Source organism: Siphateles boraxobius, unplaced genomic scaffold (genome assembly GCF_051911475.1).
Source record: "Siphateles boraxobius isolate OS27281-9 unplaced genomic scaffold, OSU_SipBor_1 16, whole genome shotgun sequence".
In the NCBI taxonomy this organism is placed as follows: Eukaryota; Metazoa; Chordata; class Actinopteri; order Cypriniformes; family Leuciscidae; genus Siphateles; species Siphateles boraxobius.
In genome coordinates this window covers 12,785,001-13,242,500 of record NW_027508766.1, presented here as the reverse complement: position 1 = coordinate 13,242,500, position 457,500 = coordinate 12,785,001, and the positions used below count along the sequence as shown (strand labels likewise).

The window sequence follows — 457,500 nt, the reverse complement described above, 5'->3', positions numbered from 1 at the left end:
GTATATTTGGGGAAAATGTCATGAAAATGTATGTCGCTATTTTTTTCTAGCTCAGCCCTGAAAATTTAATCAGATCAAATGTGTTCTTCATGACAACAATCTCTATAAATGTGTTTTAAAATCCTGAGCCAATAATCACAAATGACTGGAAAAGTCAAGGAAATTAATTGCTTAAAATGTGTGGGAACCCTGGACCACAGTCATCGCAGGTAGTGGGACAGATTTTAGTGTAGAAGAAAATGGGAAAACATTTGATTTTATTTGTCTCTGAATGCCGAATCATGAGATTTTGGGCCATACTTAAAGATGCGCATGGGACGGTAATGGTAGTTAAAGACTGAGCAGAGAAAGAGTCACAGTCTCCACCTGCAACTTAACTGGTAGAATATGGAGAGCATCAAAACTGTGGGATTGATTCCCTCCACACATTCTGATAAAACACCATGGATACACTGTAAAAAGCATCTGCCAAGAAGATAAATGTAAATGCAATCTCGGAAAACAGTTGTTTGTTATAGGCCTTTAAAACTAAGAAGCTGCAGAGAAGACTACTGATCAGATGCAAAGTTAGGAGAGAGAGAGGGAGAGAGGGAGGGAGAGAGAGGGGGGGAGAGAGAGAGAGAGAGAGAGAGAGAGAGAGAGAGAGAGAGAGAGAGAGAGAGAGAGAGAGAGAGAGAGAGAGAGAGAGGACTAATGAAAAACAAGATGGATGCGGTCTGAAAGGCTGATTGTGGGATTATTAATTGTTTTCAGTTCCCACCCTGTGATAATGATATGGAGATTTCCAGTGGAAGTTGAGAGAGGGTATTCTATTGGAGTGATTATTTATTGTTTGAGGTATTGATGTGCATGTGTGTTCAGAATAGTGAGGCTGAATGTAATGGCTCATCTGTGATAAGAGCACACATTAATTCCATTGTCTCTGTTTCACCCACACACACTTTTTTATTTGTTATCTTCCACAGGAAGTGTTTATGTGGTTTGTGCCACATTAATACCAAATTAAGCTTCAATTATTTTGTTTTCATATTTTATGGCCATTTTATGAATACAAACTTATTTATTCTTACTGTCCATGGCTGTTAGCTTCCATGACTGTTCCATGATCTTTTTCTCAGAATTTTTTTTATTTATTATTATTGTTTATGTTGTTAATGTATTATTTCAAGTTAAAAACGACACGAGGGTGAGTAAATTATGACATAATTTTCATTTTTTGGATGAACTATCCCTTTAAGACTCAATTTTGATATCTCTCTAGACACAAGGCCCAATCCTGCCGATTGATCAAAAGAGATTTCCAAGACTGGACCAACCAATAAACACAACCTTTATTAGAAACAAGCACAACACTGTCCGGTGTTCAAATCCACAAAACCGGTTTTAACGAGAACTCATACATTAAAGAGCATTAATAGCCTAGCCAAGTGCATAATAGATCTATTATTTTTATTTGCGTAGAGCCGCGTGGAAGGAGGAGCAGGAGAGGTGGAGCGGGAACAAAAGCGAGAGAGGACATTTTCCAATAATGAGTTGTAAAGCGAATGTACATGACCGTAAGTGTGTCCATCATGTGCAAAAATACACATTCTCGTGTCGTGTGTTCGCCAATGTACACGGTAACACTGACTGCACTTCCTGAAATCCACCCCCACCCCCTTCTGATCTCTGCCTTTAGAAGCGTCTCATTCAGACCTGGCAAAGGCTTCTCATTCGCCCCGGCTCCCGCACTATTAAATTAAAGCACCGGAGCCCATTTAATAAGCAATGTAGCGGATCATTTGAATAAGGACAGTATTAGTATTCCAGCAGAGCCGCAGCTAAAAGCTGCTGACCTTTTCCTCCGCACAGGAGATCCTTGAACACATCCCGTCAAATCACAGCGCCTGGTAATAAGCCATCAACGCCAAAGAGTGTTAGCGCATAGGGGATTTTCTTTTTTTTTCATGCCACCAAACAGAACAGCAAGGCCGGCGTTTTGCGATCTATCAGCGGGCCGGGATCTAAGAGGTGGAGGAGGGGGCAGAAAATGGCGAGTACGGGATTTATCACGTCGCCCTGCTCTCGTCTTGTACAGTGGGAGGGCTTTTCTTGATACAGCATTGATTTATGTGCATGTCAAGGGGTGTGGGATTGATCAGCGCACATCAGAAATCCCCACGAGTACTCTCATAACAAATCATAGCCTGACCTTTGCTAAGACATATTTAGCCCTTGTTGCACACTCGAGAAAATGCTGTTAGGTGCCACCGGAGCAAGTGCATGTATTTGTTTATTTTGTTGTCATGCTTGACTAACATAGAAATATTCAAATTACAGGGGACATCATGTAGATGTTAGACTGCACGGCATGAGGAAACTATTTCACAAAACAAATACGCTTCCAATTTTAGCTTGTGTAATGCGTTAGCATGCAGAGATTATGAAATATCTAGTTCTCACAATACAGTTGATTAATCTAGAAATTTACCATGAGAAATACATGGATGAGGATGAGGAAATGTCTTTTTCTGTGTTTTGTTTTTGTTTCGGAACACATTTTCTATTGGCTGATTGATTTACAAAATGTTGGCCTTTTTACGTGCAAATAAAAATACAGAGAGAGTTAAAGCCCGGATACTGTAAAATGACATTAAACGATGATGGAAAAGTTGTGAGAAGGTCCAAAGATGTTACTCTTAGGTAAACCTTATGATGGAGGAAGTTGTAGGCTTGAAGTTTATTGCAGTAAATAACTATTTACATTTACAATGCACATTTTTTGCTCAAACACTGTTTTTGGCAATTATATAAGTACATTTCAACAATGTATTTCTATGAACTTATATGTTGTTGTTGTTGACTTTTGTTATCCCCATAGGGGAAATTTTGTCAATGAGTTTCAACATGCCTACACACAAAAACAAACAATGTACATAAATATGAAAATCACAATCAAAATGACGAAACAATCCCCCTACACTCATCATCACTGAGACCCGCTCAGTAAACTCAACAAAAACACGTTCATATTGTACGGAAATGACTTGTAATTTGTGTTATTCAAAAGGGGTATCAATCTTTTAATTATTTGGATGCCAAAAATTATTTAGTTATTCATTTAAATGTTTTTCGGACAATGACAATTCAGCATTGAACTTGATATGTTTGGTGCCAATATTGTAAAAAAAAACACTTTCATGTATTTTTGTCACATCAGACTTCTTTAAAAAGTTATTTCCAATAAATCAACAAATAAATAAATAAAGTTAAAATTGCAATGGCACAATCAATGCATCAAAACCATCAAAAAGTTTAAACTCTAACAATCTCTAACATCATTAAAAAAGTAAGAAAATCAAATTTCATATGATTAAATAAAAGAAAATAAGCTCTAAACTCTTTTGTTGTGTTTGGCCCCCAAAACGGTCCAGTCGATGATGCTTCACAAAATTAAACGACTACTTTAATTTATTTCCTTGGGATTCCTTTTATAATTTAGACTACAAATTGATCCTTAAACAACATAAATTGCTCCACGGAACACAACTACAGCATTCAAGCCCACAATGCCAGTTTACCATAATCCTGTATCCATTAAAACTGTGCATTTGTGAAACTATGCAATGAAACAAATAGTTAAAAAGAGCCAAACAGATGTTCTGCCTCACAATAACAGGGTTCAAGTGGAGCAGGGTGCCCCTAACCGGCTAATAAACGGCCCCAAATGAGCCTGCAATTAAATTTATACACTTGATTGCACTGCTGTCATGTCCACTACAGGCTTATCGAACACCTGGGATCCATTTCCTAATAAAACCTCAGGAAAAAAAGAAGGAGAGGGAGAGGAGGTGCCTTCTAGTGTCTGTACTCTTGATTGGTTCATCTTATGAAACAGATGAGGAATGAATAAATGTTTAACAAAAACAGATGGAATAGTATTGGATATGTAATAAGTGATTACGAAAAGGAAAAATGGAAGAGATGGAGGAAAACGAAACAGGCCTACTCAAGTCACAGTATGCAGTAAATTCATTAAAACAAATTTCCTTTTGACAAATATGCTGTTCAGTATTGGTTAAAATAATGTAAGGCTACTTTATCCATAATGCAAGCATCTAAAAAAAAGGATTAAAATGATTGTGGTATTGGGAAAAAAATTAAATGGCTGCAAAGACAACAGCTAAAGATACTGCTAGCAGAGACAGTACAAACAATAACTGAAGCGTTTTTAACAGTATGAAGATGCATATGCAAGCACAGAAGGAAAAATGTGCACTGACATTACAAAGATGTTATTTGAACCTATTTTTATCTCCCTCTCTCTTTTCTCAGCTTCCTCTCGATTTCCTTCTCTAATGAAGACTTCAGCTAAGAGGACAGTCTCTCTATGGCTCAAAAATAGCCACTTATAGATAGCGCTCTTTGAAAAGCTGTCAAACTGATCCACTGTAAATATAGCTTACTCTTATGAAGTCCTCTTAAGTTATAAAAACACTCTTAACCTCCCAAAAGCTCCGGACTCCATTACGGCTAAGCTGATGTGTGTTGTGATGGGCCATGCTAACTGAGTGTTTACTTGTGGAAGCAATTAGCAGAATTAGCCACTCAAAGGCAACAAGATGAAGTTTATTTCACTATGTCTGTAAACACTGAATTAGTGCAAATCCTCTCCCATGTTCCAAAAAGAAGTTTGTTAATTAAGGAGCTGGATTATATATTTTATAAAATAAAATCAGGCTAGCATGAAAACGTGGCTAACACAGCCAAATCAACAGACTACGAAGGGGAATCCTATAGTGTGCGGTCATACAGAATCTCTCTTGTTCTGCCAACATTAAACCAGATCAGCAACCTGGTCATCACTAATTCAGCACAACTTTAAAAAAAAATAAAGTTAGAAGAGTTTATATATTGTCCAGTAAAGGAGGCACTAAAGCAGTGAACTGACTGGGACAGATTTCACACAAAATTTAGAATGTCAGTGTAAATAAAAAAAATAATCTTGTCTTTGTTCACATTATTGTACACATAAAGATATTAGAAAATATCTTCCCATATCTTTTAAAAATTCTATATTTTCTTCAATGGAAAATGGCTGAAAACAGTACACCTGCGTCTAAGGTAAAGGCATAAATTACAAATGTCACTTCACTTATTTGATTATGTTTGCGAATTTTGTGACCGTGTCCAACAATTACCAGGCAATATTACCTTTTTCTTGAGTTACCTGGTTCACTGAGTAAGTAATGGCAATTTAACTTGGTTAAATTGAGTATTTTTCTCAAGAAGCTGACAACCAATTGATTCAATATGTGGCAGTGTAGAAACAGCGAAGCAGAAAAAAAATAGTAGAAAAATGAGGAGGACTAATAACCCCACCTAATACAGTTAGTAGATCACAGAAAAATATTTAATACTGGAACAAGCCTTTTATTTGCTCTATATTAATTCGCTTCAATGACTTTTCTTCTTCAAAACTTTGTATCGTTTTTTTTTTTTACTCCTCAAATGACTAACAGTCACCATTACTGCCAAATATGTTACCTGTGAGTGTGGCCATAAATCTTATTAACATAAACTAAAAATGTCTCATTGCTTTTTTCCTCTCTGAAGCAACCTGTCTCGAGTGCGGACCATCTGTACATAGTTATCACTGTGCTCACACAGATGGCCGCCAAACGCTTTCAAAGTTGCTCCGTCCGCACATCTAACCTTACAAAGCAAACTAATTAGCAGTAAACGCATTGCGAGGAAGAAGTCGTTTGAACATGTTTTTTTTTGGGGGGGGGGGGACTGGGGTCTAATGAGGAAATAGAGTACGTAGGCTCTAGGTGCCGGAGGTTATTTCTGGAGCTAAAGGTTTACGGTCTTAGAAGACTCAAATAAAAAGTAGAGGCTACCTTGAGCCACAGCTTCTGTCCCTGCACATATAAGCTTTTTATTAGAAGCATTGGAGGGCACAAGGTGGAGCAGGTAAGATCCTAAAGTGGGAGTGTTAAGAGTGTGCAAGTAGGCAGGGGGAGGTTAAAGGCCTGAACACTGTTTTAGTAACTGCAAGGTCAATGAAAAGCCCCAAAAATAGGCAGGCTGATCAGGAATGGCTTCTACAGTCTTCTTATAACATACAGCCACATCCCATTTGATAGGGAAAGATCTCAGAACTTTGGCTAATGTTCTGGAAAGGTTCTCTCAAAATTATGAACAACCGTTCTTCCAGTAACGTTAATAGAATGTTTCAAAGTTATCTTGTCAATAATAATGTTCTCAAAACATTAATACAAAAAGGTTATTTATCATCTTTTTTTGTTCATGAAATGTTTTTTTTTTTTTTTTTTTTTTTTTTTTTGGTGGACATTCGTCTAATGTTTTTTAAATTAATTTTTTTTTACATTTTGTAAAATTTTAGTCCCTTAAATTTTGCATAACCAAGAAAAAAATAACTTTTTTCAAACATTGGAAAATCCGGATGTTTGAATGTTCAAAAAGCATTCAGAAATTCTGTTTTCATACATTAACTTAATGGGAACATTAGCAAAACATTCTTAGAAGTTCTGCTATTATTATTAAGCAATGAGTACAAAATGTTCAGTAGCCTTTTGTGAGACCTTTACATGTATGTGACTTTTGTTTGCATTTGTGATGTTTTTATCTTTCATCAGAATACAGCTTTTTGAGAGCCTTTTTTACTCAGGAACTCAATTTACAGAAAGGAGGACAACTCCTCAGAAAGCTAATTAGCTAGCGCAGTACGTGGGCTAAGAGGAAATGTGAAACAAGCCTGCTGCCAAACGTAATATTATTTTCATTATTTCCTTCATTATTTATTTATGGATGTGTTCAGACTTAAATTAATGCTAGAAATCCTGGTGCGAGACGCTGGCAGCTCTGGCGGGTCCGGTGGCGCAGTTAGTTAGCATGCACGCACACATAGTTCCCCGACACAATACAATTACAGTGTGTGTTTCCTGTCCAATTCAATTCAGCTCCATCTTTATAGTTTCAGGGGTAAACAAACCTGTCTACAGCTATTGTGGTTTGAAGAAGCACAGTCACTAACGTTTGCATTAGCATGTGACGTATACAAAAGAAAATCTTGACGTTAATGCTAATACTGGTGGTTTCTAAATGATAGCATCGCATTACACTTCACTGCAGACAAGATTCTCTTGTCAAACCCAACATGTGGCCATTTTAGTAGCTAGAAAAAGATCACCCCAGGCTTTCAGCGGAGGCACATTACAAAAACATATTTTTTTTCACGTTTTTAGCCAGACATTTCTGATAAAAGTATCTCAGAGGCTACAGGGAGTGCTGGTTATTCTCTTGACATATTATTTTTCAGTTATTATATGAATTTCCCCCCTTTCACCACATTGAGAAAATTGAGAACGTATGGTGTGCAACTTTGTTCCTTGTTCTTTGAGGATCCATTTTGGGAGAGGGGGTGAAGGGTTGGGTGCTGTAGCAGGATAGATAAACACAGAAAAATGGTCTCAGCATGTCAATTTGGTGTTTTTACATTGACCATAAGTGAGGCGTTCCTTCCTGCTCACATCTCAAAGAGCAAGCCCCGCAGCCATGTGTAGGCAATCATGACAGATATGTTCTCTCGCCACATTTCCCTTGTCGCGCTGCGCGGGGCTTCAGTGAGGGGCACGGTAAATGCTAACACGTTGCGGAGTTGGAAATCCTCATGAGCTTGTCTCATTAGCGGCTAATTGGAACGACTTTCCTCTGTCTTTTGTTCAACGTCACATTTGTCTTTCTTCTTTTTTTCCTCCACTGAACAGGGGGCAGATGGGGGTGGAGGATGCATATTTCTGAGCCTACAAGATTTAGCAAGGGAGTTGGGCCCGTATTACTACAACATAAACACTGCTGTCCCGCGATTAACCTTAGAAAGCGACTGAGTGCAAAATTAAGCACTCAAAACTACACAGCCGAATTAGCTCTAGAGATGGAAGAGAGGACCTCTCCACTCTGCCATTGACTTTTCCCAACTGGGTAATACTAAAGAAAACAATAACATAGCCAAATGGCGTACCACTATTACAGTTTCCATTTGAGCTTGACTGCAGGCTGCAATGGCCCTGTTGCATAAATTGGCTGGGTTACCACTCAAAGCAGTCTTAAGAGACATTTCAAATTGTGTAAACCTTGAAAAAAGTCTCGGCATGGGATCAGAATCAAAAATAAGAAAGTACACATTTTATGTTAGTCTAGTATGTTCTACTTTTCATATTAAATGTACATGTTGGATTTAAAACAAATTTGATTAGGCATATATGATCATCTTTTATGGTTACGTTTAATTTGAAAATCTTTGAGTTTTCTATTTTCACTGGCAGTTGATTTATTCTTAATTTATGCCGGAGATTTTGATGATAGTTCATCATTTATTATGGCGCAAGGGTCATTTGTTATTCCAAAAGACCTCTTAAAAATAAAGGTTCTTTATTTGGTATGGATCGTTCCATAAAGGACCTTTAAAATCCATGAAACCATTCCATTGCAAAAAAGATTTGTTATAGTGGAAAAAGGTTATTTAGATAATTAAAGGGTTCTTTACACTATGGAAATTTGTTTTTTGAAGAACTTTTCACTGAAAGGTTCTTTGGGGAACCTAAAATAATTCTTCTATGGCATCTCTGCAAAAAAAAAACTCTTTTGGAAACTTTATTTTTAAGAGTGAGGAATAAATGTGGAAAAGTTTATGACACCTTGTGTTGTTTCTGTCTGTGTGTAGCACCTACAGCTCTGCATTGCAAAGAGGACATTTACATAGAAGTCGTAAAGACACAGCAACAAAAAAAAGTGTTTATGTAAATAAATGACACTAGTCATGAAAAACATTAAGCTGACTGTTTCTGATTTTAGAAAATTAGACCTAAATCATCTAATTAATTTTACTCAACAGTGTAGGATAACAAAGTTTACTCAAATCATGTTTAGCAAGGGTGCTACACAAGTCAATTAAGCAGATTTTAACGATGCCAGCAGGGCAATTATTCTTTAGCTGAAACCTGAAAACGAGGAACCATGGTTATAATTACCTGCATGCCGTGAAAACTGAGGTCAGGAACTTTGACCTTGTGGTCTTTACTGCTTTCCAACAACAGGAAAACGAGAAAACTTCAGCTCAAGAGCCTCAGGGTAAAGAAAAAGAAATAAAAACCAAAGAAAAAATTAAATCAAAGGACAAGAAATAAACCCTATTGCCCTCTTCTATTAAACAGCACAGGATGTGACAGGGCCATATTTATGATACACCCAAAGCCTTTCTAAGCTGAGACTGGAAGGACTCTTGGGGGTGATGGGAATGTCGAGGTTGCACATGTCTCAAACTCTGACCTGCTGCATCACAGGTTTTTGCTAAAGTGGTACTGACATTGACCTCTCTAAGACCCAGTCATCGCAAGAGCCCTAACACTGTATTAACCTGGTAATACTTCCCTCAAAAAAGGCGCAGCTGCAAAAGCCATGTCCCAACCTCTACTATATAGGGCCACAAACCATGAACATATTTGCACATGTAGTGTTTACTATAGAATCAAGCTCAGAGTGTTACTGATTGTACAATGCCTTTCCACTTATGTGGGCCATATGGAAGTATACATGTTCATAATGTGAAGTTTATTAATAAAGCTTGCCTCAGGCCCATTCGTGTTGTGCATCTTTACTACATGAATGCGACGCTAAATAACAAATCACAACGTAGAGGCACCACAAGCTTTCTTCACACAGTTCATCTGTGACTACATCAATGAAGAATAGGATATTTCATCACAGGTTGTACTGATTGTACCGTTTTGCAGAAATGCAATCTATCCATCTAGATAAAACAATGAATATAATATTATAGTTAATATTATCATTGCATCGTGATTAAGATAGATAGATAGATAGATAGATAGATAGATAGATAGATAGATAGATAGATAGATAGATAGATAGATAGATAGATAGATAGATAGATAGATAGATAGATAGATAGATATTATTCACAATTGTTTATAGGTAGAACTTAATTATCAATGCTCAACAAATATAACATCACCTAACGAACCACAAACTACAACCTTAAAAAATAGCTGAATTTGCAAAGACATTAAAAAAAAGAAAAGAAAAAGAAAAAAAATTAGAATTAAATAAAAAATAAGTGAATTAAAATAAATAACACTTTATTTAAATTAGGATATTAATTATATAAATATTTTGGCCTACAAATAGCACTATATTATTTATAAAAGTCATCATTCAAAGCAAAATGTAAATCTTTCCGTACGCCAGAACAAATTTGAATCACCCTGTTTTTGGGAATCACTGGCTTAGACAATTGTGTTCTTCATCAACTTTGTTGATGAAATCAGAATATTCTTTTCACCAGCAGTGTAGACAGCAAGAGTTTAGGAGTAGTGTGTGTGTGTGTGTGTGTGTGTGTGTGTGTGTGTGTGTGTGTGTGTGTGTGTGTGTGTGTGTGTGTGTGTGTGTGTGTGTGTGTGTGTGTGTGTGTGTGTGTGCTGATTGTGTTGAGCGTGCACAGTGCCCATGAGGAAGCTCATCTGTTACTGTGCGTCTGCATGGCTTGTGCCACTGAGGGCGGATGACAGGGTGTCACAGTAGCAGACAATGATGGATGCACCACATTCAGTAGGCAACTTGGGCAATTGGACACATTAACAAGAGGCACCTGCTTTTCCCTCCGTACAAATCTATTAAAAGATAACAGCAATGGCAGATCCCACTCAACTAGTAAATGATAACTCTGTCTGCACTGTGAGGAGAGGAGATCCTCGAAAAACACAGGGCTAAACCATAGCATTGCTGGTCAAACAGTGCCATCTAGTGTTTAGGGTGGACTAAACACTAGATGACCAAAAAGACTAATATTTTACACTGGGCTACTTATTTGATCACTATTGCTTAGTTTGGCTAGTTGTCACAACTTTTAGTCTACTGAATATTTTATTTGTTTATTTATTTATAAATCCATTTTTACAGTATATATATATATATATATATATATATATATATATATATATATATATATATATATATATATATATACATACACAATACTGTGCTGGGTACATTACTACAAATTGTGGTCTATTGCTGAATAAAAATTACATGATACAAATTGTAGTTTGTATATGTGATCTATTAGATTACACATTTTAGGTAATATATCTGACTACTTTTGATTGCTTTAGATTACTTTTGACGTAACTTGTTTAGAACATTGATTTGAGTAGTATAATCTTATTATATTGATAAAGTACCATATTGATAAAAAATACAAAGAGAAAGAAAAATGATTTTTTTTGTTATCAACAACGTGAAGTGCATTAAACAATAGGCTATATTATGCTTAAGACTAATCAATGAATTCTGAATAATTTACTGTCATTTTGTAAATATTAAGTAATCATAATCAATATAAAAGTAACTGTAATCTGATTACGAGTGATTTAAAATGTAATATAATCTAATAACAAGGATTTAATTTTTGGAATCCGATTATGTAATCCAGATTAGTTAAATATTACAAATATATAGAGCATATCTTATCTGCTTGATTGCTTGTATTTTTGCAAAATGTAAACCATATTTTCCCCAGCTTTAATTTACTAAATGTGACTAAGGCATGACATTATTGAAACAGTGTGTATTGTGAAAGCGCTATACAAATACATTTTTTGACTATTGAACATTTCCACTATTATTAGAACAAGAGGTTAGTTAAAGAAACGCATACCTTTTGTGACAAATGAAATTTTACTTTTGAGAGCATGGTTTACAATAGTTCAACATAATTAACAAAAACACTGTTAGTCAAAACTTTGTGACAACTAGCCCCAGTCTCCTCTACATGCCGAAACCAATGTGTTGTATTTCTATGCGAGCAGACAGACATCAATCAAAATTGATTCAGGACTACAAACACACACACTTTTGTGTGGTTTAGTGGGTAAACAATAACATGTCAAACAAGACTCAACCTGCCTCAAGAGACAAGTGTGAGACTGATGCGACAAAAAGCCTCAAGGCAAATTTTAATGATGGATTGAGAATCATTATCCTTCTGATGGAGATGTGAGTGGCAAAAGACATTTCTTGTGGACATGTGTGGTCTGTGCTTGATGATTGGCTTGATTTTTTTTCTACTATAAGTCTGAGAAACTAGGCTAATGGGTTTCTGTAAGTGTACTCAATCCTCTGCGCTCCTGTGAATATGGGGATTCGTTTGATAGACAATCAGACGCAGTTGTTGCTCGCACTCAATGGAAAGAATGAATTAGAATCGAAGAATAATGACAAAAGCTGCATGTGCTACAATAGAGCCATGTGGTGGTTTCATCTGTTAAATCTTTAGTAATTTCGTAAATTAATTAATTAAAATAATGGTGTACATAATAAATAAAATAAATAAAGATGATCATGCTTGGTAAAAGTATACACACTACAGTGTTACAATAATGAACAGCTGAACAGATTACATTTTAATTATTTAATTATCCATTAACAAAATGGATGTGAACAAAATGCACTGCATTTACTTGCAAGCAAAGGCAGCTTTATCACATTAATGTAGTAAAGATGCACAACACGAATGGGCCTGAGGCAAGCTTTATTAATAAACTTCACATTATGAACATGTATGCTTCTTGTTAACAAAAATAACGACAATATTTTTATTTTACAAGTAGTTTTATATTACATTGTGTGTTGTGCATGGTGCATTAATAAAAGTTAACCACAACAATAATAATAATAATAATAATAATTATTATTATTAATATTATTATTAAGATCTGAAAATATTTAGTAAGTCATTAATAATAGTAATAATAGTAATAACTATTATTATTATTACTACTAGTACTTCTACATCTGTGACGTATATTTTTAAAATATATAAAAATACATTAGACTATCCTATGTGCCAAATTCCATTTTCCTTTTCATTAAATGACCTGAAGTATTTTATCATTTCTTGATCAATAGAGAGGTTTTGATTTGTCTGCTGCAGCTTGTTGTGGATCATTCTTTGTTTTGGTGGTAATAAACGGAGGATAAAGTCAATGTATTCTGTATTAACATATGGCAAAGCTAGTGCATCTTTTAACTGTGCAGAGCATAAACATTTAAGAGACTGTGTCAGGCATGAGGGCCAGAGCTAACTAGCATGGTACATACCTTTACGACTGGCAGTTTGTCAAGCCACTTAAGTGTCCCCTTAACAGAATTTACGGTCATTTGAAAAGTGGCAATGCTCAAAAACGGCTACTTTTCACTCGCTACACCTGTGCAGCCCACTTAAACCATGTCATAAATCTAGCCTCATATACAGGCAGATGGCTTGTGTTGTCAGATATCACATGCCAGCAACTCTTTTTACCATCATTGTCTTGACAGAAATATGATGTGGAAACTGCAGTGTCACATCACTTAGCATGGTTTAGCCGAAGGCGCCTGGTGCCATTTTAATCAATCAAATTTGTCCTTTTTTTTACTGTAATGATAGGGACCCAGCATTAAGGGGATGTGAAGAGACTTATCTATTGCTTGATTTACGACAATACTCACAGATTTTGAACTGGGTCTTTCGAGGAACAGCATTTTTATCCAGTAAGTTATGAAGAAATTTCTGGCCAAATGGAACAGCCACTCTTTACCTCCAACACATACTCAGTTCTGTAATGAAAAACTCAATGCTGTTACAAGTACACACACAAACATCAAACCAGCCACAGTTAGCTGTATTGTATATTACTGCAATATGGACATTATGACACACTCATCTCTGGTATTTGATAGCATAACACTTACTGATTGTAGCATATATATATTTGGGAGGGTTACTTTAAAAATGTATTCCGTTACAGTTACAAATTACTTCAGAAAAAAAGTATTCAGTAACGTAATCCAAGTACCACAATATGAAAGTAATGTAACTGATTACTTTTGGATTATCAAGGACAGATATTATAAAAAAAAAAACTTTTATTATTAAGAATTTCACAGCCCTGAATAAATATTTATGTAAATGCCTATACAGACATTTAGTGGCTACAGTATGGTATTACAGATTATTTTGTTTTATTTTTAACTTGACATGTACAAGGAAAAAATAAAATGGAAATGTTTCTTCAACAGGAAAATAGAGAATACAAATTCATTTTTTTCAAGCAAATATAATAAAGAATTTTTAGACAATGGAAATGTTTCGTCAACAGGAAAATAGAGAATACAAATTCATTTTTTTCAAGCAAATATAATAAAGAATTTTTAGACAATTAAAATGTTTCTTCAACAGGAAAATAGAGAATACAAATTCATTTTTTTCAAGCAAATATAATAAAGAATTTTTAGACAATTAAAATGTTTCTTCAACAGGAAAATAGAGAATACAAATTCATTTTTTTCAAGCAAATATAATAAAGAATTTTTAGACAATGGAAATGTTTCTTCGACAGGAAAATAGAGAATATATATTTATTTAAAGGGCTATACAGACATCTAGTGGCTACAGTACATATTACAGATTATTTTGTTTTATTTTTAACTAACATGTAGATTACAAGGAAATATTAAAACACAACATTTAAAAACACAATCTACATATTAGTTTATTTTAAAATAGGCCCTAGGCCTACATGTTGACTAAAGGCCCGTTCACACCAAGCACGATAACTATAAAGATAACAATAAAGATATAATTCTAAAAATCGTTCTGCATATTAAAGAATAACAAAGTTCACACCACAACTATAACGATAAAGATATGAGGAACGATATCGTTGGGATCACTTTCAGAACGATTTTTTTTCCAGTTGTTGAACGATAAAACACTGACAGCCAATCAGAATCCATTATAATTTTAAGGTCTCGTACATTTAAAATGGCAGATGACATTGCAGAGAAGTTAATCGTCGAGGTACAAAAAAAATCCTCCACTGTTTGACAAGTCAAACCCCCTTTTCAAGGATACGTTAAAAAAGAGGGATATATGGAAAGCAATCGGTCGTATCCTGGGAATAAATTGTGAGAAGTATTAACGATGAGATATTACGCAGTTTAGCATAGTTTAGTTTAGCATAGCATAACAAAATTACCTAAGGTAGGCTATCCAGCGCTAGTTTTGACAACATTGCTTAAGTTGCAGTGAAAAAGGCGTTGTATACATAAAGGTGTTGACTGGGCGATGTTTTTATCCCATCATTGACTTCGTCAGCTAAATTCACTGTTAGATTAGATCGATTATACTAGACTTGCTAGATTCACTGTTTAGATGCGTCGGAACATAGCATGCTGGCCTAGGACATCTGCTGGCAAAGACGTGTAAATGCAATAAGAACAGCAAAAACATATTCAATGACATGTTGTAAACAAAAATTATAATAAAATTGGGATTCTCCCAACTCCTCTCGTCTTTTAAGGATATCGTGTACCCAAAAGCGCCTGTTTTTCTTTTGATATTTTTTTATAACGTAAAGCAGCAGCAGGTCATCCATTTCCGCTTTGAAACCGAAGCGCAGGCGCGCGCGTGCTTAGAATAAAAAGACTGTTATCGGTCGTTGGTGTGGACGCATATATAGTTATCTTTATAGTTATCGTGTTTGGTGTGAACGGGCCTTAAAGCCGTGATCTTTCTTAATTTGCCTGACTGAACTTGGGCCATTGGCAGTGGGAGGTCCCCTACGTAACCTAGCAGCGAACATCGCGTTAAGTGACACTGAGAAGAGATTAAAGGACATAAGGTACTAAAAAAGCTACTCTCCTAATTTTCAAGAAATTAAAGCATTTTTACCCGTGGGCAGCATCGTTTCTAGCAGCAGTGATTCTGTCTGTGTCTGAGGAGATTGTCATAGAGAGCTGCTATTTTGCGCATGCACCAGCGGGTGGCACACGTGACTCGTGAGTCATTAATCAAGCAACGCTTAATAAAATGCTATTATGCCAAAATACAGATTTATTTGGTTTTAAATGAAACCATTGTAATCCTGAAAGTATCCCCCCTTTTTTTCAAAAAATAACTATAATCTGATTACTACGTTTTTTGACGTAACTGTAACGAATTACAGTTACTGGATTTTTGTATCCTGATTACATAACGCCGTTATATATATATATGATCAATAATATGACAAAATATATTCTTACATTGCTTTAACTCATCCAAATAAGTTAAGCAATTTTCAACTTTTTAAAAGTTATACAAGATTCAACTTATTTTTCTAAATCAGTTTCATGTAATTCAAGTTCAAATGATTTAAACATGTTGATTGTACTTAAAAATTTAAGGCAGCAACTTTTTTTTTTACTGTCAATATATACTATAGGCTATTGGGAAAATTGTTGAATTGAATTTCCTAAAGCTGTATTGCTTTTTTCTCATTCGGAAAATTCTTCTGAAAAAAACACACAAAAAAACAAATGAGCAAGTGAAAAACAATATATATATATATATATATATATATATATATATATATATATATATATATATATGAGGCAATGACAAATCAAAGTGTCCACAAAAAAGAAAAAGGAAACATCTTTCAAAAAACATTAACATCTAAAACATGTGTAGCAAGTTATTATAATCTAAGTTGATTTTGAAAAATTACAATTAGCATACAAACAGTTTCAAATATTTCTATTTATAAAGGCATGCAATTTTAAAAACATGTATTCATGTCATTATATGTATGAATTGTATTTTTAATGTATTTTTTTTATATATAAATTAACAGATCTGTACAAAACAAAGAAAAAGTAATAGTTTTTTGTTGTTTGTTTTGTTGTAGTGAATTCCTCCAATTAAAGGTGCTATATGTAGCTTTTCTTCTCAAATGAATCCTTTTTTTATTGCCTGTGTGTGAAGGGGTTTTAATCACACATTACAATGATCCACTTGTCGGGTTTTGCTATCACCTCTGAAGGCCAGTATTCCCATTTATATGTGAAGGCTCCGGGTCGGATTTACCGCGAAATCCATCGGATGTGACGTGAATGCGCGCTCCTGAGCCTCTCTCCATTTTATATACAGTCTATGCGACTGCATGTCACTGCAGCTAACTACATGGAGTCTGATAACACCAAAAAACGACCTGCGTCCAGCACAACACAGACTCCAACACAAACTCCACATAAATATAAAAAAAATTACAGTACTACTGTTTTTACTGCATTTTCAATCGAATAAAAAACAGTCATGAGCACAAGGGACTTCTTTTAAAAACTTTCTTTAAAAAAAATCCTACTACCCTACTGGACTCTAACAAAAAAAAAAAAAAGTTTAGGTTATGACCAAGTCACAGGTCATAATCTGTAGTTTTACTTATAGATCCCAGGAAACTGTTGTGTATATAATATTTGTTTGAATTATGGAGAGACCTCCGCTTTGTTTTAGGTATAGGTATATATTTAGGTATAAAAACAGACCCGGAGTTGGCTTTCATCCCTATTTTGATGCTTTCTCCGGTGTGTTGAAAGTCTCCGGTGTGTGGCCGGTACCATGAGTGCTCGCTCTTGAGTTCGAGCATGCGCACGAGCGCTCTTGTAAAAATTGGTTGCAATCTGAAATATCACCGCTAGAGGCCGCTAAAAACTACACATAGCCCCTTTAAATGTCACAAGCTGGATATACTTTATTAAATCCTATTAAAGTACCTTTTGCCTTCGAAATCTCAAACACAGAGTCAAAATATTGATGTGAGGTTTCACACCATGACAGTTTTAAATGAGAGAATTCTAATGTAGATCCCATTCATGGAAAAGCCAATACAGAAGCACCATTCCCACACAGCTCTTAATGAACTTTAGTTCTGATCCCAAGTTCATCATTATTTTTTATCACCATGTTTATTTCCAATTTGACCTTTACACTAATTAGAGTTTGACCCTGAATAGCTGACTCATTTCTGCCATCACACTCTCAGTCAAGGCTGAACAAAGTTATTATGCCTTTATTCCCAGGGAGATGAATATTGGAATTTTCCAAAAGAGCAACCCATAGAGTAACCTATTACAAAACTATACACAATCAATAGCTAATTTCTCTGCATTGATTACTGCTTGGACATTTAACGCGCACCCTCTGGCAAGTCAGCGTGTGTCGTGTGTGTGCGTGTGTGTGTGTGTCCACTCCCCATTGGCTCGGTGAGTATTACATTCATTGATTCCATGAAGAGGACTAAAAATGCCAAACTGTTCATTTATCTTAATAAAGACTGATTAAGATCAGATCTGTCTCTCTTTGCTCTGGGCAAGGATGCAATTCATGTAGAAGAACAAATATTATATACACAACAGTTTCCTGGGATCTAGAAGTAAAACTACAGATTATGACCTGTGACTTGGTCATAACCTAAACTTTTTTTTTTGTTGTTAGAGTCCAGTAGGGTAGTAAGATTTTTTTTAAAGTAAGTTTTTAAAAGAAGTCGCTTGTGCTCATGGCTGTTTTTTATTTGATTGAAAATGCAGTAAAAACAGTAGTACTGTAAAATTTAAAATGTAACCTTGTTCCTTGAAAAAGCGGGAATGATAGGCTGTGCTTAGCGCTATTGGTAGGCCTACATGTCTTCGTTGACCATCTGTGAATTAGCCTACGTGCGTAAACATGCCAAAGAATTTTGCCTTTGAACTTTACGCACTTGACGACCTCTGATGGTGACGTCATTGGAGAGCGTGCTCGTCAGATTCTATAATTAAGATGTGCTGCAGGTGCACCTTCAGGCATCACTTGGTTTGAAGAGCTGTCCAGCCACATAGGTATTCTCAGTGCGGTCTCGAGGTTCAAGGGAGTTCCCAACCAGCCCCTCAAGGACTATAGGCTTTTGTACCAGAGGAACCTTTTCATAGTTCCTAGAACTACTGGCAGAAGTTCCCTGTTTTTGGCGTGTCCGCACCACAGGAATGAGGAACAATTTTTGTTCTAGGAACTCTTTTGGAGGAACTAATTTAGCTCCTACTTCAGAGTAGGGTCTGAACCAGCACTATAGGAACTATCTTTTACGTTAGTGTACCCTGATTGGCCGAACGCACGTGAAACACCAGCACCCGCCATTTTTAAAAAGGCTGTGTAAACACACAGATTATAGCCTATATATTTACTCCAGAAACTAACTCTACGAACATGGAAATGGTGATAGATGGGCCTGTTAACCTTTACGCTGAGGAGAAAATCCAACGCAACTTTGAGGGGACCAAGCGAAACATGATTACATATTTCTGCTCAGCTAGCATCACTGGACATCAACCACACGCCATACGCTTCTAACTTTTCATTACGGTCTACTTTATATGCATTTAATAGTTCTATCGAATAACACATTACTAGACAGGACTGTTAGACAGATCGTAAACTAATGAACACAGAGAATGTGAACATTGTTTGTTTGCTCAGACTTTTTTGCGTTCTCAGCGCCATCAAAATAACGGCACCGCCACACCGTCAAAATAAAAGTCACAACGACAAGCACAGCTTACGTTACTTCAGAGTTCCTACTGGCGGTGCGAATGCAACCAGAAAACGTTCCTAGGGGAACCATTAGTTCTCGGGGAACCATCCTGGTAGTTAGTTCCTATAGAACTAAGTTCCTAGAACTATCCGGTGAACTTATGGTGCGTTCACGTGCTATGGTAATTATGGTAAATACCAAAAGCCGACGTGGAAAATGCACATGAACACCCCCTCATATGGTATTTTCCACTGGGCAGCTCGTAGAATATTTTGATGCACGAGTTGCCGAGATGAGATATACTTTGACCTTTTCAAAATGGCGGAGAGGAACGCGAGAGTCGTGAATAGTAAAAATATGTATTATTCATGATCTAGAAAATATACAGCATATTATTTACCGTTTGAGTTTTGATAAATCATCTTCTTGCTGTAGCAGATGACTTAAGCAATCTAAAATAGTTTTAGCTAAATAACAGGTCTGAATCTCCATCTTTTTATCACATTACGACAACAAAAGCACTTGAACGCAACACACTGGTAAATACCAGTTCACAAGTGGAAAATATCACATTTTCCATAGCACGTGAACTAGGTCTGGATAATTTTGGCTAAAATCATAATCGTGATTAATCGAACAGGTTACCTCGATTACGATTATTGAACGATTATTTAAAAAAAATCTTTCTCATGTGTCACTGGCAAGGCTTATATTGTAAATATGTTCATGGTTATTTTTTTTACTGAAAGAATGCATAATCCTATCTTTGTGATTCTAAAATAAGGAAACACACAGATAGCTTTTAATGCTTACTTATTAAATAGTTCAAACAATTGAATCAAAGCTACAATGCTTGAAATAAAAACGTCTTATAAAAAAGTAATTAAGTTTTAATGTAAAAAGAAAGTTTCCTAAAAAATATAGAAAATAGGTATTTTTGTAAACAAAATTATTGTAAATATTGCCATCTTAAAAGTAAAATATAACTTGTATAAAACAAAACAAAAAAATCCTTTTCATATTGTGTAGCATTTGTAAATACTTGTGTTATCGAAACCTGCTTTGTTGAGTGGAGGCACTTGTTGCTGGGCGTTTGTCAGTCTCTCTCTTTTTTCGCGTGTTTCTTTGGTACAAGCGGCTCCTGTTGCTGAGTTTACTCAGTGTTTGAGTTCCCTTTCACACAGAGATTCCGAAAAATACACGGATAAAGTGACCCGGGATTTGACCCGGGTTCGTTTGACTTTGGTTCATTCACACTACCAGTGATTTTCCGGAATCAACAGAGTGCGTTCACACAGACACACACAACCCGCAAAGACACGTGACATGTCCCAGCGGCGTCTATAGTTTGCTTATGAGCTGCGATTTCTTTCGAGAAACCACGCTTGTGCATTTTTTTCTCTGATTCGATCATAAACTAGCGCATTACGAACCGTTTCACGCTGACGAACGATCCAGGCTTAGCGCCAACATTAGGCCTATGACACGGCATTGATTATGGCTTTTGTTCACACAGCGCGCGTTCCGGGACTGAACACGGCAATGTTACTAATATAAGGGGGCTTTTACACTGGGCTCGTTTGCTGCGGTCCGAGCCCGGGCGCGATTGTTCCCGGCGCCCCCCGCAGCGTTGGTCTGGTTTCACACTCAACTTGATTCTATCGAACTCTGGTGCATTTGCGTGCATCTTACGTCATTGCAAACGTGCACGGCGCATGATAGAAAACACGACGTGGGTCAATATATTGTGTTTTTTTATTAATTTGGTGCTATTATTCATAGCTGAGTAAACAACGCAGGTTAACTGTGTGTGTGTTTCACATAATCTGTCTTTCCGCTGCTTGCAAATGGACTCTTTTGAGGAGACAGTGGATTTCCATTAATTTGTTGCCCTGATTGCACGCACTATGCGCGAATACACTGCAGACTCACTCTTGCTCGTATCCACTGTAAATCTTCATCCCTTACGTGCGTTTTATTTAACTAAATACATCATAATCGGCTAAAACGCATGCGCAGGATACTTTACTTCCTGAACAAGTGCGCATCCGAGTCCGTGTTGTTTTCACATACACGTGAATCGCAGCACGGTTCGGGAGCAACCGAACTCAGACCACCTCCTCCAGGCAGTCTCGAGTTCGATACCCCAGTGCGCACCTGGGTCCCATGACAGCGTTCACATTAGCGATTTTTCATGCAAACCGTGCCCCGTTCCGAACTAAACTGCCAGTGTGAAAGTCCCCTAATACTATGTCCCCAACCTGGCCTCAATTGGTCGTGTTTGCGTTCACACAGAAGGTGTTTGTTCTGGCAATTTCCCGGGATCAACGCACTGTGTAAAGGGGCTCATGTTTCTTCAATGTCGCAGACTGGACGGGGCGGAGTTACGTGACTACACACGCGGTGATATGTTTTAAGGGGAAAGTAGGCTACATTAACACACAGTGGGCGGAAATATTAATAGGATTAAAAAAACGAAATAACCGACATGGTAAAAAACGCTGTGACATGCGCGAGACACGGCAAAAGACACGAAACTCGAGCACACAGTCTAGCGCGAGTTTACATATAGTTAAATAGAAAAGCAATGAAGTGGAATCCAAAAACACCAATCTCATATGACATTTCATGTTGTGACACTTCTCTTCTCCCTGCTACGTCAGAGCGACCAAAGCGTCAACAAGCTTCCCCGTACTTTTTGACAAGCGTCCTTGACAGGGCGGCCAGAGCTTCTTTGCCGCTCAAGTCGGTGGCGGTGTGAACGTACAGTTTTAGTAGCACTCCACTCTCTCTAGGATAGTGGATTCTAGCTATAAGCTGAAAGCCCTGCCGTCATATGTTGCTTTTTTCAAAAAAAATCTACGTCGGACTTGTGCGAAATTACTAAAGGGTGCCTTCACATCTGTAGTTTGGTTCATTTGGTCGGGCGAAAAATTATACTTTGTATCATTTTCAGGCGTTTTGGTTCCTTCACACAACAAATTGTATGCCTGGTCGTAGTGTATTATATAGTTTGTCTAAACCAATTACTGCAAACAATTACATTTGAGAATGAAGCGAGGATGCGGCTTGAAAATAATGTTTTAATGCACTGCACGCGGCGAAGGAGCATCGCAAGTCACTTCAGGAGGAGGCGGGCATTAATGTTGCTAAACATTAACAACACGTTTGTCCGCGAGTTGCCATGCTAGTGCAAACTGTCAACAAACATTAGTCCTCATCCCATAATGCACAGCCCAGCTGAATACGCTGGTTTAGTCCAAAAATGCGCAGTTCTTTGGCAGTTGGGTCTGTTCGAGGTCGGATCACGTTCTCACCACAAACAAACTGCTCCAGAGTTTGTTTAAAAGCGTACCGAGACCTCCTTGTTTGGTCCGCTTTTGGTGCGCACCTGAGTGCGATTGCTGCTTTCACACCTGTCCAAACGAACCGCACCAAGGGGGGAAACGAACTCTAGTGCGATTCAACCGAACTAAATGAGGCAGGTGTGAAAGCACCCTAAATACTGTAAGTGATTATGTCTACTGAACGAGCCTATTTCTTTCGTTCTCCATAAATGAATGAGAACATAAAAGGAGGGTTTAATTTTTCTGCCCAAAATAATAATTTGGGCACTTCATACGTCACCAGCAAGTTAAGAAACAATTGTATAATTCCAACTAAATAAATAATAAGTGGGCTGAGAGGCTGAGACCCTTTCAAAAAGTGGACAAAAAAAGGTTGTCAGTGGACGGGTACAGAGTGAGAGATATTTTTATCATGTGTTAATGTTTTTTCCTTATTCCATTTCAGGTTTCTAATGGGACTTAAGTACCACTGTACCACAATTTCTAGAACATTACAGTATTGTATTCCAGATTACATGTTGTATAAACCATTTACAAGTTTGTATTAATGTTTAGCATATTGCAGTTCAAATTGTAATAACTCTCTGTCTGTGTCTGTCCATTGATCTCCCAGGTGGTTCGCATAATGATGGAGCGGCTTCAATCTCGACTGCAACACATTTAACTGGGCAACCTCTGGACCTAGACTATTTACAGTTCATATGCATACAGGAGATGGTGTTGTTTAGTGCATTTTCTGATCAGATTCATCTTCCTGAGAGTATTGTGGATGGTCTCGCAGAACTGTACAGATTAGTAACTAAGGAAAAATCAAATCAAATCATAGAAGTGTTAATTCAAGTCACTCATGGAGCAGCTGGACGTCCATGCTTTGATGTGTCGCAAGATTACCTGCTGCATCTACTCCATCAAGGTCTCGGTGTGTCATGCATCGCCAGTCTTCTCGGAGTGTCTAGGCGGACAGTGTACAGACAAATGGCAGATTTAAACATCACTTTTAGAGGTCTATACAGCACTTTATCAGACTCAGAACTTGATAACCTTGTTGGTGTAATCAAATAAAGCATGCCACATGCAGGTTATCGACTTGTTAAGGGGAGTTTGCAAGCCAGCGGACATAGGGTTCAGTGGGGGAGAGTTAAGGCCTCAATGCATCGTGTTGACACCATGCGTATCCTTTCCCGTTTGAACATGCTAGGGTTTGTTGTGCGACACAAATACTCCATTCCTGGACCAAAAGCACTTGTATACATTGATACCAACCACAAACTGATCTGGTGAGTGAGTGTCTATCTGTCTCTATATCTTTCTGTCTGTATCAATCTATCTCAAACGTTTCAATGTACTATAGGTGATTTTGTTGTCTCAAAGAAATGCTTAATTCTAAAATGAGTTGTGTATTGAATACCTAGGTAAAATAGTCATCTTTGGTGGCATTGATTGATTTTCCAGAAAGGTAATAATATCTTATAAAACACAAATCAACACGAGGTCAGCTTGACCAAACTTTTTTAACTCATATCCTGCTTTTTTCCTGATAGATCATGTACCTAAGTGCTGCAAATAACAATCTGTCAAATACAGCCTTGGCCTTATAGTGCATTGAACATTATGGCTTTTCACTGAGGTATTTTAATAAACAACTAAAACAATAATATTTGCAGCAACATCTAAATTTGAAATGCATATTGTAGCAATGTTTAAGATTCAGGGAAGGAGGAGCATTTAACATTTTTAATCAAATAAAACAAAAACAAAAGTATAAGCCAGCAGCCCCTCACGGACGACTGCTAGCCACACAAAACACAACATAAAACCAGGCCTGTTCCGCTCTCAATCTCCTCTGTCGTCCCTCAACCTTTTATGCTTCCGCTCCTCCGTGAGGGATAAGAAATCGGTACGTCGCGCCAGTGGCGCTCATCAGTAATTACGCCACCGGCCTCGTGCCATTCTCTTTGACAGGAAATTCTTGTAAATGCTGCATGTATTCACTTCTTGTATTTATTTTTAGCATGATCACTGTTGATCAATTCTTCTTTAGAGTAAGAGGTGACCATGGCGTAGAGAATGTCGGTATAGCACGCCTGATGTTCACCGTACGGGGCACAGGAAGGGCCAGCTTTATTGCTGGAAAGAGTGTCCACAATCAGAGGCAGGTAGTTTTTCTCTTCTCTTCAAATGTATTACTAGGTTGTTGTTTTTTTTGCTTTAGATGTTTGTAGGACTTTGGTTGTCTATAGCATACATTTGGTTTAAAGATCCATTGCTTTTAAATGGCAGATGTATCAAGTTTCTTGATATTAGATTACAGTGTTAAAACATAATTCTAATGAGACTAGTAAAAGTATAACTGTATGTTAACCACTTAAAAAATGATAGTGGCGCTCTAAAACCTGTGCTGTTAATTATTTGCCATTGTTTTCTTAGAAAAAAATAATTATGTATCTACACGAAACACTATGTTTGGAATGAGACTAACTTCATTTAAAAAAATATACATTGAAAATAATGATTTATAAAATATCACTTTTTCAGGATTGAGACGCTGTGGAGAGACTTGTGGTGTGCTGTAACCACCATATACGCACTCACTGGAAGATGATGGGTTCTTTTACCCATCTAACAACATGCATCTTTTTAGTTGCCATTATGTGTTCTTGCCCAGAATACAAGCTAGCCTGGACGCATTTCATGATGGATGGGATAACCACCCAATTCGAACCGAGGGGAACATGACACCCAATCAGCTCTGGGAGATGGGAAACATTCAGCATGTGATGGCAGAGCCAGAGTTTGAGAACACTAAGGTAATAGAATGTCATCAAACAAATCGCTGCAATAGCATTAGGAAGTGTGAATCACTTTCTTCTGTGAAATACATAAGAAGAATCTTGAAGAATGTCAGTAAGAAAACAGTTTAAATTCCCAATGACCTTCTGGTCCATAAATGGGAATCAAAACTGTTCTATTAGTAACACATTGTCTATATTCCACAGAAGAAAGTAAGTCATACAGTTTGAGGGTGAGTAAATGATGAGTAAATGATAATTTGTGGGTGAACTAACCCTTTAACATCATGTATGGAGGTTTTATTTAGACCCAAATAAAACTCTCCAAACTGTAGCATGTAAAATTTCAGCTCAATACTGTTTAATGCTAGAATTAGCAAGGTTAACCGAAAAACTAAACACACACTCATACACACATGTGAGTGTTCCTCTGCATTTAAAGTTCCTCTTACATTTTCCAAATATGCATTTCCAATTTAGATGTTGCTGCAAATATTATTGTTTTAGTTGTTTATTAAAATACCTCAGTGGAAATCCATAATGTTCAATGGACTGCTGGAAGAAGGCCAAGGCTGTATTTGACAGATTGTTATTTGCGGCACCTAGATACATGATCTATCAGGGGGGGGAAAAGTTTGCTCAAGCTGACCTTGTGTTGACTTGTGTTTTATAAGATATTATTACCTTTCTGGAAAATCCATCAATGCAACCAAAGATGACTATATTTTACCTAGGTATTCAATAGACAACTCATTTTAGAATTAAGCATTTCTTTGAGACAACAAAATCACCTATAGTACATTGAAACGTTTGAGATAGATTGATTGGTACAGACAGAAAGATATAGAGACAGATAGACACTCACTCACCGGATCAGTTAGTGGTTGGTATCAAGGTGAACAAGTGCTTTTGCTCCAGGAATGGAGTATTTGTGTCGCACAACAAACCCTACCATGTTCAAACGGGAATACGCATGGTGTCAACACGATGCATTGAGGCCTTAACTCTCTAGCCTGGCTCCGCCCTCCTACGCACTTCCGCTCAATTTCATTTTCCTTCAGTACTACGTCTGGGATTGCGCTGTAGACTTTAGGCTTGTTCGACTTGAACCGGCGCTGCGCAGACCGATCGGTTGATGACATCAAAGTACCGCGAGAGCGATTCAAAAGCATAAGGAGCCGTCTGCTCTCTAATCGCTCTCGCGGTACTCTGATGTCATCAACCGATCGGTCTGTGCAGCGCCGGTTCAAGTCGAACAAGCCTATAGTTTTTCTCCGATCAATTTTTTACCGGGCCAATCAGCGAACAGAGGGAGTGGCTGAGAACGATGACGTTGATGTCGACTCGTGCGTTATTTTGAGTTGTAGTTCAAAATAAGAAAGATGCGAGCGAAGCCATTCGGCCCGTTGTGGCAACGCTGCCGAATATCAAGAAGTTAAAGCCGGAGCAAGAACAATCTTTTCTTAGTTTTGTGTTTATGGCCATCCTCCCACGGGGTTCGGGAAAAGACATGTGTCACGACCAAACGTCAGCGATTGGTTATGGCAGATAGAGTGACTCTGGGCAGATCCAATAGTTTTAGACTTCAATAGAATACCCGCCTACAAGGAAGTTAACGCTTGTCAATGGAGCGGTGCCAGACTCTCTGTACAAATGAAATGAACGAGAGTCTGGTAGAACCAGTCTATTAACTCTCTCCCACTGAACCCGATGTCCGCTGGCTTGCAAACTCCCCTTAACAAGCCGATAACCTGCATGTGGCATGCTTTATTTGATTTCACCAACAAGGTTATCAAGTTCTGAGTCTGATAAAGTGCAGTATAGACCTCTAACAGTGATGTTTAAATCTGCCATTCGTCTGTACACTGTACAAAATTGTGCCTGGCTAACTAAGAACAACAAAATTGTCCAAAAAGGAAGTCAAATGGCACAAATGGTACCATCTAGTGGTTGAGAGTTCAAACTCATCCAATTATTGCCAAGTTTATTTGTATAGGACATTTCATTCACAACATCAATTGAAATTCGTAAATGCATAAGGATGAAAAATAAATAAGAAAAATAAAGATCAAAATTGTATTTAAAATGCACTCAAAACAAATATAAGGAAAATACTCACTTTATTTAGAAATGAGCTAGGGGTGAAATCATAGGAATCATGATATGTCATCCAGAGTTTATAGTAGAAAAACAAAGTAGGCCTATGTATAAACTATTTTAAGAACATTATTTGGAAACATTTTATTTAATTCAATATAAACAATTAGGCTATATTGTTGCTGATAGCAGATTTAAAGAAATGCCTTTGTTATTATTATTATTATTATTTTTGTTAATAATAATCATATAAAAAAAATGGGTATACACCATTAAAAGATTGTTGAGCAACTTTGTTAACAGTACAGTAGTTGGCAGTTTTATTTTGAAAAACAAACAAACAAAAAAACCGGAAGTGATGATGTCGCTGCAAGGCTGACAAAAAATGCAGACAAGGGTGAACATAGCGAAACATGTATAATAAAGTAGGTCTTATGTGCCCAAGTTGCGGGATACGCCAGAATTTCAAAGAAGATGGATATCAAACGTCTAGATTATAAAGGTATTTGGAGAAGCGGCATCAAGATATTTGTGCTTTTGCACTAAGAACAGTATTGTTATTTTATTATTATTACTTATGTTGTCCATGAAACTTATGTTGTCCGAAAAAAATACATATATATTCAGTTCTCGATAAATATTGTTAAGCCATATCAAGTTGTTTCAAGCATTTATTTCAAGAAATAAAAAAGTAATGAACAAGGCACTCAAACAACACTTTTGCACATGTTCGATAAGGCACAGCAAACAGTGTCAACTTATCAAAGGCATCAGCCAACCAAGCAATCCGGCGTCTCCTCGTCAGGTCAGAGACTTGCTCTCCCTGATGCTGTGTCCATTTCGGTAACCTAAAAAAAATGTATTCCATTCTTCCTATGTTTTCCAAATGTATCGTGTGAGGTACTGGAGCAGTTTTTAACGCAGCAGTGACTTCCAGGCATGGTAAAACAGTGTGGAATTGCGAGAACCTCCTCTACTACCGAGTTAACAACACACGTAAACAATCTTGTTTTGCCGCCGGAATCCTGCCAACATGGCGGAGAGGGTGAGAATCCCGTGATATCGAGGGGAGGGGCTCTGTGCCATGACGACAACTCCTCACTCTCAATAGTAGATGCTAGCGAACCAGGCAATGAATAGTAAGAAGCGTCACGCCCTCAACCCGTGCTAAGAATATTGTTCCTGCTTCACCTACGAGAAGGCGAGACCACTTGCTGTGTGTATAATAATACAATGTCAAGATCCATCAAAGAGCTTATTCTCCATTACGACCCCATTAATGAAAGCAATAATTTTACTAGTGGTGACATTGTGGAGGGGCGAGTTGTTTTGGAAGTTACTAAAGAAATAAAGGTGGATAACTTTTTTGTGAAGTTCACGGGAGATGCTAACGTGAGCTGGACTGAAAAATCAGGGGATGACGAAACAACCTACAGCGACCATGAGAGATACTTCAAACTAAAGCAATACTTCATTCAGGAGAGCTCGAAAAAAGGTAAGTTGCCCAAAATATTAAATTATCATATAGTAGGCTATTTGTAGAATGTGTGCATCATTTAAATATATAATAATTTAATGGCAAAAAATAAATGCTCATAGTGAACTTACAAATCAAAGTAGGGGCAGATCATTCTTATAAATAAAAAATAAGATAAGTCTCTCTCTCTCTCTCTCTCTCTCTCTCTCTCTCTCTCTCTCTCTCTCTCTCTCTCTCTCTCTCTCTCTCTCTCTCTGTGTGTGTATGTGTGTGTGTGGTAAGATTGGGAAATAACTAACTTCTTCTATTTCTTACTGTGATGCCTAAAGGACAAAGCGAAAAGAACACCACTCTTATAAGTGGAGAGACGTGTAAGTGATGAGTTTTCATATACCTTGCACTAATAAATAAATGACATAAACTGTTTCCTCTAGGATTTTTTCCAGCTGTGGTGGCAGCCTATTTCCACAGGGGAATATATATATATATATATATATATATATATATATATATATATATATATATATATATATATATATATATATATATATATATATATTCTATATTCCCATTGAACCTTACCCAAGAATCACGAGCAATCACACACATGGGCCACTTTCGGAGGAATTGAAAAATTAAAACCAACCATCACCATCAAAACATATTACGCAAGATATTTATTTGCAAAGATATAAAGTGCCACAGTAAGAGAAGGCTATATTCATAATATATGGCAAAAATAGTATTATAAATTAGTTTAGTGGATAATACAGCTGAAAGTTATTTTAGAAAAATCTTGAATGCACAATCATTTTATAAAATCTGAACATTTAGTGAAAAACAAATAAAAGGTCAAATGTTCCACCTTGCTCTTTGTATTGTTACAAAATACTTTGATGAAAAACAAGTACATGCGTGTGTGTGTGTGTATATGTATGTATGTATATGTAAGTATGTATGTATATATATATATATATATATATATATATATATTAGGGGTGTGAATCGATTAAAAAAAACGAAATAATCGCACAATTTGCTGTGATTAATTGCAATTAACCTCATTCCGATAAGTTTGTTATCATCAATTTTTAAATGTAGAATCACTTAATTAAATTAAACACAGAGGAAAAAAAGGAAAATATCCACAAATATTGGACATAAAATAGCCATATATTAAAATAATATTAAACATCAATATATTATTATTTATTCAGTTCTATGCAACTTAGATTTAACAGATTTATTGTTTGACTAATTATCAAAATAAATTAGGCCTATAGTCCTACAAAGCTATTATTACCAGAGCATGTGATCAGAGCAGGTAATTTTACCATTGTTACCAGCTCAGGAGGGGGGCTCTCGCAAATAGAAGTCTACTACTGAGAAATATCACATTATTTGAGCGGACTTTGCTATTCCAGTGCGTGATCGGTACATAATTGGAGCGTTTGGGCCGTGAACAACAGAGCAGAAGGCGCAGAGCAAACACGGAGCGGAACATTTAGCAGAGAGCGCTGCGCAGCGCGCCGAGACACACACACACACACAGAACGGAGAGTGCGACGCACACACTGAGCGGAAAAGACCCGCTCGTGAAGTTACTAAACAAGCTGCGCGAGAATGAAACTGGTCGTTTCATTTCCTATTTTCGGCTTATATTTTCAGCCTTTTTTCTCTTTCGGCCAAAAAACAAAAATGCCATTTTCGGCCGATAATTTTCGCGATGCGCTGTGTGAATGGAGAATGAATGAGGAGAGATAAGTTTCCATTAAAGGTGCAGTGTGTGATTTTAAGCGTTATCTAGTGGTGAAGTTACGAATTGCAACCAACAAAAGTTACGGTGGCCAACAGGAAAATGTCATCGTCTGAGACAGCAGAGAGTAGCCAGTTCAGCAATGAGGTTTCTTTACAAGGATAAATTAAGAAATTATGTTTACTTAATTATTCAGTAAAACTATATGTTATTGCATTTCTGTCAATAGATCCTCAGAAATATTACACAATACACCTTTAACTTAACAACTTAAATATTCATTAGTACCTCACTTTAAGCTATTGCATGGCTCCAGAAACCTTGGAATATAGTGCACAAAAATCTTATGGTGCTTTACTATGTTTTATGAATTTAGTGGGGCATAACTATAACACAGAATAGTGCGCACAATATTGGACATCACTGAGAAGCTGCAGCCGTGGCGGGAGGATTTTTGGTGTGGCGGCCCGCCACCACAGAATGAATGTAGTGGAAGCACTGATAAAACTAAATGACATAAAATTTGCAGGAAACCTGAAAAGATTGTTTGCTGACATTAGACTAATTATGCTTTTTGAAAAAGGAACACACACGACTCTCTTTTAAACCATACTAACATGCCTTATGTTTCACAGATGGACCAGTGATTAGACCAGGGAGTCATGTTTTTCCATTCAGTTTTCAGCTGCCTCAACAGTGAGTTATAAGACACAATCTATGGCACTTCAATGGTAGTTGTTCTATATTGTGTAAATACGTCAACAGTAAAAAATAGCCGATAAACACAATATAAAGAAGAACATAAAGAATTTAAATATTAAGGGTCATTCCATGCCAAATCAACCATATTTCGGAAACTTTCCCAGTTTAAACTTTTGATTTGGATAATATTTTTTTTTTCTGAAGAAAGACAAACAAATACAGGATTCCCACATTTCTTGAAAGTACTTTAATTTCAGACACTTGCTAGCCTGGGAAAACCTTGACGAACTTCCTCCAAATTTGAGATTTGCTCTGCAAGTCCGTCTGGCCAAGAGCCCATTCAAGCCCATTTCCAATTTTTCCAAATCAAGACACCAAACATAAACGTTGAGATGGTCTTTACACGATGACGATAGCACGGCGACATTGAAGCGTCATCTCTTTCATCGCTCTGATTGGTTTTAGGTCTTTTACATTTATGTTCACAAATATTCAACAACAATTCAAGTTACACAGGCATTTTTGCCCCGATGAGTTTTTGCCTCATATTTAAATCGTATGATAGACATAATCCTTATTTATAATTATATTTATATTTATATCTTATTATTTACATAATGATAGACACATCCTCATTTGTAGCGCATTTGGGTCAAAATTTGTAGCCAAAACCCTTTTTTGGACAGTAGCCATATTGAATTTAGGGAATTTGGGGGGTCCTGATATACCCAATCATAAATGTAAGTATTCCTATGGGTTTCCCATGGTCAAAAAAGGTAAAATAGACATCAAGCTTGTATTTGTATCTCATATGGCTCAAAAGCTATAGACGAATCACTTTCAGGTGGCGGCCATATTGGATTTGGCAGCCATCTTGGTCTCAGGGACCATTGGCTCGGGTGCCCTGGCTAAATCATTTCAGTATGCCCTCAGCTACATCTGTGCCAAATTTGGTGCTTGCAGATGAATTTGCGCAATTTGGTTGTAAGGCGCCATATTACAGCCTAAACTGCTTTTTTGGACAGCGGCCATATTGGAATTGGAGGATCAAGGGGTCCAGATATACTGGGTCATAAATATAAACATTCCTATGTGTTTCCCAGGATCAATTAAGCTGAAAAACATATTAAGTTTGTATTTGTAACTCATGTGGTTCAAAAGTTATAGCCGGAACCCTTTTCGGGCAGAGGCCATATTGGATTTGGCCGCCATCTCGGCTCCGAGGGTCGCTGGCTCCGGCGCCCTAGCTAAATCATTTGGGTATGACCTGAGCTACATCTGTGCCAAATTTGGGGCTTTTAGATGAATTTGCGTGAAATTACCTATTTATGTGCTTAAGGCTAGTTATATTAAATATCACACAAGCAAGACTGCCGTTTTCCCCAAATATCAACCCGATTGCAAATGTGCTATTTATTTTATGCAACAGCTAAATAAACGTAACATTGTGAGTTACAGTTTTGACACAATATTTCCTTTATTTTGTCAAAGATAATGTCTAAATGAAACCACAGCATAACCAAGTCTCCATGCCACAGACGAAATTTTTTCGAAAAATCAGCCGTTTTAACGAATCGGTTGAATGAATGACTCGCTCATTAAGACAGTTACTTGTTTCAAGGTTCATATTTCAGACGGTTTTAGTTTCATATTCAAAGTAATATTTAATTCAAGTTAAAATTAGAAATAATTTGATATTTAAATATTGAATCAAAAAAATCTTTAAATATGTAAATATATGAATGCCACTACTGATGCCGCTTCTGTGTCACCTCTACACTGCAAAGATGGATTTTGTTAATGATTTCATTTGATTGGGAACTGCCCTATACTGTTATTATTCAAGTTGAATATAATTTGAAAAGTTAGAATTTGACATAAGGCGATGCGATACATCTAATAAGTTTAGAAAAAATGCCCTTATATAAGGTAAAAAATGCCCCTGAAAATCAGTTTAATTAATTTAACCTAAACCAGCCATGGTACCTGCACAAAAACACACTCAGCAAAATATTTAATTATTATTATCAACAAACCTTTGAAGATATTGAGATATGTTTTGTCACTGCTCACCTCTAATGTACAGTATTAATTTTTATTTCTTCAGGTCTTAAAAGGCCTTAAATTTTACTTTTGAAAAAAAGTGCAGCAACCCTGCATATTCTCTCATAATATTTTTAATCAAGTAAGGGTTCATGAAAAAGAAAACAGTGTTAAATAAATATTAAAAGCAGGAATAAGAAAGCTACAAACTGCATATCTGGTTCAAACCCACTCTCTCTCATACACTGTACCAGCCCTCTCTCCGAATTGGATTTTATTGCAGTGATGATATACAGTAGGTCTTTGGAACTGTCCAGATTGGCAGTAACAAACCCAGCTTTATTGTCTTGATTGTGCTTGATACAAAATAAAAGCCAAGGTGCTTGAAAAAGTCCTTGAAAGTCCTTGAATCTGGTGTTCATGAAAGAGTGGGAACCCTGTAAATAGTGTTGAAAGCCAAAATATTAAATATATGGATGTATATTGACTGTAATCAACTATTTTGTAGAGGGGGTTAAAATTACAATTTTCACCTGAAATTTGGAGCCAGATTACTGGGGGTAAAAATGACTTTAGAAAGATGACATTATTTTTTTTGTTTACACAGAGATTGGTAGATCTATTAGTTGAATATGTTCAAGCTTTGTTACATGCCAATTGTGACCGTTCAAAAATGGGAAAAACTCTTGTGTTTTTTGCACCAAGTTTGAATGCCTGTAACTCAATTTTTTTTAAAGATTTCTCAATATCCTTTTATATTTTGGTGTTTAACAAACATTTATTTTGGTATCTTCATTTTAAAGGCCCCATATGGCACAATCCCAGAGATATGGAGATCTAAATGCGGCTCCATGAGTAAATTGGTTAATACAGCTGAAAAAAACGAGATCAATTTCTAGTTTCAACATTATTTGTTATCGACAAAATTACATGGGATATACCTGTCTGAGTGGCAAAAACTCACTGAAATGGTGGAAAGTTGAGGCACTATTTTTGAGAATCTATATTTGAATCAGTTTCAGGGATATTTGGAAGATGGGATTTTGTTCATTTTAACAGCTTCTGAAACTACCAACAGTACAAATATGCAGTATTGTGTAACTTCCATGTTACCACATTGACATTCCTATATATCTGGGATTGAACCATATAGGGCCTTAAAAATGAAGATTCCATTGCTTCGGAAAAAGTATTTTTATGGCACTCTAGACAAGTATGTTCTATGTAATTATGTTGAAACGAGATGCAGTTCTAGTTTCAACATTATTTGTTGTTCAGATAATCCTCTTTAAAGGGAAAAGTATCAGTTGTATGCAAAGAGATCCACATGTTTCCGACCACTAAAAAATGTGTACAATTGACCAATTTTCTCATGGAACCACATTAAGATCCCCATATCTCTGGGATTGAATCAGATTGGGCCTTTAAAATGAAAATGCCAACAGAAAAGTTTGACAAGAACAAGAAGGATATTAAGATATATGTAATGCTTCTTGAATTACAGTCATGCAAACTTGTGAAAAAACACAAGAAGTGCCTTTTCCCATTTTTGAACTGTCACTGTTGGCATATAATATCACAAAGATTGCTAAAGTAAACAGATTTTACAAATAGATCTACCAATCTCTGTGTAAAAAAATTAAATAATGATGTTGCTATTTTTCTAAAGTCATAATTTCAAAGGTGAAAATTGTCATTTTGACCCCCCTTTACAAAACAGTGAATTACTCAGTAAATATACGTTAGTGAAATTTATTATTTTGGCTTTCTTCATTTATGTATTCCTTTTAACAGAAAAAAAATGGAGACCTCTGGTTGAGTTGACATCAAATGACCCTATAAGCAAAACTGACCCCTGCATCATCGTCTTCTGATAAAGCAGATGTCAGTCCTTTTCATTGCTCATTATTCTAGAATATCTCATCTAATAATATTCTTGATATGTTAAGTGAAGTAAAAAAATAAGTTGTAAAGTTTATTATAAAAAAAAAAGTTAAGTTATTTGGAATAAATTAAAACTTATCATACAGCAGCAATTGCTAAAGTGCATATAGGACCATATTATGCACTATTATAATGCTTGTCAGTCTTTTCTGAAAACCAAAAGATGTTTATTTTACCTTATTTCAGAAATATGCCTCCATCTTTTAAAGGACAACATGGCTCAGTTAAGTATGTGTTGATGGTAAAGCTTGAGAGGTCTTGGAAGTCAACATCTACTAAGTGTACGGAAATATCCTTTTTGCCCAGGAATGATGGGACCAATGATCATTTACTGGTATGAATTATAATACTATGTTTGACTCTTTGGCGCTCATCTTTTGATAGCCTAAATACAGAGAATATGTAACTGCTTATACTGTTATCAGAACTTATGTAATTTGATTTAAACCATTTGCTTGTGACCTAGAGCTTATAGAAAATAATGGAATTTTAGTTTACTTTCAATTTTATTTTATTTTTTTTGTATACATATACAGCAACCACAATCTGGCACAGAAGACAAGAAGATGAAACTTTTTGGCTCAGGAAAAATGTCAATGACAGTAACAGCTGACAAAACTGGCTATATGCAAGGTGATAAGCTGTGTAGCTCTTAAGCAACTCAAAGCTGCATAAACTGAAGACACTAGCCTGTAATGCCAATGGCCGGGTTTCCATCAACATATTTGTATGCACATTTTGAGATATTACATAAAAATCCTGGATGTAAACCGCAACATGCACATAAAATTTATTTAACTTCCATTTCTATTGATATTTATCTCCAGTTTCTCTGAATGTGACTACTTCGTTCTCCTAAACACACTAAATGAAAACACTGCTTTATCTGCAAATAGTTTTTACATAAATAAAATGTGCAACTTGGACGGAAAACCCTGCCATAGTCATTTTGTATTTGTTTTCCATTGTTGATAAATGTTGTCTCTAATTCCTTATAATTCCTTACATTGCTGCAGGTGAAACAATCAGAGTTTCTGTTGATATAGACAACTCTTCATCTCGTGACGTCAAGCTAAAGTACAGCCTCAAGCAGAATCAGACCTTCATTGCTGGCAGGAGCACTAATAAAGCACTTATGGATATAGTCAAAGAAACTAAAGATCGCATCCCATCTGGAGAAAAGACAAAATCCTTAGTGGACATAAACCTTCCACGTGACCTGACTGTCACCATTGACAACTGCAGAATTATAAAAGTGCAGTACGATCTCAAGGTGCTATTTTATCCTCCGTAGTATTGCTATATTTAAAGTGACAGTTCACCTCCAAATTAAAATTTACTCACCGTCATGCCATTTTAAACCTGTACAACTTTCTTTCTTTTTTTGGAACACTAAAGAAGATATTTTGTAAACCGTTGAAATATTCTTCAAATTTCAGAATATCTTCTATTCTGCAGAAAAAATAAAGTCATAAAGATTTGAAACAACATAATGGTGAGCAAATGAAAGAATTTAAAGAAAAGAAAATGGAAGTAGTAACTATTCCTTTAATTGTCACAAATTTCTCAAATGCTTTCTAATGTGTGTGGTAAAAGAGAAGAGACTATAACAACATTGATTTTACAGCATATACAAGACATATGTTTTCTCTCCTTTGCAACTTCAACACATAGTTTCGCAGTTCGCTTGAACTATTCTGTACACGTTTGTTTTTCAGGTCTATCTGGATGTGTCTTTTGCCTCAGATCCAGAAGTTATGTTCCCTGTGGTTATTCTTCCAGCTGACCAACAATGTCCTCCCTGGCAAGGCCCACCTGGGGGATTCCAGCCATATCCGCCACCTCAGCCTAACCTTGTGCCCTATCCTGGTGGACCACCACCTCCATATGCAGAAGTTTACCCTAATCTGAATCACCCTTCAGCACTGCCCTATCCAGAAGCTGCTGCAGGGCTTTACCCAAATCCAAATGCCACGCTGCCTGTTTTCTATCCGCCTCAATCTGCACCAGTTTATGATCCAAATCAGAGCACTAAAGAATCCTCTCCTTATGTGCCTTAGTCTTCTTCACCAGAAAAACTTCTGACTACCACTTCTGTCAATTATAACTTCATGGTTTTATCTGCATGAATTCAAGCTTGTTGCCTATTATAGTGCCTCTTTAAACTTAGGACTGTTCTTAATTTTACAAGGAATGTACAGTATAAGCTGCAGTTTTTGAGATGTCAGGTTTATTTGGCCTTTGTAGTACTTTTCAGTTCACCCTTTTCCAATGTGCTCCAAAAATGCAGGTCTAAAAACGTTGCTATCCTTTATTGCAGTACAAAAACTTTTTTAAAAATGTCTCCGACCACTGTAACTACTTCCTACTGTTCTAGCAAGGAAGACAGTGGGCCGCTAATGCCGTCAATGTCCACTTTTCTATGATCTGTCATCCCATTACTCCTTTTTTATGCTTTTTTCCAACAAATAGCATGTACAAGGGTACCTTTTATATTATATCAGAACACTACATCACATGCTTAACAATACAATAGAAATTACACAAAAAAACAGAGAGGGTGCAAACACATACTTTTCATATGAAAATGTTAAATGAAGAGCATATTGCAGTTGTTTTAATTGCTTTATTTTTTACATTTTGAGATCACATCTATGCACATTTTAATCTCCTTAAGCACTGTAAAATTTTGTTTGACATTTGTGAATATAAAATGTACATAGAAAATAAAATAAAATTCATAATGAAACCAGCATCCTTTAAGCAATGGTCCTTAATGCAATGACCTAATATCACATATTTAGAGGATAAGAGAAAAGTATTTAAAATATTATCAGCAATGAATCTCTCGACATCTTTCCAGAAACGCTGTATCTTGGCAGGACTAAAATATATGATACATGCTTTCAGTATAGAACTTTCACAGAAAGAATATTTTGTTTCAATATACCCTTTACATTTTTGCCAAAATTGCTTGGTAGGATAGACTAAATTATTTTGTATGAGATTTCCTTAACCTTATTTTTAAGAAGGAATTTTTGTGGCAACGACCATTAAAGAGATGTTCCAATTGAAAAGAACAGAAGGAGTAGAGATATTCTCTTTTAGAAATAGGGATCTAATGTTATAATTGTTAGATTTTAACATGGAAAAGCAAATCAAACCAACTGGGGTATTTTCAGGTCCAGGAGACAGACAGACAGAGGCAGACATATAGACACCATTTCTAAAAAAGCATATCCATCCCAGAAGGTATAGCCTTTTTAACCACACTAAATTATTTTATTGTAATATGCATGTGGTATTTTGAGATAAAGTCTGCAAACTCAAATAAAGTTCCTCCATTATTAAATAACTGACTTACTAATAGCAGCCCATTGCTAAACCAATTGTGAAAAAATAAAGATTTATTCCTTTACAAAATATTGCCGTTATTCCAGATAAAGAATCTTTGGGGAGAAGAGTTGTGCTAGTAAATGAGACTCCAAGCAGCAAGTGCTTTTTGATATAATTTAGAGTTTAATTGGAAGTTTTTATTTTATAATTGCACATTAAAAGAAATTCTATGCCACCCAGTTGAGAGAAAATATATAGAGGGACTATATTCCTAACACAGACCATGGGTTTTGAAATTATCGTCTAAACTAATGATTCAGTAGGCTACTTTGCGTGTCTTTTCCTATTGGGATAAAATTGGAGGTGCACCTAGTCTTGTTTTCTTTAATTATTTTAACTCCCAAATATGTGATGTTTTCTATACAGGGATGTTACAACTTGAGGACTCCAAGCAGTTGCTAACCGGAAGCAGTTCGCATTTATTAATATTAAGATGAAGACCTGAGGCTTTTGGAAAAGGGCTTAAGAGTTTCTAATGCTATACTTGAGACATCCTTCAAAAACAAGGCAGTGTCGTCGGCTAACTGACTTATTATCAGTTCAGTATCATTAATGGTGATTCCTTTAAAAGGGCTTTCTCTGATATGTACATTTAAAAGCTGTGTAGCTATCAGGAACAAATATGGAGATATTGGGCATCCCTGCCTGACTCCGCAATTCAGGGCAAATATAGGAGAGGTGCCACTGCTGAATTTAATAGAGTTATTTCCATTATTGTAAATGTAACAGGTTAAATAAAAGTAATTTAATTTATACATTTAGTGATCTGTTCCCTTAATAAAAGTCGATAAGAGATAAAAAAAGAATAATATAAAAAAAAGAATAAATATGCGAATTCATTTTAGATAAAAAAAAACTCGGTGATCAACCAATGAGAGCTCTGTCATTTGCGCCATGGGTGTCGACGAGCATGCGCAATGACAGAAGAGAAGAGCAGAGCCAATCTGATCGTCGTGATCCATTTGATAAGTCTTAGATTAACAAATCTTTGTAAACGGTATGAGAAAGTTGAGATTTGATTAATTTAATGAATTCTGAATTCTGAAGAAGCCGACTGAATAGAGGAATACATTCTACATGTTCACCGACGCCATTTTATGAGCACGAACGCCTGTAGTTGAGGTGCGCCTGTGTGTGAGCAAAAGAAAAATCGATCATAAAGAGTTCACCGTTGCCTTTGTTTGCCACGTGTCTGTATTAGAAAGAAAGCTATTGATTCAGAGGCCAGTTTTTTTCTCCTTTGTATTTTTCCCGTTTTATTTTCTTTTCTTTCTTCATGATATCGTGGAGACCTGCACGACCTTCTGTGACATCCTGTAGACTCCGTGTTTGATGGCGAGCCAACCCTATTTCTATAAAAGGGAGAAGACATCACGTCGTGGAGAGGAGGCCGATATCCTTTCCTTGAGTTTCCAGTGCTAGTCGAGGAAGCACGACAAATTTGATCTTAAGAACTTTTTTTTTCCTTTTTGAGGGTGTAACCAAAACCCAGATTTGAGAGACATTGGAATTTTACTAGAGATACTTGAGGGTCTTTAAGAGAGAGATTATATTCTCTTTTGTTGTATCTTGTCTGTTATTTTCTATTTTCTTTCTGAGTATTGAATTGACTATGTGGGTATATATCTGGTAACACCGACAAGAGTGCACTCATGCTGGACATTTTCATAGTCGATTTTGTTTATGTGTTCCTGAATTACTTTCTTTTATTTTATCCTTTTTTTTTTCTTTCAAGTGAGACCAATTATATTTCTAAATTAATCTTGTGTCTGTCTGTTACTTCTCATGATAACCCGCTGTCTCCTTATTGATACCTAATTCTTCTGACGGAATTCAAATCTTATCTGTATTATAAAATTAAAGTAAAAAGAAAATCTACTAAATTACTGCTAATAATTCAGACAAGTGCTACATAAAGCATTTTGATAAATCTACAAACAGACTCACCAAATCCCATCTTGTGAAGGGTTTGAAATAAAAACTCAAGTGCTAAGGAACCGAAAGTTTTATAATAGTCCAAGAAGAGAATCAATCATTAGAGATGAAGTCAGAATAATCTAAAATATCCTAAACCAAACATTTATTATTAAAGATGTGTCTTTTTTGTCATTCTGACATTCATCAATCAGACTGTTTAAAACACATTTCAGTCCTTTTGATAAAACCTAAGAAATTATTTTATAGTCATTATTTAACAATGTAATTGGTCGCCAACTATCAATTAAAATGGGATCTTTATTTGGTTTTGAAATAAGGGTGATAAGTCCTTGACACAGGGTTGGAAGAAGCAAAGGTTTTTTAAGGCTCTCCGTAAAAACTTCAAACAAAAAAGGTCTTTCTAAAAGCTATGGTCTTTCTAAATGCTTTATAAAATTCAGCAGTTAAAACGTCCATTCCTGGAGACTTATTATTTTTCAAATCATTTATGGCATCAATCATTTCTTGTCTAAAAGGGGCATTGGCAAGGACTCGAAAAAACTCACTAGTAGAATGTTGGCTTGTTGTCTCTCAAGTCTAAAAAAAATAGGCAGAGCTCTTTTCGCCCTCTTCAAGCCATTTTCTTTGAGATCTTATAAAGGCTCCTTCAGCCCTTCTTTTGTAAATTTCCTTTAATTTAAGTTTCTGCTCAATAAGTTCTGTTTTGTCCAAATGCAACATGAGACATTTCCTCTACTTTTTTAGATAAGATGAAAATTTTGCCTAATATTTTATCCTCATCATTCACTCTATTTTTTGCTTACTTCCTATATATATATATAAAAAAAAATCAAATTTCAAATTTAAGAATCTCCCAATTTCAACTGTAATTTTTATATTTTTTTGCTTTATTCCAATAAGATTAATGAGATTAATTTTTCTATGCTTGTGATTATCTCATCATGTTGAAGTACTGAATTATTCAGTTTTCAGTATGCTGATTTTCTATTTAAGTTTTCCACAATTTTAAAGGGAACACTTATAGAGATAGTGTGAGGGGGTACCTTTAAAATAAAATGGAGAAGGTATATCAGTGGTAATATTTTCTAAATTCTTGGATGTTAACCAATAATAAATCCTAGACTGATTTGATAATGAATTATTCCTCCAAGTAAATGATGCTTGTGATGGGTTATATTTTCTCCATGCATCAATTAAGAAAAGATTCTCCATAAACTTAATTATAGGAGTTGGACTACCAATGTGTGGGGGCCATCTATCTAATGTACTGTCCAGGACTACATTAAAAATCACCTCCAAACATTAAATAAGAATTGGGATACCTATTCAACATATGAACACTTAAGTTCACCGAATCTGTCAAAAAAGGCCTTATTGTCTTTTGTGAATTAAAACCATTAACATTTAAAAAAGTTTAAGAACAAGAACAATGTAATGTCCAGACACATCGCAATCAGAGCTTAATATTTTCCCTTTAAAGCGATTTTTGGAAGCAACTCGAGGCAATTGATACGCCAATGCAGTTGAGGCTCCATCCACAGACCTGAGACTGCATGCCCATTGTACGTGGCTCCCCACCTGGTGGCAGAGGCATCTGTGAAGACCACAGCATGCCTGGACACTTGTTCTAGGGGAACACCTGCCCGTAGAAACGAAGGGTCCAACCATGGGCTGAAGTTTTGGCGGCAGTGCGGTGTGACGGGCACCCGGTACGTGCTGCTCTGCCACGCCCATCTCGGGACACGGCCGTGAAGCCAGTGCTGAAGCGGTCTCATCTGAAGCAACCTGAGGGGCGTTACTGTGGCTGCAGATACCATATGCCCCAGGAGCCACAGAAAAAGTTTCAGTGGGACCGCTGTCCTGCTCTTGATCGTACTCAAGCAGTTCAACACTGACCGGACGCGCTCCTCTGTTAGTCACACTGTCTGGTTGACCGAGTACAACTCCATACTGAGAAAAGAGATCCTCCACACTGGGGAGAGTTTGCTCTTTTCCCAGTTGACCCTTAGTCCCAACAGGCTGAGGTGACTGAGCACCATGTCCTTATGTTCGCCCAACTGATCCGGGGACTGAGCCAGAATCAGCCAGTCGTCAAGATAGTTGAGAATGCTAACACCACATTCTCTGAGTGGAGCAATGGCTGCTTCTGCGACCTTCATAAGGACGCGGGGCGACAAGGACAGCCCGAATGGTAGGACTTTGTACTGATATGCCTGTCCCTTGAACGCAAAGTGCAGGAACGGAATGTGTCAAGGGAGAATCAAGACATGAAAGTACGCGTCCTTCAGGTCGATCGATGCAAACCAATCTAGGAGACGGATGCATTTGAAAATGCGTTTCTGCGTTAACATCTTGACCGGGAGCTTGTGCAGGGCCCGACCAGTGATGCGCAGGTAAATGTATAAACAACCCGCACCCGGCCGACGTTTTCAACTAACCCGCCCGCAACTCGGACCGCAAAAAAAGATAGAAAATATTGTACCCGACCCGCTTCCTGACCCGCATTTTTTAAAAGTAGCAAATGCTCATCGTAACGTCATTGGGCCATAGACGTAGGAACTAGGGGTGCGGTGTGGTGTGCGATGTTTATGTTTCGACCCTGCTTGAAGAATTCATCAGCAGGTCAACTGAGAGAAAAGTGTGAAAGCACTGTTCTTTTTCTGTATGATGTATGATATAGCCTAGTGTTATGTAATAAAGGCTTGATTTATTCATTTATTTCGTTTCATTTTCTTAACAATTAAGATGCTGCATGTGTTTATCCAGTCTAATCGAAGTGTGCGTCTCTCCCCGACTTTACCAACAAAAATCCCGCCCCCTCTCAGAAAATACATAAAACTGACATTACTGAGCTATATGCGTTTAAAAGTAGCCTATTAAAATGGTACAACGGCATTGCTCAGATCAACGTGTGGGAAAATCGGGCATTTTGTCCCGCATTTAAAGGTTTAATTGGCATCTTTATTTCAAACGATCTGACCGACCGCGACCCGAATATCATTAAAAATATATTCGGATGACTCGTAACCGCGGGTGACCGCAGGCACCCGCTCATTTTAGATCAACCTGCGCATCACTGGGCCCGACTCAAGGTTTGCAAGTCCAAGATTGGCCATAACACACCACCTTTCTTGGGTACAATGAAGTAGGGGCTGTAGAACCCTGTCTTCATATCGGAACCTGTCTACCACAGACACTCGCTTAGCAAGTACTTCAGCAACTACGGACCACCAACACAACGCCATTGCATTAGAAACCAATGCAGATATTCTGGAAAACGAAAGAGTGGCATGGACACACAAATCAGATCTGAACAATTGCGATACACAATGTGGACAATAATTTTAGATCAGATTCCAGTCGGACACACAAGAGAGACATAGGCTACAAAATGTGAAGAGCGGTGGGTCAGCTCCTGGAGGGAGCCTTACAGCCTTAATGTTAACCCTATAGTCTAGTCTATCTATTTTCTGTTCAGTGTGTGGGAAGTGTTTTGTTTGTATTCTGTCCAGGAAGAAGACTGATTAATGCAGACTTACTACTAGAGATGGTCTTATATTAGGGAGATGAGAGGGTCTGTATCTCTTACCATTGGCAGTGTTGCCAGATTGGGACGGTGATTTCCAGCCTAAAAGCTCACCAAAACCCACCCACTCCAAGAAAACCCGATCAAAATTTGACTGCCAAAATAATGTGATATCATTTTATTGCCATGTCATTCAAGGTTGAAAAGCATTATTTTTTACTCCTTAAAACAAAATGATGATCAAATAAAATAAAAATGTCCAGGCAATGACTAAGTCCACTGTCAAAACAGCAATCAAAAAAATTATCCGAAGACTTTAACCCTTGAATGTACACACTGCAGAACATAACGCACAATTTAGCTGTCAAAACTGATTCATCGTTCAAACCTTTTACAGCAGCTGTCAGGGACGAGTAGAGTGCAGTCGGGATGGTGTAAAAGTTGCAGATGTCTGGTTAGGCCACATGACCATGGACAGGAGTCATCCCATATTCAATTTCAATTCAAGTCATTCAACTGTGCTCTCAGTTAGTTATATTTATTAAGAGCAGGCAAGTCATCTCCCACATGTGTAATCCACGTTTTTAGAGTTGCTTACGATCTCACTTACTGTAGACACAAATTACTGTATATTTATGCCACTTTGGCATTATCACTTGAAAATATACAGCTACAAGTTATTGCGCTAAATCGCGTCTGCCTGCTGATCGGCTAAAAAAAGTGTGTCCTCGTCAACGACGTTAACACCAACTGACCCGTTACTAGGGAACAGTGGCTCAAGGGAGAGCAAAGCCTAAAATAACAAACAAAACAACCCACTAACCAATTTTGGGAGGAGTTCTAACTAACCTTAAAAAGGTTAAACAAAAAGAAACAAACAACATAAACTTCCCTCAACTCCTTTGCTATACAAAAACACTATTAAAAGAAAAAGGCACCCACCCCCTACAGCTTCCCTCATAAAAGTTACAACTAAACAGGTTAACAAGAACACATACCCTCTGCTTAATTCTTAGTGGAAATGAGATCGAGATCACTTAACACAGGTCACTTGCTAAACTTAGTTAGCCACCGCTAACTCACAACTACTTCGTGTGAATGTCAGAAGCAAACATATTCCACAACAGTTCAGTCTGGAGCAGGGGAGAAGTGTGTCTCACAAACGAGTTACAGGTGCTGATGATTAGGCCTGAGAGCAAGTAGAGAAAGAGAGACAGCAAGCAAACAAAAACTCAGGGCACACAACCACACCCACACTTTCAGAAATAAAGTAAATCGAAGAGGTTCAGGAGAAAACAATCATAATAGTAATACACAAATTAATACGTCCTTGGACGTAACAGTTGTCAGACTTGTTGCTCGCTTGCTATGTTTGCCATTGATCTTATTTGTTAGTATTTGGAGTATATTAGCCATTTTAAGTGATTTGAGAAAGTGTTTTGTGTGATTGCTTCTTTGAAAGATATTTTGTGTGATTGACTAGTTTGGACATTTGCGATTACAACTAATGCCAGTTTATGTCCTGATTTTAATATTGCCCTATACTGATTTGTTTGCTTGTCTTTGTAAATATTCCATTTGTAGGATATATAATATTTAAGAAATTTTTACTTTTTTATTGTTTATAGTAAAAACATTGCTTAGGGAAAATGTATTTTCTTTTCTTTTGTGAAGTTTGGTTAGAGGGAAATACAGGTGCTGGTCATATAATTAGAATATCATCAAAAAGTTGATTTATTTCAGTAATTCCATTCAAAAAGTGAAATTTGGATATTATATTCATACATTACACACAGACTGATATATTTCAAGTGTTCATTCCTTTTAATTTTGATGATTATAACTGACAACTAATGAAAACCCCAAAATCAGTATCTCAGAAAATTAGAATATTGTGAAAAGGTTCAATATTGAAGACACCTGGTGCCACACTCTAATCAGCTAATTAACTCGAAACACCTACATTACCATATTATGCACTATATAATACTTGTCAGTTATTTGTGAGAAACTAAAGCTTTTTATTTTTACCTTAATTTCAGAAATATGCCTGCTTCTTTGGAAGGATATTATGGTTGGGTTAGGTACGTCTTGATGGTAAAGCTGGAGAGGTCTTGGAAGTTAACATCTACTACATGTGGGGAGTTAACCTTTTTGCCCAGGAATGATGGGACCAATGATCATTTACTGGTATGAATCATAATACCATGTTTGACTCTTTGGCGCTCATCCATTGATAAATAGAGAGATTGTGTAACTGCTTATACTGTTATCAAAACTCAAGTAATGTGATCTAAATGATTTGCTTTTAGAGGAAATGTAATTCTAGTTCCCTTTCAAGGGAACTTGCGATGCGTTGATTGACGCTGTGGGGAACACTCTGCGTGATTACGTCTTGAAGTACATGTGTAATCAGTCCAATGGTGTGGCGGAATGTCAGAGGCGGGTGACATCACGAACCAGGAAACTATAAAGCCTGGCCAAACCAAGCAGCGCTAGCTTCTGTGTCTTCAGTAAGTGCTCTCTGTGAAACCGTTTGTCTTTGTTGTTGTCTGTCTATCGAAAAAAAGTACAATATGGCGAGCAAGCATCAATTTTGAGTGTCTGTGCCCCCCTGCCCGCGTTATCTTACGGGTGGGGAAACACACAACCTTTGTGTTGTTTGTTTGGGTGAAGAACATGCACGGTCAGTGCTCGAGGGCACTGGCTGTGAGCACTGTAAGGTGCTTATTATGCGAACACTCCGATCCCTCCTGGTGCTCTTTGACGAGGATGCTCAGGTTCGCAGTCATGAGGTTCACAAATGGCTCTATCAGAGGGGTTAGAGACGGGCCCAACCTTATCTCTGCCTTCACCTGATAGATCTAGTGCTTGGGTTTGGAATCACACGCTGCGGTTTCTTCCGCCTCGGTTGAGGCACAGATGCTAGAGCTATCTAGTTCTGAGGAATTAGATGTTGTTTGTGTCGAGGCAGGAGACTTGCCACCTCAGTCTCATGCTTATGAGGAGCTAGTTGAGGTTGTGACGCAGGCTGTCGCCAGGATAAGCATTAACTGGCCAGCAGGACGTTCGCACAAAAAGTAAACAGGATGGACGTTTCCTGCCATCGTGCTCACAACCTTCAATGGGGCCTTCTGTTTTTTTCCCAAAATCTCCACACTGAGGTGTCAAGGCTGTGGAATAAACCAGTCATAGTGCACAAACCACATACTACTCGTCTATAGTAGACTATAAAGAGCACGGTTATCGGGAGATGCCAAAAGTTGGAGAGACACTTGCACGCTATCTCTCACCGAATCGTCATCTTTCCTATAGGCCCCGGTATTACTAGGGTTGGGTACCGAACTCTTTACTTTTAATGGCACCAACCGAATTACGTCGGTACAACCGAGTACCGATTCACATTAAATCAATCGTGCCAAATTTCGGTACGTGAGAACGCGAGAGTAAGACTATTTAAATACGAAGCCTGCATGTTCTGTGTGTCTCTGTGTGAATGAGTAGCGCAGATGCGCGGTTTCATTTACCACACACACGGTTTCATTTACCACACACACAAACTGAAGCACGCGTGACGCTCGTAGTTTTTTTCAGCCTCTCCTATCACACTATATGAGAACATGAATGCATTTCCAGAGCCGCTCTTAGAGGCACTCAAGTTCATAACATTTTACAGTTTCATTTAAGAAAAACTATCGTTATATAATATACACACGGAAACTCAAAGGTCTTCACCACAACCCATCAAAATAAAAGTTTGGTTTAACTTGATAATATATTACTGTTGTACAGTAGAATTGAGATACCTCAATTTAATAATAAACTAACACTAATAATAATAAATCACACTTTTTCTTCTATGTTGTAATCTTAACAGTATAAAGCTCAATTGTGCCGCATGTTGTTTTAAAAAAAAAAGTTTAATTTGATATAAAATATAAATTAAATGAATGTTTATGTCTTCATTTGATTACTAGAAAATTCACAACACAGAGTGTGTGGAAAACAAAACATTTCATAGAAATGCATTTTCTTATTTTATTCCTAAAATGTGAACGGTACCCAACCCTAGGTACCCACCAAGCCAGTGAGAACAACATCAGCCTTGGTGGGTGAGGCTTATGTAGCGGCTGGTCAGGCTGCAACATGCTTGCATACAATGTCGCTGCTGCAAGCCTACCAGGCTGAATTGTTAGGAGACATGGATGAGATGAGGGCGGGGGTATTGGCTCGAGCCACAGATTTGTCGCTCAAGGCCATCAAGGAGACGGCTAAAACCATTGGCTGTTCTATCGCAGCCCTGGTGGCCACTGAAAGACATCTGTGGCTTAATCTTAGTGCTATTAAGGAGAAGGATATAAATTTCCTTATGGAAGCTCCCCTGTCACCTTCTGGCCTCTTTGGCGACGCTGTTAATTCAGTCGTCGAGAGGTTCCAGGAGACCGCAAAACAGGCCGCAAACTTCTTTGCCACCGCTCTCATGTCTCCGGGGCTGCTGGACGGGATCAGCCCCAAACATCAGCCAGCTCCTCACACCGTGCCACACAAAAACAGAGCGTTGCTTCGTGAGCTCCCCCTCAGAAAGGCTGAGGATAGGGAAGGTACTTTCAGCCGCAGCCTTCGAGGGGTTAGACAGATCTGAGGACCGTCATTATTTCCAAGAAGGCTGCAGGGAAGAGGTGCTGACACCCAAGGTTTCAGGCCTGTGAAGGCAGTCCCCTCCGAAGCAAAGTGGATAATACCTCATCATACAGTGCCCGCTTCCCTTCTGTGCCCTCAGGGGGCCATTCTGCCAACCCTGCCACCTTGTGTGCTTCAGGGCGCTGCAGTCTCTGGCGAGCACATTTCAGTGTCCACCCGGAAACATAGGGGTCCTGGGATGCCCGCCCCCTCCGAGAAGGGTTCTAAAGCAGTCAGTTTGGTCGTTCCCTGCCGCTTCAGGGCGCCGGACTGATTGCTCAACAAACACCAGAAGCCAGTCACCAGAGAGGTTAGTTCCACTAGTAGAATTCTTGGCAGTGAGGAAGCCACTGCAAAATGTTTCTCGTTTGGTCCTGCAAACAATAGAGAACTGTTATCAAATACATTTCGGGTCTCACCCACCCAGGTTTATGGGGGTCCTATCCACCGTGGTGAGCCCGAGCAGGTTCTGGTAATGGAACAATAAGTGAAAACCCTGCTGGGGAAAGGGGCCATAGAAATGTACCCCAGCCCCCCAAAACAGGGAAACTGTTTTTCAGTTTCAAACAGGACAGCGTTGGGATAGGCAAGGCAAGGCAAGTTTATTTATATGCTTTATATAAGTGCTTTACATAGAAGAAATTAAAATAATCAAAAGAAATCAGAATAATAAAAACAGTTTGGAGTAAAAGATAAAATACAGAAATAAAAGAAATCAGAATAATTAAAAACATAAAATAGAATACAGTACAAACAGTCGGACGAACAGTGGCACAGTGCTCATTCATTAAATGCACAGTTAAACAGATGTGTTTTGAGTCTGGATTTGAATGTGACTACTGTAGGAGCACATCTGATCTCTTCTGGAAGCTGGTTCCAGCTGCGGCTGGCATAATAGCTAAAAGCAGACTCGCCATGCTTAGACTGAACCCTTGGTATTTCTAGCTGATGCGATCCTAATGATCTGAGTGATCTGTTGGTTTTATATTCAGTGAGCATATCTGCAATGTATTGAGATCCTAGGCCATTGAATGATTGATATACCAGTAATAATACTTTAAAATCAATCCTAAATGTTACTGGCAGCCAGTGTAAAGCCCTGAGGACTGGTGTGATGTGTTCATATTTTCTGGTTCTGCTCACAATCCTGGCGGCAGCGTTCTGTATGAGCTGCAACTGTCTTATGGTCTTTTTGGGAAGGCCAGTGAGGAGTCCATTACAATAATCCAACCTGCTGGTGATGAAAGCATGCACAAGTTTCTCTAAGTCTTGACTGGAAACAAAACATCTAATTCTTGCAATATTTTTCAGGTGATAGTATGCTGATTTAGTTATTGCTTTGACATGACTACTGAAACTAAGGTCTGACTCCAGAGACACACCAAGATTCCTGATTTGATTTTTAGTTGTTTGACCCCTAGACTGAAGGTATGCGTTCACCTTGAGAACTTCATCTTTGTTTCCAAACGCAATGACTTCAGTTTTGTCTTTGTTTAACTGAAGAAAGTTTTGGCACATCCAATTGTTTACTTCATCAATGCATTGGAACAGAGAGTTTATGGGGCTGTAATCGTTAGGCGATAGGGCTAAGTAGAGCTGTGTATCGTCTGCATAGCTGTGGTAAGTGATTTGGATATTTCTCATTATTTGGCTCATTGGGAGCATGTACAGGTTGAATAGGAGTGGCGCAAGAATTGAGCCTTGAGGGACTCAGCATGTCATGGATGTCCACTCAGACTTATGATCTCCAATACTCACATAATAACCTCTCCCTACCAAGTATGACCTGAACCATTTTAGGACTTTCCCAGAAAACCCGACCCCGTTTTCCAGCCTGTCAAGAAGTATTTTGTGATCGACAGTGTCAAATGCAGCACCGAGGTCAAGTAGTACCAGCACTGATAATTTGCTTGTATCAGTATTTAAGCGAATATCGTTTATTATCTTTATGAGCGCTGTCTCTGTGCTGTGGTGCGGTCGGAAACCAGATTGAAAATTGTCAGTGTCCAGTTGAGCTTAAGAATTTGTTAAGCTGATTGAAGACAACTTTTTCAATGATCTTGCCAATGAAAGGAAGATTTGAGATCGGTCTATAGTTGTTTAATATGGTCTTATCCAGATTGCACTTTTTCAGGCGGGGCTTGACAACTGCAGTTTTCAGGGAGTTCGGAAAACTCCCAGAGAGAAGTGAGGCATTTACCACTTCTAGGAGATTTGCTTCTAAGCTGTGTAACACATTTTTGAAAAAAGATGTGGGAAGTGCGTCAAGGGCGTAGGTTGATGTTTTAAGGTGCTGTACGGTTTCTTCCAAAATGTTACCATCAATTTCTTCAAAAATGGATAGACCATCCCACAGCGTCAATCCACGCATCGCGAGTTCCCTTTAAAAGGAACGCCTCAGTTACGACTGTAACCTCGGTTCCCTGAAGAAGGAACGAGATGCTGCGTAACCTTCTCATACCTCCTACATGTCTGTCAGAGACTTACTTCAGACTATCAAGAAGCTAGCGCTGCTTGGTTTGGCCAGGCTTTATAGTTTCCTGGTTTGTGATGTCACCCGCCTCTGACGTTCTGCCACACCATTGGACTGATTACACATGTGCTTCAAGACGTAATCACGCAAAGCATTCCTACAGCGTCAATCTACGCAGCACAAGTTTCTTTGAAAGGGAACTAGAATTACATTTCCTCTAAAAGCAAATAATTATCAAAAGCCTCTAAGTCTGTCAAACGTTTTTCTTTAATATTAACATTTTTATCAGGCTCCTATGTATAGGTTTCTACCTAATAACCGACATTTCTGAATGGGCTAAAGCTGGGATTTAGTGAGTTTGAAGTGAAAGTATTTGATGAACTATGTGCAGAGAGCATTCACTCAATATTATTATTTTTGACATAGGTGGCTTTTAGAGGCTTTTGCATCGGAGGTCTTCATATATATATATATATATATATATATATATAATTTTTTTTTTTTTTTTTTTTTTGATTCCTACAGCAACCACAATCTGGCACACGAGACAAGAAGATGAAACTATTCAGCTCAGGGAAAATGTCATTGACTGCAACAACAGACACAACTGGCTATATGCAAGGTGACCTGTGTAGCTCTCAGTCAAAGCTGCATAAACTGAAGTGTCTATGCATATTTCAGTTTGTCTATTTTTATATTACTGATAGCCTATGTTGTCTCTTAATTCCTTATTATTGCTGCAGGTGAAACAATTGTAAATTGTAAACTCTTCATCTCGTGACGGCAAGTTAGAGTACTGCCTCATCCAGCAACAGATGTTGCTTGCTGGCAAAACAACTAAAAAAAGATTAAGATACATAATTCACGAGACTAAAGATTGCATCCCATCTGGAGAAAAGCAAAAATTCATAGTAAACCTGAAACTTCCAGGTGACCTTCTTTCTTTCTTTCTTTCTTTCTTTCTTTGTGGAAGACAAAAAGTATTTTGAAAAATATCCCAGTGTTATTTGTACAAGTCAGCATCCGTCCATTCATGTTGTTTTGGATTGAATTAATCATTCAATCATTGTTTTGTGTTTGAAGAAAGAACATTTTGAAACAACACCAGGGTGAGTAAATGATGACAGAATTTCCGTTTTGATAGAATTAATGTTCACAAATTTCTCAAATGTTTGGTACATCATGTAGTAAAAGTCGACACTGAGTGCAAAAGATGGCTTCCTATAAAAGATTTAAGCAAATTTAATCATAATTTGATCACAACCTCATAATTTGATCTGTTTTCTCTCTCTCTTCCAATTCACTTAATTTCTGAATACGATTGTCTTTCAGGTCTCTCTGGCTGTGTCTTTTTCTTCAGATTCAGAAGTCAAATTCCCTGTAGTTATTCTTCCAGCTGACTAATGGTCCTTTTCCACTGCATGGTACGGCTCAGTACGGTTCGGCTCGGTGCGGCACGGTTCGTCTCTTTTCGCTTTTCCACTGCGTTGTACGACTCGGCGCGGCACGGCTCGGTTCGCTTTAGCTCGGTTGCTTTTCCACTGCAGTTAGTACTGCTTCAAAGTGGGTGGGATTATGACTGATCGTGATCGTTATAGTTTATCCACTCCTCGGCAACCAACAAGAGGAACGTCTGCTCTTCTCGTCCACTGACCACGATTCAGCCATTTCTTTTTGGAAGTTTTTTTTCTTCAAGCAAGTCAAGCAAGTAGTTTTAAAACAGGTGCTACAGCGGTGGCTGTTACTGGCTATTTAAATCTAGCGGGTTTGATGTTTCGCAAATTCAATGACGCTGGTAGTGACAATTCTGTCTGTCTGACCAATCAGTGATCTACTGTGCTTCCACGTCACATTTTAGTATCGGTACGGTACGCTTGGAACCTCAACAGAGGTGGTACCATTTAAAGGGAGCTGAAGCGAGCTGTACTGTACCGTATCGTACCATGCAGTGGAAAAGCGCCACAAGTGAGCCGTACCGAGCCGAGCCGTAACGTACCACGCAGTGGAAAAGCGCCACAAGTGAGCCGTACCGAGCCGAGCCGTACCGTACCACGCAGTGGAAAAGCGCCACAAGTGAGCCGTACCGAACCTAACCGTACCGTACCATGCAGTGGAAAAGCGCCATAACAATGTCCTCCCTGACAAGGCCCACCTGGGGGATTCCAGCAATATCCGCCACCTCAGCCTAACCTTGTGCCCTATCCTGGTGGACCACCACCTCCATATGCAGAAGTTTACCCTAATCTGAATCACCCTTCAGCACTGCCCTATCCAGAAGCTGCTGCAGGGCTTTACCCAAATCCAAATGCCACGCTGCCCGTTTTCTATCCGCCTCAATCTGCACCAGTTTATGATCCAAATCAGAGCAGTAAAGAAGCCTCTCCTTATGTGCCTTACTGTACGTTCACACCGCCGCCGACTTGAGCTTCCAAAGCTACCGGAAGTCATTCATTTTCAATGGAAGCTGGCTTCTCTCAGCTGCAAGGAGCGTCAAATCCATCGGCGTCGCGTTTTGAGCGTCTTGAGCGTCAATCAGAAAGTTGAAAGTATCTCAACTTTATGGTAATGAGCTATAATGCGGTTCAGCGGCAAGCAGCGGCAAAAGCCAGCAACCAATCGGAATATAGACGTCCTCCGCGCTGGCTGATTCCGGAGAAACACACGATGTAAACTTTCGTTCCTACCAAAACATTAGCTCAGATAAAATGGAGGAGAAGCTAATAATCGCAGTTGCTGGGTTTCCTATCATTTATGATATGACGTTGTTTGCTTATAGGGACCAGTTACAAAAGAACGAGGCATGGGATAAAATAGCTGGGATAGTTTTTGTTCATTTTTTGTTCACATTTTTGTTCTTAAAGTTGAACTTATTTTAACTTGAATGACGTGTTTTTTAAAACGCTGTGACATGTGCGAGACGCGGTAAAACACACAAAGCTCGAGCACACAGTCTAGCATGTGTTTACATAGTTAAATAGAAAAGCAGTGAAGTGGAATGCAAAAACACCATTTCTCATGTGACATTTCATGTTGTGACACTTCTCTTCTCCCTGCTACGTCAGAGCGACCAAAGCGTCAACAAGCTTCCCCGTACTTTTTGACAAGCGTTCTTGACAGGGCGTCCAGAGCTTCTTTGCCGCTCAAGTCGGCGGCGGTGTGAACGTACGGTTAGTCTTCTTCACCAGAAAAACTTCTGACTACCACTTCTGTCAATTATAACTTCATGCTTTTATGTGCATGATTTAAGCTCAGTGTCTATTATTGTGATTAATAAACAAGGACTTTTCATGTTACTGGGAATGTAGCTCTAGATGTTAAAAAAACTTTATCTCTGACCACTCAAACTATAACTTATTAAGCTAAATCTGATAGCACTATGCTGTATTGATACTGTGTTCTTTTTAGAACGTTTTTTTTCTTCTAAATTTTCACTTTTGACCTCCGTTCATGATAAAATGATCTATAAAACGTTGACATATTTGTGCAATTTCTTTACAAAGTTATTGTCACGTGTATAGTGTTTTGGTTCTGTCCTCCCTGTTCCTGTCTGAGTTTGCCTGTGTTCCATAGTTAGTTTTCTTGGCTGTTAATTAGTCCCACACACCTGTTTTTTTTCCCGTTGATTACTGTATCTGTATTTAAGCCCTCGGTTTCCTCAGTTCATTGTCTGATATTGTTTGTGTCTGATGTAGTTGTTATCTACTGAGTTTATTATTGGAATTATTACTATTTGACTCTCAACACAAATCTCTATAGGCATCAAATATCCGCCATAGAATAGTCTAACCACATATTTGAAGGTCCTCTAAGGGATGTCACGCGTTTTTTAGGCCAAAACATTTTGTGTCACATACAGCAAACATCTCCTCAGTATCTGCTAGCTGCCTGTCCCCTGAACACACTGAAAAAAAAAAAAAAAAAAAAAAAAAAAAAAAGCTGTCTCTGCAGACACCCCAGGCTCCACAAACAGCAACGAAAACAAACTGGTTTAACCCGCACCACGAAACATAACAAACTGTTTCAGCCAATAACCGACACGAAGGATTTGGGGGGTTAGTGATGAGGAGGAGGGAGGGTCTAGCTACTTTTTTTATGTCAATACTTTAAACGTCAACAAGAAGTGACGTCACCCGACATCGCTTAGAGCACCTTTAAAATTAGTCACACATATAAAGTCTAAGTATTAGGCCACAATAAAACTTGGCGCTTGGAACTTTCAAACATCTTAGCATGAATAGATATCAGAGAAATTGGACTGTTCTGCATCAAAAAAGGCAGAAGCTAAACGGATAAAACCAACATGTCTTACATTTTAGTTGTGTTCATGCATCTGTTTCACCAGGCATTGGTAAATTCAAATGAGATTTTGAACATACTGTACATCCCCACCCCCATCCGCATTTGCACACAAAGTAAAGTTCCTTGATGTCAACTGACAGATCAGCTCAACCCATGTTTAGCCTACTTTTCTCTACTGACCATTTCAACAATTTATTCTAGTTTATTAAAGTTCCTTTTTGAAAACTGTGTTTAGCCATGGGCACACACCAGGTAAACATTTTCAGTCTAAAGACACGTTTACTCTAACATGAACATAACGTTAGTTGCTAAAGTGTTTAACGTTAACATTTAGCAACTTTCTTTTCTCAGGCATACTTGTCATTGTAAGTCACATAGAAACAAAAATATCAGCTGAGAAAAATAAGTTAATTTAAGCAATATAGTTCAGCTCCAACAGGTAAATTATAATTATGCGATTGTTTAACTTCAATTGGTTTCGAATTACAGTTCTTCAATAAACCACTAGAGGGAAGCAGAATCCATCGCAATTCAAGAGACAGAAGAACGCAAGAGTTTCTGCAGCCGCAGGGCGGAGCATTAGTTTTCACAACTTGAACCAACATGTTCTGTAGGTCTAAATCTGCTAGTGAAATTATGAAAATCAACCTCATCTATAATATGATCTCAGTATTCTTTCTGCTCCTTCTCCTTATGCCATCTTTACAAAGGAAACCGAAGCTCACCATGGAAATGGGCAACACACAGTTGAACAAAAATGCTTTGAAACAGGATTAACAGTTGTATTGCATTCATATTTTAAATATGAAACTAAGAATATAGAAATATGAAATAAAAATTTGGGAGAAGGATATTCGTGTGTAAGTTGGCCCAATATCTGGAAATAATAGGCTATCGAAAATGCAAACTCGGTCCAATTGACATATTTTGTGGTTTAAAGCTGGTACCAATTGGAATAAATTAATCTTTATCTAAATGTAACAAGGCAGCACGCCATGAAAATGCTGACCTCCAGGTAAATCTCTTATCAATATCTGATACTTTTTTCTGCATTATGGCACGCGGTAAACATTTTAAATAAAAGGAATATTTGTAATAAAAACAGTGCATTATTTAAGTCATCATATGTTGGAAAATAACACATTTAAGGTGTTTTATTATCCTGTTGTGCATTCCCCTTGAGTAAACAGAGCCCAAATTCACTTATAACATGTTAGGCTACTCTATAACCAAACTGTTCACATATTAATGTGGAGCTCTACCTAAACGTGTGAAAAATGTTTAAACGTCCACGTATTCTTTTAATACACTGCTCAGCTGTTCGCTACTATTTGTCCTGAGTCCCCGGTCAAAGAACTGCACAAAAAGCGGAAGAAGGGGGACGGATAAGAGATTTATGCGCATGCGCGCTAACTTGTTTTTCACAGGAGCAGCGCTTAAAGTGAGCCGGTGGCGAAATCTCGCTGTCTTTCATTGCAGACCATCAAGCCTTCACCGAGACGCGATAACAGCATCTTTTGCTGTTATTCAGGTCTCGCAGCTCAATGACACTGCCCAGTGTCAACTCTCGTGTCTTTTTTTCATAAGAGATTATTTTCATTTACTTTGGCCGTGTGATTTGTTTTTGTCTACAAAACTTTGTACATTTTATTTTCTTGCCACCATGGTGCTAGGAAAGGTAAAGAGCTTCGTTGTAAGCTACGACTGTCTAAATGACAGCAATGTCCCTGTTTTCTCAAGTGGGGACTCCGTCTCAGGAAGAGTTATTATTGAAGTCACAGGGGAGATTCGTGTGAAGTCACTTAAAATACATGCAAAAGGATTTGCAAAAGTTCGTTGGACAGAATCACGAAATGCTGGATCCAACACTGCCTACACTCAAAATTATACAGAAGAAGTGGAATATCTGAATCATAGAGACATCCTTATTGGCCACGAAAGAGGTAAGAATACAGATCAAACATGCTCTCAGTGTAGATTTGTTCCGAAAAGAGCAGTTGAATGTACTGGTGGGATGGATGCCCAGTGGTCCAGGATGACATGACATACTTTGGATGCTGCACAGTACTTGTTGACCGGTGGATCTTTAGACAGTATTGTATATGCATTTATTTTCTTTATCGATATTTTTTGATGTATTCATTTGTTGGATTCGGTTGGCTTATTAACGAAAAATACACCATACACATGAAACATTACATGGCATACTCATGATTTGTCGTTCAAAAAATTATTTGGCAATACACTGAATGCTATATTTTCATTATTCCGTTTAGGTCAAATAAATGCGTGATATTCAGCACATGTATTTGTTTGATTCTGGACAACACTTTAACATTCTTTCAGGTGTCAGTGACAGCTTAAATCAATGAATGGTGGCCACAGAGTTTGCTCATCTCATGCTACAGCCTTATGAAAAACGAAATTCGATTTCGGTGCTCCACCGCTATAGCTACATTTCTTTTGGAAAAAACAACTTGCATAAATGTAATATAATATCACAGTAATGACATCTTTCGCCATAATATCTTAAGTTTCCACCCATTGTTAGAAGCGGTTCAATCCTGTTTTGATGCAGTGTCTGGCCGTTCTTGTCTCTGATTGGTGGAGGCGCCAACGTGTCTTCTGTGACATCATGCTTTTGCGGAAAGTGAGAAAAACAGCAACTTTGCACCAGTGGCTGTAGTATGCAACCTTGCACATACATTGGCTTACATTTAAATGCATTCAGTGGTCCAGTAACGTTGTTCCATAAAACGTAGGTGCTGACTGACAACCTCGCTGCATAATGTTCTTGCATACACTATACTTTTCACAATTGAAATTGGCCTGGGCCATTCTAAATTTGAGTAATCGTATTCCTGTCAAATGGTTTCACACTGTACATTTATAAATCCTCATTTGCATATTTATGAGGTCGAAAACTTTTATTGTACGAATACAGCTCCCGACCTGTTTTGATAACTGCAAGTCGGTAGTTTCGGTAGAAGTGTGTTTAAGCCACATAAAACGTTTGCTCAAAAACAATCATCTCTTTTTAACCAGTTCTGTTCGAATTTTTCAATTTTCTCATCGCCCGTACCACAGTTTCTGCAACTGTACAGAGCTCATGAATATTTAATGAGGTAAGCACCGAGGCAGTTCATTGGTTGTCTGTTACCAAACAACTTGATGTAAAGTTCTACCGCTGCATTGTTCCATTATACTGACTGAGCAGGACTTCAAAACACACAGGGTTATAACGTTACAAAATTACAAGTGTGAAACGTTGCTTTACACAGGTGACTTCAAGAATACACCCAAATTGTATAGTAACTTTTTCCATATTCAGTCGCTATTCTTTGTTGTGAAGTTTTGGTTAGCCTGAGCTGGCTTCTGGTACAGAACAGCCAGTCAATGTTTGAATGTTGAAACTTATGCATTGTACGAATCAAGTAGTGCATGTAATGACTGTTAGTTGCATGTGTATTGTAATTTGAAGAAGAAAAAAATATTTCCCCTGTAAAGTGTCTAATTGTCACTTTGCTGTTTCTGTATATAGTAATTGGTTACAATAAAGATCAATTTATTATGGAAACTGGTCGTTTTTTGTCGTTTCTGATTGCTGGTGTTTTATTTTATTAATTTATTTATTTTTCATATTTTTCTCACGTGTTTTGCTGAATGGGAGAACGCTAGTGAGGTCCACGCCGCAGCACACGAGTAGATTCAATTGGCAGGCGTGTACGCGCGCGCGCGCCACCGCACAATGAATACGTAATGAGCGCTCCGGCACAGGGAAGCAGCTGACTCCGGTTTAGTCCGGTCTTCTCTTGCTGGAGTCTGCCAGTGATTGACAGCTCCGTGCTTGTTTACCATGGCTCCGCTAAGCAGAATGGAGTGCTGACTGCTGAGCTGGCAAAACGAAAGACACCGGTGTTTTTTTGTGGTACACAAACATTATTTAACATTGGAATTTTGTTTCACATTTAACATTACCTAATGTTTCATGTGAACTGCAGGCAGTGGATCTTACCAGTATGTATCCCATTCAGAATACATACTGAAACGTAATACACATATGCCTCAAGTGCAATGATTATAACTTACATGTGATTTAAACGCTTATGATTCATGGGTAAAATATAATTGTGATGCATATGATTTGCTGGTGTTTATGATAATCAAACTACTTGTTTTATCAAAGTGTGCTTTTGCTTACATTTAAGCATTTAGCAGAAGTATCATGCTTATGTGTTTTAATAAATTAGATCATGTAACAAACAAGAAGATGATCAATGCTTTGGCAGGTAAGGTATATTTGGAATATTGTTTTCTTCTGTTTCAGATGATGATAACTCTGAGGAGGGACTTACCACTATTCATTCAGGAAGACATGAGTATGCATTCAGCTTTGAGCTTCCACAGACGTGAGTTTTGGTCAGATGTGGCAGCAAAGCTAATGATTGTTCATCTGTACTGTATGTTATAATTCTTATTTATATTTTCTTTGTGTCATGCACATGCAGACCTTTGGCTACCTCCTTCGAAGGGAAGCATGGCAGTGTGCGCTACTGGGTAAAGGCTGAGCTGCACAGGCCTTGGCTTCTGCCCATGAAGACCAAGAAAGAGTTCACTGTCTTTGAACACATCGACATCAACACTCCTCTCCTGTTGGTGAGTGTTTGCATCATTCATATCCCTCTATTCGTCCTGATTCATCAATGCATTGTTGAAGAATAACCATTCAAGGTTCTTGCATTCTAAAGTTTTGGTATTCTACTTTGCACAGTCTCCTCAGGCAGGAACTAAAGAAAAGACGCTATGCTGCTGGTTTTGCACCTCAGGTCCAATCTCCTTAAGTGCCAAAATTGAACGGAAGGGTTATACTCCAGGTAAATCTTCTGACCGTTAATATTTTCACTAGACATTTGGAATCCCACTGTATTTTTAAATAATACTAGGGTGGCATCAAATTATTATTTTCAATTAATCGGTCAATTATTTCTTCGATTATTCCTAAAAGAAAAAGAAAAAATAATAATGGCAATTAAAAAGTAAATTAATTTTTATCCCTTATTTACATAATTGTTATACCGCATATACTGTCCAATGTTGTCCCCCCAAACAATGTGCAATCTGAAGGCAATAGAAACAAATAGGCCTATAGTGACTATACTACTATGATGTGTCTATGGAGGCTATGTGCAGTTATGTAATTAGAAAATACAATTAGAAATTAAAAATGTCCATTTACTGTCACTGTGCTCATTGAAAATACAATTACTTGTCTCATGTTGAAGTGTCTCATGTCTCAAAATTGCATTTAATGTGTAAAAGCAAATATTTTAGAATAATATAAATTTTAGTCTGAATTATTGTGCTATTCTACTCTCATCCGTCAAAGCACATGATGTGGCAAGGCGCATTAAACTATAAGCTTTGTTTGAAGCGCTTAATTTGATGCATTCTCGTCTGTAGAAAAATATGTCCATCATGAACAGTTTTCCAGATGCATTTTGTCCATAGAAATGCGTTATTCACTATTGCAGACCTGCCAACCTGTACGCATTTTGCGTAGCGGGTACGCAATTTGACCTCAAAGTATGCTGGTACGATTAGTAACTCTAAACTACGCAAAAACCTGGTGACGCGCCTGGTGGTGCAGTCCTCAAATCAAGCAACAGCCAAATAGGAAGAGTTCAACCAATCACAGCGCTGGGTTCAGCTGTACTCAAGGTTGGCAGGTCTGCTATTGTAAAGTGACATGATTGGCAGATGTTTTCGTGCATAGTGCGCAGGCTGGATTAATCGTTAATCAAATTTGTTGTTGATTATTTTCATTAGCGATTTGATCGATGCATTGTTGCAGGCCTACGTGATACCCCTTGATACTTTTTGGTACCAGTAACAATACATAATTTCTTTACACAGGAGAGTCCATTCAAATCTTTGCAGAAATCGAAAACTGTTCCTCGCGTATGGTTGTGCCAAAGGCTGCCATTTACCAAACGCAGACCTTCTTTGCCAAAGGGAAGATGAAGGAGATCAAGCAATTGGTGGCCAACATCCGAGGGGAGTCGCTTTCTTCAGGCAAGACGGAGACATGGAATGGAAAAATGTTGAAAATCCCTCCTGTATCACCCTCCATCCTTGACTGCAGTATCATTAGAGTGGAGTACTCACTCATGGTAAGGGTTTTTTTGTTTTGTTTTTTGTTTTTTTAGATTACCGATCATCTCTACATGTGCAGGCATTTTCTATAGCAAAAAAATGTAAATAATGCCGTCATTTCAGACGTTTGTCAATTTCAAGCAGCTAAAGGATCAGTTCCTTGAACCCCCCTTATGCTTTCCACACATGCAGCTCCATTAACGATAAGGAGATTATGCCAAGTTCTCCTAGCACATACTGATAAGAAGATCAGCCTAAAAATATCTGATGAAATTCAGGCCATTGAGTGATAATGGCCTATTAACCCCACAAACCAATCTTTCATGGCTCATATCTGAATATTAGAGTTTACTATTTCAATCCATCATGAATACATAAATAACGCTATATTTATTTATATAGTTACATATTTTTTTTCCTCCTACAATTTATTTAGTTTCTTGCCTTTTGGCAAAAGCGTTTCTTCTAAAGTGATTGAAAATACTCTGGCACGATGATTGGGTCATCCCTACTTTTTATTTATTTATTTATTTTTAAGCAGGATCCTTGTTTTCTCAGATAACTGAAATCATGACTCATCAAATACTGTTTCAGGGTCCAAGCATCTATAGCCGTTTATTTACCAAAATGAAATTTTGGTATGGAGATAAAGGTTAGGATCATGATATTTTTCATTGGTAATACAGCACACCATGAGTGTATATTAGCACAGTTTGTTTGCTTTTGGGATACGGAGAAGCATTTGGACCTGGAAACAGTGACAACATGATGGTTTTACTAGTCAAATTTACAAATCAAGGTGCACTATTTGTGAAATGATTAACCTCAAATCCAAATCTGCAGGTGTATGTAGATATCCCAGGAGCCATGAACCTATCTTTAAACCTGCCCCTGGTGATTGGGACCATCCCCCTCCATCCTTTTGGTAGCCGTACATCTTCTGTGAGCAGTCAGTGCAGCATGACCATGAGCTGGTTAGGCATGGCCCTCCCTGAGAGGCCTGAAGGTAAGGAACTCCGCATGATACTGCCTCCTCATCCCCTAGGTTGTCAATTAAAGGAATAGTTCACTTAAAAATGAAAAGTCTGTCATCATTTACTCACCCTCAAGTTGTTTCAAACCTGTATGGATTTCTTTCTTCTGCTGAACACAAAGGAAGATATTTTGAAGAATTTCAGTAACCAAACAGTTGATGGACCCCATTGATTTCCATAGAAGGAAATACCATGTAAGTCAATGGGGTACATCAACTGTTTGGTTACTGACATACTTAAAAATATCATTGTTTGTGTTCAGCAGAAGAAAGAAATTCATACAGGTTTGAAACAACTTGTTTCGAGGCATGTTTTCAATATAATAAGAGTCCAGATTTGGTATATATGGAGGTCATGTGATTTGAATCTTGATTTCCAGAGAAAGAACTTGTTGCACAGTGTTTTTTTTATTTTTTATAAGACACAAAAAGAGGAAGGGGAGATAACATTGTATACAGAGAAGAAACTGATATTATGGTTGGCATTGCTACAGTATTAACATTTGCTTTTGCTGTACGCAGCTCCTCCAGCCTATGCAGAGGTGGTTACAGAAGAACAGAGGCATGGCTGTCTGGATGTGTCGTCAGGGCGGGAGAACTTTGAAGGGCCATTATTGGCCTACATCCAGGAGTTCCGCTTTCGACCCCCTCCACCCTACTCTGAGGTAAGCTTCTTTTTTTTTTTTGATGGGTAAAATGTTATTTTTATCAGGAGGCAGCCTTTAGCCATGTTTACTTGCATTGGACTCACGGCAGCTGTTTTTCTGTTCCCCTCTCCATCAGGTTGATCCACATCCAGATCAAGCCACATCGACCGGGGAGCAGAGACTCGACACCTGCCCATCACGTTGAGAAATGCATGGAATGAGTCCAAAGCGGTTGGGCTTTAGGAGCTTTCACTTTTGTTTATCTCCAGATGACAGCGATTGTTCGCTTCGCTGTCACCACCGAGAGAAAACAAACCTCAATGGAGAAATCCGTTCGTAAGGGTGCAGGAAGTCACTGGCAAATTACCCGACCCAGAGATTGCCCCCGCAACAACCCCCGCCCGACCCGTGGATGGGACACCCCACAGGACTAAGCCTGGAGAGCTTTGTCAAAGTAGTCACTTTTCTCGTGCTTTTCAGTAAAAGTTGACAAAAGAACATGCAGACCTTGTCCGAGATCTGAAGAGAAAGACAAGAAAACACTACGACCACAGCCATTCGCAGTACAGCTGAGAGAAACTCGTCATTCTCTTGTCTCAGTTTTTGATTTCTGTGTGCACACGTTTGCTTTCCTCGATTGAGTTTTAAAATCACTTGATTGTTTTATTTCAGTTTTCTTGGAATAAGAGATTGCAGGCTTATAACAGTTTCGCTTGAGCCGCACAAATTACAAACAAGACAGAGAACAGATTCTGAGGAATAACAGACTGAATGGACTGACGTAATGCACTGATCTTGTTCAAGCTCTTTTGAGGTCTGTAGTTTTCATTGATTGTGTTTCCTCAGTCAATAATCTGCTCTTGGTAACATGAAAGCTTTTGCAATGTTGCCTCGCCAACTCATAACCCAAGAATGGCTTTTGTTTGGTTTTTTCCTGTTCAAATGGACTTCATTTTTGGTTCAAAAAGTAGAACCTTTCAGCCAAACGTGGTTTGCTTGGTGTTAAATTTGTTGCACATGTTGTTTGGTAGAGGAGCAAAAGTCCAGGACTCGTTATTCATGTGTGTGTTCGGAGCAGAGTGATAAAACAGGGTGGGGCCTGGGCAGGATGCCTAAAAAGTTTGTGGCCTTTCTGTTCATAGTGTGTAGCGTTGCAGGCTTCGAGATTGCACTGCCTGAAAAAAAGCACTCAGTCTCAGGTCATCTCACTTGCCAAAATGAAAACAAAAACGGTGCAGATTATGTTTTAGTTGCATTGTTTCAGTTCAAGGAAGGAGAATATTGAAGGAAATTCAGATTAATTATTGAAGAACTGATTCAGTAAAGAGAGGAGATATGCACAAAGATGCAAGGCAGCTTTCAAAGACTTATTACATTCCCTTTTTGTCCTGCTGCACCGGCGGACTTACATTTGACGTAATGTTTCTTCAGACCAGTGAAGCCATGCATGACCCAAAGAATGGCACAAATGCTTAAAAAGCCAAGTTGTAAAGCAAAACGAGGACTCTGGATCTTATCCAGAGACATCCGAATCCAGTTGAAATGAGTTGTACATTTGTTTTTAAAACTCATTTGACTACAAAAGTAGTTTAGGCTCTGATCATGCTTGGCCTTCATTAAGCATTTTATTTTATTTTTTTACTGAATTGAAACCACAAGTCTGGTTGAGGTCTGGAGAAATTTTGGCATTCAACCATTTAGCTATGTAAATAGTTGAAGAAGTGTTTGGATTTATAGAATTGGTCATTATTTGTGGACACAGGACAGTGTTCTAGGTTCATCTCTAATGTGGTGGTTATGATTCAGCAGTTTTTGGCCTTGATGAAGTACTGATCTTAACATTCTTAACATTCTATTTGTTATAATTTTAGTCCTACAGGTTGGGGGTTAGTTTAAAAGGACAAAAAGGGAAAACCAAAAAGTCCTTCAAAGCGAGCAAGCATGGATCATGCCACTTTTGATTTGAATGGGTTTCGGTTTTCAGTTATGGGTTTTGATGAATACTTGTGGGCATTTAGTGTTTGTTTTTCAAACAAACAAAGTAATATAGATCCTCTCGCCTCTATTAATATGGGAACAATAGCTGTAGCACACCTTAGAGAAAAGGGTCATCTAAAAACTTGGGTTTGAAAAAAACTGATTTGCTTCTCTGTTGTGTTTTAGTTTAAAATCGAACCAAAATTGGCTACTAAGGAAATTATAAGCCTAAGCACAAAAAGAAAAAGAAAAGTGCTTCTTTTTGTGGTCGGGCAATACTATAGTCTAATGCTTGGCCTTCCGTGTAGTCAGTGTTAAAGCTAAACTCTTGACTCTGTCAGGAAACACCTTTTAATGGAAATATGGTATGTTTTAGAAATTAAGTGCAATATTTCATGAGTTTATTTTGACTCAGTGGTATATTTTGTCTTATTTCAATGTGATTTCATTTCAGATATCATTATGAACATTTGATAATGATCGAAATGTGTGTCCGTATTGGTTTTAACTTTTGTCTTAGTTCTTCCTTGGAAATAAATAAATGAAATTAAAAAAAAATCTATTACTTCTGTTGTACTTCTGCTTTATTTTTAACAAAACGGCACTAAAATTATTTCATTTTCACTGTTTACTATGTTGTTATTGGTACATAAAAGCAAACAGGCTACTGCTCAATATTTAAAACATCAGCAAGACCTCTTGTATGAAATATGGACACCCAAAAACCAATTCAGCGGAAACTTCACCCTGCAGCCGATTCTAAAGATTTCATTGATTGTCTACACCAAACTACTCTCTAACCCTACCCTTTAACCTAACTTAAAGTAATTTATAATATTTTGTAATAATTAATGATCTAATTTAGTGCTCATAAAAATCCTTTTCTTTTTTTCACATTTACTCCTTTGCATTGCTGTTGCTTTAAGTAGATCATTTCAAGATAAGGTTGAACCTTCTTTAAGGTGTTGGACTCCAAGACGCCAGCTTGGTTTATAGGGGATAACCTTCTGACCTCAGCTAATCCGATGGCACTAGGGTCAAGAAGTGACTTTGGGGTCAAGTGAGTTCACAAACTTTGGCTAGCAGGGTTGGTTGAAAATACTAACAAATAAACAAGGCTTATCTTAGAACTGGCCAAAACATGGAAAATTGCTATTCCCAATTCTAAGCCATGGGCTTTAATTTTAATTTTAGCCGCATAATGAATTCTGATCTTAACAATATGTTCTTCTTTTAATATTTTCCTTAATCATTAAAAGGCCTTCCTACCCACTTATGGCTCATTAAAGGTTTATTTAACATTAAATATGTATTATATTTAAATTTATGCTTATTTTTTAAATGGGTATTTGGATTGCCTAAGGTGAAGTGTGAGGTTACATATTAATTTTGACCACAAACTGATTATTGATTTGTTGTAACATATTAAAAAAAAAAATCTATTGTATTTGCATAATTCATGGGTTATGTTTATTGACTGGGTTTTAGGGTGTAGACACGCACGCACAGGATTGAGCATAAGGAGTCAGGAACATTCTGTCTGGAGTAATGGCTGCTGATAATAATTAGGACCCAAAGAGTGAAGGTGCTTAGGCACCTATTGTAATTGTTGGTGGTCTTATTCTTCTTCCGTTTGCTCTTCTTCTGCGTTGGAAGTTTATGGCAGCCCATACTGTAGATCCGCTACAGGGAAAGTTATGAAATTTGGCACACAGATACCATAGCAAATTTGGTGTCTCTAACTAACTCAATCCCTCTAATAGTCCGAACTCACACTCAAGTTTATGCTAATTACCTTTGAACCATAAAGGCTATAATTTGAAATTATTTTAATTCTGATTCCTTACCTCAAGGCAATTCTATTTCATTTTTCCTTCATGATTTTTTTTTCGCTATAAAAAACTACTTTTTCGAACTCCTCCTAGACGGTGTGTCAGGTTTTTGTTTAATGAAAATTGAATCAGATGATCTTCAGACCATGCTGTTAAAAAAGTTTGACTTGAGTCTACATGCTGTGTTTTAGCACAGCGCCACTTACTGGTCGGGAGATAAAAAAAAATAATAATAATATAAATTCTGACCGGTTTGCCCAAAAACCTAAAATCTCTTTAATTGGGACAGCATGCTGAGTTGAATGATATCCAATTTTCCCATATTGGCCATTATTAATTTTGTAGTAAAGTGCTGTATTTTATGAACACATTAGCGTATCGTTATGAAACTCAGTATGCGTCATAGGCACGTTGCCCTGAAGGAGCCTGAGAAGTTCCAAGCCATTTTTTCACAGAGTTGTTATCATAGTCCATTATGACATTGGTGTACCTTGAAAAACATGGCTGTATTTTAATTACATAATGACAAAAATGATCCAAAGCTTGTAACTGCAATGGCTTTGCATATTGCTATATTTTAAGAACGTATTGGCATATCGTTACAAAACTCAGCATGTGTCGGCACCATGTTTCAGGGCATCAGCCCCTTGTGGTAAATAATTTTAATTCAATTATATTAAGCAATTATATCTCATTACAACTCAATGTATTTATGGGTTTTCAACCCTTTTGCTTAAAATTGTCTCCAAATGTCTTTATTTACCCATTTTTTGCAGTGCTGCTAGCTTCCTTGTTTGCTTCTTTTGTGCTTTGCCCCGATAATTGCTGCTTGACGCTATATTTCAGCTTTGCCATTACAGGAATAAATTACTGCAAGCATTTATTTTAAATTGTAATAATATTTTACAATACTACTGTTTTAACTGTATTTTTGATCAAATAAATGCAGCCTTGGTGAGCATAAGAGACTTCTTTCAAAAACATTTAAAAGATTTTTGCAGACCCCAATCTTTTAAACAATATCAAGCTGAACTATATATATATATATCATGCTAAAAGATGCACAATCTTATGTTTCAACCTAATAGTTGCTGTTTGCCAACTGAAAATGAGGACAAATATCACGCGGCAATGAAATGTGAAAGGACTTGGTTGATCCTCCAACAGCTATGCGGATTGCAGCTAGCGGGTGTGTTACATAAGTCTACAACAGTATTGTCATCTCTACAGGCAGTTGAGTGCTGCTTCTAGGAACTCATGAGTCAGCTTTGACCCAGAACTTTATTCTTTCCTGTAGGCCTCTGCTCTACTGACTCTTGCAGGTCAGGCCCTTTGTACAGTGCTAACCCCGGGCCCCAACAAAAAAGAGAGGGGGGATTACTAGCAATGGCAGCTGCTGATTTAGTCCATCCCTTTTCCGATAACTAATAAATCCTACTGCCATCCCTCCTTGCCAGGAGCCTCACGCTCAAAGAGGAATGTCCAGATTAAGCTTTTTAGAAGGATATGATCATGTGCCCATAACTTTAATATCTTGTTTTCTGGTGCTTAATATCTTGTAGTTATATATACACAGTATGTAACAATAAAAATCATAATGCACTGCATGATGTATAAGAGATTTAGTCTTGTTATTTAACTGGCAAGTACAGTAGAAGATGGGATCTTTAATTAGAAGGCCAATAGCGAGAGATTATGCAAGGGGTTTTGCGATTCTACATTTAGAGCACCATTTCACCTTTTAATGCATTTAAAGTGGAACATGACTTTTTAATTGTTTACATTTTCTAGAAATAAATAAATTATATAACAAATGGTTGACCTACATGCAACTCCTCAGTTTTCAATCCAAACATGTCTCAATGTAACATAAAGGCTACAATAAAAACCCAAACATTCACACCCATCTGTGATCATGGCAACAAAGCAAACACAACTAAAGGGAACAGCTGCGGGAGCTCTCAGAGCTATTGACATGCAGAAGCCAGTTGCTTCAGCTTGTTTTGCAGCATGGCTGTGGATAAGGAGGAGAGAACTTGATAGTATGAGATTTCTCAAGCTAGTTGCGGTCCCTGAGTTTATGGGTCCTAGGATAGACTGCATAACTTTGGTTCTGTCCACACTATAGGGGCAAATATTCAAGTTCCTGACAGTTATATGCAGTGTCATTACTTGAATTAGTGTCAGGATATTAAGCCGCACTACTTTCTGTATAACAGCCGTAAAAGCACACTGTACAAATGGATTTTGTGTTTAATGCTTCTTTTTACAGATTCTGCCTAATGAAGGTCATTTTACTGAATTTTATTTGTTTGTTTGTTTGTTTGTTATATACAGACAGCTTTGAGACTAAATAGTTTTTACCACTTTAATTCATCCACCACCAACAGTTTTCCTTCTTGCTTTCTCTTTCTGTGATGCTTTGAAGAGTCATTTGAGCTCTTGTAGTATTGAAAACTCAGGGTTGGTGTTGTGTCATGCATCATTCATGGTATGGACACTGTGGCCGTACTGTACTAAGGGTTGACAATTCACACTGTGGCACATATACAGCTGTTATGTCAGTGAATGATTAATAGGAACCTAAATGGAGTATGTGACAGAGGTTTGTGGATGGGGGAAGAAGAACGCATTACAGCTTTAGTGGCGAGGAACATTAGGCCTGAAGATATTAAATCTGGCAGAGCTTACCTTTTAAGCTTTAAAATATACAAAATGTAAATATACAAAAATACTATAATTATATTAATATAATTATGAAATACAAAAATAATATAAAATATAATAATTAATGATATATATAATTTGTATTATTATTAAAGCATATTTATTCATGTTTGAACAAATAAACTAAGTGAATGATTCAGTGACTCAACCATAAAACACAATGGCTGCATCCAAAATCGTATGCGACAAAAGAAGTATGTCTGAATTCATAGTACTCATAAAAGAATTGTCACGTGCTTAGGACGAATGACAGGAAGCAATTGCAAGTTAACAGTTTATTCGAGTATCACAGAATCGGCAGTGCAAACAGATGGTAACGGTGACGCAGGGACAAGATGGTCAGGATCCGTGAAGTGGTGCGATGAAGAGACGATGGTGAGACAAACGTAGAAACTCGAATCCAGACGAAGAAACAGGAACACAAGGCAGGAACTGGACATCGGAACACCAACACGAACCACATGAAACAACGATCTGACAAGGATGAGAGAACAACGGTGAGTATAAATAGTGTGGTGATGATCAACTGCAGCTAGTGATGTGATGATGAGCAGCTGGAGCGGATCAAGTGATGTCATACAGACACACTCCTCACACACGTGCATTCATACAACAACATAAACACGAGACTAGAAGGAAACAGAGAAACGTCTACCGTGACACTAGCCCTCCTCTTAAGAACGCCTCCTGGCGTTCTCAGACTCCCTTACCTGTCGATTGTAATCATCGATAAGAGAGTGATCCAGAATGTCTCTAGCAGGAACCCAACTTCCCATTCCGCCAAGTACTGAGATCCGCGTCCCCTCCGTCTAGAATCCAGAATATGATTGGCCGAATAGGATGGTTCCCCATCTACGAGTCGCGGCGGTGGGGGAACCGGGACTAGCGGATTAATGCAAGCATAAAACACTGGCTTGACTTTGGATACATGGACACGGGATGAATTCTCCTGTACGCAGGAGGAAGTTTGAGGCGGATTGCCACCGGACTAACGATCTTGGTGACAGCAAACGGGCCAATAAATTTGGGAGCAAGTTTATTCGAGACGGATCGGAGAGGAATGTTCTTGGTAGAAAGCCACACTCTAGAACCGACGACGTATACGGGAGGTCTCCGCCGGTGGCGATCGGCTTTGACCTTGGTGCGTGCTCCCACTTGGAGTAGAGTCTCGCAGGCTCTAGTCCAAGTGCGATGACACCTCGGGATGAAGGCGTGGGCGGAGGGGACCGCGACTTCGGACTCCAGACTAGGAAAAATTGGTGGCTGGTAACCAACACTACACTCAAACGGAGATAGGCCCGTAGATGACACTGGTAACGTATTGTGGGTTTACTCCACCATTGACAGTTGCTGACTCCATGAGGAAGGATTCTTGGAAACCAAACATCGCAACGTTCTTTCCAAATCCTGGTTGGCTCTCTCAGTTTGACCATTGCTCTGGGGATGAAACCCAGAGGACAGACTAACAGTCGCCCCCAGTAATCTACAAAATTCTCGCCAAAATTTGGACACAAATTAGGGACCCCTGTCGGAAACCACGTCTATTGGGAGGCCATGTAACCGAAAGACGTGATCTACGATCGTTGCCGCTGTCTCCTTAGCTGAAGGCAATTTGGGTAGGGGAATGAAATGTGCTGCCTTCGAGAATCGGTCCACCACAGTTAAAACCACTGTGTTACCCTGAGAGGGTGGGAGGGCGGTAATGAAATCTAGAGCGATATGGGACCAGGGTCTCGAAGGCACCGGCAGCGGCTGAAGTAACCCATCTGGAGGTTGATTGGAAGACTTACCAATGGCACAAACTGAGCAAGCCAAGACAAAATCGTGAATGTCGTGAGCCATACGTGGCCACCAAAATCGTTGCTTGACTGAAAACCCAGTGCGATTAACTCCTGGATGACAAGCTACGTTGGAACTGTGACCCCACTGGATAACGTCAGACCGTAATTCCTCCGGCACAAACAAACGGTTCGGTGGGCATCCGGGCGGAGGCGTTACCCCTTCTAAGGCTCTCTTGACCTTCGCTTCGATCTCCCATGTGAGTGTTGAAACAAATATGGTTTCGGGTAAAATACACTCGGGAATAGACGGGCGTTCGAAAAAATCAAATATGCGAGATAATAAGTCGGGTTTTATGTTCTTGGAACCCGGACGGTAAGAGAGAGTAAAATCAAAACGACCGAAAAAAAGTGCCCACCGAGCCTGCCTGGAGTTCAATCTTTTAGCAGTTCTGATGTATTCGAGATTCTTATGATCAGTCCAGACGATAAAAGGTACCCCCGACCCTTCTAACCAGTGACGCCACTCCCCCAACGCCAACTTGACTGCCAACAACTAGCTGTTACCAATGTCATAATTACGTTCGGCTGGGGATAATCGATGTGAAAAAAACGCGCAAGGGTGCACCTTGTCGTCCACAGGTGAACGCTGGGATAACACTGCTCCTACTCCCACCTCTGACGCGTCGACCTCCACCACGAACTGACGTGATGAATCAGGGGCTATGAGAATAGGAGCTGAAACAAAGCGGCTTTTCAGTTTAGAGAACACAGCCTCGGCTGAGTCAGACCACCTGAACGCAGTTTGGGGGGAGGTCAAGGCAGTCAGAGGCGCGACTAGCTGGCTGAAATTGTGAATGAAACGCCGGTAAAAATTGGCGAACCCCAGAAACCTCAACAGGGCCTTGCGTGAATCTGGACTTGGCCAATCAACCACAGCCTTCTCAGGGTCCATCCGCATTCCCTCGGACGACACGATGTACCCTAGAAAAGGAACAGACTGTGCATGAAAATCGCATTTCTCCGCCTTGACAAAAAGCCCATTCTCTAGCAACCTCTGAAGCACTCGTCGGACGTGTTGCACATGTTCCTGGAGAGACGAAGAAAAAATCAATAAGTCATCCAGGTAAACATATATGAACTGATCGATCATATCTCGCAACACGTCATTGATCAGTGCCTGGAAAACTGCTGGGGAGTTGGACAGCCCGAACGGCATAACCAAATATTCAAAGTGCCCCCTAGGGGTGTTAAAAGCAGTTTTCCACTCATCTCCCTCCCTAATGCAATTTAGAAGGATGTCCTGTTACTTTATCCACTACAGTAAAAGACCTGGGTGTTATACTAGACCGCAACTTGACTTTCGAAAATCATATTTCATATATTACAAGAACAGCCTTTTTCCACCTTAGAAACATTGCTAAGCTACGCAACATGCTATCTGTTTCTGATGCAGAAAAGTTAGTTCATGCATTCATGACCTCGAGACTAGATTACTGTAATGCTTTATTAGCTGGCTGTCCTGCATCCTCAATCAACAAGCTACAGTTAGTGCAAAATGCAGCTGCTAGAGTTCTTACTAGATCAAGGAAATATGATCATATAACACCTATTTTATCATCTCTACACTGGTTACCTATTAAGTTACGTATCAATTACAAAGTATTCCTACTGACCTATAAAGCCCTAAATGGTTTAGCTCCTGTGTATTTAACAGACCTTCTATCGCCATACAATCCATCGCGCTCTTTAAGATCACTAAATTCGAGGCTTCTGGTCATTCCTAGGATATCTAAGTCCACTAAAGGAGGGAGGGCGTTCTCGCATTTAGCTCCTAAACTCTGGAATAGCCTTCCTGATATTGTACGAGACTCAGACTGGCTGTCCCAGTTTAAAACTAGATTAAAGACGCATCTCTTTAACCAAGCATTCACTTAATGCTTAACCTTTGATACTACTGCTGAATCAGTTCGAATGCATTAACATTATGAACATCAGCTATGCTAATTATTTCCCATCTGCCTTTCTGCTGTTATCTCGGGATGCTAGTCCCGAGGTAAATAGCGTTCGTCAGCTCCAGTTTGTATCCAGCCTCTCACGGAGACTTCAGATGCCCCAACGCCTGTGAAGAGACGACTCGACGCCTGTGAAGAGACGACTCAAAGCCGGCGATATGTTATGCCATAAATTAATACTTGATTAACTAACTGTATTTTTCTATGTACATTTCCGAAATGCAATTTCTGTAAAGCTGCTTTGAGACAATGTGTATTGTGAAAAGCGCTATACAAATAAATTTGAATTGAATTGAATTAATGCGAACCAAATGATAAGCGTTACGTAAGTCCAATTTTGTGAAGATAGATGCTCCCAGCAACCTCTCGAAGGCTGAAGACATCAACGGCAAAGGATAAGTATTCTTTACCGTGATGTTATTCAACCCTCGGTAATCAATGCAAGGTCGCAACGATCCAGCTTTCTTCCCCACAAAAAAGAACCCCGCCCCCGCTGGAGAAGAGGAAGGGCGAATGAACTTGGTTGCCAGAGAATCAGAAATATATTTCGCCATAGCCTCAGGAATCGAAAGTGAATATAACTTGCCTTTAGGCGGAGACTTACCTGGCAGTAAATCTACAGCACATTCATAGGGACGATGCGGAGGGAGAGAAGCAGCACGAGACTTACTGAACACTTCCTTCAGGTCCAGATACTCCACGGGCACGTTAGACAAATCCCCTGCTTCTTCCTGCAACACAGAAACAGGTACAGACGAACAAGCAGACACAAGACAAGACTTATGACATTCCTTGTTCCACTCCAGCACAGCTTTATTAATCCAGTCCACACAAGGGTTGTGTTTGATCAGCCAGGGCTGTCCGAGAACAACGGGTGCCAGGGGTGAGTCCAAAATAAGAAAAGAAATAGTCTCGGTGTGGTTGCCAGAGGTAATAAGTGTGATGTCTTCAGTGGTGTGGGAAATGATGGGAAGTTCTTGACCATTTAATGCGTGAACTGAAATCCGGTGAGTGAGGGGTCGGAGGGGAATCTGGAATGTAAGTGCGAAATTATAGTCCATAAAATTACCTTCCGCCCCGGAGTCCAACAGTGCAAGACAATCGTGCTGGTGGACTGACCATCTTAGTCTAACCGGGAGGAGCGTGGAGGTAGATGTGGTCGATGAGGTCTTCCTGGCGGAGATCCCACCCGATAGTAGCCTCAAGTTTACTATCGGGCTTGGCCTTTTACCGGGCAGTTGTAAGCATAATGTCCCGCTCCACCACAATACAGGCATAGGCCCTGGGACCTCCGCCTCTCCCTCTCCTCCCGGGAAAGCCGAGCTCGACCCACCTGCATGGGCTCGGGATCGAAGACGGGGCTGACCACGTCCCTGCCGCTGGATCTGGGAACGTCGACTCCTCCGAAGGTACGGGCTCGATCCTAGATAGCCGAGCGTCCACCCGCAGAGCAAATTCAAACAAACCCGTTCAGTGTGGTAGGAAGATCCAGGGCGTAGATCTCTCTCTGGACGTGGTCAGCCAGCCCATAGAGGAACATATCCCACTGCGCCTCCTCGTTCCAGCCGCACTCTGCCGCCAAAGTCCGGAACTCTATAGAAAAGTCTGAGACCGATCTTTCTCCTTGACGTAGTTCCGTCAATGTTCTGGCTGCTTCCCTTCCCGAGACAGCCCGGTCAAAAACTTTCTTCATCTCGGCGGCGAGGGTCTGGAACGAGGAGCAGCATGGATTCTGATTCTCCCACACCGCCGTTCCCCAGAGCGCTGTCTTTCCTGTAAGCAAAGTTAGTACAAAAGCCACTTTAGCCTGTTCAGTCTCGAACGTGCGTGGTTGCAGAGCGAAATGCATCGTGCAACGGGTCAGGAATGCTCTACAAAAGGCTGGTTCCCTGGGATAATGCTCAGGTACCGGCAGGCGGGGCTCCGACATCGCGGGTCTCTCTGGAAGTGGTGGGGGAACGGTCGGTGTGAGCGGCGCAGTGGGAATCTGAAGCCGTTGGATATGCTGGGTGAGCTCGGACACCTGCGTCACCATGGCTTGCACTGCGCGACCTGTATCGCTGATCTCTCTCTGCTGAGCATCCATTCTCCTGGTGCTATGATGAATAAACTCGTTCACGGGGCTCTGCAGTGAACTCACTGCTTCCATCTTTAGGTCAGATCGTTCTGTCACGTGCTTAGGACGAATGACAGGAAGCAATTGCAAGTTAACGGTTTATTTGAGTATCACAGAATCGGCAGTGCAAACAGATGGTAACGGTGACGCAGGGACAAGATGGTCAGGATCAGTGAAGTGGTGCGATGAAGAGACGATGGTGAGACAAACGTAGAAAATCGAATCCAGACGAAGAAACAGGAACACAAGGCAGGAACTGGACATCGGAACACCAACACGAACCACATGAAACAACGATCTGACAAGGATGAGAGAACAACGGTGAGTATAAATAGTGTGGTGATGATCAACTGCAGCTGGTGATGTGATGATGAGCAGCTGGAGCGTATCAAGTGATGTCATACAGACACACTCCTCACACACGTGCATTCATACAACAACATAAACACGAGACTAGAAGGAAACAGAGAAACGTCTACGGTGACAAGAATAGGCAAAAAGTAGTCAGATGATCTATTACTTCTGGCGCAATTCTGAAGTATGCATATGATGGACACTTTCCTATACCATGAGGCCACGGGAGAGGATTTATGAATGGCAGTGAAGTGGCGCAACTGATGCTGGAAGGTCACGATAAGGACAGCATGGCGGATGTTATACGTCCAAATTACATTCATACTACACACATTCATTCTATGTAGAACATAACTTGTTAGTGGTCATGAAGTAATTGCTTAATCAAAATAAGTACTTAAGAGAGAATGCAATTTCAGACACAGCCAATCACTTTCGATGTTGAATTAACCGAATGAATTAACCGATGACTCACTCATAAAGACAGTCACTTGCTGATGTAACCAGAAGAGTCAATGAACAAAACTAACTGTAATCTTGAAAACAAACCGATAACAATAGCATAGCATCAAATTAGTAATGTAATTGCTGCTTCAAATTTCTGTAATTTGGATATGGTAGAACCATATAGTCTACAAAAACTTGACCTTATGTCTGAGGTGATGTAGTTTCTCTATATCCCCACTTAGTAATCCATTTTTAGGTTGATTCCTCCTCTAAAGTATAAACCTTGTGTCTCTGTGACTAGCTCAGTGGCTCAAGCAATGGCATGAGTTTGTAATCTGTTTGTCTGACCAATGGCAGATGGGGGAAGTGTTTGGGAAAACTTTTTGGAAACAGTCATTATTTATGCAGTTTGTTCCACATATAGTGGAGCCTAAATTACATTTACATTTAATAATTTAGCAGACACTTTCAACCAAAGCGATTTACAAATGAAGGGAAGCAGTTAAACCAACAAAAGGACAACAACATGTGTTCCGTGACAAGTCTTAGTCTAGCACAGTACACTTTTTTTCTTAATAGATAGAATAGAAAATGTTAGTATCAATGGGTCAAGTGTTGAGAACAAAGATGTATACTTAACCGTTTCTTGCAAATAGCTAAAGACTCTGCAGCCCGGGTTGAGTTATGCCGGGGGTACACCGAAGGATTTTCACAGTCACAGACTAAAGACCGGCAGTCTTTAGGAATCTTACTGGAGTCTCGGCGCGCTCCCGCTGTCTCGATCGTTAAATGTGAGGTGATAATCTGCAGTCGGCGACCCGATTTATGCCAGTCTTTCTCCAGTCTTTCATATCAAACATGTTTGATATTATCGCAAGTCTTTAGTCTGAAACTAAAAACTGTGAACCCAAGTCTTTAGATGTGAGCTGATAATCTTATAAAGTCTTTTCTAAATCTTTTCAAAGTCTTTAGGTGTACAGAAAGCATTAGGCAGGTCATCCCACCAGCATGGAACAAACAAGATAAAGGTCAGTGAAAATGATTTTGTGCCTCTTTGGGATGGCACTACAAGGCGCTGTTCACTTGCAGAACGCAAGCTTCTGGGGGGCACATAAGTCTGAAGTATAGTGAGTTTAGATATAGGGGTACAGAGCCAGTGGTTGTCCTTGAATTTGATGCGACTAGCTATTGGCAACCTAAAAGACTCTCACTGCTGCATTCTAGGTCAGTTGCAGAGGTTTGACTGTACATGTTGGAAGGCATGGAGAACAAGAGGTGGACAAAGAGATGTTGACCTAATGCATTAACAGTTTAAAAATCTGGTGAGAATTATGTTAATAAATGCATCTCCAACACAGTGAAGCATGGAGAAAGAGGTCATTGTGTGGGGAGCCTTTTTAGCAGCTGGTATTGGTTAGATACTTGACTGTGAAAAGTCATTCAATGCTTTGGAGTACAAGAGAATATTGCAGAATGATTTGCTTCCCACAAATGAAAATTTGTTATTGAAAGGTGAATGACCAGATGTTATTTTTCAGCATCAAGACAATGCTCCTGGCCAAATTGCAAAGACAAACAAGAAGTGGCTTGAGAACAAGTCCATCAGGCTCATGTTTTGACCCTATAGTGAATATTTGGTCAAACGTTAAACTCAAACCAACTAGGAGATATTTTTCAACTGCTCAGGAACTGTTTTCAAGCCATTAACATCAACACTAAGTTACTTTATCTACAGTATTAATGCAAGTATTGCTAATTTCCTGACCAGTGATTTGTGATTAAAATGGTTATGGCCTTTTTATTTATTTATATATTTGCCTGGGGGTGTACATCACACCAAATACGCCCTGTCCTGCTCTTTCATTAGGGGAAGTGAGTTCACTCTCTCTCTGCAGGTGGAGGGAATTATATTTTTCACCCTTCTCCTTCCAGCACCCCGCCAGTTTCCTGTTTTAGGCAACAGGCTGACTCACATACCCTCCGTTTCTCCTCTGTTCCTGAGTCATAGTGAGCCTTGACCCCTCCTGTGTCTCTGAGCTCAAAAACAGCAGGTGGAGCAGGAGCCGACAGCTCTGAGGAATACTCCCACTACCATCTGAACACATGCACGCACAAACACTCACATTTTAGAGCTGCAGGCTCCACATGTCCATTAGCCGGAGGTAAAAGTTCAAATTTGCATGTTGTATCCTGAATGCATTTGCTAAAATTGTGTCAATATGTTATAGTTGCAGTGCAGAGAAAGGCGAGCAAGAGGTCCATGCTGCCAGGGTGAAATGACTCACGTGAACAACTAACCCAGTTCCTTTTGTCAACCCCACTGGATATTTCTGGCCAAGTTCCATGCCATTTTGCTGATGTACTTAGCATTTCGTGAGCTTAGAATTATATGGTTCTATCTCCACTTTTGGTCGAAATTGAGTTTTTGACATAATCTTATCCATTAGGTGTTAATTAATGCCTGTGTGGTGTTATTTTTGTAAAAAAAATATTTTGTTAGTAGTCATTAATAAAATAAAAAGGTTCCATGTCACAAAACAGCAGGGATTTAAAAACTTTGATGCTCAATATCTCAGAACTACCCTAAACGGAGATAGAACTGTATAATTCTAAGCTCACGATTTAACATTTAAAACAGGCAGACAGAATTGTCTCAACCAGTTATATTAGTTTACCTTGTGACAATATGTTTGTCCTACCAATAACTGGTTGGGGAGTTTTTGGGAAACCTGTTTGGAAAAAATGATTGGCTTTTATGTAGCAACAATCTACAATTCTACAATCTACAGTTTAGGTTCTGTTCTGTGTAGCTTATTTAGATGTAATTTTTTACAGCTTAAAGCAGCTTTACAGTGATAACAGGAAAATGATGCATTTCGGCTGTTGTTCGTTTGTAAAGATCATCATTTATTAAATTAGTTCATTCAATCTATAAAGCAGTTCTGCAAAAAAAGAGAGAAAAAAAAGATCAATAATATTGTTGAATATTAAGTTTCCCCAACTAAGCAAGCCAGAGGCGACAGTGGCAAGGAACCCAAACTCCATCAGGAGACAGAATGGAGAAAAGAAAAAAAAAAACTGGGAGAAAGTCTCGGTCGAGGGGGCAGTCCTCCTCTTGCCAATGAATGAACATGAACATGAACATGATTATGATTCAGGCTGCATCACAAGTCAGAATATAGATCGGGATCGGTTTCATTCAAATATTCATCCAGTTCATTTTGCTTGAGGATCGGATTCACTACACCGGTATGGAGCCAGAGCTGGCCATGGGGTCTGCAGAGGACTTGTCTGGTTATTGTGTATCTGTTGAGGATCTGTGCCGGTGGCTGTCATGTCTACGACGCCTTCAGAGGGGACTATCTAGTAGACATGGTCAGGGCTGCATTTTGGTTGTGTATAGGTGCAGGTCCACCATCTATATGGACCCAATCTGGCTGGCTATGGTAACCTCGGGATAAGGATGATACAGACAGACTAATATTAGAGTAGATGCTCTTCCTCATTTAAATTACATCATGATGATCAAGTTTGTAAAAATTCTCAGTGGCACTCTTATGATAACCATAATGCATGCAGCATGAAATGTGTTATTTTTGCAGTTTCATTTGGTGCTGATAGCGGCACACCACACCTTTAATAATTCTCTTGTGTTCCTTTCATTTGTGTACCTAAGACATTAACTGTTTGTTCATGATCTGTTGGGGAAAAGCATTTAGAAATGCACAGCAGAAAGCCCTTAATGCTACACCCTGACATCTTAAAATAAACAAGAATATTGCCCCAATTATGCAGTGCTTTTTTATTTTTTATTTAATGTTTATTTTTTCATATTAATTTTCAAGCTTTAATAATTGTATGTGCTTAGACATTTCTACAATTAATATTGTTTTCTTCTTTTTCTTTTTTGTAAATTTTTTTTTTCCTCTGCATTTAACCCATCCAAGTTTTGGCACACACATTAGGAACAGTGGGCAGGGATTTTGCAGTAGCGCCCAGGAAGCGATTGGGGGTCATTTTCTAATATATTCTTACATTAAATGGACCATATCATACATAATGTCACAGACACACAATCGTAAGCCCCAGACCTCCACACTCCGCCCACTCGTTCCTTATCTGCTGAATACTGATCACCTGCACCTGTCTTCATCACCTGCCTGCAATCTGCACTCACTTCACCCTCACCATAAATACACCACCAGTTCCCTCAGTTCAACGTCTGGTCTCGACGAAATGCCATTGACTTCCTGACTCTTTACATTAAAGACGATCACCAATTCTTCAATCAACTTTACCTGCTTTGATACTTACCTGCTCTCCTGAGATTCCCGATCATCTACCCGGTCCATCTGTCTGCATATCAGTCTGCAATCTTTTGTCTCGATCCTCGCCATCCTGCCTGTAACAGATAAGAGACCCGTTCATATTCCTTTCATCCAGTTCACATCTAATATTCCTTCATCACTTCAACTTACCTGCCGTGACTGTTCCTAAGTGCCAATAAATAAATAAATATCCTGTTGAACTTTACCTGTTTGTGTCCTTATGATCTGTGACACATTTACATTTTAGTAACAATAATATAGTAATTTTAATAATGATACTTAATATAGGTTTACAATTATTTATTTTTAATATTATATTTATGAGTATTATGTTTAATTTAAACCTTTCATTTATTATTATTATGAGTAATAATTAATATTTTAAAGACAATTTCCACTTTTTCTCTAACCGTTAAAATCAAAAGTTACAGTATATTTATATTGCACAAGCACCTCTTATATAAAAAAGATTAAGGAGATTGGGATTCCACATCATCTGACCCCCTTAAATCATTAGTTAAACATGTCAATTTAGTATTTGCTACGCTGTCAGCAACATCTCCCACCCACAATCCTCCATGGCTCTAAGAATATTACAGGTGTCAGATAGTAACAACATAGTCAATATCCACATCGTGAATGCTGAAAATAAGCTCTGCAAGTGTGAAAATGGTGGAATGTCTCTGCATAACATCCCTGCATTGCATACATAATGTCCTGTTGTATATTTACACCTATCCTAAACTTAACATGAGCTCTGAAAATACAGCAAAGCATTGTTCTGACCCTAATTTTGATTTTGACTGACACAAAAAGAGAGGCAGCCAAAGAGACAGATCCCAGGAGGAGAATGTTTAAGTTAATTGAATCTACTTGAGTGGGAGTATATAGCTTAGAACCAACATGCTGAACAAGCAGGGAGCTCTGAGTGTTAAAGCAATGTAACCATACTCCAGCTCCAAAAGATTTGTCCCGCCCATCCCCCGTCCTTTGTTTTTCAGCTCCTTCTCCCTTTTCTCTCCCCTTGCATGGCTGTAATATGATTCAGCACTGAATCCAGGAGTCATTGCTACGCAATAATACTATGCCCCCAGATTCATCCAATGAACAGCCGGGTCAGTAGACACGCCTACATGATCCCACCCTCTGTCCCATGGTCCCCGTTCTAGTCTCTGAGAAAACAAGCATTTTCTGTCTATCTCAACCCATAAATCCATTAATGATCTGATGCCTCACTTTTGCATATCTGCTTATCATCCCTCATCTGTTTTCAAATAGTTTTAACCAGGGATATTATCGTTAAGCTAAAATCATAAAAGAATATCTTCATTACTTGAAGAAATTTTATATATATATATATATATATATATATATATATATATATATATATATATATATATAAAAGATTAAGGAGATTGGGATTCCACATCATCTGACCCCCTTAAATCATTAGTTAAACATGTCAATTTAGTATTTGCTACGCTGTCAGCAACATCTCCCACCCACAATCCTCCATGGCTCTAAGAATATTACAGAATATTGATATATATATATGAGGGAAAAGGAAGACATTTTTGGTCTAAAATGAGTTATTGATATTTTTGGTACATTCAAGACCTCCTTTATCACATGGATAAGTATCTTGAGTCAATTTCGTTGTTTTTTTTTTTTGAGAAAATAATGGGCTGTCTTAACAGTAACTTCCAAAAGCCCATCAGGAGAAACCAAGGCAAAACTCGGTTACGTATGTAACCCTCGTTCCCTGAAGGAAAGAAAGGAGAAGTGAGTCAGACGTACCGTACTGATTGGGATCGCTTTGAGAGACCAATCTATTTTGAGTGTAACAAAACTAGCCAATGCACATTGGCATGCGATAATTGCATCAGCTACTCTGCCATATAATGAGCAGCAGGTGCATCGCATCTTTGTTTTTCCACTGAGGAACCGAGCGGAGCCCGGAGTCAGCGGTGGTCTAGCAATGGTGTCGACGGGACTCGCGTCTCCTTTCCCTCATTCAGGGAGCGAGAGTTACATGCGTAACCGAGACGTTTCCTTTCAGTTCAGTCACGTTCGACATGAGTCAGACGTACCGTACTGATTGGGATCCTAATTAACATGTCACCTAGTTCTGCCACCTTCCAGTGCCTAGTGAAAGCCTCCTGATCCCCCTGCATTTATTGAGGCACAACAGGGAACACCAGTTACAACTCTTTGCCTTTGTTTTGGAACGCTCAAATTGAGTTAGAGTACGCTGCTATTGTGCCGGTCTGGAGTTACTGCATTCTTTTTTTGTTTGTTTTACTGTACATTAATGTTTGCTGCGTTTAAATGACGGTATAGCCTGTGTCATACGTCTGTCACTGAAGCACTTCTAGTCACACACGATACCTGAATAAAAGTGTAGGTAAAACAAGTCTTTGAGTTTTTACTAATAGCGTTTAAGGATGGTTCATTGCTGTCGAAGGAAATGGTAAGAAATTGTGTAACACAAAAGATGCGTTAGACAAACAAATTTGATAGATCACAATCTACTTCACTTAGCTAGCTAGCAGGGTATTGCATAAATAGGCCAGTCAGCAATCCAATGAAAGGATACCAAACTTCTCCAAATATCAAAGCAATTGTAAATCATCCAAAACAAATGCCACGATCACTATATTTTATACAGGTGTTACTATAATGGTTTTGTAAATGTGATCAGCAACCAAATATTGATAATGTGGAAGTACACATGAGTACAGTAACTTCAAATTACTGGTCAAAAGTCAAGTTTGTCATTACTAAAACATCTAATTGCCAGATTTCCAGTGTCCTACCTATAATTAATTTGACTGGACAACTAAAAATCTGTAAAGTCATTGTTCTCAGTTCCACACTCTAGCGAGTTAAGGTACTTTGCCTTTGTAGGGCAGTAAGTGTGTGTGTGTATATAGGGTCTATTATGCTTTTTCAACTTTACTTAGTGTGTAGTGTTGCTGTTTGAGCATAAAAAATTTCTGCAAGGTTACAAAGTTCAATCCAAAGGGAGATATTGTAAAAAGGGGCATTATACCACTTTACACCCTTTAAACTATGTAAAGTCTTTGTTGTTCCCAGAGTGTGTATGTGAAGTTTTAGCTCAAAATACCCCACAGATAATTTTTTACAGCATGTTAAGATTGTCCCTTTTTGAGGGTCAGTAAAAACTCGTCATTCGGTGTGTGTTCCTTTAAATGCAAATGCACTGCTGCTCCCGGCACAGAGGGCGGAGCTTCAAGAGCTTGTGTGTCAGATTACCTAACACAGAAAAGCACTAAAATGTCACAAACTGTTCTGCCTTTTATGTTTAAACTAGAGTCAGACAATGATGGAGAGACTCAAGAAGAAGTGACAACATGCAGAATGCAACAGGATGTTTCTGAATGGTTAGTTGATGAATTTATGTTGCTGATGTGGCGTTAACTGTGGACACTGTTGTAAGATGCCTACAGAGTGACATGCTATTGCATTTGTACTGTATTGCATGTGAAAAGATGGATGTGACAGCTTGAGCAGAATCACAAATGTGCTCTACTACAATAACTCTTCTCAACATGGACATGCGTGTTCCCGGGGTGGGGTTTATGTATATTTTAGGGTAAGAGATGTCACTAACCTGGGAGGAATGTCATGTAGTCCCTACCAGCCATTTGTTGTAGTCCTTAAAAAATGATTTTTTTAAAAGCAAATATCTTCCTTTGCTTTGAACTTTGAGCGTTGTAACTTTGTAGATGTTGTTTATGTTCAAACAGCAACATTTCACACTAACGTATAGTTCGAAAAGTGAAATCGTAATCAAGCACCCCTTTAACAGAAAACACTTTTCAAGAACTATAACAAACAGCTTGTTTGGACTACAACGTACATCTTCCGGATCTTGTGAAGTCACAATGTCACTCATTTAAATAATCTCCGGCCAAGGAATACACAAAAAAGGGGGTGAGGCTTGGTTGACCTCCTTTATAGCGTGTTGTTGCCATGTTGAATATATGAAGACTTCAGATGCAAAAGCCTCAAAGTCCGTCTAACGTTTTTCTTTTCTATTAACATTTTTATCAGGCTCTTATGTACTGTATAGGTTTCTACCGAAGTACTGACATTTCTGAATGGGCTGAGGCTGGGATTTAGTGAGTTTGAACTGAAAGTATTTGATGAACTTATACTATGTGCGGAGAGCATTCATTCAATATTATCTCATTATTGACATAGGTGGCTTTTAGAGGCTTTTGCATCGGAGGTCTTCATATGCAGTTTTTTTTCAACCCCGGCTCCATAACCCCTTTGTTTGGCCTTCCTAAGGTCGACGAACTTAGAAAAAAATGGTTAAAATGTTCTATTTTTATTTGTGCTGCACATTTTACGGAGGACAGTTTCTAGAACCTAAGAAACGGAGCAATTCCCATTTTCTCAGTACAATCAGTTGTTTATGATCATGACCTGTAAGTATTTATTATGTGTGTTGTTGTGATTTCTATTAACCGTTCCAATTATAAGTTATTGTTGTTGTTACGATGTAAACAAAAGGCAAATCTGTTTGGCTCTCTTAGCCTGTTGGCTAACATTAAAGTGTTGATGTAGTGCTTTTGTAAGACTGTTCAGCAACCCTTATAGGAACTTGCCGCTCTAAAACATCCTGTAAAATCCGTGCATGCAAAGAATCTGCACGATCCTCTTGTTTGTAAACGTGCACAGGGCCTGAATCGGGCTCGAATTGGTATGGCTAAATTTACGCCATTGTTAATATTTACACCTGAATAGTAAGGGAAATTACATTTTCAGAACACGCTTCTAGCTAGAGCGGAAAAAATTTTAACCAATGCATTTGTTGAGAGGGATTTTTCAACTGTTGACGACTGGACAGAGCAAAGGAATCAGTGTGGACCTCATCAACACTCATTAAATACAGCTAAAACCAGCCAGTACTTTATCTAGATACTTATTGGATAAGAACATCCTGATTAAATCTGCCAGATCAAACAAAAAAAATACAAGTTCAAGATGCACTGAATCCGGTAAAACTTTTTTAAACTAATTTAATGTGTGCATAGCCTAATAAAGGAAAATAAACAAGTTGCTACTTAAGGAAATGTATTTTAGTATAAAAATTTGATTTTTAACCTATAAACCTGTTGCTAAGTCAGTTTATTATATTTAGTAGACTGAAAAAGTTCAAATAGGCTACATTGTATGACTCGAACCTGGGCAAATTGAGTGCCAGTCACAGAGCCGGTCAAAATTGAAGGAACACTCCACCGTATTTTGAAATAGGGCTTATTCACCGTCTCCCCTACATTAAGATAGGTGGCCAAAAGCATTTTTGTCTCATTGCATGCATTGTCTTAGTTTGGCAGCGCCGACGCTAGCTTAGCTTAGCATAATGAATGGAATCCTACGTTGTCAGGTAGCATGACGTGAGTAAAAGTGATAAAAAAAAAAAATTAAAAAAAAGAATTACTACTTGTGGCCTGCATATTCACAACGAGTACAAATAGCAATTCAGATTAAGACTAGGCGATTTCCTTGGCAGATATTGACTTGGGACTATATTAGGGTGAATCACAGGCGAAGCACTGCTACTTGGGCGCAGTCATATCACGCAACACCTGAAGTCCCCCAACTTCTGTCAACATACCGGCGTGAATATTAGCTGGCTATTTTTCCAACAGTAGACATAGTGCATGGTGATGGACATGGGGAATTTTGTGCGAGACGAAGAGGGTGACTTCTCAGGCAGTCAAGATCCAGAACCATACCTCTACGAACCAGAGTTTTCAGAAGAGGAGCTGCGTGCAATGGAAATAGACCGACAGGAGGAGGAGGTTGCGATCGCTCAACAGACAGAGGACGTGAGGATGAGAGCCAATTCTTTCACCGGTAACGATAACAACGCATTTTCTTTTCAATCATGCTGTTCATGCTAAACAGGTTGAACTCAACATGAGGTTATAAAAGATGAGGCAATTTGAACCATACTCTAACTTATATACAGCTTCTCAGCATCTATCTTACAACTGAATAAAGACACAGATTTGCGCAAGGAAGAGTAATAAAAGACAACTTGCATGTGCACTTTTTTCTGCCTGTACTTTGAAAATGGATGGGACGGCCGTATCCTTCAGACGTACCATCTTTCTGGTCCTGTATAGCATTTTTCCAACATAGTCCTCCAGTGCAAAATGCTCTTCGCAAACACGATACTGTCTAATTTTGTAGTGAGGTGTTGAAGTACAGATATCCAGAGCTAGCCATCGATTTCTCAGTTCCACATTCGGTGGAATTCTGTGAAACATTACATTCGTGTATGTCCTTTGCTCGTTCTCACAACCTTTTGGTATGCAGGTAATTACCATGTTTGCTGCAACTTCTCAAACTAAACATAATCCAAAAGTGAAGATACTCTGTGCAGGTCACACCGGTATGTTGACAGAAGTTGGGGGATTTCAGGTGTTGCGTGATATGACTGCGCCCAAGTAGCAGTGCTTCGGCTGCGATTCACCCTAATATAGTCCAAAGTCAATATCTGCCTAGGAAATCACCTAGTTTTAATCTGATTTGCTATTTCTACTCGTTGTGAATACGCAGGCCACAAGAGAGTAATTAGGGTTTTTTTGTTTTTTTTTTTATCACTTTTACTCATGACATGCTACCTGACAACTTAGGATTCCATTCATTATGCTAAGCTAAGCTAGCGTCGGCGCTGCCAAACTAAGAAAATGCCTGCACTGAGACAAAAATGCTTTTGGCCACCTATCTTAATGTAGGGGAGACGGTGAATAAGTCCTATTTGAAAAAACGGTGGAGTGTTCCTTTAACAAAGCTTATTTATATATTTAAAACATGTTATTGTCCAACTTGATGGCAAATACCCATTCCAACCAATGTAAATAAATATTTACATAGTATACCGTAATAGTATGAAATGTGTAGTGAACTTTTTCCTTGTAGAAAAGTTAGAAGCTCAGACCAGGAGACGGAGGAAGTTTTCCAAGCAGAAGTTATTTTATTGCTTGTCGCTGCAGTCATACCAACATCGTCTGACTTCTTGAGTCAAACATTGTAATATATATACATTATAAGAGGGAGGGATTACATTGTGATGGTGGAAACTCATATACAGGTTTAGGAACCTGTATTAAAAGAGAGAGGGAAAAAACCTATTCAAACCCTGAGACTCCAGAACAGGAATGACAGGACTCTCTCTTGCTAAGACAAAAGCTCGCGAGAGTCTCCAAGAGTTTCACTAACATGTTTCATTTAACTTACAATAGAAAGAAAACCCGTCTGACAGGTGTATATAGAGACACAGAATAAGACAGGACTTTCGTGCTCCACAGCTGAATGCTAAATTCAATTTACAGAACTTTCTCAGTTTATATATGATAGTATTAGAAGTTAAATTAAACATTTGACAAAGTTGTATTCCTTCAATTCCCCCTTTGGGAGTTCTAAATAACTCCCACACTATATACAAATTTAAACAATTAAAAATTCATTCTTGCAACTTGTGATAGTTACAGGCACATAATGCGCTCTGTGTTTGCTTTTCTGTAATTGCATGCTGACACAGAAAACAAACATGCAATCAGGGTTTGTGAAGTTCTTACGGATAATAGTCTTTTCTGGTAGGAACTGTGATTTTCTCGTGAGAGGCGTGATTCATATGTTGAATAAAACACTTGATACTGTGGACGCATAGATAGTACGCCATTAGAACAAACAACAACATAATTGCTATTTCCTTTATCCACACTCAGGGTTTACCAATCAAGTTTCTGAACCATGAAGAATTATCTTCAGTCATCTGGTGTAATTTTGCTGAAAGATCAAGAATCTCTTGTTGGACCATCATGTTTGTGCACAAGTGAGTCCTGGAATGCAGTCATCTTCGGATGTGACCTGCAAACGTTCTTTCCAGCAAACAAGGCGTTTTTGACATATTCATCAGCTCTAAGAATGTTGTTTCTGGAGTCCGGACTTTGTGCGATCTTCATGATGTGTAGTAGTATGACAATCTTGATCATGTCGATGGATGACTGAAGGTTTTGTCGTCTCTGCGTTGTGTATTTTTTTTCCTTTGGTGGTAGTTGGCTCGGAAGTGGGTCTAGTTGTTTCTTGAGGTTGTGTCTTCATAGCGTGGAGGTCGGTGCATATGGGTCTCGGGCCATCAAGTTGTACCTGCACAGAGGAAGAGAGAAAACAAAGACAGGAGAGCAGTATTTTTTCTAGGGTTGTAACTTTTCTGAGTCTGCTAAACAGTGGAGCAGTATTGGTTCAAACACTAGGGTGGTACATTTTCTGAGTCTGCTATTGTTGTTCCTTCTTTTCCCTATCTCTTAATTATGACACCTAAAGAACAGTGAGGTAAGGATGGACTAGGATAGGGCCTATGAGGAAGTCTTCACCCCAGGGTTAACCTCCGAAGCCTGTTGCGTTCGGTTCTTCCCGGGGCTCCTCACTGGTTCCGTGTCCTAACCTATCCCTGTAGGTGGGGGAACAACTTTACAGTGTGTACAATGAGTCCAGGTTTTCCTTCCCTGACACAATACTGCAGCTGCTGTAATCAACATCACTTGATGTGGCCCATGCCACTTTGGTTCTAATGGAGGAACGTCTTTGTACAGATCAATTATTGATTCAGGAGGCATAATTGTCTTCTGTGCTGCACTACCTGAACACACTTGTACAGTTGCATAGAAACTAGCCTGTTTAGCTGCCATATCAGCAAGAGCATTACCTTTAGCTTCCGTAGTATTAGTTGTGAGATGTGCTTTCACTTTGATCACTGCTAATTTCTTTGGAAGTTTCATGGAAAACATTAGATCTTTCACTAATTCAGCATGCTTAATAGGGGATCCAGCAGAAGTTAGAAACTCTGGTTTGCCAAATGACACCAAAATCATGAATTACCCCAAAAGCATATCTGGAATCTGTGTAGATATTAGCAACCGATCCTGAAGCTAGCGTGCATGCTCTTGTTAGGGCTACTAGTTCTGCAGCTTGAGCTGAAAAATGATCTGGAAGACGTCCTGAAGCTAACACTTCCGTGGTGGACGTTACTGCATGACCTGCTCGTCTGTTACCTTCAATTACTTGATCTGAACCGTCAACAAACAACTCAAATTCTGAATTCTCTGTGGGAGTTTCTTTTACTTCACTCATAGGTGTATATGCAAGCGTAACACAATCGTGTGTCATTTCTCCTTCATCCTCTAACAAAACTTCAGTCATAGCAGACATCATACATGAGGACGGATTCGTGACAGGTGCACGCTGTAAGACAATATTCGGGGCTGTGAGAGTTGCTAACCAATTTCTCCAATGGGAGGAGGTGACAGACGTTTATTTTTCTTCATTCATCAGTGTGGACACTGCATGAGGGCATTTTACATTTACAGTCTGACCTAACACCATTATTGATGAAGGGCCTGTGCTGTAGCATAACATTTAAGGCTGTGAGTCTACTTAACCAGTGTCCCCCAAAGGAAGGCTGAGACCGTCACTTTCCTTTTGTTCTATTAAACAAAAATCAGTCTTTCATCTCTGTTGTAAATTACTGGGGAAATTAAGCACTCACAGCCCAAATGGTTAACACGTCAACCAGCTGCCCCAGTTTAATGATGAGGGGAGGGGCTGCTTCAGAGTAGCAAGCAGACTGAGTAGGAGCTGAGTAACATTGTTAACTTGTTTAAAGTTCTTTTTGTTTTTCCTACACTCTTTTCCCCAATGTCCATGTTTACCACAGTAACAACTGCTGCCCTCTCTCTTAGGACATTTGCGTTTCTGTTGATTCTCTGTGTTGACCTTAAAGGATGCTGCTGCAATTTTTACTCTTGCCTTGACATCAGAGTCTCTTTCCCAAGTAGCTAACCTGTCCAAGTTGTTTTGCAGGGTTCTAGCGGACCATGTGACTTCTAAGAAAGGCAATGCTTTTCTATGCTCTGACAACAGACCATCAAACCATGTGCGAACTAGGGGACCATTATCTTCTAGCACCTTCTCTGAAGTGTCAGCTATACCACTGTATGCTGCTGCTGACTGACAAAATCTTTGAGTGTACTCACTAACATTCTCATGTTTCTTCTGTACACAACTAGTGATCTTTGACCAGTCCATGTTTGGTCCAACAATGTTTTTCAACGCTTTCAGAACTCCCTCTCTCAGTTTATCTTTTCTGGCATGTTGTAGTTCAGAAGTAACAGCAGACTCAAAACTGTTGAATTCAGATTCAGTTAGAATTTGTGACATCAGCTGTGTGACTTCTGCCAACGACATGTCACTGTCACGGTTCATGAATTCGCTGTTTTCTTCATGTCTCGTGTAATTGTTGTTATGTGTGTGTGAGCGTGTGTGAGTGGGCGTTACCGCTCGTTCCGCTGATCAGCGTACCAGCTGATCTCATTCTCTGCACCAGCTGCTGCAAATCATCTCTCCTATTTATACTCATCACACTCTCCTCTCTTTGTCAGATCGTTGTTTGGTGTTCACAGTGTTTGTTCCTCGCGTGTCCTGTCTGCAGTCCTGGTCCGGTTCGAGTTCCTGTTCAGTGTCTTCTCGGTTTCGTCTCGTCTGGATATTCACCTGCACTTGGATTCACGACCAGCACTCTTCACCTGCACTCTGACCATCTAGTCCCTGCGCCACCAGCCCACCCGTGTTGCTTGGACATTGATCTTTTCACCCTCTCAATAAAGAGATTACTTGCATCATTGCTTCCGCTTGTGATTGTGACAGAACGATCTGACCAAGAATGGAAGCAGCAAGTGAAGCCTCATCTTCCTTAGAGGAATTCGTCAAGACCAGCATTGCACGGATGGATTCCCAGGAGAGGCACATGAGTGAGTCGGGTCGGGCTATTCAAGCTCTTGTGGCGCAGGTGTCCGAGCTCACCCAGCAATTCCAACTTATGCGAGCTCCCACTGCGCCACCCACACCGTCTGCTCCTCCCGTACCACCAGAGAGCGTCTCCCAGTCAGAGCCCCGCCTACCTGTTCCTGAGCCTTACAACGGTGAGCCGAATTTTTGCAGAGCATTTCTAACACGCTGTTCGATGCACTTTTCTCTACAGCCCAGGACCTTCGCTAATGAACGAAGCAAGGTCGCATTTGTGCTCACGCTACTGACTGGGAGGGCAGCTCTATGGGGGACGGCGGTGTGGGACAACCAAGATCCGTGCTGTGCCTCGTTCCAGACACTCGCCGCCGAGATGAAGAAGGTTTTTGACCGTGCGGTCGCAGGAAGAGAAGCGGCTCGGATTCTCGCAGACCTCAAGCAAGGCGAAAGATCTGTATCTGATTACTCCATCGAGTTCCGGACGTTGGCGGCTGAGTGTCAATGGAACGAGGAGGCGCAGTGGGACATGTTCCTGCATGGGCTGGCTGACCGCGTCCAAAGAGAGATTTATGCCCTGGACTTACCAACTACTCTCAATGGACTGATCGAATTGGCACATCGTGTGGATTCCCGACTTTCTCGAGTCGAACGTAGGAGGTTACCCGCTCGGATGTCTGGAGCCGTGGAGACCCTGCGTACCAGCGGCGGAGACGCGGTCAGCCCCATCGTCGATCACGAGCCCATGCAGGTCGGGCGAGCTCGGCTTTCCCGGGAGGAGAAGGAAAGGCGGAGGTCCCAAGGCCTTTGCCTTTACTGTGGCACAGCGGGACACTTCGCGTTCAACTGCCCGGTAAAAGGGCAAGCCCGGCAGTAAATTTGAGGCTACTGTCGGGTGGGATCTCCGCTGAGAAGACCTCATCAACATCTACGCTCCTCCCGGTAAGACTAGGATGGTCAACCCACACTCACGACTGTCGAGCACTACTGGACTCTGGGGCGGAAGGTAACTTCATGGACTACACATTCGCACTCAAGATTCAGGCCCCCCTTCTGCCTCTCACCCGTACCATCGTAGTTCACGCTCTTAACGGGTAAGCGCTTCCCACCATTTCATTCACTACTGAACCCATCACACTCAGCGTGTCTGGCAATCACACTGAAACCATCACCTTTTACATTCTGGACTCCCCTCTTGCACCCGTTGTTTTAGGACACCCCTGGCTCATCAAACACAACCCCAAGATAGACTGGCAGCAGAGATCAGTATCTGAGTGGAGCAGTGAATGTCATGAGTCCTGTCTTGTGTCTGCTTGTCCGTTTGTTTCTGTCTCTTCGTTTCAGGAGGAAGCAGTGGATTTATCAAACGTGCCCACGGAGTATCTAGACCTGAAGGAGGTGTTCAGTAAGTCTCGTGCTGCTTCTCTCCCTCCACATCGTCCCTATGACTGTGCTATAGAGTTACTGCCAGGTACGTCTCCGCCTAAGGGCAAGTTATATTCACTTTCTGTTCCAGAAAGAGAGGCCATGGAGAAATACATTTCTGATTCTCTAGCAGCTAAGTTCATCCGTCCCTCCTCTTCTCCAGCGGGGGCGGGGTTCTTTTTTGTGGGGAAGAAGGACGGATCCCTGCGACCTTGTATTGACTACCGGGGGCTGAACAGCATCACGGTAAAGAATACTTATCCTTTGCCGCTGATGTCTTCAGCCTTCGAGAGGTTGCGGGAGCGTCGATCTTCACGAAATTGGATTTACGTAATGCTTATCATTTGGTTCGCATCAGGAGGGGGGATGAGTGGAAGACTGCTTTTAATACCCCCAGGGGGCACTTTGAATACTTGGTCATGCCTTTCGGCCTGTCCAACTCCCCAGCAGTCTTCCAGGCACTCGTCAACGACGTGCTGCGAGATATGGTCGATCAGTTCATATATGTCTACCTGGATGACATATTGATTTTTTTCTTCGACGAGTGCTTCAGAGGCTGCTAGAGAATGGTCTTTTTGTCAAGGCGGAGAAATGCGCTTTTCATGCACAGTCTGTTCCCTTCTTAGGATATATTGTGTCATCTGAGGGTATGCGTATGGATCCTGAAAAGGTTAAGGCTGTGGTAGATTGGCCGAGTCCAGATTCCCGTAAGGCCCTACAGCGGTTTCTGGGGTTCGCCAATTTTTACCGGCGGTTCATTCGCAATTTCAGCCAACTAGCCTCGCCTCTGACCGCCTTGACCTCCCCCAGAACTGCGTTCAGGTGGTCAGACGCAGCTGAGGCTGCGTTTGCCAAACTGAAAGGCCGCTTTGTTTCAGCCCCAATCTTGGTTACCCCTGATCCATCACGTCAGTTCGTGGTGGAGGTTGATGCGTCAGAGGTGGGGGTAGGTGCAGTGTTGTCCCAACGTTCCCCTACAGATGACAGAATGCATCCGTGCGCGTTTTTGTCTCACCGTTTGTCTCCTGCCGAACGTAATTATGACATTGGTAATAGAGAGTTGTTGGCAGTCAAGTTAGCGTTGGAGGAATGGCGCCACTGGTTAGAAGGGTCGGGGGTACCTTTTATCGTCTGGACCGACCATAAGAATCTGGAATATATTAGAACCGCTAAAAGACTGAACTCTAGGCAGGCTCGGTGGGCACTTTTTTTCGGACGTTTTGACTTTACTCTCTCGTACCGCCCGGGTTCTAAAAACATCAAACCCGATTCTTTATCACGCATTTTTTCTACTCCCGAGTGCATTTTTCCAGAGACCTTAATTATCTCTACACTCACATGGGAGGTCGAATCGAAGGTCAAGAAGGCCTTACAAGGGGTAACGCCTCCGGTCGGTTGTCCACCGAACCGGTTATATGTGCCAGAGGGATTACGGTCTGAGGTCATTCAGTGGGGGCATTGTTCCAACGTGGCTTGTCATCCAGGAGTTAGTCGCACTACATCTTTAGTCAAGCAACGATTCTGGTGGCCACGTATGGCTCGCGACGTTCACAGTTTTGTTTTGGCTTGCTCAGTTTGTGCCACTGGTAAGACTTCCAATCGACCCCCAGATGGGCTCCTTCAACCGCTGCCGGTTCCTTCGAGACCCTGGTCCCATATCGCTCTAGATTTTGTCACCGCCCTCCCACCCTCTCAGGGTAACACGGTAGTTTTGACCGTGGTGGACCGGTTCTCGAAGGCGGCCCACTTTATTCCCTTGCCCAAATTACCCTCAGCCAAGGAGACAGCGTTAACAGTCGTTAACCACGTCTTTCGGTTACATGGCCTCCCGATGGACGTGGTTTCGGACAGAGGACCCCAATTTGTGTCAAAATTTTGGCAAGAGTTTTGTAAATTACTGGGTGCGACTGTTAGTCTGTCCTCAGGGTTTCATCCCCAGAGCAATGGCCAAACTGAGAGAGCCAACCAGGATTTGGAGAGAACGTTGCGATGTCTGGTCTCCAAGAATCCTTCCTCATGGAGCCAACAACTGTCAATGGTGGAGTACGCCCACAATTCGTTACCAGTGTCATCTACGGGCCTATCTCCGTTTGAGTGTAGTCTAGGTTACCAGCCACCAATTTTTCCTAGTCTGGAATCCGAAGTCGCGGTTCCCTCCGCTCACGCTTTCGTCCAGAGGTGTCATCGCACTTGGACTAGAGCCCGTAAGACTCTACTCCAAGTGGGAGCGCGCACCAAGGCCAAGGCCGATCGCCACCGGTCTAGACCTCCCGTATACGTCGTCGGTTCCAAAGTGTGGCTTTCTACCAAGAACATTCCTCTCCGCTCCGTTTCTAATAAGCTTGCTCCCAAATTCATTGGCCCGTTCACTGTCACCAAAATCATTAATCCGGTGGCAGTCCGCCTCAATCTTCCTCCAGTGTACAGGAGAATTCATCCCGTTTTTCATGTATCCAAAATTAAACCCGTTTTTCACTCGCATTAATCCGCCTGCTCCGGTTCCCCCACCGCCGCGACTCGTAGAAGGGGAACCAACATATTTGGTTAATCGTATTCTGGACTCAAGGCGGAGGGGACGCGGAATCCAGTACTTGGTGGACTGGGAAGGTTACGGTCCGGAGGAGAGAAGTTGGGTGCCTGCTAGAGACATCCTGGATCACTCCCTTATTGATGATTACAATCGACAGGTAAGGGAGTCTGGGGACGCAGGAGGCGTTCCTAGGAGGGGGGGTACTGTCACGGTTCATGAATTCGCTGTTTTCTTCATGTCTCGTGTAATTGTTGTTATGTGTGTGTGAGCGTGTGTGAGTGGGCGTTACCGCTCGTTCCGCTGATCAGCGTACCAGCTGATCTCATTCTCTGCACCAGCTGCTGCAAATCATCTCTCATATTTATACTCATCACACTCTCCTCTCTTTGTCAGATCGTTGTTTGGTGTTCACAGTGTTTGTTCCTCGCGTGTCCTGTCTGCAGTCCTGGTCCGGTTCGAGTTCCTGTTCAGTGTCTTCTCGGTTTCGTCTCGTCTGGATATTCACCTGCACTTGGATTCACGACCAGCACTCTTCACCTGCACGCTGACCATCTAGTCCCTGCGCCACCAGCCCACCCGTGTTGCTTGGACATTGATCTTTTCACCCTCTCAATAAAGATTACTTGCATCATTGCTTCCGCTTGTGATTGTGACAGTCATAAAGACGCATTTTACTGATCAATGTCCTTCTAAATTCAGAAAAATCTGTGCGTACTGAAGGTAAGTTTTGGGATATTTTTCCTATATCCTTAAGTCTTAACACTTTGGCAACAGTTTGGTTTTGGACAACAGAAGAGTTGGGAGGAACACTTTCAGTTCCCTCAATTCCCTGAGATCTTCTTTCGACACATACCTTTACTGAATCTACAGGCTTATCAGTTACTGATTGGATGGCTACATCTGTTTCAAAGAAAGCTTTTAAATCAGGATAATTGTTATCAGGCTGACTTACTTCTTCCACATCAGTTTTTCCTATAGCTTTGTTGCGGTTCAATTTCTTGGTTAAAGAGGAAACTTTAGCCCGGAGCTCATTGATCTGTTTCTATAGCTCTGAGTTGCGTTTAGACTGTTCTGTAGCTAGTGCTAAACCAAATTCTCTGTGACAACAGATAATTGCTTCCACACTGTTCTTGCGAACACTTGCTCCTAGAACCTTTTTACACTCTTCTACAGACCAAATCTTATCTGGATGAATCTCATATTTCTGTGTTAGTTCTTGTCTAACTTTTTCAGTGACTATTAGATCCACCTGTTCTCCTAACAGTGTTTTAAATTCGCTATCTGACCACAAAGGAGTAGCAAGGCCACCTTTTTTAGTTGTGGAGATTAGTCTAGCACTTTTCTTAATCATTTTGTGGATTTCTTTACCACACAAACAAACACTAAACTTCTCTGATCACAGAGGGTACGCCTGTTAACACAAATCAACTATTGTTAAACTTCCTTGTTACCAACACATCACAAACTATTAGCATGTTACGCTAATCTTCCCTAAAAGAAAAATGCAAAGGATCTTTCACCTTAACTTTTAGAGGATAAAAAAAACAAAAACACTAAATCTTCTCTGATCAAAAGAGGCTACACTCGATAACAGTTAACCTTCCTTGCCCAGAGCAAAGGGTAACACACAAAATATTAGCACGTTACGCTAATCTTCTCTAAAAGGAAAATGCAAAGGATCTTTCACCTTCCTAACTTTTAGAGGATAAACACATCCCTGTTTGAACAGAGGTTCACCAATATTAACACGTAATGTTAACCTTCCCTAACTTTAGAGGATACCTTCTCTAGCACCGTAGAGGCTATACTTTCATCTTTAAAATAAACTTTTAAAGGGTAACTTTGTTAGCCAAACACTGCAGCTGTCTGATAACTGTTCTCTGACGGCGCAGAGATTTGTACTGGTCTTCAGTGGTTCTTTGAATAGAGTGAAACTCACTAAATCGTTGTTTATACGGAAAGGATTCCGTCTGGAACGCAGTCAAAAAAAGTTTGTTCTTTGTTGAGCTTTGAAGTTTCAGAATTCAGTTCTGGAACTCAGTCTTTGTTTAGTGGAGATTTCAGTTCTGGAACTCAGTCTTTGTTGAGTGGAGATTTCAGTTCTGGATTCAGGTAAGATTCTCTCTGGAATGCAGTCAGATCTTTGATCTTTGATCTTTGAATCTGGATTCAGGTGAAGTTAATTCTATCCGGGTCACAGGGCACCATCTGTAGTGAACTTTTTCCTTGTAGAAAAGTTAGAAGCTCAGACCAGGAGACGGAGGAAGTTTTCCAAGCAGAAGTTATTTTATTGCTTGTCGCTGCAGTCATACCAACATCGTCTGACTTCTTGAGTCAAACATTGTAATATATATACATTATAAGAGGGAGGGATTACATTGTGATGGTGGAAACTCATATACAGGTTTAGGAACCTGTATTAAAAGAGAGAGGGAAAAAACCTATTCAAACCCTGAGACTCCAGAACGTGAATGACAGGACTCTCTCTTGCTAAGACAAAAGCTCGCGGGAGTCTCCAAGAGTTTCACTAACATGTTTCATTTAACTTACAATAGAAAGAAAACCCGTCTGACAGCTGTATATAGAGACACAGAATAAGACAGGACTTTCGTGCTCCACAGCTGAATGCTAAATTCAATTTACAGAACTTTCTCAGTTTATATATGATAGTATTAGAAGTTAAATTAAATATTTGACAAAGTTGTATTCCTTCAATGTATCTCTCACGCATGTTTTGCATCATCCCGCAAAATCACCTCTACTGTCCTGCAACAGAGCAATAACCAGGTGGTTATCTAGAAGAGAGAAGGTGCAATAATGTAAAATATGTGAAAATATGTTTACAAACAAGAGGATTGTGCATGTATATATATTTGTCATATACACTCACCTAAAGGATTATTAGGAACACCTGTTCAATTTCTCATTAATGCAATTATCTAATCAACCAATCACATGGCAGTTGCTTCAATGCATTTAGGGGTGTGTTCCTGTTCAAGACAATCTCCTGAACTCCAAACTGAATGTCAGAATGGGAAAGAAAGGTGATTTAAGCAATTTTGAGCGTGGCATGGTTGTCGGTGCCAGACGGGCCAGTCTGAGTATTTCACAATCTGAAGGTTTCTAGGGTTTACAAAGAATGGTGTGAAAAGGGAAAAACATCCAGTATGTAGTAGTCCTGGGGGCAAAAATGCCTTGTTGATGCTAGAGGTCAGAGGAGATGGGCTGACTGATTCAAGCTGATAGAAGAGCAACTTTGACTGAAATAACCACTCGTTACAACCGAGGTATGCAGCAAAGCATTTGTGAAGCCACACCACGCACAACCTTGAGGCGGATGGGCTACAACAGTAGAAGACCCCACCGGGTGCCACTCATCTCCACTACAAATAGGAAAAAGAGCTCACCAAAATTGGACCGTTGAAGACTGGAAAAATGTTGCATGGTCTGTTGAGTCTCGATATCTGTTGAGACATTCAGATGGTAGAGTCAGAATTTGGCGTAAACAGAATGAGAACATGGATCCATCATGCCTTGTTACTACTGTGCAGGCTGGTGGTGGTGATGTAATGGTGTGGGGGATGTTTTCTTGGCACACTTTAGGCCCCTTAGTGCCAATTGGGCATCGTTTAAATGCCACGGCCTACCTGAGCATTGTTTCTGACCATGTCAGATGGCCATGTTTCTGATGGCTACTTCCAGCAGGATAATGCACCATGTCACAAAGCTTGAATCATTTCAAATTGGTTTCTTGATCATGACAATGAGTTCACTGTACTAAAATGGCCCCCACAGTCACCCGATCTCAACCCAATAGAGCAGAGGTCTTCAATCCTGCTCCTGGAGGGCCGGTGACCTGCAGAGTTTAGTTCCAACCCTAATCAAACACACCTGAATCAGCTAATCAAGCTCTTCAGGATTGCTTCCCACAAATCTCCATAAACACTCCAACATTTCTAAAGAATGCTTTCACCACCTTGTTGAATCAATGCCACGTAGAATTAAGGCAGTTCTGAAGGCGAAAGGGGGTCAAACAGTATTAGTATGGCGTTCCTAATAATCCTTTAGGTGAGTGTATATATGACATTAAAAAATAAGAAAAATTAGGCTACAAAACACAAAATTACAAAAATTTTAACAAAAATGAGAATTACAAAAAAAGTACAAACAATTAAATCTAATTAAAAATATTTAATATAAATATTACAAAATATTAACAATAGTGTATTAATGATGAAAATATCACTGGTTTTAACATCATATTTATTTTATTCCAGCATGTTTTTTAAAGGGCATGTATTATGCCCCTTTTTACAAGATGTAAAATAAGTGTGAAGTTTTAGCTCAAGTTCCCAACAGATCATTTTTTATAGCATGTTCAAATTGTCACTTTTTGGGGCTGAGAAAAATGCACTGTTATGGTGTGTATCCCTTTAAATGCATAATGGAGTTGGAAAATAATGCCCACAGAGCCAGAGAATATATGAGCTGTCAAAGTGCGCATTCTCACTTTCATTTCTGCCGTGATCACTGATTAGTAACGTTAGGCCTATTGTTAGGCCAGCACCCTGTAGCCAAGGATGCTAAGCAGGGTTGAGCCCGGTTAGTACCTGGATGGGAGACCTGAAAACCAGGTTGCTGCTGGAAGAGGTGTTAGAGGCCAGCAGGGGGCTCTCACCCTGTGGTTTGTGTGGGTCCTAACGCCCCAGTATAGTCATGGGGACACTATACTGTCAAAAAAGCACCGTCCTTCGGATGAGATGTTAAACCGAGACCTGACTCTCTGTGATCACAAAAAAGCCCAGGGTGACTTTCGAAAGAGTAGTGATGTAACCCCGGCATCCTGGCCAAATTTGCCCAGTGTCCTCTGTCCATCATGGCCTCCGAATCATCCCTATTTATTCATTGGTTGAGGAGACCCCCCCTTCTATGTACAGCGCTTTGAGTGTAGAGAAAATCGCTATATAATTGTAATGAATTATTATTATTATTATTATTATTATTATTATTGCTCCGGAGACTGTAAGCTTGATCATGAACAGTTGGTAGTACAGATCCATCCTCGAGTAACAACTGGAGTAAATGAAGACTGCTATGTTTATTCTTACATCAACAACAAAACACCTCAATCTACGGTGTCTGAGAGAGCTCAATGCGCTGCAACTGAAGAAAACACATGCAAATAGAAGAACACCCACAAATTAAGAAAAAACCTTCATCAGTTTCACAACACGTGTGTTCCAAATACTCACAACACAACCAAATACAGAAACGCGCAGCAAAAGTTCACAACACAACCAAATACAGAAACGTGCTGCAAATAACACAATACAACGTTCTAAATGTTTCCAGGGGATCCCAATTAGGGATGAACTCGGCTGGGACGTGCTTATTGCTCGAGAACAAGCATCCCTATGCCCTACTCCCTTCGAAGGGCAGACGGCAGGGCCCTTGAAGAGCCCTTGAAGTGTAGACTTTGGATTGAGCAGGGCACTAGTGTGCCATTATGTAGCCGTTTGGAAGGCACTTGATGAAGGGAGCAATAAAAGACAATGTAATATTCTCATTATTTTCACCTGGGATGTTCCCATGACAACGCAGCACGGTGTCCATAAGCTGAATAGCTGTTATGAGGACAGAAATATCTTATTAATATTGTTTACATAGCGGTTGCTTATATATATATATATATATATATATATATATATATATATATATATATATATATATATATATATATATATATATATATATAATATAATATAATTTTTTTTTTTTTTTTTTACAAAAAAGCTTTTACAATATCTGTAATATATATATGTGTGTGTGAGTGTCTCCACTTTAAACTTTGGACCCTCCATTAACTAACATTTCTTATGAATCTTTTCTTTATGCAAATTTAAACATAGCATGACAAAATTTGTACAATGCAACTGATGTATAAATTTATATCTTTCCCCTCTTGTTCTTTTTCTTTTATTTATTTATTTAGTTTTCAGCTCATTGTTCTTTTCTCATTTGTATTCTGATGACATTGCACATATTGTAAATACATTTTGAATATTGTATACAAAGTTGTATGTCATAAATGTCATCTCTGTAATGTTTTGCAAAAGTTAAAAGAAATAAATTCAAATAAAATAAAGTAGCCTAGACTTTTGAGCTGTAAGCAAGTCCCAGCCAGGTTCGTCACTTATTGGGGTCCCTGGAAACATTTCCGCTGTGTTCTGTGTTATTTGCAGCGCGTTTCTGTATTTGGTTGTGTTGTGTTGTGAGTATTTGGACCACACATGTGTTGTGAAACTGATGAAGATTTTTTCTTAGTTTGTGGGTGTTATTTCTTAGTGCTTATGATTTGATAGTGCTTATGATTTATAGGGATTAAAAAAAAAAGCACTGGGTGGATTTTTATCATTATAGGGTGGTTGTGTACACACACTGCCAACAGACATCTATGTTCAAACGTAAAAGTGGATTTATTAAACCAAAACTTACTTTTTTTAATGTTTTGTTTAATCTTCATTCCCTTTCCTCCTCTGCTGCTTTAAATTATTTCTTTCTCTTTTGGATAACATTCATTGTCATCCAGGGATGAGAGCGGTGATTCACTGACTCATTTCTTTTATAATCAGCCTCTGTATGAGCTGCCAAATGAAAAAAGTCCTCTCGTTCCCAGTGTGAAGCTCAGTCTCTCACATCCTGCGAGTTAGAGCGCGATTGCGACAGGTTGAGTCAGCACAAAGAGTCGTGTGAAAGGAATGTATTATACACATGGCTGTTACTCTCAGTTATGGACTTCCCCAACTTTATGCCAGCACACTAAACTTGTCCTTTCTTATTTGAAATTACAGAGTTGCTTCTTTACACAATTCTCTATGTTCTTGTTACTATTCATATTCTAGGTTTGAAACAAATATGTAAGTGAACTCGTCGGATTTGCCTAAACCTTTTAACACACAATGGATACATGGCCCAAAAGGCCTATTTTAAAAGGGGGTGTCCAAAAGTTTCCTGTTTTTAGCTGACAGGAGTGGCACCTGGTGTGTTCTTCTGGTGCTGTAATCCAGCTGCTTCAAAGTACAACGTTTTTTTGCGTTCAGATATGCTCTTTTGCAGACCCCGGTTGGTTATTTGAGTTACTGTTGCCTTTTTATCAGCTCGAACCAGTCTGGCCATTCTCCTCTGACCTCTGGCATCAACAAGGCGTTTTCGCCCACAGAACTGCTGCTCACTGGATTTTTTTTTTTTTTGTTGACCATTCTCTTTAAATCCTTGAGATGATTGTGCGTGAAAATCCCAATAGATCAGCAGTTTATGAAATACTCCGACTAGCCCATCTGTTTCAAACAACCATGCCACGTTCAAAGTCACTTAAATCACCTTTCTTCCCCATTCTGATGCTCAATTTGAACTTTAGCAGATCGTCTTGACCATGTTTACACGTATGGATTTGCTGCTATGTGATCACAGGAAAAAGCATGCATTGACTACAACACAATCAGTTATTAATATTTAGTTGGTTTTCTCTTGATGTTGCATGTGTTCATAATTTATTTATGACAGTCATGGCCAGAAATAATGTCCGCACAATTTGGCATGTTTCATTGCGTTATCACAAATGAAACATTTGACTCCAAGCACAACTACATTATATGATTACAAAATCTTTGACAATTTCTTAATAATATTTAAATAAAGGGTGAAGATGTCAATTTTCTTAGGCCGGACATCACTTTTGGCCACTATGCATTTCTTATGCATGCATTATTGCTGCAGAGTCTTACAAAGAAAAAAACAGTTTTCATGTACAGTATGTCCTCATGGTTTAGTGTCTGTACACTGCTCACTCTCTATGGTGAAGTTCTGTACAATGTGACAACAGGTGCATGCACTCTTACAAATGGTCTGACCCAGCTGGTATGAGGTGTATTAAAAGATGCCACAGGGTAAAACAGAAAGTGGCAAACAATTCCAGGGACAGTCTTTACTGGAAGTCTTTCTGTATTCCTGTAACACTTAAAACAGACTCAACAAATGTTTAGTTTAGCACCACACTTTGTAAAGCATTGATTGGTAAACTATTATTATAAATATGCAATTTAATGTCGGATGTTGAAATAATGACTAGTCATGCAAGGAAAATAACTAACATTTGGTTGTGACATGGTTTAATCATTGACCTTCAAATGCTTGTTGTTTTTTGAAAGTTGTCTGCAAAGTATTACATGAATCTACAGAATGCAATGATTTTTTTCAGAAGGTCTTGCTCATCATTGCAAACAGTGTCTCTTCAGCAGCATACCACTTAATACATGCAGCAGCAGTCAATACAGGATCAACCTATTCTACCATTGTCTTATTCTTACTCCCTTTAGGACCTGACCCAATTTACAACTGGTAGAAGATAAGAGAGCAAAGGGCAGCTCCTTCAAACCGTGTAATCACACATTAACTTATGCTGAGTGCTTGAGGAACTTTGCCAAAGATTTCATTTGATGTCAGGCATCCCTGATCTCCATACCTTTCATTAACTGCAGTATTTATCATATAATGATGACCATCTTTAGTGTGCATTTCTGTAGCCTGCACTGCAGCAATTTTCAAACAACCCAGGCAACATTTCATGGTGGGGTCAATGTATGTGTTATATAGGTTTGAGATATGGTCCCCACATAGGACAAACCTTACCTCAAGGTCATATCATGCCTACTGATCAGGAGCTAAGTTTGAGTCATTCTGACAAATTCTTTACTGAATGAACTCCCAGGGGAACTATTTACATGACACTGTTTTCAGATAAAAACTGGAAACTTTATACGCGTTTTGGCTGTTCATTTACACGACAACAGGATTTTGGGGGCCTGAAAATGCAAACGTGCATTTGCAAACCTTCACGTGCAAAATGAAAAAGGTTTCAAAGTGCAAGTTTTTTAAAACAATACCGTTATTGTCTTTGTGTAAACTACAAAAACGTGAATTTGTGAAAACGGTGACGTTATGCTCATGCGTATTACATGTTTAGTATATAGGTGTTTAGCCAACTATTGGCCTGGCAGCATAATACAGCATTTTAATCGTTTTCGCAGATCTGTGTGAACAAGGCTCATTTTGACAATGTTGTCGTCTGCATGCAAAAAACGCAAAGGAAAAACTTTTCCATTTTTAGTACATTGTTGTCGTGTAAACGTACCGTGAGATTCAGAGCGGCCATTGAATCAACATCTTCTCTTAATTGCTCTGCCACTAAGAAAACAAATATATGTTCTCAATTTATCTATATACCCCACACTTTAAATTCTAGAATTGAATATCTTACCATAAGCCCCATGGTACTGCAAAGAAATTCAGAAAGTCAGACACAATGTAATAATATGACAAGGGGAAAAAAAATCTCTAAAGACTCTAAAACTGTGGGGTTCAAGATTGAGTAAATTCCTACTGTATGTGGGTCCTAGCATGAAAAAGCTTGTGAACCCATGCTTTAGCACACTATGGAGTGAATCTAACAAGCATGGGCCATTTATGGTGACCTGATGTGACCAATCATATAACCATGCAGGTCTCCTTTATAGTGGACAATGCCTTTTTAATACAGATTTGAATTGTTTCTGAAAGGCATGTTGATTTAAAATGAGTCACACAATATGCAGTGGAGATAAAACAATAAAGCAACCTGCTTTGGAGTGACTTGGGCATTGTGGGAAGGCAGTGTGAGAGGAAAAGAAATATAAAATGATGAAAAGAAAAAAATAGGAAAGGGAAATATATCTTAGTCTGTGATGGAGGACTGTGACTGTTGGCTTCATACCAAACCTAGAGCTCAAATGCCTTATCAGAGCTGTTGCTTTTCATCTTCTGCCATCACATAGAAAGCTACTTAAAAGCAAAGACTGGCTGGAATAGCTGAGATATCAGAGAGCTTTGAAGGTTCGGCCAAATTGGTACTTTATCAAGCAGAACACATAACTTCAATAATGTTACATTATCATATTTGCCATGATATACCTAACTGCTTTTGCAGCCTGTTGTTGCACTGCAGATTTAGCAATAGCAATGTGCCAGCTGTGCAAAAAGTTGTCTGAGATTTATAGCTTGTAGTACAGGCTACTCTAAAATGTAAGCTAAATATAGAGGAGATTCCAGAGAGTGCTGAACAGAATACCAGAGCGGTTTCAGTCTCAATGACTGACTGACTTTCACTAATTGAGGTCAATATCTGGAACAAAACAGAAAGACTGAGCCCACAGCCTGAATCTATTTATTCTTTGAAGAGGTGCTAAAAGTATAAACAGAACACCAATGTTCTTGACCTCAGCAAGCAACAATGTGTTAGACTATTCAGACTATCTGACATAGCGGCAGTTCTGTGCAGCATGAACATGATTTCTGCATGGCCAGCCACCCATTCCAAGACACCCCAAGGCCAATATCTATCTATCCACTATAATGAACTGAAATGGAGAAAATGTATTATTTATTCCAAATGTATACAGTGGATAAGAAGTTCAGAGTCATGGGATGCTGTTATGGAATTCTTGGAAATTCCCTAAAATGAAGAGGATAACCCGGTTGAGGTAAATTTCATCTTTAGTGCACTGAGGTCCATAAGATTTCAGACCCAGACCAAGGCCACGTTTCTCAAGGCCAAGACCACGTTCACCCACCACCATGATGTTATTGTTGGAAACTTTCATACCTTGGTCTAAGTGCCAAAGGTCTGGAAATCCAGAGCAGAGCAAGCGTCTGGACATCTTGGCAAGCACCACTTGAAAACAGTGTCGGTTTCCTGCTCTATATCAAACGATCACCAGAACTGAAAGGTTACTGCAGCATTACAGAGACATGATTACATTCAACTTTTTATCTTTTGTCACTTATGTGGTGCAGATAACATCATATTTTGAGTTTCTATTTATTAAACTAATCTCATTGTATTAACACAGATTTTTTTTATTTCAATGAACTCAAAATTTTAAGGCAACCAAGCAACTTACCTTTTTAAGTTAAACAAACAATTTCATGTTTTTACAGTGTAGAAGATTGACCCATGATATCTCATCTTTATCTCTCTTATTTACTCAAGAGGTCTATTTCATAACAGTCCCCTGTCACACGCACATTTTACTTTAAGTCTTTTGTCCAGGAAGGGAGAATAAATACAGAATGTATTTTGTGTTCACTTATAGTTATGATAAGAGCACTTGTTAGCACACAGAGGAATCCACACAACATATACTTGCTCTTAAGCCTCTGGAGAACGTTTATTTAGACAGCCCATCTGCCAAAATGCCATAAGCCCAACAGGAATATCAAACAGGGTTGCAGCCATACTGAGAACATCCTACACAAGCACACTGTAAAAGTAATCACACATATGGAGCACAGAAGAATAAATGTTTGGAAGTAAATGGGGTTTCAATGTTGTTTTCCCTATTGACTTACATTATATGTACTGTACAAAAACATTCTTCAAAATATCTTCTTTTATGTTCTACAGAAGAAAGAAAGTCATTAAGGGTTAGAACAACATGAGGATGAGTAAAATGTTATCATTTTTTAGGTGAACTATAATTCCTACAAATAAAATTGGGATTATGAACATACATTTTAGCAATAAAAGTTATAAAGCTTGAAAACAACATCTATATTCTCAGGTGCTACTTTTGGCCCAGGGCTTCCTCAAGCGCGCTCAGCATTCCAGCAGAACTGCGCAGGCTAACGCTTGTGCCGAGCTACTCATACTGTGTCACTGCAGATGTAAATCAGATGGTAAGACAGGCCATATGGTGAAGTTTATCCGTCTCCCCGCTGACTGGAGTACAGTCATCTGGAACTGATCTGACTCCGACCGTGTATAATCTGAGAGGTTACAGCCCTCTGACCTCAAAGATGATCTGTTTGTTTTGGGGGCGTTGCATCAGCCCTGGGAATGTGTTTTCTTTAGCTGGGGGAGAAGGATGGGCGATACGGGTCCATAAAGGGGTTGTGTGATTTACAGAGGATAGCCAACTTTAAGAGGAAGAAACAGGAAGAGGGTTGCTTAATCGCTCTGTTCAAAAACATATAGCGTGTTTCCTAAGTAGGCCTCATTTGTAAAGCATCCTATAGACAAACTCCTACGCAAATGCTGGCTCAGAAGGAAAGCGACTCTGCCTAAGATTCCTTCTTTTGGCCAAATTATAATTCTTTTTGGAGAAAGCAATCTCAGAATGGCAATGTGACAAGCTCAGAGAGTATTTTTATTTATTTATATTACCCCATAGAAATTTTTTTAAGAAAATATTTGTTAAATAGTTATATGCCATGCATCAAACTATTGATTTAAAGATGATGATGATGATGATGATTGTATGTATATTTTATGCTTATTATATATTTAAGTAGTTTGAGAGCATTGGGAGACTGACTTGCAGTGCTAAAGATTGTTTTTTAGTGCAATTTGCTTGTGATACTGATTGAAATGTCTCTGAAAAAATATGTAGTTTTGTTTCCAGACATTTGAATAAAACTTTCGAAAAAGTCCAGTACAAACATTACTACCGCTCATCAACAGCAGCTGTCCCAGTTACTAGGTAAAAAGAGCAATCCTCTGTAGGCTAGACTACCCAACATAACAACGATTTGACCTTCGTGGACTTTGAAAGTGTGGCCTTTGAAGTCTGCATTCTTCGAAGGATGCAGCCTCTGAACTGGGAAACAGCTATCGTTTGCTGTTAGCATGTCGCTAAGATAACAACAGAATAGAGTGCAACAGTTCGGTTCCAGAAATTAAAATCCCAATCACTTTCTCTATAGAGAAGTTGATTTTTTAAAACTTTTATACCTTTGGAGAAAGCTCTATTGTGAGCTTTGAGATTGTTAATCGATGGTATATGCTTTTGATAAAGCCGTTGGTCTGCATTATATGTATTTGTTTCATTTCTGGTGAAAAACAGAGTTCACCATGGTCCATTTATGTACATAAGGAGAATAAACTATCTATAAAATTTCATCTTGTCAACATTTGAACAACTTTAAAGTTGTTGTTTTTTACATTTGTATCGTTACATATTCGAGTGTAACCTGGCAAAAATCCAGTCGTCACTGGTACGCAATGAATCTTGGGATAGGCTGTGCTGCGGATGATCCAATCGTTCTATCCTTCACAGTCCAGGAAACGAAAGACACATTTGTAGGCCACATTTAGGCTGCAGCCTTGGTCCCACCTTGTTCCTCCAACTCTAAGTCCCTCCTGTCTCCTCCCACCATCCATCTGCTCCGCCCTGGTCCCTACTTCCTGGTCATCTGTTGGTTCACCTACGGTGTGAGGGGGCGCCTTCTGGGAGGAGGAAGAACTGTTACTGTTATGTCTTCATTTAGTTTGTCTTGTCTTGTTCAGTTCATTTGCCCTCATTGTGTATCTTAGTTAACCATTCACACCTATTTCTGTTCTGTTTACCCAGTGAGTAATATTCGTCTTCCTGGAATAAATATCACTTATTTGGATTATCTTCGTCTTCGTGTGCTTTCCTTGTTTACCCGCCTTTTTAGCAGCGTGACAATTAACTTACAGTCCACATTTCACATATTAACATAACTGAGTGGAGCTATTGCAACTGTTACTTTTGGACTTAATGTGTTTTTTTTTCTTCTTTTTTTTTCTGAGGAGGCCATCACCTCCACCTCAGTTTGGTATAGCCGAACAGTAACCTTTACTAATTTTAAAGTTTTTCTTTCCATTCATGTGGTCCATTATGTCTGCTTCTGATGATGGAAAAATAATCATTTTTTGAATTTGAATTTTTTTCAAAGTGAATTTTTTTTTTCATTTAGCTGACGCTTTTATCCAAAGCGACTTACAATTGCTATACATGTCAGAGGTCGCACACCTCTGGAGCAACTAGGGGTTAAGTGTCTTGCTCAGGGACACATAGGTGTGTCACAGTGGGTGAACACATTCGAACTCGGGTCTCTCACACCAAAGGCATGTGTCTTATCCACTGCGCCATCACCACTCCTATATTACACCACACAATACATTCAGTACATTATCTATTAAATGTTTCCTCCTGTCAATTCAGGCCAGTGGAAACCTGGAAATGTAACTAAGCAGTCAGGATGAGAAATGTTCTTCCATATACCACACTGTGACTGAATATAAAATATGTACTGGTCTATTCATATGTGTCGCTGATGTGCTTCTATTCGTGGTCTAGACAGATTGTTTCCCATACAAAGTATGTACCTGTCGAACTGGTTTGTTCATGTCGATACTGAAGCAGTATGTGCACAAACTTGTTTTCTTCTGGTTCTGAAAGTGTATCGTTTTACTGCCAGTAAGATATTTTCATGGTTATTATGAAATAGATCTTTTGGACAAAGATCCATTTGAGGGAAACACAGACTGAATGGTGGTCAAATCATTTATTATTGGTGTTACACAACTCAAGCAGCAGAATTATGGGGCGCACTGGCCAGACCTCAAATCAATCTAAGACATTTCCATTCAAACCAATACTAAATCTTCACAAATTAATTTAGTGATAATTATATTCACATATGTATACTTAAAAAACAATTTCAATTTCCACGTATAAAAAGACAACTTAAAATCTAACAAGATTTAGTGCAAAGGCAGAAACAGTAAAAAAAAAAAAAAAAAAACTATTGTTTTTATTTTACAATTTCCAGTACAAAAAAATAGTGAGGTTAGAGATGTGTGTCTGCAATCGGGATCCGCCGCAGCTCTACGATCTGAGAGTTAGCCACACTACCTCCATCATGACTGCCGTGGATTGACTCGTTGTCACTCATGTTAAGGCCAGAACCTGTGTGTAGGTAAACCATTATTCTCATATTTTGGTTTCTTCTAAAGAAACATAACTAGTATTCATCCAAAAAAAAAAAAAAAAGTTCAAGGGAACTACCATTTTGGATAAAGGGACGTACCCGTTTTTAAGGCAAATATGAGGTCATCAAACTCCTGTGACTCCTCGTCCTGCACCAGATTAGTGTTGATGAACCCTCCTTCTGTGATGTAGGTCTCGTCCTGAGGACTCGGTTTGAAAACACTGCTGGGTTGACTGCTGGGCCTCAGTGAAGCTCTCTCCCAGTCTGCAGAGATCTGCAAAACATAACAAAAAGGGTCTTCAGATGTCAGAAAAGGCAAACAACTACTATTTTTTCAAAGCTTAAGCAAATTAAAATGACTTCTAGTTTGTGTACCAAGTCTGAGCTTAAATGACCCACACAAATCAGCCCTGAATTCACCGGATTGTCTGGTGCTGGGGTCATTCAGAGGTTACAAAGGCTTGGATTTCTATAGAGTTTTGCTAGGATGGGTTTGTGGGGTGAATCAGAGTTCACTAGAATTCATATGTTATGTAATGAATTCTGGTATAGCTGAGGATGAGATTTTTATATGTGAGGGAAATTAATAATGTTATAAGATAGTTATTTTCAAAATAAAGTTCTTTTGAACTTTCTATTCATCAAAAATTTGTTGGGTTTCTACAAAAATTTTAAGCAGAACAACTTATCTATCATCAACAATGATAAAAATAAGAAACGTTTCGGCACACTTCACAATCATTATACAGTAATAAAGTACTTACAAATCATTTGCAAACTATTTGCTTATAATTAATTTATAGCTAATGAAGGCTCTATATGTAAAAAAACCTACTGTAGATAATTTTGACAAATATTGTTTAATTTTAATTAATGTTTTATTTATGCTTTGTTAACAACTTATTACTCATAAGTGATGTACAGTATTTTAAACCAGAAGTGAGTTAATGGTTATTAAGTAAATAAATAGTTCTCACTTTAGATTAGGTCACGGAAAATGTCATTACGTGCTTAAACAATTTTTAGATCTGTGACCTAATCTAAATTGATAGCTATTTACCGTTAATAAGCTGTAAACAAAACATCAAACATATCTAGTTCTGTACATATGAGCTACATATGAATTATTATAAACAATAATAATTTTGTTAATTTCAGTGACAATGAATGAAGTACTCACTATTTGTCTTTAGCCTTTTAATAAATGAACAATGTAGAGACTGCAATATACAAACTATGAATTTACTATAAGCACTTCATTACTTTATACGTATTATAAAGTGTTACCAATGTTTCTTGAGCACCAAATCAGCATACATTACAAAGATTTTTGTGATTTTCATGTGATTTTTTAAATATATTAAAATAGAAAACTTTTTAATTGTAACAATATTTCACGTCGTTACTGTTTTTACTGAATTATTGATTAAATAAATGCAGCCTTTTTCGAGCCCAAACTTTTGAATGGTAGTGTATAACAATACCAATAAAAGTTATAGCCTATATCATGATTTATGACTTAAAAGATCCATTTTAATTTTATCTAAAATAATCATGACAATACTAGCTTTGGGAAATCCAGTTCATTAAATACTTTATAAGAGGTTAATTTCACTTGATTATTTTTATCTTTTTCTAAACTTGACTGATACAAAAACCTGATGGACCAAACAATAATTATTCATAATCAGAGAATGATAAATTCTCACGTTCTTACAGTAAAGCAGCCGATACGCAATGAACAATACAAAAGCATAACACTGCAAAACAAACACCATTTAATAATGACTTCACCTCGGCTGGTTTGAGGCACGACGCTTTACATTTCAACATTACTCCAGGTTTCTTTGTTATGTTGTTATCCTAAAAACAGTCATGTAGCCATTTTTTGTAATATAAATGGTACAGCAAACTCTTTACCAGTAGACATATTTATAATGTTTCCACATATAAGAGACACAACAAATTAAATAGAGACTGCTAATGTTTTGAATAGTCGGTTATATCCATCACACTAACCCTCTGACTACATCTTGTGTCATAAATCTACTCTTTCACTCATTTTAATCATCAAAGCAAAGAACAATTTGCCTCATTAAACACAACATTGTGACACAGTACATCTGGGCCTTCCCTCCCTTTAATGTGTTTCCTAATGGCAATGGCTTCATTTCCTTTGCTTTTCCCAGGAGGATGGAGGGAGAGGCCACTCCAGTCCACCATGTCCCAGGCACCACATTCTGGTACAATAACCCATCAGCAGTCCTGTAATCAGAACAGAATGTACGCTGGGTGAACTGAGCACCACCAGGCACCTACTCAAGTTTGTTTGAAGAGCCTGAGGAGATGGCCACCCCTCCAGTGTGTGGTTTCTTTTCCTCCCTCTACCGGTCACCTCCTCCCCACCCAACCGTCTCTTGTCCCGAGGCAACATGTGACACTACGAGCCAATTTAAGCCAGAAGTCAGTGCTTTCATGAACAAAACAGGATTACCTCTTAAGTCTGCACTAGAGGTCAAAAAGTGGCACAGTACTATTGATTTGGACCCTCATGCTGAATTGTCAAATCAAAATTGAGAAAGGCTGGGAAACTATATAGCATCAATGGATTCAACTACGCAGACAAGGTTTTGGGAAAACATCGGCTTTAGTTGAATAAATAAATATATTTACAATTTAAGGCTTTTTGCATTGATTTTTCTCTTGAATAAAAGCTTTATACAATTTTTGGAGGATGAACTTAATCCAGACCTCTTCATTTGCACCCACACACTGAAAAGGCAAACCCTAGCACTGACAGTACAAACAGAAATTACCAAAAAGTAGAGAGAACTATGCAAAAGTTGCATCCTGTGAATATATCTGTGACATATAATAACTATACACTGTTCAAACTAGAAACCATGGGAAGGCTAACACATTGGATTCTGTATTTATCGTGCAAATTATGGCACAGCTTCTATTAGGCTATTAGAAAATAATCATGCTATTGTATAAAATGTTTCATGAACCTCATGAAAGTTTTAAAGAGTATCTCGCTCTATCTGAAAGCTACTGTCCAAGTTCATCTAAAATCGAACAGTAGTTAAAGGATTAGTTCACCTCAAAATGGAAATTTCCTAATAATTTACTCACCCCAATGCCATCCAAGATATCCATGTCTTTCTTTCCTCAGTGGAAAAGAAGTTTTTTGAGGAAAACATTTCTGGATTTTTCTTCGAATAATGGACTTCAATGACAACCACTGTTTTGAAGTCCAAATCAATGCAGGACATGGACATGACCTTTCAACGTGATGACGTAGTTCCCGGCGCGTTGCAGATCAGCTCAATCCGAACAATTGTAGTTAAAAAGTATATATATATATATATATATATATATATTTTTTTTTTTTTAATTGACCTATCGTTTCGCTAGATAAGACTCTCTACATCAGCTGCGATCGTGCACAGCATTTTTAAGCACTTCAAAGACCTTTGAAACTGCAGTGATTTGGACTTCAAAACAGTGGTTGTCATCGAAGTCCATTATTCTAAGTAAAATCCAGAAATGTTTTCCTCAAAAAACTTATTTTGTCTTCCACTGAGGAAAGAAAGGCATGGATATCTTGGATGGCATTGGGGTGAGTAAATTATTAGGAAATTTTCATTTTGAGGTGAAATAATCCTTTAAAACTAAAGACCAAGCAAATAATTGAATATTATCATAAAATAAATAAATAAACAAAATAGGTCAAGATTCTGCAGCCAATGAGATTGTTTGCTGAACATTTAAATAGTCTGGTTCAGTGTTTGCTGTAAGCTGCTCCTGCAGCAGGGCTCAACGTTCATCAGAGTTTCTCTAAAACCCTCCACCTCCCCCAGCTCCACCTGTCTAGATTTATGTATGTGTATTCATGCAGCAGCAGCATATCTTACATGCTCTTGCTCTGCAGGAGCAGGAGAAGCATGTAGCAGATCTAATTCGTCAAGACTAAATACTTCATGCATTTTGATCTTGACGGACTAGATATGCTGCACATATATCCAATAATATACTGAAACTATTCAGAGACTTGTCATGATTGGAAAAATATATACAGTATAAATATATTATACTCAATTTGTTTAAGCTGTAGTATACTTTCAATCTCACTTATAAAAGAACAGAGTCTTGAGAACAGCTCAGACTGCAGGAAACTGAGATATTTCCTTTAAAAATATCTCCTCTAAAAGCCTTTCTTGATCTCTGCCGATATTTCCCATGCAGCCTGTGCTCTCTCCACAGACCTGTCTCTCTCCTCCTAACCTCCTGTACACCCTCTTTCCTGGATCTGTGAAAAGTTTACATTGAGGGCTCAAAGGAATGCGAGCTTCTACACCAGGCCTCTTTATTGCATAACACTTTCACAGTCTATGTGTGCGTGAGCAGACTTGATGAACAAACACAGGTCTGAGAATCCTCTGCTTCAGCCTGATGATGATAAATAGGTGGTTATGCAAACACACATATATCTAAATGCAACCAATTAGAGGCCGACCGATATAGATTTTTGGGGGCTGATGCCGATATCGATATTTGAGAGTAAAAAGCCTGATATATCGGCCAATATTATTTATATGTATATTATAATACAGTAGCAATATGTGTATATTATAGTACAGAACCAGTCAAAAGTTTGGACACACTTTCCCTTTCGTGTGTACAAACGTTTGACTGATACTCTATATAGAATACAGTATACATGAACATAATATATATATATATATCGGTCGTTGTTGCTCGCGTCGCAACAGCTGTTTACCCTGGACGCGGCAAAGAGCCTGTTACAAAGCACAACGAGGCATCAGTTTAATGCCGGAGATTTGTCGTTCGAGTCATGCCGCATCCAGTGTGAACAACATCACTGATTATAATGGGTTCAACTGTCTTTTGTCGCATCGCGCCGCTTGCGTCCGGTGTCTTGTTCAGGCACCAGAAGACCAGCAGTCAAGCGGTGTCTTAAAGGTAAGTTGCTAACTAGTTAGCAATGCGGTGTTGGCTTGAGTCTGTTGAATGGTGACTTAACGCTACGTTGTCACCTGGTGAGACACTATAAAGTAAATAATTTCACCCTCACAACGAGCTTATCATACTCGTTTACTACATTAGCTAGTTAGCCATGTTTCATACCCTGTCAGTGGAGTGGAAGCTAATGTGTGCGCGCATCTTACACCGTGTCTGAAGAGACCTCATTACTGAAGTCAAAGGGGTGACTTGTGACACCACAGTGACATGGGTCGCCAGTAGCAAATAATGGAGCGTGCTCTGCTGGACAAACTACGTAGTGACACAATTTACAAGCATTTTATCCGCGTTATATGTTCTGTAAAAAAAAAAAAGATTATATCGGCGGTATATTTGCATCATATACGCCGATACTGATATATCTGCGACAGGCTCATATCGGCCGATACTATCGGCAGACCGATATATCGGTCGGGATCTACTACCAATGTAATGTTACAAGAAAATGTCTGCTAGGAAAAGCTGTCAGATGCCACTGCCAAATAAAGCATGTGCAATAACTGATCATTAGAAATATTTATCAAAACCATCAGTAACAGACGCACCTCCTCCATGGCACTGATGAGGTTCTGTGTAGACTTGCTGATTTCTCCTCCACCGACGGTAACGGCACCGGTGCTCTGAAACATGGAGTCCGGGCTGCCGTGACCATTCATCTCCACGGTGTAGGTTGCCTTAGCTGGCCAGAAGACCTGACTATGCATTATGAAGTACACGGAAAACACATACAGACCCTGGGAAAAGATGAATCATAAGTTAGAAGAGATCAGCACACTGTCACATCAGACGAATTTAGTTATTTCCTCTTTTCTGTTGAGAAAAGTAATGCAGGATCTTCATATTATCCTAGTCAACATTAAATGTTTGGAACTCTCTATTAACTATGTATCAGCATTTAGGACCACAATTTTTGTATAATATTCAAACCGGATTCAGAGAGGGCTAATGTAAAACTCTTTCAGGAGCAACATTGTAAAGACTATCACATAATGTGTCCATCTGTTTGACATTCCAAATGTGTTTGTGCAACTAATCAAAAAGAACAAACATCACCAAACATTTAGTCTCCAAATCCAGATGACATTTTTTAACAGAATTACATCATTTCCCTCCCTCTGACATCATTGTCAATGAGGGTCTGGCCAACCGTGAATGATAATGGTCAGTAGCACCCAACCGAATATTGCTGTACACACACTCTTGCCAAATATCTCATGAACACCAGCAATGTTGTAACAAATGTGACATATGGGTGACAAATTGCAGGTGAAACTAAAATGAGTGGAGAAAAGTGCTGAGCTTTTGGTAATACAGAAGTCGGAAATATATGAAGATGATATAAAAAATCAAACTGAACCCTTCCAAGCTCCAAAATGTAACAAATTATGCTTTATTTTATACTGCTGTAATTATTACTTAATATCAGAAGCGTTTTATATTATCAGGACATGTAGATATCCATCCGTGTTAGATATAGATCCGGGTCGCTGAAGACCCGAATATTCAATAATGATGGCAAATATGCAAAACATTCATACATTCAAATATTTTATATTAATTTATATATAATATATTTCGATTTTGTGTATGTATACATTAAATGTGTATATATTGGAATTAAAATATCCAAACGAAAGGTAAACATAATGTAGACTTTTCTGAAACCACTGAAGCTCAACATCAAAGGCAGGAAAAGTAAAAAGTGGACATAGACACACACACACACACACACACACACACACACACACACACACACACACACACACACACACACACACACACACACACACACACACACACACACACACACACACACACACACACACACACACACACACCTCACAAAAATAGAGCATTGATTTCAGGGCTCATTTAAAGACTATACTGTGGGCAGCCTGTGCTCCACTGAACAGCTTTATCACTGCTACCTGAAAGACACACAAATGTCCAGAGGCTAGACCAGCATGCTCAATTTTATTCTGCTAGTTATATAACTGTTCTCAGTTCAGGACAGAAAAGTGTTTTTTTACTACCTCAGATATAAGGGAAATGAGTTGACATGACCACTAGTTAAAGGAATAACCTTTAAAGGAGTCGTCAACGCAAATTTACTCATCTGCATATCATTCAAGACACAACAGCATAATTAAAGTTTTTGCATAAGTAACATAAAAGTCATCTATTTGACCCGTACGCCATATTCCAAGTCTTCACAAATTTGGAAACCTGTGTGCCTGAAACTTGTGTGAGGAACACACTGAAATTGAAGCTGTTATTCACAGATAATCTACACAATTTTTTAAGTACAATCAACTTGGATGTTTAAGTAATTTAAACTTATATTACATTAAACTGACTTTTAAAAATGAATTGAATATCGTATAACTTATAAGAAAAGTTGAAAATTGCTTAACTTATTTTGGTGAGTTAAAGCAATGTAAAAACATATGTTGTCATAACTTATTGATCATATAATTTTGTACAGTGTGTGATATTTTAATATTTTTGAAAGAAGTCTCAAGCTGAACAATTCTGCATATATTTGATCAAAAATACAGTAAAAAAACAATGTACAATGCAAGTCTTTATTGATCAATTTAATTATTGAATACATTTATTTAAAAAAAAAAATTCTTACCAGTTGCATAGAAGGAAGTAGTATATCAAGATAAATACTCTTGCTGACTACTGAAGAATGCCTTGATATCTTTTTTTTTTTACTTTCTCTATTATACATCCTCACATCCGTAAATCAGCTGTGGTTCATATAAAGCTGTTTACAGGCTTCCCAATCAGGCAGGACTAGCAGCACCATTCAAATGACATTACTGCAGTTTAATTACATTTACAGCAACAGCCACTGAGAATATAAGAGGGCGATGGAAAATTAGCATCAGGAAAAACCAGCACACGAAAACTGATGCTCAGGGCTTGATTATTGAAAACAGACTGGAACGTTTGCAGGAAATAAGGGAAATGTGTAGTGAATGGTTTAAGCTGTAAAATATCACATATACATATAAATGATTCCTGAATAATTCCTTTTTTCAACAAATTTTATCAACACAGCCACAAATGTCTCAACAGGCCGGCCTCCCACATGTTTGTGAATATTTTCCAGAGGAGGAGGTCATGTTTAGTTGTAGGCACTGTTGACATTTATGTGGTCATTTAGAGTTTGAATCAAAGGGAGTCAAAACAAAATGTAGGTGCTATGTATGCTCTTTCTAGGAGAAGGGCATCATGTTTAACCATGTTTTGGCTGTGTCAGAAACAATAACAGCTTCTCTGACCTGCTATTAGTCAGTCTGTAATTTAGGACAATCAACACAGAAGCAGAACAAATATTCTCAACTGTGTGTTTATGTTGTTTACACTAACTGTAACAGTGAGGACATATTGAGGACAGCAATCACTGATATGGATGGTTTTATATTTTCTGCTGTTGGTAAGGAATTTTGGTTAAAAAGTTACTTTTTACTCGAACTTGGTACGGAACAACAGCCACAAGAGACCATCTGAACAATACGTCCATGTCAAACTCAGTGTCAACAAACTTTAAGAGATATTTAGCTTGTTATGCTGCATTTTACTATATAAATCAGTCTGTTGCACATATACATTATACACGTCTATATGATGCTGTTTCTTTTTTGCATAGAGATGAAATACTGAGTACAAAATAAGATAGAGTTTTCTTTTTTTCTTCTTCCTTGAACAGATGCAGGTTTATGCAATACATGTTCTGTGTAAAGTTGCAACAAATTATTAACAGTGAAGGTCCATCAGCCTAAAGGTGCATGTAACAGAAAACTTTGTTGGAAAAATCTAGTCATTTCAAAAGGAATCAGAGGTTTGCAGATTTTGCTTACATTCAAGTTGTTCACACATATTCAACGCACTGACCAACAGGAAGGCTTGGTATGAAAGTGACTTTTGTGGGAGCTGTGCTTCTTGCAGCTCTACAATTTTGCACAATGGACCCGTTTTTGCTCCTTAAAGGGACAGTTCACCCAAAAATGAAAATTCTGTCAAAACATCTTATTTTGTGTTTAGCAAAAGAACGAAATTCATAAAGCATTAGAGCATGAGTAAATTATGACAGAATTTTCATTTTTGGGTGAACTGTCCCTTTAATAGTTATGTAACATTTTAACGTATACAATCTTGAGCGAAAAGTTTAAACTTTCTTCTTCCTTTTCTTCCTTGTAACACAATCCTGATGATAAAGAGTTATTAAGAGAAACCATCATATGAAGTTACCATCAAGTGTTAACTTCTTCCAGCACTGGTCTATTGACTGCAGTGGTTCCAAGTCAACAGATAAACAAACTCTCTCCATCATATAATGACTCTGAACATAGTCCACCCACTCTCATGGCCAGTATCTTTAAGACCAGAGCCTTTAGAAATCAATAGACTGTAAAACTGCAGTAGCTATCTTTCCTGTCTATCTATAACGGGTATAAACTATACGACACAACAGCAGACTGGGCAGTAGTGCAGTGATAGTGAGGTGATTGTGAGAGTAATACATGTATTCAGAGATAAGATGGCTGTTTGCAGGTCTTACACTAAATGAGGAGCCCTTTGGGCCCTTAAATGTGAAGATTACCTGTATCGATCTATTTTCAGTATTAGTACTGGTGCACTCAAGCTGTGGACCATTAAATCAAACTGAATGTGATTCTGGGGATCAGAATTTTATTACTTTTACAGTTCAATGACAACATATTTTAAGAGATAAGATTAGACAGCACACATTTAACACCAACCACAACTTGCTCTGTTTTGAGAAATTCTCCATCTATAACCACATCCCCATAAAAAATAAATAAATAAATAACCACTCAAAGGATTGGCATCAGTAAGGGTGTCTGTAATTGTTTTTTTAAACGTTTTTGCAGCCTCATGCTCACCAAAGCTGCATTTATTTGATCAAACAAAGTAATAGTAACAGTAATATTGTGAAATATTATATAATATATTATTTAAAATGTTATTTATTCCATTGCAAGGCTGAATTTTTCTTCAGTGTCACATGATCATTCACAAGGAGCATTTGTTATTATTATCAATGTTAAAAACAGTTGTGCTGCTTAGTATTTTTGGAAACATACTTTTTTCAGGATTATTTGAATAGAAAGTTTAAAAAAACTGCATTTATATGAAATAAAATCTTTTTTTTAACATTATAAATGCCTTAACTGTCACTTTTGATCAATTTAATGCATCCTTGCTGAATAAATGTATAAATCAATAAAAATCAATAGCCCCAAACTTTTGAACCATAAATACAATAAACAAAGATTCATGCAATCACAATGGATGGAAAGTGTTCATTAATATCGCTTATTGTTAACCCCTTAAGTGTCATGGTTATAATTCAATAATGCTTTGGAATACGGTCTTGTTTTAAAGAAGACATTTGGTAGATTTTTGTATAAGTGAAATAAATTGAGAAAGTGAAACAGAGATTGTAAGCTTTCAAATGATATATAGTTAGTCAAGATTATTAGTATAGGATATTACTGTTTTAAATATGTAATGGCTGTGGGCCGGTGACACTTTTGTTAAATATCATAAATTGATATTATGCAGTGTCATGGGATATTGACAAAAACGTACTAGTTTGCACAAACTAGACTCTAAATATATACATGAATGAGCTTAAAAAAGGAAAACGGCTTTTAAATAAAAGTGAGAGTTACATCATATCATGTGTGCATGTTCTTACCAAAAAGATATTGAAGATAACAAGGAGGATCAGCATCCATAGGTATCTGTAGGCCATGTGCAATCCAGCCCAAAGACAGACCAGAGACACCAGAGCGAACATATACAACATCATGGGCACCTCTGAAGAACAAACAGAAATAAATTGAGTTAACCTTCAATTGAGTTTGCATGATCAAATAGGTTCATTTGAAAAAAAGACATTTCAAGATGGCAACATTTGAAGTTAATATATTTCTAGAAAAATCACAAGAGCTTTGCTCATCAGTTTTCAGATGCATGGATGCTGACTGTGCTATTTTGTCTCTGCTTGCATGCACTGATGCCAGCAGCCAGAGTGCTGTTTTCAGTTACAGTGAGTCGGCCAGGCATGCTTCAGTTTTTCCATAGTTCAGACAAGCTTTTCACATGCAGCTAGAGCCATATGAACAGCTTTCGCTCTGGCATAAGAGCAATGTGGGCACGTTTATTGACCTGGGGCAGGAGTCCAAGATGGCTGCCAGCGAAAACAAACAAACCAAAACAACAAAAGAGGGGGTATAAATATCATTAAGCATGTCACAGTGAATGTTCTGGGGTGAATGAGGACAGCCATGGGTGCAAAGTACTTGGCCCGAGAGTGTTCTTCGTGTGGGCAAACAATGTATCCCAGTGCCAAGAGTCACTCAAGCGTACTGGCCCAATGACTTTAACCAGGCTGCGTGTTTTACTTTAACAACGGTTATGAGTTTAATTGCTGAAACATTCACTCAGCTTGAGAAGGTTGAAGAAAAATATGTTGCAAACACTCTATAGGTCAAAACCTGAAATTCTGGCAACAACATAAAGTAATCATTTACTCAAAATCATGGTATAAGTGCTAGGGTTATGCATTTTGATAATTCTGTGTAGTGTTTAATTGAATACTTAAAGTACTCACAAACCCATTTATGCAAAGATTCAATACAGCAACTACCAGTAGAAATGAGCATGTAACCAAATCACAAAAAATATTAATTTTATAAAAAATAAAATTACAATAAAATAATAAAATAGTACAATTTATTTATAAAAAACATTTTCAGAATTGAAAAATTTGAAATGTCTTATGCCGGGCACACCACTGCAAGATTTTTTTGCTCAGATTTACTCGCTGATAGCTTTGTGAAATCGCAGAAAAGTTCCCAAAATCAGAGGCAAATCGGTGCTCGTTCACACAAGTGGCGATCGTGTAGAGTGTATGATCAAAGACGCGATCCGAGAGAGGCGTCGCCGATGCCTGTAAAATATTTAGCATGCCAAATACTGTATCTGGACCTGTCTGCGACTCAGACTCATGCAGTGTAAAATGTGTTTAGACTAAACATTATATCGATGATGACCTACAGCTAATGAGAGCAAGACACAGGGCAAGGGAAAGTTCAGGGGGAGGATAGTCATAGATAGTCATAGGCTTCTTCAAGTAACAAGTAGCACACAGTAAACTTGGCTACTTCTGCGCATCATTTTAACAAGAAGAAATCCAGTCTGGTGACAGAACTCCTGTCTCACACATAGGGGTGTCACGATTCTCCAAATCATCGATTCGATTACATTTTCGATTCTAAGGTCACGGTTCGATTCGATTCTCGATTTTTACTTTTTTAAAAACTTTTTATAAGCACAGGTTGCTGTTGCTCCTAAAAAGCTGACATCAGTTCATCGCGATCTCACACATCTCTGAAGCTGTTAAAAGCTGTTGCATTATCAATGAAGCTGACTGCACAATGAATCTTTCATAATATATAGCTACACTTTGTTTGTTATAATTAGAGGATCTGCCAGAGTGCAGAATTCAGCACTGAACAAAAAGTCAGTTTTGAGCGGTGAGGAGAGTCTATCTTAAATGCTTCTGATTGGCCATTGCGTTAAAGAAATCAACACATATGTCTGTGATTGGCTAAATCGCTCAACGCTGCAAACATGTTATAAATAGAAACTCTGGCCTGTAAATCGTTTCTATTTTGTTTTAGTTGTTCTTGTTGCTTTTCTGCAACAGATAAATAAAAATGTATTAGTTTTTATGTTTTATTCATAGATATTTCTAGTTTGCGGGAGTCCCGCAAATCTTTTTATACTCCCGCACACACAGAGTGAGTGCATTACCGCCCGCGCTCGCACTCGGCTATCAATTCTAGTTCTGCGCCGCACTCTATTGCGTTTGGATTGCATGTCTCTAGATCAAGGGCCCGGCCCGAGGATAGTGACGGGAAATATCGGCTCGGGTCAGGCCAAGTTCGGGCTCGGGCATAGAATCTAAGTTAGAGGACTCACAGCCTTTCAACACGTGTTTTTTTTCCTGCGCCGTGATGAGTCGTTCATGAACGATCCGTTCATTGCCTCTGTCACGCACAACAAATGAATAAAAGACTCGGAAGGTAAAGTAATTATTAATGTTCCCTGTAAATAATTTTTGACTGCATTATAATGATTTCTTAATTCAGAATATGATCAAGATTGAGTAGGTGGATATGTTCCGGGAATTTGCCTGTTAAAATTATAACATTTAAAGTCCCTGAAATGAACGAAATGACTAGAAAAAAAGATTAGGCCTAGTTAATTTTGATGAACGAGATAGAACAAGAGAGTCAGTAAAATGATCCGAACTTCCCATCACGAGCGTGACATGGGGGCGTGGCAGCATTGACGATTACATTTTAGAATTCGAAGTTCGAGATTGTGACTTAATTTCGGTCTTAATTTAATTTTTTAAATTAAAATAACTTAATTTTTTGTTGACACTCCTACTCACACGGAATCTTTATTTCCTGTATCAATTCTTGTGTGTGCTTGGTTGTGAAACGTATAGCCTGCGTCCAAAAGCTTAAAAATGCAGTCTTCGGAGGATGCATGCCAAGGTAGGTGTGGTGTTTATTCACCAAGAAAGCGTTTTTGCTGTTTAGATTACTTGAATCCTATGTTAAATTTAGGGCAAAATCGTGCATCTGACGAGAGCTGATGCAAACATTTTGAGTTTTCAGGTAAAAGTGTGACGCCGGTTGTGACGCCTTTATTTTCCTCCAATTGTTCCAGTGCCATGTTTCAGTAAAACCTCTAAACAAACCATGATTGCCTTAGACCATCACAGTAGGAAAGCATCAACATACATCCGTATCCGATGTTAGCTAGATGTATCCTTGGCTGCCTTTGAAATCCCACAATCCTGTGCTTTCCATTCTGTACATTTGCGCAAAAAAAAAAAAAAGATGGCGTCTGAAAGTTGCGGTTGCTGGCCTCTAAGTTTTTGACGAACGTTTTGATGTCATTTCTAGTGAGAAATGACTATTATAGTAATTAAATATTTGCTTATTTATCACCAAAGCTCTCTCTATTTTTTGCTGTTGGTCATTAAATCCTTACTCTGCCTCAGAAGTCTTAACCAAACTTCATGCGCAAACGCTGCCTGTAAAGTCATTGCCTGATAAGTGCCTTGTATGTTACCTAATACCACTTCCTTTGGCTACACCAACACCTCATTTGTGATGACTATGTTAGCCAAGTACACAGCCAGGCAAATCTGTGGCTGATAATTAAAGTGAGGGATAGACAGTCCGTGTCATTGTTTCTTTCAGCAGGCCTTATTTGCATCCTCTCACCTCCTCGACCTCCTGAGAACCCTGTTTTTTAATTCATACATTTAATGAGGGAACAAACAAGTTCGGCTCCAGAATGGAGAACAGGCTGACTCATCCATCATGCTCTCCTTTCATTACATAAACATAGACATGAGCTCGGCCGAGGACTCTGGGTGCTACAAACAAGAGACCTGTATTCTTCTTTTTTTTTTATAAAGCGCTTTCAGTGTCTATTTGATTTAGAACCAGAGCATCAATTCACTTATGAGACGACCTGGAAATTGAGTGAACAAGCGGAATATTATAATATTAGGCTCTTTCTTTGATGCCTGCAATTGTTCGGACAATTAGAGGCTGAAATTAGACAACATATTAGCTCGGTTTGTTCTAGCACATGATTGAAGGTCATTAGATGCAACGGCAGATGTGCAGAACACACATCTAGGGGAAAGGAATATTCATTGGTTTAACCTCAACAACACAACACTGCTCTGGGCACGCTTACCGCATCCCTGATGACGGAAAACAATCACGCATGCACCTGCAGACTTGTTCCCGCATGCTGCCGTCTAATCAAATTAAGCGAAGCAAAACACCCTGCAAGTTCAAAAGAGATTTCAAATAATCCTCAAATTCTCCAAGCTTCATTGCTGATATGCATGCACGCACGACAAAAAAACAGCAAATGAGATTATAATTGGCTTTCATTAGCGTGAATGAGGGTGAAGAGAATCTGTCCAATCGAATATCCGACTTCCTTTAGGGACAAGACTTGATGTTTGAGAACACGGCGTCCTGTGCCTTCAGTGTCTGCACCGTCCCAGTGTTTCACCAGCAGAACTAATGCACAAGCATTAACATGTGTTGTGCTGGTGCTTTGATGTTAATATGGCTCTGATGACACCATGAGTGCAAAGACAAATAGAGTCATAGGCCATGCATGACTGACACGTCTCTGGGGTGAGTCAGTGGAAGACCTGCCAGTCGAAGCAGGCAAACAATATGAAAGACTTGGCAATGAAAAGTAGGCCACACATTCTTTAGCTGATAGACAACACATGGCACAAGGCCAACGTTTAACACCAGGTTAGCAGAACAAACATGCCATGGTCATTCCTTCCACCTGTCTTACTTTACCTGCTGTTTGCATTTGTCTTGAGAGTCTTACATTTACTTTCAAGATGTTCTGGTGGCTATTTACTTTTACTGATGCTTTTGCCATATAAACTTTGGTAACACTTTACGGTGCTCATGTTACAGTGTGACTGGATACAAGTTGTAACCACCTAAGCCATAAAAGAGGGACACTTTCAAATATTACAAATAAACAACTTGTACTTTATATTTATAATATGTACAGTGCCTAGCATAAGTGAACACACCCATGCTAAAGTTGACTAAAAAGACGAATAAAAAATCATCTTTTGGAAATTGATCTTAATGCCTTAATTTAAAAAAAGAGGAAAAATCTAACCTTTAAGGACACCAATTTTCTTTGTAAATGAATAATGTATCATAAATAAATAAATGTTCTTCCTTAAAATACAGGTTGCATAAATCAGGACACCCCTATGTTAAATTCCCATAGAGGCAGGCAGATTTTTATTTATAAAGGCCAGTTGTTTCATGGATCCAGGAAACTATGCATCCTTATAGAGTTCCCTTTGCCTTTGGAATTAAAATAGCCCCACATCATCACATACCCTTCACCATACTCCATAAGATCATCTCTCAATGCAAATCATACCAGCTATTAGCCTAACAGAAATAACACCATGCCAATCTCTAAGTATGGTGAAGGGTATGTGATGATGTGGGGCTTTTTTAATTCCAAAGGCCAAGGGAACTTTATCAGGATGCATAGTTTCCTGGATCCATGAAATAACTGGCCTTTAAAAATAAAAATCTGCCTGCCTCTATGGGAATTTAACATAGGGGTGTCCTGACTTATGCAACCTGTATTTTAAGGAAGAACATTTATTTATTTACAATGCATTATTCATTCACAAAGAAAATTGGTGTCCTTAAAGGTTGGATTTTTCCTCATTTTTTAAATTAAGGCATTAAGATCAATTTCCAAAAGATGATTTGTTTATTTCTCTTTTTAGTCAACTTTAGCATGGGTTTGTTCACTTGTACTATCCACTGTATAAGGGGGCTTGCAAACTGGGCAAGTCTGCTGTGGTTCCGAGGGCGATTTTTCCTGGCGCGTTTGTATTCATCTTATGTCATGACAAACGTGCACATCGCATGACAGAAAACGTTTGACATGGGTCAGTATATTGTATTTTTTTACTTAATTGGTGCTATTATGTGCAGTAGAGTGAACGACACTTGGGTTGTCATCGGCTAAAATACATGCGCAGGTTACGTTACTTCCTAAACAAGCACACACCAGAGTCAGATTTGCTTTCACAATCGCGCACCAGTTCCAGTGCAACCGAACTCAGACCAGCTCCAACAGGTAGTCTCGGGTTCGGTACTCCAGTGCGCTCCTGGATCAGCATGACAGCTTTCACATTCATGCAAACGTGCCCCGTTTCAAACTAAACTGCTAGTGTGGAAGCACCCTAAGAGAAGGTTTAGATCCAGTAACTTTTATCATTTCCTTAAGGCCCGTACACACCGGGACGATTATCGCGCTTGCTTATCGCAAACGTTTAACATCTTGTGACTAAACAAAGGGCGCTAATGCGAGTATGCACACTGACGCACAAAACGGCAGGCGTAAAAGCATAATAAAAAAAGTGCCTCTGGTTCGTTTTTTTTTTTGGTTTGATGTGCCGCGTTAAAAACTGACCAACCAATGAGATTGGCACTTTTGTTCACGTGCCTGAAGCGGCTGAAGTTACAGTACTTGGTGGTGCTTAAGCACAAAACGGTCTTGCAAGCACACACTGATAGAAGAAGACGACAAAGAGGAAGTAAGTAGACGAAGAAGATGCAACGAGGCAAGATGAATTTAGTGCTGCTGGTCTGTTTGGTGTCTGAACTCAAATAACTTTATGACAAACGCCAAAGCGACTACAAAAATCTCAATAAGAGGGAGTTCTTATGGAGAGGAATTGCAGATCAAATAGGATTCGATGATGAGCTGCAATAGCGCCATCTACTGTCAGGGAGTGAATTTGCACGTTCACTGAAAATCGTTTGGGTGTGAACACAAAAACACGTCGAAAAAAAATGCTGGCGATAAGCGCACGTGATAATTGACCCTGTGTGCATGAGGCTTTATCATGTTTACTTTTTTAATTCACATTTTGTCTTCACTAGTTCATTTAAATAATGACAAATTAAAAAGTATATACTATTTCTAACAGTTATGTATATTTAAAAGACCAATATTACATATAATCTTTCAATCAATAGGGTTATTAAAGCATTATTATATGCATGCATAATTGTAAAAATAGTAAAATGCTGTGTAAAATTATTTGAGAGGTGCAGTAGGCCTTCATGCCAACCCATTTCTTGTAAATTTCTCAATATACCCTGTATTATTGCTATAATTAATTGTATTTATATGTAGTGTGAATACATTTGTGAACTTTAATTTTGATAAACGTTTCCTTTATTTTTTACTCATATGCAAGTTCTTCCACAAATCAATAACATCCAACTTCATTATACATCTATGTTCTTCCAGATTATTCCTGTTTATTGTTTTGCATATCAGTCTCATCTATGTACAAGTTGTTCTCTCTCCATGTCCTTCCCTCCCTCCACTCCCTGACTGCCTCGCCCCTAAAATCCACTGTATCCGTCTACGGCGCGGTACGTCAGCGCCACGTTTTTGATGCGTCACTAGCTCGGAGTCAAAGTCCACGTTTCAGCAGCGGAGCGTTGGTCTCCACAGGGTGTTTTATTTTGAAAATCGACCGGATCCTCTATACCGTTCTGTGTCTGACTTCCTGCCCGGTACGATGTACTCTGTGCTGCTTGACGCGGCAAGCGGCGAAAATAGACCTGCTACCTATTCTCTGCAGAGCGGAGCGGAGAGACGCTTCTGGGACGCTTCTGAGACGCGTGGCGTCCGCAGCTGGTGGACATAAGAGCATTGACTATAATGGCCGCGATTAGCTCCGGCATCCGCGACGCTGACGTTCCGCGCCGTAGACGGATCAGTGGATTTTAGGGGTTAGCCTTCCATCTCTGTAAGCACATTCCAGGCTGTGGTCTGTGTGCCTCTGAAGCAGCAGGTTCCCAAACTCTGAGGAACCATCTCTCTGCTGGAATGGAACTGGCTAGAGCACTTCCTCTCTCAATGAAAACCAGGCTCTCATGAGGCCAAGGCTTAATCCTCAGAAATCCTTCTAGTATGCTGTTTTGATGCTCAACAAACATTTCTTATTCTAATCAATGTTGAAAACGGTTATTCTGCTGAAATGTGATACATTTTTTAAGGATTCTTTGATTAATAGAAAGTTCAAAAGAACCTAATTTTTCAAATAGATTTTTTCTATTATAAATCATTTTTGATCGATATAATGCATCCATGCTGAATAAAAGTATTCATTTAATAATATTATTATTATTTAAAAAATCAGTTACACTATTTCGATGGTCCCTTTTGAACATTCTGTTGACTATAAGTAACTTTGCAACTACATGTCAACTAACTCTCATTAGAGTATCAGTAGACTGTCTGCTTAAAGGTGCTCTAAGCGATGTCGGGTGACGTCACTTCTTGTTGACGTTTAAAGTATTGTCAAACAAAACGGAGGCTAGCTAGACCGTCTCTCCTCCTCATCCGCGCACTAACCCCCCAAATCCTTCTTGTCGGTTATTGGCTGGAACAGTTTGTTATGTTTCGTGGTGCGGGTTAGCCCAGTTTGTTTTTGTTGCCGTTTGTGGAGCCTGGGGTGTCTAAAGAGACCGCGTTTTTTTTACAGTGTGTTCAGGGGGGACAGGCAGCTAGCGGATAGTGAGGAGATGTGATAAAAATTTTTTTTTCCTAAAAAACGCATGACATCGCTTAGAGCACCTTTAAAGGTGCAGTGTGTGATTTTTAGCGACATCTAGCGGTTCGGCTGCGAGTTGCATTGAGGGCTCAGCCCACTGCTCACCCCTCCCTTTCGAAGGAGCTACGGTGCCTGAAACTGGACAAACATATCGTCGTCTGAGACAGCAGAGAATAGCCAGAGTAAGCCAAGAGTGTGTAACATTGTCACTGTTTCTGTACCACAGTCCATTATAAACCACATCATGGATAAAGTTTACAAAGCCATAGTCAGGTGAGGATCAAGGGTCTTAATATATAATATAATAATAGTAATCAGCTGATTGTCTCACAAACGTAACCAGCAGGTTTCCCCCCACATAGCAAACCCATAATACAGCGAGGGAAAAGAACCACATGAAACTATGCAACTCTATATTGTTTCTAACAGGAAAGTAAAAGTTTAGCTGGCTCAATATGAGCTGTTACTGTGGCTGAGCTGGTTAAAGCGTAAAGCCTTGTTTAAACTCGACGCGTCCGCATGAGCCCAAAGGTGCGTGCGGAAAAAAATAACGTGATTGTCACAGCGCGCGCGCCTCCGCATCCCCTAGACACCATTTACTACACACAATAGGCTTTTTTTCTCTGATTTTGAAAACTCTTCGCAATCGACTTAAAATGCTTCCAAGATCGACGGGTTGGTGATTCCTGTAACGTTACTGTTTTACTGTCAATGACAAGAGTACTAATCAGCTGTCTCACGAACGTGCAGCACATTTATCCCCACATAGCAAAGCCATAACACAGCGAGGGAGAAGAACTAAGTTACATGAAACAATCCAACTACATATTTTACACCACTGACAAGGGAAGTCACTACTCACGGTGTTTATGGCTAGCTTCTAGCTTTCTGCTGCTTCACTTTCAAGGTTGTGAAAAAACGCGCTCTGTAGCGCTGTTTGTTCGCTGTCGGCTACGGTAGAAACATGACGTCACAATATGGCGACCTTCATAGAAGGGGATTCCCGCGGTTATGTAGATATAAATGTCTCATTCTAAGGTAATAAAAACATTACGGTTTATTAAGTAAGTTCTTTATACACCACTGACAACATAGTTATGGATGTCATATTGCATTTCTGTTAATAGATACTCACATTTTTTACACATTGCACCTTTAATATCTGCTAACTCTTTATTATGACGCTGCCCCAACAGACATTCTACTGACTATAAGTAACTTTGCAATTACATGTTAACTTATTCTAACCATAATTCTACCAGTCTACTAATACTCTAATGAGAGTTAGTTGAAGGTGCAACGCTACTTATAGTCAACAGAATGTGTTAAAGGGACCATCAAAATACAGTGAAACCAAAAAAATCGTAATGACCCCAAACTTTTAAAAGGTAGTGTCTATATATAAATTAATTTTTATTATATTTTATATTGATCTAAAATAATAAGAATATGGGAAAGTGATATAAAACTGTACTCTTCCTACAGAAAAACAAAATCCACTGGAACATATCAACCAATCAGGGTGTAGAATTCTTACATTATCATGTTAAATACACTGGTAGTGCTCTGACAAAAAAATAACATTTTTTTTTCACATTTAGGGTGAAGTCATGAAAATAATATTTAGTGGTGCTGAGATCTTCATCGATTACAAAAGGATAAACACGCTGTACAATCACAACAGACAACTATATTATTATCCCAAAGTTCAAAAAGTTTTCCTTGTTTCTTAGGAGGAGAAGAGCCTCAGCATGAGAAGGCAAGCACTGAGGAACACTGAGGGAAGACAGCAGGGCCCAAATGTGAGACAGAACTCTGGCTCCTGTTTAAGATGCCAAAGCAGCTGTCACAACACTCAGCTGTGGTTCGGCTCAGAGGATGAAAGACCTTCTTTTGTCTCCCTCTTGAGTGAGCTAACATCTGCCTGGCCAACAGCTTCAATGATACGAAGAAAAAAAAATCACCAAGTGTTTCAACTGGAAGAGACATGGGTGGTTGAAGAAGAGTATCTTGGTAAAGAGATGAAAGAAGAAGAGAGTGGGAAGAGCTGAGATCTTCCAGTAAATCCGCTGTAAAACCAGAGGTGTCCAACAATTTTGAGAAAAGTAAACAAAGGCTTAAGATGGAAGTACATGCTAGATCAACACACTCTCTGGAACCAAACACTTGATATCCTTGTGTGTGTGTGTGTGTGTGTGCGCGCGCGTGTGTGTGTATGTGTGTGTGTCGGTGTGTGTGTGTGTGTTTGTGTGTGTGTGTGTGTGTGTGTGTGTACGTGTGCTTGTTGGTGACATATGGACATCCTGCTCCTTCCTCTGAACTGTGGGTGTGGAGAGCGTGTCTGGGCTCACGCCAGCGCTCTGACCAGACGTTCCATACAACATGTTCTCTGAAACCTCTCTAGGGAAAACTAATAGAATTTGGCATAAAAAGGAGGATGGATAGACTCTACTGCAGTTCCAGTGACCATTAAAACAGAGGTGAGATCACACAAAAAAAAAATTAATAATAATACAAAAATATTTCAGATTTGCCTGTATTTAAGAAAATATACAAATATACAAAATAAGTTGAATATTAAAAATACCATTTAAAACAACAATAATCTAAGTGAAGCTTTTTCAACATTAAAATGAGATGTATACTGCCTAAAAAGTACAGTGCTGAACATTTTAAAATCAGTTTTCAAACAAAATGCATGTATTTAGATGACTGTTTTCACCAAAACACATGGATCCAGACACTAGACTTTGGGTCAAATCCTGGGAATGTTATGCAACAGGAGAATAGTGTTAGTGATATAAGCAATTAAGCAAGGTCATAAAGATATGAGATGCAGGAGGGTGAAATGGACATCCTTTAGAAGCAGCTGAAATATGATAATGATAAACAGTGATTTAGACTCTAAAACCCTGCCTGTATGACTCTAGGGGCTGTAAACGAATTATGAAATTGTGGGGAATATTATGCATGACCCAGGGAAGAAGTGCAAGTCATTACTAACCAAATACAGAGAACATACAGAGTCTGAACACTGAAAGCATATGGATACTCTGTCAGATCAAAATCCATTTTGACTATTTTGTTCACAAAAAACAAAACAATATTAAATAGGACTGTAAGAGCCAGATTAAATCTAGTTCCAAGTACAATGCACGAAAGGCTCATAAAAAAGTCAAGAGTTCTCTCCGTTTGTTTACTATCAAAACTTGGTCTCTTTATCGCAAAGAACATCTAGTACGGCAATCAGTCACAGCAGTAGATTCTAAGAACAATTCATGTGACTTAGGATATTGTATCATTTTCTTAATTGGGTTGACTAGGCTGTTTATAGGCTTGGCAATACAGCTAAACAGCAAATAAAGGTTTTCAAATGTTCACCAATGTTTTAGGCTGGACTTTGCAGTTATGTCTAATGACTAACCATGAAACAGATCATATGTCAGACCAGGCCAGTTGCAAGCTTAGCTACTATGTTAGGACTGTCATAAGAACTAGTTTGACAAACTAGCAGTTAACCAAGGGGTAATCATTCTTACTTTTCAAAGTCAAATTATACCGATCTACCTTTTTAGGTAAGTGACTTTAAAAAGTTCTGAGCTGTCTTGAAGAAAAAATTAGATGACTAACTTTTAAAGTCCCCAAGCCAATAACTCATCTTTGATCACCAAAATTACATATTTAAACGTTTTTTTCTTTGAAAAAAAAAAATCTTCATGCATTAAAATAGCTTGAATGTAACTTTATACCCTTGCCTCATTTAGTATACATGGTTCTATATGCAAATTGGCCCCACCTCCACTTACTCACACCATCTCAGAGATCCACTCGTTGACAATCACACGTTGTCGTGTTTGGTTACAAGATAGTTTGTGACGTCAGAAATTCCAGCGATTTCAAACTGTAATTTTGAGACTGTCTCTGGTTCACTGATAGCCTGGCTCCGCCCTCCTACGTACTTCCGCTCAATTTTAATTTTCCTTCAGTACTACGTCTGGGATTGTGCTGTAGTCTTTAGTTTTCTCCGATACATTTTTTTAACGGGCCAATCAGCGAACAGAGTGAGTGGCTGAGAACGATGGCGTTGATGTTGTGCGTTATTTTGAGATGTAGTTCAGTAATGGCAGAGGAGAAAGATGCGAACGAAGCCATTGGGTCCATTGTGGCAACGCTGCCGAATATCAAGAAGTTAAAGCTGGAGCAAGAACCTCCCCACGGGTTTCGGGAAAAGTTTGATTTTCCAGCTCGCTCCGTTAGCGGTGAATGAGTTGGCTAAGGCGAACACTAGGCATACGTCACGACCAAACGTTAGCGATTGGTTATGGCAGATCCAGAGTGACTCTGGGCAGATTCGATAGTTCTAGACTTCAATAGAGTACCCGCCTACAAGGAAGTTAACGCTTGTCAATGGAGCGGTGCCAGACTCTATGTATAAATGAAATGAAATGTACGAGAGTCTGGTGGGACCAGACTAGTTCACTGCAGTTTTAAGGAGAAAATCAGTGAGCTATTACAGTCATACTTCACCACATAAACAAGCCTCATTGAAAGAGATGAAGAATTATTCCTGAGCCAATAAGGCTTTTCCAATAAAATTTCTGCACTGTGAAAAAGCTCTACTTCTCTTAAGATAATGTAGAACAACTGCAAAAGGCAAATTAAATCTTTAAATAGCGTTGAGGTAATTATCCCCCCACAGGCCTCGGAAAGAACTCTAGCTAGCGTCAGAGACTGACACGGAAGAGAAGAAAATTATGAATAAAGTCGTTATTTTTGATTAGTTGCTTTGCTCTCAAAAAGTTTGAGAGTTAAAAAGTTAGCTTCATAACATTAAGGTTGAACCACTGTATTCACATGGACTGTTTTAACAATTTCTTTACTACCTTTCTGGGCCTTGAAAGTGGAAATAACATTGCAGTCTACTGGGGGTCAGAAAGCTCTCGGATTTCATCAAAAATATCTTCATTTGTGTTCCGAAGACAAACGAAGGGCTTACGGGTTTGGAACGACATGAGGGTGAGTAATTAATTACAGAAATTTCATTTTTGGGTGAACTTACCCTTTAATATCTTGGCTCTAATGTGGTTCTTCTGAGGCTGAAAACCCCTACAGACATTTTAAAGAGCAATATCTCGAAGGCAAGTCACAGTCAGATTTAACTACCAGTTTAGAGATCCAAGTGGTCATTTTATATAGTATTTATTTTAAATATTTATTTATTTTTATTTTATATATTTATATATTTTTCACAGTTTGATAAATCTGAAATTCTAAGTAATAAATGCAATGCATTCACAGAACCCATATTAAAACCATGCATAATTGAATTACATTTGAAATAAACTAGGAATTGAAGACGCATGTGATTGCATTTATTTAGTCATTTAGGTGATAATTCCTTGATTTAGATGATTAAGTTAACCTGTACAGAACTGAACTTACACCCTTCTTCTGGCAGTAAATGGGATGTTGCGGGTGTGGCCTTAGGCAATGGGCTGGCCTGACAATGTCAGAACTTTTTTTCTCTTTAAAACCTTTCTATATTTACTTTATTTCTAAATTTAGCTTCCAACATGTCGACCGGCCCACCGGGAAAAGTTCTTTTGCTTGCTGTGGCCAGTTCATCCCTGTCCCGAGCTGAATGTTTGGTTTGACGTGTAATCAAGCAGTAACACACCTTGGCAGAATCAACATCTAGAAGAGCCGCAGTGTGTTAACAGTAAAAAGCGAGTTAGCCAGATGCATATTTATCTGCTGTGCTTCTTAGATAGTCGTTAAACACATCCGGCATGAAGGAGCAAATTTGCAGCATAATGTATTTGTCTGTGTGTCCTGCAATATGAAAAAAGCATGAGTGGGAGTTCTACAGAGAGGTCATTGTGTTTGCGAGCAAAGGGTGGGATGACAGTGCAGCTCTCTGTAATGAAGTTGTGTGGTTTAGGATTAGCCCGCTGAGCTGCGAGCATGCTCGCGCACAAAGAGGAAAGCTAACATTGCACATGGCAACCCTTGCTGACCACCCACACGCACACTGTACAATACCACCATTTAAAAACCCAGAACAGCAGTTACGGGGTAAACAATGAAACCATCACGGTGGATTAACAACTGAAAGTCAGTGTTTAACATGCTAATTGTACAAACATTGTTTGGAAGGTGCTGATATTACACTTTTAAACAGTGGCAATTTTGAGACTAAACATGAAGGTGGAGGTTGTGAACACTAAATAGATAATCATCGAGTTGTGAGTTGACACATATTTACTCAGCAGCGGAGAAGTGAGTTACACAAGATTTAATCCAATGATCTACAACCTGTTCAGAATTGCTGAGGGCACTTTAAAAAGAAAGGAAAGACTAACAAACCATCATAGAAAGTAATACATTATTTGGAAGGTGTGTAATTATTTGGAAGGCAGTGCAATACTCTTGAAAGCACCGCCCAGAGCAATCTGATGATTGCTTAACAAGACACTTTCCAAAGGAAAGCACCTACTCTTAGTTTACTTTCAGTTTCTCTGATGATCATGAGTTCTTTACTTTAAAAGCACCGGTTTCTTGTAACTTGTTCACTGCAGTGACAGGTTCTTGCTCTACTAAAATGATAGGACACCTTGCGGCTATTTATTGTGCAATTTTTTAAATTCTGTATAAAAAGAACACAAGCTTACACACCTGAGCTGTTTGTTCGCCCTCGGTAGACGTCATCATAAGCCTTCCACTGCTGAGTGACCTGATACGCATGGATGAAGATCACCAGCACCCCTACCACACAAATAAGAGGAACCAGGGCGGCCGTACAGAGAGCGGCATATACATTTGGGATGAAGCACCTACAAAGATGACAAGAAAGGCAAAACAGAAAATGAATATTGTCAGTACACAATAAAGAGGATTGGTACACACATTTATTGTCAGGTTTATGGTTGTGTGTTTGTGTATTTAGTATTCCATGAAAGAATGATCGGCAACCTTATGAAGTTTTATGAATGTTGTCTATTTTAACTTCGGAACCACAAAAACACAAACTAAAGATGGAATCTCCTGAGATCCTATCTTTTTGTCTTTCTCTGACTTCTTTCCTTCTATCTAAGGAATTTGTTCCAGTCTGCATTTGTTTTTGTCCTGTATGCAGTTATGAAGTCTCTGGCTGGTATTTGGAATGGGAAAGCTTTGGGAAACTCAACACAGTGTAATCTTGTTATGACGTGATATGTATCAAAATAAGCAGCAGTTGCATTCTGTTCACAGGGCTGGCATCTCCCTGTCCAGACAGAATGGACAAACAAAGTTCGTACTCATTTCATAGAGAAGAAATTGCACAATGTAGCCATAATAGAATTCAGAGCATTTGAAATGCCTGTAGAAAAATAAACAGACTTCACTAGACTTCATCTGATTATAATTTTGAAACACTGGCCCGGTTTAGTGTAATAGCCGCCTGTATATCTGCCACACAGAAAACAACACACATTTTTGAAATACAAAATAAACATGTAGTTCAGTTTTCTAGTTGTTTTCTAATTTCTCTGGCAATTAGGGGCCATTCACACAGATGTTTTTTATTTATTTTTATATTTTTTTATTTTGCGACGCAGGGCAGCGGAATAAAACAAAAAAAACTCTGCAAGGTCTAGAGATTTAGAATGTGTCATGCATGACACACTGTAAAATACGAAAGACAAGAACAAGAATGTCTGTCTAATGCATGTTTACTTACAATAATGGTGGAAAATCAGAGCAGTAAAATACAAAAACAATGTTCTGTGTGAAGGGTCACTTACAAATGTCTCAGCATAGTTTTATTATCATTTAAATCATACACTTATATTGTAAGTAAAGGTTTCACACACACACACACACACACACACACACACACACACACACACACACACACACACACACACACACACACACACACACACACACACACACACACACACACACACACACACACACACACACAAATGTATTTTTCATGACCGTTTCGGTCTCTCCTTCACTCCAGTATTTCTAACGTTTACTAAAACTAAAACTATTAAAAATAATTTTCGCTAATTGAAATAAAGCTGAAATAGAAAAAAATCGAAATATTAGATTTAAAACTTAAATGAAAAATGAGAAATTTTGCCCTGGCAGAAAAAAAAAACTAAAACTGAAATTAAAATATTCAAAAACAAATTAAAATGGGGAAAAAAAGCACATAACAAAAATACTAAAATTGTTAATAAAATTTATTTTCGATAGTCCACTTTAGACATTCTACTAACTATAAGTAACTTTGGAGCTACTATGTCAACTAACTATCATTAGGGTATTAGTAGACTGTCTGTTAATATCTGCTGACTCTTTATTGTGTTGGTCCCCCAACAGATATTCTACACACTATAAGTAACTTGGCAACTACAAGTCAACTTGTTCTCCTAACCTGAACCCTAACACCTAAACATAACCTAACAGTCTACTGAAATACTCTAATTACAGCCTACTAATACTCTAATTACAGTTAGTTGCTAGTAGTTGAAAAGTTACTTATAGTTAGTAGAATGTCTAAAGTGGACTATCGAATTAAAGTGTAACCAAATATTATAATAGTTGTACCACTACATGGTGCCAATAGTTATGTCACCAATTTATATTTATACATATGGTGAGGTTTAAAGTGTGTTTAAATCTGACCTTTAAACTAATGTGCTTCTATTACCACAAGCATTTGACTCTTCCCGGGCCGCAAACATTTCCCTATGGTACGGGAAAAGGCGAGAACTGCGGTGGCTTGTGAGGTGACATCATTTGTTTGCTCTTGGAAAGAGAGATGTTTGGCTTTCATTAATCCTCTGAGAGTTTACTTGCTAAGAGCTTCTTTAAGACAGGGTGAAGAGGAGTGTCCTTTTTCTTCTGTTATCACTACAGGCTTGCCTGGGGTAAAACCGAACGTATGGACAGTCACAGCTTGCGATCTCATAAACACAGAGAGGCTAAAAATAGCAGCTCTTCCCGACTTACCAACAACAGACCCTGACCACATACAATCAATTAATGTAAACTGGGCAAAGAAGAGTTTGTGTGTGTGTGACAGAAAATTGCTTACATTACATTAACACAGGAAATGAGTAAGTATGAGTCTAAAACAGTGACAACAATGTGAGCTTTCCATGTTTGTCGATGCATGAAGTGCTTATGAAAAAAATCAAACCTTGTTAGTAAGAGAATTTCTATGTACAGTCACTTCCAAGTTTTACCAGTGAATCTGTACCAGAGTATGAGGACAAATGTGTTACATGAATATGTGACAACCTCCCTTCAGAGACATTTAGGACTGTCCTAATTTGAAACAAAAACCTAAAAAAATAACGTTTTTTTCCTACTCTACAGCATTTATAATTATACACAAATGAACAACTGTATGGTATGGCCTCATCTAGTTAAGTAAATGTGTGTGTGTGAAAAAAAGATAGAAGATTTTCATAAACCCACAGATCTCCTTGCACCAGCCCATACACACTATGGATGCTCCATCCAAAACCTCCCAGCAGGACCACAACCAGAATGATGATGACAAGAGCAGGAAGTCCCCAGCTGAGCAGGAAGTAGAGAAGATAGCGTCTCTCTGTGTGCTCATCATTCATCACCAATATCTGCCAGAAGTTTATAGCCTGGGAAAGAAAACAGAAGTGTTACTAAATAAACAAATGGAAACATGGCCGTGCTATACAAACATAAGCCTGATTGATAAAAAAGGATGGTTGATTAATGTTCTGATAAGACTAGTGTAACTGATCCTATTCGACCCGCTTCGAGTGGGATTCAAACTGGGGTCTCCGGCTTGGGAGGCGGGCGCTCTAACAAGGAGGCTAAACACCACAGCCTCTATTGTATTTAATTTCAGTATACTCAGACTACTTGTTCAGCTAGCCTACTTTTATTTTAGGTATTAAGGTACTTCAGCAAAGACTTCAAAATCAACAGTGAAGTCCTAGGTGGCACCTTCATCCATCAATATTAACTCCATAAATGGATAGAAACTGCTGCAGCTCTGTTTTGCTGTGCTTGGAACTTGGATAAGAGATGAAAAGACAAGCGATGCTGGCAGACGTTGTATTAGCTTTTGGGTGTCCAAACACGCTGCAATCCCTCTCCAGCCTCTTTGTAATTATGGAAGAAGTTGGCACTACGCCTGTCTCGCAACTTCCATTGATCCGGTGCTTCAACCGTGGCAGTTTATGGAGTCTCTGGGATTTATTTTAGCACAGGCTCAAACACGAGTCCCTGTGCGTAAAAAGAAACTCTTAGATCAATAGTTTTCATTGATAAATAGTACGTTTTTCAGTGCCCTTTTAAAGTAGGCATGGAATATCTGCACTATTTCCATTAAGGCTGGGACACATAACATGACTTTTAAAACATATTTGCAGTCAGAAAGAGCCAATAGTGTTGCCAAAAGTGAGAACCAGTCTGCAGTTTCTGGGCAGTTGGAGTTGACAAATCATGTAGTGTATGATGGACACCGGTTGTTTTATCTTCAGACTATGATTCCATCTGGCTTGAGGATATCAAACATGTCTGACATTGAGCCAGTTTTAGAACTAATATTGTTTTTATTTGTCAAGCATCTAGCAACGAGGTGTGTGTTTCTGTGTGAGTATGTTGTGTTCGGAATGTATTGAAAATGTGGTAGAGTATGGTCCTCAGTCGTTTAGTGTATGATGCCAGATTTTCTCTGTAACCAGTAACAAATTTGACAAGTGTATGACATCTAGCATTCTAGCATTCTTACAAATCTCTTTGGATTTGAACATTTGTGTAGTGTATAGTTTTTTGAGCAAAAAAAGACAAAACTTTGTTTTATACCCAGATTCTCTCAATTAATTTGGAAGATTTGCTACCAGCAAAATTTGCACTGAATGCAATTTTTCTTGTGGAATTCCACATCTTGTGGGTCAGTTCTAGGTTGTAGAAGATGCAGCAGACTACCGTCAACTGGATTGTGGGTGGGTACAGAATAAGATGTTTAACGCTGAAAAACGGATCAGAGAAATTAAACAACAATGAGAAAAGTGTAAATTAATTGTGAAACATCACATAAAGTGAAGTCGTATTACAAGTTGTTATGCCAGCTGTTTTGAGACTGTTTTGAGATAAAGACAAGCACATGTTTAAATAATTTTCTCCAGGATGCAAATACTTTCCAGTCTGAATCACGATTTACCTTTCCCACCAAAGACAACTTGTGTGTGATTTATTCCATGTGAGTTTTCATAAACTCACGCCCACTTCGGCACAACAACACACTTACATAAACAGTGTCATACATATTGGCCCTTACACTTTTGGCCCTTTCACAATTTATGGCCCCATCAACCTAAAACCATAGTCGGTTAGTTTATTTCATGTTCTCTTGCACAATCTTTCAACACCAGTTCATCAAGTGCCAAAAGAGATTACATGCTCTATGTAAACTGCTAAACCCCTGGTGTTTTTCAGCATCATTGAGAAAAACAAGATAATCCCTCTATGTGAGCAAAACAGCCTTTGATTTCAAGAAGTTCAATTTAGGTGAGAGGTTCCTCCAGGGTCCGTTCTCGGTCCTATGTTTTTTCAACCTCAACTGCCACATGAGCCCAGATGTTTGTGTTCTGTGTGGGTCTTTGGGGGATTAAAAGCTATGTTCTTTTTTCATTGCATTAAGCATATTCTGGCCAAATCCTGTTTTTGCTTCTGGAAAACAAGACGACCTTCACAGTTATGAGTGAATTGACTTCCAGAGACAGGTTTCTGTGCTTAGAAGGGATTACTGCACAAAGGAATAGAAGAGAGCAGGCAAAAGGGTAACAGGTCCAGCAGGAGTTATGCGATGGATTTTCCAAAGGTCTCTGAACAGCTATTGCAGGCGTGCTGGAACAACTTCCTGCAAAATCGCCACCAAAATAATAACAAGTAGCTGGAACATGTCAGGCAGCACATAATATAAATCATGTGTTTCCTAACAGATTGAACAATGAGTATTAATTAGGCCCATTCCTGAACTGACAATGGGAAGTTATGATGTTCAAACATTATTGTAAAGAACAAGTCTGTATTTTTAACAGCATAAATGTGTTATTTTGCAAAGGCAAAGAAGCAGGGCCGGTTTCTTCATTAGGGCGATTGGGCGAGGCACCACCAAAGTGTGAAAGGGACTTTTTCAATCACATTCACAATCTCATTTAACCACAGAGTTACGCTCATAGACCGTAAAAAAATAGGTTACGCTAGCAGTCACTGTGCCTCTGGATATAGTCCAACCAGCATCATGACACGTTCTGTGGAGTACCGCCTCTTTTTGGGCGATTTCACTCTGGCTGAGAATCGCCCAGAGTGTTCCCATAGACTTACATTCAAAGACGTTTTTTTTCGAACTGCAGGCACTGCAATGCATTCTCTATGGGTTCCGGGAGGGCTCGCACTAACGTGCTTACGTCATCATATGTATCCTTAACTTGTGCAGCGATTGGTGGGAACAAACATACACTATTAAATTTTTTTAAGATTAAGTGACAAATAATATTTGAAAACAATTTTGATTTTGAACAACAAGAAAAAATGAAACACTACTTTAATATCTTTATCAAATGTGATTAAAAAATAAAAAATAAAAGAGAACGAGAGCGAGAGAGACTGTTGGGACATCTCGCGAGTTGTTGAGGCCAGTTGAACTTGAACATCATGGCGAACACAGTTGCACACAAAAGATGTCCTTTTGATATTTGCTGGATTTTCAAAAACTCTTATGAGTTTATGTCCTAATCATACTTACAAATACACACCAGAGAGAAAAGTGGAACCCAGAAACTAGATTTTTTTTAGATTACTTTTGAAGTAGGGAGTTTTTTTGTCTTTTCTTGAGGGTAAAACTTTGTCAGGCAGTCTATTGTCTGAGGGCAAGTTCTATACATCTCTAGTAAACAATGGCAATGTGTGTTTAATGCAACTTACAATTGTGAAATGTTTATCTCTCTGTAAGTAAACTCATAGATTAAACAAAAGTTTGTGGCACACCTTCAAATGATTTGTAGTAAAAACTCTACTCTGAAAACTTCATGATCTCACCTTCAATTGGTTAAAAGGGTAGTTCACCCAAAAACTATCATCGTTCATCATTTATTCACATTCATGTAGTTCCAAACTTGTATGACTTTCTTTTTTTTCAAACACAAAATACGATATTTAAAAAATGTCTCAGTGCTTTTTTTTTGTGGCCATACAGGTTTGAAATAACATGAGAGTAAGTACATTTTGACACAATTTAAATTTTTCATTTTGTTGTGGTCAATGCCAAAACTTGCTCCACTGACCACAAAAGTAGATGACAAAAGTAAAGTTTTACCTGTATGAGCATCCAGCTGAACTGGCTGAGGTGGAAGTAATGGAAGAAGAGGCCAAGAGTAGCACAGCTTTCCTCAGAGAACATACGTCCCCGGAATGCAGACACCAGGAAACAAATCTGAGAAACATAGAGTGACAGATACATCAGCAGAGGCCCTGGGGTCCTCATCCACCCGATACACACTCAGCAAAATGACAGAGTCTAACTCTGAGTCTGAGAAGAGCATCTCAAAAGTCAAAGATTGTTCATTTATACTTATAATATTTTTGATGCATATTTAAATATATAAAGCTGACACTGTCAGGTCTTGACCAGATGTGTGGAGGACTGTTACACACTACAGAATGGACAGCCAGAAAAAGCAACAGTTGTTAATACATAAATATGTGTGTCTATATATTCTATAAGAATCTATATTCTGACAGCTGACCTTAGAATCTAGTTTCCTATTTACTGTTAACAAACTAGTTCTTTTTTGATATGACGAATTCCATGTACACGAGTCAATGTACACTTCAGGAACAGTGCAAAACCTTATCTAACAAAAACAGCTGGGCAGTTTCACCTTGTCTGCGACCTCTCATAACTGTATTTGTGGAAACCTAAAAAACCTGCCAGCCATCTCTCATATGGAGGGCACTAGGTAACGGTCTGTTCCGTGAACAGTGGAAGGGTTGAAAGTAAACATTGTAACATTGAAAGGGTTACACGGTTCACGGAACAAACCTTTACTGTTCCATGAACAGTGTAACCCTTTCAATGCAAACAACAGAGTGTTTTTTCAACTAAACTGAGAGTCCCTGTTGGGAAACCCAAATTAAGGGCAAACAGTGTCTGTGGAAATCCTATTCTGGCTGCTAAGCGAAGGGAAATATGGAGTCACTACTGCCGAGATGTCATTAAATGAGGTACTGTTGGGATAGAAGTCAGGAGGGCAGCGAGTGGTGTGAAAGGGATGTGTCAGAACAGGAAGGAAAAGAGAGCTGGGACGTCCGTAGTGTGCAGTGTCCATCGGGTGCATGCTGGGAAGCGTGATTCTGGGTAGTCTTGAGCTGGCGTGGAAATGTGGTAATGCTGCCAAAAAAGGTCTGTACTGAATGTGTGTTAGTTTGCAAGGTCATGGTACAATCTCATAAACAAATAAGCTCAAATAAAGCCTCACTCATTTGGATATATTCATTTATGGTCTTTCATCACTTCATGTTGTGACCTACATTTGCTTTGTATAAAAAACAGTGTCAAAGATTACTGACGAAAAATATGAGAATTTGCAGAACACAAATATTAAAGGTTATCTTTTAGGTTAAAGGGGCATTCGGCAACTCTAGCTATTTCTTCGCTGATTTTCACTTTTGTTGTCGCATGTTTTCTCAACGAGCTCCCCCTACAGCTGTGAGGCGTATATTTCACAACAATGTCGTAAAAAAACTTGCTTGCGGCACCCTCCTCTCGCTTTCTACCGCTGCTCATGTGCATTTGTTATTATCGGAGCCGGCCAACTTTATCATGTGGAGCTATGTCTACCGAGGTGGGTAATACATCATACACATTGAGGGCGGCGTGTGTGTTTATGTCGAATTGCCGTAAAGCAGTTTGTGTTTCTCGCTCGTTCTCGCTTCTCACGAGACTTCCTATTTCCAACTTACCGGGACATTAGTCCCCATGTTGCAAGGTTGGTTTTCTGCCTGGGAACGCTGGGGGAGCGGGGAAAGTCACTATTCTCACCAGAACAGGTTATTAAACCATCCAAATGATTTATAAACGGTTTTATTAAGTTGAAATAGTTGCCGAATGCCCCTTTAATGCAAATCATTTTGGGGTCTGTGTGATATTTTCACTTATTCTTGAACAGAACTTAAACAAACTAAATATATATTCTCTAATAAATAAACATATTTATACTTTATAATACTTAATAAAGAAATAGATTAACTTTCTGTTTATTAAAGAATACTGAAAACAATGAATCACTGTTTTCACAAATATTAAGCAGTACAGCTGTTTGTAAAAAGATTATTAAAAAAGAAATGTTGTCTTGAAATGTTGTTACCAAATCAGCATTATAGAATGATTTCTGAAGCATCATGTGACACTGATGCTTATCCACGTATCCTTATACACATTAATGTGAGGGAACAGAACTGATCCTAACTTTTATATAACTCATATGCCACCTGTGAATGTCACTATTATAAGTAACCCGGCAATGATATTGTATACATTTTCACACAACTGCGTTAAAAACGATCTATCTATCTAGACACATACAGTATATTCTTCATAGCCGTATGTTACCAAAAAATTGCGAGAAAAAGAAAAAGCTTGAAAAGATTGTTTATGGCTACAGTTGCTAGGATTGGTGGCCGGCTTAGCAAAGAATCAGTTGTTCACAGGTCTTCTTCTGTGTCACAGTACAAATACCCAATCAAATTCAAACTAGAAACTCATTACAGACTCTAAAGTGCCACCCTCATTAATGCACACTGAGGCAAACCCCATGTTTTTGTTCCTGTAGTCGTCCCTAGGGCGCACACCCGGGTGAGTAAACAGGGAGGAGATCTGATCAGGTTTCCATTCAATAAGATCTGCTCATGCACAACCACTCACACGATCACATCAGTAACACTAGATGCTGACGGCAGGAGAGCCATCCCCCTCCAATAATAACCTTTCTGGATTGTTCTCTGGGCCACGATTGATCCCGTTGCCTTATGTAACAAAAGACACATTCAGAAAGACTTCTAAACATAAGCTAAAAGTAACAGCTGTGGGACAGTTCATCACAAACAACCCGTTCATGTCACACATCAATCTACTTCGGGCTGTATTACTGGCCACTATTGCCAACCATGTATCCTGCAGTAATGGGCATAAATACAGGCAAATCTGACTTACATTAACAGCTCCTGATTAATAAGACATCAGCACCTCCGTCATGTGAAGCGCATGGCCTCCGATGACATAATCAAATCTGTATTGGGGATCGCGGTTCATTTAGAGGCTTGAGATTGGAGAAGGGTGATAGAGAGCCAAAGTGGAGATTAGAGGACCCTGTGTCTGGGACCAGTCTGGCCTGAGGAGTCAGTCTTCATGACCTGTTACACTTGATAATGTGGACCTACTTATCCTTTCATTAGTCAACTGAAGCCCATAACAGGGAGTGGCAGAAAATAGACCATTCAACCGATACGTGTTGTGTTTATAGGACGGATGTACTGCACCGCGCTGTACCATAAACAATATGGGTGTAAACAGTTAAAAATTAAACCCACACTGTACAAAACCTTTTAGCGAGTTGTATATTTAACATGTGAAAAAAAAATCTTCCACTGGAGCAAAATACACTTACTCTAATACATATATTATTAAAAAAGGGCAAACATGTCTATAATAAAAATAATAATAAAAGATTAAATATTAAAAAAAAATTTATTAACAAGGCTATATTATGCCCTTTTACAAAGTCTTGATTTTGTTTTTGGTGTCTACAAGAATAGGTCATAAAACACATTCATTTCCCTTTTTTTACATTGTTGCAGCACCTCTTTTCCAAGTCTGTCAGTAATGCTCTGTTTAGTTCTGGTCTCAATGCCCCTCCTTCGGAAAAGCGCAATGAGCACTAATTGGTCTGCCGGGCCAGTGTGTTGTGATTGGTCAAGAGCTTCAAAAATATTTGGAAGTGTCAAATCCTTTACCATAACCGCAAATTTCAACACTACTAACACAACTAAGCTGCAACTGCTCCTTTTTTGCATTTGATCTGGGCGGGAGTTATTTAAATGAGGAATATTGTGATGTGTATGGAAGAAAACTTAAAGGGTTTTGACTTTTCGAGGCTGGCAAGTTTCAATCCCTGAAGAAGCCTATGGAGGAGTATGGAGCATTGATCCAGTTCTCAGATTTCATCAAAAATATCTTAATTTGTGTTCCGAAGATGAGCGAAGGTCTTACGGGGTTGGAACAACATGAGGGTGAGTAAATACTGACAGAATTTTTATTTTTGGGTGAAATTAAACATTTTTTTCATTTTTCCCTTTAAGTCTTCAAGGCGTTTCAGGGAGTGAAGAAAGAGTGCTTACTGATATAGAGAATAACTCTCTTTGGAGAGGACTTTGTAACTTTGCTCAAACAGCAACATTACACACTAAATAAAGTTGAAAAGTTAAAAAAGCAATATTGGTCCTCTTTAAATACATAATTGGTTATAAATAAATAATACAATAAGTGAGACTAATAAGACAAATAAAAAAAAATGATTCTAAAATAATTTACTGTTTGGTTTTGAATTTGTAGTGAATCTTATGCAAATGACACTGTAACAAAATGGTTCAGGAACATTTTATGCCATGAAGAAAGCAGAATGTAATATTCAGCATTTAAAAAAAAAATCAGCACTAACTGCAGGTAAAAAGGATAAATTAAAAAATGTCAAAATGTTCTCTAAGGTCAATTGGTTCCTGATGAGACCGAGAAACAGTATCAGAGAGGCCTGTCATTATGGAGACTGAGAGATGAATCACTCTGTATTATCAGCTGTCTAATGACAGTGCTGGATTAGCGCCAGAGTTCGTTCTACAATGCCGCTGTCTTATCTGACCAAACAGACATAAATTAGCTATTGTGATTTGTATGAATCTTTGTTTGGCTGCATTATGGCTGTGATGTGGTAAAAAAAAGATTCTCATAGCCTTTTTTTTTTTTTGGATCAAATTAAAAAGCTATCTACTTTCACTAGGTCGATGGACCAAGACAAAAAGGTATATAGATTGTACATATATATACACACACACACACACACACACACACACACACACACACACACACACACACACACACACACACACACACACACACACACACACACACACACACACACACACACACACACACACACACACACACACACACACACATTAATTAATTAACTTAATATCTAACTTAATTCAGCTAAATTTGTTATGTTTTACATTGTGTTTAGATAATTTCCTTAAAAGACAAAGAACAGAGATTAGTTATAAACATTTAAATAAAAAAAATATTATCTTACTCTTTTAAAGTATGTCATGCTATCTATTTAAATTAGCTATAACTAAAAACAGTTATAATATAACATAAGTCGTTTTTCTCTTACAAGATAGAAAATGTATGGTACGTCATTCATAACTTCTCTGTTCAGCCCCAAAGCGTTTAATGGCATCTGTCAACCATGTAGACCATCCCGTCACACAAGTTGGCAGGGAATGTAGACCACGTGACTACAGTATGTATGCTTGTTTCCTCCTTCTCAAGTGTCTGACGCTGATCTGTAAGTGGTCTGTCAACGAATTTTTTTTTTTTTTTTTTAAAGCTATATTATCTGGAGTGTGTCCCTGATCAAAGTAAAAACTAATTTGCACAGCCATCTTGCAGCAGTATATAATTAATCTTAGAAATGGGTTTTGCTATCTTTTGTTTCTTGAGATCATACAGGGTGATGTGAAGGGAAATAGTAATAATAAAAATACTGGATGGGTCACTGTAACCTTTTAAAGCATTAAATCTTCTGTAAAATATTTAATGTCTAAGTGGATTTTTACTCCATTAAAAGATACATTTACCTGAGAAGCAGGTAAATGCATCGATCTTTGCAGTCTGCTGTACTCAGAACCACTCCAGTCCTGTACTCCATCTGTGTGCCTTTGAGAGCTACTATATATAGATACTGTGTTAGATACAGATGCACCTCCCCCCTTTTCTGAAGCCGACTATAAAGGAGCCAAGCAGTCTGTGGCCTCAAGCACATCAGTCAGACAGGTAAACCTTCATATGTGAAACAAACACGTGTGAACATAATCAAGAGCAGTCCAGTGATATACAGTATTTGTGTACAAGTCACTCAAACAACTATCATCACCAGCTGATGGAAATTTGTAGTGGTGAAGTGAAGAGAAATAATTGCAGGGTAATAATATAGCAAAGATTCGTCTGCCTTCCCCCTCAGAAGGAAGAGCCGTCTAGGCTGTTTCCTGCCTGGAGGATGCATATGTGTTTGTCATCAAGCAACAAGAAAGCCATATATTTGGCTCAAGGTGTGTGTTAGTTGCTGTCTCGAAGAATAAATCAATCTCTGCTCCACTGATGGTAGATATTTGGAAGATGACAAGTGTGGTTTGGGCATTGGACTAAGTTTCCATAAAAAAATAAAAACAAATTCGGATCATGTTATTGCCATGTTTTTTTAGACATGGAAAAAGCATAGTAATGCCATAGTTATTTTCATGATTTATTATTATTTTTCCAATATGTACAGAACAACAAAATGCTGCATCATTGTCTTAAAGTCAGTCGAAATTGAACAAAAAAGTGAAAAACAAATAAGTGTTGTTGTGTCAGTATTCTCCTCACTGCATTTTAGATCATTTTAAATGAAGACATTTTAATGTTTAATGCTGTTGGTTTAAACTCAATTGTATAAAATAGGGTGCATTGTGTTTATTTTTATTTCAATATATTAAAATATAAATATGTTTGTGTCAATATATTTGTTCAAGTTAATGCTGCCAGCTATCGTCCTAATTGATTTAAACCAATCAGAATTTGTTTGTTTATCCAACAGAAAGAAAAAAAAAATTTATATCAAAGAACAGTTATATATTAAAAAACAACATGGGTCCTTAAATAGCGTTAAGTTTTGTATTCAGCTACTATTTGGTTAGGTGGGCTACTGTTTCAAAGTAGCTTCCCAACACTGGTGGTCTGTAAAAAAAAGTACCATGGTATAACCATCACTGTACAACTGTCACTGTATTGTCACTGTATTTTTCTGTAAGGGTAAGGACCTGATTTTTTTATTAAAAAAATATATGTATATGTATGTGTGTGTATATATATATATATATATATGTATTTGTATGTGTACATTACTCTGTATATATACAGACTCTGTATATATGTATATATATATATATATATATATATATATATATATATATATATATATATATATATATATACACAGACTCTGTATATATACATTACCACCAGACTCTGGATCTAGAAAAGCTCAATTTGAATGATTATTCTAGAACATGTCCGAAGGTCAATATGCTCCTCTCAGTGATCTGCTGCTGATGTTGACTTGGCACAGGGCGCTAATAATAGCACTGGCCAAAAAGATTACATCACCAACAGAGCGTGAGAGATGAGTCACAAGAAACAGACGGTCCGAATATTCAATGTGTCATTCATAACGCCATCCTTGTTCTCAATTGCCCTTTTTATTTAATTTTCTCGCCCTACGTCCCTTCCCACCCCCATCCATCAACAGCTACCGGTCTAAACTAGCTGGTTCCAGAAACAGCATTGTGGGTTTTTCCTCAGCTGCTTTTGTTCAGTGGGTGCCAAAGGCACAAACATCTCACAAACATCCACCTTCATCTCTGCTATAATTCCTTCTTTCTGCCTTCATTCTCATCAGGAAAGATTCCTCATTGCTCATGACCGGGCTTTCCCCAAACTGTCAGGTCTGATGGGAATTGTTTTGCATAGACTTTCATCAGCCAAAGAAAGCAGTCGCGGGTTTGTGCCTCAGGCATGCGCTAAGCGAACATGCACTGTATCACAGTGAGACTCGTCAAGAAAAGGTGTCATGCCCTAATAGGTGTTGGACGTGGTTAGTGGGTCAGTGTGGAAAGGCTGCACCTGATGTGTGACTCACATGCTTGCTGCTCAGCCATGAAGAAATATAATGAATGTTAGATGTGCAGGCAGCTGTTCATAAGGAAGGCTGTATTTTGTACATCCTTCAAAAAGGATTTTCGCAATCTGTGGCTACAGAAGAAAATTTGTCAAGACTTTGACAATAAAAAAGTTATGTGAGATGATGGAAAAAGTCCTTTTAAATTTTTGATAATTATTTCAGCAACTTTAGACGTCAGATCGTCACTGAACCTAAATTAAGCTTTATGACTTAAAAATCATTAAATAATCTCAGCATAATTAACCTTCTATTATTAATAATGGCCAGTGCAGTGGCTGAGAGATACATAAACCTACCAAGATTTTTGGAAGTCATTCTAATTAGGTATTTGTGTTAATTGAAAAAGAAAAGTAATGTGAAATGAGCTTGAATATTTGCTTGAAGACAACACATAACATTTGATCCAAATAATTCAATGCTCATGTTTATGCAATGTTATTTTGTTATGAAACATGTAACTCCCACTCGATGTTTCACTTACAAACACTTTATACATCAGCGCTCAAACTGACAAACACAAACATATTTTTGACATCTGCACTCCATTGCAGTCTCATAGTAAATCGAAGAAAGGCATACAAACAAATGTGGATTTGCACAACTATGACAAACAGAAAACTCCAGGAGACAACATTTAGAGAGTCACACAGTTGATATGTGCATAGAATACGGTGTCTGCAAATGTACACGCTCAAAAGTTTTGGGTCGCTAAGATTTTTAAAATATTTTTCAACAAAGTCTCATTTTCAGCATCATTACATCAGTGTCACATGATCCTTCAGAAATCATTCTGATATGCTGATTTAATACTCAAGAAACATTTATTATCAATTTATAAAGCAGTTGTGCTGCTTAATATATGGAAACTGATCTTTTGATCAAATTAAGGCATCCTTGCTGAATAAAACTATTAATTTCATGAAAAAGTATCTTACTCAAACCAAACCTTTGAAAGGTGAACTTTGTATGAATGACATTGCATTATTTGTTATTATAACAAATATCAATTCAAGTGGAATTTACTTTAAAGACAGCACAAAGACACTTGTAAGCACTGCATTGAAAACACAAGAAGTCTAAGTGTTTATTAAGACAAAAACTAAATGGTTACTAAGGCGACATATTGAAATGAATTTGGGAAGTGGTGACAGGAACGTCATTAATCCTCTTCAAGCCAGCATGAACTGAGTAACACAGCAGAAGTGACTTCACAGTCTGCTGTATCTTTCTTAGAAATCCTCCTTGAAGTTTCTGAGTGTGATTAAACCAAACCAGCTTTGATACCTCACATCTAAACTCACAGACACACTGTGTTGATGTTGTCACAAATCTCCTAGCTACCTGATACCACTACCACTCTCTCCTCTTCAAAACAACACATGCTATCGTTTATCTCATGCCAGACTGTGGTGAACAGAAGACTGGCTATCGCGCTGACACGCTTCAGGCCAAAGCGGACACCACCATCCAGCCAAAATAAAAGTGCCCATGGGAACACAGTTTTAAACAGACCATCAGAGAAACAATGATGGCTGAAAACATTAAAATCAGCACATTCAGTCCTGCTTACAACATCCTTTAAAAGAACAATGATGATTGACACCATCATTTAATAGATGAATATTGCTTGAAAGTGACTCAGTAAAACCTAGAAAGTAAATACAGCAGGGTATTAATTAATTATCTCATAATGATGTCTTTAATCTCCAACTTGGAGATTTTTTAATTGCTTTGTAACTCACCTTGAGACAAACAGTGACTTGACAGTATCTCACTTTGAGATACCCATCCTGAGGTTTATTAGATCATATCATGTCCAGATCTACATTATATTATCATTTATGCATGTATGCTTTGAATAAAATGGCGTAATGGTGCCAGCCTGTGGGGTCTGTGACTGTGTGACTGTGATGGCCACAGTAGAATCTCCCATGACTTCTTCTGCAACCAAGCCTTGGTGGAATTTGAGGTGTGCTTGGTATCATTTTCCTGTTGGAAGGTCCAATGATGCCCAAGCTTCCTCACTGACGGCATGACGTTTTCTCCAAGGATTTCCTGATACTTCAATTAATCAATCTTGCCTTCCACACAATGGCATCTTCTCTTAACTTTTTGGACCATTCTTTTTACTTATCCATATGACTAACATGCAGTCAACCGTGAAACTCAACAAACCTAGCCAGTTCAGATATCTCATGTTCTAGCTCAAGCACACCTGGTGCAACTAATGAAGCCCTCAAGTTGCATCAGGTGTGCTTGAGACAACACCCGTTTTGCAGATTTGTGCTGTTGTGAGGGATTCTACAAGGGGGTTGAATAATTTTGAGACTGCAGAAGTAATTAAAAGTTGCATTTTTAGTTTAATTTGAATTTGTTTAGATATTTCAATTACTTTTGTTTGATTGCAAACAGCTAAAGGTCTGTGAATTTTGCCAATAAACCTGCTTTGCAATGGGGGTTGAATAATTTAGATTACAACTGTATGTATGAAATATACACTGCAGTTCAAACGTTTAGGTCAGTGAGAGTTTAAACAAACTCCAAAATTAATACTTTTATCAGTTAGTTTTAAGTGACAATAAATATATTTATTCTATTACAAACAAATTCTATTTTAGATAAATGCTGTTCTTTAGATCTTTACATTCAAAGAATCCTGAAAAAAGTATTATTTACAAAATGTTAAGCAGCACAAATGTTTTTAACATTTATAATAATAAGAGAAGTTTCTTGAGTACCAAATCAGCAAATTAGAATGTTTAAAAATGAAGAAAATAGTTTTAAATTGTAATAATATTTCATAAAATTGATGTTTTACTGCATTTTACAAATAAATGAAGCCTTGGTGGGCATTAGAGACTTCTTTAAAAAAAAAAACATTAAAAAAACGTACTGACCCATCAGAATATCAGTTGGTGCTCAACAACAGAAGGCCCTTAATTATATCTTAACCACTCGACAGGTTTTTTTGTTCTAGGTTGTTTTTCTAGCTTTTGCTCACTCATATTCTAATAAATATGATTATGCGAAAAGTTGAGCTCTCAATACATATTTACATTAGATTAAACTTATTATAAATGACCCTAGGGTTAAGTGGGTGGAAATGATTACCATGCTTTGATTTTGTTTTCATATAGGATACTGTACATTGTTTTGGTTTGAGAATGGAGCTACAGTGACCCCTAGAGCCGCAATAAAACAATACAACTTATATGGAGACCAGTGTTTTACAGAACTGCATTTATAAATATGAGTTAACATTAATGTTTGGACAGTTTATCGTAAAGATAAAGACTGTTGACCATTTGTTTTGGCCACATCACCATGCAGACTGCACACAGTCGCACAGTCAAAGTGCACTAACAAAAGACCTGAAATAGGCCTGCAGTTTAATTAAATGGGTGTTGATGGTTTCCTTCCTCGCTTATCTGACAGCACATCCTGAAGCTTCTTGGAAATCTGACAGAAGCCTGGTCCCTCTATCTATTCTGGAACATGCAATGGCCTTTAGCTGTTTCTTTCAGAGCTCTGGGTTCTGTCCTTATAATTTGTACACGTTTCACTGTGTGGAAATGCTAAACTAGACCACGGTCAACTTCCAGTTTGGATGTAGCACATTATACGTGTTGATCCCTCAAGGTTTACACCAAAGTCTCTCAAATTGAGCTTCAAAACTAATACCTGCACATGCGACTAAGCAATAAAATGCGATTTAACCTGGGCACGAGAGACTTGCTGTGCCAGCGCTGACCCTCATTCTTTCCGAAGTCAATAAACAAACAAAGGGCCAGCTCATCAGGCGAATCATTGCCCTGTCTCACCCTCCAAAGTTCAGGCCAAATGAACTATTCATGCTTCCCAGGTGTCCAAAAATAGAGCATTCAGGCTCCCAGAGTCCAGAGGTTATCCAGGAAACATGCTGACAGACTTGTTCTGATAGGACTGTCCTGGTTGGCCGCCAAACCTGAACCACGTTAAGAGCTGGTTTGACAGGAACGGCATAAACATTAATGATGAAGCAGGGTCTATGGACAATAAGTAAAGCTGGTAGCAGATACAAATGCAAATTAGTATTAAGTACATACACATTAAGTACATAGTACATGTAGGTTTTTATGAGGTCAATTGTAGTTAGATGTAAACATGCTGGATGAAGCTGAGCTAAAGTCACATTATTTAGGTCTGTCAGTCCAATTGACCATTGACAATTACAATTCCAGTCAAACTAAAGCATTTGCATTACATTTTTAACCCTAAGGTGCTCTTCGTCATTTTGACTGGAAACTTTTCTGTTTTGAATTTTTAAAAATCATAGCTTCATCGGAATGGTACAAAACTTGGTGACTTTTATGGCATTTGGAATGTGAACACAAAAATAATTGAGAGCATGATTTGAGCAGGCTAAGTGGTCGTAAAAAACCAGTCACACTTGTGCTCTTCGGTCAAAAATGACCGACCATAGAAAAATGAATGGGAAATTGACAAAAACAAACATTTTGAGATTTTTTGTGTGTACAATCTAAAAATCGGCCACGATGCAGCCAAAAAGTGCTCGGCAATGAAGGAGTGAACTCTAAAACATCAAGAGTGCAAAACAGACACACCCATTCACACACACTCCACAGAAAAATACTTATACATACACACACCAACAAATTGTGAAAAAAAAAAATTCTGTTTTGAATTTTAAACAATCACAGCTTCATCGGAATGGTAAGAAACTTTGGTGAAACTTACGGAATGGTGACTTTTATGGCATTTGGAATGTGTACACGCATACAAATTGAGGGAATGATTCTAAGTGGTCGTAAAAAAAAAAATAGTCTCACTTTTGCTCTTCGGTCAAAAATGACCGACCATAGGAAATTAATGGGAAATCGACAAAAACAAAAATATTCTCTACAAATCGGCCACGATGCAGGTGCTCAGCAATGAAGGGTTGAAACTCTAACACACGCACGCACGCACGCGCGCGCGCGCACGCACGCACGCACGCACGCACGCACGCACGCACGCACGCACGCACGCACGCACGCACGCACGCACGCACGCACGCACACACGCACGCACGCACGCACACACACACACACACACACACACACACACACACACACACAGTCAGAAGACAAGAGTTGACGCATAGAATGATGTCTGTTTTTCTTAAGCCAATCACAAGCCTTCTAATAGGTAAACAGGACATAGTCTGAACAGCATGTATATTCAGCTCGTTCTTGACAAACTGAAAGTTTTTAAAAAGACGTTAAAACAAACATTATCAAACTCAAAACAAGTTTTAAGGCGAGACACTACAGGTGAATAGGGTAAAAATTTTAACGTACAGATATCACCATGAAACTTTACCAGTTGATTACTTGCATGAATAGGAGAAAAAAAATGTATTGCAAGTTTTCTGTAATTTTATGTTTAAATATGCTAATCAGGCTATATCTAATTAAATATGCAATAATTTGAATATATTTTGAAGTGACGTTTTTTGAAGATGAAAAAAACAAGGTTCAAAATTATTTTTGCATTTTTTTGATATATTAAATGAAAAGACATTTACAGAAGGGATTATGAATATCTCCTTTTGTTACCCTGTAAATCAGAAAATACTGCCAATAGCCTTAAAAAAATGATTTCCGCCCTATTTTTAGGCATAAAATGTCATAAATCAGGCCAAGAATGATATATCAACAAAACCCTCTGAACAAACTTTCACAATAGGACGGTAAAGTTTGGTGTATGTAGGTGCTACAGAAGTGGAAAATCGTCACTAGGAGTGTAGGAAAAAACTCATTTTGAGAAAACGGCCTTTAAAGATTTTTATGGCAAAATTCCACTAATTTCTATTGAAAGCCATGAATTACAGACAAAATATGCTTTAGGTCCATGTAAAATCAATGTATCACACTGTTTAACATCCAAAACTCATTATTGCTTCATCCATCACTGATCAAAACAACACTCAAAACATCAAAACCACACATCAACAGTCCATCACACATGTGAATATGAATCTGCCTGAAGGACTCACAACCACTTTAGGATCCCACAATTACAGATTTGTTTAGTATTATATAGTAATTATATTATACAAAAACTGAAATGTGTTGTGTAATATAATTGTTTTGTATAAATAGTGTGTAAAGTATTGTATATATGTGATGCATATAATGTCAGAGCGCGTCACGTGACGATTCTGAACAAATCACACTGTCAGAAATTGGCATCAGCCAATGAGATGCGCATTTCAAGTTAAATCGCCCGTTTTACTTTCACGATTGGTTGCTTATAAACAGGAAATGACCATATTTGGATCCGATAGCGTTGCAAAGGAGAGAGAGAGCTTTCTAACGTTGTGTGTGATGACAGGGTGCAGACAGCGATCGCGGAGCAGCAGGATGATTTAGAACGCCAACTTTTGTTGAATTGATGCGAAATCTACACACGCAAACAGACAAAGTCTAGTAAAATAAAGACTTAAATGTGACTTTTTTTTAGCACAAGTTTGAAAGAAGACATGTTATTAAAGACAAATAGCCCAAAGTCTCAAAATTGACCAGTGAAAAAAAATCGATGTTTTTGCCTGCCGTGTCTCGCCTTAACTGAAAATATCTTAATGGCTTAAATATTAATTTTAAAATTAATTTAAATAATCTTAATCTTAATGTTTAAAACTTTGAATGTTTTAACACTCATGGAGGAGAAAGAAATTCTTATTTTAATTGATGAATACAAAGAAAACAAAACAGTCCTTGAAGCAAATTAAATTCATCTGTCACAAACCGAAAAAAGGTGATATTTGGCAGGACATAAACAAAATAAATGCAAAAGGCTGTGAGCAGAGGGAGATAAACGAAGTTAGGGAGTGAGGAGCCCAACGGAGCTAGAGGGACGAAGGGACGAGGGGAAGCCAGAGGAGTGTAGTCCCGAGGCGAGGGCAGGCCGACGAACGGTGATTAAGGCGAACCCGGAGGGACGAGGGAGACCAGCGGAGCTGGTGGACTGATGGGCCACGGTGGAGATGAGGGAGGTAGGAGCCAAGGTTGAGCTGATGGACCGACGGGCCGAGGTGGAGTCGTGGTCGCAGAGGCCGGAGGCGGAGACCGGGGATCCACCGACCATGCTGGAGCTGAACACTGGTAGATCCACAAGCTCACCTCACTGAAGGTGGCATGTGTGTGAGCTGTGGGGCTAGCAGGAGGTGGCGATAAAGTGGTTGAGGAAGGGATGATGGGAGGAGGTGGGAGAGGGAGGCTGGGTGGGAGATCGGGAACAGGCTCAGGAACCATCTCAGACTCAGGTTCTGTAACAGATTCAGGCTAGTGAACAGACTCAGGCTCGGGCTCGGGAACAGGCTCAGGCTCGGGAAGAGATACAAGCTCAGGAACAGATTCAGGAACAAATACAGGCTCAGGAACATATACAGGCTCAGGAACAGATACAGGCTCAGGAACAGACACAGCCCCAGGAGCAGATACAGGCTCAGGAAAAGATACAGGCTTGGGGACAGCCTCAGGTCAGGGAACAGGAACAGTTCTTGGGGCAGGAACAGGTCTTGGGACAGGAACAGGCTCTGACTTGGCGGTGGTCATCCTGGCAGAGGGCTCAGACGGTGTGGCATCAGCGGCCATCTTTGCTGAGGGCTCTGGCGGTGAGGTGGCAACTTCTTTGCCGAGGGCTCGCACTCAGATGCAGCGGCCATCTTGTCCGAAAATATACCGGCACGGCTGACCTGGCGTGAACAGTCTCTGGCTCGGCAGGCTTGACGTGAACAGTCTCTGGATCGGCAGGCATGACGTTTTATGACGCAGGCATGCCAGCTTTCCTGTAGCTCAAACAGTAGAGTGTTGGTGCTTGCAACGCCAATTTCATGGGTTCGATTCCCAGGGATAGCAAGAACTGATAAGAATGTAAATGTGTACCTTGAATTGCAATGTATGTCGCTTTGGATAAAAGCGTCTGCCAAATGCGTAAATGTATAAATGTATACGTGAACAGTCTCTGAATCGGCAGGCTTGACGTGAACAGTCTCTGGCTCGGAAGGCATGACGTGAACAGTCTCTGGATCGGCAGGCATGAGGTGAACAGCCTCTGGATCGGCAGGCATGACGTGAACAGTCTCTGAATCGGCAAGACTGATGTGAACAGTCTCTGGATCGGCAGGACTGACATGAAGCTCAGGCTCCACAGGACTGACGTGAAGATCTAGAAGGGTGGTTTTGACAGGACAAGACTCTGGAGCAGAAGACAACCAAAGCAGGACTGACGACCCCCATGGAGGAGCAGAAGACCACCACAGCAGGGCAGATGAGACTGAAGATCCTCACAGCAGAACCGATGGCACAGCCAGGGAATCCACTCACCATGGCAAAGCTGGTGACCAGAAGATCCAAGGCGGATCTGACTTGGGGGTGAAACAGACTTGGGACTGCCTGGGATCAGTGGTGGAAGACCATCCTCTTCTAGCTTTACTATAATTCCCACTTCTACCGATGTTATAACAAACTCACACATCTGCTCAGACTGTATGGCAGGCTTCCATTTTGGAATGGAGGGGCTGCAGGCTCTGGCTCCATAGCGGTCTGTGGCAGGAATCAGCTCAGGCACCTGGTCTGCGGTGGGCTCAGATTTTGTCTCCGCAGTGAGCGTGGGCTCTGTGTCGGCAGTGGCTGTGAGCGATGGCATTAGCTGGGGATACACGCACTGCAGACACCCAAGGATGGCTTCTCTCCAGGTTCCTCTGACCATAATAATTAGCTCCAAACCAGTACATAAATTAGATTGTGTCTACTAAAACAAGTATCACTAAAACAAGAGCACTGGGCGAGCAGACAAAAGCATGCTGTGTGGTCTAAAACTGGCAACCCTTTATGGGCAGGGGTGATAAAGTCCGCTGAATGCACCATATCAATTATTTCTGGGTGTGGTGTTCCGTCACAATCTGGTCCACAAAGGATGACGGAGAGAAAGATATGTATTCAAATAGTAGAGTAACTTAACACAAAAGAGAGTTTCAAAATAACAGTGTGTACTTAAACAAACAACACCAAACAAGAAGGCACTGAAATAGAGGGCATATATACACAATGAGATAAATAACTCAATATCAAACAGGTGTGAGAACTAATCAAAAACCATGGTAAAAAATGATGAGTGGGAACATAGCAACAAAGAGAATTAAACAAAAAGTCCAATATGAAAAAAAAACCAAAACAAAGGGAAAACATTATCATTGTAGATGAATAAAGAAGATTTTGTTTGGATACTCCTGCTTTATGTGAGTACTACAACCACCAATACATGACAGAATACTGGACCGAAAAGAGAAATACTGGCCGTACAGCTTCTCTGCGTGGAACAGGAGCGGCAATCTATCAAAGACCATACCAGGAAGTTTCTACAATTTTTATGTCTAATAAACTTTGCAGACTGCTTGTTGGGTTTATTATTTAGAGCCAGCTTGAACAAACGCACAAAGTCATACCTACCTGGTATTGGTTTTCAAGGAGATTTCGCTGAGTTTGTGGGTTGGGTGCTGGTGACCTGCAGGACCCCAAACACCATCTGCCACACTGAGGAGGACATCACCAGCCACACTCCAGAACCAGAGCCCAGCCTGTCACCGCCCACACAGACACCACCGCAGACGAAGAGCCTGAGCAATGATGTCAGTGGCAGTAACCAAGACTGAGCCAACCATCTCCTCAGAGGAACTTGAAGGAAAGTCTAACCAAGTGTGTAAGCCATTCGGCGTGGGACAGGGGGGTGGTATTCAAGGGTATTCATGACTTTCCCGTGCAGTGTAGTAGCCAAACTCAAAGTCTCCTGTGTCTCCAGAGATCCCACTCAGGCTCCCTCTCCCACCTCCTCTTCTAAATCTAGCCAGTTCATCTGCCCCGCATCTGATGGTTCCCGTCAGTTACTCAGTTCATCCATTGCTTACTCCAAAATGCTGCGTGGATGTGCCTCCGATTTTCCGATCACCAGCTCCGCCTTGGAAAGAGTATCCCCTGGTTCCACCTCCAGCCACTGAGCTCATCACACCATCTTGGCTCGTCGACTTGTCGGCACCGCCTAGGCTCCTCCCTGCCTAGGCTCCTCCCTCCCTCAGCTCCACAAGGGACCATCGTCATAATGGCTCCACAGGGCTCCCTCGTCTCTCTGGTGCCGCCTTGTTCAGCTGTCACTCTGCCTGCACCAGACTTCCGGGCCTTCAGCTGCGCTTCATCCCTCCACCCCTTATGCCGGGTTCTTCCTTACCCCCAGCTCTGCCTTGATCCTCAGTCACACTGGCTTCACCTCAGTCCTCCGTTACCCTGGCTCCACCTCGGGCGCTCGACCCTGCGGCTCTGCATAGGTCTCCAGAACCATCGATGTCACTTGGGCTCATCGGTTCTGCCTGGGTCTCCACCTCAATCGACTTAATCTCCGTAAGTCTTCCCCCTGGTGTCGTCAGCCAAGGTACCTCCCATCAACCCCCTGGTCTCTTTCTCGGTCATCTGCCCTAGTTTCCTGCACTTCGCCTACTCTACGTCCTCCTCCAGACCCCCCCGCCCTCCCTCCTCAGTTGAACTTTTACAGCATAAGGATGAGGCTACCCGGGCTAAATGTCAGGATGTTTTATATTTAGTTTAGTTGTCCTTTTGTTCCAATGTGTTTGTTTCTGGTGGTTCAGTTTAGTCCTGATTAGTCCCAACTTTGTTCCACTGGTTACTGATTTCCATTCACCTGTCAATCATAATATCTCCCTCTGTATTTGAGCCGTTAATTACCTGAGTTCCATTGTCCGGTATCTTCTTTATTTCATGTGGTTGTTTATTAGTTTTTTCCTGCAAACTCCAGGGTGTATCTTTGTGGATTAATAAAGAAGCATTTGTTTGGATTCTCCTGCGTTGTGCGATCACTTTTAACGGTGCACCAAAAGGCTACATTAGTGTGCAGTCTGCCTGAATACTGTTGAGAACTGTGTTAAAGGTCAGGCCAACTCGCTGCCTCTGTTTACAGTGCTTTTTTTGGTAAGAAATAAGGTGTTCAAGGCCTGCTGTGGGTCATCTGGGGTACATCATTGGTTAGCTAAACCCAGTGTCATTGGCCAAAGTTACAAGGAGGACATAGTCTAAGCACACACACTAATCAAACTACACACCAGATAATGACATATCAAAACATGCAGTATTTGCTCTAAAAACAAAATGGGAAAAACAATATTGAAAACAGTTCCATAAGAGTAAACCTGTGTTAGCGTTAAGATCACCAATAAAACAAAATTATAGCTCACATATGAACAATCAATAGTCAGAAAAAACTAGGATGCATGTTCTGAAAGAAGCAGCAGTGCTAGGAAAAAATAAGTATCTTATGCTCAGCAAGGCAGGATTTATTTGATCAAATATGCAGTAAACCTAATATTGTGGAATAGTAAACACATTGAATAACTGTGTTGTATATTAATATATTTTAAAATTTAATTTATTCCTCTGATGACAGAGCTGAATTTTCAGCAGCCATTACTCCAGTCTTCAGTGTCACATGATCCTTCAAAAATCATTCTAATATACTGATTTGGTGCTCAAGAAACACTTATTATCATCAATGTTGACAACAGTTGTGCAGCTTAATATTTTGGATTCTGAAAATGTCATGATTCTTTCATTAATAGACATTTCAAAATGTCCTGTAACAAGATACATTTTTACTGCCACTCATGACCAATTTAATGGATTCTTGCTGAATAAAATGATTAATTTCTTAAAAAAGGAGTGTAGTAAGGGGGGTGTGGTTCAGCGAGGTCTGCAGCAGTAGAGCAGGGGAGCCGAGCGGTAAGTAAGTAGGTCAAGTGGAAAATGACGAACACTTGTTTCTGATTGCAGTGATTGGGGTGGTTGAGACCTGATAAAAGCCGGTTGGTGCAAGAGTGCGGGAGAGAGAGAAGGACTGCGATCTTGTAGACGAGTGGACTGAGTTACTGAATACCCTACAGTGGACTATTCTGTTTCCTGAGTGTGCTATAGTTTATCTATGGTGAAGGTGTTTATTATTTCGAATAAAGTGTACAAGATCCAGTCAAACCGACCCTTGTCTTCTTTCATCCCCACGATACTGAACCTTCAACATCTTTACACTGGTGCCGAAACCCGGGATGGAAGAAGGAGCCGCCGCCAGATCATCTCCGTCGCCACTTGAGGATATCATCCACGCGCTCGCGAAGCTCCACCAATAACAACATCGGACCCTGTTGGATGTAAAAGAGGAGCATGAACGGCGTTTCGAGATGCTCCTCAGGGCCCAACAAGAGGACCGCAAGCTGTTCAGGAGCTGGATGGACCACGAGGTTCGGGCCGCCCCATCAACACCTGCCTCGGCCGTTTCCATACCACTCCAGAAAATGGGGCCTCACGACAATCCGGAGGTGTTCCTCGACTTGTTCGCGCGCTATCCTACAGCGGGTCGGTCGGACCCCTGAGGAAAGTAGACAGCGGTTCCGTTCGATAGAACTCGGGGAGTCTGGCCGAACCTTCGTCTTTGCGCAACAGCTCCGGGACGCATGCCGCAAGTGGCTGATGGCCGGAGGTCGCGACGTCGAGGGAGTGATTGATCAGGTGGTACTGGAGCAGTTCGTGGCGAGGCTGCCCAAGAAGACTGCGCAGTGGGTCCAGTGCCTTCGCCTGACATCGCTGAACCAGGCCATCCAATTGGCGGAGGACCAACTGGTGGCGTGCCCAGGGGTCGGTGAAAAGCTGCCATCATCCTCTCTCTCTTCTTCTTTTTCTTTTTCCTCTTCCTCTCCTCCTGTCCCTGCACCCAGGTTCCGAGGAATGCCTCCACCCCGACCAGCGCCGAGATGGAGGTCTGGGAGCGCGACGGAGCCAAGTGCGGGTCCAAGGGCGCCCCCTCGGAAGTTTGTTTCCCCGACCGGCGGCTTTTCAGCGCAAGTGGTGCGCCTCTTGTCGTGAATGTCAGGTGGTGAATCCGCCGGCTCTTCCTCTAATAGAGGTCCCCTTCGAGAGAATTGTTATGGACCTCATCGGGCCATTGGAGCGATCTGCGCGGGGCATCGCTTTGCTTTAGTCTTAGTAGATTATGCAACGCGATACCCAGAAGCAGTGCCACTTTGTACTATTTCCGCGAAGAGCGTAGCGAGTGCACTGTTTCAATTAATCTGCCGGGTGGGAATCCCGAAAGAGATTCTCACCGATCAAGGCACGGCGTTTATGTCACGGACGATTCGCGAACTTTACGAATTGTTGGGCATTAAATCGATTCGCACCAGCGTCTATCACCCACAAACAGACGGACTGGTGGAACGTTTTAATCGCACGTTGGAATCCATGATTCGGAAGTTCGTACAGGAAGACGCCAGAAATTGGGATAGATGGCTAGAGCCCCTCTTGTTCGCTGTGCGCGAGGTCCCCCAAGCCTCCACGGGGTTTTCCCTCTTCGAGCTCCTCTATGGGCGTCAGCCCCGCGGCGTGCTAGACGTGCTTAGAGAGACTTGGGAGGACGGACCTTCGAATAGCAAAAATGAAATTCAATATGTCATGGACCTGAGAACAAAACTCCACGCTGTGGGGCGGCTCTCTATGGGAAATTTGTTACAGGCCCAGGACAAGCAAAGTCGGCTGTACTGCGAGAATTTGCACAGGGAGATAAAATACTTGTATTACTTCCCACGTCCAGTTCTAAATTACTAGCAAAGTGGCAAGGACCATTTGAGATTACACGGCGAGTGGGATATCTCAATTATGAGGTCATTCGTACAGATAGGGCTGGATCACGTCAAATTTATCACCTTAATCTGTTCAAAAAATCGAATGAGGTGGAATCAGTGATGTTGGCATCGGTGGTGAGTGGAGAGGAGGATCTCGGTCCAGAGACGAGCTCAAAATCCCAATCTCTCGCTCTGGCACTTGGAGGAGACCACCTCTCGCCGGTCCAGATCACTGATATACATAATTTACAAGCAAAATTTGCTGACGTGTTTTCGCCCCTGCCTGACCGAACGAATCTCATTCAGCACCACAATCAGACGGAGCCAGGAGTAGTAGTGCGTAGCCGGCCATATTGTTTGCCTGAACATAAAAAAGAAAGTGGTTCTGGAGGAATTTGAGGCTATGCTGGACATGGGGGTAATAGAGGAATCCAACAGTGACTGGGCTAGCCCGATAGTTTTAGAGCCTAAAACTGACGGCTCGATAAGGTTCTGTGTGGATTATCGCAAGGTGAATGCCGTGTCGAAATTCGACGTGTATCCAATGCCTCGGGTTGATGAGCTACTTGATCGGCTGGGTACTGCTCGTTTTTATTCGACACTGGATCCAACAAAAGGATATTGGCAGATCCCCTTAACTCCAATATCTAAAGAAAAAACAGCTTTCACCACGCCGTTTGGATTACACCAATTTGTCACGCTTCCTTTCGGCTTGTTCGGGGCTTCAGCGTTTGATGGACAGAATTCTCCGGCCGCATGGTGCATATGCCGCTGCTTACTTGGATGATATTATCATCTATAGTAACGACTGGCAACGTCATATGCAGCATTTGCGTGCTGTCCTCGGAGCGCTGCGAGGGGCTGGGCTCACGGCCAACCCAAAGAAGTGTGCAATTGGGCGTGTGGAAGTCAAGTATCTGGGTTTCCACTTGGGTCATGGACAGGTGCGTCCCAGAATTGATAAGACGGCAGCAGTTGCGACCTGTCCGAGACCTAAGACCAAAAAGGAGGTTAGACAGTTCCTGGGGCTGGCGGGATATTATAGAAGGTTTGTGCCTAATTATTCGGACCTCGCTAGCCCGCTGACTGGTCTAACTAAAAAGGAAGCACCAGATACCGTCCAGTGGACGGAGCAGTGTCAGCAGGCGTTTACCCAGATAAAGGCTGCTCTATGTGGCGGACCGCTCTAACAAGCTCCTAACTTTTCTCTCCCTTTTATTCTGTAGACTGACGCGTCGGACAGGGGGCTGGGCGCAGTCCTGTCCCAAGAGATGGAGGGTGGAGAGCGGCCGGTGCTGTACATTAGTCAGAAGCTCTCGAAGAGAGAGACTAAGTACAGCACCATTGAAAAGGAATTCCTTGCCATCAGGTGGGCCGTTTTCACCCTCCGCTATTATCTCTTAGGACGGGAGTTCACCCTCTGTTCGGACCATGCTCCCCTGCAATGGCTCCACCGCATTAAAGATACCAACGTGCGGATCACCCGTTGGTATCTAGCGTTACAACCTTTTAAATTCCAGGTGGTCCACAGGCCAGCTGTACAGATGGCTGTGGCCGACATCCTTTCCAGGAGGAGGGGGGGGGGGGGGGGGGGAGTGCCCACGCTCAACTTTCTCTTTCTGTTTATTATTTTGAATAAAGTGTAAAAGATCGGGTCACACCGACCCTTGTCTTCTTCCATCCCCTTGATACTGAACCTTCAACATTTTTACAAGGAGAAATTACTTGAGGTAATATTGATATACTAAAGTTTAATAGAAATTACCCAGCAGTCATGTAACTCTGCAGAAAGAGTACTGCCCGCATCCAATTCGCCTTGTTCTCCACGGACCCATGTACAGACCTCAGTCCAGTTTGAGCCAGACTTTCTGAAAGAGTTGCACTGTTGATCTGAATAAGCATGTGCTTCCTTGTCATTCGAGTAAATTAACAGACATGGGCACAATTTAATCAGAGAGGGAGAACTCTGGCCTCTCAAACATCCCCTACTGCCATCTTTTGTAATCAGATTGCATCATGGGACCATCAAACTGTTTAGATTCACTAAGCAGTGCGAGTGTGTGTTTATAATTCTTTGTGTATTTCAGTGCCACAAACACACACACACACACACACACACACACACACACACACACACACACACACACACACACACACACACACACACACACACACACACACACACACACACACACACACACACACACACACACACACACACACACACACACACACACACACAAAACACTACAGCAAGAGGGCAAAGAGGAGGTTTGAGAAGCCCAGAGATTTGCTTCCTTTTGCTCAATTTTCTCACAGGCATTGTTGTGTTCTCCCAGACTTTTTGACGTCAGACAAACCATGAGTGTCACTTTCCCGTTTACGCTGAATGGAGCTTCCCTGTCTCAAATTTAGCTCCCACAACCAGCTGAAAGAAAACTCTTGAGCTCTTCAAACATTAATCACAGTTACATTAACAATACTCTCATTGTATTCATTAAGAGGCTTATAATAATTTACATCCAGTATCCATTACTAGCCCCATGACAATTAAACAACAGATACTATCTAACAGAGATAGGAATGACAATCAAAGCTTGCAGGTAATACACTGCAGCTCAAACGTTTGGGGTCAATAACTAAAAAGCACATTTATACTTTTCTTCAGGATGCATCTAACTAAAGTGACAGTAAAGACATTTATAATGTCACAAAAGATTTCTGTTTCAAATAACTACTGGTTTTTTTTTTTACTTTCTATTAATCAAAGCATCAAAAAAGCATCACAGTTTCCACAAAAAAAAAATTAAGTAGTGCAACTGTTTCATTCTTGATAATAACTGGAGTAATGATGCTGAAAATGTAGCTTTGCCTCCACATAAATATATATAAATATATTTTAAATTGTGATTACTGTTAAAAGGTTTTTGGAGGGTAAAATTATTATTATTATTATTATTATTATTATTATTATTATTATTATTATTATTATTATTATTATTTTATGCTTACCAAGACTACATTTATTTGATCAAAAACATTGTGAAATGTTTTGTATGCTTTGCAGCAGAACTTTATTTCACCAAGTGCAACATGTTCCTGGATCAACATCTTTGTTTATCCTGGAACAACATTCCAACTAACTAATCTTTTTGAGGTTTGAGGTTTACAGTTTATATCAAGTTTAGGCTTACAACTAGGGTTAGGTGCTTGTTCCCCTATCAGTGTTATTCACCTTTAATTTCCCTCTGAATTTAGGGATTCATTTATGGGAAGGGTTGAGTTTAGGGATAGGAATATGGTTAGGATTAAATTGAACAAAATAATTAACCCAGGAATGTGTCTAAATTTGAATTTGTGTTTGTCTGTTAGTTTTTAAAATTAATTTAAAATTAAATCTTTCAACAAATGCAGTAAGAGGCAATTATAATCACAACACAAGGAGAACGTAAAAGCATTCACAAAACATTTTCCTAATTTCCTAATTCAACAGATAAGGTGGATACTGTGGATTGAACTACACGTCAGCCATCAATAAAGTACTATATGTCTAGGGACAATAAAATATTACTACTCCAAAAAACATCGTCATGAGTCATGAATCATTTTGTCCACCTGGATTCACATTCGTAACAAACCAAATTGCTCTGAAAAGGCTTCCCAGGAGTTTCTCAGCAATATCTCATCATTAGCCAGCTATTATGCGGCCATTAATGCATCTCCACCAATTATTACAAAAGCCTCTTAACTTACGTAATTCATGACACACTCAACTTGCTTCAGTCTTTTGCCATGTATCTCCAAACAAACGTGATCAGAAAAAATGTCAAAAGAAAAATCTCTTCCTTTCCTCAAAAAAAACAAAAAAAAAACATACATCATTATGGGTGTACAATTAGAAGCTCTTTTTATTGCTCATGCAAAGAAGGTGTTTACAGTAGCAAAACAGCTAGCAAAAAGAACAACCTTTTTCCACTGCTCCAAGGATTAATTCTGATGCTTGAGTAGGAGGTTTCGATAGTGGACAGGAGTCATCATGGGCACTCTGACAGGTATGACGCATACGCAAACTTAGACGCATACGTAGCAGGGTGTCAAGTACTATGTGTTGTGGCACATTCCTCCCATAACCATTTCTTGTGACTTGTGTGCCACAGTAGCCTTTCGGTTTCGGACCAGAAAGGATAGTCTTTGATGCCCTTGTGCATCATATAGCCTTAGATGCCCAATCCCTGTCACAGATTTGAGGTTTCTCACTCCATGGACGACTGTCGGTAGGTTCTTACCACTGCTAACCAGGAGCAACCAACAAGGCTTGCCCTTTTATAGATTCTCTGACCCAGTCGCCTGGCCATAATAATTTGGCCCTTGCCAAATATCTGGGGTTTTTTTTTACTAATCATCTAATCTACTCATAATATACAGAAAAAGCATTGACTTATAAGACTCTGTTATAACAATCTGTACTGCAAAGCTAGATGACTTGACACACAAATGACACACTGTGTTGGTGAGGAAGGGCTTTAAAAAGTCACTGCACGCTGCACATGACATGGGTAATGTTAAGCGAACCTAATATTCTAACCTTCAGATAAATAAGATAATGGTGGATCTCAATTATCAGAGCTGAACTGAAATGAGCATAACTGATTTTTTGACATCCTGACCTATCACTTCATTCCGGGACATTCAATTCAACAATTTTTGCAACAATCAATTGGTGAACTGGTGGCAATGTGTGTTAGCGTCTCCATATGTGTTTGTGTACATCTCACACATGAACTGCATGCATGTGAATCTAAAGGTTGCCTTCCCAAAAAGCCTTTTATTGCTGCAGCTCGCTAGCTGATTACCCTCACTAATGTGTGTTATTGCAGCTCATAAGAACAGCCCTATCTGTACTGACATATTGGGCCAGGTGAGCTAGTCTGGGTAAATTTCCACTAACTACAGTCTTGAGTTGTTGTCCTGTCTTACCTACATGCTGTCACGCACTCAGGTAGTCAAGAAGAGGCAGGCTATTTGAAGAGAAATATTGTTTGTTCTCTATGGCTGAAGGTGTGAAATGTTTTAAGATGGGATCACAATACATTTTCTTATTCTGTATTTTTTGCATTGTACTTTACATTTAAACTTCTATACAGTAGGTGAATTCACAAGTCAGATCAGTAATTACAAATAAAAAGTTAAAACTATAGAAAGTGTCGACTGAAATGTATTTTTCATTTCACAAATTACATTCGACTTAGACATTAAATTCAGCAATTACAATTCAACTTTTTACTCAAATTGTAATGCTGACAATATGATGAATGGAATGATTAAAAAATTATATTAAATTAGAAGCATGCAAAACAGAAGCATTTAGTGGTCTCATATTTTTGGACCCCATTTTGTGTCACCAAAATGTTGATTTAAAGGAATAGTACATTTAAAAATCTAAATTCTACCATCTACATGTTGTTCCAAAACTGTATAAACATAAAATAAGATATGTTGAAGAATCCTGGGAACCAAACAGCATTGGAACCATTGACTTTTATTGTTTGGAGAGAAAAAAAGAACACATATCTTCTTTAAATATCATACAGTTTTGGAATGAGGGCAAGTGACATTTTTGGTTAGAATATCCCTTTAGTATGAGCATTTTCATCTTGGAGAAGTCATATTTAAAGTGTTTACTCATCTGCAAAATGTTAAAATGATATATGGATGTTTTTGAGACATTTCAGATTTAGAAGGTGTGTGGATACACTCTTTTAAAGATGTTTATCAAATGTTTGTACACAAATGTCACTTTTAAAAGATCACATTGATTTCCAGATAATGCACTCTTTCACAGACATCTCAGTGACACACATGTCCGGAATCGACTTACAGCAAATCCTTTTCCAAGTCTAGAGGGTATTAATTTTTTAACCTTTTAACATCCTTTGACAAAACATGAGTCCAGCGGTTGTCGGTACCGAACCTGCATGACGCATGACTTCTTGGGATGGCCAGACTGGAATTTTCCATTCAATGCCGTTGAGGTAAAGAAAAGCAAAACAATTAACGGATGACAGAATGCGACCAGGTTTATCTAAGCCCCGTTAAGTAGAGCCATGTTTGTTTTCTACTTTTTCTATAAGTGAGCAGGACCAGTGGAAAATTCCCACTCCGATCCACAGGTATCAGACCACTGACTAAATGCCCCCCCTCTTCTTTGTAGAGGGATGGGTGCACAGGGATAGTTCGGTTGTCAGGGCTAGCACACTAGCCCATTTGGATGTGTTCGCCCAAGCTGCAATGACACATTTCTTAGAAAATATTATCTGCCCCCACACCAAATCTAGATGGTACAAGCTGTGTGCATTTGAATCTAAAGGCTTGCTAAAGTGCCTTGGGTTTCCCAACGTGCTTGATCTGAAAGAGATACGTGCAAAAAGACACCTTCAACACCTGTCCATTCACACAAAACTAACTTGAACCAGACTTATCTACTTTAAATCACTGTTTTCAATAGACGTGCATTACTCTTTGTGTACTGTCTTTGTGTACTTAAGTTACAATACAATGTCCCTGACGCACAGGCAGAGGAAAGTATTTTAATGCTCATGCTTTTGCACAACCATCTTATTAAAACATGTTATTCAAAGCATGTAAACAACATCCACTTTGAGCTTTTAAGAAGTTTAAAACAACTCCTGGACTCAGCAACTTTATACCTTACCTTAAACTGGCTCAAAGACATCTCAAAGATCCTCACTGTAAACTAGGCCACATTACGCAGCAAAAAGCGTCATGCTGACGTCATAGCTGTATCACATTTCTTTGGAGCAGCATCCTAGATCCTGATACTGATTCCCAAGCACAAATTAAAAGTGGAGTTCAGCCCCACCATTACATTATCAGTTACTGCACTGCATTGACGCAACACACACTAGACCAGTTTATTTTTATATTATAGGGACAATGTGGAGTTACAGTGAACAATTAAACCATCTTAAACCAGCATGCATTTACATTCAGGTTTGGTGTTGGTCCATGGCTGATTGACTAGAATGCTGTTTACCATCGAAACTGGTAAATCCGGCTGACCAAATTACAGAAAAAGTTAGGTCTTACCTGAGTCCCTAAGCAGGCCATCATCATGTGTGTGAGGAGTTTGGCAGCAAACATGAGGAATCTAGAGCACAGCACATGAGACACAACGGCCAAGGCAAACCCTGCGGGTGAAAGACAGACATATACTATACAAAGTCTTGAGGATACAAGCAGTGCATGATTTCTTGTCACATTACAGTGGGTTTTGTATCCCCTCAAGCATGTAGACAGGACCGTAGTGAGTTACCTGAGATACAAATAAAGCCAGCAGCATAGAAGGCCTCATTGAATGAAGCAAAACTTCCTGTCTCTGCATATGCTGTGTAGACGGACAGATGCGTACAGGCACACTCGACAAAATTCTCACTGTCATCCACCATACGACAGAATTGACCATCAGACAGCCAGCTGGAGAAGAGAAATAGCAAAATGATCATGAAAGGCCACATAAACTGCCATATTTAAACCTGTATCAAAACAAAACTTTTGTTTTGTTTTGTTTTTTTGCTTGAGGTTTGTTTTGTTTAAAGGTGAAGTATATCATTTCTATTCCACTAGTGGCACTATATTATATTGTAAAAAAAAAAAAAAAAAAAAACAATTGTTCTTAAAAAAACGAGTAATCAATTATTTCTAGTACAAAGAGAAATGCTCAGTTTGCTGTTGGTTCAGACTGTGAAATGAGAATTTCAGGATATTTTAAGATCAAGTTCAGTGCGACAGATTTTTCTGTGAGGAAACAGAAATCTGTTATATTGGACTTGACTGTCTGTTAATCTAAATTAAAGTCGCTCTATGGTATCATTTCCATCACAAGGAATCACAATTGCATAATAATAAAAGGTCCCAAAAGTTCCCAAAAAGGTCCCAAAGTTATCAGAATACATATGTTTTAGGATAACAGATATTCTAAATAATAATTCTGAGAGCAATCTGTTTTACATCAATCCAAACCTGGAGAGAATTCATGGACAAACTGTACAGCTAATAGTCTTGCATAAAAGCAATGAAATAATGGCTTCCTGGCCAAGCACACACAGAACTTTCTCCGTCCTATAGAATGTGTGAGACAGGCCTTAAAAGACTCCGTCATGGCAGGTCACAAACCATGACCCTTAAACTCCACACTGTACGCACTGTCTGTCTCACTGATGAGTGTGTAATACATGGACAAGGTCAGAGCTTTACTGCCAGATGGTCTGTCAAGTTCATTTGGATGAGGAATTTAAAAACATCTATTACCATAACTGAATTTCAGCTCCGTCCAGAGGCTTCCCAAAAGATCTGCCATTGCACACACTGCGCAGACAGTAACAATGGTCGTCGATTATACCATGACGATTTTACCGCGAGTCTGATGATGAAACTATTGGAAGAACGCAAGGATGACTTGAGAAGGACGTTTCTCAGTGATACACTTCTCAGTTTGACGTTCATCGTGAGATGTTACAACTGTAATTCCTCACCATCAGCATTCGTAAGTGTGTGTCCATCAACCGATGTGTATACTTCAAATTTATTACGGTACACGTTTACTGCACCCAACTGCATCATTAACCGCACCAATACCAGCGCGTACGTTACGTGAATGACAGATGTAACATTAAAGTTGGTAAAACAAATCTTGCTCCATCCTTTATCATTACTCAAAGTAGTAAGAACAACAGACAATCTGCATTAATGGACACAATTTTAGGTAACAGTGGGCATTCAGTTGATTTGCAACTATTTCTGTAAGCCATTTAGCCGGAGACCTGCACTGGGTGTACACAATGTAAAACACAAAAATACTTATTTTGAACAGCCGATAGTAAATATTTAGATCAATAATTAATCATACACAGGTTGCGATTCGGAGGAGCAATAGTTGGACCAAATAAAGTGGGTACTGTCCCACCTAATGGAAAAGCGGTTTGTAAATCCCATTTAGACCTCATGGAGATTTGAGAAGCAATCGTCAAAAGGTTATAGTGCTCTTGTATCGCTGTGGTAATTTAAACAACTGAATCTTCACATCCTCATTTTTTGAAAGAGTTTACAAAGAGAATTTGCTTTTGCAGAGCAGAAAACAGTGTTTTCTCGACATGCACACAACAAAGACCAGGTACGGCGTTTGAGGGCGGGTCAAAGTAGACATTGTTCGCGGGCGGACATTAGGCAAATGTGTTACCCAGTGAAGTGTAGCCATCACGGAAGTGGGATTCAAAGTCATTTCTTTATTTTGAGAGACAATTGTAGGGTATGGACCAATCAGACACATACTAATTATTCATTATATACAACGGTTTATGAAACTCCTCATACAGCCCAAATGAACAAACACAAGGGCAGAAACAGTGTCATGTTACAGGGCATGATAAGGAGATTTTACGACCTCCGAGGAATGTGGCCACATACTCAAGAGAGAGACTATGAAACAGAAACCTCTTTAAAACAGACTTTGCTGCATTAATCATAGACTAACTGATCTATAAATGAACATGCATAAAACTGTGAAAGAAACTGTGTAAATGGTTTACTGTCTCGTGTACTATTAGGTATATATTATGGTATGTATCCTGGTATACAACCAACTAACAATCAATGTAACCGATACTCGGTTACTAACGTAACCTCGGTTCTCTCTAGAGAGGGAACGAGTATTGCGTAAGTTTAGCTTACGCTACGGGAAAGATTCATCTTCTCGAGATACTGAAGCCAAAAAATTATCCTTAATTTTGTATAACTTGTCAACGCAGTGCAGCAGCTAGCAGACCTAGAGCAGGCCATCTCGCGTGCTCATTGGCTGCCCTGCGGGCAACTGCTGCAGCCTACCAGTGCGCCCGGCGTGACGTCACGCCCAATGAGGGGCGCCCGCGCCTTTATAGCGTCACAGCCCGCCAGATAGGCGTGGCTTAGCATATAAAATAGGGGCTGTAGGCTGAATTCTCTGGTTTTTCGACGACTGAAGCGAAGTCGCTCGTGGCGCGAGCACGGACGGTTACGCAATACTCGTTCCCTCTCTAGAGAGAACCGAGGTTACGTTAGTAACCGAGTATCGTTCTCTTACGAGAGGTTCTCTCGTACTGCGTAAGTTTAGCTTACGCTACGGGAACACTTTGTCAACGCCGTGCGCGCCAAGCATCCACATGAGAACCCCGAGCTTGAGGGGAACCCCATAAGTGGAAAAAAAATAAGGTGGCCAGCCACGCGGGCCATCACTTGTACATAAGCACACATAGGGAATACAGAGCAGCGCGCCGGTCTGTATAGTCATATGGCACATACCCCACTAGTGCAGCTCAACCAGGAGAGCTGAGTCATGAACGTGATCTGAGCAGGAGATCTGGGCAGAATACACCTCTTTTTCAAACTGACAATAGTTTAGCCTGCAAGGCAGGAACTTCTAGGTTATAAAACCTGACAAAGGTAGACGGGGAGCCCCAGCCCACCGCTACACATATGTCATGGATAGAAATTCCACTGGACCATGCCCACGACGAGGCCACACCTCTCGTGGAATGAGCCCTGATGCCCAGAGGGCATTGCAGACCTTTTGACGCGTAAGCTGCCGCTATAGCGTCCACTATCCATCTGGACAGGCTCTGTTTCGAGGAGGCAAGCCCCTTGGCGCGCCCACCAAACGAAACGAAAAGCTGTTCCGAACGCCTGAAGGAGGTGGAGCGCGTAATGTAAAACCTCAGCGCTCTGACAGGGCAGAGGAGATTCACATCACTTTCGCTGTCAGATGCTGGGAGAGCTGACAGCGAAATAACTTGCGCTCTGAATGGAGTGCCCATCACTTTAGGGACATAAACATGTCTAGGTCTGAGGATGACTTTAGAGTCATTTAGTCCGAACTCAAGACACGACGCGCTGACAGACAGCGCGTGCAGATCCCCTACACGTTTTACTGACGACAGTGCAGTCAGAAAAACGGTCTTTAGTTATAGATATTTCAACTCCACGGAGTCTAGTGGTTCAAATGGAAAAGCTTTCAGGGCCTCGAGGACCAGTGAAAGATCCCACATGGGAACCGACGGGGGGCGCGGCGGATTCATCCTTCTAGCTCCTCTAAGGAAGCGGATGACCAACTCATGTCTTCCCAGTGACTTGCCGTGCGTCGATTCCGCGAATGCTGCTACGGCCGCCACGTATACTTTGAGCGTGGATGGGGATCTTCCCTTATCCAACAGCTCTTGTAGGAAGGTGAGCAGATGCGCCACCCCGCATGTCCGCGGGTCCAGACCTCTGTCGGTGCAACATCCAGAGAACACCGACGATTTAGATGCGTAGAGCCTTCTCGTGGAAGGGGCTCTAGACTGCGTGATCGTGTTTATCACTCCTTCTGGCAGGGCAACGAGTACCCGTTGATCAACCATGCATGCAGACACCAGCGCTCTGGATGGGGATGCCAGATCGTGCCGCGAGCTTGAGAGAGGAGATCTGCCCTCACCGGAATCGGCCACGGAGCTGTATGTGACAGCCGTGCCAGTTCCGGGAACCAAGTCTGATTCTCCCAACGCGGGGCTATGAGGAGCACCGAGTGGCGCGTTTCCCTGATCCTCTTGATCACCTGTGGCAACAGAGAGACCGGAGGGAAAGCAAATAGCGGGAGGCTGGGCCAAACCTGGGCCAGCGCGTCCCCGTCCTTCGAGAAGAACGTCGGGCACTGAGCGTTGTCTTTTGACGCAAACAGGTCGACTTCCGCTCTGCCGAATAGGCGCCACAGTTTCTGGACCGTTTGGGGGTGCAGGGACCATTCCCCTGGGGGAACATTGTCCCTGGACAGTCTGTCTGGGCCATCGTTCAAATGGCCAGGCACATGCGCCGCCCTCAGCGAGCGCAGATTCGTCTGTGACCAAATAAGGAGGCGTTCCGCCAGATTGCAGAGATTTCTGGATCTGACACCGCCCTGACGGTTTACATAGGATACCACAGATGTGTTGTCCGAGCGGACAAGAACATGCTGGCCCTGTATGAACGGGAGGAAGCACTTCAGCGCGTTTTCGACCGCTATCATTTCCAGACAGTTTATGTGAAAACCCTTCTCCTGGTCTGACCACTGGCCAAAGGCCGGTCTGCCCTCGAACAGCGCGCCCCAACCCGAGTTGGACGCGTCTGTCGAGATGACCTTCCGATAAGAGATGGTTCCCATCATTACTCCCTGCTGGTACCAGTCGGCCACTAACCAGGGCTGCAGAGCTGTTATGCAGGTCTGAGTCACTCTGATTTTCTGGCCGCCAGACACCCAGGCTCGGCGAGGCGCGCGAGCGTTCAACCAGCGTTGGAGCGGGCGCATGGGCAGTAGGCCCAGCTGGAGCACCACTGCAGCTGATGGCATACAGCCCAACATCCTTTGAAATGTTTTTAAAGGGAGAAAGCTGCCCTTCTGGAAAGATGCGGCTATGTGGCGAACACGGCGCGCGCGCTGTGTCGATAAACGAGCCGTCATGGTCACCGAGTCCAGTTCTATTCCTAAAAAGGAAATTGACTGGCTGGGCAGTAATGAGCTCTTGGTCCAGTTGACCGTGAGACCCAAGCTTTCCAGATGACTGAGAAGCACTGTTCTGTGAGATAGTAGTTCTGTCTCTGATTGTGCCAATATCAGCCAATCGTCCAGATAGTTCATTATGCGCAGCCCCTGACTTCTCAGGGGGGCGAGCGCCGCGTCCATGCACTTTGTAAATGTACGGGGTGCCAGGGACAGGCCGAACGGCAGGACGGTGTATTGATATGCCTGACCGTCGAAGGCGAATCTCAAAAATTGCCTGTGACGGGGTACCATCTGAATCTGAAAATAGGCATCCTTCAGATCTAGAGAGATAAACCAGTCCCTCGGGCGAACGTGCGCGAGGATTTTCCTGGTCGTAAGCATTTTGAACGGTCTTTTTGCAAGCACTTTGTTCAAATATCTCAGATCTAGGATAGGTCTGAAGGCTCCGTCCTTCTTGGGTACGAGATAATATCGGCTGTAAAAGCCTGACTCGCTCAGAGAAGGCGGCACCTTTTCTATAGCCCCTTTGCACAGCAGCTTTGCTATTTCTGCGTGAAGTAGGTGTGCTACTTCCGCATTCACTGTCGTCGCGGTCCGGGCTTGAAAGCGCGGGGGACGGCGAATGAATTGAAGTGCATAGCCCTGCTTTATTGTGCTCAACACCCATTCTGAAATCCCTGGGATAGTTTCCCACGCAGCTATGTGAGCCGCCAGGGGGTGAATGGCCTCCGGGTTCAGACCGCCGCCATTTGTGGGCTTGTGAAACTGAACCGGAGCCGAGAGCGCGGCGCAGTTCTGGGCAATGGCCGCTCGCTGACCGCCGAGACCGGCTGACTTATGTGAGATATCACGATCATAAGGGATGGGGAACATACTTTTACCACACTTTGACGCGCGAGCAGCGCTCTGGGCGGGAGAGCTCTCTGTAAGCGTGAGCGCGCGCACGCGGGCACAAGACTTACAACTGTATCTGACGCCCCGATCATAGTAGATGGGGAGCGCTTTATTAACGCCCTGTTTTTTGTGATAACACTTAAACGCACAGGCGGGGCCCGGGGGGAGGTTTGTGTTAGCAAGCGTGAGCGCTCTCTGGCGGGCACGAGACTTACGTTCATAACCTGCTTCTTTGATCGTGTAACAGAGCGGGCAGATAGTGGGCACAGACCTGTGGACACATTTCTTACATTAAACACTCGAGCGGCTTTTCTGCGCTTTATGAGAGTGTGCTCTGTGAGTGACAAGGGGTTTGGAGTGCTTATGTGTAGGGGTGAACACTGGGGCGTGGGCACATTCACTACACTTAAAACACTGACGTCGTGAGCCGGACCAGACATTATACTCTTTTTGAGAATTCTCTGGGTCGCCGTGAAAACGGCGTTTGTGTGCAGGCGAGAGGGTGAATAAACCGGCTCGTTGGCTGCTAGTTGAACCACTGCAGTAGCCTGTTCGAAGGGGACTGACAGGGAAATGAACTTTGACGGCGGTCCGGCCGCAGCGGGACACGCACGTCTTTTCTCTCTCGCTGTTAGGAGGGCTTCGCGTGCTCAGACTTCAGCGTGAGTCTCTGCCGAGGCCCTCTGGGGGGCGGCGGTCTGCGACGGCTGTCTGAGCGCGATCTAGGGCGGCCGCCCTGACGTCGCTGCGAAGGCTGATGCTGAGGCTGCGCTGGACGCTGGGTGCTGCTTCGCACAGGAGGCTGGCTTTGTCTCTCGCGAGAGCGGCCTGTAGCGGAACTCGAGCGTCGCGGCAGGAAGAGGTTCATGGCCTGCGTGGTCTTTTGCACCATAGAGAAGCGGTCAACGATCCCGTTCACCGCTGGGCCGAAGAGACCAGTGGGGGAAAGCGGCGCGTTTAGAAAGGTGGCTCGCTCAGTTTCCCTCATATCCGCGAGCGTTAACCAGAGGTGCCTCTCCGTCACGGTTAACGCGGCCATGGCTCGTCCGATGGCTTGGGCTGCGGCTTTGGTGGCGCGGAGAGAGAGATCCGTAGCGCTTCTCAAATCCGTTACCGCAGCTGGGTCCCGGCCCTTCTCATCCCATTCACGGAGGAGGTCGGCTTGAAGGATCTGAAGCACAGCCATCGAGTGTAGAGCAGACGCGGCCTGGCCGGAGGCGGCATAAGCGCGGCCGACCAAGCCGGAAGTGGCTCTGCAGGCTTTAGACGGGAGGGCTGACCGTGACCGCCATCTCGCGGAGGACGGGCAAAGGTGCGCTGCGACCGCCTCTTCCACAGGGGGAATCGCTGTGTACCCTTTCTCGGCGGCGCCGTCCACTCGGGAGAGCGACGCGGAGGCCTGTGACTGAAGTCTAGCAGAAAACGGTGAATTCCACGACTTCGTCAGCTCCGCATGAAGTTCCGGCAGGAATGGAGCGGGCCTGGTTTCTGAAACTGCGCGGCGGCGACTTTGAAGGAAGCAGCCGTCGAGCCTGTTCGGCGCGGGTTCCTTCGGCAGCGACCACTCGAGCCCGAGACGGTCAACCGCTTGCGTCAGCAGGCGCATAAGTTCCGCGTCAGCTCCAGCGCGGGTACGGGCGGATTCCTGGATTGACGAGGAGGCGGAGGGAAGCGACCATTCCTCGCTGTCTGATGCCAGGATAGAGCAGCAGTCTTTTGTGACATGTCCCACGGACTCATCCTCCGAAGTGACGGCAGTGAGGCTCGTAAGCGGCAGCTGCGCGTCGGTGAGGAGAGGTGGGGAAGGCGAGAGCGAGGCTCGAGGGAGGTTCTCCGGCGAGCGCGTCGCTGTGGCCACAGGTTCCGGCTGTCTCAGGGAACGGCGCTTCTTTCTGCGCGGTCCCACAGGAGGCGGAGTGAACGCTGTGGTGTTGAATGCTTCGAGTCGAGCCCGCAGGGTCGACAGCGGAAGCTCCTCACAGAGCTCGCAGCCCCCGGACGCGAGGGCGAGCTCTGCGTGTTCCAGGCCCAGGCAGAGAGCGCAGATCAGGTGGCGGTCTCCGGCGCTGAGCGGGGCTTTACACGAGCCACAGGAAGTGCGAGGCATCTTTAAAAAGACGCTCGCTGCTCTTTTAGAATAATAGCAAAAAAGGATACGTCGCCGGATAGCGTAGCTCGCACGGATGGCTGAAGGTGGCGAAGACGTCCGGCTTCCTCAGCGCTGTCCTAGGCTGGCTGTTCGCTGTTCGACGGCGGCGGTGGCTTCTCTCAAATCCAGCGATGCGAAGAGCTCGCTGAAGAGTCGAAAAATCAGAGAATTCAGCCTACAGCCCCTATTTTATATGCTAAGCCACGCCTATCTGGCGGGCTGTGACGCTATAAAGGCGCGGGCGCCCCTCATTGGGCGTGACGTCACGCCGGGCGCACTGGTAGGCTGCAGCAGTTGCCCGCAGGGCAGCCAATGAGCACGCGAGATGGCCTGCTCTAGGTCTGCTAGCTGCTGCACTGCGTTGACAAGTTATACAAAATTAAGGATAATTTTTTGGCTTCAGTATCTCGAGAAGATGAATCTTTCCCGTAGCGTAAGCTAAACTTACGCAATACGAGAGAACCTCTCGTAAGAGAATTCACCTGTATCATGCCTCCTACCTAATTAATGCTCATTTAATGACTCACACTTTGATGTACATCACCTTCCTCTAAAATGCAGTGTGGATGTGTTATAGCTATCTGAACATTAATGAAGGTATAATCATGCTAGGGACAAAGATCCGTAAATCAACTAAGAGCCACTTTCCCTCTCAGACATGTCACCTTTTCTGATTGGTCGAGTTCAACCCTTAGGGGAGGATCTTTTCCAGGCCTTATTAGAGACAGTCCACATGTGACCTCCCTCTCTTAGTTCTTTCATCCAGCCGCAACACTGTTCTGGTGATTCTGGGGAACCCCCTCCCCCTCCACGGGGGCCCCAGGGCCCAGCAGGCCTCAATCCAACCAGATATGGGCACAGGGAGGAGAGAGATGACTCTCTCACAAAGAACCAAGGACAATCTCAAGAGTTTTGGAACAAAGACTCCAACCAACAACGACTCCAATCACCCATCCTTCCGACTTCCTCACTTCTCCTGGGTGCTCGGCGTGGCCTCAACAGAGTCCCAGGCCTTGACCAAACCAGCCATGCGTTCCTGGAGAAAGAGAACGCTCAACCAACTTCCACTTGACACTGCCGGAACCATCAACGACTTCAATTTTCAACAACTTCAAGAATTGTTCCCATTACAAATGCAAGTATTCAATTCAATGAAATGTGAAAATGAAATTCTGATGGTTCTTCTCATAGACCCTCTTCCGGTTTCCAATTTCATCCTATCACTAACCTATTTATGTATTCATTTGTGTATGTTGTTTAGTTTATTTATATTCATATAAATATCTATATTTAGTTAATAAAACTTGTACATAATATGTATTTGGTTCTGTTTTGTTTGCAATACAAGTCACTTTACAATCACGGTTTTTGCTACTGGCTCAAAGTACTGTACAGGCGAAGAAATAATTATTCTTCGGTGGCCATGGAAGATACTCTTTTCTTAGAATAAATTAATAATCAAAAGAGTTCGTTGGAAGAACTGATTAATTGATTGTAATATTAATTCAGCCACATCAAGTTAATCCAATTAACTGACCCAAATATTTATAATTAATAATAACAAGATATTATTGATTATTAATATTTCCAGAAAGCTGAGTTCCTTACACAATCACTTTTTTATCGCGCACTTTCGGCGTTTACATTCACAGACAGCTACATTACACATTGCATGAAAGGGAAAATTCGGAAAAAGCATAATAGGGGCACTTTAATAATAACAATATGCATGTATTTATGCTTCATAATTACCTTTCGGCAGCCTGATTCCAAAGCAGGCACAGAGATTGGCGAGGTTTTCCACGTCGATCTGGAGTGTGTATGCGGTAAACAACCTCTTGACCATCGGCGAGAGGTTTAGAGCCTCTGCCATGAAGACTGACTGAGAAAACCTGCAACAAACATACAGATAGATTATTCAAAATGGACTCAGCTATAAAAAAAAGTTTTTGTAGTCAGTTTCCCAATTCCAAGTGCAAATAAAATCTCTAAAATCACTATAAAATTGTCATATACATGAGGAAACCACATAGATGATTTGAAAAGCCACACAAACCATCTAAAATCATAATTACACAAAAAGGAGAAAAGGAGACAACTTTAAATTTCCATCTCAACAGTGTCATCTGCTGGACACTTGCTTGAGCCTACTTGACAAAAGCAACATACACTTTTGTTTAAGCAAACTGTAAATCAAACAGATATAAATATAATACAGTGTTGATGTATTCAGGGATACAGTGAAACACTCATTCACCTTGTCATTTAATGCGCTAGCTTTTGTGTTGGTGAGGAACCAGTGCTCAGTACTGTATTCTGTGAAGTGCACTTTACGGCAAGCGGACGGGGCCATGCTGACGGCAGGAAGGGCTGGCACCTCCAGCAGGGTCTCAGGCAGAGTGAACGTGTCTGTGTTTTTGCCTGTAAATGTGTGGCCGTTGATCTGAGTGGGGTACCAGTGGTGAGCAGCTATTGTGAAATACGGGCAGGTATCCAGTATGGTTGAGCCTCTGAATGGAGTATAGAGGAAAGCAATTAATACAAGAATGAGCTCAGGTAAAAAGAAACAGAAAAAAACCCTATTAATGGCAATAAATAGATCTCACCTCTTTCCTTCTGCCTCACAATCAATGTCCGTGAGCAGACTGAAGGCAAAACGCTCCGCCACTTCAGCGAGCTGGCTCAGTCCTCGAGTGTCCGCACGGCTGGGGTTTGCCATGGCGCACAGGAGGTCATAGGTCAAGCTGCGGCTGCTGTCTTTTAGCGGAGTCTGCTCAGCGTCATTCAGAATCTGTGAAGTGAGGTTAAGAGAATTAAAAAGTTTTAAAACTTTAACAATATATACACTTATTGCATACAATAAAATACAACATTAATTTTAGAAAACCAGTGATAAAACAATACAGACTAATTGAAACTTTGTTGCCAAGAGATTATTTTACGCAGTGGAGCCTTGTGGCTGCACATACAAGCATTGTACTCCTAGATAAAGACATTTCTTTGAACGTAAGGAACAAAAAAGCATTGTAAAGGAAGCAATCTTAATTAATCTCTGGGGGCCAATATGTGGCCCCTCATTGTTCTTTAGACCGAACGTAGATCAGCTGGATTTCCTGAACTACCCTATTCAAAAATTTCCGGCTAACTTTAAATAAATCCTCATCTCTCTAAATCTAGATAAACATGTTTATAATTCATTGTATAAATATATACAGTACACTACTGTTCAAAAGTTTGGTATCTGTAAGATTTTAATGTTTTTGAGAGTAACTTATGCTCGCCAATGCTGCATTTATTTGATTCAAAATTTAGTTAAAAACAGTAAAATTGTGAAATATTATTACATTTTAGAATAACTGTTTTCTATTTTAATATATTTTAAAATGTAATGTATTCCTGTGATGGTAAAGGTGAATTTTTAGCACTCGTTACTCCAGTCTTCAGTGTCACATTAGAAATCATTATAATATGCTAAAAGGATATTTGGTGCTTAAGAAACATTTTTTATTATTATCAATGTTGAAAACAGTTGTGCTGCTTAACATATTTGAGGAAACGATGATACATTTTCAGGATTATTTGATGAATAGAGACTGAGATCAAAATATCTTTACCGTCACTTTTGATCGAATAAGACAAGAAAAGAAAAATAAGAAAAGAAATCTTACTGACCCCAAACTTTTAAAGAGTAGTGTGCTCTACATATCAAGGTTTGGAAGCAAGGGGTTGTTAGTGTAATGAAAAGGGATTTTACACTCCTTGGGCCCACGACCTTGACATGCTTACCTTGCTATTTAGATAAGTCCCATTTACTAATATTGTTTTTAAACAAAACTATTGAACTTGATTAAAACCCTAAACCAAAGTACCAAATCGTAATTCTAAAATAGAATCAAAATCTAATTTAGTCAACTTTCCTTCTGAGGACATCAGCAAAATGAATTTTTTTCCCTCAGATTGAGGTAACTTTGAGACATTTTTCAAAAATTTTGACCCTTAATGTTTAGGTCAAACACACACACACAAACAAACACACACACACACACACACACACACACACACACACACACACACACACACACACACACACACACACACACACACACACACACACACACACACACACACACACACACACACACACACACACACACACACACACACACACACACACACACACTTCCCTCATTTGCTCACCTTGCTTAGTGCATCTAACACTGCTGTTAGCTGCTCCGGAGTGATGTCCTTACTAACTTTATTGATAAGCCCCTGCAGGACCCGGTTGATGATGGTCTCATCCAGAGGCTGATTTAACTGGTCCAGCAGGGCCCATATTGCCTGAGCCTCCGAGTCTGAAACCAGGGTTACATTAGCCAGCCCGAATTCTGGGTGAACCCGAGCGCCACCGGTGGCTTCAGACAGAACCACGCGGAACCGTTTGGGTGTTGGGTTGGAGGAACCAATGCTTGGCATGAGGGCCACGTCCAGACCGGCACTTCGTTGTCCTATCTCAAAAGTCAGGGTGCCCTCCGCCATGACGAAGTCCTGTCCTGCCACAGCAGGCCAGATCAGATTGGGTCCTATAGATTCTGCTTTCTGAAGCTCCTGTGAGAGTAGATGACACACATTACACAATTAATACTCAGACATGTACTCCCGAAAGTCTCTTTCCTAAGAACTTTTAAAGTGGGTGGATACATGGTCAGAGGTTGACAGAGGTGAAGATTTAAAACTTTAAAGGGGAACTTGGCAACTCTAGCCATTTCTTCGCTGATTTTCACATTTGTTGTCGCCTATTGTCTCAACGAGCTCCCCCTACAGCTGTGGGCCGTATATTTCACAACACTGTCGTAAAAAAACTCACTTGCAGCACCCTCCTCCCCCTTTCTACCGCTGCTCATGTGCATTTGGAGCCGGCCAACTGTATCATGTGGAGCTATGTCTACCGAGGTGGGTAATACATCATTACACAGTATCATATGGAGTGTGTGTTAATGTCGAATTGCCGTAAAGCAGTTTGCGTTTCTCGCTCATTCTCGCTTGTCACGAGACTTCCTATTTCCAACTTACTGGGACGTTAGTCCCCTTGTTGCAAGGTTGGTTTTCCGTCTGGGAACGCTGGGGGGAGCGGGGAAAGTCAGTGTTCTCACCAGAACAGGATATTTAATCACCCAAATGATTTCTGAACAGTTTTATTAAGTTGAAATAGTTGCCAAATTCCCCTTTAAATTCTGATATTTTAAATCTGCAGAGAGATGATTACATGTTCTGTTTTTTCCCCTTTGAGGTGTGTAACATACTGGAAATTAAAAGCATTTCCTTATGCCTAAAAGTGAAACAGTAGGCAATAAAAACTGAAAAATGGAGGAAAGGAAAGGGCGTGCCAGAAGGACAAAAAGAGCAAAAAAGCTGGCATGAGAAAGCATTCCCACATACTGATGTATTTTTGGCGTAAAAACATATTCGACACGTCAATCCTACTTTTCCAGATCCACTATGCAACCATATATGTTGCCTTTGAAGTATCTTCTGGGAACTCAGTGGCCTAATTGCTCAGAGCTCTTATCTTCTCAACATTCATCGTCTTAGCTCATGAATTTGACATCATCTCAGGCCTCTCATCACTAATGAGGTCACATTATGTAATGGGGTCAGAGAGGGGCGTAGGCTGGGTAGTTGTAGCTGCTCTTTGATTACAGCCAATGAACAATTACTAAGAATAACAGAATTATCAGCAAGTAAGTTTGCAATGTAATATTTTGGTAGAACACACATAATCGAGAAAGTACAGTATAATGTATTCCCCTATGCCTCCTTGCCTCTAGATCCTGCATATTATTGTGCTTAATGCATATTTATTGGTATTTTGGGAGAAGCTTTCCTTTAAAAATGAATCTCACCTGCATGCGGTACTTCACAGAGATAGCAGATGCTGTACTGGAATCCCTGTAGACTTGAAGACTGACGCTTGTGGCACTGAGGGTGACCACGGGTAGTCTGGAGCCCTGGGCAAAGTACACCAGCCCCCTTGGGTCATCACTCTCTAGCATGGTGATGTTGGCAAAACGGGCAGTTTGGTTTATGGTGGCACCCTCACCCACTTTATAGACCTCCACCAGAAACCACAGCTCATACTCTGGGTCCTGCAGTACACAGACCAAAAGTCAAGGAGCAAGATGATTAGAGAGGCTGTTTAGGTGGATTCCTCTTAAGCACTACATAAAAACAAGTATAATCTAAATGGACAGAAAGTTCAGAATGAGACTTAAGGCCAATTCACTCCGCACAGACAAACGCTAACAAACTCATTTTGTTGGGTTTTGTCGGATCAGTGTGTTACCCCTGTTGGCGTCTGTTGGAGTTGGTCAGGGTTTGTTTTCGCCCGACTGAACATGTTCAGTCAGTGTTTGGTGTTTTCTGTTGGGGCAGTGTGAGCATGTCAGTTATTTTTTCATAAAATTCTAAATCCAACGGCCAACTTTTTTGTTGGTGTTTGTCTGTGCAGTGTGAATTAGCCTTTTGAAAAAAAAAAAAAAACGAAAAAAAAAAAAACCTATACCTTGTCTGGCCTGACTTCCAACTCGAGGACACATAGTATTTCTCCCTTCCTGCAGACGGATGTGCCTGAAGTCTGCTGCAGCTCTCTGGTCAGATTCACTCCATGACTGACCACTGAGTGAACTGTAGCGCTGAACGTGACTCTCCAAAACACCAACACATCCTCAAATGCTCTGGAAACGAGGGATTTGTTTTCTTTTTGGCATGCATATCTACTGATAAACACTGATTTGCAGTATTGAAAGCACAATCTTAACAATCTTAAATATTGATGATACCTGTTTTCCTGTCTTTGCAGAAAGAGTGTTGCTGTCCTGTTCTCTGAGTCCTCATCCAGAATCTGACCCGACTGAGAGCTCAAACTGAACCCAACTATACCGTTCTGAAGATCACTCCCTGTTGCAGAGAAGCATTAGTAGCTGAGTCAGTAAGATTATTATTATTATTTATTTAAGAAATGAATGCTCTCAAAATAAGGAGAAATTTGCTAGAACAGAATGATTTTTTTGAAGGATCATATGACACTGAAGACTGGAGTAATGATCCTGAAAATGCTGCATTGTCACTACATTTTACGTTTATCTATAATATGTCTTGATCATGTACATGGTTCCTTTCAAATGTAAACCGCTTCCTTTGATGTATTGGTCAATGTTATTGAGTATTTGGCTGATTTAAATATGTCACCAAAGTAGCATTACTTAGCCTGCTAAAAATAGAGGAGGCATTGTGAAATCTAAAAGAATGACTTGTCTCAGAAGCATAAATTAGTACAAACATAGTTTTTTTTCAAACATTTACAGAAATTTAAAAAAAGATAAAGATTATAAGTTTTGTGGTGGAGCCAGTGAAACTTTTGGCAGGAAAAGTACACAACACAGGCAGAAAAAAATACTGTTATTGTTGATTCCTGTAATGACAGTAATGTTCTCACCCAGAATAATGATTTTGGCAAAGGAAGTGAACCCCTGTTCATCTGGCACGTTGACAATCTGCGCTCCACCTTCTGCCTCGCTAAGGTAGATAAAGAACACCTCCTGTCCCTCCGGCTCCTCATCATTCAATATGAGGACACTGACCTCCACCTCGTTCTGTCCCTCGAACAACGTGACAGTTTGGGTCTCCAAGGCAAAGTCCTCCCCTTCCAAAGCCCATGTGCCATTATGCTCCTGATGAAACTGGGCTGCATCCCCGTCTGGGGCTCCGAGTCCTGAATAAGCCCTGATTTTGGCACTCACAACTCCTGTGAGCCCTACCGACCTCCGTACTCTTAGGGCAAGCTTCTGTTGGGGCGCACCTTCCTGACTGTCTTCAGAAATGCGTAGTATCGCTGGTCCTATGCTCAGAAATCCGCTAACAACATCATTAGCACGAATGGTAACTGTAGCAACACTATGCTGAGGCACAAGTCCAGGCTGAGCTGCGATTGAAGGCAAACTGGTGCTGAGGACACGCACGCTGGTTAAGTTCACATAAAAATTCTCATCTGGTTCAGTTAGGGAATCATCTAGAATGGACAGTCGAATGGCAGCAGATGTTTGGCGGGAATCAAACAGAAGCTGCCCGTCTGCCACTGCTGCAAAGTCCTTATCAGGCTGGGCAGTGCCAGGCCATGTCTTGTAGGAGATGCTGGAACGGTTGCTGCGGAAGCCGTAGAGGCGCTGGACGTAGAGGGTGATGGTCTGCACGTCCTCCTCAATGACCAGCTGCCGAGAATCAGGATGAAACTGATACAATCCTAATGGCTCCACCTCAGCTACTGTGTAACCAGTCCTGAATGCACAGCACATATATCAAAACATTCAGATAGCAACAAGAATTAAGAGTAAGGAGATTTGGTTTTTGAGAGGACACCTGTTACCTGAGACGGGCTCCACCAGGTGATTCTGACTCTACAGAGGTCAGGTAAATGGCATGTGCTGTGACAACTGACATGTTATAAACAGCACTGAGAGAGATCACCTCACTCCTTTGACCATAGGCAAGTATTACCGTGCCTTCAGATAAAGAGAAAAAAAAAGAGTATCAGTTCAGCAGTGTCAGTTCATAATTTCTGGATTTTTATCATATATATTAAGTCATTTCTATTTCTAGGGCAAACCTGATCTTGGTGAGATGTCTCCTGGCTGGTAGCCTGGAGGAGTTTGGCCAGGGGGGAACCCAGAGCTCCATCGGACGGTTACGTTCCCATATAAGCCTGTCCGTGTCACCAGCGCCTCACACTGGCCACTCTCTATATCTGAGATGCGCAGGGCCAAAGAGGCAAATCCAACCTACAATGAGTTTCAATACAAAGCTTTAGAGACAATCAGTGAAAAATAATTTAATTAGATTATGTCTATTATAATGATGCATTAAATGATTTTGAAATATTTTTTTTTGCATTGTGGCATTATTTTCATAATAATAAATCCACTTTTTTTTGTTTCAATTATGCTTATTTCTTGCATTATTTTTTTTCTTCTGTAAAACAACTATCATGAGCATAACAAGTTTTCATTTTTCTTTAGATTTTTTTTAAGGGATAAAATGTGACCTGGACACTTTTCACATTTTGTGGTGATTGCTTTAAGACTGCACAGGATGCATTTCCCTTAAAATGTCAGGAAAAATATTGCCTCTTGCCATTTGTAAATATTGTGAAATGCTGTTTTGGGCATTGTCACTTATTTTCATTAAATTTCAATAAATTGCACTTTTTATAGATTTTAGAGGGTTCATTGCAGACAATAATATATGCAAACAATAATATATAGGTAACACTTTACAATAAGGTCTTATTTTTTAATATTAGTTTATGCATGGACTAACAATGAATTAACAATATATTTGACAGCATTTATTAAACTTTCTTAATGTCAGTTGAAAAATGTTCATGTTAATTTTAGTTCACAGTGCATTAACTAATGTTAATGGACATACGGTAACTTTTGATCTTAAAAATGTATTAGTAAATGCTGAGAATAAAATTAATTAAGATAAATAAAGGCTGTAGAACTATTGTTCATTTTATTTAATGTAGTTAACTAATGTATACATTCAATAAATAAATAAAACATAATAAATGAATAACAAAACAAAAAAAAATAGAAAGGTGTTTTATGCAATATTTGACCTCAGCATTAGCTGCCACTTCAGGAACAGAAACGACGACCAGCTTTGATTCCAGTTGAATTCTGGGAGGTGAACTGAGCAGGGGACCAATCATAGTCACATCCATCAGCTCAACGCTGAAGTTAAAGCCTGTCGCAAAGAACACCTGTAGTGGACACATTCAACATATCAATACAGACCTTATTAAGGTTGACAAGCATCTTAATGTCCTTTAAAAAATCTTATATCTAATTCAAAGACAATAAATCACACACCTGGCTACTAAATGGCACTCGAACGCTAGCCTCTCGTTCTCCGTCCTTCACCAGTATGTTCCCAGAGATTGTGTCCTCTGTAAAACTCTGCCCAGGGGTGGTAAAACTGATTCTGTAACCCACACTGGCATTGCCAAACGCCCCTGCCAGCCTGTTCACACTGATAATTAGTTGTCTACTTCGGTCCACCACGTTAACAACCACGGACTGGTTTTGAGAGTAAAGGACAAACACCCCATGAGGTTCGTCATTGGCCCGGACTTTCAAACGGGTACTGCTGCGATTCATATCCAACTCTGCACCTCCCTCCACAGAGATTAGACGGAGGATGTACGTTTCTTCCAACTCAGGCACAGAGTCGGGAAGCAGGGTGAGGACTATCTCTGTCACACGCTGTCCTGCCAGGATAGTGACAGAACCCTGCAGAGCAGCAAAGTCTCCTGATGTGTCTGCATCACTGAGGATTTCCCAGAAAACCTGAAAAAAAATGGGGCTGATTATTTCATAATTACAATACTATCACAACTGTTTCGGGTCGATAAGATTTTCAAACATTAATACAATTTAAAATTACTGTTTTCTTTTAAAGTATATTTTAAAATGCAGTTTATTTCTTTGATTGTTTTCAAAAAAGGTGTTTGTGTATATTATGCTTTATATTTATATATATTTTTTTTTTTTCTTACCGTGATGTTGCCCATAACTCCCTCTCTACGTGTGATAAGGAGTGATATTTTAAGCGGGCCTTCGCCGTCAGAAGGCTCACTGTAAATGCGCTCTTTCAGGTCCTGTTCTGTGAACTGTACTATGCCATTGGGGTCTCCAAACTTCTCAATCTGGAGAATGAACACATTGTACACAATTGCTAAAATGTCACATTGCTGTATTTACAGTTTTACCCTCTGTTTTCTAGAGGTTATCAGTCACTTTTTGCGTGCGGAACAGGACGTACCGTGAGTGTGACAGATCCAGCTCTGGGGTCAATGCCAATCTCTCCCGAGAGGATACTAAGCAGGACGATAAATTTCTCTGTGACCTCCACCTCACCATGAGGCAGGATCTTCAGCTCAATGCTGCGCACACCCCCTTCCCCATCTCCGAAACCGAACGTCCCGTTTACTGGTTCACCAATATCTGTGTTTACTGATGGTAAAACCTCATTTGAGTTTGGACCTAAAATCTGCCATATTACCTGAGGAATAGAAATGATACAAGCACATGTCAGAGAAACACTTTGAATCTGTGGTGATTCCTTTAAGTTAAGACAGTACAGGAAGCACTTAAATATAATGAAATATCTTGCCTGCTGTCATTTATAAATATTGTAAAATACTGTTTTGAGCCTTGTCACGTATTTTCATTAGATTTTATTAAATTGCACTGCTGCCACTGCTTTGCAAGATGTTGATTAGTAATTTATTTAGGGTTCAAAGGGAAACAAAAGGGAAAACCAAAATCTAATATAAAATAAAAGGAATTATTCTCCAATATATTGGTATTATTTTCCTGACTAATAATTAACATAATTATTATTGTTGAATTGATTATTGTAACTTACTTTGAATAATAAATATTCTTTTGTCTATGAAGACTATAAAATCTACATTAAAGTAGCATAAAGGTCTGTACTAAATCATGTATTCACCTCACAGACCATCTTCTGAGTTTTGATCCACCAAAATATTCCACGATCCTCCTTTACCACATTATTAATTACATACAAATCAATAGAAACAACCAGTTCAGGGTCTGTCTGTCCTCCAAGTGCTTCCCCACATGTAAAAAAACTGATATTTAATTGGATATGGCATCAGAAGTGTGATGTCATAGTCTAGACGGGGCTCACCGTGGCGTTTCCCAGCAGCCCGTCTACTCTCTCTACAAACAGGGTCAGTCTGAGTGTACTGTTGGGGTTTGAAATTGTGATGGCGCTTTGGTTGATGAATCGTACCACACCATTTGGCGAGTCACTTTTGGCAATTGTAACTCGTGCAATTAGCTGAGCTCCAAGTATGGCACCTCCTGTTGCACCGGTGAGTTGCATCTCAAATATCTCATTAAATTCACTGTGGGAAAAAAAAAAAAACATCATTAAATGAAACATGCTACAAGTTCATAAAACGTACACTCATCGACAATACATTTTTAACCAATCCAATAAAAGCATGAATAGTAATGAAAGTTAATAACTCCATCCTTACCTCTCTGTGTCATCCACTATGGAGACATTGATATAGCTGAGGGATTGGCCATGCTGAAAGGTGATGGAGCCATTGAGCAGAATGTAATCTGAACCAGGTTGAGCAGTCAAACCTTTGGAGATAAACTCTGCTGTGACCTGCCCATAGGATCCAATACGCCTCAGTACAGGGATGGACAGAATTCCTACATCTTCCTCGACTGTGACACAAAAACATTCGGAAAGACTGACAACAAATATATGTATGTATCATACACATTTGTATCCCAGTGTAATTTAATGTAATAAATACTGTAATAGTATATAAATAATGTCATTTTAATTTTAGTAAAAGTTTTAGTGACTGTATTTTTTTTAATTTTTATTGCTTTTTTGTTTATTTCTATTTTGCTTTATATTGCTTTTATATTTATTTCATTGTTTATTATTATTTACTTCAATATTTGTGTGTAATATTTATAATTTCCACTTTACTTCAATTATCAAAAATGAATTTTATTCTTTTTAGTTAACAATAACAAGTCAACACATCAATACGTATTGTAATCGAGATTATCTGAAGGTGAAGCGTAATTCTTTAGACGTTAAAATCATTTCTATTTTCCAATCTTAATATGAAGAGACAACTTCAAAGTAAATAATTTCTTAAATTAAACTTGTCTTTTATACTGTACACGATAGTGATGCCTAAATTCAATTGTAAAATTTAAAACTATTAATTTTATTTTTAGTTAATATTTGTATTTATATTTTAATAATGGCCATTTATTGGTTATTGTTCATATCATGTTTACCCATATATTTTTAAGAAAAGTAACATTTTCTTCATTAAAAAAAGGTAATAAATAACAAAAGAGAAAAAAAAAGAGAGGCATAAAATTACCAGTGATGTTGACATATTTGGGGTCAAACTCCAGAATGCCCTCAGCGTTGTCATTTTTCTGGATAATCACCATAAGGGAGGACAGATTGCCAATAGCTGGAGGCTGGTCAATCTGTAGGCCGTACTCTCTCACTGTAAAATCCATTGAACTGAAAACAAGAGGAAAGAAACTCTATTTCTGACTATCTAAAATCTCTAAAATCTATCTGACTTGGGTTTCAGATAGCAGGCTGAACTCTACCTGGCATTTAGAAGCTCTACTAGAGTAATGTTGAGGAAAAACTCCTCTGGTCGTTCTGGAAGGTCATCATCGAGTATAGTCAATGTGATGACCTTTGAACTATCCCCAGGCCTGAATAGCAGCCGACCAGAGGACTGTCCAAAATCTTGACCGCTGATTGCAGTTCTGCCTTCTGTGTGGTAACTAACCCACACGCTGTCAAACAGCCCCATGGAACGAACAATGGTCACATTTACCTGGTAAGAGACAAGACACTGTTGGAGACTCAACTACCTTTGAGAAAGGGTTCACAGATATATTAATTCCCATCTCTTACAATCTGTAACAATTTATTCTAGGAAATTTGCAATGGACAAAGCTAACTTAGCATACACAGAACTTACCCCGTGTGTCTATTTTCAAATGCAATATAGTCTTATTACCTCTGAACAGCTCCATTATACTTAACAACCACTAAAAACAGTAAGTTTCTCATTAAGAATCTTTCCAATGTTTTTTTTTTGTCATTGGATTAATGGTTGCTAGGCTATTGCTTTATGGAAGTTTCAAAACATTTTCAATGACTTTCCCAGTCAAGGGGAACAGGCAGAAGCACTTAGTCCTCTGGTTGTGGTTTGTATCTCAGCAGTTGGTAATGACATGTAAGGGGTCTCACAGCTCTGTCCTCTTCAGTGGCACGAACGGAGGCTTGAGAGAAGGAGAAGAGCCCATGGGGAAGGTCACTGGCAGCCATAGTGATGGTGGAAAGTTGTCTGTCAGGGTTGATTGCTGAGCCCGGGGTTAGAGAGCTCAGTCTGAGCTGATATACACGTCTTTCTTCTGGAATAAGATCATCTAGCGCCTACAGAAACAGGGAGAGGGAATCAATTTTACTTTGTGTAAAGATGGTTTACATTTTTACAGTTTACAGGGAAAATACCATGCTGGGTCTAGACAGGGAACAAGGGGATATACTACACTTAAATTATACATTTTAAAATGAATATGTATTAGTTTTCTGATATGTCTGGAATATGTCTGATATTTATTTATTATTGTTCAAAAGTTTGGGGTCAGTAAGATTTTTTATTATTATTTTTAAAGAAATAAGTACTCAGCAAGGATACATTAAATGAATCAAAAGTGACAGTAAAGACATTTATAATGTTACAAATGATTTATATTTCATCTAAATGCTGTTTTGTTTTTATTTAGAGAATCGTATTCAAGAATCTTGAAATATATATATATATATATATATATATAGTTATAGTTATTTTAAATTGTAATAATATTTCACAATATTACAGTTTCCACATTATTTTTAATATTAAAAAAATGCAGCCTTGATGAGTATGAGAGACTTTACAAAAACATAAAAAAAAAATGTGTTTTTAAAAATTGTTAAATCTAACCGGCCACACACAGTAATGTGTATTACTCAGCAGTTTACCTTCAGTTGAATTATAGCGGCAGACTGGCGGTCTTTCATAACAACTTTGCCAGAGGTCTCCTCAAACTCTGTATCTGCAGCTGCGCTGATGTTCCAGAAGATCTCAATCTCACCAAAAATGCCTGGACCTCTTACGAGACTGCAAATGATGGGGCACAATTTATCTTCAGATGGGGTGTTTGGGAAATCTGTTTTGCTACTTTTGTTTGGCGATTCTGTTCGGTGACACCAATGGTGCAGAAACTAAATATACAGTAATCTCTGTTGGTTGGAGAAGGAGAGCATTTTACCTGACCAGAGCTGTTCCATTGTAATTGTCTCTTGGTTCACCAATTAGAATGTTTCTGCTGGAATCAGCTATTCCTACAATTCCCAGGGCACCCACATCAGCTTGTATAACAACTGTAGCAACACCTGATGGAGAGAAAAGTAACTAAATGATGATTCTGAAACTACCTGTCAAAAATGTAGACGCATAATATACAGTATACTTGATAATGGTAATAATATGTTGCCAAACCTCTAACTGTATCAATGACTGGCTCATTCTTTGGAGAAAGAAGCTGGATGGTGAATCTCTCCTCTCCCTCCAAGACAGCATCAGCCAAAGCCTGAATCACCAGAGTCTTCTTCGACTCAGTCTAGGAACGATAAAACCATTTAACGACTTTATCACACTGTGGCACAAGTAAAAATACTGTTCATCATATTTACCAGCCATACCTACCCCATTAAAAATGAGAGTTCCATTACGAGGGCTTAGGTCATCTCTTCCCTCCTCCTGCAGAAGCCAGATCAAATGCACCACTCCCTCACCTCCTGAGCTACGCACTATGGTCAGTGTAGCTATGGAAGCTGGGTCATTTAGGAACTGAGGCTCAGACACAGAGATCTGAGAAAAGATTAACAAATATATTATTTTCAGTCAAGCTGATTATGGCCTTGACAAACCACAAAGGTATCCGAGCATTAATTATTCTCTCAAAAACGACAGTAGAGAAGTTAAACTAAGTAGCCTACAAGGTTACAACTTGTCAAAAAAATAATAAGTTACTTAATATACAAGTAACTTTACAGTTACTACAGAAATACCCCAGCGATTCCGAGAGCATGTCAGTATAATTATGATTTGTACGATTATGCAAATATCATGACAGAGACAAAACACATAGGCAAGCCGAATGCTAATATTGGACAAACATTCATAGATGTTATTAGTAAATTTACCATTAGCTCCTCAAACCCAAACCGACCAAAAGGAGAATCATTGGCTGGGATGCTGACTACTACAGACGTCTCGTCCCCCAACCTGGCACCTCCGATGACTCGAATCAGTTTGACCATAAATGTCTCTGTAGACTCCACAATTGTGTCATCAATAATTGTGATCTCAATATAAGCAACTGCCTGCAAAAAAAAACAAAAAACAAACAAACGCACACACACACACACACACACACACACACACACACACACACACACACACACACACACACACACACACACACGTTCACATTATAATTACAATTATTCTTATTCTATATTTCATATACAGTCTTTTTAATTTTACAGTTTTTGTGCAGCAAAATCCCCATCATTTGCTGAAACAGCCAATTCAAAATATCTAGTTGCTTAAAAGTAACATTGTTAAAGTTTTACGGTCACATTAGTTCCAGTAGCCTTATATATATATATATATATATATATATATATATATATATATATATATATATAATATATATATATATATATATATATATATATATATATATATATATATATATATATATAGTCATAAAACTCCAGTCAGCCTAAAAGGGGAAGACAAAAAGCATAAGGTAGATAGGAAGTGACGTGACATTCCGTATTCCTTACATTAATCCACTAATAGTCCACTTAAGTCAACTCGAATGAAAAAGGATGCAAGAAAGGAAAATGAGGAATCGAAGGAATCAAAGCCTGTTTGTACGTCACTTCAAAACTTTATCAGCTGCACTCAAGGGATGTTGTTAAAGTTTGGTTATTTAAGAAATTCATTATAAATATTAATAAAGCAAGACGCCCTCTTGATATATTTGAGATGTATGGTTTATTTAAACTACAAATGTAAAACAATTTTTTTTAAATGGTGTGAGGGGGGAGGTCAATTTGGAAGTGTGTCAGGTTTTTCGATAATAAATACTTCTGTATAGGATACACCTGTGATTTCTTGCTAATAGCTCCTCAGGAAGCTTTCTCACTCCTCGTTCCTCACCTCCTTGCTGCTCAATTTGATTTGAGATATCCTTTGAAATGTTTTTTTGATCCTTTGAAACTTTTGATCGGTTTCAATGTCGCAGGCTGGAGGACAGAGGTACGGGGAAGCATCCATTTGAGTATAGAGAAGTACCCATGGTTGAACTTTCTACCTAATGCTTCTTCTCTTCCCCTTTTTAGTCAGTAAAAAAAAAAAAAAATCTTTACCTGTCCCTCTTGAAATGTGAGGTTTCCAGAGGAAGGACTAAAGTCCTCAGTGCTGGCTGTGACTGCTTGTGCCTCCCAGTATAGCACCAGTCTACCTGATCTACCGGCCATTCGCATGACGGCCAGGCGAAAGACATTTCCAGGTGATGGTACCTCAAATGCCAACACTGCCCCAGAGACATCCTAAAGGAAAAGGGATTGTAGAAGTGTGTTTGTTTTTGATTATTAATAAAGACAAAATACATGATACATTTTCCTATGCAGTTTTATGTTTTTTTATTTTTATTTATGAGTAAAGTGGTATCAAGTGGGAAACATAAATTGAAGTTACTTTGACATTCCGTTTTACAACGTACACAGCACACACTCACAACCCAAGCTGTTAAGTTAACCACAGGCTTTATTTTAAACATCAATCGAAAAACCCCATTATAAAACCCCACAGAAAAATCTTGTAGGAACCAACGGCTTCTGGCTTCTGACATCATACCTGCACCACTCTTTACAGTCAATGATGTATAAAAAGCCAATACAATTGGTATAAAAAAAATGATACAAAAATAATTGTAAACCAACCTTTGAGACATTGAAACTGAGGACTCCTCTTGGGTCATCGTTCTCTTGGATGGTGACCTCGGCTATCTCCAGACCAGGTCTTTTCACACTGGGCTGGCCTGCTCCAGTGTCTCCACCCAACAGTTCTACTCTGGTGATGTTTACAAGGAATGTCTCAGCCAGTTCAGGAATATCATCCTACGAGCAAACACACACATACCATCCAGGGATTAACAAAGTCCTAATCTTAGTTTAGTTTATTTTTTTATAAAGTACATTTTAACTGCCTCAAGTGCAGCCCAAAGTGCTGTACAATTCCAACAATAAAACCAAACAGAAAGGATACAAAACACAACAACATAAAATTAATATATTTCGGTCTCACTTGGGTCGGAGTTAAATGCCAAGCTATGGAAGTGTTTTTTCAAAGCCGTTTTAAAAGAATGCAGCGTGGGGATGGAGCGGATGGCAAGAGGTAAAGTATTCCATACCCTAGGACCAGCTATCGAAAAGGCTCGGTCACCTTTCCGCTTGAGTCTGGACCGGGGTACCTAGAGCAGTAATTTATCTGCCGATCTCAGATTCTTTACTGGCTGGTGCAGAATAATAAGGTCGGATAGATAGGATGGCGCCAGGTCATTTAAAATTTTAAAAATGAATATTAAGTTCTTAAAATCGATCTGAAATCTGATTGGTAGCCAATGAAGGGATTTTAGAATTGGGTTGATTCTATCACTCTTTCTCATGCTGGTCAATAATCTAGCAGCGGCATTTTGAACAAGCTGCAATCGATTCAGCAAAGACTGAGAGAGTCCCAAATATACCACGTTACAATAGTCCAGTCTTGATGATATAAATGCATGGATGATCGTCTCAAGAGAAGTCCCTAGGTGAGAGCATAGGTTTCATTTTCGCTATTAATCTTAGGTAGTAGAAACTACTTTTCACCACAGCACTCACTTGTTTTGTAAACTTTAATTCAGAGTCAAAAAATACACCCAGATTTTTTTGCACATGGGTGGACATTACTGGATAGTGGCCCCAAATAGGAAGAGATGAGTGGTGAAGAGCCAAGAGGGCCAAAAACGATAACATCAGTTTTGCTCTTTTGCTCTCATTTAAGTGGAGAAAATTCTTAGCCATCCAGCACTTTACCTCATCAAGACACTTTACAAGGCTAGAACAAGACTTATCAAGAGGATGTAGTGGGACATACATTTGAGTGTCGTCAGCGTAACGGAATCTATCATATACTATCTACATGCAAGTCACACACTTCATTAGTTAAAGCCCTTAGACATCCCATGCATCTCAACATAAGTGATTTCTCCAGCAGATTCAAAACAGCTTCTGTGTAATTAATTTCTAACAACATGCTGATTTATGTCAGTAGTCGTTCAGCCCAAACAAATTCAACATGTGGTTTTTGAGGCTGAACAAAATGCAAAAAAATAAAAATAACGACCACAGCAATTTGCAGAGAATGAGCTATTCCAAGAGCAAGCAGAAAAAATGTGGGGTTTTTGTGGTGATGATAGCAACTGGCTGTTGGCTTGTGCTGTAGGCAGTAGGAGGTCAGTCTGTCTCCTCATCAGCTTCTGCACAGTGTCCTCAGACTGAGTGACCTGAGACTAACTGTGAGGCTTAAGGGGAAGGGAGCCACCGAGACAGTGTGTCACATATAACAACCTTGTCCACTTACCCCCTGTAAAGCTCTTAGCCCTAGCCTAATAGTTCATACTTGCTACTTATTTTCCTCCAGAGAGCACTTGAGGAATAACACTGCAGGGGACAACAAATTAAAAAGTGGTACTCTAATAGCGATACAGTCCACTCTGACACTTGCTCCTTCCTTGCAGACATTTAGGGAAACAGGTTGATATACCTCCATATGATAATGAACTGGAGGGGCGACATATGAGAAGTGGGACACAAATGATACAGTCCATCTTCTGCTCTGGCAATGCTAACCATATCGCTTCCCTGCATGAGGGAAGAGTGTTCACATCGTCTCCAAATGAATTATGGAGGGAATCCAATGTACCCATTCCTCGTGCCCATTTATTCTACCACTTGACTTCTTCATAGGAAAGTGCCTGATCAAACTGATCTCATGGAAGGCCAACACCATCTCCAGCTCTTGTGCTGGAAAGGGGGCTTTGGGTGAGGGAGCATTTTGCTCCATCTCTGCTCAACTAGCCACTTTTTTGCCTTTTCATGGATCTCCAGGAGTCTATGTCCTGGTCCAACACCCACTACCCCTCTGGGATGCACCATGTGCCTATGACCACTAGGCAAAACAGGCAAGAGAGTGGATCGCAATCAGCAGCAACCTCCATTATCTCAAAGCCTCGTTTACCCCTTCTCTTTTTTTGTTTTAATTACATTTTTCCAGAGCTTATTTTCTCCTTTAGAAAGCTTGCTCAATCCCCTAACAGAGCAGACCTAATGCAGGGCCTCATGGTTTCGGGTCCTCAGACCTGCAAGCTGAAATTACCTCCCTGAGGCCCTGTTTAGGCCTTCTTCGAGCACAGGCTTCCACACTTGCCTTCTGACCCTCTCACCAGGAACAAGTCCCTGGCAGTGGGTCAGAGGGAGCTGCGGGAGCTGTCGGACCCTGGACACAGTGAGGGATGAACGCTGGAATGCTGCAGACTGAACTTTTACCCTTCTAAACCTCTCGACCACAGAGTCAATGCCAATACCGAAGACATTGGGACATCAAGAAAGAAAGATTTCTTTTTCTCCTTTATCCCCGATGAGTTCAGACACAGATGCCGCTCCGTGGCAATATTAGCAGCCATAGATCGGCCGATGGCGTGGGGCGTCTGACCATGCATGCTCTGCTCCTAAACAACTCTCACATAGATTATGTGTACCAACACCCATAATTAAGCGTAGATACACGCTTTCTAAATGCATGTTTGCTAACATCCATCTTGTTTAACACACAACAATAAATAAGACTCACAACACACAGAGTACTTCCTGAAGACAAAGAAGCTGATAACGTCTAACGCAGGTGCCCTTTCAGAGCATTCCCATAGATTCAACGCTATAGCGCAGAGTTGAGTTCCCTTGAAAGGGAACTCTGAAAACTATTTTCAGGATTCTTTGATGAAAATTTAAAAGAACAGCATTCATTTGAAATAGAAATATTTTGTTATACATTTGTATGCTATCACTTTTGATCAACTGAATGTGAGTCCTTGCTAATTAAAGTATTTTTTTTTAAATCACTAGTGTATAATATAAATTCAAAAATGTGAAATTTATTTACAACATTAATGAGTAGCCAATTATTTATTTGGTTTTCATGTTTGGTTTTCAAGTAGTCAGTAAATTAAGTAATGAATGTTTAAACCTACAGCTTTTAAATTATCAGACCAGATTTCCAACCAATACACCACAGCATCCCCGATGCTTAGGAATCATTTTAAAATATTGAAGGTCTTCAAGGCTTTGTTATTATATGGCATACCAGTGAAGTTGTGGTACTCACCGGCAGGATGGTAATGGATACCAAAACAACAGTAGCATTCTCCATCATCACGACTGTGGACTCTTTGGCTACATAGTCAGTCCCCTCACTAGCCTGATTGACAGGTGGCAGGTGAAGGGCTGCTTTGGTGGTGTAATAAACTAATACATCCCTTGATGCCCCTTGATCTCTCACAATACTTAGTGTAATATTGCTTGGGTTCTCTGAAGTGAAAGGAATAAAAAGGGAAAAAATGACATCAGCGTCCTTCAAGAGCAAATATTTTCAGATTGTAACGAATGGGGCAATTGAGTATAAAAACATTGACAAAAGAATTCCTCCCCTGAATTCATCCTAACTATTCCAAGACTAAGTATATGGCTAGAAAATATGTACATATTTCTTCTCGGTAATTTGGATTACAGGAAATGTTGACTTTAATTTTTAGCAGTACACCACAGCAATGTTAATTGGCTATCTTAGCCATTCATACACTGTTCATTATATTATTGTGAGAAAGTTCAAATGAGACAAAGTTAAACACAGAAGAATTACTTTGAGGTTCTGGCGTGATGAAGTACTGGGAATCCAGATGCCAGCCAATGACTCCATAAGGTGAACCATTGGCTTTAATGGTAAGGTTTGCTTGGGCACGCTGAGGGTCGATCATGGCTCCTCTGGATGAATCAATTATCCCAATCGTTGTGACCTTGGTCAGGACAATGGTGACTTTTTCTGCTAACTCTGGAATGTCATCCGCTAATACATTCAGTGATATGGTAGCAACAGCCTGGCTCACAGAAAATGTCACCTACATGGAGAACAGATGAAGATGGTGTAAAGAGGTCGGTAATTTTTGTGCTTTATGTTTATTTGATGACATATTTGAAGTCCCAATTGGGAGGTTTATATAATATTATAGGTCTGTCTGAATACTCAATTCTTATTGGCTAGAAAGTGTGCAATAAAACCTTTTAATGCACATGTAGTTCCAAGTCAGATTAATGACCGTTCTATATTAATGCGCTTTTTTCATTGACACACACACACACACACACACACACACACACACACACACACACACACACACACACACACACACACACACACACACACACACACACACACACACACACACACACACACACACACACACTGAATTGCTACGTTATATATTTGTCAGTGACGACAGGGTAACATCACTGGTTTTGAATTAATTAAACTTACAGTTTCATTAATAGAGAGAGACAGACATCTCTAATCTCTCTCTCATCTCATCTCACTTTCATCTCTCGTCTATCTCTCTCTCTCTCTCTAATTAATTCAAATGAATACTATTATTCATTCATTCAAATAAATGTAATATAACGCATTACTTTCACTGTGTGTCTGATTTAAAGCGGTCAGAATGCTAGATGTAACAAGCCGTAACTGATGAAAATTACCATAGTTTTTAATGCTACTGGTCAAATATTGCGCTGTAAATATCAATAACAGCTTTAACTTGATGATGCTGGCAAATGACCATGGTATGAGCGGTATAATCCACAGCTAGCTGTGCATTAAAAATGTTGAATGCACTCCACGATGGTTCTTTGCCCCCATGTTGTGCATTAAAATAATTTTAATTAGCCATGAATTATCCCTTACATACGATTGCATAATTGGTTCTTTAAATAATACATTGTTTTTAAAAATAGTCACTTGCATATTTCATTCACAAGTATAACTGCTGAAAATGGCAGCTTATAGTTGGAGCTGTGATTTGGGCAAGAATGACAGCCTCTAGTTCAAAATATACTTTTTAAAATATGCAATTGAAACAGAAAACAGAAAACCCATGGTATGCAAGCAGTTCTCACCACTCCTGAAGTGGGAAAAATGTCATCCAGACTACCATAGGCGCTCCAGTGTACTGTTAGTCTGCCAAACCGGCCTCTCCTCCTCTCGATGCTCAGAGAAACAGGGTTATCATCCTCCAGCTCATCCACCTCCCTCATTAAAGAGTTCTATATACAAATAAATGTGTTTATAAAATATATTATCAACTATGTGCACAAACAGCTTCAGTAAAGGGATAGTTCACCCAAAAATTAAAATTAGCCCATGCGCTTGATGGACTTCCAAAAAAATATACCCATTGACTCCCATTATAAAGCTTAGAAAAGCCAGGACATTTTTTTAATATAACTTGTATTAGTCTGAAAGAAGAATGTCATATACACTTATGATGGCTTCAAGGTGAGTAATTAATGGGCTAATTTTCATTTTTGGGTGAACTATCTCTTAAGTAACATTTTTAGTCTTTGAAAGATAGCAGCTGTGTGAAATGGATACTACTCTACATTTGAAGCATTAAGACAAGACACTTCAGGCAAAAACATTGTTTTTTCATGCACTTGTACATTTTGGAATTTTGGGCTATTTGGATTTTCATGTTGTTGATTCAGAGTAGTGGAAGGAAAACATCCAAAATACACATTTAAATGTTTATTGTATTGTACTTTAACTATTTGTGTCTGTAGATTACAATTACAATAAAAATATTTAAAGGCAGTTTTCTCAAAATCTCCACTTCAGTAGCACTTACATACACCAAACTTTACAGTTTTATTTCTATAAATTCCAATATTCAGATTTCGGTTTACAAATAAAATGTATGCAAATTGAATGTATATTTAAGTAGATAGAGCCTAATTAGATAATATGCATTTTTAAAAATAACAATTCAGAAAACTTTATAATGTAATCAATTCACTGGGGAAGTTTTTCTTTTCGACCCCATTCACCTTGGGTGACTTACCTTGGCTATATTATTGAGGGAAACTTTGGGAGGTACATATTCAGATAACAGCAACATACACTATAATTTGATCCTGATACCTGTGCAAAGCCTAGAATCCCATAAGCATCATCGTTTGCCGGAATGAACAAGGTCACTTGACCACGAAAGCCAATTTCTGCCCCTCCTTTTGGGTTCTTGAGGCTGACACGAAAATGTTCTTCCTCCTCAGGAACATCATCATCAATTATATTCACTGCTATGTCTAGCTCACCCACCCCGGGCTGGAAAAACAGCTCTCCTGAACTGAGGATAAGAGATTTAAATATCAATGAACATCAGTATTATAAGGAGCTAGAAAAAGATATACAGTATAAGTCAACAAAGAATAATTTAAAATACAGAAATCAAACTCTTTTTCTTTGTTACTATAGTTTACTTAACAACAGTAACATACTTGGGGATGAAGTCAGATTGATTGGACACAGAAGTCAGCTCATATATGACAGAGTTTGATTCTCCAGTGGCTACGATGAGACTCTTGGTGGTATTGAGAGATGGAACAGGAAGATACAGGAGCTCTTGTGCAGATGGAGACTTGAGCACTTCAGCAAACTGTCTCAGATCTAATCTCCATGAGTGCAAGGCCGAACCATTTAGACCCGCAAGCAACAGGTGAGCTAAGAAACAAAGAAGCTGGTTAATCTATTTTCCCAATACTGATGGTTTTGGCTAAATATATTCAAGTGAGACAATATAAATTAAATATGCATTATGCAAATGCACTTCCATTCAAAAGTTTGGGTATGTAAGATGTGTCTTAGAAAGAAGTCTCTTATGCTCACCAAGGCTGCATTTTCTTGATCAAAAATACAGTGAAAACAGTAATATTGTGAAATATCATTATAGTTTAAAATAACAGTTTTCTATTTGAATACTCTTTAAATGTAATGTATTCCTGTGATGGCAAAGCTCGAGTTATCATCAGTAGCCATTACTCCAGTCTTAAGTGTCACATGATCATTCTGAAAAAAAACATTATGCTGATTTGGTGCTCAAGAAACATGTAAACCGATTGTGCTGTATTATCTTTTGTGGAAACCATTGTGGACACTTTTTCAGGATTAAAAAAGAAAGTTCATAAGAACAGCATTTCTTTGTAATGGAAATCATATCAGTGTAAAAGTTTTTACGGTCAATTTTGTTCGGTTCGTATGATTTAAATATAATGATTTCTTTCAATAAAAATAAAAAAATTGTACTGCCCTAAACTTATGAACTGTAGTGTAGAAACAAGAAAGAGAATGCAAATATAATGTTACAAAAACATAATCGCTTTAAATGCAACATATCAAAAAGTTTTAAAAGTTAATGTTTGTAATTCAATTGTATTCAAACATTAACTTTTAAAAGTAAATGTTTGAATAGAGCTTAAATGATGTCTGTACATTAGTGTTTCAGTCTAAAATAGTTGTAGATATTCAATACATAGAGATAAGCGTTTAGAACAAATCCCTAACCAGACCCCAAACATGTTTGAGGAATATCAATACAATTCTGCCTCGCAAGCACTATTATTATAACATGTAAATGAATATACCAATACACTAAGCCATATCATTTCGGTAAATCTTAAATATGGGTAAAAGTATGCTTAATGATAGTGGACACACACACAATGCATTATTATTTAAACAGACTGCACTATATTGTCTGGCAACTCACATATTCCCGAAGGAGGGGTAAAGGGGTGGACTGAAAAGAGCCCGGGAAATAGGATGGACTGTGTCTGCTGGAAGAAGCTTTGCTGAGAACCCCACATAAACACTTCACATGTTGGGCTTGGACCTTTTCATGGGGAATAATAAAGACAATGTGAACGTTAGATACTGCTACAGGGGAGCAAGAGAAATTAAAGCTTTTCAAGATCACACAAACAGTGTCAAAACATCTCCAAATTGAAAATGCTATTAAACTGCAATAGTTCTACGGACTGCGTATGATTATTACCTTCAGTAACGATGAGGAGAAACGTATCTCCTCCCATCTGAAATGATTCCACTTGCTTGACTCGTGTATTGACTGCTAATGTTTGAGGGTTTTGGAAACGTCCATTATTCCACTGGTAGATGAGACACACTGATGATGTTCTGTTCCTGCACACGGCAAGGAGCTGTATGTTGCTGATGCCTCGTCTGAAGGGTACGGCTGTGGTAATGTCTTGTAACCCCAGACTTTGATGGAGGGAGAATGATCCTCCAGTCCACACAAAGATCTTAGGACATAAAGGAAATGATCTCAATATTGAATTACTTATTATTACTATGTTATGTATATCCCATGTAGAACTCCAAGTTTCTATTTTATACTGCATGTCGGTTTGAGTTTACCTCACTAGAAACTATCAAATATTGCTGGAGTTCAGTGGAGAAGTGTTTGACACTGAAACTGCTCACAGTAAAAGTCTGCTCCTACAGAAGGGGACAACATTGAACAATATACAAAAGCACCACAATAGAAAATACAAATCTGGCCATAGTGAGATAAACCAGTTTACAATTATCACATGATAAGCACAAATGCAGCTATTGTTGATGGCAGCAAAGGAAAATATCAAATCAGCAGCATACTCACTTGAGTAAGGTTGAGGTCTGCCTGAATGCGAAATAAACTGATTGTGGCAGTTAATGACATGGTGTTGTTTGCATGGGAAACTGCCACATAGCTTGAGCCATTTACTGTAAAGCTAACACAAGAGCTGGGATTCTGGATGCTGACAAACTATGAGAAACAGAGGGAGAAAAAGAGAAAATGAATAGAAATTGAATTTAAAAAATAACTTATTATTAAATGAACATAAAGGGCCAGATTTCCTAAACAGGGCAAATTATCTTGAGAGCGCAATTCCAAAAAAGCGTATATGGGAGTGGAAAGTTCTGCGTGTGATCTACTGATGATGCGCACATTAAAGAACACAGACGCAGTCAGATCATTCCCATAATAACCAACGCAATCTAACAGTTATAGATAATAGCGTCGCCCTTATTTAAATAATGGCGCAAACACCGGTTTATTAAAATTTAGTAAATCACCTTGAGGGATTCATTTAAATACTCTCCTCTCATGTATTTTGCGCCTGAAAAGGAATTTCCTACAAATGCATATGCAATAAGGTCAGCCGCAAAAATAACTGTATCCACGATTTTCCAGTGCAAATTTTTCACTGCGTGTCTTTAGTAAATCCTGACAGTAGTTTTTTTACGGCAAAAGAGGGTTTGCGCTGACGCAAGCTGTTAGTAAATCTGGCCCTTAAACTAATTAAAATAATATGCTTAAAGTTGTAGTGAAAAACATTTTGTTGAAATTTTGTTGTGAGCTATCATCAAAATGCATTGAATGCAGTTCATTCTACCAAAACCAGTGCTTGAAGTGGGCCAGTACACAAGAGCACCCCTGCTTTCAACCGAGGGGGAACACCACCCCGTAAGCACTTAACATTTAAACCAACTAGATTTATTGGGCTTTTAACTGAATTCAAAACATACCTCCACAGGCACTAAGACGCCCTGCCACTTGTAGAGCACAGCCTGGTTCTGAGCTGGACCTCTGAGCAGCCTCAGAACCAGAGCAGTGTCTTCACTGGGCACTGCACACCATACTGATGCCAAGTTGTCCCTGATAGACTGATACACAGCCAGCAGTGGCTTCTCTCCCCCTACAAATACATTAAACAATCTTTGGTTATACACTTTTTGAATTCAGGATTAAACTTACTGGTGCAATTCCTTACTCATTCCAAATGCTGTTCCTGACCGGGTCTCCCACTCCACACTGACAGCTGACTCCAGCCCATTACTGCGAGATATAGTCAAGTACACTGTACCGGTACGCTCCTCCACTGTCATGGTGTCCAGAGTCCTGGAGAACACACACATAGGTTACACCTTATTTCAATGGTCTGCTTTAGACATTCTACAAACTATAAGTAACTTTGTAATTGCATGTCAACTAACTCTCATTAGACTGTTAGTAGACTGTTAGGTTAGGGTAAGGTGTTAGGGTTTGGGTTAGTAGAATAAGTTGACATGTAGTTGCAAAGTTACTTATACAATCAGTAGAGGGTGGCAGTGGTTAGAGAGTTGGACTTGTAACCCGAAGGTTGCGGGTTCGGTTATCAGTACTGGCAGGAAACGACTGAGGTGCCCTTGAGCAACTTACTAGGCAAGGCAAGTGTATTTATATAGCACATTTCATACACAATGGTAATTCAAAGTGCTTTACATAGAAGAAATTAAAATAATCAAAAGAAATAAGAATAATTAAAACAATTACAGTACAAACAGTCGGACGAACAGTGGCACAGTGCTCATTCAGTAAATGCACAGCTAAACAGATGTGTTAGTGATGCTTAGAGTGAATCCTTGGTATTTCAAGCTGATGTGATCCTAATGATCTGAGTGATCTGTTGGGTTTATATTCAGTGAGCATGTCTGCCATGTATTAAGGTCCTAGGCCATTGAATGATTTATATACCAGTAATAATACTTTAAAGTCAATCCTACATGTAACTGCGAGCCAGTGTAAAGATCTGAGGATTGGTGTGATATGTTCATATTTTTCTGGTTCTGCTCAGAATCCTGGCAGCAGCTTTCTGTATGAGCTGCAACTGTCTTATGGTCTTTTTGGGAAGGCCAGTGAGGAGTCCATTACAATAATCCACCCTGCTGGTGATGAAAGCATGCACAAGTTTCTTTAAGTCTTGACTGGAAACAAAGCATCTAATTCTTGCAATATTTTTCAGATGGTAGTATGCTGATTTAGTTATTGATTTGACATTACTAATGAAACTAAGGTCTGACTCTAGAGTAACACCGAGATTCCTGACTTGATTTTTAGTTGTTTGACCCCTAGAGTGAAGGTATGCGTTCACCTTGAGGACTTCATCTTTGTTTCCAAACGCAATGACTTCAGTTTTGTCTTTGTTTAACTGAAGAAAGTTGGCACATCCAACTGTTTACTTAATAGATGCATTGGCACAGGGAGTCAATGGGGCTGTATTTGTTAGGCGATAGGGCTAAGTAGAGCTGTGTATCTGCATAGCTGTGGTAAGCAATTTGGTTCTTTTTCATTATTTGGCTCAGTGGGAGCATATACAGCTTGAATAGGAGTGGCACAAGAATTGAGCCTTGAGGGACTCAGCATTAATTACTAGAATGTCTGTTGGGGACTATCAAAATAAAGTGTTAGTAGATATTAAGCAGACAGCCTACAAATACTCTAATGCCTGCTAGTTGACATGTAGTTTCAAAGTTACTTATAGTTAGTAAAATGTCTAAAGTGGACCATCGAAATAAAGTGTTACCCACACATAGAGTAGAAGCAGGAGTTGTAGGGTCTGTGTGTGGCTTGAACATCTATTTAATACATACTGTGAATATACCTATTAAATGATGGTGATATTCTGAACAGCCCTAGAGGAGCCTGGTTCTGCAGTATGGTGATAAAAGTCTGCAGTGAGTCTCCCAGTCGAGCACCTCCACTTGGGTTGGACAGAGTTACTGTGAATGTCTCATTCATCTCTGGCTCGGCATCCAGAACAGCCCAGATCTCTAAAGTCTGGAAAACAAAGATGATACTATTGAGAGCCTCATCTTTGACAAACCACTGGTTGCTAGTGAACTCCTAAATTATAAAATGTGTAATATTTACAATTTATGTCTTCAAGAAAAAAATAGACCAAAAATATAATAAAATATATATATTTTTTAAATATAAATACAAAATAATTGAATAAAAAGGCCCCATAAAACTTTAATAGGAAACTTAAAAAAGAGAGAAAGAAACCTTAATAGGAAACTTAAAAAAAAGAGAAAGAAACCTAAATACTCTGGCCAATTGGTCCATAAGAGCTTTATATACCTTGAATCTGACTCCATCCTCAAGCACAACAAAGCCAGAGGAAGGTGTGAGATCATCAGTGTACAGGGATCCATTGGCATCAGTAATGGTGAACTGGACTGTTACTGTGCCAAATGTGCCCTGAGGAGGGTCTCGTATGATGTAGAGGGTGGCCACACTCTCCCCCAGACCTGACACAGAGGTCGGCTCTCTTAACAGGAAGTGCTCACTGTTGTTGAATGATATGATTCCATGACCATCGTCATTGGCCAGAATAGTCACGGTAGCTATGGAAACATATGAGATAAAGATTACACGGTACTGCCGAGTCCTGGAAAGTCATGAATGTTTAGTGTCTCCCGCATAACAAACCTGTATTGTTCTCTCCCAGTTCCAGCCCTGCCAACGGGTTTGCTAGAATTAACTGGAACGTCTCATCGCCTTCAGGAATGGTATCATCTAAAATCTGGACTTCTATAAACTTGTGCCGTTCTCCATCCACAAAGTGGATCATCTGTGTAATATACAGTGTGTAATATACAGTGTGCGCTCAATTAATATAAACAACAAATGCAAACAAGAAAGAGTGTTTGTTGTGACTTACTGATGGAGTGACATTGAAATCCAGACCCAACTGAGCCTCTAGATTCTGGGCATAAAAGAACAGGGACACATTTCCATGCGTACCGGCATCACGGTAGGCAACCAGATTTAACACACCAATTGTCTCATTTACCACATAGCTGAAGAAAAAAAATGCATACCTTACTGAAACATTTTTACCAAACATTAATGCCTCTCTGAGAGATAAAAGTTCACAAAAGTTGAAAAAAGTTGTAAGGGAAGTTCATACTCTATGTTTTGCCAGCCAATGATCCCTTGGATTCCATCATTAGCATTGATGCTGATCTCTGCTACAAGGCCTTCAGTATCTGGAAAAAAATAAATTAAATGAATGAATGAATTAATGAATTAATTAATTAATTAAAATAATTAATAGGGTTATGGACAATGGGGAATTGTTTCTCATACGGCGCACATCCAGGAAAAGCACAAATAAAAACAAGGACATCCGTCACATTATTAATCTTTCTCTATTACTACACCAATAGTAATCTACCAATAAAATATATACACTAATAGTATTCTACCAATAAAATATATACACTAATAGTCATCTACCAATACTATTCACAAATCACTGAGTATGAGCGAGGAGAGTGTGAGTTATCAAATATGTTGTCAAATTATGTTGGATATATGTTTGTGTTAAATATATAAAAAAATCCCACTGAAAATAAGTAAAAAGAAAAAGCACTACAGCATATCAACTTAGCACAGGTGTGGGTATCCATTACCTTTCAATGTATAGTAAATCTCTAGGAAAGGATGCGAGACAAGATTGAAGTTCAAGATGAAAGTACAATTGAAATAAGAACCTAAAACCTAATTAAATGTGGCACATTCAACAAAGCAAATTGAATAACTACAGAATATAAAACATTATTTAAAAGGTTAAATCGGCTTAATTATCTTTTTAATCATCTTACTTAGTTTAGGGGCAGTTGGGAGAGTGGTTATGAGGACAGCTGATGTTATATTGACTAAGAAAAACTCTTGCAACTCAGGGATGTCATCCTGTTAAAAAAAAAATATATGTTTCTTTATTAATTCAAACATGATAAAAATGTCTTGGATAGAATTAATATCTAAAAATCATTCTTCATTTATTAACAATAAAATGTGAAATGTTAAAACTGTAGTCACTATTCCCTTTCACACATTAAACCCGGTAGGTTACTGTAAAATTATTATAAGATTGGCTTTCCTTTTAAAATACACAAATGTGCTTTTCGCACATACAATGGAATTTTGTCTTTTTACCGGTAAGATATCAATCACATATTGAACTGAAATTATATCAACACTGAACTGACTACAGCTGAATAATGACACTTTTGTTTTTTTTAAATGGCCATGTAAACACATGATTTGTAAACGGAAATTTACCAGTAATTTACCAGTAAAACTGTATGTGTGAAAGGGGCTAATGTTAAATCAGCAGCATCATACATCTATGATGGTGATGGGGATGGACACAGATGTCTGTCCATCCTGCATGATCACAGAGCTGGAGACATATCTGAAGTCCTGGCCTGGTTGGGCTAGAGCTCCCTGTCTGAGGTCCTGCAAAGAGCCTTGCACAGTCTCATAGCTTATATTTACAGCACCTGTGGGGGAAAATAGCAATATTTACATCCCATACTTCAGGAAAACACGGTTTGATTTTTCTAACGTAACTAACCTGATGCACCAAACTCTCTGTTTATGTAAATCCGGATGGTCGTGTCTTTCTCATCTGTGGTGATTTTTAAGGATGAGGGGGCGATGCTAAGAAAACCAAACGGCTCATCACTAGCTTCCACGCTCACCACTGCTTCACGACCCTGAGCGCTCAGAGCTGCCATTCCCGTCTTGGTAACCCCTGAGAAAATGATATACATGATTATTATTAAAAAATAGATTAAATAAACCTAAAGCGTTCATAATATGTTAAGTGAGATGAGAAAGGATAATAAGACAACAGCTAATGCTAACACTATGCTAAAAAAAATCTCTTTTTAACCCCCCCATAATATACCTGACAAGAAAAATATTTATTTAGAAAAATCTTGCATCTATAAATGCTAACAGTAAATGTTAGCGGCCTTTGTTAAACATGGTAACATGAGATGAACTTGAATGAAACTTTCAAGGAACTCATTTGTGTGTGTGTTTCTGATTAATACCTTTGGTTTGTATATTTGATAGGATAACTCGGTACTCCTCTCTTTCTTCTGGTGTGGTATCCTCAAGTAGCTTTAACACTATAGTATTATTTAGCATTCCCTGAAACCGGAAATGAGGTAGAACATTAATCATCATTGTCCTTTGTTTTCAATAATAAACCAATAAATGGGCTTAACAATTTAAAATAAACGTTCAAATGATCTGGTCAAACTGCATGTTTTTCTACATTACCTCAGAGAAAAAGAGAGTTCCCAAGGTGTCTGTAAAAGTCATTGAGGCTCGAGGGCCTTCAATTCTCCATTCCACTGTGACATTTCCAATAGCAGGAGCTGTTCTCTCCACCAGCAGAGACAAACTCTCACCTGTTGAATACAATGAACATCTAAACTTAGCGATTAACAATTTTATTGGTGTAATAAGTTGGTATTGCATGTTTTTCAACCCTTAACTGATATTTTAGATGCTCATGTTAGCCTGAGATGTGTGGGGGTATAAAAGATAATCTTACTTGCTGACTAGATTAACTAGTACTCTAGTTGCAAAGACAACTGTATATACAAGGATAGAATTAACGTGTCCTGTCATGCATGATGACACAAACCATCTCCCCCAATGTAGCAGCTGTTGCAGATCCCTCTTCACTCATCTCATCTTGATCCTATATTACTAGTTACTATGGAGCACAAACTGATGCCTAATTATCCATTTACAATGCGTTTCAAATGCCTCCACATTACACATAACACTAAAAGAAGTTAAATATGTTATGTCACTCTTAAACCCACCTCTGTCTTTTGGGAAATTACATAAAAAAAATATATCATTGTGACTTTTAATGAAGTCCGGTCTGCGATACCTACAGTACATAGATTAACAAGCTCAAAGGGGTGTTCTCAACAAAGATAATAACTGTAAAGCTAAGTTTTAATAATCATTCTAATTATACGAGAATAGCAAATTCCACACTACAGCTATAACAATATCATTGGAAATACTTTCCAAATTATCATTTCCAGCTGATGAACGATAAAAAGACATTGACAGCTAATCAGAATCCACCTGACTTTAAAGAGTTTGAGTAATTCTGTCACCATTCTGTTTAGTTTTGTTCATGGACTTTCAGTATGTTTTCATTTGTGACGTGTTTCCATGTTCTGACTCCCGCCACTCGTCTGTCTCCATTGTTACCGTCATAATTAGTTGGTTTCAGCTGTGTTCTATTTATTATCCTCGCTTGTGTTTGTTGTATAGGTTTATTCCTCACATTTATACTCTGTTCTAGATTTCATTTAGAGTGTGTTGTCCTTCCTGTCTGATTATTATTTTGTATTCCCATCATTAAACTTCGTATTGGAACTTTTTTTCTTCATCTTCGTCTGCCTTCCTGCAACCACCCGTGACAAGCTGCAACATGCTCTTATGATAAACAGAACGTTGTTGTTCGTTGGTGTGTATGCTAATATATATATATAGCTATAATTATTGGTTTTAAATATTAAAAGTTAAAGAAAACCCTTACCCTCTCTAACGATGACCGATCGTGAGGCTGTGTGGAAACCCACAACCCCTGCTGCATTGTCATTGGCCAGGATGAGGATGGTGACGGTATCTGAACTGGGAAGGATACGGCTACCACCCTCAGTACTCACTAACCCAATCTGTAAAGTCTCATTGTCTTCAGGTTCCATGTCATCCGTGATGACAAACTCAAGAGTCTTCTTTACATCACCTTAAAGGAACATACAGGAGGTCATTCATCAACGGCAAAATTGTTGAAATGAAGAATGGACTTCAGTTAGGCTTGTTACACTTTTATTTATTTATTTATATTTATTGATTTGACTGATATTAATTTAATTATCTATTTATTGGACTCGTATTTTGGGGATTATTTGATTTATATTTTCGTTCATTCATTCATTCATTCATTCATTCAAATTTCTCTACTCACTAGCAGCATAGAAATATTTCACCATTCACAGCCACTTGTAAAAACAAAACAAAACAAAACAAAATATTATACAGTATTAAACTGTATTGAGTAACTTGTTCAACCCTGCATTAAAAAGACCAAAGCAGCACTAACCACGAATTACCACAGGTAAATATACAGTTTAAATTATTCTACCAAGGTAAAGTACGACCACTCTGAAACAAAGTTTACATTTTTTATAAAAATGTGAATTTGTATCACTCTGTTGACTTGGCATGGCTAGTGTTGTTGTACATTCACTGTATCAAACTCAATGTAGACAAGACTTACCCTCAGCAAAGATGAGGGTCTCCCCTGTCCCATTGAAATCAGCGTTGGGTGTGGCACTACCACCAACATACTTCCACTCCACTGTAACCTGTCCCATACTGCCTCCTCTCCTCTCAATGACTAGCAGCACTGTAGTTCTGGGTTCCTCCCTCACTTCCAGATACAGACCATCTTGAGTGGCATTGGGGTTAATGCTGTAGAGCAGAAATATTCCAAACGCATCTCCATTCATTCCTATAGTCACCAAAGCTACGTCCGGCTGCTGGATCAATGGCATGTTCTTGGCAGTTGCAGTCATGTTGACCAAGCTAACCTTTAGGATGTTAATCATGAAACTCTCATCCACCTCTGGCAGAGAGTCAGTCAAGATGGTTACAGTGAGGTTAGCGACTCCCGACCTGTCCAGCATGGTGGTGGTCTGAGCCGTCATGGTTATGTAGTCGCTCCCAGCAACAGCCTGTGAGCTAAACAGCGAGGCGGCTGCTGTGGTGTTTTTTATATAGGTGAAGGTTTGTGGGGAAGAACTCAACTGTCTGGCCCCAGATGTTACCCAGAAGCAACTCGCTCTGGGGGTGTTGATGAAGCTAAAAGCTTGGCAAGCTCGCTCTCTAAGGCAGAACGCTGCACAGAAATTCAAGATGTTTGTGTCTGTGGTGATGTTGATGGGTCTGCGGAGGGCATTAGATGGTGCTCCAGCCAATGGAGAATCATAGTAAACCAGGAAATCTCGGCCTTCCCTTTGAGCATTGCTTACAATATCAATCTCAGAAGTGCTGTAAATGATCTCCAGCATGCCAAAATTACCACCACTGCCGTGAAAACACACAAAAAACAACATAATGTACCATCCAAAACTAAATTAGCTTTTAAAAATTGGAATCAAAGGCACATTACCTTCTTCGAACTGTAATGTTAGCAATAGAAATCCCTTCCAGTGGCTCCTGGACGCGGTATACTGCTTTCTCAAAGTACACGGTTCCATGAGGGTTATCATTGGCGGGAACAATGATGTCGACCTCTTTCTCTGGCCCAATGTTCCCACCATTGCTGGCACTTACAAGTTGAACCTTTATAACCTAAATTAAACAGATACATTTAAGTAATATAGAGATTTCATACATCCTTATGAAGATTAAAAGAAAAGCAAGACTTACCTCTTCAATTTCAGGTACATCATCAGCCAAAACCTCCACTTTCAGTATCTTTAATGTTTCTCCAGGATCAAACCTGACCTCACCAGACAAAGGTCGGAGATCACCAGTGGCAGGTCTCCCATTTACTGTGGCTCTCCACTCGACAACGACACTGCCCATAGTCCCAGCGTTCCTCACTATGGGTAGGGAGACCTCAAATGCATTCACTGCTGGCTCCTCAACTGTGATGGGTGCAGCCTGAAAAACTAACAATCAAAAAGATATTAGATCTCTTCTATTATGTGTCACCACATCAGCAATATGTAGAACATTTAACATATGTTGCATTTGACAAGCATGCTATTTCATAATAAACTAACCAAAAGATCCATATGGATCATCAGAGGGTAGGATGGTAATGATGGCCTGTGTGAGGTCCCCCAGGAGAGCGCCCCCGGTGGTCTGATTGAGAAGCTCAATTAAGAAAGTCTCTTCCAGCTCAGGCACCACATCGTTGATGATGATTATGGGAACAGGCTTGCTACTCTCTCCCTCAAGCAAAACCACATCAGAAGAGGCCACACTGTAGTCCTCACCTATATATCAAAATCCAAAATACATTCCATTATATTTAAACTTAAGAAACATGCAATTCAGTATTTACTTGATAAACACAGTAATTTTAGGAAATATTATTACATTTTAAACATGTTTTAACATATTTTAAATTGAATATATTAGGATGAATAAATATAATCTATTAAATATAATCTATTATAATCTATTGAAATGAATTGTCAGCAGCCATTACTCCAGACTTCAGTGTCACATGATCCTTCAGAAATCATTCTAATAGGCTGATTTGGTACTCTATTATAATTTATTTTAATATATATATATATATATATATATATATGAAGAGTTCAGATGCAAAAGCCTCTAAATGCCATCTGAACTTTTCTTCTAGAATGATAATTTTTATCAAGCTTGTATATTTAAGTTCAGTCATTTCACTTAAATGACAACTAATAGGTAGTTTTCATTGCTATTTAAGTGAAATTACTGAACTTAAATATACGAGCTTGATAAAAATGATCATTCTAGAAGAAAATTTCAGATGGCACTTAGAGGCTTTTGCATCTGAACTCTTCATATATATATATATATATATATATATATATATATATATAGAGAGAGAGAGACACCCCCAGAAGGCAAGGTTCATATTAGCTGAATTACATCTTCATTAAAACTCACCCACTCTAGCGGTCATTGGCACTGCTCTGAACTTGACAGACACATCGGCAAAAATCCCTCCAACACGTGTTACATTGATAATAGGTCCGGTGTAGTACTCGGGCACGCTCACTGCTGAGGAAGACAGTTGTAGCACCCCAAACGCATCATCGCTGGCCTCTATAATGACCTGAGCAACTGTGGCGTTCCTTGGGCCAAGTCGAGGTGAAAGTGCAACTGGACAACCAAACAGTTATTCTTAGTACACATCCTGACTTTTTTTTTAAATGTGGTATTGCTTTGCACATTTCAGCTATAATCATTCAAACAAATGTGACTTTTACCTGGTCTGAGTTGCAGCCCTTCAATCAATGTGACATTGACAAGCTCCAAAAACACAGACTCCGCCCTCTCTGGTTCCTCATCATCAAGTATCCTCAGGGTCACATTTACTTCACTTTGATTAGCCGAGAATATCACAGATTCCACAATGGCCACAAAGTCATTCCCTGCACTGGCACGACCCACTCCTGGTGTGCTATATGGAGCTGCATCAGTGTCCCTCAATGTTCGGTATGTCACTCGCACTCTTCCCATTAACCCCTTTCTCCTCTGTATGGACAGGGTGATGACAGCATTTGCTTCTGCCACACGGACTAGCCTGCTGCTGTCAGAGAATACAAAAAGTCCATAAGGGTCATCACTGGCCAATACCGTCAGCGTGGCATTGGTTTCCTTCCCAAGTCGACCATGGGAAACATTAGTGAGACAGACTCTGAAGCTTTTGTCGAGTTCTGGAATGTCATCTTGGGAAATTAGTAGGTAGATGCTTCCAACAGTCTGGCCCACATTAAAGGTCACGTTGCCAGATCTATAAACAAGTTCTCCCTCTGAATTAGCATCTGCCTCCCAGTACAAGGTCACATTGGACAGAGCGCCAAAGGTACGAATCACCTGTGAAAAACAGGAAACATACTCATATTAAACATTTTTCTCATTTGTACTAGTGGTGTTCATGTTGTTTTCATATAGATTTCATGTTTTATTTTTTTAAAGACTCTAAAATGATTTATATTTCAAATTAATGCTGTTCTACAGTATATGCTGAAAAAAAATGAACATGGTCTCCACAAAAGTATCAAGCAGCACAACTTCTTTCAACATTGATAATAACGATACATGTTTCTTGAGCACCAAATCAGCATATTATAATTATTTCTGAAGGATCAATGTAACACTGAAGACTGAAGTAATGATGATGAATGGAGTATTGCAGCTTTGTCACAGGAATAAACAGCATTTTAAAATAACCTTCAGTTATTTTAAATTGTAATATTATTTCATAGTATTATTGTTATAACTATATTTACTATATATCTGCAAGTTTATTGCACCACATTACTTTAGTTTATTGCAGTGAAACAGATTAATTACAGTATTTTATAGAGATATAACATGCAAAAACAAGCAAAATTGTATAAAAACATACACTGCCGTTCAGAAGTTTGCGTTTGTAAGATGTTTAATGCTCTCTTATGCTCACCAAGCATAAGATTCCTTACCCATTCATTTGATTAAAAAAACACAAAAGTAATATGTGAAATATTATTACAATTTTAAATATCTGTTTTCTATTTGAATATATTATACAATGTAATTTATCCCCATGATCAAAGCTGATTTTCTGTATCATACTCCCCAGTCTTCAAATCATTCTAATATGCTGATTTGCTGAACAAGAAACATGTATTATTATAATGTTGAAAAAATATGTGTACATTTCAGGACTCTTATATGACTAGAAAGTAAAACAACAGCATTTTTCAGAAATAGAAATATTTTGTAACATTATACACTACCGATCAAAATTTTGGAGTCAGTACAATTTTTTTAATTTATTTTTTTTGGGAAAGAAAATAATGTTTATTCATCAAGGATGCATTAAATTGATCAAACGTGAAAGTAAATACATTTATAATGTTGTTACAAAAGATTATATTTCAAATAAACGCTGTTCTTTTGAACCTATTCATCAAAGAATCCTTAAAAAAACTTTTTTCAACATTGATAATAATCAAATAATATTATAATGATTTCTAAAGGATCATGTGACACCGAAAACTAAAGTAATTATGCTGAAAATTCAGCTTCACCATCACAGGAATAAATTACATTTTAAAATATTCACATAGAAAACAGTTTTTAAATTGTAATAACATCTCACTATATTACTGTTTTTACTTAATTTTGTATCAAATAAAGGCAACCTTGTTGAGAAGAAGAGACTTCTTTTAAAACATTAAGATATCTTATCAATCCCAAACTTTTGAACGGCATTGTATATGTGCATTTTTAAAAATTTTTAAATAAATGATTAGATGAGAGACAATGGATGATGACACGTTTAATAACTAGGACAGACCTGCAGCACTACAGTACTCCTGCCCTCCTCAGGCTCTGTGCCATTCACAGTCAGAGAGTCAGCACTAAACTGGAAGATGCCATGAGCCTCATCAGAGGCAGCGATGGTCACGATGATACGAGCAGCAGCACCCAGGTTAGCTTCAGAGCAAAAAAGAATATTATCATTATACAAATCATGATATACAAGAAGAGAATTTTTTTTTTTAACTCTTCACCTATACTACTACTTTTAGACACTTTCTAAAGAAGGGCACCAAGATGAGTGACAGAGGTGAACCTTGACATTTTCAACACATAATATATACTGGGCTTCCTTAAACATGAAGGCTATTTGCTTTTCCCACGTCTCTACTGGTATTGCTCACAGGCCTTAGCACTATTTAAACAACTTGGCAGAAATCAGGGTCAACAATCCGGAGTCTAAGGGATTTGACCGTTATGGGCAGCTCTTAAACTTTACAACTTTTAATCTAGGACTTACACAATAACGCTTGTGTAAGGGGTGACCTTAATTACACAATAAATCAACAAAAGAAAGAAAAACAAAAAGCACAGTAAGCAGGGAATTAGCATTGGTTAAAAGAAGTTCTGTGTAAAAGCTCTGCCAAGGCCCAAAAGACAGATAATGGGGCATGTAGTGCCTCTGAAATGCCAAAGCAGCATCTATTCAATAGTTCGGAAATAATAAAAACAAATAAAACCTCTTTTGCTCGACCTGAAGAGAACTTGGGAACTAACTGACAATATTAAGAGGCACTTTAGATTTGAAGTCAAGCCCATATTTCCGATTTTCTCCCAGGTTCCAGTCTGGTATTACAACAAATAATTGGAATGAGGGAAGAGCAAACACTGAAACACGAAAATGCATGCAGACTTAAGAATCTTACCATAATGATAGAGAAAGGATGGAAGAAAGAGATCAGTGTCACTCTCGCCACTTCCACTGCCTTCGCTTGCAAAAAATGGTTCCACTAAAAGAGCACACAGGAGCAAGACAGGAGCACACAGCATTCATTCCAGAAATAACAGGAATCACACATAGTACATATTCAAATCAAACAGAATGTTCCATAATCATGCCCAAACAGCATGAATGGAGCCCACAGGAGACATGCATGTGGAGAGAGTGAAGAAAAAACATGAAGGTAAAAGAGAGGACACAGAAACATTCTGAAAAACAGGTTTTCTTACCTCCTCCGTTTGGATTGTAGAGCTCCACTCTGAAGACTTTGTCCAACTCTGGCACCAAGTTGTCTATAATAGTCACATTGATGTACTTAAATCTCTCACCAGGCAAGAAGTCTAGAAATCCCTCTGTGTCCTGTCAGAAGATGGAAAGGAATTGTGCCATTTTAATATAAAAAGGAATTTCAGTAGGCAATCTTGGTAACGGAAAATGACTCTTTTTTGTTGGACTGAATAAGAAAGCAAAGACTAGCAATGTACACACAATTGTTCAAAAGTTTGGGGTTGGTAAGATTCTACATTGTCTTTAAGAGGTCTTTAAATCTCACCAAGGCAGCATTTATTCAATCAAAAATACAGTAAAACAGTAATAGTGTGAAATAGTATTACAATTTAAAATACCTGTTTTGTAATAACTGTCTTCAGTGTCACATGATCATTTGACATGAGGATCATGTCTTATTATTATCAATGATCAAAAAACATATCTTGAGGAAACCTGGATGCATTTTCATTTTCAAGATTCTCTGACTAATAGAAAGAGCAACATTGCTTTGAAACATATTTTTTTCCCCATTACTAATGTCTTTACTGTCACTTGATTTAATGCATTCTTGCTGAAGAAAAGTATAAACTTTTAAAAAATGATGTTTAACAGATGTTGATACCTCATAGTCCTCTGAACCAGCAGCTGTGAATGGAGACGTACGATAGCCCACCATCACCCTTCCCAGCAGTCCTTGTGCTCTGGCCACCAGCAGACTGACCACACCAGCCTCCTCTTGAACAGTCACATGTGCCTCCTCCAGTGAGGGTCTGATCATGCCCACGGGCACCGGAGTAGTTTGAAACTGAAGCAGGCCTGAAATTATATTAATAAGCAGTCATTTATAATATGTGTCTGTATAAACTAAAGAATTTAGCTATATATATATATATATATATTTTATCCTGTCAAACAGTATTTCACAATATGAAATACATGTTTTTCTCCAAAACACGTTGGCCACAATTATTGGCACCCCTAGAATTTTTTTATGAGTAAACTATCTCTGAAGTATATTCCCATTAATATTTACCTTGAACATGACTATGAACATGAAATTGTCTACCTACGACTTCTTGTTTCACAGGGGTTTAAATATGAGGAAACACAAAGGCCAAATTCCCTTAATCATCCATCACAATATGTAAAACCAAAGAATATAGTTCTGATGTGCATCAAAAGATTGTTAAGCATCACAAATCAATGTACCATATGGATGATTGCTGGCTTTGACAGTAATATTATTGATGGAATTTCTTGGCTCAATGCTGGCTCCACTGGTGGGAGTTGAACCTGGTTTTCCATCACCTGATTCAGCTGACACCAGCCTAACCCGGAAGTGCTCATCGACCTCAGGCAGGTCATCATTTAGAACCAGCAGGTTTAAAACCTGTGAGACATGAGACATCAAATATGAGTAGGTTAACTGAAAATTATGAGTGAGCTTTGCTATTAGTTAATGCATTTACACTGTCAATTTAACAAAAGTAGCCAAAAACCGCCACTAGATGGAGCCAATTAACAATCTATTCTCAGATCTGCAGAAAGCTGGAGCGCTCTAGGTGCAAGATCATTTCCTAATGAAAAATAAACTGCATTGATTAACATAAAAAAACATTTTGCTTTCATTTTCCAATTTTGATAATGATGATTTCATTTTTAATGTGGAATACATAGTTACTGGTGGTTAATGTATTTTTGTATGTCAGTTTATTTCATTCACAAATGTCATTTGAACAGATGCAGCCCATGTATTGCACATTTATAATACGATTACAATGTTAATTAGTGGTCCTGTGGTCATTAATAACAACTGCTTGACAGGTCAATCCTCTTACCTCAGAGCGCTGGCCCGGCAGGAAATGGATGGAGCCTGAAACATTGGCAAAGTCTGAGGTATTTGACGAGTCTGCGGGAGAATCAACCTGAGTGACGGTGTAGCTTACATAGACGTGGTCCAGAGAACCACGTGTGCGCTCCACTACACAGGAGATCATAGAACCCTCCTCAGATATCTGATAAAGAAAGGATAAAGGTCATCGTAAGCCAAGTGTAGCAGAACAAAATGAACTCCAGGACCTTTTAACAGAATTATTTTAACCATTCAGAATTGAATCAGTTGTTGTTAGGTTGAAATGTTATACACTCAGATTGAGAAACATTCAATTTTGACAGGATAAAATGTGAATTCTGTGCAACTTTAAGTAACATGATCATTAAACACTGTACAATAATTTACATTTCACTTAAGTCACTAAATGTTCGGATTCCTTTTTCTAAATGGGCATGTTTCTATTTGTTGAGCGCATAAAAGAAAGCACATGCTACTATGTTTCTTCTGTCACTAGTTGACAGGTCTTTCTCTGAAGGAATTCAATGACCATCTGTCTTATTAATCGAACAAGCCATTGGAGATGCCATGCATCCAATCTCCTTGAAGAGAAGAATGCACACGCCATCCATCCAGGCGTGAAGATAAATTAAATATACATGAAGACATGTTCTCACAACTAGGGGTCATGTTGCATGCTTTCGGAGGGGGGGTAAACCAAACACTGACAAAGCAGCAACTTGGGTACTGAATCAAATAATACATTCATTAGCCCTTAATTGTCCTGGTCAGAAGGCTGTCTGTTTAGCCACATTACAGATTTCTCATTGAATCCCATTGTTGTGTGTGTGTGCGTGTGCGTGTGTGTGTGTGTGTGTGTGTGTGTGTGTGTGTGTGTGTGTGTGTGTGTGTGTGCCAACTTAATTATATTTTGGGGACAAATTTGTACCCAGAAGTGACCAAAACCTGACAAAATCTCCAAAAACCTCCCTTTAGGGCCGTCCTCATTTAAAATAAAGTAATTACATTTTTTGTTTATTATTTAAATTTAATGCAGAATGTTTTGTGTGATGGTTAGGTTTAGGAGTATGGTTAGTGTAAGGGGATAGAATATACAGTTTGCACAGTATAAAAACCATTAAGTCTATGGAATGTTCCCATTTAGACAGCTAAGTGAACGTGTGTGTGTGTGTGTGTGTGTGTGTGTGTGTGTGTGTGTAGATAGTGCAGTTGTACCAGTTATTTCATGCTGTTCACTCACTGAAGAAACTCCAAATTCCAGACTTGTTGTGATGTATATTTTATTGTATTGTATTGTATTGTATTGTATTGTATTGTATTGTATTGTGACCATAACTTATTTGGATAATGATATGTGAAAGAATTTTTTGTTGTTGTTGTTGTTTTTTTTGCACCTACATCTGGAATACAGGAACCGGTAAAGCCGAAAAGTCCATTGGCATTATCACTCTTCATGACTCTGAGAATGGCGCTAGGTCTGGGCATTGGCAGACGGGCTCCACCTTGAACAGCCACCAGCTGTAGGTAGAAAACTTCCTCACCCTCCTCTTCTTGATCGTCCCGTACTTGGACTAAAAACGACTTCAGTTTCTCCTCCTGTCTGTATGTCAGGTACCCTGACACGTTGTGGAGGTCGGTCTTGGCTGGTTGGTTGTGTAGCTCATGAATCTCAGAGCGGTTGAGCCAGCTGGAGTACAGCCGGAGGTCTTGTAAAAGACCAGTGAAGCGCTGTTCACCATCTGGGTTGGAACCGATCCTAATAGGTGCAGCATCTGTACGGAGGAAGTTAAATGTAAGGAGTTAGGATGGGTGGTGTGGCTTTGTGGATAATGATCTGGGCTTGCAACCACAATGGTATGTTTAAACCTCAGAAGATCTTGTGCTTAAATGTTACCCCAGGTTGCTCCAGGTGTGTGGATTTCTGAAGATAAATTGAGAGGTGCTTGTTACAGACGATGCTAAATGGCAATAGGTGGTTGGTGTTAATATGTGGTAGCTAAGGTGTTCTGAGTGCTTTTCTAGGTAACTGCTAAAAGGACAAAGTCAAAAAAAGCTTGGTCCCTAAATATGGCTCAGGTTTCTATTTTAATGTACAGTAAGTGTGACAAGCTTTTTCTTCGATCATTTTCATTCAAGTTTGTTTACTTAGAAGTACTAGAACACCTAGAAAGAAAGAACAAGCTTTCTAATACCACAGTATAAAATAATAAAATAAATAAAATAAAACAAATAAAATAAATAAAATATTTAGATTATTATTGTCCTTAGTTTGTGCTTCAATCTGACCATGGGTGTTCTGAGTGATGGGTGTGACCATGGTTGTTTATATGCAACCGTATAGTGTTTGGCATAGTTTGGTGAAATAAGAGAAGAAAAAGTCCCATAGACATACATTAAAAGCAACCAATGAAAATCATGTTGCATCATACATTCACATAATCTATGCTGCAGACTTAAAACAGAACATGCAGACATAAAACAGAACTAAGAAACAGCAGTGTATTAAAGCAAGCATCGTCTCTGACCCAGCTAATAAATCATAGTAAAATGTCTTTGTAGAAATTCAATGTGGAAACGTATTTGTGTCCCTTCCAATCACCATTGACATCGCCTTCTTAATGGGCCAGGCTACTTTCATACTTTCAATTCATATAAACTTTCTATGAAGTGACAGCAGTGAAATTGGAATAAAAAGGGGAGAGTTCATCCTGATTGGTTACACCAGCTTCAAGCAGTGACCTCCTGACCACCAGAGAGACATTCAAAGGCACACAACTGTACAAATTGAGGAAATACGCTTCATGGAGCCCAAACAAGAACATGGAACAAAGGCCGTAATCACTGGTTAAGCTAACAATCCGAGACGATCTCAGATATCCTTGCAGTTTATGTGTACATTCACTTGACTGACAATGGCATAAGAGATGTCAAGAAAGTCTTAGTGGGGGCTCTTATGTTTTAAGTTAGAGAGTGTATGCCGGCTGCCTTTATGTGCTGTTAACAATGTCCAGAAGTGGCCCAGCGTTCATTCAAGCATATCTTCCTGTGAAACACTAGACAATGGCACAGGGCTCTCACAACAGGCTCTTACCAGATATGGGCCAGAAGAATGGATGAGGAACCACATCTTATTGCTTGACCAACACAAGCATTAGGAATTTCTCTTTGAGGGGAACTTAAGTAAATTAAGTAAATATGGCAGAGGTGGTTTCCTAATTTGTAATGCAGTTGTTTCCACAGAATTTATTTCGGCTTCCCAAACTTTCTTCATGTTTCTAAGTAAGCCTTTGATGAAAATGATGTGAAATTATGAAAAGGATTTTAATGAAGGTATGAAATAAAGGGTAGCATCAGTAGAATACCCAAACACAGGTATATTATCTACTTCATATAGGCTATATTTAATAATAAACAAATTAGTTATTTATTCATTTGTTAAAATCAATAAATATGTTATTTAATCAATACAATTTGTAATAATAATAACAATTATAATAATGTTTGTGTGTTTATGTATTTTATACACAATTTACAAATTAAATTTGATGTTGATGTGGATTCAAAGTTAATGTGGTCCTTTAGTGCAAGTCTTTAAAATATATTTTGAAAATTATTAGGGACAAATGACAACATATGTAGTCCAAATTTACTCAGATTTGAAAAAGAAAATATACATTTTACTCACCATTTATAATGGCTTCTCCTTTTAAACTCTTAATCCCCCCAGGGATTGGGCTCCCATCCAGATAAAACTCAATGATTCCATCTTCCACAGCAATGATGACATGAACCCATGTATTATCCTCTACAAATTTAGTTGCAGTAGCTCGGGCCACCTGTGTGCTGTTAGATCCTATGGTTGTGTAATGAAGCATAACAGTAACATGGGACTCATTGGTCTGAACCTGAACTCCATAATAGATAGTTCCATTCCTGTTGCCTTTAGAAACAACAAACCCATCTGTATTGGGCTTAGGCATCAGCCAGACTGACAGAGTGAAGTTAGCCATGTTCTGTGGAACCTGCAGATGGGTTTCTGGACTGATGGACCCATAAGCTCCTGGAAGTCCAGAAAAGAATAATGCATCGGTGCCTGCATGGCGTCTCCTGGCATGTGATCGGAGCTCAACGGCCTGTGGAAATGAGGCCATCAATATCAGGTCTTCCATGGGCGGCAGACCATGTGGGAAAGCTCCTGACAAGATTTCCCAGGCCACACGCACATCTCCGAAGGTGCCTTGCTGTCGAAGTATGGTGAAGGATGTGACATCCAACATGTCATTGACTGATAAGACGTCCTCTGCTACCTCACGCTCCAGACTCTCAGGGGCAATAGCGAAAACTCCAAATGGGTCGTCATTGAAGGGAATGAGAACTGATGCCTTGAGGTTTTTCTTTGCCAGTTTTCCACCTTCACCAGGATAGCCACCTACAGACAACATTGTTTGATGTTGGTCACCAGCATTAGGTATATTTTACATGCTGGAACGAGAGGTCACGTTAGACTTCCGCATTGACCGGCATTTTGACAGATAGGGTCGTAAAATTCCGTCATAATCTATTATTACCCGTCATTTTACAACCAGATACAACCATACAACCATATGGCAATAAATGACGGACGGCTTCCAGATTTTTCCATCACTGCTAGAAAAATTCTGTCAATGATGGGAAATTTTCAGTTAACGAGAACTCTTGCTAGAGCCAGAATGGAATGCTGGTTGTTGGTTTTCTGGTCATACCAGCTAGGCTACACCAGCTCAGTTTTCCTTTAGAATAGCATGACTATGCTGGTCCACCAGCAAGACCAGCATTATACCAGCATAAACCAGCTTGGACCAACATGGAATCCATGCTAGTTTATGATGGAGTTTCCAGCAGGGATGTAACTGTGTAATAGATTAGCACACATTAATATTAAAACTTAAAGACCTCATGAAGCAAGTGCATGGGGTAAGACTTTTCAAAGGGATCATCCCAGCTTTTTAAAATAACTGATAGGTTTTACTTATGTTAGTTAGTTAATATGTGTAGTGTAGGATGTCATCAATATTTTTGGTCCATTTTTCCAGAAAAGACAGACTGTAGACTAGCATATAGATTGCTTTCATTGGGGTCTTTAAGAATAATTATTTAATTCATTGGCCACTGACATTGACTTACCTGAGACATTCATAAGTCTGAGCTCATAAAACTCATTGAACTCTGGGAGCTTGTCGGAGATGGCTTGAAGAACAATAGGTTTTGTCTTCTCCCCTGTGCCAAATATTATAGAACCATATGTGTCCAAAAATTCCTGGTGAGGTTCAAGGGGTGTGTCATTGGAAAACAGCTGCCAGTATATTGTGACATTTCCAAAGTGTCCTTTGTCTCGAAGAACACTGGAGACACAAATGGAAACATAAGTTCATAGACAGAAGACCGTGATTGCTTCAATTCTAATACTAAAAGTCAAAATCAATCTGTGCTGTAAAATTTACATCTGGTTCAACTGTATATTAGAGATTGGAGAGAATTGGAGACTCACTAAAAGTTAGTGGATCTTCCCTCCTCCACTGGTTTTTGAGTGGAATCCAGAGAGAATATTCCATTGGCATCATCATTGGCCTCGATCACCACTGTTGCAGTGTCTCGACCATATACAACTGCATCACCTGAAAAAAATCCATTTACAAACACAATTATAGGATACGAGTACAGTATTACTCTCATAATACCATATATATATATATATATATATATATATATATATATATATATAGACAGCAAGGCAACTCTTATACCTCAAGCATTAGCAGGGTAAGTCATTCAATCTGTCTACCTCAACCACCCATGCACTCACTCACCCATATATTCATCCACTCACTCACTCACTCACTCTCCCTCCCTTCCCTCCCCCACTCACTCACTCACTCAACCTCCCTCCCTCCCCCACTCACTCACTCAACCTCCCTCCCCCACTCACTCACTCACTCACCCCCCCTCCCTCCCCCACTCACTCACTCACTCACCCCCCCTCCCTCCCCCACTCACTCACCCCCCCCCTCCCTCCCCCACTCACTCACTCAACCTCCCCCACTCACTCACTCACTCAACCTCCCTCCCTCCCCCACTCACTCACTCACTCACTCACCCCCCCTCCCTCCCCCACTCGCCCCCCCTCCCTCCCCCACTCACCCCCCCTCCCTCCCCCACTCACCCCCCCACTCACTCACCCCCCTCCCTCCCCCACTCACTCACTCACTCACCCCCCCTCCCTCCCCCACTCACTCACCCCCCCTCCCTCACTCACTCACCCCCCCTCCCTCACTCACTCACCCCCCCCTCCCTCCCCCACTCACTCACCCCCCCTCCCTCCCCCACTCACTCACTCACTCTCCCTCCCCCACTCACTCACTCACTCTCCCTCCCCCACTCACTCACTCACTCTCCCTCCCCCACTCACTCACTCACTCTCCCTCCCTTCCCTCCATCCACTCACTCACTCAACCTCCCTCCCTCCCCCCACTCACTCACTCACTCACTCAGCCATCCATGCACCCACTCCCTGCCATCCAGCCATCTCCTCCCTTCCCATTTCATCCTCATCCTTTTCACCAAAAATGAGTTTTAGGTAGACAGATCAATACAGTAGAAAGAACATCAAATTAAATTTGGATTTTGGAAAATAATGTATTTTCTGTTAACCAAATACTTTTTTAAATCTTCGCTATTGCTTCAATGCAGATGAACAAGAACACCATTATTTGTTGTGTGACGTGCATCTTCAAGTAAGCCAGATATGCACAGATTCTGATCATGATGACTCACAAGTTGCGTATTTGCGCTATGTCTCTGCAGAATTGGTTTACACGAACTTCGCCAGCAAAGTGAGTAAACATAATAAGTAACACGCCAAATTGGCCTGTAATTTGACAGCGGTACACGCCAGAGTTGATTTTTACCCACATTTGGCGGGTGTTAATTGCAAACCTGTATATATATATTACATTACAGAATAGCTTTGAAATGTTAAAAATAAAAGTTTATGATTTGCACAAATAAGCATTCAAATAATTATAATTTTTAAAGTTTGATCAAGCATGAATCCAGACAAATTGATAACGAAGAATAGAAACATTTTGCCATTTTTCAAATTTCTCATTAACAAATGCTTGTGCTTTGAAATTTGCGGCAACACATTTGCTCAACATTCACACATAGTAACTGTCATGTACTGTACTGTATCATTCTACATGAGACACTGTCGTACTTGGTACAAGCTAACCACATCAATCATATTACAGTTTTTTTTTATTTGCTTTGGTACTATTTTCACAAGTAAGGAGTACATTTTCAAAACTCTTAGTACAAAAATCCAAACTGATCACACTTGTAACGCAGCTAGTCATTCTTTCAAAACATGATCCTATGCTTTCATTACAGTTATACATTTTTCAGTCCACATAATCATTGTTTCAAACACAAGATTATTGTAATATGTAATGAGAACGTTTGGTTTAATCACAGAAACACAACAGTATGATCTTCTTTCAATTTAGTACTTTTAACAATTAGTTCATTCAACAGCAAACAATGCAAGACACATGTTTCAAATCACCCTTGTTGCTGAAATAATTACAGTAATACAGGATACAGTTGCCACATTAGAAAATACACGTGCATTACCTAACTTATGTAATTGAATCCATAATGTTTGTAATAGTATCTGCAGTGAGTTATCAAAAGCTGTGATGACACAGCCATGAGGTTCTGTGCTAGAACAGAGTTTGCTGGCAATACAGTAAATGATTTCACTCTATACCATTTGACTGAATCTATACTGTAGTGGACCTTTACAGATGAAGGGTGAGTTACAGTAATGTGGCAGTCTCTACCATGGTAATCTGTTTACAGTATCACTGTATGTATGGCATATATACTGTAATGTAAAATGCTGTATTTGATGCCATCTGTCTCCCTTCTACTGATGCATCTCTAATCAATCTAATGTTTTACAGTCATTGGCCGTTTCCTCTCCCTTATACTCTATTATGCGTTACAGTGTTTTCACAAATGGCAAATTTCTCTGTTTCTCTCTCACACACATGCGTGTGCACACACTTTGAACATAGTGGTGGTTATTATCTATAAATCACTTATGTAAAAAGAATTCATTACATTTGGTTATCCATATCGGAAATTGCAAACAAGTTCTATAAACTGTATATAGAATCAATATCTATAAAAATCTATAGGTGTACCAAATGATTAATTGATTAACCATTAAGATCAGTTGGATTGAATAATAGACAAATGTATTAAACTGAACAAAAAGAGATGCAAATCAAAAGTTTGATATTAAGTGCTTTATGAAAGGCAGTTATTGTGAATGAAACATTTATGTAGATGAAACACTTATTTTGTGTTGTGAAAAGATACTTTGTGATTTTTTGGAATTGTACTAACACCATTGAAAACATGATGAAATGTTTGAAAAAAGTGCACTTTTGATGATCTGCTGTGATATTAGCACTAAGAGTTTTGAAAATGTACATCTTACTTGTTAAAATAGTACCAAAGTGAATAAAAAAAACTGTAATCTCATATCTCCGCATCACATCATAATAACGCCCAGCATGCATCTGAACGCAGTCCCTCAGACAAGTGGTAAAACCTCCAGAGAGAAAGCTCTGGGTGGGTTTGTTTTGCGATGTACAGAAGGACAGTTCAGTAATTAACTTTCTACAGTCACCCAACACTTTTCCTGAATGTGTGTGTGTTCCACAATGCAAGGATTAGAGAGGGCTTTTGAGAGGAAAGGCCAATCAACAGAGCTTTGTGTGAATCAAAACAAATGTTTAATGGGGTGGATTATTGGCTCTGCAGAACAGTTGAAGAGTTGGAGAGCAGGATTTGTCTCTCAGAGTGGGAATTTAGTGAAGCTAATTGGGTAATATAGACAGTGTACTAAAAACATGGAGATTTGTAAGACTGGCACCCAAACAAATGCATCACAAATCAAACTTCAACGAAAGTTTAAAGGGACAAAAAGTTTGCAACATAAAATGCATTGAATGTTTGGTTAATTAAAATGTAATGCAGAGGATGAGACAAACCTGTAGCATTGAAGAGAACTATGTAGAATGGTTCATCTGTCTCTGGTAGGTCATCATCTACCACAGCAACCGATATGTTCTTCATCCACTCTCCAAAATCAAAGACCAGCATTGAGTCGTTATGCAGTGGAGTGAAGTCACCTGGTGATGTGTCACCATACTCAAAACGGTACCTCACTGTGGTGATAAAATCAGCCAGCCCAGCTCGCAGAATGGTGAAATTGGCCACGCCCCCTTCTGGCACTCTCTGAACCACAGGCTCTGGAAAACACATTACAAACAAGAACAATATGACGTTTTATATTGACAGTAAGCGAATATAACATAGCCTCCCACACCAATGACCTGGATAAGTAAAGGGGTCTATTACAGAAGACTGTTCACTTCAGATTAAGAAAAAAAAAGACTGTTTAAAAGTGTAAGATTTATTTTTTTAAAATAGTCAATTTTGACTTTAATTTAGTCAATTTTGCTTTTGAAAGAAGTTTCTTATGCTCAACAAATATGCATTTATTTGAACAATTAGTAATATCATTGTAAATGTTGAAAACCTGTTGTGCTATTTATGATTTCTTTGTAGAAAACAAAATTCATTTTTTTCATAATTCTTTGCTGAATAGAAAGTAAAAAAATAATAATATTCAAACTAATATTTGAATTTGTGACAATATAAAAGTATTCACTGTCAATTTTGGTCAATTTAATGAATCCTTGCAAAAACAAAACAAAAAAAACGTATTCATTAGTTTCTATACTGTATTTAAACTTCTCACAATAGTTGCTTTATTTCCCACAATATGAATTTACACATCACAATGTGACTATTACTTATTTTAAACTTTAGCTTGCCGTTTCCCCTGCTGAGAATCCAGCATAAACCAGCAGGAATTATATGCAGGGGGCTCATTTGTAACCTTTTTTGTCTTCAAACGAATATTTACATTGTAATATTACAAACATACCGGCAAAATATATTGGATCATCATTCTCACGAATGCTTAACCTTGCACTGAGATTGTTTCCTAGTCTTGCTCCACCAATTGTATTCAGAAGGGTGATGGTGAAATTTTCAATTTTCTCTGGGATCTGCAACAAAAGATCAGTTTGTAATATAAATATGTTTGTCCTCATTAAACAGAAGTATCTACAATTGCTAAAGCTTACCTCATCTGGCACAGAAAATAGGGTCAGGTTCTTCAGGTATTCCCCTTCAGTAAAGATGACCTCACCCTGCACTGGGTTGATGTCTCCTGAATGGGTCGGCTCAAGAATCCAGAAGACTGACACGTTCCCAAACCTACCCCTGCTTCTCCCAATGGGATAGGATGCTATCAGAGATCATAATGAGATGCTATTTTAAACTGAAATACAACTAAAATTAAAAGATAAAAAGTAAAGTGACCCAAAGCTGTAGCTTAAAGATATCTGTACCTGACTGAACATCCATGGCTTTACTCTCATTGATGACGAAGTCTAGGCCAGAATGAATGAACTCAATGACCCCAAATGGGTCATCACTCTTACGCACGGTAATGTTGACCTGCCTTCGGTTACCAAGGCGACTAGCTGGCGTGCTGTGGCTACTAAGGACCACTGAGAATGTCTCATCTAGCTGAAGACAAAACATCAAACAAACTTTTATAAGTCAGGCTTACTTAAAATTGTAATTTCTGAACATAATTATGTGAAGTGTTACAGTAATCTTGACGTTAAGTAAAATGTAAGAAACTTGTAGATCATCTTGCGTGACACAAAGTCAGTTCGTTACAGGCTATATGACAATCCTTAGTCACCACTAATCATTAGTCCTGAGGACTTACCTCTGGTATTCCATCAGGCTTGGCTACTAGGGCCACCATTACTTCTCTCTCCCCTGGCTGGAACTCTAGGATCCCTGTGGCACCATAAAACTGAGCAATTCCAGAAGGAATCACTGTATATCGTATGAGTTGGTTGAGTAGCTGGCCTTGCTCTCTGCTCACCCTCAGTTCAACTGTCTCCCCCTCCTGCACAGCCAACAAATCAGTGAGTGAGTGAGTGAGTGTGTGCATGGATGGTTGAGTCAGTAATTGTGTGAATGAATGAATGGGGGATTGAGTGAGTGAGTGAAGGGGACTGTGAGTAAGTGAGTGAGTGAGTGAGTGAGTGAAGGGGACAGTAAGTGAGTGAGTGAGTGAGTGAGTGAGTGAGTGAGTGAGTGAGTGAGTGAGTGAGTGCATGGGTGGTTAGTTGAGTGAGTGAGTGAGTGAGTGAGTGAGTTAGGGTTAGGGTTAGTGAGTGATGGTGAGTGAGTGTAGGATGGGAGTTTAAGTGAGTGGATGGGAGGTTGAGTGAGTGGGTGAATGAATCAAATGAATCAATGAATCAATCAATGCCTTACATTGATCAACCAAGGTCCTTTAGAGACTGGTGAAAACTCAAATATTCCTCCAGGGTCATCGTTCTCCAGAATGACAATTTCTCGACTGGTGAAACCTGGTTTCAGGATCTGGTTGTCCACATTTGTCCTGTACAACAACATAGTGATAATGAGTGACACTGTAATGTAATATTATTATAAAGCTGGAAAATACTGTTCTGTAATATATTATGGATTTCATATGTCTTATAAATATTCCCATACTGCTTAAAACAGAACATGATTTTCCATTATAATATACCATAATGTAACAAACCTTTAGCCAGATTTAAATTTTGTGTGTGTATGAGTTAGTTCACGCTGGAATTTGAAAGCGTATTAAACATGCTTGACCTAAGGCTTCTTGGTTAAGCTGATTTGACAAGTCATATTTTAAAGCAACCCACTATCCTCCCTCCTCAGCGGGGGTCTTGTGCATAAACTGAGCTTGGCTTGGCCTGAGCACTGAAGGCTCCAGATAATTAGTAAAATGGCTGACAAAGAGCTTGAAGGAGAAGTGTTCCAAAAAAACACATTCAGAGGATGTGCTGCATGCATACAAACACTGATGTTTTTACAGGATAGCATAAAGGAATTTGGTAAATGAGGTGTCAAATGAGTACAAGCAGCATTTGCCTGCATCCAAGTGCAGTAACCCCCAACATATACAAACACACTCTTGCTATTCATTTCACACACCCAAATAAAAGAGACATCCCCCATCGAAACATTAAGACAAAGCCCCTGAAAGTTCAGAGTGGATACTTTTCCACATAAAGAGTTGATTCACACCACACAATAAGGCACAGTCTCTCTAGTACACACTTACCCAAAGTACACTACAAAGCGAGCGGTTTCTACCCTACGAAGGAAAAGTGGGGGAGGACAAAGATATTCCCGCCACAATGATTACAAGATAAACAAACCCTTGGATTAAATCAACTGCACACTGTATGTTTGTAGCCTATAATGGATCCAATAAGCATTTGGACACTTAACACATGCCTTAAAATGTCTGAATATTATTATAACAAGTAAAACAGACCTGTCTAATGTAAGAATGATGGTTTCATTGATCTCTGGGATGTTGTCAGCCATTACAGTGATGTTAATTGCTGCTTCACTTTGTCCTGAGAGGAACATGACTGATCCAGTGAAAGGTGAAATGTCACCCTCAGTGACATCATCTTTGTTCTCGCCAGTGGGCCGCAGCCTCCAGAAGACCACTGCCTGACCATCAGTCCCATCTCGCCTCAGCTGAAGAGTTATCTAAAGGCAGAGATAATAATTTTTTTTCTCTAAAATGAAGGGTCCAAAAGTCTGAGACCACATAAACAATCTGGGATTTTAAATCTGCATTACAATAGGATTTTGAAAAATGTACAAAAAAAAAAAATATATATATATATATATTTTGTCCATGAGAGTCTTGTATACCAAGCTGCTGTTTGAATCTTCTGGTTCCAGCGCCACCACTGTCTGATTACTGGTGAAGCCAATCTCTCCATTAGCAATATCAGGTGTGATGATCAGGGATATGTTTAAAGCTCCTCCAAAACGAGGACTCACAGATGGGATCAGTGGGCTGATGTTCTCCAACTGCACACTGTCCAACTAAGGAGAGACAAAACAACAACAAACAAAAAGACAATTACCTGTTAATTCACCTGTTTGCAACAAATTAGTGTAAACAATATCAGTAAAAAGGAAATATTTTTTTGCAACAAATGCCAATTAAAAATGATTAATTATCTTGGAGTGTCCTATGAAAGCTCTGCCTGTCAAACAAGCACAGTGAGTCGTTAGGGTTAGTTAGGGATGCTTTGTCATCCTTTTCTGTGATGCTATGAGAGTATTTTAGCTGTCATAGCATCTTTCAATGGCTCTTGTATTGCTTTTCTGCATTGCTTAAACAGCAAGACAACTCAAATGCCATGCCAACCAGCCAGAAGCCTTAGTTTTGTGTCTGTAAGATGTTTTAAAGGTTTTAGAAAGAAGTCTCTTATGCTCACCAATGCTGCTTTTATTTGATCAAAAATACAGCAAAAACTGTCATATTGTGAGAAAGTATTACAATTTAAAAATGTAAATATTATCCTGTGGTTTAAACCATGATAATTTTTTTGCAGGATGAATTGATGAATAGAAAGTTCAAACGAACATCATTGTCAGAAGGTCTTTGAATGACATATCCTACCTGTATGAGGAAATGAGCCCCATTCTGCAGAAAGGCATCAATTCGAATGGGCAAGAAGAGTTCAGCTTGTGACTGACCAGATCTGAACAGCACACTGTTGACACTGGTACCATTCAGCACCCCATCCCTGGGTCGTGAGGGGTCCAGTGGTCTGGCAGGTATGTAGAGGGCAGTTAGGGTAAGTCGTACCTCTCCCATGGTCCCTCCTTCTCGGAGGAAGCTAAGTGACAGGAAGCGTCCCTCTGGCTGACTCTGAATACTTTGATTCTTTCTTGGATGAAAGCCAAATTGACCATAGACATTGTCACTATCTTGAATGAAGAACACCATCTGTGAAGGAAGAACAATATAGTTTAGTTTCCTTACAGGAATGTTCTGTCTTCCATAGTTATGCTTAGTTATAGACAATTACTATAGACAATAATTTTCAAGTCCTTTAGTTTGTTCAATATATTAAAATATATATTTTTATGAAGAGTCATACAGGTTTGGAAGACATGAGAGTGAGTAAATAATGACATTACGTGAAATCCAAAATATCAAATATATACCAAAAGGAGATATAAATATTCAAGAAAAAAAAAACCTCACAGGAATTCCATTGGTAATGGACAACCAGAGGTTCATCCTAAAACAGCAGTCCCAATGCCAAAAAGAGGATTTGGACAACTTTAATGCTCAAAAAACAACTACATAACACCGTGTTCTAACCAGACACGATTTGATAAGATTCCAGCAACAGGCAATTTTTCTGTCCTCACAAGACATGTTGACAGGGATTTGCAGGATAATATGAATCCATTATCCACTGTCGGTTTCAAGTAATGCAAAAAAATAAAAAAAAATAATTATTATTATATTCAACTCAAATTAAACAATTTTAATACTGAAAAAATGTTTTAAACACTAAAAATAGAATCCCGTCGCTCGTTTTGCATTCCATCTCGGCTAGTTACGACAAAACCTCAAATTAACATGGTAAATATGCCTTTTTATCTCATGTCACAGCGTGTCTGGATTTAATTTTTTCATCTTCAATCATAACTGAGGGAAGACTCAATATTATCTCTAGTAATTCACAGTGTCACAGATGGCTTTAATAGATTGCCACTGACACATTGATTTAAAGTTCAGTTTCCTCTTGCGATAAACCTGATATTTTCCTCTCTATATAGAAACCTGTAACAAGCAGCAATAAACAAATGTCACCATTCATTACAGTAAATGTAACATCAGACTATCTGTGTAAAACTCAGTGAACTAATCTTAGAAAGCCATTCTCTTTCATTAGACCTCACGAGAGCGTAAAAATAGCATTCATGAGCTAGTTCATTACTCTGTCATTTACCGAAGCCTCATCAGACCAATGCACAAGACCTCTCTAAATAGTTGTACTACTGCAATTTTGGGATTTTGTCAGTGATTTTAAGGGCAGTTGACATAAATAGGCTCCTCACACTTAGTTTTCACATCCTCCAATCAAACTTCTGCTCACACTTATGGGTAACTGATGGGTTTATAGATAAACACGGGTTGGATTTATTCACTCCTTTTACACATAATCAAACTTGCAACAGACAAGTTATAAAGAGAACAAACAGCCACCCACAGGCTCTGCTGTGGGCTATTTTGTGCTGGGACCACATGAGGGGAACACCCAAGTGACACAGTGTAACAAGTAGTCTGTGATGCTGCTGTTCCAAAGAGACAGATGTGTCTCATTTTACGCCACATCCGTTTAAACGGACTTAGTGCTGCCCAGATTGTAACTAAGAACCAGCTTTGATCCGGGAACTTCCTCTTTGACAAGGGTTCTGAGCCAGAGTAAGACAACAACCTCCCTGGATGTCTCACCACAAACCTTCCAGTGAGGTCCAAAAGGGATCTGCTACCATGGCTGTCTGAAATTAAGCATAAACATCTAAAATATCAAAGCGGGTGACATTTCAACATGTAGGACAACCCGTACCCAGGCACACTATGAATAATAATATTTTCCTTCCAAAAATTAAAAAGAGTGCTTCAAGTTGTCATCAACGTCAACTAGCGAATCTTTCATAACTAAATCCACCTCAGAATTGAGCAACCGCCGATCTCTGATCTGCAATCCAAACACATTCTCTAAATGCATTCGTTAAAACCCAAACACACGCCAAGCACTCACTTCCATAGGCTCATCCACCTCAGCCCCTCCTTGTACAGATCCTGGGATCAATCTGAGGAGGAAGGCCTCTGCTTCTTCAGGAAGGTTGTCTTGAGTGATGTTTAAAGGCAGTACAGCATTCATCTGGCCCTCAGCAAACCCCAGGGTACCTGATGAAGGGTTAAGGTCGGCAGAGACTGGAGTCCTATCCATGGAGTTTCTAGTGATATTCCATTGAACTGAAACAGCTCCATGTGTTCCTCCGTTCCGCACAATGACGATGCCTTCGTATCTGAGACAGAGAAACTTTATCAGTATATGATTTATAATTAATGAAATATAATTCATGATATTTTACATCATATTATATTTTACACACACTACTGTTAAAAAGTTTGGGGTCAGTAAATAAAATATTTTATTACATTGATCAAAAGTCAAATTCATAATGTTACAATAACTTTCTCTTTCAAATAAAAGCTGTATTTTTTTTTTACTGTCTATTCATCAAATAATCCTGAAAAAAAATCAAAGGGTTAGTTCACCCAAAAACCTGTCATTAATTACTCCTCCTCATGTCGTTCCAAACCCAAGACTTTCGTTCATCTTTGGAACACAAATTAATATATTTTTTATGAAATCTGAGAGATTTCTGTTCCTCCATAGACAGCTTGTCATGAACCAGGGTTGATCTCTCCTCTTTTCTCTCTCTCTCTCCTGATTACACACACACACACTCAGGCACACACACTCACACGCTCATTCACTCGATCTTTCAGCTGCTTTCAGCTGTTTCTAATTTTTATCAGCAATTGCGCTGATCATCTTCACACCTGTTCTCTCTTTCCCTTTGATTATGTTTGCTACTTCTAGTTACCTCTTTGGCTGCTTCCTTGCCAGATTATTGTGGTATTGTTAAGGTACAGCTTCGGTTTTCCTACCGTCTCCTGTCTTGTCTGCTCTGGCTGTGTGTATGCTTACTCTGTGTTCTGCCCAGTTACCCTGCTGCTGAAGGCTGCTGCCTGCCACTCGGCTGCTGCTGTTTATCAACTGTGACCACTCGCTACCTCTTCTAAGCCCAGGGAATCCCTGCTGTTTTCATTGCATATCTATTCAAGATAACTTATCTGTTTACCGCCTTTTGCCCGTTTGGTGGCCCATTGCTTTGTTTCATTAAAAACTGTTATTTTACCTGCATTCGCTCTTTGGTCCTCTGTTCTCTCCGTGTCACAGCTACACAAATGACACTTGGATGCTTCAAAAAGTTCATAAAGAGAACGTAAACTAATCCATATAAATTGAGTGGTTTAGTCCATATTTTTTTAAGAGACTTGGTCGCTTTATATAATAAACAGATTGAATTTAGGCTTTTATTCACATATAAACACTGATCAGCGGACATAAACAGAAGCTCAACTGAACCTGCTTGATGCGCGAGAACAAACTTTTTGCGGAAGCTCAAACATGCTGCATAACACACAAGAATGAACCTCATTGGTTCTTGCATTTTCCGTTTACCAGATCTGACGTTTGTTTATTTATTTGTTTATTTTTTAGGATCCCATTAGCTGAAAGTCTGTGCAATCAGCTAATCTTCCTGGGGTCCATTACAAAAAACAAAACAAAAATCATCACAAATTAACACATATACACATTTCATATATGTACACACATACACAAACACACACTCATACATACATACAATCTACAACCCCAAATCAGAAAAAGTTGGGACATTTTGTTAAATGCAATAAAATCAAGAATCTGTGATTTGTTCATTCTATTTAGCCTTTTATTAGCTGACAAAAGTACAAAGAAATGTTTTCCAATGTTTTCACTGACCAACATAATTGTATTTTGTAAATATGAACACATTTTGATTTTGATGGCTGCAACATACCCCAAAAGTTGGGACAGAGAAAAAAAATAAAAGTGAAAAGATTATCCAAATTAGATTATCCAACTCTTTTGAAACAGTCCACAATGAGCAGGTGAATTGGTAATAGTTGAGGGTATCATGTTTGTGTGTAAAAGTGCTTCTCAGTCTTTTTAAGCAAAGATGGGTCATGGCTCATCACTTTGTGCCAAATATCTTGAGAGAATTGTCAAACAATTAAAAAATCAGATTTCTCAATGCAAGGTTGCAAAGCATTTATACCTTTCATCATCTTCCATACATAATATTGTCACAAGATTCAGGGAATCCAGAGAAATCTCAGTCTGTGTAGGGAAAGGCAGTAGACCTCTTTTGCATGTGCGTGACCTTTGAGCCCTCAGATGGCATTGCACAAGATACCATCATGCTAATGTGTTAAATACAGACACATGTGCTTAGGAGTAATTTGGAAAACCGTTTTCACTGAACACAGTCTGACTCTGCATCAAGAAATGCCACTTGAATCTCTGTTACGCAAGGAGAAAGCTTTACATTCGTTCTATGTGTAAATGCAAGCGAGTTATCTGGGCCTGAGCTCATCTCAGATCGTCTAGAAGAAAGTGGAAATGTGTACTGTGGTCAGATGAGTCCATGTCTCAGCTTGTTTTTGGGAGAAAATGGACATCGATTTCTCAGTCCTAAAGACGAAAGGGACCTACCAGACTTTCACCAGCGACAGGTGCAAAAGCAAACATCTGTGCTGGTATTAAGGTGCATCATTGCAAACGGTATGGGTAACTTGCATTATTGTGAAGGTACCATTGGCATGGAGGCATATATTTGGATTGTACAGAGACATAAACTGCGATCAAGATGACATCTTTCCTGGGAAGCAAGACAATACCAGGCCTCATTCTGCACATGCTAAAACTAGACTCTGGTTTCTAGACACTCTGCACCATAGAAGGGATGTGCCTGCCTGTTTACTGCAGTCCAGATCTGTCTCTTATGGAAAATGTATGACCCATCATGAAAAGGAAAATCAGGCAATGATGACCACAGACTGTTGAGCGGCTGTCTTGTATCAGACAAGATTTGTAAAATATTCCACTAGCAAAACTCCAACAATTAGTATCCTCAACTCCCAAATGATTAAAAAGTGTAATTAAAAGGAAAGGTGATGTGACACAGTGGTAAACATGTCTCTGTCCCAACTTTTTTGGCGGTGTGTTGCTGCCATCAAAATCAAAATTTGTTCATATTTACAAAATACAATTATGTTGGTCAGGGAAAACATTGGAAAACTTTTCTTTGTACTTTTGTCAGTTAAAAAAAGGTTAAAAAGAATGAACAAATAACAGATTCTTGATTTTATTGCATTTTACAAAATGTCCCAACTTTTTCTGATTTGGGGTTGTAGTTTCAATTAATAAAAAATAAATATAAATACCATATTATTTACAATTACCTTAATCAAAACATATAAGAACCTACATTCAACACATAACACCTTAAACTTCTTTTAAATGACAGCTTATTACAAAGCTGACGAACTTCAATGGGAATGTTATTCCTGATGACTATAGCTCTATACAGGACGGTTTTCTTCATAAATAGTTTTTGGGTCGTTATATGATCATTATTTGCTTTTCTGGTGTTATGATTATGCACAGAATTACAATACACAATTTGATTAAACAGAGACATAGGCATTTTCATTGTAAATGTGTTATGTATCATAGTGCTTAAAGTAACTGTTATTCTTTGGTTTAAAGTGAGCCATGAAAGAGTAGAATACATCTGATCTCTACATGTTTTAATTGAGCAGCCCAGAACAAGTCTTGCTGCTTTATTTTGCGCAACCTGAATTTTTGACAAGTCCTTTTTAGTTGCAGAAGACCACACCTCAGTGCAGTATGACAAGTGACATAATATCAATGACTCTATCAATTACTATTTTTAAAGTTTCCTGATTCACATAATGACAACATTTTTTAGTTAATGCAATGCCGCATCCTATTCTGTTAACAATAGTATTTATGACGTGTGCGCTGATGAATGTTTATGTGAATAAAAGCCTAAATCCAATTTTGGACTAAACCTCTCAATTCATATGGATTAGTTTTTAACTCTTTATGAACTTTTTGAAGTGTCAGAGTTGCGTAGCTGCCTATGGAGGGACAGAAAGCTCTCAGATTTCTTCATTTGTGTTCCAAAGATGAACGAAAGTCTTATGGGTTTGAATGACATGAGGGTGAGTAATTAATGACAGAATTTAAATTTTGGGGAATTATCCCTTTAAGAAGCACAACTGTTTTCATTGATATAATAAGAAATGTTTCTTCAGCACCAAATCAATAAATTACATTTAGAATGATTTATTTGTGTGACACTGAAGACTGGAGTAATGGCTGCTGAAAATTCTGCTATGACATCACAAGAAAGAATTACATGTTAAATTATATAATTTTAATATAGCCTAATATTATATAATACAATAATAGTTCAAAGTATTACTGTTTTACTGTATTTCTAATCAAATACATGCCATGATGAGCATAAGAGGTTTTTTTTTGGGGGGGGGGGGGGGGGGGGTTAGTGTATAAACGCATATATTATATTTATTTTTTATTATTTCATATTTAAATATTTTTAAACAGTTGTATTGTTAAAACGGGTGTGTTGCATATCAAATTATATTTAGCTTTTGTTTTGAAATCTGTGTGAAATTTGGTTAGCTTTATTTTTTATTGACTGTTAAACTGCTTTGGAACCATTTGTAGTGCAAAAACTGCAATACAAATACATTGAATTGAAATGAGTAGCAACTATGGTCACACTTTAGTTCAGGGCCCAATTCTCACTATTAACTAACTTTTAACTACGACTTTTGCTTCAATAAACACCTAGTTACTGCTTATTAATAGTTAGTATGGTAGTTGTTAAGTTTAGGTATTGGGTAGTAAGGCATTAATATGTGCTTTACAATAAACAACAAATTTCCAAGTAATATGCATGCTAATAAGAAACTAGTTAATAGTGAGAATCGTGCCCTCAACTAAAGTGTTTCTGCAACTACCAAAAGGAATGAAGACATTGGATTTTACATGTTCCACCTTTTCTCAGAAACAGTGCAATGGTTTGACAACCTGCCATGTGTATTTGGTGTAACATGTAACAGGGGATAAGAAAGCCTATCTCTTCTATTACACCTGGTTAGGATACGCTGTTAATAACCAAGACAATATGGCTCTTTTAATAAAATAATGCAATAATGCTCAAGCACATTGAACACATTAATGCAAGTATCTTTAAACTGTTAACAATATCCTACTTACATCGGGGTCAGGTCTTCATTGATAATGTGCGGTTGTACGGAGGAAGGACTGATTGACAGGACTCCATAAGGCTTATCATTGGGCTCAATGGTCACGAGTGCCATACTTGGTGTCATCAGCACCGCGTCACCCAATAGGGTCTCTTCCAGAAGAACCAACTGAAAAGACTCTGCAATCTCTGGAATGTTGTCATCAATGATGTTGAAGCGGAGTTCTGTTTCATGGATCCCTGGAGGGAAAACTACCATCCTCTCAGCCTGTAGATCCACAAAGTCCGCCAGCAAAGTAGCACTGGCCGCTCCACTGCCCGTAATGACTGCATAGGCCACAGACACTGTCTTGTCATCAGAACCGATCAGAAGACCATCCTCAGTTCTACCACGAGTAACGGTAAGAGAAATGACACCTATGTTCTCCGGGACAACCAGTGTGGGCTTGGAGAAGCGGATGGGAGCATCATTACGGGAGATCTTGATCTGCACACTGCTTTTGTTAGGATTGAGTAAAGCTCCGCCAGCTGCTTCTGTCAAACGCACTGTGAAGGTTTCATCATCTTCTGGAAGCTAAAAAAAACATAATGATTAAAACTAATGCAGCACATCTAACTGTTGATGTGATGTTTGGTTCAGAACGGAACCAAGATGTTGTGTTTAGTGCATGTTCCACGATATTTTGTGAATGACTGATTAGTTTTATTCCAACAAACAAACAAAAAAACTTCTTTATGCTATTTTACTAAAAATCAGTGTGCCTTGATTATTTGAACTAGATTTTTAACTATCTTATTGAGAGCATGATTTTAAGAATCGTTTTATAGCATACGCACCAATTGAGAAATTTATGAAATATAGTCAAAATATACATTCATGGCCCTCTTATTCTTTAGCCTCTCTTCCCCAACAGTCTGTAAATATAACCCACTTCTCAAAATCTAATCAATTGTGAATGGATGAAATCAATTCTCGACCTGCATGTTTTTCTCATTAAAAATACACTTTCTCTCAGAAAAGTGCCTTTAGAGATGAAAAAAAAAAATTATGAACGGGTTTCACATTAACTTTAACCTGTCATTATTCATGTGATTTATTTTATGTTTACTAAATATTTTTTTGTTTTTTCAAACAGTACCTTGTCATCTTGTATCATGATGCTGAAAACTACAACAGCACGACCAGGAGGAATAGTAATGTTCCCCATGTCTGGACTGAGATCTTCATTGGCAGGGTTTGGACCTCCAAAAATCTGTGAATTCATAAAAAAATATAGATAGAGAATATGCAATATAATCAATATAATCAACAACATCTTTTTTTCTTCTTTTTTTCATTAGCAGAGTCAACAACTTTCTGGCAATGCTCACCTCAAAGTTGACAGTCACAGTCCCATAGGTTCCTTTCTCTCGGAGAAGAGTGAGAGGAACATATTGGCTTCTACCTCTTGGCTCCTCCACAGTAATGAGGGAGGTCTAAACAGAAAGCAAACATAATATATCACTCTTTCATGCATGTACTGACAAAATTAGAAATTAGGGATATCTACTGCATTAACAGATTAAGAGTTGAGGTCCTGTGACACAGGTGTCCAATTCTGCTTCTGGATGGCCAACATCCTGCAGAGTTTAGCTAAAACACTAATTAAACACATCTGAAATAGATAATTTAAATCTTCCGGATAATTAGGCTGTGTCCGACATGATATTCTCTCTGAGTAGGTACTTCTTTTGAATAAGTATTTACTTTGCAAGTGTTAAAAATGCATGTTCAGTAGCACTTTATTTTACAGTCCTGTTCCCCATGTACATACTATGTACTTATTATAGTAATTACAACAACTGGGTAATAACTAGGTACTAACCCTGAACCTACCCCTAAACCTCACCTTAACCCATGTAGTTACCTTATATTAAACAGTACTTTCTTAGGTAAGTAAACTGTAAGTATATGTACGTGCACATACTGTAATGAAGTGCAACTGTATGTTCTATAAATAGTATGGATGTATGTGTTATGAATGTAATCCCAACGCAATACATTCGTCATATTGTCACACTGTCATATGGCTTACAGTTGCATAGTTTTGCTAACATTCAAAATATTCTCCTCTTTTCATAATTTCAGATTATTATTAGGGGTGTAACAATAATTGCAAATAATCACAATATATCACAATACAAAAGTGCAACAATATGTATCGTGGATAGTTCACCCAAAATAAAAATGACTGTGTGAGAAACTTTTTCAGAGTTTTAGTGTCAGTACTATATTAAACTTCTATATATATATAATATTCAATATAATGTATAATAATTCAATGGGGGTATATTTGGTCCTCCCAAATGTCTTATGTTAACAGTAAAAAGGGGCTTACATTATTTTAAATATTTAGTGAGTGACAGAGTGCAAGCATATTCGTCTAAAATAACTCAGTATTTTCAGCTTCAGAATCATGAATATTTGTGTTCTGGTGTCATCATTGTCTTGCGCATTCAGGTTACCAGCACCAAGTTCAAGCCTATACATTTACACCCACAATGTAATATCAAATTTAGCATTTTAATCAACAGTAGATTTTTTGGTAACCTTTTATCAAATGTCTTGGAGTATTGCAATAATATCGTACCGTGAGTTCAGTATCGTGATATGTATCGAATGTGACATGAGGGTATTGTTACACCCCTAATTATTAGTATTTATTTATTTTTGTAATAGAAAAAAGCAACTCAGCAACCTTTCCTCTCAGGCATCTGATCCACACTCCATCACTCTCACTTTCCCATCCATCGAATACACCCCCACCCCACACAAACACAGAAAAAAAGTAAAAACAGTTCACACTTACAGTCACCCCTCCCCAGCATGCTCTAAACAACTTATTCCTGCTGTTCATTGAGGAAATAAAATTAAACTTACTGAGTTGAAGGAAATTATTCCGAAGGCATTATCATTAGACAGGATGGTGATGGTGGCAGTATTTGGAGTTCCCACTGTGACACCATTTGATGAGCTCTGAAAAAATAAATCATTGAAATGAGAGATAAAAAAATTTATGTGTGTGTGTGTGTGTGTGTGTGTGTGTGTGTGTGTGTGTGTGTGTGTGTGTGTGTGTGTGTGTGTGTGTGTGTGTGTGTGTGTGTGTGTGTGTGTGTGTGTGTGTGGTCACTGTGATTTTGCCAAGTACGTGTTCCTTGATCAACATATTTTGTTGATCCTGGAACAACATTCCTGTCTGAAAATGTAGTCCTAACCATATCCCTATTCATAAACCTAACTCTAACTCTAAGTTATCCTTTAAATCAAAGGGAGATGATAGGTGAATAACATGTAGAAGCACCTTACCCTGGTTGTAAGCCTAAACTTGACATAAACTGCAAACTTGTCACTCAAATCTGAATGGTTGATTTGAATGTTGTTTAGGATTAACACAGATTTTGTTCCAGGAACAAATTGCACTTGGATCCATATCTTTATTTTATTTTATTTTATTTTATTTTTTTCGGGTTACCAGCACCAAGTCCAAGCCATTTACACCCACAATGTAATATCAAATTTAGCATTTTAATCAACAGTATATTTTTGTTAACCGGCATCAGAACATCAGGCATCTGACCCACACCACTCCCTCACTCTCACTTTACCATCCATCGAATACACCCCCACCTCCCCACCCCACACAAACACACCAAAGAAAAAAAGAAAAATCTTCATGAAATATGATCTTTACTTAATATGATTTTTGGCATAAAACGTACTCGGTTACTAATGTAACCTCGGTTCTCTCTTGAAGAGGGAACGAGTACTGCGTAATATCTTACGCTATGGGGAAAACCTCTTTTCTACGAGATATTGAAGCCAAACAATTATCCTTAATTTTGAATTAATGTAAAACGCGTTGCAGCAGCATGCAGACATAGGCAAGACGGCTTGCGTGCCTATTGGCTGACCTGCGGCAACAGCAGCAGCCTATCGAGAGAGGCCCTGCGTGACGCCATATCCAATGGGGGGCGCTTCGCGCCCACTACGTCACGTCCGCCGAAATAGGTGTGGCCTATAAATATAGCTCGACAGGCTGATACAAACTGTTTTTTCATCGCCGAAGCGAACCAGAGTATGTTGTAAGCACGACAAGATACGCAGTACTCATTCCCTCTTCTAGAGAGAAAAGAGGTTACGTTAGTAACCGAGTACGCTCTCTTACGAGAGGTTCTCTCGTACTGCGTAATATCTTACGCTTTGGGGAAAACAGTGTAAAACGCTGTGAGTACTGGGATCCGACACCAGAGTCCCAAGGGCAGTAGCCCGGGGCTCATATAGTGCATAATCACCATGGACTCACAGAGAGTCAGAGAAGAGAGGCTAGAGCGTCATTCCCCATAAATAGCATCCTACGGGAGCTAACCATATTAACAGTGTACCACACAGTCAGGGTGAAAAACGTTCAGCCTGAACTGGGTAACAGTACGGGTCTTTCAATACCCATGGAGTTGTTCTATCGATCAGTGAGCGATACACAAGCAAAACTCAGCATTCTGACCCGGGGCAACGGGGCAGATAGTGCTGATTTCTAGACCGACAGAAGCTTAGCCTGTAAGGCGGGAACCTCTAGGTTATAAAACCTTATAAATGTAGACGGCGAGGCCCAGCCTGCCGCCGTACACATATCCTGCAAGGTAATCCTGCTAGACCACGCCCACGACGAGGCCACGCCTCTCGTGGAGTGCGCTCTGACACCCAAAGGACACTGCAACCCCTTAGAAGTGTAAGCCAGTGCTATGGCATCGATTATCCACCTGGATAGGCTCTGTTTTGATGTGGTTAGTCCCTTAGAATGCCCGCTAAACAAAACAAAGGGCTGCTCAGTCTGTCTGAAAATAGATGAGCGGGACACATAAGTTCTCAGTGCCCTGACAGGGCAAAGGACACTCGCGTCCTTCTCCTCGTTGTGAACCGGAAGGGCGGACAGGTAAATAACCTGGGCCCTGAACGGTGTGTTGAGGGATTTAGGCACGTACCCGTGCCTTGGTTTTAGTATGACTTTCGAGTCATTAGGCCCGAATTCCAAACACGTCACGCTCACCGAAAGCGCTTGTAAATCCCCAATGCGCTTTACTGAAGCAAGAGCCATAAGAAACACTGTTTTGAAAGACAAATGTTTCATGTCTGACAAATGGATTTGCTCGAATGGGGCACCTTTCATGGCTTCCAAAACTGTAGAAAGGTCCCACACGGGGACTGAAGGGGGTCTGGGAGGATTCAGCCTCCTAGCTCCTCTGAAGAAGCGCACGACCAGATCGTTCCTCCCCAGTGACTGGCCAGACACCGGTTTAGTAAACGCTGCTATGGCCGCCACATAAACTTTGAGCGTGGATGGGGTTCTGCCCTTATCCAGTAGCACTTGAAGGAAGGAGAGAACTTCCGTAACCCCGCAGTCTAGGGGTTAAAAGCCCTGAGCTTGACACCAGCCAGAGAACACAGACCATTTTGAGGAATAGAGCCGTTTAGTAGACGGGGCTCTAACCTTCGTGATCATGTTTAACACTCCCTCCGGGAGGTTAGCGGGTACCCGTTGATGACCCATGCATGTGGGGACCATAGTTCCGGGCGAGGATGCCAAATCGAGCCCTTGGCCTGAGAGAGGAGGTCTTTCCTCATCGGTATTGGCCACGGGGCAGTGCTGGTCAGCTGCATCAGGACTGGGAACCAAGCCTGGTTCGTCCAGAGCGGAGCCACAAGCAGCACTGAGCATCCGTTCTCCCTGATTCATTCCAACACCTGAGGCAGGAGCGAGACGGGGGGAAAAGCATAGAGAGGGCAGCGGGCCCAGACGTGAGCCAGCGCATCCCTGCTTTTGGAGAAAAACGTTGGACGGTGAGCATTTTCTTGGGACGCGAACAGGTCCACCTGCGCTCTGCCGAATGTCTCCCACAGCAGTCGGATCGTCTGCGGGTGCAGTGACCATTCTCCTGCTGGAAAATTGTTTTTGGACAGTCTGTCCGGTCCCAGATTCAGGTGACCAGGCACATGCGCTGCTTTCAATGAAAGCAGATTGTGCTGAGCCCAGACCAGGAGGCGTTCCGTCAGCCGGTAAAGGTTTCGGGACCTGATGCCACCCTGGTGATTAATATATGCCACCACTGACATGTTGTCTGACCGGACAAAGACGTGGTGACCTATTATCTGGGGACAAAAGCGCCTTAGCGCGTTGTCGACTGCCATCATTTCCAGACAGTTTATGTGTAGAAGCTTTTCCCGTTTTAACCACTGGCCAAAGAACGGTCTGCCCTCCAGCAGCGCTCCCCATCCCGAGGTGGAGGCGTCCGTGGACACCACCTTCACACTCGAGAAAGTCCCCAGGCTCACACCTGACTGATACCAGTCGGTCGCTTTCCAAGGTTCCAGAGTTGAGACGCATTTCAGATCAACCTTGAGGCGAAACAGACCGGAGGCCCATGCCTGAGGTGGAACTCGCACTTTCAGCCATAACTGCAGTGGGAGCATGCGAAGCAGACCCAGCTGGAGTACCGAAGATGCTGAGGCCATGAGGCCCAGCATTTTCTGAAACCTTTTGAGCGGGACTATAGTGCCGCGGCGGAAGGATTTCGCGGCGGGCTGAATTTTCAGTCCGCGCTCCGGCGACAGTTCTGTGCCCAGAAAATAAATTTTCTGACTGGGAGACAGCGAACTTTTCGCCCAATTGACTGTGAGACCCAGATTCTCTAGATGCTTGAGTAATATGGTCCTGTGTTCTATGAGCTCTGAGTGTGATCGAGCTAGAATCAGCCAATCGTCCAAGTAGTTCAAAACTCGCATGCCCCGAAGTCTCAGGGGTGCAAGAGCCGCGTCCATGCACATCGTAAGTGTACGGGTGCCAGGGACTGGCTGAACGGCAGGACTGTGTATTGATATGCCTGGCCCTCTAAGGCGAATCTCAAGAATCGCCTGTGACGTGACGCTATTTGTATTTGGAAATAAGTGTCTTTCAGATCTATTGACATAAACCAGTCCTCCTGGCGAACTTGCACAAGGTTTTTCCTGGTTGTAAGCATTCTGAACTGGCGTTTCACAAGCATTCTGTTCAGCTGTCGCAGATCTAGAATGGGTGTGAGAACCCCGTCTTTTTTCGGTACCAGAAAATATCTGCTGTATACACCCCCTTCGCTCTGATCCTGAGATAAAGGTTCTATGGCCCCTTTGCTCAGTAGTTTCGCTATTTCGGCTCGAAGTAGATGAGCTACCTCGTTCTTTACCGTAGTTTCGACTCGCGCCATGTAACGGCGGGGACGTCAAGCGAACTGCAGCGAATAGCCTCTTTTTATAGTGTTCAGCACCCATTCTGACACCCCAGAATGCTTTGCCCACGCATTTGCATGAATAGCTAGCGGTAGAATGAGATCTGGGCTCTGGCCGCAATGTAGTGGCGACTGGAGAGCTCCGGTGTGCTGTAAAGTAAACACTGTGTTTGCAGTGTTCGAGGCGGGGGGTGCGCTGATCACAGCGGGCAGCCTGGCCGCGTTCAACTTCGGCGTTTGTGTGCATGCAAGCGGGCTGTGGTACCGGCTTGTTTACTGCAATTATACACTGGAACAGTTACATTGTTTGGAACTGAACGAGCGAGAAGTTTTGGTGAAAATCCGGCCGCAGCGGGATTTGAACACCGTCGTTTTCCTACGGAGGCTACGAAGTTTTTGAGACCTCGGCCTCTATCTCAATCCGAAGCGAACCAGAGGAACACAGCGCGCTCCGAGTCCGTCATCTCCGATAACGTCAGCCATAGATGTCTCTCAGCCACGGTGAGAGAAGCCATGTTTAGCCCAATGGCCTGTGCAGCAGATTTCGCAGCGCGTAGAGCCAGGTCTGTAGCGCTTCTTAAATCCGGCACTCTGATAGCTTCTGGTCCTTCCTCGTCCATTTTACTGAGAAGGTCGGTCTGGAAGATCTGCAGTATGGCCATAGTGTGCAGTGCTGATACAGCCTGCCCAGCGGCGCTGTAAGCGCGACTGTGCATGGCGGAAGTCACACAGCAGGCTTTAGAGGGAAGCACCGTCTGAGCACGCCGTCCAGCAGAGGGCGGGCAAAGATGGGCTACTACAGCTGCTTCCACTGGAGGAAGAGAGAGGTGCCCTCTGTCTTTCACACCGTCCACCGTGGAGAATGCTGCTGAGACAGAGGTACGCAATCTGGCCGAGAAGGGGGCGATCCAGGACTACGCGACTTCTTCGTGAAGCTCAGGAAGAAAAGGCGCGGGCCCAGACTGTGACGGGGCGTGGTCCTTTTGCAGGAAGCATCCGTCTAGCCGGTTGCGCGCAGGCTGCGCGGGCGCCTCCCACTCGAGGCCGAGGTTGTCGACGGCCTGTGAGAGCAGACGCATCAGCTCTGACTCGATGCCAGCCCGTTTCCCTGAAGGCTCACGGGCAGAGGGGGGAGGTCCACAGAGCTCCCCCAAACCCCCGACTCGAGCGATGCCGGCGAAGCTGGCGGGCAGGAGAAGGCTCGGGGGCGCGCTGAGCACGGAGTTTCTTGCGGCGCGGCACTACAGCAGGCAGAAGTGCAGGCTCCGAGAAAGATGCCAGGCGTGTCCTCAGAGTCACCATAGGCATCAGCTCGCAATGAGGCCATCCGCCGTCAACGAGCGCGAGAGCCGCATGATCCTCACCCAGGCAGGAAACGCAGATGACATGGGGGTCCCCGTCGCTGAGTGCGGCTTGGCACGAGCCACAGGAATTAGGCATCTTGAAAAACAAGCTAGCTCTTTTAGAGAGAGAGAGAGAGAATGTGAGTCGTGGCGGCAAACACACACTCTCAGCAGAGGTAAAAGATACGGCGACTGAAGGCGGCGAGGTGAAGGCCAGCAGCTTCAGATTCAGAGGCTCGTCCGGCAGAAGGCTTGTTCTCAAACGGCGCAGCTTCTCACTCTGGATCCAGCGATGCGTGGATCACTCTGGATCCAGCAACCCATTGGATATGGTGTCACGCAGGGCCTCTCTCGATAGGATGCTGCTGTTGCCGCAGGTCAGCCAATAGGCACGCAAGCCGTCTTGCCTATGTCTGCATGCTGCTGCAACGCGTTTTACATTAATTCAAAATTAAGGATAATATTTTGGCTTCAATATCTCGTGGAAAAGAGGTTTTCCCCATAGCGTAAGATATTACGCAGTACGAGAGAACCTCTTGTAAGAGAACTGGTTTTGTGATCCAGGGTCACATATATTCTCAAAAAGGAAGTTTAAATATTGTTAACTGAAAAAAGGACAACAATTCTGATTGAACAGAAAATGTCTTTTTGCTGTGTGACTTAAGGGTGCCTCATGGAAGCATCGGCTAAGTAAGCGTTTAATTTTAATGCATACATTTTTGCTGTTTTTTCATCACCTATAATTAATGAGTTTCAAATGTGTCAGTGTATGTGCGATAGAGACTGACGTCTCTTCCTTTACCTCTATGCTTCCTCTGCCCATTTTTAAGAGTAATCTATCTCAATAGTGGGAATCCCAGAATGGTTGAAATTCTTGCTTGAGTGGACAGCACTGAAAGCTTGACAGCCGGAACTCAGTCGGCTGATCAGCCGGAACTCATCAGCCATAGCTCAATGGCCCATAAGCCTTTGCATGGTCTTTGATGTATTCCACTAACTTTTTATAAGGGTTAAGTAATGGCACTGCAGCAGCAACCCTACGTTAGACGTCACCTTCAAGCGAAATAACCAACTGTGACAATCACAACTGTCAGTGCCGTAACATTAAAGAGCCGTTATGCAAAGCTAATCACTATAAGAAAAGCACAGGCCTGGAAATAAGCTTCCAATAAGCCGCAAAGGAGGAGAATCTCCTAGGAGTTTAATTTATGCACCACTAGTGGCACCAAGTGGTACTGAAAAAATAACACATGTTTCCAAAGGTTTTCCACAGGTTTTATGCTATTAGTTGATCCAGAAGAGGACACTGGGAATATGGGTCTCATTTACTAATGATTAGTTTTATATGCACAGGAGAACTTCTCACACAAATAATTCGCAACACGCGTGAGCACACATGCATTTGTTCTTAACCTCATTCTAATGTTAATGAGTGACCGCATGCCCAAGGCCAGTAATTTGCATAAAACACGCCCAAAACTATCATATAAGGGCTTTCCACACAACTTTTTCTTTAAAGTCTTTCATCACTCTCAGCTCTATAACTCTCAGAAATATCATGTGTGTCAAATATTAAACACCTTTATGTTAAAACATGTATGTTAAAACATGAGTGTGAGACTTCCGATTCATTACCCGCTATAGATAAATAAATAGAAGAATGGAAAAGTGCAGTAAACCGTTAAACTATTTGTGCTACAAACCAGTGTGTTTATTATTACTATAATAAATTAAAATTATATAATTACAAATACCAATCTGCAATGTCAAGCAGCATAACATACTGTTTTTGTACAGCTAATATAACTGGAAGCGTCTGACACCGGAAGCCTCACACATTCAACTTGTTCAACAAATGGCTACAACATTTAAAAATAAGGGATGATATACAGACTCAAATTATACAGTGTTCGTAAAAAGCTTTTTATGCAGATTTCATGCACACATTTGTGTGTACGTCAGTGAATGAAGACACAATGTTTAGAGAGTCGAGGAAAAATCAACAAATGGCTTACTTTTAGTCGTCTCATTAAACATTAAACTGAAATGGAGGTACTTTCATCACCTTTATGTGTTATCTAAGGATGGGTTTCTAATAGCAGTGCCTCTCTGTACTGTGGTGTCCCAGTCTGTTGACAGTGAGTGATTAATGACAACAGGTCATGGCTGTCTACTTGTCCGCTGTTTAACAAATGAACCTTAGGCTGGCAGAATGGGGCAACTTAAGGGTAACAAAAGACCACTGGCATGAAATGAAACCCAAGCTGAAGGCACTAAAAGAAAACCGAGACAGTCCTTAAGAGAAATTTACATTAGACATATGCTAATCATTGACAGACCAAAAAATAAAATAAAAACACAATGGGGAAAATAAAGACTGTTGTTTTATTCTTTATTTTCTGTGCTGCATTATCTCACTTATCATTTTATTAATGAAAATGTTTGTAAGCAAGTCTTAAAAAATGTCTGCTCCTGATGTATCTCTATAAAAGTATTTGCACCCTGCAGCGGCAGGAGGAGGGAGAGCGTTTGTGCGTTTTGGTACCGCTCTGGATCTCAGTCACGTGTAGCAGGGAATTGTCTGAGCGTGTGTATTTCATGACTGCGCTGCCACTGCAACAAGAGCTTTGTTGCTGAAAGAAATCTCTGTTACAGCTGGACAAACTAATTTTAATGGGGTGCTCAAAAAAGGGTCTATATGGGGTTTTTGTTCTTACTTGGTAATGTTTTTTTTTTTTTTTTTGCACTCTGCATCATAGACACAATATGTTTAATCTGAAATTCAAAATTTCTGCATATACAGCTGCAGAAACTTTTCAAAATGGATTTCTGGATAATTTGGGTATAGTATTTGTTTTGAAAAAAAATAGAAAACTGAAATAATAAAAAATATGTAAAAACGTACATCTAAAAATTTAACCGCAATAAAATAGAATTACTCAAAAAAAATACAAAATAAATGAAAGCTAAATACAAAATATGAAAAATAATAAAAATTTGAAGCACATAACAAACTGATTAAAAACAACAACAACAAAAAAACTGAACAATTTAGTAATGGGGTTAAAAAGCCATATTATCTTACACAGTTTTGCTGCGTAAATTGATTTTGTTGTATGGGTGCTTTAGATTTAAGGATGTTTATTTTATTTTATTTATTTATTTTAACAGAAAACGAGACCACCTTGAACAACCTGAAATTAAGGTCCGGTTTCACAGACAGAGTTTAGATTAAGCCAGGATTAGGCCTAAATTCAATTTAGGCATTTAAGTAGCTTTAATAAAAGTGCCTTAGAAAAAAAAAGACATCACTGGTGTGCATCTTGAGACAAAACAATATGGCACCGGCATGAAAAAACACAGACAGGAAAATAGACTTAAAATACTCTGTCATTTTTGGTCATACAGACTTAAGAAATATAAAAAAAGAAACTGTTGAATGTCTAGTTTTTTATGTATCCACTTACAATCGAAATAAAACATTGTGCTTTTGTAAAATTAAGAAAATAAACAGGGTGTGCTTTCTGGCTCTCCATCTCCGTTAACCTTTTTTCTGGAGCACGTCTCTAAACTTAAACAAAACTCAGCGAGTACTATGTTATAGATGAAATATGAAAGACAACATTTCGTAGTTTTGGATTGATTATAACGTTTTTATTCTAAAATATCAAATAAGCTTTTGTTAGCCAGTTTCTGCTCATTTGTTAAATATATAGTATGTTCTGTCAAAAATAAACTCATCAACTATGTTATTATAATATCGTTTGTTCCAATGCAAGCTATATCAAACTAATGAATCCTTAACTTTAAAATATGTTTGATAAAATTTATTGGCCTACTTTTAAAAAGAATACTTTATAAGAAATGTATGGGAAAAGACCATTTTCTTTTCAAGATGTTTCCAACTAACTTTGAACAAATTCTGTAGAATGGCCCATAGCCTATTTGAACAGGATTTGTTTCCAGGTATGACTATGTACTAAAAATGTGCTTTTGACTTTCATTTATATTTGGATTATATACACTGCCGTTCAAAAGTTTGGAGTCGGTACGATTTTTAATGTTTTTAAAAGAAGTCACTTATGCTCACCAATGCTGTATTTATTTCATTAAAAATACAACAAAAACCTTTTTTCGATTTTAATATATTTTAAAATATTATTTATTTCTGTGATTAAAGCTGAATTTTCAGCATCATTACTCCAGTCTTCAGTGTCACATGATCCTTCAGAAATCATTCTAATATGAGGATTTGATGCTCAAGAAACATGTATGATTATTATCAATGTTGAAAACAGTTGTGTACCATTTTTTTTAGGATTCTTTGATGAACAGAAAGTTAAAAACAACAGCATTTATTTGAAATATAATCTTTTGTAACATTATAAATGTCTTTACTGTCACTTTTGATTAATTCAATTCCTCCTTGATGAATAAAAGTATTGATTTATTTGATTTATTTCCCCCAAAAAATAAAATAAAAATACTTACTGACCCCAAAGTTTTGAACGGTAGTGTTTAATGTTACAAAAGATTCTATTTCAGATAAATGCTGTTCTTTTGAACTTTCTATTTATCAAAGAATCCTGAAATAAAAATGTAATAACTGTTTTCAACATTGATAATAATGAGAAATGTTTCTTGAGCTTCAAATCATCATTAGAATGATTTCTGAAGGATCATGTGACACTGAAGACTGGAGTAATGATGCTGAAAATTCAACTTTAAAATCACAGGAATAAATTATATTTTAAAATATATTAAAATCGAAAATAGTTATTTTAAATTGTAATAATATTTCACAATATTATTGATTTTTTTGTTGTATTTTTAATGAAATAAATACAGCATTGGTGAGCATAAGTGACTTCTTTTAAAAACATTAACAATTGGACCGACCCCAAACTTTTGAACGGCAGTGTAATATAATATATATATATATATATATATATATATATATATATATATATATATATATATATATATATATATATATATATATACACACACTGCCGTACAAAAGGTTTCTTTTATTTTTTTCTCCTCACATTCTTTCTTGTGTGACACACCGAATGAAAGGCTGATTATGCGAGTCATTGTCAGGTGTGAATTATTCATGATATGGGGTTGGGCCGTTCACGCTCACACGCATATTGCCTTTCCAAACAAAAAGTGTTTTACAAAATTTAAATCAATGTATTGTTTTGTGTGAATGATTAGGCAGGATGATTTTCAGATCATTTTGAAGCAAAAACTCTAGGCCACAACATCAATTAGTCAAAAGTATTGTGGACACATATTTAGTATGTGTTTTGTGGCCTTATTTCAGAAACTTAAATTTATCAATAACCATGCATAAACAATATTCTCTCAAAAATACAAACATGTACATACATGTTGCTCACATATTATGGTAGCCCTGTTTGTGCTAAATAGAGTGTAATTACACCTTTGCCATTAATATGTTTTTTAAGCAACTGAAAAAAGCACAAATGTCAGGGCATGTCAAAACATCTCAAGGACCCCAAAAACACCTTAAACCCCAGAGGTTTAAAGATTTGTCAGAGCAATTTGTTTTCAGTTAAAACAGTTCAAACATGCATTTTAGTCTGAGACTAGGCTGAAGCCTTGTCTGTGAAATCTTGGGTAAGTGTCTTGCTTATAGGCACTATCGGCCAGCTTTCACTGGATTTGAACCTACACCCTTTTAATTACATGCCAGATCTTTAACCACTGGGCTCTACCTGCAGAGTCAGTGTTTCATGGTCCAAGCATTACCTGCAGGCGGAGGATGAACACAAAGGTCTCATCAGCCTCAGGTATGTCATCATCCCTCACAGCGATGAAGATAGTTTTACTGCTTTCAGAGGACAAGAGAAACGCAGCAGCAGTTGTGGCCTCAAAGTCACCAGTGTCCTCTCCCTGAAGCTGGACAAACACAAGATGCATGGAAAACATGGAGTATTAGTCATCAATTGTTTTAGTTTTGGGAACAATTCTTTTAAAGCATAGATGTTCTTTGCTTTTGTTTTATTTCGGAACGTGTTGAACAAAAATTAAGACTTGGATTTGGAGAAAACTGGTTCTTTATAAAACACCTTAAAGTTTGTGACGGGAAATCCCTGACCTCTTTTAAACTCAACCGGCACCATCTGGTTGACAACTGCCACCTCTAGCACATGCTTTGATGCCACCCACTGTAAGCCGCTACAAAACGGGCTCTTAGATCCTTCCTTCAACAGTGAATTTATGGATGCCATTCTATGAACCGGCAACACTTGCCCACTTACTATGCGTGCTAAACAGGCCCTGCCTGCTTTGACAGTAGGAATATTTGTGTTTCTGTGCTAATTATGGCCATATGTGCTATGATATGATTTACCAGACAGATGCTTGGGTGTTGAGACCCAACCAGCTGTTAAGGCATTAACACATCAGGCAGTACAGAAGCACTGTTAGCTCAAAGGTTCTGTGGAGCCTTAATCAAATCGACAGTACAAAATGTCACTTATGCTATAACTATTTCTTACTCATCATGCTCTTATTACGTGCCATCAGTGTGTTGTGTGTTACCTTATGACTTACTACTGATACAATTAAAAGGAGACATTATGTGATATATTTAGTTACCTGATAGATTAAATAAGATAAAAAATAAACATTTGTTAAATGTTTGTTTTCTTTGGAATTTCAGCCAGTGTTTATATGAACAAACTAATAAATATTAAAATACTATTAAAAAATAAAATTCAAATAAAATAATGTTTTTTTTTAATGCTTGATGTATTTTCTGATACAAGGTAGAACATTTTCTGTTCAACCCTGTCATGCTTTGACATTTGTCCTCGTATTATCAATAATCATACAATGTCTTATTTATTCCTTTGTTTTTATTTTTTTAATTATCTGTTTGTTTGTTACATTGCAAAATGTATTAAAGGCACAAAAAAACTGAGAATTTACTGGCGGTTCTTTCTAAGGCTATGTTTACACGGAAACGATCTGAAGAGAAAACGCAAAAGTGGTGTTGCGTTATCACTTTTTATTCTACGTTTAGACGAGCATTAAGGGGTGGAAATCTGCGTGCATATGGTGACGCAAAAGTGTGTGAAATTCGATGTAGTATGCACTCCAGGCGGCTAGGTGGCAATATGAAGCACTGCCACATAACAACACCAAGTCCGCGCGCCTGCTTACAACCTTCCTTCTACTTCTCTCCCTAGTAGCGTGAAATCAAAACATGGCGAAGCGAACAGCAAAAAGACTCTTGTACGTTTAATCAGAGCTGCTAGGGCAACTTGAAGGTCCGACGTATGGAAATAATCCGACATGTTGGGTGTTATTTTCCTGTACTGGCGCATGCCTGTGACGTAAATGCGTATACGACGAGAGCCATCGTGAGCAGATTTGCGTTTTTACCCTTTAGACGGGAACGAGACGGTGAAGCGTTTTTAAGATTTCCACTCTGGAGGGTGGTTTAACTTTTTATGCTTTTTTAAGCCCCAAAAACGCCGTCACCGTGTAAACGAAAGGCACATCTGATAAAATATTTTTACGTTTTCACCCACGAGCGTTCTCGTGTAAACAGGGCCTAAAAATGTAAGTGTCATAGACTTGCCTGGTTTGTTTTCATTTTCATGGACTTTTAGGGTACGTTTACACGACAACAATATCCTTAAAACGGAGAAGTTTTGAATCTGAGTTTTCCGCGTACAGACGACACCATTGTCAAAACTATCCCCCTTCACATGGATCTGCGAAAACGAATAAAGCGCTGTATTGTGCTGCCAGAGCATTAGATGGCGATGAAACACTATAGACTTAAAACGTAATAGCATGTGCATGACGTCATCGTCTTCAGAGATTCGTGTTTTGGTTGTTTACACGGAGACCATTTTCAAAAACTTGCACTTTGAAACCAGTTTTCAAAAGTTTGCGTTTTCAGGCACCCAAAACGCCGTTGTTGTGTAAATGAATGGCCAAAATGCATAAAATGTTTTACATTTTTAGTTGAAAACAGTGTCGGGTAAACAGCCCCTTTAGGTTGTTTCTCTCAGTTACTCGTTTTCCTTTGTTCCAGTTTCCCGCTCTTCATTTGTTACCATGGATTTGATTAATTAGTTGTCACCTGTTCATTATTGATTCCCTCTGTGTATTTAAGTTCCTCATTTCATTCAGTTTGGGGTCTGGTATTTTCATGTGTTAAGTTTTAATATTAATAAACAACATAGGATTAGGAATAGGGTTTGGTTTAGGGTTAGTTGCATGTATTTATGCATAATTTACTGTTATTACTATAAGTACAGGTAACATATGTAACAAAGACACTGTATAATAAAGTGAAAAAATCATTTAAAAGCCTGATATAGCACAAACAATTTGAGCAGCATACAGTTTAATTTAATCAAATTGTACATTTATTTGGATAAAACCAGGTTTGCTACATACATTATAAACCGAAAACAACTGGCAAACACACAAACTGATAGTAGCAACGATCAGAGATGGGCAGTATTTGAAATACGAATTTAATTACTTTTGAGTATTTTGTAATTTGTAATTAAATACTTTGAGAGACTGTAATTTGTATTTAAAATAATTAAAATACTTATTTAATATATATATATATATATATATATATATATATATATATAAAATTTTATTTTGCATATATTAACTTTCATCACCAGGCTTAATAGGACCATAGACATATAAAATACGAATAGGACTACCAAATTGCCTATCACAGTTTTTGGCAAGATGCAAGAACGTGACGTGACACTTTGACCCTGTTTACATTTCTGGGTTTCTCAGAAGTGGAAGGCGTCCTAGTTGAATAAACTTCTATAGCAGTGAATGAGAGACTACATTACATATATTTGTTGTGTTCCCATTCCCATCAGCAAAAGAAAAACGCCACAACAGCATTTTCACAACTTTCAAAAAGATAAAAAAAATAGAGTGAAACTGAAAAAGGCAGACGGAAGAGAGAAATATGTCAAATTTGTCACAGCCGCGGTATTAGAAACACCCTAATGGCAGTGTTAACTACTTTTTGTGTAATATAATACAAATATAGTGTTTTAGGAGTAATGATCTTTTATTATGACAGTTTGTGGCAACATGTACGTTAAAAGAGCATCTTCTGCACTAAACAATGAAATTTCAAAATTCTATACTCTTACGTGTATCTAACTCCAGTTACTCTCGCACTTCAAAAGACTGTACATTTTCTTTGTATTTTTGTATATTCAAATGACAAATTACTTGTATTTTAATTAATTTTAATACTTTTTTCACAGCAGTATATTGTATTTTATTTAAATACATTTGATGAGTAAGTATTTGTAATTTGTAATTAAATACTTTTTGATGTATTTGTGCCCATCTCTGACAACAATTAACCATACTCATTCTCAGATTTCTATACTAAACTTACCAGAACCAGAGCTGTGACATTAACTGGATCTCCAACTCGTTCCACCACAAGACGCACTATGGCCCTGCTGCTCTCGTTCACAACAAACTGAGTCTGGCCCTGGAACCTCAGCTCTGCCGACTCAGACCTGGCACTTGTTGTGAGCAGCATCAGAACCAGCCCAGCTAGACCAAGAACAGCTGGCATTCCTGAAGAGAGAAAGAACAGTTCAGTGACCATTCATCTGGACGGGGTATATTTCATTCTGCATACATTAATGTACAATTACACTCAATACACAGATCTGACAGGGTGGTGCATACATGAATTGTTACTGTTATGGTTCTTGAACAGATTTCACACTTTCAAGGCAAGTGCACACCATAATAGCAGCTAAATTATATACCCTGAAGGGTGTATTGACAAGTAGAGAACTGCACAAATAAATAACTTTAGCAGCATTAGCTAACATCACCTTTAGGAAAAAAGGTTTAATGGTCTTCGTATAGAACCCTAGCGTTCCCTTTCAGTCGAGAAAGTCAGACGTAGTCGACGTCGACTGAAATGGGGATCACGCCAGGGAGTCAGTCATCTTCGAGTACTATTGAACGAGCCAATGGAATTGGCGTGCGTGACTTACATCACACACTCCGTCCCCGCGGTGCGGGTATAAATACGGAAGTGGATGCACGCACTAGTTGCCCTTCGGAGCCGATCGTTTAATGTCTCTGAAGAGTGCTGTTGTTTACAACGAGCGAGTGTGTCAGTGTTCTTCTGGAAGACTCTCCCAGTGCTGGTGGTTTCTACAGCGCGAGTGCAGCGGTGATCGTGAGCTTTGAGCTCTCAACTGCTGTTTTAACAGCAAACAAATTTCTTTAGAGGGCGGAAAAATTAGTTTTCAGTTCACTTCACTGTTTCAGTTCACTGTTCAGTGTTGCCTCAGTCATTCCCCTGTGTGCTCCGGCACCGGTGATGGGTCCTATTTCCTGAAAGACTAACACGGATGCGTTTGCGTCTTTTTTAAGATGTCATTCCACCTGTGCGTTTCTGGATGCGGCCATTCCCTTTTCCTCTCTGACGGTCACAATTGTTGCATCACGTGTTTGGGCTTACAGCATGCTGAAGCAGCTTTTGTGGACAGTTCATGGGCTTGTCGGCAACGCGGCGGAGAACTACGTCCAACAGTTCTCTGCCGCCCAAGCGCAGACGGAGGCCATCCGGTATATCTTGCTCCGGCGGCCCTCTGCTGCCTCCAACACGCCGCCGGGCGTGCCCCTGCCGCCGCTCCCTCTGGGCGTCCACAGCAGCTTCCAGCCATGCCTCAGCATGGAGCTGGCCGCAGTAGGGACGGCTCAACCTGCTCCAGGCGCTGCCAAGCCAGGTGGCAAGCGACAGCAAAAGCATTCCGGAGCGGGCCGCTCAGGGATGGAGGAGGATGCTCTTGGAGTTGGTCACCGATCCACTCCCTCCCCCCGGGTGAGGGCCGGGTGGAGTCTTCGTTTGTGTGTGTGTCTTTTCCTCCACTGGCTCCCAAAAGAAGTGTAGCAAGCAGTACCCACACTTCAAAGATAGAGCAAATTCCTCTGTTCCTGGGTCCCAAGAGGGCGATTCTGGTGGTGTGCGACCCTGCATAGCCTTACACCCCTCAGCCCCCCCCGGTCACCAGCAGGCTGCTTGGTGCGTTCAAGGGCCCGGTCATCCGCCTTCTCACACGTCCCCTGCTGCCAGTGGAGACAGGTAAGTGTTGCACTGCACACTAACACCACGGTTCTCCACCTTGCTGCCCCACCTCAGACTCGGCTATCATTCGGCTCCGCTCAAGTCAGTGATAGTCATCACACTACGTGTTGAGCAGACGTGCTCCTGAAAACTCAGTGATATTCATCACAACCAGTGTTGAGCAGTGCTCCTGTCTTGTGCACGCATATCTATGTCCGACTGGCGAGGGACTTGATATAGCCGCTCCCTCCAGCCGATGTGAAGGCCAGTTGTTGCAAGCTCATTCTTCATGGTAGTATGTGGTGGGTCGTGACCATCTTGGCACAAGTTGGTCTGCAGCATCTGACCTGAATGACATTTACTTCAGATCTCTACCTTCCGCACACAGGCCATCCTGTATGTTGTGTGTGAGGGTTCGAAGTATCAGTCCTACCCTTCAACTGCTCCATAGCCAGTTGGGTCTTCAGGTCAACTGGGAGAGAGCAATCTCGCCCACAGGCTGAGTATCTCTTTTTCAGTTTGGAGAAGGACTCGCTCCAACACGTCTCTTCAAGACGAGAGTGTGTTCGGCTGGTGCTGTGTAGAAGTGAGAATAGGTCCCACTGAAAGAACTTTCAGAGGCTCCTGGGGCATATGGCAGATGCAGCCGCTGGGCTTCCTCCATATGAAGACCGCTTCAGCACTAGCTTCATGATCGAGTCCCGAGGTGACCATGGCAGACCAGCACCCCCTGTGTGACAACAGATCACCCTGGCCTGCTGCCAAACCCTCACCGACCGAGGGGCCATATACAAAGGGCTTGCTTTAACGGAGGCCTGGGCGACCTCCGACTGCATGGGCATTTGTGCCTTTAGTCGAACTTTAGTCCCCTTTTAACCGAACCCTGTTGAGTTCCTCCACACCCCTCCGACATCGGACGTTGCGGAACGTCCGGTGTTAGGCCTACCACTCGTAAGCATTGTGGAACCTGTGTTAGGCTGGGTCCATATGTTGCAATCCCTTCGGTGATCCCATATGTGTGTTCTTCCACGGTACGGCTCCCTACGACGAGCCCGTGTCTTCCCTCGGCAGAGTCTGCTTTGTCGTCTCTGTCCGGTTGAGTCTCCCCCTGTCATAGGCTGGAGCCACCCCAGTGACATTCCATATGTTGTACTGCCCGGTCAGCCGCCGAGTTCATATGTGTATTCTCCACGTTACCTTCCTTCGTGTAGGATGTGCCTTCCGCAGCGTCCCTTCCTTCCATGTACAGGGAACGTTTTCTCAGTGGTCCTGTAGGAACAGCAGTGACTTCCCTGTCCTAAGCCCTGTCCCTTCCCCGCCTTAAATTGGAGGGGGATCAGGAGGCTTTTGTCTAGGCACTGGAAGGTGGCAGCTTTAGTGGTGTTTTCAATGGTTGATCCCCATTTCAGTCGACATCGACTACATCTGACGTTCTCGACTGAAAGGGAACGTCCTGGTTGAGTATCTAACCCACCATTCCCTGAAGGAGAGAACAGAGGACGTAGTCCCCTTGCCACTACTGCTGGACCCCCGCTGAATCCGAGTTACGCTCGGCTCCTCAGCGAAAAATCAACTAGTGCGTGCATCCACTTCCGTATTTATACCTGCACTGCGGGGGCAGAGTGTGTGGTGTAAGTCACGCACGCCAATTCCATTGGCTCGTTCAATAGTACTCGAAGATGACCGGCTCCCTGATGTGATCCCCATTTCAGTCAACGTCGACTACGTCCTCCGTTCCCTACTTCAGTGGACGGTGGGTTGCATACGCAACCAGGACGTTCCTGCCTGAATTTTAAAGCATTCTTTATGCCAAAAAGGTTCTATAATGATTGCATAATACTTTCATTTTTAATGGGATATTTGTTTTTCTAGTTATCAAGTATGTTTAGAAGATGTTTAATAAAATTAGAGTTAAAAATCAATTAAAACACTATTAATTAAAACTGAATCTTAATTCATAAAATGATCTCATTGATGGGAAGCCATAAAAGTTTCTATAAAGCACCTGACCCTTTAAGAACCCTTTAAGGACCCTTTAAGGTTCTAAAGAGAATCTTTTCTTCTTGCAGAACCGGACATTTTGTATACAGACAACCTATGTTGTTTGTTCTTTTTGGAGCTGTCATTGTAAAAAGATCTGCATGAATATTCCTCAAAAAATTATATTTTGTGTTTTAAACATTACAGCGTAAGTTCTGAACGGCATGAGTTAATACATTTTGGTTAGAATATCCCTTTAAGACTTTGGAAATCAAGATAATAATGACTGTACGACTGACCCTTTCCCTTTAAGGTTCCTGACCTTGAAGGTCAGATCCCAGTTATTGTAACCTGCAATAGGAGACAATTCAGACAGGCATTTATTGTGGTCATCTCTTTTGAAGAGAAAGAGACTATAAAGTTTTACTGCAGGCCTCAGACAATATAAGAGTTTTTTTCTTTAAGACTGTTGTCATGGCTAACAAAACAGAAAACAGAAAACATTAATATGTTCAAAAAAACGTCTGGCCATCTATTTAGTCATCTGCTGCTTTGAAGCACACACACACTTTTTATATTTGCTAAATTACATGGTAAATACACAAGCTTTGAATTTAGTAATCTTGTTTTTCCTTTTTTTTCTTAGAAGAGTCAATTACCAGGGAAAGTTGGACATTGGTTAAATTCAGCTCTTCATATGTTCCACTTCTGCTACATCATGCGGTTATTCTTGAGCCACAAGGTTGCTGGGAGCAGACGGCGTTCATCAATCAAGGTGCCATTTCAGATTACTGAGGGGTTCCTTCTTTTGAGTTAGTGAGAATAAAACTTTGAGGGGCAGAAATGCAACCACATGATTTTGGTACAATTTTATTGCTCCATTGGGGTATGTGTGAGTGTAAGCATGTTTAAATCAAAAGTGTCTGTGTGTATATGTGTGTGTGTATATGTGTGTGTGTGTGTGTGTGTGTGTGTGTGTGTGTGTGTGTGTGTGTGTGTGTGTGTGTGTGTGTGTGTGTGTGTGTGTGTGTGTGTGTGTGTGTGTCTGTGTGTGTGTGTGTGTGGGGGGGTGGGGGTGTGTGTGGGGGTGTGTGTGTTGTGTGTTTTGATGACAAGAGGCGGGCAGGCAGGCAGGCAGGACAGCACGGAAGGGGGGCCGTGAATGCTATCAAAACTGGATTAGCGGCTGCTGGCGGGCTGAGGCCTGGGGTGAGGGTACAAAGCCGGGACAGTAGAGGGGAAAGCCTTGTATTCAGCCCTGCTTCTCCCCCAGAGCTGGGAACTTCCTGACTTGTTCAGACTCAATACACAACATACACACAACTGGACCTCTCTCTTTTTTTTAGTTTTTTTTTTTAGTTTACATTATAATATGCTACCTAATACCAAATTTCTGCTAATAATAATGTTTATGTTAATAGCACAAATAATTGCACAATCCATATTATGTCGCCTTTTTCGCCTTTCTTCGCCTTTGTCGCCATTGGCTTTTGGCTTGCTTAGTTCGGGACATTTAATTTTACATTTAATAATGTTTTTGCAACATTATTTTCCAATTATCTCTGTAAAGCTTCTTTGAAACAATCTGTATTGTAAAAAGCACTATATAAATAAAGGTGACTTGACTTGACTTGACTATGTAAATTATACTTCAAATTCTGTTAAAACCATATTCTCATTGCGGGCAATTTTGGAAATAAATTTCAATTCCAATTTTCTTACAATGTTCTCTAACAATCACCATATGCTCTGCTTCTATCCAGAGATGCAGAGGGGTAAAGAGTACCTAAACACCATATTTGAGTAAAAGTACAGATACCTTACAGCGAAAATGAGCCCATTAGTTACAAGTCACCAATTCCAATTTGACTTGAGGAAAAGTCGTAGAGTATCTGATTTGACCAGTACTTAATTATTTTACTCGTACTAAATGTAGGGTCAAAGATGGACAAGTCCTCAACACCTAAGAGACATGCCACTGACAAACAAGAAACATTTGATTTGTGAGGAAAGCAATCACATGTTTATTTTCTAAAATCGAAATGAAACTTAACACCACAATATTGCAATAAATCAAGATGGACACAACAGCCTCTCAAATGTCTACAAACACTCAAGTTTCATATAAGCTCAAGTGCTCAAAAAGGGCACGAGTAGACCAATAACCTTCAAAAAGGTATCTTCAATATAACAGATAAATAAAATTATTTAAAATTAAATTAAATAGTCAAAGCCTACTTGCACTGGACTTGCTGGTTTCAGCCTTATCACCGGCTGCAGTCATGTCCACATTTCATTTATGAAACACCTGTGATTCAGCAACTATCTGCTAATGCACTCACATTCGAGGAAAGTAACCTTCTTGACAAGTTTGGGCAAAACGCACAAGATAAAGTACCTTCAAAACCATAGATAGACCTCTACCAGTCGCAATAGTATAAAACTTTCCTGATATTAGATCAATGATTACAGCTGAATAAAATAAAGCATATTTTGTTACCTTTTGGAGCTAGGAAGGGTTCAGTTTGAGAAGATGTTTTATACCATCATCACTGTCCTCATCAGAGCTCATTTCACAGTGCATTCAGCATCCGGCTCATATTCACAATCTCAAACATATTCTCAAAACTATTATTTTCAACATCTTCATAATCAATATTTTAATCACTGACAGCTTCTTCACCAGATCCACCATCAAGTGACAGTGACACTAATATTAGATTGCGGCCAGTTCTTACTCTGCAGTTAATCACTGAGTCATTTCAAGTTTTACTGATGATACTTTCTATTCTTTTGTTTTCTGCCTGCAGTAACTATGAGTGAAACGTCACTTCATCATTGTGTTTCAGACATTGCCACCTTGTGGAATAAAGGTGATTTGCACTTATTCAGTCATCAACGATTAAATGATTGTTGTGCAGAAAAAAATGTATACTTACACTGTTACACACATCGGGTCGTTAGCGACCCTATACAATTTTTTTACAAAAAAATGATTGGGAAATCAGGCATTCTTTTACAATTTTGTTTCCCTTGCTGTATTGTTTATAATGAATTGATTGAGGCATACTAAGAAGGTTGATATCTAACTTTAAAAAATGAATGAGGAGGAGGGTAGTGAATGATATGCCGGGACACAAAAGACCTGAGGTACATGTTTTAGGGTTAAGTAATTAAAACAATAAAATAAAATACATTATGTTATGAAATATTAAATAATTTACCTTTTTTTCAGATGGATGGATGAGCAATATAAAAGGTAACAAATAATTGCATTTAAAGTCCATGATATCATGCTTCATTTTTGGGAACTGATAAATAAAGGTACTTGATTTGACTAACACGGCTTGACTTACTGATAAAGCATCTTTGAGCATTTGTTCTTCAGGAGGTTCAAGCAATTCAAGGAGATGTCCAGGCCATCAGTCAACCCAGAGGTTACCACGGCCTATTTAGCCACATCATGACATTGATAAAGACAGACACAGATAGATGCTACACATCCTTTGCCAGATCACCACAGGACATGCTGGCCTGAAGTACATCAAATGATTTATCAATGACCAGGAGGCCACCAAGCTGCCAAGACACTGGCACTTAGGCTGACCCCAGGACAGTCTATTGTAGAGATGTCTCATTTTCAAAGACAAAATGAAGATGGTTTTCACAGTCAAGCTACTCTCTTTTCCCTCAGGCGCACAGTAGGCCCGCAGAAGAAGCCCTTTGCCATTCAGTACATATCAGAGATGGTCCAAATGCCAAACAAAGCAAAAAATATGGAAGAGGGCAGGAATTTTGGGTGAATATTCATCAGAAAGCTGAGTGGGAGGTACAGATGCCTTTTTGCTCTCTGGAAGTGTGCTGTTAAGTCAATACAGCGCCTCAGGTGGTCTCTCTTTCATTCGACATGGTTATCTCTGTTCAGTCAACCAAACCTTTAGCATACTTCACATCTTCTACTTTCAAAAACAAAGTGCTTGAAGTAGTTTATATCGTCTAAGTGGTTTTCACTGATAGCATTCTGGAATTACTCATTACAATAAAAATGCATGCCAGCCCATGCCAGGAAACTTGATTACAATGGCATCTGTAATACATCGTTGATGCTGAGTAAACTGCTTAATTCAGTCAGATTAGCAGATTAGCAAGTGGGATATTTGCCCACTCTGTGTAACTCTGGGGGATTCATTTATTTATTATACTTAGTCTCTTTAAAGGGATAGTTCCCCCCAAAATGAAAATTCTGTCATTATTTACTCACCCTCATGTCGTTCCAAAACTGTACGATATTCTTTCTTCTGTGAAGCACACACACACACACACACACACACACACACACACACACACACACACACACACACACACACACACACACACACACACACACACACACACACACACACACACACACACACACACCCATTGAAAGTCCAATATTGTTGTTTTTGGACCCCATTGACTTTCATTGTATGACCAAAAGCAGCTGAAATATATTATTGTGTGTTCCACTGAAGAAAAAAAGTAATTCATGCTTGGCACAGGTTTTAATTTTTGGGTGAATTATCCATTTAATATTTAGATCAATGAACCCCAAGAAGAGTTTGACCCCATCACCTCATGCTACGGGTTCACATGGCAGCCATGTCTCTTAACGTAACCGAGACTTCAGCAATTACACTGGATCACCTGGCTGAGGATGTGATAAAGTGTACGGTTACGGGTCTATGCTGCTGGCCCAGCAGCCGCCTCTAGTGTTACCCCTGCCCGGCAGCAGGATCCATAATCTTAACATCAATTATTCAATCAGCAAGACTTCACAGCCAGTACTAAGCAACAAGGGGAGCGGTGTGTGTGCGTGTGTGTTATGCAATACATTGAACCTTCAGTGAGGTCACACACCTTGACTCCATGTATCAGAGTGACTAGTGCAACCAAGTCAATATGGTGTACTACATCCAATGTTTTCAAACTTTCTCGTAACATTCCAAATTACTATTTTCAAGGAGAGATACTCTAAAGTGTCCTATACTTTTAGCCACTTTTGCTTGGAGCTCAAAATAATAACAGTATGCATTGAAGCCAAATTGCAGGCTTGACTTAATCTAACGGTCTGTCTACTTCTGTAACAACCTGTCTGATGAGACTGTGGAGAGCTTTGGTAATGTGCAGTCACATTTATCACAGCACATGACATGGTAGTAGAAGTAACCCATTAGATGTCTCATGTAGCTCATGTTAGTCAAGTTAGCCAACAAAAGCTAAAGTCATGACCAATGCATCAATTGTCAACCCATGTGGCTCTCGTCTTGAAAAGGCTTTCATTTGATGCTTTTCCAGCCTAGTGCACTACAGTGTACATTAAGAAAGTAAAAACGAGAAACCCACACATAAACACAGAGCTTTTGAACCATTTTGAAAATATCATAAACACTGGGAACATTCCAAAATGTATGTTAAATATCTAGCATAATATACTCCGCAGGCAGCAAATAAAGGCATTTCAACATGAAAGATTACTGTTTCAATATAATACCTGGTGACCTAGGTGACAATAAGAGAGGATGACTTAAAGCGATTGCAATTAAGTTGTATTGAAATAATCAAACTTTATTCAAATGAAAGCTAATAAAGTGAAGGTGGAAACTGATTATATTATATTATATTTAATCTTCTCAAAAACTATTGCTCAATTAAATTATATGTGAACATAGGAAGAACATATGAAACTTCTTGTATCCCACAAATGGTGATATTGACACTCCCACCTTCTGTAACAAGTTTGAAAACAAGAAGCTTTGTCATAATTACAGCAGAACAACTCTCTTCTCAAATTGTGCCCTCCTTCTCAATATAAAAGCCAAAGATTTAATTTAGGAAAAGAACATGATGTTTTAACAATCACACGTAATCTTTTACACAAAATATACAATCATATAGCTTTTATATTTTAAAAAGATGCTCCCTCGCAAGGAGATTCTCATATTTGGGGGTACTTGGCATCAAATTTTTCAAGGTTTTGAAACCCCCAGTATTTTAGAATTACATTGTTAGTTTAGCAACTCCAAGGAGTGCTTTGTATGATGTCCAAATTGGTCACTTATGAGGTTCCACTTCAGTTAGGATGCTGCCTATAGGCAGTAGGTATTAAGGTATCTTACTATGGTTTAGAATATGACCATTATGAATATCAATGTAGGTTATGTTATTGCAATGTACAGTGTCAGTTTAAGCTATGTCTATCTTAAGACTGGCTCAAGGTCATTTGGGGTTATGCTGGTCAAAGCTGATCAATTATGGCTCGGCAAATTGGCAGACTGACTTTCTTGTTGCGGTAACAACAAAAGCTCAGTCACTGCTTCATTATACTTAAAAAACTGATGAAGGAAACAGAGCCTCACCCATCTGACACTGACCAAATTACGTGCTTAATCATCTTAAAAAAGCACAATAACAACCAGACGCTTAATGTAGCCAATCCACTTTGGTGCATAGGCTCATATGTGAATAATAAACTGAAGTTAACCACATGTAGTGTGATGAGTGTGGAGATATTACACTGATATGTAGTAACAGCACAACACACACATGGAGCAGCAGAAATTAGACGACATGCTTTGCTACCTCAGAAACCGAGCTCATTCAGAAAGTTCTGGGAACTTTCAGGGTTCCCATATATGGAGCGCTCAAAAGCCAATAATTGCCACTTGTGTTGTAGCCCCTCAAGTATTTTTAGATGGGACGATATCCTGAACATCTCGAGGTTGGGAAACTAAAAACATTTAATAACTGAGTCTGGTAAAACATACATCATTACATCTGAGGAGAGTATCTTAAGACCACAGCTTTTCATTGGCGAGACACTCATTTGGTGAACGTTGCCCAAAATGTTTCTGTTTATTTTAAAAGATACAGGGAACCTAGAATTAGTGCACAATAGTGTGCATGTGAGTGGGCGCTGAGTACGAGGAGATCCCATTCCTTCTGAAGAATGAAAGCAGAGATTAAGAAAATATCCATTTGGAATAACAAGAAATAATAAGAGCTCTGTTTTCGTATTGTCATATATTACTTTTAAACCCAACATTAGCTTCTAGTCGATGGACTACATGCCAATCAAGTCCATGCTGGCCAGAGAGCAAAGAGAAAAAACGAAATCTCTCAAAGGTATTGTCCTCAGGCCGTCGTCTGACCCTTTCAACTTGAGCCAACTGCATCCTGCGTCCCTTTTTCCAAAAAACACAATGACTTTTTTTCCACTCTCAATATATGGGTAGAGGACCAGAGAAAAGATCCCATTGAATTTCACATGGTGAACGTTCCCGAGGCCGCAGAACTCCATGACCGATGGGCTACTGCAGCAAACAATGGATGAGAGTGAAGAGAAATGCACTTTCAAGGGATTAAACAAGGAAAAGCCTCTCAATGGCAGCGAAGAGAAGAAAAGCAAATTATAAAGCTTATTGCTTCATCGCATGTAGCCAGTCAGACCTTGGCTGAAATGCTAATTGCCTTTCTTTTCATCCTCGCACACTGAATCGGGGTGTGTGCGCTTGAGAAAGGCAGGGCACTCACGATTCACAGACAGACGCGCACACACACACACACACTGAAGATATTAGGAGGCTCAGTGTTGTACTCTTTTTTTTTTTTTGCAACATTGTTTTCTCTAGTTTTTCTTCTTTTCCCACTCTTTTTTAAAACGCGGGTACTTCAGCCTTCCAGTAGACCGAATCAAGCCCCCATTCAGACAGATAGTTCTCTTTATCCCTCGGTTTTCCCTCCCATACCTCATTTAACGAACGAGAGATGTGGGAAATTTCTGTCCCGGCCTCTTCAATCTGCTGAGTTTGGCAGCCACAGGACAGATGGCTGGATTGAGGACAGAGCAAATCCCCGATCAAGAGTAGCTCCCTCACTGACTCTGAATCAGTTGCTGCAGACCCACAGAGTCGGCAGTAAAGTTTGGGTTCTCACATTTTTGTATAGTGTCTTTTCGCATTTTCCACCTGTTTTCCTATTTTAAATTCAATGTCAACTTTAAATAAGACATTTCTATGTTAATTTCCCCCTCAAAAAAGTGCAAAGCAACTTTGCTTGAGCATCCCAACCAATCCAGCACAGCAACACTAGCTCAACCAATCGTGTAGGTTTGGGGCGGGGCTATGTGTTTTTATTTTATTATAAATGGCAAAAGAAGATGTGCGTGGGAAACCTTTTTGAAAACAATTACTACTTTTGCCATTCTGTAGTACTGCAATATCTATATGCTTTCCTTCTTTTACTGTTAACAAAAGCTAAAACAAAAACTACATTTTCTATATGTATATAAAATTCTATAAAACTATATTTTCATAAACCGAAAGTGTAGCATTTTATTTTACACTCCTGTTCCCGCTTCAATGTACTTATTATAGAAATTACTATACTTTTCAACATCTTATGTAAGTACACGTAAGTGCACGTACTGTAAAATAAAGTGCAACCAATGAAATTTAAAAAATAAAAATAAACTGTATGACTGTTTTTTTCTGTTTTTGTTTATTAAATACAACACACATTAATTTTAGTTTTAGATACATGGTACATTATAAAACTTGAAAACTTTATAACCCTGCCTACGGTAAACATGAAAATGCCTTTAGATAGCAATATATAGACTGTGCAGATAAATTTGTTTAGCATTTTGATGGCTAACGATACTACTAAAATATATACTAAATAAACTGAAATAAACTAAAAAAAAACCTACCAGTTCAATTAAATAAAGAGGAGGTAAAACTCCTCTGAACACACTAGTATAGATTCTGATCAACAGGTGGGAGGTGGGAAACAGACACAATCCCAGTTTGCTCAATTCCTCCACTTCAGAAATTCCTTCACCATGACGAACCACAATGGGGTAAATACTTGCAAGCAATGGGAGAGAGAAAGCAGGCGAGGGTCTGTAGGGGGGCATGGGGGAAGACACAGACGGGGGAGTGAAGGTCAGCAGGACATCTCGCCTCAGGGCCCAGAGACGATAACAGACGTCCAGCGCTCAAACTGCTTTCACTCTTGTGAATCAACGAACCGCTTTATGTACAAACGCCCTACATTTATGCATGATGGATTCAGTGAAATCGTCTGGGTATGGATGAGTAGGCGTCGCAACTAAAAATGATCTCTGACCAGCCTGCATTGTGTCAGGCAAGCTCTTTCACCAGGCAATAGCAACTTAAGAGGGAAAGCTCAAGGAAGAGAGACAGGGCTCTATTTGCTGCCCCCTGGGTATTAGGATAAACACTAAGGAGATAAACAGCCAGGAGGAGGGTCCTTATTGACCCGACCACAGGTCAGTGCGTCCCGGATGTATCAATGTATCAATAAATGAACGTCTAAAGAAGTATTAGTTACTAAAGTTGTTTAGTCAGGAAAAAAGAATTTCTGCTAAGAATTCTTAAAAGAATTCTCATTGGCTCAACTTAAAGGAATACACTTAAATTTTTTCTCATAATTTACTCACCCACAAGTCGTTTCAAACCTGTATGAATTTCTTTCTTCTGCTGAACACAAAGAAAGAAATTTTAAAGAATGTCGGTACCCAAACAGTTGATGGACCCCATGACTTCCATAGTATTATTTTTTTCTACAATGGAAATCAATGGGGTCCATCAACTGTCTGGTTACTGACATTCTGTAGAATATCTTCCTTTGTGTTCAGCAGAAGAAAGAAATTCGTACAGGTTTGAAACAACTTGAGGGCGAGTAAATGATGACAGAATTTGTATTTTTTTAAGTGAACTATACCTTTAACATAACAATTCCTTACAGATTTACATACACACCAACTTTTTAACATTTATGAAATGCCACTTCTGATCATTTATCTTTAGACCAACCATTAGACATACACCTTTTTCATAAACACACATCACGACACATTTATGTAGAGAGAAGCACATATTTTTCATTTGAAAAGTGAAAGAGTGAAGGCAGGGGCAACTTTTTAAAGCTCAATTGTGACTGATTACACCATCCGACTTTTTGGAACGGTCTCAACCCTCCGAAGGGTCTCATATGACCACCACAAATCAATCAAAATTAAACCTTGGATGTGTCAGATAATTTCTGTTTATTTTAGCCATTTATGTAACAAATGTAACACTATCTGCTGTGTGGACAATTGGACTGAAATCATCTAGAGATCATTCATCAAGCCCAAAAACTTGGAAAGGTTCTACAGAATAGCTTGTGGTATGGATCAATGCCACATGTATCCGTGTTGAATAAATCACATTGAAAAAGGAGCGAGCGATGAACGAGAACACAGTGTTCATGCATTAGAGGGCACAGCGTGACTCCACACTATGAAATGGTTTTAAGGACCGACAGTGAAGGTCACAGTTCAAGTTCAATAGCCCACAGAAAAAAAGGATAAAGCTTCCCTTTTGATGCTTAAACTTGTTCTATAGAACCACATGCAGTAGAGATAATGCATGCAAGAGTTACAGAGCGTATTATGTTTTTTGTATGCTGTTGATTACAAATAGGAATTATATTTGTGATGCAACATGGAAAATATATTTTGGAGAAAGAAAATTTGTGACCCTGGATCACAAAACCAGTCTTAAGTTGCACGGGTATATTTGTGGGAATAGCCAACAATACTTTGTATGGGTCAAAATTATCAATTTTTCTTTTATTCCAAAAATCATTAGGATATTAAGTAAAGATCATGTTCCATGAAGATTGGTTTTGTCATCCAGGGTCACATTTCAGAACAAGTTTACCTATACCAAAGTGAAATCAAATAAAATAAAATTTAAAGAGAATTCTATTTTAAGAAAATTTAAAAAATATATCGCACAAAGGGGAAAAAAGAGAGAGAATAAGCCATATGTAGACCAGTACAATTGCACATTATATTCCGAAAAGGTCAAAAAGAAGTGAATGGAATGTTGACCAAAGACAAACTCTGGAGTAAACTCAATGGCACAATTGTGGCAGACCATGACAAATATAGAGACCTCAAGATTGCTGCTGGATTTGACCATTGCTTCAGAATATCCTGCCATTTTCAGCTCCAGAATAAACAGATACTAAAATACTGTGTGCAATATGTCAGCTCACTGCTGAAGATGCACACAAATTAACATACTGAAAAAGGTCAATGTCTGATCTCTTTATATAACATGACCTGAATCATGTAAGGTAACATAAACTCAATAATTCATGACTGCAAAATGACATAATCCTATATGCTTCACCTTACAAACGGAAAATTTAGCACTAAAGCAATTCAAGTTATGATCACAAATAAAAAAGAAAGAATTGGACAAAATGAATGTATCAAAAAGTCAAGTGATATGACATTTTGGTAGCTAATGCTAAGAAATGTAAAACACAACAACATTTTTACAAACGACAACAAAGAGCTTCTGATGGTCAGATTATGCAAATTAGCACTTATATTATATATAAGTGATATAAACTATTTCAGCGTAATAATTTGTTTAAAAACATAATTTAAACCTTGTTGTAAAATGCCACAAGAAAGAATTCGTAATAATAATAAAAAACAAATTGTCTATTTATTTGAAATAATCAACACAATTAAAATAATCTTAACATAACCTGATATCAAATTAAATATTAACATAACCATACAGGCTACTTTTTAATGAAGAAAAGAAATAAGAAATAAACAAACAAAGAGCTATTGTTGACCAAATTATACATAATACTGAACAAAATGCGTGGTTAGGTGGGGTTTAAATAAGAGCCACAAAACAAAAGACAAACATGAATGGAGATGAATGGTTCTGACTGAGAACATCATTAGGCTATGATTCTTTATATTAAAGCTTTTAACGGAATGACAGTGACGGATTGTTACGAGTCAAGCAGTCCACATTTATCAAAATTCAATCTGAATTTAGCCCTGTCTGCGCATACACTACCAACCCACTCGTCGAAAACCAGTGACATACTCCCACTGTGTTTTTTACTGCTTTGGGTCTGGGGTCTTTGTTTGGCATTTACAGAAGTGAATTGAGTTTCTCCACATGCTCGGTGACACGCGTGGAGATTTTGTTTTAGCAGAGGCCCCAGGCTGGTGGGAACCCTGCTAATTTTGCTAAGAAGGTGTGAAATTATAAAACTGATTAAAAGTGATGTAAACTTGAAAGAATGCTACTATTTTGGCCAGGGTTGGTTTCTTTAGTAACTAATACTTCTTGAGACGTTCATTTATTGATACATCCGGGACGCACTGACCTGTGACCAAATAGACTTTTAAACTGACACTAAATGAACAGGACCGGTGTTAAAACTAGTCAGTTTTAAGAGCATATTGATTTATCCATTTAAATTAATATATTTATAAAAATAAAAAAAATATTACACACAAATTGCTGATGCTTTCAACCTTCAACCTGTTATCACAATAGAGAAATACTTTAATGAGTTACCAAGGCTTTCACTTAAAAGAAAACAACAACAACAACAACAACAACAAACCTTTCATAAGAGAAAGTTTTACTTCAATAAGAATTAATTTAACTCTTAAATCAGCACTTCACTCTGTGTCCTATTACAGTTTTACTCAAGCTTAAGAAAACTATTTTGTATATTAACTGCTTCACATTCATCTACCATAATTTTTAGCATATACTTTGTCAAGAATATTAAATATCCAACACGTATTCCAGCATGTTCATGTTTTGTCTCAGCTCCATATAAACACGACATGATTTCACTGCAAGTCTGATCTCTGAATCAACAATTTAACTGCTGAAAAGCAATGCATTTATACACATATAGCATAACAGCCTGCAAATATGTTACACAACTGTCCATATATATATACATATCTAAAAAAAAAATTGTTTTTTTTTTAAGTAAATTGCACTAGGCTCTAGCAATACTTTGGCTATGGTGATATGGTATATTTACTTATTTCCTTTCAGGTTTAGTATTATTTTTTTCAGTGTATCTTCTTTGTTCTCTGTGCATTTGACAACTAATTTGTCTTGATGTTTTTAACTGTAATTTTAGGAATATATAATATAATATAATATAATATAATATAATATAATATAATATAATATAATATAATATAATAATAAAATTAAATAAAATTAAATATAATATAATATAATATAATATAATATAATATAATATAATATAATATAATATAATATAATATAATATAAATTTATGGTGACAGAGGATCCTGGTAATACCTGAATCAATCCATGTTATTGGGGACTTTGAACTTACTGTACCAACTGCCAAATTATATATATATATATATATATATATATATATATATATATATATATATATATATATATATATATATATATATATATATATATATATATATAATTTGGCAGTTGGTACAGTAAGTTCAAAGTCCCCAATAACATGTAGGTGCAGTAGGAAAGAGCCATTGGGAAAATAATTAAGACAAGTCTATTTAAGAAAGAAAAAAACACTAAAACTAAAAAAAAAAATTCTCTGGCGCAACATAGAATTCTAACCGTTCAAGCAATTCCCCATGAAGCATGTGAAGATAGGCTTGTGTGTGTTTTTTCTTTTGACTTAATTCCACCTGTCTCTCCACGCTGGACCCTGTGTGGTCTGTTTCCCTGTGACATCAATCACAGTGCGCTCCGTCTGTGAGCAGTGCTTCGCACATCTCGATGGATTTAGTGTTTATGTTACATCCTCTCTGTTTTCTCAACATGTAAGGCCCTATATAAGGGGAGGTACAAAAACAGAGGCGACAACTGCAAATGTAACACCCAGCCGTGAATCACATGCACTGAATGATGCTCAACTGAAGCTGTATAAGGGGGGTGCAAGAAGATCATTCAATCCATTGAGTCACAGAGCATCTATTCAGTAGATAAAGGGTGCCCCTAATGAATTAAACACGAAACAGTATAAAACAGACTACCAAAGATGCCAGTTGATTCACTAAAACAGTAGAAGGACTGGATAAAACCATGTCGAATGTGTCCAGTTTACGATACGTATAGGCCTAATGTTGCATGACTGGTAAGAAACTGCATGCCATTTTGTAATTTACAAGCAGAGCTGGGTAAATTACTTACAAATTGTAGTGTTTTAGCGATTCCAAAATACATGACAAAAATTGTAGTTAGAAAAGTAATCCATTACACATTTTAGGTAATACAATCGGACTACTTTTTGATTACTTTTAGATTACTTTTATCAAGCTCGTTTATCACATTGAATAGGCTAATATTCTACCATACTGATATAACAAATACAAAGAAAAAGAAAATATATTCCATTCTTTGTTATCAACAACATGAAGTGCATTAAATATTATGTCAGGGTTTCATAAACTGGGGTTTGTGAGTTTAATGAAAAGCTAATAATTAAATAAATTATAAAAATGTAAATAAATAGTTTAGTAATAAGAAGAAATATACTAAAAATGTGGGTTTTTTTTTTTACAAAAAAGACAATACATGGTTTAAATTACTTAGCCTACTAATAAAAATAATGATGAAAGTGTTAATCAGAAGTTAATGATACGCAATGTTGCAATGTTAAGAAAACGCTCCTGAAAAGTAAAATGATTTCTGTTAAATCCAGTGGTCAAATTCTTTGTAATGTGTTCTCTCAATTTTCTGAATAAGAAATTATGCTTCTTTTTTAATTTTTTTTAGAAAGGACCATTTGAAAAATGAAAAAAAAATAATAATTGAGAATCAATAGCCTAAACAATGAATGATTTACTACCATTGTGTGAATATAATAATGTGAATCAATCAAAAAGTAACTGTAGTCTATGAGTATTTTAAAATGTATTATAGTCTGATTACAAGTATGATTTTCCAGATTACATGTATCAGTGACTACCCAGCACTGTTTACAAGTAATATTAATTGGAGTTACATATGCATAATCAGAATACAGCTTCTTGTTACCAATTGATATTAATTAGGCCATTTCATTTGTGTTGTTATTTGTTTAGTTAGTTATTTTCGAAAACAGTATAAACTCAACCTGCATGTGAATAAATAATCCAGACATAACCAGATTAGATTACCAAAAAGTGTCATCTAAAAGATAATGTTACTGATAACAATGTCAGTCATTTCATGGGAAATCAGTACCAGATAACATTTCAGAAGTAATCAACCAACACTGCAGGTGTCATGAGAAGGGCCACTTGCTTAGATCACATAAACTGATGTGCGTAAAAATGAGTGAGATCACCATTTGAGTTTGGGATTACAGGGGGCTTCGCGAGCGCGTCCCATCTCAAAGCCCCTGTGTGGGGAGGAGCCCCGCCGACTGTTGTTTTATCTCAATGGGAGCGGGAGGAAAGAGACACAAAGCGCGCTGAAGACCCTAACAGTAACCATGGAAGCGCAGGAGAATGGCCTCTCATCCACCAACGATGAATTGATTTAACGTTCTATGTTTATAACGATTATGTCTGATGTGTTTATTATTACGAGAGGAAGAACAAAACTACCCAAAAACTGTCAAAATTGCCCATGGATGCGATTAAAGTGATTGCATAGCCTACGCTTGAGTTTAAAGAGCAGTCCCTTCAGCAAAATGTGACATAAGCAAAACTAACATATTAAAGTGTTTAAACTCTTTGAAGTGTTTAATCTCTTGATATTTAACGTTTCTGCCGTAGGCATACTAATATGGAATTTATTAAAGGATCAGTTTAAAAAGGGAAGAAAAAACAGCAAACTTACAAATCAAATAGCGCATCTTCCTGTAACTAACCGTATAGGCTACAGCTTTGAAGCGCTTGTCTCGCATTTACCGGGCAATTTCTCTACATTGTTGCACAAAACAAAGTGACGGACATGCAGTGTGATATATAAGTTACTTACCTAACACTTTGTTGTAACACTCCAAGGCAAATGACAAAAGGTCCGGGGTAAATTGAACCGGTCAGCGCTGTGTCCGTCAATGGGATGATAAATACATCGTGACAATCGCACGGCGCTTCCACTGTTCCTGTACAGAAGTTGGTATTGAACAGCTCAATCAGTTTGGGTAAGAGTGGCTTTTCAAGCAGGACGCTGGTTTGATTCTCCAGTCCATGCGAGGTGAGTGTGGATGCGCTTGAATCTCGACATGCGTTGCCATGCAGTCCGTTTAAGCGCTTGTCCCGTCTGAACTAGTGGACATGGGTAGAACCTTGTCTTGTCTGAGCAGGGATGTGCTAATCTCATTAACCTCCTTGCTCGAGAGATCGAGGCAACAGCTCCACCCAGCGATCTGTCTTCCTCAGGGAGAGAGGCTATTTGTGGAGGATGGCAAATTACGTTTCTAAAATCAACCTGTGGCGCACCGCTACACTGATCCCCCCCCCCCCCCCCCCCCCCCCCCCCCCCCAAAAAAAACGATTAAAATGTGAAACACCCACGATTAAAAATGGCTTTTGCGTGCCACTTTAATAAACCAGGCTTGATTTACTAAAGGCTGGAGTATTTTAAGACTGACTGAACTCTTAAACCAGCCTCATAGAATGATTTCTGAAGGACCATTGAAGACTGGAGTAAAGGCTTCTAAGGAAATCAGCTTTGCCATCACAGGGATACTAGCCTACTTTATATTAAAAAAATTAAATACAAAAAAAAAGAAAAAGTAAAAAAATGATTTAAAATAGTAATAATGGCTACTTCACAATATTACTACGGTTTACTGTATTTTTTCATCAAATTAATAATTTGTAAAACATCAGCCTTGGTGTCCAGCTGACCCCACTGGACTTTTCCTTCATTTTTAAAAAGTGTTACCTTCATCTAGGGCAGGAGACTCTGTGACTTTTCCTAAATAATCTATCTAAACACGCACAAAAACATCTGGGCTTGATTTGGTTGTTCTAAAGATGTGTAAAAAAAAAAAAACTGTTTAAGGTGTTTGGGGTCAGATTGACCCCACATTGAAAATGAATGGGAAAATGAAAAAAAATACTTTTTTTTTCATATTGTTTGTCAAAAAAAAAATGAAATAAATCCAGTATAAATCTGAAAATTTCTACATTTAAATCAAGGTCTGGTCCTAGAGCATAAACACAAGTTGGAACGAACTTTCTATCAATCTATCACACACACACACACACACACACACACACACACACACACACACACACACACACACACACACACACACACACACACACACACGCACACACACACACGCACGCACACGCACACACGTGTGTGACTGCAACAGAGAGCATTTTTATACAAATTGCCAAATAAAATCAACAAAACTGGCATATATCTGAAGAATGTTCATAAATGAAGGAGTAATAATAGTGCAGGTTCTTTTTTTATAACACAACTCTAGGTACAATTTACAGTTCTGTGTACCCTTCACTCCTGTTCATTAAAGTTTATTGGTGCTGCTGATTTTGTGTTGTATTTACTTTTTAAAATTCATCTCTTGTTCTAAAAAAATGAATGAAGTGAATTCAAGCATAGTACTGTAATTGGATGCCACTTTTGCAATAAGTCAGTTTGTGAAATGTCATCCCTGCTAGATATTCCATGGTCAACTGTAAGTGGTATTATTGGAAAGTGGAAGTGTTTAGGAACAACAGCAACTCAGCCACAGAGCTGTGTCACCAATGTTCTGCTGATTCCATAGCTGATGAGTTCAAAACTTCCACTGGCAGCAATATCATCATAAAAATTGTGTGGCGGGAGCTTATGGAATGGGTTTCCATGGCTGAGTAGCTGCATGCAAGCCTCACATCAGCAAGTACAATGCATGCATCGGATGCACTGGACTCTAGCAGTGGAAACGTGTTCGGTGGAGAGATGAATCACGCTTCTCTGTCTGGCAGTCTGTTGGGAGAGTCTAAGTTTGGCGGATGCCAGGAGAACGTTACCTGTCTAACTGCATTGTGCCAACTGTAAAGATTGGTGGAGGAGGGATAATGCCATGGGGCTGTTTTTCAGGAGTTGGGCTAGGCCCCTTAATTCCAGTGAAGGGAAATCTTAATGCATCCACATTTTGGACAAATACTATGCTTCCTACTTTGTGGGAACAGTTTGAGGAAGGCCTTTTTCTATTCCAGCAACCAGCATCACTTTCCCAGTGAACAAAGCAAAGTCCATAAAAACATGAGTTTGGTGTATTCCAACAGAAACATGTCAAAATCTTGTGGAATGCCTTCCCAGAAGAGTGGAAGATGTCATAGCTGCAAAGGGGGGACCAAGTCCATATTAATGTCTATGGATTTAGAATGCAATGCCATTAAAGTCCCTGTTGGTTTTCTGGTCAGATGTCCCAACACATATAGTATATAATTGATTGCAATAATAAGACGATTGTTCAGTAATGACATCAATTTGTTATGTAACCATTCAAATTTGAAGTAAAAAATAACTTCAACAAGAGGCTGGTATATTTCAGTGAGTCTGATCAAAAATGTGACAGTTGACAAGCAATAGGCTATTAAATAAAGCTTTCTGTAAATTTTCTTAAATTTAACAACTAGGCCTACCTTACTATCAATAAGCAGTAATTAGGAGTAAATGAGGCAAAAGTCGTAAATAATAGTTAGTTAACCCTTATGGCGCCACGGTCGAGTTTACTCGACAAGATGCGGCACTGAATAAAACTAATTTAAAAAAAATTGTCAAATAGGGTGACAAATTTCGTTCGACCTCCCCTCTACTAGATGGCAGACATGTCATACTTCATTCCTGACTCAAAAAAACGTCATGGTTTTATACAAAATCTTTGAGCTAGAGCGCATTGAATCAGTGTAAACAAAAGCGGAGCTAGTGTGCGAGTGAGCCATTTTATCAGAGCAATATTGTCAACATCAGCGAGTATTTGCATTAGATTATTATTAGGTGTTCAAGCACTTTAGTGCTGAAAACCAATTGTAATTGTAAGGATTTAAAAAAAAAATCCCCTAAAACGCATCGTGCAGCCCAAACCGTAAGGCCTAGAGACTTGAAACTCGGCCAGATGGTAGGCCTCAATTTGGGGACAACCTATCAGAGTATGACCCCGATTGGCCCATAGGTGTCGCTGCAGCAACCAAAAGGCGCTACTAAATTGCTCATAACTCCTAGACCGCTGCGGTCCTAGCCTCAAGCTTTTTACACCACTGTGATCCTTGGCTCAAGGTGGACAAAATGTACATCTCCAATTTCGATTTAGGCAAGAAAAATTTTCAGCTATGTCGAATTTTGTCCAAAACTTACTTTTGCGAACTAGTCCCTGGTTTTTCGCCCGATCGGAACCAAACCAGTCTAGGTCCGGGGTCGGAGTGTTCATTGCGAAGTTAGCAGGCGTGTTAGTGTTTTGGGGAACGAGGCGGGAGATTTTTACCGTGCTAGCCACGTAGATTTGTCTTCTGACCGTGTGCCTCTCCGCAATCGCGGCGACAGTATTATGGTGGAGACTTTGTCTAATGCCACTGGGTATGTTAGACGAGGTCGAAGTATAGGACTGTTAGGGGGCAACATGGAGGCAGGGTGGGGAGTCGCAATGACGATGACAGTAGTCCGAGCTGTGCACACTCGGCGCGGATCTGGCCGCGCTGCTCGTAGCAGGAGCAGAGGCGGTGTGACACGGGGCAGAGGGGCTATTATGCATAGTCTATCACAAGCATATGAATAATATATATACCTGTATGTGCCCCATAGATGGAATCAGAGTGCCTACTCTATGTAGTAAATGGAAAATTTCTACAGCAAAAGGCCAACCGCTACATGCATATGGTTTGTTTCTACCATTTATTAGTAATGATTTACACAGTTTGTTCACTACTTACTATTTACCTGAGCATTCAGTATTGTGCAATATAGCATACAGAAGGTGAGGGACATTTTGGGTGGAAAGAAGTTCTGCATTTTATCATTTAAACATGTGACTTTTCTTGAAAATTCTATAATCAAAGGTGGCTGCCACCATATGACGTCATCATATGCAAATTAGATGGGAAAATGTAATCCCTACATAAACTCATTAAGGTCATCCTTAATATTTCTCTAAAAGTCTCTATCTTTTATCACTTTTAAGAAATAGCCTTTTGAAATTAAGATGTCAAAATGTCAAACGTTTTAGGAAACAACCTCTGGCGCCTAAAGTAGAATGGACCCTAATTTAAAGTGTGAACAAAGTGACTAATTTACTTACAAATAATGAAGAATAATCAACATAAGTTCACTCACAGAGTAATAGCAGTTTCATAGCGAGAGAGGCAGAGGCAGACATACAGCTACCAAAGGAAGACAGGTTGCCCCCTATTGCACACAAGATGGCGTGGAAACAGAACTAGACACTTTTTATTAATTCTTTACTAATTCTACATACTTTATGGAAACATACACATCGTATTCCCACTTCCACCTGAAGCACATTACTAAAAATGCCACTCATAGACATGAATCTTTAAATCTGTTAAAAAAATCTGTTAAAACAATGGGCTCAGGGGAGGCAAGAGAGATGAGGACTCTTGCTGTAATTTTACCTACTAGTGTCACTGTTGGAAAGTGTTACTTTAGAAAAACAAGTGATTTATACACTTGAATGTCCCTGAAGCAAAAAAAGTTAGTAAGTTCAGGGAAGGAGGAGGCGGAAACTGGCGAATAGGGGAAAGTCACAGAGGAGGCAATGCCTCCATCGATTGGTTATGGCTGGATATGATTGGTTTGTTGGATAAATCCAACCTCTTGTTTTCGTGCGCACTCTCCCAATCTGCCTGAATGAAGACAATGAGGTCCTTAATGGGAAGACTAATTAAAAAGTAAGTAAACAACTCAGCCAAGCGATATCACCACTTTATGTCACGTTAAAATCTAACTTGAAATAGCCTGAAAACATAATGAATTTTTTTTAAGTGACCAGCTTGGAGAAATTAAAGGTAGGCCTACATCCGTGTCTGTGACCAACGTATAGCTACAAGCGATGAAAATAAGTTGACTATTGTAAATTGTTACTGCCTTTAGTTATTATTTTGGAACAAATGTAAAAATGCGTAAAAACACTCACGTGGTGAAATTTATAGGCTACTTGGTTTTATTAAAAAGAGCATAAGGCCTAGATTGTGTAAAATACAAAATAGAATTGTAATAAGGTCTCTATTTTGTATGTAGGCTAATGTTTAAACAAACAAAAAAATAAGCGTAACATACACTCACATTTGATACATAAAAAAATTTGAGAACTTTGCCTCCTCGTTTTAAAACACGATTGCACGCGTGGAAAATAGATTGATGGATGATAACAAAGCCCTCTGAACTGTTGATGATGTAATCGGGACATGGAGAGATGTCGATGATGTCAGTGCGTGGCGTGCTCACGCTGCCTCAGTGTTGACGTGGCGTCTCTGTCTCCAGTAATCCAGCATCAAAAGTAATGAGGCACATAGAGGAAACTAGAGAATGGCCTAACCACTGAAGTCTAGCGGACCATACTCGTTTCTCAGGTAAACCTCAACAAAATGATAAACCGAAGCTTTTATTAGCGCTATAGTTGTATTATCTGAAATCTGGCTAGATAGTAAGTCACCGTTTGTTGATGTAAGTTAACGTTAAAGTTTGGTTAGCATCTGTAGCACGAGATTATCGACCCTATTTACTAATGAGGATTTCAAGATATTACACATTATATACTTAGTGATATATGCTTACAGGAACTGCTATAGTATTCTGTATTCCAAGAGAATATTTTCCTGACGGCGATATTGTAACGTTAGTTGGTGTTTTGCCTAGCATTGGCTAAAATTTGCTAACTGAGCTAACTTACTTAGCATCTACTACGTGTATACTATAAACCTTATTAAGTGGCTTTATTTGTTAAACAACCATTTAGCGTTTATTTCATGTGAATAAACGCTGTTTGGCCATGTGTTATTGTTTGTTTCTTGCATAAAATTGGTCTTGTCTTGTGAAGTCATGTCTAAATGCTAAAAGATGTGTAGCTGATAGTTAGCTAGTTAGTTATTTACCTGCGTGTGCCAGGCCACGTAAGAAATACAGTTCACAGGAGACAGTTAATATTTATGCACTTTCAAGACTAGGAAAATCCTAAAATAGCTTCTGTCAACATCGGCCAAGGGTGCCTTTTATCTTCTCAGCAGTGTTAGCTGTTGTACATGGCATAGCACATTTTGTGTGATTACATTAACGTTAGTCTTCTAGATATCCACCCATATCTTATTTTTCCGCACACCAACTATCTGTTTTTTAATCTGCCACAGTAAAAGGAATCCAATGACCTCAGAAGCATCAAATACAGTGCATTATGTAACGCACGCCTGTTCTACAATAACATTCATTACCCTTTTGTTCTTTTCACAGTGAAAAATGACTGGAAGGAACCAGCACAATGGTTTCCAGTTTGCAACCACAGTGCAGCCACCCACAGGTGGTTACATGTCCGCTTTTGGGAACAACTCAGAGACTGAATATTCGGAGGAGGATGGAGAGACTTTTGAGCTGCGTTCCAGAGGCAGGGAGAGGCATCGCAGGCACAGCTCATCTACAGATCGCAAGGACGATATTGTATACTTGATAAGGGACATAAAAGAGGGAGATACGCTGATCAGTATTTCTCTGCAATATTTCTGTACTGTAAGTCAGGGTTTCCTTGTTGTGCCCTTTTTTTCTTTCAGTATGTTTATAGTAAGGTCACCATTATCAAAATCATAGAAATATAATACGTTTTATTTGATTTTAAAGTTGGCATGAAATAAAACTGCATGTTCAGGGCTCCAGACTAACTTTTCCACTGGTTGCACTGGTGCTACCAACTTTCTCAGTTGGTCGCACCAGCATATGATTTGGTCGCACCTTTTTTTTTTTTTGCTACATGCAAATAGTGAATAGTGAATAGTGGTTTTAATGGACCAAGGCTAGCAAAGGCTTTCTGGATTGCAGCAGAAATACCTGTAATATATTAATTATCATTGCCAAATTTCAGGATTTTAATGGATTTTGGACAGTAATTTTAATCTGTAATTTTAAGCATTTTACATTTGAATTATATACAATCTATCTATTTACATTTGAATCTTATTCTATCTATCTATCCATCTGTCTATTATCATATTTATATCTTTTAAAAATCATTAAACATTCAAATGTATGCATTACATTTTAAAAGATTAGAGTATTATAATAAACTGATACAGATTTTTCGTTATTAAAGTTTATAGTTGTAACAAAAAGCAGAAATCTCACACTCTTTACTTTTGCCTTTTATAATAATTTCCTTTTCCTCTGTCGAGCGATCATGAGAGTAATCGCTCGACAGAGGAAAATATAACCGCTGAAAAGACGTAGGAGGAAGGGGCTCTGTGTTTCATGAGACCATTTTTTATCATTTTTATAAGCCTTAATTCGTGAATTCGTATTTGGCGCGTTTCACCATCAGTGTGCAATGCGCGTGACGTCTACGTTCGTCAATAAATAAACTGCACGTGTCTTGCGGAAGAACATTGTAGACGGAACTTCTCTCCGTTAATGTCTATGGCGAGTCACGCAGGCACTGGGCTATTCCGCAGCCCAGACTACCCCGGGATAAAATAGTCCGAATATAAACACTTATTATAGGCGTACCGTAGTGATTCAGAATAAGTCAAAAACACGGTTTGGAAAATGGATTCATGGTGTAGCCTACTCGTTCATTTTGAACATAAATTACGGACTGCAGCAGCTGATACAACGGCGTTCTGTTGCTCAAGCGTCCACTCGCCCAAATGCGACCACATAACATTTTAGCTCGCACATTCTCAAAAAATGGTCGCAGTCTGGAACCCTGATGTCATAGGTCTTACTGTGAACAATTCATCAGTTTCATTTGTAAGATTTTTTTTACCTCAATGTTTAATCAAAATGTCATAACAGGACACACTTCTCTCTCTTGTTACGAATGCCTGACTTCTTTAATTATTTAGTTCGCTTAAACCCTCCCTCTGCAAGTTTCACTTTCATTTTCCTACACTTTTGCGACTTCCACATTTTACAAGCTAATCAACAACCAGTGAATGTCCAAACCTTACATTTTTTCCACAATTATCAATTATACGTGTAAATAATGTACATCACAATCGGAAACAAAGGTGTAAAGAGGCTACTTCCGTTTCGTGGCGACTTTAATAACCATGTGGGAATGTATATTTTAGGGTAATTAAGTGAATTAAGAACTAGATAGACCAAAGTGAAAATGATTATTCTGAAATCAATAAGTCTGTTATTGGTACACTAGCTAGTGTAAAATCTGTGTTTTAGTCACACCTAATCACACAAGTTGAATTCTGTATTAACGACACAAGTCATGACGCAGCTTTGCTGCTGTAAACAAACCTCTGCTTCTGCCCAAATACGTTGTACTGATTTTTTTTTCTTTCTTGTTTGTTCTCAGGTTGCAGACATAAAGCGGGCCAACAATCTTCTAACTGAGCAGGACTTCTTCGCGCTGCGGTCCATAAGGATCCCTGTGAGAAAGTTCAGCTCGTTCACAGAAACTCACACCACCACTCCCCACAAAAGCAGCTCACCCTGCAGCACTCGCAGAATCACAGAAATACAGATTTCTGGAGCTCTCTTGGACTCTTCTTCCTCTTCTTCATCTGTGGACAGCGTGGAGTGCTTCCTGCAGGAGAAGGACAAGGACATTCAACTTCTCGTCAAGTCATCTGCCCCTTCCAGGAACAGCCTGAACGAGGTGGTGTCCTCACTGGAGCAGCCTCTGTTGGGAGACCCCGAGCGCAGACCGGCCCATAAGAAAGACCCGTACTATGGGGCTGACTGGGGAATGAGATGGTGGACCGCAGTGGCCATCATGTTGGTCGTGGGCATTGTTACACCTGTTTTTTACCTGTTGTACTATGAAGTTTTGATGAAAGCAGATGTAAGCCACCACACTACCATAGACTCTATCAGGCCTGGACCAACACAGCCAGCCGTCGCTGAGCCACTTGGGTTACCACGGGCCAATGGTGCCTCTCACCAAGACTCTCACCTACAGCCTGCTATTGAACAACAACATTTTGTGAAGCACAAAAAGGAAACGTAAAGGAGCACTTAGATCACCAGTGAATTAATCTGAGGCATTTATGGATGGTATAAGCGAAATCACATTTAAAAAAAGTTGAACTGAAAGTGAAAGGATCAAGTAATCAAGAAATGATTCCAATCCTGTCAGCATATTTCCTTGTTGCATTTTGCACAGTTAAATGCTGGTTTTGTTGTTTGTCTGTCACTCATGAGCCAGTGTATAGCTCTGTACCTCTATTAAGCTCGTTGTTTGCCTTGACGGCAGACATGATACATTAAGACATTTGCTGCCACTGTCTGGTTGTCAGGGAAATAAACACATTAATTTATTTTAGGAAGTGTAGAATCCAGATTCAGTATTGCAACTGATGATAATAAAGTTGCTGGTTTTAATTTTTAAAACTTGCTTGTAAAGAAAAACAAAACTTAAAATGGAACCATAATGGCTTTCTGGTTTTCTTCTAGCAAGAGCACAGGGATGATTTGTAAAATTTTCTCGCATGTGCTCAAGTACATTCAAGTAGCAGAGATGTAAACATTTCTATGAAACATGGAGTTCAGTGATTGACTTTTGAACAGTACGTGCCTTCATCCTGTAGACTGTAGATTCAGGTTGAAAATAAAGGAATTATATTTTAGTATCTAAATCTCCTAATTATTTTTAGCGTTTTAATTTGATCAACATTTGGCTTAATACCAGTTTTGTAATTTTAATAAAGTAATTTTTATACCGATAAAAACTGCTCTTCGAAGACATTAAGTGTAACTAAATTTGTGCTTTCGTATTAATACACTTTAGTTATCTTGTATGATAGACTTTTTTTTAATGAGTGATAGCTTTTTTTATTGCTAGTAAGTGGCTTCATCCATGTTGTCATCACTTCCTCCCCCGTATTCATCACCGTCTTCAAAGTAGTTTGCTATGTAGTCGTTTTCCTGTGAAAAAGTCAGATCATTGAGTGCTTTTACTACTCTGGAATTTAGTTGAACATACACTACTGATTATTCAAACATGAATAATATGTAGTAAAATGCTCTGTGCTGTCAAAACAGTAGCACCAAAATAATTTGCTCAGTAACTGAAACCATGTAAGATCTATCAAAGCAGGTACTTGCGTGCTCACTTAACTGTTGATGACATGTTTTAGGTTAAATGCATACAGCCATAAGCTCCATCAACAGCATCTTTTAGAATGTTTCTGATTACCACAGAATGAAAAGTAAACAACAGGTAAACAAGGTTGCTGGCAGGTGCATAGGACACACATATTAACAAATAAAGAAAAATTTGCAAAGATTTTTTTATTTTTAGAACTGTTTTATTTTACAAAATAAAATGCAATTATTTTATTGGTAATGTACAACATGCTACAGATGCTGTCGAGTAAGATTTATTTAATCTGGAATATTGTTATTAGTAAGATCGTTTACCTCTTCAAGCTCTTCATCATCATATTCTCCTTCAATTTCTTCTTCCTCCTCCTCTTCCTCACCCTCTTTCTTCTTTCCCTTCTCCTCATTCTCCTCATCTGATTTGACATCCCCCTTCTTCTCAAGTTCCTGAAAAACAAGCACAAGTGAAACAACAGCTCAACCCAAATATACAGTATAGTTTGCGGCGAACCAAGATAGAAAACGTGAATAGTGCAGCAGTTTATTGTGATATATATAGCATGAACTTACATCCAGTTTACTCAGCATTTCCTTCTTGTCCTTACTTGAGATCTTTGCGAATTTCTTATCTGTACATATTTAAGTTGTTTACAGGTCATTCAAAAATTACAGTTTGTTTAAAGAGGGATTTGCATTTCTTGAAAATTACCCATTTTCTTCTTAATTATCTTCTTCTGTGGCTTCAGCTCCTTCGGAAGACTGTTCCAATCTACAAATCAAGCCTATCATTGAACTGAAATCAGCCAATTTAAATTGCAGTCGTACGCGATTCTTGCAATACCTGGTGTCCAATCGCCAGCTTCAATTTTTTTTATTTCGTTTGTGTATTTTTCCTTGTACCTCTCCACATCTGTGAATTATACTGGTGAGCAGAGCACACTGGCAAACACTTTAAAACAATTGATAAAATTCATTTAACCTCTAAACATTTTTTACTTGAATTAACATTATAACGTTCAAGGTTCAAATATTCCTAATCAGTTATAGTATTTCACTTAAACATGGTTACATATATAGTTAATATCTTAAGGTCAGTGATAGCCTATATTGATATTGCCCCAAGTGCTCATCTACTTTTACAATATGATTATCTTAGGAAATCATAAGACACCTAGTAGGAAGCATTAGGTATTACATGTTACGAAAATTAAATAAAGGCTACCACTCACCTCCCTTTCCTGTGTGGGGTTTTATGTTAAAAGGCAGGTCTTTCATTCGTCCTCTCATCTCTTGTTTCAATGCTCTCATATAGTCTTCATCTTCTCCAGCTTTCAAAGGCCCTGGTTTAAACTCAATTTGCTGTAAAAGATGCAATAATGTCATATGTAGTGTAATGCATGTCTCTAAAAGTGAACAACTACAAAAAAGCAAAAGGCAAGACTTTCTGGATAATATTTTAATCTTACTGAAGCATATTTTAAAGTTAAGAGGAAAACAATATCCATTTAAGAAGAAAACAAAAAGGTTCAGAATAACTCACCGGGAAGAGTGGAGTCGGCCCTCTCTGGCTTTCAGGCATGGACCCTCTGGTGAGGCCCAGAGCCTCAACGTTGAAGGTGAATGCTGCTATTCCTCTGCCCCTTCCTGCCATTCTGTTCAGTCAAATATTCCTAAAAAAAATGTGGATGTACGAAACAATTTCATAATTGACAAAATAATAATAATTTTGTCGTTGTTTGTTTTGGGGGGCATAATTCCCCCTGTAGTTTTAAATAGATTGCGCCGATAGGTCACGTGACTCATGAGAACCAATGGTGTTCGGCGTCAATGACGTTAAGCTAAAACGCTCCATTTTTAATTGAACGCCGTTTGAGGAAGATTATATATATATAAAAAAAAATAAGTCTGTTTATTTTAAAAAGCTATCATATGACTGAAGAAAAGTTGGAATATTATCGTAGGGGACTTTTTGTGTGCTTTTGGAGCATATAAATGAGGATCCTCTTAATTGTTCGGACAGGTGCTTCCCTTATGCAAGAAAGAAAACAGCAATGTTGAAACAGCATATGGGTGAGTAAATTATGACAGCATGCACTATTTCCAAAACTGCACCAGTGGTGCGGACGGTCGCATTTCAGGAGGGCAATTGCTTACCTTGTTCAGTATTTAGACGAATATAAATGAGTATCTGAAGGCAATTAAAGTGCACTTGCTTTATATTATGAATATGCATTATTTGGGTGGTGGCTATTTCCGTATTGACCAATAGTATTTCGACTCTCCATCGCGTCATACCTTTACGCTCGGTGACGTGCTGCTCTTGCGGAACAGGGTGTCAGCGTCTCTCCTGCGGCTGAAGCAGCTAGATTTAAAACCAAAATTATAGGTTAACAACCACATTTATCCTCATATGCAATAATAACCTCTTGAATGTATTTGAGATGTCTGTGACCGACTGGTACGCGCATAAGTCACTGGAAAATGGCGTGTTTTGGATCCAGGAGCGTTTTTATGAATCGGGGAACAGGGCGAATATCTGGCTCATACGCGGGTCCCATCAGGACGTCGTCATAGATACCGGACTGGGTTTACGGAGTCTGCCTGAATACATCTATAGTAAAGGGCTGCTAGGGGACGATTCGAAGCGCAAAAACCCTCTGTTAGCCATCGGCACGCATGTGCATTTTGATCATTCGGGCGGGCTCCATCAGTTTCAACAGGTGGGCGTGCACAAGGCGGAGGTGGATGCTCTGGCTAACGGTGACAACTTTGAGACCGTGACATGGTTATCTGACCGCGAGATCGTGGAGGATCCAACGCCTGGATGGCGAGCAAGACAGTATAGAGTGACGGCTGTTACGCCAACCCATATATTACAAGAAGGTGGGGTATTATACTGTTTTGCCAAATTGCCATTCTCTCTCTCTCTCTCTCTCTCTCTCTCTCTCTCTCTCTCTCTCTCTCTCTCTGCATTATTTAGCTAATTTTGGTTCATGCCTAATCTACTACAAAACAGTAGTAAAATACACTGCATTGCATGACTTCATTCTGGGCGACCTTGCTTAATATCTTTGAAGAGATAGAGAGAGATCGAAACAAATCCGATCATGTTAGACTCACCAGAGACATGTTAGTGGTTATTGAAAACCAAGCTCACTGTCTAATGTGGCTTTACAATTTCCCTGTTGGTGGAGATACACCATTATAGTGGCGGAAACCCAGCAGAATCAGAGTAAAGCTCTGAGTAAACCACACATGATTGATATGACCTCCTCCCCCATTATTCTCAATGAATGGACTAGTATGCAGTGAGTTGCATTGCGTATGAATGTATGTTTTTCAGTGAACAAATTATTCTTTCACCTCAGTGTATCTTCAGATGTTTAGGTGACATACTGTAGACTTTTAAGCTAGAGTCCGGGTTCCCATGGTCCTGGAAAAACCTTTAAAAGGTGTTATTTTCAGGCCTCTGAAAATCATGGAAAACGTATATAGTCAGTATTGCATTGTATGTATTTATTTATTTATTTAATAGGTCTTGTGATTTATATATATATATATGTATATATTATAGTCAGCTGGAAGTAGTCAATCAGTTAGAAATTGCTCTTTGTGAGTGCATAATTACAAAAAAATATATTTATCCAGTAATTGAGTGTAAAAGTCATAAAGTCAGTACAGAAAGGGTAGGTGAATCCTGAATTATAAAACAGACCATGTGCCTTTAACCCTTGTTGTAAATGTATTTGGATGTTAAGAAGCATAGCCTACCTTATTCAGATATGTCATATGTACAGTATAAGTGTTAGTATATCCAATAGACACAGATATTTGCTCTAACATTTGTGGAAGGGTAATATGAAAACCTTTTAACTAAAATGTATTGTGGCTGAACCAGGATATTTCAGTAATAATAAACTAAAGCTTGCTTATTCATAACATATGTTACAAATCCCTCTCTTTTTCATAACTTATGCATCCGTCGATACAGCTTCTGCTGTGTCAGTGCTGCAATGCAGTGACAATATCCAGTTCCCAAATTCCACATTTCCTTCCTTTCTTCCTCCTCCTTGTGTTCCCAGGTGACGTTATCAACCTTGGGGACCGGCAACTTTCTGTTCTCCACATGCCGGGCCATTCCAGAGGAAGCATTTGTCTCCATGACAAGGAGAACAAGATGCTGTTCAGTGGAGACGTGGTCTATGATGGCTCCATGATTGATTGGCTTCCCTACAGCAGGATCAGCGACTACATCCGTAGCTGCGAAAGGCTGGTAGAGATGGTCGATAAAGATGAGATTGACCTGGTCATGCCTGGCCATTTTAACACTTTCGGGAGCAAACGGCTACACCGGTTAGCCTCCAACTACATGGCTAGTGCCGGCACCTGCCACAGAGCTTCCACCTGCGTGGTGAAGTCTATCGCCAGCCTGGCACTTCGAGTCTCCAATTCAAGAAGTGCCTGCTAATAGTTATGATCCAGACTACTATGCAACAACATATGTCATTGCAGACCTCAGTATAGAACATAGTGAAAACACTGAGTAATACAGTGTGCTAATGATATACAGTTTGATAATAGTATTTGCGTTGATCATGGTTCAAAATAATGAGGGGAAATATGCTGCAGAATATCCATCAAAGCGTCAAATAGAGAAGTAGACATTGCCATATTTTTAAAGGTGCTGTGTGTAATTTTCACAATTAAAATAGTTTCTTCTATATCCCAGCTTAATATGTAAAGACATCTATAAAACTACTAAAAAAAAAACACTGTGTTATCATTGTGGATACTTGGCATTATTAGCTGCCCAATTCAAAGTTTTCAGAAATGTGACTGGTGTGTGGACCTGGAGGGCAAAACATCCATAGAACTGCATTACAGGCCTGTTAGTTAAAGTGCCTTAATGTACTTAAATAGTGATGGTAAAAGGTCAAATTCAGTGTTCACCTTGTTAATGATGCATACTATACAGGCGAGCAGATGAGGCCAGAATATTATCGCAAAGCGTTGTATGATTTGGCGTATTCTTAAAAATGGTTTTCTATGGGAAAACACTTATTGAGAAACTGCATTGCATTTAAATTCTGAGTTCATGTGCTAGCCTGTACAAAGTATGCATAATCAATAAAGCATACACTGAATTTTGTCTTACTACATTAGTACTTGGTGCAAACCTGGTAAAAATGACTGGTGAGCAATGGAGGAAAGCCTTGTTTTCCCTTCAGGTGTGCTTTCCTATAAGTGTGACATCACATGAAAGCTAAGAATATATCAGTGTTTCCACTCCTTTCCCACCTCACCCCAAACAAGTTGAACGCAAGCTTCACCCCACAGACAATTTAATTGGTGAAATCAGTCACGCATTCACCTGGCAAGAAAAGGTCAGACTTCATGGATTCAGTTCAGAGTTCAGAAAAATCATAGATAGATCCGATTGGGACAAACAGTAATGCTATCTATCAGGGTGTACTACCAATGTTATCAACCTTAATTTAACATCGCAGATTACACAATTACACACTGTACCTTTAATAAATAATTACATTAACTTTTGGTTTAATCCTGAGACTTGTCTACAGATGGTATGTTTAAAGATCAATATCCCAATAAGGCACATTATAGCCAAGCTGACATTACACTTCCAATCACCAGTGATCTTATCTGTTTTAGGTCAATCATCTCTTAAGAGACAGCAATTTGTTTGCTAAATTGGGAGTTACGGTGAATTAGTAGCATACTATTGACTTGTTCTCTATGGAAGTCTCTGCATGAGATGTTGATGTAGCACTGCATGGATGGACGCAGCATTATTCCATAGGCTCAGAGTTGATTGTGTTGTGTATTTGATCGAAGTGCATTGCTTGCAAACAAAATCATAATCTTTCAGCAGAATATTAGTCAGGAAAAATGACTAGCCTTGACTGAAAAATGCCTGAACTGTGATTTTTGTTTGGTTTAGTTCCATAACACTGCATCCATATAAGTAGTTCTCTTTGCCGTGTGCTTATTTGCAAACTATTTGCACAATAATTGTGATTTATTTGTATTAGTAATTGTGATATTGAAGCACAGAAGTCAGTGTGGGTGACAGACAGTAGTAGTTTGTGGTCTAAGGCCTTTTTCCCCTCTGAGTAAGTCACTGCCTTAGTTTAATCTGACAAATGTTAGGCCCTCCACTTTAGTATTCAAATGTGAAAATATCATGTTTTTTAAGTGTATGAAATGAGATGTTGGGGAAGCTATGAGAATGACACATCAAGTCACTCATTTATGTTGCCAAACTATAATATGCTGCTTAACTATTTTGATGTAATTTTCATAACCACTGAAATGTCATTTTCACTTAGTATCATAAAAAAGGAGAGTAGAATGTGTTTGTGTGAATGTGATGTATATATGTATTATGAATCTACAGTTCAAGTGAGCTTGTACAGTATATGCATACTATGTTTCTGCTCAGGAATCCCTTGAATCCAGGCAAAATGAGCAGAGCTATACATGCAACACTATTTTTAGTGCCTCTTGGACTGGAGAGTAAACAAATGAATACCTCGCAATGCCATGACAACAGCTGTTGTAATACCCAGGCACCTGTTTAACAATATACTCACTTTCAATTCTGTATAGTTAGAGAGAGTCTTTGTGTTATTCTTCTTTCTCTGTGTTGCTTGATATTATTTCATTTATGCTTAAGTCATTTATAGTTGTGCAACGTGTTAAGAGAGAATTTCACTGTAATATTAGTATTTTTTGCCCCTTTGAGCAAAAGTAATATGACCACAAGATGGAGACATTGACCCTGTTATGCATGCATATTACTAGTCGCTTTGGAGATGGAGCGCTGAAGTAGTTGAGCATCAAACTGAGGTCAGTGCTATTTGGCAGCAAACCCTCCATTTTAAAAAATCTCTAAATTTATAAGTTGGCACGTCCTTTTTAAAAACTTGACGTTTTCTCACATATCACTACGTTAACCGCAAGCCTTATCCCCTTAGGCTAGTAATGATGGATTGGATGTGACATTAATTTCCTTACAAATCTCTTGAAATATTTTTTGGGCCAAGTTTTGTCCTGACTGTGTCTTTTGAAATGCATACGTTTGGCAGTCGTGGATCTGGTAGAAATTCCACAGGACTGTTTGACACGGCTTTCAATCAGGATGAATTGATGGTTGTTGACAGATGGCTAATTATATCCAGGGGACTATTTGTCTGACTTGACCTACAAGAGGTGGTTACTGTTATTTTTAAAGGTGATAGGGCTCAAATGAAATGATGAAGGAGGTTCCAGGAGAAAACGGGAACTTGATTAGATTTTGGTCAGCCTACATGATGGACGTGAAAACAAATGGACCTACGAGTATTTTGTCCTTTTGGTTTGATTTGAGTCTTTTCTCATTCTAAAAATATTTGAAGTTAGTCAAGATATGCATAAATTTGTATTGTTTTTGAACTGAAAATCACATCAGGCTTCTTGAATGGTTTATACTGGATGTAGGGCCTACCCTGAACCTAGAAATTCATGAAAAAGTATTGACCAGAAAGTATTGAACAGAACCGAAACTGTAAACATGGTAAGGAAAACCCAAACAAATGCCACAGTGCTTCTAGACGTCACTTCGTGAACCTACAATTGAACTATAATGCCATCTTGCATTAGTGAAAGTGATAGAGAGCCTGTAACTAACGTGCCAGATTTCGTCAACTTTTCTCTCCTCCCGCTGGCTGTTTTTCCCTCTAACCCCACTTCAGTAACAAGACATTGTATCCCGCAGGCAGCCAGACGGACATTTGATGCGTGGTCGCCGCTGGGGACGCGTTTTTTGACATTCAGCTGCTCCCTACATTATCTGCTAATTGACAGCCCCTATCTGCCCTCCGGCGAGCCAAGATGACACGTGTGGGAAGGGCCGAGGTGAGGGGAGAATAGGGAAGTGCCAATCACCAGCAGATTATCAGAGCGAAAGGGTGGAAACAGAGCCTTAATATGACCTGGCTGCTGCAGGTTTTGTGGGTTAATGGTTGGTGGTGCAACAGCAGCGATGTGATGACCTCTTCCTCCAAAGTAATACACATACTCATTGAAGCAATTGTGTTTTAGTCTTTCAGATCTATTATGGCCTTCTCATTCACATGTCCTTGAGGTCTAACAGACCGTGAGCTGTCCTATTTTCAATTTGAAGACATGAAATGAAAATTCATCTGTTTTCTAAATGCATGCTCTTGATCTTACTGTGAACGTCAATGCAAATGTTTTTTTTTTTTTTTAAGATTCCAACAGACTCCTCTCTGGTGACCTAACCCGGACTTTACCAATTATTTAAGGTGCGTCTCAATCAGCTCCCCAACTACTGGGTCGTGAATCAGTATATCGTGTACATGAATTCGGGCACTGGCAAGGACCACTAGACATTGGGACACTGATGAGTGATGACTATTTCCGGCAACATGACAACGTCCTCATTGTACGACATCACTACTGGTATTTATGAACATCGAAAGAACTGATATATTTCTGACATAATTTCTAAATGTTATTTGCAGTACATTATGATAAATAATGTATTATTTACATATACATGCAACATTTCAGCCGTAAATAAATGATAAATGTTAGCTAGAGTATGTTTATTACCTGTCTAGCAATGTACGTTTATGCAGAAATATAATTGAATGATGGTTTGTATTTTAAAAACCTCTATTACGCGTCATTATGTGTAGTGAGTTGGCTTGCAGGATTTATGTTTTGCGCTTCAGAATTTCCATTAAGGGAACATAGTAAGCATCGATGCTCTCTGTTTTTAACGGTGTACTGCATAGTGGGACTTTTTAGGGATCGAACGTTTCAGTGCACTGGTAGAATTTTGCGATTGAGACAGCCCTTAAAAGTGCCCTGACTACTGAACTGATTGAGGCGCACCCTTGGTCTGCTAAAACGCCGCCCCTTTCTTACAATTGTGTTCAAGAAAGATCTGCCTCCATCCAATCAACAACCGATGAATAGAACCAAGCTCTATATTTTTTCTTTTTTCGATAAACTGTTTCACTTGGATGTATCACAATAAGAAAGACATGATCTGACGCTATTTAGTTTAACAGTTTTGGTGGTGAGACAATTGTCAGGTAAATTATCTGAGAGCATTTTACATGATATGCTTTAGCTTCCCAACGGTTTGCATGGTAAAACCTTCTCAGAGAAGTTGTGTCTCTTCAGGTATTGAAAGACTGTCTGCAATACAAATAATATGCTTTGAACAATAGTGACATTTTTATGCGTAATCCACAGGTGTATTTTTTAAGGTGTTGTAGAGAGATTAAAAGCCCCCTATACCCTCAAATACTGCGTTATTTGAGGGGACAGCCATTTGTAGTGGTGCCCTAAACCATAGTGGATGTTATTGAGTGCACTTATTCAATTCCACATTGCACTGCAATAACAGTACAACCAATATACGCTCAATGGCTGTCTGAATTCGCTCTCTCTTTTTCAATCACTCTTTCAAGTGAACAGAATTAGTGGTTTCGGGGACGATTTCCGATTCAGCCCAGGATTTTATTTTTTCTCGATTTTGTACTTGATGCTCTTTGGTGTGGTACTCACTCTGGGTGTCTGTCAGGACTCTGTGATCAGATGACTGCTTTTTGAAATGGTGACAGTAGTAAAAAAGGCTGTTTGATGTCATGAACTAGATGTTGCACACCAGTATTTCTAATCTAAATCGCACTAAACATTTGAATGAGGAGCTGCAAGTCAAAGCGGATTCACCATAGCACAGTTTTGTGTGCTGAAGTGTGTATTTGATTTATATAATGTGGAATATGTTAGGTACCCTAACCCTATTGAATGGCCATACTTTACATACTTTTCTAAGAAACACTGATGGGGGTTATGTGGATTTTATGCAACCTAATTATAAAGGACTTCCTTAAAACAGACTAGTCAATTTATATATATATATATATATATTGCACTGGAATGCTACTCAACATTATATGCAGCACTATGTTGAAGGAACGAAGCAGACCTTTTAGACCTAAGGCGATATACAATAAAAACAGGCAACAAGTCTAGAACCTATAGAGCAAACCATGCTAGACAGTAGACAGACACTAGTAACACTATACACACTGGTAACCGCAATAGTCATAGCATAGACTGTTGATGTGGTTAAACAGAGCTTTGGGTTGAGGCAGCAAATTTGGAAAGTTGGGTATTGGGTGACGGGACGATTTCTGTCATGCAGATTTGAGTAGTCTGACAGCTTGTGACAAGAAACTTCCACAGTCTAGTGGTTTTAGCCTGGATTCAGTTTAGCCTTGCTCCAGAAGTTAGGAGTGTGAACATGTCATGAAAAGGGAATGAGAGATCATGCTTTATGCTGCTGGGCTTCCACTACCTCTCAATGTAGATCTCTCACCAAAAGGCTCCTGCAATGAACTAGGACTGTGGTTGTTAAAGGGATAATGAAAACTGTGCCACCATTTACTCACCCTTATGTCTTTTCAAACCTGTATAACTTTATTCTGCAGAACACAATTAAAAATTGTTGGTGGCCACATAGTTTTGGCTGTACAATTAATCATTAAAAGATCACAATCTTGATTCAAACACCCACGCACTCTCTTTCCTTAATAACAACGATTCACCTGTGTCTATTAAACCTTTATCAAAATCACACCTGGACGTTCAAATATGCGTTTGTAGTTATTATACATGGGTATGAAACGGCTTCACAAACAGTCTTTTCGACCACACAGTATTGTTATTTTGGTGCTACAATAATTCAAATTAATGTAGAAATACTGGGATAAAAGTTTATATGGTTCAAATATAAATACTGATGCTGGGATACAAGTTTAAAGTTTTGATATAAACAATGATGATAGAATACTAAACTCAAAGTAGAGCAAAAACGCTATGGTTACAGGTGGCGACAAGTGACCGTTATAAAAAGTATTTGTCATTAAATCATTAATTCAAGAGTTTTGCTCAAACACTGATTCATCCAGTTATGAAACAAGTGAAGTATTTATGAGGGAGTCATTGGATCATTCAATGAAAACAATTTTTTTGTTTGAATTCAAAACCAAGTTATTCATTCAAATTAATTAGATTGCTGCAATTAACATTTGGTCAGAACCTCTAGTAAATGTTATTTTGATTAGGTGTCTGTTCAGAATCATGGGTGAATGGTTATCTCTGTTTGGAAAAAACATGTGATTCTCAATTTACCCAGAATCCTGCAGCTCTAGGGATCTTTGGCTTCCATTATATAGAGAAAAAAAAATAGATTTCTCTAAATATTTTATTTGTTCCACGGAAGAAAAAAAGTCAGTCAGGTTTAGATGAATTGACTTATGAGTAAATTCTGACATCATTTTGGTTGAGATATCCATTTAAGCAGATTGAAAGGTAGTTGTGTCTTAATGTCTTTAGTCTCTATGCTTTTGTTGTCCACATTTAATACATTAGTGATCTGATTTATTGGCAAGGGGCATTAATGCCATTGAACCATATAGCTACTAATATCATTTAACCACCCAGTGAACTGAGACTCAAGGCCCTTCCAAGTCTTGGCTGCTTAACGGATAAAACGGATCCCTCTAAATCATTTTTATGAACGGATTTATCATTGTTGGCTTACAATTTATAGTGTATTTGCTGATGGAGACGATCTTAACTGAAAGTGAAATGGCATGACAAAAGAGATGAGCCTAATTATCAACCTAAAATTCAGGGGAAGTAAATTCTGGAAAATTCTCTGGCAAATCACACTCTATACCATCACAGTGAAAAAGTAATTTCCCTCAACCACCCAGACACAGCTGAACAATGAGACTCGAGGATTAAACAGTCATTCTCTCTTGGAGTAAAGAACAAAGGGAAAAAAAGAAATATGGTTTGTTTAAGCTGCCCACAATTTCATTTTGTGGATTTTTCTGACATGATTTCCATAAGGGGGGATTTTTCTTTCAAGATACCGTTTTTTTTACTGTCGCCATCAGACATCACGTCATCTTGTTTCTGGAGCACAAAACCCTTTTTATTTTTTTTCTTCCTTTCTGGTGTCTGATTAAATCTCTGCTTTATTGTGGATGAATCTTCACATTTGAAAAAACACAGGGGAATGTTAGATGTCGCTAAATTAAGTACGTGTTTGCCTTTTTCTTTTTAGAAGACTTTATAAAAGAAAAAAGAGTGAAATATTTGCTTTGAGTCTGGTTCAGTCTAGCTATATAGCAACCCAAATGGCTCTCCCATTTGGGTATCATTGTTTTAGTAATTTTCTCCTGTACATGGTTGAAATGCCCCGCCATATTGGGACATAAATCCAAGTGAAATATGTAGGTATGGGACTTGGTTCAATCCATCGGTTGGTAATGGGATAGAGGCAGATCTGAATGCAAGTTGGCAATTGATTGTTGGTTAGGTTTAAGGGGACTAAATGATTGGAGGAGTCGGAGTACGTCACAAGAGAGTGTGATTTCGCAGGAAGATCCAATTTTGATTTAAAAACTACAAGGTTAAAAAAAAGGAACTTGCACAGGTGAATCTGGAGACACTTAACGATTATGAATGTAATTTGATACGACTGATCATGCCCAAACGCGCCGAGTCCAGTCGATGTTCACAGCTGGTGTTTAAAATCTGCTCCAGTCATTGGAAACAGTCTGTAAGTGTGTTCAGTTCAGTCTTAGAATGTTTCAGCTAATCTTTAAGTGTGTCCCCGGCACAAGTTGTTCAGATCAATTACATGCATTTAGAAAATAGTGTGAATTTAAAATATAGGTCCCACTAACACCTCTTTTTCTAAAATCCTTTTTCCCTATAATATATTAATCAGCTGCTAAGTCAAGACCAATCTTTATATACTTTAGTAATATGATGTTCACATGTATTATAAAGGTTCAGTCCTTTTATATCAGTAATTAGAGTTTCAATTAGTGTTACAATTGCTGCCATGCACCTCAATATGAGAGAAACTATATCAAGGAACCTGTCAGCAACAGAAGCAGTTACCATGTATGCATATCACTAAAGAAATGTTCTGTCAAAATTGCCCCTGGTCTCTCTTTACTGCCTACATTTAACTTTTGTGAAATGTCAGTAACTTCTTATGGAGAATATGTTTTGGACATCTGCAACCACCCAGGATTAAGAGCAGAACTTTGTGATTGTTTTAAAAAATATTGATAGTTTGCATAAAACATAATAAATTTGGGACTGAAGAAAATGATGTAAGTAGTCTATAGACACTAGTTTGGTTCATAAGATGTCAAGGTGTTCAAGGGTCCAAATGTTCTCTAGACATAATCACAGGGGCTGTGGCTCAACCTCTGCTGCCAGACACTCTGCCTTCTCCTGAGCGGACAAATTTCACAAGTAGAAATAATGAGTCGCTGCTCTGGCATCTCGCTGAGAAGCAGGGGTGAGACAGGGCATGAGAGGGAAGACCTGTCCACATTAAGCCCAACAGAAAACCCAGGAGAGAAACCATGCATGCAAATGCGAGATCCTCCTGGGCTTGATCACAAACATGCCTTAAAGTTTTCTTCTCTCTTTTTTCCCCCTTCTTGTTCTTCCCATTCTGCTCATTAAAACAGATCTGTGAACTCCGACAGGAAATGCACAGGAAGTGAGAACAAGCGTTCAATTGACATTTCAGATTTTTGAGAATTTCCCTAAAAATATGCTCGTAATGGATAGACTAGCCTCATTTGAAGCGTGTCATAAACTCTCCTTAACAGCATCTCGGCTACATAACACAGACCATGTCTTTGGAGTAATTCAACGTGTCATCCATTCCTGTGCAGCCAGCTGATAGGGGGCAAAGAGCTAATGATTAATACCATGATATAATGGGCAGGGAAAAAAAGATGGCAAGTTCACCATGGAGGCGTCTCCTGAACCTGACCGATAGCAGCAGGGTGCAGGCAGATAAACAGGAAACAAACCCCCTCAAATCCACTTTCAGTAAGACGCGTGGAACAGAAGATGCAATGCCAATAAATAACGATGCTTTATTGCTTCGCTCTGATTGGCTATGGTAAATATAACGGCGTATCTCCAGCTAACAGCACGGCCACAGGTATTTTCGGCAATATTTGACAGGTCTAAAGACGAGACCCGTTGGATTACAGGTTGTATAATGTCGTTACATCATCACTGCAATACTAACTTGGTGAAACTTTTTTTAAAAAGTGCCTACAAGACGAGACAAAGCAGGCAGAGGTGAAGAAATGATTTGTCTTCATGCTAAATACTAATATTTGAGCGATCATACTGCCATTATGCTCACGCTAGCTGACAGTGTGAATGGTAAAAAGCTTGTAAGTGGTAAGTATTAGCAGCTGGCCAACCTCACAGGAACAATGCTCTTTCACATAAGCGTACACCCTTTGTTTGTTTTGTCTAAAATTTGAGTAGCAACGAACAGAAACACAGGCTCTTGGGTGCTTTACGCACTGTTCTGTTTACAAGCAATTGTAATTATAGTCTGCATTTATACAGTAACCGATCAAGCGCAGTGGACTTGAGATGATAAAACCATCAGGACGACCCTCATTAGCACTGCCGTTTTTCTTTTAAATTGCCACTGTGCATGAGGCCGATGATCGCTTCCATATGGCTTTGGTCATCTGTAATAAATAGCATCGCATTTCTCCTGCTCGGAGCGATCCAGATTTAACAGAAACCTCAAGCACTCCTCTAATACGCTCGACATGTCCAGGATTTCCTCCCATTTATCGAAGGGTTGCAGGCTGGAGTGTTTTCACTGCTGCTCTTATATGTATTTGGAAGGAGTTGATGGTAGTTTTTGTGGATCACAGGCCCAGATTCACTTCCTCTGTCAGTGGGCTGCAGTTTCCATTACTCAAATGGAAGAAGCAGTAAAGAGGGGCCAGTGTGTAGATGTGTGGTCCACTGGCTGATGAGTGCGTCCCTGCCACTACACTTAGTCCTCAAAAGATGAGGAACTTTCGAGAACATTGATAGTGCAATATGAAGCATAAATGGTAACGATCGTAAAAGGTCAAATGGTCACCAAATTAGCATATTAGAATGATTTCTGAAGGATCAAGTGTCATTGAAGATTGGATTAATTATGCTTTGCCATCAAAGTGATAATAAAAAAAAGTTATTTTAAATTGTAATACTACTTCACATAATACTATTTACTTTATTTTTGATCATAAAAGCAGCCTTGGTGAGCATAAGAGAGAAAACGCTTCCATTCAAAATGTTTTTGAAAATAAGTCTAAGTGATTTATAAAATTTTTCCCCTTAGGCATGATGCCACCACAGATTTTTGAGCTATCAGTGTATTTCTTCCAGGAAAAAAAATGTAAATATTATGTGTACAGTATATGCATATGCAAAAGTCTAAAACACTCCTAATTGTGCCATGCCATTTTTTTTATTATGTACTATTATGTACTATCAGGGCCAAAAAAAGAAAAAAAGAGAACATCTCATTGTTTAAAAAAAATCTCAATGTTTAAAGAGTTGGTTCAATAAAAAAAAAAAAAAAAAGATTTTAACTTCATTTTAAAAAGACCAATAGATCTACACCCTTTTCTATCCTCTGGGAAGGCATTCCAATGAGTAGTAGCTTTCACTGCGAAAGTCGATAGTCCAAAAGCAGAATGATGAAAATGAACGACACAAGTACCTGTGGATGATAATCTGGTAGGTCTCACAGAGTTTTGAGAGCGAAAATGAACAAAATCACAGAGTACAGGGGTTTTTTTAATCAAAAATTTTTTGAGTCTGTTTATATAGGGTTTATAGGGATTTTAAGTGTTTATTCACAGTTTCACCAGCTTGACCCCAACATGTCAGACAGTAGCCTAAAACGTATGAGAAAGGATTGTATCATCAACAAAGAGACATAACTTGGCGAATTAGACAATATTTAATATTCCTCATTTTCTTTACAAGTTTTTTAAACTAAGATTTTAGTTCAATATTACACCAAGATAATTGAACTCAACTATTTTTCTCTTTTCACCATTAATAAAAATATCAACATTAGGAGACTGAACATTTGTTTTTAATAAGAAAATTCCTTTTGTTTTACCAATGTTCAGGCTAAGACACTATTGCTCTAGCCAATGTGTAATCCTTTCCATAGCAGTTTTAACTTCTCAGCTGCTAACTCTGCTGTTCTCGCTTGTGTAAAAATAACAGTATCATCAGCATACATTTGTACTTGTATACCTTCACACTGTTGCGGGAGTTTATTAATATACAGTCTAAATAATAAGGGACCTAATCCTGATCATTGGGGTACCCATTGCAATTTACATTAAACGGGACTTAACCCTTTTAATTTTTACACATTGTTCTCTATTTGATAAATATGAGGATATCTGCGCTAAAGATTCAGATGAAAACTGAAATTTAGACAGTTTAGAAAGGAGAACCGCGTGATTATCTGTATCAAAGGCTTTATGTAAATCTAAAAATATTGCACCAATTAATCATCCTTTGTCAACTTTAGATTGTATTTGCTCTATTAAATGTAAAGTAGCTGTTTCAGTAGAATAGTTTACTCTAAAAAAACTTGGAAACTGCATACAATATAAACCAAACTTAACTGTATTAAGATGGGATGTCAGTTTTTCAAAAACGACCTTAATAAAAATGTATTACCTTCGATTCCCTTACGCTCACTTAAAGGAAAGTTTTTTTTTTCAGTTCTCAAAATGAATATAAAGTTTTCATACACTTTATATTTATTCAAACTTAAGTTGTAATGTAAATGCATGCCTAATTCATGTGTAAATTTGGACATTCCAATGGTGTTTCCCTGCGTCTGGCCCAAGATGCTATAAGCGACCCTAAAGAGGAAAAGTGGGAAGGAATAATGGAATGGATGCATATTACAGGTGGAATACAAAAAGTAAAGAGTTACTAAAAAAAATCCCTTGTCAGGAATATCATTTCAAAAAATGAAATAAAGAAAATAGACTATCAGTGCAACTACCTCCATTAATTACACTGGTAGATGTTACAGTAGGACTGGCGCTTTGTTTCAGATTTTTGCCAGATGGGCACATGACACCCTAAATTCTGTCAGAATGGCTCATGTCTTTGGCTCACGGAGACCTGGAAGGCCCAGGCAGATGTCCATCAAAGTGACAGGGCCTGGCGCTTCCAGCTACAGGATCATGGGTAAAGGAAGAGCAGGCGACGGTTAAGGCTTTACCCAGAGCCACAGCAACACCATGTCCAAGTGTTAGCAGATGATGCACATTTCAGACATGCTAATTCAAGCCGTCAGTTCAGCCATGAAACCATTTCGTCCTGCTCTCTTTCGCTGCCCTGCCACTCAGACAGCCGAGGGCTTATCTTCAACACAAAGGGCGGGGGAACGCGCCACAATAGAAGCCTCGAGGAACCGGGGTGAGGAGGCACACAGGGTTACTGTCTGTATCGAGGACAGTTTTGAAAGAGGATTAACTTTATTTTAAAGTTCTTTTTTTAATGTTTGGATTTCGTATTTACACTTTTGTTTGCATCATCAATAATGAAAATGTATTACTCTATGATATGATAGATTGTAGGAAAACATTATGCTTTCTGCAGATTTTGGGCTATAGCAATAGATACAGCTCAGTTGTCTACTGGTTTTGCTTTTTTTATGTTAATTTTTTTTTTACAATAAGCATCAAATGGCGACCTTCTATGGTACTGAATTTGTGCATAACCTATATGAGAAGTGTTTTCTCTCTTTTGAAAAGTTGGTGAGCCTGTTTATTTTGCTGTCTAATATAAGATTAGGTTGTGATTTTCTTTTTTTCTGCAGTGATGATCTGCAGTCTCTGAAAAATGATTTGTTTTGAAATCAAAAACTAGTTATATCACGTCAAAGAGAAGTAACATTGAGGACATTATTATGTCTATAAAAAGATCAGGTTGCGTGCATGTATTCTGACTACTACCTGTTCTCAACCTTTAAATTAACAGCCTCCCTCAGAGACAACAGTTTTATTACTTTTACCAAAGACAGTGTTTAATCTGGCTGAATAGGCCAAAACATAAATCTTAAGGTTTATATAGTTTCTGAAGTTTTTGAGTGGATTTGTTGCATTGGTTTATTTAAATGTTTTATTGTGATTATTTTCCAGTGTGAAGAGTCTTTTGCACATAGACCTTAACAACAGAAAATACACCGTACAGCAGCTCGTCGGCCAGACTACTAAGCACATCATTGCCATGGAAGCAAAAATATAGACAAAATTCATGGCAAGATCTATATATGTGCCCATTAGACTATGGAATATCATAAAAATAAAAGATGGGCTTGACAAAAGCTTATTCTATGACCGTTAAATACCGGGTGTAACATATACTGGATGTGGAAACTATAATGGCTTCATATGAAAATAAAAAGGTTTTGGACCGTAATAGTTGTGGTGCCGTTTCAAAGCTTCCTTTAGAAGTCATTTTTGGCAAAGGCTTTAAAATTCTCTTAACTGTCCTACACAGTGGTCCTTCCTCGCTCAGGACAATATATTTTGCAGGTGTTGTTCGGGCATACAGTATTAGTCACTTCCATTCTTTAGCACCCAGGTTTGTCATTGTTCGTGTCATACGCACTGCAGTATTTAGTACCGAATTACGATATGTTATTGTGGTAAACCTATAATGGCACGAAAAGGGTACGTTACAATTCTTTTCATGGAATGACTTCAAAGTACTTAGAGCACTTGTGCAGCATTTAGGAAAATATGGGGAATTTTATGAGAGATTTGGAATAAGTAGTGCACCTGGTTTAGTTTCTGTACATCTCACTTCCTTGCTCTCTCGCTCTAATGCACAAAGAGAGGGAGCACAAGCTCACCGTCTTCTCATGAACACCTGGATTTGATCAGATCCAGATGTTGCTGTCCGTTAAGCTCATTATGAGCACTAAAACAAAGAGGATAAAATAAAACCTTTGTAGATGAATAAACTTAACAATGTATTCCACAGTATTTTGTAGATACTGTGAAACTTTCATAAAAAACTTTAATCTTTAAGCCCCAAGATAAAAAATAAATTGTTGCAAAATCGTTTTGCTGAAATGTAGTTCAATATAATGTTGAGATTTGTATGTCTGTATTGTTTAATAATGTTCTTTTTATGATTATGAGTGTCATTGTAAGTGGTTCTTAAAATGTACACAACTTTGGTCAACAGACTGTTTTTTTTTTTTAAATAGTGCAATAAATATATTTTGTACATATCCCCAAGTAAAGCCTATAATAAAGGCTTTTAATACTAATATGTGTGTTAGATGTGGAAGAATTTCATAAGGCAACATCCACTTATATATATCTGAATATTAACTTTCAAGAACAGCCAGTTTGTTGTTTTTTTAAATTCCATATGCACTCTTGGACACAGTACTGGGTAGTAAATGATTGTTCTGGATTAATCAGATTCCAAAAATTGAGTACTTGTAAATGATTATATTTCATTTTAAAATGCTCGTAATCAGACTACAGTTACTTTTGTATTGATTACATTATTCTCACAATGCCAGTAAATTATTCATAATTCAATGATTCTCCCTACTATTTCATCTTGTATATGCACAGCATATGATCACTGGATTTACTCAAATCATGTGTTTTTTCCCCAACATTGCATATCTAATCAGCTCCTGATACACACAAAAATTATTAGTCATTTGAATCATTTCTCAGTGAGTCTTTTAACCACGTATTTCTTTCTTTGGAAGGCTTTTGTCTGTTGAACACATTCAAATATACAAATTCATTCTCAAGTCATTTCATATTTGCACGCAATACAGGGATTCCACAACTTTTTGTCAGCTGAACCTCTTTGACCTATATATTTACTTGGAGTACCCCTTGATATTTTATGTAAATAAGTTAGGTCAATAATAAAATTGTCAACAGCAATAATTATACAATTAAGTTCAAGGTTCTATGTCCATGTTAATGGTCACATGACATGCAGGTAAACAAAATAATTCATCTTTTTTAGTAAGTGTTTTATTTTGATTTGTTTTTATTTTAAGGTTATTTATTTTAATATTAAATTAATATGGTTAAATTAATAGCTTTTCGTTAAACTCGTGCACCTCCTGCAGTTCCTTTATGAACCCCAGGCTGCACTTCATGTTGTTGAAAACAAAGTATGGAATATATATGTTTTACTCTTTGTATTTTTGCATCAATATGGTACAAGATTATCCTGTTCAAATCAATATGGTAAATTAGTTATGTCAGCAGTAATCTAAAAGTAATCAAAAAGTAGTCAGATTATATTACTTCGAATGTGTATTGTAACTATAATTTTTATAATGTCATTTGGAATAAGTAAAATATTACTAGTAACAGTTTTATTGTGAATGTTTCTGTTACACATTGTTATTATTCTAAGTCACTGTTTCTCAGACTTTATTTTGTTTGTTTCATAGGCACTGATACAGCCTTATCAGTAAGGACTTGGTATACAAATTTGAAATGTTCCTTCACTGTTATACAACATTTCCTTAAAAAATAGACATTACTAAAAAAAAAAAATAGAAAAAATACAATTCTTTTCTAGTGCCCCCATTGTAGAAATCACTTTATGTAAGCATTTTGACACATTTGACCTCGCAAAGCATGTCAGGCATCGTTTCATAATACTTAAATATTATGAGCAGTTGACTTTCAACTATCCCAGAAAATATAAATATCACAATGTGCTAATTTTTTGTGCTGTATGTATGTGCTCAGCATGCCAAACACAAGGGGGTGCCCTTATCCTATCACTGAGGGCAGCGGGTTTGTGTGTGGTGTAGATATAAACGCACAGACAGATGGGGGTAAGAAAGCGAGGATTGTGTGCAGATGTCATGTGCCTTTTGAGCACAGTTCAGTCATCACACTACATTGATCAGCTATATGACAGCACACAATGTACATACCAACAGCCATGTCAACTCTCGAGATCCCTACACAGATAAATAGACTTTGGCTTTAACCGTCTCTCTCTCTCTGTCATTTTTTTTTTTTTTTTTTTTTTTGCTCTCTCTCCTTCTCGGAAAACCACGCAGAAATGTATTATGGGAGAAAAAAAAAGGAACAAAAAAAGGAGAAGCAAAGTCTTGCTCTAGTGCTTTAACACTTGTTCGGTCCTCTGGCAGTGGAGGATTTGATGTCTAATGCCAACGATTTCCCCCCTCTGTGAATTAATTAGTCTCTGCCAGCGCCGGCCACATTTGTCATTTGAATTTATGCTAATGAGGGCTGAGGGGTCCTGGTGGACCTGATAGGCCGAAGAAGCAGGCTCAGTCTTACAGGGCTTACAAGGCTTCTTCCCTGCTTCTCTCTATATCTCTCTCTCTCCCTTCCTCGCTCATTTTCTCATCTTATCTTCCCCCAATCCCCAGCTGCTTGGACTCCCTGACCTGTCACTCCAGTGGGGGGCTTCTGGTGTCCTATGCTGATAAGGTAGCTAATTATCTCTGTGTGGGGAAGTGGATTTCGAGGCCACACACCCTCTCAATGTCTTCTGGTCACACTAAAATCAAACCCTGTATATCACCTCACTTCACACAGACCTTGACATCTGGCATGACGATTCAGACTGATCATCCATCTAAAGTAGCATTGCAGTTTAGACAACTTGATAATCCAGCATTAAAACTTATACAGCAACACTTACCCCCGGATTCACAAACAAGGCTTAAGCCTAGTCCCAGACTAAAATGCATGTTTGAGCTGTTGTAACTGAAAGCAATTCGATATCTTAAAATATGTCCGTGCCATTGTTTTGTCTCAAGATGCACACAAGCAATGTTTTTTCTAAGGCATGTTTATAAAAGCTGTCCTTTAAATGCCCTAATTGAACTAAGGACTAATCCTGGCTTAATCTAAGCCCTGTCTGTGAAAACAGGCCTTAAATGCACAGTAGTTTTGAATGTTGTGGATGTTGCCACAAAACAATATGCATATTTAACAACACAATAAGCTTATTGTATCTTATTGCATGTTTTATGCAATCTAATTACTCATTTTAATTCCATTAAGGACCAATTAACATTTCATCATTTCATTAAACATTTTATGTATGTGCTGTACGTGTAATAATATTTAAATTGAAATTATATTACACTACCATTTAAAAGTTTGGAGTCTACTTTTCTAAGTCTCGAGCTCATCAAGGCTGCATTTATTTGATCCAAAATTCACTAAAACAGTAATATTTTGAAATATTATTACAATTTAAAATAACCATGTAACAAGGTTAGTAATTCAGGTAAGTAGAAGGCGGAAACCGGCTACCGTTTAACACTTTGATATATAAACAAACACAAAATGAAAGTAAAAGCGGCAGCCCCTCACAGACGACTACCGCACACACATAACCAAAACATGACATAAATTGTCCAGGCCTGGTCCTCTCTCATCCTTCACTGTCACTCTTCCTTGTATGCTTCGGAAGCTCCTCCGTGAGAGATACAAGACTGGTGCGGCACGCAGGAGATGCTCATTGTCAGTTGTCACAGACCTTGTGCCGTTCTCTCACGGCTCTCTGTCCCGCCCTGCTTGCCACAAACCATTTTCTATTTTTTTTATATTAATTTATTCCTGTGATGGCATTGAATTTTCAAGATCACTGCTTCAGTCTTCAGTGTCACATGATCCTTCAGAAATCATTCTAATATGCTGATTTTAAGAACATTTCTTCTTCATTTTCTTCTTATCAATGTTGAAAACAGTATTTTTGTGGAAACTGCAATACATTTTTATTTCATATGATCAGCATTTATTTGAGATTTAAATCTTTTGTAAATGTATTTTACTGTCACTTTTGATTAATTTAATTTATTTAAAAAAAACTTGTGAAAGGTAGTGTGTATATAGTTATTTTATACATTCTATGATTCTCTAAGTGGTGCACAAATAGTACAGATACAGTCCCGACTCTTTGTTTGATTTTCTTTTATTGTCTTTTGCTACAATGAATTTTCGATAGGGTCAAATTAACTAAAATAGATACCAGTCACTGTTCAGAAAACTGCATGTCTCCTTTTTGGTGAAATAAGTATAAAGCTTCAGTAATATGCTTCTTGAATTTAAAACGTATTATGTTTTTATGGGAAAATAAGAGGTTGATTTTGAAACTGTGGTTATGTTCATCACTGGGGTCTCTCTGGGTAAAGTAAATCTCAAACGAACTTGAGGCTAAATTATTGTTTAGGATAAAACTTCTCTTGTCTGCATGTAACTCACTGCACAGATCATCTTTGTCAACTTGGAGGAAAATATGTTTTGTTAGGCTTGGCTTGTGATATGTTTAAACTATATCCTACAAGTTATTATTTCAACACCTAAGTGATAGATTTAAAGATTTTCTGTTTCTGTGAAATGATTTAAAGAGCACTTGGCAGACCAAGTGATTGACTGCCGTCATTTATTTTACGTCGGCCACTTCTTTAAACGGTAAATGTCGATTCTTGGAAAAGCAGATTGGATAACAATGGACAAAAAGGCGTGAAATTTCAGAATTCAATACCACAGATGTCTTTCCTTGAACACATGAATGAACTTTTTTTTAAAAAAATTGCCGTTTTGAGTCCAGCGTGTTATAGCAGGCGGTTTATAAATAGAGATGAGAGGAAAGAGCATTTTGAAGATGAAGTCGCTACACTTACAGCGCCACACATTTTCTTTGACTCTCTTTCTTTTTCTCTCTCCGGCGCAAGTAAAAAGGCTTGCTAAAAGTCCACGGTACATCTTGGCAGCGTTTTTTGCGCAGCTGAGCATTGCACTCTCTCAGTCCTTCCATTTAGAGGGCCAGACATAAGCACTTTCCTGCTTCTCGGTCTCTGTAATTTTCAGACTCATTGTTGGGGAGAGGCGATCTATCCCACGTAATACTTTGTGTGTTGCTTATTTTGACATGAACTTTTGCTTCAAGTGGGAGTCAGATAGCTGAGACTGAGTATTTTTAGACCGTCCAATTGGCAACAGCAGCGATTCGCTGTGTTTTCCATTTTTTCAGTGAGTGTCTTCCCTGGTAAGCTGTCTAGCACCAACATCTCAAAGTTCTGAGAGGAGATGAGGATGTGAAATTCAAGAGGATGTTCTCTGAGGTCGCATAATACTTTTGTGAATTGTGAAAGATTTCGAAATTCAAACAAGTGTTACCTAACCTAATGTTTATGTAACATAATCCACACAACCTATAGTTTTTAAACTAAATTGTGTAACTTCTGTGTCAACAGTGCTCTTAAAGACACCAGTTGAGCTCTTAACTAAAATGCATCAGTTTCCACAAAAAAAAAAAACAAAAAAACATTAAGCAGCACAACTGTTTTACACACTGATAATAAGAAGAAATATTTCTTGTAAAGCTTTGTTACAGAGCAGGCCCACTGAGAGGACAGTCAGATCTCGTTAACATTCCCAAACTGCCGCAGTTGGCGACTGAGACCTGTATCCAACTTTCCATACACGCGTGCCACAACACTAAGCACACCTCCCACTGTGCCTCACAGGGAGCCCTTCACTTTGCTCCTCATAGCTTTTTAATTGTTAGGAAAAACCGAGAAAAGGGATGGATGAATAATTGTTCTATCAGCAGATTGTTGGGCGGACTCAGAAACTGCTTATCGCTTTTTGAGCCTTTTTGGTGGAAAATGAGACAATGAATGATGGATAAAAGTTTGAGATGGATGGTATGCTTTACAAACCTTTTCACATTAGCATATTGTGCTGTATGCCCTCAAAACAAATGAACTGTGATGCAAAATACATACACTAAATTTGACATCAACACATTAATTTAAACACAAATATGAGGTCCGGAGACCTCTAGGGGGGTGCAAGAAAAAACAAATGGGATTGTCAAAGTTAACTGTTAACTGTTTTGGAATAAAATGCATTTTAAAAAGATACACAAATACATTTAGAATACCTTTAAAAAGAACATTTCTCTTCATCTTTATAGCCTACATCTTTATAATATTATAATAAATAATGTCACTATCAAAGTTGATCTATTCTAAAATGATGAGTATGTTTTATTTCATTATATTAAAAAAAAATATATATATATATATATATATATATATATATATATATATATATATATATTTTATTTTTTATTGTCTTTTATTTTAGTTAGTTTTCATCTTGACTCATAAATACTGCTTGTCTGTTGAGCTATTCTTAAAGATGTAATATTGTTATACTTTTCTTTTGAATTATGTTTTAAAGATCCGTATAGCATAGCGCATCAATATGGACCAAACAGAGACTGGCCCAATTTAATTTTTCGGTCATACTTTATATTAGGTGTCTTTAACTACTATGTACATAAATAAAATAAAATAAAATGTACAATGCACTTATTGTGTTCATGTTGTTGCAAAACACTTTTGCTGCTAATAAGGTGGGATAAAGGTAAGGTTAAGGACAGGTTTGGTGGTATGGTAAGGGTGGTTTACGGGATAAGAGATCCACAATGTAATTATAGATGTAATAACATAAATTATTTACAGCTGTAATTACATGTACAATGTAAATGCATGTATGTACACAAAAAAAAAGCATTGTATCAATTGATTAATTTAAATGATATTGCATAGTAGTCAAAGACACCTAATATAAAGTTAGACCAAATATTTTATTAGAATTTTTGAAATGGACTGAGGCCACAGCCGGACCTCATTCTCAACAAGCCTTTGAGTTCCATCCATATCTGTACCTTTCATGTAGAAGCATATTGAAATTACATCCAGAATGCTGTGTCTTTACCAATGTGTTCTCAGCACCGCACTGTCTTCAGTTATTTGGCTCATATTCATGCCACCTACTCAAAGAGAGGGGGAGAGATGAAGGCTGTTGCTAATGTAATTTTGAAAGGATTACCACAATCTTTCAGTGTCTTTGGGGGGTGGGTACATTGTCAGTGAGAGAGAGAGAGAGAGAAGAAAAACAGCTGAAAGTGTTGTCTTAACTTGCAGAAGTTCTGCTTTTCTCTGTCTTCTCGCTTATTCGTCATATGAACGAGCCATGCCCACATTATGTGCTTGTCAAGATGGATAAATGCGTTCAGCCAAATGTGGAGTTAGACAAACACATGTGAGACATACTCGTGTAATCGTATCTGTTAAAGACAGTATTACGGAGAACGTAAACCTTAGCTGGAGAGCTGCCTAGCATCAACTAATTTCTTGTTGCTTTGTTTGCGCTCATTCAACTCGAAGACCATCTAAAACTGAAATCCTGATGGGCATGTCACATTCTAAGAGATGACTAAAACTATTTCAAAAACACTGACACACTTTTCACTGGCAGCTAGAAAAAGAACCGTCAACTTAAGCCAGTCATAATTAGCAATGCTGCTGTGATACATTAAAAGTTTTGGGCCACCTGTTTAATCAGGCACTTGCACGTACAGGCTTATGAGTTATTCTTTTAAAATGTATTGCCTTTTACATTTTTCCCCTTTGTTTTTGACAGATCAAGCCCTATTTTAATGACAGTTAAGTTGAAGATATAGCAATCCTGGTCTTCTTACAGTGCTTCTGGCCATAAATTTAGGTGGGGATTTTTATGTATAAACGCTAGTTTATGATAAACATTTTGTAAGCTCTAATGATAATTGACAGACTTTAGTACACACGACAAACGCATAGAATGCCATCTTAGACTTGCCTTAATATAGTATTTATTGCCTCCGAATGTTGTTCTAGAATGTTGCAAGTTGTGTAGGAATGCCAGTGAGGATAAGAAAGTCATGCCAATTAGTTACTGACCTAATGCAGACACATAGCTGAAGCGGACTGATATCGTCTTTGTCTTGAGCGAGGTTTACATGAGGTAACGTGAAAATAAGTGGGGCAGTCTGAAAACTGCCCAAATGGCTTTCAATTAGAGAGCGCTGCCATTCCATTTTTCACCACATAATTTACATTGGAAATTTGTGGGGCAATGTAGAGCTAGGGAGGGCTCTGAGTACAGGTGACCCGCTTAGTATCATGATACATACCTGGCGGATCCTTCATTTTAATACTTACAGACATTTTTTAAAGTATTTTAAAAAATCAGAACAATATTTGTTGCAGAATGCTGCACATTTACAATTTACTATTAATTCAGTGTATATAGAGGTCTATGTTTGGATTAATATTTTGGTGGGAAATTGCCTCACCTGCCCTTACAGATGAGCAACGGCTGGTCAGTGGCCATTTCTATGCTATTCACTTTTTCTTTAACCCTTAAACGCAAAACTTGGGTATTTAGTGACCCGTCATTCACTACCCTCCCCCTTATTCAGTTTTTAAAGTTAGACACCAACCTTCTTAGTATTAGAGTTTTATAGTATTGTGACAGGTAGAGATCCATCATGTTAGATATAGATCCCAGTTGCTAGAGACCCGAATATATATGATTGCCAATTAAAACATTCATGCATTTAAGGGTTAATCAAGGCTTTTTTGATTTTGTTTCACTTGGTAAGATTATACCCATCTGTTAGGAATGAACTCATCCCAGTTTCCCTCTAAACTAGAATTGAACTCTATTCACATTACAGTAAATCACGAGATGACTTACCACAGATGATATGTATTTGGCATGTTGAAACTGAGCAGCCTGAGAGCTGATTTCTCTTTAGTAGCCTTACAAAGAGTAAAAATGACTATGGACGTGGTTAGTGTCCCCTTTTGGTAACGGAAAAACCTGATGGCATGGCGGTGGGTAAAACCCAAAGAATAACCGTGAGCTTGTTAAAAGAGGGTACAGAGAAGTCAAAATGTTTTCCCTGTGCTCAACTAAAAAAAAAAAAAAAAAAAGTGGATGGAGGCCCTCGGCCGTGAACTCTCTTTAGGGAGCTCATTCCTGCTCGGTCGGGCATGCCAGTGTGATCTCTACACATTGATGACTCAACGAGACCAAAAGCCAGTCATAAATGTAAAAATAAATGATATACTGTATGTTTTTTAATGCTGTTTTATGTCTGTTCTTCCAGTAAGGAAAGAACTGAGTTGTTCACAAAAGATTAAGGAATATGAAGAGCTCTGTTTTATGAATTTAGAGACAAATCATTGTTCTTAGTGGTTAGAGAAGAATTTTACACTTTAAGCTTGATTGAAATAGCAAAAAAATATGTTAAAGGGATAAGATGAAAGAATAAGTCTGTTGTTTCTGTGCGGTAAGCATCTCCAAACATATTTGCAAAATTAGTGGCTGTTTTTAAACAGATTTCCCGTAATTTCCCTTTGTCTGCTATTGGACAGTGGTCACAGATTGTTTTGCTAATACCAGTGTTTAGTCATTTTGGTAACACTTTTGGTACCATTTGTTAACATTAGTTAACTACATTAGTTAACATGAACTAAAAATGAACAATATAGTGTCAGAGAGAGCTCAACATACTGCAACTAAAGAAAACATGTAAACATATTTAAAAAAAACACCAGCAAATTAATTAAATTTCTTTCATCTTTAAAAATTCATACTGATGTTCTATTCTGTAACTAATTTTAATATAAAACATACACTGTCAGAATAAAAAGGTTGCATTTTATGGGTGCAACAGCCTGTCACTGGCAGTCCCTTTTAAAAATGAACATTACAGTGACCATAGTTCAACTAGGCCTATGATATTTTGTAGATTTCCATGGTTACCACTACAAGTAAACATTTCAACCATGTGTAAACAAAAAATGTAATCTAATAAATTCCAATTAAGGTGTATTGAATGTTAAAATGCCTTTCAAATTTAAGTAGGTATTATTACCCATTTTACTTTACTGTTGTTTACCCATTCAGTGGATATAAAATAATAACTGACACAGTGCCGCGCTTCACTTTGAAACCCCCAGTTTTCACGATTTGATCATCGCACTAAGCCATATCTCGACATCACGATGGCTCCAGTTGTGGTTGTATGAAACGAGAGCAAGTCCATGGGATGAGGTGAGAGTCATCAAAGTATCACGTTTCAGTTGCCCGGATGAGCAGATTGATATACAATGTTGCTATGGAAGACGATAGCAAATATTAAGAAACATCTGATAGCTGAATGTTGCAATTGATCAGTTAGACTCAACATTTCCAGAGAGCCATGTAATATGAAGTATATTAAAATAAACAAATTAATGAATAAATAAATAACGTAGCTGCTGTTAAAAAGCCAAAACGTAACAAAAATCCCAACCGTTGCTGTGTCTGCGCTGGCCAAAAGTCATCTAAGTGAGTGATAATGAGTGTTTGAGGGGGAAACCCCATTGCTGCTGCAGCTGTTAGTGTCTCTGTGTTTGCCTTGTACTGAGTTCCAGATTCGGGTAGATGTACGTTGGGACAAGCCCTCCCTGTGTGTTGGCTGCTCCTGCTAAATGAAGCTGATCAATCACAGAGGTAGAAGCTGCGACAGTGATTTAAGGGCCCACTCTTTGGCTCTTTCAAATGTCGAGGTGGCCAGCGCTTCCTCTGGTAGACGCCACCCAAGCCCTCCTGCAGACAGATGGTGGATAAGAGGACAAGAGTTGCCTTCTCCCTGTCGTTCAGTCTTGAGGGCAGCTGCTCTGTGTATGGCATGGAAGAAGGCCTGGCATTGAGACGGTGGCAGGGCTCATGGACCGCAGCAGAGTGGTTATCCGTTTGAGGTCTTTCTGGCAAGGCTTCTGTCAGTGTGTCTCTCTCGTAATGCTGGAACTCATCAGTGGCTGTTGGAGAGAGTCGATTGATGTTGAAAGAGATACGAAGAGAGTGGCAGGGAAACGCTGACCTACATTGCAGTAAAATACTCAACTTAGGGTTGTCAGAATCTCTGAGCCGATTAAAGGGCCTTTGATACAAATATCAATGCTTAGCCATTTTTTATTACACGGCTCACTGGAATACTTGAATCTGATTGGTCAGTCGCAGCATTTAGCAGTCAGATAATTTCTAATATCTGCCATCGTCCATGACAATGCCATATATGAGCCTTATCTGGGTAAGTGAAGCTGGCGGTATCAAACTGTGGACTCGCACTCTATTGTAAATCTTGAATCTCAGTTAATTGTAATTATTGTACATTTAACTGAGATGTTGAGATGTTTCTTGTTCGAGAAGCCATTTCACTTGGATATGTCACAATTTAGGGAAGAAAGAATCGCAACTTCCGTTTCATTCTGACTTTAAGATAATAGGACGTAATGACATGCTGCTTCTATTAAACAAATTGGAAAAAAAACAAAACAGTCATATAACTTAAGGAAACGATACTCGGTTACTAACGTAACCTCGGTTCTCTCTAGAGAGGGAACGAGTATTGCGTAAGTTTAGCTTACGCTACGGGAAAGATTCATCTTCTCGAGATACTGAAGCCAAAAATTAGGGGCCAAGCACCGAAGGTGCTGAGGCACCTATTGTATCTGTTTCGGTTCTTATTATTATTATTAGGGGCCAAGCACCGAAGGTGCGGAGGCACCTATTGTATCTGTTCCGGTTCTTATTATTATTCCTCTTCTTCTTCTTCTTCCGACTGGGCGTCTATGGCAGCCCATTGAACCGTTTGCGGGAAAGTTGTTTTGGTTTGACATTCTGATAGAGGACAGTCCCAACATCAATTGCACCAATTTTGGTGTCAATCTTGGTGGCGCTATAATAGAACAAAACATGAAATTCCCATTGACTTCAATACAGTTTTGTGATGTAAAATGCTATACTTAACAAATGCATTGCTGTAACATTATGAAACTCAGAATTTGCCACCAGCACCATGTCCTGAAGGTACTCAAAAGATTTTGAGACAGCGCCTCCTTTTGGTCAAAAGTTAAAATTATATTTCCAAAAATGCTAATAAGTTTTGAAAAAATATGCCTATTGTAATGACACTGGTCTTACTAGATTCCTTGGGTCATGCCGAGAACATAGATACCAAGTTTGACGTATTTGGACGAACTTCCTGTCCGCCATCTTTATTTACTTTCAAAACCTTCTTTTTCGAGCTTCTCCTAGACCATTCGTCCGATTTTCACCAAAATCGAATTGAGTTCTTCGAATGAGTGGAGTCAAGGCCAGCGTTGGAGAAAAGAAGGTAGGACCATTTGAATTGTGTATTTTCAAAATCTGCCGGTCGTTTTCCAAATCACATACCCCACCTTTAAGTCTTTATCTCTGCAATGCCTTGACATTTTGACACCAAACTTTGTATGTGTCATTGTCACCTCACTCTGACCACATCAAATCAATTTCGTAACTGCGCCACCTATTTGTTGAAAGTGGTAAACCATTAAATCATCTTATAAGTTACTTTATATATGATTTTTCAGCCATTTTGCCAAAATTCTCTTAAAATGTCTTTAATTGCTCCTTGCTGCAGTTGGTCTGCCACTCCCACCCATGATGGCATCTGTTGCCGCTTCCTGCGCTTGGCCCCGGTAATGGCTGCTTGCAGCTATATTTATTATTATTCTTCTTCTTCTTCTTCCGACTGGGCGTCTATGGCAGCCCATAGAACCGTTTCCGGGAAAGTTGTTTTGGTTTGACATTCTAATAGAGGACAGTCCCAACATTAAATACACCAATTTTGATGTCTCTAACTCATTGCCTCTAGCGCCACCACCAAATGTTCACTTTTATTATGCTAATAACTTTTGAACCGTAAGGCCTATCAACAAAATTATTTTTTCCTCTGATTCCAGAGCTCATGACGATTCGAATGCACCCTATGACGTCATTTTCCGTCATATAAATATGGCCGCCATTTTGAATTGTTCAAAAAAACTACTTTTTCGAACTCGTCCTAGACGTTTTGTCCGATTTTCACCAAAATCGCACCAGATCATCTTCAGGCAGTGGGGACAAAAAGTTATGGAATTCAAGTGGATTCGCTTAACCGATTTTGATAAACTCATAAACTAATTTCATGTAGCGCTTACAAAAACAGACGTAAGGCCTTATCTCCGCAAGGCTTTATAGTATTAAGCCCAAACTTGGTACATGTTATCACAAGCATGGCCTGAGGCTGCGTTTTGGCGCAGCGCCACCTACAGGTCCGGAGATACAGAAAATGGCTATTTTTGCTTATAACTTCTGAATGGTTTGTCCAAAAAATCATAAAAGTGGTCTCGTTAGATTCAGGGCATCATGTGAAGCCGACTGATATCCAATTTTTCCAGATCGGCCATTTTGGCTGTCGGCCATTTTGAATTAAATGCTAAAATGCTGTATTTTCTGAACGCATGAACGAATTGTTACAAAATTCGGTATGGGTCATCAGTACGATGCCCTGAAGGAGCCTGAGAAGTTTCAAAACAGCGCCACCTAGTGGTAAATGTTATTTTTCAAAGTCATTTTTGATGCTTTTTTTCATATAAATGTCTAAAACTCCGAAGCGAATTGAGATATTTTCACCAAATTTGGCACACACATGTATGGGCTCATTCCAAGGACACATGAAAAAAAATTGTGAGATTTTGCCTCTTGGTGGCGCTATAATAGAACAAAACATGAAAATCTCATTGACTTCAATACAGTTTTGTGATGTAAAATGCTATACTTAACAAATGCATTGCTGTAACATTATGAAACTCAGAATTTGCCACCAGCACTATCTCCTGAAGGTACTCAAAAGATTTTGAGAGAGCGCCTCCTTTTGGTCAAAAGTTAAAATTATATTTCCAAAAATGCTAATAACTTTTGAAGGAATTTGCCTATTGTAATCACTCTGGCCTTAATTGATTCCTTGGGTAATGCTGAAAACAAAGATACTAATTTTGCCAAAGTCAGCCAAACTTCCTGTCTGCCGTCTTGATTTTCACTAAATACTTACTTTTTCTAACTCCTCCTAGACCGTTTGTCCGATTTTCACCAAAATCGAATCGTATCTTCTCCAGACCGTGCCGATTAAAAGTTATGGATTTCGTGTTGATAGACGAATCCTTTTTTCGTAAACCACAGCATCAAAGTTGAGGCATGCTGCCAAAATGACTATTCAGGCTTTATCTCTGCAATGCCTTGACATTTTGACACCAAACTTTGTATGTGTCATTGTCACCTCACTCTGACCACATCAAATCGATTTCGTAACTGCGCCACCTATTTGTTGAAAGTGATAAACCATTAAATCATCTTATAAGTTACTTTATATATGATTTTTCAGCCATTTTGCCAAAATTCTCTTAAAATGTCTTTAATTGCTCCTTGCTGCAGTTGGTCTGCCACTCCCACCCATGATGGCATCTGTTGCCGCTTCTTGCGCTTGGCCCCGGTAATGGCTACTTGCAGCTATATTTATCCTTAATTTTGTATTCATTGTCAACGCAGTGCAGCAGCTAGCAGACCTAGAGCAGGCCATCTCACGTGCTCATTGGCTGCCCTGCGGGCAACTGCTGCAGCCTACCAGTGAGCCCGGCGTGACGTCACGCCCAATGAAGGGCGCCCACGCCTTCATAGCGTCACAGTCTGCCAGAATGGGCATGGCTTAGCGTATAAAAGTAGGGGCTGTAGGCTGACTTCCCTGGTTTTTCGTCGACTGAAGCGAAGTCACTCGTGGCGTCAGCACGGCCGGTTACGCAATACTCGTTCCCTCTCTCTCTCGAGAGAGAACCGAGGTTACGTTAGTAACCGAGTATCATTCTCTTACGAGAGGTTCTCTCGTATTGCGTAAGTTTGAAATGAAATTCCACGCCAGCCACGCGGGCCATCACTTGTACATAAGCACACATAGGGAATACAGAGCAGCGCGCCGGTCTGTATAGGCACATGGCACATACCCTACTTAGTGCAGCTCAAACAGGAGAGGAGTCATGTGAGAGTGATCTGAGCAGGAGATCTGGGCAGAATACACCTCTCCTTCAAACTGACAATAGTTTAGCCTGCAAGGCAGGAACTTCTAGGTTATAAAACCTGACAAAGGTAGACGGGGAGCTCCAGCCCGCCGCTACACATATGTCATAGATAGAAATTCCACTTGGACCATGCCCACGAAGAGGCCACGCCTCTCGTGGAATGTGCCCTGATGCCCAGAGGGCATTGCAGACCTTTTGACGCGTAAGGGGCTGCTATAGCGTCCACTATCCATCTGGACAGGCTCTGTTTCGAGGAGGCGAGACCCTTGGTGTGCCTACCAAACGAAACAAAAAGCTGTTCCGAACGCCTGAAGGAGGCGGAGCGCGTAATGTAAAACCTAAGCGCTCTGACAGGGCAGAGGAGATTCACATCACTTCCGCTGTTAGATGCTGGAAGAGCTGACAACGAAATAACTTGCGCTCTGAATGGAGTGCCCATCACTTTAGGAACATAGCCATGTCTAGGTCTGAGGATGACTTTAGAGTCATTCGGCCCGAACTCAAGGCACGACGCGCTGACAGACAGCGCATGCAGGTCCCCCACACGTTTTACTGACGACAGTGCAGTCAGAAAGACGGTTTTCAGTGATAGATATTTCAACCCCACGGAGTCTAGTGGTTCAAATGGAAAAGCTTTCAGGGCCTTGAGAACCAATGGAAGATCCCACATGGGAACCGACGGGGGGCGCGGCGGATTCTTCCTTCTAGCTCCTCTAAGGAAGCGGATGACCAACCCATGTCTTCCCAGTGACTGGCCGTGCGTCGATTCTGCGAACGTTGCCACGGCCGCCACGTATACTTTGAGCGTAAGTATAAACCAACAGCTCTTGTAGGAAGGTGAGCAGATGTGCCACCCCGCATGTCCGCGGGTTCAGACCTCTGTTGGTGCACCATCCAGAGAACACCGACCATTTAGACGCGTAGAGCCTTCTCGTGGAAGGGGCTCTAGACTGCGTGATCGTGTTCATCACTCCTTCTGGCAGGGCAACGAGTACCCGTTGATCAACCACGCATGCAGAGACCAGCGCTCTGGATGGGGATGCCAGATTGTGCCGCGAGCCTGAGAGAGATCTGCTCTCACCGGAATCGGCCACGGAGCTGTATGTGACAGCCGTGCTAGTTCCGGGAACCAAATCTGATTCTCCCAACGCGGGGCTATGAGGAGCACCGAGTGGCACGTTTCCCTGATTCTCTTGATCACCTCTGGTAACAGAGAGACCGGAGGCAAAGCATATAGCGGTAGGCTGGGCCAAACCTGGGACAGCGCGTCCTCGTCCTTCGAGAAGAACGTTGGGCATTGAGCGTTGTCTTTTGACGCAAATAGGTCGACTTCCGCTCTGCCGAATAGGCGCCACAGCTTCTGGAACGTTTGGGGGCGCAGGCACCATTCCCCTGGGGGAACATTGTTCCTGGACAGTTTTTCTGGGCCGTCGTTCAAATGGCCAGGCACATGCGCCGCCCTCAGCGAGCGCAGGTGCATCTGAGACCAAATAAGGAGGCGTTCCGTCAGATTGCAGAGATTTCTGGATCTGACACCGCCCCGACGGTTTACATAGGATACTACAGACATGTTGTCCGAGCGGACAAGAACATGTTGGTCCTGTATGAACGGGAGGAAGCGCTTCAGCGCGTTCTCGACCGCTATCATCTCCAGACAGTTATGTGAAAACACTTCTCTTGGTCTGACCACTGGCCGAAGACCCCGAACAGCGCGCCCCAACCCGAGTTGGATGCGTTTGTCGAAATGACTTTCCGATAAGAGATGGTTCCCAGTATTACTCCCTGCTGGTACCAGTCGGCTACTAACCAGGGCTGCAGAGCCGCTATGCAGGTCTGAGTCACTCTGATTTTCTGGCCGCCAGAAACCCAGGCTCGGCGGGACGCGCGAGTGTTCAACCAGCGTTGGAGCGGGCGCATGCGCAGTAGGCCCAGCTGAAGCACTGCTGCAGCTGATGCCATACAGCCCAACATCCTTTGAAATGTCTTCAAAGGGAGAAAGCTGCCCTTCTGGAAAGATGCGGCTAGGTGGCGAACACAGCGCACGCGCTGTGTCGATAAACGAGCCGTCATGGTCACCGAGTCCAGTTCTATTCCTAAAAAGGAAATTGACTGGCTGGGCAGTAATGAGCTCTTGGTCCAGTTGACCGTGAGACCCAAGCTTTCCAGGTGACTGAGAAGCACTGTTTTGTGAGACAGCAGTTCTGTCTCTGACTGTGCCAATATCAGCCAATCGTCCAGACAGTTCATTATTCGCAGCCCCTGACTTCTCAGGGGGGCGAGCGCCGCGTCCATGCACTTCGTAATTGTACGGGGTGCTAGGGACAGGCCGAACGGCAGGACGGTGTATTGATATACCTGACCGTCGAAGGCGAATCTCGACACTTGCCTGTGACGGGGTATTATCTGAATCTGAAAATAGGCATCCTTCAGATCTAGAGAAATAAACCAGTCCCTCGGGCGAATGTGCGCGAGGATTTTCCTGGTCGCACGCATTTTGAACGGTCTTTTCGCAAGCACTTTGTTCAAATGTCTCAGATCTAGGATAGGTCTGAAGGCTCCGTCCTTCTTGGGTACGAGAAAATATCGGCTGTAAAAGCCTGACTCGCTCAGAGAAGGCGGCACCTTTTCTATCGCCCCTTTGCACAGCAGCTTTGCTATTTCTGCGTGAAGTAGGTGTGCTACTTCCGCATTCACTATCGTCGCGGTCCGGGCTTGAAAGCGGGGGACGGCGAATGAATTGAAGTGTATAGCCCTGCTTTATTGTGCTCAGCACCCATTCTGAAATCCCTGGGATAGTTCCCCACGCAGCTATGTGAGCCGCTAGGGGGCGAATGGCCTCCGGGTTCAGATCGCCGCCATTTGTGGGCTTGTGAAACTGAACCGGAGCCGAAAGCACGGCGCGCGCGCTATCGGTTCTGGGCAATGGCTGCTCGCTGAAAACCGAAACCGGCTGATTTATGTGAGATGTCCCAATCATAAGGGATGGGGAACATTCTTTTTTCACTTTTTGACGCGCGAGCAGCGCTCCGGGCGGAAAAGCTTCCTGTAAGCGTGAGCGCGCGTGCGCGGGCACTAGACTTACAAGTGTATTTGACGCCCAGATCATAATGGATGGGGAGTGTTTTATTAATGCCCTGCGTTTTGTGATAACACTTAAACGCGCGGGCGGAGCCCGGGGGGAGGTTTGTGTTAGCAAGCGTGAACGCACTCTGGCGGGCACGAGACTTACATTCATAACCTGCTTTCTTGATCGTGTAACAGAGCAGGCAGATAGTTGGCACAGACCTGTGGACACATTGCTTACATTCAACACTCGAGCGGCTTTTCTGCGCTTTATGAGAGTGTGCTCTGCGAGATTCGGAGTGCTTATGTGTAGGGGTGAACACTGGGGCGTGGGCACTTCCACTACACTTACAACACCGACGGCATGAGCCGGACCAGACATTATACTCTTTTTGAGATTTTTCTGGGTCGCCGAGAAAACGCCGTTTGGGTGCAGGAGAGAGGGTAAACAAACCGGCTTGTTAATAAACTTTGACGGCGGTCCGGCCGCAGCGGGACACGCGCGTCTTTTCGAAGGCAATGTGTCTGTTAGTAAGCGTGAGCGCTCGTGAGCAGGCACGTAACTTACATTCTTAACCTGACATTACACTCATTTGAGATTTCTCTGAGTCACCCCGAGAACGGCGGATGTATGCAGGCGAGCGGGTTGCATTACCGGCTCGTTGACTGCCAAATACACCGCTGCAGTAGCCTTATCTAAGGGGACTGACAGGGCGAGACATTTCGACGTCGGCGCGCAAGCCCGTCCGCGTCATGCAGAGAGCTCGAGAGGGCTCTGCATGACGCGCGAACGGGGACGCGAGAGCGGGGTAGCTCTCTTGTAACGTAAAGAGAGCTAGCTGTGTGCTCGTAGGTTGAGCAGAACTGGAACAGTGTTTGTACGAGGGCTCGCGCACAAGTAGTGGGCACAGGATCCAACATGTAACACAGATGATGCCCGTCCGGGTCATGCAGAGAGCTCGAGAGGGCTCTGCATGACGCGCAACCGGGGACACGAGGGCGGGGTAGCTCTCTTATAACGTAAAGAGAGCTAGCCGCGTGCTCGTACGTGTCCCTCGGCCTCATCCTCAGAGGCGCCGGCAGTGAGGCTCGTGAGCAGCAGCTGCGCGTCGGTGAGGAGGGGCGGGGGGGTGTTGAACGGCTTCGAGTCGAGCCCGCAGGGTCGACAGCGTAAGCGCTTCACAGAGCTCGCAGCCCCCGGACGCGAGGGCGAGCTCTGCATGTTCCAGGCCCAGGCAGAGAGCACAGATCAAGTGGCGGTCTCTGACGCTGAGCGGGGCTCTACACGAGCCGCAGGAAGTGCGAGGCGTCTTAAAAAAGACACTCGCTGCTCTTTTAGAATAGGTTTTAGCAAGGTAAAGGATACGTCGCCGGATAGCGTAGCTCGCACGGATGGCTGAAGGTGGCGAAGACGGCCGGCTTCCTCAGCGCTGTCCTAAGCTGGCTGTTCGCTGTTCGACGGCGGCGGTGGCTTCTCTCAGATCCAGCGATGCGAAGAGCTCACTGAAGAGACGAAAAATCAGGGAAGTCAGCCTACAGCCCCTACTTTCCTACGCTAAGCCACGCCCATTCTGGCGAGTTGTGACGCTATGAAGGCGCGGGCGCCCTTCATTGGGCGTGACGTCACGCCGGACTCACTGGTAGGCTGCAGCAGTTGCCCGCAGGGGAGCCAATGAGCACTCGAGATGCTCTAGGTCTGCTAGCTGCTGCACTGCGTTGACAATGAATACAAAATTAAGGATATTTTTTTTAGCTTCAGTATCTCGAGAAGATGAATCTTTCCCGTAGCGTAAGCTAAACTTACGCAACACGAGAGAACCTCTCGTAAGAGAACTAGGATCATCTTTACCTCTACTTTATTATTTAAAGGATTTTTTTTTTTGGCCAATGAATCACACTCAAAATGTAAGTGTATGTGAGAGAGTTACAGATTCCAAATAACTCCCATACTGGCAAGCTAACTTTTTTCAGGGTGTGATTAGAGTTTTCCTCTTTCTTCTCCGATGTGATTTTCTACGGCAGTAGAAATGTGATTTGTTTACGCAGCTACACACTGCGTCATCTTGGTTTCTGTTTTATGATGGGTGGCAACCAGATTTGAGATGCAATACCACCACTTCAGAGTGTCAACCAGATTACTGGCACTGGATTATTTATACAATAAGATCATGTGTATTAGAATATTGCATATATTTGTCAATACTGGTATATTGCAACACCCTAATGTACAACTCAAAATATAATGACCCCCCCCAAAAAAAAAAATGGAAAAAAAATGGGGGAAATAAATGTGTGAATTTCTGTAAACTAAGTAGTGCTGTTGTTACACCCCTGAGAGCTGATTTCACCAAGGACGATGACTATAATGATAACTAGAACTGTTATCTGTCCAATTCTATGAGAATAGGGAATTTCAACCCACAATTATGACGATAATGACTTAAAGGAGCAAAATCATTGGAATCACTTTCTGAATCTTTTATTTTTTTTATTAGCTGATGAATAAAATAAAAAAAAACACTGACAACCAATCAGAATCCACTGACTTTAAAGAGCTAGAGCATTTCAAACAGTAGACAACAGAATTGCAACGCACAGTTGTAATGAACAGAACAAGAATGTTGTTGGCTGTTTGTGTGGACGGTGATATAGTTATTGTCATAGTTATCTTTATAGTGATTATTCTTTGTGTGAACGGGTCTTAAAGCTTATGTTAAAGTTTCATCTCTTTGGGAACAGCAGTCAAATATTTTCTGTTATGTTCTCTTTTTATAGACAGATAACGTATTTTGTTTTGTGAACACTACCTGTTTTCTGTTCTTGGGTCTGACTCTCACTTAGATTTTTTCAAGGTGCCATCAAATAACCCAGGCTTTTTGTAATGTAAAAGTGTTTATATTGTCTGATACCTTATATTTTATATTTTATACCTTATACCTTATAATATTGTGAACCTTAAGTTTTAGTGTTTTTTTTTTTTTTTTTTTTGCCTGGTCCTAAATGCTACCCTAAACGTACAGTCCTTCTCAGAGTTGCTGACATAATGCTGCAATGACTATCAGGTGATCATGTTACTCTGGGAAATTTGTTGAGGACCTCTAGTGGGCTCCTGCCCCCTAGTTGAGAACCACTTTTCTAAATGCATCTTATTGATCTTATTGTGAACAATGAATTCGACCTGAAGCTTGCATTCAGATCTGCATCCAATTATTCAACAACTGATGAACAGAACCAGCTTACCACCCTGTTTTTTTCTTATTCAGTTATCCATTTCATTTGGATGTATGTTACACTATGAAAGAATAGATCTTTTCCTAGTTCTGTTATGTTGTGAATGTAATTGCAAATTCACATTAAGTTTGCCATATTGAACAGAGCCTTTGTTGGTTGATTCTAGCACATTTATTTTGTTATATTAAGAATTTTTATTTCTATTATAAAAAACCTCACCAACTTGCTGTCAAACACTTACTAACGTCAGTATTAGTTCCCACAGAGCTTATGTTTGTGCAGACCTGGTTTGAGATGTGTAGAAGCCTATGCATTTTGAATTGCTAAGGTGGAGAAAGGAAATAACCATTATTCACTTTTGCTCCCAATAGCTATACTAAATTACTATAGAAACTTGAGACTCTTCCAAACACATCTCACTGTCATTGTGCCCTTGCTCTGGACTCTGTTAACTAATTCCAACTCTTTTCTTCTCTATGTTATATCTATTGCAGAGGGTTTTTATGTAAACATTGGGCTACAGAAGTGCCTTATATCGTGTGAAGAGGAGTGGAAAAGATGAAGGGCCATTTTGGCACTTATTCTGTACATCTTATAAATAAGTAATAGCCATAGACATGTAGCGGTTAGTAGAGGTGGAAGCACATCAACCCCACCTCTGTTTGGATTCTGCATATTTCATAAGCTTAGGAAGGGGCTGTGGAATAAAAGCGGCTATACAAGGGCCTGGTCTGTTCACTGTCATGGCAACTCTACTATTAATAATAGCAGTCCAAGTGTCCTCACCACTGACAAGGGTCCTAGTTGTTTTTTTTTTTTTTCTGCTGCTGACTTCCTGGGGATGACAACAAAATTAGGCCCCTGTTGTAGCCATTACAGTCCAGCCTATGAGGACACTGAACAGGTCGAAGAGCGTTTGCCTTGGAAATTATCCACACTGCTTCCTTTACAGTGAGCAGGTCACCACAGTCCTCAATGGCTTGACTGTGTTATGCTGGCCCGCTAGTGTTCCTCTATTGTCACATTCAATAAGTGGCAACTTCAGATGAGACCTGTGTTGAATGTCTGATTAAATTCAAAGTGATGGTAGACAAACTAATAATGTATGGGTCAGTGCAAGGGGTTTAGATGAATGTTTTCATATCAGGAATCAAAGCATCAGAAAACTGCAGGAAGAAAACAAAGTTATGGTCCTCTCTTAAAGCGTTTTCCAGTTTGTTGCTTATTTTGTACAGGCCAGTTGCAGTAATTGCGAACCCCTCGCTGTGGACCTCTTGCTTGTGTTGCAGCTTTCTTGTCTTCATTTTTCTACAGTTGAAGTCATTTTGAACTTAAGTGCTGATGGGACATGTGTGTGCAAGTGGCATTTATTTAATCTTCCCATTCTGATATCTTATTAAGCTCTCGTTTTGTTACTCTTTGATTTTTAAAATGATTTTCTTTAATACATAATAGCTGTAGTGCCTTAAACGTCAAGCCTTAAAATATTTTTAAGATGTTCAATTTAAGTGTTGTTTTAAAAAAAAAACTTTTAAACTTAAATTATTTTTAAAAATATTGTATAAAAGAACAGCACAACTTTTGTGAATTAGGCATGGTATTTCCAGCATTAGAGTCCCTTAAGGCAGGCCAGTTCACTGTCACCACATACGTGAAGAGAAACTGGTCACTATTACGTTCCAGTATATATTTCAAATCACCAATAAAAAAAACTGAATACAAATGTAAAATCAATTTTGCTCCATTAGCTCACACAAATAAATGTTTTTTTAAAGCATTAAAAAGTGAATGCACATGCAATGTAAACAGTAAACACAATTGGCTCATTTAGCTTCAAGGTAGGACTTGTATATATTTATAATGGATAATTTATATATTATGCCACCTTATTGAGTGTTGTGATGCCAACCACACTTTTAATAGGGATGTATTTAGTGTAAGTATTTTACCCATTTACCCTTAAACGCCTCGGGTCTTTAGCGACCCTTTAGTGACATTTACTATACCCTACTCCTCATTAATTTTTTTAAGTGACATCAACCTTCTTAGTAAAATATATACCAAGAAAACCTGTTTTATAATATATAAAAGAATGCCTGTTTTCCCATTCATTTTTTATAAAATGTTTAGTAGTGAATTGATGTGACGTTTCACTCATAGTATCATCAGCAAAACTTGAAATGTCAGTGATTTACTACAGAGCGAAAACTGAACTCAATCAGATATTAGTGTCACTGTCACTTGATGGTGGATCTGGCGAAGAAACTGACAGCGATCAAAATATTGATTTTGAAGATGTTGAAAATTATAGTTTTGAAAATATGTTTGAGATTGTGAATTTTGGGGAAGTGAGCTCTGATGAGGACAGTGATGATGGTATAAAACATCTGTTCAAACTGAACACTTCCAAGCTCCAAAAATGCTTTATTTTATTCTTCTGTAATTGTTACTGTAATATCAGGAGCTAAAGACCCGAATATTTAATAATGATTGGGGAAACATTCATGCATTTAAGGGTTAAAATAGGTATGCATCTGATTATGATTTATTCCTACAGGACAGTCTGCACCATAGTCTTTTTTTTTTTACATAGTCTTGTTATTGTGATTTTATAAAACAAAGTGAAGCTGACTAATATCCCTTGAGAGATGTCTCACACATCTCGTTCCCACAAGGTCCACTATATGTCATGTTTGCATTCCCATGCACCATATCCCTTGTACTTATTTTATCAATCCAGTTCCTAAATTTCATTTATTTGTTGTTGTTTGCTTACAAAGAAAGTAGGGTAGAAGTAGATTACATATCAAGATTTTGATATCATAAACAGAGGGTTCCCCTTAACCATCCCACACAGCCCAGTTAAATCATTGAGGAGCCACTGCGAAAAGCCAACCATAAAGTGAAAAGCACTGATTTTGAGGATTCATATGACACAGGTCCATTCTTAATGTGAGGGATGACAAGTCTAACCCCTCGCTTATAAATGTAAATGGATAAACTGTGTTCCAGTGAAAGGCTTTTGGATCCATTATGAATTATGAAACCTTCAGGACAGTTCCAGCTGGAGTTTTATTTAGGAACAGACCACTTCTGACTTCTGGATTTCTTGACCTTTAAATAATAATATTAAAAACAAAATTTGACTAGTTGTAATATATGTATAGCTATTGCAGTTTTATTTATTAAATCAGATTTGACCTATCAGTCCAAAAGTAATATGTGCTTACTCGGTCAATGTTGTTCAACAAACATTGGGCTGTATGCTTTCAGTAAACAGTCTAATTAAATGTAATTAAAAAATACTTTAAGTCATAACTCCGTTTTCACAGTTTGAAAGACTATTTCGTTCATTCGTTCATTCAATGCAAAAAGGCCTTATTTAATACTTGACTTTCACTAATTTTCACTAATTCAAGTCATTCTTAATCCCATAACACAATGGAAGCCATTCAATGCAGGATGCTAACTTACAATAGAGGTCAGAAGAATCTCCTTTTCCTTTCTGTTCTCATTTTCTCAAGAGCCTCTGGGTTTTCCACGGCCCTACAATAACATGTTCCTGCCTCTGTTGTCATGAGGAATATTACCCAGATAATCTCTTCTCAAAGGTTACTGTGCGTCTAAGGCTATTATTTCACTTCTCATCGTGTGGCATTTGCAGCCACTGGACTTTAATTACTGCATTCCATGACAGAGTTCATCTTAAAATTGAATAATTGGACACTGAACCATAGAAAGAGCTGATGCCACCATTTACTATGCAGTTTTATGGGAGATTACTGAGCAATTTGAAGGTCTAAGAGTTAAATGGGACTAGTAGTTTGTTTATGCACTGTACATTTGTACTAATATCACTAATGTCAATAGAACAGCACTGTATTCATTGTTATCGCTTCACACCCAAAATGCTAGCACATAGGAGGCATTCTTTTATGTTCATCTTTATATTTTTGTTTTCATTTTTTGAGGAGGCATGAGTTGCTCACTTTTGCTACAAATAGTTTGCTCTCCTTTAGACAAAAAATAAAACGTTAACCTTTTTTTTATTATTATTATTTTTTTAGTGTGCAAGGAGATCATGATTCAAATTCTCACACATGCACACAAAACTTTTTTTTATCTTCTAAATCTATTTGGCTCTAAAATAAAATTTGATGTAGGTTCAAGTCATGGCTGTACTGATTACGAATGTAACTTTCTGACAAATACCTTAGCCAATCATAACTTGCATATTTTGATCCACAGAAGGGCTTGTAATTTTCAACAATCTTGGTACTCCATTTCTGAAAATCAATATAATCTATGAGAACCACAATTATGTAACAGTGCTGAGATACAAATTTAAAAAAAAACTGTAACCACTGGATTCTGGTTCAAATTATGAGAAATTTAATAAAACCTGACAAAACGATACTAACCACTGGGTTTGGATATAAAGCTCTGCTAAATGCCAAATAACCACTTTGACATATTCACATTCATTATCTTTGCGGTAAGTTATCCAGTGTAATCATGCCTAGCCATAAGAGTCAAAGCACAAGTCTGCAGTGATCCTCACCACGCAATAACAACACCCTGAAATGAAATAAATCTGATCGGTTCAGGCTGAATGAGGGGATTGTGTGTGGTGGACTTTAACCTGACACTCTTTTTAGGAATAATAATATTTATATAGCCCCATTTTTTATTTCTGTGTGAAGGGCCAGGGACTATTGCCCACTATGGTGATTCTGTTGAAATGTTGAACAGTAAGCCATTGTTCCACTTAAGAAAACACAACAGCAATCCTAATCATGTAGGTAGTATGAGTATTCATAATTGTACTGTAAGTAGAGGCTCCAGTCCAGGCTTTGCAGTGATATTAAATATGTAGGGTGTATTGAGTCAGACAACCAATTCAGTGGCCACCCATGGTTACTCATTGTGGTCAGAGAAAGAGACTCTTTTTTTACTGTTTTTGCTTCTAATGTTCCAGGGAACGTAATGTCTCTTAGTAACCATTTTCTGCTTATGTTGCCCAGCCATTGTCCACAATTTTTACCACAATTGGACGGCTGGACATTCAATTCACATATAAAATGTACGAAAGTGTTTGAATTATATTATGAAATATAATTGCCATTATATATATATATATATATATATATATATATATATATATATATATATATATATATATATATATTCATACAATAGAAATACTTATAAAGCCCCTTTTTATTTTTGTGTGAGGTACAAGGACAACAGCCCACTATTGTTGTGTCTTTTCTTTCTTTTCTTTTTTTTGCTTTGTTTTGCTTTGCTTTTTGTTTTGTTTTGCTTTGCCTTTTGTTTTCATTTGGTTTTGCCAGTTTTAATTAAATTTTGGCTTAAGTATTCAGAGACTGTTTTAAGGCTACAGTACATATAGCAATGATTCTAATATCATTCATAGGATTAATGTATTTTGTAATTTGTATTTAACTGAAGGAGAGCCTTTATGACCTATATTGAGCTTTCCATCCATACAATGAATGTCTTTAATATTTGTCAAATTATTCAAATTACATTAGAATGTACACACAGGAATCTGTGTGTGAAGTGGAATCAACATTTTAAATTTATAACAAGTATCCGATTCCTGAACTTAAGTATCTGATCGATTTTCAATTCCCAACCATAGCTACACACAAGTCACACAACCCCAATTATGCCCAATTAGAGAAATTCCTGGACTTCAGCACAATGTCCTAGGTTGCAAGGCAAATAAACACGGAGAGGAAAATAAAAGCAGTCTGGGCAGCTGAAGGAGCAGAACAAAGTAAGTAAAAGCTTCTAATGTATGAAACACGTGTATTAGCGGTTATCAAGCGAGCGATGTGGAGATGGCGGTTTTGTGTTTCCTTGGGACTGACTTGGCTGCTAACTGAAGTGAGTCTTGTGGGAGGCCCAGACTTCTTTTCTGCATGTGTAAATTGACAACTGTATCAAAATATGTAAACGTATAATAACCTTGTAGAGAGAATTTATTTAGCTTAAGTAGACAGGTGCCGGGAGTAGTTTTCCACATTCGTGGAAGTATTAAGAAAGCAAACATGCAATTTGGCCCCTACAAATTTGACATCTGAGAGTTAACTTTAGTCACATTTCTCTACAATATGGCTAATGTAAACACCAGACCTGACCTGTAAAAACTACACTTGCCAATCCTTTCAGTCAAACAGGAATTCCTACAGTGAGTTGGAGAGAAATACAGCATGAACTCTACACAAGTACTCTCATCTGCTGTACAGAGTCCTTCTGTATTGCCAATCGCTCAATTCTAATGTTACAAAGGCTGCAATATTTTCATACAGTTGAAAGATAATCTTACACTTGACTCCAAATATCGAGTCCTAATAACAGGCACATTTGGGCCATGAATAATGCACGAGTATTCAAGCTCCTTTCTGGCCCTGAAAGGAAGTGCTTACTCCCCGCCTCAGTCACAGGATATCAGCAGCTTATTCATAATTCAGCAGGCTTGTGCACTTGCCACTGGCCAGTGGGCCTCTTGAAGGGCCTCTTTTGATTTCCTTCCCACAGTTCTCAACCTCAACTGGCTGCACGTGTCTCCCTCAGTTCACACGATTGGTGAGTCACAGATGTCTTTGTTAACCCTTCTCAGTTGTGTGTGTATGTGTGTGTGCTGCTATGGGGAATGTTGATGTTCTTCCACTGAAGATATCATCCGTGTGAGAATGGAGTGAAAACTCAAATGTATTTTAAAATATGATGCCCTTATCAAGATTATTTTGGTTTGTCATTCTTAACAAGATTGATCTCCTTTGTAGTTCTAAACTAATGATGTAATCTTTAAATCAAATAGGGATGCACAATATAATGGTGTGATATTGGTTATTAGAGATTTTATAATTCAGGTTATTTTTAATAACACTGATAATTTAATAACTGTAAATGCAACTGTTTAGCAAATTATAAATTTTTTTTTTTACATTTTTAATTTGGCTACTTATCAGTTATCTTAGTTATCATCCATAAGATAAAAATAAATATTGGCTTACCTCACCTGCATTAGGCATACAGCAAGTTTAGGACATTTAACAGGGTGATGTCGCAGTGGATAAGACACATGCCTGTGGTGTGAGAGTCCCGGGTTCGAAATCCACTGTGAGACACCAATGTGTCCCTGAGCAAGACAAGTTGACAAGACAACCCCTAAAATCCACTGGATCCGTTTACGGCGCGGAACGTCAGCGCCACGTTTTTGATGCGTCCCTAGCTCGGCGTCAAAGTCCACTGGAAGCGTCTCATACCCCTTTTCCACCAAAGCGTTTTGAGAGCCGGTTCGGAGCCGGTGCCTGCGCGCAAACCAGTTCTTTGTGTTTCGACAGCCAAAGAACCGGTTCTCGGCCAGGAAAACTGGTTCCAAAGCGGCACCAACTCTTTGCTGGACTAGAACCAGAGAACCGTTCTTTTACCACATCATGCTTACGTCGGGGGCTGGGGGCGGGTTTAGATGTGTCCTAAACATCTTTTCTGACCGCAAAGCCAGGAGAAACATTTGCAGAAACACGATGTCGTCCACCATTGTAATTGTTATGCTTGAAGTTGGCGCAAGCGTTTCTAGCTTTTTTTAAAAAAAATTTATTGAAAACATTATGTAAGCAAAGAAGAAAACAGTCACAAAATAGAACAAATAAACGGAGAGAAAAAAAAGACAAGACAGGTGTACATAACTAATCAGAAAAGATTACATATCAAAGGAAAAGATTAAAAGACTTACATATTTCAATTGTTTTTAAAGCCTTCTTGGTTCACGAGTTAGAGATAATCCCAAAGTAATGTTGTACTTGCAAGCGTTTCTAGCTGAGACGTAAAGCGACGTACACAGTGACGTAACGACGTCGTTCGCTGGGCGCTCTAGAAGTGGAAAAACAAACAGGTTCTGAGGAGGTTCGCAAGTTGAACCAACTCCGAACCAACTTTGAACCAGCACCAGTTCCGAATCCGTTCTTTTTTGGTGGAAAAGGGGTATCAGAAGCGTTTCAGCAGCGGAGCGTTGGTGACTTCTTGATTTTTCCACAGGGTGTTTTATTTTGAAAATCGACCGGATCCTCTATGCTGTTCTGTGTTCTGTGTCAGTCTATGGTTCCTACCAAGGATGTATTGGTGTGCAATACAATTGGGATTCTGCACAGGGTGTTTATTTTGAAATTGACAGTGTTTTTTTTTTACTTTTATTTTGTATTTACGGTGCGGCTTGGACGCGGGTCCGTCAAAAATAGACTAGGCGCCTATCTTTAGGGAAGCGGCGCGGAGAGCCGCGGAGAGTGTCTTTGCACACCAGAAACGTATCTGACGCGGCGCTGCTGACACGGATCCCCCTTGTTCGACATATGGGAGTGAGTTGTGGAAGCCCTATACTTCCTGCTAAGCATAAATATAAAGCCTATAAAGACACTGTCAGCAGTATTGACAGCAAAATAGACTACAGAATATTTCGTTCTGTATTGACAGGTGCAATATTTGAAAATTGATAATTAGGCCTATTTATATATTTATTTTTAAATTAGGCCTATATTTATATCTGAATTTGTCAAAACCTAGACTTTCAACCATCAAAATGTAATTTATTTATATGTATTCATGTACAAAATAACATACATCTTTTCCTATTCTATTTTGCCTGGAAACGCTTCCAACACGCTTGCGTGTTGCGTGAAAAATAGGCGTCGGTTCTATTTCTAGCATGCACGCGTTTTCCGCGCGGTTCAAGCCGCGCATGAGACGCGCGTGTCACGCAGGCAGTCTGCAAGCTCTAACCTGTTAGGCCGGAGACACACTGGCTGCATGGCGTGCGCGTCTCAGCAGCTTGGCGTGTCCGTTTTTATTTCGGCTCCCATGTTAACAGGTTAGAGCTTGCACACTGCCTGCGTGACACGCGCGTCTCACCCCTAAAATCCACTGGATCCATCTACGGCGCCGAACGTCAGCGCCGTGGATGCCGCAGCTAATCGCGGCCATTATAGTCAATGCTCTAAAGTCCACCAGCTGCGGACGCAGCGCGTCTCAGAAGCGCCCCAGAAGCGGCTCTCCGCGCCGCTTCGCTAAAGATAGGCGCCTAGTCTATTTTTGACGGACCAAGCCGCACCGTAAATACAAAATAAAAGTTAAAAAAACACTGTCAATTTAAAAAAAAACACCCTGTGCAGAATCCCAATTGTATTGCACACCAATACATCCTTGGTAGGAACCATAGACTGACACAGAACACAGAACAGCATAGAGGATCCGGTCGATTTTCAAAATAAAACACCTTGTGGAAAAATCAAGAAGTCACCAACGCTCCGCTGCTGAAACGCGTTTGAGACGCTTCCAGTGGACTTTGACGCCGAGCTAGGGACGCATCAAAAACGTGGCGCTGACGTTCCGCGCCGTAGACGGATCCAGTGGATTTTAGGGGTCAGGCGCGGCATGAGCCGCGCGGAAAACGCGTGCATGCTAGAAATAGAACCGACGCCTATTTTTCACGCGACACGCAAGCGTGTTGGAAGCGTTTCCAGGCAAAATAGAATAGGAAAAGATGTTTAAATGTTATTTTGTACACGAATACATATTAATAAATTACGTTTTTGACAAATTTAGATATAAATATAGGCCTAATTTAAAAGTAAATAAATAAATAGGCCTAATTATCAATTTTCAAATATTGCACCTGTCAATACAGAACGACATATTCTGTAGTCTATTTTGCTGTCAATACTGCTGTGCTGACAGTGTCTTTATCAGTAGGCTTTATATTTATGCTTAACATGAAGTATAGGGCTTGCGCAACTCTCTCCCATTATGTCGAACAAGGATGATGCGTGTCAGCAGCGCCGCGTCAGACACGCTTCTGATGTGCAAAGACACAGAAAACGCGACGCAGCCGCCACGCAGCTGACACGCAACAGAAACACCACGCTTACGCCACTCAGCCAGTGTGTCCCAGGCCTTAACATGGGAGCCGAAATAAAAACGGACACGCCACGCAGCTGAGACGCTTACGCCACGCAGCCAGTGTGTCATGGGCCTTAACCCCTAGTTGCACCAGAGGCGTGCGACCTCTGACATATATAGCAATTGTAAGTCGCTTTGGATAAAAAGCGTCAGCTAAATGAAAAAATTTAAATGTTAACATGTTGAAAGTCATATGAAAAATTCAGAATTTAATAAATTGATCCATTTTAGTTACAGAGTTGAAATGTGATTCAAATTTGGCCACATACAACAGGAAAATTGACACACAACAGATACATTTTTTCCTTTCAGATTTTGTGACAAAATATAACTAATTACTTCATTAGTTTTAACTATATCGAAACAGGTTTTTATTATGTCAAAGAACACCACTAAATACTTACAGAAATAAATGTCTTTTCATTTTAATTAAACTTAATTAAATTAATGAATGGCGATATTGCTTTTTGCAACCTCATGAGTTATATTTGAATTAAAGACAATTCAATTTCAATTGTGAAAAGAAAGATGCATTTCAGCACCAGAATGTTCACACATCAGAAATTTCAAAACCTTTGAGATACGTACATGTATTTTAGTGACCATTGTCTTATAATCTTTGCACCTTTCTAGAAGGCGACCTACTTGTATCATTCTTCTCAATGCTGTGTAATGGTACAGGATGAAGACATTGAGCTCCACATTCCTCTCTGAGTGCTGGTCTCCATGACTGAGACACTGGTCCTCTGGGACGTAATGGGACACAGGCATTTGCCAAAAGCCTCTTCCTGTTGTATTAGTTGCAAAGCAATGGATCTGCCTTGGCTTCCATCCAAAGGAATGAGTCACTGCTTTCTCCAGCATTAAGGTCTATGGCCCATTGAGATGAAGCTATGGAGATGGTGTGTGATGTAATCCCAACAATGAACTGTAAGTACTGTATGTATTCAAACTTGCATAGTATTTGCAGCTTGTCCTATAATGATGGAAAGGAGGTAGAAGACCTCCTAGAAGACACATGCCTTTGGTGTGAGAGACCCGGGTTCGAATCCACTGTGATACACCAATGTGTCCCTGAGCAAGACACTTAACCCCTAGTTGCTCCAGAGGCGTGCGACCTCTGACATACAGCAATTGTAAGCCGCTTTGGATAAAAGCGTCAGCTAAATGAATAAATGTAAGTTCGTCAACACAAGAAACAAGAGAAATGCTGTCAATCAATGATGACAGCTGATCAACTGATTTAGGGCCAGTTTTACATTTTTAACTAACACCGTAATGGTCGTACTGAGGCTGTTAGAGCTGATTTCTGCTCAGCGGACGTTTGGCCATGCAGGTCAGGTGACCCATGAGATGAGCGCGCTGGCTGCTGCTGCTACGTGAAACAGGTGGACGGTCGGTCACAGTTACAACAGCAACAATGATAAAAACGCTGGAATCTGTAGATATAGAGGTATGGTAATTTAATGTTTAGTTATATCGTAGTTCCCTCTGAATGTGTAGGAAAACTGAAAAAAATTAACTACACTGTACTAGCTAGCTTAGCAGCCTGCAAACCAAGTTAAGAGTGCAGACATTTGAAGAGGGCGCGCGCGCAACTCTCAAAGGGGCCACACCTTATTTCCACTCGTTACACCGTCATGGAATGCTATTTTCTGGACTGAAGACTTGAGGGTGTTTTTTTGCAGATGTGTGTGTTCAATAGAGCTAATGTTATATTTTTGGCCAACCCGTGTGTGAAATATAGTGTGACAGTCTAGATTTAAGTTATAACACAAGAACAAGCTGTGACTTATTTATTTGCTCTGTTATGTTTTTGTTGTATCAGTTAGCTCATCTTCACTTAAATTAACTTATTAATGTATGCTGAATCAAAGCCAATGTTTAAATTTATACCTTCATCGGGGCCTTGGATATGAATACTGTCTTAGTTGAAAACCACTTTTTGCACATTTTCATACATCACAAGGCATCCTAATGATATTATTCAGTCATCAGGCCATCCTCTGTGCTACCTATTACCCGTGTTTGCTTTACTAGTTTAAGTCCCCTCTTGTGGTTAAATAAAAACACACCTGGCAAAGAACAAATTAAGAAATTCAAATTCCAGTATCTCTAACAAATTATATCTAAGCTAAATAATAACATATACTAAGCATGTAAAGAACAACATATATTTATGTTTTTTTTTCTTACAAGCTTAGTTTTTCTTTTGCTTTTACATGTAAGGTCCTATCTTTAAGCATTTTGGTTTGTCCTGTTGGATTTCTGTGTTTTTATTAAACCACAAGATGGTGCCTCAATTAGTAAAGCAAACTCAGGTAACAATACAGGTGACACAGATGATGAGTTGATGACTGATGCATGTTATTCTATATAGGATGAGTTAAGAGCAGTTTATTTTGCTACTCTAATCTAACTTATGAAGAGACAAGTTAATCCACTACAAGAAAATAGCTCTTAGAAAATGTTTACCCTATCCTGACCATAATTACTGAATAAAAATAGACATGTTAAAATAACCAGAGATACTTGGGGACTGTGATAGGTGCTTAGGACTGTTTTTAGTCACCTTCATTTGACAGTTATGAGACAGGAAGTCATGGGAGAGAGAGAGGATGTGACATGCAGCAAAGGACCGGGATTCGAACCATGGTTGGCTGCGTACATATACACATTAACTTTGCTATGCCATGGCCACCCCACACTAGCTTTGTGTCCCATCTTGGCCACCCCCCAAAAAATGTCCTGGATACGCCACTGCTGCACAGGCCTGTGCACGGTGGCTCTGGATGTTTCTACTCCAGACTCAGTCCACTGCTTCCGCAAGTCCCCCAAGGTCTGGAATCGGTCCTTCTCCACAATCTTCCTCAGGGTCCGGTCACCTCTTCTCGTTGTGCAGCGTTTTTTGCCACACTTTTTCCTTCCCACAGACTTCCCACTGAGGTGCCTTGATACAGCACTCTGGGAACAGCCTATTTGTTCAGAAATTTCTTTCTGTGTCTTACCCTCTTGCTAATTTTTTGAGAAGGACCCTGTGTATATATATATATATATATATATATATATATATGAAGGAATCATTTGAATTGGTCAACCACGCAGTAAAAAGAGGCAGAATTCAGAAGGAAAATGTCTTGTGAGTTTGAGGTTTGGCTGTTTGGGTCATCTGATTCTCAGATTCACTGTCTCCGCTTTAGGGCAACTAGACAGAAAGCCCATGAGAGAACTCCCATTTTCAGAATTGACTGGAAAGTGCTCTTGCTTTGCTGAAGGCATGGATTGTTACTTGATGGGTTACCAGATGTTGCTTGGGACAGAGCAGATCTAGCTGTCTGAGAGATGACACATCCACATCCCCCCATCTCCCATGCTCATTCATGGCTCATTTACAACACGTTCTGGGGTGGACATCTGACAGAACATATATCTCACAGATACATTAGTTCTATACTTCTGTACTCACACCAGATCCCTCTTTATTTGTTGTAAAATTGCAAAATATTTGTATATAAAATTGTACGGCGGGTGGGGTGGGGGTTCACATTATGAAATGAATGTTTTTCTCCAAAACACGTTGGCCACAATTATTGGCACCCCTAAAATTTTTTAAGAGTAAAATATACCGTTAGATCTTTAATGTTGTGGGCATATTTTTCTGCTGGAGGTCCTGGACAGATTCTGACGGCTTGTCTTATAAATCTTATAATGGTTGTATCTTCCATCAGGACAACGATCCAAAGCAAAAAATCAACACAAAAATGTGTTACGGAGCACAGAATGAAGCTTCTGCCATGACCGTCCCAGTTCCCTGACCTGATGAGTGGGGTGAACTGAAGAGAAGAAGCACCAGCATGTATCTGGGAATCTGAAGGATCTGGAGAGATTCTGTATGGAGGAATGGTCTCTGATTTCCTGTCAGTTGTTCTCCAAACTCATGAGGCATTATAGGAGAAAACTCAGAGCTATTATCTTGTCAAAAGGAGATAGCAAAAGTATTTAATAAAAGGGTGCCAATAATTGTGGCCAATGTGTTTTGGAGAAAAAAAAAACATTTATTTCATAATGTGATTCCCCCCCACTTTCAATTATTTTATTTCAATGAAAGGTTAGATTTGTGCAAATGTTTTATATAAACAATGCAAATTTATTTTTTACAGCCATTTTTGATCATATTTAACAGGGGTGCCACAACAGGGGTGACTACAACTGTATATGTTATAATGCCCCCATTAAGATAACTAAGAAAGTGTGTGTGTGTGTGTGTGTGTGTGTGTGTGTGTGTGTGTGTGTGTGTGTGTGTGTGTGTGTGTGTGTGTGTGTGTGTGTGTGTGTGTGTGTGTGTGTGTGTGTGTGTGTGTGTGTGTGTGTGCGGTGGCAGTTGTCTTCGGTTCTGTCACAATGCTATCTATTGAAATGTGACCTTAGGGAATGTTTAATTAGATTCTTCACAGGTTCTTGGCTGACTTGACACTGGCTGACACTGCATTTTGCTCAACCATTTGACAGATGTGAGTTCATTGCTGGACCATAATTTTTTCTGTCCATCCATCCATCTATATTTAAAGCTCATAGAAAAATAATAACTTGGCATTTCACAAACCGTAATGTTCATGATATTCAAAGATTTTATATAACTTTGCTTTCTGTTGTAATGTCAACCACTTCTTGAATTCTGTGCTCCACCAGGCAGCACCGGTCAAAAACTCAACCAAATAAGAGCAGATGAGTCTGTGCATTTGGACTGATGTGTTTCCTGAGAGCTCAGGCCTTCAGGTAGACACACTTATGCCTGATTGCACTCTCTGTCTCAGTGGTAGACATTAGTAAATGTGCCATTTATTCATATGGTCATCAAGTGTAGGCTTTTTGACACAACCAAGGCCCTTTTCACCATGGGGTGGGAGACTAGAGTTAAAATGATAGGTCACTTGTCTGAATAGGGAGGTCAGGGGCACATTATATTTGGTGAATGCATGACAGTGTTCCACAGCATTTTGTTGCTTGTATGTCTATAATGTATTGTAACAATTGAAATTGTGCAGATAATTCTACCTGAACTGAACCTTAGAATTTACCCTCATTGGTTTAACCTAGCATAGTTAGGTTGATTCAGTCATGCTATTCAGTATTTCCAGTTCTTGAATTTAATTGTCGAGGCGAAGTTTCAAGAGTGATGATATACAGTATAACCGAAGACAAAAAAAACCCAAAAAACTTTAGCACTGTGTTTGCGATATTGTCTACATATTGCATCGGCATGTCTGCTGACAGTTGTCTTTTCAGACCCTTTTGAAAATAGATTAAAGAATTTTTTTTTTTTTTTAAGAAGGAAGATAGAATCCACCACCACACACCTTTTTATTTTATTTTTAAATTAAAACACACAGATCAAAATCAGTTTAAGAATAGGCTTATTTTCTCTGGAGCATTTAGCTGACTTAAGCTCCAAGTTGGAGAGATCTTCCTTCTGTTGGCAGATGGCCACTGTTGTTTTCTACTTTACCGGCAATGTATCCCAGCCCTCCCTTTTTCCTCAGGATTAAATCAGCCATGTAAAGGAGGGGAAAGAAATGTTTATGTTGTTGATTTAATTGTCATGCTAATTTGGGTGATTGAAGTGATTAAATATTTGCAGTGAGGCTTTGAAAGGAAGCATGCAGTTACCAAGGAGACCCTCACATTCAAACACTGTCTTGTCAGTCACAATAAAACTCCATCTCCAACCCGAAGAGAAAGGTCTTCATTCTCTCAAAGCCTACGAGGATTTACCAACTGCTCGTGAGTAGGAGGATGTGCTGGGTGTATTCGAATTTTATGGAGATGAACAATTCTACATGCTTTAAGGACTGTATAGTGCCACAAAAATTAATTTATCCTTTGCCTCTGGGCTAGAGCTTTGCTTCAAAACACAATCGCTTCAAAATATTGATAGACAGATTTGAACAAAACTGCTAGTCTGTGTGTGCTCATGCATCTAGCATATGAGAAATGACTGAGAATATTGAGAGTATATAGAATTATATACACCTGAAACAGTTTAAGAACAAAGGCATATCCAAGAAGAACCTCCAGAAGGCTCAAGCGAAGAGCAAAACCATCCAAGACAAAGCTCAATCCAACGTTTCCCTCCTGGCCAATATCTTCAGTAGTGGAAGGGCAAAGGAATGATGTGCTGAGAACATTAAGTTTACTGTCAGGTTTTGGTGATACTGCAGAGTGGTATTGGCGATTACTTCAGATGCAATTTATGAGAATATATATATATATATATATATATATATATATATATATATATATATATATATATATATATATAGCAGTGGTGTTCTGAAATTAGGAGGCAAAGTCCTTTTTTTTCATAAACTCTTTTTTTTATAAATCAAATGTAAATTCATGTCCCAGTTACACTTAACGTTGTCCTGGTTAAACATTTTTATACATTACGTCAACAAATTTAAAAACAAACCAAATACAATTTTGTATTTTTACATTAACTATGTAATTCATGTTTTTTTTTATTATTATTAAAACTAAGTATCAATCTCATCAAGATAGTGTTTTAAGCATTTTTACATTTAGGCCTATTCCAAAATAATAACTAAAGGCAGTAGCAATTTAAACAATATAATTTATTTGTGAACTGATGTTCAGCTGTTATTTTTAATAGCGTATTTTCGGATCATCAGTCATCATGCTCAATAAACACTTGTCACAGGCACGAAGATGTATCTGTAATTTCACCAAGATGGTTGTTCACTAAAAAAAAAAAAACACAGTCATCATGTTTTCAGGCCATTTCACTGAATTTTCACATAGAGCTGCGATATCTAAGAGGGTGAGCTGTTTACTTGCTTTTAATACTTTTTAATTACCTTTTAGTCTTCCCATGAACCCCTTAATTTTGTTCATTCAGACAGATTTGCGGAACGCACAAAAAAAGAGGCGGGACTTATCTGTTGTGTCCTGTTAATAACTGTTAGTGAACACCTCAGGGAGCTAGAGTGCACAGTGAGGATACAGGCGGATGGTATGTGAGGAGAGAAAAGAAGAATAAAGTTGGAAGTAGTGTAATACATGTCTCTCGGCTCGTACCTAACTTACTTTTACAAAACGCCACAATTTTGGCGACAAGGATGGCTATTAATGTGCCTTTACCTGCACCGTTCATACCTTGCCCAGGTGAACATGCTATTTCCTTCCCTACATGGCTGAAAATGTCCGAGAACTATATGTTAGTAATCGATGCCAACGGGGAGAAGTGGCCTGAGGCAAGAAGGTGTGCTGTTCTTCTCCATGCACTTGGCACTGAGGGACAAAGACTGTTTTACACACTACCAGATACAGGTACTACATATGCTAAGGCAGTGGATGGACTTAGAAATCACATCATTCCTAAAGTAAATGTGATTAAGGAACATCACAAATTTCGCCAGAGGGCACAGCAAACAGATGAGTCGATAAATCAGTATCTAGCCTCATTGCGTGAACTGGCTGCACTGTGTGTGTTTGGTGCTATAGAGGAGCAAATGCTTCGAGATCAACTGATAGAGCGTGATCAACTCGTACACGCGAACGAGACAGACTTTTGTTAGAAGCGGATCTGACCCTGGCTAAAGCCATTTCGTGGGCCCTGCAGATTGAGGCTGGGCAAACGTGCGTTCTCATACGGGCGTTCTCTCCAACAGTACTACTAATGCCGCTACCCCAACGGCGGCTACTGCAGCGTCGTTGAGGGCCATACATAAACAGCAAAGGAAGGCCCGCCAAAAAGAACAATGGCACTTACAACTAGTCGCCACGCATGCTACCGTTGTGGATCCACTAGCCACCTAGCAAATAAATCGTCATGCCCTGCTGTTAAAGTGACGTTCAATTCATGTGGAAAAGTGGGACATTTTTCCAAAATGTGTCGATCTGGACAAAAGGAGGTGCGTGAAATAGTGATAAACGAACTGACTGTGCTTTATATGACTGATACTGTGCAAAATAAAATTATCTGTACTGTGCAAGTGAATGCAAATGGTCATTGTCATGACAATGAGCTAATAGTAGACACAGGTTCATCAGTTTCTATTATTCCAGACAGCACTTACCAGACCCTCTTCCCTACATGTGAACATTCTGAGCCTGCAGTGAACCTGTTCACATATTCAAGAGAGAAAATACCCATTAAAGGGTGTATGTATGCCACAGTTAATAATGATGGACATTCTACTAAAGGCTCATTCAAAGTGGTAAAGTCAGACACTGCTCTATTAGGGCTAGGTCTAGTTGTGGCATTACACGTGTATTGTGGGCACAAACGTTTTTTACAGCTGACAGCTCTGATGGTTCTACTGCATAGAGGGCACCTACTGTACCAAGCACAATACCACAGATTGCACCCGAAATCCAGGTACAGGAGATTGGCTGTGCAAAGGGATTTGTGCAAAAAATTCAACCCAAACCAGAGGCTGTGCCAATACATAAAAACTCAGAAGACTTCCCTTTTCCGGTGAGGCTGGCCATGAGAGATGACCTCACCCATGGGTATCTCCGATAGTGGTGACGTGGAGAAAAGATGGAGGACTTTTCCGTTTCTGCCGGTTCCCATTTGGCCTTGCTTCAGCTCCTTCAGCCTTCCAGAAGATGATGATGACCATACTAGCTGGCATACAAGGAGTACAGGCATACCTGGATGATGTGATTTGCTACGGAACCACTCAACAGCAGCATGATGCCAACCAACGGAGGGTGCTGCATGCCTTGAACGAGGCAGGACTTAAGCTGAACATGCAGAAGTGGAAGCTCAACCGGACTTCTTTGCGGTTCCTAGGCCACACCATATCCAAAGAGGGGCTTCACCCAGATCAAGATCAGATCAAAGCTGTGGCCAATGCACCTGCCCCACATGACACATCTTCCCTGCGATCCTTCTTGGGTCTTGCATCATGGTACAGTAAATTTATTCCTGACTTTTCTACTGTTCTTGAACCTCTACGTCAAACACTCAGGGAGTCTACAGAACGGCAGTTTAACTGGACTGCTGAGGCTGAGCATAGTTTTACGGACATTAAGAGAATGATTGTTGGGAGCCCTGCCTTAGCACAATACGACCCTGAACTGCCTACATATGTAACTAGGGATACCAATGTGCCAATGTGTGTCATGCTCAATGACAAAACCGTGAAGACTGCGCCTGCACTACTTACACCCGTCGAACTGCCAGATGGACCATGGGAAAAGGTGGCCATTGACATAACCGGTTCTTTTGAACGTGCTACATGGGACTGTCGTTATGCCATCAGTCTCACAGACTACTACAGCAAATGACCAGAAGTAGCTTTCGCCTCTACAGTCACAACAGAGGTGATTACCCGTTTTTTAGCTACAGTGTTAAGTCGTGAAGGAAACTTAACTTAACTTACTTTCCACGAATTAGCTAATTTTCTGAGAGAGAGAAAGAGAGAGAGAGAGAGAGAGAGAGAGAGAGAGAGAAGAAGAATCTGCGCTCCAGCATCTACTACCCAAGAGCCAATGGAGCGATTGAGAGATTTAATAGGGTATAAAAAGAGTGTCTCCAGACTGCTGAAAGAACACACAAGCCATGGAAACAGGCAGTGACAGAGTTCTTACAGATTTACTGTGCTGCACTCCACGCTACTACAGGATCTACTCCATTTGAGTTGCTGAGAAATAGGAAGATGCACACAAAACTGAACATCCTTCCTGTCTCACCCAAAATTACATCACATAAGCAAGTCAAAGAAACTGTGCGACAAAATCAACAAAACAGTAGGGAGAATACAGACAGAAAGCAAGGAGCAAAAGTGCCCAACTTCCAAGTGAACGATGCTGTGCGAGTCCGGAACATGTCTATAAGAGGTTATACAAATACACAGAACCTCTGACAGTCGTAAAGAAGGTCGGCCAAGTACTTACCTTCTCAGTGATGGTCGGAAATGGAATGCTTCAAAACTGGCGCGTTTCTCAAAGGAGGCTCTAGCTTGCATCAGTGGGAACAATGTGACTACACTGGATGGACTTACGGTGACCGAGAATGTGCATGTTGGGCAAGAACCAGGCCCTAGACGCACCCCCAGAGTCCGAAACCCACCTCAATGGTTAACAGGCTTTGAGAGATGAATATGATACAGGACCAACATGTGAACTGTGCAAATAGAAAAGAAAAAAAAATACACATACAGTTATACACAAAATGTCATACTGTTTTGAGGTCTGAGTTATAATAGCTAAGACAAGAATAACCTAATTTCATGTTAAATTTAAATTTAGGTTTCCAGGTACTATCCTTAATGAAAGGATTATTTTACAGCAGTTGTGTCCTGTTAATAATTGTAATACATGTCTCTCGGCTCGTACCTAACTTACTTTTACAAAACACCACATTATCGCACAAACCAATCATATCCAATCGTAACCAATCACATCTAATCATAGTGCGCTGGAGGCATTGCTTACTCTCACGTGTCTTTCCGCCATTCATTCTCAATTACCCCCACTAAACCCACCACATGCTTTAGGGGGTCTGTTAAAAATCAGTGGGCTCAGGGGAGGCACATAAAACACAGACTCACGCTGTAACGTTACCTGTGGGTGTCGCTGTTGGACAGTGTTACTTAGAAAAACAAGTGATTTATATACTTTTTAATGGGACATTTTGAAATACTTTGAAACATTTTTTTTTAATCTATTTTAGATCTGTTTACGGCACGAATAGCTCCAAAAAGTGAAGCATTTTGAAAGTAACTCTGTAAGAAAGTGTTTTTGAACTCGAGCCTGATCCAGCAACCATGTTGGTGATTCGGGAAGGCCAGCCAAGGTTTTATCCTCTTGTGTAAGATAATTGCAACTTAATTGTGATGTGTTTGTCATGACAGACGCGTGTGTGAAAGAGGATCCAAGGGCAGGGCGAGAGATGGGCCCTGACTGAGAGACACTGGGCACCCTGGGGTGGGTGTAATGGTCTCCTCTTGTTTGTGTCTCTCTTAGAAATGACAGAGTTCACCCTGACCGACGACCTATGAGCACATGCTACTGTTGTCCTCTGCACAAAGACTTTCAGAGATCGCAAAACCCAGGTAACAATATATAACCGGTGGGCGTCAGCATGTGTAATTTTAAAGTTACAGTAAATAAAAAAATTAAGCCATTTTTAATGTCATTTTAATGTCAAAAATGTCATTTTTATTCAGCTAATGGGGTCTTGTTGATAGTAAACTATTAAAAATAAACTTAATAATACACCTGAGAACCCAAACAAGTGCATGACCCCACAAATCGCAAGGATCCTTTGCAGCCTTTGTCAACTCTTGCAAACATAACAAAAAGAAAGAGGCCTTCAGAATGTGCCAGAATTCTAGTGAATATTACTCTTGTTCTGTCAGGCACGTTGGAAATAGCGAGAGACAGGGTCCTTAAAAACATCTTTCTCTCACATGGACACGAGGCACAATTATCTCTGCGTTTGCTTCAGCCAAGATCTACCAGTCACATTGAGTGGGAGTGTCAGGCTGTGGGCGGTGTGCCACCGGAAGGTCAGAAAGCCCATCTTGAAGCCAGATATCTCTATAGCTGCTGCGTGTGCTTTTCAGCACGCCTAGAACAAGAGATTCCTGACCATCTGCCTTAGCGAGGGATACATCGGTTTCCTGCTAAGGTGCCAAAATCTGTCATACCGACACAGACTCGCAGCAGCTGTTGCAGGAACTTGCCATATCTTACGTTTTAGTGTAGATTTGGCATACTATATTCTGACATGAAATGACATAAATGTAAAAGAGACGTAAATGCAAAAGAGTGCGTTTAACACCTAATCGACACAAACAATTATCTTGCGCTCTTAGAAATCTGAAAAGCGGTCTATACTGCACATTTAGTGATATGGCGGGCATTTGGTGTAGACAGGTTTGTTGATTGTGGTGGGAGTGATAGTGATAGAAGTTTTGTAGCTTTTTAACTCTCACTTGCTGTGTAGATTGGGTGTAACTGGTGCAATTCCTTTTCAAGAAGGGGCTATTATCTTCTCTGTAATTAAACAAAATGACCTCAACAAACAGCTTGTGTTCGAATGTTATGCCTGGGTAAGGTACATAGGGCCAGATTTTAACTATATAAGTGCATGGTCTAAAGCGCAGGGTGCAATTGCACTTAGGGCATGTCCAAATCAACTTTTGCTAGTTTAATGACAGGAAAAATGGTCGGCGCGCACGGCGCATGGTCTAAAAGGGTTGTCTCTATTCTGTTAATGAGTAGTGGGTGTGTTTTGGACGTAACGTGAAGTAAACCAGAGTCTCATCTCCCATTCCCTTTAAAAGCCATTGCGTTCGCGCCCTGGCGGATTGCTATTAACATGACGGAATTTGCAAGCGGAAAGACTGAACGCATCTCCAGAGAGCAAACGGATCTGCTTGTGCGCGAGGTTAAAGCGCGCAAGGAGACCATCTACGGGACAATTCCACTTTATCTTTATGTACATAATATTAATCTTTAAATTGTAATCCTTTTATTTTTAATATTTGGCAGGTTTGTGTGCTGCTGCGCATCCCTGTGTGTTTAATAAGCAGAGTGCACAAGCATTGTGGACCCGCCTATAGGCGCACATACTAACGCGCTCTTTAAATAACAAAAAAAAAAATTGCACTTTTGCCTTTAGACCAGGTTTATGTTGGTCAATGGCGCAGTCTATTTCAGTTGCCTCAAAATAGCAATGCACCAACAATGCACCTGAACACACCTCGTTTTCAAACCAGCTCGCCCATTGGCGCTTAAATAGGGGCAAATGGATTTGCTATTTATACAACGTGGCTCAGGACGTGAAAATGATAACTGCGTCAGGGTGAAACTAGCAAAAAAACACTTTATACAGCCTGTCGCTGTATTGTGCCGGTTGTATGATAGGGCGCATAAAGTTAACATACTGTATAATTATCAAAGAACTGCAAATCAGCATATTAAAATTATTTCTATAGGATCATGTGACACTGAATACTAAATACAGCAGTAATGCCTGCTGAAAATACTGCTTTGGCATTGCATGAATAAATAGTATTTTAAACTATATGAGAATAGGAAGAAATTATTTTACACAATTTCACAATGTTATTGGTTTTATTGTTTTTAGCTCAAATAAATTTAGCATCGGTGAGAAAATTCTTTCAAAACATTAAAAAAACCCTACTCACCCCAAACTTTTGAACAGTAGTGTAAGCATAAATAGATATTAGAGGTTTATGAGGTATTGTATTTATTACAAAAATAGGTGGAAAACCTAATTACACAAGTGTTGGATACAAATCTAACTTGTTTGGCCCAAATTAAGCCCCGGTTAAGATCTGCAACTTTGCAACATCCATTGTAGTGTTTCTGAATCATATTATACTTTCCCTCGGATCTCTGAAAGATGCTTCATCATTCATTGGGGACACTAAGATAACAGTTACAGCGGGAGTTAGAGGTATTATTATCTCTTGGGATTTTTCAGATGCGCATAAGCATACCTGCACACCAAGTCCATCTGTTGCAGTGTCCCATTGGACCTGACACAGGGCAGTGCTTCCGTGCTATGATTTCAAAATAAATGTTGAATTTGTAGGATCTCTTTTGATATATGGTGTGGTGCAAATTGGGTTATACCCCTTGGAAGGAGAATGCAATCATATTTTTCCTTGCTGTAGTTTAGGGACAGATTGGTAATGTTGGGAATATTACATTTGCATGTGTGCAGTCGGTAGACACTTTTATCCAAAGCTACTGACACAGCATTCACTTACTCAAAGCAGCTCAGGGATCCACTTGTTGACAATCACACGCTGTCGTGATTGGTTACAGGGTAGTTTGTGACGTCAGAAACATCAGCGTTTTCAAAGCGCGGTTATGGATGTCTTTAGTTCACTGCAGTTTTAAGGAGAAAATACTCAGCAATAGTGTTGACTTATGAATGTGCTATGCTTGTCTTAAAGCATATTATTTATTTATTTATTTATTTTATTATTTATTTCATTCATTTAAAACAAATACAACGACAGCATTTAACATAAATGAAAAGGAGCAGAAAGAAGTAAAAACGTATAATGTCTGCCCCCTATCAACACAAAATCATTTACAGTTCCAGTTCATTTGAGCTGTCTCATGCAGCCGACTCTTTTCCTAAGACATCAAAACACAAAATGACATCAATAAAGTTGATCTGCTACTCCGCAGTATTATATTTATGCAACATTGATAATTTAACATACTTCTTAAACACATAAATGGTCTTAGAAGTTTTAATTTTACAATCAATACTGTTCCACAAACTGACTCCTTTGATTGTGACACATTTTTCCTTTACAGCCGATTGGAACCTGGGTTTTGTGAAAATCTCAGTACCTTTTACCTCATATCTACTTTTCCTATTGGTGAATTTGTTTTGCAAATTGTTTGGTAAACTTTCCAGATGAGCTTTATACATAGTTTTTAGAAGGTTATACTCTACTAATTCATTAAATTTCAGAGTTTTTAGTTCTATGAATAAAGGATTAGTTGGATCTCTGTATCCACTTCCACTGATAATTCTTATCGCTCTTTTCTGTAAGAGTAAAATTGGATTAATGTATATTTTGCAGGCACTTCCCCACACTTCAGTGCAATAGGTCAGATATGGAACAATCAATGAATTATACAACAAAAACAATGCATTCTTATTTAGATAATCTTAAACTTTATGCAGCACACCTATTATTTGGGAAACCTTTACTTTAATCTTATCAATATGTGATTTCCATGTCAAATGTTCGGCTATCATAATACCTAGGAACTTAATCGCATGTGCCCTTTCAATTTCTAATCCATTAATAAAGAATGACCCTTAAACATATTTCTTTTTACTACAAAATATCATAAATTTAGTTTTGCTGATACTTAGGCACAATCTATTGGCATTGAACCACTTCATAATCTTCTGAAATTCATTCTCCACAATTTGTAGGACATCTTTTATATTTTTTCCTGAATAGAATAAAGTGGTGTCATCCGCAAACAGAATGCACCTAAGTAACTGAGACATGAATTTGAATATGCATGAATTTATGAATTTGCACATGGTTTGTCTTAAAGCATTTTAAAACCACCACATAGACATTTTAACAACATTAAAAGTTTGATTTTCACCACAGGGGGACTTTAATGCTTCTCGGACACGCATTATTCCATGTTTGGACAAAATGGACAGTTACCTGATAAGTCTGATTCTCGGCTAAATCATGAGTTGGTTCTTTTTAGTGAATTACGAACACTTATTAACTGACTAATTGTTCAAACAATCATTTGTATGGCTCTCTAACTGAACTGAAAGTCCTTGAAACATGTACTTTTGAGTTTTTTTTTTCTTTATTCTGTTTGAATTCTGTTCAAATATTGAATGATTTAGTCATTTTGATTTAGACATATAGCGCTGTTGAGCTTCGGGCATCCCAAGTTCGAATCCCGGCTTGTGGACCTTTCCCGAACCCATCCCCCTCTCTCTTCCACCTCGCTTCCTGTTCACTGAATCTATCATATCACAATAAAGGCAAAAATCACCAAACATAAAAACTTTTAATTTTTATGATTTAATACAAATTAATCATAAATAACTGTGATATTCAAATGAATTACATTTAATCAATATTGTAACCTGTAATTAAATAACAATATCTTTTTTTTGTCTAATAAAGTGCTGCACAGCAGAGGTTTACCCCTTTGTACCCTATAATTATAGGGTCCTACAGAATATGTTGTTTTTAAGGCCTGTGAGACCTAAATCAGTCTATTTACAGACTGGTTGTTCTTGTTCATGTGACAGTTCGTAGTTAAAAAAACACATTAGGAATTTTATCAGTGGTGTTTTATAAAATTGGACATTAAAGGACATTAATGCAAAATGTTACCACTTTTCATATTTGGTCTTTGTTGTTTGACATTGATTAATGAAATAATCAACATAAGTGCATTGCTTTCATTTTTATTTATTTTTTCAGTATAAATGTTAATGGAATAAAAATTGATAATAGTAAGTAATCAGAACTGCAGTCTTTAAATTCCTTATGATTCCCATCCCTAGATAGCACTTTTTTGTACTATGCTAATGGTGTTCTTTGTTGTACTGTAAAAATATGATGGTACATGATTGAATGTGTTAATCATTCAAGTTTTATGAAAATCCGATACCATCATTCTACCATAGTATTGTCATTATACCTCTTTGTGAGGGATCATCATTAAAAAGAAAGTCCCAATACACCTTGATTTCCTTTTCTCTCAAGCTTCAAAAATTCAGCAACTCCCCTGCGAGCTTCTTTCTTGTTCAGCACAAGCAAAGTCAAACAGACACTGTAAAGCCACTGTAGCCAGCCTGAAAAGCTGATTACACATTTTCAAGACAGCAATGATGATGATTACTGTACAAGCGCTCCTTAGGAGCCCGGTCCCACATGCACATATGGCAGAGGGCATGTTTCTCCACTGCCACTTCCTAGAAGCTCCTTCCAGGTGGGGTTTGACAGGACCCCTCCGATTCAGTGGCTGGGGCGTATACCGAGATGACACCAATGACTCTCCCTCTCCCTGTTCCCTGCAGGCTTGGGACAGACTCTTCATTGTGTGCCTGGTGGGATTTGACACGCACCTCTTTGAGACCCCTGGTCCCCCAGAGACAGCGGCACAGCAGATAATACATACATCTCAATTTGCTCTCTGCTAATAACACAGGCGTCCTTTTAACTCCTGAGAGACGTGTTGATAACCGCTAGGATTCATCCGAGTGTGGCCAGGCGGGGAGCATTTAAGAGCAGGGTAGGAGTACAGATGGGCTGAACTTGTTCATACAGTTTTTATCTCCATGCAAGAGTCAAGAGAGAGCCATGGCCTAGTTTTTGTGTGGATGATGTCTTGAATTATTAGGTAATTAAGTTGTATTAACAACCAGCTGATATATTCTGCACTGTGCTCTCTGATAGTTGTTACTGTAGCTAGTGTGCTTGTCGATAAGTCAGATCTCCTTCCTGTGGAGTGGAAAAATCCAACTCTCAGATCAATGAAAGGGGTCAACTTATAAATGTTTTTTTTTCTCTCCTACTTATTAAGGTTTATTGGACCAAATCAATCATTGTTAATCAAATTAATTCACCATTTTTTATTTTGTTCCTTTAAGATTCTATGTAAACTTTGAAAGTTACAGTCCCTATTCATGTACCATTTCTGTTAGGTTTGTTGACAGGTTTAACATAGTTTGTACTGTCCCATCCTTCAAAAACATCCTCTACCAAGTAGATTTACAAAGCAATCAGAGCTGAAATGCTTCAAATGGTTAAGGTCAAAGCGGAATGATCAGGTTCTGTGTGGGGTTTATTTCTTTATGACTGTTGCTTACTTGGAATTTTACTATTATTGCTGTAAGCAATTATTGTATTTCTTAGGGAAATCTATGCTATTTACATTCTTGAAGGAGGACTAGCAAGCCCAAGGTTTCATGTTAGGCAAATGCCATAATGAAAATTATGTTGTCTAAATGAAACTAATATATATATATATATCTAAAATGGCAGAAATCACCATTTGCATCTCTAATTTTGGTCCAAAAAAAAAAAAATGGTTCAAAATATGTATTTATTGTTTTTTTGTTCATTTATTTATATGTTAATTCAATTACTTTATTATTATTATTTAAATAAAACGGTTACAGTGGCATACATTTTGATTTCTTACATTTTTTTATGATTTGGTATAGGAAGTTTATAGAATTACAGAAAAAAAATAATAGGGAGCTGTTAAGTGTTTAGAATTGCTGAGAAATTGCTACAGTTCATCCAAAATGTAAAAGATTAAAAGAACATAATTTGGGTTACAAATTATGTCATGTATTATAACTAATTTTTTTTTCTTTTTTTTTTTTGTGTGTGTGACACAGAAGCCTGTCTGGAATTCAGATCCGGTTAAAACATTCCACTGTTTATTTTTGCACATATTCTCACAGCAGTGTGGGCATTTTCCCTGCAAACTAAAATGTTTTTCTTTTCTTCTTTCTTTTATTTTTTTATGTAGCAGTAAGGAGTCAGAAGGTCGCTCTGTGAGGTAGAACATTCATCTTTGCTCAGAGGGCTGGCATTTTCCCATGTAAACGCTCGTGAGTTGAAAAGGTCACAATAGTGGCTCTGAGATATGTATTCACAAAGGAATGGTAGCATGGATGCATGTCCACCAGTAATTTCCTACTTGTACTGGGACACAGACAAGAGCAGCACATGTTCATACAGTAATTTTCTACACATGGTGTCTTTAGACCCTTTGTAGTGTATAATGACCTCTCAAAGGCATTGGACTGTCTGTTAACTGTATTGGGTCTCTCATGAACAGAATAAATTGCTGAGAGGGAACCTGACGGAGTGAACCATCAGATGTTTTTTTGCACAAACAATTTGTTGATACACTCTGCACTAATAAACTGTTTTAGACAATATTAGCATCCGCAACTAACAAAAATATGTTCTAAGAACATTTAGTTATAAAGACCCTAAATATAAAGTGGGATCCATTTTTATGCTAATGTTTTGAGAGCATTATCAAAGACAAGATAACTTTGAACAAACATTTTATTAATCTTACTGGAAGACCATTTGTTCATAACTTTGCAAGAGCATTTTCCAAAATGTTAGACAAAATACAGAGAACATTCCCCATTAGCTACAGCACATACGTCTGAAAAAAAAAATGCTCTCGTGACCAACGACGTCTTGGGATTGGACCATTCAATTAAATTTGAATTGAGCATGTGTTGAGTTATCATTACATCCAGACTATCATTGGCCTTTGCCCAGTTCAGAGAAGAAATGTCAAGTGGATTCATGCGAAGACCTTATCAAAAGAGTTGAAGAGAGAAAAAAAGAAATCACAGCATAGCCTTAAGACAGTCTTCCTGAACATGGTGAATCACCCATTTATTTTCAGGACAGCCAAATTATCCAATTATAACCACATTCAAAGATTAGCCTGATATATCCCCTCACACACACCATGTTACTTAGTCACTTCAGTCTGTCAGAGTGAATTTCAATTGGGGACATTGGGGACATTGGGGACAAAATAATGCATCAGTAGGACACATTTTGGTACACCCCGGCTGTCTGTTATCATTTTACTGCTGAATATTGGGTCCATTTATCATGAAAAATTGTTAGTTTCTATTTCTGTTATCCAAATATACCTAACTGAAATGCGTCAAGTGTGTGCGTGTAAGTTTAGGACCTGTGGATTTGCGTTACACACGGAATGAGATTTGTCTTGTAAGTGCAGGTGTTCTTAACCTCATAATGCTCTACTGTGAAGATCCAAGTGCATATCGAATACAGGGATTTTACAAATTCATCAACAATTTTTAGTAAACAGGCCTTTGAATTTTTACCTTTGCTGCCCCCTCAACTGTAGTAATTTGTGCTGTTTCGAAGCAGCTAATAGCTTTAATTTGCGAAAACCTGTTACAAACATGTCAATGGAATGAGCTGAGATGTTTTGAGCTGCTTATGAGGCTTATATTCTCATAGGAATGTTTTTCAGAGATGACAGTCTATTCATCCACCCACGTCCCCGATCTCTTACCACCCACCTCAGAATCTGAGTCACCTAGCCGCACACAGTCTCCGTTTGACATGCTACAGCTCTGCAGCGTGAGATATACAAGTTTTAATGTGTGTGTCTAGGTGGCGCAGATCTCGCAGAGGCTTCTTGCAATTGGCGTAGCGACGTTAAATTCCCAAATGGGCCGCAATTGGTATTTATCTATGGATGAGGAGTCTTCTGCTTTCAGGAATTTTGGCTCTTGTCCCTGTCTCTGATGAGCTAAATGCTATTAGCGAACTAAAGTGGGTAAAATGGATGAGCAGACCAAAGAATTCACCTGGTAAGAGACAAAGAGCAGCTTTAGAAAGGCATCTGCTTCTTATTTGGCCATTTAAAAGATTGGTGTTTATAGTTTTGACATTCCATGGTCCGTAAAATCATCACTTAGTGGAACAGATTAATTTTGTGAGTTAGAGTGGAGATTATTTATATTCTCAATTCTTTACCTGGGAGGAATGAAAAAATAGTTGTTACTAATAGTGAACTACCGTATTCAACTGATCACTATTACTTATTAATTGTAAATCAGAGTTTCTTGTTAGTTAATAGTTACTAGAATGCTAATATTGCTTTACTAATTTGTTCCTGTGTTATTCATTAATAATGGAACCATATTCTGAAGTGTTACCAACAAATCCTAATGACCTCAAGCTTTTGAATGGTAGTAGTTACATATCAGGATTCATTTCTGTCAGTCCACTCCACTATATCAATCTCTATGCAATAGACATTCGTATATTGATACTTTGGAACTACTTTTGGAATTATGTTTGTTGGTGGAGGAATATATATATATATATATATATATATATATATATAAGCCCAGGACCTATATATAAAAATGAACTAACCAATATTGTCTGAAATGTAAGTCACTTGATATTAACTTTGGAGAACTGTTGTTTCAGAGTACCCAACAATCATAATCATGGTGTTGTACTGACTATCAGGATTGTTTTTATTCAGCCATAGACACAAAGTAACACAGCATGTTACCCCCTAATTAAACATTATCATTTCTCATTTCCTCCCCCCTATCAAAAGTCTAGTTTCATATACAGCCATTTGTTGTTTCTTTCAGTAGCGGTATTTGTGAAGCATGCTAATGCACCGGTGCAGATCCCTGAAGTTGCACATGTCTAACAAGTGTTCTCACTCAAAACTGCATTCAAAAGCACATGCTCACTTTGTCCTCCCAGCTAGTCATCAAACAGTGTCAGATAATGAGCTTCCACTGCAGTTCCGCTCGCCTTTCGTCATACAACTACAACCACAAAATGACTTCCTGCTAGCACTTGATCTTTACCACCCAGGGTTCAGCACCTTGGACTCTATCTCAGTATCTGTGATACTCACTTAATTGCCTTTTTTTTGACTCTTGCTCTCAGTGCTGTCCCCCCCTCCGTACCCCTCACTTCCCACCCCTCATTACCAATACCTTGCTCACAGTGAGGGGTTCTCTTCACCTCTCCCAGGCGTGACTAACTCACAGCGGGTTGCATGAGGGCAGCTCTGTACCTTAGCAATCTTAACTAGAAGCTCTCGGGCGAGAGCCGCGCTCCTCCGTGTTCTTTGATCAGTTGGGTCGTGTGCAGGAGTCGCAGCTCTGAATGACCTGAGTGCACTCGGAGGGCTGATGCGCTTTTATTTTGTGCCACAGTCAGGAAAGTGATTATGCATTTAGTTCAGGTTGTTAGTTGACCTCTTTTAAAGGTACAGTTCATCCTAAAAAGACATTTACTCACCTTCATGTCGTTCTAAACCTTTTTGAATTTTTGTTTCTGTGAAAAACAAAATGGGGAATGTTGAATGTACTGGCTGCGATTTTCAGTATAATAAAAGTGAATGGCTCCAAAATGTATGATAAAAGTTTCATTGTGCTCCATATGATTCATGTACTATATTTCAAGATGTTTGAACCAATTTGATAGCTTTGTGTGATGAAATGGGAGTTATTCACTGAAAATAGTTTCCTCCGATATACATTAAAATATATCACTTCAAGCCATGACTTAAAGGATGCAAAATTTCAGACGACACACTATTCTGAGCTATAATACTAAGAATAATATATTAATATTTTTTCAAATATTTTTCTTTATAAACTACAATTTAAAAGTTTGAGGTTGGTAAGATGTAAATTTAAATATTTTTGAAAGAATACTATTATTTTCACCAAGACTGCATTTATTTAATTAAAAATACAGTTAAAACAATAAATTGTGAAATATTTAGAATGACTATTTTCTATTTTAATATATATTTATAAATGTAATTTATTCCTGTGATGTCAAAGCTGAATTTTCAGCATAATTTCTCCAGTCATCAGTGTCACATGATCCTTCAGAAATCACTCTAATATGCTGTGTTGCTGCTCATTAAACAATTGTAATTATTATCACTGTTGAAAACAGTGCTGCTTAATATATTTTGGAAACCAAAATAAAGTTCAAAAGAACATAATTTATATATATATATATATATATATATATATATATATATATATATATATATATATATATATACACCCATTGGGATTTGAATTACTGACGACTCGTTTAGGCGGTTCAGAGTCAATTCTTTCTTTTGAGAGACAGTAACTTTTTGATCATGCACTTTCGGCTTCACAAATGTGCAGAATGTTTACATTCACATACATACACTACACATTGCATGAAAGGTAATATTTGAAAAAGCATAATAGGGGCACTTTAAAATTATCATATTAAAATATGAATAAATAAAATCTTACTGACCCCAAACGTTTTATGTTTACTAAATATCAAAAAGAGTGCCAGTAAGTCATACAGGTTTAAAATGACATGAGCTGTGAATAAATCAGGAGCTTTTCTACATTATGGTAAAGGGAAAAACTATGCAGGTCCCTGAACAAAGGTAACTTAGTGGGGGCTGTCATATATTTGGTAACTTTTTGTTCTTGAGTGCCATTTTGGCACATAAGCTTGTATGTATGTGTGTCTCGCGTTATAAGAGAACAGGCAGCCAGCAGAGGAAAAGCGATGACTGTGCTTAAATTAATGAGATTAATGTTCCAGCAACTTCCACTCTACACTTTTGGCCTTAGATCTGCTCCTCTGAGGCTAGTGAGCTCATACAACGCTCAACCCTTCTCCTTAAGCCCGTAACCCAGTCCTCAGGATTACACCCCCTTAGAGAACAGAGAGGGAGAGAGGGAGAAGAGAGGAGTCTAACGAGTGGGTTTTGCTAGTCCAGCGCTGTTTGTTTTATCAGTGCTACTGTGGCGCTGTGGGAGCGGAGCTGAATGACAGCCGGTGGCCACAGCTTTTCCTTCTGAGAGCTCGGGTGATGAATGTGTGGAGCCAATCTAGGACACTGCAACGGAAGTAGCATAAATTCACCCGTGCTATCAGAAATCGAGTGGGAAGAAAGTCACGTGTGAATGTATTGTATATGTTTGTGCATTTAACGATGAATTTTGCACACAAAAAAAACTGCATCCTTTGGGTACTTACATACTTTTCCTTTTTCTTTTCCATTTATACCCACTTTGTATCCAATTTTTCAATGCCTGATCCCAAGTGTTTAGGATGTACTGTCCCCCCTCGTGTGTGTGTGTGTGTGTGTGTGTGTCTGTGTGTGTCTGTGTGTGTGTGTCTGTCTGTCTGTGTGTGTCTGTGTTTGTGTGTGTCTGTGTTTGTATGTGTATGCCGCACGTCTAGGGAAGGGTTACAGGATTACAGCTGTCTTTTGCTTGTGGGAAGTGCTGTTGCGTTCCTTCCCATTTGTTGTTCCCACGGACCTGAGTTTTTGCAGCGGGGCATTCTGGGAGGCCACACAAGGGACTTTCTGTATATCACTGCTGTGGCAGATTGTGACAAATTGCCAGAGATATATCAACAGGTTGTGCAGGATTTGAGAGATGCCAGGAGCACAGAGCATAGAGGCTAATTGGCAGGAAAAATGCTTTTTCAAAATCCAGCCAAGGCTTGACGTTCTGGGCTGGTCAAAGCGACAAACTAATTCACAGTAATTCTCTCACTTTGCTTGCTTTTATCAGAGTCTTATGAGGGGAAGCCACAACAGTAATCATATTGGGCATGCTTATTTATTGGCTCTTAAAGTTTTTTTTTTCACAACTTTAAGATGAGTAAATAGTGACCTACCAATGACCTTCATGGTTTATAGCAGCAAAATAGGCTGTATTTTCTTAATGATGATTGCATATGTATATGAGAAAAGTATCAGTTAATTTAATATTATTATAGATATTCAAATCTGAAAATTCATGAAGGACATAAATGTGTATAACTTTTGGCCTCATCGAATAGAAACCAAAACAGTTATGAATGATTTAGCTTAGGAATTCAAACATGACTCCTCATTTAAATGATTTCACACTTTGTTAACTGATTCTTGAGATATGGGACAGGCTACACAGAACAAAGAAAGAAATATATTATTCCCCCCGAGGAATATTATTAACATCTTACTTATGCAGGACCTTTAATCTATAGTAATTTAATCTATAAGAAATATTTATTTACGGTCAGGACAGGTGGTGGGATAATGAATGATAATGTAAAATCATTATTTTTGCTAAAATATTAAATAAAATGATTTTGAATTTGTGTGTTAGGGTCTTTCTTGTGAGCATCTTGGATTAATTTCACGGAAATTGAAATGTTTTAAAAGCTAATGGCTAGTATATATGTGGCACATGTTTTTTCTTTGTTTTTTTTTCTCCATGTCTCAAGAATCAGTGAATATGTTGCATTTGTCTGTAGTCAAGTATCAGGCACTGTTCTTTTTTTAGTCAGTATATTTTTTCTTTAAACTAGGAGTTAGGAAAGTATAAAACGGGGAAAAACTACAATGAAACTTGTTTATATTATTGTGTCTGAGTGTAAAGAAGTTTTCTTAAGGACCCTTAATGTTTTTTTTCTTTTTTTTTCTGTGTCATGAGTCCCAAAGGACATCAGATTGGTAAACAGAAATGGACATTCTCTCATTAACCTTTTGGCCGCAGTTTTCCTGAATCTCCATTAGCTGGAGAGACTGGCCAAGAACTGGAAATCCCCTGAAAAAGCCTAATGGCTGCCTACATTAAGCCAAAAGCTTTAGTCTAAAGCGTTTCCCCCGAGTCCTCTAACCTGACATGAAAAACGATTATAGTCTCATTCAGAGAGATATTTCTGTTTACATTATCCATTATTAGATTTATTCATTTTTTTAATGTTAACACATTAATTTGAGATTTTACTCAATTGAATCAGTTCAATACAACATGAAAGGTGTCAAGAGGCACTAATACATGAGGATGTTCCGTAAGTCCATCCCTAAGTGTGTGGATGATTGGAAAAGTGACATGTATATGTATCCTGATCTTTAACTATTATTCCAAGAATCATAGCCCAAAGGCCCCTTCAAAAAGCCATAGAAGGTCAAGTGCAACAACAATATCCCTCACTTTCTCTGTCCTGGGAGCCCAGGTGGCTTGAATTACACAGCTGTCTGATCCGCACAGATAACATTCTTAGCATTGTATACAATTATAGACGTTAGTGACAGAAAATAAATTAAATGCCACAAAGACACCATTCACATATGTTCCTCATGTCTTGATTTGCAACAGAGAAGCACTTATTGCTGTGACGCACATATATAAAGCACAATTATGCGTGTGGTCAGAAACCCAGTGTGATATTGTCCCATGTTGCTCATGCAATTATGTGCATCACGCATTCTCTGCTTGTTAAGTCACACTCTCGAATTCATGAGGTTCGTATGGCAAAAGTAACTGAAGTGTAAATTATCAAATTGAGACAAAGTGGGTCATGACTTTCACTTGAGAAATGTAATGCAAGTTTCAACAAAGAGTATAGAACTTTGGACAGATTTCTCCAATACTTATGCTTTAGGACTCACCATTTTTTTTACTTTACGCTAGTAAACGGCAATTCTGCGGTGACTACCACATTCTACCAATTCTTCTGTGACTAATAAAGCTGCATATTAGAAAGATTTTGGAAGGATCATGTGACTCTGAAAACTGGGGTAAATTCATTATTTTTAATTGTAGTAATATTTCACAATATTACTGTTTTTACTGTACACACACACACACACACACACACACACACACACACACACACACACACACACACACACACACACACACGTTGGGTTTCCATGTTTTATGGGGACTTTTCATAGACATAATGGTTTTATACTGTACAAACTGTATATTCTATCCTCTTACACTAGACCTACCCATCACACAAAACTTTCTGCTATTTTAGGGTGTATTCACACCTGCCTAGTTTGGTTCGATTGAATCGAACTCTAGTTCGTTTACCCCCTTGGTGCGGGCCTTTTGGGCATGTGTGAATACAGCAATCGAACTCGTGTGCGGACCAACCAACCGAACCGAGACCTAGCTGAAGAGGTGGTCTCGGTACGGTTCCAAACGAACTCTGGTACCGTTCGTTTACGGTGTGAACATGAACCGACCCAATTGCAAGAAAGCACTGTGCCTTTGAGTTAACAGGCTTCCGTAGTCGGAGACGGAGTTGCGTTATGGGAAAGTGATCTGTTGTAGCCTACTACATTCCATTCCGGCGCGCTGTCTGGCCACACGATACTGTTGCGCGTCTTTCTGCGCGTCGTGTGTGCATCATTGGAATAGAATTAATGAATGAATGAGTGACAGGGCTCTCAAGTGTCATGCATTGAGCGTGACAGTCACTCATTTCGGTCTTTTGTCACGCTCTCCCGCCACACATTGTATTTCTCACGCTGAAAAACTATTTGTAATATATTTAATATGCCGCAGCGCCCAAAACTCTGGCCGCGCCGCTCTCACTGTGGAACCGGCAGGAATCAAGCGCGTCTCCTCTGGTGTTGTTAGCCAATCAGAAAATAGCACTATTGTATCTGGGTAAGATTTAACGCAACAACCAATTACACCGAGTCGACACGACACACGTGTGGTTTTGTTTACAAATTTTGGTTAACTTGTAAAAAGAGCAATGTGAAAGCGAACCGTACCAAAAAAAAAAAAAAAAAAATATTATTTGGTCCGGACCAAAGCAAGTGAACTATCGGACTTTCCTGGTGTGAATACACCCTTAGATTCTGTATGATTTACAAGCCCCTACAAGGTCAAATATTACTGGTATTGCCATCTTTGTGGGGGGACTACCAGGACGTACGTACACACACACACACACACACACACATGCACACGAACTTTAATGAAATCCCATTCTTAATCCGTAGGTTTTTATGTGGAGTTGGTCCACCCTTTGCAGCTATAATAGCTTCAACTCTTCTGGGAAGGCTTTCCACAAGGTTTAGGAGTGTGTTTATGGAAATTTTTGACCTTTGAAGCCCATTTGTGAGGTTAGGCACTAATGTTGTACACTAACTACTTGTAACGAGTAGGCCTAGCTTGCAGTCTCCACTCTAATTCATCCCAAAGATGTTCTATTGGGTTGAGGTCAGGACTCTGTGCAAGCCAGTCAAGTTCTTCCACACCAAACTCGCTCATCCATGTCTTTATGGAACTTCCTTTGTGCACTGGTGTGCAGTCATGTTGGAATAGGAAGGGGCCATCCCCAAACTGTTCCCACAAAGTTGGAAGCATCAAATTGTCCAAAATGTCTTGGTATGTTGAAGCATTAAAAGTTCCTTTCACTGGAACTAAGGGGCTAAGCCCAACCCCTGAAAAACAACCCCACACCATAACCCCCCACCCCAGACTCGTCCATTGGATTGCCAGACAGAGAAGTAGGGCTGCAACAACTAATCGATAAAATCGATTATAATCGATTATGAAAATCGTTGTCAACGAATGTCATTATCGATTAGTTGGTCTGCTTACGTCACGGGGATCGTTTACTGGTACGCACACACACGCAAGGTCTCTCTCCCTCAGGCGCTCTGCCGAGCGCGCGCGCTACACGGTTTGGAGCAGTCTCTTCTGTCTCGCATGCACGCTCTTGCTTGCGCGCTCTAGATTTCGGGAGTTTGAACTAATTCGCGGGCATCAGGGAGCCGCAATCAATATGGGGGAGACTCTCGGGACTTCCGGGATCTTGGGATGTCTGTATTTTGTCTCGAGCATCAGGTTGCGCAATCAGTTCGCTCGCAACGTAAGTGATGGATTAAAATAGCGCTACCGCAGAAATAGGTTAAATTAAAACGGTCTTTACAAAGCGAAGCACTAAATATAAAGGCAGTTAATAACAGCAGCAGTAAAAGATTGTTTTTTAGTCACTGTACTCAGTGGTTTTCAGCGAATGCTTGTGCACTAATGCATAATTTCTCCTGTCCTTTACTCAAGCCTGTTAGCTTGCTGGGTAACGTTACCTCCATTCCGTTCTCTTTTTATAGCATTTGTCTACTAAGTTTTAATTGTTTTTCAAACGCGATCTACTGCGGCTCTACGTTCACACAATTGTTTTCAGTCTTTCTATATTTATTTAATCAATTTATCCTTATATTATTCTTTTATATATTATATATAATATATATTATATTCTTTATCCTTATATTCCTTATATATAATTAATTTTAAATAAAAAATTAAATTAATTATATATTTTAGATGTTTTTAGTTTGTTTTTAGTTCAGATATTCACATCTGAACAACATGTCTGTGTAAATTTGTTTTAACAAAAATTGTGTTAAAACATAATATGTTGGATATCATTTTTTTAACAATAATCATGTTTGTCAACTTGCCATCAGCAATTATCATTAAAAACAATGCAAATATTGATATTAGTATAACTCAATGTGTGGCTTTTGCACTTTTTAAAGTACACTTTTACACATAAATACCCTGATTTACGGTTTTATTTAGTTATAATAAAAAAAAAATCTAATTTAATTTCTATCCGATTAATCGATTAATCGAAAAAATAATCGTCCGATTAATCGATTATCAAAATAATCGTTAGTTGCAGCCCTACAGAGAAGAGTGATTCGTCACTCCAGAGAACACATCTCCACTGCTCTAGCGCCCAGTGGTGGTGTGCTTTACACCACTGCATCGACGCTTTGTATTGCACTTGGTGATGTAAGGCCTGGATGCTGCTGCTTGGCCATGGAAACCCATTCCATGAAGCTCTCTACGCGCTGTTCTTGAGCTTATCTGAAGGCCACACAAAGTTTGGAATTCTGTAGCTATTGACTCTGCAGAAAGTTGACGACCTCTGTGCACTGTGCGCCTCAGCATGCGCTGACCCCGCTCTGTGATTTTACGTGGCCTACAACTTCATGGCTGACTTGCTGTTGTTCCCAATTGCTTCCACTTTGTAATAATACCACTAACATTTAACCGTGGAGTATTTAGTAGCAAGGACATTTCACGAAAGGACCTTTTGCACAGGAGGTAACCTATCAACCCATTACCAAGGCAACCCATTCTTTCACAAATGTTTGTAGAAGTAGTCTGCATGCATATGTGCTTGATTTTATACATCTGTGGCCATGGAAGTGATTGGAACACCTGAATTCAATGATTTGGAGGGGTGTTCCAATACTTATGACAATATAGTGCATTTCAAGATGTTTGTCAGGTTATTGTTCTTAAAACACTCTTGTGTGTGAAACTAATTTCTTACGCATCTAATCCCAAGCCTCTGTCGTTTATTCCAAAAAGTCATTTTAGAGCTAGTAACGGAGACTTGAGCCACTAATAGCAGACTAATGCAGTTAGAGAGAGAGATGATTCATTCTCATTAATCATCTTATTGAGACGTTCACGTGAAGGCATATGGGGCTCAATGTGATTTCTGTTAATATTATTTACAGTACAATTAAAATCTCCTCCTAAAAATAGATATTCTTCAGTACTGCATCTTTGTAAAGTGGAACTAAGTGCATCTAAAAACACCAATCTTTCCATTGCTGACGTTGGTGCATAAACAAACAAAAGCATAGGCATATTTTTCAAAAGTAGCTCTGATTTTTAAAAGTCTTCCTTTCACAATCTCATCAACTTGATAAGAGACTGGACTAAAACTCTTAGTAAATAAAATACCCACACCACCACTAAGTGTGGTATTGTGACTGAGGACAGAAATACCACACTGTGTGTCTCTTGGATAAACATAACATCTATTTTTTTTTTCTGTTTAATAACAGAACTCTTTTTTTGCTATTTCTTGCACAATTCACATTCGGTAACGCTTCCTTTTACAGTACGTTAACTTATGTGTACTTACAGTGTACTTACCTAAGGAAGTACTGGGTAATAATGCTTAATTTTGCAGTGCGTTAACTTACGTGTCCTTACAGTGTACTCACCTAAGAAAGTACTGGGTAATATAAGGTAAGTACATGGGTTAAGGTTAGGTTTAGGGGTAGGTTTAGGGTCAGTACCTAGTTATTACCCAGTTATTGTAATTACTATAATAAGTACATAGTATGTAGGCTACATCGGGAACAGGACTGTAAAAGGAAGTGTTACCTCACATTCAATGATGCAATACACACTTCAATCATGCTTAAAAATAAAAATAAAATCAGACTACGATTCATAATCAAAGATTTAAGCTTTTTCACTGCCATCATTTAAACTCATGTTAAGTTTTTGCACTATTTTCTTTAAATGGTACACCTCCTTGTTTGAAAAACAGCTTTCAGTCATAACATTCTTTGGGTTTTTTTTCCACAAACTGTCCTACATCTGAGAAGTACTCATTGACTAAAACCCCCCTCTTATTCTTAGTTGACTTAAGGAACAGTTTAATGTCATCTACATTGTAGTTGCGGCTGGAAAACTCACTTTGTGACAAAGTAACACTTGAGTCAGATAACTCACTGTCACTCTCTGAATCGATCTGATCAGTAACATCTTCAAGATCTAATTTCTTTTGTTGTCTATAATCATGAACTTTATCTGACTTCTTCCTTTTTAATGGCCTTATAAACACTGTTTGTTCTGAACCAATTTCATTAGGCCTACTGTCAACCTCCCGAACATCCCCCATAACAATTTCTGAATCTACTTTATCGCTTGACTCACCTTTGTCTTCCTCATTTTCAACATCTTTTGCACTTTCGATTCACTAATCATCGACATCACTAATAAACGGCGGGACATTCGAGAGGATGACTCTTTTAGACGGTAATGAAAGTGGCAAAACGGGAGTGATAACAACGTCGAGAATAATTCCCCTCTGAACTACTTAATTTGTCTTTTCTATTGTATTAAAAAAAAACAATAGCACTGTTCATCCTAGAGGCAGACATTATATTTTCATGTCCCACAATTTCCCCCACAGCCAAACTACAACTCTCCAAACTCACTGTAGATGCCACTTTTACTCCGTGACGACGCGTGAGTGAACTCAAACCCTGCTCACCTGGAACCACCACGATCCTCACACACCCAAACCACCCACCCCCCTACACAAAAAAAAGTGCCTACCAAAAAACGAAATGATTCTAAACCATACACAAAAAAGGGAAAAAAGATCGAGGAAAAGAAAAACAAAGCACGAGTCACTATCAAGCTCACACTCACAAACGCTCCATTCACTCCCAGCATGCACTCTGAAAGAGAGAGAGAGAGATTAAGCGTGTGTGAATTACCTCAGTCTGTGCGTCTCTCAACAGTGTTCAGTTTGTGTTGTTTATCTGCACCTCGCTTGTGAGAAACTTCATGTACCTTTTAAGTTGCTAAACTATTTTAGTGATAAAATCGTCAGAACAGTGCTTACAACACGTGAGTGTGTGTTCATACTATATGTGTGTGCATTGGAGTGGGAGAGAGCACGAGAAAGAGATATGTGCTTTTCCATAGTAACTAATAAATCCATGATACAAAATAATTTTGTGGCATAAAACATTGAAATAATTAAGTTTTTATCCTATTATTTACCATATTTATTTGCTGTAGGCTGTAAAGACCTTTGAAATAACTGAAATCATTTGGCGAAGTGATATGGAACTGTAATGCGGTCAAGACCTGCCTGGAACTACTTTAGCCGTGCGTTTCCCTGCAAATAATTGCACACTTTAGAACGTCCGTCAACCAATCAGAATCAAACATTCAACAGCCCCGTAGTATAACCCCCAACACTGAAAAACGTTTTAAATAAATCTTAACCACTGATTCTTAATTTCATCCATTTTTGGAAGGCCAAAACATGGGTCTTGCTTTTGTATTGAAACACCGTGTCTCCATGACATGGTGACACTTGCTGAAGCCTCATCTTCTTTGCGTATGCCTCTGGCAGGTATTATGCCAACATTTCAAACTGTAATGCAGGTCTGCAGCACATCCCTTTTGTGAAAGACTATGAATTTTGTAACTTTGCAGATCTTATACATGCACAAACAGATACATTACACACTAAAGGAAAGGAAAAAAGGAAAATTTAAACAAATAAAAATCTTACCAGGTGGAATAATGCAAAGTGGCAAGCGATAAAAGCTGTCTCTTTTATTTAAATTAGAATTTTTATTAAAATCAGCCACTTTCAATATCTATTTCAGCAACAATGCGCTATGGGATCAGTTGCTCCACACAACTTATAATATCATTGGTCCAAAATTGTGCTCTGTATAACTGTACATTAAATATCAGATATGCAGTAGCAGCTTCAGATTCAGAATGGAAAAACAAATTGCTTGTCGCCGGAAACTGGTGTCTGGTAGGACGTGGTATATATGATGTGGCTGTATATATAAACTGTGTCCATTTACAGTGTTCAAATGTGCTGCCAGGCAGTACAGCAATTTTAAACGTCACTTATTAATAGCCATCATTCACTTTTCACAGCTTGAAAACGAATACAGAAACACCATCAAAGCACAGCCAGGGCCTGAGGTGTCAGTACAATTTGTTGATGTATTTACACACATGTAACTAACTTTTATGAGAATTATAGGACGTCAAAATATTGTGGTAGACCTCCTAATCTTTACTGAAATGAAGTCTTACTTGATGTGTTTCAGGATGAGGCATGGGTCCTTTGAAGACAGCAGCGTGGAAACGTGCCCAGGTGAATTGGCAGTCCCGCCGAGAAGTGAAAATAGATGTCCATTCACACAGAGACGGCTTTCGGGTCCCGGCCAATTCTGCCAGGCTGCCAACAGGGTGGCGTGACTGAGAGGGAAATGAATTGTGGGTAGAGAGGGTTCCTCTTGACGTTCAAGACAACACCACTGTTAAGGAAGGTAACTTGCCTCTGGGCATGCGTCTTAACCAGACAAACATAAGCTATAGACCTGTAAATGACCATTCTGTGGGAGTTCTCTTTGAAACATTACCCAGGGCTCTTTGATTTAGACTCGACTGTTGAAATTAAGACAGTTTCGATAGTTTCATTGCAACGCGACTGCGAAGGACTGATGGAATCTGTTCTGACAAGAACAACATTCACAGCATTTTAAAAACCCTATAAAAGCAAATACACTGAAGTAAATGTTGGCGCTTTGCATAAAATACCATACAACAGGAATATTACAATAAGGTGCAAAGTGCAGCTTGTTGCTACAAGGGTTTGAGGGATTTTGAAAGAAAACATCAGGCCTGATGCATTCCAACAGCAGGGATTTTTTTTTTTAAATCGTGTCTGAGAAGAGAAGATGGCAAACATATAATGGTTTAATGCTGCAAGAGAGCTCTTTCTCCTGTCCCATTTCAGACAGCAGGGTGTGAGGCAAAGTACTAAACCAGAGCTTTTTGCTTGTCCCTCAATTTAGTGCTTTTAACAGTGACCCCCTGAAAACAGCGCATTATTGTGATAATGCTTTACCCTTTTTATTCCCCTTGTTTTTCAAGTACTTGTGAGGCCCGTCCCCAAGCATCTCTTTCTGTCCTCCTCCTTTAGAAGGGACATCAAACTCTTGTCCTAATAGGATATGGCCTCTTACATTATATGTGCCTCTAAAAGGTGGATGCTAAAAGGAGCACATGATGGAAATTGGAGGAATTATGCTATGAGAAACTATTCACACAATATACCAATGTTTGGATATGTGGTTTAGTGTAGTATGTAGAAAGTCCCAAATACAGTACTTCTTGATTTTAACACATTGCATCAGCAAGATTCAGATTCCCAGTTGAGGCGGATTATATATTAATTTGCATAATATAAGTATCAACATGAGCTTTTGGCTTTGGGGGTTTCTCTCTTTTTAAAATAAGATTTAACAAGTTGTGATTGTTTAAATGTTTTTAGTTCTTTGACTCACATGTAAGACTCACCAGAGGCACCCTTTGACTTTCATTATCAAGTTAGACACTTCCTAATGCAAATGCCGTTTAAAGATAATAATACCTGACATCTGGTTTTTATGATTACCATACATTCACCTACCCATGGCTCTGTAGATATGGTGACATTTCTCACCTTACTGATTGCATTTCACCAACATTGAGATGATGATGATGATGATGATGGTGATGGAAATCCAGAAATAAAACTTGCAGCATCTAATTTGGTCAACATTCTTATTATTAAAATGCTAGTGTTTAAAGGGATAGTTCACCCACAAATGAACATTGTGTCATCATTTACTCACCCTCATATCATTCCAAACCTGTATGACTTTATTTATCCTGTGGAACTATACACTCACCTATAGGATTATTAGGAACACCATACTAATACTGTGTTTGACCCCCTTTCGCCTTCAGAACTGCCTTAATTCTACGTGGCATTGATTCAACCAGGTGCAGAAAGCATTCTTAGAAATGTTGGCCCATGTTGATAGTATAGCATCTTGCAGTTGATGGAGATTTGTGGGATGCACATCCAGGGCACGAAGCTCCCGTTCCACCACATCCCAAAGATGCTCTATTAGGTTGAGATCTGGTGACTGTGGGGGCCATTTTAGTGCAGTTAACTCATTGTCATGTTCAAGAAACCAATTTGAAATGATTTGAGCTTTGTGACATGGTGCATTATCCTGCTGGAAGTAGCCATCAGAGGATGGGTACATGGTGGCCATAAAGGGATGGACATGGTCAGAAACAATGCTCAGGTAGGCCGTGGCATTTAAACGATGCCCAATTGGCACTAAGGGGGCTAAAGTGTGCCAAGAAAACATCCCCCACACCATTACACCACCACCACCAGCCTGCACAGTGGTAACAAGGCATGATGGATCCATGTTCCCATTCTGTTTACACCAAATTCTGACTCTACCATCTGAATGTCTCAACAGAAATCGAGACTCATCAGACCAGACAACATTTTTCCAGTCTTCAACTGTCCAATTTTGGTGAGCTCTTGCAAATTGTAGCCTCTTTTTCCTATTTGTAGTGGAGATGAGTGGTACCTGGTGGGGTCTTCTGCTGTTGTAGCCCATCTGCCTCAAGGTTGTGTGTGTTGTGGCTTCACAAATGCTTTGCTGCATACCTCGGTTGTAACGAGTGGTTATTTCAGTCAAAGTTGCTCTTCTACTAGCTTGAATCAGTCGGCCCATTCTCCTCTAGCATCAACAAGGCATTTTCGCCCACAGGACTGCTGCATACTGGATGTTTTTCCCTTTTCACACCATTCTTTGTAAACCCTAGAAATGGTTGTGCGTGAAAGTCCAAGTAACTGAGCAGATTGTGAAATACTCAGAGGGCCCGTCTGGCACCATCAACCATGCCACGCTCAAAATTGCTTAAATCACCTTTCTTTCCCATTCTGACATTCAGTTTGGAGTTCAGGAGATTGTCTTGACCAGGACCACACCCCTAAGTGCATTGAAGCAACTGCCATGTGATTGGTTGATTAGATAATTGCATTAATGAGAAATTGAACAGGTGTTCCTATTAATCCTTTAGGTGAGTGTATATATATATATATATATATATATATATATATATATATATATATATATATATATATATATATATATATACTGAACAAAATTATAAACACAACACTTTTTTTTTGCCCCCATTTTTCATGAGCTGAACTCAAATATTTAAGACTTATTCTATGTACACAAAAGGCCTATTTCTATCAAATATTGTTCACAAATCTGTCTAAATCTGTGTTAGTGTGCACTTCTCTTTTGCCGAGATAATCCATCCACCTCACAGGTGTGGAATATCACGATGCTGATTAGACAGCATGAGTATTGCACAGGTGTGCCTTAGGCTGGCCATAATAAAAGTCAACTCTATCAGCCATCAGCAAACCGCTCACCCACACGTCGCCATACACGCTGTCTGCCGTCTGCCCTGTACAGTGAAAACCGGGATTCATCCGTGAAGAGAACACCTCTCCAAAGTGCCAGACGCCATTGAATGTGAGCATTTGCCCACTCAAGTCGGTTACGACAACGAACTACAGTCAGGTCGAGACCCCGATGAGGACGACGAGCATGCAGATGAGCTTCCCTGAGATGGTTTCTGACAGTTTGTGCAGAAATTCTTTGGTTATGCAAACCGATTGTTGCAGCAGCTGTCTGGGTGGCTGGTCACAGATGATCTTGGAGGTGAAGATGCTGGATGTGGAGGTCTTAGGCTGGTATGGTTACACGTGGTCTGCGGTAGTGTGGCCGGTTGGATGTACTGCCAAATTCTCTGAAACGCCTTTGGAGACGGCTTATGGTAGAGAAATGACTATTCAATTCACGGGCAACAGCTCTCTGGTGGACATTCCTGCCGTCAGCATGCCAATTGCATGCTGCCTCAAAACTTGCGACATCTGTGGCATTGTGCTGTGTGATAAAACTGCACATTTTAGAGTGGCCTTTTATTGTGGCCAGCCTAAGGCACACCTGTGCAATAATCATGCTGTCTAATCAGCATCTTGATATGCCACACCTGTGAGGTGGATGGATTATCTCGGCAAAGGAGAAGTGCTCACTAACACAGATTTAGACAGATTGGTGAACAATATTTGAGAGAAATAGGCCTTTTGTGTACATAGAAAAGGTCTTAGATCTTTGAGTTCTGCTCATGAAAAATGGGGCAAAAACAAAAGTTTATAATTTTGTTTAGTGTATTACTCTTATTTTTATTTGTGTGTGTGTGTGTGTGTGTGTGTGTGTGTGTGTGTGTGTGTGTGTGTGTGTGTGTGTGTGTGTGTGTGTGTGTGTGTGTGTGTGTGTTGGGGGTAGTGGGGTAGTAAAACTGCACTTTTATAATATTTATTTATTAAGATTTCAACAATTTTTCATTAGCAAGAATGATGATTGAATAGAATAATAGAATGAGGTTTTTAAATGGCATGACATGTAATGCCGTTATTTATAAAGAAAGGTAACATTTCCACTGTTTTATCTCAATAGAAGTAGTAGAAGAAAAAAAGCCATAGGATAAAAAAAAAATACCACCTCATTTTATTGTGTCATTAATTAACTGTACTCATTAAAGCTTAAATTTCACATTCCCAAATAGCAGTCTCTGGAAAAGCACAGAAGACATTAAAAATGAAAAGAGCTGACTTTAACTAATGAACAAAAGTTAAGTTTGGTAGCAGCTTGAAGTTCCACTCTGAAATCCACACCCAAGTAGCAGAGTGTAAATGAACAGCATACCCCTGGGATACAAAACCTACCTTGTGATGAGCAGTGTGTCACCGCTGGGGCTATGTCAAGATGTCGCGACGCTCAAAGAATCCAGCCTTCACTTAGTGCAAATGGCATTTGCTCCCTATGCTAACACTGTACGTGTGTGAGTTTGTGAGTGTGTGTGTGTGTGTGTGTGTGTGTGTGTGTGTGTGTGTGTGTGTGCCCTCTGGTGCTTTGACACCATTACCACATATCAATTAAACGTGTCACCCGTGCATTCAAGGTGCAGACGGATCAGAGCCTGTGTGTTCTCTCTCATAAAGGCCCTTCGGAAGAAGCTTGCAAAGTGTTCCTCTATCTGAGTAAGATTATTCCCCCAATGAGAAGTAAATAATTTTTTATGGAAATCAATTCGGAAATTATGTCAGGACCACTGAGGCTTGCTTGTGCTGACTGAACTGTTAAACCATGCAAGATGAAGAGAAACTGCAATTTTCTAAAACACATTTGTGATTTTCTTTCCTGGAAATGAGGGGGCAATCTGGAACGTGTGCATAAAGGAAAAACGTGAGACACACATTCGGAAGTATAGAAATATAGTATATACAATTGCATTCAAAAATAGGAGCAGTTAGGTTTCAAAATGGCTTAAAGTCTCCTACGCTCACCAAGGCTGCCTTTCTTTCATTAAATATACAGTAAAAACAGTAATATTGTGAAATGTTATTTGCAATTTAAAATGTTCTACTTTAATTTATTTTAGAATTTAATTTATTCCTGCGATGGCAAAGCTGAACACCTGTTACTCCAGTCTTCAGTGTCACATTTTTTTTAGAAACCATTTTAATATACTCATTTGGTGCTCAAGAAATATTTCTTAATATTAATTTTTTTTTTATTCAGAATTATTTAAATAGAAAACTCAAAATAACAGAATTTATTTGAAATAGTCATCTGTTGTAACATTATAAATTACATTTTTGATCAATTTAATGCATTCATTTAAAAAGTCACACTTTATTTTGGGGTCCAATTCTCACTATTAGCTAATAATTAACTACGACTTTTGCCTCATTAAGCTCCTAATTACTGCTTATTAATAGTTAGTAACGTAGTTGTTACGTTTAGGTATTGGGTAGGAGTAAGGGATGTAAAATATGGTCATGCAAAATAAGGCATTATTATGTAATCTATAAGTACTAATAAACAGCCAATATCCTAGTAATGCCAATAATCAACTAATTAATTGTGAGTATTGGACCCAAAACTAAAGTGTTACCAAAAAACCTGTGCAGTAGTGTCTATGTATATCAACATGATTCTTTTAAAATTCCTAAGGAAAAAAATAGGCACAAACAATTGTTCACATATATTAAGCATACTGTATAAATGATACATCTTGGCTATGGCATATTTTGGTATCTTGACAAATCTGAGCATAGGAAGCAGGAGACTTAAGTAAAAGTTTCCATTTGAACTCAATGTTATATCAGTGTTGTCTATGTGAAACAATTGAGGTTTTTCTATTCTGTCGGCTCAGTTTGTGCCCACATCTGGCCATTTAAGAACTAATGCTTTTTAATCTTCTGTTGAGTGCATTACTTTATATAGACAGACTCTATATTGTCTTCCATTTACACTGGTAGTTCAGCATAAATTGAATGTTTTTAAATGCTGAGGTGCTTCTTCCACATCAGCTGTTAGTCTGTCTCGCTAGAAAATGCTCACAGCTGGCTCCATTGTCTTTCATTCCTCTTCTTTTCCCCTGACACACCTGAAATAGAAGCTCTTGAGAAAGCATGATGCAATTGATTCATCGTCCATCACACAGCAAGGAATGGTTTCCTCTGTTTATGAGCTGAGTCAGAGCTAAAGCTTTAGCCTGTCTGCGCACTGCTGAGTGTAGGACCAGCTCTGAGCTGTGAGAGTGTTCCCTGATTCACTCCGATTCCACCTCGATGGCTGCGCACTAAAGCCCCTAATGGTGCAACCCCTCGTGTCTTTTGTGTGCGTTTCTCTCTCGCACCCTCTTTTTACACACTCCGTTTCTCCTTCTGAGGAGTACATCTGCCGGGCATCTCTGTCTCTCTGCTGCTTTCTCCACTCTATGTCGATTTGTGTGGATAAATATGGCATGAGGAGTTGTATGTATTATTCAGGTGACATAAGTATGGAGCACATGGACTATCTTTCCAAAGCCAGTGTGGAGAGGAACTGGAAAGTTCATGTACAGCTCACTTCTTGGAGTTTTCTTTTAAAGTGCACTCAGAAAGGTAGGCAGGTTATTACAGTATAATGTTATGTAAGAATAAAAGCTAGATGTACCCCGGCTATGATCAGAGGTTAAATCTGGTGGTGATTCTGGAAAAATATGACATAACCCCAACCCAAAACCTGTATGCTGCCCTGCAAAGTCAAAAAACAGTAATTATGGCAACCAGAGGTCGCGTTAGACCTCCGCATTGTCCGTCAGTTTCATGGACAGGGTCGTAAAAATGCAGTCATAATCTATTAGTACTCATCATTATAATTTTTATATTTTAATGATGCTAAGCCATTTGATAGGCTCTGTTTTTTATTCATTTTTATTCACACATTTACAGGACAAGCATATAGGCTAGATTATGCATTTATTTATTTATAAAGAGAAAGTTGAACAGAGACCTTGCGCCACTTTTCAGGTTTCATCAAGTATAATTGGCAATAAGCTTTGTCCTTTGTTACTTTTGATATTAAACAAAGTCTCAGCTTTCAAATTCTGTCCTTTGTATCACAAAATTCAAACAATCAATACCAAATTGACGCTCTTAAATGTGGCGCGAGAGATCACTGTAGCACCTAGTTCAAGCGAAGTGAAGCGCGAGTGAACTGATCATCCCTGCCACTTTACTACGTTTCAGAACAAAATAAATATGAATGAACATCAGACAATTTTTTGAAAGATACAGTCCAACTCACCAAAATCCATTATGTCTCTCTTCTCATGTAATCGCTCAATCAGTGTTTCAACAAAACGTCAGTAAAACAGCTTGTAAATAGTCACGCAACTCAGAAAAATCACTCACCACAAAGTGGACAGGGGTGAGAATTACAGTTACAGGTTAGATCACCCTCAGTGTAATCTGTCAAAATGATGGATGGCTTTCAGATGTTTTCGTCACTGCTAAAAAAATTCCAACAATGACAGAAAATTTAGTTTAACAAGACCTCTGATGGCAACTGAGGAAAATAACTTTTTGGACATTTTGTCCTTTTTACGTTATATGTAGTTATGTTAGCAGTTTTTATTTTACAGTCCTGTTCCGCATGTACATACTACGTATTTATTACGGTAATTATAATAACTGGGTAATAACTAGGTACTAACACTTAACTTATCCTGAACCTAACCTTAACCCATGTAGTACCTTGTATTGCCCACTACTTTCTTAAGTACACGGAAGTACATGTACTGTAAAATAAAATGCATCAAAATTGTACTTAAAAACTAACCCTAAAACGACAGCCTAATCCTAACCCTACATTAAGTACATGTAGTTAATTATTACTACTCAATACTTAAATGTATAATTACACTGTAACACGGACATCGTATAATAAAGTGTGACCAATTTATGGACCATATTAATTGATTTAATATAAATATTCATATACCATTTTCTCTGAATCTGAGCACAGTTAAGCCAAATTCATTCAACAGGACAGATCATAGTGTAAGTGACACAATTTCAGTCATAATTTGGCTACCGACGAATTTATACATTTTTTAAATTATTAATTCTGTGTTTTGCCTTTTTATTTTATTTTATTTTAATTGTATTGTATTTAATTCAATTTAATTTAATTTTTAATTTAATTTTTATTTTTTTATATTTTTTTATTAGTAATTGCCATTTGCCACGGTACAGCCAAGCAATTAGAACATTTTAAAATATAATGATTATTGCTCTTGTCCTCCCCCGGTCTATGGTTGCTATGACCCTGGTTCTGGCTCAATTTAAGCCCTGGCCGTGATGTATCAAAGATCTGGCTAATCAAGTAGCCACTTGTGACGCAAAATCTGTGGTCTTGGAGAACATCCTTTTTGCATGATCACTTTCACACAGAAAGCCCAAGCCTTTGCCTCACACAGAACCTTGACCCAATAAACCACATTCAGCAAGCTCCCCGTGGCCCATAAGGACTGCACAGGCAAAGTCATTGTTGTGGCTTCTGCTAATGGCATTAACAATGTGTGGGCAATAAATAATGAGAACGAATAGGCACATAAAGAGAATTAATGAAATGTGCATAGAAGTAGAGCAGAGAGATGCATGGTTACACAGGGTGCCGACAAATTACTGGGGGTGTGCGGGGTAAGGGAACAGTCATCATTCCATACATCGAGTGGCTCAGCCTAACACCTGTGTTTCTCTCCTAACAACTCACCCTAATTAGCCCAGCTGAGCTCCAGGGATCCCCATGCTGTGCCCGGAACGGGTGGGTGGGACGGGGGGTAGGAAAGGTAATCTTCCCTCCTCCTTGTTTCTTCCTGCAGTGGAGTGAAGAGGTATGGATGCACTTCTCACAGATCCACATTTATATGATATATATGAAAACTTGAAGTATACAGCATTCATATACTTTATACCCAGGACTATGATGTTAATATAGTGATCATGATTATTATTAGAGGATTATTGGAATGTCAGTGCTGTCACTCACTACTGATCTAAAGTTCAGGGTCAGTACGATTTTAAGAAAGTTATACTATCAACAGGACTGCATTAAATTGATCAAAAATAACAAAAAATAGATTTACATTGTTACAAAATGATTGTTTTGGGTACCACAAACAATAATATCAAGCATTGATAATACTAATAATAATAACATGAAATGTTTCTTGAGCACCAAATCAGCATTTTAGAATGATTTCTGAAGGATCATGTGACTGAAGACTGGAGTAATGATGCTGAAAATTCAGTTTTATTTTAAAATATATTCAAATAAAAAACATTTTTTTTAAATTGTAATAATATTTCCCAATATTTCCTGTTTTTATTGTATTTTGATCAAATGAAAAATTACATAAAAATCTTTTCAACCCCAAACACGGGGACAGTGTGCATTAGGGCTGTCCCCGACTAGACGAAAAGTAGTCATTCATTTAAGCCATTAGTTAAATATAATTGAATAAGCCTACTTACATATATACTGAGGAGAATACTAAACCATAATGATGATGCTGACTCGCCATCTCCGCAGTATTTGAATGCACCTTTAGAGAGAAATTGAACGTTCATACAGATTACATAAGCAGAGAGTTTTTCTTTTCGTTTTGAATTGGTTTGTTTAACAGTAAATAATTCAAACTTTCTACTGATGTATTTGTCATGTCAGTGAGGCAAGTTCATTTTTGTGATGTACTCCAGTTCACGGAGAACGGGACGGCAGAAAGCGCGCCCTGTTTTTTTTCTATATTTTACAATAGCACAACGTTTTCTTGTCATTGTGAGTTTACACAAATAAAAGTAGACCTAAACATTTTCGAATGATGTATCATAAGTATTTTAAATTGTTTCTGCTGTTATCATGAAAAAATTTAAGTTATCGCACCTCTGCCTCAATGTCATGCAGTAAGTGCGCTAATACTTCAGCTTCCACACTCTGAACAAACACTTGGATATGCGCCCTAATAATAGAGCACATTTATCTAGGTTAACGTTAGAGCGAGCAGCCATGTAAAGTTGCTACTTACTACATGCTACTTGCTTGTTTCAAATTATAAGCCATATTTGAGGTCGATGGATCATAGGGGAACATTTGGACGCAACGACTCACCGTTATCAATCTGTCCATCACGGACTGCGTGACTTCGCCAAGAGGTTTTTTTCTTCTTCTTTTTCTTTACTAACCGGCAAATAAAAATTTGGTCGACTAAGCCTCTTCTAGTCGACTAACGTTTAGTCAATTATTAGGGGGCATCCCTAGTATGTATATATACTTCTATTATACCACAGTGCAGATGATGCCTCACTGTTGAGGGTTTTGTGTCTGGTTATGTCACGATTGTGCCTGTACACACCTGCTCTTAACTCCCAACTTAAACCAGACACAGAAGACCACAGCCCTTCTAACACACACATTCGCAGTCACACATCACTAAAAAGGTGTCTTCAGAGATGCTTCTTGTGTCTCACTTCACTTAGATCCCCTGTGATCCAATCAGAGACGGTTGATGTGATCAGGCTACTGCGCTGCCATGACTGAAGTGACCTTGAGAGGGAAATGAGTATCTGATGCCATGAGAACGGCAATTTTAAATATCATAAGGAGGTGCTTTTCTTGCAGTCTAAAGTTTGGCATGTATCGGAAGGTTTTGGCTCATCAATCAGTGGGTTAATTCAAAAGAGACTTGCTATATTTTAGCCTGTTCTGGATTGCGTTTTTATAGTGCGAACTTGTCATTGTTATCTTCACCTGTAGTGCTAACGATCTTATTTCCCTATGGCAAAATTGCAAATAGTGTTTTAATTTAATATTATTAGCTACATGAGAACATGACAGAACCGTGTGGTTAATTAGCCCAGGAACAACAATCAGCGTTAACAACATAATCTTAGTATATGATTTTTTTGTGGATCATCTCCACTGTTTTCTCAAAAATGTCTGGAAAAGTCTCACATGTACATCCTACATCTAACCAGTGCTGCAGATTTGTGTGCTTGATACTTCCAAGCTCATACATTCCTCATGTAATCTTCTCATTTCCTTCTCCTTATCTTCTCTTGAGGTAAATCACCTCGGTTCAGATTGAATAATATTATCCTACTTGTGTCAACATTGAGACGGCAACAAACAAAGATAATGTTTAGCATGAAGGAGAAGTTTAACACCTCAACTTTCAGTGTGTGAAGACAGGGAAGGAATCAACAGAATCAATATATGTGGAGCAGAATCCAGGGTCGATCCTTTCAGAATTGTTGCCCGGAATCACTACTGCATTCTCAGCATTCTGAGGGGGAAAAAATAACGCCAGGAAAGAATAATACACAAAACAAAGCAGTATGCCAAGTAAATGTCTAATATTTAGATCAAATGTTAGGAATTAGTTTTTACGCACTCATTGTGGTCTAGAATAAAATAGTTCCAGCAAGACCCAAGTCAGCAAGTTCCTGAGGATTTCCCCTTTTTTATTTTCTTTCCTTTTTCCTTCTATCCCATTCCGCTCTCTTCACTTTAAACTACTGAATCTTTCCCAGTGTTTCCTGGCCCATTCAAAGTTGTGCTCATCCCCCTCTCACTCTTTCTTACCGTCTGTGGCAGAAGACTGATTCCCTACTTCTCGAAAGCTGACAGAAGTAGGCTGCGGTATGTCAGAGCCCAGGACCAATCAGAGCCGATATGCATAGTAATAAGAAGCAGGGGCGGGATAATGAAGTTCCCAGCTTGCAGCCTGGAAGGGTATCCTCCGGTGTGCGCAGTGATTTATTTCCCCTGTCAAGAGCCAGGACAGCCAGGACTTGTCCTTCCCCATGGTCCCCAGGAACGGCAGTGCAGCTTCAGACCAGATCTGAGAAGAAAGGTATACCAGGGCTGGGGCATAAAAAAGCAGATGCCCTACATTTCACACTTGATTCTGTGTGAGACGTAACTGACAGAGAATGTAATGTGAGGTTCTTGCGGGGCGGTGATTAAGGCAACAGCAGTTTTATGGTTGTGACTTTACCTGCTTATGTTGTCTTTTTAATTTAGGTAATCTTAAAGTAGGCCTAATTTTTACGATTTGACAGGGCAAGTGGGTATTTGGACTTCTTTTCTTTCCATGGTGTATTTCTCTGATTGTAATTGGGCATTAGATACTATGTTTTCCACCCTAAAACTACACATGAAAAGAAAATCAAGTCAACATGACATCAAAATTTGAATGTTTAATTGGCGGACGTTATAAAAAAAAAGCTATTATAAAGATTATTATCCAATAGCTGGTTAGTCCAGTTATCCAATCACATCCACGGTTGATTCAATGTCATTTTTTTTTTTTGCGCATCAAGGGATGTATGAGGTAAATGTGTTTCCATCGTAGTTTATGCACGTCTTCTTATAGGATAAAAATGTATCCGTCTCAATTGAGCATGCACGTCTTTTATGCACATTGATGTTTATCTTACCATGTCCATCCAGTTTTTTTTTCACAAAACACAAAAATAATAGGTGGATGGAAATACTGTATAGCCATTGTTTATTCAGTCATTCACATTCTGACAGGCTCAGTTCTGGAATATAACTCCCATTTTTCACCATTCACATTGATCAAAAATGGATAAAGTCTCTTTTCCTGTATTAAATCACACTTTTGATGGTGTTTTATAGAGCCAAGGAAAAAAAAAAAACATTAACATTTTATTATCAGTAAGAAGCAAAGTGAAATCGATCTTCTAATGCAACCACCTTTGTAAGCGCAAGATGCATTATTTTTAACAACTTCATCCTTGTAATATTGTGGTTTTTAATCTTGTTACTACAACTTTTTTATTTTTACTTTGATTCTTTTTCCAATTACATTCTCCTTATTCTTGTTACGACTTCACTGATTAGGACTATCTTGTAAAATGCCTAATATTGTCAAAGCATTATGCCTATTTATGAAATCTTCGATTTTCTTTAAACACGTTTTTACACGTTTAACATACATGCTGTTGTACGCTCTAAAGTTTACCATTATGTACAATAAAAAAAAATCAGCAAAAGGACATTCACTCTTAGCTCTCCATGTTTTGAAGATGGTCAAACTTTGAAATTTATTCAAAAGAACAAAGAAAGTGATTAAATAACAAAGTATAGGCTAATTAAACATATTTAACCATGCAACTCAATTATCTATTTTTTGCCTTCTTCAGACTGGCCCACGTTCAGGTGTGACACCAGTGGGCTACTCAGACCTCGTTTCACTGGTTTTCTAGGGTCACATTAAATCTCCGTCAGGCTTGACCTTGGCCAAAAGTGTTAAATTGTCCAATGAAGCACTTAATTAGTTCATTTAGGTAATTAAGCATTCAGGTGGAAGGGAAAAAATACACAGCTAACATGCCTGAGGTTGGCTGTACATCAACTTGGCTGAATGATGAAAATGCTGAAGAAATATCCTGTTTTTCCATGCATTTCAGACTTTTTAGTGCAGTTTGTTGTTACTCTCGGAAATGTAATGTCACAAGTTCATCAGCAGAGGTCAATATCACCGGACTGCTGAAAATATCACCATGACAGTATCTAATTATCTTCACTCATTCCTAATTATCTGCTTTGTATAAATTGTTGTAATTGCCATTTGTTAATTGGATAGATTTCCCACCCTCAGCTTCAGTTGTGAGTGTTTGTGATGTTTGTTTAACCTCTCATTCTTTGTACCTGTGATTACAATTTGTCTATACTAATTTTTGTAGTTTTCATATTTCTGCAAATAGATTGGAAGTGTCACAGATGCCATGAGCCCTAGCAGTTTTTGAGTAGTGCTTTAGAAGTGGTGATGCTCTTGATCCTACTGCAAGGAGCCTTTACCAGCAATTTATTCTAGGAAAACTTGATCATACATACACATTTTGATGCATGAGACTCGACTCAAGTTCCCTTGACTACTTTCCGTACGTTAGTTAATTTAAAGTTGAGATATTAATGAAAGAAGTGGACATTGCTGAGTTTGCTTATGTGTACATGCTTATGATTTGGGAATGCTATTAATGAAAAACCTGAATTTAAAACGTCCAAGACCAATGTGTTGGCAAAGCTTAATTCTTTCCATGTCCCTGCTAACTAATTTTGGGAGGACAACATATGATATATGGACACATGCACAACTCTATTGAAGACAAAAACCAATTGTAATGAAGCCACTTGGAACAAAATATAAAGATATTTAACCCAGCTACAAAATAGACTGGCATCTGGAGCCACACATTGTTGGGGTCTGTCACCAATTCCATAACTGGACCACTGATGCTATCTCCTTTACAATGTCCAATTACTTTTTGTTCTGATTGTCTGCACCATATAAGGAGTAGGTCTTTTCTTTTTGCTCATCTTTTTAATTGTAATATTAAACATTGGTGAATGGTTTTTGCTTGTTGGCTGTTAGGTGTGGTAACCAAAAGGTTTCTGGTCCGATTCCTTAGACCTGAAATGTATTTGAATGATCTTCATTTTGAGGCTTTTCACATCAGATATTGATGTATGCAATTAAGTAGTCAGCACATCATCTAATTAATTTGATTAAATGTTTCATTCAATTGTCTTGACTTGAAAATGACTTGCTCTAATGTCGCTTGGGTTGGATCTACTGTAAGTCTGAATTTTTTTTTACACTTTAATTTACACTTTCAATTTAAACAAGCTCTTCAAGAAGAAATGCACCTGGTGATCCTAAACAAGCATTCAGTTTTTGACGTTGATCAGATATGTTTTTAAATCTGTGCACTAGTTTTTCCAACTATATGCTGAACAGTACTGCCAGTAACATGGCACTGTAAAGAGTACAATCTCATGCACAATATACAGTGTGAATCCTAACATGGACCAACACACATACTTGTCCCTCAAGACAAACACACTTGTGCCGCTGGCCCCTGACGAGGCCCAGAGGAGATCCCTTAGAAGATGCTAAGGTGACATCGTCAACTTGACTTCACTAATGAATATTTCACTCCTTTTGGCTCTCTTCCTTTCTCCTTTGCTCTCATTATATTTTCCTCTGGCTTTGGCCATCCTCCCTTTGGCCCTTAGCAAACACCATCATCTTCAGCGTGACCCTGTGGCCTCTAAAAGTCGTCTGAAGACTTACTGTCACTTTGGCTTTGGTGGGGAGAAAGGGGTTGAGGAGATGGTGTCAACTGCAAGCTAAGTATAAATACATTAATACAATTTAATGAGAAAGAAAGACGCACTGGGTTTAATAGGGTCAGCCTTTATACTCAAGGCTGTTTGTACAGTAGCTTTTAGCATACTGTATCTTGACTATTTAAAGAAATGACAAGATTTGCAATGAATAATGACTTAATATGTTTAAAACACTCTTTAAACATTTTATCTTTTTAAAACACAAAGCTATTGAATGGATTCAGAAGGCTTGGGATATAGCACATGGCTGCTTTTATGATTGTTTTTGTTTTTGTGTAGAAACAAAGTCGGAGTGAGTAAATTATGAATTTTCATTTTTTGATGAACCAAAGGGTTATTTAGAGGGTTATTCAGCCTCATGTGATTCCAATTAAACTAAAACTGTGAGCCTTCAAATAGTCTATAAAGAGATCGTAAAACATGAAAAAAATTAAATCCATTTGAATAAAGCGGTTTAAGCCAAGTCTTCTGAAGATACACGATAACTTTGTATAGCGAAAATAATAAAATTTCGGCTTTTATTCACATTTTAACATTGATCAACATACATATATAGAGCACATCAAATATAAGCAAAGCTTAAGCGTACTTGCTTAATGCACGAGAACCAATGAGGTTTGTTATTACACATCAATACATTTGAGCTTCCATATAGTAATTGATGACATAATTTTAACTTTTGGTTAAACTATTTTTAAATACCAGCAACTATGTATAATTATTCCTATTTGGGTGAAAAAAAAAAACCTTTGAAAAATTACACTTTTGTAATAATTGCGCTTTGCAAAAATGTTGCGACAGCTAAGTTTTTCTGATGAGCCTGGGCTGAAAAAAAGACTAATCTGTTTACACAAACACCATAAAAGTGTTTTTGAGCAAATACTGTTAACTTTTTTGGTCAATAATCCATAAAAATGTATCCTTCTCCAAACTTAACAGTGGTCTTTCTATGGCCCTCACGCTTCAGTCTTCCTGGTGTCCTCTGAGGCCTCTTCTTCGGCTGCTGGTGTTTTAGGAGCAGGTGTCGACGTAGTGGTTGTGTTCTGGGTCTCAGCCACCACGCTCACAGCTCACATCTGTCTGTCCCAGTCGGCCTGTGTCCTCAGTGACCACACAACCAACAGCTGCTCAAATAGGTCACTGATGGGTGAATACTGCAGAGATGCTCAGGGCTGGCCGAAGGGTACTGGGGACATGCAATGGCCTTTAAATGGGACTTTGAATCTCTTTCTTCAAGCCACAGATTTGGGGAATAAAATAAACTGGAAGCACTGCAGTATGTATATACTATTTAAATAGCATAATAGCATTTACAGAGCATTTTCTCTGTTGCATTGTAATTAACTTGAACTAAAAGTACCAAAGTAGATCTACTTTGCCCTGTAACAAATCATTGTTTGAATAATTAATGAATCTGCTATATCGCTGCTAATTGAATTTTTCTGTCATTGTCTATTCATTTGTCCTTCATGTCTTAGCTCCATGGCATGATGATAATGCTTCTTGCTACAGTTTTAGCAAGCACACAGTGCCATCTTCACTATCAGTTCCCTTTCCTTTTATGAGGTCAGTTCCAGACAGGGTGTTGCTGTTTTAAGAGCAACTTAATTCAAGGGCCTATGAAGAAAAAAGTTAATTTTTCTAAATGCATCTAATTTATTGTTTTGTGAATGATTCAATGACTAATTATATATGTCTTCTATATAAGTTCCTGCACCATTTGTTTGTACATGTAATTTTCACCCATTTTTAAGCGTGGTACAAGTGTCCAAATACTTTTTGGTGCCACTTGAAGATTCCCCAGCCCTGTCTACATAAAAAAACCCACCTATTCCATGGAACTCTGACATAATTGAAATGTTACTCTGACATCTCTGTTACCTCACTGGGAACTTCTTTGTCGTGATCCAGACAGTCTCAGACAACCCCCTGCCAGCCTCTCCTAGAGTCCACCAGCTGTCGAGGGAGGCTGATGGATATGGATGTGGCATGTGGCATGCATTGCAGTTGGGTAAATGTGTTCATACTGTATACTGCAGTTTCCATAGGGAGAGCGCAACTAGGGTGTATTTGACCTGAAGTGGGCGTTTTGATAATTACAGCAGAGGCTTGCGTGGGTGAGTAAGAGTTTTGCACACGTATATAATCGAGCACATGCTTACCGCACATATGCCTCCATCTGTCGGCTTGGGTGGGGCTGCTGCAGGTCATGGCCTTGCCCACCTACAGCACAGGACCGTGGGCCGGGACTTCCGCCGATGTCGGCTGGGAGGGGAGGGACACCCGGCTAATTACACCCTACTTTTGAGTGAAAGGCATTCCTGAGGTCTGGTGTCAGTGCCACTACTCCACCCCTACCCACCTCCAACCATGGCTCGCCACATCACCCCCCCCCCCCCCCCCCGACCATCTCCCCAACACCCCACGCCCCCCTTCTTGAGATGGCCACTAATTGGCACATTCCCCTGCCAGTGTGGGTGCTGGGAATGTCAGTGTGCCACATGTCCCATTCGCAAGCGGAGGGAGAAAACGTCTGCCTTTTGTTGCTGTGGAGGGCCTGTCCATAGCCGAGATGGTTTCCACCACACTGCATCACCCTCCCACCCTAATGACAGAGAGAGAGAGAGAGAGAGAGAGAGAGAGAGAGAGAGAGAGAGAGAGAGAGAGAGAGAGAGAGAGAGAATGCTAATTCATCAAAGGCGGCGGGTTGGTGCCATTTCCACAAGGAAAATTAATTAATGCATACATGTATGATATTATATGCAGATCATCTCCATGGCGTGAAGCCCTGTAAATTTACATCAAAGCTTAATAACGTTTAATCGTTTAATTTCACCTGATTTCGGGTTCAAATTAAGCTCAATCAACAGCATTTATGTGGTAAAATAATAATAATAGTAACATTTCTATATATATTATTTTTTATTTATTTATTTTATTTTCAAAGGAGGCAACTTGTAGTAATCATCGTGTTATTTTTCTCTTATAGTTCCCAACCATTTTTATTAATATAACTCAGGCTTCATTACTAGTGCCACAATAACAATAGAACTGTTACCGAATTAGGAAATATAGTATGCAGAAATGTCTCCATTAACCAATAACTTTATATGGAGGAAAAATAAATGTAAGCTTTGTGGTTTGAAGTGGACACCCTTGTGTCTGCTTGCCAGGCAGATAAATAACTGCCTTGTTAAAGTTTTTGTGCCCTGTTTTTATATTGGTGAATTTTATGTTTGAAGTCTTTTTATGGGCCTTTTGTCCCCTTTTTATGAACTGCTCCTGCCATCTGGAAAGTTCCAGCTGTGAAGCTCTATGTCTCATTTATGGCCTTTTGTCTGTTGATCTCAAGAGCCATTGCTTGCCAGACTAGTGCCCACGACAGGAAAGCACTGTGAAAATGTACATATACAGTACAGGGAGACCGGGAAGCAATGTGTAATGCCAAGCACATAATATTACAAGTCAAAAGGCCATCATCCTGCTTTAATTTAAAGTCGGCATAAAATAATATTCATCTATTTTCTAAATGCATGTTATTAATCTCATTGATCTCATATCATTTTTTATCAAAATGTCAACACTTAAACCGTGCCTCTTTCTTACAATCGTTTGCAAGCTCACATTCAGATCTGCATTCATCCAAAAAAAAAAAACAGTAGTTTTTTGTCGTAAATACAAAATTTCACTATGTTCAAGTTGGTGAAATGAGAAGATTTAGTAATTTGGTAACTCATATGATAATTGCAAATTAGTATAATATTACAATAGTATAATATTCTATTACTTTGATCAAAGATAGTGTTAAAAGTTTTTAGGGCCTCCACCACCCCTCAACCCCAAAATCTTCAAGTCCTGTGTAGGTAGACGTTTGCCTTGCAGTATAAAGTCTGTTTCACTATGTATCTCATTCTGGCCAAGAACTGCCATTTAGACAGGATGAGACAGTCTGACTGACATGTAAACAGGCAAAATAAAGTTTGTTTGGTTTGTATGAGCCGTTTAGGACTGGGGTTAACCTGAAATAGATTGTACTGTACTGCAATAATAGCCATAGAATATGAATATATATATATATATATATATATATATATATATATATGTAACGGAGGACAGCTAGTAGTCGCTGTGCGAGTAAACCTCACTCCTCTGATCTCAAAAAGGCTCTCTAGCGATAGATGCTAGAGGATGCAGTCTTTAGCCTCCTTGTTAGAGCGTCTGACTCTCATGCCGGAGACCCGGGTTCGAGGCCCGCTCGGAGCAGGTCGAGTGGGACCCGGGTGGAGGGGTTACATATATATAAATAGAAAAGAAAAGAAAAAATCATTCAAAATGCAGTGCCAGGCTAGAAATAATATCTGTAAATGAATGTGCAGAAAAAACAGAAGAAATGAGTGGAAATGTGTGGATAACGCATTGATTTTCCACAGATTTTTTCACAGTTACTGCTTGTTGCTGTCTTAGACAAATCTTTTAATATCTTTGGAACATCTGAAGCTACAAACCTAGCTTGTGATTTCTAGTTTTGTATGCAATTTGCACCACAGATGATCAGCGAAAGGACAGATCCGTCTGAGACTGAGACTAGTAAAACCTGCTTTCGGGGTTTGCAGTCAGTAGGATAACAGTTTTGGGCAAGCATAACCATGTGAAGAGAAGGTGTCATGTTAAGCGTTATGGGTCGTGAGCTGATATACCATTGAAAGACGAATGGTTACGGAACATTTTCCAGTCAACATATGAGTCACTCTGCAGAGATGCACTCGAAATAAATAGCCTTCCTGTTCCAGCCTGAAACCACACCCTCGTGCGGTTTCGTGGCTGGTGAGTCCGGCCTGGGCCTCACGGCCGGCCGTGGTGAGGCTCTAAGGCCTGACTGAGGGGTTGAGCGGGTGCACGTGGGGGTAGAGTGGGGGCAAACCTAAAAATGGACTTATTAATTTTTTCATTGTTTATTGTTTACCCACAGCAAGGAAGTGTAAGCAATGGAGTGCCCATTGCTGGTCTCTCCGTGGTGGTCGTGAGGTCTGGCTGTGTCCCCTGAGGTGCCCTCCCCCCATTGGAAAATCTTACTGGAGATCCTGGCATACAAACAAGTATGACAGCTGTCAATTGTTGAGCTGTGAGGGAAATAGTAAAAGCTATACTCCTGGGTTTTGACAGCACACAGAGTGGTTTAGGTGGTCAAAGGTCAACAAACTGGAAAACAAGTCTTTCCTTTTTCTAGTTTTATTTTTCATTGACATTGGAAGAACGAAGCGAGGCCTAGTGGACAGATGCGAGGAGGGGGGTAAGGCTCGCAGCTGGATGTCTTCTGTGGGGATGGCAGAGATTTCGACAAGCTTTGTTAGCTGTCAAGTGTCATCTTTATTAGTCAGCTGGGTGAGTCAGAGCTGAGATAAGAGTTAGCGGATCCACCTGCGGGAGCTGCCGTTCATTACCGCCGGCCGCTGAGGTGTCACACTCTCCATCTATTATTTATGCTCTTTGCATTTGCACTGCCACAATTCAGCTCCCTGACTGAAGAAATACTGGTATACTTAAAGAAGAGAAAAACAGACAAAACAACTTGGGCTGCAGTATACAGTATATACAGTATACAGTCTTAATAAGAATGCCAACCATTCTGTTAATCAATAAGATGACAGTAAGGTGTGAAAGTGTTAGTTCACCCCAAAATGGAAGCTTTAAAATGGAAACCGAAATTTAAAATGTAAGAAAATCTTTAGCACCACCATAACTCTCAAATGTTATTCTCTATTTCAAACTGGTATATAGTTTAACTAAAAAAAAAAAAAAAAGGTAAAACACTACCAATAAAATAATTTGTTTTAAAAGTTAAAATTGATTTTAGGCATCACATCATTATAATGTACAGTATGAAAAATGGATATTCATTTTCAGATATGACAAAGATTACATTTAACAGAGTTATTGAAATATTAGTGTTAAATGAGAAAAGAGGTAATATAAATGTTAATATTCTGTAAATAGGTATGCACAATTAAATATAAATTATACAAATTCCAATGGATACTGATTAACTTATGAATAAATTAGTAATTCATTTGATTATTCAAAAAACCTAACCCTAAGTGCATCCTTACTATTTTGGTCCTTTTTGGGGCTTGAAAGTAAGGGACCTAGAGTGCTCTTGTATAGAAATAGGATTTCCCTTTTTGAACTCTGCGTTAAAAATGCACGCAGGTTTTAAACAATATGAGCGTGAGCAAATAATGACAAGTTTAATTTTTCAGTGAAATTTTTATTTAATATAAAGCTCAACTCTAGTCTTGTAGTTTTGATTCTAAGTTGTGAAATAATTATGAACAACACAACAGTGTTAATTTTGTCAGCAAATTTTGATTTAGTTTTAGTCTTAGTCTTTTGACTAAAATGCCATTTAGTTTTAGTCATATTTTAGTCATCTGAATTGTTTTAGTTTTAGTCTAGTTTTAGTCGACGAAATACAATAACATTTTAGTCGACTAAATCTACTGTAGATTTAGTCGACTAAAATATAATGGGTTTAGTTCAATTGTAATGCATTAATTTAGAATTTCTCTAAAATTTCCAAACCCATATACTCCCGGAGAAAACATCTATTAACCTATTAATATGAATGATTTTTAAGTTTGAACATGCAATACAGATACATATTTAACTGCTGTTACTTAAAAAATATCTTAAAATGAAATAAAACTGCTTTTCCTAAAGTACAACACAGTCTTCTTTACAATGAATGATATATTCATTCCTTATAACTACTTACACATCATTCTTTATTCTTTCAAGCAGACATATTTATTTGTATGAATTAAATATAATTAATCCTTATTAAAGCTATTAACAAACAGTGAATGCTTTTCTCTTTTTCTTTTGTTGCTTGATCAAAATTAAGGACACGGACCGCATTAGGTTTATTGCCACTGTCACTTTAAGACGTCGGATCATGTCCAATGACATGCGGATACAATTGCACTGATGCACATCCGACACACTCACAGTTTAAGACATAACCAGCATAGTTTACATGAATACTCTCCAAAAAGGACATTTAGACATACTGTTGTGTATTTCTCCATTCAGACACGAAAGAGAGCTCAATTCAGTAGCCTACTCGCGCGCTGTAGGTGTATTGTGCATGACTTCACGCTTCGGGTTAGGTGTGTGCGCAAAGAAAACCGCACCGAATAGAGCTCTTTTTTGCATCGTCATTCTTATTCAGAGATCTATATGTCTGCTCTACTCATTCTCCCAGACGTTCACATTTTTTAACGTTTTATGACCGCGGGGTAGATCACGTTACAGTAGCCTACAAATGTGCGCATCTACCACACACGCAGGACATCAGTTCTGACGGATCGCTTCCCAAATCGTCACTATCTAACATTTTCGTCTAGTTTTTATTCGTTGACGAAAATGTCAATAGATTTTCGTCATAGTCTTTGTCATTCAAAACTAGGTTTTATTTAGTTATCGTCTCGTTTTCGTCTGTGAAAAAATGTCGTTGACGAATAATTTTCGTCGTTATTTTCGTCAACGAAATTAACACTGCAACACAAGAGCAACGAAGAATAAACAAGTGCATCCAAACATATGAGCACAAATGAATGATACGCAAACATTATTAACTGTATACATGCATAATAATCAATGCATAATTAATCATTTAAGCATTACAATGCTTGTGTTTGTTATTGTTTTCATGGGTTTTCATTCCTTTTCCATGATCATTCCTTTCCACGGAGTTGCAAAGTAAGTTTTGCCATTTGGGAGTACAGGGTTGAATGAGAAGGAAAGAAAAAAAAGATCAAACGCGAATCACACACCTCCAAAACCAAACATGCGAACACAAATACGCATAGATACACACATACGTATCCAATCATACACATGCCTGTCTTCAGCAGCTCTTGCTTTTGAGTTGTAAAAACAGGAGCAATGACAACAAGAATGCCAGGGATGAGAAATGTGACTTGAATTACAGCGTGAAAGTATCGTCACTTGAATGAACGCAACACTGGTTCTAGGTTTCCACACAAACAAGAAGACCTCCTTGCTTTTCCCCTGAGGACCTGCCACGTCAGAAGAAAATAATTGACGAGTTCCCTGATGTGAAAGCAATCTCACTCAGAGAGAGAGAGAGAGAGAGAGAGAGAGAGAGAGAGAGAGAGAGAGAGAGAGAGAGAGAGAGAGAGAGAGAGAGAGAGAGAGAGAGAGAGAGAGAGAGAGAGAAAAGAGACTGGGAGCTAAAAGAGTGTTGTGAAAATTCTGTCTTGAACACAATCCATAACCACCAGGCTTGAGAAAGAGACCTCCCTTAATGAGAATGGATTCACCTTTATTTTGGTTTTTTTCGTTCAGTTGTTTGTAGAATGATTTTTACAAACCTGATCCAAACCACATCCATTTTAATGATTTTAATATTGTAAATAGGCTTCTGTTTGATTGCACATATTACTATTATTATTACTATTTTTTAATTCAGGATGTGACATAAGTAAAGGAGTGAACTCTGACATGTAAGGTGGGCCATATACGTTCATGATTGGGTGAGCTATAAATGAGTCCATCTGTGAAGTCGGTGTATATATGCATGTGTACTTACAGTTTATATTATAACTTTATGTTGTTCTAACGGACATGAGTGAGGGACAATTTTCAATCCTCTTTCCTCATTGAGAACTACTCTTGTATATCTGTGTCTGTTGGGTTGACGGTTGACTCATTACTATGGCAACTGTTGTAGATGCCGTATTTTGACTACAATGTCTGATCTGATCTACAAACTGATCTGATCACTTACATATCGTGGTCAGTCAGACTGAACAACAAACCAGATAAGTGTGTGACTAATGGCATCTTAATTAATATACATGACTCTTTATTCAGCTTTTTTGGACTCAAATTACCATATTTTTATTTAATAGACAATGCTAATCTGCCCAGTTATTTATTCAGTTATTAAAATAATATATATAAAAAAAAAACATTTCATACTACTATGATTAATAGATTTGAAGATAATTACAGTTTTTGTGGTGAATCTCAAAACTTTATTTGGTCTTTTTTTTTCTTTGTACTTTAAAAACCACAGTATAAGCCTCATGATGATGAAACACTGCATTTCCATTCTGCTGAATGGTTATAATTGGGGGAATGACTAGGATACTTTTGTCTGCAGGCATTATAAAGGAAGACATTTGTGAATTTGAAAGTGAAAAACAGTGAGTAGTGAAATGCCTATCTCTGAGCAATGACTAGTGTTCCTACAATAGCAACATTCAATTAGGAGTACTGGGCTGCCTTCAAGTGCTGCCAAACACCGGCTAAAAATACCAAAAAATAGGCCGATCTGGTTGTCTGTGTCAACATTTGGACAAATTTTAGAGTTGTTAACTGCTAACTGCTGTACATACAGAATGCTGCTTGTTTCACAAATGGATAGGAGATCTTCACCACGTGAGAAAACTGTTGACAACAGCCCTCCTGAGACAGAAGTATGATTACACCATTAATCACTTTTATTGCATGGCTCTCTGGAATACTTGATTCTAATCGTGGTATACTGCAGTCAAATAATTTTTGTTTTTTTTGTCTATGTTTATATCACGATAATGACCATCTGACTGTACATTGTCCATTACTTAACGAACAGGAGACCCTTAGATAAAATAATGATACTGAAAATCTGCTGCTGTTTATTACGCAACTGTTTTCATGTTGAGCAAAACTAATCAGTACTGTAAAGAGACTGGGAGCTAAAAGACAAAAACACATGGAGAGTTAAGTTAATGCAGTCTCTTGTCTTTTGATTGGTATAACATAATGTATACACATCTGTATTTATAGTAAATATATTTAGATGTCAACTAATATATTTTTCACATGTGAGTGTCTCTATTGTAACTGTAGACATATATTTACAATATATTAAGTGTGTCTGTGTGTCTGTGTGTGTGTCTGTGTGTGTGTGTGTGTGTGTGTGTGTGTGTGTGTGTGTGTGTGTGTGTGTGTGTGTGTGTGTGTGTGTGTGTGTGTGTGTGTGTGTGTGTGTGTGTGTGTGTGTGTGTGTGTGTGTGTGTGTGTGTGTCTGTGTCTCTGTGTCTGTGTGTCTGTGTGTCTGTGTGTAAGCAGTCTACCTGACAATAATTCTGTAATATTACAGTATTTATATATACTTAAGAAATAGTATGGCAGAATAAATGAATGACTTTATGCTTGCAACAAATATTAAGCAGTCTGAAAATACTCTGCTATAACAGTCCAGCTGATGCATTAGGTGCAACATGACATTAAGGCACAAATATTAAACAAATGATGAATATTATTCATATTGTTAAACTGCTACATTATGCAGATTATATATATATATATATATATATATATATATATATATATATATATAATTTCATCAACAACACCAGACTATAACCTGTTTTTGGGTAAATGAAAGTTGGAGCACCTGTGTAGAGAGAAGAAGAGCATGGAAAATTACTAGGCTAATGATAGCCGCTCTTTCACAATTAGGAAAGCAGTGGTCAGTGAAACCACAGAGGTTTTTAACCAAATGTATTTATGACTTGTGGCTTGTGTACACACATTCAGACACCTTCAAACACAGTGACACACGCCGTAAACACTCATCCTTATTATCGCCACAGAGCACGGCATCACACGACACACTTTTTGCACAAGACCGGCCTCTTGGGTTATCGGTCGCTCCCCTCTCCATGTGTGCACCAGTGTTAGCCCGACGACCACACACTCCAGTCGGGTCCGGGCGAGCAGGCCGGCGGTCCCGCTCTCAGAATGGTCCAGTTAGTTCACTGGTACCGGGTAGCAGCGGGGCAGAGCAAGGCGGTTTTGTGTATTTTCAGTATGTATTCATTACCGAGTCAAAGGGTTGCAGTAGGGCTACACGATTGTGGCGCCAGCGTGCGATTGTGGCAAGACGGCCTGACCACTCTGAAATCGCTGAGCTAACAGGGACTGGGGCGGTGGCGCGACAGACGGAGCAGGCCAAGTTTACACTGCCACTGAGCTCACACACCTTATAATGATAGATCATTGCCGGCAAAAAACCAAGCAACCCACCCACGGCAAATGTTTGCGAGGAAAGAAGTGAGAGCATGCGTCGAGGTGCCAAAAGAGTAGGCTGCTATGTTCTTGCGCAAACTGACAAACTTCAAAACAAGACAAGCCACCTCGCCGTCCTCAGAACAAAACTCCTACACAGACCGAGTGGGGAGATTGAGGGAGAAAGCGAGAGAGACACGCACACATGCACAAACAGAGGGAAGAATCTCGAGAAAATGGCTTTGTAACTTTCACAAAAGCGCAACAGAGCTTGTTCTTTGATGGCTGAGGGTGTTTGATACCACGTAAACTTTGCACTTCTTCCACCTTTGGCTCCGTAACGCTTCTGTCATACTACAGAGTTTTTGCCGTTCCACACCAGAAAGATCAGCACGCAAGTTCATCCCCTGCCTGGAACGCAGTGAAAATGCCCTGAAGGGAAGGTAAACGGCATGTAGGGTTCAGCAGTGAACAAAAGCCTTCTCATCTTTAAGCGGCAAACAGACCGATAAAAATCAATGCGGAGAGGGTTTGTCAAGTTTTGTAAGAGAAGCCTTCAGAAGGAATCCCTTGATAATAAGCAGTGCAGTTGCGCTTTGGCAAACGCCATGTAATTTTGCTCCAGCCATGAAATCAGCTCAAGGTGCAGGATTGCTTCTCTCAGAACACTGCTTGGTTGCCTCGCTGTGCCTTTGCTACATGTGAAGGCCGTGGCCAGTTCCTTTCTCTCTCTCTCTCTCTCTTAAGATAATCAGCCTTCCTAGGAAATCTAGCCTGCAGCCGTGCTACCTCAGAGAGGGAACTTGGTCATGTCTCATTGGTTTCTTGGTACAGGGTGGGTCAGAACAGCACAGAGAGTGCGAGGGCACACGGGGAGAGGAAAGAAGGGAGCCAAGGGCAGTGCCCTGGATCCTCTGTAGGGGGCAGTCTTTCCTTTAATCATCTGTGCAGGAGGGCCCTTAGGGTCTGTACTGGAGCTCAACAGGCCAGCAAGACTGGAAGCGATGAAGAGGGGCAAAAGTAAAGGAGGAGATAAGAGCTCTGTCTATGCTGTGCAGTGCAATGCATTTAGGTTTTGCAACATTTTGTACTACACTTATACATGCTGAAGTAATTCTATCTTTGCAGATTGATTGATTGATTGATTTGTTGATTAATTGATTGATTGATTGATTGATTGATTGATTCATTCATTCATTGCCACCAGTTTAACACATTGATCTAGTGCAGCAAAATATAACATAAAAATGTAAGAAAATATTCTTACTCTCTGAGAAATTGAATCTTGAAGTACCAGCATTAAAAAGTGGCCATCATGCCACATAAAGGCAGAAGATGTACATCCACAGACATAAGCTAACTCTACAGTATTGGATGTATTGCTGAGGATGGTAGGCCAGTGATTGATTGATTGATTTACTTATTTACTTATTTATCTTGTCTATGTCCTCATATTATATATAATACTATGTGTTCATTTTTGTTTATCCACATTTTGTTTAAAGGTTACACAAATGAGACCGAAATATGATTTTCATTATCCTGACCACATTTAATATATGTTGACTTTTAAAGATACATTTTACAGACACTTTAGTATTTTTTAACCAATTAACCATTAAAATTACATTTTATCTCAAGATTATGTTTTTATAATTTTATCACATGCTTTTGTCCTTTTTATTTATTTTTGTATATATTTCTATAATGCTTTAATTATACATTATTTTAGTCTTATTTATTTACAACATATTTATTTTGGTAAGTTGTCAATGCTAAGGCAACATTTCTGTACTTCAAGTTTTTTTTTTTTATATCATATTTTCTTCATATCATATTTAGATTTATATCTGCTTTATTTAATTAACAGACTATAGATTTTATTAGCCTTAGTTAGTTAACACAACCAACACAAGTATTGATAGTGATTGCTTTGTTGAAAGCCCACACATCACTTCTGCATTGGGTGGTCACTTCAGGTGAACATTCTAGGCATTTATTACAACATAAAAGTATATTTTCCTGACAATAGAAAAAGCATCACTGACATGCCCTGTGTTTCAGTCCTGCTTCGTGAGGGGGAGGCAGTCGACACACCTGCTACCCAAAAGATCCATCTATCAAGGGAAGAAGGACATTCTCTCCTCGACTCAGGGTCCCAGAGCATCTCCTTCTCTCTGACATGCAGCTAAAACCACTGAAGAACCAAATGTCTGCTAATCTAGTGCTGTTAAAAGCTTAGTTTTGACGCATTTTGTGTGCTCTTGTTGCTGAAGTCACAGCTCAGAGGCTGTCGTGATGTTGCTGCCAAGTTTGGTGCGGGAATAACACTTGCTGGCGTGCCGTTTGAAAACTCTGAAGCACCTGTCATTCTGCAAACCTGCAATGGAGAACATTTGGTTGGTCACATAGTTCATATGGAAAGTGGATGTTAGATGCCAACACTCCCATGAAAAGAAACGAGATTGATAACTAAGTAAAGTGTAGAGACTGCACAGAACGGAAGGACACAAGTATAGGTATACATCATGACAATGAAACTAACAAGACACACTGTTATGAAGTCATACTGCTCGGAAAAATAGTCAGCATTGTTATAGTGGAACTAAATATCTTTATTAGAGTTTTGTTTAGAGGCTGTACAGACCCCATAGTGTGATTTCTTAAACACCACCCCCTCCAGTATAGCCATGATCTTTGTATTATTAAATCTTGCATTCCATTTCACTCGCAAAACATTAGTTACCTGCTGAGTGCGACTTAAGATGTGTGTTACCTAATTGGGACTGTATGAGGAATAATAAACCTGAAGTAAATAGACTGATTTCTTCCTTTTCCTATTCAGAGGAAACAAATAAAATAATTCAACTTGAATAAATAGGGAATTAGTTTTATGATTGGTGATTCCAATCCATGCAGTACATGTTTATTTAGCAAAACCTAGACTTGCCAATAATGACTGATGACAATGGCATGTATTTTCAATAACCAGCGACCAACTTTTAGTTTCCTTTCAGAAGCAAACAAAAGTTAGTAGTTCAAAGGAAGTTTGTTCAACCTCAAGTGATTTTCTGCTGTTGGGTAGACTAGGTTCAGAGGGCAGAAGTATAGCTTACAGTGAAGGTGCCACACAGCTATAATCAAAGCACATGTGTATACTCCCATCACTTAACATTTGTCTTCACATTTATCGCTCGCTCCAAAGCTACTCCTTAAAAAACAAACAAATACAGGGATCATTTACCAGTGAATTGTGTAGGCTGTAATTCCCTTGGATAACCGTTGATTCTTATCCCTTCATCTCACTCTATCCAAGAAATTTGGGTTGTGTTTTCTCCATGCCCTTTGCATTCTTCTGGTCTGCTGGAGACAAAATGGAGAGTGGTCTGTGATCATTCTGCTAAGGAAGAGCAAATGTATGATATTAAATCTCACTGCACTTACTCCTTAGTTTATTTAAAGTTAGACGTCTGTTGGAAGTTTGCCACTAGTGACAATGCAAACATTGCATGCTGTATTACACTGTAAAAATGAAAAGAACGTTTAAGAATCCTCAGATCACCACGCTGGCAAATTTAGGCACCTTTCAGAAAAGTTTGTTCTCTGGAAACTCTGAAGACCCAGTTTTAACCTAAATGAATGGTTTTATATGCCTAGTACTTTCTGCCAGTGTGTCAGTTTGTGGAACCTCAAATAGTGTCTCTATAATAATAATAATAATAATAATTATTATTATTATTGTTGTTGTTGTTGAAAACTGTATAGTGATATATAATGATGTATATTAAAGGAGCTGTGTGTAAGAAATGTATTTAAATTAATCATAAAATGACCCTGATATGTCACTAGACATTAAGAAATCATGGTCATTTCAAATACTTATATCACTGACAACAGTAGTCCGGCCAGGATATTGTCATTTAAAAAGTGAAGTTGCAGTCCTCAACTGATGTTAATGTTGTCATGTTGTTTTTTGGTCTGATGCGTCACCCTCCACCTATCTACCAATCACAAAGTCAGTAGTGTTGCGGCATCCGGTTTGCCAGCTTTGCTAGTTACCACAGCTGCAGCTACAAACGTGTCGGAATCGGATTAAAAAAATGTCTAACGTTGCGAATCCAAAAAAAATTATGAATCCGAAATACTTTGTGACAAAGTCCGAAAGAAAACAAGGATCTGTATCACTCTAAAAACTGCTGGGTTGTTTTAACCCAACGTTGGGTTAAATATGGACAAACCGAAACGTTGGGTTAAATATGTAATGTAAAAATCGAACCCAATGGCTGGGTTTGTCCATATTTGACCCAAAGTTGGGTTGAAACAACCCAGCAATTTTTTTAAGATGGAGACGGCTGAAAACGGAGAAGAATTTGAAGACAGACGCTAACGTTGCTAATTTTCTCCTGGACAGGTAAGATTCATCTATGTTTTGCTAACTTGTACTTGATGTAAATGGACATTTCAAATATTCATGACATGTTCGTGCAAAGTAACGTTACGTTAGCTCATATGGAGGAGGTGGGTCATCGAATTGAAAAGGTAAGGAATTCTTTGGGTAATAAAATCGGTGAGTCATCATTACTAACATTAGCAATGCATTATCAGAGCCGTTTCTCTGTCATTATGATGAGACGCTGAGGAAAACAACATTAGCACGCCCATTATTGTTTATCATGCAAGTTCTACAGCCAAAAATAATAGAATGGCACGTAATCTTTCACTTCACATATTTTAGCGTTATGGACGTGTACTGCAGGGTAAGTTAAAAAATACAGCTGGTCGCTTTCACTTAAAGCGTCAGCTAAATGAATAGCTGTATCTTTGATATCGGTTACACACAGTGACAGAGGCTTGTGCTTGTACTTACGTAAATGACAGATACCTACCGTTACAGGTTAGACTAACAGCTACTGTTCTTACTGTACTGTCACAAACGAGCTTACATCTTTACGATTATATTTGGCTAATCGCCATTAGTAAATTTTTGCGATGTATAATTACTTTGAAAAACATCTCTCATCTGAAGTATAAACATAATTAACAGAAAAAGCTTCTTGTAGCAGCCTACGTTCCTGCTGTTTCCTGCAGCCTATCTGGCAACCTCGAGTCAGGGAGGAGAGAGAGGGGATACACCGCTCTACAGTAATTTGAAAGTGATTGCAGTACCAGTTTAGGCCACGTTCTTACATACTGCTCCTTTAAGAATATCATGTTTTTGAGGCATTTTATAGTATCTAACTTTATCTTCAAAATTCTCACAAAAAGTGTCTGCAGGTCATAAGGACAATAATGCAAGTGAAGTAAGAATGAAGCCACAGCCACAAGTTAAGGATAACTTTGGGAACGTGCAAAAACTGTATTAAAGTCCCCCTGTGGTGAAAATCAAGCTTTTAATGTTGTTTATATGTCTATGTGGTGTTTTTAATAAGACAAACTATGTACAATTTCATAAGTCAGGACCATTGTAGAGTATTTTCTCCTTAAAACTGCAGTGAACCAAAGACAGTTTCAAAATCACGTTTTGAAATCTCTGGTGTTTCTGACATCACAAACTACCTTGTAACCAATCACGACAACGTGTGATCAACGAGTGGATCCCTGAGCTGGTGTGAGTGAGTGGAGCCAGGGCTAATTTGCATATTCATAGAACCACGTATACTAAATTAGGCAAGGGTGTAGGGTTACATTCAAGCTATTTTAAGGCATGAGACTTTTTTTCAAGGAAAAACAACTTATAAATATGTAATTTTGGTGATCAAAGATACGTTTTAAGGGATACAATGATTTACTACAGGGGGACATTAACATTTAGATAAAAAAAAGAAAAAAGTTTAATATATTGTAAATTGCATAATCAGAAGAAACGTTCCTCTGAATACCCTATGTTTGTTGAATGTGTTTATATTTATTTTCTTATTTAGTGATGTTTCATTTATCTGAGGCATAATGATTTTTATACTGTACAAACAGTATATTATCTTCCTTAATTCTGAACACTAAACCTACCCATTACAGAAAACGTTCTGCATTTTTACATATTAAACAAAAACATCACTTTGTCCCAATGACGGAAGGTTTACCAGGACCACACACACACACACACACACACACACACACACACACACACACACACACACACACACACACACACACACACACACACACACACACACACACACACACACACACACACACACACACACACACACACACACACACACATATTAAATGTTACATTAATTTACAGTATGCAAGTACAACTTAGTCTAATCGACTCGGTGATGCCAGAGTGCTGAGTGTGTTGTTTTGGAACAGTACATGTAGAGAGGACATCATCACTTACTTACTGTACCTGCCTGACCTAGTTTTAGACCAGTGTGGTGTATCCAGAAAACACTTTCATGCTCTTCCTCTGTTACTGTACACTGAGATGCACAGAGATATGAATGGACAACAGCCATAGCTGAAATCAGTGGAAAAATAGTCGTGTTTCTAAAAAACGAATTCCAAATAAACAGTGTAAGTGCATACATATTTTGAAACATGCTTAAGCAAAACCTCTCCACTGTCTGAGTATAAAGAAAACATTACAAAATAAATATAATGTAAACAAAAATATTCAGAAGAATCTTTTGTTCTGACTCTTCTAAGAGATATGCATGCCACACTGAAATAATAAATAGAGAACTTGTTTATTGTATATAAATATATGCTAGATAATTAATTTTATCGTTGTTGTTGTTTTTGTTGTGTATACTCAATGTCTGGGTAGATAATGAGCAGCTCTTTTAGACATATGATCCTAACAGTGTGTGTGTGTGTGTGTGTGTGTGTGTGTGTGTGTGTGTGTGTGTGTGTGTGTGTGTGTGTGTGTGTGTGTGTGTGTGTGTGTGTGTGTGTGTCTGTGTGTGTGTGTGTGTGTGTGTGTGTGTGTGTGTGTGTGTTCCAACACCCATCTAGTACAAAACTCCCCTCTTTTTCTCTCTTTCCATCTCTCTAAATCTCTCCCTCACAGGTAGGGAAGAAAACTGCTTCCATGTCTTCTGCTGACCTATTTAGGTAATTGCACTCTTCATTAAAAAACTCTCATCTGAAAGAGAAATTACACTTCTCCCGTTGGTATCTAGGTAACGTAATCTCCCTCCGGCGAGCTAATTGCATGGCATGATAACCTCATAGGCCGGGCCTGTTTAATTTTTCATCTCTTTTCAAATAATTATGGATCAGAAGAGAGAGGTATTGATTTGATTCATTAACTCGCTCTGCGCCAAGGTTAATGATTACATGTATCCCAATTATACGGTAAAGATCCACTGGGCTATTTGCTTTGATTGGCTTCTACTTTGTTATTGGCAAAGGTTGTGTTGAAACAAAGGCAAATTTGGGCGGCGGGTAAGCTTAGAAGGCCGTCTAAGTGCTTCATTTCACTGTCCCTGAACCCATAATTGACAAATAAAATGAATACGTGGTGCTGAATAGGCATTAAAAGGCTGAGACGAGCTGAGACAAGCCGGAAAACAAGCTCCGACCTGTTTATGGTGACTTACAATAGCGGCTGAAACCGCGTCTTTGCCATTTGTCATTATGCCAAGCCTGCGACATTATGTATAATATATAAGATCACCAGAAAGTGCAAGTGCAAGGTCTAAATGATGTCATTTGGCTATTGAGTTAAACCCTTACGAAAAATCACAGTTAAGTGGGTCTTGTACCCAAGAGATGTTGATTTAATTGACATAATTATGACGTTCGCTTTCGTGAGATGTTGTAATTCCTATCAAACACTTGAGTTCTTTTCACTCGCTTTTCGCTTTTTCCTTGGGCCAGAACATTACCTGTGCAGTCAATAACTCTCAAAGCCTCTGCTGACAGGACTAATGCTCTGTGACATGTAGCAGTGTGCTGCTCAAGGGGTGAATTCAGGCAGACATAAGTACATTAAAATGACTGTAATGTCTAAACGGTTTCCTCTATTAAGTTCGCTCCTCCTGTCCCCCCACAATCATTTCTCTTATTTCCGCTGTGATTCACGGAAATGGGGAGATATGCTAGGAACACCTTATTATTGCAGGTCCTGGAATGAATTACTCTCATCTCTGGTAATGCCAGGGAGGGTGAAAAACATCATTAAAGGCTGGAAAAACAGGGGCACAGTCAATTTGATGGTTGTTATGTAAGTGGAGGCCCTCGTCTCTCTTCTTTGGCAAAAGAGATTCTGTCATTTGAGTTCAGTTGAGGCTTCTTCGCATTGTGGCACAAGATGCAATTCTTCTTCTAATCGTTAATATAATTGCATAGACTTTGAAGTGCAGTTGTTGGGGAGGTTTTATGTAAGTTTCTTCTTCTACTTCTTGTTCTTCTTCTTGTTCTTGTTCTACTTCTTCTTCTACTTCTTCCTCTTATTTTTCTACTTCTTTCTTGTATTGTTTTTGTATTATTATTTTTAGGGAAAATAGTCAATTGGTCCCATGCCAAACTTTTCACTTATTTGTATTATTTCCTATTTTTATTATATTATATTCTTTGTCATTTTTATGTAAATAATATACATACAATTGATCTTTCGTTAATCTTTACCCTCATGGTTAATGTTGCATATTTAGACATTAAATTATAAATAAATAAATAAATAATAGTAGTACTTCATTATTTTTTTATGATCTGTGTTTTCAGTATAAAGTGCACATTAAGTGGTAAAAATGATTGGATGTTCGCATTTGTACTTTATAAGTTTAACATGGCAAGGCGCTTTTTTAAAATTGTTAATTTATGCATTAGTTCACCCAAAGATTTTAATTCTGTCATACTTACCCTCATGTTGTTCCAGACCCGTAAGACTTTCATTCATCTTCGTAACACAATCGAAGATAATTTTTTCTTGAAATCTGAGCGATTTCAAAGAAACCCATTGACGCTTCCAAAAGTTCAAAGAGATCGTAAAACTAATCCTCATGAATTGAGCGGTTTAGTCCAAATTTTCTGAAGAGACACAATAAATGTTTATATGTGAATAAAAGCCTAAATTCAATTTGTTCAGCATATAAAGAAAATTTGGACTAAACTGCTCAATTCATATGGATTAGTTTAACAATCTATTTATTAACTTTTTGAAGCGTCAAAGTGGCAGTTGCGTAGCTGTCAACAGAGGGACAGAAATCTCAGATTTTATCAAAAAGATCTTCATTTATATTCCAAAGATGAACAAAAGTCTTAATACTCATTGAAATATTAGCAAACTGGTATGAAAACTAGCATGTATAAACCTTAATTAAACAATTTAATAATTAATTAATCATGTGCCTTATCAATTAATTGAATTATGCAGACAGCTAGGTCATAGACTTACATTTAAAGTAATTAGAAAAGTGGAAAAAAAAATTCAATGATAAATTGGTGCAACCAACAGTTGCAAAGATGGTCAGCAATGTTTTTAAGTTAAGTAGCTGGTATGTTCTTACACATTAGGACACATTGTGGGGAAATTAAGCTGGAAAGGGGCTTTCTGTGATGCAATGAAATGGCAATGCAATCATTCCTGGGAAGTCCAGTTTGGCTCTTCTCTGTCCTGGTTCTTGACCACCACTGCCTACATAGAGAGTTATTCCATGCCTTGCCGTGGCGCCTGCAGAAGCTCACAGTCTAAGAGCACTCATGATAATCCATATGGACACCTCCACCGGTGGTCTTCATTTTCCCCCATCACTAAAACAATGGAAACTCCTTAGACCACACTTTCCAGAGAAGGTTGGAGGCCATGGTTGTCTAAGCCCTGCTTGAGTTACCTTTCACCATCCATCTACAGGGAGAGAGTGCAGACAGCTTTGGCCTATTTTATTTGCCTAGCATTTCCATTTGGAGTACACGGTGCTGCCAAAACTTCACAGGTAATAGGAATGTAACTGTGATCATTGGTCTCTGCTGTCTAGTTTGGGGCTTTTGGGCTCACTCGGGGGCGTGGTGGTTGGCACGGTTGGATGGGTTTGTCATCCGTCTCTCAATCAGGCCCTTCATGAGAGGAGAGCAAGTAGAGGGACATATTCTATTCTGGATCTGTTTTCCCTTTTTCATCTCTCTGCAGTGTTGCGGAGCAGTAGGAACCTTCTCTGCAGGGTGATTGGAAGATGTTGACTTAGCAGAAAGAAGTTTAAGTTTAACAAGTGTTTAAAGAGTGTGGCCGGGGCCACGCTTGGTGACTCTGAATGTTTTGAGTGTTCGCAGGGCTCTGGATGCTGAAAGGCCTGTAGAGCAGATGCCCGGTTTGTTTTAACAGGTACGGGGTATCCTGGGACTGACCAGCCACCATCAGGATACCACTACAGGGTCAAATTGAGGTTTGACAACCCCCTGGACGTGTGCAGTGAAGGTTAGTTCACCCTAAGATTAAAATTCTGTAACCATTTACTCTCCGTTATGTTGTCTGAGACCTGTAAACACTACCATTTATAAGTAGTTTAAAAAAAAATATATATATATATTTTGGAAGAAGTCTCTTATGCTCACCAAGGCTGTATTTATATTCATAGAGTAAAAACTATAATATTGTGAAATATTATTACAAATTCAAATTAAAAAAAAAAAAATTTTAAAGTGTAATTTGTTCCTGTGATGGCAAAGCTGAATTTTTAGCATCGTTACTACAGACTTTAGTGTCACATGATCCTTCAGATACCATTAATATGCTGATTTGGTGCTCAAGAAACATATATATGCCATATATAAACCTATGCTAAATACAAGAGGAGATCTTAGGTGGGATGTTCACACTGTTCTTTCCCATAAAATGAATGAGAACTGTCCAGCTCCAGAATATATCAAAAAGCATGAGCATAGTCCATTTGAGTTTTGAAGGGCTGCTCCCACCAAATATTTTAGTAAACTGGTAGCTATTCATTTAAGCCATTAGTTGACTAGACAGAACTAGGCATTAGAAATTCAGGACTGAGAAAGAATGCTAACATTGTTCTACATTGTAAAGGTACACTAAACCATAATAATGAGTCTTTCAAATACAAACGATCCGTTGTGAGACCGACAAAAGATTATGAATACGTTGAAACATTGAGGAGACTGTCTAAACATTTTAATTTATTTCACTGTGATGATAACTTTCAAAACTCGTTTTCAAAAACTTGCACTTTGAAACCTACTTCAAAGTTTGGGTTCTCAGGCCACCAAAAAGCTGTTAATGTTAACAGCTTTGCCACTTCCTGTGGACCAACCGACTAATTCAAATTTGGTTGACCAAATTTTGACCGAATGTTCTCATTGACCAATGTCAAAGCACTATAAGTCTTTTGAAGCCATACAATTGAGTTGTGTGAGGAACAGGTCAAAATGCAATTGCTATTCACAGAAGATCTGCTATATATTTAATTCATTATTATAGTATATGAGAATACGTCTTACAGTGAATTGTACTCTCACAAATACACACATGTATCATATGGCTTCACTAGATTTGGATTGCAGTAAACAAGTTATATTATGTTTTTAATGTTGCTTTTTGCCATTTTTGGAGCTTGACAGGGCCTGGTCACCATTTAATTTCACTGTATAGAAAAGAGTAGCATGAACTATCTGCCCAACATCTCTGTTGGTGCTCCACAGAAGAAAGAAAGCCATACAGATATGGAGCAACAGAAATACTGAATGGAAGCATGAGGAAAATTATATTACAGGGCCATAGCGTACCTATTTAACCTGTAGATCCCAGTAGGGATATAGTATAACCAGTATTAACTCCTGACCTTTATTAGGTTAATGCTAGACTATGGAAAGGACGTTTTTAATTGGCTCAAATGAGACACCTGTCATCTTCATCTTGTTCTCCCATTATCTTTATAAAACCTTTTCACATGACCAACACAACAGCAGGTTTGAGTTTTATTTGGAATCAGTCAGTTATAAACTATTATTCTATAAATTCTGTTCCCGAGAGAGTGAGAAACATTTCATGTCATACAAGGTTTAAAAACATTTATATAAACATATCAAATAGTAAAAAATGTGTGTGATATAATATATTAAGGTGTAATATACAACGATGTACTAAACATGGAAAAGTTTTTCCTTCGTGTTTTTTTGCGTACACGATCCCCGTTTACATGGATTGGCAAAAATGGCTAAAAACTCTGTATTATGCTGCCAGGCCAGTAGTTGGTAATGTCACTTTGTAAAGAAACACTACACGCCTATAGACTGAACACGTAATACGCATGTGCATGATGTCACCATTTTCACAAATTCACATTTTTACACTGAGACAATTACGGTATCATTTTCAAAAACTTGCACTTTGTGTTTAAAATGTTTAAATAGATAGGTTATGTATAATATTGTGCTATGCTATCCCCTGGCTCATCTGTTATCCAGCGAACACGAGGAGTGAATGAGTCTGTCGAATATTTTTCCTATTGTTTGGAAGAATTCATTCGTTTTATTGACATTATCCGTGCCTTTTCCGAATAGGGCTTTGGGCACATCCCTACTGGATACACTTAACACACCAAACAGAGGCAACAAAGGGCAAGTTTACATGACAATAATGTACTAAAAACTGAAAACTTGTTCCTCTGCTTTTTTCATGTACAGACGACAACTTTGTCAAAACGATCCCGTTCACATGGATCCATGAAAACGACAAGCAACGCTGTATTACGCTGCCAGGCCGGTAGTTGGCGATGTCCATTTGTAAAGAAACGTTTGGTTATGGCAGCTCTCAACACTGACTTATTTTCAGCTGTCTTCCTAGCATGAAAGCAAAACAACTTTTTAAGAAGTGAACATAAAAAGTGCTGACTTGTTTATAAAATAGTTATTTTTTATTTATTTTTTTAATCCTCTGAGTCATTGTCGACTGTTAGAAATTTGCCTTCCTGCAAACACGAAATGAAATGTGCTGTTTACTGTCCATTCAATTTTTGAAAAGGTGACCCTGCGGACCTTTTCCAAAATTTTATCTTCCTCTGTTTGTTTCATGTATCTATTGTAGAGTCTCTAAGGTATTGGAGAAGCTAGACCATAAGGGGTTTGCCGTTTTCATAAAAATATTTTCACTCATTGGACTCCACAGAGTTGGTTAATAGGCCCGAAAGACCCATGATTTTTGGAGGAAATTAATGTATAAAAAAATTTGTTTATGGCTTTAGGGAAACCTGAAAGGAAATTAGCTCCTGTGGAAATAATTAGTCCATTGCGTTCACTTTCTCGGAACCAAGATTTGCTCTTGACTACAAACTTTAACGGTCTTATAATACGTTGAATCCATGTGGTCTTGCTGAGATTTGGAAAGTAGGAAACATCTTTCTGCAAACTTCCATTTATATTATGGAATAAAATGAACAGAAAATACAATATTTTTTTTAGTCACTGAAAACCCCATGAAAGCACTTAAAAATCAGTTTCCTTTCCATTTTGTTGTATTTCTCATTGAAACAGGAAGTTGGGAAACTTTAAATTATTTTCATTTTATAGAGCTTCTTCCTAAAAAAAAGAAAAATGTATGTGTATGCTATATTTTCCAGGAAAAGAAGACAACTAAAAGTTTTACTAAGAAAAACAAAATTGTAAACTTTTGTGAGGTACACTTAAAACTTAAGGAGGTAAAACTTAAGGCAGGTCTCTGTATGCAGGCACTTCAAGGACACTCTGTTCAAATTGCTTTGCCGAAACCATTCCTCTTTTCCAACCTAAAACCACACCACTTATACAGTCATTGTGATTATCATGTGATTATCAGTGTGATACATTGACACCAGTGAGTAACAGGCCCCCACTCTAGCCACCTGCGAAGGCCTCAGGTCTAACGTGTCTGACTGTACCACACTGATATGTACGTACACAAGCACACACATATACCAATGCCCCTGTGAGTCAATACATACTGACATCTCTCAGACAGACTCAGAGACAAGGAACTCTAGTTTGACTAATTTGTGGTATGAGATATAATGGAAAGGAAGTTCAATATATCCCCTTGATCCTGTCAATGAATCCTTATTTTTTATATATACTTGCCAGGATTCTTCTGACATTGTATGTTATTGAGTGCCACATTATAAAAATAGGTGCATATAGTTGGCATTTTTACTTTCAAATTAGTTGAATGTGTGTCCGCATCAGTTAAAAATACTGAGGACTTCATCAGACTTGTTCTAAGCAGGAGTGCAGAAGTCACTCAATAAACAAATGATTATTCACTTCATAGTGACATACATCGAAGCAGACAGAATCTTTACCACAACATAATTATCTTGACTCAGTGTCTGTTAATACCCATGTGAGCATCATGAACTATTAACAGCATCTCCCACATTAATAGACCAGATGTGGATATGCAATGCCCTCAATGAAGAGTTACTAACTTATTTTCAAACAGTAAAAAATACACAACAGCACAACAGACGGCAATATCATCACGCTTCAGTATTAAGTAAACACATCCAATTAGCATGCGTTTTCTCGATGTTCATTAGAATGTTAGTCCCCTCCAGCTACAAGGACGTAAACAAACACGGTGCACGCCTTGACAATCACCCACTTTTTTGTCTGTCTGCTTAATCTAGGAAGGTAGAATAACAAATAGCAAAGTGCCATTCCAGGCCCCTCCATTACCCAGCAGTCCTTCTTTTCCCCAGGGGCAATTAGGGAGTTAGATTTATTAGACATAATTAAAAGACTACACGACTCCTGTTTCTGGCCTTGATATTTAATTTGCTCACTATAATGAAACAGAAATAATAAGACCTGCACACCGTGGGTTGCAGATAGCTGAGGTTCCTTGGAGATAAATTTGTTTGATATAAAAACCTCAGATTTGGCGATTCAGGTATGATTTTTAGGTCTTTTACACACACACACACACACACACACACACACACACACACACACACACACACACACACACACACACACACACACACACACACACACACACACACACACACACACACACACACACACACACACACACACACACACACACTTTAGTAAATTGAAGGCATTTCAGCACATACAGTATACTAAGTTTCTGTATCAATCAGTAAGTCATTTAGATGGTTGGGAAATATATTTAAGGTCTAATAAATACCCCAAAGGTTGAATGAAACCTTCATAGACATAATTGAATATTTGCAAAGGTCTTGTCCTGTGGTTTGCAGGTAGGCCTAATTCCCTCAATAAGAGAATGATTTAGAATTTCGATAGTCACAGGACTATTTAGGGTTTAATACAAGTCCTATCATGATAACTCTATGAAGATTTTTAGCATGGATGGATATGACAATGTTAGATCTGTTACCATGCTGCTGCTGCTAAATTGCTGTTGTTGTAGAATACTGCTGCTGCTGTTATTGCTGCAGAGCAAGTACTGGACCTTGCCACTGCCAATACGCAGATACGCTCCTGTAAGACATGCTGCTGCTGCACAAATAGCATATATATATATATATATATATATATATATATATATATATATATATATATATATATATATATATATCAGATCTATACAGCTGGTGCTGGGGAAGGTGGAGGGTTGCAGAGGAACTCGGAAAGCGTGCTGCAAACTGCTATAGTGAATTCTAACCAGCCATTTAAATGTTTGAGCAGCAAGCTCATTGGCTGATGCGTGAACCAATCAGCTTGTGCTAATTAGTTAACACTGTGAATATCATCAGTTTGTTAAGCACTGGGCCATCTAGAGTTTCATGACAGAACTGCACTGATAAAAATGATTGTGGTGATGTAAATACTACAGAAATAAAAAAAAAATGTAATTTACATGAAAAAGTTAATTCAGGCAATAATAAAAATAAAAAAAGTAAATTCTGCATTAGTACTCAATGCAAGCGTGTAGAAATGAAAGTGTAAATATCAACGTTGTAAAATTAAGTCAAATTACTCAATTTTTCTGTTACTGGTGTTCCCATAATGCACTTGTCCTTGAATAATTAATGAGGATGATTTTCACTGTTTTCCAGCTGTATTTACAGTGTTTGATCATTGCTTTTGTTGTTAGGGTTAGTAACTTATTAACAATTGTTAGTAACAATTGTGTGAATTTGGAGTTCATTTTCTACTCAGAATGACGCATTCAAACACAAAAACGATCCATCAAATGTTGGAGTCATTGTGTGTTGTCTACCAAGTATTGAGGTCTCTGCGTTGACGTGATGTGTATCTTCTGATATGTTGATATGATATCTCACACAATATCTATTGAATTAATTACAAGGATGTTTCTGAGTAATGCATATACTTTAGAAATGTGGTTTAATTCAAGGTTATATTGTTTGAGTGAAATGTATTGCAAAGGGAACTTCAACTAAATAGATATTACTCAACCTTTTACTAGCCAAGTTAAAATTACTTATCTTATTTTATTACTTTCATTACTTTGTATTACTTAACTTAGTTTACTTAATTCCATGTGTGAAATGTACTTAAAAAATGTGCGTGTGAAATATGCGTGGAAAAACTTACCAAAGAAAAATTATTGTTTTTTACAGTGTAGGCATTTAAGCTTATTTGAAAGCGTTTGTGGTATTATATAGATTACCACAAAAGCAACAATCGGAAGTTATGGGTGAAACACTTCATAATGGAAGTAGATGGGGAACATTTTTAAAAATTTTAAAATGTAGAAATATAAAGCTTTTTTTCTAAAAGTTCAAACATATTATTTGAGCTATAAAGCTGTTTGAATCATAATTGTAAGCAGTTTTACATTTTCACAGAAACAAATTAGTAAAATTGGATATTACTTTAAACAGAAAAAGGTTAGTAAGCGTCTCTGGTTACGTATGTCACCCTAGTTCCCTGTAGGCAACGAGACGCTGCGTGACAACGCTTTGGGAACGCCCCTGCGTGAGTGCGTCATGAAGCACGTATGAAATCAGTCCAATGGAGAGACGGAACGTCATAGGCGGGTGACGTCATCGACCAGGAAACTATATAAGCACCCCAAAACACAAGCGCGTCAGCTTCTGATAAGACTAAAGCAAGTGCTCACGGGCATGCTGGGAGTATGGCATAGACACGCAGCGTCTCGTTCCCTTCAGGGAACTAGGGTTACATACGTAACCAGAGACGTTCCCTATGAGGGAACTCGAGCTGCGTGACAACGCTTTGGGAACGCTAATACCAACGTCGCCATACGAGCAAGTGTCCGTCGTGTGAAGTCAGAGCGCACATTCGGACGAAAGCACCTGCGCCCCTGGAGTGGAGCTGAAGTCGAGATGATAAAACTTCACGAATGTGTGCGGTGAGGAACAGCCTGCCGCATCACAAACATCCTGGATTGATACTCCTGACAGGATAGCCTTAGAGGCAGCCATACTCCTGGTTGAATGAGCCCGGACAGCCAAAGGAGAAGGCTGACCGGCAGACTCATAGGCAAGTGAGATGGCCTCGACCACCCACTTGCTCAACCTCTGCTTAGATACTGGACAGCCCTTCTTAGGGGGTCCAAAGCAAACGAATAGCTGTTCACTCTTTCTCCACAGGGCAGCTCTGTGGACGTACGCATCTAGGGCCTTAACAGGGCAAAGCAGATTTAGTTTCTCTTGGTCCGACGTCAGAAATGGAGGAGGACAGAAAGCCTGCAGTACAATAGGCCTGACCACATTGGTTGGTACCTTGGGAACGCATCCCGGCCTAGGGAGGAGGAAAGCCTTCACCATGCCTGGTGCAAATTACAAGCACGAGGGAGAGACCGACAGAGCTTGGTTATCTCCTATTCTTTTTAATGAAGATATAGCCAGAAGAAAGATAGTTTTAAGAGTGAGGAATTTCTCCGAAACTTCTTCAATGGGCTCGAACGGTGCTAGAGAGAACCTTCTAGAACAACCGCCAGGTCCCAGGTCGGCACCCTCGTGCGAACTGCTGGCCTCAGCCTCAGAATGCCACGAAGGAAACGGGTTACAAGTGGATGTCTCCCGAGAGAAGCACCACTCAAAGGGACGTGGTAAGCAGATAAGGCCGCCACATACACCTTCTGTGTGGAGTGGGATAACCCTGTGGAGAGACGCTCCTGAAGGAATTCCAGCACTGCACCCACCGGACAGTTAACTGGGTCCAGCTGGTGTTCTCCACACCAAGAGGTGAACATTTTCCACCTCAAGGCATATAATGTACTAGTGGCCAGAGCTCTGGAGTGGAGGATGGTCTCCACGAGCTCAGTCGAGAGACCAGATTCTATGAGCGGTAGAGCAATCGGGGGAAATGCGTACAGGCGTGACCTCGGCCACTCCTGTACCGTCGCGTCCAACCCCAGAGAGGCTGGAGGACTTAGGGAAAACCACAGTTGGCAGTGTGATGTTTCCCTGGATGCAAATAGGTCTACCTCGGCACGACCGAAATGTTTCCATAGGAGCTCCACCACCTCGGGGTGGAGTCTCCACTCCCCGGGCCTCAGCCCCTGCCTCGACAGGATGTCTGTCCCCTGATTCAAATACCCCGGGATATAAATCACCCTCAGTGAGAGAAGCTTCCCCTGGGACCATAGAAGGATCTGGCGAGCCAGCTTGTATAACTGGCGCGAACGCAGACCCCCCTGAAGGTTTATATAAGAGACCACCGATGTGTTGTCTGACCGGACAAGAACATGGTGACCTCTCAGGTCTTGGAGGAAGTGTTTCAGAGCCTGAAACACCACCATCATTTCTAGACAATTTATGTGCCAATGAAGATGATGGTCCTGCCACAGACCCTGGGCCGAGCGACCCTCATGATCGCCCCCCAGCCTGTGAGAGAGGCGTCCGTCGTTAGTGTTACACTACGACACGGAGCCCCCAACACAGGACCTAGGGACAGGAACCAAGGTTCTTTCCACATAGCCAGAGCACGGAGACACCGTCGCGTGACCCTGATCTTGCGGAGCAGGTTTCCCCTCGGGGAGAACCCCTTGGTCCTGAGCCACCACTGCAGTGGTCTCATGTACAGCAGGCCGCAAGGTATAACGTTGGACGCTGCTGCCATCAGACCCAGAATCCTCTGATATTCTTTTACAGTGAGTGACTGGCCTAGCTTTGCCTGTTTGACGGCTAAGAGAATCGAAGCTATACGAGCAGGAGACAGACGTGCCTGCATCGTCGTCGAATCCCAAACCACGCCCAGAAAAGTGGTCCTCTGTACTGGAGAAAGCACACTCTTCTTGGCGTTGAGCCTCAACCCCGACTTTTTGATATGGGCGAGAACGACATCTCGATGCCGTATCGCCTGATGCTCCGATTGAGCCAGAATCAACCAATCGTCAATCTAGTTTAAAATGCGGATGCCCTGGAGTCGCAGCGGAGCCAGAGCTGCATCCATACATTTCGTGAAAGTTCGGGGAGACAGTGCTAAGTCGAACGGAAGAACCCGATACTGGTACGCTTCGCCCCGAAAGCGAACCTCAGGAATTTCCTGTGTTGTGGAAGGATGGAAATGTGGAAGTACGCGTCCTTTAGATCTATTGTGACAAACCAGTCCTTGGACCTGATCTGTGACACGATCTGCTTGAGAGTAAGCATTTTGAATTTGAGCTTCCCTACTGAGCGATTTAACAGGCGCAGATTTAAAATTGGATGCAACCCCCCATCCTTCTTTGGAACGATGAAATATCGGCTGTAATAACCCAACTCTCTGCTGGGAGGAATAACTCGTTCTATAGCCTCCTTCAGCAGGAGAGTTTTCACCTCCTGTTCCTTAACCAGAGCCTGCTCGGGGTCCACCACTGTGGGCAGAACCCCTCTGAAGCGAGGCGGGCGTGATCTGAACTGAATCGCGTACCCCTTCTCGATAGTCTGCAGGACCCAATGAGATACATTTGGAAGGCTTTTCCACTCTGCCAAAAATTCTACTAAGGGTACCAGTCTCTCGAGACTGGCCTCTGGAATATTTTGAGTGGCAGACACAGTGCCCTGTAACGGCGCACCGGCAGGGAACAACTGGTCTAACCGCTCCACACCGCTCCTCGGAGCGAGCGAGCGTCCCTCGGGAAAGCGCTCGCTGGGACCGTCTGCGCCCCGGCAAGCAGGCAGGGTTGGCAGAACGGGCCCATGGGGACCACCCTCAGTACCCTGACTTTTCTGCCGTCTGGGCTTGAAATATGAAATATTCTGGATGACACCGGTCTTTTCCATGACCTCGACACCTCGGTGTGGAGGTCAGGAAAGAATGGAAGACACCGGCATGGAGGTGCAGCACGAGACGGCAGAAATCTTTCATCTAGTTTACTTTTTGAACGAGATTCCTGTCTATCAGCTGGCCACTCGATGCTTAATTTTTCTACAGCCAAGTTAGCACCTCCATAAGCTCCTCACTAGCAGGAGACTGAAGTGACTAGTCCCCAGTCTCTGCTGTATCAATACTTTCAACATCCAGATCCTCAGAACTGGATAATTGAAGTTATGGTGCCTCAGCCTGGGGGGAAGAAACCGCAGCGCGTGCTTCCACACCCGGATCTGAGGCACTGGATCCACCAGGTAAAGGCTGAGATAAGGCAGAGCCTGTCTCAATCCCCGCTGATAGATCCATTTGCGATCCCCATGATTGAAGCCTTCGGTGTGCCTCGGCAGCAGCGGGACCCGAACCGCGGGGAGCGCGCACTGAACCACTCTCCTCAAAGAGGGCTCGACGGGAGCGGAGCGTTTTCATTGACATACGCTCGCAATGCTCGCAACAAGCTCCCTCGAGAGCTGACTGGGCGTGCTGCACTCCCATACAAACAACACACAGATCGTGAGTGTCCCCACCCGTGATATGACATGGGCAGGGATGAACACACTTTCTGAACTGCTGTTCGCTCGTCATATTATATATATATATCGTCTCTTTATAGTTTTTTCATATTTGAAAAACTCCTGCCTAGTAATTTCTAAGGACAGACAAAAACACTTTGAAACACAGACTGATATATTCACACACAGAGCGCTTGCTGAAGACTCAGAAGCTGACGCGCTTGTGTTTTGGCGTGCCTATATAGTTTCCTGGTCGATGATGTCACCCGCCTATGACGTTCCGTCTCGTCATTGGACTGATTTCATACGTGCTTCATGACGCACTCACGCAGGGGCATTCCCAAAGCATTGTCACGCAGCTCGAGTTCCCTGATGGGGAACTATTATTTATTCACATTTAAAAAAGATAGGAGTTAAGTGGAATTCTTATTTTGTGATTCATGCCACAAATTCTGTCAGTTGAGCTCAACTTCTATTGAACCTGCAACATTCAATTAATAATCCACATCACAATATTGTGTCGGGAACAATAATGAAAGGATGTCCATATGTTTCAGTGATGTCTTTGTGATGTCTTTGTGCTGATAGAAGCCCACTCACATCCTTACATTCAATGTTTTTGTGTGTGAAAAAACCAACAAACAACACTTCGCAGTCCCATGATTCTGACGTTCGGCTGGCATTAAACAATGTGCAGTACAATGTGTACTGCACATTGTACTGCACACACATTTTTCGAAGTTGTGAATTCAAGTTGTGCTTTGCCTTGCAATTACACACAGTTTTTTCCACACTTTGCAACATGTTCATGCCATGCTGGAAGTTTATTGGTGCATGTTCTAACAAAATGAGTCTTTAAGTACCATTTCAGAGCAAGATTTCCCTCCACTCCTCTACAGCATCATTTTAGATAAGAATCTATTGGCATTGTGATGGCACGTAGTTCATCAAACCTATTTCTGGCTAAATTAATTCCAACAGAACTTTCACAGCTCTGATGTTTATATCATGCTGGAGTGAAAGGAACACAAATTTGTTCAGCTCAGTCAAATCTCTTCTTCTGTAGTGACAAGATGTAATCTTTAAACAAAGGCTTCAGTCTCCAAGATCTTGAAATCCTACTTTTATGTTGTGTGTGTAATTGTCTGATAACTTCAAAGAAAGGCCTCATTTACAGCAATTGTTGGTAAATTTTGTCTAATATGGCAACAACAAAGGAAATGTATAATTATATAATTGTGCTTGAGCAACACCTTAATTCCCTGGATGTCTCCATGCCCTCATTCTGTCAAGGAAAGTTCACACCCAGCATTTTATTCTGAAGGAGAGAAACGGGCTACTGTTTAATACAAAATACAGTATTAGGTCAATATGTGTTGAGATAAAGATTCCTTTCAGTGTAGGAGTTACTTATTAATGGGCTCGGATGTGCATGTCTGGAAAAAAAAAATCATGTCAGATTCTTAGAATAGAATATTAAGGCAAGCAATACCATAGAAGCATATTTCTGTTCTCAGAATAATTGTTACGTTTCTAAAAATAGTGTTCTGTAATATTTGCAGAAGCTCCAATGGAAATCCCCTTGGATGTAGTGACCAGCGGTCAAACGATTTTGCAATACACTTCCCTGTATTTTCTACAAGTCTGCAAATGCAGGATTTATTGGCATCATCATCTGTGACAAGACACATACTTTTTTTGTTTTGTTTTGTTTATTTATTTTTCTTCCCTACAGACATTTGAAAACCAACTCATGCAGGAAGTGACAACATTCACTCATTCACTGCTGCCTCCTCAGAATTCAGACTTCCTGTCTCACTTCCCCTGAACAAAATGGGTCTCTAAATGAGTCAACAAAGAAACGTGCAGATTGTATCATTATGCTCGATTTTCTCATTTGTACTGCACTTAAAGAGATAATTCCCCCCCCCCCCCCCCCAAAAAATAATGTTGTGATAATTTACTTACCCTCATAACTTTCTTCTGTGAAACACTAAATCAAATATTTTGATTTAAATCCCTTTAATTGTACGGAAAATCAGTGCACTAGTATTTTGTTAGTGCGTGTTGTGAGATATGCAGGCAATAAATGTATTGACGATGCACATAATACATATCAATTTGTTTTTAAAGCACTTAGACATGACAGACAGCTGTAACCTCAGCAACAATATACAAATGATTACCTGCCTGGGGGAAACAGCCTGCAGGTTTAATAGGATAATAGGTATGTGAATGTTAGGTGCAGAAACAAAAAAAAAGACAAAGAGAAAATATAAAGGATAACATCAACTTTTACCTGCTTTAATAAAAAATAAAAAAAACCTATGAGAATGAGCATAGAATAAAGTGATAAAGTGTAGATAAGATGAGATTCTGCATGCATATTATATAATTTCTTCTGTTTTTAGTCCTATATGTTAAAGTCTTGTTCAGAAGTGTATAGATGTATATTTGACTTTGATATATTTTTAGCCTACAATTTTTTATTTCAAGCCTATAATTTTCAAAACATAAATGTAAAGCGGCACAACTGTTTTCATCTGTGATAGGAAAACACCAAAATAGCATATTATAATGTTTTCTGAAGGATCTGGAGTAATGGCTGCTAAAAAAAATCAGCTTTACAATAGGAATACAATACATTTTAAATATATATTAAAATAGATAACAGTTAGGTTCCACTTTATTTCGATAGTCCACTTTAGACATTCTACTAACTATAAGTAACTTTGCAACCACATGTCAATTAACTATCATTAGAGTATTAGTAGACTGTAGTTGACTGTCAGTAGACTGTTAGGTTATGTTTAGGTGTTAGGGTTCGGGTTAGGAGAATAAGTTGACTTAGTTGATAGTTGACCAAGTTACTTATAGTCAGTAAAATATCTGTTGGGGGAGTATCAAAATAAAGTGTTAGCAGATATTAACAGACATTCTACTGTAGTGTATGTTTATGTTAGAGCTTTTATCCAATTATATTTCTGCCATCATGTGTTGCCATGGCCAAAGAAATCTGCCTTGAGGCCTTCAGAATCGATAGTGCTGGCATCAGTAGCTTAAAATGAAAGGCAATGAAACTGTTGCTTTAACCAATCAGATAATCAGTCAGATTTAAGAAACCGCAATTAGATCCAAATAACTTAGCAAATTACAGACCCATCTCAAATCTTCCATTTATGTCTAAAATACTAGAAAAAATTGTGTCCACTCAATTGTGCTCTTTCTTACAAGAAAATGATATCTATGAAAAATTCCAGTCGGGATTCAGACCGCATCATAGCACAGAAACTGCGCTAGTTAAAATTACAAATGATTTACTTTTAGCTTCTGACCAAGGCTGTATCTCAATACCAGTTCTACTCCATCTTAGTGCTGCGTTCGATACTATCGATCATAAAATACTCTTGGATCGACTACAAAACTACACTGGTGTTCAGGGACAGGCATTAAGCTGGTTTAGATCGTACTTATCAGACCGTTACCATTTTGTCTGTTTAAATGGGGAAAAATCAAAGATAACGTCAGTAGACTATGGAGTGCCGCAAGGATCGGTGTTAGGCCCTCTGCTATTCTCAATATATATGCTGCCACTTGGTAATATTATAAGAAAACATGGAATTAATTTCCACTGTTATGCTGATGACACTCAATTATATATCTCATCACGACCAGATAAAAACACTAACTTATCTAAATTGACAGAGTGTCTAAATTATATAAAATGCTGGATGACGTGTAATTTCCTGCTATTAAATTCAGATAAAACGGAGGTACTACTTATTGGTCCAAAAAACTACCAACAAAATCCCTTACAATACAACTTTAATTTAGAAGGATGTCCTGTTACTTTATCCACTACAGTAAAAGACCTGGGTGTTATACTAGACCGCAACTTGACTTTCGAAAATCATATTTCATATATTACAAGAACAGCCTTTTTCCACCTTAGAAACATTGCTAAGCTACGCAACATGCTATCTGTTTCTGATGCAGAAAAGTTAGTTCATGCATTCATGACCTCGAGACTAGATTACTGTAATGCTTTATTAGCTGGTTGTCCTGCATCCTCAATCAACAAGCTACAGTTAGTGCAAAATGCAGCCACTAGAGTTCTTACTAGATCAAGAAAATATGATCATATAACACCTATTTTATCATCTCTACACTGGTTACCTATTAAGTTACGTATCAATTACAAAGTATTCCTACTGACCTATAAAGCCCTAAATGGTTTAGCTCCTGTGTATTTAACAGACCTTCTATCGCCTTACAATCCATCGCGCTCTTTAAGATCACTAAATTCGAGGCTTCTGGTCATTCCTAGGATATCTAAGTCCACTAAAGGAGGGAGGGCGTTCTCGCATTTAGCTCCTAAACTCTGGAATAGCCTTCCTGATATTGTACGAGACTCAGACTCGCTGTCCCAGTTTAAAACTAGATTAAAGACGCATCTCTTTAACCAAGCATTCACTTAATCCTTAACCTTTGATACTACTGCTGAATCAGTTCGAATGCATTAACATTATGAACATCAGCTATGCTAATTATTTCCCATCTGCCTTTCTGCTGTTAGTCCCGAGGTAAATAGCGTTCGTCAGCTCCAGTTTGTATCCAGCCTCTCACGGAGACTTCAGATGCCCCAACGCCTGTGAAGAGACGACTCGACGCCTGTGAAGAGACGACTCAAAGCCGGCGATATGTTATGCCATAAATTAATACTTGATTAACTAACTGTATTTTTCTATGTACATTTCCGAAATGCAATTTCTGTAAAGCTGCTTTGAGTCAATGTGTATTGTGAAAAGCGCTATACAAATAAATTTGAATTGAATTGAATTGAATTTAATCAGCCAATCAGATTTCGCTTTGACTGCACTGGGGCCATCTAGCAGGCGTACAGTAACGTCGGCATTTTCTCATGCTTTGATTGGATGGTCAGGGCGCAGTACTCGTATTACTGTATTCAAAGCTAGCTAACCGCATCTGTAGCGAACTGCTTAAACTAAAATATATTCCTGTAGATTTAATAGTTTTTCAAACCAAAAAATAAATGTTTCTTTTCCTCCTCGACCCCCAGCAGGTTCAAACGTACAGGAAAAAATCCGTTATTCAGCCTTATCCAGCTTAACGCAGAGTCACGGCACACTGTTCGATCTGTCCGGGGAATAACAGAACTGACTGACTGTAATGTATGCCAGGTCTGATTCTGAAGGCAAAAGTCCCGCTGATCTCATTGATTTCATGTAAAACTCTGTGTGAGAGCCTGGGTCAGCTGTACACACCGTCATGTGTTCCGGTGAATGTCCCTGTGTCCACTGCTTCTGTCGAGCGGACACTCTCAGCCCTAAAGCCTTATGCCAGAAATGCGACGGGACAGACTCAACTTTCAGCATTAGCCTCTGAAACGCACAGATAACCTGAACAACTGAAATTACAGGAGTAATTTAAGTCTTTTCGAAGAAAGAAATTAGGATGGATTTTGTGTAAAAAAAAATAATCAGTAGTTTTGGTGAGTAGGCCTAATGTTTTTTTTGTCCCCGTTTTTCCCGTGGTGAATCTGATTTTCTTCATTATTTTTTTTTTCAAACATTAATACTATTGTAACATCTGACAAGGGACTGTAACCCTTGAACGACAAGACAAGGGAGGCTCCGTTTCTGAACTTATTAATCGGAACGCAAGAACAACTGAACACAAACGCACAAGCCGAACTCACTCGTTCGTTTCTCTCTACCGGCCTTTTCCGAACTCTCCACATTAACCCAATAACTGCCGGTGCAACATAAACACAGCAATTGCACAACAATTATAGGGAGTTTGTGCGCTGTTACACTATTAAAAGTTATTAATTCAGGTGTGTGTGTGTGTGTGTGTGTGTGTGTGTGTGTGTGTGTGTGTGTGTGTGTGTGTGTGTGTGTGTGTGTGTGTGTGTGTGTGTGTGTGTGTGTTTGTGTGAGTGTGTGTGTGTGTGTGTGTGTGTGTGTGTGTGTGTGTGTGTGTATGTGTGTGTGTGTGTTCATATACATTCAGTGTGAGGGTTTGTGGTTCTAAGGCCTTTAGTGTAATGGTTGAGCAAAACGAAAGAAAGACAGAGGAGGGGGTTTGCTAAAACCCAACATTTTCACTTCCCCAATTTGGCATCTGCAACTGTCCATTACTGGCAGTTTCCCATCTCTGGGTGACCGAACAGCTCTACAACCTCAATAAAGAGCATAGAGTTGTTTTACCAAATTCAGCAATAAGCCAACTGTCATTCTTCCATCACGCTCAGTAACAGAAAAGAAATGAATTAAAATCACATTGAACAAAATGATTTCAGGTTTAATACAGCAGCACTATTTGGTTTGCACATATACTTTTTTTTTATCTCCAAAACTATCTTTTTTTTTCTTTTTCTTGAAACATAAATATAAAAAGAAAGTAAAAAACTGTTTGCATAGAAACAACATTTTTTCTTTTGTACATCTGTACAACTGTATATCCAATGTTTGATTACTTTAGAAACTGAATATTTCAAATCCAATATTAAGTAAGATTTGCACAGTGTTTATTTGTTTCACAATATCACTTTGACTGATAAAAATGAACAGTTATGTGATACAGTTAGTGTTTGTCAGGATTTGCTTAACACATTTTGACAAATTTGGATAAGAGGAAAAAAACGGTTAAGAATTGAAACTCATTAAAAACTTTTAAATTGGAATAATGTTTAATATATAATAGTTTTAATATCTGTTGGGTAAACAATTGAACAATTATGTAACTAATGAAACACACTGCTTTCTGTGATTAATTATAATAGGTGTGATTCAATCATGATTTCTTCAAATTAATGAGATCATGAATACTGTATATGTCTGTACTTTTTAAACTTAAACTTGACACATACAGATTATCAGACTTCTGTTTGTCTTTATAATTTATTAACATTTCATTCAATTATACTCAATTTTCATTTATTAGTATATTGCTTTTCACAATACGCTACATATTGTTTCAAAGCAGCTTTAAAGAAAATGCATGTTTCTGCATTTAGGTTTAGAGTGATTGTTATTAGAGGTGACTGTGTCCAAGTAATGTCCATATCTCAGAAATGTATAGTTCTAAGGCAATACAAATCATATAGTAAGCTAACATACTGTATGCATTTAGAAACACCTAGTAATGCATTACAGTAATCTAGTCTAGAGGTCATCAATGCATGAACTAGCTTTTCTGTATCAGAAACAGATAACATGTTCCGTAGCTTAGCATTGTTTCTGAGGTGGAATAATTCTGTTTTTGTAACATAAATGTGATTTTCTAAGATTTTCCTTTCTAATATAACACCTAGGTCTTTAACTGTAGAGGATAAACTAACAGTACATCCCCCTTGATGAAAACATTTTTCTAAGAGATTCTGTGCGCACATTTTGGTACACCTTAGTCAATACCATAGTTTTTTTTTTATCTAATAGAAGAAAATTACTGCTCATCCACAATATGTCATATCTTAAACACTCTGTCAAGTATCATCAGCATAACAGTTGAAACTAATTCCATGTTTTCTAATTATATTACCAAGGGCCTAAAACAGACCCTAAAACAGATCATGGCACTCCATAATTTACTGACATTAACTTGGATAATTATCAATTTAAATAAACAAAATGGTAACTATCAGATAGGTGCAATCTAAGCCATCTCAATGCCTGTCCCTGGATACCAGTGTAATTTTGTAATCGACCTAAGAGTATGTCATGATCTATTACAGCGCTAAGATTAAGTAAAACTAGCCTTGGTCAGACTAGAAGTAAGTCATCTGTCATTTTAACGAGCACAGTTTCTGATGGGGTCTGAATCCTGCCTGAATTTTATCATAAGTATCTTTGTTTTGTTTTTGTTTTGTTTTTTTGCAAGCTGCAGCACAACTTTTTCTAATACTTTAGACAAAAATGGAAGATTTGAAATGCAATGAGTATGCAATGGAATGACTTTGTTTCCATTTGCGCTCTAGGTTACAAGTTTCTCTCTTAAAAGGAGTAATACTGTTTTACCTGATGCTGTACTTTTCTCTCTAACCTTTTTATCTCATGGGTGCAAGAGTTTCTAATGTATACTGTAGAAAATTGGGCCCATACTGCTAGTCATTTCCTGAAGTTTATTTGTTTGTTTGGGTACACTGAGCAGCTGAGACTTATCAGGCAGGTTATTTGTGAATCTTTAGTGGTTGGGATAATTGTTCTACCTGCACGAAAATGTGGAGCGATATGGCAAATATCAATACACGTTACAAGATAGTGATCAGTGACACACACACACACACACACACACACACACACACACACACACACACACACACACACACACACACACACACACACACACACACACACACACACACACACACACACACACACACACACACACACACACACACACATATATATATATATATAAAATTATATATGTATAATTAAACCTAGTGTATGATTAAAACATCAAATACATCAATTACAGAACATGGCCAATTTTAACTTTTAACATATACACACATTTATCATGCCATAAATTGTAAAACATGTCACATTTAGTGCTTTCATTTTTTTTTTTTACAAATAGGTAAATTATGTTTCTCTCTCATGACCTCAGGTAAGGATCACTGTTTTTGTTTAATGAATTGTGAACAGGTTGTACATATCTTTGAATTAGTGAAAAGCAATCACACATCATTGCAACAGATAATTTCTTCATGTACAACATAGTTAATTTATCCTCCAGGTATAGTACAGTTGTTTTGTGTGACAAAGTGTGAAGAAAAACAAAGTGTGGTGAAAGTTTCTTGATCCAGCCTCAGATGTAGTATACACTTATTGTTGTCAGAAAATCCATATCGGTTACATGGGCTACTGTGATGGAACTGCACCATTTGTTTTGGCCATGTGGACTGTATTCTGTAATCTCTCCAAGCTGTCTGGGGTGGGGTTTGTGTGTTTTAGCTGGTGGCTGGTGTGTGTGTTGTGTGGGTGTGTGAAAAGATCCGCCACGGTCCAGCTGCTCAGCACTCGACCAAACTAGAGCCACCGCACGGCCGTTCTCTTGGCTGACTCTCCGGGAAGTGCTCCATGAATCAGATGTGAATCTGGCCACGCACCCTGTTGTTTACAGGCGATTGAAATGTTATTTGTCACAATTCAAGGAGTGTTCTGTCCCGAGAAAAATGAGCTTCTTAGGAAGCTCGTTAAACAAAGCTTGACCACATTCAAAACACTGCCTCATCCACAACAGACATTTGTCCCATTATTTTTACACAGTTGTGCCAAACTAGCTGGTAAGAATAGGCTTCTTAAAAGAGCAGCTGTTCATTTGAGGATCTTTGCTGTGTGGAGAATTGTGCAGTGCACTGTAGAAAAAGAGATGTTTGTAGACTGAAACAATTTGCATGGCTGCTTTTGCCTTCAGTTCTTAATCATTTCAAATAAATCACAAGTTTCTTAAAATCACTATCATTATAAAAATGACATATACAATTATGTGAAAAAGAAAGGAGACCCTATTGAATTATAACGTTTTATGTATCAGGACACAATAAAAAAAAAAGATCCAGGTCTTAAAATTAGATAAATGCCATCTCGGATTAACAACAACACATCACATATTACACTGTGTCATTATTTATTTAACAAAAAACTAGGCCAAAATGGAAAAGCCATGTGTGGCAAACTAAGTACACCCTTACTGCTTCCATTGGAATTAAGAGGGTGAGTAGCAGTCAGTCGCTGCTAGTCAAATGAATTTGATCAACTGATCATTAGAAATTTGTGATCACCTCTATAAAAGCAGAAGTTTTAGCAGTTCGCTGGTCTAGAAATATCCGGTTGGTGTTAACACATGCCAGGGAAGAAAGACATCGGCAATAATCTTAGAGAAGCAATTGTTGCTGCCATTAATCTGGGCAGGGTTAAAATGCCATTTCCAAACAATTTAAAGTCCATCATGCTACAGTAAGGAAGATTATTCACAAGTGGAAAATTCAAGACAGTTGCAAATCTTCCAAGGAGTGGAAATCCCAGCAAATTCACCCCAAGGTCAGACCATGCAATGCTCAGAGAAATCGCAAAACACACAAGAACTACACCTCAGACTCTACAGGCCTAACATGTTAAATGTTAATATTCATGGAAGTACATTTAGAAAAAGACGGGAAAAGTATGCCATGTTTGGAAAGTTTGCCAGGAGAAAGCTTCTTCTCTCTAAAAAGAACATGGCAGCACATCTTAGGTTTGCAAAGTTGAATCTGAACAAACCTCCAGACTTCTGGAACAATGTCCTTTGAACAGATGAGACCAAAGTGGAGGTGTTTGGCCATAATGCACAGCACCAAGTTAGGCAAAAACAAAACGCAGCATATCTGCTCAAAAACCTCATAACCACTGCCTATCACAGTTCATCATGATGCGTTGATGACTTTTGGTTTGTTTTGCAGCCATTGGACCTGGGCACCTTGCAGTCATTGAGTCGATCATGAACTCCTCTGTATACCAAACTATTCTGTCAAATGTGAGACTGTCCGACAGCTAAAGCTTGGCCGAATCTGGGTCATGCAACAGGACAATTAGCCCAAGCACATCAGCAACTCTACTACAGAGTGGCTGAAAACGAAAAGAATCAAGTTATTGCACAGGCCTAGTCAAAGTCAAGACCGAAACCCAACTGAAATGTTGCGGTGGGACCTTAAGAGAGCTGAGCATAAACAAATGCCAACAAACCTCAATTAACTTAAGCAATGTTGTTAAGAAGAGCAGGCCAAAATTTCTCCAGAACGATGCGATAGACCAATACTGTCATTCAGAAATCGATTCCTTCAACTTATTTCAGCTAAAAGTGGCTCTTTGTATACAGTATGTACACATATAATAGAGAGCAAATCGACCTTTGTTCTACAGTAAATAAAACACCAACAGTTAATAAATAAAACTGTACACTTGTATAATTATTGGTTTGACTAAAAACAGAAGGTGTAGTGTAATAAAAATGGCTGAATATGAGATCTTCAGAACGGTGACCAACACAAGAGTAAAGCAAAATTCACACTGTGTGAAGCAGAAACATCCAAAGTGAAATTGGATCTAGAATTAGAATTTTTTTTTTCTGTTTAAATCATGCCCCAGTTTTCCAATGCTAAATACTAATGTCTTGAGAGCAGTCCATTACTTAGCTACATCGCATAAGTGTTCCTACATCTTCAAATCAGAAGTTAGAGCAAAAAGAAGCAGGAAATAAAGAAGAAAAAAGATTGTACTATATATTACTACAGCTGAGGTCATTAATGAGCATTGCTCATGCTGCCATGGCAACCATTAGCGCAGTAATGTCACTAATAGCATGGGAGTGATGTGAAAATTATTGTCAGACTCAATTAGGATCCTTCCTAAGTACCCAGCAGGTCCTGTCCGTGGCTATCATTGGTTATACCCTTAATTAAGGGTGAAAAGAAATGTGTGAAAATGCTTCCAGAGTCAAAATACAGAACTCCAGAACTTATTAGAAATTATGTTCATCCAAGTATATTAACAATAACACAACAAAAGTCTGAAATTTCCTGCTCAGTAATCTCAGCAACTAAAATACCTTTGGCTTATGTAGCATCTTAATGGTAAACATGTTAATGTTAACTGGAAATCTCATCCTGCTATCTGCACAGGTGGCTGGTGTGGCAGCAAGTGAAACTGTATATATATTTTTTTTATTGGATTGTATGGTGGCATCAGAGTGGTGAATCATGTGTGGTTAACTTATTTGGACACTATGGAATGTGGGCGGCTGCAGGGCTGCCACATAAAAGCAGTCAAGAGTGGCATAGCTGTGGCCAGACGTTGACAGTGCTGCCAGCTTGTGCCAGACCCTCACGCCACCCCATCCCACCCCAATTTTTTTAGTTTTTGTGCCCAGGTTACTACAGTTTGATGCATTTTTATGTTGCATTAACAAAGCATCACTCTTTCACCCCATTCAAGAAAATCCTGCTTGTGACATCACATCAGATTTTTGGCAAAAATGTACCTTTATGCAGGTCTTTTTACTACAACAGGGGTTCTAGCATTTGTGCTCACAACGTTTTCAAGGATTTCTGATTAATGTATGCACATTTTGTCGACAGTCTCTAATCTGAAAAACAGCGAGCCTTTTGCATGGCTTAGATTCAAAACTGTGATAAGGGCTTGAGTTGAGGTCCTCACCTCGGCACAATAATTAGCCATGCCTTATTATGTGTTCTCGCTCTGAGGTCGGAAATTACATATTGTGTTCATTTGCAACCAATTTTCTTCTTCAGGCCAATTAATCACATTGTTTGACCACCCCTGACATTTTGTTGCCTCGTTTATTGAACCAAGACCTTAGACCTAAGAGGTTTTTATTGAGGCCAATCTGAAGAAGACTAATTTCTGTATTTGACACTCAGTGAAAGTTAGTCCTTACGTAACTGAATTGTATGTCAGTTAGGCAATAATTCAACTGCAGACAATTGATTTTCTAAGCCCTGCTCCGAGTCTGCACATTCATAACTCTCACAGTATATCTACAGACATATGAGTGAGCAAACATAAATAGCATTTGGGGGAACATTCTGTGTCGAGCACAACTTGTACCGTAGCAAGTTTTAGGCGCTTCTCTTTGAAAAAGTATTCTGTCCGTTTGCCACTATCTTCTCAAAGGGTGTGCAGAAACCCAGAGGCATGAAGACCATGCCTGGGTGGAGTGCCTTTCCCCTGAGTTTCTATGGTCTGGGAACCAGTAAATCGTGGATGTTTCTCTGGGTTTTCACACTGGGTGCAGTCCTGTGGTTGTTGAGAAGGTAGTTGTTCTAGTTATATACTGTGAGAAGGATCTTAATGTTTATGCACAAGATAATGAGTTTGTGCAGTTTCCTATAATGGTTGCTTTAATAGTGATCGACAAGTGTTACCCTCTTAAATGGGTATGTGTGCATGCAAACTGTAAACTGTAATTCTGCAACATATTGGGGATGTTGACAAAAATAGAGTGCAATGCTTGTGAGTTAGAAAGAAATTGGGATATCCGAATCTCATTGGTATTTGTACAGTATGTTAAAGGGATACTCCACCAGTTTTTATTAAACTATGTTATTCCCTTAACTAAGACGAGTTGATACATACCTCTCTCGTCTCATTTCGTGCACTATATCGCTCTGTATTGCCGCAAAACTATGTTAGCACTTAGCTTAGCCCATGCATTAAATATGGGCCAAGCAGAGAAGCGACCAAACACTTCCACGTTTTCCCTATGTAAACACAGTTACTCGAGTAGTGTAACTTGACCTGGGCTGGTGACACAAAATAAACCGTTGCGCTTTTCTAAGCGTTTAAAATTGATGACTATATTGTATGGCGGAATACCATAACAAGTGCTTTTGAGCACTTCGACTTGGCGCAATAAAATCTTCACTCGTGAAAAGTCCTCTTACCGGCTCCCGCTTCCTCTCGTTGTATTGACGGAAATGTCAGAGGGAGAGGAAGCGGGAGCCGGTAAGAGGACTTTTCACGAGTGAAGATATTAGTGCACGAAATGAGACGAGAGAGGTATGTATCAACTCGTCTTAGTTAAGGGAATAACATAGTTTAATAAGAAAAACTGGTGGAGTATCCCTTTAAGTATGGCAGTAAAATGTATCTTTATATATTTAAAAATATAAAATTATTGCTCCCACTTCATATTAGGTGTCTTACATTTCAACTAATCATTTGATACAATGCACTTATTGTGTGCATACATGTTTTTACGTTGTACTTATATTTTAAAAAGTACCTGCATGTAATTACATCTGTAATTACTTTCTGTAACTACAGCTATAATTACACTGTTGCAAGTACATTTTACTTATTGTTTGATGTAAGTTCATAGTAGTTAAAGACACCTACTATAAAGTTTGACCGAATTGTTGGGTTTTATATATATATATATATAAAACATACTGTCAGTATGTTTTTAATGCTTGATTACATCTTCAAATGTACAAAAATGTACATCTGAAGGTTACTTATGAATGCTAATCAGATCAGGCTCGCTTAAGATAATATTGCAGCCACTGATTCAACTGTACATTATATTTAAGGGCAATGAAGGTGGTATGGCAAGGGTTCATTCAACTCATGTCAAAACAGCACATTATATGTGAGGGGTGGACCCCCAAATGGTGCATATCAAATGACCTCAATTACTCCAGACTGCCGTCCACAGCACACAACATGCTGCACTTTGCACGAAATCATCTCATTTGAAGTACACGCTTGCAAATTATTCCAGAGCCAAAACCAAAATTATATGAACTGCAACAAATCTACGGGTTTTGTGTGGATGGTAAATTCCTTCAATTCTTGTGGGCACTTCTGAAGGTTTATTTTTTATAAAAAGCACTTGTGGCAACTGAGCAGGACTGGTGCATTGAAATTGGCTGCATATAAAGTGAATAAAGTGATCTTCATCTTGTTGGTTACAAGAAATGTCCTGCAGACATCGAGGAGACTTTTTGTCATTGTTGGAATACTAAAGCAAATCATTTCTTCCTTTGAACAGCTAAAACTTGTGGCCCACTTTACTCATGCATTGTAAAGAGCAGCCGTTCAGTTCCTTGTGTTCCTTTTAAAAAACAATAGACATAAATCAAATACGCATGGCAGCTCCTGTACCGATAGAGAGATATATTACAGCTGTCTCTGTTGTCACTCACTTAGATGGACAGCAGGAGCTCATTAGACTTTAGCCAGGCTAATATTATTATGGATAAATAAAGAGGTCTACCTATACCTGTTATTATCCTATTATGCAACCTGACCCTGGCATACAGTCTTCAGAAACATTTAGACCTCAACTGTTTGTTCTGGGACGTATTTATACCCCCCCCCCCCCCCCCCCCCCAGCCCCCTTTGACTAACAGTATGTCCTATACGCAGACAGAATATGTCAGTGAAAGCTAAGAGATGCCAGGCCAAAAATGGCCGCCAGTCTCCCCTTTCACTTTAACACTATTTACAGAGGCAGTACACACGAGCCCTGAGCTTTAGCTGCAATATGGAAAGTGTTCCCAGAAGCCGGCTGCAATTTGCTCTGTTGCTGCCCAGTGGATCCGGCTCAGACCGCTCTCACCTAAATCTGCCCAAAACACACACACACACACCCCTCTCACCCATCTCACACAAATGCTCATCTTTAAGACTCAGTTCAAGACCTCCACTAAAACCGACATTCTGTCCAATAGCAGACACATTCAGCCTTCTTTAAAGGCAAAAATTGTTTGTTTTTTTCTTCATTAGTTAGCTAAGAGCTACCTACTTACTTACTTACTTACTTAACTATTTTTTTATTTTTTTTATTTATTTCACCTAACACTTGTTATCCTGATTATTTTATTTCATTTAAAAATACATTCTAAATTAAATTTTAAATCAAGTAAAAAATCGAAATACTCTTTTTTTTTAAATGCAGAATGCAAGTATACTACTTTGTTTGCAGTATTTTTATATTAATTATATACTATTGTAGTTTTTAATTATATTTTGAATATTGTTTTATATATTCTTGGGTTTCAAATTAATTTTAAACTTTTATTTTATTTTTTATATTTATGGTCTTTTGTCACTTCTTTTTTATAATATTATTTAGTTTTTTATTTATTTATTTATGTTTATTTTAGTTTTAGTTTTAGTTTTTACTTACAGCATTTCCAGTTAGTCATTTTTGCACTTCAACTTCAACTTATTTCAGTTAGTTTTCAAGGCAGCATTTCTAATTTTCGTTTAGTTTGTTTTTCCATCAAACATGTTTTTTTTTTTTATGTCAGCTTAATTTCAATTAACACAAATAGTTAATAATCCTGCCTGGTTGTTGTTATAGCAGAGACACACAGTGTAGCACCCTATACAGTAGGGAAATACTGGAAGCTTGACTGATGAATGATGAAGAACGTGTTGGAAAAGTGCATTTGTGCTGAAGCCACAGGCTTGGTTACCTTGGTTTCACATGCTACTCATTGAAAATATTGTGCTATTTGGATCATTGCAGAGCATTACAGAGGGCTTAGGGTGTAATCATTTTAAATGACCAAATCTTGGGATTTTATCTACATAACAAAAGAAATTGGCTACCACATTTGCTTCCATAGAAACGAGTGGATAAACACACTTTTAAGTTATGAATTAACGTAGGTATATATATATATATATATATATATATATATATATATATATATATATATATATATATATATATATATATACATGTGTGTGTGTGTGTGTGTGTGTGTGTGTGTGTGTGTGTGTGTGTGTGTGTGTGTGTGTGTGTGTGTGTGTGTGTGTCAGAATATCAGTTCTATATAGATAAGTGTATCTTTTCAGACCAAGTGAAAATTAAAGTAATTATGCCAGTTAAGTCAAATCAGTCTGCATTGCTTGACCTCTCCTTGCATGTCAGCCTAACATACAGAATAGTCGTTCACACCACGATACCATCTCGGACCACCAACGCAGAGCTTTCCCTGCAAGCTTTGCTCTGTTTCTCAGCCAGCAGAAGAATTCAGAGACCTTCTTTTTACCCTAGGGAACCGGACATTGAACAAAAACCAGCACTCTAGACCCAGACGGCAACATAAAACTGAAAGATATTAAAAGTCCATTTTCAGACCGATTTTTTTTCTTCATACGAATCATCTTAGTTTGAATCAAAATAAGTAAAAGAGGTTGCCCCTGTCCAACTTTCAAGAGACAAAGAAAAATACGATTAGAGCTGTCGTTGTGTCTTATGCTAAGCTTTCCTGAAATTGTAAATTGTACAGTAAATGTCCTATTCCATTAGCAGTACTTATAGCCACGAATGCTCATTTTAGAGGATATTTAAGTGTGTTGATTTTTCATTTGCAAGCTCCTTGCACGAAATGAAATTGGTAATTTATAAGAAAGCGAGGGGAAATGAGAATGGCTTTGTGTACACATCCCTCTGGCAAAGCATTCCATAAACTGAGGGGTAATCACAATAATTGTCTGGTGACAGAATATGCTGATTATATGATTATTTATGCATGTAATTGGCATTATTGTTATTTTTAGCTGGAAGTTAATTGCTAATGTAGATCCTGTAATTGGATCAACATATTGCAACATTGCAATTCTATTAGCTCCTAATAACTGCCACAAAGTGGGAACACTTGGAGTGGGTGGAAGGTGTTTTTTTCTTCTTTTTTTTTTCTTCGTAGGCTAAGTGTCTGCCTCTTTGGTACAGGAGAAAAATGATACTACTTAAGAGTTTAATTAGAAAATATTACAAAATGTTTTGCCAATGGAACAAGGGACTTTTTTTAACGATATTCAAGAAACTATGTTTATTTCTAACGCACAAATATCCACATATTGTGTTGGAATGTTTTTAATAACATTAAACATTATTACACAGAATTAAATATCAGATGTATTTGAAAGAAGCACTTAATGAGGCATTTTACTGTGCTTTCAATGTCAAGAAAGGCAGCCTGCCATAATGTCACCTAGAGAGCTGGTTACATAAGTTTCTCAATGGTCAACACTTTATCTCAAATGTGACAGCCCTATTGTCTTGTTAACAGGGGAAGAGACTGAAAAAGTTGGTTGTATTACCTCAATCTTTCACAATCAGATCAGAGCTAGTAAAAGGACGGTGGCGTCTCGGTGAACTATGTCAAAAGATAAGAACATATAGACTGAGCTCTGTAATGTATCATTTGACAGAGGGAACCTTTGTTATCAAATGGAGGCATTGAAGCGTAAGTCTCTCTGTCATCCAGGGGACGTGATATAGTGTATGATATCTCACCGCTGATATGAAAGGCTCATTACGGGGCTCTTATCGTGCTGGCATGAGGCTAATTGACAAGGTCTGCTAGTCGGCAGTGATCGTCTCCACCTTCTGCTGTGGGATATTTGTCTTTATCAGTCATCTGATCCTTGACTAGCAGACTGCAAGGAGAAAGGGACAGTCAAGAGCGTGTGGTATTTCCTCAACTTGTATCTGTCTCTCACTATCCATCACTCTCTCTCTCACTATATTACTTCTGACAAGAGCTCTCCTGGGATATTGCCTGTCCAAAAGGCTTCAGAAAATACAAAGCAAGACATGTGGACAAGAGTCTGTTGCAGATCTGCAAACTGCTTCTGAGGTGTTATATCATGTGTAGACGGAGATGTCCAAAAGTCTGAGACTACATTGAAAAGCTTTTCTTTTTTGTTTCTTTTTTTTTGTAAAACCTGGAAATAAAAAAAGTTTTAAGATTTTTGAAAATTCACGTTAGGATCTAAAATCAGGAATACATATTGGGGCGGTTTCCCGGACAGAGATTAAACCTAGTCCTAGACTTAAATGGCCCTTTAAACCAGATTAACAGAAATCCGCTTTCTCTGTCATGGCTTTAAATAGTCCTAGATTTAGTTTAGTCCAGAGTTTAATAAACTGATTTCCTGGACGAAGATTGGAGTTACCCCAGGACTAAATTGAGGCTTAAATTAAACCTACCAGGAGGCAGGTTTAAATTCAGATTAACAGTGTGTTTCAAAGAAGACACATATATTACTAGTATATATATATATATATATATATATTAATGGCACCCCTGGTAAAAATGATCACAAATGTTTGTAAAAAAATGTATTTACATTTTCTTTCTTTTATTCCATAGCTGATGTGTGCAGTTTATGTAGCTTGCTTGAAAATAATTTTCTCTTGTTTAGTAAAGTTTTTTTGATTGCAGTATTTTTCTGATGCCATTGTTTTCCTTGTATTTGCTTCTCTCAGTTCCATGCAATTTTTAGCTGTTCTTGGTTCATTCCATGTTTTATAGGCAACCTCTGTCGTGCTAATTCAGATTAGTACAGTTGGTTTTAAATTAATCTGGTTTATTTTAGTTCAGGACTCCATAGTCCAGGTGTAACTAATCTGTACTTAATCTGTGCTACAGAAAGCCATTTTTTAAGTCACGGTTAACTATTCTAGATTAAGGCCTACTCCTGTCTTAATTTAAACCCTGTCCGGGAAACCGCCCCATTAACAATTATTTAAGATAATCACAATTAAAAGAAAAATATTAAACGTCACTAATGCCCACCTAGGCTGCATTACTTATCATGTATTTATTATAATTTGTACAGTTAAAAATATTATTTTTATTATTATTATTACAAAAAATAGAAAAAAATATATTGCAATTTAAAATAAAGCTACATTTTCAGCAGCCATTACTCCAGTGTTTAGTGCCACATGATCCTTCAGAAATCAGTTATGATATATGTGTGTATATATATATATATATATATATTTTTTTTTTTTTTATTATTGTTTTTTTATTACCATTATCCATTTTTTTCATTCAGTATTATTTCATATTTCATATTATTTCAGTATTTTTAAAGCAAATATAAATCTTTTGTAATATTATAAATGTTTTTACTTTTACTTTTGATCAATTCAATGCATCCACGATTAATAAGATATTCATTTCTTAAATTTTACACACAAAAAAACAACTTGTGGCTGCAAACTTTTGAACAGTAGTCAACATATTTCTATATTTTTTAAGATGGAAAGAGAAATACCAAATTAAATCAGATTAAATTCATGTTTTGTATTGTTATGGATATGTTTTGTTGTTATGCAGATATTACAAATTGTAAATATATTAAAACTGTATGAAAAGTATTCAATTAGAAAAAACCTTTAAACGTTTATTTAATTATCCAACAAAGAAGTGTTTTCTTTCCTTTTTTTAGCTCTCCTTTTTTAAGAATTGTTGGGTTTTTTGATGTTTTTTGCCTTTATCTTTATAAGGACAGTATGGACAGCAGACAGGAAGCAAAGTGGGGGTGGGGGGTGGACTGGTGGTGACGAGATGGGAAAGTACCACAAGCTATACGTCGAAGCGTTGCCCACTGTTGCCTCAGCTCCGACAAAATAGCAGCATTGTAACTAGTGGTCTTAGAGTTTCAGACCCAACTGTATATAAAGCATAGAATGATACTTAAAACGTTTTTATACAAATAATGCATACAAGTTATAGTAAAGGTTCAGTTTAAAGGTGGAGGACTTTACCATGTTAAAAGTAGGCAGAGTTGTGTGGTTGGATTGACGTTTGTTTTCTTTCAAGTGTGATTGTTTTCCCCCTCATGACAGGCACAGTATTGTTACACTCTAAAGCCCTATTCGGATGGGATTAACTTTACAAGGGTAGATGGAGTAATGTAATTTTACCACAGGACGTCTGTAAAAATAATGCAAGTGCTAACAAGTGCTTTCGATCTGCTTTGAATTTTGCCACAGACTTGTCCCAGCGTCTAGAACGCAAATTAATGCTTTTTCAAGCGTCTCCATACTTGAAAAAATGCGGAAAACTACTTGGTTAGTCACGTAACCTCAGTTCCCTGAGTTAGGGAATGAGTATTGCGTAGCTATACACAGTGGGGAAACTCCTTTTCCTCTATTTACTGAAGCCTTTATGTAAAGCGCATTTGCAGCTGCACAGCTAGAACATGAGCGTCTGGCTCGCTCATAGGCTGCGCTGCGGCAACTGCACATCCAAGCCCGCCAAGGGGGCGTGACCTCAGTCTATAATAGTCCCCGAATTTGCCATTATAGCAGGTTTAATGACTTAAGCGACAACTTGCCATGTTACTATAGTGCGGCTGGCTACGCAATACTCGGTCCCTAACTCAGGGAACTGAGGTTACGTGAGTGGCCAAGTAGTTCCCTTTCGAACGGCCACTTCGTATTGCGTAGCTATACGCAGTGGGGACGCCATGCAAAATGCTGCACTGAGTAACTGGCTGCCACTGCAACTCAGGACCCTACAGAATAAGCCGTAACCGCACAATTATGTATAAATAGACCAGACACCGTCAGGTCTAAAATAGTACACATCAATTAGAAATAACCCAACATACTACACCAATGAACCCAGACACTGTCAGGGTTATTAGTATTTGAACATATAACCAGTCAAGTGGGTTTATATATGAAATTATAAACCGACAAAGCGGGTTTTATATATGTATGGAATATAACCGGCAAAAGCAGGTTTTATATATGTCATATAACCGGCCAAAACCGGGTTTTATATATATATGTAAATATAACCGGCAACAGCGGGTTTATGCATGAAATACAACCGGCCAGCAGCGGGTTTTTATATATATATATATATATATATATATATATATATATATATATATATATATATATTTACAGGTCCTTCTCAAAAAATTAGCATATTGTGATAAAGTTAATTATTTTCCATAATGTAATGATAAAAATTAAACTTTCATATATTTTAGATTCATTGCACACCAACTGAAATATTTCAGGTCTTTTATTGTTTTAATACTGATGATTTTGGCATACAGCTCATGAAAACCCAAAATTCCTATCTCAAAAAATTAGCATATCATGAAAAGGTTCTCTAAACGAGCTATTAACCTAATCCTCTGAATCAACTAATTAACTCTAAACACCTGCAAAAGATTCCTGAGGCTTTTAAAAACTCCCAGCCTGTTTCATTACTCAAAACCGCAATCATGGGTAAGACTGCCGACCTGACTGCTGTTCAGAAGGCCATCATTGACACCCTCAAGCAAGAGGGTAAGACAGAAAGAAATTTCTGAACAAATAGGCTGTTCCCAGAGTGCTGTATCAAGGCACCTCAGTGGGAAGTCTGTGGGAAGGAAAAAGTGTGGCAAAAAACGCTGCACAACGAGAAGAGGGGACCAGACCCTGGGGAATATTGTGGAGAAGGACCGATTCCAGACCTTGGGGGACCTGCGGAAGCAGTGGACTGAGTCTGGAGTAGAAACATCCAGAGCCACCGTGCACAGGCGTGTGCAGGAAATGGGCTACAGGTGCCGCATTCCCCAGGTCAAGCCACTTTTGAACCAGAAACAGCGGCAGAAGCGCCTGACCTGGGCTACAGAGAAGCAGCACTGGACTGTTGCTCAGTGGTCCAAAGTACTTTTTTCGGATGAAAGCAAATTTTGCATGACATTCGGAAATCAAGGTGCCAGAGTCTGGAGGAAGACTGGGAGAAGGAAATGCCAAAATGCCTGAAGTCCAGTGTCAAGTACCCACAGTCAGTGATGGTCTGGGGTGCCATGTCAGCTGCTGGTGTTGGTCCACTGTGTTTTATCAAGGGCAGGGTCAATGCAGCTAGCTATCAGGAGATTTTGGAGCACTTCATGCTTCCATCTGCTGAAAAGCTTTATGGAGATGAAGATTTCATTTTTCAGAACGACCTGGCACCTGCTCACAGTGCCAAAACCACTGGTAAATGGTTTACTGACCATGGTATTACTCAATTGCCCTGCCAACTCTCCTGACCTGAACCCCATAGAGAATCTGTGGGATATTGTGAAGAGAAAGTTGAGAGACCCAAGACCCAACACACTGGATGAGCTTAATGCCGCTATCAAAGCATCCTCGGCCTCCATAACACCTCAGCAGTGCCACAGGCTGATTGCCTCCATGCCACGCCACATTGAAGCAGTCATTTCTGCAAAAAGAATTCCCGACCAAGTATTGAGTGCATAACTGAACATAATTAATTGAAGGTTGACTTTTTTTTGTATTAAAAACACTTATTTTATTGGTCGGATGAAATATGCAAATTTTTTGAGACAGGAATTTTGGGTTTTCATGAGCTGTATGCCAAAATCATCAGTATTAAAACAATAAAAGACCTGAAATATTTCAGTTGGTGTGCAATGAATCTAAAATATATGAAAGTTTAATTTTTATCATTACATTATGGAAAATAATGAACTTTATCACAATATGCTAATTTTTTGAGAAGGACCTGTATATATGTGAATGTGAGTGTGCACAGTAATATATGAAAAGACCGGCCACCGACGAGTCTTAATCATACCTTCGTCTGCAGGGAAGGCACTTCCATATTATAGAAACTCATAAATGTGGAAGGCGAGGATCAGCCGGCCGCATCACAAATATCACTAATGGGAATGCCAGATGACCAAGCCCATGATGAGGTCATACCTCTGGTCGTATGGGTCTTAATACCTATAGGGCAAACTTGACCCGCTGCGTTATAAGCCATAGAAATAGCATCCAATATCCATCTAGACAGTCTTTGCTTAGTGACTGGATCCCCCTTGGATCTACCACCAAAGCAGACAAAAAGCTGTTCTGATTGTCTTAAAGATGCAGAACGCTCCAGATAGATTCTCACCACTCTGACAGGGCAGAGAAGATTAACCTCTCCATCCTCTGCAGAAGGAGGGAGGGCTGATAATGTCACCGCCTGTGCTCGGAACGGTGTTGAGAGCACTTTAGGAACGTAACCATGTCTGGGCTTGAGGATGACTCTGGAGTCATCTGGACCCAACTCCAAACATGCAGGGCTCACAGAGAGCGCCTGCAGATCTCCAACTCGCTTGATAGATGCCAACGCCATAAGGAGAGCGGTCTTCAGCGAGAGAGGTTTTAGATCAACCGATTTCAGAGCCCCCAGGACCGTGGAGGCATAGACGGAGGTCTGGAGGGGTTCATTCTCCTCGCACCTTTCAGGAATCTTACGACCAGGTCGTTTCTTTCCAGTGACTGGCCAGTCGTCAGAACATGATGTGCTGCTATGGCTGCCACATACACTTTGAGCATGGACGGGGAGCGAACCGCGTCCAGCAGCTCCTGTAAAAATGAGAGAACCACAGATATCTCACATGACTCTGGGTCAGCCTGATTTTTCGAGCACCAGCTGGAAAACCTGACCAATTTGGAAGCATACATGTGCCGAGTCGACGGGGCCCTGGCTTCAGATATAGTGCTTAAAACCTTCTCAGGAAGGTCCTTGGGTACCCGTTGAGGGGCCAAACATGAAGGGCCCATAAATCGGGTCTTGAATGCCACAACGTCCCATTCGCCTATGTGAGGAGGTCTTTCCTGAGTGGGACAGGCCATGGGATTGTGTCCGATAACTGAACCAGTTCCGGGAACCACGGTCTGGTTTTCCAGAGAGGGGCCACCAGAAGGACTGGGCACCCGCTGTCTCTGACCTGTTTGATGACTTGTGGAATCATCGAGACGGGGGGGAAAGGCATAAAGGGGACGGTTGGGCCAGACATGGGCCAGCGCGTCCCTGTTCTTCGAGAAGAACAATTTGCAGTGGGTGTTGATTCTCGAGGCGAAAAGGTCGATTTCGGCCTCGCCAAACACCTTCCATATCAGACTGACCGTCTGTGGGTTTAGGGACCACTCGCTGAGGGGAGTGTTTCCCCCTGAAAGCATATCCGCGCCCACATTCTGGACACCCGGGATATGCGCTGCTCTCGGAGAGTTCAGGTTAGTTTGTGCCCATAAGAGGAGGTCTCTCGCCATTGCATGCAGGTTTCCTGACCTGATGCCCCCCTGGCGAGTTATGTTGTAGGGCACCACTGACGTATTGTCTGTGCGGACTAAGACGTGGGGACCTCTGAGGTTCAACAGAAATGCCTTCAGGGCCAACCCAACTGCTTTCATCTCCAGACAGTTGATATGTAAGCTCTGCTCCTTGCTCGACCAGAGGCCGGATGCAGGCATGCCCCTGTGCAGTGCTCCCCAACCCAGGTTGGACGCATCTGTAAGAACCACTTTCCTCCTGGAAATTGTTCCCATTGTCACCCGCTCGTGGTACCAGTTCTGGACCCGCCAGGGAATCAGGGTTTTAAACAAATGTGATTCACCATAACGCGCAAGCTGCCTGACTGCCATGCATGAGTTGGCACACGGCGTTTCAGCCAATGCTGTAGCGGGCGATTGCGCAGTAATCCCATGCGGAGTTCTGGCGATGCTGCTGCCATGAGACCAAGCAGTTTCTAAAAATTTCTTCAGTGGCGCGCGCTCGCTCGCTCTGAAAGTGCCTGCAAGCGCTCGCACCGAGAGCACGCGCTCTGGTGTGAGTCGCGATGTCATAGCTCTCGAGTTTAAAACTGTGCCCAGAAAGATCACGCTCTGGCTTGGGGTTAGTTTGCTTTTTGAAACATTGATTGTGAAACCCAGGCATTTTAGATGGCCGAGAATCAAATCCCTGTGAGCTAATAGCTCGATTCTCGACTGTGCCAGCACCGGCCAGTTGTCGAGATAATTTAACACGCGCACTCCCTGATGTCTCAGAGGAGAAAGCGCTGCATCCACACACTTCGTGAATGTACGGGGTGCCAACGATAGACCGAGCAGCAGAACGGTGTATTGATAAGCCTGGCCCTCGAAGGCGAATCTCAAGAATGGCCTGTGACGAGGATTTATTTGAATGTGAAAGTAAGCATCTTTCAGATCCATTGTGACAAACCAATCCCCCGGGCGAACTTGCACGAGGATATGTTTGATAGTTAACATTTTGAACGGCCGTCTCATGAGAGCTTTGTTCAAATGTCTCAGATCTAGAATGGGTCTGAGACCGCCGTCATTTTTCGGAATTAGAAAATAGCGGCTGTAAAAACCTGTATGTTTTAGCGCAGGGGGGACTAATTCTATCGCCCCTTTTGCTAATGAATTCTGTACTTCGGTGCAAAGCATGTGACCCACCTTCTCACCGAAGTCTCGAGAACCGCCTGAAACTTTTGGGGGTCTGCAAGCGAATTGGAGCGAGTAGCCTCGCTTTATAGTGTTTATAACCCAACTCGACACATCGGGGATAGCTTGCCAGTCTATAACCCGTGTGGCTAGGGCTTGACACACTGATTGGGACGGGGCACCTAACATAGGGGGACCTGATACCCTTATATTGGGATTTTTGCACACATTGAGTGTTGGACTGACTTTACAAGCATTTGCGTGTGGGGAAGTCAGTGTTACAACAGGGGAGGGGCCGCCTGATGAAGTGAACTGAACCGTGAACCCATGTGTTGTTCTTGTGTGCTTTATTTGTTTTATTTATTTGCGCTGATCTCCCTCGAACAGGAGCGGAGATGACTGAGCTGGAGAGAGTGAAGCACGCGGGGACGTGGCCTTCGTGCGTTCACAAACGTCCGTGCTCTCTGGATGCCGTTGGCTGCGGCGCTTCTTCTTCCTCAGCTGAAGTCGGGCCGGAGAAGGAAGCACGGGTGACACGGCGCCGCCGTCTCGATAGAGAGAGCTAGCCGAGTTTGCATCACGGAGATAGGCATGCACTCGCAGGCCGCACATCCGCCGACAGAGAGTGCATTCTCTGCGTGGTAGAGTCCCAGGCATGAAATGCAGCTCGCGTGTTCGTAGGCCTCACTGAACACGAGGCATATGGAACGCTCGTACAGATATAAACACATAATAAACAGATATTGAAAAGGATATCGCCGGATAGCCACAGGAGAGACGGCATCAGGAGAAACACGGTTGAGATGTGTAGTCTGCTGAACTGTAGCTCGCTCAGGCTGAAGGCTTGTTCGTCGGCGAAGGCTCATAAATGGTCAGAGACGTGAAGTTTGTCGCTGAAGGAGTAAAATCTGCTATAATGGCGAATTCGGGGACTATTATAGACTGAGGTCACGCCCCCTTGGCGCCCGCACCATTGGATGTGCAGTTGCCGCAGCGCAGCCTATGAGAGAGCCAGACACTCATGTTCTATCTGTGCAGCTGCAAATGCGCTTTACATAAAGGCTTCAGTAAAGCGAGGAAAAGGAGTTTCCCCACTGCGTATATCTACGCAATGCGAAGTGACCGTTCGAAAGGGAACTACTTTTAAACACGAAATGATGAAATATTTACGTACATATTTACAGCGGGTATATTCGCGTGGGATTAGTATCACCTGAGGTATTATTTCCGGACCTTTTTACTGAAGGGAAAAGTCGCCGTAATCTTTACTGACATTGTCCATAATGATTACTGAGATGGCACATCCGGACGGGACTAAAATCTCAGAGAAGCTCTGGTAATTATTACTTTACCCCACCTCTCCATGTTAAAGTCCCGTCCGAATAGGGCTTGAGTCAGAATCCGGGTGTGAGTCTAAGTAGATTTGTTTGAAAGTAATGCTGAGTGAGTTGGGTTTGAGTCTTCTTGTGTGTAGGTTTCCACTGACAGTGTGAGGACATGAAAAATACTGTAATAACACCTTGTCATTGTGAACCTAATGATGCATGTCTGTCCCCAGTCTCCAGACTGGCAGGGTGACAGTCTCTCTCTCTCTCTCTCTCTCTCTCTCTCTCTCTCTCTCTCTCTCTCTCTCTCCCTCTCTCTCTCTATCCATCTCTCTCTCTTACTTCCCCCACCCACCCCCATGTTTGCGCACACACATACACAATCAGTCTCCATTTTGTGACCATGAGAAAAGACACAGCCATGACACGTTCTCTCATGATGAGATGTACCCCATTACAACACAGACACACATACAGTTTAAAAACCTATGCTGCCTCTCTAGACAGCATTTAAAAACATCACAGTTGCTTCCGACATGAAGGTTGTTCCAACAGGTTGTCAATTAAATTATTTTGCCTTCTAAAGCTATACCTTTTCACTATCTATGCCAAACGACTGACCGGAAGTCATTAATTTCCAATGTATTAGAGTTTGGTCGATTTCGTTTGCGTATGTGGATTTTTCAGATCCGATTTGAGTTTTTATTTGAAGATTTAGTTTAGTGAAAAAATATTTGTGACCTGTGCTAGCAAAATGAGTCGGAATGCCAACTTCGTGCTTACGAGCTACAGGCAAAACAAGTGAAATATGTCAATTTTGGTCGAATTTGAGATTTAAAAATTAGTTAATTAAACCCTTGTCTAGAGATCCTATTGCTCCAAATAGCAATTAAACATCTAATATTATTTTTATTTGTATGTTTTCTGAGAGGTGTACCTTCCTAAATCATGAAAGATTTTTCTCTGGTTTCTAGGTGATTTTGTTTTGGAACCTTCAGAAAACTTTAACTCGATTTTTCTCAAATTTGACTTTGCTGACTCTATCGGCTTTAAAAAGGTGGAACTCATTCATTTTTTTTTAACGATTCCAACCAATCAAACATGATTTTTCTTAATTGAGAATGTGAAAATAACAAGAACCCATTTTTGATAATTTGCTAATTCTAATTTTGAGTTTCTAATTTTGCCAGCATGGCTCACTCTTTTTCTTCTTCTTTTTTTTTTTACTAAAACAATGTTCTTTAAAGGCATATTATGAATAAATATGTATGAACTAATTGTTTTATAATTGTTAAATAATTATTTACATTGTTTAGCCCTAGTAAACCTACAGTTTGTGTTGGCGACCATTTGTTTTCTGTGGATATATTCATTTGTTATTCATTACATTTAGCATGGTAAATAAATGAAAGGTAATGGCCACTTCATGACCATTTTGAAAGATCTGTGCGACGGCCACTAGGAAGTGAAATTCGACAATCATATGCAAATGTTGGAGAAAAGTGGCTTAAGAGACCTTATTCTCGCAAATTAAAAGGCAGCATGCATCCCAGAATGCACTGCATTGAGTTCAGTAGGGGAAAAAATGAATCCAAGATGGCAGACAAGACGAAATGATGATTATAAATAAGTTAAAATTTAATTTAATGCTGGAAAGTTTTGATACATTAGCCCCTTCCATTTAATTAAACGTGTTGTTATATCCAATGTTTGTGGCTACATATTTGTATTGATTACTAAAATATTGTGGCATTAACTTAGGAACATGCTAATGTGGAACTCAATTGCAAGTTATGTCTCCTGCTACACACACACACACACACACACACACACACACACACACACATATATATATATATATGTATGTGTAATGTCTGATGTGTTTGCATGTTGCAGTCTCTTGGTGCGCTCAGGTCCTGCTTGGAAGTCTGTATTTATGAGTTGGGAAATCGTAATATTTACATCTGGTGCACTAAAATCATTTTGGTCTGAGCAAGATGTACCTTTTCTACAATTTAATTGTATGAAGGTGCTGTAAACTGAATCATTATATATTAGAACTGTAAAATACTATCATATTTTTTGTACATGCAACTTAGCTAGTTTCCTTTTGAAGTGGAACTTCGACATTGCATCTTGGTGTTGAGGCTATGGGGAATGCCCTCAGCATTACTGGAGTCTGAGCATGCATATCCAACAAAAGCATGCAACAAATGACATCACACGAAAAAGCACCCAAAAATACACAATTCGCCTGAGTTACTTGTCGTCAGGTTTTTTTAAAATTATTATTCAACCCCTTCACGGCAAGCATCACTTAGTAGAATACCCTTTTGCTGTTATGACCTGCTGCAAACGAGATGTATAGCTAGACACCAGCTTCTGGCAGCATTTCTGAGAAATCTAAGCCATTCCTCATGAGCAATGGCCTCCAGTTCAGTAAAATTATTGGGTTTGCGTGGGAGAAGAATAGAGTAAACGTTACAGTTACTTACACAATGTGTGTCTGATATGAATAAAACACCAATTATATTCAACAAGAATATCAATTTATAATTGAAAGGATCGTTAATGACGCTTCCATAGACATCAGTGTATTTAAAAAATATATATATATAAATAAATGTATTGTTTTGCTAGTACGTTGTCAGATTGTGTGCAGGTAGCTGAAGACGATGATGCAGGAACTTCAAAGTAGTTGATTTATTTACAAAATTTAACTTTCTGGAACATACAGAAACAAAAGAACAAAACTCCAGGACTTCAGTGAAAACAACCATACATTGACGACGACCAACAAACACTGAGGGAAAACACAAGGCTTAAAAGAACTGGGACTAATGGGATAGTTAACTGAACACAGGTGAAGAAACTGAACACAAACGAGGAGCGGGAAAAACTAACAGGACTAAACCAAAATAACAAAGACAGACGGAAACAAGATCACAGAACATAACTAAACACATAGAAAACGTGACAGAACCTCCCCCTCCCCGAAGGCGCGTCCTCGCGCCGTATAACATCCAAAGGGGTGGGAGGGTGGGCGCCCTGGAGGCTGACGAGGGCATGGTGGTGCAGGGACGGGAAGCCTCCAGGGCGGAGCTGGTAGCTCGGGGAACCGGGGTGGAACAGGCTGTGGACGTGGCCACGGCGGAGCAGGCTGTGGGCGTGGCCAGGGCGGAGCAGAATGTGGGCGTGGTCACGGCGGAGCAGGCTGTGGGCGTGGCCAAGGCGGAGCTGTCGTACCCTTGGGCGTCCAGTGCGGAGCTGTCGGACCCTCGGGCGTCCAGGGCGGAGCTGTCGGACCCTCGGGCATCCAGGGCGGAGCTGTCGGACCTCTGGGCATCCAGGGCGGAGCTGTCGGACCCTCGGGCGTCCAGGGCGGAGTTGTCGGACCCTCGGGCGTCCAGAGCGCGGCTGTCGGACCCTCGGGCGGCCATGGCGGTGAGGACCCTTCGGGTGGCCATGGCGGTGAGAACCCTTCGAGTGGCCATGGCGGTGAAGACCCTTCGGGTGGCCATGGCGGTGAGGACCCTTCGGGTGGGTGCCCCCCCAAAATTTTAATGGGGAAATTGACAGGAAGGGGGGGATCCGGCAGCAAAGAGGGTCTTGGGCCGGGCAGGACCAGCGGTGAAGAGGGCTTTGAGCTAAGCAGGACCAGCGGCAAAGGAAACACTGGGCTAGACAGGACTGGCGCAGGATCAGTGGGCTCTGGTGCAGGATCAGTGGGCTCTGGTGCATCTGGTGCAGGATCAGTGGGCTCTGGTGCAGGATCAGTGGGCTCTGGTGCAGGATCAGTGGGCTCTGGTGCAGGATCAGTGGGCTCTGGTGCAGGATCAGTGGGCTCTGGTGCAGGATCAGTGGGCTCTGGCGCAGGATCAACGGGCTCTGGCGCAGGATCAACGGGCTCTGGCGCAGGATCAACGGGCTCTGGCGCAGGATCAACGGGCTCTGGCGCAGGATCAATGGGCTCTGGCGCAGGATTGGACGGGACCAGCACATCATGGGACTCGGAACTGGACGGGCCAGCACATCATGAGACTCGGAACTGGACGGGGCCAGCACATCATGGGACTCGGAACTGGACGGGACAAGCACATCATGGGACTCGGAACTGGACTCATGGGCCAGAGCTGATGTGCGTGTAGCCCACACACACAGAATCGCCGCAGACATCACAATCAGCGCTGTGTCTTCTCGTGTCGACTCACGTGTGGTGTGCTCAGGCTCTGGCGGGCAGGCGATGGGTTCAGACTCTGGCGGGCAGACGATAGGTTCAGGCTCTGGTGGGCAGGCGATTGGCTCCGGTTCTGGCGAACAGGCGACGGGCTCAGGCTCTTGCTCGAAGACTGGCTCTGGCTCTGGGACAGCAGACACGGGCTCCGGCGCTGGCGGACAGGCGATGGTCTCAGGCGATGACAGGCAGGCGATGGGCTCAGGCGATGACAGGCAGGCGATGGGCTCAGGCGCTGGCGGGCTTGGAACTGGTTGGAGTGGGAGATCTTCTATGACGTAGTTGGATCCACACGCCCACAGCGTGTGATCCACGAACTCCAGAAAGGTCATATTTAGGTCCTTTACCAGAATAATCGGGGCTAGCGTGTCCTTCAGACCACCCCAGAAACTCTGTTTCAGTTCCTCTTCCTCCTGAGTCATATCATCATACAACTCTAGGTACAGCCCCGCATACTCTTCTAGAGAGCGCTCCTCTCGGAAGAGGATAGGTGTTTCAATGGGGCTCACCTTCTTGTTCTTTTTCCTTCTACTCATCTTTGTATTTTGTACTGGTTGGTCGTTCTGTCAGGTTGTGTGCAGGTAGCTGAAGACGAGGATGCAGGAACTTCAAAGTAGTTGATTTATTTACAAAATTTAACTTTCTGGAACATACAGGAACAAAGGAACAAAACTCCAGGACTTCAGTGAAAACAACCATACATTGACGACGACCAACAACAACGAGGGAAAACACAAGGCTTAAAGGAACTGGGACTAATGGGATAGTTAACTGAACACAGGTGAAGAAACTGAACACAAACGAGGAGCGGGAAAAACTAAAAGGACTAAACCAAAATCACAAAAACAGGGGGAAATAAGATCACGTAACATAACTAAACACATAGAAAATGGGACATAAGTATGTATATTTAAATGTCTGATACCTAAAATAAACATAAAAACACTGAATAGTTGTGATACTGTATGTGACCAGCGCCAGCCATCGAGCGAAAGCACATTTGAATTTAGAAGTTGATCACATGATGCACCGAACGTTCCAATCACACCAGTTTCATCATACGCTCCATGGACCAGCCAAGACTGATCACACCGGTGTGATCATACGTAGTAAAGGGTTAAGGGTTAACGTGCTCAGACACTGGCTACGCTGATGGTGTTCCCCATAGCATTGTCCCCATTATCGAGGAACAAAGTTGTATTCACAACCTGAGACGTTTTAATGTAAATGAAAAAAAAAATTTACAAATAATTTCCCATCAACTACAGATGCTGCATCCTTTGTGTCCGCTATGTTTTCTCTCTGACGCGCCAGAAACTGAATGAGTTCTCCTAAAATAAAAATCTTGACTTGACTTGAACACACCATAGAAATTTCCAAAACTGTTCTAGAAGGCAGCTGCCTATGTAAACAGTAGGCAGCGAGGTAGCTCAATAGGTTTTGGAAAAAAGCTACTGTAAGGATTGAGGTTGGAGAATCTCCACTCAGACCCTGAGGGCTTGTTTAAACAGCAGGGCCTGATAAAGCTCAGATGCGAGTCGGCATCAGAGCTTAGAGTTACAAATTCCACAGAACATAAGATTTCTATTAATTAAATCATAATTGGGTTTTATATATTTATTTGCTTCAGACGTTTGGCAGAAGTGAGGAGCGAGATTAGACAGAGATTTACATGGAAAATGTAGGAGATTCATTAGGGTACCTTGGCAAAGATTAAATAATTTGACTGCCTGCAGGGCACACAGATGGCTCTGTATGTTTGCTAATTTGCTCCTCTTTCAAGGTCATTAGTTCAATTTGGTGAACTATCAAAAAGTTTATTTGAGGATGGTAAGATTTATGTATGGCGTAAACAAGAACAGTGCCCTTTGTGTGACCGCAGCTCTGAATTCTATTGTTATATTCCTGGAACATACAACCTCAACGGCAGTGATGCTTGTTCTCATTATGTTAGGGATAAATTAAGAGCCAGAGATTTTGATTTAGCTTGCCATACGAATATATGCAGGCATTTGTGTGTGAGTACCTTTCTTTCATACTGTAAGTAGATAATAAACTCGAAGAGGTAATAAGAATACATTAAGAGATGTGTACCTGAGGATAATACCAACATTTCATATAATCAATAATATAATCTACTTCCCCTTCCAAACCACCCTCTCACCCAATATTACACTTCTCCCAGGTGGTCTTGCTACAGCGAAGTCGGAGTATTTAAGGAAAGCAAGAAATTTGCCATTTTCTCCTCCCTCTTTTGAAAAGGGCTATTTGTTTTGCTGGGCAGGAAATGAGTTTTGACATAATGGATTTTCGCCATGCATTACATATACTGGGAACGTGCCACTCTAAAATAAGGGATCTGAACTTGTTGTTTGCTTTATGGCTTAACATTGAAAAATTCCTGAATGGGTCAGAAAAATTTGAATGGTGTTACATATGAAATCATTCTTAATGTTGTAAAAACCTATTAATAATCTCAGCGCTTTGGCACAATGCATTATAGTTTGTTGTGCACCGTGCTAGAAATATTAAATAATATAAATTTGGTTAGCTAATTTGTTCTTTAACTGATTTTGGAATTGTAAGACTATATATTTTTTTCTTTTCTTCTTCTTTGTATAAGTAAAATGTTATGGGTTTTTTTTTGTGCTCTTTGAAGTTGAAAAGAGGCCATACAATTAATCAATTTCTCTGCCTCAAATCTGTTCTCTTAAAATAATGAGGAAAAAGGTTTTATCAATCTAAGTTGATTTTTACTTTGGCCAGTGTTCTCAGTGGAGGACAGGGTGTGAAGCAGTTTCCCCTTTACAGTAATTTATTCTCAATTTTTCCAACCCTTTATCTTCCTTCATTTGTTATGCTTTTGGAGTCATTTCATAGTGCCTGAATATGAGTTTCCTTTGGGAGAGATGATATGGTCAGGGAGATACCATCTGCCCATGGGGGAGGGGAGGACTAGTCATTTTACATTCTGTCTTCATGGTTTAGCTTTAATGACAGATTACAATGATGGGCTATGCAGAATGTGAAACAAAGCAGGGTGGTGAAGAAGAAGATGGCTTGTGCTAGTAAAGCACATTTTGAGTTACACTTCCTTCTCTTCTTTTTAACGTTCATAGTCTGAAATATTATCCTCAAATTATGTCAGAAAAAAAAACTAAATCTAGGGAAAAAAAATGTTCTTTTATCAAGAAGAGGCACTGATTCATCATTCCCATGATAAAGGATGGGCTTAATTTAATCAACTTTATGTCCATGACATAGTTTTTTTTTTTTTTAAATCAGGGCATGATCAGAGTTCAATTGCTACTGAGGCACATAAACAGTCTAGGACAATGCATTCTCCTTCAAATTTACTCAGCAATTGATTTTAAGAAGCTTTATATAGAGGACGAGGAAGCTTGATGTTGAGAAACCTAGTTTGCATTTTCTTTCACTGACATCTAAATATGCCAATATTTTTAATTTAATACATTTGATAAAAACAAATATTTATTTTATTTTATTTTATTTTCGTTATTTCCTTTCTTTTTTGTATTATTATTTAAATGCCAGTTAACTGGCAATGACCTTCCACTTCAATTGGGGATATATTTTGTTTTTAGTTTATTTAATATGTATTGTTGTTATTTATTTATTTTTTATATTGCTATGACTATGGCATCTTATTAGCATATGCCAACACAATCTTTAATGAAGGAATCTGAAGGTTTGTATTGTCCAGGGATTATATTTTCTTTTCCTTAAGAGCAATTTTTCAGCATTATTTAAAAATTATATTAGATTTTAGCTTTATTCAGATTTTTCCTCATGCATGTTAATTTGACATACTCTAAAATAGGTCAGTCTTATGTTTCACGGGAGGACTTTTTCTATGAATTTCCCGAGCCACATTCCATAGGTACAGTTACGTGACTGAGCCCCTCATTCTTCCCTCATTCGCTCAGTGTTCGTTCCAGAATGCTTTCTCTGCATTTCTTCATGGTGTCCTCATTCGATCTTACCAGCATATAATAACTCTGCCATCGCTGAGGAAAGAAACATAATGCCATTCTTACAGTCATATTAAATCTGCAAAAAAACTGAATAAAATGTC

The 457,500-nt window shown here is 39.3% G+C and overlaps 7 protein-coding genes across 10 annotated transcripts; 5 read left to right on the top strand and 2 right to left on the bottom strand.

The window, feature by feature from the left end:
- Positions 1-28,308: 28,308 nt before the first annotated feature.
- On the top strand, positions 28,309-38,358 carry LOC143739273 (arrestin domain-containing protein 3-like). Its single transcript, XM_077231631.1, has 7 exons — positions 28,309-29,176; positions 29,488-29,529; positions 31,550-31,610; positions 35,790-35,937; positions 36,140-36,236; positions 36,620-36,876; positions 37,322-38,358. Exons 1-7 carry the CDS (start codon positions 28,915-28,917, stop codon positions 37,661-37,663), a joined length of 1,209 nt encoding a protein of 402 aa, XP_077087746.1. The 5' UTR covers positions 28,309-28,914; the 3' UTR covers positions 37,664-38,358.
- Positions 38,359-46,509: 8,151 nt separating this feature from the next.
- LOC143738916 (arrestin domain-containing protein 3-like) lies at positions 46,510-52,363 on the top strand. Its single transcript, XM_077230988.1, has 3 exons — positions 46,510-46,653; positions 52,142-52,278; positions 52,360-52,363. The coding sequence occupies exons 1-3, from the start codon at positions 46,510-46,512 to the stop codon at positions 52,361-52,363; spliced, it is 285 nt and encodes a 94-aa protein (XP_077087103.1).
- Positions 52,364-57,336: 4,973 nt separating this feature from the next.
- Positions 57,337-66,283, top strand: arrdc3a (arrestin domain containing 3a). Its single transcript, XM_077231629.1, has 8 exons — positions 57,337-57,858; positions 60,243-60,324; positions 60,424-60,571; positions 60,687-60,789; positions 61,829-62,085; positions 62,912-63,074; positions 63,624-63,766; positions 63,885-66,283. The coding sequence occupies exons 1-8, from the start codon at positions 57,579-57,581 to the stop codon at positions 63,951-63,953; spliced, it is 1,245 nt and encodes a 414-aa protein (XP_077087744.1). The 5' UTR covers positions 57,337-57,578; the 3' UTR covers positions 63,954-66,283.
- Positions 66,284-110,510: 44,227 nt separating this feature from the next.
- adgrv1 (adhesion G protein-coupled receptor V1) lies at positions 110,511-282,422 on the bottom strand. Of its 2 annotated transcripts, XM_077231608.1 has the most exons (91): positions 282,171-282,422; positions 262,618-262,805; positions 258,957-259,106; positions 247,460-247,555; positions 245,911-246,015; positions 245,679-245,792; positions 244,551-245,113; positions 239,358-239,628; positions 237,194-237,523; positions 236,434-236,610; positions 236,042-236,265; positions 234,979-235,105; positions 234,419-234,604; positions 234,030-234,210; positions 233,763-233,926; positions 233,561-233,684; positions 232,599-232,859; positions 229,028-229,154; positions 228,664-228,881; positions 227,186-227,929; positions 224,899-225,272; positions 223,487-223,663; positions 222,858-223,038; positions 222,271-222,464; positions 221,609-221,738; positions 221,305-221,388; positions 220,416-220,555; positions 218,338-218,947; positions 218,015-218,230; positions 217,138-217,353; positions 216,779-217,023; positions 216,519-216,700; positions 215,625-216,433; positions 214,881-215,090; positions 213,593-213,723; positions 213,361-213,460; positions 212,877-213,056; positions 212,645-212,802; positions 212,122-212,209; positions 211,930-211,950; positions 211,425-211,503; positions 211,176-211,314; positions 210,944-211,085; positions 210,593-210,858; positions 210,114-210,289; positions 208,464-208,591; positions 208,219-208,388; positions 207,308-207,454; positions 207,064-207,144; positions 206,684-206,948; positions 206,399-206,521; positions 205,131-205,353; positions 204,775-204,979; positions 203,754-203,900; positions 202,447-202,702; positions 201,913-202,115; positions 198,432-198,608; positions 197,856-198,038; positions 196,620-196,799; positions 196,120-196,284; positions 195,913-196,033; positions 195,683-195,806; positions 195,393-195,531; positions 194,616-194,801; positions 193,961-194,196; positions 193,720-193,868; positions 192,838-193,036; positions 192,483-192,702; positions 191,589-191,828; positions 191,323-191,472; positions 190,637-191,113; positions 190,384-190,527; positions 189,370-189,541; positions 189,130-189,265; positions 188,203-189,041; positions 187,547-187,664; positions 187,270-187,441; positions 186,611-186,853; positions 184,908-185,315; positions 183,317-183,501; positions 182,968-183,220; positions 182,463-182,602; positions 172,439-172,599; positions 172,213-172,313; positions 143,654-143,770; positions 139,765-139,943; positions 136,963-137,120; positions 121,735-121,856; positions 116,543-116,731; positions 111,051-111,225; positions 110,511-110,929 (listed from the first exon to the last, which is right to left on the bottom strand). In XM_077231608.1, exons 2-91 carry the CDS (start codon positions 262,801-262,803, stop codon positions 110,811-110,813), a joined length of 18,621 nt encoding a protein of 6,206 aa, XP_077087723.1. In that variant the 5' UTR covers positions 262,804-262,805; positions 282,171-282,422; the 3' UTR covers positions 110,511-110,810. The 2 variants fall into 2 exon arrangements, with proteins under 2 accessions (XP_077087723.1, XP_077087724.1); XM_077231609.1 differs by lacking the exon at positions 211,930-211,950.
- A 4,526-nt stretch (positions 282,423-286,948) lies between these two features.
- lysmd3 (LysM, putative peptidoglycan-binding, domain containing 3) lies at positions 286,949-291,955 on the top strand. Of its 2 annotated transcripts, none has more exons than XM_077231603.1 (3): positions 286,949-287,059; positions 288,615-288,887; positions 290,680-291,955. In XM_077231603.1, the coding sequence occupies exons 2-3, from the start codon at positions 288,621-288,623 to the stop codon at positions 291,331-291,333; spliced, it is 921 nt and encodes a 306-aa protein (XP_077087718.1). In that variant the 5' UTR covers positions 286,949-287,059; positions 288,615-288,620; the 3' UTR covers positions 291,334-291,955. The 2 variants fall into 2 exon arrangements, with proteins under 2 accessions (XP_077087718.1, XP_077087717.1); XM_077231602.1 differs by lacking the exon at positions 286,949-287,059 and adding an exon at positions 287,572-287,740.
- Positions 291,956-292,101: 146 nt separating this feature from the next.
- On the bottom strand, positions 292,102-375,201 carry polr3g (polymerase (RNA) III (DNA directed) polypeptide G). Of its 2 annotated transcripts, XM_077231606.1 has the most exons (8): positions 375,086-375,201; positions 293,968-294,097; positions 293,657-293,786; positions 293,269-293,337; positions 293,137-293,196; positions 292,998-293,056; positions 292,746-292,874; positions 292,102-292,250 (listed from the first exon to the last, which is right to left on the bottom strand). In XM_077231606.1, exons 2-8 carry the CDS (start codon positions 294,076-294,078, stop codon positions 292,164-292,166), a joined length of 645 nt encoding a protein of 214 aa, XP_077087721.1. In that variant the 5' UTR covers positions 294,079-294,097; positions 375,086-375,201; the 3' UTR covers positions 292,102-292,163. The 2 variants fall into 2 exon arrangements, with proteins under 2 accessions (XP_077087721.1, XP_077087720.1); XM_077231605.1 differs by lacking the exon at positions 375,086-375,201 and having other exon boundaries at positions 292,103-292,250; positions 293,968-294,272.
- Positions 294,700-299,060, top strand: mblac2 (metallo-beta-lactamase domain containing 2). The gene is made up of 2 exons (XM_077231604.1): positions 294,700-295,310; positions 296,510-299,060. Exons 1-2 carry the CDS (start codon positions 294,869-294,871, stop codon positions 296,893-296,895), a joined length of 828 nt encoding a protein of 275 aa, XP_077087719.1. The 5' UTR covers positions 294,700-294,868; the 3' UTR covers positions 296,896-299,060.
- Positions 375,202-457,500: the final 82,299 nt, after the last annotated feature.

Excerpts from the sequence above, each read along its gene's own strand:
- polr3g (XM_077231606.1), bottom strand. The coding sequence starts at position 294,078 with ATGGCAGGAAGGGGCAGAGGAATAGCAGCATTCACCTTCAACGTTGAG. Across the intron at positions 293,338-293,656 it reads ACCCCACACAGGAAAGGGAG|ATGTGGAGAGGTACAAGGAA; the intron begins GTGAGTGGTAGC and ends TATAATTCACAG. Across the intron at positions 292,875-292,997 it reads AAATGCTGAGTAAACTGGAT|GAACTTGAGAAGAAGGGGGA; the intron begins GTAAGTTCATGC and ends CTTGTTTTTCAG.
- arrdc3a (XM_077231629.1), top strand. The coding sequence starts at position 57,579 with ATGGTGCTAGGAAAGGTAAAGAGCTTCGTTGTAAGCTACGACTGTCTA. Across the intron at positions 57,859-60,242 it reads CCTTATTGGCCACGAAAGAG|ATGATGATAACTCTGAGGAG; the intron begins GTAAGAATACAG and ends CTTCTGTTTCAG. Across the intron at positions 60,325-60,423 it reads AGCTTTGAGCTTCCACAGAC|ACCTTTGGCTACCTCCTTCG; the intron begins GTGAGTTTTGGT and ends ATGCACATGCAG.
- lysmd3 (XM_077231603.1), top strand. The coding sequence starts at position 288,621 with ATGACTGGAAGGAACCAGCACAATGGTTTCCAGTTTGCAACCACAGTG. Across the intron at positions 288,888-290,679 it reads CTCTGCAATATTTCTGTACT|GTTGCAGACATAAAGCGGGC; the intron begins GTAAGTCAGGGT and ends GTTTGTTCTCAG.
- adgrv1 (XM_077231608.1), bottom strand. The coding sequence starts at position 262,803 with ATGCCAGCTGTTCTTGGTCTAGCTGGGCTGGTTCTGATGCTGCTCACA. Across the intron at positions 247,556-258,956 it reads TGTTCATCCTCCGCCTGCAG|AGCTCATCAAATGGTGTCAC; the intron begins GTAATGCTTGGA and ends TTATTTTTTCAG. Across the intron at positions 207,145-207,307 it reads CAGACCTCAACCTTACTCAA|GAGCAGACTTTTACTGTGAG; the intron begins GTGAGTATGCTG and ends CCCCTTCTGTAG.
- LOC143739273 (XM_077231631.1), top strand. The coding sequence starts at position 28,915 with ATGTCAAGATCCATCAAAGAGCTTATTCTCCATTACGACCCCATTAAT. Across the intron at positions 29,177-29,487 it reads TCAGGAGAGCTCGAAAAAAG|GACAAAGCGAAAAGAACACC; the intron begins GTAAGTTGCCCA and ends TGATGCCTAAAG. Across the intron at positions 31,611-35,789 it reads AGTTTTCAGCTGCCTCAACA|AAATATGCCTCCATCTTTTA; the intron begins GTGAGTTATAAG and ends ACCTTATTTCAG.
- mblac2 (XM_077231604.1), top strand. The coding sequence starts at position 294,869 with ATGTCTGTGACCGACTGGTACGCGCATAAGTCACTGGAAAATGGCGTG. Across the intron at positions 295,311-296,509 it reads AACCCATATATTACAAGAAG|GTGACGTTATCAACCTTGGG; the intron begins GTGGGGTATTAT and ends TTGTGTTCCCAG.
- LOC143738916 (XM_077230988.1), top strand. The coding sequence starts at position 46,510 with ATGCCTGCTTCTTTGGAAGGATATTATGGTTGGGTTAGGTACGTCTTG. Across the intron at positions 46,654-52,141 it reads GGACCAATGATCATTTACTG|CAACCACAATCTGGCACACG; the intron begins GTATGAATCATA and ends TGATTCCTACAG.